Source organism: Sus scrofa, chromosome 4 (genome assembly GCF_054392235.1).
Source record: "Sus scrofa isolate SSC_HxYL_T2T_F1_AM1 chromosome 4, Sscrofa_HxYL_maternal_Yorkshire_Landrace_v2.0, whole genome shotgun sequence".
Taxonomy (NCBI): Eukaryota; Metazoa; Chordata; class Mammalia; order Artiodactyla; family Suidae; genus Sus; species Sus scrofa.
This window is the reverse complement of record NC_139386.1, coordinates 132,425,335-133,002,050: the sequence shown is the minus strand read 5'-3', so window position 1 is coordinate 133,002,050 and position 576,716 is coordinate 132,425,335. Positions and strand designations below refer to the sequence as shown.

Here is a 576,716-nt window from a genome sequence, read left to right as displayed (position 1 = left end):
CAGCCCCAGCTCCCCAGCTCCTACACTTAATGGTATCTTTTTTTTTTTTTTTTCTGTCATTTTGGGACCACATCCGCGGCATATGGAGGTTCCTAGGCTCGGGGTCAGGTTGGAGCTGTAGCCACCAGCCTACACCGCAGTCACAGCCACAGCCAGGCCAGATCCCAGCCGCGTCTGCAACCTACACCACAGCGCACGGCAACACTGGATCCTTACCCCCCTGAGCGAGGCCAGGGATCGAACCCGCGTCCTGATGGGTCCTAATCAGGTTCTTATAACTCGCTGAATCACAGCGAGAACTCCCTAAGCGGTATCTTTATAAATAATTTCCACACCGGAAGTTACTTCTTGGTGACTGTCGCGCTCTGAAACCCTCGTGGCCACTGGCCTACTTTCCCGCGTGTCCTCTGCAGCGAGGCCAGGCCGGCACAGTGTGGGACGGGAAGGTCGCGCTCGCGGCCCGTCATTGCCCACACTTCTGTCAGCTTGCCAGGGGAAGCGCACCCCGCCCCGCCACAGTTCTAACGCGTTTCAGCCGGTCCTTGGCGCTTGCATTGCTGTCGTTTGTAAATGGCTCTTGGGCATCTTGCACTGACTAACTGGTTTCACCTCCTCAGAGACCCCTGCTGTACGGGTTCTGGCTGCTTTCACTATTGCATTCCCGAGCCCCCTGCTCTGAGTACCCACAACGTGCTTTCTGCGTCCTCAACCTGATCAGTAAAGTAAAATTAACAGGAGTCCCAAGTTTGAGTTCCTCTCTCCGTTCCTGTCTGTGTACCTATCTGTTTATAATCTGTTTGGTTGCCTTTTATTTTATACTTTCAAACATCAAAAGCATCTCTGGGCTTTTCCTTTGCAATTTTTTCCTTTTAATGTCTCTTTATTCTCAAGCTTCCAAATTTTTAACATGCTCGAAATAGATATACTACTATGTTACTTATTTTTTTTTATGTTCAGATATTTTAAAATATTTAACATTTTAGCATATTGGAGTTTTTGTGTGATAGATAATCTCTAAGCATGGCACATAAAAATTAATTTCAGTCCCATCTTTGCTTTATTTTGATATCCTACGATCCTTTGTCCAGTTTTGGCCGTTTTTAGTAATAGCGGTAATAATGATGGCGCTCCTGGTAGTTGAATAAATCATTTTCACCAAGTGGAAATGTTAAGTGATAAACACCAGGTACTATGGCAAGGATTTTTATATTTTACTAATTTAACCATTTAATCGCCTTGATTGTTCTTGATTGTTCTGATGTGCTTATATGTGTCACTATTTTATTCGAGTCTTTTGGCTTTCTATTTCATGGTCTCTGACCCTGCCCAGGTCACTTTCCTACCTGGCTATCTCTGTCTTCTTTTCATCTTCACAAATAGAATTTCCAAATATTTCCAAAATGCTCCTAGGAGGTGATGAAGCTCCTAATAGAAGCTGTGGCTGGGGAAGATGACTTGTGGTTCACATTTAGAGGTGAAAGAGAAATATATAAGTAGCCCTTAAAATTTTTCTTTTACCCTTTGTTTTTAAGAGTTTCAGTTAAGGGGAGTTCCCATTGTGGCTCAGCAGTAATGAACCCTGACTAGTATTCATGAGATGCAGGTTCAATCCCCAGTCCTACTCAGTAGGTTAAGGATCCAGCGTTGCCTTGAGCTGCAGTGAAGGTTGCAGACGTGGCTTGGATCTGGTGTTGCTGTGGCTATGGTGTAGGCTGGCAGCTGCCGCTCTGATTTGGCCCCTAGCCTGCGAACTTTCGATATGCTGCAGGTGTGGCCCTGAAAAAAAAAAAAATTAAAGTGTCATGGTCCGTAATAGATGTTTCTAACTGTTATCATTATTCTTATGTTGTTAGGACTGTTGACATAAAACAAGGTTTGTATGTTCTGTCTCCGGGAAGTTCAGGAGTGGGGGAGGTTCGGAATGAAGATCGTCTGTTTTGCCTCTGGAGCTATGAGACCAAATAGAATCTAGGTACTAAGAAGAACTTGTTTCTCTGATCATCTGGAGCTCTGCTTAATATAATTTTAGAAGTTGGTTAATTTTTAGCATGGTTGACTTTGTATAAAGGAGCTATTATGGGAAGTTAATCAAGATCTTACATGGTATGCCGCCTTGTGAATATGGTGTATTTTCCTTGAAAGTCTTTTTTGCACATTAGGCTCCTAAGAAATAGCTAATAGCCTGGCAGATTAGGACCTATACGTGTTCTGACCTTGGGGTGGTTGGATGGGCTTAGGGATCTGTGAAGCCTCTGAAACCTCCTGCCACTGTGTGTGTGCTCGCGCCCTTGCAGCACACACGGGATTTTCCGAGAGTCCATTGCTTCTTCTGTGTCTCAGTATATCTGTCATCTGTGCCCCTCCCTCCCCCCCAGCTTCACATACACTAAATTTTTAAGAGCTGCTCTTGAAAAATTGGTAAAATTGATCAGCAGAAGGGTAATTATACTAGAGTTATTGGTAGCTCCAGTGTCTGTCACTTGATAATGAAACCTCTTGTTTAGAATATTGATAAGGTAAAATTATTTCTGTTTTAAGCCTATAAGGTTCTAAGAATTTGGATAGAGAAAAATAATAAAGAAAAGAAAACTAGTCCTTAAAAGGATAATTACTAACAAAATTCAGATTTTATTCACAGTCAAATTTTTTGTGGTCTCGAATATACATATATATGACTTATTTGAAAAGAACAAAGACTTGTGTTTGAAAACCCTTTTCCTGTTATAAATGTGAGTATTGTTCTGATTTCTGACTGTAGCTGTTTGTGTGTTTTACTATCTTCTTTTTCTTTTTGCCTAAATCTCTCTCTCTAACTAGAGCTTTTTTTTTTTTTCCTTGGTCTTTTTGCCTTTTCTAGGGCCGCTCTCGCGGCATATGGAGGTTCCCAGGCTAGGGGTCGAATCGGAGCTGTAGCCACCGGCCTACACCACAGCCACAGCAATGCTGGATCCAAGCCGCATCTGCAACCTACACCACAGCTCACGGCAGCACTGGATCCTTAACCCACTGATCAAGGCCAGGGATTGAACCCGCGTCCTGATGGGTCCTAGTCGGATTTGTTAACCACTGCGCCACAACGGGAACTCCAACTAGAGCTTTTTGAAGGGGAGGTTTGGGTTTAGATATTAGGGATTGCTATTCTACTTAGGAAACTTGAAACGTATTCTATTTTAATTCTCTTAAAAATATTTGCGAGTTAGCCACGATGTGCCAGACACTGCTGGGGACACAGTAATGAACACGACAGATAATACCTCAGACTTAGCAAGCCTGTCTTACCCTCAGCCCCAGGGTGAAGTGAGTTGCTCTGAGGAGTTGGATGGGCGCGTGGGCGGTCCTGTGGCTCATCTCCCGGGAGCATCCAGGCCGAGACTGTGCATGGTTGTGTGTCTCTAACTGGTGTTCAGTTCACATAGTCACTGCCATGCAGAGAAGTACGACTGGTTTTTGAGTGTTCGTGTGTCCTAGGATATTCCTGAACTATTTTATTCTGTAAGTTTCTGGTAAATTGATCGGGATTTTCTGTATAGATGACCACGTTCTCTTCTAACAGGGGCAGTTTTATTTCTTCCTTTTCAATCCACGTCTTTTATTGTCTTATTAAAGTGGTAGAATGCCTGTACTGTGTTAAATAAGAGTCCTTGTCCTTGTCCTGATCTTAGGGGAAGGTATTTAGTCTTCACCATCACATATGATGTTTAGGTGTGTATGATGGATTCTCTTTATCAAGTCCAGCAAGTTTTCTATTCCTAGTTACTGAGAGTTTTTAATCGTGAATGCATATGGATTTTGTCAGTTTTTTTTTCTGTATTATTTTGAACTCATGTTTAACTTAATGTGGATATGGGTTTTTTTTTTTTTTTAACCACTGTATATCCAGTGTCTGGTACAGCGTGTGGCACATGTAATAGGTATTCAGTAAATATTTGTTGGATGAATGGATCAATCATGTTTAGCCAGGATGTGGGACACCCTAGTTTAGTCAGCTGTCCGTCCTTAGGTCATTCAGCTGTGACCACAGATATATAGAGTAATGCAGAGCATAGAAGACCTCACTAAATCACATGCTTTGAGTGAGATAAGAAACATTTCCCGGAGGCTCAAAGGAGAAGAGTATGCAAAGTCAGTCCAAAATTGCTAGCGGCATTGCTAGGCACAGGGGTGGAAATCTGACCCTAAGTTCAGTTTTGTGGAATAAAAATGAGACTTTTTTAGAGTGATAGAGACGAGAAACAGAGTGAACATTGTCTTGATGTTGGAAAAAAATCATATGTATATAGATCTGGAATTGCAGTTTTCATTGCTAAACTAGAGAGAGAAAATTTCATGTTTCAAAGCAGGAGCCAGACCTATCAGTGTTATTTGGGACTCTTATTTGTGGCAAGAGAAAACTTAAACTAACTTAGAAAAAAAGGAATCGGCACTGTGTTGAAAAGTTGAGGGGTGTGGGGGTATATTTGCTTTAAGCATGCTTAAAGATTTAAGGATTTACTGGACATAACTGTAATTCAGAAAGGTGCACATACCCCGAAAGTTCATAGCAGCACCATTCACAGTAGCCAAGACATGGAAACAACCTAAATGTCTGTTGACAGATGAATGGATTAAGAAGATGTGGTACATATACAAAAGAATACTACTCAGCCATAGGAAAGAACAAAATCATGCCATTTGTAGTAACATGGATGAACCTAGAGAGTCTCGTACTAAGTGAAGTAAGTCAGAAAGAGAAAGACAAACACCATATGATATCACTTGTATCTGGAATCTAATATATGGCGCAGATGAACCTATCTGCAAAATAGAAACAGTCCCCAGACATAGAGAACAGACTTGTGGTTGCCATGGGGGAGGGAGGGAGTAGGATGGGCCGGGAGTTCAGGATTAGTAGATTCAAACTGTTAAGTTTAAGAATGGATAAGCAATGAGGTCCTATTGTACAGACAGGGAACTATATCCAATGTCCTAGGATAAACCATGATGGAAGATAATGTAAGAAAGGGAACATGTGTGTGTGTGTGTGTGTGTGTGTGTATGAATGACTGGGTCACTTTGCTGTGCAGCAGAAATTGGTACAACATTGTAAACCAACTATACTCTAATAAAAGTTTTTAAAAAGACACCTGCTGTGCAAAATGAGAAAAGATTTAAGGATTTAGATGCTCAAACTGTGTCCTTAGGGATCTTTTTCCTCTTTAGTTGTCATCATTGCTTTTTTCTGCATTAGCTTTGTTTTCTGGCTGTGTGTGGTAAGAAAAGCACTTCTTACCTCAGTAGCTTATTGTCTTTGCAGCAGATGTTTTCAGGGAGGGATGTTCCTACCTCTGAAACTGGCGTCAGCAGGAGCCTCCTTCTGTCACGTGACTATTCCTAAACCAGTCCCTACATCTAAGGGTTGGATACTCTCACCCAAATGCAGCTTATGCTTAGTTTTGTGACAGGAAGGGTAGAGAAGCAAGGCAATTTCTTAAAGCAAATCTCTTTTTAGAAGTAATGATTTGGTTTTGTGTTTTGAGAAGAGGATCTTCTCAAAATGTCGGGATGGGGAAGTAAAAGGAAAATTGTTTCTTTTAACATAATGATGATGTTAATAATATCCCTACCCTCAAATTAGATTGTTATACTTTTTAACGAGTGGAGAGTCAACAAATAGTAATTGAGAGTCATAATTGAAGAGACTGCTTAGAGCTGTCATTATCTCTTGCCTGGATTGCTGCAGTAGCCTGTGTATTGATTCTGCGTCTATTGTAGTGTCATAAAGGGACCTCGAGAGTCTGCGGGTATACGGAGTGTTTCTTTGGCTCGTCTTGCCTGTGTTCCCATGTGCAGCTGCGCTCAGCTGGTGGCTCAGCTGGCCTGATGTCCGCTGTGGCCTCCGTCACGCGCCTGGTGCCTCGGCTGGAGTGGCTGGGACAGCTGCAGTGCCTTGGTGCTCTGCCACGCGGCCTTTCTCCCCATGGTCTCTCATCTACCAGGAGCCTCTCTCTGTAGCAGAGTAGTCTGGACTTTTAAAAATAGTAGTTGGGTTTTTCAGGAAGGAAAGCAGAAGCTGAGTCTTCTTGAGGCCTCTGCTTGAAACCCCCTCCCCATCATCAGACTGTCAGGTTCTTTACCCTCCAACCTGGTAAATGAATGCTGGGAGGTGGGACTCATTTGAGGGGACCAGTGGCAGTCTACCTGGGCTTCATAACAAGCTGCCCTGCCCTCCTCAAATCTGCTTTTAACACGGGAGGTCATACCTTAGCACTTCTCTGCCTAAGCCCTACACCATGTCACTCAGAGGAAAAGCCAAAGTCTTTTTATATTGGCCTACAAGATCCTGTATGATCCTTAGTCAGAGATTTAGAGTCCATCTGAAACAAAAAGTCCAGAGTCGGTGGTCTAGGACTTGCACAGCAGTTCAGTAAAGCCTTCAGGGTCCCAGGCTCTTCCTCTCTGCCCAGTCGTCCTTGTTGTTTTGTCCTGTTTGCCTTTTGTTGTCACAGGATGGCTTTTGTACCTTCAAGCTTTGTCTGCATTCTAGGCAGAAAGAAAGGGAAAAGTGGAAGCTTTTCTCAAAATCCTGGACCTCATTTTGATAAGAATTATCAAGTAGCTGCTTCTACTGCAAGGGAGTCTGGTGCAGTGAAAATTTTATCTGTGCAGTTTGTTGTGTTGAACAAAATGGGAAGTTCCTTCGTAAGGAAGGAAAAAGGGAGGGCCGGTGTTAACAGCACCCAGCACTACCTCTTTCAGTGCTGTGGGTCAGGGACTGCACTGCTGTTAGGAAAGCACAATTCTGAGTCCTCGGCATAGCCATTATGAGACTGAGAAGTAATAACAGAGGAGTTGTAATAATTCCACTTTGCAGAAGAAGAAATTGAAGCTTTAGCGTGGCGCAGTGTCAGAATTTATACATGGCCAGCCTGACTCCAGATACTTGGTTCTTTCCATCCTGCTGTGCTCTAGCTGTGCCTTCTGTTGACATACACACACAGTATAGCCTTGGTTGGTGTAAAATTTTGCTTCTTCAGATTTTGTTTGGTTTTTGTGTGTATCTTCCTTAATAAATTGAATACCTGAAAGAAAGCAAGATTGTGTCATTTCCATTACCTAGCCCTCAGTAAATATTTTGAATAAACGAAGTTTTAAAAAGGAAAACTAAAAGATTGAAAAGCCAAATATAATTCTGCACATGGGCAAACAGCCGTAGAGACATGGAATCATGTGCCTGGTTGCGTAGCTGGTGACGGCACTGTTGTTACAACTGGTTGCTTCCTTTCTGGTGAGAGCGCTCTTCCCGAGACGAGGGTGGTAGGAGAGAGCAAGAGGAAGCGTGTGCTGCCAGTGTCCCTGGAGTAAGGCACGCAACATCCTGTGATTAGTGCACATCGGCTCAAACAGACGGACTGGATGGCCCTCTGAGAAGGCCGTAGGGAGCACCACACGAGGAGTCAGCAACGAGTGTGCCCAGCCAGCCATGTCACTGACTTTTCTCTGTGACCTTGGGCAAGTCGCATAGCTGCTTTGAACCTGCTTTCCTCAAAACCGAAATCAAGGGAATTAGACTCCATGATCTTTGAAATTCTTCTAGCTAAGCAATGTATGAATCCTTGTACCCAGAGAATTTTGTTGGGTGCTCTAATATTTCTTGGCATCCATCAGGTCAGACTGTTTTATATTTCTATAATAGAGAGAAAGTAACAGCTTTTTCCCTTCTTCTCTGGGAACTTAGCCAGTGAGAAGGAAACATCCTTTCCTGTCTCTCTCTAGATGAAGTACTAGGTCCAAAGTGACGAACTCTCCCCCCGCTTCATTTCATTCTTTGAATCAGATCCTGTTATTTTAGGGTTTTTTCTTAACTTCACTCTGAGTTTGTTGCAATGTAGTAAATGGGAAAGGTCAATTGATGTTTTAGTCTACAGGTCAGAATTTTGTTATTTCATAAGATAAAAATAATTGTATTTATCAAATACATATTAACACATTTGTGTATTGGGAATACTTGGCTGGCATGTGATGTGGTCTAATTCGAGTGGACTGTGTAGTATCGTCTCTTGCAGTAGAATTGTATTGACTCAAAAATAACCTAGTTAAATAATGGCAAATATACTGAAATGTATAAGGTATCATTATAAGCTTTTACATTTGCCAAAATTGAAACAAGTGAAAGATTTTTTTGATGTCTTTCCAAAATGCATTTCACTCCTTGTTGGACAGGCAGCATATATTGATTGCTTAAAAAAAAAAAAATTGAGAACATATAGGAAACTTTAAAGAACAAAATGAAAATCTCTTAGTTTTTTACCCAGAGATAATTATTAATATTTTAATCTCTCCCTTTCCACTCTTTTTTCCCCCATTCTTATTTGAAACATAATTTGAAGAAAACTGTACATAGCAGTGACGCATTGAGCTGGACTTAATTCTGTGAAGAAACTGTTCCTTATTCCCTAGACTCTTTGAAATTCTTTTGTTATGACACTTAGCATTCTGAACTTTCTCTTTTCTATAAGTTGGTTTTTAAAACCCTGATACTTGAAAGCTTTATAAGGCAGTCTGTGACCAGCACACATTACTGATTAATTTAAAAATTCTTTAAAAAAAATATATATATATTTTTTTTTGCTTTTTCTTAGGGCTGTACTCATGGCACATGGATGTTCCCAGGCGAGGGGTCCAATTGGAGCTGCAGCTGCCGGCCTACACCACAGCCACAGCAACAGCAGCGCCAGATCTGAGCTGCATCTGCCACCTGCGCCACAGCTCACTGGACCCCTGACCAGTGAGCAAGGCCAGGGATCAAACCCGCATCTTCACGGATACTAGTTGGATTCCTGTCTACTGTGCCACAACGGGAACTCCCTAAAAATCCTTGAATTTGCCATTCTATATAGTAATAACTTATAATTATTTTATTGATGTATTTCTAGAATAGAATTACCAGGTCAAAAGGAATTACTCTTTTAAAGTTTCTCATTTTGTATTTCTGACTTTCATAGAGTCTTAACAGCTTATGTCTGGATTATTGCCAACATTATGATTAGAAAAGTCTTCGTCAGTTTAAGAGGTAAAAATGGTACAGTCACTTCTGCCATAGCACTTTTTTTTTTCATAGAATAATTTTTAAAAAAATAAAAATAAACACATACATGATTAGCGAGCAGGGTGGGCACTGGGTTAGTACACCTGTAATTTTCCTAAGAATGTGAATATTTTGAAGCAGCTGGTTTTTAAATTTTTTAATTTTTATTTATTTATTTATTTTTTGCTTTTTAGGGCTGCTCCTGCAGCATGTGGAAGTTCCCAGCCTGGGGGTTGAATTGGAGCTACAGCTGCCAGCCTACACCACAGCTGTAGCACTGTAGGATCCAAGCCCTGTCTCTGACCTACACCACGGCTCAGTGCTCGATCCTCGACCTACTCGTTGAGCAAAGCCAGGGATCCAGCCTGCATCCTCATGGATATTAGTTGGTTGCACCTCAACAGGAACTCCTAAATTTTTTTAATTTTAAAGAAAGCCTTAGCAGTATGTGAAGGCCCTAAGATAAAGGCTGAAAATCCTGTATACATTTGATCATTTGGAGCCTCTGTTGTTTAAAGAATAGACCTCTGTTGATCTAATTGTCATTCATTTGTAGGTAAAAATGCTTTTCCTCTGTTTACTTTTGTCGTAACTGCTGTTCCTCTCATTTCCCTTGGTGTGACCTTCCAGTCTAAGGATGTATATCGCGCTCCGATTCTGGAATATTCTCATCTGCTTACCTCTTCTTGTAGTGCTCCTCCCGGCTGTCTTTATCCCCCATTCTGGGGCTCTTACTGGGCGGCTTGTGCTCCTCCTTCCTCTGCCTTCCTCTGCCTTCCATGCCTCCTGTGATGACCTCCGAATTCCCTCGTGTGCTGTGTCTTCCTGCCAGGATACTAGTTCATCATCTTCATCTAATCTGCTGTCTGACCCATCCACTGAGGTTACGTTCGTTTTGGTTCCTTTGAACTCCATCTAATTTTTACTCTTTGTTTCTTACTCGTTTTATTTCTCTAGCTGCTTGAAATCACTTGAGTTGTGCTGCTATAAATCCTGAGAGCATTAATTTCTCTCATGGTTGACTTGTGTTTGGATTTGACCCATTTGATTTGAATGACTGCATTAAGAATATGGATAATATAAAATTTGAAGTACATTAAAAATAGGTATGATTTATCATGAAAAACTTGAAATGTTTTAAATTTTATTTTTTGCTGAAGTGTAGTTGATTTACAATGTTGTGTTAGTTTCAAGTGTATAGCACAGTGATTCAGTTATAGATGTAGCCATTCTTTTGAACAAGTATTTTGTGATGGTGGATAGAGATTGATAGTGGACAGAATAGAACATAAGAAAGACAGGATAGGAGAATGTAACTGCACACTGGTTCTCGTTCACGGATATCTCAGCTCCCAGGCTAGGGCTCACTCGGAGCTGTAGCTGCTGGCCTACACCACAGCCACAGCAGTGCACATCCGAGCCGTGTCTTTGACTTACACCACAGCTCACAGCAACAGTGGATCCTTAACCCACTGAGCAAGGCCAGGGATCAAACCCTCGTCCTCATGGATACTGGTCGGATTCGTTTCCACTGTGCCAGAATGAGATCTCCCTGCAGAGTGTTAGATTAACTTGACTAGAACAGAGTGGCTAAGTTTGTTGATTTCAGTGATGAAAGCTATGAGAATTAATTGAGTTTCTTTTATGTATAGGTGATTGGTGGAAAATCATGAATACTATTAGGAGTTTAGGATTATGGGTTTTTTTCCCTTTCATTTTTTAATCTCTACTTTCTGAGCGTAGTAATGAATTTAAAAGGGAGTTTGTAATTAGAGGTTGGCTCTAACTTTGCTTGGTTTTGAAAAGATGTTCACTTTTGGGGGGGTGTGAACTTGATTATGGAGTGCAGAGAGAGTTCGGTGGTGGGTGAAAGTATAAAGCTTGTAAACTTAATGTTACCACTGCCTTCAGTAGAACCCCCGAGACAGAGATTACCACTGAAGGTTTCCGCTGGTTAAACAGTTACTTTCCTGAGGTTAATGTATAATTTACTTACCTTGTCAAGAATATTATATTGTCTAGTACTAATTCCTGGTATTTATGATACAATTATTTTATTATTTTTCTAGGGTGGAGACATAATTTAATAGATGGAATATCTCATTTCACCTGTTCCAAATGCAAGAATATTATATTTTCCAGTAACTTTCACAGTTTGTTGTAACTAAACTTTTGAGGAAAGGAGTGAAAGTACTGTATCTGCTTTCAGGTGCACTAGTTTATCTTAAATTATTGATTATGTTGTATCTCCTCCTCCTCTCCAAAAGGTGTTTGAGCCATATTACAACAAAAGTTGGTAGCAAAAATGCAGTTACTGACGATTTTGGCCTTTTAAGAAGAGGAGGCACACATACTAATCACACGTGGTTTATATCTAATACTGAATTCTAGCTGATACAGTTGCTCTTCTTGAATAACAGTTTTGCCTTTGAGCTTCCTGGAGTATGTGTTCTCTTTAATCAGAAAGAGGAAAACCTGACTTCCTCAGCAGTGATAGACTCCCCTCAGTTCTAAAAGAAGAATATTCAGGAGTTCCCGTCGAGGCTCAGTGGTTAACGGATCCGACTAGGAACCATGAGGTTGCGGGTTCGATCCCTGGCCTCCCTCAGTGGGTTCAGGATCTGGCATTGCCGTGAGCTGTGGGGTAGGTCGCAGATGCGACTTGGATCCCGCGTTGCTGTGGCTATGGTGTAAGCCGGTGGCTACAGCTCTGTGGACCCCTGGCCTGGGAACCTCCATATGCCGAGGGAGCGGCCCAAAAAAATGGCAAAAAGACAAAAAAAATAAATACATAAAATAAAAGAAGCATGTTCAGTAATGTATTTGATAAATCTAAATTCTAACAGCACAGGCAGGAAATTCTTTGGGGGGCGTGGGGATGGTGGTAAACTTTGAAACAAGGTAAAGTTACCTAAGCAAAGAAAGGGAGGCAGAGAGCTGGAGAAGGAAGGGGAGGTGGTTGCTGCATGCGCTGGGCTGAGCCCAAGAGACGGCTGGCGGTAGATTTCTCCAGCTGGCTGTGATTGGAAGTTAGGGAGCAAATTGAAAAGAAGTGGGGATTGAAGTAGCCAAGGGAAACAGCTTTTTGGTTTGTTTGTTTAACATCCTTCAACTATTAGTACCCCTGGTTTTCAAACTCTGCAACGAGGCTCTCTGGGAACTGCAGCAAACTCAGGATGCTGTAGTGTGTATCAGATTTCAGGGAAACTCTGTGACACCATTTGTTGGATACCATGTGAACTACAATCAGTAACGTTTTAGTATTAAGGCCATTCTATAACGCTTTGCACTGGCAGAGTAAGAACGAAAGGTGGGGTGTCCACGGTTTGAGAAATTGTGAAATATCCAGTAGGCAGATACAGCCCATCAATAAGAAACTCTGGTTTTTAAAGAATGAAATAAAAATGCACTTTTTTCTTTCAGTTTGCATTATTTTAAACAGCTGCTAAGTCGTTATAAATATTTTTTAAAGTTATTTGGACCTTAGTGCTTAATCACTGGAATTGTTAAGTATTTCTTTTGGCCTGTGGAGCATAAGGAAAAAATTACTAAGGCACTAAGTTCTGGCTTATTACCTAATATTAAGGAACAAATTTGTGAAGGCAGTCCATGTGGTGTTTTATGCATATAAAGATAGAAATAGAAATATCTAGAGGAGTGTCGTTAGCTTTAGCTTTTTCATTTAAGCATTGTTTGCCTGAGTCTACTTTTACCTCTTTAGACAACAGAAATTTGGGGTACCTTTTGATGGTAGTTATATGCGCTAGTGTTTTGGATAACCAGCCAAAGGTGAATTTATAAACTTTAGAAACTGAATAAATGGATAGTAGGACTTATATTCCATTATAAAGAGAGAAAAATTTAGACATTATTTTGGCCCAGATAGGAGATTATTCTATATCTGCATAAATAAGAATTAGAAATTTAAGGCTAGTAGGTCTAGATCATCTGTTTCAGGAATTCTTAATCTAAGAGCTGCGGTATCTGGAAATTGTACATACAAACATGAAATTCTCTTTGTTCTACTATGTTTTGTTTTGGTCAGAGTTTCAAAGGGGTTCCTGGCCCTAAAAGGTTAAGAGCAAATTTGTACATCAACTGCTTCATTTTTTGCGTAGTAATAGGCCTGCTGGCCCAGGATAAATTGGTACCAAAGCCAAAACTGGATCCCGTTACTTTCCATCGATTAACTCACTGTTTTGCAAAGTACGTGTTTTTCAGAGGTTAAGAATTAGATGTAAAGAGTATTTGCACCAAGAATTTAAATAGAACTTATTTACATAGGTGTGATAAATTCCCAAAGAAATTAAAGAAAATCTTTTAATTAGGTCTTTAGTTCAAAAGATACATTAAAGTGTACAAAGTAGAATATAAATCTCTCTTTTCCGTGTCCTTCCCAAACTTTATTCTTCTTCCTTCCCAAAGGTAAAAGTTAACTCTAGTTTCTCATGTTTCAGAAATGTAAAATTTAAAAACCAGTAGTATTATAGTATTGAAGTTTAAAGTACTGAATGATACGCAAATGGCTAGAGTATAACTTTGCTTGCTTTAAATGTAGATTAGATGTGCTCATCTGATTTTATTTTCATTTAAAGGTTTTTAAAATTTATTTATACATATATATATATTTTGTTTTTTTAGGGCTGCACCTGCAGCATATGCAAGTTCCCAGGTTAGGGGTCAAATTGGAGCTGCAGCTGCCAGCCTACACCAGTCACGGCAACTCTGGATCCCAGCCACACCTGCAGCCTATACCACAGCTCATGGCAACGCTGGGTCCTTAACCCACTGAGAGAGGCCAGGGATCATATCCTGGTCGGGGTTCAATGCTGCTGAGCCACGATGGGAAGTCCTTAAAGATGAATGATTGATATGCGTATTCTCTTAGCTTCTATCAGTAGGACTTAATTTAGACATTGAGTAGTCATGTTTATATAGTGAGGCAACCAAATTATCAGTTGGCCATGAAATATATAAATAGGATTTTGAAAATCCTTCAGTGCATTTAATTGCTTAACTAAGAAGTGGTCATAAGGATATAACTTTATTTTATTTATGCCAACACTATTTTTAGTAGGAGATAAAATAGAATTTTATCTCACCTGTGGAATTTAATAATAATTTTCACTTATTAAGTGATGACAGTTGGCCCAGAATTATGTTTGGAGCCTCATATACAATATTTTAAATTATTGTGTTATATTTAGGTTTTATAGATGATTAAATTGAGTATTGAAAGGTTAACTTCATGGAATATCAAAAATCTATTGTCTATTTATACAAAGTAAAAGTGCCTTTGTGCATAGATGTGTTTATTCATAAATTTGTCAGGTAATACTATTTAGTGAGTAGGCAGAGTTTTTGAAGAATTGCTTAAGTAGTTTTATTTTTGTACTGCATATTTTATTGAGTAGCTAACCTTCCTAAACTGCCACATTTATAATTTTTTTTTTTTTTTTTTTTTAAACTACAGGGAGATTCCCGAAGTCTTCCATTTTCCGAGAATGTGAGTGCTGTTCAGAAATTAGACTTTTCAGATACAATGGTGCAACAGAAACTGGATGATATCAAGGATCGAATTAAGAGAGAAATAAGGAAAGAACTGAAAATCAAAGAAGGAGCTGAAAATCTGAGGAAAGTCACAACAGATAAAAAAAGTTTGGCTTATGTGGACAACATTTTGAAAAAATCAAATAAAAAATTAGAAGAATTGCATCACAAGCTACAGGAACTAAATGCACATATTGTTGTATCAGATCCAGAGGACGTTTCAGGTATGCGTACATGTTTTATCTGATGCTTATGTAGTATACAGTAAGAAACATATTAACTTAAAATAGTTAAGATTTGTGGCACGTGGAGCCTTTAGCTTTTCTGAAAGTACAGGAACTGTATTTTTCTCCTGCAGTTAAGGTCTTGTTTATATTCTCTTCTGGAGTGCAGTGAGTTGATGGATATGAAGATTAAAACCTTTTACTTAGAGATGAGTAACTGAGGTCTACCGTCCGATCCTCTGTCACTAAGACATTACTTAAAGTAATTTTCCATTATTAACGTTTTGTGTTGAGTCAGCTACATGCTTTTACCTGATTCATCTTTGTGATCAGCAGCACGGGTTTGCCAGATGACTTTTTAAAGTTAAACAGGCATTCTGCGACCTAGGGATATTTTTATTTTCTTGCAAATATAGTTAATCAAACCTATGACCTTTTTTTTGTGTTGTAAGCAACTGAATTAACAACTAATTCACCAGGCATTTTGTTTAAAAAAGAAGAAACTTTTAGAAGCCAAACAATACTTTTTTTCTTCAATACAGAAAATTAAAGGAAAATTCAACCTTTATGTTCTTAAGTCCAATCTAAGAATGTGATGTTTAAACAGTAGAATTGAAAGATGTTCATGTTGGAAATTTTTCAGTGGTACAGAGAGTGAAAATAGACGACCTCTGTCCACTCCAGGCTTTCTCCTCAGGTAGCACCTCTGTCCACACCAGGCGCTCTCCTAAGGTAGAACCTTTCTCTACTCCAGGCCCTTTCCTAAGGTATAGCCTCTGTCCCCTCCAGGCCCCCTCCCTAAGGTAGCATTGCAAATATTTTTGTTGAATGTCCTTCCAGAGAGAACTATGTTTGGTTCAGTGTTCATCCGTTCATATATACAGTCTTGCTAAACTTTTTTACTTAACAAATCATGTAAGATGCATCTGGTCTAAGAGTTTTGTCTTGGTGAAGATGATATTTTGAGCTAGGTATTTAATGTCTGTAACCCTTCATTTCCTCATTTGCAAAGACAGGAATAGTATATGTAGAAATGTATCTAGCACCATAGAATTTTTAGAAGAACCGGTATGATGAGATAAGAAAAAACAGATATAAGTAAAATTAAATTTGATTTAAAAAGTACATACATTTGTCTGAAACCCACAAATGGCCAATCTTAAAAGTTGTATAAAATGCTTCTGATATTCAGGGTACTTGATAGAACTTGTTTTAATGTATCACTTTCAACATCAGGAACTTACCTTAGGGGTTTCATTTGGAGACTCTGTGTAGAGATTTCAATCTTGTAAGAATAATTGAATTTTAAATGTGAAAGAAATCCTAAAGAAACCAGCCTTCTTATTTTAGAGCTGAAATAATCCCAAAGATGTGAGTTAATTTGCCCAGAATTATAAAACTAGTTGAAGAACTCTAACTCCTCATCTAGTATTTTCTCACCCACACATTCAGTAATTACATTGTAAGTGGAAATGTGTATTGTGAATTGCTTTTTTTAGCAATATCACATAAACTTAGAAATAGCCTGTTCTATTGGAACTCTGCCGAGCTCTTCATTCTTTGCCCATTACTGCTTAGGAGAGGTCTAAAATAAGACACAGTGCTGGAGCTTTAAACTCTATTTAGAAAAAACATGTTCTTAATCACAGAAAACCAATAGCTGCTTTATAATTGGGATAAAGAAGCGTTTTTGCCACACAAAGAATAGCCCATTTGGTTTCCCCAGTCCCTTTTTAAAAAATTACCTCTACTGAAGTATAAAATTATGTATGATAAATTGTGCCTATTTTAAGTGTCTGGTTTCATGAATTTTAACAAATATATTTACCCGGATAACCATCACTACAACCAGTGACCTGCCTGTCACTTTGGGGGTGCTCTTATGTGTGTACTTCCCACACCGTCTCGGTCCCTGTGCTTGGCTGTCACTTTAGATTGATCTTCCCTAGAGTTTCAGTAAAGAAATGACCTTTTAGTCTACTTTCAGATTCCTTTCTCCCTCAAAAGCGGATTTGGATATCACTGAAACCTTTCCTGACTTTCACTGATTATCTTCTCTGTCCTACTTTGTTCATTCATTGTTGTATTATGTCATATGACAGTTTATTTTTTATGTCACTTACTAAACTATATGATCCTTGAGAACAGGGTCATATTTTCATTCATTTTGTTTTCAAGGCTTAGCAAAACCCTGAAACATGGTAGGTGTTTAGTCGTGAATATTAGATCTCAAAAAAAAAATCCAAGAAAATCAAAATCTTGTGTCAATTTTTATAATTAAACCAAAGTGTAATTTATCATGATATTTTAAAAATTTTATAATCTTTGGGAAGAAAGCCTTAAGTCAGAGATTTAGGATAAATAATTCCAGAAACTTTCTTTGCTGTTCATTTAATATTGACTTTTCAGTTAGTTGCTGGACAAGTGTTATATAAAACATAACTTTCTACTGTGTGACTTCTTAATACTTTAGTTTGTTTGGAATGAACTTGACAAGTTTGTTTAAATTTGAATATATTAAAAATAGTTTGGGAGTTCCCTTCGTGGCGCAGTGGTTAACGAATCCGACTAGGAACCATGAGGTTGAGGGTTCGGTCCCTGCCCTTGCTCAGTGGGTTAACGATCCGGCGTTACCGTGAGCTGTGGTGTAGGTTGCAGACATGGCTCGGATCCCGCATTGCTGTGGCTCTGGCGTAGGCCGGTGGCTACAGCTCTGATTCGACCCCTAGCCTGGGAACCTCCATATACCGCGGGAGCAGCCCAAAGAAATAGCAAAAAATAAAAAAAAAAGACAAAAAAAATAAAAAAAAATAGTTTGCAAATGGCATATTCATACATTTTAGTAGTAAGTGTGCTTATTGGGGTGTTTGCTTTTTTTTTTTTTTTTTTTTTTTTTCCCTCCATTTTCCCTTATTACTGATTTTAAAATTGGCAACACAGAAGATTAATGATCAACTTTTTTTTTTCTTTATACCACAGATGCGGCACATGGAAGTTCCCAGGCTAGGGGTTGAATCAGAGCTGCAGCTGCTGGCCTACACCACAGTCATAGCAATGCAGGATATAAGCTGTGTCTGTGACCTACACCATAGCTCACGGCAATGCTGGATAGTTACCCCACTGAGTGAGGCCAGGGATCAAACCCATATCCTCATGGATACTAGTCAGTTTTGTTACTGCTGAGCTGAAGTGGGAACTCCCATAAGTCAACATTAATTTTAGGTCAGCTTGCCATAAAATTTTATACATTTTATATTGCACACTAAGGTAGACAAGATCATTTATTTTATTTTTATTTATTTTTGTCTTTTTAGGGCTGCCCCTGCAGCATATGGAGGTTGCCAGGCTAGGGGTCCAATCAGAGCTGTAACCGCCAGCCTACGCCACAGTCACAACAATAGCAACACCATATCTGAGCCGCGTCTGCGACCTAACACTACAGCTCACAGCCAGATCATTTATTTTAGATCAGATCTGACATAAAGAGTCAAGAACTGAGTATTTTGCTTTCTTTCTCTGGCATGTGGATTAAATAAGTTTGTGCAGAAGCTTCTGGCTAATTCCTGCTGTCTTGAGGGGTATGTTAGCAGAACGAATATTCAAGGAAAGAGTTAGACTTTAAATCTGCCGTTTGTACATGATTATAGTACAAGCAGTTGGAAGGCCTGCTCTTAACTCATTTCTGCAGTGATTGCTAATCATTAGTTTTTAATTAATAAAATAAGGATTTTTATCAGATGAACTTTATGACCTTTAGCTATAGGAGTTCCCCTCGTGCCTCAGCGGAAATGAATCTGACTAGGATCCATGAGGACACAGTTTCAATCCCTGGCCTCCCTCAGTGGGTTAAGGATCTGGCATTGCTGTGAGCTTGTGGTGTAGGTCACTGACACGGCTTGGATCTGGCGTTGCTGTGGCTGTAGTTTAGGCCTGCAGCTACAACTCTGATTCGACTCCTAGTCTGGGAACTTCCATATGCCATAGGTGTGGCCTTCAAAAGACAAAACAAAACAAAACAAAAAACAGCTTTTGGCTATAAAGCTTTCTGAAATGTGACTTCTTATAATGTCAACAGCTGATCATTTGGGACTGTGATTTGTAAACTTGTATGTGTTCGTGTATTCTTAAGAGTTGTAAAGTGAATTTTTCGATGTTCCCTTCCTGCCCACGATGCTTCAGGCTTCCTGTTCACCTTTCATAAACTTCAGTGATAGTGTCATGGGGTAGCAGTAGTATTTACACATGGAAATTATTGGCATATTATAAAATGAGGCAGAACACACCTTGTGAAAAAAGTTATTGTGTCTCTGTTAAGTAATCTAAGCCTTAGTTAATACCTGAAATATTTAAGAAAGAAGTGATTTCTGAATCTGGACTCTTGTCCCTCATTTCTAAAGAGGACAGGAATATTTCTCATATTTTATTACGTATAGCTAATAATTTGCATGGTAGAAGCCCCTCTGTTTTTATTTTATTTCCTTCTTTTGTACCTCTTCCCACTTCTGTTTTCTCAGACCCCACCAGACTTAGATTGTTACCTTTTGAGATAGTGAATATTTTCCTTAATATCTAGAATATTCAAGAAAGGAAATATTGGTAGAACTGATAGTTTTAGAACTTTTTAAATTTAACCTTGGAAATTCTTCTGTATCCCAGAACTAAATCTGTATTGAGGGAGTCTTCTTAATGACTAAAATGTAGTTTATAAAGTCTTTCTTAAATGGATAGAAGTGAGGGGAAGTTTTTTGTTGTTGTTGTTTTGTCTTTTTGCGTTTTTTTAGGGCCGTTCCCGTGGCATATGGAGGTTCCCAGGCTAGGGGTCTAATCAGAGCTGTAGCCGCCGGCCTACACCAGAGCCTCAGCAACGTGGGATCTGAGCTACACCACAGCTCACCGCAACGCCGGATCCTTAACCACTGAGCAAGGCCAGGGATGGAACCCGCAACCTCATGGTTCCCAGTCGGAGTCGTTAACCACTGCGCCACGTCGGGAACTCCTAAGTTGTGAGCGCTTAAGGAAAGGATTGCCATTAGGTAGGTAAGTGTGATTGTTAGTTAACAAGTCACTTTTAATGCCCCTGGATTTGTTTTCTCATCTTTAAAGTCCTGAAATTAAATGATTCATAAATCCCTAATACTTGAATTCTTTGATGTTGATGATTTTTTTTTTTTAAAGTTAACACACAGTAAAATTGAGTCTTTGGAGGTGCATCATTCCACAAACTGTATTATACGTGCAGGTTCATCTCCACACCACGACACCCAGGAACAGGGACAGGGCTGCTGCTTTGTAGGGATACCCTCTCCTACACTGTACCCGGCAGCCGCTGCTCTGTCCTCTTAGAATTTGCTTTTCAAGAATATCATATACATCATAAGTACATAACCTTTCGAGACTGCCTTCTTTTACTCAGCATATTGCTTTTTGAGATTCACCCAGATTGTTGCATTTATGAGGAATTCATTCTTCGTCATCGCTGTGAGTGAAGTCCGCTGTATAGACGTACAGCACTTTGCTTACCTGTTCATTCACCGGGAACCTCAGGGCTGTTGTCTGGTTTGGGGCATTTATCAGCACAGCTGCTGTAACTCCCCACAAACGTGCTTTTGTGTGAACACGTTTTCAGTTCACTTTGGTAGACACTTGGGAGTATGATTGCGTCATGTGTTGGAGTGTGTTTAAGATTTTAAGAAACTGCCAAAAGGTATTCCAGAGTGGCTGTGTTGTTTTTCATTCTCACCAGCGGTATATGAGAGTTCCAGTTGCTCTACATCCTCTCCAGCACTTGGTATTGGTCATGTATGTTTTCACCAGTACAGTGACCGATGTGTGTCCTAGTAGAGAGGAGGGAAGCAGGAGGAGCACCTTCTTCAGAAGAATTTACGAAAGAACTGTGCACGCCCCGGGTGCAGGGTTCTGTACAGAAGGCAGAAACCAGCAGGTAGGCAGTGTGCCGTTTCCAAACATTAAGATGTAATATTGCAGATACAAGCAGTTCTGAAATTTTACTCTTTTTATGAATTTGTTTTGTGGGGGGGGGCGCCACACCTGCAGCATGTGGAAGTTCCCAGGCCAGGGGTGGTATCAGAACCACAGCTGCTGGCCTACACCACAGCCACAGCAACTTGGGATCCCAGCCACGTCTGCAACCTACACTACAGCTCACGCCGCCGCCGGATCCTTAACCACTGAGCAAGGCCAGGGATCGAACCCGCATCCTCATGGTTCCTAGTGGGGTTTGTTAACCACTGAGCCATGAAGGGAACTCCGCAGTTCTGAAGTTTTAATGCCTAGGTTGCTTATTTCACCTTAAACAAACAAGCAAAAAAAACCCATCACAATCCCCAATCTTATTCACGCTATTTTTGTAAAATAATAAGAAAACTCAACCAAAGGCTCTGCTGGTTATAAAATATTTCAGTACAGTTACTTCATTCGGTGACATCAGACACAGGTCATCCTGAGTACACAAAATAACTGATTAAGCATCCATTAATAATTAGTGAGCAGCTGTTATAATCTGTGCAGGTCCAGATGGCTGTATAAAAGCAAACATACCTTTTTAAACAAGAAAGGTGGGTTTAGGGGAAAATATAAACAGTTAATATAACTGTAGCACATGTCAAGAATCTGGAGCAGCTTATTTTTAAAGTATCAGTTTGTAAGTACTAAGCAAAAACCAAAATGTTGACCAATGAACAGTAACTGAGAGGCTTACCAATGGAAGTTGAAGAAGGAGAGAGCATACTACCTACCGCTTTTATTAATTTAGACTTGGCTAGATTTACTTCAATTATATTTCCTCTTATTATTATTTCTTTAATGGAGTAGCCTTATTCCAGAAGCATACATCCTGGCTGTACCCGTACCACTCTATGAAAATGGAGCGTCAGGAATCAGCTAGGTATGAAATAAGACCAGATTTATATAACCTGAGGTCTCGCGCCAATTGGACCATCATGGTCAGTGATTCTGTACCACGGCAACCCCTCCAGGCCTCGTTTTTCTCGTTTGTGAAACAAGAGAATAGAGACTATATGTGCCCTTTCTGTGGTATTTTGTGAACAGGGATTTTAATAGCTTGAGCAAGCTAAGCTTTTCTCATTCTGAACATGAAACCGTTGTTTGGGTGTAAGTAGAATCTGAGGCGGCTCTCTCGGAGCTGGGAAGTTAACGCTTCAAGGTCGGTTGATGTTACTCACTCCAAGAGTCAAGGAACCAGTTGAAGGCTGAACCTCTTAAGTCATCAGGAGCTTTTCTTCAAGTCGAGGTTGCTCCTGTGTTCTAGAACTCTTAACTTATTTCGAAAGGCAACTGCTCAGTTACGGATTTAGAGAAAATACTAAAAGCACCAGAAACAGCGTATCTGTTGTTCTGCACACTGCTGGAGAAACTGCTCATAAATTCAGTTTTTATTCATCGTTCTGGCCTTGGAGAAATCTCATCCCTAAGGAGATTTTAACTGCATTGTACTTTCTGCTGACTTCCAAAGAGCTCTTTCAAGCCAAGATGGGGTTTCTGGGCTTCCTCTGGTAATTTATAGCCATGTAACATTGCAGATGTTACCTGAATATAGGTATTCTCCTATAGGCTTTGCCTCTTACGTGATTAAAATTGAACTCTTCCTTCCTGGAACACTACCTCTAAATCTTTCCTTTTGTTTTCTGTCCTGTTAACTAAAATCTGACTTTTACTGCAGATGTCTTTCTTTTTACTTTTCACTTTCCGGTGTACGTCAGGTCACCAAGCCCTATGGATTCTCCCTCTGACATAGATTTCAAATCTGCATCTCCTCTCCGTTGTTACTGCCAAAATGCCCAAGCCTACAAGGTCAGTGTTTTTCTAGTCCAGCCTAAACACTGTTGCCAGCATTTTTTACCTAGTATTCAGATTTGATTGTTTTAGTTTCTTGCTTTAAACCTCAGTGGCTCTCCAAGCCCCTCAGAATACAGTACAAATATGTAGCTTTACAGAGATGACCTTCATATAATCTGGCCTCCACTAGTCCTTCCAAATCTGATTTTCACACGTTGTGTGTGTGTGTGTGTAGATGGGCAGAATCTAGTGACTGTATATGTGGTTCTCTCAGCTTGTCCGTATCCTTGACGTTGTTGATGCAGACATACATGCTGTTGTGTGTGCAGGTTGTACTGAACTCGGAGCTTGGAGGAAAGGATTTTTTTTCACTATTTTTTTCTCAAGTCCTTGGTGCAATACCTGAATATGTGTGGTGTAACCCGTTTCCTGAGTTGAATTCCCTTTGTTCAGATTACCTGGTGTGGTTTCTGTTTGTCAGCCAGACCCTGAGTGGTATACCCTCTTCCCTACTATAGAGCAAACCTGGAGTAATGTAACCGCAGTTTGCTTCACTCTACTTCTGTGCCATGGTTGTTCGTATTCTAGTGCTGTCAGTTTACCTTCAGTTCCACAAATTAGATCTCATTATTACTGTTTATGTAGTCGGTGTTGGTTACAATTACCCATGTGTTTATACTTTTCTTTGTTCTCCATTTCTCTCTCTCTCTCTCCTTTTGGCTTTTTAGGGCCACACCCACGGCATATGGAAGTTCCCAGGATGGGGTTGAATTGGAGCTGCAGCTGCCGGCCTACACCACAGCCACAACAACATAGGATCCAAGCTGCATCTGTGACCTACACCACAGCTCATGGCAACGCCAGATCCTCAACCCACTGAGTGAGGCCGGGGATCGAACCCTCAACCTCATGGATATTGGTCAGGCCTGTTACTGCTGAGCTACACGGGAACTCCTGTTTACCTTTTCTTCATGCTTCGCAGACCTTCCTTCTAGAATCATTTTTTTTTTTTTTTCCATGAAGGTGTATACTTCAGAATGATGTTTCCCCTGATGCATAATTCTAGGTTGACATTTGTTTTCTCTCGGCACCTGGAAACTATTAGTTTATGTCTCTGGCTCCCCTTGTTGAGAAGCCAGCTGCCAGTCTAAAACCGTGCGTGTGCTCGGCCTTTCCTCCTGGGTTGTCTTTCAGAAGCTCCTCGCCTGCAGAGTTCACTCTTTGAGGACGTGATGGTGTGGATTTCCTGGCACTCATGTGTTTGGGATGTGTTGGGGGTCCTTAGTCTGAGATTCCTGTGTCATTGATTATGGGAAATTCTTAGCCCTGTCTCTTTGAATATTGCACCTGATTTAATTTTTGGAGCTCTGGGTAGATGCATGCTGCTCTCATGCTTTCTGTCCTCTTTGCTCTTGACTACTTTTGACTTGTGTTTATAACTGTGTGTGGGCATGTGTGTTTTTAATGCTACAAGTTTTATTTGTTACTCTTGGTAATTTTTGATAGTCTCTTATTTTAGTCATTCTTTTGAAACTTTTTTCTATTTAATTTTACATATTAAATGCACTTTTTCACATTTTGTGTTGTATAATGACAGCAAATGAATTCTTTGCTGTGCTTGTAGTTTTCTCTCACTCGTGATGCATTTTTTTCTTTTTTTTCTGCCTGAGCTTTGGGATTTCTCATTACGTGTGCATTTTCACTAGAACTTTATCTGTGGGAGTTACTTTTAGTCTGGATTTAAAGTGCCTTCTTTCAAAGAGGGTTTGTTTTTGTTTGTATATGATGCCTGAAAACAGTATCGACCTGGGGCCAATTAAAATGAAATTTAAACATAGTTTTGGGGGACCACATAGATCATATGATTTCCTGCCTCAATCTTGTATGAAAGCAATAGGAATTTTAAAAGAATATCCATTTCCCTTCCCCCAGTCACCCCAAACCAAAAGCAAGTCAACAGATAATTCAGCCACTGTGAATGAAAACTTTTGAGCGTCTTGCCTTTAATCATGTTTTTCCTCATCTGATGGCCTGCTTTTTAGGAGTTTTTAGACCTTTTCTTGGGCTCTTATTAAAATTCAAGCTTTATTTCACCAGGTGGATGAGAGCCTAACAGTCTCTTGTTCAGAAAAGCAAAAGCCTTCCCAGAAGCACAGAGATACAGATGTCTGCATCTATCTGCCCTGGGGTTGGGTCTCACGCAGCGTATGCACTCATCACTTCCTCCCGCTCCGGGACTGTGCCTGGTCTGAGAAACGTTGTTTTTTTTTTTTCCTCTTAACCTGCCTCTTACTTTAGGTGAGAGAGAAGGAGATTGAGCTTCAGGAATTAAGTTAGTCAAGCTGCAGTAGCAGGTACTTAAAGATAACAAATATTCTCCAATGCTGTAATTCATTCAAGGTGTCTTCTAGACCTTTGAGTTTTATAGGTAATGGTTATTTCTTCTTGAGTTATTTTTGTGAAATTGTTAGGATGTTTTCCATTTTATATAATTTTCAAAGTTATTGACATAATTTATGATATTTTTGTATTATCTATTCAAAATCTGTATGTATCTGTGGTGACATTCCCTCTTTCATTCCTAATATTGGTACATTCTCCATTTCTCTTAACCACTTTTCCAAGATGTCATATTATTAGTCTTCCCTCATCACAAAAAAATAATTTAGCTTTACCGATCCTTTTTATTTTTGCGTATTTGTTTCTATTTTGGTAATCCCTGTCCCAATATTTATTACTTTTACCTATTTTTGAAGTTATTAAGCCCTTTTTTTTTTTTTTGTCTTTTTGCCTTTTTTAGGGCCGCTCCCCATGGCATATGGAGGAGGTTCCCCGGCTAGGGGTCTAATCGGAGTTGTAGCCGCCGGCCTGCGCCAGTGCCACAGCAATGTGGGATCCGAACCATGTCTGAACTCCACCACAGCTCATGGCAACTCCGGATCCTTAACCTCCTGAGCAAGGCCAGGGATTGAACCTGCAACCTCATGGTTCCTAGTTGGATTCATTAACCACTGAGCCACAGTGGGAACTCCTAGGCTTTTTTAAAACTAAGACAGATGCTTAACACTTTAAATGTATTCTTTTTTTCCAGTATATGCATTCAAGGGTTATCAGTGTCCTCTAGGTATTGCTTTAGCTGCATCACAAAAGGTTTGATAAGTAAAATTTTTGAGATTATTTTTATTAAAATAATTGACACATAACATCATATAAGTTTAAGGGTGCATCTTGTTGGTTTGAGACATTTTATATTGCAGCATGGTTATCACCGTAGCATTGGCTGATACCTCTGTCACATGGCTGTCATTTCTGTTTTGTGGTGGGAACACTTATGATCTGGTCTCTTAACTTAGCACCTTTGAAGTTTACAGTATTTTTTCAATAATTACTATGCTGTACATTAGATCTCCAGGACTCACTTAACTACTAGTTCCAAGTGTATTTTTTTTCTTTCTTTCTGTATATTTCTGGGTGAAGTTGATCAGGTGTCTTGAAATCTGTGGATTGATGTCTTTCATAAATTCTAAAAATTTTGTCTTCTGTCTCTTAACGTCTCCTTTTCTGATGTTTTCTCCTTCTGCTCTTTCTAAACTTAATTGTTTTTCAGTCCTCATCTGCTGGGTTTTTTATATCTAATCTGCTGTTAAACTCATCCATTAAAATAGTTAAGAAAAAGTTCCAGCCATCAAGGTACATATTATTATTAGAGGGAAAACAGATACATAAAGTTGGTCATTATAATAGTGTATATTACAGATTTCAACAGAGGGAGAATATGCTTTGAAGACATGTTGGAAAGGATGCCTTACCAGATTGTGGGATGGCTAGAGAAGGTTTCCTGGAGAAGGTAATGCCTGAGTTAACAGTAGTATGTAAGAAGGCAGGTACATTGTGTTTTTCAGAGATAGAAAGATTAAAAAACTTTTTTAACATAACTTAAAATTTGAGAGAAAAATAGTAATGCAAAGTTAGCTTAGAGCTAGTCGGCATAAGGTCTCTAATGCCTAGTTATGAAGGCAGGGTTTTTTTGGGACCTCTTTGATCTAATATGTAAATATTATATTAAAGCATTTTTATTGAATTTGTATGACATGAATTTTATGTTGTACGGTAATGGTTAGAAGTTTGGAAGCATGAGCAGTTCTTGCAATGCCGCCCTTACCCTACCCGCTGCCCAAAGCTGATTTGGTAATGATAGCAATAGATGCTGCAAATAGAGATTTGTCATTAGTCTTTTTTATTTATTTATTTATTTATTTATTTTGTCTTTTTGCCTTTTCTAGGGCCGCTCCCGCAGCATATGGAGGTTCCCAGGCTAGGGGTTGAATCGGAGCTGTAGCCACCGGCCTTCGCCAGAGCCACAGCAATGGGGGATCGAAGCCATGTCTGCGACCTACACCACACACAGCTCATGGCAACGCCGGATCCTTAACCCACTGAGCGAGGCCAGGGATCGAACCCGCAACCTCATGGTTCCTAGTCGGATTCGTTAACCACTGCGCCATGATGGGAACTCCCGATTTGTCATTAGTTGTAAGCATGGGATATAGTTTTTTGTTTTTAGTTTTTTAGTAGCAAATTATGTGTTTTAGAGTAGATGTATCATTTGCTTTTATAATTTAAAGGTGGTTCTCAATGTGGAAGAATAATTTCATCTTACACAGTTTTTTAATTGCCTTTTTTTTTTAACATGAAAAGAATATTAAAGGGGATTTCTGGTTACCCCTGTTTTGAAATATATTTTACTTTGAAGAAAAGTGTTTAATAGATACACTGGCAACCATGCTTTATAAAGTACTGTAACTTACCATAACCTATAAGAAATAAAACCGAGAACTGGGCAGATTCTTAGAAAGGTACAATCTCCCAAGTCTGAACCAGGAAGAAATAGAAAAATGAATAGACCAATTACCAGTACTGAAATTGAACCAGTAATTAAAATACCTCCAGCAAACAAAAGTTCACAACCATATGGGCTCACAAGTGAATTCTCCTGAACATTTAGAGAAGAGTTAACACCTATCCTTCTGAAGCTATTCCCAGAAATTGCAGAGAAAAGAATACTCCCAAACTCACAGAAAAAGAAAAACATCTCCCAAAGCAATAGAAATTAGAGCAAAAATAAACCCATGGGACCTCATCAAACTGACAAGCTTTTGCACAGCAAAGGAAACCAAAAAGAAACCAAAAAGACAACTTTCAGAATGGGAGAAAATAGTTTCAAATGATGTAATGGACAAGGGCTTAATCTCTAGAATATATAAACAACTTATACAACCCAACAGCAAAAAAGCCAATCAACCAATGGAAAAATGGGCAAAAGACCTGAATAGACATTTCTCCAAAGAAGATATACAGATGGCCAGCAAACACATGAAAAAATGCTCAACATCGCTGATTATAAGAGAAATGCAAATCAAAACTACCATGAGACACCACCTCACACCAGTCAGAATGGCCATCATTCATAAGTCCACAAATAACAAGTGCTGGAGGGGCTGTGGAGAAAAGGGAACCCTCCTGCACTGTTGGTGGGAATGTCAACTGGTACAGCCACTATGGAGAACAGTTTGGAGATACCTTAGAAATCTATACATAGAACTTCCATATGACCCCACAATCCCACTCTTGGGCATCTATCCGGACAAAACTCTACTTAAAAGAGACACATGGAGTTCCCGTAGTGGCGCAGTGGTTAACGAATCCGACTAGGAACCATGAGGTTGTGGGTTTGGTCCCTGCCCTTGCTCAGTGGGTTAACGATGCGGCGTTGCCGTGAGCTGTGGTGTAGGTTGCAGACGTGGCTCGGATCCCGTGGCTCGGATCCCGCGTTGCTGTGCCTCTGGCGTAGGCCGGTGGCTACAGCTCCAATTCCACCCCTAGCCTGGGAACCTCCATATGCTGCGGGAGCGGCCCAAGAAATAGCAACAACAACAACAACAACAACAAAAAAGACAAAAAGACAAAAAAAAAAAAAAAAAAAAAGAGACACATGCACCCGCATGTTCATTGCAGCACTATTCACAATAGCCAGGACATGGAAACAACCCAAATGTCCATCGACAGATGATTGGATTCGGAAGATGTGGTGTATATACACAATGGAATACTACTCAGCCATAAAAAAGAATGACATAATGCCATTTGCAGCAACATGGATGGAACTAGAGAATCTCATCCTGAGTGAAATGAGCCAGAAAGACAAAGACCACATGATATCACTTATAGCTGGAATCTGATATCCAGCACAAATGAACATCTCCTCCGAAAAGAAAATCATGGACTTGGAGAAAAGACTTGTGGCTGCCTGATGGGAGGGGGAGGGAGCAGGAGGGATCGGGAGCTTGGGCTTATCAGACACAACTTAGAATAGATTTACAAGGAGATCCTGCTGAATAGCATTGAGAACTATGTCTAGATACTCATGTTGCAACAGAAGAAAGGGTGGGGAAAAACTGTAATTGTAATGTATACATGTAAGGATAGCTTGATCCCCTTGCTGTACAGTGGGAAAAGAAAAAAAAAAGAAAGAAAAAAAAAAAAAAACACAGGCCAGTTTCACTAATGAACAGTAGATGAAAAATCCTCAACAACATACTAGCAAACCAAATCCAATAATACATTAAAAAAAATCATACACCTTGGAGTTCCAGTTGTGGCTTAGCAGTTAATGAACCCACCTAATATCCATGAGAATGTGGGTTTGATCGCTCAGTGGGTTAAGGATCTGGAGTTGCTGTGAGCTGTGGTGTAGGTCGCAGACATGGCTCAGATCCCATGTTGTAGCTGAAGCTCCTAGCTCCAATTCGATCCCCTAGCCTGGGAACTTCCATATGCCATGGATGCAGCCCTAAAAAAAAAAAAAAAAGAATCATACACCATGATCAAATGGAATTTTTCCCAGTTTTTTCAATATCTGTAAATCAATCAGTATGATACACCACATTAATAAAAAAATAATAAAACAAAATGATTATCTCAATAGATGTAGGAAAAAGCTTTTGATAAAGGTCATCATCCATTTATGATTAAAACTCTCCAGAAAATGGGTGTAGATCAAATATACCTCAATATAATAAAGGCCATACATGACAAACCCATAACCTGTCACCTTACTCAGTGATGAAAAGCTGAAAGTGTTTCCTCTAAGATCAGAAACAAGACAAGGATGCCACCTCTTGCCACTTTTATTCAACATAGTTTTGGAAATCCTAACCACAGCAATCAGGAAAAAAAGAAAAGGAATCTAATTGAAAAAGAAGTAAAACTGTCACTGTTTGCCAATGACATGCTGCTATACGTAGAAAATCTTAATGACGCCATCAGGGAGTTCCCGTCATGGCTCAGTGGTTAACGAATCCAACTAGGAACCATGAGGTTATGGGTTCCATCCCTGGCCTCGCTCACTGGGTTAAGGATCCAGCGTTGCCTTGAGCTATGGTGTAGGTCACAGATGTGGTTTGGATCCGGCATTGCTGTGGCTCTGGTGCAGGCTGGCGGCTACAGCCCCGATTCGACCCCTAGCCTGGGACCCCTAGGCAAAAAGACAGTAAAAAAGACATCATCAGAAAACTACTAGAACACATCAATGAATTTGATAAAGTTGCAAAATACAAAATTAATATATAGAAATTTGTTGCATTTCTTTCTTTTTGCCTTTTTTGGGGCCACACCGTGGCATATAGAGGTTCCCAGGCTAGGAGTCCAATCTGAGCTGTAGCCGTGACCTACACCACAGCTCATGGCAACACCATATCCTTAACCAACTGAGCAAGACCAGGGATCAAATCCATGTCCTCATAGATAATAGTTAGGTTCATTAACCAATGAGCCATGAAGGGAACTCCAGAAATCTGTTGCATTTCTATACACTAAATCAAATATTGGAAAGAGAAATTAAGGAAATAATCCCATTTACCACTGCATCAAAAAGATTAAAATACCTAAGAATAAACCTGCCTACAGAGGCAAAAAATCTATTCTGCAAGATGCTGATGAAAGAAATTGAAGACGACACAAACAGATGGAAAGATGTACCGTGTTCTTGGATTGGAAGAAGCAATATTGTTAAAATGACCATACTACCCAAGGCAATCTATAGATTCAGTGCAATTCCCATCAAAATACCAATGACATTTTCCACAGAGCTAGAACAGATAATTTAAAATTTTACGTGGAAGCACAAAAGACCCAAATAGCCAAAGCAATCTTGAGACAGAGCAATGCTGGAGGGATCAAGCTACCTGACTTCAGAATGCTACAAAGCATCCAAACAGTATGGTAGTGGTACCAAAACAGACACATAGATCAAAGGAACATGAGAGAAAGCCCAGAAATAAACCCACACACTATGGTCAGTTAATCTGTGACAAAGGGTGCAAGATTATAATTGGAGAAAAGACAGTTCGTTCAGTAAGTGGTGGACAGCTACTTGTAAATGAATGAAATTAGAATATTCTCTAACAGACCATGTATAAAAATATACTCAAAATGGATTAAAGACTTAAATGTAAGACCATAAACCTTAAAACTCCTAGAGGAAAACATAGGCAGAACACTCTTTGAAGAAATAAATCAAAGCAGTATATTTTTTCAGACCACTCTGCAGCCTCCAGAATCCTTAATTGCTAGCAATATATATATATAGATAGATAGATAGATAGATAGATAGATAGATAGATTCCTCTCCTAATGTAAAAGAAATCAAAAATGAACAAATAGGAAAAAATTAAAATCAAAAAATAAATAAATAGGACATAATTAAAAGGTTTTGCACTGCAAAAGAAACAATTGATGAAACAGAAAGACAACCTACTGAGGGGAGAAAATATTTGTAAATGCAAGGGATTAATATCCAACATACGTAAACAGCTCATACAACTCAACGTTAAAAAAATTTTTTTAAACGGTCAAAAGAACTCAATAGATATTTTATCAAAGAGGAAATGTAGATGACCAGTAGACACATGAAAAGATGCTCAGTATACATCAAAACCACAGCGAGGTATCACACCTCAGAATGATGTCATCAGAAAGTCTACAAATAACAAATGTTGATAAAAGGGAGCCCTCATATACTGTTAGTGGGAGTGTAAACTGATGCAGCCATTGTGGAAATAACAGTATATGGATGTTTCTTAAAAACTAAAAGAACTCTGACCCAGGAATTCCACTCTTGGGTATATATATCCAAAAATCCCCGCCAATTGAAAAAGATGCATGCACCCCAGTGTTCGTAGCAGCATTCTCTATAGTTGCCAAGACACAGAAGCACTTTTGCCCATCCACAGATGAATGGATGAGGGAGCTATGGTAATTCGTATCCAATGGAATACTACTCAGCCATAAAATGGATGAAAGTTTTGCCATAAGCAGCAACATAAATGGACTTGGAGAGCATTAAGCTAAGTGAAATACGTCAGAGAAAGATAAATACTAAAAGCAATAAATAATATTGCTTATATGTGGAATCTTAAAAATACGAAAAACTAGTAAATATGACATAAAAGAAGCAGACTCACAGAACAAACTAGTGGTTCTCTCTAGTGGGATGGGGGGAGGGCAACCTAGATGTTGGGATGTGGATGCTGTGCACTCTTGGGAGTGCTATAGCCTTACATCCTTACCATGCAGCACAGGGAATGAGCCAATATTTTGTAATAACTGTAAATGAAACGTAACCTTTTAAAAATTATATAAAAATACATATATTTTAAAAAAGACAAAACTAGAGAAAAGTAAAGTAGCAGGCTAAAAGGGATAATAGGTGAGCTCTAAGGAAGACAGCAAAGTGTTTCTCTGATTTCTAAATAAGTAAAAAGTGGGCTTTTAAAACAAGACATATCTAAAGTTAAATTTCTGGTTTGGCATATTTTTGTGATTTTTGCAAATTACTTAACTTCCCCGAGTTTGCTTTTTTAAATTTGTTAAGTGAGATTATGTTACAAACCTTTGTGAGTTGAAGATTAGATGGTAGAAATAACAGCTGCTTAACAGAGTTCTGATGTGTAATTTTATTGAGCCCTACACTTTGGCATAAACACTATACAGGCTTTATCGTCACAGTAATCCCCAAATTTGTGGTTAGATAACTTCAACACAGAGATATTAAGTACTTGATCAAAACCACATCAAAACCACACACCAGTAAGTAACAGTCACAGGATATTAACCCAGGTATTCTGACCTCAAGAGCCCAGACTCTTAATCATTATTTCTTATGTTCTTAAAATTCTAATTAAAACTGAGGACATACTTTTCCATGAAAAGTGTTAGATATTACAATATTACAGTATTATTGTAATACTATAATATCGTAGTGTAATATGATTCTGTCATAGACTGATAGAATCGATGGCTACTTCAGTGTCTTAGAAAACCTGCTTTGATGTGCAAGAATTTCTAATACGTGTCTTTAACAGATTGTAATCTAGTGTCTGTGTCAACGCCTCCAGAGAGGAGGCATTTTATTACATTTTAAGGCAAACCAGTTTACTGTTAGATAACTCAAAATGTAAGGAATTCCTCTTTATCCTATGATGAAAATTTTGATCTCACCTTTACCCCGTGGCTCTAATTCTTTTCCCCATGAGAAGATAATAAATGGACGACTTCTTTCGTAGGCAGTTGTTTAAATGTTTAGGCAAGAATCTTTTCTTTTTCGCATCCTAGGCTCAACACCATCAAGTGTTTTGCAGACAACACATTTCCATACTTTCTCAACTGAAGGCCTGCTTTTAAAATGTGCTTGCTATAAATTAACTTTATATATCAAATTTTGTGTGATCAGTTTCCCCCAAGAATGTTGTGTCATTTGTTTAAAAAAAAAAAAAATCAGGAAGGAGGGGGTTGGAAAACCAAGCTGCTCACAGGTCTGAGTACACGTTTTAGTCTCTGCTGTAATGTGCAGTCCACCTGTGGGCTCAACGGAGACCTTGGCACTTGTGCCGTGACCACTGCTAGTTAATGTTTATTGAATATTTACTGTGCAGCGTGCCCTTTCTAAGCTTTTTACTCATATTTAATCACAATAATCCAGTGGGGTAGATGCTACTTCCTCTATTTATCAACCGAGGGGAATGCAGCACTGAACTGCTGAGTAAATCATTCCGTGTCACATGGTTGGTACTGGTTAAGTGCAGAAACTGAGATTCAAACCCAGGCACGACCACTGTAGTGTCTGTGTGTGTGTGTGTGTAAATATCTGTATGTCCTAGCTTAGGCTGCTTTAACAAAACACCATAGGCTGGCTGGCCCAAACAACAGAGATTTATTTCTCCTAGTTCTGGAGGCCGCAGACTCTGAAATCCAGGTGCCGCGCGGTCACAGTCCTGGTGATTTGCCCTCCTGCTGGCTCGCAGACAGCGGCTTCTCACCACGGCCTCGCCCTGCAACCTAATTACCTTCCAAAGGCCTCACGTCCAAGTACCCACACATTAGAGCTTCATCATGAGAATTGTGGGGGGCAGATATTCTCTCCAGAGCAATGCATCAAGTAGTTCTTTTGTGTGCGTGATTGAAAATGTATCTCCCATTTATATCAGTTTTCTATAAGAATATGTCACTTTTACAACAATCAGCCTTTCTAGAAGCTCATTTGTAATTTGAGGAATTTGTTACAATAGAAACGTGTTTTGAACATGAATCCTAGTTAATAGCTGTGTAGCTTTACCTATTTCCTGATGTGTGAAAGTAGATAATATCTGTTCAAAGGTTATTTTAAGACTTAATATGTGTGCATACACATATTTGCGTGTGTGTAATTATACCGCCATATATGTGAGGGTACACGCACATGCACAGTCTAGTGTGGCTGTTTACAAGGCCTGTAAATGGCACAGGCAGCATGGCACAGCCATTATTAAGCTAGACTTTGGAACAGAACTGACTTACCAGCTGTATGACCTTGGGCAAGCTTCTTAACCTCCCTGTACCCTAATTTTCTCTTCTGTAATAAGGCGTGATACTCATGTCGTGAGATTAATGAGTCAATAAAGCACTTAGATCAGGACTTACACTTTATAAAGTGTATGTAAATGATAAAATGGTATTATTTTATGTAAGTATCTCGCATAGCAACTGTATGTCTAAGTAAATTAACAAATTATATTTAAATGTTTTTGAACTAGTAATTTTTTAAAAGAAATATAAAACCAAATATAAAACATATTAATTAAAATTGGTTAGTCATTTCATTTTTTTATTGCAGATGAGAGAAGGGGACCCTGAAGCACAAAAGTTAAGTGCCTTGCAATTTAGGCAATTTCTGGTAATTTCCAAGTTACTTATAACTAATTCAGCTCTAGTACCCTAATCTTCTTTTTTTTTTTTTTTTTAATAAGTAAGGGACCTGGTGTGGATAAAACATAAAATAATGAATTTGAATATGAAGAATTTTAGATAGATGGTAGAATTATTAGAAGTATTTCAACAATAATAATAGATTGTTGAAATGATTAAATGTTTTATTTGGAGCTTTTTGGTTTTGTTTTTGTTTTTTCCCAAAATAGAAGCACCACAGTATGTTTTATGAGAAGCAGTGGACTTGAATTTTTAGCCTTCCTACAGCCCCTGTCATCATAGTAGAAAATAAATTGTTAAGGCTTTTATGCATACATTTAGGTTACTATGAATTAATGCTGGCATTGTATTTGAAGTACCCTTTGTCCTATTTACAGAGAATTACTTTAGTAGAATTTGTGTAATGTTAGAGTATGCTTTCATCTCTAACACATCAGCTAATAGGTAGGGAATTTAGTTTAATTGTTGAATAGACTAGTCAAGTTGATTTGATTTAATTTTAAAGTAATTAGTGTTGGAAAAATTTTGGGCAGTGATCTAACTCAGTTTCGTCTTTTATTTTTTATTTATTTTTTTGCCTTTTGGGGCCGTACATGTGGCACATGGAGGTTCCCAGGCTAGGCGTCAAATCAGAGCCACAGCTGCTGGCCTACACCACAGCCACAGCAGCTCGGGATCCAATCCGTGTCTGCGACCTACACCAAAGCTCATGGCAACACTGGATCCTTAACCCACTGAGCGAGGCAGGGATTGAACCTGCAACCTCATGGATACTAGTCGGATTCGTTTCCACTGCGCCACAACGGGAACTCCCCAACTCAGTTTTAGACTCAGTGTCGTCACTTTTATGGCGTCTCTATCAGGTGGTCCTGCAGTTCTCCTTGCATGTTTTCGTGTCTTGAGCTCTCGTGTTATCTGTACGCATAAGGTGATTCCATTTAAGTGACTTCAAGTTTGTCTCAAACCTTATAATTCTTTATTTTTTTGAAAATATCAGCTGCCAATCTTAAGCAGCAGCTTAGTAAATAATTTTTAATCTGCCGTTTCATTTACAGATTGTCCAAGGACTCCAGATACTCCCAGTAGTGACCCCCGTTGTTCCACCAGCAATAATAGACTGATGGCCTTACAAAAACAACTGGATATAGAACTTAAAGTAAAGCAGGGTGCGGAGAACATGATACAGATGTATTCAAATGGATCTTCTAAGGTAAGTACAGTAAATCGGTGTCGGTGTGTAGAGTCAGTCGCCATTACCCACAGATTCCGCGTTTGTAAGTTAGCCTGCCTGCTGGTGTTGATTTGAAACTCAGCATAGTGCTCAATGGCACTGTCACAGCCAGTCGTGGGCAGTGCGCAGTTGGTAAAAATCTGAGTCATCCGATGCAGGTGTTCAAGCCGAGGAGGAAGAGGACCGTCTTCGGGTGTGCTCTCTTCCACTGTGAACAAGTACCTTTTCACGGTCTGTTTAGGACTGCATTCTTTGTGTTTTTGTGTTTTTTGGTGATTTTGCTGTTGAAGCACTGTATTGTGATTTCTGAGGCCATTCTAGCCTCCAAATTTCTAAGTATTGGCAATAACACAAGTTGAAAATAAAAGATTTCTAAAGTAAATTTTAAAAATTGCTTATTTCTACCAAGACCAATCAATGAAAAAATTGATGGGTAAAATTGTCTGAGCTCTCCATGTTTGTAACTTTTCTATACATCTAGAATTATTCCAAAACAACAAACTTGTTTTAAAACATGTGGGCTCTGGTGAGTTTTCCGTCACCACATGCAGGTCTTTAAGAAAGGACGAATGAGAAGAGATGCGGTTCTATCACTGGTGACTGTTGGGATGATATCTTTGGTTCCTGGGGGATCGCATGTGGGCGTGTAACTCCTAATTGAAAATCACTGTTATGGGAGCAGTTGTTACTCATGGGGCAGTATCCTTGTCCTGAGGTATAACATGGGAGAAAAAGTGGTAGGAATGACTAAACTCGAGTCAGATAAGGTTCTTTCCAAACTAAGGTTCAATAGTTTCATAATTTCTAAAAGTCTTGGAGAGGTGGATTTATTATAAAAATCTACCTTCTACTTTCAATCGCTTATCTTAAAGATTTTTGTCTCTGCAGATCAGTTTCTTCCGTGTAATAATAGACATTTCCTAAATGATTTCAGAATAAAAGATTTTTTTTTTTAGTTCAGGAAGAATTTGGAACGGGGTGGAGGGAAGGGAACAGTGGGAATCCTTGGAGCCAGGTATCCTGCCTACTCACCCAAATGAAATTGGTGAAGATGCTGCAAAGAGGCAAATATGTGTATGTTATAAATAATATGTTTAAGCTTAGTTATAAGAACTAGTTGGATTGTATGCCATATTTCAAAAGAATTTCCAAATTATTTCTAGAGACATGTATTTGTTCCTGCTTGATGTATTATATACATGGCATGATCCTTGATGGTATTCTGCCTCCCTAACTTTGAGCATTTATTCTGGCATGGTAGAGGTGGGTTTTGGTTTTTGTTGCTTGTTTTTTTAGGGCTGCACCTGCAGCAAATAGAAGTTCCCAGGCTAGGGGTTGAATCAGAGCTACAGCTGCCGGCCTACATCACAGCCACAGCAACATGGGATCCGAGCTGTGTCTGCAACCTGCACCACAGCTCATGGCAATGCTGGATCCTTGACCCACGGAGCGAGGCCAAGGATTGGACCCGCATCCACGTGGATCCTAGTCGGGTTTGTTTCTGCTGCGCCTCATTGGGGACTCCTAGGGGTTTTTTTACTTGTTTAATTTGTATCAAATGTTATTCTGGAGTTTTTTCTTTTTCTAAGGCGGATGCTGTGTTCTTGGAATTGTGAATGCATCACATTATGCCAAGTGTTTTAAAATTAAAACACCCTCTAGAGCAAGGTTTTTAACCTAGAATTGATGGATTAGATTGAGAGGTTCGTGAACCCTTTGAAGTTACAGGCAAAATGAATGTGCGTGTTAATAGACAGATAAATAAGAGGGCCTTAAGTTTCACCATATTCTTAAACTGGTCTCTAACCAGTCTCCCTCCCCAAATTTAACAGGTTTATGGATGTATTAAAAGTAAATCAGATGCCTTAGAATAACCACAGGTCCAAAATGAACAGGGCTGTAAGGAGCCTGCTAAAACAAATAGATGATTTACAGTAGCCTTTTATTTTAAATTTGGAGATTCATTAACTTGAGAAGGGTCAAGTGGAGGTCCAAGCATATTACCAGACACAGTCTCTCATCTTTAAACCTTTCAAAGGGACAAAGTGTATTTTTAGGAGACGAAGGAAAATTGTAAATTGAAGTTAGGGGGGATATTTATTTATTAAGGACTTAACAGTTTGATAACTATTATGCTGGGTTCTGAAGTATGAATATAATAAAGATGGTGCCTCATATGTAGTAGGTACTCACATAACATCTTGCTTTCAAGAAACCCACTGTCTAAAAAGCAGATCTCACATGTAAATAATAAAAATATATAATATTGATGTGTGCAAGTTACTTAAGAAGCACAGTGGAGAAGAATCACTTAACTGCCAGAAGAAATAATTGAAGTCTTAATGTAAGATCTGAAGGATGATTTGGAGTTTAAGAAGGAATTATTGGAGTTCCCGTCATAGCTCAGTAGTTAACGAATCCAGCTAGGAACCATGAGGTTGCAGGTTTGATCCCTGGCCTTGCTCAGTGGGTTAAGGATCTGGCGTTGCCATGAGCTGTGGTGTAGGTCACCAATGCGGCTTGGATCCCACGTTGCTGTGCCTCTGGTGTAGGCCGGCAGCTACAGCCCTGATTAGACCCCTAGCCTGGGAACCTCCATATGCTGCAGGTGCGGCCCTAGAAAAGACAAAAAAAAAAAAAAAAAAAAAAAGAGAGAGAGAAGGAATTCCTTTGTAGAGTTGGTGATATGGGTAAACACAGAGATGCCGGGTAAGGAACTGTGGAATGAAGAGGCTTGCTCTAAGGTATGGAAGTGCCTGCTTGTGGCTACAGCAGAAGCTTTTGCTGAGTTTTGTATCTGGCATACCTGAGGGTAGGCAGGTAGGATGCACTTCTGATAGTAACCATTGAGATATAAGCCCAGATATCGTATAAGCTATATGGCTTTACTGAAAGACTTTTAGCAGAGAAAATACATGATCAGATTGAAGTTTAGAAAGTTCACATCCATTTTCCTCAGACTCGAAGAATTAGTGAGAGAGGGTCAAGTCTACAGGAGCAGGCTTCAGTAGGCTTTTGTAGTGGTCCAGGGTAAACGTGCTTCCTGCCTCTTGTAACAGCAATGAAAGCAAAGAAGACAGAATCAGGCAGTTTTGGCAGAATAAATATGTGGTCTCTGGATATGAGGAAGAAGAAAGAATCGAAGATGATTCTTGGATTGGTTATGTGCACAGACTGATGAATGGTGGTGTCCTTCACGACGATGGGGAGTTCATGAGGAGCAGATTTAGGGATAGGCATGATTAATGCCGCTTGGCAGTCCAGTCCTCTTCAGAGCTCTGGTTATGGGATTCTGTGTGATAAGATTACTACCCGAGAACGTGTTATATACCCAGAGGTGTCCTTTCAAAATGCACATCAGATATTTTCACACTCTTGTTCAAAATCCTCCAGTGACTTCCTAACAACTTTAGAACAAAATCCAGAGTTTTTAACTGCGATTGTGCACATTCACACACGATTTACCGCCCACCCCCCATCTTATTTTCTAAAACTCTCTGATTATACTCTAGCTTTATTGGCTTCTTTATCCAACAGGCAGAGCAAGCCCACTTTTACCTCAGGAGCTTTGCATTCACTGTCTCTGCCTGGATAGATCTTCTCCCAAGCGCTTGGATGGCTTTCTCACTTCATTACAGAATCTGCTCAGAAAACTACCACTTCACCAAGCCCTTCGTTGTCATCCTGTGTAAAATAATCCTGTTCACTGCATTACCACTCCCTGAAGTAATAATTTACACAATTGCTTATTTTCAACATTAGAATGTAAATCTCGTGGCTCTTAAGTACCTTTGGTTTTCAGAGTAATCTCTGAGGGTTTGATAAGACATATTCAAGATATGATTCCTGTTCATGGATTCAGATGACAAACCAAGCTACTTATTAATATCCAGGGTTCTTTTTAACCTCGAGCACTTTTTTTTTTTTTCTTTTTAAAAATGTTTCTAAGACTTTTCTTTCCCTCATTTGAAAGTACCTGTCTATCCAGGCCTCCTTTTCCTTTATCTTCCAAACTTGACACATTCCAATCTTATTTATATTAACAGCTCACAAAACCTTTTCTGGATTCCTCAGCTAAAATTGATAATCATCTTCCTTTGAATTTTTCTTTGACTACTTTTAAATTTTGATACATACAATAATTATCTGTATTCTTCAAACTCTAAGTTTTATAGGGTAGCATTCTACCTGATTAACTTTTGTATTTTTTACTAGATGTGACAACATTTACCTCATGCAAAGTAATCCATAAATACGTAGTGGAAAAATAAAGGTAATGATTGGCTTGTTTGTTTATTTACTTAATTATATTTTTGGCCACACCCTGGCATGCAGAAGTTCCTGGACCAGGGATCGACCCCACATTAAAGCAGCAACCAGAGCCATAACAGTGACAGTGCCGGATCTTCAACCCGTTGAACCACATGGGAACTCCAGTTTATTCATTTCCGCAAGCTGTCTGTATAGTGTAGTTTACCTGTTCCATTATTGCACTATGACTTGTAAAATAAGTTATTTTTGTAACATAAAATTAATTTGAAAATATTAAATGTATTATTTATTTATTTTGTTTTTGTCTTTTTGCCTTTTCCAGGGCCGCACCCACGGCATATGGAGGTTCCCAGGCTAGGGGTCTAATCAGAGCTAGAGCTGCCAAGCCTATGCCACAGCCACAGCAACGCAGTATCCAAGCCGCATCTGCAACCTACACCACAGCTCACGTCAACACCAGATCCTTAACCCACTGAGCAAGGCCAGGGATTGAACCCACAACCTCATGGTTCTTAGTCGGATTCGTTAACCACTGAGCCACGATGGGAACTTTTATTTTTATTTATAATTGTAAAATACTGTACATGTGAAATATAACCATTTGTAGAATGTAGAATGCTAATTACTATTAATAGCTAATTACTTTGTTAAGGTGAATCATATAAAATTGCTGTTTTTTTAATTCAAAATCAGTCACATGTTGGCATATTCATCTGGTTCAACCTATATGTGTAAAAATCCTCTCAAAGTCAGAGCATAAGGAGTTCCCGTCGTGGCACAGTGGTTAATGAATCTGACTAGGAACCATGAGGTTGCAGGTTTGATCCCTGGCCTCGCTCAGTGGGTTAAAGATCCGGCATTGCCGTGAGCCGTGGTGTATGTTGCAGACGCGGCTCGGATCCCGTGTTGCCGTGGCTCTAGTGTAGGCCGGTGGCTACAGCTCCGATTAGACCCCTAGTCTGGGAACTCCACATGTCGTGAGAGCAGCCCAATAAATGGCAAAAAGACAAAAAAAAAAAAAAAGTCGGAGCATAAAAGCAAGTATTTCTCTAATATATAAACCATTTCATATATTTGGATCTACCTTTTCTCTTGCCTTGAACATATGAGGTTCTCAGTAAGAAATATGTTGAATGCCTGAATGCATAAAACTGACAATAAAAGTTCATCGAGTGGTGGAAGGCATAAGATTGACATGTGGTAACTGTAAATTACCGTTGATAGGTCACATCCAATGTCAGTTTTAAAAGCCTTTATCATGCTTAAACATCTGTGCAGATCTTCCAGAAATCTGTGTGGAAAAAAAAATCACTTTTTAAAATGAAATGCAAATGCTTTTCTTTGCATGTTGAATTGAAATAGTTAAGAAAGATATTTCTAAAGAAGTTAAATGACAGAATTATTGTCTTTTCACACAGTAACAAAATAGGAAGTAGCTTAATTGAAAAGCATAGTATTATATAAATACTTAATATTTATACTTTTATATTAAAACTTCATTAAAGTAAGAATCATTATTTTTATTCCTCTAAAAGAATATTTAATGCCAGTCATGTACTAGGTGTATAATTTTAGTTTAATGCTTACAAAAGGTCTGTATTTTAGAGTGGTATCCTGTTTATATAATTTCTTCAAGAAACCTATTTGTCCTATTAAATTAGGAGTTTTGAAACACTGTTTTTTTTTTCCTCTTACTCTGATCTGGTCTCAAAGAAACAGAAAATTTATTTCAGATCTTCACTTTGTCTGATGTTCCTAATATTGGATAGCAGGAAGAATTAAGAAGTGTTTTCATTTTAAATTTGTAAAGTAAATAGGTCTGTTCATAAAAGTGCATATAATGAGTCATAGACAAAGACCAAATTCAAGCTTGAATCCGTAAAGCATAATTTAAAAAAAGTATTGTGTGTATATTTACACACTTCATATTGTAAATGGATATTTAAAGGACGTAGTAAACTAAGCCCAACTCCTTAATGTGAGATCTAAATATTTTATTTAATAAAGAATGAAATCTGACCAAAGTTCTTCCGTAAATGACTGACCTTGGGAGGATGAGAGAAAAGAAAAATTCATAAATTTGCTAACTGCCTTTTTCTCCACTATATAGTAACCTAGTTTGGTGTTTATCATGATATATTTCTGCTCACTTTTTTTTCCTTGCTCTGTTGTCTCTCCCATCACACATATCTTCATCCTCCCCTTTCTTCAATGTCATGGTATGTTGTGTGTGCGTTTGACGTGTCGAAATGATGCTGCACCTCTGATGCTTGTCTCGGTTCTAGTTTTGAGTCTCCTGGAAAAGATAGATTTGACTGTATGCTATTTTATTTCCAAATTAATACTGACTGCCTCAGTGAAAACAGTAGAGGCGCTTAAATAATATGCAAAAAAAATGGTCTTTCTTGTAAATAAGTGCTTCCTAACTTGATGCTTAGTTTTCCTTATTATTTCCTTTTTTGTGGATTGACGCCTTTGACAACTAAAATAAGTAGAAGATTACATTAACTTCGGTTACTTGTTTCATGAAACTTTTGAAGAATTCCTGTAGTAGTTTTCTGTGGCTGCTGTAATAAATTTTCATAAATTTAGTGGCTTAAAACAACACAAATTTATTATGTTATAGTTTGTTTACTTTTTGGCTACAGCTGCGGCATGTGGAAGTTCCTGGGCCAGGGATCAAACCTGAGCCACCACAGTGACAATGCCAAGTCCTTAACTGCTAAGCCACCAGGGGACTCCTTATGTTACAGTTTTATAATTGAGAAGCCTGGAATGGATTTCACATTTTGGAGGATGTAGGAGAAAATTCGTTTCCTTGTTCTTTGCAGCTTCTAGAGCCTGCCCGTATTTCTTGCTTAGGGCCCTCTTCCTCTGTCTTTGAAGCCAAAAGCAGTGGCTCCAGTTCTTCTCATGTGACCTCTTCTGCCTTCCTTTTCTACATTTAAGGACCCTTGCGATTATAGCCTTTGGCCCACCTGGAAAGTCCAGGATAATCTCTGTAGTTTAAGGTGATTAACACCCTTAATTCCATCTGCTGTCTTAATTCTCCTTTGACATGTAAGGCAACGTATTCACAAGGTTTTAGAGATGAGGATATGGACATCTTTGGATGAGGTGTTATTTTGCCCACCACAGTTTCTGAAACATGAAGTGTCTTGTGATTCAGTGTTACAGAAGCTAAACTGGGAAGTAGGACAGTAACATTGTTTCATTTAATTTAGGACCTTTCCTGACATCTCAAGACTTGAGGGAAGTTTATTCACTGTAATTTACTCCCTAACTTTTCAACTGATGGAGTTATTTTTCTTAGTTATCACCATGTCATCAGTTTGATGGCTTTTTAAAATAAATGTATCTGTAAGTATATATATTATAGTGCTTACAGTATTCTTTTGGCCCTGTTTTTCACTTGCTGATATCATTTGGTCTTATTTAGAAGTTATAAAAATGTTTTATTTGTCTGTTTATCTGCTTACCTTTTCAAACTTATTTTTAATAGGATCGGAAACTCCATGGCACAGCTCAGCAACTGCTCCAAGACAGCAAGACAAAAATAGAAGTGATACGAATGCAGATTCTTCAGGCAGTCCAGACCAATGAATTGGCTTTTGATAATGGTGATGGAACAGAGATAAATTGTCATTCTTATTATTAGGGGTATATATGGTACTAAATACACTTTATATAGGAAAGAAGCAGTGGTTCAAAATTAAGGAGGGGGAAGCATTATGTTGTGTGTGTGTGTGTTTTTTAAATCTTGAGTTCTTATCTATGAGTTCGGTAGCTAAAATGAGAGGTTCTGTGTTTTAACATTGTGTCTACTGAGAATTACTTCAGTGTTTATGACTTTCAGGGACTGTCAATGTTACAAGTTTTCATTTCTTTTTCTTGAATTTTAATCATTACATATTAGAAAGTTGATGGTTCAATTAAGTTTTGTTTTTTTTATTTTTTTTTGTTTTTTTGTCTCCCTCTAGCCAAACCTGTCATAAGTCCTCTTGAACTTCGAATGGAAGAATTAAGGCATCATTTTAGGATAGAGTTTGCAGTAGCAGAAGGTGCAAAGAACGTAATGAAATTACTTGGCTCAGGAAAAGTGACAGACAGAAAAGCACTTTCAGAAGTAATTTTAAATAAAAATTTTAACTTACTACATTATTCAAAGTATATGACTGTTTCAGTGACAACATTGTCTCTTTCCTGTTTAAGGCTCAAGCAAGATTTAATGAATCCAGTCAGAAGTTGGACCTTTTAAAGTACTCATTAGAGCAAAGGTTAAATGAGCTTCCCAAGAATCACCCTAAAAGCAGTGTTATTATTGAGGAGCTCTCCCTCGTTGCGTCGCCAACTCTGAGTCCACGTCAGAGTGTGATATCTGCACAGAACCAGTACAGTACACTCTCCAAACCAGCAGCACTAACAGGTGCGTAGCACACGTCCTCCTGAGTTTGTTTTTTTTTTTTTTTTGGTGGATTTTTTTATCTGTATTTGCTTCTGGTTTAATCAATGAATAAAAGTATATGTGCACAGATTTTTTAAGTGTTGTGGTAAGCTGTACATAACAAAACTTATTATTTTAGCCATTTTAAAACATGCACTTGAGAGGCGTTTAGTATATCCGCACTGCTGTGTAACTGTCACCACTCGTAGTTCCGGGGTGTTTCACCACCCCCGAAGGAGCCCAGTACCCGTGAAGCTGTCACTCCCCACGCTGCTTTTCCCTCAGTCCCTGGTAATCGTGCTTGGCTTCCAATCTCTCTATAGATTTGTCTCTTATAGGTGTTTCCTATGAATGAAATTATGTATTTTGTGGCGTTCTGTGTCTGGCTTCTTTCATTTTGTGTGCTGTTTTCAAGGTTCATTCTTTTTTTTTTTTTTTTTTTTTTTTTTGTCTTTTTGTCTTTTTTTTGTTGTTGTTGTTGTTGCTATTTCTTGGGCCGCTCCCGCGGCATATGGAGGTTCCCAGGCTAGGGGTTGAATCGAAGCTGTAACCACCGGCCTACGCCAGAGCCACAGCAACGCGGGATCCGAGCCGCGTCTGCAACCTACACCACAGCTCACGGCAACTCCGGATCGTCAACCCACTGAGCAAGGGCAGGGACCGAACCCGCAACCTCATGGTTCCTAGTCGGATTCGTTAACCACTGCGCCACGACGGGAACTCCAAGGTTCATTCTTAATGTAACATGTATCAATACTTGATTCCTTTATTTGGCTAAATAATATTCTGTTGTGTGGGTATGTATCAGATTTTATTTACCTGTCCATCAGTTGATGGACATTCAGGTTGTTTCCACCTTTGGACTGTTGTGCATAGTGTTTCTGTGAATATTTGTGTGCCAGTTTTTGTTTGAACACCTGTTTTCAACTATTCTGTGAATATACCTAGATGTATAATTACTAGGTCCTGTGGTAATTTTATCTTTATATTTTTGAGGGACCAACCATCAGACTTTTTTCCACAGTGGCCGTATCATTTTACATTCTAACAGCAAAGCATGACAGTTCCAATTTCTACACATCTTCACTAATGCTTGTTACTTTGCTTTTTTAAAAAAATTGTTATTGCCATCCTAGTAGATTTTTTTTTTTTTTTTTTTTTTTTTTGTCTTTTTAGGGCCGCCCCTCTGTCATATGGAGGTTCCCAGGCTAGGGGTCGAATTGGAGCTACAGCTGCTGGCCTACACCACAGCCACAGCAATGCCACATCCGAGCTGTGTCTTCGACCTACACCACAGGTCACGGGGATGCTGGATCCTTAACACAAGGCCAGGGATCGAATCTGCATCCTCATGGATGCTGGTCAGATTTCGTTTCCACTGAGCCATGACGGAAGCTCCCATAGTAGGTCCATTATTTAAAGTGAGGGAGTGAAGTCTCCAGCTGTTCTTATAGACTTGCCTATTTCTCCTTTCAATTACATGGATTTTTGCTTCATAACTTTTTGGGCTCTGTTGTCAAGTGCATATGTGTTTATATTTTTATAGCTTCTAAATGGATTGACTCTTTTATAAAAATATAATATTTATTTGTTGTAACAATTTTGGGTTTAAAGTATTTTGTCTGAGGAGTTCCCATTGTAGCTCATGGAAATGAATCTGACTAGTATCCATGAGGATGCAGGTTCAATCCCTGGCCTTGCTCAATGGGTTAAGGATCCAGCGTTGCTGTGAGCTGTGGTGTAGATTGCAGACAGGACTTGGATCTGGCGTTGCTGTGGCTTTGGTGTAGGCCAGCAGCTGTAGCTCCAGTTCGACCCCTAGGCTGGGAAGCTCTATATGCCATGGGTGGCCCTAAAAAGGCAAAATAAATAAATCAAATAAGTATCTTGTCTGATATTAATCTGGCCATCCTGACTGTCTTTTGGTTATTTTTTGCAATGAATATCTTTTGCTGTTCTTTTGCTTTCAATTGATTTGTGTCTTTGGGTCTAAAATGAGTCTATTTTTAGGCAGCATATAATTGGATAATGGTTTTGGTTATTTATTTTTTTAATCCATTCTGCCGCTACCTCTTTTCAACTTTTAACAGTTTAGTCCATATATGTTTAAGGAAATTACTGACAAGATGCACTGCAGTTCTGTTGCTGACTCCCCAGTTAAGTCACATTTCATAGGGTAATGGCATAGTCCCCCACAAGATGGCCCTCACTTCAGACATAAGCTGCAAGCTTGGGGGTTCCCACTCCTGCCTCAGACTCAGTGTTCCATAGAACAACTCACAGAACTCAGGAAAGCTCTAAATTTACAATTTCAGTGTCACTATAAAAGTTACAAATTCGGACCAGTCAGAAGAGACACGTGAGGAAAGATCTGGCAGGATACCGCATATAAAGTTTCCTTGTTCTCAGCATGCATCATCCTCTCAGTACAGCAGTTTCTGTCCCCAGCCAGGAATCTCACTTTAGCTGTGAGTATTCATTTTTTCTCTTGTGGCTTTATTCCATAGGAGTGATTGAATGAATCACTGGCCATTCAATTGAAATCACTCTCCAGTCTGCCAACCCCTTTCTGAACGACAGGAGGTCAGGCTCATGTGTGGCTCAAAGCGCTAGTTTTCTACCCATGCAGTTGGTCTTTGTGGTGTAGCCAGCCCCAGACCTGGAACTGTAGGGGCCTAACACGGGTCACTTTGTTAACACAGGTCACAGCGGTCTGAGGAGTCGGCCATGATACTGCTCTTTCTGGGGAAATTACACAGGTTTAGAAGCTCTCTCCTGGGAACTAGGAGAGAAACACCAGCCAAATTCATTATTATTACAATTAAAAGGCTTACTTCTAAGTAAGTAAGCTATTTTGCTATTTGGTACGCCATTGCTAAAATAGCATTTTGCTATTTGTTTTCTGTAAATTTTAATCTTTTTTCTCCTGAATTCTTTTGCTTTCTTTTGTGTTTGGTTGAATTTTTCTAGTTTACCTTTTTGAGTCTCTCTTTGTTTCTTTTTCTGTATATTTTTTAATTGCTTTCTTAGTGGTAACCCTGGTGATTAGTTAACATCCTAAATTTAAAACAATCTTGCTTAAACTGATACCAGCTTATCTTCAATAGCCTGCAAAAAACTGCTCCTATACAGCTATACCTCCTAATATATACATATTTTATAGTTAACCTGCTTTTATTTATATTTTCTGATTTTTCACAGCCCCTATACTTTTTTTTTAAATTGGTCTTACCCGTAGCATATGGAAGTACCTGGGCCAGGGATTGTATCCAAGTTGCAAGCAATGCCAGATCCTTTAACCCACTGCACCAGGCTGGGGATTAAACCTGTTCCTCCACAGCGACCAGAGCCACCGCAGTTGGAGTCTTAACCCACACTGCGCCACATCAGGAAGTCCCCCATCTTTATATTTTTGTTGACATGGATTATGTCTTCAAACATTGTGCGCCCATTAGCAGATTGTATTATATATTAGATTATAATTACTGTTTTGTGTTTATCTTTTAAATCAGAAAGGAAAGAAAGAGTTACAAACCAAAAATACAGCAATACTGGCTTTTTTATTTACCTGTGTAGTTTTACTAGTGTTCTTTTTTCTATGATTTCAAGTTACTGTGGTGTCCTTTCATTTCAAAGTGGATGACTTATTTTTAGCATTTCTTCTGGGATAAACTCCCTTAACTTTTGTTGATCTAGGAATCTCATGTTCTTCATTTTTGTCCAATTATATGCTGCCTAAAAGAGACTTAATTTCTTCATTTTTGAAGGACATTTTTTTTGCATATATAGAATTCCTGGTTGACAAGCTTTTTTCTTTCATCATTTAAAAAATATCATCCCAGTCCCTTCTGGCCTTTATGGTTTCTGAGGAAAAATCAACTTTTAATCTTACCGAGGATATTTTGTAAGTATTGAGTTGCTTCTCTTTTGCACTTTCAAGATTACCCTTTTTGGTTTTTCACAATTTGATTATAATGCATCCCAGAATAGTAATCTCTTTTGAATTTATTCTACTTGGATTCTTTGAGCTCTACATATGTAGATTCATGTAGTTCATCAAATTTGGGAAGTTTTCTGCCATTATTCCTTCATAGATTGCTTCTGCCATGTTCCCTCTTCTCCCCTTCTGAGACTCCCATAATGTGTATATGTGTATTCTTTATGGCGTCCCTGAAGTTGCTTAGTGTCTCTCTCCCTGAAGACAAACATTAATTGATGTACAGAGGCATTTCAGAGGCACAGAGGCAAAGATGCAAACACTAAAACAAGCTTGAGCTTTCATGAGCATCACACATTACAAAGGGGAGTCTTCCCACCAGCAAGCTCCCATGAGCCTCTTCACAAAACATGAATCATATTTCTCTGGTTTCAGCTGCCAAGATCTCTTCAAAAACCTGGCTTTCTTAATTTAACATTATGAAACCAAGTGTCAAAATGGTTGGGCCAGTTGCAGACCATCTTTAATTCTGTCAAGTTTTACCTACCTTTTTTTCCTCTGTCTTGTCTCATTTTTAATTAGTAGCAGACAACATTTGGTTTTATGTCTTACCCAACAGCTGACCCTTTTATCATTATAAAATTCCCTTTTATCTCTGAGAATAAACTTACAATTTACTTTATCTGACTAGTAGAGCCATACTATCTTTCTTATGCCTAAGGTAACCTAATAAATTTGTCCTTTTGTTTTCAACCTGTTTGTCCTTACAGTTCTATTTTGCATGAAATAGTTTGTTACCATATAGGTGTCTCTTTCCTTTTGATCTAACCTGAAAATCTATTTGAAGCTGTTGGTCTTAAATGTTTTACTAGCTCAATTTATATACATAAACTGCACGTATTTGATGTGTACAGTTTGATAACTTTTGACATATCAACCCTCAAAAGTTTCTGTTTTACCCTTTAGAAAACTGTCCTTTTAATATTATTATTTGATCTGTATTTAATTCTGCATTCTTGGTGTTTGAACAGCATTTCCTCTTTTTCCTCGGTTCATTTTCTGTGCTGTGTAGTAATTGATGGAGCAGATGCTTCTCTTGGTCCCTTTCATGCCCTGTGACAGTGTTTCAGTTGAGCCTATGTGTGTGCTTGTTGCTTCCTTCAGAGAACCAAGGATGCACAGTGAAGTTACTACCGTCTGTGATCTCAATATGCTCTTCTGCTTCTAAATCAGTTAAGAATTTTATGAAGAAATATTTGCAGATTCTTCCACTTCACCCTTTTGTATCCTTGTTGTAATGTATTTTACTTCTATCTGTGTTTTAAAAACCTGCAGGTGGAGTTCCCATCATGGCTCAGCAGTAGCAAACCCAACTAGTATCCATGAGGACACAGGTTTGATCCCTGGCCTCGCTCAGTGGGTTAAGGATCCAGTGTTGCTGTGAACTGTGGTGTAGGTCGCAGATATGGATTGGATCCAGCGTTGCTGTGGCTGTGGTTTAAACCCACTGCTGCAGCGCCGATTTGCCCCTAGCCTGGGAACACATCTTCTTATCGTGTTTTTTGAAAAATTAAAACTGAATTTAAAGAGGACTTTGCCATCTGTCTGTGTGTAATCTTAACCCCTGGCACAGGATACTTCATACATTCAGCACATCCTTGGTAAATAGTATTTGATACTAAGGCAGTATCAAATACTGTACTTACTCTGTTAGGTTTCACCATCTTATGGCTGAACCTTGTTTTTTTTTTGTTGTTGTTGTTGTTTGATTTTTGCTTTCCGGGGCTATACCTGTGGCATATGAAAGTTCCCAGGCTAGGGGTCAAATCAGAGCTGCAGCTGCTGGCTTACACAGCCACAGGAAATAGGGATCCGAGCCAAGTCTGTGACCTGCTCCACAGCTCGTGGCGACACCAGATCCCGACCCACGAGCTAGGCCGGGGATTGAACGTGCATCCTCATGGATACTAGTTGGATTCATTTCCGCTGCAGCAGAACAGGAACTGTCTGAACATATTTTTAATAGTCCAGAATTTCTGAATGATTCATTGACTAAAATATGGTTGCGAAATATTTAGAAATTAACAGTATTTTTTAAAAAGTAATAAAGCCACATTTTAGAAAATCAGCTGATATGACTGGAAATTACTTTCCTTTTCTATCCTGTTTGGCGCCTCTTCCCAACTCTTTAGCCTCTTTCAGTTTGTTCCCTTATTGAACTCTACTTGGCGATGTAAATCCCACCAGTCTAAAAAGAAGTATTTTATAATTCTTAAGATTTTTTAAAATTCCTTTAAGTTTCTCCCGGACCTTAAACTAACTATGGCGTTAACTAGGAGGAGAAATGGTAGTGGCGCTGTGAAGGATTAGAGCATGATGAGGGATTTGGAGTATTGACCATTCGTAGTTGTTATTGCTTTTGCCGTTATTTGTGGTTTACCTCATTTATACTCTAGTTGCTTTTGTGGTTGTATGATTATAATCCTGAAATTTGCAAATTGCTTTGATATAAAGTATAATTAATTTTTTTACAGTTATCCATTTACCAGTCTGACACTTAATTTTTTATGTCATTTCCTTTTTTAAAGTAGAATTGATTTACAATGTTTCTTCAATTTCTCTTGTATAGCAAAGTGACCCAGTCGCACACAGTTCCCCTGTGCTGTACAGCAGGGCCCCGTTGCCCATCCATCGTAAACATAACAGTTTGCGTCCAAAAACCCCGAACTGCTCGTCCATCCCACTGCCTTCGCCCTCCCCCCGGGAATCACAAGTCTGCTCTCCTTGGCCATGATTTGTTTCTGTTTTGTAAACAGGATCATCTGTGTCATATTTTAGGTTCCACAAATTAGTGCTATCATGTGGTATTTATCTTTTTCTTTCTGGTTTACTGAGTATGAAAATTTCTAGTTCCATCCATGTTGCTGCAAATGGCATTAGTTTATCTTTTTATGGCTGAGTAGTATTCCATTGTGTATATATGTGCCACATCTTCGTAATCCATTCATTAGGAATGTCGATGGACATTTAGGTTGTTTCCATGTCTTGGCGATTGTGAGTAGCACTAGGATGAATATATGGGTGCATGTGTATCTTTTTCAAGGAAAGTTTTGTCTGGATACATGGCCAGGCGTGGGATTGCTGGATCATATGGTAGCTCTATATTCAGTTTTCTGAGTTACCTCCACACTGTTTTTCATTGTGGTTGTACCAATTGACATTCCCACCAACAGTCAAAGAGAGTATCCTTTCTCCACACCCTCTCCAGCATTTGTGATTTGTTGGCTTGTTAATGGTGGCCGTTCTGACTGGTGTGAGGTGATGCCTCACTGTACTTTCAATTTGCATTTCTCTAATAATCAGTGATGTTGAGCATTTTTTCATGTGTCTGTTGGCCATCCAAAAGTATAATTGAATTTTTTCGTCTAAGTTTTGAAACATTGGTGAGCTTTTATAAAAGATGTCCTCAGAATTTTTTCTTAAGAAGTTACTCAGTTGTACTAAGATGAAATACTGACTTAGTAAAATTGATATAAGACGGTTTTTCCAGAAACCAAAAATAAATAAAAAACATTTACTTATTCTGATAGAATTTATAGCTGCTGCTTGCGAGTACAAACATTTACTTCTTGGATATGCTTGTTTTTTTTAAATTTCATGTTATGGATTATAAAAGTAAAAAAATGTAATTTTAAGCTGTTTCTTATGTGGTTATGTACAGTTGCAGTGGTGTCACCTCATAAAAGAAAGAAACTTCTAGATGTAATGAAGATCGTAGGTCCCTCCAGGTTTTTCTGAAATGAAAGCAGGTGTTGAACGTTGTCATCTCCTGATACCCTGAAATTACTGCCGTATTTACTAAGCTACCGGGGTTTAAAGTAGTCGCCAGATGTTTTCAGTTTTCCAGGATGACGTTTACATCTGAGCATTTGTAGTGGAAATGACCGAAGTTTGCCAGCTTAACAGTAAAAAAACCAAAACGCAGACACAGGTTGTTTCTTTTGAACTAGAATTAAAAATGATAGCCATTACACTTGACTGCTTTAATATTTTACAGTGAGGTAAGACCGCAACCTAACCAAGCATAAGGTGAAGTTTCCTCTCATGCTTAACATGTCTGTTGAATAGTTGACGCTGTGGTTTTATGATTTTTAGTAAATATATATAGTTGAGCCACCATTATCAACATCCAGTCTTTTAAATAGTTTTATAGCGTATATTTAGAGTTTGTAATTTGAGAAGTTTTGTCGTCTATTTCAAGTCATGAGACCATCACCATAATCAAGACAGTTATACCCATCACCCCAGAAGGAGACTCACACGTCTCTAGCTAATTGCTCTTTCCTGCTTTTCTCATCCTTTCCTCCCCACACCTGTCCCCAGGCAATCACTAGCCTGTTTCTGTCACTAGGTATTAGCTTGCAGTTTGTAGAATTTTATATAAATGGAATCATACAGTGTATACTCATTGTTGGCGGTGGGGGTGGGATCTGGCCTTTTTCACTCTGAGTAAATCTTTTGGTACTAATCTGTGTTGTGTGTATGAGTAAGGTCCTTCCTGTTTATCAGTAGTAGTGTTCATTGGTGTGAATATACCGTATTTGTTTATCCGTGCACCTGTGATTGGTATTAGGGTTGTTTCCATTTGTACTTGTTTCAGATACAGCTGCTAAAGTTCCAGCTGTGGCGCAATGGGAACGGTGGCTTCTCTGCAGCACCAGGGTGAAGGTTCAGTCCCTAGCCCCACACAGTGGGTTAAAGGATCCCACATTGCCGTGGCTGCGGTTTAGGTCACAGCTGTGGCTCAGATCCCACCCCTGGCCCGGGTCCTCAGTATGCTGTGGGGCAGCAGAGGGAGGGACTGCTAATAACATCTTTATGTAGTTTTTGTGTAAACGTAGATTTCGCTTCACTGGGATAAATTCCTAGGAGTGGTGTAGCTGAATCATGTGGTAGTCTGCTGATGATGGTTTTTTTTTGTTTTTGTTTTTGGTTTTTTTTGGCTTTTTCTCTTTTTAGGGCCGCACCCGTGGCATATGGAGGTTCCCAGGCTAGGGGTCTAATTGGAGCTGCAACTGCCGGCCTACACCACAGCCACAGCAACACAGGATCTGAGCTGCGTCTGCAACCTACACCACTGCTCATGGCAACGCCGGATCCTTAACCCACTGAGCGAGGCCAGGGATCAAACCCGCAACCTCATGGTTCCTAGTCGGATTCGTTAACCACTGCGCCACGACGGGAACTCCTCAGTCATTATTTTTTTAACTGTGTTTTCTCCTCCGTATCCTGCTTTTCATCAGAGACTTCAGGTACACATGCATTAGGCCACTGGAAGTTAACCTCCCAGTTTACACATGCACTGTTCTTTTATTTTCCCTCCACGTCCTTCCTGTCTTCAATTTTCCGTCATGTCTTTTGCTGAAACTTCAAATTCGCCAGCCTGTCTTTGGAGACACGTGATGTGCAGGTTCATCTCTGCCGGTGTGGTTTTCATCCCTAAGAGTATGTTTTGGATCCTTCTCATTTCTTCGGTGTCTCTATCCAGCGTTTGGAACAGTTGGGAGATACTTACAACAATTCTGTGAATGTCTGCTAATCCTAATGACATTTACATCAGTTTTGTATTGGTTTTCATTTTATTTTTTTAATGGGTCCTACTTTTCTCTTTATTTGCTTGCCTGGTGTGCTAGGCAGAGCATGAAGACTGACTACCAGAATCCCTCCCTGTGAACACAATGGGCCATGACTTCTGTGGTGATACGATGCTGCATGGCAAAGGGGATTTTTACCTAGGTGCTCAAGGATGCTCATCCGTTGACTCTGAGTTAACATAGGGACAGTTATCTGGCCAGCTTGTATCATCCTGTGAGCCCCTGAAAAGCAGAGAATTGTCTCTGGCCAGAGGCAGCAGGGGAGTCACAGATGAGTCACAAAAAGGATTTCATGTGCCGTTGGCTTAGAGACAGAGGGGTCATATGACGAGGAATGCAGGTTGCCTCTAGAGCTTGAAAACAGCTCCTGATGTCAGGCAGCAAGGAAATAGGAGTCTCGTTTTTATGGCTGCAAGAAACTGGGTCCCCCCAATAACTTGAATGAACGTAGAAGCAGGTTTTTCTTCACAACTTCCGGGTAAGTGCCTTGCCTGGCAGACACAGTGATTTCAGCCTTATGAGACGTTAAGCGGGCCAGCCCACCCAGAGTCTGACCTACAGAAGGGTTTGTAATGAGCAGGTGTGGGTTCAGCCCCCGTTTACGATAATCAGTCATGCAGCCGATGGAAAACAAATACACCGGGTCATCTTGGATTAAATGCCAGACGTTTTGAATTTTAGCTTGTTAGGTGCTGGGTTTTTTGTTTTAGTCCTACAAATGTTAAAAATATTTTTGAGCTTTGTTCTAGGTCATAGTTACTTAGAAATAGTTTGGTCTTTGGGGTAATGCTTTTGAAGGTTGTTGCCCGGGACTGGAGCCCTGTGTGGTCTAAGGTACTTACTCTCCCCCGAGGCATGACTGACTCTTTGGTCTGGGGAACCGTGTATCCATCTCGGGAGTCCCGTGTCGGGCGGCTCTCTTTTCTTCCTCTCCTCTGCCTGTGGGGTCCAGCCACCTCCGTCAGTTCCGTCTCCGTGTTCCGGGTTCTGTCTCCCCAGCCCAGACCTTGCCTCCGCCTCCCTGCCCTGTCCCGGGTTCTCCGGGCAGCAGGCCGTCTTGGGCTTTTCACTCAGGGACCACTGCTCTTCTTGCCTGATGGCCAGGGTCTTTAACACTGATTTTTTTTGGTTTTTTGTCTAATTTTTTTTTTTTGAGTTGTTTTGAGTTGAGAATAGACTTTTCTACTTTGTTAAAAGTCCTTTTGTTACTTTTAAATAATTAAAAACTTTAAATAATACTAAGTTTTAATTATTTATGTTTAATGAGACAGCTTTTGCCAGGCAATACTTTTCCTAAAATGTTACGCTCTGTGCAGTGCCTACAGTTTTAATCCTGAAGCACTGTTTAAAAATTTTAGTGCATGAAGTCTAGCCCAAATGGTGACAAAGCCTTATCTCCAGACGGCCGAGCTCACCGTTACTTGTGTTCATTTGAACACCTTTAGCATGTCTTTGCCTATGGGAACTGCAGTTATTTCATGCTTAGATAATTACTGCCCATAATGGTCGGACTAACTAAACCATTAAAAGGGAAAAATGTTACTTTACATCTCAAATTCAAGAGAAATCCACCTATTTATGAAAAAAAAAAAAAACCTGTGAAGTCCTTTTCTATGTTAACTATATAACTACTAAACATAGCTGTTCTTTACAGATTTCCTTGTTTCTAATTTCTGTTTAGTAGACGTATTATTTAGCTTTATAGTTGGCCTCCCATGTGTTTTATCCACATAATTCTATAATTCTTCCATGTAATTATAGAAATGGGTATTCACATACACAAGGGGTTTTTGTACCTTGTTCTATACCCCACAGACAGCTTTTGGGAGGTGCTGTTCTTTCTACAAAATGTTTTGTGGTTGTCTCAGTTGAGAGTTTCTAATAGGCTTCTCTAAAGAAAACAGGAAAGATGATAGTTACCTCAAAGACCCTCTGGGGAAGAGATTTTGTTCTTGTAGCAGAAGTTTCTGCCCACCCCCATTTCTAAATCGTTAACAGAGACACAGTTGTTTGTGTTGAGAATTGATGTTTTCTTATTTGGTATTTGTTTATGTTTCAGGTACTTTGGAAGTTCGTCTCATGGGCTGTCAAGATATCCTAGAGAATGTTCCTGGACGGTCAAAAGCAGCATCGGTTGCACTACCTGGCTGGAGTCCAAGTGAAACCAGATCATCTTTCATGAGCAGAACAAGTAAAAGTAAAAGCGGAAGTAGCCGAAATCTCCTAAAAACTGATGACTTGTCCAGTTCAGTAATCAGATTTTTTTAAACAATCATATAAGAAATCACAGGGCAGAGCAGTGGGGACAGAGAAGAGTGAGAAGAGTCAGAGTGGGACAGCAAACTTATAATTTCCACAATTTAAAGTATGAAAAGCTATAGTGACAGGAAAATTAAAAAGGCAGCAAAAGCTTACCTTACTGAATATATGTTAGAAAATGAAAGACATGTAGTGCTGATTCTGGGCATAATGAAGCACTGACGTCACACTTTAGGTCCAACTCTGGGTCCTTTCTTGGTTCCTTTGATGGCATGATGCTACGTCTAAACCAACATTGGAGTTTTGATACCTAACTACTGAATGCAGCGTGTTTATGAGGGTTGTAGCCTCGTGTCCCAGAAGCAAGGCAGGATGGAGGGATGGGTAAAGGTGGTGAGAGTAAGATGCACTTTTCACGCGTGTGACGTGAATGTGTGACTGGAGGGAAGGCAGGTGACCCTTCAGAGCAGCGCAGCGTGTGGGGCGAGTGTGTCTGTGCTTTCCTGTGTGTAGAGAGACGACTAGGGAAAATGTGAAAATAAGAATGGCTTAAGGGAACAGCCTTTATAAATAGCAAACGTAGAGGGAGAAAAAGTGGGCGATTGCTGTTGTGTGTACACACAACACACACACGCGCACACACACGTCAGGCAACTACTGTCACCTTCTAGCCCTTTCAGTGACATTCGAATAGCAGTGAAACATAGCAGTGACTGTTTGTGTTCTTGTGAAATGCAGGGGATAACTTGGGAGGGTCTAGTGGGAGTGTGTGTATATGTAAAACTAGCCATTTTTGATTCAGAAGCTTCGGTAGGGAGTAAGAAGAGCCTTACTTTCAGAGGATCGTTAAGACTGTTGATATTAAACGGTGGCACTGCTATTTTGGAGGTCTTAAAGTGCTTAAGCAAGTTTATGAATTGTAATTCCAGACGATGTGTGTGCGGTTTTGAAGCTAGATAATACTGTGGTTGGTCAAACTAGCTGGAAACCCATTTCCAATCAGTCGTGGGACCAGAAGTTTACACTGGAGCTAGACAGGGTAAGATGAGAAACTTTTTACTTGAATTTTCCTTATAGTTATAATTCATTTTTAATGTAAGCGTTGTATTTTAGAAGCCTTTGATAGGTTTCATTCTTAACAGAATACAAGAAGAACCTAGGTATTTTAGAAATGTCTCATCTGATGAGGTATACAGAAGTCTACCTTATCAGCTTGCTGCCGAGGCTTTCGTTTGTACAGTGATTTGAAAAGTGTCCCTTGTATTAACACGAAGGATCGACATCCAGGTGAGATCTGCTCCTGAAATATGCGTCTCATTTTAGTGTGCTCTCTAACCACTGTGAAATCTTCTGACTCACCATTTGTAGGTGATATTGTTAAAGCTGCATTTGAAGTGAGCGATTGTGCTCTCAGCCATTCTCATGGGTCTCAGTGGCCTTCGTGAATAGCGTGCGTGGCTAGAATGCAATCTGTGGTGGGAATCAGCGTGTCCACAGGAGATTCAAGTCCACGATGATGCCTTTATTATTCGGATCCCCATCTGTTCACTGGGGTGTGGGAGGAAAATATTAGACTTATAACTTTGTCCAAGAAATAAAAAACATATTAAGGTTTTTGTCATTTAGTATTCAGATTGAGAGTACCTATGTCATTTTAAAAATTACGTATTAGTGAAAGAAGATCGATAGTGCTTAATGACATTGTGAGGTGGCAGTTACGACTCTAGCTTCTCCTTTGAAAATCTTTCTTTCAGAAGTTCCCCTGTGGCACAGCGGCTTGAGGATCTGGCGTTGCCACAGTTGCGCAGGTTGCAGCTGTGGTGCACGTCTGATCCCTGGCCCAGGAACTTCCACGTGCCACAGCCAAAAACATCTTTCTTCCAGTTGATTTTTCCTGCTTCATCTTCATCGCCAGTGTCTTAACTGAGCATCGTCATCGCTGCTTTTGCTTCAAGTACTGTTTTTGCCACTTAAATGTTAAACATGCTTGCACAAAATACTTAACTTTTTATGTATACTGTCTCCTTATCTTCAGTAACATCTGCCTTACTGAAATGTGTGAGGGTTAAATCCATGTAAAAATCTTAGGCTGGTAGTAAGAACTCAATTAACGTTGGCTTTTTTTACTAGGGTAATTTACTAACTAATCTACGTGTGTGTGAGTACCAGACTGAGAGGCAAAGAATAGTACTTTCTTTCATTCTTTGGTTTAGGATCATTCGTTTTATTCATTATAAATTATTGTGAAATTACTCATTCATTTCATGAACAAATATTCATTGATACGTACTGTGTCCCAGGCACTTCCAGAAGTTAGATTAGCAACTGCCAGTGTCAACAAGGTCTCTCAAAATGCCTCCAGGAACTTAGGCCTCAGCGGCTTCTTCATACATATCTGATTGCTTGCGGGCTTTTATCATTACATCTGAAGATGTGTATGATTTCATTTTAAAAGATATTGAGGACTCTGACCTACTTGGCTAAGGTATTTGTACTTGTTGGTAGAGAGACAATAATGGAAAAGCTGATCTTGAGATTTGTTCCTGCTGTGTAGCCCTGGGAACTATGTCTGGTCACTTCTGATGGAGCCTGATAATGTGCGAAAAAAGAATGTGTACGTGTATGTGTAACTGGGTCAGCTTGCTGTGCAGCAGAAAATCGACAGAACACTGTAAACCAGCTATAATGGAAAAAATAAAAATCATTATAAAAAAGAGATTTGTATGAAGAATGAGTTTGAGGGAATAGAGACTAAAGGCAAATAAATTGGCAGGAGGGTACCACTGCCGCAACTGTAAGATGAAGAGAGCTTGGAGTAAAATGTTGCCGTTGGAACGGGAAGAGATACGTGTAGGAATTGCTGTCGTGGAATCTTAAGCTTAATAATCACAGTTGTCCGTTCTGTGCCAAGCACCGTTGTGGATTCTGGCGATGGTTGATCATAGTAGCCAAAGTCCTTATCTCTACAGTCCACATATTCTCACGAAGGAAGAGAAATGGTAAACAGGTTTTTGTTTTGTTTTTTTAATCTGCGAGTGCAGTGAAGGAACTAAATAGGGCGGTGTAACGAGGGCGGGGGCTCCTTTAGGTAGAGGACATAATTAGGAAGAGTGTCCTTGAAGAGGCTACCTATGACTTGAGACCTGATGGATAGAAAATTGCCAGACCCAGGTAAGAGTGCTCTTGCAAAGGAGGAAAAAGCATACGGTGTCTTGAGGTAGAGAAAGCTTGATGTGGGGTAAGAATAAAAACTGTGAAACAGAGCAGTGTGCAGAAGCGAAATAGATTAGGTGGGTGTCATACTACCAGGGTTTTTATAGTCTACAAATTAGAAGATGATTGAAGGGCTTTTAACAGGGGGCTGGCATCATCCGATATAGATGATCTCATAGAAAATAAGCTAATAAAAGAGTTACTAGCCTGTAATGGGAAAGCGTTTGTAAAGAAAAAAAGCGAAGGTCTAACAATCAAGTCTTAAGCAGTTTCCCAAAGATAGGAGGAGAAAGAAGGTTGCCAAAGAGAAATAGAAAACTCTGGGTTGGATCAGCTCATGCCCTAGATCAAATCATAACCTTGTAAAAGCTTATCCAGTGAAGAATTGCTGGAATGGTGAGATGATGAAAATCCCCTCACATGTGGACAGATGAAGGAAAATGGAATTAGAGGTCTAGAAAAGAATAGGTTTTTTTTTTTTTTATTTTTATTTTTTTAAGGCCTGCGCCTGTGGCATATGGAAGTTCCTAGGCTAGGGGTCCAATCAGAGCTGCAGCTGCCAGCCGACACCACAGCCACAGCAATGCTGGAGTTGAGCCGTGTCTGCACCCTATACCACAGCTCACAGCAACACCAGATCCTTAACCCATTAAGCGAGGCCAGGGATCAAACCACATCCTCGTGGACACTAGTCGGGTTTGTAACCCACTGAGCCACAACAGGAACTCCAATTAAGGAATAGATTTAACAAAGATTTGGTAACTGTCTCTAGAGGTAAAAGGAACATGTGGAAAAGTGATTAAACTGGGGATAGCAATGAGATTTCCACTTGTATGTGTTGACTCTCATGGGTTGGTAGTAACTTTCTGGAGCTCAGTCCTAAGGTTTACTGGATGGGTCCTTGTTTTCAGAGAATGTCATGCTGATTAAGTAGCCATGTTTGCCAGAAGCATGGAAAGGGGGCAGCTTGTGCCTTCTGTCCTTGGATTTGACTGTATACTTCTGTACGTGTGCAGGACAAAACAAAAAGTCAGTGATGGCAGATTTCATTTCAGTACAAAGAACGCTGTTAAAAAATGAACATACCTGCTACAGAAAGTGGTACTCCCTCAATAAAGTGGAATGAGCAACTTAGAAGAGAGCTTGTAAGGAAATTTTTTTTTTTTTTTTTTTTTTTTTTTTTTTTGGTCTTTTTGCCTTTTCCAGGGCCGCTCCCACGGCATATGGAGGTTCCCAGGCCAGGGGTCGAATCGGAGCTGTAGCCACTGGCCTGCGCCAGAGCCACAGCAATGCGGGATCCAAGCCGAGTCTGCGTCCTACACCATAACTCACAGGAACACTGGATCCTTAACCTACTAAGCAAGGGCAGGAACCGAACCCGTAACCTCATGGTTCCTAGTTGGATTCGTTAACCACTGCGCCACGGGGGGAACTCCGGGAATTCTTGTGTCAATAAAAGATTACACTTCTATTTTTTCAACTCTAATATTTTCTGGTTTTCAACTCTTAATATTTACTAGGAGAACTAGCATTTTTACATGGTATAAACTAGTTGTTTAACTAAATAGATGAATATAATTCACTCAGGCCCACCACAGAGAGGAACACACACAGTTAAGGCTGTCAGTGTATATAGTTACTGTTTTCATGTCTTGTTATGCTTGCATCTTCCTTCTAAACTGTTTGAATACTTGTAAGTATTTATGACTACAAAATGTTTCCGTTTCCATTCATTCTTGATATAATAGGTTTGCTCTAACATTGGCCTTGAAGTCAGACAAACCAGGTTCATTGTCTGTTTACTTATTAGCTTGCTTTCTTTCTGTCTTTTTTTTTTTTTTTTTTTTTTTTTGGTCTTTTTGCCTTTTCTAGGGCTGCTCTTGTGGCATATGGAGGTTCCCAGGCTAGGGGTCGAATCAGAGCTGTTGCTTCCGGCCTTCGCCACAGCCACAGCAACTAGGGATCCAAGCCGCGTCTACAACCTACCCCACAGCTCACGGCAATGCCAGATCCTTAACCCACTGAACAAGGCCAGGAACTGAACCTGTAACCTCATGGTTCCTAGTCGGATTCGTTAACCACTGAGCCACGATGGGAACTCCTTATTAGCTGCTTGATGGTAGATAAGTTATATAACCTGACTCCTGGGCATTTGTTTCCCCATCTCTAATATGGGGATAAGATAGAATCCTTACAGGACTATTAGGAAGAAGTTCTGATGTAGTGTATAAAAAATGCCTTGTGTAACCTGCCACTTTTAGCTGCTCAGTGACATTAGTTCTTTCTTTAGCCCAGGCTTTGATGTGTGGCTGTGAATTTGAGTGTAATGGAAGAGCCTGGTAAGTAATGGGAAATTAAGTGGTTGAATGTCATTGCTTTTCATTTCAGAGCCTATTTAAAGTAGTTACAGGATTTTGATGAGTGATACAATCAAAATGAAACCTAAGGAAGAGGTTTGTTGTTAGAGGGACAATGGCTAGTTAGAAGATTTCTCTTGTAGCCAGGTTATCGGGTTAGAATTTTATGTTTAAAATAGAATCTAAAAGTAGTTAAGCCATCATTTTATAGGTTAGGAAACTGAGAACCAGAGTGATCACATATAAATAAATTTCACAGTTGGTACTAGACCCTGACGGCCCCTCAGAATGGATGCCCTTTCCTCTGTGGTAATTTATATGAGATAGTAACAGGGGCAGACACACACCGGAAGGTGGTGAAAATGTGGTAAAGAGAAACTAATGGAGCATTACCCAAAGGACAAGCTTAGAAAACCAGGAAGACTGGTAACTGCTGATTGGCTCTTCTTTGCTTGCAGGTGTAATCCTTCCCTAAAATTGTTTTTCTTCTTCAAGGCATCAGACTTGCTCCCCCAGTGGAGTGGTCCTCGGCTTTGAAGGCACTCTGTGGTTAATTAGAGCCGTGCATCCCTTAGGCCAGCTAGACCTCCTCGGTTTCTGATGTGCGTGCTGCTTGCCCCGAACTGGATTCTAAGCTCCTCTTGTGGAGGCCACACTCCTTATTACGATGTTATGATGAGTCTTCTGTTTACATAGTACATTTTACTTTTCATGTGATTTTTTTTACTCTTTTATTTTGTCCCTTATATTTATGGAATTTTTATTTATAGGGAATGTTTATAGAAATATTTATAGAAATATTATTTTAAACTGACATGTTCATGCCCAGCGCTTTGCCTCAAATGTCAAGTTTCCTTTCTGTAACATTCTGGAAGTAGGTTGTCTGTAGTATTTCTGTCCTTCCCAAGATACAAAAATTCATATGTCTTTTTAGAGTTTTAAGATACTCTAGAAATGATCTAAATCTAGAATGATGTAGAAGAGTTCAAATTATGTTCCTGGGAGCTCAGGGCTCTGCAGAATTGTTTCAGGAAGCAACACAGAGCCTTTTTGTTTGTTTGGTTTGAAATTCTGGATAAGATGTCACTTGGAATTTGCTATTTCCAGCCCCCTCATTTTACAGATTAATAAAGAAATTTTGGCCTAGGGTTAAATAACTAGCCTAAGCTATAATCTAGGATTCTAAAGTGTACTATCAGTTCTTTGGTTTTTTTTTTTTAATTCTTATAAGGCTGCCTTTTTCAATTTTCTTATAAAACTTGGTCTTCATTAATGTTTATTATAAACACGATAGCTGTATCATTTCACATTTTTTTCTGAATACCTTCCGCTCTTCCGTGGTAAAAACCTCAGTCTGGCCATGAGACATTGAAATAAAAAGGAAGAGCCCTCAGCTCTAACCTTTTCCCATTCGTGTTTTCTTTCCTTTTTTTTTTTTTGTTTTGTTTTGTTTTTGCCGCATGGAGCATGTGGAAGTTCTGGGCCAGGGATCAAACCTGTGCCACAGGAGTGACAATGCCACGTTTCCTTTTGATTAACTTTGTTAATGTCTAATAGAGAACAGTCTTTATCAGTATTGGAAACAGGATGAACTGAACCAGAAGAATTTTCGCAGGAATCAGCTGTTAAGAACGCTGATTAACGGGAAGGAAGAGGAAGACATCGAGGGGTTGAGAGCCGGTAAAAAGGCAGTCGGATTAATGGGCTGGAAATACCTGGGTTGACAGACGGTGGTGCTGACGACTAGAGAGCGCCTAGCCAGGAGGACGTTAGGAGGGGTCCTCAGAGAAGAGGCAAGCAGCCGAGCGAGCGGGGAGCGACTGTGCGTGGTGGGAGGAAGGGGCAGGAGGCTGAGGAGTGGGGTGAGAACAGTTGCTAGAGGAGAACTCGAGGGATTCTTAGTTACTGACTTCACGTTTTTAGAAATTGCCTGTACACACTACTCTTAAATTACCACACTCTTATCTTCGTTCTTCCGAATACTTAGGTCGAATCAGTAACTTAGGGTTTGTGGCATTGTGACTGCGTGAGCCTTGTTTTCAGATAAACCGCGTTCGGTACCGTGATGGCATTGTCATTTAGTACCAAGACCCCCCGGGGTGATTAATTGCCTCTTTTGAGCGTTTGTTTAGCTTTGCTTTGCCTGTTTTCCATGCACCGTCACCAAAACCTCCAGAAGGACTCTAAAACAACTGTGCATAGGCAGGTGTGTCTGGGCAGCTGTCGGTCAGCCTGGTACCTGCTTCGCTCCCCAGCAGCGTCCTTCCTGGAGCCTGACATCTTTCTGCTCCAATTTAAATGGCTGCTCTGTGGCTTTTATCTTGAGGCCCTCCTTCACTCTGCTCCTCTGGGATCCCTTGAGTCGAATTGCTCGTAGCTTTCTTCTTCCACCTCCTCACCTCAGTGGACCATGTCCCTGCGTACGTGCTAAGAAAAGAATGAATGTAAGTTTTAGAGACCTTGCATATCTGAAAGTGCTTCATTCTGCTGTCATGCTTGGAGTCTAGAATTCTAGGTTGGAGGGTTTTTATCATTGGATCTGTATCTGTATCTGTATAAAATAGGTGACAGATGTGTGGAGGAGACGGGAGGAAGTCTTTCCCAGGGAACATGCATGCACGGCAAGTCGTCCTGATGTTTACGGCGGACGCCTTACACCTGTATTGGCCAGGTGCACCTCAGTCTGGGGAAAGCAGTTACCGTTGCCTTCTACTCTCAGGCCTTACAGCGACTTCACACGGGCCATGCAGTTTCCTCACCTCCACTGCAGTGTTCCCTCTTTGATCCCAGCTTCAAATCCATAGTAAGACAAAATCAAACACAAGTTGGGACAGTCTGCCGATACTGCCAATCCCGTACTTAGCTCAGATCATCCAGCTCAGCTGTTTGTGTGATGACTTCACTCCACCTGGAGCTTTGTTGCTTTGGGGGGTTGACGTTACCTACAAGCACGCCCTTGCTTTATGGAACTGACCTGCTTCATCTGGAAGATTGCTAGTGAATGAGCAGTTACACTTGGCGGTTTAAATTCAGTAGGCACATCAAGTGGCATCTCCCTAAATAGAGGGTCCTTTGCTTTTCAGAGGCCATATCCCTGCTTTCCTTATTCAGATCACACTAGATGTTAGGGGGTTAAAGGAGGATCGGCGTTCTCTGCGTTGTGTTAGGAGTACTGGCATATAATATCCTAATCTCCTTTAGATCACAGCCACCCTGCCCCTTAAATTGTGGAGAGAGTGGTCCAGGAAACAATGCAAAGTAACAAAAGGTGAAGAGTTTATACTTAAAACCTCAGCGTAGAGCTCCTGGGAAGCTAATTTAGGCCTTGAACTAACCTTCCACCTCAGGTCTTTCTAACACACTTCAGTCCGAAGCATGGAATAAACAGAAGAGAATGCGTATGTGAGTTTGACCAGAGTGGCTAGACAAAATAAAAAGGAGGTGATTGGATTCTCTGTCATCCAGAGAAAGATAGAATCTTACCATTTAAGCAGGACGAAAGGTGTGAAAACTTTTCAGAATTACTCATCCACCCCCAGCATCTGTACCACTTGGTTTGCTGCTCTGTAACAAGGATGCCTCCCTGACACAGTGGAGAAGGTGAAAGAAAGTACGCCTCTCCTCCTCTGGCCTGAAACAGAGCAGGCAGAGCACCAGGCCCTCTGCGGGGCAGCGGGGCAGCGGGCAAGAGACCCACATTGTCTCCGCGGTGGCCTGCGTTCAATCCCAGCCCCGCACAGTGGGTTATAAGCATCAGCCTTGCAGCTGTGGCGTAGGTCGCAGCTGTGGCTCGGGTTCGATCCCCAGTTTAGGAACTTCCATGTGCTGCGAGTGTAGCCAAAGGAAAAAAGTAGAAAATTACCAATCCCTGGTTTACTTTATGCAGTATATTTCCCAAAATAACTTGTCAAAATACTTAAAAGTTTAACTGGAATAGACTATTACGGCGTTAATACCCACTACTTCTAAATGCCATTTGCTGATCTTAAAATAATTATACTCTCCTCATACTTGCCCTTTGGCGACAGTTGTTCTCTCCCACAGTAGTTTTGTGTCATTGAGAAGAAAGGTAGGAGGTCTTGAGCTTCTGCTCTCACTGCCAAGATGTCTCTTTTTGCTGCTTTTCCCTGATTATCAGTGAGACCTTCCGGCACGCTGTGTCTCGACTCGTTTTTCATGTTCTGTTTTTATAAGTATTTTCTGTGTTCACTTGCATCGACTAGTTTAATTAAAGTCATAGGATTTTTGTTATGCATAGTAGGAGTTTGGATAATAAGTTTCATAAGTTCACAAATTGAAAGTTTTATATGAAAGAAGTAATTTATTACTTTGAGCCTAAAGGGAAAAACATTTATCTCTTTTTATGGATGATCCACAAAATCCTGAAAAGCAAAACAATGGAGAAATCTTGTGCTTTAAATTTAAACGTATGTAGATTATGACTCGTATGTAGAGGTCAGTTTGTGGGCTGACCTCCAGTTTGTTAAGTGTGTTCTGCAAGTGCATTTTAACAGTTGGTTGGTAGATATGTTGAAACCATAAGTGTTTTTCCCACCTAAGCATAGTCTTTAATGACAGAATTATATAATACTCAGGTGGATATTATGCCATATGATATACCATATAGACATGGATAACATACCTAACTTGTCCTTGGTTTTAGTGGGGCTTTTTTGGTTTTGGTTCTCTGGGGTGGTTGGTTTTTTTTTATGTTGTAATAATAAATGAGCATCTTTCTGTATAAAACTTAGTCTGAACCTCGTGTTTGCTCCCTACCTGCACAGAGCCCTGTTATTGCTGGTCCCATCACCTGGTGGTATCTTTGGGAGACTAAATGACCGAACATTCTTAAGTGTTTACATAGTGTGTGACATACTTAATGCGCAGAATAAATGCTGTTTGCAGACCCTTTTCTCATTCAACACTGGGATCGGGAAATAAGATTTGAACAAATTTTTTGAGGTGAACAGTAAGGTCTTTTAACAGTAGCACAGCAAATGATGCCAAGTGGAGGAGGAAAATCCAAAAGACTGAAACTCTGGGATGGAAAAGAGTTTTTATGGCCATTCATCTGAATTGGTGATTCTCAGTGTGTGTTCTCTTTCTAAAAGGAACACAAACTGGAGAATGTTGGAATACGAATTTCTTGCTTTTAGTTAAAATGTGTAAGTTTGTTAAAGTAATATACATTATAAAAGCACTTTCTAAAATAGCGCAACCTATTGTGTGTGTTTTCTTCGTTTATTGTATTTGTATTTTATATTTTTCGTGATATTTTATTCATGTGTGTCCAACGATGTCTTCCTTGTTTTCTTTATTTTTTATTTAACTATTCTAGTCACGTGAACTGGAAATTTCAGTTTATTGGCGTGATTGGCGATCTCTGTGTGCTGTAAAATTTCTGAGGTTAGAAGATTTTTTAGACAACCAGCGGCATGGCATGTGTCTCTATTTGGAACCACAGGGTACTTTATTTGCAGAGGTAATAAATGTATTTTATTAAATACACATAATTACAATTGAAATTATGTAGCATGATGGAGAAGTGGGAAGAGTATTAGACTGAACGACAGACCACTTAAAGTCTTGGCTCAACTCTGCCACTGAATAGTTATATGGTCCTAAAACAAGTCCTTTTTTTTTTCTGCTTTTTAGGGCCACACCTGCAGCAAATGGAGATTCCCAGGCTGGGGGTCCTATCGGAGCTGTAGCTGCCGGCCTACGCCACAGCCACATCAGATCTGAGCCGCATCTGTGACCTACACCACAGCTCACGGCAACACTGGATCCTTAACCCTCTGAGTGAGGCCAGGGATCCAGCCCACATGTCACGGTTCCTAGTCGGATTCATTTCTGCTGTGCCACGACGAGAACTCCCTAAAACAAGTCCTTTATCCTCTTTAGGTTTGTTTTCTCATCTAGAAAATGAAGAGGCAACTACATTAAATCTCAGATTCTCTTAAGTGTTTACAATTTAGAAGTTTTTTTTGAATTTCATGAACCATAAATCTAATGCTATCTTCATGTCAACTTGAATTTCTTCCCTGCAGGTTACCTTTTTTAATCCAGTTATTGAAAGAAGACCAAAACTCCAAAGACAAAAGAAAATTTTTTCAAAACAACAAGGTAATTACTAAGCAATCAAATAACAAAGTGTTTTTGGTGTTATCAATATATTTTAAAATGTACATACCGTTTAAAAAGCGATACCTGTCTTTTTTTTTTTTCATTTTTGTTCAGTCATTTACTTGTCAGTTTTATTATGGAATACTTGAACCGTATCCACAAGCATAGAGACTAGTAGTGTCCCATCACTCAGCTTCAACAACTCAGCTCGTGTCCTCGTCTGTATTCTGTTTCTCACAGTTGCCTCAGATTATTTCAAGCAAACCCAGACATCATATTGATTCGTTTGTAAATGTCACAGTTAGTATCACTAAAAGAGAAGCATTTTTTTCCTAAACCTTTTTTTTTTTTTTTTTTTTTTTTTTTTTGGCCTTTTGGCCTTTTATAGGGCCGCTCCCTTGGCATATGGAGATTCCCAGGCTAGGGGTCAATCGGAGCTGTAGCTGCCGGCCTACACCACAGCCACAGCCACGCCAGATCCGAGCCGCGTCCGCGACCTACAGCACAGCTCACAGCAACGCCGGATCCTTAACCCACTGAGCAAGGCCAGGGATCAAACACGCAACCTCATGGTTCTCAGTCGGATTCCTTAACCACTGAGCCACAGTGGGAACTCCTTTTTTTCTAAACCTTAACCATATATCATTACTAGATAGATGTGTAAAAAAAGAAGTGGTTCCTATCTATTTATTTTCAAAACCGATAGTGCTATTTTGCACTAGCCTTTAATAACAAATAGTTAAGAACTATTTTTTAAGTGACAAATTTTGTTTATTCTTCATAAATTATAACTGATGAATATGAATTTTTAAATTATGGCTTTTGGTAACATATTAAAGAATTACTTGTTCTGTTTCCTTTATTTACAATATCCACAGGCAAAACATTTCTCAGAGCTCCTCAAATGAATATTAATATTGCCACTTGGGGAAGGCTAGTGAGAAGAGCTATTCCTACAGTAAATCATTCTGGCACCTTCAGCCCCCAAGCCCCCGTGCCTGCTGCAGTGCCAGTGGTTGATGTGCGCCTTCCTGAGCTAGCACCTCCAGCTACGTATGTGTCTTAAGATTTTTAAGCACTGCTTTTATAAAATAGTTATTGTGATATTTGTATATACTGATTACTTTAAGTCTATTAAAGATCTCATTTTTTCCAAATAGTGTTTTGAAGTCAGTGTTCTGCTTCCTTTTAAAGCAGTAAAATGGTTTGCTTTAAATTTAAAGCTGTTTAAAATACATACTTTTGATTACTGCCTTCGGTGAATTGCTTTATCTTTTCTAAGTGATTCCGCAGTAACCAAATTGGACTTTGATCTCGAACCCGTACCTCCTCCGGCCCCACCACGTGATTCTTCCCTCGGAGAAGTAGATGAAGCTGCTGAATTAAGAGATCTGGATACACCAGGACAGGCAAGGCTTTTTTTTTTTTTTTTTTTTCCTTCTTCTCACTTTTTAGGGCCACACCTGCAGTATGTGGAGGTTCCCAGGCTAGGGGTTGAATCAGAGCTACAGCTGCCATCGTACGCCCCAGCCACAGCAATGCAGGATCCGAGCTGCGTTTGTGACCTACACCACAGCCCATGGCAACACTGGATCCTTAACCCACTGAGCAAGGCCAGGGATCGAACCCACACCTCCTGGTTACTAGTTGGATTCATTTCTGCTGCACCACAACGGGAAATCCAGGCAAGACATCTTAAACCTATATAATTCCTTTTCACCTAATGAATTAGCCAGTAAAAGCATCATAGTCAATAAGAGGTGCATTTCAGTTAAAAATAGCTGTGTGGACTGTTTTTTATGATTCTTGTGAGGGAAACATAAAAACCTCTGGATGCTCGTGAGCCAGTTGGGGTGGAATAGGCCACCTAACCTGGGAGCATGGGAATAGGAATAGGCTGCCTGACCCGGGAGCGGACCGCGGCTGATAGTGAACGAATCACTGCATCTTCTAACTAGATTAACATGGTTTCTGAAAATGCGTTGACGATAACAGTAATATGGAAATATGGTTGATTTACAACATTGTGTTCTGGTGTGCAGCATAGCGATTCAGTATTTTTGCAGAGATCTGTTCCGTCGTAGGAGATTTCAAGATGACGTGCTCTAAAATACATCCGTGTCGCTTACCTGTTTTATGTAGTAGTTTGTATCTGTTAATCCCATTCCCCCTAATTTGCTCCTCCCTCTTGGTTCTCCCTCTAGTCACCATAAATCTGTTTCCTAAATCTGAGTCTGTTCTGTTTCTGTTTCATATTTAGATTCCATGTGTAAGTGCTATCATATAGTATTTCTTTCTCTGTCCAGTTTATTTCACTAAGCATAATATTTTCTAGGTCCATCCATGTTGCTGCAATTGGCAGTATTTCATTCTTTTTTATGGCAGAATAATATTCTGTGTGTCTTGGGGAGGGGGCACATCTTCTTAAACCCACGGCCTCTTGATGGGCACTAGGCTTGCTTCCACGTGCTGGCTGTTGTAAATAGTGCTGCTGCACATTGGGGTTCGTTAAGCTTTTTGAATTAGTGTTTTCGTTCTTTCCAATGTATTTTTTTTTTACATTTTTTAAGTAAAAGTAGTATAGAATTAGTAACGACAAAAATGAATATCTAATATCTGAACTTTATTTTGTGATATTTATATTTACTTTTAACTTTTTAAAAACTATCCTTACCTAGTAAGTTGTTTCCTGAATGTTTCTGTGATTTATTGCGTGTTTAATGTTTTGCAGGATTCAGAAACTCTTTTTGATACTGAGAATGACAGAAATAGTATCCTTCCAAAGTCTCAGTCTGAATATGAACCTGATATTCCTCAGTCGGGCTTAGAATATAGTGGTATTCATGAACTTGAGGACAGAAGGTAAAGGCCATATACCCAGTGCTGTGGCTGCATGTTTGGTCCCATATTTGCGCCTTGTTTTTAATTGACATTACTGTTTTCAGATCTCAACAGATGTTCCAGTTTAATCTACAAGACTTCAGATGTTGTGCTGTCTTGGGTAGAGGACATTTTGGAAAGGTAATCTTTTAAATTTTCTTGGAATGCCTACAAAAGTAATAACTCAAATGAGAAATAACTATTTTAATCTCATTTCAGGTGCTTTTGGCTGAATATAAACACACAAACGAAATGTTTGCTATAAAAGCCTTAAAGAAAGGAGACATTGTGGCTCGAGATGAAGTAGACAGGTTAGTTTTTAAAACATGAAATTGTTTATTTTTCCAAGGTTGCAACTTAATGTCATGAAAATCGTGTATATATTGCAACAAAAAGTTTATTTTCATGATACAGTGGACAGTTGAGCAACATGGGTTCTTTTTTTTTCCCCTTGTTTTGGCCACCCTATGGCATACAGAATTCCCGAGCCAGGGATTAGATCTGAGCCTCAGCTGTGACCTACACTTCAGCTACAGCAATAGTCAGATCCTTTAACCCACTGAGTCAGGCCGGGGATCGAACCTGCATCTTGACACCGATGACCCTGGTACACCACACTGGGAACCCCACAACGTGGGTTTCAGCTGCATGGATCCACTTAAATGTGAATATTTTCTTGCCTTTTTTTTTTTTTTTTTTTTTTTTGGCCTCTCCCATAGCATGTGGAAGTTCCTGGGCCAGGGATCAAACCCATGCCACAGCAGGGATCTGAGCTGCTGCAGTGGTATCTTGAGATCCTGAACCTGCTGAGCCACAAGAAAACTCTGAAACATGGATATTTTTCCGTAGTACATGGTCTGTGGTTGGTTGATCCACAGATAGGAAGAACTGCAGATACAGAGGGCCACCTATAAATTATGCATGGGTTAATTCCCATGCTCTTCAGGGATCAGCTGTGATAAGTAAAGAAACTAAATAAATTAATGCATAATTAAATACTGTTTTTCTTTCTAGCCAACTCCTTCTTCCCCTTCTTATGGCAGTTTGCTCATGAGTGACACCAGGGAAAGATGATGAAATGTTTAAACTAATTCTGATAAGGTTTTATACTTGGAAATGTTTATGTGGAATAGGAACTGTTGGACATCTGTGGTTAGGTGAAGCCATTTCCCATTTCATATTACAGAAGTAATGAGATGCCATGTTCAAATAATCTTCCGTTAGCTGCATGGCTAATTTATTCTGCTTTTTAAAATGTACCTGGCACATGTTTGATCCCTGGACCAAGAAATTCCACATGCTGTGGGAGCAGCCCTCCCCCGCTCCAAAATGTAAATACACCCATAGGAGCTCCCTGGTGGCTCCGCAGGTTAAGAACCTGGTGTTGTCAGTGCTGTGGTTCGTGTCACTGCTGTGGCATGGGTTCAGCCCCTGGCCCAGAAATGTCCTTGTGCCACAGGTGCAGCCAAAAATATAAAATAAAATAATAAAATGCACCTATATCTATTTTTCCTCTCTTTTCCTTAAAGTGATGTTTTTTGACTAAAGCATCTGACCATTCTGGGTATAAATTGATGGGGATACATTTCATGGACAGCTATTAAAATGTCAGTACTTTGCGGGTTATGTTTTACTTAGGTTAGAGAATATACCTTAAAAAGGCCGGCATGAAATGGAATGGTTATACGTGGAAATTATTACATAACCAGTGGCATATTTATTACAGAAAGAGGCTTTCATTTGCTATTTAGAAGTAGCAGTGTTTTTCTTAAACCACTGGGAAGTATCGGTAAATATTAATGGAAGACAGCCCTGTGTAATGAAAACAACTTGGGACAACAAGTGAAAAGATTTCTCTATCCTGATTGTTGCTTTTTAATTGATATTTGACCCAAGCATGATTCATTAAATGTCTTTGGACCTCAGTTAGCCCACATATTTTTAAAAGACATGTTTTTGTAATAGTTTCCTTACCAAATTGTCTTAAGTGCCATGTAGGTATATCAAATTACTACTTTTAATGTTTTTTCCCTGATACGGAGAGTCCTTAGAATTAGGCTAGATTGGGAGTTCCCCTTGTGGCTCAGTAGTTAACGAACCCGACTAAGATCCATGATGTTGCAGGTTCGATCCCTGGCCTTGCTCAGTGGGTTGAGGATCTGGCATTGCTATGAGCTGTGGTGTAAGTCATAGATGCAGCTTGGATCTGGCATTGCTGTGGCTCTGCTGTAGGCCGACGGCTACAGCTCCGATTAGACCCCTAGCCTAGGAACCTCCATATGCCTCGGAAGCAGCCCTAGAAAAGGCAAAAAGACACACACACACACACAAAAGAAGAATGTCCAGATCAGAGGATGAAGCTTTAGCCAGCACCTCAGACATTGCCTCTACTTAAAATTAATCAGCCTTGGTGAACAGTTGATAAGAGATCTTTATCTAATTTCAGTTGTAAGTCTACGTGTGTTCAGTCACATGGATATAAAATAATCTCTAGTAGAACCAGAAAAACAGAGAAATGTAAAATAAATACAATAAAACTCACTCTTGAAGGAATTTGAAGAAAACAGCAAAAAAAAAAAAAAGAACAATTAGAGGGAGGCAAGAAAAAAATTAATTTAGAAGATGAAAAAGTAGGAATTCCCGTTGTGGCGCAGTGGTTAACGAATCCGACTAGGAACCATGAAGTTGCGGGTTCTGTCCCTGCCCTTGCTCAGTGGGTTAACGATCCGGCGTTGCTGTGAGCTGTGGTGTAGTTTGCAGACGCGGCTCGGATCCTGTGTTGCTGTGGCTCTGGTGTAGGCCAGTGGCTACAGCTCTGATTCGACCCCTAGCCTGGGAACCTCCATATGCCGCAGAAGCGGCCCAAAGAAATAGCAAAAAGAAAAAAAAAAAAAAAAAAAGTAGACCAATCTGTTTTTAGTGTGTATTGCTTGCAGGTGTGACTAGTAAATGGCTAAGCAGAATCTTTTATATTTACTTTCTGCGTCATCCTTTTAATAGACCCATAGAAGTCATTGTTCTTGCATGTTGGTGGGGTTTTTTAATAGGTATTTCTAAAATTCTTGGTGGTTCTTAATGACAGTTTTCCTTTCTAAACTTTCTTTTTCTAGTGTGAATTTTATTTATATGATAGAAAATTCCAAATCAACCTCTTCTTTGTTGTTACTTAGGGTTTTTCCTCCAGTTTTATTGAGATACAGTTGACATGCAGCACTCTATAAGTATGATTTACAGCTTAATGATTTGACTTAGATACATCCTCAAATGATTATCAAAATCATTTTCTCAAAAACATCTCATATAGATACAGGATTGAAGAAATAGAAAAAAATGTATTTTTTCCCTGTGATGGGAACTCTTAGGATTTTCTCTCTGGTAACCACAAATCCACATCTTTTTAAAGGAACACAGATTATGCACTGAGTTCAAAAGGAATGTAATTCATGTGCAGAGATCACCTTCTCCACCTGCCACTGGTAGAATGTTCTTTCTGAGTCCTGTCTTTTCCCCCCTGAGGAAGAATGTTCAGCTTGTGTTAGTGCCCTGCCTCCTCACTGAGCTTCCTCTTCTTAGCAGTTCACAGTTCAAGACAGCACAGTAGACCTGGAAGTATATTTTTGCAGTTGTAGAGTAAAAACACAGCTCGCCAAACTTTTTTTATGTATCTCATATATACGTTGATATGATTCAGTCCTGAGATTGGCCTTATAAACGATGTGGCTTTCCATTGACCAAATTAACTACACAGCGTTTGGTTTCTGACGTATCTAGTGATACACCGAAGAAAGCACCAAAAAATGCTAGAATGCACCTAGTCACTTAGAGAAAACGTAAATACATTAGTTATATAAATGAAAGACGGTAGATATGTTTGAGTTTAAAATAACAAATGGAAAAAATAAAAGTAATTTTTAAATAAATTTAAAAATAAATATAAAACAGTACAGGCAGTCACAGCTCATGGGGGGGTGTGCTGGCGGATCAAAGTGAGGCTTTGTAAGAGAGATTGGCTTTGTGCTGTTCTTTGACGGATGGAAGGTATTTCGGAACATGGAGAGAATGACAATTGAGAGGAAAATGTTCTGGATAGAATGAATAAAGTTTGAAGTTTTGCATAAGGTTGAATTGTCTCATGGACTTGATTTGATTTGATTTGATTTTGCTTTTTAGGGCTGCACATGCAGCATATGAAAGTTCCCAGGCTTTCGAATCGGAGTCAAATCGGAGCTACAGTTGCCGGCCTGCACCACAGCCACAGCAATGGTGGATCCTTAACCCACTGAGCGAGGCCAGGGATTGAACATACATCATCGTGGATTCCAGTCAGGTTTATTACCACTGAGCCACAATGGGAACTCCAGTTTCATGGACTTTTAAGGAGAATATACAATTTCGATTAGGTTGGAAAAAGTTAAAGACTTAGGGAACAGCTTTTTGGTGTGCTGCAAAATGCTTAAAATTATTGTTACAGTTCGGGCCTATAAAGAGCCTTCCTCCTTTATCTGCTAGTCCTGAGACATGGACCCAGTCCCATCGGCTGTCAGTCCCCCCAAAGAGGTCCTCTGGACGGCAGTAAAGCCGGTGCGAGAGGCACTTTGGTCCATCCTTTAGACCGATTACATGCTCAACTCCAGTCTAAACGGGGACTCGGCCAGTTGAGAGGTAGTGATTCACCCTAACTTCGCCCATAGGAAATTATTCATTCACCCGTAAATATAAACTCTAGACAATGAAGAGACTCTGTTTGCCACCTGCTTAAGTCCAAAATCTCTTGTCAGCTTGTCTTACTTCATCTGAATATTTTTACATTAGCCAAAATTTAGATTGGCATAGTAAATCTGTTTTAGAATCTATCTTATAGATCTTGCCTGATTGGACATTATTTTCCAATAAATTTAATGGTGATAAAGTCAAAGCTATTAACGTTCTCTTTGATCCTGTGTGAATTTATGTTTAATAGTGACTTAATTTGTAGTAACATTTAGAAACCTTGCAAATGTATATAGAAATAAGCCTGATGCTTTAAAAACAGTTATAGTGGGGGTGTTCCCGTCATGGCTCAGTGGTTAACGAATCTGACTAGGAACCATGAGGTTGCGGGTTCAATCCCTGGCCTTGCTCAGTGGGTTGAGGATCTCGCATTGCTGTGAGCTGTGGTGTAGGTTGCAGACATGGCTCGGATCCTGCATTGCTGTGGCTGTGGTGTAGGCTGGCGGCTACAGCTCCGATTGGACCCCTGGCCTGGGAACCTCCATATGCCGCAGGAGCAGCCCTAGAAAAGGCAAAAAGACCAAAAAATAATAATAATAATAATAGTAATAATTATAGTGGGACTTTCTGTTTCTGAGTGTATATATAAGATTATAAACAGACTGTGTGAAATCGAAGGGTCAGAGTTCACCTGGAATATGACCATATTAAATGGAGTTTGAATTACCCATTTCGTAATAGCTGTGTTTACTGTCAGTATTTAAAACTGAACAGGTGTTTTCATTATGCACTCAGAATGCAGCTGTATTAACATAGCATGAAAAGTTTGACCACTGTTCTTTGAAGCAGCTTGTAAGAGTTCTTGCAGAGAAAACCTGCGGTACGTAGAGATTTTATAGATGACCGGTACCCTTCCCTAGCGCTTCCTTCAGGTGTGCTAAATGGAGTACAGCTTCCCTCATGTACTTCGTATTACATGTTAGAATATTTGGATACCACAGTGTATACTTATTATAAACATTCGCTTTCCTTGAAATCACCTGGATCACAAACCTTGTATTTTAAAATTATGCTTTACGTTGTTAAATCCTCTGACCAATTCCTGATAGAATTTCACAGTTGATCCCTAATTAAGGCTTTTTTGGTTGACTGTTCCCACTAGCCATCAGTGTGAACTTTGTCATGCTAACCCTTTTGAGTTTTCATGAATGTATTTCTATTAAAGAGATATATATCAAGTAGTCCAAATTTTTCAAAGCATTTTTGTATCAAAACTAAGACATATTTTGATTTTGAAGTTATAATGGTTGAGAACTTTGCTTATTTTAGAGTTTTTGTTTGTTTGTTGTCTTTTGCCTTTTTAGGGCCACACCCGCAGCATATGAGATTCCCAGGTTAGGAGTCGAATTGGAGCTGCAGCTGCCGGCCTACACCACAGCCACAACATCAGATCCAAGCCGCGTCTGCAACCTGAAGCACAGCGCACAGCAACGCCAGATCCCTAACCCACTGAGCGGGGCCAGGGTGGAACCCGAATCCCCATGGATACTAGTCGGATTCTTTAACGGCTGAGCCGCCGTAGGAACTCCTCAAGTTTATTCATTTTTAAAGAATGTTATTTCCAACTAGAACTTTTAAAAAAAGCGATTTGTAAATGTTTTCTCTTTCAGCCTGATGTGTGAAAAAAGAATTTTTGAGACTGTGAATAGTGTGAGGCACCCCTTTTTGGTGAACCTCTTTGCCTGTTTCCAGACGACGGAGCACGTTTGCTTTGTGATGGAGTACGCCGCCGGCGGGGACCTGATGATGCACATTCACACCGATGTCTTTTCTGAACCCAGAGCCGCGTGAGTGTTCAGACACTTCTCTGAGGGTTTTCATGACTGGTTTCTTTCTGGGAAGAAAAAAGCTCTCTGAAATATATATTTGTTTTTACCCTCAAATGGAAAATAGATCTCTGCGAGAAATACTGGAACTCCTTACTTAGCTTTTTGCCATGTATGAATGTGTCTGTTTTTCTTTGTTGGTCATGTTGGAGATTTCATGGATTACCCTAAATCATAGTTGATAATTTAGATATACCATTTAGGGAAATTTCTTTTTTTTCCAGTGTGTTTTCTCCCTAGAGAATGCCATCCAGGACCATGGCTTTAAATATTAGCTATACTCAGTACATTGCTACGTGAAAAAAGAAAGCATAGAGGAGTTTATATCATGCATGTGTATGAAATATTTATATTTGGATTTTAAAGCATAGTTTTTGAGAAATGTGTCTTAGGCGTTTGCTCGCGTGTGCTCTCAGCATGTGAGGAAAGCCCGCGTTCAGAGGGCCTCCAGTGAAAGCGCAGCATGCAGGCTTTTCCCCACGGCCCTTCTTAGGTGTTCAATTTGACATTATACGAAGGTTTTGCTTATTCGACTGCGTGAAAGTAAGTACTTGTGAGTGAGCACACCTGTGTATATATTCTCCCCCGATGTTATTCTGTTTTTCTAGCTCTTAGGTGTCGGGCTAGGATTTGAACCCAGGAAGGGCTCGTAGTGGTTATGCTGGGTATGCAGACGTTTACCAGATTCATCTCGCCAGCCCTCTTCTCTTTCCTAACCTTCCAGTAACGTGCAGTGACCAGCGTGGCTTTTCCCTTTACATGGCCAAGGCGCATCCCTCATCTGGCATCTCAGACCGAACTTCTGATCGCTCCTGTTTCTCCCCATCTCAGCCTGCACTCCCAGCTGTTACTTCTTCTTCAGTGGGTGTGTCATCTACCAGTTGCTCAAGCCAAAACATGGGAGTCATTCTTGAATCTTTTTTCCCGTACATGCAACCTCCGGATTCTACCTCCGGAACATTTCCCAGATCATAAAAATCGTAAACCTGTAGTAAGCCTTTGCTGGATTTTTTCCATTGCCTTTTATGTAGTGTGTGCTGCAGTGGACCTCTTTTATTGGGAGTCGAGATTCCCCCTAGATGTAGTTCTTCTCAAGATGATATTTTTGATTTAAGTGAGGCACTGGCTTGGAAAGTAGTCGTTCTGAACCAAGTATTATGCACATTTTTAGATGATGCTTGTACCTTCCCGCCTGGCAGTGATGTCGTGGAAACATATCCCGGTGCCACGCCCTGGGCTGAGTCCCAAACATTTCCATACTGTCACAAGTACCGTCACGAGGTCAGATCAGCAGAAAGAAGCAACTGCTTCTCAAACCCACACCTCCCCTTCAGCCCCCAAAGGCAGCCTAGATTTCCTGCAGTGGGCACGGTCTCAGCCTTCAGGAGGAAGTGTGTGTGTTGCCACTAAGGCTCTTGTGGAAAAGAACTTAGTAAACACCTCTCAAGGTGACCTTCATTTCGTTTGCATTCATCTGGCTTTAGACCATCGTCCCAGACTCACCGCCAGCATTTCCATGGTGTGAGGGTTTCTTGGGAGATGCTTCCTTAACAAACCCTTGAAGATGAATAAGCTCACAGGCCTGGAGCTGCCCTGGAGCCCAGCTCTGACCTTCACCCTCTCGCAGGAAGTGGGGAAGAAATTTGTTTTCATCTGTTCTCTCCCTTTGTTACAGGGCACCCATGGTGTACAAGGCACACGTGGGGGTGCTCCCACCCTATCAGCACCTACATGGATGCCTTCGTATGACTTGTCTGTATTCTGTTACACACTTGTGTAGTAACAGGTTTACACGCATTCCTCTGTTCGGTTCTCAGCATGCCCATTAACAATATATCAGACAGCAGCAGCAGTAGTAGTGGCGTTCGTTCACGTTTCATGTGAAGAAATGAGGCCTTAGTTCTGATGGCTAGTACAGCTCTCAGAAAAGGAGGCAGAAGCCACCAAGTAATAGAAGGCGACTAATAATTTATTCCCTGCATATTTACAAATTAATATTTAGGAGTTCCCTGTTTAAGGATCCAGTGTGGTCACTGCTGTGGTGTGGGTTCACTCCCTGGCCCAGGAACTTCTGCATGCTGCAGGCATGGCCAAAAAAATATTAATACTTAAGAATTAAGGAGTTCCCATCGTGGCGCAGTGGTTAACGAACCCAGCTAGGAACCATGAGGTTTCAGGTTCGATCCCTGGCCTCGCTCAGTGGGTTAAGGATCCAGCGTTGCTGTGGCTGTGGCATAGGCCAACGGCTATAGCTCCAATGAGACCGCTAGCTTGGGAACCTCCATATGCCACAGGAGCGGCCCTAGAAAAGGCAAAAAAGACCAAAAAAAAAAAAAAAAAAATTGCCAGGGTATCTAGACTATGTCCAGCCTTGTGCTAAATAACTTTCATGGGAATTTGTCTTATTTTGTTATGCCTTTTTTTTAAATAGAGATAAAATCCTGTTCTCCCTTAATACACTTTATTTTTGCTGAGAGTACAGATTATATAGCACAAATGAAACAACCCCAGCAAAGTGCGATGATAAAACGCTCCTCTGCGGCTTCATGTCTGAGTACCTGCCTCTGGTCATTCCCATCTCCCTTCGGATGGTCACTTTGGAGGTCCTGTTCTGAGTTGGTCTCAAAGCCGCTGTGTCACTAAGGTCTGAATCAGGCCACTGTTCTGCTGCGTGTGTTGTCTTCTTCAGAGCACTTTTGTTAATTCCTGAAATCATCTCATTTATTTTTTACCTTTGTAGTGTCCGTCTCCTTCACTAAAGGGAAAGAATGTGGCCACTGTCTAATCTGTAGGCTAGTGAGACACCTGGAGAGGTGACTGACCTGCTCTAGGCAAACGCTGTATTCTTACTGCTTGAGACTATGGAACCAGAACTAGTGTGATTCCTTGCTTTGCTGTTTTCTAGCTGTGCGACTTTAGATGAATCAGTTACTCTGAGAACTTCGTTTCCTGCTTCTGTAAAAATATTTATCTTAAAATTTGGATTTGAAGGTTAAATAAGCTGAAAAATTAAAATATTTAGCACAGTACCTGACACACTGTAAGCACTCAGTGAAATGTATATATATTTTTAAACAGTGTACCCTGTTATTTATTAAGTATCATGAGGGCAGTCTGTTTACAAATAGTGAAACTACAGCGAAATTAATTAACATATTTTTATAATTATTACAATAGTTTTTTACCACCAAAATAAGTTTGCTTAAAAAAAAACAGGAGTTCCCGTTGTGGCGCAGTGGTTAACGAATCCGACTAGGAACCATGAGGTTGCGGGTTCGGTCCCTGCCCTTGCTCAGTGGGTTAAGGGTCCGGCGTTGCCGTGAGCTGTGGTGTAGGTTGCAGACGCGGCTCGGATCCCGAGTTGCTGTGGCTCTGGTGTAGGCCGGTGGCTACAGCTCCGATTTGACCCCTAGCCTGGGAACCTCCATATGCCACGGGAGCAGCCCAAGAAATAGCAAAAAGACAAAAAAAAACAAAAAACAAAAAACAAAACAAAAAAAAACACTGCCACAAGCAACTTCAGAATCGTGTTTGTTTTAATGGACTTAGGCTAAATTGTTTAAACTTCTGATAAATAATTATATAAGATGTAATGTATACTCAAATATTTTTATATAATTGCATTTTAAAATTTGCTGAATTATGGTTCCATTTGTGTAAAAATAAGTAAACACAAAACAGCCTTTTTATCTACAAATACGTATAAATACAGTCTAAGAATTTCGGGAGCATTCACCAAACTGACAAGAGTACTTATCTCTGGTGGTGGTAGTGTTGGAGTAAGATGGAGATAGATGAATGAAATACTTTGCTTTGGGGGCTGGGGTATTACCCATATATTACTTGGAAGATTAAAAACTGATTCTCCTAAGTGTCTCCTTAGAAGCTATTCTACACTGAAGGCAGATCTGCATTTTGAAATTCATTCGTTTGTATATTACCTACCTCCTCATTCAGTGATGCTGTCCTGTATCAGGCATTTTGCTAAGTATTTAGGCTAAACTCTGAAAGAGACAACCATGGTCCTGCCCCTCAAGAGTTAATATTCCAGCTGGGCTGCGGGTTTCCTGAGGTCTAAACCTGCTTGTCCGATTTCTAGACCTCTTCACCTGCCCCAAGAGGCAGTTTGACGCCAGCATGTCTAAAGCCAAACTCATCTTCCCCACAGAAGTTTGTGTTTCTTGGTCTATCCATCACTCTAAAAAGGAAGGAACCTTGGGAGTGACCCTCAGCTGCTCCCGCTCCTCGTCCTTCACAGCCGATAAGACCCCGCGTTCTGTCGAGCTCATCCTGACCCACCTCCTGTTCTCGTTAGTGGTGCTGTCCTCTTAGCCTTTGCTGTTCCTCTTCCCTCTGGGCATCTGCCTGCTTCTACTCCAGCCTTCACTCTGCCCTCAGGAAAAAAATCTCTCTAACAGAAATCTGATCATTCTGCCCTGATGAAAGTGGTTTGATTTGCTATCGCTAAGAGAGGAATTTTCAGTACAGGTAAACCTCAGAGATATTACAGATTCAGTTCCAAACCACTGCAGTAAGACAAATGTCATAATAAAATGAGTCACGTGAATTTTCTGGTCTCCCAGTGGATATAAAAGTTAGGTTTACACTGTACCGCAGTCTGTTAAGGGTGGATAGCGTCATGTAAAAACGAGTGCATACCCTAATTAAAAATTACTTTATTGCTAACAAATGCTAGCTGTTACCTGAGCCTTCAGCAAGCCATAATCCTTCTCAGTAGTACTGCCAGAGGTCAGAGATCACCACAACAAATAGAATAATGACGGAAAATTTGAAATATTGAATTACCAAAATATGGTACGAAGACCTGAAGTGAGCAAATGCTGTTGGAGAAATAACACTAGTAGTCTTGTCCTTTCAGAGCTGTCACAGACCTTCCAACTGCAAAAAGATCCGCAATTATCCGTGAAGCACGGTAACATATACATGCAGTTGAACGAGGTGCCTGCACTCATGTGACTTTTCAGGGTTCTTCACGACTTGACCTCAGGCTGTCTCTGCAGCCTCACCCCCCCCCCCCCCCCCGCCACGCCTTTCCCATCCTTTACTTGGGCTTCAGCAGACCTGTTACTGCTTGTCAAGCACTTACGGCTTTGCCACCTCCATTCCTTTCCTTCTCAGGGAAATGCTCTATTTCCTCTACAAAAGTGCTGCCTTTCACGCCATTCTCTATGTTGTAATTTCTTCCAAGAACCAGCAGGTGTCTATTCGAAGGACTTCAGGGATTACCAGGCAAAGCTAATGGCTTCCATTTCAGAGACTGTATTTTTTCTTATTTAATTTCACCCCTAATATTTAGCATACATCTTACTTAGATGTCTGACACATAATAGGCGTGATTATGTTTGTGGAATTAGCTGCAGAATTCTGCGTTGAAGCTAAAACTATATACTGGGATTCAAGAGCAGTGGAGTTTATTAAACTTCTTTTGATTTAATTCTTAAAACAGATTTTATGCTGCATGCGTGGTTCTTGGGTTGCAGTATTTACACGAACACAAAATTGTTTATAGGTAAGTAAAGTTTTGATACTTTCTAATTGCTTATTTTGATATGAATTAGAATTAAAGGTAATTAAGAAGTATATTTTCGTTGAGCCAACTTCTTAATTTTCTTTCATTTAAGTGACTGCTAAAAAAGTTAAACTCCAATTTTGAAAGACATTTTGACCCAGTAATTACATGATTCCTGTCTTTGTTCCTGGTCCTCTGCCCATTGCCTGATTTGAATTAGGCCTGTGAGAACACAGTTTACCAACAGCTGTGTCTCAGCGAGTAGTTCACGCTCGCCTGTCTACCGCAGAACACCTCTGTGCACTGCACTGCGGCTCCTCACAGCTGCTGTGGCGAAAGGCAGCTGGAGCCAGATTATCCAACCTCACCTTCACTGAGTCTTACTGTCAGCTAAACAGCGTACTTGGTGACGTAGCTGGATTATGTATTGGTGCAAACTCTTAACCAAAAGACAGACTAGGAACAGTGCGTAGCCCAGCAGCTAGTCTGTAGGTGACACAGAATAGCATCGCCTGACTGTAAACATCAGTTTGTTCAAACTTGGACCAGGGTTTCCAGCCCCTAATGGTTTCCTGACGGCCCTGTTTTACTCAAAAGAATAAAGTATTTTCCACTCGATTGTTAATCATTTAGTACGACTCAATAGCTTTTTCTCTTCGTTTTGAATTATTCTCTTAGAACGTTTAACCTGTTCCTTGTTACCTTATTTACTCTGTTAGTTTGACAGTTCTTTCTTACGGATAGTGTGGAGGCAAACTTTGCAGTTAGTCCAGGTTAAATGATCACAAGTAACAAATTAATAAAACTTCAGTTAAAGATGCTTAAACTCCTTCTATGCTTTAAAATATGTATTTAAAGAGTTCCCTTTGTGGCACAGCAGAAGCAAATCTGACTAGTATCCATGAGATGTGGGTTCAATCCCTGGCCTCTCTCAGTGGGTCGGCGATCCAGCATTGCCATGAGCTGTGGTGTAACTTTCAGATGCAGTTCCGATCCCTTGTGGCTGTGGCTGTGGTGTAGGCTGACAGCTGTAGCTCCGATTGGACCCCCTAGCCTGGGAACTTCCATATCCCACAGGTGCTGCCCTAAAAAGCAAAAATTTTTAAAATGTATATATTTTTTAAAAATAAAAAAATAGAGTAAACCTTCCTTTTTTGAATACATTATTCTTTTTGCACAAAACAGGAGAAAAATATTCAGAAACTATATTATATAAAGTAATAAACTTGCCAAAAAGAAGACAGTGAACATTTGTAATATAGTAGGTAAATCTCAAACCCTAACTTGAAAACATTCTTTTGGTAAAGTGTACAGCTCCTATTGAAATGGTATTTTTACTACCTTATCTACTGATTTTATTGATTTTTGTTTTGTTTTGTTTTGCATTTTTGTATCCTGAACAGAGATTTGAAATTGGATAACTTATTGCTAGATACAGAGGGCTTTGTGAAAATTGCTGATTTTGGTCTTTGCAAAGAAGGTAATTGGATATTTTAAAGTGCTTTATCTAATAGATTATTATTCCTTTGTACTTTGGAAGTTTTCAGGTTTGTCTAAGGACAGCAAAATGTATTTTTAACTTTAATGTGTTCTTTATTGAGACATTTTGGATTGTTCATATAACCTAATTATCGCATTATTAAGAATTTATTCTGTGAATATGAAGTTAGGTTTTAGAAATGATAGTATAAAAATAAGGTTCTCTTTGTATGATTAATAATTGTCATCGCCCGAAGAAAGCATTAGTTAAGCACTAAATGTTTTGCTTTACTGGGATTGCGCAAAGCAAATTAAATTACATGGTCCAAAGGTGCTTACTTCCTTCTTCGAACTTTTAACGTCTTACATGGGAAAAACAAATGCATATACCTCAGGAGTCTTTTACGTATTGAAGTGTGTGTGTGTGTGTAAATAAATACGTACATTGAGGAGACTGGACTCCGAGGTGGCATCAGAAAGTGTAAAGGACCAGAGTGTAGGCGCCTCACAGCCCTAGGTTTGAATCTTGGCTCTGCCCTTTACCGGCTGTGTGTCTCACTCTCAACCTCAGGTTACTTTTGACCTCGTCGAGTCTGTTTCCTCTGCTCTGAAGTGAATGTGATCCTTGCGGAGGAGTTCTGAGGATGAGACATGAGTAGGTGGCACAGCGCCTGCCGTTCAGTAACCAAGTGCATTAACATGTGCTGCTGGTGCTGACACGCACACTGTCTGTCTCCCCCTCTCCTCGAGCAGCTTCTTGTTTCCTCTCCAGTTGTCTTTTAACCCACTGCACTGGGCCAGGGATTGAACTCGAGCCGCTGCAGTCAGAGTCTTAAGCCACTATGCCACAGCAGCAACTCCCAGTGGATGTTTAACTATTATGTTGCTGGACAAGGCGTTCTCTTGGTGCATCGGGTTACGGATCCGACGTTGTCACTGCAGTGACTCGGGTGGCTGCTGTGACACACGTTCCATCTCTGACCCGGGAACTTGGATGTGCTACAAGCGCAGCCAAAAAAACTAAATAAATAAGTAGTTGGGTAAATGAATGAATGAACTTTGTAAATCTGTGTTCATCAGTTATCCACTGGCCTCCGAATTACTGAATCCAATGAAAGGTTTTTTTCTTTTATTGGACTTCCCTGTATTGGACACTCTTGGTTTTAAGGCTTTTGTTCCTCAGAGTCTGGCCCATTGCTCCAAGTTCCTAGTTAAAAACTACCTGAGAAGAGCAGTGCTCCCCAATGCTAATGATTGCCAAATCTGTGATTTCCTCTCCCAACATGTGTCATCAGCTCTCTACCAGACAGTTTTACCCGAACAGTCAAGAGGTACCTCAAACGCTTCACAGACCGAAGTCTGGTCTGTAGTGGGTGGCACCACAACCCTCTCTGTCTCCCGATTTGAAAGTGTGGCTTGTCCTGGGCTCTCCTCCTCACTGCTTTCCACGTCCATTCAATCAGCACATTAGCTGGCATCTCCCTCCTTCATATTTCTTAAATTTTGCATTTCCACTCTCCTGCTGCCAACCATTATCTTCTGACGAGACTGCTTAATAGCCTCTCTCTGTTCTCTTTCTCCTTGAAAGCAGTTTGCCATGTAACTGACAACGTGCACGAGGGGCCACGTAAACACAGATCTGACCAGGGCATAGCCCTGCTGGAAGCCGTCCCTGGCTGCGAGGCGGTAGCCTGCCTCCCTTGTCTGCCTGCCGCCTTCTCCGCCAGGTCCCTGGCGGCCCTCTGCCCAGTACCTTCGAGGCCTGCTTTCCGTCTCTGTCTCTCCGCCGCAGTCCCTTCTCTTAGCTCCGTTTGCTGACTCACACCTGCTCATCCCTCGCTGAACTTGGCCGCCAGTCCAGAGCAAGTCTCCCGGCCTCCCTCCTCCTGTCCCAGCTGTCAGTCAGCTTTAGGAGCCTTTCTTCGGGTTTCCATAGTATCTTGATCTTACCATAGCATTATAAAATTTTCTGTATTCTTTTGTTTTTCTCCAGTTTCCTATAAGCTCCTTAAAGACGAGAACTATGTCTTACTCTCATTTTTGTATTCTCACCATTTTGCACAGATGCCTAGGACATAATAAGTATTTAGAAAATATGCACTGAGTAACTGGACTTTTTAATGTGTTTTTCTTCCTTATCGTAAAAATATACATGGTGCATTGTAATCCTGGCTGACAGTTTTTGAGCATTTGCTGTGTGCCAAGCACATTGCCAAATGCTCATGTGAATGGTCTCCTTTAATGGATAACAGTCTTAAGAAGGTAAGAATTAACCACCGCGTACAGAGGAGTCTAGGCTTTGACAGCTAACATGTGGCAGAAGCTGGAATTTAAACCCCGGTCTTTGTGAAGTTCCCAGGCTAGTGGTCACATTGGAGCTGCAGCTGCCAGCCTACACCACAGCCACAGCAACACAGGAACCAAGCCACATCTGTGACCTGTGGCGCAGCAGCGCTGGACCCTTAGCCCACTGAGCGAGGCCAGGCATCGAACCCACATCCTCCTGGATACTAGTTGGGTTCTTAACCTGCTGAGCCACAACAGGAACTCCCATTTGGTCAACTCTTGATTATCCAGGGGTTTGCTTTTGGTGTTTTTTCAAACTATACTTAATGCTATTTTAGTTAGTTAGTTAGTTAGTTAGTTATGGCTGCACCCATGGCCTATAGACATCTCGGGCCAGGTATTGAACTCACGCCACAGCAGTGACAATACTGGATCCTTAACCCACTGAGCCACGTGGAAACTCCCTTAATGTTATTTTATAGTGAAGCAAATAAACACATTTAAAAGTTTTCATTGAAAACAGAAATTGAAGGTCCGAATCATTTCTCTTTTTTTATTTTGTAACTTCTTAGCACTCGAAAAGTAATGGCAAGAAAGAAAACAATACGTAGTAAAATGAAGGGTGGCGATTGTAGTTCTCTGTTTTTCCCTGTGGTTCGATAGAACGGCTGTTGCGCGGTGCCCCCGCACAGTCCTTAACATTGCCTTTAAGGCTTTGGCGGGGCTTGAGTGTGGTCACCCTGCACAAATGGGCACCTTTAATTTGCTTCCTAAGTATATCTTCTAACTTTTATGCTGGATTTATTTTCTCTGTTAACACGTCTTTAAATTTTCCCCTTTCCAGGAATGGGATATGGAGATAGAACAAGTACATTTTGTGGCACTCCGGAGTTCCTCGCCCCGGAAGTGTTAACGGAAACGTCCTACACGAGGGCGGTGGACTGGTGGGGTCTCGGTGTGCTCGTATATGAAATGCTGGTGGGCGAGGTAAGCAGTGTAAACTAGGGAAAGGGGAAAGGGGATGGAAAGAACAAAGCATATCATTTATAAAATGACCTCGTGGGTTCCCTGTGCAAGTCAACATGCTGTTTTAGACATTTTTACATATACTAACAGTCGCCTGTAATCTGTATTACTTTCATTGTCTTTGATGCTACATTACCTTCACTAAATCTTTTTTAGATTTTTATATATCTGTGGAATTATTACCAATGCTTTGAAAATAGTTTCTTAGGTTTCAGTGTTGCTGTGGTTATGTTTTATGATTTTAAAACGCCATCATGTTTAACTGGTCGTTTCATAGGCGATAGAAAGCAGGAAGGCCAATAAAAGGACCGTGCTCTCTACCTGTAAAGAAAAATCAGCTGTACATTGGTCAAAAGTAAATGTTACCTTCAAAAGCGATATAGCAGATATATAAGGATCCTTAACCTACTGAGCAAGGCCAGGGATTGAACCTGCATCCTCATGGATGCCATGTCAGGTTCTTAACCCACTGAGCCACAGTGAGAACTCTGTTCCATGTTTTTTTTTTTTTTTCAGTAGAGCTCATTGATTAAGCTCTTAACTACTAGGAGATAAAGAACAATTAATCTGGCTATTTCTTCACAATTGCTTTTTGTAATTAGATGTCTTTTTAGCATCTCTGTAAAAGGGTAGCTGGGAAAAGAACTAAACTTAAAACTCATTGCTACTCTAATTTTACAACATTGGTGAAATTTTAGTGTTAACTTTTTAAATGTAATAAAAGTGGGTCTTGGTTAAATTTTTATGAGTTGAAGATCTGAATCAACTCCACGAATAAAATAACATCTCAGGTCCCCTTTCACTGTGCCAAAGGAAAGTGAAGGGGTCAGAGCAGTTTAAAATGACCTTAGATATTGGTTAGATCCTCGGCATCTGAACAGACTATTGGATTCTTTTTATATGTGCTTGAAACTCATTCACTAGCCATTCATCGTTAGCCCTGTCAGCTTGTAACCTATTTGCAGAAAAAAGGAACTTCAACAACTTAACAAATATGTAGATGTATTTTTCTCTATTCCTAGACTTGTAGAGAGACAGTTTTCAAATACAGTCTGGACTGATATATAATATAACGACAAAGTGCTTTATATTACCATTGAAATTCTGTTCTGCTTTTGTTTTTAAGTTTTCTTTTCTGGCCGCCCTGGAGCATATCGAGTTCCCTGGCCAGGGAGGGATCAGATCCGAGCCACAGTTTCAGCCGGTGCCACAGCTCCAGCAACACCGGATCCTTTAACCCACTGTGCTGGGCCAGGGATCAGGCCTGTGGTCCTGGTGCTGCAGAGATGCTGCCAACCCCGTCGCGCCACGGTGGAAACACCTACCGATGCAATAGTCCCAGAAAGATAATTATTATAGTATAAGGTAGCAGGTGTTCAGCTTATATATGTATATTGAAGAAATTAATGAACAGACTTGATTTTGATACCACAAACTTAATAAGACCAAGTTTTATCAAAAGCAAAACTAAGATTTTGCTAACTGAAAAGTTGAAGATTTTCTTAGGGATGAGGAATAAGATGAGCAGTTCAGCTTTAAAAGGAAGCTGAGTTCTGAAATCGTTTTCACCAGTTCCTCAGGTCAAAGATCCTTCTCTCTGTTGATGGTGCTTTCTGCTTTGCTTGGTTCTTGTTCTTTAATAACTAACAGGAAGCAAGCAGCCAAATCGAAGCCATTCTGAAATTCCTTTCATGGACACACTTCAACATAGTTTTTCTCTGTGCGCATCAAACCGTTAGGCTGAATGTGATTTAACTGCTTGTTTACGGCTCTGGCATTGTTATCAGGGAACAACAATTTTAACATTCTGTTTACCAACTGCCCCAAGACCTGTTGTGTGTAGAGCACGTCGAATATGCCTGGAAACGTGTGCTGTTTAGTTCCTGAAGTTGAAAGTGTTGGCCGTTGCTCCCCCGTGCGGTCTCTGTGCCTGGTCTCTAAGTGTGTCTTGCTACCGGTCATTCGCTGTTGACCGTGAAGGGCGCGGGGGTACATCCGGATCCGCTGTGTTCCTGCCAGCTCTGGCCTTCCTCAGTCGAGTCGCGGGCGTTACCCTACTCGCCCTCCCTGTTTCCTTCTGTCTTTCCACACGAGTTCATCAACAGCATGTGGTCTCCTCCACACCATGGGGGCATAGATACCTGTTGTGGCCTCTTGTGGTCCTTATTTGGTTGGGGTTGTGGTGAGGCTGGGGGTTTTGGTTGCTTTTGTTTCTCCTATTTTCCTCACTACCTGGTTCTTGGTTGTACTTCAGAACGTTGCCTAGACGGTAAGATTTTAGCGTATTGAGCTCATTTTGACTGACGCAGAGTCGTGTCTTCTAGTCTCCCTTTCCTGGTGACGATGAAGAGGAGGTTTTTGACAGTATTGTAAATGACGAAGTGAGGTATCCAAGGTTCTTATCGACAGAAGCCATTTCAATAATGAGAAGGGTAAGAAATAATTATTTATCAACTACTGAGATTTATGTATTTATTTATTTTATTTTATTTATGTATTTATTTTTGCCTTTTTCGAGGGCCGCTCCCGCGGCATATGGAGGTTCCCAGGCTAGGGGTCTAATCGGAGCTGTAGCCGCCGGCCTACACCAGAGCCACAGCAACGCGGGATCTGAGCCGAGTCGGCCACCTACACCACAGCTCACGGCCACGCCAGATCCTTAACCCATTGAGCAAGGCCAGGGATCGAACCTGAAACCTCATGGTTCCCAGTCGGATTCATTAACCACTGTGCTGTGACGGGAACTCCTTAGTATTTATTTTTTTATTTTTGTCCTTTTAGAGCCGTACCCACGGCATATGGAGGTTCCCAGGCTAGGGGTCAAATCGGAGCTGCAGCTGCCGGCCTGCGCCAGAGCCACAGCTGCACCAGATCTAAGCCGTGTTTGCCCCTACGCCACAGTGCAGGGCACCGCTGTATCCTTAACCCACTAAGTGAGGCCAGGGATCGAGCCTGCATCCTCATGGATCCTAGTCAGATTCATTTCCGCGGGAAGTCCTGAGTTTTTTCGTATTGAAGAACAATTCCCAGTAGAGTTGTAGCAGTTGTTTTTTAGAGCATAGATGCTGCCTGGTGTAGAGAAACACATACCCTGGGAATCGTCTAAAGCTTTGCAAGTTATGATGATGTCTCTGATTTTCTCTTTCTTCCTTTCCATTGTATTAGTTACTAAGACGAAATCCTGAGCGGCGCCTGGGAGCTGGTGAGAAGGATGCAGAGGATGTAAAGAAGCACCCGTTTTTCCGAGTAAGTGTGCGAGTTAAATGTTTTTATCAAACTGTCGCCATTAGGAAGAGGAGACTAAAATGGGCCCTTTGTGTTTTGCAACCCAGTTAATTGATTGGAGTGCTCTGATGGACAAAAAGGTCAAGCCGCCCTTCGTTCCCACCGTGAGAGGGCGAGAAGACGTGAGTAATTTCGATGACGAATTTACCTCGGAGGCGCCTATTCTTACTCCACCTCGAGAACCAAGGATACTTTCAGAAGAGGAGCAGGAGATGTTCAGAGATTTTGACTACATTGCGGATTGGTGTTAAGTTCTGCACACTGTGAAACAAGCAGACTGGCTCACAAGAAGACCTCTTAAAATAACAACCTTCATTTGCTCTCTGTGCCACCAGTAGCTTCTGAGTTTGCTTAAAACACGTGACGATGTGTTTAAAAGTACTCTGCTAATACTTTCTTGAAACGTGGCCTCTCAATGTATTTTCACCGTAAATCTGAGCACTGGAAACAGTTTCGTGGAGTTTCAGCTGAATGAACATCGGCCATGAACATCCATCAAAAATGAACACTTTGGGATCAGTGGTCTTATTTTTAGAAAAAGAAAACTCTTCTGCAGCCCCCAGCTTCGCCGTATGCCTGCCTTCAGTGGCAGGAAAATGAATCAGCCAACTCTCTCAGCCGCGTCTTACAAAAAGAGAGAAGGGGCTCGGGTGCCGTTACTGCGCATACATAGCACGATTCCGTTTGAATAAGGCAGATGCTCTTGTTTTTTTTTTTTAAGAAATTACTGTCATATCAAAAAAAATGTAGTGGCAGTGTGTGCACATTTGGGGGCTTTCTTTAACGAAATGAATTGATGTCTTGAATTATAAATTTTCTATATTTATTAGGAGAAAAGATTTTATAGCCTTATCTTTATCAACCATGTAACACAGCCTCATAGCTTTCCAGAAGAGCTACTTGCCAAACAGTTTTGTTCATTAAATCAACCGTAGCGGAAACAAACAGGGACAACTTAACATCTGCATTTACTTAAAATTTTTAAATGAGGACTTATGATCAGCCTGAACCGAGGTACTGTTGCCTCTGCGCATTCCCAAAGTCTAGATACTCAGTATGTCACACCTCTTCTTCCAAAAGCGGTGAACTGGTTACTACTTTTTTGATACTCATTGTGCGTTTATCCGCCTAGTTCACCTTGTTCTCGTGTCTGCTGTAGAAGGGAAGCGTGTCGCTGTTGCAGCAGCGGGGTCGTCACTGTGTACATGCTGTGAACATGCGTATGTGCGAGTTGTCATGGAGTCCCGTCGGAGGTTTACCGTTGAAGCCCACCTCTTCATCCCTTTCGTGCAGTGGCCAGGCAGGCACCTCCGACTCCAGCGTGTACGTTTAGTGCATGTGTACATTGGAGGCCACTGGATCCAGAGGTTCATATTGGCAGTTACTGAGGGCAAAAGCAATATATTATAACAGAATGTATAAATATTTTTGATAAAACAGTCTATATTTTATAAAATTATTATAACACTAAAGCTGTACCTCAAAAGTCAAAAATAATTTGATCAAATACCTTTTGCAACACTTCGGAGGATCCACTTGTGGCTTTTTTTAATGCTCTTATAGGAAAGTGTTTTTGCAAGCCATGACTTTTCTACTTACCTGGAGTTTTTTTTGGGTTTTTTGTTTTAATTATTTTCCCTCCTCCTCTTACGACTTTATTGGTTTTCGTTAGCTCCGCAATAGCTAATCTTTGATTCTGTGCTTCATGTGGTAGAGTCGTCATACCTCAGGAAGAGCACGTGTTGACTGACCGAGTACTGAGTTAAGCGTTTCGTCACGGTGAGCTCTTGTCGTGAGGGCTGTTCAAGATTAAATCCCGTGAGAAAAATGAAAGCGCATGGATTTATAGAGAGTTGAGCTGAAAACATTTATGAATATTTCAGCCATGCCAGAGTGTGTCGGCATGTTTCTCTTGTCCTCTGAGAACAATTAAGATTGTTCAGAGATAATTCCTATTTCTTTATGAATTGATTATTGCCCATGATCCTTTGGGTGGAAATCTTATAGGAGGGAGCAATATGTTATTTAAAATTATTTTAAAATGCCATTGAACTTCCTTGGCAAAGGACAGTAGAGGATCTTAGTTTAATTGTCTGGTTTTAATTTAAACAGTGTTAATACAATTAAAAAAAAAAACAACACTAAATGCTTTTGAGGTACAGTCTGCTCACCTTTTCTGGTTCTCAAATGTGCAGAGAAAGCAAAGGCCTCAAACCGGCTTTTAGCTTTAAAACCCGACCTAACGCTTTGTAACCACACAGTGTACAGATTATTTTTAATTGAAGTCAATCACTAAAAAAAATTAGAGGGCAGGGTATATTCACACAATTAAGCTGAAGAAAGCACTAATTTTTTCTGTAGTCTTAAATATATATATTTTAGATTTTAAATTTTTAAACTCTATGGAGTGTAAATATATTTTGTTATTACTGTATGTGTAAGTGACTGCTCAAGCACTTTGCAAGGAAATCAGGATATTTTAGAATGGTACACTATGCATTCAGAAGAAATGTGCCTTCATGTCATTTTAAGAAAAAGTGTTTTGCAGTCGTAAGTCACCACAAATGCACAAATTAAAGTTGAAATAGATTGTAATTTGTAACTTTGTTTTTAAGTATTATTTCTTTTGGAAACTTCCTCTTGGTCAAAATATGTATGAATTAGCTTTACTGTATTCAGGATCTCAAAGACTGCTGCTTAGTTAGCCTTCTTGCAGGTACTTTTTGTCCTGGGAAGGACCAAGTTGTCTACTTCCCTGGTAATGATAGGAGATGTTGCATCTGCTCCGGTGGGACTGGTGGCATCTTTCATCCCGTGGCTGTTTATGGGATGCCTGTGTGCTAGACCCTGGGGATAGAAAGGCAGAAAAAAATCCCCCAAGTCTTTATAAGTGGAGACTGGTATGCATGAATGCTAAAGTGCAAGCAAACACTCTTCTCTTGTTTGAGATTAACTTACTTAATTTTAGGACCTGATCTTTTAGAAAACTGAAATGAAAACCGAATACTGGCCATTTATTTTATGGTTGTCTTTTTCGAAAATTGCAAACAGAATATTTTAGAAATATTCAGAAGATCCATGCCCTCTCTGTAGCGCAAATTCAGGCCATAAATGGAAATCACCATTGCATGTTGACTAAGTGAAAGGTGCATTATGGATTCAAATCTAACAAAATTTCTATAGGTGCTGCTAATCTCAAAGCAACTGAGGGTGAGCATGAGAAACCCAAAGGAGCACGTGCCAGGCCATGGGTTGCGCCCTGATACAGAGTTCGTGTTTACCTTCACGCTGTCTTTTGAGATCTCTTACTTCTCTGAGACATCAGCTGTGTGTGCATATATGTACATAATTAGATGTGTTTATAAACATAAATATATACGTATGTAAGTAGAGGTAAGTGTTTAATTTTAAGAGTCAGAAATCTTGCATAATTTCTACCTCTAGTATCATGACTCAGTGGACGCTCTCAGACACGCCGCACAACCCCTCATGGGGGGCTTTGCTGGTCTTCAAGGTAAGAGTGCACGACCGCAGCCCTCACCCCAAGCTAGCGGCGCAACTTGAGCACGGAGGACTATTTCAGAAATATTCAGAAGATCCATGCTCTCTCTGTAGCACTGGGGCTCCGGCACCTGAGTTAGGAGGTACCCAAGCACCGGAGGGAGAAGACTCAGAGCCTGGGACAGAAGCCGACTCCACCAAGAAGGAGGAGGACGGAGAGGGTAAGAGGCGCAAGGGCAGAGAGCCCACGTTGGGGGTGCTGCCGAGGATGGGTTTCTACAGCAGTAACCCAAGAATGACGAACCTGAATGGTGGTAGAACTTGGGTTCTGTGCTGCAGCCCTCTAGGGGAGCTCAAGGGCTGTTTTGCACATCACCTTCTACCAGTAAAATCAGATACTTGGCGAATGAGAGCTGCTTCAGGGTGGAAATAGAGGACTTCCGCGGATGAGGACCAGGTTGCACACTGTCACAGAAGACCAAAGACACGAAAGACGGCACGCTACCCTGAAGGAAAGCCAGCGAAAATAGTAGATAGAGCCATCCCCTCCAAAAGACTGCAAGTATTAGAACCCTCAGATTCAAAGTACATATAAAATGTTTATACACCTAAAATTTACCAGGACAGATATGTAAAGTGAAATTTGAAAGAAATAAACATTTTTAAAAATCCAAAAATAAAAATATATAATTGATCAAATATGAGCCTCCGTGGAAGCGTTAACGGCAGATTAGGCAGGTGAAAAGAGGGCTAGAGAACTCAGAGATATTTGTGAGAGATAATCCTGAATGAATAAGGACATGGAAAATACGAAAGGGCCGGAAGGTGGAAGGAAGGGAGACTCAGAAGGAATGAAAGAGAGGCAGGATTTAGAGAGAGAGGCTGCAAACACTCCCCGAGGTAAAACACAAGTACAGTATTCCCCAGAGAGGACAGATGTCAGTACCAGCGTGGAGTCGTGTAGTGAAACTGCCAAGGACAGACCATCTGAAACTATCCAGGGAGAAAAGACCAATGTCTATAAAGAATAGCAGCTAACTTTGCAGTAGCAGCAGCAGGAACCGTGGAATGTGGTTTTCGGAGCGTTGGAAAATACTTAACCTGGAGTTACGTAGAGTAAAATTACTTTCTTTTTAAGAATGAAAGCAATTAGAAACGTTTTTTAAAGGAGGGTGTATGATTAAACGTCCTACTCAAAAGGAAATGCCTCAAGAAAAAAGGGGTTTTGGAGTTCCCGTCATAGTGCAGTGGTTAATGAATCCGACTGCGGGTTCAATCCCTGGCCTCGCTCAGTGGGTTGGAGATCCGGTGTTGCCGTGAGCTGTGGTGTAGGTCACAGATGGGGCTTGGATCCCGAGTTCCTGTGGCTGTGGTGTAGGCTGGCAGCTACAGCTCTGATTAGGCCCCTAGCCTGGGAAACCTCCACATGCCACGGGTGTGGCCCTAAAAAGCAAAAAAAAAAAAAAATTAAAAAAAAAAGCGTCTCATAAGAAGAAAAAAAGCACCGGATGTAGCGTCCGTGAGGATGCAGGTCTGATCCCCGGCCTTGCTCAGTGGATTAAGGTTACGGCATTGCCACAAGCTGTGGTGTAGGTCACAGATCTGGCTCAGATCTGGTGTTGCCGGGATGTTGGCGTTGGCCTGCAGCTACAGCTCTGTTTCACCCTCTAGCCCAGGAGCTTCCATATGCCACAGGTGCAGCCTAAAAAAAGAAAAAATAAATATACACACATACATACTTAGGAAAGTTGAAGGTTAAAAAGAGGAAATATGTATAATGCAAAAAAGGAGTTCCCGCCATGGCTCAGTGGTAAATGAACGCAACCAGTACCCATGAGGACACGGGTTCAGTCCCCCGCCTGGATCAGTGGGTTAAGGATCCAGCATTGCCGTGAGCTGTGGTGTAGGTCTCAGATGCAGCTCGGATCCTGTGTTGTGGTGTAGGCCAGCAGCCGTAGCTTCAATTCGACCCCTATCCTGGGAACCTCTATAAGCAGCGGGTGCGACCCTAAAAAGACAAAAAAAAACCCATAACCCAGTCAAACTAAAGCTATGGCAGCTGTACATCAGGAGCTGGCAGATTTCATTGGGGTGTAGAGGATTTCAAATCACGTTAGTGGACAACGGACTTTTTAATCAGCAAAGAGGATTTGAGCAAAGCAGTCGGCTTGTCGAGTGACCATACCTAGGTCTCTGCCTCCAGCGGCTTGAATCCGTGTTCTTTTCAAGTACCTATGGAGCATGTATGAAAATTGAGCCGCAAAACAAATTGCAGAAAATTACAGAGTTAACTAATTATGTTTTCTATCTGGTTAGGACAAAAAGATTATTAATATTTGAGAAAAATGTACCTTTAATGAAAATGAAGAAATAGGAGTTCCCAGCATAGTGCAGCGGAAATGAATCTGACTAGGAACCATTAGGTTGCAGGTTCGATCCCTGGCCTCACTCAGTGGGTTAAGGATCTGGCATCGCTGTGGCAGTGGTGTAGGCAGGCAGCTGTAGCTCTGATTGGACCCCTAGCCAGGGAAGCTCCATATGCCACGGGTGTGGCCCTAAAAAAAAAAAAGAAAAAAAAAAAGAATAGTGATAAATACTTAGATACACTGTAATAACTGTCAGACATAAAAATCAAAATAATGCTATTTGCAGCAACATGGATGGAACTAGAGATTCTCATACTAAGTGAAGTAAGTCAGAAGGAGAAAGAAATACCTTAGATGTGGAATCTAATATATGGCACAAATGAACCTATCGACAAAATCGAAACAGACTCCCAGACATAGAGAACAGACCTGCGGTTGCCAAGGGGATGGGGGAGGGAGTGGGAAGGATGGGGAGTTGGGGGTTAGTAGCTGCAAACTCTTATTTAGAAGCGATAAGCAATGAGGTTCTGCTGTACAGCACAGGCAACTGTATACAATCTCTTGGGATGGAACATGATGGGAGATAGTATGAGAAAAAGAACGTGAGTATGTGTGCGACTGGGTCACTGCGCTTTTCAGCAGAAAATGACAGCACTGTAAATCAACCATACTTTAACAAAAAAAAATGGCAGGTAAAAAAAAAAAAAAACCTTACAATTGAGTAATAGTAAAAACAGTATATCCCAAAACTTGAGGTGAAGCAAAAGTGATTCTTCCAGGAAACTTTATAAAGTAAATGCTTATTAGAAAAAGGAAGGTTAAAAATTGATCAAATTATTCAGTTTAAGAAGTTGGGGGAGGGAGCAGACAATAAATAGTAAAAATATTCAATATAATTGAAACAAAAGCCAAAATCTTGTTCCTTTAAAATGCTAGCAAAGTAGATACTGGTCTAAAAAGACTGAAAGAAGTTCCCACTGTGGCCGTGGCGCAGTGGTTAACAAATCCGACTAGGAACCATAAGGTTGCAAGTTCGATCCCCGGCCTTGCTCGGTGGGTTAGGGATCCGGCATTGCCGTGAGCTGTGCTGTAGGTCGCAGACATGGCTCAGATCCCACGTTGCTGTGGCTCTGGTGTAGGCCAGCGGCTACAGCTCCGATTAGACCCCTAGCCTGGGAACCTCTATTTGCCGTGGGAACGGCCCTAGAAGAGGCAAAAAAAGACAAAAAATAAAAAGATGGAAGATAAGGGAAAGCATAAATACTGCCTATTTAGGTGAAAATGCAAATATAGCAAAGATTTTTTTAATTGAAAGAAAATACTACCCATATTAAATAAATTTGGATACTTAAAATATTGATTATCTTTGAAAAGTGTAAAAATACTAAGCCAGAAAAAAATTAAAGACCGAATAATTTTATAACTATTTAATAAAAAGAGAAAAGTTAAAAGTCTTTCCACAGAGAAAACAATTGGTCTAGCTGGTTTTACAAGTAAATTCTTCCAACCTTTCAAGGAAGAAATTACTTCACACAGTTTTTGAGATAATGGGGAAAAGTTATATATTCTAAGTCATTCTGTGAAGTCATTGTATACTCTTTGCAACAAAATTTGCTAGAGTGTTTCTAGCAAATTTCAGCCATGAACATTGATGTTAAAACACTAGAAAAAAATGACCAAATCAGATGCAGTGATGTGTACATACGTGTATGAAAAAGACACCTCCATTAGCAAATTTGCCTTCTCCTGGTAATGCCAGGATGGCTTCACCGAAAATCTGTAATTTTCATTTGCCGTAGGAACAGAGTAAAGGGAGAGAAAGGAATACATTCAGAAGCAGCTGGTCCCAGTCTTGCTTTAGAAGGGGTGGAGGTGATGGGGATAAGCTGTATCTGAAGTAGCACAAAACACACCAGGGACTAACGTCAACAGCATCCCATGCAGGAGGCCGTCCCCTTAACACTGGGGAGTAGAATTAGAATGTCTCTCGTTCCTTCTTTTCAGCAATGACGTCTGCTTCTTGCAATAATATAATAGAAAATGCTCCGTAGGTAGAACCAGGAAAACTGTTTCTCCGTATGGAAAGTGAAAAGACATTGAATTTCTTTGTCACACCATACATTAAAAAAAGGTATTAAAAAGGTGTCAAAAGTAGGGCTTTTGAAAGTATTACATGTAGGAGAAGAAAGCATGTAAATGTAAGAGATTCACCTGTAATAAATAGTAACAAAATTCAAAATTTTGGTTTATCGAAAGACATCATAAAGTAAAAAGGCAAGTCATAAACTGGCAGATTTTTTCCATCGCAGGTAACAGGGAAAGACTATTAAAAATATTCAAAATCCCGGAACTCAATAAGGCAAAGAGGGGAAGAGGCCGAAAGATCTGAACAGATACTTCGCACGCACAGTGAAGACGTCCAGTCTGAACCCAACCAGAAGCTGCAAAATCAAGGCCATTCGGGAAGACGTGCCGGCTTCCTTAGGAAAATGGCTGCTTAGTTTCTCTGCCCACTTTTCAATGAGATGATCTGGTTTTTCTGGTATTGAGTTATGTGAGTTCTTTGCGTATTTTGGCTGTTAACCCTTTATCTGACACGTGGTTTGCAAGCCTTTTCTCCCACTTGTAGGTTACCTTTCCATTTTTGTTTATTGTCTCTTGCTGTGCAGAAGCTTTTTTGTTTGATGTAGTCCCACTTGTTTTTGCTTTTGTAGCTTGTGCCAGTTCTATATATAAAAAAAGCATTGCTCAGACCATTGTCAAGGAGCTTCGTCCCTATATTTTTTCCTTGGAGTTTTATGGTATTAGATCTTGTGTTTAAGTCTTTCATCCATTTTGGGTTAGTTTTTGAGTGGTATGCAATAGAGGTCCAGTTTCATTTTTCTGCCTTTGCCCCAGTTTTCCTAACACCGTTTACTGAGGGAGCTACCATTTCCCATTGAGTGTTCTTGGATCCCTTGTCAAATATTAATTGACTCTAAATGCAAGAGGGTTATTTCTGGGCTCTCTACTCTGTCCCATGTGTCAGTTTTTATGCTAGCCCCATGCTGTTTTAACGACTGTAGCTCTGTAGTATAGTTTGAGATGAGGAGGTGTGAATGCCTTTGGTTTTGTTCTTTCTCAGGATTGCTTTGGCTATTTGAGGTCATTTGTGGCTCCAAACAAATTCTTAGGATTGTTTTATTTTCTGTGAAAATGTCATTGGAATTTTAAGAGACTGCATTGAATACATAGCTGGCTTTGGGTAATACAGGTATTTTAACAATAATAATAATTCTGATCCATGAACACAGCCTATCTGCCTGTTTGTGTCTTCAGTTTCTTCAGAGGCTTTTAGTTTTCATTGTACAGATCTTTCACTTCCTTGGTTAAATTTAATCCTAAATACGTTATTGTTTTTGATGCTATTGTAAAAGCGATATTTTTTATTTCCTTTTTAGATGTTTCATTGTTTATGTTAGAAATGCAACTGATTTCTGTATGTTGACTTTATATCCTGCATCTTTACTGAAGTCGTTGATTAGTTATAATGGTTTTTTGGGTGAGTCCTCAGGGTTTTCTTTGTATAAGATAAAATCTGCAAATAACAACAATCTGCAAATTACTTCCTCCTTTCCAGCATGGGTGTCTTTTCATTTCTTGCTTGATATTTTCCTCATTCCAGTTTTGATTGCTTGCTGATTTGTTGTGGCTTTATTTTCTTATACACTGGAGACAGAAATACTGTCTCTCTGTTGAAAGATTCGGTTGTCCTCCAGCATGGAAACACATTGCCATTCTTAAGTTGGGCATAGGTGTGAAAGATGGGCTTGCATCTGGGAACTAGCTTGTGCACCCCCAGAAACGTGTGTGTGTGTGTGTGTGCACATATGTACTTATTTATATGGAGACATGTGGGGAGATCTATGGAGACATACCTGCATCTCAAATCTGTAAGCGTTGGGATCACTGGGCACAGTAAGAAGTACATCTGTGCAAGGCAGGCAAAGTTGAGTCCAGCTGCTCCCTTGCCGGGTTCCTGCTGAAAGGTGGGCTTATTAGGAGAGAGGAGAGTAATAGACAAGTCGTCTATAAAACTGCAGTCATTTCTCCTTCTCGCTTGTGTGGATGTGCATATGCCAAGTAGGTATCTATATAAATTAAACACCTGCTGGGTATTGTCGAGGTTATGTAATCATGCGCAGTCATTTGTAAACACCCCTCCTCCCTTCCGTAGTCAGCCCCATGTATCGCCCAGGCGTGAACACACCTGAACAGAAGGCCAGAAATCCAGGGTCTCGAGACCACCCTCCCGGCCCCGGGCTTCCGAGGGCAGTTTAAACGTTCGTATTTTCACTCACCCTTTCGACCTTGTTTTTTTTCCCCTTTCTACTCAGATCTACCTTATTCACTTGCTTGTCATCCTATATTAATCAGGTCTCTGATCTGAAACCTTTTTTTTTTTTTTTTTTTTTTTTGTCCTTTTGCCTTTTCTAGGGCTGCTCCTGTGGCGTATGGAGGTTCCCAGGCTAGGGGTCTCATCGGGGCTGCAGCCTCTGGCCTACGCCACAGCCACAGCAACGTGGGATCTGAGCCGCATCTACAACCTGCACCCCAGCTCTTGGCAACGCCGGATCCTCGACCCACTGAGCGAGGCCAGGGATCGAACCACAACCTCATGGTTCCCAGTCGATTCATTAACCACTGTGCCACAGTGGGAACTCCTGAAACCATTTCTTGCTGGTGATGTTATGTTGGGTATTTTTCCTCTTTTTAGAAGTGCAATAGCAATGTTTTAAGATTTTAAGTAGTCTCCATATATGATCTCACTTCATCCCCAAGGCCGCCCTTGGGAAGCTTGGAGAGGAACGTTCGTGCCCAGCGCTCCCAGCTGCCACGTGGCAGAGCCGGGACGCTGACCCCGCCTCGGCCCGTGCTTTTCCTGTTACACTGCACACCGTGTGTTTAAGTTGGTTTTAAATTCGACTAGTCGGTAGTCAGCTCCTCCTGGAAGCAAGAGGAGGGCAGGGGGACCTTACCCCTCCCCGAGGAGGGGCGCCAACGCCTCGGTGCTTTGGGCCCCCCCACGGCCTCACGGCGGGAGAGTGTGGCCTCAGAGGCTCCCACTCGGTCCCAGTCTGATCCCTTGGCGGACGCGCCCATCCTCAGATCTGTCTTTGTCAAGCATGTTTTCACCTCTGTAACTAAGGCACAACTGAGATACTATTTGAGATCATTTAAGCATTTTATTTCCCAACAACCTTCCTCCCAGCCCTCATTGGAATAAATTATTACATTGGAAATTGCAAAATAATTTTCCAGCTCTCGTATTTCATCTACATGCATTAGCTGCTGTTCCTGTTTCTTTTTCTTTTTTTTTTTTTTGAGCTTTCTCTTTTGTCCTTCCCTAACTTTTTTTAGTATCATTGTGAATGCACGGCTTCTTTAAATCATTGTATTACAACCCATTACTATCACTGCTTTGTGCCTGGGTGCTTACACTGTCCCCAGATTTGACCCCATTGGTCTTTGAGTGCCTCCTTGCTTTCTTGCCCTGTAAGATGTTCTGGGGCCACTGTATGTGTTCCCTACAAATCGAAATCTGGACTTAGCTTTGCTGTTGTTGTTCAAGAAAGAATATCTAGAAACTAAAATCTGATTGTTGTTGTTAAGTCATGAAAGCTAGACCCTTTCAGTTGAGAGAGCTAGGAAATGCACCTTTTCCAAATTATGTTTGGTTTTTATTTGTTTTTTAATGGCTATACCTGGGGCACAGGGAAGGTCCCGGGTCAGGGACTGAATCCAAGCCACAGCGGTGACCTACTCCGAAGCTGCTAGGGATCAAACCCATGCCTCCCAGCAACCTAAGCCACTGCATTAAGATTCTTAACCCACTGCACCACAGTGGGAACTCCCGGTTCATGCTGATTTAAGTGAAACTTCACAGGATCCTTTTTTTTTTTTTTTTTTTTTTTTTGGTCTCTGTAGGTCCACACCTGTGGCATATGGAGGTTCCCAGGCTAGGGGTTGAATCAGAGTGGTAGCTGCCAGCCTACGCCACAGCCACAGCAATGCAGGATCAGAGCCGAGTCTGCAACCTACACCACAGTTCACGGCAACGCCGGATCCCCAACCCACTGAGCAAGGCCATGGATTGAACCTGCATCCTCATGGCTGCGAGTCAGATTCGTTAACTGCCGAGCCAACGATGGGAACTCCTGGGATCCTTTTTTAAATTGTTATTATTAAGGTATAGGTGATTTACAATGTTGCATCACAATTTCTAGGATTCCTTTTCGACTCATCCTCATTTCGTATTTGGTCTGTCTCCTGCTATTGAAAAATCCTCATTTTAAAGAGTCTGCATTTGGTGACCCAGCTTCATACTAGAAAGCATTATTTTTCCCTTGTTTTAGAAAAGCTTATTTGGTTTACCAAAGTGATCACTATGCTTTATTTGAAAATTATATGAAAGCTTAAAAGTCTCATGTCACTACCTTTGGTGCCTCCATGGGAACCACAGATCAATGATCCTAAAAATACAATTCAGTTTTCAGGTGATTGTTGTCATAGCTCCTAATTTCTGTTTTCTTTTTAGCTATTTATGCAAAGTCACCGCACTCCCAAGTTTCCTTACCCTGGAGTACAGGTGCACGTTTTCCATTCTCAGTGGAATCCAGTTCAGTATTTCTGACACAGCATCAGGCTGAATTGTAGCATTTGCTTCTTCATGCTTTTTACATTTCAGTGAACCACTTCTGAGTCAGTTTTAATTCTCTTGAAATATCAATTTAATGCAATAAAATAAAAATAATGAAAAATGCAAACTAACCAAAATGAAACAATAGGCAAATGACAACATTGCTTTATCTGGCTAATGCAGTCTATGGAGTATGCATGAAATATTTGAGGATGTAATTGCAGTAACTACTTTTGACTTTTAGAAATTTGAAATTATGTGAAAAAAAACTTAATCCCAGTAATTTTATCTCTGACTCCCAAACTTCTAAACTTAGTAGACTTCCAGGCATTTCCAGCACCAAGGCACCGTAAAAAAGAGTGTGGCTTGGAGTGCCCGTCATGGCGCAGCAGAAACGAATCCAACGAGGAACCATGAGGTTGTGGGTTCAATCCCTGGCCTTGCTCAGTGGGTTAAGGATCTGATGTTGCCGTGAGCTGTGGTGTAGGTCACAGATGTGGCTCGGATCTGGCGTTGCTGTGGCTGTGGTGTAGGCTGGCAGCTGTAGCTCCCATTAGACCCCTAGCTCCAGAACCTCCATATGCCGAGGGTGTGGCCCTAAAAAGACAAAAGACAAAAAAGAAAAAAGAGTGTGGCTTATTTCTCATCCACCATCCTGGACTCAACAAATCCAGAGCTCTTTGACTAAAGTAAATAAATTGCAAGTCGACTGGTCAAGTGCCCCTGGCACCTCCTTGGCACCTGCCTTTCTTTACGTGCTGATGCCACAGCTGCAGGGCTTTCAAGTTGTTTGCATTATAGTCTAGTCAGAACAGGTAAAAGGCAAACACTAAAATGACCTTTTAAAAGTTGTCATTTGAGGCTGACACTCCAAACTGGAGATCTTTGAAATGAAGCCTATGGAGAAAAGAGTGGTCTGAATTAAAGTATGCGTAACTGTTTTGACTGGGAAATTACCTCCTTAATAAAGCTTTATATAAATTAAAACAGGAGTGCCCGCCTTGGCACAGCAGAAACGAATCCGACCAGGAACCATGAGGTTTCGGGTTCGATCCCCGGCCTTGCTCAGTGGGTTAACGATCCGGCGTTGCCGTGAGCTGTGGTGTAGGTGGCAGACGCGGCTCGGATCCCGCGTTGCTGTGGCTCTGGCGTAGGCTGGTGGCTGCGGCTCCGATTAGACCCCTGGCCTGGGAACCTCCATATGGTGTGGGAGCGGCCCTAGAAAAGGCAAAGAGACAGAAAAAAAAAAAAAAAAAAGGAAAAAAAACCACTAAAACAGAGGGCCTGTGTATTTCTTTACTCCGTGCTCGGTCTTGGGATAATCCGTGCTGAGCCGTGCAAGCCTAGAATCCGAGAAGCGGACCTGGCCGCAGAGGTGGGGGTGCCGGCTGGTAGCGGAGGTGGCGGGAGTAGGTGCGCCCCCCGGCGGCGGCTGCGGCGAGGAGCGAGGCGGCCTCCGGGACGCAGCGCCGAGGGCCGAGGAGCGGAAGACGCGGCAGGGACCGGCGCCCGCGGAGGGAAGCAAACGACGGCAGAGCAGCAGGGACGGGCTCCGGGGAAGGAGGGTTTCAGGGAGGATGCAAACGGACCACAAGGCCGCGGTCTGCGGCCGCACGTGCTCTCGCCCCGCGGAGCCCGTGGCAGACGAGGCGCCCGCGGGGGTCAGTGCCCAGGGCCGCACCTGGCCGGCAGTGCCCCCCGGGGGAGCGGGCGGGGCCCTGAAGGCGGTGGCCAGTCCCGCAGCCCCGGCTCCGCGCAGCCGGGCCGCCCGGTGCGCCTGCTGTGACCGGCTTTGGTCCCCCCGAGGCGGGGCTCCGCGCCCCGGGCTCCTCCAGCTGCTGCGAAAGGAGACCCCCGCCCGACCCGCAGCGCCGCCTCCGCGCGCTGCTGCGTGTACTTGGTCACGCGTCTCTCTCGTCCAGAAGTTGTGTGTGATTCCCCTTCGATGCCAAGCGCAGCGCAGGGGCGGACCCGGCCGTGATCGGGAAACGGTGAGAGCTTTTATTAGGTAATAGCGTTGGTTTTAAAAAACGAGGCATTTCGTGTGACCGCTCGGCTCGTCACAGCTCTGCTGCGAAAAAGCCCCCAAGGTTCCCATTTTACAAATAAGCAACCGGAGGCTCCCGGCGAGTCCGGGACCCTTAGCAAGGTCCCTGCGCTCCGGGACCGGGGTGACTGGATGCTGTAAGAGAAGGCGGCAGCACCGCATGCCCGCAAGCGATCCCTGGATCGCTCGTCAGGCATAACCCGCCCTCAGAGTGTCTGGTTGCTCAATGAATGCTTTTCGTTTGGGAAAAAAAATGCCACATTGCAAAAGTAAAATTAAGTGGACGTCCAGACTCAGTCACTGGAGCCTTCTTTTTGTCTTTTTGGCCGAGTCCAGGGCATGCGGAATTTCCTGGGCCAAGGACTGAACCTGAGCCGCTGCAGTGACAGTGACAGCGCCTGATCCTCAGCCTGCTGAGCCACGTGGGGACTCCTGGTGCCTTCTTTCTTCTTCTTCCTTCCTAGAAAACAAAACAGATTAGCTTCCATCCTCTCTTTGTTCCTCTGTGTGCACGTGGCTCCAAGAGCGAAGAGCAACTAACTCTTCATGGGAGAGGAGAGTGCCTTTGACTTGAAAACCGTTACCTGCAACGGACCACTCGCTCGGTAGCCCTACTCCAGGCACAGTGCTGGTTACACCGTAACTACCCCAGAGCCACCACCAGCAGTGTGCAGAGCCTAAGCTTGCGGTGTGTACTGGGCTAGGCCCCCTGCTCCTGCTGGCATCATATTCAAGCCATCACAGGCCTGAAATAACAGGAGAGTGTTAGGACCTCAAAGTTTTTCCAGGCATTGATTCTTCTTCTTTTTTTTCAGGGCTAAATCTACAGCATATGGAAGTTTCCAGATGAGGGGTCTAATCGGAGCTGCAGCTGCCCGTCTACACCATGGCACAGCAAGGCATGATCCAAGCCACGTCTGCAACCCACACCACAGCTCACGGCAACGCCAGATCCTCAACCCGCTGAGCGGGCCCAGGAATGGAACCCGTGTCCTCGTGGATCCTAGCCATGTTCATCGCGGCTGCGCCGCAGCAGGAGGTCCTGAGTCCTCATTTTGTCTCACGTTCCATCCCAGGACTTTGGACTTGGAATCCTCCGCGCGGTGGCCCTCCAGGGGCATGGGTCAGAGCGTGGGTCCTGGGAGGTTACTCTGCACCCGTTTTCCTCACCTGGAAGCGGAAGGAAGGAGTCTCTTCTTCGGAAGCGTCTCCGGCACCTGCACCACAGCAACGCGTCTGACTCGCCTCGGCCCTCCTCTCCCCTCCTTCCTGGGACCCGCAGGAGACAGAATTCCTTCCAGAAAGCACTTAGTTCTGCCGCTAACTGGCTTTCATCACTGGGGGGACTGAGGAAGCCGCCTCCAGACGACCTTCTAGGACCGATAACCAAAGCCCCGGTGCAGGCCTGGGCCCGAGACGAGTTGCCGTTCATGACGCAGCCTGCAGTGTAGACCAACGACATGGTTATGCCGTGTGCCTCACCCACTCAACTTTTTTTTGGCCTCGCCTGCAGCATGTGGAAGTAACCAGGCCAGAGGTCCAACCCACAACACAGCAGCGACAGACAACACCTGATCCTTAACCTGCTGAGCCACCAGGGAACTCCAGCACTTAACTTTAATATTCAAGTGTCATGTGGGTGCATCGGTAACAACTCTTTGGTAAGAATTTATGTCTAAAATTTAGCTTCAAAAATGTCTGAGGTTTTGGGTTGGATCTGGTGGGTATTTTTGCTTTCTAGCCTCTGCTGTTGAGGAAGATGTGCTGGGAGGAGATGGGACCAGCTGAGAGGCTGGACCGCAGCACGTCAGTGACGGCTGCTGTCTGGTTGGGCCTCATCTTAGCACGAGGGAATGTGGCTCCACGTGTGGCGGGAGTTTCTTCCCTCGGTTCAGTGCTTCTTCCTCTGACAGGCTGGCTTTCCAACCCTCCACTTGGGCTGTAAGTGTTTCACTTTATTGCTCTTTGGAATAGAAGGAAACACCTCTATTTGAAATCTCTTCTCAGGGTTTAAATTTGCATTCGTAATAATGACACTGTATTCTAGACTGAACGTACATAATTCTAAACGTTGCCTTTACTCCCCTGTCCCAACTCTTTTTTCTTTCAGAATTCTGAACTCTCTCCTCGGTCTTAACTGAAAGGCAACTAGAAGGAAACAATCCAAGGAATTCGTCTGTATTTCAGGTCGCTATCTCAGACCAGGTAGGCTTTTCCCAAACCTGCTCATTTTTCTTCTGAGTTATTTTATTTCCAGAGTCATCTTCATAGTAAGAGTTGAAACTCTCTTCTTAAGTAAATGCCTCTGTTCCAGAAACTGGCATCGAATGGGAAATCTACAAAGTTTACTGCTTCACTGATTGATGGTTTTAGTCGTAAGCATGTACTCCAGTGTAGCTTCCTATCCCAAAAAAGAAATCAAATCTCTTTATTAAACTCAGCCAATTTTCTTTTCTTTTTTTTTGTCTTTTTGCCTTTTCTAGGGCCGCTTCCCATGGCACATGGAGGTTCCCAGGTTAGGGCTCGAATCGGAGCTGTAGCTGCCGGCCTACACCACAGCCACAGCAACACGGGATCCGAGCCGCATCTGCGACCTACACCACAGCTCACGGCAACACCAGATCCTTAACCCACTGAGCAAGGCCAGGGATTGAACCCGCAACCTCATGGTTCCTAGTCGGATTCGTCAGCCACTGCGCCACGATGGGAATTCCAGACAATTTTATTTTCTTATCGAGATGTAATTGACATTAAATTTTCAAGTATGTGACATGGCTTGATACATGTATTGTGAAATGATCACAATAATTCTAGTTAACATCCGTTAGCATACAGTTACAAAATATTTTTTCTTGTGATGAGAACTTTTAAGATCTATTCTCTTAGCAGTTTTCAAATACGCAATAATAGTGTCATAACCACTGAGCCTTATATCCGCATGGTTTATTTTACGATAAAGTTCATACCTTTTGATCACCTTCGCCCATTTCACCCACCCACCGCCCCCCGTACCAATTTCTTTCTCTAGCTATGAGGTTTTGTTTTTTGCTTTTTAGGGCCGCACCTGTGGCATATGGAGGTTCCCAGTCTAGGGGGTCTCATCGGGGCTGCAGCCTCCGGCCTACACCACAGCCACAGCAACACAGGATCCGAGCCACGTCTATGACCTACACCCCGGCTCATGGCAATGCCGGACCCCTAACCCACTGAGCAAGGCCAGGGATCGAACCCGCAACCTCATGGTTCCTAGTCAGATTCGTTTCCAAGGCACCACGACGGGAACTCGAGTTCATTTTGTTTTCAAGGGGGATTGTACAGTTTGTCCTTCTTGTCTGACTTATTTCACTCAGCGTGTCCTCCACGCCCATCCGTGTTGTCGCAGTAGTGAGACTTCTTTTTGTGGGTGAATCAGTGCCCTCACACCCGTATTGCATGGCTGTAGGTGTCAGTGGACACAGGTTGCTTCCGCCTCTCGGCTGCTGTGAATAAGGCTGCAGTGAACGTCGGGGCACAGGTATCTTTTTGAGTTGGTGGTTTTCGTTCCTTCAGGTAAGTACCCAGAAACACGACTGCTCGACGACGTGGTGGTTCTATTTGTCCTTTTTTGAGGAACCTCCGTGCTGTTCTCCACTGCAGCTGCAGCAGTGTTCATTCCCACCAGTCACACACGGTTCCCTTTTCAGAGGCTCACTAACGTTCATTATTTGTTGTCGTTTTGATAAGAGCCGTCCTAACAGGTGTGAGGCGGTAACTTGTGGTTTTTCTGCATCGGATGATTGGTGATGCCGAGCACCTGTTCATGTGCCTGTGGACTGTCTGCCTTGTCTTCTTTGGAAAAACGTCCAGTCAGGTCCTCTGCCCATTTGTTGATAGGAGTGATTTTTTTGGTATTGGGTCGTATCATTTCTTTATCATTTCGTATCATTTTGGTATTAACCCCTTCAGATATATGATTTGTGAATGTTTTCTCCCATTCTGGAGGTGGCCTTTTCATTTCATTGATGGCGTCCTTTGCTTTGCAGAAGCTTTTTAGTTTGATGGAGCCCCATTTGTTTATATTTACTTTTGTTGCCTTTGTCTGTGGTGTCAACTCCAAAATATCATCGCCAGGATCAATGTCAAGGAAACAGCCATCTGTGTTCTTCTTTTAGGAGTTTTATGGTTTCAGGTCTAAAGTTTAAGTCTTTTGTCCACTTTGAGTTAATTTTTATGTATGGTGTAAGATCACAGCTTCGTCCTTTGGCAAGTGGCTGTCCTGCTCTCCCAGGATTATTTCTTGGAGACTGTCCTGGCTCCATTGTATATTCTTGGCTCCTTTGCCATCAATTGACTAGATGTGTGTGGGTTTATTTCCGGGCTGTTGTCTTTTTATGTCAAAAATACCGTACTATTTTGGTTACTCTAACTTTTAATATCAGTTGAAATGAAGGAGCAGGTTACCTCCAACTTTCCTCTCAGGAGGACGGCTGTGCTCTGCTCGCGCCACACTAGCCCTGGGGCACTGGACCCCCCTCCATCTCACCCCTCGCGCTGCATCACTGCGGGTCACGCCGCAGTCCCCTCTTGACCCTTGAGCTTCCGAGGTCTTGATAGTGGAGACCGGAGGGAGCGTCTGCCTTGCTCTGTGCAAAGACTTTTAGAAGAGCACGGAACAGCCAGGAGGCTCAATGAATGATGAGAGTCAAGCCAAGATTAGTTGTTTCTTCCTGATCCACAGAGAGCGTCCACATCTGAGCTGTCATCTGGAACTCACCACCCGGAAAGTCAGCAGTGGAGGTAGTGGCGGCCCCAGGACCAGCCCTTACCTGCTCTTCGTGTGACCTTGCTGGTGAGAGGCGAGCGTTTCACCCCAACACGCGCATCTGTAAAATGAAGGCGTCCGAGTAGGCGGTTCCTCTTCCACCTTCCTCGTCAATCAAAACCTTCACGGTTTCTCCAGCACAGGCAGAGCAGCAGCAGCAGCCGGGGCCCCAGCTGGTCGCTTACTGGAGCCAGTTCTGAGGTTTCCCGTGGACACCCCGCGCCGACAGCGTCACGTCCATGCTCCCTGAAGGCCTTTCAAATGCCTTTAAGGGCTGTCATCGAATACCCGCCGCTCCCACGCGATGACAGACGCAAGGCCGCAGCTCTGGTCTTGGGCGGGGCCCCACGCCGAGGCCCCTGTTGTCTCGCACTGAAGAGCAATCCTGTGTTCACACCGACAGACCGCGAGTGAGGAGCTGTTTGCGGAGCAGGGACGGGCTGGGCCCCAGCGAGCCGGGACGGGGGTGAAGGCCTGAGTCCGTCCGACGTCTCCTGGGGCCTCACGGGAGCCAGAAGGAGCCAGGGTGGTGAGGTCTCGCCAGAGAATCTGACGGACGAACGGAGTCTCTGCTGAACGACCTTCGCCCCGACGGATGTGCTGCGCTGGGGGCTCCCGTCCACCCTAGACCGGCCTCTGGCAGCGCGCCCAGCAGGGCAGCCTTTCTAAAGCCCCTCAGGGCACTCAGCCCCTTCTTAGGTGGTTTTTAACTGTCCTCTAGGTCAATTCGAAGTCTCTTTCGGCACATCTTAAATGCAACATAACGTCACTGCAGCTTGTTTTTCTTACTCTTCTTTCCCAGATGCCTCAAAACATCTATCATCGCAGACAATGGCTGTACCAGCCGCAGGCGCTGCTGCAGCTCGGAGCAAGGCCTGCGCTCGCTGCCATCCTCCCAGCAGAAAGGGAAGCCGCACGGTCAGCTCTCCCCCCCTCTGCTTCCGCCCGTGCGAGCCCAGGCTCCCGGAAGGGCAGGCGGAGGGGTGCCGGCAGGGATTATCCACGCCCGTTCACACCTGTGAGATGCCAGGCCCCACCGCCCAGAGATCAGTGGGGGGGGGGGGGGGCGGGGGGGTGTTGCAGGGCCGTCTTAAGAGCCTGAGGTCCTGATGAAAAAAGCACATGTGTGTAAACATCGGGGGGGTGGGGGGGTTTGGGGGCCAGGGAATCTCTCGGAAGCTCTGCAGTTGGCAGATGAGATTAAAACTCCAGCAAGAGGAAAAGTCGGCACACTGGCACGGGGCGCCCAGGCCTCTGGGCTGGGTTAGGACCAGATGGGTAGCAGGCTGCCCCCCCCAGCTGCTCAGCTGGGTAATTAAAGTAAATCTCGCACCTGTGACACAAAATGAGCTCGGAAACCACAGACAACCCTGGGCAAAGGCCACATGCTGCTCTGCACCCAAAGGCTTTCTGTCAGGCGGCACCTGGTTTTAGCAGCGTCTCATTTGGAGAAAGAGCAGAAGAACAATGTCTAGCTGTTAACCCCTTGTCACCTGGGCGGCTGGAAAATTCACTCTGAAACTCTCCCCCCAAAGAGCCAGACACAAGCATTGCACTGAGTGGTTCTGTTAGTTTATTAACTGAAAAGCCTACTGGAAAGTTACAACTACGGTCAGTTCTCCTGCGACACAAGCTTCAACAGCCACTGGTGAGCGGGAAAGGGCACAGGGCCAGTGATCAGGAGACCTGAGTTGGTCCCACCGCTGCCAAGCCGTCCTGGACAGAGCGTTTGCTCTCTCTTGGCTTCTCAGAACCACACAGTGGGGAGATTAGACGGGAGCAAACTGATTCCGTGAATCTTTCACTAAACCCTTGAACTAGAGTAACAGCCGACTGTCAGCGAAGGTGGCTTTTAGGGAGTCTTTTGTGAGGGCCACACCCACGGCACATGGAGGTTCCCAGGCTAGGGATCTAATCAGTGCTGTGGCTGCCGGCCTACACCGCAGCCACAGCAACGAAGGGCCCTTAACCCACTGAGCGAGGCCAGGGATCCAACCTGCAACCTCATGGTTCCTAGTGGGATTCGCTTCTGCTGCGCCATGACGGGAACTCCTGGTCTTTGTTTTAAATGCCTGAATGGAAGGTATTTCACATTAACCAAGACATTAGCCGTTGCAAGACTCTAGTGTGCACGGGATGAAGCCACTTCACCTCCAGACACGGCCCCGCACGGCCCACGGATATGCCTCTCTTGGCGTAGGCCTCCCCAGAAGCTGGCTTCAAACCCTACACGTGACCGAGTCTCAGCGAAGCGGATGCCCAGCTACGGGACGTTTCTGCACTGAGAGGTAAGGCTACCCGAGCACCAGCCTCCAGAGGCAGATACAGCCTCAGCCCACAGATGCCTCTTTAAAATCAGTTTCAAAAGTATGCTTTCAAAGCATCAACCAAAACGCTGACGTAGCTGAGTGGCAAGGGCGAGGTTCCTCTCTTAGCTGCATTTTGCTATTCATCTTGTATATTTTTGTAGCCAGGAAGTGAAAAGACTGAAAACCTTATTACTATACCTGAACTGCAACTGTTTTTGTTTTAAATAAAGCATAGCAAGTAGCTGGAGAGAAAAAAATACCAGAATGCTGGCGGCTATTTCTGGGTGGCTCATGAGTGTTTTCCTTATGCATTTTCTTTTTTTTTTTTTTTGTCTTTTTGTCTTTTGTCTTTTTGTTGTTGTTGTTGCTATTTCTTGGGCCGCTCCCTCGGCATGTGGAGGTTCCCAGGCTAGGGGTCTAATCGGAGCTGCAGTCACCGGCCTACGCCAGAGCCACAGCAACGCGGGATCCGAGCCGCGTCTGCAACCTACACCACAGCTCACGGCAACGCCGGATCGTTAACCCACTGAGCAAGGGCAGGGACCAAACCCACAACCTCATGGTTCCTAGTCGGATTCGTTAACCACTGCGCCACGACGGGAACTCCCCTTATGCATTTTCTGAATGTTATATAATGTACATGTGCTAACCCTTTGATAACTGCACAAACGAACTCTTTAAAGCTCTACCTACCTGGTCCCAGCTTGCAGCACGTCATTCCTGAATGGGGAGCCTGGCGGTCAAGTGCTAGGAACGGGGGAGCGTGTGGGAGGGGCCACTGCTCTCAGTCCCTCTGGAGGATGATGCCTGGTGCTGGACCAAGCGGCGCCCAGAGGACTTCTTCGCGGCCTCACTCTGGTAAGGGGGGTTCCTGCCGCCTGGACCGTCCACTTCATCACTGGCTTTGCGCTCCTGGATCTGGCTTACAGTGTCCTTGTGCTGGTTTCTCTGCTCCCCGCCCCAGCTCTGGGTCGCAGTTTAAGTATCCTACATCTTGCGCGAGGGAGAGACAGCAGGTGTCTTCATGGTCCAACACCCACCCCCTCCAGAGTCCACAGAAGGAGAAAGGAGGGCTGACCTTCCAGGGAAAGTTCCTCCCGGGACCAGAGGGTGGGCCTGCCCACCAAGGCCACCCTGGGAGACTGTCCTTTTAAGCAGTGCTAACCTCTGCACAGATTTCTAAGAGCCACAACGCCTGGGCTTTTTTGTTTGTTCATTTTTTGCATTTAGAGCCACACCTGTGGCACAGGGACGTTCCCAGGCTAGGGGTCTCATCAGAGCCTCAGCTGCAGGCCTACACCACAGCTCACGGCAACGCCAGATCCTTAACCCACTGAGCAAGGCCAGTGCCCTCGTGGATGCCAGTTGGGTTCATTACTGCTGAGCCATGACGGGAACTCCCACAACACCCGTCTGAAAGCAGTGCAGTTCACCGTGGGGGCCCACGGATGGACTCGAGTCCCCCGTAGAAACTCAGCGAAAGGGCACAACGCTGTTGGTCTCCACTTACAAGAGACCCTGGACAGGGTCCCGAGAGTGCTGTGCAAAACGCCTCCACCGCAGGCACCTAGAGGGAAGGTACGTATCAAAACTCCTGGAGCGACAGCCCAATCAGCTCTTTAACTGTTCTTTAGACTCTGACTATGCAAGTGAGTAAAAATAACATGGAACGGTAGTTATGCAGAGCCTATGAAGGGCAATGTAAATATCTGAAAATTGAAATGTTTCTGATCAGCCGAGGAAAAACAGCCAGATCATTCTTCTACCTCGAAAGCCAGTGCGTTTTAAGGCCCAGTTCATCACTGTGCTTTTTTAACACGTACAAATAAATCACAGGCACAGCCCCTTTCAAATCGCAAACTAAATACACTCAACAGTGGTTCCCACAAGCCTTCATTATTTCCGTAACTTTATTAAAATAAAAAATTAAATACATGAAAAAATAACGGGAAACAAGGACCTCTATCAGCTTTACTAGCTGCAATATGCATTATTTTTAATTATATTATAAATTATAAATTACATAGAACACATAATTATAACAAAAACTTTAATTTTGAAAAATGTTTTATTCAAGAATTACATAATTTCAGATATCTTCCAAAATAGTTTCCTAGACTGCTACAAAAGAAAGCAAATTCAATAAGAAATTGAAGTCATTAAATATGTTCCACTAGTATATACACAGAGAATGCAAAGCAATGGCTGCGAGGCCCCGGAATGCGTACCGTGTCTGTTCTTCCTTCTCAAAGGCTCGAGCAGCACCGCGCAAGCTGCACAGCAGGTGAAGCTCCGTGCTCAGGAGTCTGACATGAGCCGCCTCAATTTACAACTGTGGGAGTTTGTCCACAGGGGTGTCGAACTTGAAGTCTGTAGGAAACAGGTCTGGGGCTCGAGGATAGATTAGTCTGTAGGACTGTCTGATTGTGACGTCAGCAACACCAGCAATATCTCCAATTTCTGAAAAAGACAAAAAGCAAAACTACCATGAGGTCCCACCTCACACCAGCCATCATTCGTAAGTCCACAAACAACAAATGCTGGAGGCGGTGTGGAGAAAAGGGAACCCTCCTGTACTGCTGGTGGGAATGTCAATTGGTACAACCACTATGGAAACCAGTATGGAGGTTCCTCAGAAAACTAAATACAGAACTACCATACGACCCAGCAATCCCACGCCTGGGCATGTATCCAGACAAAACCTTCCTTGAAAAAGACACTCATACCTTATGTTCACGGCAGCACTACTCATGATAGCCAAGACATGGAAACAACCTAAATGTCCATCAACAGAGGATTGGACTAAGAAGATGTGGTATATATACACAATGGAATACTACTCAGGCATAAAAAAGAATATAATGCCATCTGCAGCAACGTGGATGGAACAAGAGACTCTCATACTAAGTGACATTAAGTCAGAAAGAGAAAGACAAATACCATATGATATCACTTATATCTGGAATCTAATGCACAGTACAAATGAACCTTTCCACAGAAAAGACACAAACTCATGGACTTGGAGAACAGACGAGGAGGAGGGAGGGGATGGACTGGGAGTTTGGGTTAACAGGTAGAACCTACTGCATTGGAAGCGGATAAGCAAGGAGATCCTGCTGAACATGAACAGCACAGGAAACTACATATCCAGTCACTTGTGATGGAACATGATGGAGGAAAATGAGAGAAAAAGAATGTATGTATGTGTATAACTGGGTCACTCTGCTGTACAGCAGAAAGTGACAGAACACTGTAAATCAACTGTAATTTAAAAAATAATAAAAAAATTAAAAAAGACAAAATCAAAACCTTAAATTTAACTTCCATCCTACCTCCCTTCTACTGCCTGCATTCTAAGTTTGGGACATGGTAGAAGAAGATGTCTAAGTGAAAAAGAAAACAAAAATATCTTCAAAAACTCAAAGTAGAAAGCAGGGCTACAGTAGCAACAGTAATAATGGAATCAGCACTTACTATCTCAAAGGGTTGTCATATTAGTATTAAAAGGTTACACCTGACCAAGGAGGTGAAAGACTTATATGCTGAGAACTATAAAATATTAACCAAGGAAATTAAAGAGGCTTCAAAGAAATGGAAAGATATTGCATGCTCCTGGTCTGGAAAAATTAATATCTTAAAAGACGGCCATACTATCAAGGCAATCTACAGATCTAATGCAATCCCTATCAAATTACCAATGACACTTTTCACAGAACTAGAACAATCCAAAAATTTACATGGAACCACAAAAGGCCCACAATTGCCAAAGCAATCCTGAGAAACAAAAACCAAGCCGGAGGCATCACTCTCCCAGACTTCAGGCAATATTACAGAGCCATAGTCATCAAGACAGTGTGGTACTGGTACCAAAACAGACACACAGACCAATGCAACAGAATAGAGAACCCAGAAATAAACCCAGACACCTATGGTCAATTCATCTTTGACAAAGGAGGCACGACTATAAAATGGGAAAAAAACAAGTCTTTTCAGCAAGTGGTGCTGGGAAAACTGGACAGCTGCATGTAAATCAATGAAACTGGAACACACCCTCACACCATGCAAAAGAATAAACTCAAAATGGCTGAAAGACTTAAATATACGACAGGACACCATCGAACTCCTGGAAGAGAACATAGGCAAAACACTCTCTGACATCAACCTTACAAATGTGTTCTCAGGTCAGTCTCCCAAAGCATCAGAAATAAAAGCAAAAATAAACCCATGGGACCTAATCAAACTGACAAGCTTTTGCACAGCAAAGGAAACCAAAAAGAAAACAGACAACTTTCAGAATGGGAGAAAACAGTTTCAAGTGACGCAACTGACAAGGGCTTAATCTCTAGGATATACAAGCAACTTATACAACGCAACAGCAAAACAGCCAACAACCCAATGGAAAAATGGGCAAAAGACCTGAAGAGACATTTCTCCAAAGAATATATACAGGTGGCCAACAAGCACATGAAAAAATGCTCAACATCCCTGATTATAAGAGAAATGCAAATCAAAACTACTATGAGGCACCACCTCACACCTGGCAGAATGGCCATCATTAATAAAGTCTACAAATAACAAATACTAGAGAGGGTGTGGAGAAAAGGGAACCCCCTACACTGTTGGTGGGAATGTAAGCTGGTACAACCACAATGGAGAACAGTATGGAGGTACCTTAGAAAACTAAATATAGAACTACCATATGACCCAGCAATCCCACGCCTGGGCATGTATCCAGACAAAACCTTCCTTAAAAAAGACACATGTTCATTGCAGCACTATTCACAATCGCCAAGACATGGAAACAACCTAAATGTCCATCAACAGATGAATGGATTAAGAAGATGTGGTATACATACACAATGGAATACTACTCAACCATAAAAAAGAACTAATGCCATCTGCAGCAACCTGGATGGAACTAGAGACTCTCATCCTGAGTTTAGTCAGAAAGAGAAAGACAAATACCATTTGATATCACTTATATCTGGAATCTAATATATGGCACAAACCAACCTTTCCACAGAAAAGAAACTCATGGACTTGGAGAACAGACTTGTGGTTGCCAAGGGGGACAAGAAGGGAGTGGGATGGACTAGGAAACTGAGGTTAAAAGATGCAAACTATTGCCTTTGGAGTGGATAAGCAATGAGGTCCTGCTGTACAGCACTGGGAACCATATCTAGTCAATTGTGATGGAACATGATGTGAGAAAAAATATCTATATATATGTATGTGTGACTGGGTCACTTTGCTGTACAGTAGGAACTGACAGAACACTGTAAACCAACCATAGCGGAAAATATAAAAACTCATTTAAAAAAGCTTACTATGTGTAAAACGTCTGACAGTGCTCAAGGCACAGCACTATGCGTGGTAGCTATTACACCGGTCATCATACTTAGAACTGACTCTTCTTCATAGTCTTTTGAGGAACACAGAAGTAATCCATGAATGCCTTCTTGTAAGGAAATTCACTTTACTCTCTGTGTTGAAAAGCTCCCTGGCAAACGCCTCGTGAGAAGTTCTCCTGGGAAATAAACTCCCAGCGGCACAGCGGGTTCACAGGGTCTGGTGATGCGGCGGCAGCGGAGCCGGGCGCAGTGCAGTGCGGGCGCGATCCCGGATCACGCCAGAGATGGGGTTCCACAGCCTCTTCCACTGGACACGGCAGAGGGCTGAAGGGCACAGCGTGTGCCGACGCTTTCACCACTCAACACGGACCTGCGATCACACGAGGCACTCCTGCCGCCACCACAGAAGCGCAGGCTCCACGCTCTCCCTGCAAAGCCTAACGCTGGGGACTTCCCGTCGTGGCGCGGTGGTTAACGAACCCGACTAGGATCCATGAGGTTGCGGGTTCGATCCCTGGCCTTGCTCTGTGGGGTGGGGATCTGGTGTTGCTGTGAGCTGTGGTGTGGGTCGCAGACACGGCTCAGATCCCATGCAGCTGCGGCTCTGACGCAGGCCGGCAGCTGTAGCTCCGATTCGACCCCCAACCTGGGAACTTCCATATGCTGTGGGTGTGGCCCTAAAAAAGCAAAAAACAAAGAAACAAAAACAACACAAAGTTTAACTTTTTTCCTTCCTTTTTAAAAAAATAAGTCCCAGAGGTCTACCACTGACAATTAATTGGTTAGTTATACTTAATCAAAACAGATTTTTAAAACACATCCTTGGAGTTCCCATCCTGGCTCAGCAGAAACAAATCTGACTAGTATCCATGAGGCCGCAGGTTGGATCCCTGGCCTTGCTCAGTGGGTTAAGGATCCGCTGCTGCTGTGAGCTGTGGTGCAGGTCGCAGACATGGCTCGGATCTGGCGTTGTGGTGGCTGTGGTGTAGGCCAGCGGCTCCTATTTGACCCCTACCCTGGGAACCTCCATATGCCGCAAGTGTGGCCCTAAAAAGACAAAATAAAATAAAATAAAAAATAAATAAAATAAAACACATCCTTTCATACAAACTCAGTCTAGCACCTTGTCAGAGCCAGTTCAGTGAGACGTCCCCGCTTTTCAGTGTGGACGCCTGCACTAGCACACGCCTAGCTCGTGTTAAACTTCCTCGTCTCAGGCTGCGCTCTCTTTTTCTAGCCCTGACCGCCACGAATGCCAACTACGTGACTGTCAACTGGCTGCCAGGCAGGGAAGAGACAGGCCTCAACTTTCAAGAAAAGCTTTACGTCAAACGCAAAGAGCAGAAAGTGCTGTGGTTAACATTTCTGTGGTGCTGATTAGACTAAACTTTATAACGAGGAAGGCCCATCTGCCCAGCTGGGATTTCTCAATCTTCCCTGAAGACTCAAAATCTCTTTAAAGAAATACAAGTAGAGGCCAGAGGGAATGAATAACGGCAGCTTTAAGTAGCGAACGGCCGGCCTCTTCTTTCCAGTCATTCTTCTGTATAACTTGTTGCTTTCACTAATACAGGAACACACAGCCTGAGCTAAGAGACTGTTCTGATCAGGGTATTAAAAAGCTACTGCCACACGTCACTTCACCAGCCCACTTTTAACCCTGGAACTGACTGCTCCTTTTTCTTTATGCTTCCTTTTGAGGATCACAGCAGTAGTTAATGAATATATACGCTTGTACGGAAATTCACATAATACTCTGTCTGAAGTTCTCCTACAACAGTAAATTCAAAGAGAGCTGCAGAAGGATAAGCTAATCAGCATTTTCATGAAGAAACTGTGACGACTTCAAAACAAGAGACCAGGTTTCACAGGAAGTTAAAACTTGAGGGTCAGCAGCTATTTCCACCACGCCTGGCTGCAGGGTACCACGCCAGCCGACGAGAGACAAAGAAACAGATCTGCAACAAAGCCAGTCCAAGGGTCCTCTGGTTCCCGTGCACATACGTAAACTCTATTTCTACGGTACCGCAGTCTATTAAATGTGCAAAAGCATTATGTCTGGAAAAGACAACGCACCCTGTCTTCATTAAAAACAGTGTAACTAAAACCCGCTAACTATCATTCGACCATGCAGGGCCGCCCGCCACACACCCAGAACTTGTAGCAAGAGGCAGGATCTGCGCCACACCGAGCCGAGTACCCACACCACAGCTGCGGCCGCGATGTCACCACCACCCCTCCCGCCGGGGAGCCCTACCTTTCTGCGTCCTCTTCTCCGCTGAGGCCTGGGAAGCCATGTAAATGGCTGCGGCCGCCACGGATATGGGGCTCCTTCCAGGCACCAGGTCCAGCTCCACAGCCTTGCGGGCTATGTGTGTGGCTGCCATCTGTACTTGTTTAGGGAGACAGAGGTTGGAACAAAACCTGGACATGAAGTCCCCAGTTGTGATCAAATCCACACTGGTTTCTAAAGCTTTCAAAATAAGTTTGAAACATCGACCAATTTCTTTCTTTGAAATTCGTGATACGGCACATATTTCTAGAAGGAAAAAAAATTCAAATAAATAAATCCACATAAGCCATACAGTTCATTTTAAAATCTATCATTTCTGATTTTAAAATATTTTTTCTAATGGCAAAATATTCAATCATGCCTTAAAGATGATCTCGAATCCTCTCAGTGATACTTCTCATAGAGCTAATTTAAAATTCCTCGGTTACATGTTTATCACATGTTAAAGAATGTTTTAAAAGTTAAATATAGGCCTCAATACTTCAAAATACTGACTTCTTTACAGTTTCAATTCAAACAGGTTTCTTCAACCAATCAAGACCTTTGATGTTTACCCACTAACCCACTGTAAGGCGTGTATCAAGAAGAAGAAAGCAAATACTCCGTGTAAGGAATGCTTCTCGGGAGTTCCTGTTGTGGCGCAGCGGAAATGAATCCGACTGGGAACCATGAGGTTGCGGGTTCGATCCCTGGCCTCACTCAGTGGGTTAAGGATCTGGCGTTGCGGTGAGCTATGGTGTAGGTCGCAGATGTGGCTCAGATCTGGCGTTGCTGTGGCTTGTGGGCTGTGGTGTAGGCCGAAAGCTGTAGCTCCGATTAGACCCCTAGCCTGGGAGCCTCCATATGTCGCGGGTGTGGTCCTAAAAAGATTAAAAAAAAAAAAAAAGAATGCTTCTCACGTTACACAATGTCCTATGTAGACGCATCCCCTGCAATTACAGGCTACAGCAAAATGACATAAAATGTTTGACACTGTTGATTCTAAAAACTCCACTACCTCTTTCAGAATAAATATAACAAAGCCTTAGTTTTAGTTGTAACAACCCTAAAGATGATGATAATGGCCACTGCCTCTTCACTTTCACACAAGAAAATGTAAAAAATAAATATTCAAGGATGAATGAAGGGTAATTATAGTCCCAAGCTAAAACGCCTAAGTATCATAGCAATGCTGTGGATGAGCTGTCATATATTCATGGGTGAACTATAAACTAGATGAAAAATACTTGGTTCTCCGAAAGCCTCCGACCTAAGTGTGAAAGTGCAAACTAACTCAGGAGAAAAAACTCCATGATGCTTCCAAAGGCTAGACTGGCTCGCCTGCTGAGACCTGTGCTGAGAGCGGAAACTCCTGCGCCTCCTACAAAGGCCGACTGGCTTCTGATGCCACCAGGCCCAGCAGATACAGTCAGGAGATCTTACCGGCAGAGAACAGAGGGCTTACATGGACGAAAAGGACTCTACATGGGAAGAGACTGCAAGAATGTGATCAGTAAGATCAGAGTGAGTTTTTGTTAAGGAACAAAACAAAGTGGTGTCTGGAGACCCCCTTAAGTGGGTGGCAGCACCAAACCAGCAAGATGCGAGCTGCCCAGTGTCCAAGCCCCTTGACTTCGGTTTGGCATGCTACTGTGAAACAGACACGTCTATTCCTACCAAGGGAAACTCACCTTTAAACGTCCTAGGAACTCCTTCTTGTCTGCAGGCAATATAGAGACAAGCAGACGCTATGGCATCATTAGCTCTTCCCTTCAGGCTTTTCTGTTCATACACTTGCTTGAATAAATTATTTGTTCGATCCTTCAAAGCAGAGAAACTAAATTTAATTAATTCTAGGTCATTTCATCAGCCAAAACGCCCACTTCATGCATTCACTAAATTATGCGAAGTCAGTGCCAGCGTGGCTTACAAAAGATAAGACAAGAACTTACAACTATATTTCGAGGGAGGTTGATTCTATCTGCCATGGTAGTGATTTCCTTGAATGCGTTCATCATGGCCCGATCAGAACTACTCATGGTTCTCCGATTCTGGTACTTAGAATTACCAAATTCATCAAAACTTGCAGCTCCGGTACCCTACGAAACAAAGTCTTATTACTTGATCCAAAGAACCCCAAAAACCTGAATGAACGATTTCTAAGAAAACTTAACCTATACGATCTGACTCCAGGTTGACCAGAAGCCCACCCTGAGCAAGCTCTCTATTCCGCAAGAGAAGAAATACCAGCTTGAGATGGTCCTGAAGAGGTCTTCTAGCAAATACTTAAAAGCAAAAACGTTCTTAGAGAATCCAGTAATACAAGCCATCGTATTAACAGGACTACGAGAAAAATCACATGATTATCTCCCAAAGTGCTAAAAAAGGTTAAGTAAACAAAACTTAAAATTCTTTTTTTTGGCGTTCCCGTCGTGGCTCAGTGGTTAATGAATCTGACTAGGAACCATGAGGTTGCGGGTTCGATCCCTGGCCTTGCTCAGTAGGTTAAGGATCTGGTGTTGCCAAGAGTTGTGGTGCAGGTTGCAGATGTGGCTCGGATCCCACGTTGCTGTGGTTGTGGTGTAGGCCAGGAGCTGCAGCTCTGCTTCCACCCCTAGCCTGGGAACCTCCATATGCTGCGGGAGCAGCCCAAGAAATGGCAAAAAGACCAAAAAAAAAAAAAAAAAATTCATGTTTTTGGGGGGTTAAAATCTCATGAATCACTCTAAGTAGGTACTTCCCCGTATTAGACAGCCACTCTCCCAGGCCAAAGCCGCACAATGATTGGGGAGAAACATCGACAGCATTACCCTGAAGTCCTGAGAGAAAAGCACCTCTACCATTTCCTAAAACTCTACTAGAAAAACTAGCCAGTATGATGCGATGGTAATTATATAATTCTACTGGTATAACTGCACAAAAATTCAGCAAGAGAAAGATGAGAAGTATAAATTTGGGAGTGATAAACTATTTGCAAATCATTATCTTTGTATGTACTTAAAATGCTCAAGAGATCGCTCAAATGGCTATAAATAAAAATTCATTAGGGTGGGAAGGCCAAAATCAATTAACAGAAATCAATAGCTTGGAGTTCCCGAAGTGGCTCAGCAGTTAACGAATCTGACTAGCATCCATGAGGACACAGGTTCGATCCCTGGCCTTGCTCAGTGGGTTAAGGATCCAGTGTTGCCATGTGCTATGGTGTAGACTGCAGACACGGCTCAGATCCTGTGTTGCTGTGGCTGTGGTGTAGGCCAGTGGCTGCAGCTCCACTTCAAGCCCTAGCTGGGAACTTCCATATGCCATGGGTGCGGCCCTAAAAAAATAAAATAAAATAAAATAAAAAATCAATAGCTTATATATTGTAAGCAACCAGTTAGAAGACAGTGAAAGAAAAAACTCTAACAGCAACAAAAGAGATATCTAGGGATCAACTTCAGAAACACGCAAAATCTTCATGAGGAAAACTTTAAAACTTCCTCTGAGGGACCCATCTGACCTAAAGAAATGGAAAGGCATACTCTGGTTTTGGCTAGGATTTTTCATTAAGAAATCAATTTGCAAATAAATCTAACCAAATCTCAGTGGAAACAACAACCCCATTTTGGTTTGGTTTTTAATTAAGGTGACGATCCTAAACTGTACCCAGACAAGACGGAGGAAGAAAAGGGCAATGAAGGACCGAGGCTCCGAGGCGTCGGACCAGCGGGGTGCGTGCCCACTCAACCAGGCTAAATAGAGGATAGAGTCCAGAAACAGCCCGAACACCTACAGAAACTTCCCATGTGACGAATGTACCATTTTAAAAAATTTCTTTGCCATATAGGCAGAAACAACTTTCAAAGGATACAGGAGGACCTAGAAACAACGGTTACCTGTTGTTGACAGGACAAGGGGCTGCAGTAGGAACTGAGAGTTTGGGGGTCAAGGGGAGCAAAAACAACTCTGTTCTTCTTAGGGCTGCACCTGTGGCATATGGAGGTGCCCAGGCTAGGGGTCAAACTGAAGCTGCAGCTGCTGGTCTACACCACAGCAACACAAAATCCTTTAACCCACTGAGTGAGGCCAGGGATTGCGCCCACATCCTCACAGATACTAGTGGGGTTCGTTTCACTGAGCCACAATGGGAACGCCTACATTTTGGTTTTTGAATCATGCATCTCCTATTGAAAAAATTAAACATTATAAAAAAGTTCGTTATTAATTAGTTACAATTTTTTTTTTCTTTTTTTGGGACGCATCCACGGCATATGGAAGTTCCCAGTCTAGGGGTCCAATCAGAACTACAAGCTGCAGGCCTACGCCACAGCAACGTGCAATCTGAGCTGCGTCTGTGACCTACACCACATGGCAACACAGGATCCTTAACCCACTGAGCGAGGCCAGGGATCAAACCCACATTCTCATGGATGCTAGTTGGATGTACTTCCTCTGTGCCGCAATGGGAACTCCTAGTTGCAATCTTAAATAAATGTCTTTAGTACACTTTTTCCCTAGCCCGTGAAGCTAAAGCAAATGCAGAAACCACCTCCTTTAAACTCCTTCTGAATACTGTACACTTTATAACCTAGTCCGCACCATGTTTTCCAACTTAGGCCGTAACTGATGGAGCATGAAAAAAATGACCTACTTTTTAGTACTTCCTCGACTATGCAGTAGTACAGGCCATACCCTAAAATAGCAGGCACTTCCTCGATGAGTCTCTGGAACCTGCCACTACTCCTTCCAATTCAGACCACAGAGCAAAGACAGCCAGGCTGCCAGGAAGACTATGCTATTACTTACAAAACAGCAGCAGGCATCATTTACCAAACACATACCACACACCACATGTGCTATAGAAACTTTATACACCTTCCCGTGTAACCCTCAATATTCTCACTTTCCTGAAGAGGCACGTGAAGCTTAGAAAAGTCATAAATTCACCGATATTAGAATGTAGTCTAGGAGTTCCCACTGTTGCTCAGCAGGTGAAGAACCCAACTAGTAGCCATGAGGATGCAAGCTCGATCCCTGGACTCACTCAGCAGGTTAAGGATCCAGCCTCACTATGAGCTGCAGTGTAGGTCTCGGCTGGGGCTCAGTTCCTGCATTGCTGTGGCTGTGGTGTAGCTGCAGCTCCAAATGGACCCTGGGACCTTCCAAATGCTGCAAGTGTGGCCCGAAAAAGACAAAAAAGAATGTAGTCTATGCTGAAATCCAACTTACCTTGGGTGGCAGAGAGGGAGAAAGACATTCCTAATATTAAATGAATACGTCAATATGAACTCAAAGACCAAATTACACTCAAATTTTCTTGTGCAAAATTGCCTCACGAAAACAAGAGCCTGAGGTAGAGAGTCTGTAACTTCAATCTGTGGGTCTTCCATTTAAGATGAAGAAATGCGTAAAGCGGAGTTCCCGTCGTGGCTCAGTGGTTAATGAATCCGACTAGGAACCATGAGGCGGTGGATTCGATCCCTGGCCTCGCTCTGTGGGTTAAGGATCCGGCGTTGCCGTGAGCTGTGGTGTAGGCTGCAGATGCGGCTCGGATCCCACGTTGTTGTGGCTGTGGCGTGGGCCGGTGGCTACAGCTCTGATTCAACCCCTAGCCTGGGAACCTCCATATTCCACGGGAGCCGCCCTAGAAAAGGCAAAAAGACTGAAAAGAAAAAAAAAAAAGGAAAAAAGAAACACGTAAAGCAACCATCATTCTCAATGGCATTACGGGCAAATCCTATTCTCAGTCAGGACTCTTCACTGAGGCAGTACCTGACACTTCTGCAGAGTTCCCAAACCCCCAAGCCTTTGGTCAGTCTGCATTCAGCATTTCCTGCCAAGTGGATTTTTACCTTGCCAATCATAGTGGACAAATCTCCATCACTCAGAAGAGGATTCTGAGAATCTCCAACTCGAGATGGATCTTTTGTTGCTTTATCATTGCTGAAAGTTCTCCACTCAGATCCCACATCGATAACCCGGTCACCTGAGGATATGAACGCAAATCTAAATTGTTGGGTCAAGATTTATTCCACGCTAATGCCCAGCTCACCCCTTTTATTCCCAGGAAATCTCAACGGGAACAGCTAGGCCTCAGCTGAAGTACCATGTCTCGGGACATGTGTCCTAAAGCATTCCTTTAACTACTGCGCCAACCCAGTAATAACGCTCGTTAGGCATTGTGCCATGATGTCATATTCTAACTCCTGAAATAAAAAATTAGTCAAACACAAATAGCAAAATAAAGCTATTCTTATGTGATGCAAAGATAAAGTAATGTAAGGACGAAGAAACAAAATTTGCACAAAATGTTCAACAGGCATGAAAAAAACAGAAAACACCGTTCACAATGGTATTAATGCACATAATTTAACATGTAGAACAATTACGAAGCTTTCACAGGCAATGCTCTGCAAAGGACTAAGCCTAAACGTGTGTGTAACTATTTGCGGAAAAAATACATTGGGCCAAATAATTTGTACAGAGTAAACCTGAAGCCTAGAATCAGTAAGCAGAAAGGCTGGGACACTTTTCCTTTTAGGCAAAGAAGCAGTGGCTAAATACGTCATTCCAAGAAACCAGGCCTGGATAGGTGTGTGGATCAGAGCTCTGGGGGATGTAGAGAGGCTGGTAACACCTCCACTGGGGACAAGAGTTAACACTCAACACACGCAAACGCCAGTCACTGTGCCCTTCGTAAACGTTCTCTCTTAATCCCCAAGGCTTGTAGAGGCAGGTGCCACTTTTACTGACATGTTACTAACACAGCTAGAACCAAAGCGCGAATGGGATTCAAGAGTCTGTTCTATGCTGTGTTTGGAAGACGTGAGCTTTTCCACCAGTGTGCTGAAGATGAAAGCAGGAGCCAGGCCAAGTTCACCCTTGCCTACAGTCAGCAGAGAGAAAGGAGAAAGGACTGGCAGAGCTCAGTAGCCAGTAGCTGAAAGAAGGCTGGTACTGACAGTCAATTAATGTCATGGTTAACAGTGTGGACCTACCAGTCGCTCCTTAGCCCTGGACAGGTTTCAGTTCTATGCCTTCACCTCCTCTGCTTTAAATTTCCTCAACAACCTCATCTTAAAGATTGTACAGATTAAATAAGCTGACACAGGTATAGAACACAGGAAGCGCTTAAAAAGCAGTTCAAGGAGGTCCTGCTGTAGCACAGGGGCTTAAGAATCTGGCTGAAGCAGCTCAGGTCACTGTGGAGGTGCGGGTTCAATCCCTGGCCCGACCCAATGAATTAAAGGATCTGGTGTTGCCGCAGCTGCGGTGTAGGTCACACCTGCGGCTCAGATTTAATCCCTGGCGGGGGAACTTCCATATGCCGTAAGTGTGGCCATAAAATAAAAAAAAAAAAAATTAAAAAAAAAAAAGTTCAAACTGAGTTGCTTGGTGTAGCTATTTATTGCTGCGAAAATAAAAACGAGACAATAATATCCTGACATTTTGACATTCATTCTGGGTAAGAGCACCAATTATAACGCTAATCTCCACAAGACTTTGAAAGTATCACAGTGCCTTCCTGAAGGTTGCCTGACCAGTGGAACAGCAGAGGAGGGAGAACAGAAGCAAGGACCTCCGTGGGAACTGCGCTGAGTCTTCTAGACTATTGACGTACGGTATTTATTAACTACAAAGCTCATCAAGAGAATACAGTGATCACAGTAAGGTCTTAGGGTTCTAGCTGAGAAAGCAAGTGAACAAGGGCACCACTCATTCAGACAGTTTGGGGAAATGTCATTTTTCTCCGAACACTCAAATCTCACTTGGACCATCCCGAGCCCATGCCACTGGGACAGAGACAGGGTCCCCATTTGCCACACCTTCTGCAACTCGAACGGCCAAGGAAAGCAGGAAAAATTACACGGATGGGATGGTCAGGACGGATCGCTCTGCTTCCTCCTCATACGAACACCACTAAACCTGGGAAGTAACTTAAGTACGTAAACCAATGATGATTTTTCAAACTTACTTGAAAGTAACATAAAATCTGTACTTGCAGGAGGAAAAAAAAGTCCAGGAATTCCCTGGTGGCCTGGGGGTTAAGGATCCGACACTGTCACTGCTCTGGCCTGAGTCCCTGCTGTGAGTTTGATCACTGGCCCAGGAACTTCCACATGCAGCAGGTACAGTCAAAAAAGAAAAAGAAAAGTGAATCTAACTTTCCTAGTAAAAAAAAAAACAAAACACAAACATGCACAGAACAAAAAACTACTGTGGCCTTCAAATCTAAAGTTACTTGACAAATTTTAAGTTAAAAAAAATCAAAGGTCATCATTAATTTTTTTTTTTTTTTTTTTTTGTCTTTTGTCTTTTGTCTTTTTGTCTGTTGTTGTTGTTGTTGCTGTTGTTGCCATTTCTTGGGCCGCTCCCGCGGCACATGGAGGTTCCCAGGCTAGGGGTTGAATCGGAGCTATAGCCACCGGCCTACGCCAGAGCCACAGCAACTCGGGATCCGAGCCGCGTCTGCGACCTACACCACAGCTCACGGCAACGCTGGATCGTTAAGCCACTGAGCAAGGGCAGGGACCGAACCCGCGACCTCATGGTTCCTAGTCGGATTCGTTAACCACTGTGCCACGACGGGAACTCCAACTTTAATATTTTAATTAACATAATAAATGTACTAAGATAATACTTTATCTTATTAACTCGCTTTTTTTTTTTTTTAAGCCTTCTCCATGGCATTCAGAAGTTCCCAGGCCAGGGATCGAACTTGAGTCACAGCAGTATAAAGCTGAATTCTTAGTAGCCAGGCCACCAGGGAACTCCCTAAGTCACATCTTTAAAGTCTCCCCAGAACTATAAAGACACAGTTTCGGTTAGTCAAGGTGCTTCATTTCATAGCATTTTCCTTTTGGCTCAAAAGTAACTTACTCCAAATTTCTTTTAGTGCTTGCTTTGTACTGCCTCAAAAAGATCAGTTGGACTAGGGGGAGAAAAAAAAAAAGCTGGCCTAGTATAGAATAAACAGAAAACCCAGAACTGGGTAATGATGTAATTTTTCCACATACGTGGGAATGATTTACATGACTCATTCAACAATATGTGGCTTGTGCTGAGAACCATTCCTTTTTTTTTTTACACTTTACTGCTCAAAACATGGCATTTTTTATAAGATATAAAATTTCCAAAATAACTCAAGTAGCACATCACGATGTTACAACTAGACTATCATATTAAGGGCATGAGTAAGATGGAAGAGGGCAGATCGCTCAGAAAAAAAGCCAGAATGTATAATGGATTTTCTGGAAGAAAATCTAAATGATGTAGCCTTTTTAAAAGCTGCTCCGGTCAAGGAGGAAGTGTACAGGGCGGCTGTAACGTGGGGTATAACCAGCCTTGACGAGGAAGCAGTCTGCCAATCGCTGTGTGGGCACACACGCACGACCTCACATGGTCCCAGAAACAAGCTGTCTTTTACCAGCTCCCGGGCCAGGGATCAAACCCATGAAGCAGCAGCGACCTGAGCCACTGCAGTGACAATGCTGGATCCTGAACCGGCTGTGCCACAAGGGAACTTGCCAATTCTTAACCACATGCTGACTTTCGTAAAATTAACACCAGGGAGCAAGTCTCTATGTATCTTTAATAGCACTATTATAATGTACATGCCAGCACTACTCCTTCCATCTAGACGGTACAATCTCTGACACTCCGATCAAGTTCCCCATCCAAAAAGGTAAACAGGAGTTCCCGTCATGGCTCAGTGGTTAACAAATCCAATTAGGAACCATGAGGTTGCGGGTTCAATCCCTGGCCTCACTCAGTGGGTTAAGGATCCTACGCTGCCGTGAGCTGTGGTGTAGGTCGCAGACTCGGCTCGGATCCCGAGTTGCTGTGGCTCTGGTGTAGGCCGGTGGCTACAGCTCTCATTAGACCCCTAGCCAGGGAACCTCCATATACCGCGGGAGCGGCCCCACACAAAATAAAAAAACCAAAAAGGTAAACAGTCAACACATGTTATTTAGCTACTACACACACACACACACACACACACACACACACACACACACACTTCTTAATCCATGAATCGAGGTGGTATCTCTAGTATTTACTAAGACATTTTACCATATTCTAAAACGAAGAGTTCCATCTCTTTAATTTTTGAGAATGAATCGAGGGAGTTCCCGTCGTGGCGCAGTGGTTAACGAATCCGACTAGGAACCATGAGGTTGTGGGTTCGGTCCCTGCCCTTGCTCAGTGGGTTAACGATCCGGCGTTGCCGTGAGCTGCGGTGTAGGTTGCAGACGCGGCTCGGATCCCGCGTTGCTGTGGCTCTGGCGTAGGCTGGTGGCTACAGCTCCGATTGGACCCCTAGCCTGGGAACCTCCATATGCCGTGGGAGCGGCCCAAGAAATAGTAAAAAGACAAAAAAAAAAAAAAAAAAAAAAAGAATGAATTGAGAATAACTGCCCAAATTATTTACACTGGTTTACAATGGTCCAACTCCTCTGGCACCTACCTACCTTGGGATGTGGAAATTCCACCTAAGTATCTGCCTACAAAAGTCTCATACGAGAATGTGCACAGCAGCATTATTCATCTCATGTGAGCTAAACACTGGAGACAACCCAAACATCCCCTGGGACTGTGTTACATGTCCCATGTAACACCGGGAAAACGTACTACGGAATACCCCTCAGCAAATAAATGAATACATGCAGGGACCTAAATGCATTTCAGCCAAAAAAGATCAGTCACACATACACAAAAATACTATATACAAGAAAATACTATTTATAGGAAGTTCAAAAACAAGCAAAATAATTTATGATGTACAGTGGTTGCTCCTGGGTTGGGGGGAGAGGTGACCTAGGACTAAAAAGAGGCATTAAGGGGACTTCTGAAGTGAGAGAAATGGGCTAAACATCTTGATTAGTGTGCTAGTTACGCCAGTATATGCAATGTCAGAATTCATTACCTGCAAGCTATATCTTAATTAAAAATTAAAATTCGCTCCCATCAAAATACTACTGACTTCTGGAGTTCCCGTCGTGGCACAGAGCAAATGAATTCGACTAGTATCCATGAGGATGCAGGTTCAATCCCTGGCCTCAATCAGTGGGTTAAAGATCCAGTGTTGTCGTGACCTGGGGTATAAGTGGCAGATGTGGCTTGGATCTGGTATTGCTGTGGCTGTAGTGTAGGCTGGCAGTTACAGCTCTGATTTGACCCCGAGCCTGGGAACTTCCACATGCCATGGCCCTAAAAACCAAAAAAAAAAACAAAGAAAAAAAAATTTCTCTTGTTTTTGAATGAAACCGCATCAAACCCATGCATTTTGGAGGGAGTGACAGAGCATTACTCTAATTCCGAGCATCCCCCAGAAGAAGTTAAGTGTTGAGGTGATTAAACTGTCTTGACATCACCGTGTTTCCTACGTATCAGCTTCTTAGATCATAAGCGCTAACCACAGGTGTGGGTTATTCTCCTTCCAGTAGTTACGTGTTAAGATAAACGGAGTTATTTGGGGGAAAGAGTTCCAGAAGTTAGGCGGCCTATAACCAAGCTTTCTTATTCATACTACATGTCTACAGGGGACGGGACTGCCCTCTACGCCATCTTTACTCAAGACAGTGAAACTCCCAGCACCCGAGACATGCCAGTCACCCTGCTGGAGAAACGGGGACCCAAACCACGCGCTGACCTGAAGGTTTCTAACATTTCCACTCGCAAGCTGCCGGCCAAAGCCCGTCATGGACTGATGCTGAAGTTCAGAAGGAGAGGAGACATACAACCACGTGGCCCAAGGGAGAAGAACCACAAACACCAGTCAATAGTCATCAACACTGTTCCACACGACAATGAGCAAACGGGGAGCTCCTCAGCGGTGGCTCAGCAGTTAAAGAACCCAACTGATATCCATGAGGAAGTGGGTTTGATCCCTGGCCTTGCTTCGCGGGTTAAGGATCCGGCGTTGCCGTGAGCTGTGGTGTAGGTTGCAGATGCTGCTCGGACCCTGAGTTGCTGAGGCTGTTCCCTAGCCTGGGAACCTCCATATGACTTGGGCACAGCCCTAAAAAGACAAAACAAATACAAAGACAATTAGCAAATGGAATTCTGCTCTGTATTTTTGTGGATTTATGTATAAATTTGCTTTTAAAAAAGACTGTACTATGATTTCCTTTCTGTGTCACACAACAAATAAGAGTCAGGATTAACTTCACTGTATTAGCATTTGTCAGAGAAGTAACCTGTCAGGGTTAACTTCACTGTGTTAGCATTTGTCAGAGAAGTAACCTGTCAATAACACTTTAGGTCCCTTCAAAGTAACATTTCTACTGGAGGTTGCTTGCAAACTTCTATTAATAAAACTTCTTAAATGTTAAAGGATACAGTCCCCAGTGATGCATGCAATTCTTGATTTGCAACCCTCAGGTCTTTTGCAAGGAAGGCAGGCTTTCTTCCCCCTTCCGCTTAGTGCTTTACCATACTCACCCGGGATCTTCACAAGTGGGGCCATAGTAGCTATCTTGTCTTTACCACTTTCCAGGAGTTCCCGATGTGGTGCAGAAGGTTAAGACCCTGACTGCAACTGCTCAGGTTGCAGCAGAGGTGCAGGTTCAACCCATGGCCCAGCACAGTAGGTTAAAGATCCAGCACTGCTGCACCTGTGGCTTGGATTCCATCCTTGGCCCATGAACTTCCATATTCTGCAGGTGCGGCCATAAAAGGGGAAAAAAACAAAAAACAAAACAAAAACTCCAAAATTCACTATATTCTCTGTTTTTTTTTTTTTTTTTTTTTGCTTTTTAGGGCTGCACCCATGGCATATGGAGGTTCCCAGACTAGGGGTCTAATCGGAGCTACAGCTGCCAGCCACAGCCACAGCCACACCAGATCCGAGACACGCCTACAACCTACACACCACAGCTCACGGCAACGCTGGATCCTTAACCCACTGAGAGAGGCCAGTGATCGAACCCACAACCTCCTGGTTCCTAGCCAAGTTCGTTAACTGCTGCGCCACAACGGGAACTCCTGTTTTGTTTTACTGATTCAATTTCCTAGAATGTTAAGTCAGCCAGCTGCTACCTAAAACAGTTCTACTGGGTTTTCTTCTTGTGCTATCTTATTCTTTCTGATCACATTTAATAGAAACATTAAAGAAGCTTTATTTCATTAATCACAAAAATCAGTTATTTTCGACAACTTTTTTCTAAGTAAACTCTGTCAGGAGCAGAATTTTCTGTGAGGTGCAAAGGACCAATGTCCTCTCCACTGCAGTGTGTGCTCACAAGCCTGACGCTGACTGTTAGGCTCATTCACCCTGTAATAAAGGATTATCAGTCCAAGACCAGTGGGGGCAATGATGCTGGAAAACCTTTCGATCCAGCCCCACGAGTACGCTCAGCCTCTGGGGGGTTCACAAAGCCCTGGCAGACAGTGGATAACCCAAACAAAAACAAACTCCCAGTATGATTCCAAAAATGGATTAGGAACGGAGTTCCCCTCATGGCTCAGTGGTTAACAAACACAACTAGCAATCATGAGGTTGTGGGTTCGATCCCTGGCCTCGCTCAGTGGGTTAAAGATGCGGTGTTGCCGTGAGCTGTGGTATAGGTTGTGGATGCGGCTTGGATCCCAAGTTGCTGTGGCTGTGGCGTAGGCCGACGGCTACAGCTCCAATTAGACCCCTACCCTGGGAACCTCCATAAGCTGTGGGAGCAGCCCAAGCGATGGCAAAAAGACAAAAAAACAAAAAAAACCAAAATGTATTAGGAACAATACAAGTAGGTTTGCAATCAAAGCAAAAATAGGGACTTGAACAAAACAGACCTTTCTCAGATTGACAGTCCACAGTTACGGACTCAACCAGCAGGCGCTGCTACAAGGAACGGTCAGGCAGAGGGAGAGAGATTAGAAGCAAGGCCCTTTTCCGTACAGTTTAAAGGATACAGCAAAGAAAGAAAGACAAATTAGACATTAAACCTCCTCACCACGCAAGCTATAAATGGAAAATACAGCTAAAGGTACCCTGCCGTACAATGCCAGAACCGTGCGGCCTATGGTGGCGATGCTAACCGTGCAAGGGAACACTGCGACCGACCAAAGCAGCCAGGAAGCCAGCGCCGCAGAGTTTGACTTTCTAGCCTGACCCAGACTCTCAGGATGTTTTTTTCCGTTTCTTAGGGTAAATTAAAATAAAGGAATTTTTAAAAAGGGACTATTGAAAGGAACTGCCCAGAATATCAATTCTTTTTGCCATCTTTCTAGAAATTGATCTTATTTAAGCATTTGGCATACAACCTGTAGTAGTGAATTCAGAAGTAAGAATCTTAGAACAATATTTCCCAAGCTATTTGTTTTCATAGGCTAGATTTATCTAAAACCATTTAGTTTAAAAATTACAGAGGTTTTCAAAATGCGCTAGGTCTAAAACTTCAATAATCAGAATGTATTATTATTCAAGATGGGCAAATCCAAAGCACTGGATTTTTTAAGGAAAAAAAATCAAGGTGCTCTGGAAGACTGTTTAAGCCAGCTCCCTGTGTGCGGTACACGGAAGGCCCCCGGTGAAGTGCATCACTCGCTTCCACGCCTCCCTCAGTCACCCACCCTTCCGACCAGCCCCTCTCAGATTTCAAGGAAACCTGATTTTCAGTCTAGGGTCACCATACATTCTTATCAGAAATCTTGCAGTAAGTGTAACTTTGAAGGGATACTTAACAAAGAAATACTATTAATAATACAGCCAGTCTCTAAATCAGTTTACGCTCCCATAACGTAAACTGGGCAGGAACTCAAAATGAATTATCTATCCCCTAGAAGCAAACCATTGCTATGGTTAATTTCCCAGACAAGCCCATAAAGCCCATCATTTTATCCATGATGTTTTTTTAAGTATAAAAAACAAAAAAAACCTGTACAACAGTGTAATGACCATTTGGAAAATAGCTTCTAAAAGAAAATAAAGGTTCCACCCCTGAGCATATGGATAGACCCTGCTCTGCTGAAGTGCAGGCAGGTCCGCACATCTCAGCTAAACAGCCCTGGCTGTGACAGAAGCTGCATCACAACTCAGTCACAACACGTCTAGTCACTGAGGTACTGACACTCTCAGGCCTCGATCCTAAGGCACATGCGGCTTCTTCCCTCTGCGTGGAATGACTCTGACTTTCCCTCCATAACCCTCACTCATTCTTTTTGTTTGTTTGCTGTTGTCCTTGGTGTTTGGTCTTTTTAGGGCCGCACGTTTGGCATATGGAAGTTCCCAGGCTATCGGAGCTACAGCCACCCGCCTACACCACAGCCAGAGCAACTCGAGATCCAAGCCGCGTCTGTGACCTACACCACAGCCCACGGCAACGCCGGATCCTTCACCCACTGAGCGAGGCCAGGGATCGAACCTGAAACCTTATGGTTCCCAGTTGGATTCACTCCCGCTGCGCCACAGTGGGAACTCCCGACCAAAGGCTTTTAAGTACAACAGATCTGGATTTCAGTGTCTGTGTCATGTAACTTGGATGTGGAATCCTGAGCCTCAGTTTCCCTTCCCATAAAATGCAAACTACCTTTTCAAAACATGGTTGTATTAACCAAGTACAATTAGTGGCTCTCTCATGCTTAAGAGGAAGTAGCATCCAAATTAAAAATTCTCAACTAGGCAAAAAGGTTGTCTCTGAGGGCTAACCAGCGATGACAAACCAAGAACTTGCAAGTGAATAAAAATATCCCTTAATTTAAAATTACAACTTGGTCATATTAAATTAAAGCTGAAGATTTTCCTTTAGGAAAGGCTGCTAATGCAGATTTACAGACGTCAACCCATAATGTTTAAAACACAACTTCAGCATTAAATATTCTAGACCCACAGCAATCACTCCAACATACTCCGCAACTGACCTGTAGGAAGATGGGCGTCTCTGACTTAGAATCACTTTTTTTCTACAAGGTTAAGAAAAAAGCAGTATTTATATGCCCAAACTATGTATCACTGAGATCTCATAACGAAACTACACTATACGTTATCATCTCACTTACCTCTTTAACAATTCCTAACAAATCTGAGATGTTCGGTACATGCCCTTTTGGGAGGGGGTGTGGTACTTATTTTTACACATAAAGGAAGTTAAGCTTGGAAAGATGATGTAGCTTGACCTTAGTGACATATTTACGGTCTGTAACTAGTAGAGCCAAGCCCAGACTCCAGGGCCACTGACTCCTAGTTACCCTCGGACACACGTGGACATCTGCCCCACAGGAATCGGTCATAGAGGTCTGGGGACATGGGAAAAATGAAAAACCTAAAAGCACAGAGACCATATGGCAAAGGGTAAAGTTAACAGTATAGATGTGTGTTTCTTAACAAGTTACCAATGTGTGACCTTAGCTAGACTATCTGGAACTGGGGCCTGGAATCTTTTGAAACATCTTCTTTGATTGATTTTTTTTTAGGACCACATCCATGGCATACGGAGGCTCCCAGGCTAGGGGTCAAATCAGAGCTACAGTCTCCGACCTACACACCACAGCTCACAGCAACACCGGATCCTTAACCCACCAAGCGAGGCCAGGGATCGAACCCGCAACCTCACGGCTCCTAGTCGGGTTCATTTCTCCTGCGCCATGATGGGAACTCCTGGTTGATTCTTCAGGCACATTCACTTTCATGCCTCAGATTCCCTGCTATAAACAATGCCCAGAATGAAGTTAGCACAAGAAGGTCAAATTGACTCATTGTTCTCTTTCAAATTCATCCAAACAATTATCTGGTATTTTCCTTGTATTACTTTAAGAACAATGAAATAACTCAGTTTTAAATGGTACACAGAAAGTGGCTTAAGCAGAAATGATACTACTAGTTCTATACAACATGTTATAGCTAATCCTAATTTATAAAAGTCCTTATAAACAATTTCCTGTTTTAATAGCTATGAGAGCAGCTTACTAACCTCATGCTGTGCAGCCTGTAAATCATGTATAAACAATGTACAAGGTCAGATTTATGAGCAAGCTGATCATCTAAACATGATTATACTGCCACCTAGCGCTCACCTTTTAAAGTGACACAACACACAGATTTAGGGGAGGGGAAAAAACCCCAAACCCACAGTGCTATTAGAGCCAACAGTTTCAAGGCAGAAATGACGAAGCTTTGCTCTAAAAATTGGCCCTATTTTAGAGCTCATTTCCAATATCTTAAGGATCACTGATGAGACATCCAGTGACAAATCATACTTCACATGTCCAAGATAATAACCTTATAATTCAAACACAAGAAGAAAATAAACTTACATATTATAAGCAGTACTAAAAATAGTGACCAAAAATTGGAAACAACCTAAATCATAGAAGAGATTACTAAATACTCCACAACCATTTAAATACTGGGGAAAAAATTAAGTATCAAACACGTAACAATCATATCTTCCAGAGATGGCAGCAATAATTATCTCGCGTTCCACACCGTTTGCATAAGAACTCATCACCTCACGTCGAGGTGGAGCTTGCTTCTCCTCCCCTTCCAGCCTGGGTGGGTCCTAGGACTGCTCTGACTGACAGAATGGAGACGTCGAGGTGGAGCTTGCTTCTCCTCCCCTTCCAGCCTGGGTGGGTCCCAGGACTGCTCTGACCGACAGAATGGAGACGTGACCCTCCTCGAGGCAGGGCCCTCACCACCCGAGTCCAGCTTCCACTCTCCCTCAAAATGCTTGCTCCTGGGCTACTTCTCTTAGAAACCGACCACCACGTATGAAACAGCACCACTCCAACACAACTACTGGGAAGCTTTATAGGACGACACACCCACGGGGGAAGGTCTGAGAGCCGAAAGGTACCGGAAACGTTATGCAAGTGGACCATCCAGGCTCAGCCAGTGCCGTGTGGAAAGAAACAAGGGCCCAGATGAGTCCTTCCCAAATTAATGGCCAATGACATAAACAAGCAAAATTAAATGGTTGTTGTAACCCATTAAGTTTTGAAGTGGTCTGCCATGCAACTGAACCAGAAACTGGTTCCTGAAAGTATGCTGCTGCTTTAGAAAATCCTAAAACCTGGGGCACTGGTTTTGAGGACTGGCTGTGGGCCTCAAGGAGTCTACGAATGAGGGTTTGGAGGACAGTGAGAAACGTGTTATTAGACAAGAGAAAAGGCACTTCCTATCACCTTTATTTTCATAGTATGAATTATTTCATTAAGCTGATAGTTATGTGCTCTCCTCTTGATGACTCAGTTGAGAGGGGTAACATACATATGGCTCTAAAAATGACAGCTGAGCAGCATCTAGTCTTCAGTTTAAACTTAAGGGGAGTTATTAACAATGGGCTACCCTAAGTGTTAAGAACACATTCAATACTAATTATGCACAGAATTGTTCAAAAATAATTCTAAAAAAGGTTTCAGTTTCTAAAGCTGTCTGGTGATTATTTAAACAGAAGGCTATTCAAAAAAGTGCTTATTCAATAAATGTGTTATAATCTAAAAACTTTCGGATAATGTAAAATTTCATGGCAAGCACCACCAAACGATACTGTCTAGATACACATCTCTAGGAACATCAGTATCTCACACATGAAAAAGCCACAAATGTTATGCCCTTACTGGACTGCGGGTATTCTCCCAGCTAAATTTCTTCCCCATCTTCAGAGTATTAGATCACGGCTGAATTGAGCTGACGACAAAGAGCACACGCCTTCCAACTAGCAAGACAAAGATCTCCCACCGTGGCTCGGTGGTTAACGAACCTGGCTAGTAACCATGAGGCTGTGGGTTCAATCCCTGGCCCCACTCAGTGGCTTAAGGATCTGGTGTGACCGTGAGCTGTGGTGTAGGTCACAGATGCAGCTCGGATCCCATGTTGCTGTGGCCCTGGTGTAGGCCGGCAGCTACAGCTTGGATTCGACCCCTAGCCTGAGAACCTCTGCATGCTGCGGGTGTAGCCCTAAAAAGACAAAAGCCAAACAAAACAAACCTAGCAAGATGATACAAATCTAAATTTATTATTGATGTATGACAATGATATAGGTTTGTATGTAAATGTACATGTATTTTTAAAATTTAGACTCGTGGAGTGTAATGTTATTTTCAACATGATTTGACTGATGACGTCTTTAGCAAAAGAGCTTTGTTAGCAGACTCTTGCTTGCCTGCCCTGTGTCGCCATGGAACAGATTCTTCACTTGAAGGTCATCATATTAACACATTTCCCCACAAACGTCTGTGAATGAGATGACTGAATATTTTTTTTTGTCTTTTGTCTTTTTTTGTTGTTGTTGTTGTTGTTGCTGTTGTTGTTGCTATTTCTTGGGCCGCTCCCGCGGCATATGGAGGTTCCCAGGCTAGGGGTTGAATCGGAGCTGTAGCCACCGGCCTACGCCAGAGCCACAGCAACGCGGGATCCGAGCCGCGTCTGCAACCTACACCACAGCTCACGGCAACGCCGGATCGTTAACCCACTGAGCAAGGGCAGGGACCGAACCCGCAACCTCATGGTTCCTAGTCGGATTCGTTAACCACTGCGCCACGACGGGAACTCCGAGATGACTGAATATTTTAAAACAAGTGTTTGTTATATTTTATGTCAGAAAAGCCAGTATCACAAACAGATATTCCTAATAAAGAAAAGTTGAATGAGATATTTTTAAATTTCCAGACCTTAACATTTAGCCTAGCACGTTTAGCTGAATGAAATGTAGTCGTTTTGGTGCTAGTGTTCAAGACTGACAAAATAACAAAAAATTAACTTCCCCTTGTTTGACAGAGCAGAAAATGCAAGTAAAAATTAGGGATTCCAGTGAGTCCCCTTGGTGGCTCAGCAGTTAACTAGCCTGACTGGCATCGATGAGGATGCAGGTTTGATCCCTGGCCTTGCTCAGTGGCTTAAGGATGTGGCATTGCCATGAGCTTGGATCCTATGTTGCTGTGGCTGTGTTGCAGGACGGGAGCTGTAGCTCTGATTTGCCTCTAGCCTGGGAACTTCTACATGCCTTGGGTGCAACCCTAAAAAGCAAAAAAAAAAAAAAAAAAAAAAAAATTAGGGATTCCAAGCACAAAAAAGCATGTAAGCCTTGTGGATTATATCTTCCTTCTCCAGTGGCTTCAATTTACTGTCTTGTTAGTCAAGGGAGAAGCGAAACTGATGGGAATTTTTGCACTACTTCTTTTAAGTGGCTAAGAGATCAGAAGAACCAAGAATGTGACATTATCTTTAATCTTCTCAATCTTCTGTCTCTGTCTCACTCTTACCTATTATCAATCGGAACACTCTGGAAGAATCAGAACACTCTTATTTAACTCAGGAGTCAGCAAACACTTCTGCAAAGGGCCACACAGTACATATTTTAGGCTTTGTGGATCAAGAGGCTATACTGAGAATATTAATGTAGGTACTTATATAAAGAAAAAAATCCACAAGCTTTTTTTTACTTTTGCTTTTAGGGCTACACCGACAGCACACAGAGGTTCCCAGGCTAGGAGCTGAATCAGAACTACAGCTACTGGCCTACACCACAGCTCACGGCAATGCCAGATCTTTAACCCACTGAGCCAGGCCAGGGATAGAACCTGCCTCCTCACAAACAGTAGTTGGGTTATTTCCGCTGAGCCACAATGGGAACTCCAAAATCCATAAGGTTTTTAAGATAAAATTTAAAATAATAATTGCGTATAATTTGTTGTAATACATTTCTACCACTGAGAAGAATAGAATTCTCTTTTGAGATAACATTTCACTTAACTGGAGTTCAGCAGTTCCCTATTATCAAAATCAATTACAAATGTTCGCCTGTCAATGCTGTGTTAAAAAGATTTTATGTATTTCTTTTCTATAAATGTCTTTTTCACACAGACAAGTACTGTCAAATACTGATAGTAATCCACAAGCCTATGATTTTAATTGAGCATATTCATTGCTTGGAAGGCATTTATAGAATTTCATTACATTCTTCTGATATTTGCCTTTTAACATGTCATTACATTGTAGATTAAAAATTTCCAATTGAAGGTTCGACAGAATCCCTTTAATTGCAGTTAAACAATTTTAAAATATGAAAATTCCCTTTGCACTTTGCAACCAGGTCTGAAAAGCACTGATTAAAACATAGTTTGAGTTTGGAAAACATATCCAGGGCAGATCTGTGTGGAAATGAAAAGCTTAGTTCTTGTTTTACTTTCCAAGAGCAGTGGAAGAATATAAAATACATTAAAGCAAATTGACATTACTTATGATCCAAAAATGTTAGCTGTTGTTAAACTGGCTTTACTACAGTGTAATCAACATGCAGGCACTATTCTGCCTGCAGTTCTAGACTGAATTAATAAACAGCAGCAAGTATGCAGGAAAGCCAAACTTTAGAAGCCATCTGTGCTCAATAGTGGTGACTGAAGGCAGTGCTGGTTCAGAAAACCTTTGGCCTGGCCCTGAGCTAAAAACAAAAAAGCCACAAAGAAAATTGTGGCACTGCTAAGATACTAACTTACCATGTGGTAGGGCAGGTCAGAATACCAGGCTTCTATTTCTGACAAAAATTTCTAAGAACTGGAGTTCCCAACATGGCGCAGCAGAAATGAATCCAACGAGGAACCATGAGGTTGTGGGTTTGATCCCTGGCCTCGCTCAGTGGGTTAAGGATCTGGCGTTGCTAGGAGTTGAGGTGTAGCCCAGTAGCTGCAGCTCTGATTAGATCCCTAGCCTGGGAACCTCCATATGCCGAGGGTGCAGCCCTAAAAAGACAAAAGACACCAAAAAATTTTCTAAGAACTGACGACAGTTAAGTCCATGAGAACGAAGGAACCACTGACACTACTGGATCAGTGACACACGATGGAGTCAAACCTTTTCCACAACATACCTGGTGAATAATAAAATGAATAATACGGACTTGAAATTCTTCCATTTTCACAATCTTTGTAAGTTTGTCTAGGTTTTCTGCTCCACACGCTCCTTTTAACACATCCTAGCAGATTCCACTTTAGGTTGTACTGAATCAGTATTTCTGCACCTTATCTGGAAGTGGTTTCTCCTGTAGTTGTTCCATGCAGCTGATTCACAGTCACTTGAAACTCTGCACTGACTCCTGAATAAACAACTCAGCAGTATCAGTAACACCTGTCTAGTCATCAAGAGTCTAGAAAAATATTTGAAATAAATCCCTCTGATTTTTAATTGACTACTGATGCCACTGCCAATGTCCTTAACTCTTCAAGTGACTGTTTCTACTGAAAGCTAATAATCTTTCTTTTTTTGGTCTTTTTGTCTTTTTAGGGCCGCACCCACGGCATATGGAGGTTCCCAGGCTAGGAGTCTAACCTGAGCTGTAGCCACCAGCCTACGCCAGAGCCACAGCACCACCAGATCTGAGCCTCGTCTGCAACCTACACCACAGCTCACGGCAACGCCGGATCGTTAACCCACTGAGCAAGGGCAGGGACCGAACCCGCAACCTCATGGTTCCTAGTCGGATTTGTTAACCACTGCGCCACGACGGGAACTCCTGAAAGCTAATAATCTTAAATAAGTTTATTTTCTCTGGACACATCTCTCTAGCTGCTACCATCGAACACAGATTAATCAATTCATCACTGGTAAATGGCTGTCCTTACAAATGAACCACTCTGTAGCCTTATTTATGTACTTGCTTTTTAGGCCATACCTGCAACTTATGGAAGTTCTTGGACTAAGGGTTGAATTGGAGCTGCTTACACCACAGCCACACAGGATCTGAGCCATGTCTGTGATCTACACCACAGCTCACAGCCAACATTGGATCCTTAACCCACCGAGCGAGGCCAGGGATCGAACCAACATCCTCATGGATACTAGTTGGGTTCATAACCCTCTGAGCCATGGCAGAAACTCCCAGCTTTGTTTTTATTTTATTTTTATGAAGAAATTCTGCTGTACTGGAGTTCCCGTCGTGGCCCAGGCTTGGATCCTGCGTTGTTGTGGCTCTGGTGCAGGCTGGTGGCTACAGCTCCGATTCGACCCCTAGCCTGGGAACCTCCATATGCCGCGAGAGTGGCCCAAGAAAATGGCAAAAAGACAAAAAAAAAAAAAAAAAAAAAAGAAAAGAAATTCTGCTGTACTAAGATATCCCACTGGACATATTCTAAATTTTCTGACCATTGCTGTCCTGAGTTGGTGTTGTGATGAGCGATTAGTCTGGTAACATCAGAGTTTGCTGTCTTCTTCGACACAGCCACAGCGACGCTGCGTAATAAACACCATGCTTTGCCATACACCTCATTAGGCCTTAAAAGCATGACATTCAAAGTTCGCTTTTTCTTATTTTGACATGATGGGTATGTAACGGCAGAAAAATAAACACATGCTGCAGTGCGGAGGTACGCCTGGCACTCAGAAAGCTCTCGATCCATGCCTGCGTCACTGGGATCTGCAGTGCGCTGAACACCAGGATGGTGTGACCAGAGGACCACACGTGGTTTCTGTTGCAACCACTAAATTCAGCTGCTGCAACATGAGAGCGGTCACAGACAACAGATTAACAAATAAAATGTGGCTATGTTCCAATAAAACTTTATTTATGGGCACTAAAGTTTGAATTAGATATTTTCATGTCCCAAATTATTATTTTGATTTTTTTCAACCATTAAAAAATGTAAAAGTCATTCTGAGCACAAAAGCCACATAAAAAACAGGCGATGGGTCAGAGTCAGCCAATCTCAGACTGAACTCACTTGTTACGAAAGGCAGCACAGAAATCTGGGGGAGATCCTGTCGCGGCTCAGTGGAAGCAAGCCTGACTAGTATCCATGAGGACTAGTATCCATGAGGACTAGTATCCACGAGGACTAGTATCCACCCTGACTAGTATCCATGAGGACTAGTATCCACCCTGACTAGTATCCATGAGGACTAGTATCCACGAGGACTAGTATCCACCCTGACTAGTATCCACGAGGACTAGTATCCACCCTGACTAGTATCCATGAGGGCTAGGGTTTGATCCCTGGCCTTGCTCGGTGGATCAAAGATCCGGTTTTGCCACGAGCTGTGGGGTAGGTCGTAGATGCAGCTTGGATCCAGGGTTGCTGTGGCTGTGGGGTAGGCCAGCAGCTGCAGCTCTGATTAGACCCCTAGCCTGGGAACCTCCACATGCTGCAGGTGTGACCCTAAAAAGCAAAAAAAGAAATCTGGCTCCTTTGCAGACAGTGGAATTAGACTGCCACAGCCTACTTAAACTTCAGCTTCCTCATCTCCACCATGTTAGGTCTCATCTCACAGGTGTCTCTAAGGACAAACTGAGTGAAGATCTAAGTCATTTACAACAGTTTTCAGCATCAGCAGTATATTAGCTGTTAACAGTGCTTACTGAGTAGAATACAATTGCAAATGGATTCCAATTCCTATTAACAACTCTGCATGATTTAAAACTTCCACTGGAGGCCTGAGGCAAGCAGTCTACTTGGATGAAATCTGATAGCTGTCCCCAAGTAAGACACTTCCACGGTCCCTCACGGTCCCTCACCATTAACGTTTGTTACAGCAGCTTTGTAAGTACTTCAAACTGCTAAGTGAAACTAAATCCTTTACTCAGGTGCTGAGTGCAACCACACCCTAAGCAAATTTTACTAGATGATCTCTAAGTTATGCTGTATCATCTAGATTAGCGAGCAAGAGGGAATAAAAGTGAAATTTTAAGTAGTATTTTTGACAATGACAATTTTATATTAGAAATTCACAAATACATCGTTCGATATCAGCAAATAAAAATTAAAACACATCAAAAACATTAAAACAAATCTTCTCTGTTGACTAAAAGGCCTTGAATGAGACTCAGTACCTTTATAAAGATATACCTTTATTACTCTGAAATAAATCATGCTTATCTACCTTTATTACTCCAAAATTAATCATGTTTAACTATATAAAAGTCACTAAAGTTAAATTATATTTATTCATTATTTCATATGCATGAGTCTGCAACCAGTATTTAATTAAGACTAAGGCCTGTGGGTGTTTTTCTTTTAGATCAGCTATCTGTTTTTTCTTTTTAGTGCCGCACCTGTGGCCTATTTAAATTCCCAGGCTAGGAGTCAAATCAGAGGTGCAGCTGCCGGCCTACACCACAGCCACAGCCACAGGGGATCCTTAAGCCATTTAGTGAGGTCAGGGATCAAACCTGCATCCTCATGGATACTAGATGGGTTCTTAACCCTCTGAGCCCCAACGGGAACTCCAGCTGTCTCAATTTTCAATGACTACTTCTACCCCACAGTATGAAATATATGCATTTGCATAGATAATACAGCGTCTCTGATTCTACTTGTTTCCTTTTTTCTAATCCTTGTTTCACAATAAATCTGAACTATCTGTAGGGGAAAAAACTCAAAATGTATTAATTGAAAGAGTTTGGAAAATATACAAAAGCCAAGTACCCAAAACAGTGATTTCGGTTAAAACCATAATAACAGCTCACCTACAACCAGGCCACATTCAGGACAGATCATATCACCAGCTCTGTAGTCTTCCACTAAGATTGCATCTGGATGGTTTGGACATGTGACTCTTGGAAGAGCATCCAAACTAGATAAAAAAAAAAAAAAATTTTTTTTAATATTCTCCTAACCTACACGCAACATAGTTCTAGTCTTTTTTGGGGGGGGGGATTTTGAACACTTTTCCAATACTACATTTATAATTTTTGTTAAATTTTCAAAGGAAACATCCTAGTCAGGATACTTTAAATCCTAGCTGGTAAAGAACAGATTCCACTGGAATTTTTTTTTTTTTTTCTTTTTTGGCCCACACCCGAGGCATATGGAAGAACCAGGCTAGGTGGGGGTCGAATCAGAGCAACACACGACAGCCACAGCAATGCGGGATCTGAACCGAATCTGCAACCTACACCACAGCTCACACCAGATCCTTAACCCAATGAGCGAGGCCAGGGATTGAACCTGTGTCTTTATGGATACTAGTTGGGTTTGTTACCACTGAGCCATGAGAGGAACTCCCTGGAATAGTTACTGGTTTGAAGACATGGAAAGCTTTAAAAACTTAAATGGGGGCTTATCAGACACAACTTAGATTTACAAGGAGATCCTGCTGAATAGCATTGAAAACTATGTTGAGATACTCATGTTGCAACAGAAGAAAGGGTGGGGGAAAAATATAATTGTAATGTATACATGTAAGGATAACCTGACCCCCTTGCTGTACAGTGGGAAAATAAAAAAAATATATATTAAAAAAAAAAACTTAAATGGAAAACAAGTGTTTTTTCTCTTGACATGTAGGCTACTGAAATGCTTACAAATCCATGAGCATGGAAATAACTAGCTACCATAACAACAGCAACATTTACATGTAACTATCTGAATTTGCTACTCTTGCCACTAATTCCTCTGGTCAGAGAATACATGTTAAATCTGTATTATTCTACTTGCTGGATACCTAGTAATAAACTAGAATAGTACACTGAACCTATAAAAGGAGGTAGTGATTTCATTTGGTCCAGAACTGAGTTTGTCAGCATTCAGTAAATGGTTTCAAAAGCTACTTTTAGGAGTTCCCGTCGTGGCGCAGTGGTTAACGAATCCGACTAGGAACCATGAGGTTGCGGGTTCGGTCCCTGCCCTTGCTCAGTGGGTTAACGATCCGGCGTTGCTGTGAGCTGTGGTGTAGTTTGCAGACGCGGCTCGGATCCCACGTTGCTGTGGCTCTGGCGTAGGCCGGTGGCTACAGCTCCGATTCGACCCCTAGCCTGGGAACCTCCATATGCTGCGGGAGCGGCCCAAGAAATAGCAACAACAACACAAAAGACAAAAAAAAAAAAAAAAAAAAGCTACTTTTAAATCTATCTGTGAATTTGCTCGATTATTATATTTTGAAAATAAGTCAATTTGGGGAAGACAGATCAGCCTTAAATGACCCAAGAGAGTCAGTTTTAAAAAAGAACAAAGACATTTAACACACATTTCTCATTTTTTTTTGGGGGGGGTCTTTTCCTCTTTTTAGCGCCACACCCGTGGCATATGGAGGTTCCCAGGCTAGGGGTCAAATCAGAGCTGTGGCCACCGGCCTATGGCACAATGTGGCATCTGAGGCGAGTCAGCGACCTGCACCATAGCTCACAGCAAGCCGGATCTTTTTTTTTTTTTTTTTTGTCATTTCTTGGGCCGCTCCCGCAGCATATGGAGGTTCCCAGGCTAGGGGTCGAATTGGAGCTGTAGCCACCGGTCTACACCAGAGCCACAGCAACATGGGATCCGAGCCTCGTCTGCAACCTATACCACAGCTCACGGCAATGCCGGATCCTTAACCCACTGAGCAAGGCCAGGGATTGAACGCGCAACCTCATGGTTCCTGGTCGGATTCATTAACCACTGTGCCACGACGGGAACTCCAAGCAAGCTGGATCTTTAACCCACTGAGCGAGGCCAGGGATCAAACCCACGTCCTGGTGGATGCTAGTTGGGTTCGTTAACCACTGAGCCACGACAGGAACTCCATTAACTTACGTTTCTTAATTATTTCTGGGGATGTGACCTTACAATCATAAAATGTCTGCTATCATTGAAAATAACCCCTTTTTAAAAGTTCCCACCTGAAATACTATAGAACAGTTATGTTTTAGCCATCACAAATACACATGTAAAAAGACAACATCAACCATTCTGAAACCATGTTAAACAGGTATCTGTGAATTTGGATAGTTTCTCAAACTACCAAGTACAATTCAGAATGTTAACTCTCAACAGAGGTACTTCTGGAGTTTCCATCGTGGCGCAGTGAAACAAATCCAACTAGGAACCATGAGGTTTCGAGTTTGATCTCTGGCCTCACTCAATGGGTTAAGGATCCGGCGTGAACTGTGGTGTAGGTCGCAGACGTGGCTTGGATCCCATGTTGCTGTGGCTGTGGTGCAGGCCGGCAGCTACAGCTCTGATTAGATCCCTAGGCCTGGGAACCTCCATATGCCTTGGGTGCGGCCCTAAAAGGACAAAAGATCAAACAAATCAAAGATAACAGGTAATTCCCGCTAAAAAATTGATAAAATAATCCACATTCCAAAAATTTATATAATCAGGTTAACCAAAACAGGTCTTTTCACTGGGAAAATAAAGGATGGAAGTTTGCTTTATATTCATGCTTATTCCATAAATTCCTATTAGGAAAATATTTTAATAAATTGTAACAAATAAAATATTAAGAAATTGGCATAATTATAAAAGGTTGTCAAAGGAAACGTCGGCAGAGAACAGAAATTACAAATGTATAAAATGGGCAGCTGTGACACACAGCATACATGGGACCGACACATTCTGCACTATTAAATGGCAGAGAGAATATCACATGCACATATATGAATATAAAAATGATATAAAACATGTCGAAGATGGGCTAAGCGGAAAGAGCACTGCAGAGATTTTATAGAAAGTGAAAAAAGCGTAACTACAATTACACGAAATAACATGAATGAATCTCAAAATGCTGATCAAAAGACCCCCACAGGGGACGACACGTGCATTTATACATAAAGCTTCCATCGGGTAAAACAAATCTATGGTGTTCGAAGTCAGGCTGTGGTTCTTCTCAGGTGAAAAGCAAAGGGGCAGAGAGCGTTCCTCTTCGACTGCTCTTTGGAAGGAACACAGGTTAGGACTACACGTTTGCTAAAGCACAGAATCATTCGGAAAACTCGGAGCAACTGGCTACAAGGGCTGCTCTGGAGAAGACTTAGGAGCCAGGAGCTCAGGAAGGAAGGAAGCTGCTGCTCACTCTTCTTGGGTGTGTACAATTCGCACGTGTGTTACTCAACGCAAAATAAAATGAAACTACTGGAAACAGTCCACTTCTAAACAAACTACCCACCAGGGTAACAAATGAGGAACCTCAAGAGTGGGGTGGTGGGAGGACAAAGGGGGCACAAGAGGGAAGAATCCAGCAAACTGCCCCCACTGACACTGGAACAATTAGGCGACCTAAGGAGCCAGGCAGCTCCCAACTGCACTCTCCAGTATTTTCGGGAGGCCTACTGTGTGCCCAGTACTGTACACAGATTACTCATCTTCACAGCAACCCTGCAAATTAAGCAATGTCTCCACTTGATTTTTGTCTTTTTAGGGCTGCACCCACGGCGTATGGAGCTTCCCAGGCTAGGGGTCCAACGAGAGCTACAGCTGCCGGCCTGCACCACGGCCACAGCACACGGGATCCTTAACCCAATGAGCAAGGTCAGGGATTGAACCTGCGTCCTCCCGGATACAGATCAGATTCCTTTCCGCTGAGCCACAACGGGAACTCCCACAATATCCCCACTTTAAAAACAATGCTCACAGAACGATTTTCCTGAAGTCACAGAATCAGTAAGTGGTAAAGTGTAGCTTTGAACTCAGAGTATTTCTGTTCTCCGCTTTGAAGACAGCAGGCCGTTCCAGAGCCCAGTACCTGTACATCTTCCTCAGGGAAAAGCTCACAGCACAAATCCTAACATTTACCTTTGTTCTCACTGGTATATGGAGAGACAGACAACCGCAATGACATATTTAAGATCCGGACATGCCCCGAGAAACGTATTTCAAGGACGTTTTTAACAAATGGAGACAATGAGGGCACAGAGAGGACACGTGCCATGTGTTCTTTCAGTAAAAAATCCATCCAGTGAATGTGCTGCATCCAGCTGCTACAACATTTCCTTCAAACACAAGTTTCTGCTCTGTTATCTACAAAAGCCCCACTGTGACCCCCTTTCCCACCGACTGCCCCAGCAGACTGTCAGCTGTTTTCAGGTGTCTTTGGGAAGCTCGTTCTCCATTTACCTACAAGGAAGCCTTACCTGACAGAGCCACACCCAGACAGAACGTTCAATCCCAGAAGTACAATCAGTAAACAAGTGTCACTGGCTTTGAGAGCTGCCTCCAGTTGTTTTAGCTAAAGCCCTCTCCTCCTCCCTCCTTGCTGAAATACAGCAACAAAAAGTAATGGGCCTTGGCCGTCACCAGAAAGGGCCTGGATTTCTCCAGCTTCCTATTTTGTGATAATGGCTTTCACAGGGAATTCAACGCCACAGACGATACCAAGCTCAGAAAAATCATGCCAGAGGTGCCTGTCTTCTAGAAGCTACAGAACTGGATTTGATACTTTCAATACATTCTGAGTAACGAGAGGCCAAGTACGGTAACAGAAAAGAGACGCTACACTGTTCTCACATTAACCTCGGAAGAGACACCACTGGTACGACTCGGTGTATTTACGCTTGGGCACAAACCCTAGTATCTACCTCACAGTGGTCACGAGGGAGGCAATTAGGGTCTGCAAGCATTTCTCAGGTCACAGGACTAAGGGCCGTCTCCATGGCACTGCATCCATTTCCTGCAGATTGGACTACACCACGCTCAAAACCTACAGAAGAGAGGCTTCCCCGCACACGTCGGTCGTCTTCCGCAGGCAAGCCTTTCCGGAGCAGAACGCAGAAGACGTGCGGACAGGAGCCTCCCACGAGAGAACGCAGCCTCGCTCAGAAAGGCCCCGGCTCCCACCGCGCACCTGCGGGACGCCAGGGACGGCCGTCCGCCCCAACCCTCCGGCTGTCAGGTCGCCGGCGGCCTGGACCTGACCCTTCCCGCTCTTCGGGGAGGAGGAGTCACGGCCCCTCGGGCTGGTGGAGCCGCAGACGGAAAACAGGCCAAGAAGTTAGCCGAACAAGACAGGACGGCTGGACCAGCTGCAGAGGACGCGAGGCCGGGGCCGGGACCCGGGAGCCCCAGACAGGGAAGCGCCGGCGGCCGGTACCCCGCGCCGCCCCCGCATCGGGAAGCGCCTTTGTCCCGGCGGCCGGCCGCCCGCCGCCTGTCCCCGCACCCCGGCCCTGGGGGCCCGCCCGCCGCCCGGCCTCGGCTGCCCGGCCCCCCGCAGGCTCACCGGCTGGTCGACGCCATCTTCACGGCCCCTCCGGCTCCCGACCGGCGACGACGACGGACGCCCGCAAACAGGAAGCGCTTGCGGCGACGAGACGCGGCGAGCCGAGCTTTTATAGGCGAGCCGTCCACGCAGGCGTCATCGGGCGCGGCTACGGGTCGGGAGAAGGGCCAAGAAAGTGAGCTCCTGGACGCCACGTGCTTTGCGTTTTCTCATTTTCCTTTTCGGTCTCGGTGGTTTCCCGGTCGCCGGCACATCGAGGCAACTACTCAGGAAAACGCTCAAGGGCTCCAGCAAACGGGCTACACCTGACACCCTCAACTTGGCTGGGTCAAAACACCAGGACAACCCGGGCTTTGGAGGGGGCAAAGCCCTCACCCCCCAGGGCTAACCACCCCTCCCCCGCCGGGAGTCGGCGCTCAGCTCTTACTTGCCCAGAGGGCGATTCCACCTAGGTATTTGGAATAAAGAGGAATGCACTTAGGTCAGCCCAGATGTCAGTTCAGGCTCAGTCATCCCCTAGCAAGCTGTGTCTTCCTTCGCCCTTCGCACCTGGGGGCAAGAGGCAATAGCATCTGCCTTGTGTACCCTTTTAGAATTGGCAGGAGATGAAACAAACTGTGGGAGAGCATTGTGCACCCGTGAGGCAGGGAGATGCGGGCCTTACCTTCCTGTTGTTGTCATGGTCTTTGCAACTTGGGCATAGCTGAAATACAGAGAATTTACCAGAACGTTCAGATACCCCAAAAGTCCCTAAATTTATTAAATACCCAAACTAATGGCACAAAATTAATAAAAACAACAGCAACACTATCACTACGTCGTTGAAAACAAACTACCCTTGGCCCAGTGGGAATAGAGGGAAAAGGGTTTCTGTGGGGATGAGCACTTAGAATACTGCGGCTGCTTTGTTCTTTGGGGCATGGAACTGACACCACTGGGCAAACGTTGTTTCCTTGAAAGGTGGGGAAGTCTTGCTTCCTTAGAAAGAAAAAGGTGTGTAAGAGGGAGAAGTTTAGGAACTCATATAGGAGTGGGGATGGGGGAGCTTTTTTTTTGGTCTTCCCAACTAACTCTGCAATTAAAAACCCTGACTATTTTTGTGGGGGCTTTTCTCCCACAATATCTGGTAAAGCTTCAAAACACCAGAGTTCCCGTCATTGCTCAGCTGTTGACGAACCTGACTAGCATCCATGAGGAAGCCGGTTTGATCCCTGGCCCTGTTCAGTGGGTTAAGGAGCTGGCACTGCTGTGGCTGTGATGTAGGTGGGCGGCTACAGCTCCGATCTGACCCCTAGCCTGGGAACCTCCATATGCTGCCGGTGCGGCCCTAAAAAGCGCACACACAAAAAGCCAATTCATCTCAGCTGTGCCAAATGTTACCAGGAGAGGGCTTGCAGGTGCTGCGCCCCAATCTGGCAGAAGTTTCCATAGCAGAGCTTCTTGCCTTGGGAGAAGGGTGAGAGGAGGAGGAAGGGAACCAGGGGGGCACTCTTGAGCGTGAAGATAAGGACCCACCACCCGGTGGTTTAGGGTGGGCATTACATGAAGGAAGAAGCTATCAGAGAAAGTGAAACCCCAGAGGAGGGAAGCTGGGCAACTGGTTAAATTACACCTGCCCCACCTGAAGAATCTCTTATCTGTCATAACCTACTTAGGATGACTTTTATATTAAAATAGAAGCAGCTTAGGTAGGCCATTCCTTCTTCTCTTGTTAGTATAGCGTTGGCAATTTACAAAGCATTTCATCAACATTATCCCACTTAATCTTTGTATCTGATCCTGAGATTGAAACACACAGACTTGGGGTTTTGTCACCTAGGAGTCAATGACCTAGACTAGCATTTACCAAAACTTAGGAGTTGTTCATATAATCATTTTTATTTAACTTAATGATGTGAATTAATTAACCTGATTTATTTCAATCAATTATTTAAACTAACTCACTTTTTAAAAAAATCTTCTTTTTAGGGCCGCACTCAGGGCATATGGAGGTTCCCAGGCGAGGGGTTGAATTGGAGCTACAGCTGTTGGCCTACACCACAGCCACAGCAACGCTGGATCCGAGCTTCGTCTGTGACCTACACCACAGCTCACGGCAATGCTGGATTCTTAACCTGCTGAGCTAGGCCAGGGATCAAACCCGCATCCTCATGGATACTAGTCCGGTTCTTAACCCACTGAGCTATGATGGGAACTCCAATATGTTGTCTTTTGTGTCTGGCTTCTTCTAGACTTGGTGTGGGTTATGGAGGTTCATTAGTTTATCTTTTGGCCTCACTTTTGGAAACGCTGATAAATAAGTGTCTGTTATAAAAGTGTCTACATGGTGATATTGCAGAAAATGACAATTTCCTAACTTAAGGTTTGACAAATATTCGACTAGAAATCATGGAATGTTTGAAATATGTCATATGACATATTCTGCTGGACTAGGAAGAACAGCAGACTCACTGAAATGTAACACCAGCTCTGACTTGGACGCTTTTGGAAATGAGATGAAATGCCTAGAATATGAGGCAAACCTCATGTGCCTGGTGGCTAAGGGGCCATATGTATTCCTTCCAGAAATGCAAGGGGCTTTTAATTTTTCAAGGGTTTTATCATGTATGAAGATTTTCAAGCGCACTAAAAATTAGAGAAAATAGTATAATGACTCCTCATATGCCTGTCATCCTAATTAATTATCATGATTTCGCCACACTTGTTTTGCGTGTCCTTTTCGTCCCTTCTTCTTCTTTTGGCTGAAGTATTTTACAAAGAAATCCTCTAGGTCACTTGACTGATACATACTCTAGTCCACATTTCTAAAAAACATGGACTTAAACTTTTTTTATATAATGCTTCCTGAATTCCAACGGTCTCTTTACACACTGTTTTCAGTTGGTGATTGTCCAGGACCTGCTTCTTGCTGGTTTGGCTTCAATCTGGGCAGATAGGTGAGGCCCTGCTGAAGGTGGCAGGGAGCCCCAGAGGGAGTGGGAGGGCTACACAGAGCTCCGAGAACTAGGTGTGTTCTTGAAAGTAGGCCTGAGGTCCTTTGCAAGAGGACGTGTGTCAGTCACCTCTTATCTAGTGCTTGGTTATCTTGTCAGGCAAAGGTTATTATTCCTCTTTTCAAGTCTTAGAGAAGTTAAATAGGTAAATTGCCCAGGTTTACACAATAAATTGGTGGTGGTGGTAGAATTCAAAGCCAGAAATGACTGACTCTAAAACTGTCCCATGTCTATACCCACCTCCTATGTAACCCTTACTGCAAGACTGTATTCTTAAGCCCAAATTACTGTGCTCTGGGAAATACAGATTATAGTTGTAGAAACATTCACTATTCTTTTGATTCTTGAATAAAAGCATAAAGTTTTATTTAAATTCAGGTGGAGGGAGTAATAAAAATTAATAATCACAATATAATAGTGATAAACATATAGTGCTTACTATGGGCTAGGTACTATTTTAAGACTACATTTATTTGAGTTCCCTGGAGGCTCAGCAGGTTAAGGATCCGGTGTTGTTACTGCTGTAGCTCAGGTGGCTGCTGTGGCATGTGTTTGATCCCTGGCCTAGGAAATTTTGCATGCTATGGCCGCAGCCAAAAGCAAACAAAAGAAGACTTTGCACCTTAACTCATTTAATCTTCCTAACACCTCCATGAGCTGGATACTATTACTGCCCCCACTTCATAGATGGAGGAATTGAGGCACAGAATGTTTACATAAATAGACTGAAGTCACACAGCTAGTAAGTGGCAGAGCTGGGATTTAAATACTGGCAGTTTGGCTCCAGGGTCCATGCTGTATGCCTCCTATTAGAAAATTAGCATACAGAGATGGAGGTTACAGATTTTAAGATGAAGAAATGGATTCAACAATCTGTGTACTTGTAGCCTTGATGTGGGCTAGATTTTATAAAGCAACTGTACTCTAAGATATTCTAGCCAGCTGACAGCGTAGGACATGTGTGTTTGTCAGTTCACTTGCTACCTAAGCTGAAATGTGCCTGTCTCGTGCCTTATTGCTACATGTACTTGCATATGTGATCCTGAAATTAACTTTTCCATTTGTTTGTTTGTTGATTTATTTAAAATCTTTGATTGTCTAAGTAATAGTGGCTTGTCCACTTGAGAATAAATCTGCTTTTACACTGAGAAAAACCAAGCAGCTTTTCCAAGTGTTAGAAAGTAGAATATAGGCTCAAAACATTAATAATCTAAAATAGACAATATTAATTGTAATTATCTGGAGTTCCCACTGTGGCTCAGCAGTTAACAAACCCGACTAGCATCACTGAGGATGTGGGTTCGATCCCTGGCCCTGCTCAGTGGGTTAAGGATCTAGTGCTGTGGTAAGCTGTGGTGTAGGGTTGCAGATGTAGCTCGGATCTCACGTTGCTATAGCTGGGGTGTAGGCTGGTGGCTACAGCTCTGATTTGACCCCTAGCCTGGAAACCTCCATATGCCAGCTGATTTGGCCATAAAAAGACAAAAAAAAAAAAAGTAATTGTTATTATCTTCTTACAGCATCAAGGACAAAGAGTTCTAAATTAACTCACTTTTAGAGTTCCCTTGTGGCGTAGCGGGTTAAGGGTCCAGTGTTGTCACTGCTTTGGTGAGGGTTCAGTCCCTGGACTGGGAACTTCCACATGCCATGGGTGCAACCAAAAAAATAAAAGATTGAAAGAAATTAATTCACTTTTAATATATGTTCAGTGGGCAATAGTTTTAAACTTCTAAATTACTCTTCTAAGAACAAAAGCTCTAAAGGGTTCACATTAGTGACTTGTAACTTTTTTTTCCAAATGATTTTTATTTTTTCCATTATAGTTGGTTTACAGTGTTCTGTCAATTTTCTACTGTACAGCAAGGTGACCGGGGCACATATACATACATACATTCTTTTTCTCACGTTATCAGGTTCCACCATAAGTGACTACATTTAGCTCCCTGTGCTACGCAGGAGAATCTCATTGTCCGTCCACTCCAAAGGCAAGAGTCTGCCTCTATGAACCCCAGACTCCCAGTCCATCCCACTCCCTCCTCCTCCCCCTTGGCAACCACAAGTCTGTTCTCCAAGTCCACGAGTTTCTTTTCTGTGGAAAGGTTCATTTGTGCCGTATATTAGATTCCAGATATCATATGGTATTTGTCTTTCTCTTTCTGATTTACCTCACTCAGTATGAGAGTCTCTAGTTCCATCCGTGTTACTGTAAATGGCAATATTTTGTTCTTTTTATGGCTGAGTAGTATTCCATTGTCTACATGTACCATATCTTCTTAATCCATTCATCTGTCGATGGACATTTAGGTTGTTTCCATGTGGCTTGTAGATATATATATTTTTTTTCATTTTTAGGGCCACATCACATATGGAAGTTCCCAGGCTAGGGGTTGAATTGGAGCTGCAGTTGCTGGTCTACACCTCAGCCACAGGATCTGAGCTGCATCTGTAACCTACACCAGAGCTCACAGCAACACCAGGTCTTCTACTCACAGAGTGAGGCCAGGGATCGAACCCACATCATCATAGATACTCGTCAAGTTCTTAAGTTGCTGAATAGTGGCTTTTAACTTTAAAAATATTTTTTTCCAAAAAGATATCATTTAGCATTAAGTATATGACTTTGAAAGTTATGTTGCATTACCTAGTGTTGTTTTATTATATGAAGCTAATATTTTCCCCAAATAACAATGTTCTCATTTTATAATAAAAACATGGAGAAATTGAATGGTATATGAGACTATAATTTCCTAAAAAATGTTTTTAAATACATGTATTTTAGTATAAATAAGTTGTCTTTAAAGTCCTATTAATGGTTTTAAAGTCCATTAATGGTTTTCTGACCTTTCCTACCTAGTATTTTCCTCTTTATTTTTTTTTAAGAAAGAAAATGGGATTTTTTATTAGAGCTAAATTTGAGGAGTTATAACCTAAGAAGAGCATCTCAGAAAGCTCTGAAAACTGTTCTGCCCGTTGCTCTTTTCAAGTAATGAATTATTGGGGGAAAATGAAAACATGAAACTATTCATATTCAAATGACCAGTTATTACCTGACACTTTCTTTTTTTGGTCTTTTCTAGGGCTGCTTTCCTTGACATACGGAGGTTCCCAGGGTAGGGGTCTAATGAGATCTGTAGCCACCGGCCTACACCAGAGCCACAGTAACATGGGATCCGAGCTGCGTCTGCAACCTACACCACAGCTCACAGCAACGCTGGATGCTTAACCCACTGAACAAAGCCAGGGATCAAACCCGCAACCTCATGGTTCCTCGTTGGATTCGTTAACCACTGAGCCACGAGGGGAACGCCAACCTGACACTTTCTTAAAGACAGCCTCTAGCATTAGATATTGACTGTTTCTCTGAAGATCACGTGCTGAAAACCTTATTGTGTAAAATAACTCCCTATTTTCAAATAATCTCATATTATATGTATGTTAAATTAAAACTCTATATTAATTATCAAGTAAGAGCAGGTGATAAGAATATAAAATTGCTCTCATTACTGTCTATTATAGCCGTGCATTGCTCACAGTGCTGTAAAGGGATACAACCTTTTTCGAAAGCAATTTGGCAAATACTCCATGAAGGATTTAGATGTGAAAGCCTCTTGAGGCAGTAATCCCACTTCTAAGAATTGGGGTAAGGAAATAATCAAAAATATGGGATACTATATTCATGAAGATGTCCACTGCAATGTTGTTTATAATAATATAACATTAGAAGCAAGATAAATGCTAAAAATAGGAAAATTGTAATTTTGGTTACAATGTTATGAAACAGAAGCAACATTTACCCTTGAAATGGGAGAATGATACACAGACAGCCCCTAAAATCTTAGTGCAATGTAGGTGGTAAAAACCAACTCACATACCAAGGACCTCTTCTAAGCAACATTTTGCCAGGGTTGATTCTGCTACTAAGGTGCTTGAAAATAAACAGTGGTGCGCCCACTGAGGGCCGAAGCATCCTAATTTTTCCTTAGGACCTTTGTGACTAACCTTTTGCAGGGAAGACATCCAGTGACTGTGGTTTGTCTGGTTTGTAAAGATGGTTTCCCGTCATGGCTGGCCTTTCCTTTCCTTTCCCCTAGTGCTTTCTCTCGTCTACAAAATTGTCCATTTTACTTGCTCCATCTCTCTACTTTCTGACCTTTCCTGCCTAGTATTTTGCTCTTTCACATGAAAATAAAAGGATCCCGACCTCCACTTGTGAAGTTAAGCACTTGCCACCCACAGTCCTGCCACTGATCTTAGCCCAAGTGGGTAATCGCTGCTCAGTCTCATGTCCAGACATTACAAAAGTCCACGTTATCAGGACCAGTCATTGCCATCTGAGTAGTAATGACGTGCCCCACTCTTCATGAGTGTTTTAAATGACAGTAACATGAGTAATTCCCATGTATAGCTTAATAGAGGTGGTGCTTGGTACCCCCATTTATTACTTAGAATACTCTGACTTTTTCAAGGAAAAAAAAATCAAAGTTAACTTGAATGTAGCTTTTCTCTTAAACCCACAAATCTCACAGTTGGTTAGGAATCTCCTACGGTTTTAATGACATTATTCTACGGCATTTGCATCCAGATGCGGTACAAGAGCTGCATAAAGCAGCACGGATGGACCTAAAGATTATCATACTAAGTGAGGCAAGTCAGACAAAGACACAAAATCATATGATATCACTTATATGTGGAATCCAAAAAAAAAAAAGATACAAATCAACTTATAAACAAAACAGGAATAGACCCACAGACACAGAAAACAAACTATGGTTTCCAACGGAGAGAGAGGGGAAGCAGATCAGGAGTTTGGGACTAACGTAAACACACCACTATACATCAAACAGATAACACGACATGGAACTATACTCAATATCTTTTCTTTCTTTTTTTTTTTGTCTTTTTAGGGCCGTACCGATGCATATGGAAGTTCCCAGGCTAGGGATTGAATCAGAGCTGCAGCCACCGGCCTGCCCCACAGCCACAGCAATGCAGGATCCGAGCTGCTGCGTCTGTGACCTACACCACAGCTCACGGCAATGTAGGATCCTTAACTCAATGAATGAAGCCGGGGGTCAAACCCGTGTCCTCATGGATACTAGTCAAGTTTGTGACCACTGAGCCACAGTGGGAACTCCCATTATCAGTATTACTTTAGACTGAGAACCAGACCCTGATTAGAAATATTTATTTACCAGGCGAAAGGGAGAGAGGTGTAATTTCAAGCTTGTGTGTTTGTGTGCGTGCATGGGTCCGTATGCACTATCTGGCTGAAAAAGGCCATCAGATCACAACTCTATTGAGTCTGATTGTCTTGAGCCAGGAGCCGAGTGCAGCTTTGAGTCCTGTATCCTGGGCCTGGGTTTCCAGAGGTCAAACACAGTTGCATATTATTGATTAGCTGAAGGCTTGGGCACAAGTGACTTAGAAGCCTGGCCAAAATGACTCAACCTACCTAACCATATCTGCAGTTTTAGAAAGAATTTTTGGCACTTCAGGAAATTCTTAATAAGTGAAGGGCATGGGTCAAGAGACTCAAGGTTAAAAAGCAAAACAAAACAAAACAAAACAACCAGTGGAGTCCTGGCAGCCACATTCCATTTGCAGAAATTCATTTATTCAATGCTACTTTATTCCAGACTCTGCTTTAGGTGCGGAGGTTACGGAAGTAAACTAAACAATAAAAACCCCTGGCCTTATGGAGCGTAGGTTTAGGAGGGGGTATAAATGACAAATAAAATGAGGGGATATAAATGACAAAATGACAAAAGTCCTAAGTGCGATGGTGGTAAGAGCCAAGGAGAAAAATAAGACGGGCAAAGGGAGGGAGCAGAGCCCGGTGGCAGGTGTGCAGGCGAGGTCAGATTAAAGACTGGGGGTGGGCAGGTGGGCCTACTGTCCAGCATCAGCAAGGGTGCCCAGAGGGCAGGGCAGAGCGCCAGGAGATGGGTCAGGGGAGAGTGGGCTCAGGTCAGGCAGGGCTCCAAGGTCAGAGTGTGCACGTTGGCTTCTACTCGGAGCGAGAACAAGAGACACTGACAGGCTCTCACCGGCCAAGTGTCGTGAACAGACCTGTCCTCTCGCCAGGGCAGGGCAGGTACGCTAGTGCTTTACCAGGGCATTCTAGAGGGAAAAAAAAACTTTAGAAAACTGAGCGGTTTCCATGAGTTTTATACTCTTTCCGTGTATGTATTGGTCAGCAAAATGCCTCAAGAATAATTATAAAAATAATGTTATAATACGTCATCAGTAATATACACAGAAAATGGAGTTATGGTATTAGAAGCTATAGCTCGAAGGTTTCAGCTAAAACATGTTTATATTTTCAATGGATAATTAAAAAAAAAGTACTGGAATTCCCATGGTGGCTCAGTGGTTAACAAATCCAACGAGGAACCATGAGGTTGCAGGTTTGATCCCTGGCTGAGCTCAGTGGGTTAAGGATCCGGTGTTGCCGTGAGCTGTGGTGTAGGTTGTAGACGCGGCTCGGATCCCGCGTTGCTGTGGCTCTGGTGTAGGTCAGGAGCTATAGCTCTGATTAGACTCCCCAGCCTGGGAACCTCCAAATGCCACAGGTGCGGCCCTAGAAAAGACAAAAAAAAAAAAAAAAAAAAAAAAAAAAAAAATACTACTTTAGGATAACCACTCTCATTGACAAAAGGACAGAATTATTATTCATGTTTTTTGCCATGAGATTTTTCTACAAATGAAAAGTTTTACTTATTATTAAGATGCTGTGTTAAAATGTAAAATAGCAGCTGTATAATATGATGAAGTTAATATTGATTAGAAAATCCAATTATTTCTACAATTTATTCTAATATTTCCCAAGATAGCTGTTTGTCAGCAGGTGAAGTTCCTATTTAATTGGCATGATTGAGTAATTAGATGTAATCTCAGAGCAGCAATAAAATGAAATTCTCAAGTCTCAGGAACATGGTTGAGGTTTTTGTTTTGTTTTGTTTTAGCCACTGAGACCAAGGAAGCTTCCTACTTTATCAGGGAACAATTTTTGATTTAAAGTATTTGGTAACTGTGTGGTTATGCAGTTGTTTTTATCATAAGAATGATGGGGAAAATTTATATATTTGACAAATATTTATGTGGATTTTCCTTTCTCTCATATTAAATCCTTTAGGGCTTGGGCTTCACTATCTTCTTCCTGGGCTTCTGACTGCTCTCTCTCTGCCTCCAGACTTTTCATCAGTCAACTTATCTTCTAGAAAAAAAATTTGATTTGTGTTCTGGATCTTCTCTATCAGGCAGTATTGCACTCATCTATAAATAAAAAACTATTATAGTGGCTTAAAAAATAGCCGTTTATTTATTCATGCATTAAAAATTCTGGGGATACAGTAGCTCTCAGTTGCTTCTAGGGTCTATCTCTTCTGTCTTTATGCTCTGCCATCCTTATTACATAAGCCTGTACTCTGATGCTGGTTGCTGCCTGAACGCAAGATGGCTGCTGTGCCTCCAAACCTCAATTCTATTTTCCAGGTAGGAAAAGGAAGAAGGATAAAGAGGACAAAAAGGACAAAAAAGTCTTAGGATAATTTTACCTTTTATCCTTTTTCATGAAAGGAAGCTCTTCACAGGCACTTTTGACTAGTTGTAAGGGCGACTGAGATATTGGCCATTTTAGCTTTCAGCTTCCATAGTAGAAACAGTCAAAGGAGAAGGTGGATTGTTACTGGCTTTTGGATGGGCAAAATGCCCTTTTTCCTCTACTCCTGTCTTTCAAACAAAATCTTTAAAAATTCATGATTGCTTACAGTGTGACGTTTGTATCTCGTGTTATTGTTCAGTGTAACGTCGCAGAATGACTTCATACACAACTTGAGGAATTCGTAGATAACTTACCTTCATTTTTGCTAATCTACTTGTATTAGAATTCTTCAGGGAAACAGAACCAATAGGATATATATCTATATATTCGTTTTAAGACATTGGCTTACATGATTATGGAGGCTGGCAAGTCCAAAATCTGCAGGATGGGCCTGCAGCCTGCAGACCCAGGAAGAGGTGGTGCTGCAGTTCAAACCCGAAGGCTGTCTGCTGGAAGAATTTCCTCCTGCTCTGGGGAGGTCCGTCTTGTTCTGTTTAGGCCTCCGGCTGGGAGGAGGCCCACTCACATTACAGAGGGCAACTTGCTTTCCTCAAAATCTACCGATTTAAATGTTACTCTCTTCCCAAAACACCCCTACAGAAACATCCAGAATGATGTTTGACCCCATATCTGGGCACCATGGCACAGTTAAGTTGACACATAAAATCAGGTACCACCAATACACTGCCTACATGAAGCATGATTGAACATCAGGAAACAACATCTGCTCAAGGGCAAAAAGAAATGGACTCATTTAGAAACGGAGGGAGTTCCCGCTGTGGTGCAGCGGAAGCGAATCTGACTAGTATCCATGAGGATGAGGGTTTGACCCCTGGCCTCTGGGTCAGGGATCCACCGTTGCTGTGAGCAGTGGTGTAGGATGCAGACACGGCTTGGATCCCGAGTTGCTGTGGACTAGCAGCCACACCTCCGATTTGATCCCTAGACTGGGAAATGCCATATGCCGTGGGTGCAGCTCTAAAAAACAAGAAAGAAAGAAAGAAAAAGAAAGAAAGAAGGCAAGAAAGAAAATTGAGGACGTTCACTCGTGGCTCGCTGGGTTAAGGATCCAGCAGTGCTGCAGCTGTGGTGTGGGCTTGGTCCCTGGCCAGGGAACTTCCGCATGTGCAGACATTCGAGTAGGAAAAGATGAGCAGGCTGAGGCTGGAGGAGTGAGGAGAGGGTATCAGACAGGGCGCTGGAGCCACCGATGAGGATGATCGGAGTGACGGAGGCGCCATGGCTCCAGGTGTGAGTCCCTTACCTGAACGCATCCTTTCCTCAGTCAAGGGTTTGCATTAGAGAATTATCCACCACAAATCCCAATCATCAAAAAACAAACAAACAAACAAACAAAAAACCCTGCCCCCCCCAAACAACAACAAAACTCATTTATGTAGAGAGCAAAGGAGAGTAAAATGTTTTAAGCCACTGAAGGTGTTTTCTCACCTATTTCCTCCCTTTATTCTGTCCCTTCTTTCAACCAGTGTAGTCGGTGTGGAGTTGACCTTGGATTGGCCTAAATTCCTTAGCGTGTCCAATCCCTTGGTCTCCGCTGGGAGCTCAGGAATGAGTCGATAAGACCCAGTGTACTATTTGCTGGAGCTTTGCAGAAAATGTCCTCTTTGCTGGATTTCCTAGTGTCATCACATGATGCTCAGAAGCTGCTGCAGTCATGGTTCTGTCCCAGGAGGGGCAACCTGGAGATCAAGCTGACACGGAGGAGGCAGAACTACGAGATGGAGCGTGGTGACAGATTAAAGTCTAAATCTTGGACCAAACTGTAACTAAGATTAGACTACTCCCAAAATGTTCAGCTGTGGCAGATAATTCCTTTCCTTTTTTTTTTATGGCCGCACCCCCAGCATATGGAGGTTCCCAGGCTAGGGGTCGAATTGGAACTGCAGCCGCCAGCCTACACCACAGCCTCAGCAATGCCAGATCTGAGCCACGTTTATGACCTACACCACAGCTCTCGGCAATGCCGGATCCTTAACCCACTGAGCGAGGCCAGGGATCAAACCTGCGTCTTCATGGTTCCTAGTTGGGTTCACTAACCACTGAGCCACGATGGGAACTCCACTATTTTACACATTAAATGGACTAGGACGGGATGACACCCCGACCTCTGGATCCAACCAACACTCTCCTCTCTCCAGTCCTTGGAGCCCTACTGCCCACCCCATCCCTGGCTGTCCCATCCGTAGACTCTTGGTTCTCACCCAACAGGCCCGACCCTGCTGTCATAAAGCCTCCGCACTGGCTGTTCCTTCTGCCGGGAACTTTCCTCCCTGAGGCCCCATCCCTCTCCTAAGGAGGCGTCTATGTCCCTGAGACACTCCGGACCACGGCTGAGCACCCGTTTGCTTCCTCACTCCCTCTAGCTGCCTTACTTCTTCATGTAAGTTTAGCATAAATGTTTCATTATATTTATGAGTAGGCTCTCTCGCCTCTCCAGAAGGACAGCCCTAAGGGGCAGGGATCTTTGTGGGTTTTGTGGTTCACTGATATATCCTGTCTGTGTATCCTAGGACAGTGCCTGGCACATAGTAGGAATGCAATGGTTGCTACAGGGAAAAAAATGAAAGGAGGAGGGAGGGAGGAAAGGTAGAGAAGAAAGACAGAAGGGAAATATTTTGCCCTGAAGACAAAGAGATAACAGGACAGTAGGTAGGATCACAGAAAGGAATTCCCAAGATGAGAGAGTTGAGCGTCTCTCACGGTGGAAGGAGCCAGTCGAGGCTGAGGTTACCAGAGAAGCGACCCACCCAAGTCCCTGGGAAGGCGAGAAGACGTGGGGCCCAGCGCATAGGCGCTGGGTTAGCAATGGCCAAGTCTGAGGCTGCAGAGAGTAGATTTGAACCCTAAAGAAAACGTTAGTGAGTCCCCCACCAGAGTGGAAAGGCAGAGATTTTACACAGTATATATACGTGTGTGTGTGTGTGTGTGTACATATTTTTTTTTTTAGTGTTTTGTCTTTTTACGGCTGCACCCACAGCATATGGAGGTTCCCAGGCTAGGGGTGGAATCTGAGACGCAGCTGCCGGCCTACACCACAGCCACAGCAACACCAGATCTGAGCTGTGTCTTGGACCCACACCACGGCTCACGGCAATGCCAGATCCTTAACCCATGGATCGAGGCCAAGGATCAAACCTGCAACCTCATGGCTCCTAGTCGGATTCGATTCCGCTGCGCCAAGACAGGAACTCCAGATCTTACACAGAATTTGTATTGCTACGCAATAGCTGGCTCTGGAGGTCCCGGCCTTCCTTCTGGATGGGGTGGCCTGGCACCGTCTAACCGCTGTCCTCCCCAGAGCCCCAATCCCTGGAGGAAATGAAGAAAGGACAGATGCTGGTCAGATGTCACAGACTTGTTGGCAGAATCCCAGTGGGGACTGCTGGTCTGCTGGCTTCTGTTTTTCTCATTTTTTGGAAAAATCGTGTTTTTCACAGAAGCAGGGGATGAGGTCATTTAATTGTGCTGGCAGTGGTGGGCTCTGAGGTGTAGGAGCATGGAGAAAGCTGAGTATTTTTATTATGGAGAATGAGAGAATATTAGGAGTTGCTGCTGCGGTAAAAGGTAGAGAAAGCTCATTCGGGGACACACAATGAAGGCTCACCAAGGTCAAGGACGCGCATTCATGGCTGTTAGGACCTGTCCAGTCACGCACTGTCCACAGCAGCGCTCAGCAGCCCAGGTGCAAATGTGGAGCTTCAGCCCCAGGGTTGATTTATTTATTTGACCAAGTAGATGAGACAGAACAATGAGCAAGTTAGTCAATGCAGCAGAAGTAACTTGGCTGAAGTTACAGATGATGCCATCTAAGCTGGATGAGGAGGAGGGTGAGCATATAAAGAGACAGGAATTATCAGAGAAGGTTCTATGGACTAGAGCAGTGATTTTCAAACTTTAGTGGGTACAAGAATCAGTTGGAAAGGGCCAAGTCCTGAAATTATTACTCAGTAGATCTGGAGTGAAGACCAAAATCTATTTTCAACAAAAGAGCCTCGTTGATTCTGATGGAAGAAGAACACAGAGTAATTTTTGAGAAATAGTAGATTTGACATTATAGTGAGTTTAAAGAAGTGGTATTTTGAGAGGCATGGGGAGGGACAGAAGTGGGAAGGATACTTCTTGTAAGGACGGGTGGTTACAGTGTGAAATGACTAATGTATTATCTCAAAGATGGAAGAGCCTGGAATGATGAAAGGGTCAGGGTAGGCCTGAGGGAGTGGGTGGCTGAAGCACGGTGGAATGAAGGTGAATATATCACCAGAGGTGAGGAGGTCAACGAACCAAAGGCCTAGGTGACCTGAGTGGACCTCGAACCCATCCCAGATCATGGCAGTACTTGCAACAGAGAAGCAGAACCGCGAGCAAAGTTCAAAGCCATTCGTAAATGAAGGGGAGGGAACTATGAGTGGGCAGGGACCAAGCAAAGATCCTGGGTTGAGGGGGGTGTAACTGGCTAAGTGTTTCCATACAATGGCAGAGAAGCAAAACTGGCTAACAGCAGTCGAGTGCTTACTGTTTGCCAGGCTTTTTATCCATTAGTCCATTTCACCCTCACAAACAACAACTCACAAACTTCACATCCAGTCGTGCTATTTTTATTCCCCTTTTATGAGTAAACTGAAACCAGAGAGGTTAAGCATCTCACAGTTCTCTGCAATGCTATACTGACTCTATTAAGATGATTGTAAGAGGTGTTTTTTTTTTTTAATTTTTAATTTTTAAATTTTTTAATCTTTTTGCCTTTTCTAGGGCCATTCCTGCAGCATAGGCATATGGAGGTTCCCAGGCTAGGGGTCGAATCAGAGCTGTAGCCACCTGCCTACGCCAGAGCCACAGCAATGCGGGATCCGAGCTGCATCTGTGACCTACACCCCAGCATGGCAACTCTGGATCCTTAACCCACTGAGCAAGGCCAGGGATTGAACCCGAAACCTCATGATTCCTAGTCAGATTCGTTAACCACTGCGCCACAGTGGGAACTCCTGTAGGAGGTGTTTTAATACATTTCACCTGGAAAAAAATTATCAGATCACCTGAATATTGTTAGGAGTAGGGTTAACAATGGAAATATTCCTTTAAATTTCATTTGTACTGATATTTTTGCTTTGCAATACCCAGCAAGTAGCAGCACTAAGTAATCCCATACTAGGCCATCTAACAGAAACGTGTATTATCTGCATGTATTAAGACTTCTGACTACTCCATGCCTTGATGATTTCTTCAGCAGCATCCAGTGTAGTGTCTTTCTGTAAATTAATGAAATAATCATCATTACATATGATATTAAATTCAAGAGGAGGTAAAGATTTGAACATAAAAATACACCCAAGTCAGTCCATTGGTAAGAGCTGTGTAGTGATTTGGGAACAGAGTTCTCTTCAACTCCTGATAACCTGAGTCGGGTCCAGTTGGGCTCCAGCCAGGCCTTGGCCTCTGCAGTTGTGACAGAGCCTGAGAGCATTCATGGGGTGGGGGTGGAGGCTGGGGAGGCCTTTCCAGCAAGTTGAGTCACGGGAAGCTTTGTCCCATGTTAAGTCACTTAACCTCAGCAGGACACAGATACCAGGGAAATGGTATTCACAGCATCGCCGCTTGCCTTGCTGCCCAAATACACAGGTCCCAAGTTTTTCACAGAGCCCAGAAGCAATCAAACAAACCAATTACTTGTAATGCTGTATCCCAGGGGTGCCTGGCTGGAAAAGTGGATGAACCTCATAAGAAATGAATGTTAGGGGAGCTAGAGACATGTCCCAGCAATCACTACATCATACTGTTTTGTGATGCTGGCTGCCGGTTCAGGGCACTCAATTACTACTATCCAGACACCAAAGAAATCTATACATTAACCAGCATGGGGCCAAAAAACATCACCAAGAAAATGACTGACAAACTGTAAATACAGCTCAGACTGAAAATAGTTTAACCCAATCCCAGCCAAAACCATGTTGGTCAGTGTGGACACTCTTACTACTATAACCACTTGTAGCAGCCCAAGTGGACCACAGTGCCAAAGACCCAGACGCATAAATGACACTGATGCAGGTGAAGGGTCTGAAAGTTGTACTGATGGGATTCATATTTACTGTTCCATCCATTTGGGTAGGAAGTGTGCAGAATCACAGAGCTCTTTCAAAGAAGCTTGTAGACAATAAAAGAAAAATCCCTCCTTGAGCTCCCAACACACAAAGGATGCCAGGTGGAGCAAGAATGGAGGGATAAATTAATGTACAATTACAGAAAAAATTTAAGAGTACAGAAGAGTTTATGCTGAAAAATAATCATCTGCTTCTTTCCTCCCTGCTCCTTCCGACACTACTCCCACCATCCTCCAAATCAACCTCTTAAGGAAACTTGTGGTATTAGTTCTCGTGGTTACCACCAAATTTTAAATACTGTATATGTTTCTAATTTATCAACCTTGGACAATATTCACCATTCTCTGCTCCGAATGAGGAAAAAATAGTGCATTCACACTACTCTGTCCCCTCCTATCAAAGTCTCTTAGTTATAAGACTAACCTTCAACACTGTTTGAGGGTCAGTTGTATTGATAAAATTCATTTGTTTTTGAATAAGTAATAGTGCAAGTAGTATAAAATTAAATTGATGGGTTAATTTCCTCTTCTGCTTTCTCTACTTCTCCTTTCCTTTCTCTTTCCTCCCTCCAGAATGTTTGAGTCCAAAGCCATTAGGTGGGGCTGAGGGAAGTGGCAGGAGGGGAAGCCTTGGCAGTCTGGTGCAGGATGCTGCAGCCAGAGTGGAGTGAGGAGACCTGCCAACATGGGTGACATGAGGTGGTGGTGGTGTCAGTGGTGGCACTGACTAGGAACAGGGTGTTAGGGTCCAGGGGGTGAGTAAGAAAGGCATTTGTATGGGGGGGGTTCCAGGTGGAACCTAGGTGCTGAAGCCCAGGTGAGGTGAGGAGGAGGACCATGCAGGGGACAGTGACAGCAGCCTGTACAGAGTCAAAGCCTGAATGGGGTAAAGGATGCCTGTCAGGGGTGGTGGGTAGGGAGGCAGTGACACTGCTGGGAGACTGGTCCCATACAGAGAGACTGTATCACATGCCGAGACTGTATTACATGCTGAGACTGGTCCCATACAAAGACTGTATCACATGCAGAGACTGTATCATGTACAGAGACTGTATCACATACAGAGGTATTGATTAAAGAAGTAGTCATATGCCCAGAGCCAGGAGTTTCACCATCCAAGAAGGGAGTGACAAATACAGAAGGGGAGAAAGCTAGAATAAACCCTGCGGTGGTTTCAATGTATGTAGATAGACACAGAAATAAACCGAATCGACACAGGTGAAGAATGCACACATATGCACTTATGGATGCCTCCCTCTGTCCACTGTGGGGGCTGGGAGCACCAGTACCTCACCCGAATGAGCACTCCTAGTGCCCAGATCTTGGCTTCTTAATACTATTCTCCACTGAAAGGTGATTCCAGATTGGGCTAGACAATGACAAATGAACCTGGTGCATCTCGCTATGCCGGAAAGTAGGGGAATGCTCAGAAGTGAGGGACCTGTCAAAGGCAACAGGGGCTGGCTTAAAGGGGCTTCTAGTGGCCAAGTCTGGGGAAATGTGGGCATCGAAACAAGTAATAATAAATTATAACCTACTGAATAAAACAGGAATTCATGAGTCCTTACTTCTATGAAGGAATAGATAAATGAATACGTTGCTTGATGGAATATTTCCATAGTTCTAAGGCACCTCACCATAAAACGTTCATTATTTATCAAGGGAAAAAGCATAACTTTAAATAGAGAAGTCTGGCAGAACTGCCTTAGTAAAGTGATTAAACTTAACATCACCAGTGACAGGAAAAATTAGAGCCGTGTGCTATCCGATAGGATGCAACACAATGAAGAAAGCATCACTTTTGTGGTTTCCTGCCAGAGGTACATAATCTGAATCTACACAGAAGAAAATGGCAAACAAATAGTGAGGGACTTTCTTCACAATAACTGGTCAATACTTTTCAAAAGTATCAGGGTCATAAAAGTGAAGAAAAACGGAGGAACCATTCCCGCTTGGAGATGTGACAACAAAATACAAGGCATGATCCCAGCCCGGGTTGGTGATGGATGACTGTGGCCTGGATTTGTTTACTTTTTGTTTGATATAGAAAGGACATTATTGGGACAGTGAAACTTGAGTGTGATCTGAGGATTAGACAGAATGATACGGCAACGCTCTTCCTGGCTTTGATGGTCACGCTGTGGTTTTGTAGAAGAATGCTCTTTATGGGGCATATACAATAAAGTACTTGGTGTTGATCCAGGCAGCAATAATTAAGTTCGGAACTTACTCTGAAACTGTTAAAAAAAGTTCTGAAACGCATTGACTGAGAATATTTCAAAATATTTTTTTAAAGTAAGCCAGCTGCTCACCCATCTCCTGCAGCCACCCAGTTCTCCCCAGAGGCAACACTGCGATCCTGTCATGCATTTTCCAGAGATAGTCCAGGTGTTTAAAAGCATCTATCTCCCTCTCTCCCTTCCTTTTCCTTTTTTTTAAATTTTGGTTGATCTTTTTAGGACCGCACCCATGGCACATGGAAGTTCCCAGGCCAGGGGTCCAATCAGAGCTGCAGCTGCCGGCCTACACCACAGCCACAGCTACATGGGGGCTGAACCGCATCTGAGATCTGCACCACAGCTCATGGCAAGGCTGGATCCTTAACCCACTGAGCAGGGCCAGGGGTTGAACCTAGGTCCTCCTGGATGCTAGCGGGGTTCGTTGCTGCTGAGCCACAGCGGGAACTCCCCTTTCCTTGTTATGTAAATGTTAGTATTTCTCTCAAACTGGGCTGCTCTCTGCTTTTAGCTTATGCTCTATCACCCCATGAGGCTGCTGATTCTTTTATGGATGAGAATGTACCATAATTTATTCAAGGGTCTTCACTGGTGAGTACTTTGTTTTTTCCTTTTTATAGCCGCACCTGCAGCATACGAACGTTCTCAGGCCAGGGGTCCAATCAGAGCTGCAGCTGCCGGCCTACACCACAGCCACAGCAGCGCCAGATCCTTAACCCGCTGAGCCACTGAGTGAGGCCAGGGATCGAACCTGCATCCTCAGAGAGACAATGCTGGGTCCTTAACCTGCTGAGCGGACACAGGAACTCCTATTTTGGTTGTTTGTAATCCATTGCTATTATAAACAATGCTCCACTGAAAATCCTTGAACACAAGACAGCCAATGGCCAAGTAACTCTAGCGGAAAAAATCCTAGACGTAGGATTGCTGGGTCAGAGGACACGTTCAATTACATTTAGATGGTCATTTTCAAATCAACCACTAGAGATTTTATAAATTATACTCTCGATCAGTGCATGTCAGTGTCTTAACCTTTTCAGTTGTCTTGGTTGTTTCCCATATAACAGATAAAATACAATTTCATTGTAGTTTCTCTTTTTGTCTCTCTGCTTATGAGGGATGTGCGGCATCCTGGATTTGACAGCTACGGAAGATGTTACAATAGCCATTGTAAAGTGCTGCTTTTTGGTTAATTTTGCCCTAAATTCAACCCTCTTTCTTTTAATTTCTATTTTCCTGGTGTGCTTGGCCATTCTTTGATTTTTGCCTTTCCAAGAGGTTGGGTCGCTGTGTCAGCTTCCCCTAGGGAATTCTCGCTCTTGTTCCGCTATCCTCCAATACGGATGCTGAGGCCAGGGGCTGAGGCCACAGGGACCCCCCTCCCCTGTCTCCCTGGAGGCTTGATCGCTTCGTCTAGATGCCAAAGCATCGTTTCCTTATCTTTAGAGTCCGATATATGAATAAACAAAGGATGTCTCAGCGTTATTCCGGCACGACTTTTCCCAAGAGAAGGCAACCCTTTCCCACATTTAGACGTAGCTCTTTGCTTTCAATGCAAAGTGTTTGTGAAGTGAAGCCATGACCTTCTCTCCCAGTTCCTCTGTTCCCCTTTCCATCTGCAACCTTTGGGATCTGGGTTCCATTTGGCTTCCACAGCTATCATTTTTCTAATATTTTTAAGTTCTTTGTTCATTTTCGCTTCTTCTGCCCACTTCTCAATCCTCTGTGTGCCTGCAGAAGCATTCGGTGTTCTCTGTGTCATTTCCAAGGTCACTACAATTACCCATAGCTTTAGGTGTCTTTGGTTTCTAACCAGAGCTCTGACAGCTGCCGTTTTGTCTTCTTCCACCATCTCACTCTATCCTTCCTGAACGTTTAAAAATCTCTGCTGTAACTTTTATCTTAAAGGTTTTGAATTTGAAATACCACACGTTTTATGTGCTCTATGGCAATGTCCTTCTTCCTTTTGGTGGAATATTCTCTGACACCTGTTTCTCATTGTACCTTTCTCCTTTTCCCCCGATAGCATCTTTTTTCCAGATTCAGAGCGGGTCCCTTTTTATTACTCATTTTTGATTGAAATCTCTTTGTAAGCTCCCACTGCCAGCACACCCACGGTTCCTATTGTTCTTGGCAATGAGTACGCTGCCTGCTGGCTCTGTCTATGATCTGAAGATTGATATGGTCTGAAGTATTTGCAGGTTTGTGTGAGGCAGGAACCAGGGAAGCACCGGAAGGAACAGAAATTCTCTCCCTGGCTTGCAGTAAAGTTAAATAGGATTCATGTAGACTTCTGGGAGGGGGAGGAGGAGGGTTTTTTTTTTCTTTTTAGGGCCACACCTGCAGCATACGGAGGTTCCCAGGCCAAGGGCTGAATTGGAGCTGCAGCTGCTGGCCTACACCACAGGCATAGCAATGCGGGATACGAGCTGCACCTGTCACCTACACCACAGTTGTGGCAACGCTGGATTCTCCACCCACTTAATGGGGCCAGGGATTAAAGCTGTGTGCTCAGGGTTACTAGGCGGGTTCATTACTATTACCGCTGAGCCACAACAGGAACTCTGGGAGTTCTTTCATTTTTGTTTTTGTTTTGTTCTGTTTTTGGCCATGGCTGCAGCATGTGGAAATTCCTGGGCCAGGGATCAAACCTGTGCCACAACATGAACCTGAGCTGCTATAGTAACAATGCTGGATCCTTAACCCACTGCACCACAAGGGAACTCTGAGGGGGAGTTACTGTAGATTTTATTTCTCCCCAACTAATTTAACTTGGCTACCTCCAACTTGATACATTGCTTCCACACTGCCTTAACAGAGCTCCAGCAAAAATGACAGAAATGAAGAACAAGTCTACAGCCCAACCATCTCCTTTCCACCCCAGCTGGCCTAGGTTCTCCAGGACACGACTGTGTGTTTCCACTCCGCCTCTTCCGCGCTGCCCGATGGGTCTGGACAAGTGCCGGCTGCTTCTGTGCCTGCTGTTCTGGATGACATGGAGGATACTTGCTGGCTCTGTCTATAATTTAAAGATGTAGCACAGGAGCCTTTCTTAGTGTTTCCCTCTATCATTACCTTCACTGACCTTGACAACTCTTCTTCAGGACTGGGGGATTTGTGAATTTGTTTTCCATTCTCCCAGATGGCTTTTTTAAAAAAAAATATTTTGCTTTTTAGGGCCACATCTGTGGCATACGGAGGTTCCACGACTAGGGGCTGAATTGGAGTTATAGCTGCTGGCCTCCACACATCACCAGCAAGGCGGGGTCTGAGCTGCAAATGTGTTAGACACCACAACTCATGGCAAGGCCAGATCCTTAACCCACTGAGCGAGGTCAGGGACCAAACCCGAGTCTCCATGAATACTAGTCAGGTTCATTACCACTGAGCCACAGCAGGAACTCCTCTCCTTGATGTTTTTAAATAACTTCCAAGAAGAGAATGGGGAAGGGGTGTGTTTACTACTCTAAAGCCAGACGTCTTATGTTATTTTCTCCTCTTAGTTGTTTACAACTTCAAATACTGTATCTATACCTCTAGTCCTAGATCCACTGTGAGATGAGAGTGTTAATGGCCTCACCCTTTTTTTACATTTCAGTCAATTAAATGTTGACACTGTTGGTTGTTCATATCTATACTTTATTCTGGATAAGACACCACTAGTTTGTCGATAGGCCATCTCTAAAAGTTGAAAACAGTGTGGAGTTCTCTTGTGGCACAGCAGCTTGAGGATCTGGCATTGTCACTGCCGTGGCATGGGTTTGATTCCTGGCCCAGGAACTTCCACATGCTGTGGGTGCGGCCAAAATAAATACATAAGTAAATAAAAGTTGAACACAGTGTTGACAGCATTCTGACAGGCTTATAGAGAAGACTGCTGGCACAGAGAGTGCCTTCATCTTTGTAAGACGGATTTCAGTAGCGCTAACATCTAAGCAATAGCAGTAATGCATTCAGATTATTTTTAGCACACATCTGATGGTTCCGAATTCTCTTAGCTTTCATTTATCAGGGAGGTATATTTTGTTTTCAGTTATGACAGATATTTTCCTGGGTATAGAATTCTGGGCTGATGTGTTTTTCAGTTTAGCACTTTGAAGATGTCATTTCATGGCACTCTGGTCTTACTGTTTCTGATGAGAAGTTAGTTAGCAGTCATAGTTTTGCTACTCTGCATGTGAGGTGTAGTTTTTCTCTGGCTTTTTTCAAGATCTTATTATCACCTTTGGTTTTCAGCAGTTTGATTAGGACCTGTCAAGGTGTGATTTTATTTGTATCCTGTATGAGTCACTAAATTTTTAGATCTCTAAGCTGTTCTTCACCAACAGGGGAAATTGTAGCCATTATTTCTTAACATTTTTTTTCCTGCCACATTCTGTCTTCTTCCTTTTCTCTTTTCTCTTTTCTTTCTCTCTCTCCCATCCTTCCTTCCCACACACACATACATATACTGTTACTTGACACTGACATAGAGATCCGAGGCCCTATTTATTTTTTCAAAAATAGTTTTTCCTTCTTTTTTTTCAGCTTGGATAATTCCTATAGATTTATATCCAGGTGGACTCTTTTTTTTTTTTTTTCTCTCACATCCTAAATCCACTATATGTTAAACTCAATACATATTTCACATCAGACATTACACTTTTAAATTCTTTAATTTCCACTGGGTTCTTTTTAAATAGTTTTGACCATTATGACCATGTTTTAATTTCTTGAGTGCATTTATAATACCTGCTTTAAAGTCAAGTCCTTGCCTGCTAACTCCTACATTTGAGTCACCAAAGCTGTTTCTATTAACTGCTTTTCTTTTTTATTTTTCATGAAGAGTCACATTTTCTTGTGTCTTCACATGTGTAGTAATATTTGATTTCATGCTGGACATTATAATGTTATAGGTAAGGAGTTTGATTATGTTGTAATCCCATAAACTCAGCTTCAAAAACTGGTGAGTTTTGTTAATTTTACGGGAGCAAGACAAAATTTAAAACTGCATATGAGTACGTCATATCTAGCAACAGCCAAAAATGGTGCTTTATAAATTGGAAGGAAGGATATTATAGATGTGTTTCTGAGTGGAATAGGGTACTTACTTTAATGAAGCAAAATCGCACAAATTTCTCAAACTGTGATTTGACCTCTGCATTACAGAAGGCTGAAACTGGGATGGCTGACAGTTTCTGAAAAACGAATAGGAAGATACAATAGGAAAAAGAGAAAAACTGCTTACATTTAAATATTAATTTAGGAGTTCAAATATTAAACACAGATACTTACAAATGTTTATAATAAATTTCTAAAAAATGTTTTTAAAATCCTCCAAATTGGACTTTCCCTGTGGCACAGAGGGTTAAGGATTCAGTGTTGTCACTGCAGTGGCTCAGGTCACTGCTGTGGCATGGGTTCAGTCCCTGGCCCAGGAACTTCCACACACCTTGCCATAGGCAAGGCCAAAAAAAAAAAAATCCTCCAAATAGAATATCCTGTGACAAAACTACAGTTAACATTGCTCAAAGCATGTCAGCAGGCTTCCTTCGTAAATTCATTATAACATACAGCCCAATACTGCAAAGGCCCATAAACATTACCTTATTTTTATTTTTTATTTTTTTATTTTTTTTGTCTTTTGTTGTTGTTGTTGTTGTTGTTGTTGTTGCTATTTCTTGGGCCGCTCCCGCGGCATATTGAGGTTCCCAGGCTAGGGGTCGAATCGGAGCTGTAGCCACCGGCCTACGCCAGAGCCACAGCAACGCGGGATCCGAGCCGCGTCTGCAACCTACACCACAGCTCACGGCAACGCCGGATCGTTAACCCACTGAGCAAGGGCAGGGACCGAACCCGCAACCTCATGGTTCCTAGTCGGATTCGTTAACCACTGCGCCACGAGGGGAACTCCCATTACCTTATTTTTAGTCATCCACTTCACAAATTTATAGTCATAAGGTTCGCTGCTGTCCTTCATATCAGACAGGTCTGCATCTAAAACGACAATAAAACACGGTCGGCCTGTGTATTACATCTGAAGCAACACGTACTTCCTGTGTCTCTCAAGACTCAGAATCTGTTTCTCGGGAGGCACTCGCAGCGTCTGCTGGAGTCTCAGCCTGCAGTGCGGTGGTGTAAGAGTCCACAGAGCCGCTTCACGGATATGCTAGAGCCGTGCTCACGCGTGCCTCTGGCTGATCACGCTGCCTGCACAGCCTTTAGCATCAGAAGAGAGTAGGAAAGAGGAAGGAAAGAGGGGTGTTGCCTTTCCACTTAGAAATAACACACGCCTCTGTGATCATTATTAAGGAAATAATAGCTAAATTTATAAAGCGTTCATCCATAATAATTATACCTCCAAATGGGACTTCATCATTAGATCGCAAGCTCCCCAAGTGTATTGTAACTTAGGTCAGCATCTGGCACGGAAGTAAGGAAAAGCATGAGTGGAGCGAATAAATTAATATTTTTATGAAGGAAAGATGTCTGTGTAGTTCTTTCAAGTGATATCCTTATTGTTTCCTCTTCCAACGCTACACTTTTTTTTTTTTTTAAATTTGGTGAAAAAAATCTCAAATATATATTATCTCTTGTTCCAATCTTGCTTTAAGGTCGGGGCACAATACTTCTCTGGCATTCAGATTCAGCAATCCACATTTCACATGGTTTTAATTTTACTTACTTGTACTCAGACTTTTTTGAATGCCCCAAAGCAACAAATATTGATGGGTACAGTATTAACGAAATTTTACAATTTATCTCTCAAAATAAATTAAGGCTGTTATCCATCTTTTCACTACACACTACTGGGTCTTTTCAAATAGCAGTGTAAAAACCTTGACATTGAAGCAAGTTTCACCTGCATTTTTTTTTTAATATCTTACTATGGTTTTCCTTAATGATTTTATTTCAATTTTCTCTTGTGCCTCAAGACAGTAAAATTTTCATGTAATAATGCTAATAATACTCTACCTTTTATTAAGCACTCTTTGTTACATGATTCTTTCATTTATTTGTGCTACAATTCTGAGAGAAACAGCAAACCTGATTTTACAAGAACTTAATATTTCAAGTTGTATGTACACATGCACATTTAATTCAGGTTTGGCTCTAACAAAAATGACAACTTATAATCGAGTCTAATTATCAGTTATGTGAAAACTCCAGGTGACAAGTACAATAGCGGTGTATTCAAAGGGAACCTGGAGAAAGGGGTAATCACAGCACTGGTGGGAGAAACAGGCGGGCATTAACTAACTATAGTGACCCTGGCTCTACTACTCAATTACTCTTGTAAAGCTTACAGAAATATACTGCCATGGTGCTCAAAGAAAAACAAGGGAACAAATACAGTGCTAAAGATTTTATAGGTAGGAGAATGTTGGAATCTATTTCTTTTGTATGCTTGAGACAGAGACCCTCAAAGAAATGAAACAAAATATTTCTTTCTTTTTTGGGGGGGGGGCTTTTTAGGGTCCCACCCACGGCATATGGAAGTTCCTAGGCTAGGGGTCAAGTTGGAGCTGCAGCTGCCGGCCTAACACCACAGCTACAGCAACTTGGGATCTAAGCCACATCCGTGACCTACACCACAGCTCAGGGCAACACTGGATCCTTAACCTACTGAGTGAAGCCAGGGATCAAACCTGCATCCTCAGGGATACTGCTGAGCCACGACGGGAACTCCAAACAAGATAGTGCTTTATTAAAGGTAGGAGTGTGAACCGTATTCTAACAGCACTAGCGTATTTATTGTGGTGGTCTAGAACCGACCCTGCGCATGTACATGAATCAGAATTGGTTGCTGCATTCCCACTCTTTCCCCCAGAATTCAGGACCTTATTATCGCACTCGAACGACTGGAATAATCTTATTTATAAGAAAGATGTTATCCATAAAACATCATCCTGCTTCTAACTTGAGATTTGGGTGGCATGTCAGAATTACATAGAACAGCTTCAGGTTATTTAAAGACCACTGCTTTTTGGAGTCGAGCTATGTGACTTCAGGCACGTTATTTCACATTTTCTAAGGCTTCATGCCTTTAAAATTGGAACGAACACTGCTTTTGTCAAAAGGGTGCTTGAAAGTGCTTGGCATGTAGACCTTCCGTAAACATGACTTTCCTTCTTGACATGGTGCCCGTACCCTCCAAAGTGGCAAGCATTCCCCAAGAGCACTGATGCTCCCAAAATCTTATTTAAGTAAAAAGGAAACTAAAGTTTTACTAAAAGGGACACAGGAAGATACAGTATTTCATGTGCCTGTGTTTTAAATTACACACCAGAACGAGATGACCGCAGAGTCTGTGTTAAGCAGAAAACCATCACTGCGTAACAACCACCACATTCAAGGTCAAGGACTGAACTGTCAAGGAGATTACAGGACACTGCGGGAACCCACTTCCACGTCTAACATGAGATATGGCTTTGATGCCCATCTTTTCTTCATCATTCTGATATAATTCCAGCTGGGTTTCCACAGAGACGCAGTAATGAAGACCTTTACAAACCTAGCAGAGACACGTCGGCGATGATGAAGTAGCCCCCGTCAGGAACTATGGGTCTCAGGCCGGCACTGTCAAGCAACCGTACCATCCGGTCCCTTTTGCCCTCCAACTCCTTCGGCAAAGAATTAAAGTAACACTCCGGCTCGTCCATGCGCTTGATGTCGACCCACAGTGCTTGAGCCAAGGCCTCCTGTGTGGTATTGAAAAATGATTGGGAAATACGGCGATGTTATTTATGGCCAAGCTTGCCAGTAGAATATGCATAAAGACTTTCTTTTTTTTTTTTTTTTTTTTTGAATTTTTTTTTATTTTTATTTTTTTATTTTTTTATTTTTTTGTCTTTTGTTGTTGTTGTTGTTGCTATCTCTTGGGCCGCTTCCACGGCATGTGGAGGTTCCCAGGCTAGGGGTTGAATCGGAGCTGTAGCCACCGGCCTACGCCAGAGCCACAGCAACGCGGGATCCGAGCCGCGTCTGCAACCTACACCACAGCTCACGGCAACGCCGGATCGTTAACCCACTGAGCAAGGGCAGGGACCGAACCCGCAACCTCATGGTTCCTAGTCGGATTCGTTAACCACTGCGCCACGACGGGAACTCCAAGACTTTCTGAGTCATGAGACTGGCAAAGCGCCATTCAGGGAACTACGACTGAATCCCTGTGAACCTATGTGAAATTCTGTAGATTAATGGTGGTATCAGTTACAGAGAAATGATTAAATCAAATGTAAAGAGCTGAAAATAAACCATGACAATTCCAATGGACACAGAGGTACAGTCCTTGCTTGATATTCATGGGGGATTGGTTCCACGCCCCCTGTGGACACAAAAATCCACAGATGCTCAAGTCACTTATATAAAATGGTCTGGTCCACGGAGCCCTTTGCATCCATGGCTTCTCCATCTAGAGATGCAACCAACTGCAGCTCCACCGTCTTTGGAGGAAGAAGCTGCAGCTAATGAGGTCAGCTGCACTACAGAGACGGCTCACTTGGAAACACAAAGACATTGCTATTTTCTGTTGAGGTTAGCTGTAGAATGACTTGTGTGTCTCAGTCTGAAAGCAGACCAGAGAAAAGATGAACCAGCCAGCGTTCCCCCCACTGCCCTGAAGGACGAGTCGTGTAGATGAGAGCTGACTATGTTTCTCCCAGGAAATGTGCAAAGCCCTGCTCCAATCATTCAAGTCCCAGTAAGGGGGCCTGAGTCCCCAGGGATTAGAAGCCAGTTTCTGGGGACAACTGCAGTTACTCGTCTGCCATTCTTCAGGAAAGTCGGAAGAGACAGGAGAGAAACGGGGCCAAATGAAAAGGCCGGTGTGGTTTAGACCAGGTAGAAGTCTTGCACGGTGACAGGCCAGGAACAGGGAAAGGCCAAGTGAGGGCATCTGAAGAGAACAGGGAGCTGTACTAGAGGAGGGCAGGAGTCTGGTAGGTGAACTGGGCCAGCTTTTGGCAAAACTGGTTCTCAGAGCAAAGGAGGAGGTCTGAGCAAACCATCAAGAACCTCGAGGCGTTCAGACACAGGGCAGAGCGAAGCAGCCACATTTTAAGGAACCTGATCAGAACCAAGAGACAGCAAGAGCTAAAGGATAAGCTCATCCTCGCACTAAATACCTACGTTAAACCTGGTGTGTGATAAGCGCTGGGGACATCGTGACAGACAGAGGAAACACGGTACTTGCCGTTATGGAACCTCCGAACAGTGTGTCCTGCCAGGGACAGGCGGGAGGGATCAGAAAGAAGACAAATACCTGAAACCGCCAGGATGTAATGCCTTCTGTTGGAGGAACTAAGTCTGGTGCGGTTGAAGGGAGGGACGAGAGAGCCTGGCGAGGAGACGGCGAAGGGCAAGGGCAAGGTCACAGAGCAGGGCCTGCCCAAGAACTCTCACCTCCCCAGAACTAAACCAGTCTGGGTCGACAGGGAGCAGGCGCTTTAGCCTCCGAACCTCTGCTTCCCCTTCCAAACTTGGTTGTCTGAGGCGTGGAAATAAACAAGCACTCAGCTCAAATGGAGAAAAAGACATTCAGAAAAAGCTACGCCAGACTCTTCATGGAATCCTTCTTTTCTCGGGAACTGATCACTCCCTGCAGTAGGAGATACGTGCTGCCCTAGAGTGTGCGAAGCCCGGGAGACATAAGTGCCCACCCTCGCGGAGCGCCCTGCCGGACCCCTCTCTCTTCTCGTACCCGCGGGGGACTCACTGGCCAACACCGTCAGCTCTGCCCTCACACACGACCACTTCTACGTCCCCACATGGGTTCAGGCCCCTGCAGTCGCTCTCCTGGATGGTCTTTGTCTCAGCAAGGCAGCCGAGTCCCTGGGGTAACACAGGTCAGATGGCGTCGCCCCTGTGCTGTCCCTCCAGGCACTGCCCACCCAGAAGCCAGGAAAGACAAGGGATGGCTTCTCCCTTAGATCCTCCAGAAGGAACGAGGAATCTGACCTCCAGAACATTAGGATAAAAGATCTGTGTTGTTTTGAAGCACTAAGTGTGGGGAGGTGCCTGGCTGGTCTCGGGGTTAGGCTTCAGTGCTTTCCCCGTCGAGGCCTGGGCTGGATCCCTGCTCTGGGACCTGAGATCCCGCGTCACGCTACCGCACGCCAAGGCCGAAAACCCAACCCAACCCAACCCATCCCCACAATAAGGCTGTGGAAATCTGGTACAGAAACGTAGGAAACTAATCCATATCATGTTTAAATATGCGGACAGAGGATGGCTCATTTAACGCACTGTCTACAGATGGACCGTCCCATCCTCCGCGTGAACGGCCCTGTGCAGACAGACCTCTCACCAGGGCCGCTCACAGCGAGAGGCCAACTCCCCAGAGGGCAGCCGCTGCGTCACAGAGCAGGCACGCCTGAGTTCTGCCTGGGCGTCACCGTCCTCCACAGAGTCTGCAGGGCTCTGTAACCCCACCAGCTACGGATGAGTGTTCCGAGGGAAAACTTCACGTATTAAAAACGAACGAACAAAAAAGCTGTTCTAGACAGCAATGAACATGCATTTGCTCCTAGTTCCCAAATTATACCAGCGGCTCTGCTCCCCAGGGAAACGAAGGGGAAGAACTAAGCCAATTCAAGGGTACAACGTAACAGTAACACCTCCACCCAAAGACGGGCCTTCAGCCCCCAGCCACGCTAACACCTACCTGCAAGGGAGTGGCGCAGGCAAAGATGCTGTTTTGATTAACTGTCTGTAAATGTTTTATCAAGTGTTTAGGACCAATGGACCAGCCCAGCTGGAAAAGAAAAAGATACACGCAGATTTCAGAAATGAATCTAATGGGAAGTATCACCTCTGAGAGAGGAGCCAGGCTTAAGGCCATCATTAAATATACACGATTCTAAAAGGCTCACACCGCGAGAGGAGTGTGGTCTTGGTAGTGAGAATCATTTTACCCCTGTTCATTTTGTGGAACAGTTTCAACAAGAGTCACTAAACTCTGCTTCCCAAAGGTAAACAGAGTCCTCGTCAGCATTATCTTCTCCCCTCTTTGAACCTGAAATTCTGGAAGTCTATGAGCAGTAACAAAGCTTGTTCGAATTACATACAGGTTAAGGACAGTTTGAATGGAAGCCTTAAGGGACCCCGCCACAATCTGGTTCTCCGGCCTCATTTTTGATGCTCCCTGCTTCTTAGCTAAGTTCAGGAGTGGTGAGGGTGGAAGAGAACCAAGTTTCAGTCGGATAAACTGTGACTGTATTACGTACTGCAGGGGTTAGAACATAGACTCTTTCTTTCTTTCTTTCTTTCTTTGGTCTTTCTGCCTTTTCTAGGGCTGTTCCCACGGCATATGGCGGTTCCCAGCCTAGGGGTCTAATGGGAGCTGTAGCCACCAGCCTACACCACAGCCACAGCCATGCGGGATCCGAGCCACATCTGTGGCCTATACCACAGCTCGCGGCAACGCCGGATCCTTAACCCACTGAGTGAGGCCAGGGATCGAACCTGCAACCTCATGGTTCCTAGTTGGATTCGTTAACCACTGAGCCACGACAGGAACTCCTAGAACATGGCTTCTGAACCTAGACTACCTGCCCTGGCTGGACCTTGAATTTATTAGCAGTGTAACCTTAGGCAAGTAGTTATTTGGCTTCTCTGTACTTTCGTTTTGTCTGTAAAATAGGAAGAATAAATTATACCCACCTCACAATGTGGTTATGAGAGTGAAAGGAATCAGTATGTGTAAAAGCTCTTAGAACCTGGCACATAATACATGCCAAAATGTTAGCTATTATTTTTTTCTCCTTTTATATTAGTAGGCAGTAATCTGAACATTCTTAGCAAAGAAAAAAGTTTTCTTAGTTGGTTACCTATAAAATTACCTAATGTTTCTTACGTTTAAAGGAATGATTAGGTCTCAAAAAGGAGAAAGGCCAAAACGAAGACTAAACGAGTAAATAAGCAAAAGACCGGTAAGTATAAGAAGCTGTAAACTCCACACATTTGCATGGAAAACACAAACAATCTGCACTTAATGGTGCAGTGGGTTAAGACTCTGACTGCAGCGGCTCAGGGAGCTGCGGAGGTGCAGGTTCAATCCCTGTCCCGGTGCAGTGGGTTCAAGGATCTGGAGTCGCTGCAGCTGTAGCCCAGCTTTGATCCCTGGCCCAGAAACTTCCATGTGCTGCAGGTGTGGCCATAAGAAGAAAAACAAAAAACGGAAACATAAAAACTCCACAAGGAAGAAAATCCACACCTGTTTTCAAACAACGACATTCCTCTTCATCTTACCTTCCAGCCAGTTACACTGAAAGTCTTCCCAGCACTTCCTATGGTTATCGTTCTTTCCCACATACCCGGAAAAGTGGCTGAACAGAAAAAAGAAAAAAAAAAAAGTTAGACAATCGCTTCCCAACCAATCTACAGTCACTCAGTATAACCTAAACACATAAATGCCTTAGAGTGTAGTGAATCTAGTTATTTCAATAGTTTTGTTTTTGTTTGTTAAACGATAATTTAACTGTAATCCCAGCAGTTGAAAATGTTACTTGAAAGCATTTTGTGGCAAAATTGTCTCTGGGGAGCGCAGAGGCGCCAGCAGGGGGCGTTCCGGGCCGGTCAGTGTCGCAGGCACCTGGGCTCATGTTTGCAGAAGGTAGATGCCCAAGAGAGTCATTCTGCCACACGGTTTTGGCTGCGGCCCTGACTGCTGTTTAGCTTACCTCTGCTCTGCCCATCTCCCCAGTCTATTTCTACAGAATTCCTAGGGCAATGGTTCTAAGTGTGGTCCCCACACCAGCAATATCAGTATCACTGGGGAACTTGAGAAAAAGACAAATTCTTGGATCCTGAGAAACTCTGGGGTGAGGTGGGGTGGGGAGAGTCAGTGCCAGCGACCTGCATGCATGTGTGTGAATGGGTACGTATTCCAGTAATAACTCACTGAGATATAAATCTCAGGGCATATAATTCATTCATTTAAAACATGCAGTATTCCCAGAGATTGTTACCACGATCAATTTTAGAACATTTTTTTCATCCCCCAATAAGCCTCACATCTGTTAGGTATCAACCACTGATACTCCCATGGCCAAGCACCCTAGAACTTGTGTCTGCGTGGAGCTTACCTAACACATGTATTTCCTCTGTGATGCTCCACCCGGCCTTCGTGTTCTTAGAGACATTAGACAGCAGTTCAGCTCAATGCTTGGGGCCAATGAAAATACCAAAATCACTGTGAAAAAGACACCTGCTTATAGGATGAGTGCTGCCTTTGCTGACTGAACATGCCTATCAGGCCACGCAAATTTTTGCTCCTCTGCATCTGCTCCTGAAGGAGGCGTGCCACTGATTTGGGGTCAGAAATACGTTTCAGCGAGTAAGCGGACTCACAAATGCAGATCCCATCAGTAATGGGAAGAAGTGACTATAGAAAAGTTTTCAAGCTGATTGGGATCTTGAATAAAATCATTCACTTACTCATTTACTCAACAAACATTTATTAGCAAGGATCAGGTGCCAGGGACTAACCCAGGTCTAGAGGAAATAAAGACAAGAAAGACACAGCTCCTATCTTCAAGAAGCTTAATGTCTAGTGGTGGTGGGAGACAGGCAGAACGGCAGCTGCACTGCAGTGTGTTAAGAGCTAGAACAGTAGTAGGCATGGTGTACTCGGCAAGAACAGGACAAGGGGTTAGGGTAGCTCTCTGCAGCCAGCCAAGCTTGACCACACAGGCCTTTGCCAGGCAGAGAAGAGAATGTGTTTTGGGCAAAGGGGATACAGGTGTCAAAGTCATGAAGGTATAAAATGCAAGAACTTGGAGTTCCCTTGTGGCCCAGTGGGTTAAGGACCTGGGGTTGTCACTGTAGTGGCTCAGGTCCCTGTTCTGGCACCGGACTGGTCTTTGGCCCGGAAGCTTACAGATGAGGGCACTGCCAAAAAACCCAAAACAACAAAAAAAGCAAGAGCTTGTAAATTCTGCTGGGCATCAGAAAATTAATCCTCTGTTAATCTGAGAATGCCACCCACACAGTGCTTTCTGCATATTCCTCAAGCGATTTAGTTGTGAAAGTCATCACTCGCAATCCTACAGTTCCTCGCTTGTTGTTTTAAGTGGTACAGTACATGTTCTTGATTGTTCTGCATGTTGGGATGCATGAAGGGAAAAGAAATACCCATTTCTGTGGGGTGTGTGTGTGGGGTCTAAGCTACCATCTTCTTGAAGTAAACTTCCCAAGAGAGAGCGAAGTGCCTACTAAAATGTAAGGCAGCTAAAGAAAGTTCCACAATGAATGTGTATGCATTTTCAGTCTGCCATGAAATACCTGCCAACATCTGTAAAGGAAGGAAGATTGAATGAATCAGAAAAGTTATCATTCTATTCTCCATGGAGTGCAAGAAAACCCAAAGAGACAAATGAAGAAAATATTTCAAGGGTTCAAGCAAAGAAGGACGATTCTAGCAACTGACGTAAATAATTATAACCTTTCGAATTTTAAGACCTTTCTAGTCCTCCAAAATATTCCAAAGGATGCAACACACACGCCACTTTCGCATCTGACCAAAGAAAATGTAAACTGTGCATAAGGCACTTCTTTCAAGTGACAATATGTGTCCCAATCGGGAAACCCTATTAATAAGAACAGTATTTAGAAACAATTCTTTAAGGAGTTCCTGTTGTGGTGCAGCGGAAACAAATCCGACTAGGAACCATGAAGTTGCAGGTTCGATCCCTGGCCTCCCTCAGTGGGTTAAGGATCTGGCGTTGTCATGAGCTGTGGTGTAGGTTGCAAACGTGGCTCGGATCTGGTGTTGGCTATGGCTGTGGTGTAGGCTGGCAGCTGTAGCTCCGATTGGACCCCTAGCCTGGGAACCTCCATATGCTGTGGGTGTGGCCCTAAAAAGACAAAAGACAAAAAAAAAAAAAAAAAAAAAAAAAATTATTTTAAAATAAGAATTACCCAAACTAACACAATCCCAGCATGTTTTCACAGTAAGTTACATGTGAAGGAAATAAAAACTATACACACATCAAATGTAGATTTCACTCACAAAATATCAAATCTAATTATGGTATTTAAAAGGAGAGCTAAATATGTTTTTGATGGTTACTTTGCATATTAACGTAGATGTCTTTTTTCCAAGGAGTAAGCTGATCAGCTAAATAATTTACAAGGAATTTTGTACTAAATATCAATGGACTAGTATATAAATATCAATGTACTAGTATATAATCTTTTCTAGAAGAGAGGCTTCCTTCGTTGATTGAAATGTCAATTTACTGAAACCTGGAAAGGTCATCTGAATAAAATCTGATCCAATAAGAACAAGTTCTACTATTTCAACAAAAAGGGTCCTAAGTCATTTAGAAGCATCTGGATGTTCATGCCCCCTCCTTTTCAGAGATTTGGGGAGCTCGGAAGTTAATGTGAACAAACAGGCAGAGGAGACGACCATAGCACTGCAGGTGGGCAAACCACAGGGAAAAATCTTGGCAGGTCTGACGGTTTGAAACAACAACAACATCATCCAGTAACCAGTATTAGTAAGTGTAGCTTGCTGTTGTACCTGAAAGGCAACTGATCTTCACACTACTTTATGACCCATGATCCTTAAATCCGACACGGCAGCTCAAACGGTTACTCACAGGTGACTTCGGCTTTGGTAGAAGCCAGATAAAGATCAGAAACATGAAGAGTGAAAACTGAACCAGGGAAAACTCCCCCTGTGACAACACGAAGATGATGCTAACTTCATGATGCCTGGCTAGCAAGCCTTATTGTATCATATTAAAGAGCCACTATTGCACTTTGCAAATGGATAGGATAGCCATTTAGCATCTTTCATGTAACAAAGGCCACTGGATTCGGTAGGATAAGTTTTGCACTCTCTAATGAAAGAGCAAGCTCATTTTTTGCTTTATCAGTTGTCATAATAAGTAAAAATCTGAGTTAAAAATATGTCTTGATATCTTTAGTAAATAACATCATCATTTACACTTTTACCATGAAGGGCGTATAATGTAAGGTTTTAAACAATACATTTCACGATCATTTAAAAAAATCTTTTGGAAAGAAGATTGCTAAACTAAGTTAACTAAAATTTTAAAGCTTTGAGTCAGTATTGCATAGACATGAACATTTGTAAAAGTATATTAATTCATTCGACAGATGCCTCTTCCTCTTTTGCTTAATCTAAGAACATTACCAAAAAATGCAATTGTCCATGTTGGTCTGATTTTCGACCAGATGAAACAGAGGTCATTGACCAGACAGACGTGGATGCAATTTTGACGAATAACAAAAGCCTGCTGGGCCAAGGCCCCACAGCGTGCACACCTCTGGCCCTGCTCTCTGTTCGCACATTCTCCCGTAGAAGACTCGTTCTCGTCCAGGGGGTCTGCTAGCAACACAATTTTGATGACTGCCAAAAATATCTCTGCACCCAATCTGACCCTGATCATCAGGCCTATAATTCCACTTGTCTCTAGACATCTCTGTGTGTCCGAGACACTGACACTTAGCATGACCACAGCATGAGGAGCGGGAAGTTCCTTTGCTCGACTCCTCCCTGCAGACCTGTTCCTCCTCCTACATCTCCGGCCTGCTTAGGAGCCTCGCCACTGCTGAGTGGTCCAGGCTTGAGATCTCAGAATCATAGCTGCTTGCCTTCCCACCTCCAAATGCTAGATTCTGTGCCCATAGGCCTCTATTTCAAAATAGGCCCCACGTAGCACGTCCACCGCCAGGGCATGTGACATAAGATCCTCTCCTGTAGCTGGTTCTTAGCTTTATAACACAAATCCAGCTGGGAGCCAATTCCCTTGCCTTGTCACGTCTTGTCACGACCCGTTGCAGTCATTCTCACAGTATGCTTGCTGGCACTTGATGATCAAAGTAGCAAATAAAGGTTTTTGGAGGTCCCTGTGGCTGAGAGAGTTGAGGATCTGGCATTGTCACGGCTGCAGCTTGGGTGGCTCCTGTAGCATGGGTTTGATTCCTGGCCCAGGAACTTCTGCATGCTAAGGCATGACCAAAAGAGGAGGGGGAAAAAAAAAAAAAAAAAAAAAGAACCTATAGAGCTTTTTAATAGAACTCAAAAAAAATTTTAAGTTTTCCACAAAATTTTCTTAAGCCACAAAGTTTTCTTAGGCACTTAAGGTAAGTGCTATCACTTACCTGATAGTGAATGCTACCAATACTGAAACAAATTAGCATTCAGAAATAAACACTAATAGGAGTTCCGTCGTGGCTCAGCGGTTAATGAATCCGACTAAGATCATGAGGACACAGGTTCGATCCCTGGCCTCGCTCAGGATCTGGCGTTGCCGTGAGCTGTGGTGTAGGTCACAGACGCAGCTCCGATCTGGCGTTGCTGTGGCTCTGGTGTGGGCGGGCAGCTGTAGCTCCGATTGGACCCCTAGCCTGGGAACCTGCATATGCTGTGGGTGTGGTTCTAAAAGGCAAAAAACAAAAACAAAAACAAACAACCCCCCAAAAAAACATTAACAGCAAAAATCAGAAAAATTCAGATGGGCTTATCTCAGTAGCAAGCCCTTTGTTACCGGCAAACACAGGCAGAATTGTGATTTTTATACTGACTTCTAATCACTGAGCTTCTGTGGAGGAAGCGGCCTCTGGTTTCCCGAGGAAACGCAGTATGTCACTATTTCATGATGGCAACACTGTGACTTCAAGATGTTCCACCTCTAAAGTAAGTCTCGGCACCACCGACCCCTCGGTGAAGTTTAGACTTTATATTCTTGGAGACAGAGTCCTTCAGAAACACCCTACTTTTCCCCTCTCCTCTGTGCCAGTCACGACACCCCCTTATAAACTTCCGGATCTTCCCCGCCGCCGCGCCTCCGTATGCAGCAGTTTCCTGATGGGAATTTTCTCTCTGCTTCTCTTCCTGACTAGCTCCGTCTTTGGCCACTTCTACCGCCGATCACCTCAAGCAGGTGCTTTGTCCGCTATGTCTCTACATCAGCGTGTCACGTACTGCAGGGGTAATTACGGTACGGGCGACAACGACGTCCGTGTAAGTGCACTAATTTAAAACGGCTTAGTTTCTGCTGGTGATTTTAGTTACGCTTCCCTCATCCTTTCCAGACGTCCTGTCTTTCATTCAACAGTTAGTTTTGGATTGTATAACAAACACCAGACCTAGTTCTGGGAATTGAAGATTCAGATGAGACCAAAACATAAAAAAATCCCTACCTTCTTGAAGGTTAGAAGTAAAACGTCTAGATGCTGACATTTGTTCTAGAGGAATGAACAAACTAGAACAGAAAGGGACAGAGCAGATGCAGGAAGGAGAGGTGTAACCACCTTCAGTGTCATGAAACCTGACGTCTGAATAACGACCTGGGGACGTGAGAGATGGAGCCGTGGGGATATCGGGGGAGGGGGTCTCCAGGCACAGGAGAGCCAAGGGCAAAGACCCCGAGCTGCAGCCCAATTTATAACCTTATTGATGATGTCAGTTTGGATTAACCCACCGGACAGGTGGCATTGGTGAGACGGCCTCATAGTAATGGCGAAGTCCCAGGAGAGGGCCACCCAGCAGCACCCTACGGCTACTGCAATTTTTTCCTGCTGACTTAGAGCTGTGGCAACTTGCTCAGCAGTGACAGACCAGTTCGGGAACAAGTGAGCTCCCTGTGTCCTACGTGCCAAGTACCAGCTGGATTCTTGATAAAAAGCTAAGGATCCAGGCAAAAGTGCTATGTCTCTAGTCGCCCAACTTCAGAGTGAGACTCGCAATCGCTCCCCCTAAGTTTGTGCTGTTTGCTCTTCAATCTGTTCATTACTTCCCTCAAGTGCCACGCCTTCAAATCCCACTTGTACGTGCTCACAAAGACATCCGCCTGTTACGGAGACCATTTTAAAGCTGCTCCGGGTCCCTCCCAACCAGACACATTGACCTTTGCGACTCTGCAGTAACTGGTACCTATTTTAAAGTGCTTCTTCCCGGTGTACACGATCCATTCATAGACCTCATCACTGATGCAGAGCGTGTCATGTTTGATGCAGAGGTCAGCGATTACCTGGAGTTCCTCCCTGGTGAACACCTGCACGTGGCAAAGGAAACAGAGCAGAGCCGATTATTCCACCGGCGAGAAAATAAGGGATCAGAAGACTGTATACAGAGATCAAAGACTCACCTTGCCAAGAGGGTTATGAGGCGTATTCAGTATTATAGCTTTGGTTTTGGAATTAAATTTGCTCGCCAGTTCTTGAGGATCTAACGTCCAGTCAGAACTGCACCATCTTTTCCCATCGACAGGTTTCTAAGCATGAAGAATGAAAACGCAATTTAATTCAGTTAGTTCATGTTTTCTGTCTTACAGATAATAACCTGCTAAGGAAAAAAAGTAGAGAGAAGCATCTGAAGAGATGACTAACAAAGAAAAGAAACAGAAATAACCAAGCTTTATTTCTGTCTCCAGACACAACGGGGAGTTCCTGTTGCGGCTCAGTGGTAATGAGTCCAACTAGCATCCATGAGGACATAGGTTCGACCTCCGACCTCACGCAGCAGGTAAAGGATCCAGCGTTGCTATAAATTGCAGCATAGCTCGCGGATGCAGCTCGGATCCGGCATTGCTGTGGCAGTGGTATAGGCTGGCAGCTGCAGCTCCCATTCAACCCCTAGCCCAGGAACTTCCATATGCCACAGGCGCGGCCCTAAGAAAAAAAAGAACCCAACAGGCCCGGATGGAGTCCTGCGTTCACACCTGTTAAGTGGAACACACTCTCTGGAAGCATTAACTGCTGTGAAGGTGCCTATGTGCCTTCAAAGGAGCCAGCTGAGAATGGTCACCGCGCCTGATACCATAAGGCTAGCAGAAGATTCTATGACTACATGAAGGTATTACTTAGTTTGATACGATTTTTTAAAAGACAAAGCTACTATGCTTTATAGTACCCCTAAAGACAAAAGCAGAATAAAAATATTACTTCATTCAGAATCCCACACTCATTTGTGGAGCACCCAGCACACACCTTGTGGTGTCAAGTCACTGGGGATCAGTGCTACACAAGTGAGTCAGAAACGGCCTCTGCCTTGGTGGTGCTCAGTCAGGGGGGAGAAACCACATCATCACAAAGATAACACTACATATGATGCAGATGCCGATATAACAGATGCACGGCAAAAGCACGATACAGCAGTAACTGCTCCCCCTCAAAGCTGTTACCTTCAGCCGCGGAGAGAGAAACGGTAAATCCCCAAATGTAATCAAAGTAGAAACTTTATTGGCAATAAAGTAATTGGTATTTTCAGCACTTGTTGAGTCACAGTGAATCACAGAGGCAGACTCACCGATCGCAGGGGAACAAAAACGGGCGTTCCTCCGGCCATGCTCACCATGGGCCCGTAGCAGTCATAGAAAGGCACCATCACTATGACCTGGGGTGAAAGCACATGGGGACACAGCACATCGGTCATTAATCCGCTGAGCAAACGACATGAGAGACGCTGCACTGCACGCTGACGTGCGGCAGGGAGCAAGCAGCCTCTGGCTTCCCACATCTGCGTGGAAAAGACCTGGGCGAGAAGCCTGTCGGGAGCCGTAACCGGAGCCGTTGACCTCTTCGGGAGACCTGTGGACAGGCCTGCACGGGGGGCCCTTGACATTACATGCCAAGGTTTCTATATGCACAGGCAGATTTTTCTGGGGCAAGGGGTCACAGCTCTCATCAGAGTCCCAAAGGGATGTTCCAGCCAAAAACACTGAGTTTCTTTAAATTGCAAATGAGAAAATAAACGATCAGTGGCAGAGACAGCCCTCCTGCTGTTAAGGAGGATGACCTAAGCCTCAGGCGGGAGGAAAGCCGGTTCTCTTTTTTCAGGCACACCAAACGGGGTGCAGCAGGGAGACAGGGTGCTACTGCCACTGTCTGAGAGCACAACTTCCCTCCAGGTGGCCGTTTCTGGATTCTGAGAATCCCTGGCCCTGTGAGGTACACTCCTGGGCCGCTGCCCCACAGGCTCTCTCTCCATCACCCATGGCCTGGCTTTCAGGTCAGGGCCCAGGCTACCCAGTCAGCCAGTACCCCTTCTGCAATATGCCAGCCTGGACCCAGCATTTCGACTTCCTGCTTTTCTATAAGGAGAGTTTGAAAACATGATTTTAAAAATTTTTTTTGTCTTTTATCTTTTCAGGGTTGCACCTGCAGCACATGGTCTACACCACAGCCACAGCAACTTGGGATCTGAGCCACGTCTGCGACCTACACTGCAGCTCAAGGCAATGCTGGATCCTTAACCTACTGAGCAAGGCCAGGGATCAAACCCACGTCCTCATGGATACTAGTTGGATTTGTTTCCACTGTGCCACAAAGGGAACTCCTGAAAACATAATTTATATTCATTGCACACACTCAGTTTTTCTACCTTTTTTAAACTTAGCTATATTTCACCAAAATTTAATATTATTATAGTTTTAATATTTGTTATTTTAATGGCTACTTGAGAGTCAACTGAACTCCAGGATAATTTTGTGACAGTTTGCTTCCATCAATAACGATGCTGTGTTCATTTGCGACTCTGTGTAGTTTCTCCATTTTTAAATCATTTGCTGAATGCATTCACTTGGTGACGATGGCTAGACTAAAGGGTACAAACATCATAGTCGAATTGCTTTTGAAAAATCGGACAACAGTTTATAATCATAGAAACCTAAACTGCCTCATTGAACTTTGTGTTGGTTCAATTCACAGTACCTAATCAGCATCCCAAATTGGCACTTTTTGCTGTTTGTATTTCCTGTTCAAGGCCTTTCTCACTGGAGTCATAGGAGGCCCTTCCATTCCAGAGCCCCTCTGCTTGTCCCAGGCGCTCCGGCCACACTGAGTAGTGACTCCACGATGGGCCTCCTTGGGTGCTGGTTAGTGTGGAGGACAAGAAACGAGCAGGAACGGCTGGCCCTCTGCCTCTGGTGCTGAATGAAACTGTGCAGTTCGCAGGGACTCGTGCGACAGCTCTGTTGCTCCGGTGAGAAGGGCCCCTGGCAAGAAGTGAGACCTCAGGGAAGGGAGATCAACCGGGAAGCAGCGAGGTGGAGCTGAAGGATGCACTTGGCACTCTCCCTCGTCCGTTCTTTATTTTCACAATGGAAGTCATTCCCTCGCTTTGTGAAGAGTATTTACTGAGCACTCCCTATTGTAGTGCTGGCTCTGGAGCAATAAGCTAGTTCGCCTGGAACTGACATGCCACAGAGAGCCTTAAATAAGGAAACGAGGAAGGAAATCAGATAACTTCAGACATGAATAAATGCTTTAAGGAAAACAGTAGGTCACTGTGATGGAAAGTGACACGTGTGGTTTCAAAATATTAGACACGATGATGAGGGAAGAGGGAACAGAGGGAGCAGGGGGCGGGGCCTCAGGACACACCTGCCGAGGGCAGAGGAGGAGGAGGCCAGGCGGGAGTGAGACACCACCGTCTGAGACCAAAGTTCCAACTGTTACAGGATCAGAGGAGAGGACGTAAAGGCAGGGGTGACTGCCCTGCTTCCTCAGCAGCGCACTGTCTGGCGCAGGAGAAGGGACGCAGACGCAAAGGGATAATGCAACACAAAGTAACAGAGGGCTCTGTTATAAAGGAGGCAACAACAACAAAAAAATCGGTTTCTGTCATGGCTCAGTGGTTAATGAATCCGACTAGGAACCATGAGGTTTCGGGTTCGATCCCTGGCCTTGCTTGGTGGGTTAAGGATCCGGCGTTGCTGGGAGCTGTGGTGTAGGTCGCAGATGCAGCTAGGATCTGGTGTTGCTGTGGCTGTGGTGTAGGCCGGCGGCTACAGCTCTGATTAGACCTCTGGGCTGGGAACCTCCATATGCCGTGGGTGCAATCCTAAAAAAGACAAAAAGATGAAAAATAAAAAATAAACAATAAAAAATAAAGGAGGTACAGCTAACCTGCAGACAGAGTTCAAAGACAGGAATTAACCATACAGATGCACTCTGCAGACCTGCCTTGAGCGAAGCCTCCCTGGAACCTTCCAGACCTGTATTAGCAGAGCTGATCACGTGCTCCTCTTGTCACCATGGTAACTTACCACTGCCCATGGCACTGCCACCTCTGCATTTGCGCCCAGGTCTATCTCGTCTGCTAGACAGAGAACCCTTTATGCATAGAAAGCGCCTTTCAAGCTCTCTCTCCCACAGTGCCCAGCACAGTCTCAGTAACTTCGGACTAAAGGAGAGGGGCGAGGAAATATGCAGCGGGGACCTGGAAGGATAACGGGGAGGCAGGGGCAGAGCTGACCGGGGTCAGTGCCAAAGTGGGCCTCACATCGCACCGCTAAATACAAGAAGTCACAGGCCTCTTTTCATACATGCCTCACGTGGTGCTGCTAACAATACAAGGCACAAAACGACAGTGACCCAATACGTGTTGATTGAGGTCCGATTAAAGGTCATCTAAGCAGTGAAAGCTAAGACTCACTTTGCTGCTTCATTGCTAGTCCCTTTTACATGTCCTTATCTGAACAGGCTGTAAAGCTCAGTAACACAAAAACAAATAACCCAATCAAAAATGGGCCTAAAAGGAGTTATCTTGTGGCTTAGCAGGTTAAGGATTTGATGTTGTCATTGCAGCACCTTGGGTAACTGCTGTGGCATGGATTTGAGTCCAAGCCTAGGAGTCTACCTATGATGTAGGTGTGGCCAAAAAGAAAAAAGAAAAGCACAGCAAAAAATTGGCAGAAGAGCTGAATAGACATTTCTCTGAAGAAGACAATCAGACGGCTGATAGGAGCAAGAAAAGATTCTTGATATCACCAGTGATTAGAGATGAGCTGTCCCCTCACACCAGTCAGGATGCCTAACATCAAAAAGTCCATCAAAACTGCGGGAGAAGGTGTGGAGAAAAGGGAACCCTCCTTCACTGTTGGTGGGAATGTAAACCGGTGCAGCCACTGTGGGGAACAGCGTGCAGGGGCCTTATAAAACTAAAGACAGAGCTGCCACATGATCCGGCAGTCCCACTCCTGGGCATCTACCCAGACAAAACCATACTTTGAAAAGGTATATGCATGCCTATGTTTACAGCAGATCCCCCTCCAAAGCCAAGACATGGGAACAACCAAATGTCCATCAACAGGTGAATAAAGACAATGTGATGTACACACACACACACACACACACGAAAACTACTCAGTCATAAACAATGAAATAACACCATTTGCAACTACATAGATAGACCTAGAGATTATCATACTAAGTGAAGTTAAAAAGAGAAACACAAATACCATATGATATCACCTACACATGGACTCTAAAATATCACTTGATAAAATATCACTTGATACAGCAGATATTGGCACAATATTGTAAATCAAATATACTTTAGAGGAGTTCCTGTTGTGGTGCAGTGGTTAACGAATCCGTCTAGGAACCATGAGGTTGCGGGTTCGATCCCTGGCCTTGCTCATTGGGTTAAGGATCTGGCATTGCTGTGAGCTGTGCTGTAGGTTGCAGAAGCGGCTCAGGTCCTGTGTTGCTGTGGCTGTGGTGTAGGCCAGCAGCTACAGCTCCGATTAGACCCCTAGCCTGGGAACCTCCATATGCCGCAGGAAGCGGCCCTAGAAAAAGGCCAAAAAAAAAAAAATATATATATATATATATATATATATATGTGTGTGTGTGTGTGTATATATATATACTTTAAAAATTAAAAAAATAAAATATGTGATTAATAATACTCTTCAATACAAATTAGAAATAAAAAATAAAATAAAATAGGACTCAAACCAACGTACCTATGAAACAGACACAGGCTCAGAGACATAGAGAACAGACGTGGGGTGGCCAAAGGGAAGTGGGGGAGGGAGTGGCGAGGGGAGGCTGAATGGGGAGTTTGGGACCAGTGGATGCAAACTATTACACACGGAATGGATAAACAAGAAGGTCCTATTGCAGAGCATGAGCAATTATGCTCAATATGCCGTATGAAACCATCAGGGAAAACAGAGGGGCTGGACGTGTGCACCCGACAGCTCCTGTTTTGGAACAACAGACACAGGATAATTGGGATGGAAACCAACAGCATTCGGACGAGATTTCAGGTATTTGTGCAAGTGACCTCCTAAAAATAAATAAATAGGCAGTAAAAATAAGAATAAATGACAGGCAACACAATGAAGGGCTCTCATAGACAAAACAATAAGTAAAAGGAGCCAGACTCAAGAGAACATATGGTATGACTCTATCACACCAAGTTAAGGCGCTGGCAAAATGAACTATGCTGATAAAACGCAGAAGAATGATTGCCTCTGGGAGAATATGGGCTAGGGAGGGGAAGGGAGGCCTCTGGGGTGCTGTGGTGTACCACGTCTTCATCAGGTTTGTGTGACGTGGAGAGATACATACACATATCCATGTAAACACTCACTGAATTGTGCTTAACATCTGTGAACTTGATGGCATACGCGTTATAATCCAAAAATAATAAAAAAAAATAAAAGTGTAAAATCAGTAAAAGCATGGAGTTCCCCGGTAGCTCAGTGGGTTAAGGACCTGGCATTGTCAGTGCTGTGGCACAGGTTGTTTCCGTGGTGTGGGTTCAATCCCTGGCCTGGGAACTTCCATATGCTGCAGGCACAGCCAATAGTATTTTTAAAATATATTTTATTTTAAAAATAACAGAAAAGATAAAATAATAAAATAAAATAAAAACGTAAAAGCAGGAGTTCCCTTGTGGTGCAGCAGGTTAAGAATCGGGCACTATTGCTGCAGCAGCTTGGGTTGCTGCTGTGGTGAGGGTTTGCTCCCTGGCCTGGAAACTTCTACCTGCTGGGGACGTGGCCAAAAAGGGGAAAAAAAAGTGAGTAAAAGCAGGACAAATGACAGTGATTAACAGAGGCCGCATGATAATGTTAACATACTTACTTCGTCTCCCTCCTCGATGAATCCTTGAATGGCATTAAAAAGGGATCCATACGCTCCCACTGTCACAACGATTTCTTCAGTGGGATTGATCTGCTTTTGATAAAACTTTCCATACAGGCAGGACAGAGCTTTCACAAGTGATAGATGACCCTGTTGAGCAAAAAGGAGGAAAAAACCTTGAATTTGATTACGAGACCTCTTTCTCTAAGGCAGTTTGACTCTAAGATATACGAATGTTTAACACCTGGGGTTTATCCAATTTGTATTTTTAAATGGCAATGAATTAAAAAATTTTCTTCCCCTTCTTTCAGAGCGTTCCTGCATGAGTGGTCATAAAGACTTGCTCATGATGAAAAACTTCCTATTAAATGTTGATTTGCGAATACAAAATTTCAAGTGATTAGTTTTGAATAAAAGTTAACTTCAAGGAGTTCCTTTTGTGGTTCAGCAGTTAATGAACCTGACTAGGCTCCATGAGGATGTGGGTTCAGCCCCTGGCCTCGCTCGGTGGGTTGGGGATCCGGGGTTGCCGTGAGCTGTGGTGTTGGTCACAGATGCAGTTTGGATCCCTTGTTGCTGTGGCTGTGGTGTAGACTGGCAGCCATAGCTCCAATTTGACCCCTAGGCTGGGAAACTTCATATGCCTTGGGTGTGGCTCTAAAAAGCAAAAACAAAAAAAACAAAAAAAAACTTCAATATCAAATATATTTTTGATAGTATGTGTTTTTGGTTGTAATTAATACAGATTTACCTACTTTATTTTTGGCAACAATTGAATTATATTGTAGAGTTGGATTTTTTTTCCCAGTTAAAACAACCAAACGTCCTGCATTAACTGTATATCCTCTCAATCTGTTTTCCGCGTTGCTGGAGAGAAAGTCATGCCAACGCGTGGACTGCGGAGAGAGGGCAAATTCCCCAAAGAAACGCACCCGAGTGCTGACGCCGAGTGCAGGCCGAGGTGCGGCGGGTGCGGCACGTCGCTGACAGGTCGGCGAGGGCGGCAGTTCTGCAGGAGAGCGCCGCGCCCGGAGATCCCAGGGGGCGAAGGCCCGAGCACAGGGGCGCGTGGGGAGTGGGGGAACCCCTGCTTGGCTTTTCCTCCATTTTCTCTTTCTTTCCCTTCCGTTTTTTCTTCTTGTCTATTTGGCATTAAAGTCAATCTTTCTTTTTCCTTTGTTGCCCAGCATCTACTTCCTCCTTCTGTTTTTGGGGACCTCCCTGATCTTTGGTCACCTGCAAACACGTGTCTGAGGGCAGGTCGTGGGCTTTTGTCAGGAAGGCCCCTGGGTGCTGGCGAGGTGCCCTGGCTCAGGACGCAGCAGCAGAGGAGGCTGCTTGCTTATACCCCAGGCTTGTGGGCTAAGGAAGTCTCTGATTCCAAGATATCTACCTAGGTTTGTATATAGAAAGGGAGGAGCTCCCCGTGTGGCTCAGCAGGTTAGGGACCTGATATTGTTTCCGCGAAGACGCAGGTTCGATCCCTGGCCTTGCTCAGTGGGTTAAGGATCTGGTGTTCCTGTGAGCTGTGGTGTAGGTCACAGATGTGGCTCAGATCCCACGTTGCTGTGGCTGTGGTGTAGGCCAGTAGCTGCAGCTACAATTTGACCCCCAGCCTGGGAACCTCCATATGCCACAGGTGCTGCCGTAAAAAGAAAAAAAAGAAAAGGTAAGAAAGGGAGGGATTTTTTTTTTTTTGGGTCAAAGATGCATTTATTTGTCAAATTTTTATGTCTTTCGGAACACTGGCTCTTATGTCTCAGACCCTCATCCAGTTAAACATCAATAAAATGAAGCCCAAGCACATTTTTCCTATTTTTAAAATGGGAGATATTATAATATTAGAGAAACTGGTTATAATAATAAAAAAGTGATCAAACACAGCCAGTAAAGTAAAAAGTAACAGCAAGAGTTTAAAAAGATACTTAAATTTAAGATAAAAAAAAATACATGAATTGTGGAAAGAGCAAGAAAAAGTTGTTACACTTTCCAGAAATCCAGAATTCCCTTTGAATTTCATTTTAATACCACGTCGAATGAATTCTAGCAAAAGTCGATGAGAAAGCACTGAATCCATCCTTAATCACTCATGGTTCATAGAGGGAGTAAAACTAGGCAAAGATACGTACAGAACAATGATCTCTCCTCAAAATCTGTTACTTCCGGTCCCCCACAGGTGACCAACGTCCACAGCCTGGCGACAGGGTGGCACGTTCCCAGAGGGCTATCAATACAGAGACACCCCCGCGTGCACGCACTCACGGTCGGTCACAGACTGGGAAGGCCACAGACGGTGCGTGTGGAGGTCTTCTGCTGAAGCTCCTGTACAAAAGCAGGGGCGGCTGGATGTGGCCCTGGGACCACACTTCCCAACCTCTGCCGTGGATCAGTTTAGGGAAAGCGGACACCTTAACCTTACTTGGCCTTCCCGTCCGCCACCATCACACATCACTCCGCTTACCTAGGTATTGCTCAATTTCTCTGAGCAACGTTTCACAGTTCTCACTGTGCTGCTCTTATGTATATTTAAGAAAAAATCCGATTTAAATTTCATGTGATTGGATCCTATTGTAAACGGCATTTTAAAAAATTTAACTTTTCGACTGTTCATTTCTAGTACTCAGAAATACAATTGAATTTTGTGTAGTGGTTTTGTGTCCTGAAACTTATTCAATTCACTTAGTGTGTTGTGGGAAGGTTTTTTGGTTGGTTGTTGGTTTTTTTTGGTAGAATCTCGGAAATCTCCTGATGTCGGAGGCCTTTTGCCACCGGAGGATGGAGGTTGGGCTGAGTCAGAGAGTGAGAGTGGGGAGCAGGGGACACGAGTTGAGAGGCCAGGGCCGCCTGAGTGCGCCAGGGAGAGAAGGCGTGTCTCTAGGGAACCTTCTTCTCTGCTGCCCGAGGACCCCACCCTGGGACAGCAGCGAAGGCCAGGCCGGGCCAGGGCCAGCTCGTCCTAGGGGATAAGGGCAGGGTGGGGTGTTTCTGGCTATCAGGTAGGCACAGGGGGTTCCAGAGAGCCAAGGGCACAGAGGTGGTGGAAGAACATTCACACACAATCCGATAAAAACCCCAGCCCCCGGGCCGCGGTCCCCGCGTACTTACAAAGCCCCGTGTGTACTGATTCATACTGTCAACGGCTGCGATCTTCGACAGCTTCTCCTTGACGTACTCAGGGGGGGAAATGTCTGGGAGGCCTTGGCCAAGATTGACAACGGTGGGGTCTGCAGCCAACTGGGTGAATTCGACCCTGAGACAAAAAATGCTAATGTTAGTAAGAACGACAATTACAAAGTTAGTTTTTTAATACCTAGCTCCTAAAACTGAAAAATAAAATTTACTTCTATAGATCCAAAAAAAAAAAAAATCAGTGTGATCCCAATAAAGAATTCTACTGTTGACAAAGTGACGTTTCCTAGAAAAATGATGGGTGAGTTGATGAACTTAATGTTTCTGACAAATCTCAGCTCCACGATACCCCTATTGTAATCACATATATTTTTTTCCCAACCATCTGCTAAGTTCTCTAATCAACCATTAGAGAGTGGAGCTAATGGGAAAAGTTCATGGAGTAGAAGGTAAGTTTCACGAGCATCCATCCAAACAATGGTTTTCTCTGCCCATTTCCAGCGCCCAGCACAGGGCCTGGCACACCTGCTGAATAAACAAATCAGTGCATTCCCATTGAACGGATGAATTAAAACAACTGGCTTTGGGAGTTTCCGTCGTGGCACAGTGGAAACGAATCCGACTAGGAACCATGAAGTTGCGGGTTCGATCCCTGGCCTCAATCAGTGGGTGTTGCCATGAGCTGTGGTGTGGGTCACAGGTGCGGCTTGGATCCCTTGTTGCTGTGGCTGTGGTGTAGGCCGGCAGCTACAGCTCTGATTCGACTCATAGCCTGGGAACCTCCATATGCCGCAGGTGTGGCCCTAAAAAGGACAGAAGACAAAAAAAAAAAAAAAAAAAAAAGAACTTCCCTCAGACCCTCGGAGATGGCTGTAATTCTGGGGCTCTGAAACAAATGGCTTTGTTTACAGACTACAGATAAGGCTAAAAATGTCCAACTACGGGTACAAGCATGTGGAGGAAAATGCTCACCCAATTACTACTGCTTAAGGTACTCACCATACATTGCTGTCAAGGCCTTCAATTCGTTTTGCATTTTTGAATTTCGAAGACATTTCCTGAAAGATACAAATATTGAAAACACTTTAAAATTCCTTGAATCAAAACGTGAAAAATCACGAGTAAAAAGAAGAGTACTAGAGATAAATTCTAGACGCCGGTACAAAATTCCGAAGAGGAATTCATCTTTCACCTACTGTTTCAAGGAGTGTTTTTTCTTATGAACCTTAGAGCTTCATCTTCTCACATAAGAACAAAAATACCAGCATAGTCTAAAAAATACATCAACTTAAAGGCCTGAAATGTACTCAAGAGACCAATGGTGATACTAAAAAAAGTCAGTTTAAGAAAACATCTCTGGCAGTTCCCACTGTGGCACAATGAGATCAGCTGAGACTCTGGGGCACTGGGACACTTCGATCCCTGGCCCAGGGGAGTGGGTTGAAGGATCTGTGTTACCGCAGCTGCAGCCTAGGTCACAGCCATGGGTGGGATCTGATCCCTGGCCAGGGAACTGCATATGCCGCAGGGAGGCCAAAAAAGAAAAAAAAAAGAATTGTGTTTAGAGTTCCCTGGTGGCTCAGTGGGATAAAAGTCCGGCGCTGTCACTGCTGTGGCTCTGATCACTGCGGGGGTGTGGGTTCAGGGACTCTGATCCAGGAACTTTCCCATGCTGTGGGTGCAGCCCAAAACAAACACCAAAAAACCTCAGGCACCTACGGACAATTAACCTCTGACAGAGGGGGTGAGAGTATACAGTGGAGAAAAGAAAGTCTCTTCAGTAAGTGAGGCCGGGAAACCCGACAGCTCCAGGCAAAAGAATGGAAATAGAACATTCTTGAACACCATACACAAACGTAAACTCGAAATGGATTAAAGACCTAGATAAGACTCTAAACCTCTTAGAGGAAAACACAGGCAGAACACAACTTCGACTAAATCACAACAGTATCTCTTTGGATCCACTTCCCAGAGTAATGAAAATAAAACCAAAACTAATGAAATGGGACCTAACTTGACTCAAAAGCTTTTGCACAGCAAAGGAAACCAGAACCAAAGAGAAAAAACAACCCACAGGATAGAAGAAGATATCCGCACACAATACGACTAGCAATGGATTCACCTCCAAAATATACAAACAGCTCAGGAAGCTCTAAGAACAAACAACCCAATCAGAAACGTGGTCTGAAGATCTACACAGACCTTTCTCCAAAAATGACACACAGATGATGTCATATGAAAAGATGCTCAACATACTAATTATTAGAGAACTGCAAACCGAAACTACAGGGAGGTATCACCTCGCACTGCTCAGAACGGCCATCATCAAAAAACCCAGAAACAATAAATGCTAGAGGCAGCGTTCAGAAAAGGGAAGCCTCCTACCCTGCTGGCGGGAATGTAAAGTGGCACAGTCACTGCGGAGATTGGTATGGAGGTTCCTTAAAAAAGTGAAAAGAGAACTACCACATGATCCAGTAATCCCAGTCCAGAGCATCTGTCCAGAGAAAACCGTACTTCAAAAAGATAATGCACCCTGCTGTTCTCTGCAGCACTCTTCACAACAGCCAAGACACGGAAGCGGCCCAAGTGCTCATCGCCAGAGGAGTGGGTGAGTACAACGGAATGTCACTCGGCCACCACGCCAAGTGAGGCCAGCCAGAAAGAGAAAGACAAAACCATCTGATACCGCTTATGTGTGGGATTTTAAAAAAGGAGACAAATGAACTTATTTACAAAAGAGAAATGGACTCACAGACACAGAAAACAAACTGATGGTTACCAATGGGGGTGGGGAGAGGGATAAATTAGGAATTTTGGATTAAAATATAACACTTCTACATATAAAACAGATAACTGGAGTTCCCTTGTGGCACGGTGGGTTGAGGACCCGGTGTTGCCACTGCTGTGGCTTGGGTCACTGCTGTGGTGAGGGTTCCGTCCCTGGCTGGGAAACTCCCACATGCTGTGGGTGTGGCTGAGAAAAAAAAAGAATCAGCAAGGACCTACTGTCTAGCACAGGGAACTCCACTCATCATTCTGTAATAACCTACGTGAGAAAAGAGTCTGAAAAAGAATGGATCTGTGTATAGACATAACTGAGTCATTTTGCTGAAACTAATAGAACATTGCAAGTCAGCTATACTCCAGCACAAAATAAACTAATGTAACACCTTAAACGAATATAATCCTGCAAATCAGCTACACTCCAACATAAAACAAAAACTCAAATAAAACCATAATATGAATCATGCTCTGAAGATCACTTTAGGTAAGACGTACCAGCACTTTCACAAGTACGTTCCATATGTGGCATACAGAAGGCGCCAAACCAAATGGTTTAAGAACTACTCCGCAAGGAGTTCCAAATAAGAGGCACAGTTAGCATCACCGAGTCAGTACATACCAGGCACTACTCTAAGCGTCTTAAACAATTAACATTTAATATTTACAGCGACCCCACGTAGTGGCTCCATGATGAGCCACGGTTTGCACCCGAGGAAAGTGAGGTACAGAGAAGAGAAGCCCATGTAACCACGCGCCTGCCCAGGCCCAGGGTCACTGAAGCGGGTGGCGTTTCACCCAGACTCAACCCAGAGCTTGAATCCAGGTAGTCTGACCTAAGAAAACATACTCGGCACTGTTTTCACACACTGTCTGTTACATAACGGGACCTTGTAAAAAAGACACTAGAACCCTGACTCCTAGACATTTGGGTGGGTACACTCAGATCAAGCAAGCTAGGGCTGGGATAAAACAATGCGGAAAGTTAGAATTATGGGAGTTCCCATCGTGGCGCAGTGGCAACGAATCCGATGAGGAACCATAAGGTTGCAGGTTCCATCCTTGGCCTCGCTCAGCAGGTTAAGAATCCGGTGTTGCCCTGAGCTGGGGTGTAGGTTGCAGACGTGGCTCGGATCTGGCGTGGCTGTGGCTATGGTGTAGGCCGGCAGCTGTAGCTCTGATTTGACCCCTAGTCTGGGAACCTCCATATGCCGTGGGCGCGGCCCTAAAAAAAGACAAAAAAAAACAAAAAAAGGAAGTTAGAATTATGGCATGGCGTACAATTTTTCGGTTCTTTAGATTATAAAATTAAGTTTTATTATCTCTCAAAAGCATTGAACTAGCTTCAAGTTCATTGTTAACAAGCTGCTGGAAGAAAAAAAGATTGGCGGCATTTTTTCAAAGATTTTCCTAATAGAATATTAAAGCAATTTTAATTCAATCTGGGAGGAAGATAATGATAACGGTTATTAAATAGACCATTGTTCTCATTCTACTCCCAATAATGGAACCAGGAAAAATACCCTTTTCACTCTCAGATTTTTAATCTTTGAAAGGGCGGTGGACTCTATCAGGCGCACATTCTCCAGAGGCTGAGGCACCTTCCAGAAGAGCGTTACAATCACGTGCCCACGCTCCTCCAGAGATTGCTGTGGGAGAACTAAACACCCCCGGAAAGATCGAGAGAAAAAGACATTTCAACAACTGTCCTGTCCTCTCAAAAAATGTTCAATGTGATTCATTCGGTCTGTGGCTGCACACACAGAGCAGAGATTCACACAGAAAAGTGTGCACAGCTGCCCGCAGATCATCAAGACACAAAGTTCAAAGTTACTCAAAATATTTAGAAAGTTGGGGCCAAAATGTGTTCTCAGCTATAATTTTCTTTAAAATGTGCATCTAGAGCAGCCTCTTCTCTCATTACTCCCCCGCCTCTGCTCCCCGCCCCCCCATTGCAGGCACTGCATAGGCATCACTGGATAGGCATCACTGGATAGGCATCCATTCCACAGTATTGTCTTGCCAGCTTCATAAGAGAGCCTTCCTCTACCAAACGGTCTTGCTGAACCTCTGTCTCTCAGCCCACCTTTCGGTCACCACACTCCCTCATCCCCATGGAGGATTTTTAGACATTTTTTACAATCATGTCTCCCCTGCTCCCCGCCCCCATTAAACATTAATGAAGATGATTTTGTCAGAGTTGAGCTTTGGGTGATCACAAAACGTGATCCAGCGCCAGTTCCTTCCCCTTGGGAGAAGGCCTTTGTGTAGAATGCACGTTCTGGAGTTCCCTGGTGGCACGTGGGTTAAGGATCTAGCATCGTCACGACTGTGACTCCGGTCACTGCTTTGGCTCAGGCTCAGTCCCCGGCCACAAACAGCCTGTATGCCGCAGGTGCAGCCAGCAACAACAGAAAGAATGCGTGGTCTATACTCAGTCCAATCCGGGTCTCCACCACCTCGCTCCCTCACTTCGCGAACTCCTATTTCACCTGCCACCTTTCGTTCTCGAGTTCGACGTTATTTCTGGGGGGCCTTCTCTGATTCCCAAGTCAAAGTGTCATGTCTCTCTGACGTCTGATGAGCTCCCGACAGGAGGCGTTTACGACAGAGCCCTGCATTTCTCTCTCTGTTTATTTGACTGTATTCTTCCTTAGACTCTAAGCTCTATGAGGAACTATTTCTAGCTTGTTCACTGTTCCTTGATGTCTGCCTGCATTAATCAGATTTCTCTAAAGAAACTGAATCGATAGGATGTGCGCATATACAGTGATTTATTTTAAGGAATTGGCTCACGAGACCTGTGAGCACTGGCAAGGCTGAAACCTGCAGAGCTCCGGCAGGCGGGAGACCCAAGGAAGAGCTGAAGTGGCAGCTGCAGTCTGCAGCAGAACTCCCTCTTCTGGGGGGAACCTCTGTCTTTTCTCTTGATCGAATCAAGGCCACGCACATTATGGAGGGTAGTTTGCTTTAGTTCAAGTTACTGATTGAGGCGGGATGAGGATGATGCTTCTGTGAGTCAAGGAGCACCAGAAGCTGGGGGAAGCAGGAGGAGAGTCCCCCTCACAGCTCTCAGAAGAACCGACCCTGCCAACACCTGCACCTTGGACTCCTGGCCTCCTGTGCTACGAGGGAATACATTTTTGTTGTCTAAGCCACAGTGGTTGTGCTACTTCTTTAAGGAAGCCCAAGGAAATGAATATAGGAGTGAAAATGTCTAAGACGCCCCACAGTGCCCAAAGGCATCAAGATTCAGCAGTAGGTGCAAATGCTCCCTGTCTAAGAATTATTGTCCAGAGCGGACCCAGTATGCGGACAATAAAAATAAACCTGAAATCCTACGAGGAACTAAATATGAGCCCCAGGTGTACTATGGAACATCTGTAGGGCCTGTACAATCTCTAGACAACTAACTCCCGAGATGGCCTTCCTTCCCAGGTAGATTAATGCCTGGCATACGTCCACTGTACTGCGGTATTATAAACACAGAACTGCTAGGGAGAAAGCAAGCAGCATCTTTGGTTGTTCATGGGAAGCTGAAACATGCAGTTCTGCAGAATCACCACTAGATGCCACTCTTGGCAGACATAAGAAAAAGCTAAGTACCTCTTTAAACCACTAACTGCACCTGTCACCATAGCTATCCTTAAGAAAACAAAAATAGCAAGCGTCTGGGAAGATGTGGAGAAGGAGGAACCCTTGTGCACTACTGGTGGGGTTGTAAATTGGTGCGGCCACTTTGGAAAACAGTAGGAGGGTCTTTAAAAAATTAAAAATAGAATTACCATGTGATTCAGCAATTTCACCGCTGGGTATTTACCCAAAGAACACAGAAACACTAAATTGAGAAGATGTATGCTTCACTGATGTTCAGTGCATCACTGGTTACAGATAGCCAAGGTATGTGTCCACTGAAAGACAAGTGGATAAGGAAGATACAGGATGTAAATATACAGTGGAGTATACTCAAGTCACAAAAAATAAATAAAATCTTGCCATTTGTAACCACAGTGATGGATCGAGGAGGTGTTAACGCTAAATGAAGTAAGTTGGACAAAGAAAGACAAATTCTGCATGATCTCCCCTATGTGTGGAATCTAAAAAACAAAACAGATGAACAAAACGAAGTGAAAGCAGACTTAGAGATGCAGAGAACAAATGAGTGGTTGCCAGAAGGTGGGTGGGATGGTGGTGGAGGGAACAGGTGAAGGGGATTAAGACGAACAAACCTCCAGGCGTGTAATAAATAAGCCCCAAGGAACATCGTAAATAATACTGTGATACCTCTGCACGGGGCAGATGGTTACTTGACTTACTGTGGGGATCAGTTCTCAATGCATATAAACGTCCCAGCATTGGGTCGTACATCTGAAACTAATATCATATTGGAGGTCCACATTCTGATTTTTAAAAATGTTTATTGCAATAGTACCTGAAAAGTTTGGAAAGAAGAAACAAATATTACCCATTATCCTAACACCCAAAGGTACACAACTCTCAGTTGCGTGTAATTCGAGAGCCCTGTCTGCACAACGTGCTGCACTGAGATGGTGCAGGACTTGGGTAGGAAAGTCCTCCCAAGTGCAGGGCCGAAGCTGGGGAAAGCAAGGCTGTTAATATCTAGGAATCACGGGGTAGGAATCCAGGACAAAAACGAAGAGTGCAAGAAAAGGCCAGAAACAGAAATACCAAAGCTGCTTTCTGGAGAGACAAGGACAACCACCAGGCGGGAGAAGCAGATGGACTCACGTACATCAAGACCAGGCTGGAGCAGAAAGGGATTATCTGTTAAGCGCTCATGTGAACCCAGGCTGCGGGTACACCCATTACCCTTTAGAGCTGCGAAGTAGGTATCCATAGGTGCAATCACAGGCATTTTTAAAAATGTTGTCTCTTAACAGAGAATGTTAAACATTCTGTGAATTTTCTTAGCCATCATAAGAATTTCACCTTTAATTAGTAGGTAATAGTTCAGGTTATATATCACACCTTATGCCTTCGTCCCCCTGTTGTTTGAGTGTCTGTTATCCGCAGTGTTTGCAATGTTAGGTAGTACGTTTCTATTGCGTATTTAGTTATATGGTCCCCACTCTTTTTCCCGTATTTTAAACTTTGATGTAGAAGATGAATGCCCTCTTGTAACACAAGTATTAACCATCACGAGAGAGATGACAAATATCCTAAATATTCTGTCTAAACTACTTTTGCGGAGATGTATTTCTGTCTGCCTATCAGATCTGATGTTCTAATAACCACAGTGATGAAACTTAGTATCATTTCCCTTCCTTCCTTAGCACTTGTACCACTTCCTAAGGGTCTTCAAACTATAGGAATCAGATCTCTAGGCAGCACAGACAGAAATGCAGCGTGAACAGTTTAGGGCAAAAGAGGAATGTATTCAAAGGCCAATGTCACCATGAGACGGTAGCCAGCCTCAAGGGTAACTGAAACCAGAAACTGGAACCTCAGCAAGGCTCTCCTTCATCTATTCCTCTAACCAATCTCAGTCTGCTTTTATCCATGAAACACAAGGTGTGCCTCCCATCTTCACCACTGAAGAGTACACTCTCTGGCGCCAGTTTCTAAAGTTCCAGGGAAGAGCTTAGGGACATGCAAGACAGACCCTGAGCGGGTGATTAAAGAAAACTACTAAACAACTTCCAAACCTGCATTTCCTCACCAGTCAGCTGGAGAAAAACTTAGTACTTACAGTAGGGGGCAGTTACAAGGATTAAAAGAAATGCCATGTAAAGCACGTGGGGAACACTCCAAATGTTTTCTAAATTACTGCTTGACTTAAAAAATCTATGCTACTCCAGGAAATCAGATATGCCACCTCAAAATATGTTACCTTGACCTAAGGGTCATTTTTAGCTGAAGGCAACTGAGAAGAAGCGAAGAAACGCTGCCTCCCCCCTTTTACCCGGACGGGAAACAACGTCCAGTCACCAGGGACAATCCAGCCTCTCGCCAGCTGAGCGGGCGCCAGAGGATGTCGCACGGCGGACCCTGTTAGCACAGCGCTTACCTTCCACTCCTAAACTCCTTTCCCTTTGGTCACCTCTCTGCACACCTACTGCTCGTTGCTAAGACGCCGAGTTCAAACCACCTCTTTGAGTGGCTCCTCACCGAGGTCTCCTGCGTGTGTGCACAACGCACATGTTACACTGTCTCTTTGCTCTTGGTCTCCTCCGTATTTTCTCAGTCTGATTCTCAGGGTCTCGGCCAGAAAACCTAGGAGGGGAGAGGAGAAAGGATTTTTCCCCCTCCCTACAATACCATTCAGTGGCTCAAATATCTCTTAAATAGTTGCCAAGTGTGCCACGAAATGAGAGAAAGTATTTACACACATATATCTTACACAAGACCTTTATTTAGGATATGCAAATATCTTCTGCAATTCAATAAGAAGACAAACAAGCCAGTTAAAAATGGGCAAAAAGGGAGTTCCCACTGTGGCACAGTGGGTTAAGAACCTGACTACGGTGGGTTGGGTCACCGTGGAGGCGAGGGTTTGACCCCTGGCCCAGCGCAGTGGGTTAAACAGGTTAAGCAATCTGGTGTTGCCACAGTTGTGGGTCATAACTGGGGCTTGGATTTGATCCCTGGCCCAGGAACTTCCGTATCCATGAGTGCAGTCATTACAGAAAAAAAAAAAAAAAGGCAGAAAAATTTGACAGCCAGAGAAGATATACAAATGACCAAAAAGCACATAAAGGGTGCTCAAGATCATTGAGAAAGTGCAAATTAAAACCATAGCCAGGTACCACTAGATACTACCCACCAGAAAGGCTAAGATTAGAGAGGCTGAGTGTTGGCAAGGATGTGATGAAGCTGGAACTGTTGTCCAGCCCTCGTGGGAGCGCGAGATGGCACGACCACTCTGGAAACGTGCTTAGCAGTTACTTCAATCTCCCACACAATGACCCACTGCTAAGAACTTACCCAAGAGAGACGAAAACCTATGGCTTGTACGCAAATGTTCATAACAACTCTATTCAAAACAGTTAAAACCCGGAAAAAAACACAAGTCCAGGGAGTTCCTGCTGTGGCGCAGGGGAAACGAATCTGACTAGTAATCGTGAGGATGTGGGTTCAATCCCTGGCCTCGCTCAGTGGGTTACGGATCCCATATTGCTGTGGCTGTGGCGTAGGCTAGCAGCTGTAGCTCCAATTCGATCCCTAGCCTGGGAACTTCCACATGCTGCAGGTGGGGCCCTCAAAAGCAAAATAAAATAAAGTAAAAAAAAAAAAAAGAAAAAAAAAGCTGAACTGTAAAAAAAGTCCATAGACAACAGAATAGATGGGTAAAGAAATAATATATCTACACAATGGGATACTGCTCAGCAATAAAAGGAATGAGCTAAAATACACCACTGGCTAATTTAAAATCATTATGTGTATGAAAGAAACCATACACAAAGGAGTACATACTGCATGATCCCACTTATATAAAATAAAAATTTAAAAAGCAAAATAATCTATGGTGACAAAGAGCAAATCAGCAGCAGGACAGACCACAAAGGAACATGAAACATCTTTCTGGGTTGATGGGAATGTTGTGATACTGACTGTGGCAGCGTTTCACCGCATATACATTTAAAAATAGTTGTTGAGGAGTTTCCACTGCAGCACAGTGAGTTAAAGATCCACTGTTGCTGCAGCTGTGGTGTAGGTCGCAGCTTCAGCTCAGATTCAGTCCCTGGCCTGGGAACTTTCACATGCTGTTAGAGCAGCCAAAAGAAAAAAAAAATACTGAATTGAATACTCTAAATGGATATACAGTATCTTTATAAAGCTGACTTTAAAAAGCTGCCAGGTTCGTTTCTTAAAAACCTAAAGATAACTCTTAGTATACAATCCAGCAATCGCTCTCCTTGGTATCTGCCCAAAGGAATTGAAAAATCATGTCCAGATAAAATCCTGCACACTGATGTTTTTAGCAGCTTCTTTTTTTTTTTTGTCTTTTGTCTTTTTAGGGCCACACCTGCAGCATATGGAGGCTCCAGGGCTGGGGTCTAATTGGAGCTATAGCCATCGGCCTACACCACAGCCACAGTAACGCCAGATCCAACCCGCATCTGCGACCTACACCACAGCTCACGGCAATGCCAGATCCTTAACCCACTGAGCAAGGCCAGGGATCGAACCAGCAATCTCATGGTTCCTAGTCGGATTTGTTTCTGCTGTGCCACGATGGGAACTCCGATATAGCAGCTTTATTCTTAACGGCCAAAACCTGGAAGCAACCAAGATAGGTGAATGAATGGATAAACTGTGGTATATCCAACAATGGAATATGATCCAGCACCAAAAAGAGATAAGCTATCCAGCAATGACATAGAGAAAAGGACATGCATATAACTAAGTGACAGAAGCCAGTCTGCGGCCCTAAGGCCAGGACATGGCCTCTCTGATCTCTCTGAGAGCCTGCTCTCAAGTGGCGAGGGAAGAGCCATGATACAGAGAATTTCGGCAGCAAAGATCAGGTAGTTAGAACATCAAAAAATTCCTGTTAATTAAAGAAAACCAGATAGCTCAGGTAAAGGCATCTGGCACTTTTCTGTGCACAGGCAGATGCAAAGTTACAGCTCACGGAGGCCACGCCTCTGACGTGCACCTCAGCTCTCTGGGCCAGCACCCCTCATCTCTGATCTCCTCGGGGTTCATGGCAGGGGGTGGTTGCAGTGGCTGACTGCTGGATAGAGGGCATCCTGTTTCTGTCCTGAGTCCCCTCAGGGCTTACCATTGTGATGGCTTGATGGCAGCAACATCCTTTGCTTACTGATATGGCAGACGTGGTTTTCCTTGTTTTTTGTTTTTGTTTTTGTTTTTCATTGATACAGGTTATTTGACATCTCCAAAATGCAGTATCCTCATTTATTGAAAGAAAAAATGCCTACCTGACACAATTGCTCTGATGATGAAATGAATTCAAGCTACAGTGCAAAAGCTGGTGCAGACTCAGAAAGCAGAAACGATGTCTTTAGATACAAGCAGGATGAGTGCTTTTATCCCACAGTGGGCGAGGAGACGCTGAGTGTGAACTATGAGTACAGCAGATGATGTTTTCACACCAAAACAGCAGGAATGGGCTGTGTTTTCTTTAAAGAAGGACCGAATGAAGAAGAGAAAACGTCTGTCTTACTTGCTATAAAGTAAATGCTTTTGTGCTTCTGTGCTGGGCATGTAGATTTTAGAAATCCCTAAAAACCCACTATTTTTTAGGGCAGTTTTAGTTTCAGAGCAAAACTGGGCGTAAAGTTATAGCGAATTCCCTTATACTCCCTTGACACCCCAATAACCTTGCCAGCCAACATCAGAGTGGTACATTCGTGACAGACGATGAACCAGCACTGACCCGTCATGATCACCCAGCGTCCACAGGTTTCATAAGCGTTCGCTCTCAATGTTCCACTTTCCGGGGGTTTGGACAACAGTCTTGCGTGTACACGGGACTATCCTCTCGTAGAGAGTGCTTTCCCTACTATGTGGAAGATGAGCGGATAGCAGATTACTGGTGGAAGAAGGGTGGAAACCAGTGGGCTCCGAAGTGCAATCCGAGTGACCTGAGCTTCAGTGAGGACTGGTCTAACACGGGGCACACGGTTCGACGGGGGGCGCTGGCTTCCAGGGGCCTCCATGGACACTGACTCCTCCCTTCTCTCCTCGCTTTCTGCCTCCCACCTTCCATCTCTTTCTCTCTTTCCGCCTCTCTCATACCCATCTATTGATCCAGTCTCTGGCTCTGTGGCACCAGAGACCAACGGAAGTTTCACCTTCCAGTTTCTAAGCCTTTAAGATCTCGGTGCTGCTATAAGGGAAAGAACTTCCTCCTGGCTCCTCTTGTTTCCCTTCTTCCTGCGTAGAAATGATATTTTACTTCGCACTTAAAGTATTGTTTCTTTAAAATTACAGGAGAAAAACCGAAGGGTTCCTGCTGTGGCTCAGCCAGTTAAGAACCTGACATAGAGTCTGTGAGGATGCGGGTTCAATTCCTGGCCTCACTCAGTGGGTTGAGAATCGGGCCTTGTCAGAGGCTGCAGCGTAGGTCACAGATGCGGCTCAGATCCAGCATTGCTGGGACTGTGGTGTAGGCTTCAGCTGTAGCTGTGATGTGACCTCTAACTCAAGAACTTCATATGCTGCAGGTGCAGCCATAAAAAGAAAAAAAGAAGAAAAACTAAAATGTTTTTGTACAGAAACCAAATGATCCACATGCAGCCATTCTTCTGTTATATTACTTTTTTCTCAGAGGAAAGTTTATTTTTCTTTTCTTTTTTTTGGCTTTTTACAGCCACACCTGTGGCATATGGAGGTTCCTGGGCTGGAGGTTGAACTAGAGCTGCAGCTGCTGGCCTACACCACCGCCACAGCCATGTCACACCTGAGCTGCATCTATGATCTACACCTCAGATCACAGCAATACTGGATCCTCGACCCACTGAGTGAGACCAGGGATCAAACCTGCGTCTTCATAGAGACTGTGTTGGCTTCTTAACCCCTGAGCCACCAGAAGAACTCCTCTCAAAGGCAACTTTTATAGTAAATGTTCAACAATATTAACGATGCTGTGGATGGGACAGACAGAGGGCCAAGAAGCCTAGAGTCTACTCGTGAGCGCACGGGGTCTGGCCTGCCGATGAACAGGGCAGAGGGCTCTGCACGGGTGGCTGCTGCATCGCTGCACTTGCCAATCCAAGTGGGGAGAACACCCAGCTCCCCACATTCCACGTCGCAGCTTGGCACAGGATCTGCGGCAGGCAGGTCCTGGGAGAAGACCGACACAGACGCAGCCCAGATCTCTGCGGCAGGGTAGACACTTCACTTCCTACAGTCAGAACGCCCTGACCCGCAGCCCCAGCCAGCAAGCACACAACCTGCCCACTCCACGCTATGGCCTTGCCCTAGATCAGGGATGACTGCCACAGGAGAGGCATGCGACCGTGACACTGTCTGAGAGGAGATGCGGGCACCTACACCAGTCGCCCATCGCGAGGGCACAGGCCTCTCTGCAAGGCGAATGGAGCCTGATTGAGCCCGACCCTCAGGTCTTCTACTCCAACAACAAGGGAGCAGACCCGGCCCCCACGGGTGGTCGTAGCCACAGAGCAGACAGGAAGTCCCATCTCAGACCATGCAAAGGCTCTAGGTCCTCCAATACCAACCACAACCCCTAACAAGGTGGTGATGGCCAGCACGCCTTGAGGAAAGACCTGCCTGGCATCCGGATCAAAACCAACCCTCATACCAAAGACACTGGACACACACAATCTACACAGCAATGCTCCCACATACCAAAAAACCCCTCAAAGACCACAACAGATAACTGTTTCTCCTACATTCATAGAGACAGAGAAAGGTAAGTAAAGTGAAAAGGCAGAGGAAACACTCCCAATTAAGACAGCCGGAGAATTTCCCTGAAAAAATAACAATGAAAGAGAAAATCAGTCTACCAGACACTGAGGTCAAAGAGTTAGTAATAAAAATGCTCACTGAATTAAGAAATAGAACCGATCTCAATACAGATTATTTCAACAAGGAACCAGAAACTATAAAGAAGACAAAATTAAAAACAGATAGCTGAGTTTCTGAGATAAAAAAAAGCAAGCTAGAAGCACTGAATTGCCAACTTAATGACACAGAGGAAGAGATCTGGCAGATAGAATAAATCACCTAATCAGGACAACAGAAAAACAAATGAAGAAAAAAAAAGAGAGAGCAACATATGAGATCTAGGAAATAACATAAAGTGCCAGCTTACATACAATAGGGGTTCCAGAAGGAGAAGAGAGAGAGGAGAATCAATAGGGTATTTGACGAGTTTATGGCTGAAAAATTCCCAAACCCGAAGAAAGAACAGTAATGCAGGTACAGGAAGCACAGAGTCCCCAACAAAGTCAATGTAAACAGATCCACAGTAAGACATGTCATAATTAAATGGCAAAAGTTAGAGAAATCTAAAGTCAGCAAGGGAAAAACAAAGAATCATCTACAAGGGAGCCCCCATGAGACTATCAGCTGATGGAGGACCCAAATAAACAAAAATACAAAATGAAAGAGGGGAAATCTTGATACCACAGAGATCAAAAAAAAGATCAAAAGAGGAGATCCCCTTGTGGCTCAGCAGAAATGGACCTGACCAGCAACCGTAAGGACACAGGTTGATGCCTGGCCTCCCTCAGTGAGTTAAGGATCTGGCATTGCTGTGAGCTGTGGTGTAGGTTGCCTCCTTTGTTGTAGATGAATTGACTATAGCTGGGTGGGTTTATTTCTGGGCTCTCTAGTCAGATCTGTATGTTTGTTTCTGTGCCATTACCATGCTGTTTTGGTTACTGTAGCCTTATAGAATAGTCTGCATCTTTTGAGAATATATGCTCTAGGATCAGAAGAATTAATATTGTTAAAATGGGCATACTATCCAAAGCAGTCTACAGATTTAATGTAATCCCCATCAAAATACCCAGGACATTCTTCATGGAACTAGAGAAAATAATCCTAAAATTTACAGGAAAGCATAAAAGACCCTGAAATTGCCAACACACTCTCAATGAAAAAAGAACAAAGCTGCAGATATAACCCTTTAAGACTTCAGACTATTCTATAAGGCTACAGTAACCAAAACAGCATGGTAATGGCACAGAAACAAACACACAGATCTGACTAGAGAGCCCAGAAATAAACCCACCCAGCTATGGTCAATTCATCTACAACAAAGGAGGCAAGAATATACACGGAGAAAAGACAATCTCTGCCGTAAGTGCTGCTGGGAAAACTTGAAAGCCACATGAAAAACAATGAGATTAGAACGTTCCCTCATACCATATATAAAAAATAAACTCAAGATGGCTTAAGGACCTAACTGGAAGATAAATAACGTGAAAATCCTAGAAGAGAACATATATAAACTCTGACATAAATTGTAGCAATATTTTCTTAGTGTCCCAAGGCAGGAAAAAAAAAAAGGAAAAAATAAACAAATGGGAACTAATCAAACATCGAGGTTTGGATAGCAGAAGAAACCGTCAATGAAAAGCAGTGACAATGTACGGAATGAGAGTAAATATTTAGAAAGACGCAAGCAGTAAGAAGGTAACATCCAAAATAGAGAGGCACTCATACGACTCAATATCGAAACAACAAAAACCCAATCAAAGATGGGCAGAAGACCTGAATAGATGTTTTTCAAACAGACACTAGCAAGCACATGAATAATTAGCAATGCTCAACATTGCTAATTATTACAGAAATGCAAATTACAAGCACAAGGAGCTAGCATCGCACACTGGTCAGAATGGTCGTCATCAAAAGTCTACAAATAATAAATGCTGGAGAGGATGTGGAGAAAAGGGAACCCTTGAACAGTGTTGGTAGACATGTACATCAGAGCAGCCCCTCTGGAAAACAGTACAGAGGTTCCCTAAACAGCTAGAACTAGAACTACCATGTGGATCTGCAATTCCAGTCCTGGGTATATATCCGGAAATAATGAAAACTCTAAATCCAAAAGATACATGCTCCCCTGGTGTTCATCAGATTGTGATTTACAACAGCCAAGACATGGAGGCAACCCCAGGGCCCATCGACAGACGACTGGCTTAAGGAGAGGCGGTGTATATATGATGAAATACAACTCGGTCACAAAAAAATGAAATCTTAATATTCACAGAAATATGGACGGGCCTAGAGGGTATTCTGCTTATAAAATAAGTGAGACAGAGGAAGGAACTATATTACAGCACTTAGATGCAGAATCTAAAAATTAATCCAAAAGAATGTATATACAAAACAGACACAGATTCACAGACATAGAAAACAAACGTATGGTTACCAAAGGAGGGGGAATTAGGGATAAGAGATTAACAGATATAAACTACTACACATGAAACAGACAGGTAACAAGGAACCACTGTATAGCTGAGGCACGTATACCCAGTATCTCGTAATAACCTATAATGGAATATAATCTCAAAAAAAAAAAAAAAAGTATCACTATGCTATACACCTGAAACTAACAATATATTGTGAATCAACTATAAATTAATTTTAAAAATAAAACATAAGGTGAGACAATGAATACCATGCCCCCCGCTAGTCCTGATACATAAACAGGCAAGCAGCTTCCCAGCAAAGGTGAGTTCTAACTGATGACAAGAGATGTGTTCAGCTTACATCACAGAAATACTCTTCTAATAAAATACAAGTAGCTGAAAAATGGAACTTTTTTCGACACTGCAGAATACGTGCACTATCTTATCCGTAAGCGGTGAGGCGGTACCTACGGTAGAAGTAGAAAGTCCAAGGATTTTTGAAGCAGAAACTGTTCTCAGGACTTTACTGCCAAGGTTGCAGAGACTCCTCTGGGCCAAAAACATGCTACAGGATAAAAGAAAAATATTTTAAAAGGAGTAAATACATACTTACATCTCCATTAGACACAGCTAGCTAATAGGCCATAAGCTTGTACAAAACGGGAAAACATTTTTTTTGACAGCTAAGTTTTCTTTCTATGATATAACCTCTCATTATTAGACTTGCACTAACCATTCTAAGAGAACCCTCCACATACAAATTTATGCATGTGTCATTTTAAACTAGAGATTTGTAAGGATAAAGTGAATTCAAAAAAATAAAGCTCTAATTGAGTCAAGAGCTTTCAGCTACAGCAAATGAAATCCAGAATATTTCCATCTGAGACCTCCTTAAATTCAGAATCATCTGAAGTCACTTGTAAAAGCACGATTTGTAACAATCAAGTTGTTAGAAACAGATTATTTAGGAAGTTGTTTGAAAAGGATTATAGTAGGTCCTTGATAAATATAAAGAATTTATGAATGAATCTTCCTTTGTTTTCTCAGATGGTACATTCTGAAACAACTCCATAAGACAGCCAGTAAGCCATTCGAATAGATGCCAGCTGCCTAAGAGGCGTGATTCTGATTTCTCTATCTATAAGGAATTCACTAGCAATCACAAGTAAACAAAGGGAGAGTAAAGCAGAAAGAAATTTTGCTGCTCTGCTGCCACTCAGAGGTCGAAGCATTCAGGCCAGCAGAACTCCCCAGAAAGTTTTACTCCAAAACTATTCTAACAGTGGATGGTATTTCCTTTATCTCTAGAAATCAAACTTTTAGAAAAAACAAAACATTTTACGGATTCAAAGGGACTGCTGAAAGTAATTATGTTTCAGTATAACTAAGTCATACTGAATGGTAACATTAAGTTACCAAAATGTTAAGGTTACTGTGAAAAATAACATGTTGGATGTTGCGTAAAAAGTGAAATAGAAAATCCTGACCTTGTAAAAAAAAACCTTGGCAGAAGTGGCAGCTTCCTGGCTATTTTCTGCATTACATCAGCCTGGGTAAATTCTCTGCAAAGCACTTTCTGCTCCCTGGTTTAGCTGATCACTCAGTCGTTCATTTGATAATTTAATGTGAGTGTTATAAGCAGGGGCCTGGTGCATTTAGTTCACCTCTGTCTCGTCTGCACCGAGGCGGCGCGTGACAAATGAAAGTGTCAAATGACTGAGCACACCATCAAATTATGTAATCAAATGAAGTGGACTATTTCTGACGAGTCCTTTAGAAAATTTCTTGGTAAGTAATTACCTCTTATGTTTTAGGCCTTTCAAGTCAAAGACCAGCTTTTCTTAAATCAAGAAATGCCTATTCTTGGGTCACTAATAATTCTGTTCAGGAATAAATTAACTAGGGACAGATTTGATGTGACCAAATAACAGAAACTACATTGAACAATCTTCATTCAGGAGTTATTTGATTAAAGACAAATTTTTTTCAACAAATAAATGCCCATAAAGGTCAACTTAATTTCTTTGGTATTAGGACAGTATAAGGAAAACGCTTTCTTGCAGGTAGAAAGTCAGAGGGGGTGGGGTGGGGAGGGAGGAAAGAGGACTAGGTCTGAACACCTAGATTCTAATACTTATTCCTGATATTAATAAAAGTTCCCTGGTGGTGCAGTGGATTAAAGATCTGGTGTTTTCACAGCTGTGGCACAGGTTCAATCCCTGGCGCTGGAATTTCTGACATGTCGGGGGTGTGGCCAAAGGAAAAAAAAAAGGAAAAATTACTGTCTTCTGACAAGTGCCAGACTCTTGTTGGGCCTTGTCTCCCCATATTTCAAACCATAAAAAAAAAAAAAAAGAGTCCTTGGTTTGAAGGTCATCTCAGAAGGTACAGAAAGGCATTGGCTGGTCAAGTGTGTGCTTAGATTGCAGGTTTTGGGAGCTTTCACCCCAGTTTCACCATTGCCGCACCACTACTGCCCTCCCCTGCCTCACTCATATTATCTTCTGACCTGCTGAAAACTCCTTGTTATTCACGAGATTTTGTCGTTCTTCTCCAAGTACCGTGATCACCCCTGGTTATGCCAAAGTCGGAGAGATGACCCGTCCAACAAGGGACAAGCCCGTGCCTCCTGCTCTTCTCTCCCATCCACCCCGGTCCCTCTCCTACAGTCATACCCTGCACCTTGCCATGACCTTGGTCTGGTCCAACTCCAAAACAATTAATTCAAGACTTCTGTTCTTTGACCATAAACTACCTATCCTTTCAATTTGCTTAATTATTTCAACTAATACTATTCTTTCATCTCATCAAGAATTCCAGGAGGCTGCCAATCCTTTTCCTGATCAGTGCTCACCTTCCTTTATTTTCCAACTTAGATGCACCTTCCACCACCTCAATACTGTTCTTGACCATGGCCTAGCTCCCCTTGTCCGTCTTCTCACCCACCTATAAGACCAAGCCCTGGATGGCCTCAATTACACTGTCTGTTCGTCCCGTGAAGCTGTGCCTGGCGAGACAAAGTCACAAAGGATAGGACTGGTTTCACCACGAATTCACGTGATTGACCCCTAACTGATCTCCAACTTTCGCTGGCACTTCTACTCTTTTTTTGGTGAAAGATGGCAGAGGAGTTCCCGCTGTGGCTCAGTGGTAGTGAACCCGACTAGCGTCCATGAGGACTTCGGTGTGATCCCTGGCCCTGCTTAGTGAGTTAAGGATCCGGTGTTGCTGTGGCTGTGGTGTATATAGGCCAGCAGCTGCGGCTTAGATTCGACCCCTGGCCTGGGAACTTCCATATGCCAAGGGTAGGGCCCTAAAAAAAACAAACAACCCCCCCCTACCAAACAAAACAAGACAAAAAGATGGCATAATATGCCATTCCCAAATATGCCACTTTGGCCTAAGGATTATTTTGAGGTAAAGGCATTTGAAAAACAGAAGAGACAGGAAGAGTGATCTGATCTCGAGAAAGTAGGAGATAAAATTCCCTTGTGAATGATGCATTCCCTGCAGGGGAGGAAAAGAAACTTTTTTTTTTTTTTTTTTTTAGGGCCACACCTGTGGCCCATGGAAGTTCCTGGGCTAGCAGTTAAATTGAAGCTGTAACTGCTTACCTACACCACAGCTCACTGCAACGCAGGATCCTTAACCCACTGAGCGAGGCCAGGGATTGAACCCCATCCTCATGGATGCTACTTGGGTTCATTACCCCTGAGTCACAACAGAAACTCCCAAAAAAAGAACCATTCTTTTTTTTTTTTTTTTTTGGCTTTTTGCTATTTCTTTGGGCCGCTCCCGCTGCATATGGAGGTTCCCAGGCTAGGGGTCGAATCAGAGCTGTAGCCGCCAGCCTACGCCAGAGCCACAGCAACGCGAGATCCGAGCCACGTCTGCAACCTACACCACAGCTCACGGCAACGCCGGATCGTTAACCCACTGAGCAAGGGCAGGGATCGAACCCGCAACCTCATGGTTCCTAGTCGGATTCGTTAACCACTGCGCCACGACGGGAACTCCTATTTTTGTTTCATAGATATGTTGATTTGTGCTGCATTTTTTTAGATTCCACATATAAGAGATGTTATTCTTCTTTCTCTGATACTTTGCTTAGTATGATAATCTCTAGATCCATGTATGAAATAGACTTTTTGAGAAGCACTTAAAAAAATTTTTTTTTTCTTTGCTTTTTAGGGCCGCACCTGCAGCACATGGAGATTCCCAGGCTAGGGGTCCAATCGGAGGTACAGGTGCCAGCCCTACACCACAGCCACAGCCACGCCAAATCCGAGCTGCATCTTTGACCTACACCACAGCTCACGGCAATGCCAGATCCTCAACCCACTGAGCAAGGCCAGGTTTCGAACCTGCGTCCTCATGGATCCTAGCTGGGTTTGTTAACCGCTGCACCACGATGGGAACTCTGAGGAGTGCTTTTCTAAAGCAATGAACATTCCATGTGCATACTGACCAGTAAGCTCAATGAATAAATAAACTGGGATGGCACAGAACAGAAAAGGTGGAGGAAATCGAAAAGTATGTGGCTTTTAATTCTAAACAATATTTTCATTGTGTTTCTCATTTACCCTTAAAAACAATATTCTGTGAAGGAAATCATGAATCATGGTGATCTAATAAAACTGATTATGGCATATAGTATATCTAGGATTAACTCCGCAGTCATATACCCATGATCAAGAGAAAACTGTGCTATTATCTCTGGAGGAGATGGTTTAAAATGAAGATACAGAAGATATGTATGGCATAGCTGGGGGTGACCTGAGGCTGAGAAGGCTGATGAATTGTTGGAGGATCCAGGGCGAAAGGTGAGTAAAGCCGTCAAAAGAACTGTGAGACGTTTGAAGCTGTAGACTTCAATCCAAATGATCAGTGGATAATGACTTTGCATGTGGGAAGGAGAGGCAGAAGGAATCAGTTGATAATGTCACAAAGTCCAGGATGTTCAGGTTAACTGCAAGCTCAAGGAAGATTAAGGTGCGGTGACAGTGAAAAGAGGTAGTGCTAATTAATGCACAAACCTGGTTAAGAGTTACCACAAACAGCTTTATTTCTGCTTCATGCTCTGGACTTTAGTCCACTTCTACAGCCATGTCATCGGAGCAAGAGTGGGGAAAATCAGGTAGGTTTAGCTGGCACAAGACAAGTTAGGACACGTGCTTTTGCAAGTTTCTGAAAAGCTGTTTTGTGAAAAGGGAGTCCGGGTAACTTATTACAAATTTCGTAGAAGGCAGCAACAGGTCTGACTGGTGTTTAAGTTGCAGCAGCTGGGTCTCAGGCCCAGGGGAGCTAGGACTTTGTACAGGGGGCTGTGGAAGGAGCAGCTGCCAAGTTCCTCCCTCAGGTAGCAAAGAAGGAGCCTGCAAGACGGAAAAATTGGGTGGCAGGCGCCAAAAGCAACAAATTGGACAGCTTTCCGCTCTGATTGAGAAACTATGGGCTCCCCTAAGAGTCGTTTCTGCGGCAAGTTGACAGCTGTTTTCCTTCGCATGAAGAATCCCCACTGCTGCCAACTGGAGTGGGCGTCAGCTTCCCTCACCGTCCACGAAGTGCCCCAACTGCCAAATCCAGCGCGAAAGGGGCGGACGAGGAGGGGCCCAGGGTCCCACCCGCAGGCCAAGCACCTCGGCGCCTCCTCCGCAGCAAACTCCTCCAGGCCCGCGTGGGCCGTATGCACCGGCCGCGCGCCCCGGAGCCGGACACGAGTCCAATCCTGAGCCGAGTCCAGCCCGGCTCTTCCTCCCACCCCGCAGGCGCGGCCCCCGCGCGCACCCAGCGGCCCCCTCCCTCCCGCCTCCTCTCGCGGCCCCGCTCGCGGAGCCCAGGCGGCCACGGCCTCCCCGCACCCGTACCTTACCGACGCGCCACTCACATCCCTTCCGCGAACACCTCGCTTTCCGTGGCCCAAGTCCCGCGAGAACTGGAGAGTGCGTCGGGGCGCTCCGACGTGGGGCGGGGCCTGGCCGGGAGTCAGAGCGCGGATTGGCTGAGGGTCAGCCGGGTAGTGGGCGGGGCACCGTCGGACGGGGAAGCGACCCGGAGGAGAGGAAGAGGGAAGGGAGATGTGGCCGGGGATGGGCTGCGGGCTCGGCCCCTCCGGACCGACAGGATGGGGATGGAGGCCAGACGAGTGTGGGGCAGGATCCGGGCTGCGGGACGTGGCTCCTCCGGGTAAGGGGGGCGGGGCGGGGTCTTGAATGTGGTCCGAGATGGGGTGCGACGCTGAGGTCCGGAGCCCTAATTGGAGGTGTGTGATGGGTTGGGTTGGCCCAGTGATAGGACGCGGGCAGATTTGGAAGGAAAAGCCGGTTGTCGGGTCCCAGGGCTTAGGCGAGGGGAGGGTTGTATTTATCGAGATGTTAGCCGGTGCAGAGAGGGCAAGGCTAAGGAGAGTGTGCAGAAGGGCGCGTGGGTGTATTTATCTCCTGGGGTGGGGGTGAGAAAAAAAGCAGAGAGGAATTTACGTTCCTGAACAGTAAAAGCGGGTGTGATCAGAGGACAGAATGAAGGGGCCGTGGAACTGAGGAGGAAAATCAATGACAGTTTAAAAGGGAAGGAAAATCGGCCAAGAGAAACAGGAACACCACGAATTACTCGTTTTTGAAGGCGGTGTTAGCAAAAGGAGAGCCTTGTATTAAGCATCGAGCTTCATGCTTCAATTTTCTTCCTTTCCAATTTTAAGAAGATGGGAGGATAGAAGGAGTGGGAGGGGAGGTAGCATTGTTATTCACGTCCGGAGGAAAGGAGAGAGATAACTTTTGGTTGAACTAGGTTCGCCGAGTTTCAGAGGCGGATGGAAAATTGGCTGTGTGCAGTTGGGAATCTCACCCCTAGATCGTGAGCTACTGTCAGGGCATTCGTTTGTCAATACTCTTCAACCAAAAGGCCACCAGGAGCACAACTGCAGTCCAAAAGCTGGTTTTATAACTTTACAAAGAGGGAGAAAACACACCTTGGGAACCTTGGGTCGTTTGAATAATAGAGTGTTAGAAGAGATCCCTATTCAGGGATCCCTATTAATGGATCTTGTCTGTTATGCCCCTTCCTCGTAGTCAGAGACTGACTGATGCTGATGTCCTTTTAGATTGCGGTACTTTCCTGGAGGAGCTCCGCCATCCGTGCCTCCCAACAGTGAAGTCTTAATGGTAAGTGTTTGCTCAATTTCTGATGCCAGGTACGGTGTTTCTTTTTCTCACGTGTAACATGCATGAATTGAGAACAGAGGTGCACAGGCTTCTGGGGGAAATGGGCAGAGAGAGCGTGTGTCTCCAACCTTTAAGAGGAAGAAAAGGCCAGAGACAAGCAAATGTGTATGATGGTTTGAAATGGTGTTGAGTGCTGTGGACGAAGCCGTGAGGATGGGAGACTGCGGGTCGTTTAATTAGGAGAGTCAGAAAAGGCTTCTTTTGAGGAGGGAACAGTGGAACCCAGAACTGAATGATGAAGAGACGACTTTGCCAAAAATGATTCTGGACAGAAAAATGGCAGTTGAAAAAGCCTTGGTATGGGAGCAAACTGGGCATGCAAGGACGAAGAGGGAGACCCCTGTGTCTAAAGCACAGTCATCCAGGGCTACGCGCTTCCAGATTGGGGTGGGGGGGAAGACAGGACCAGATCATGCAGAGCCCTGAAGGCCCCAGAACTTTGATTTTATTCTGAAGCAGCCACCAGAAAATCTTCATCACATTTTAGGAAGGACACTATCGTTTCTTCGGAGAAGAGACTTGGAGGGAGGTGCGGGTAGAAGCGGGAGCATCTGTTGGGGCGTAAGAAGGAGCAGTGAGGCTCTCCGGCCTGGGGTGGGCCTGGGGTGGGCAGGGGAGGGAACAGGGCTGGGGTGGTGCGCTTCCTCACCCTCCACCATCACCTCTGGTTTCTCTGAGTCAGACCCTTTCTGTTTAAGCTCCTCGGAGCATCAGCTGCCAATCAGTCTCTTGCTGAGGCAGAGGAGGAACAAGAGCTGCTGTGTGGAAACTTAGGGTGGGGAGCTGGTGATCTAGTTGTTTAAAAGGCCTTCAGGAGTTCCCTGGTGGCTCAGCAGATTAAGGATCCAGCGTTGTCACTGCTGTGACTAGGGTTGTAGCTGTGACATGGGTTTGATCCCTGGCTTGGGAACTTCAGAGGGCGGAGCCTTAAAAAAAGCCTTTAAAAGACCCTGTTTTTTTTTTTTTTTTGGTTTTTTGTTTTTTGTTTTCATTTTTATTTCCGAACCTTTGGAGAGTTTTGTGGGGATGGAACTAGTTACTTTTTGGCTTTTTTTGTGACTGGTCTGGGACTCAGCTTATTTGAATCTGGTGTCTGTTTCTCCCTGCCTGTTTGCTTTCTAACATCTATAATCTTATTTTCATTGTCTTTCCCTTTATTTTTTTTCTCATGGTGTTATGACTTAAAAGACTCTCCCCACTGTTATTTCAGTAGTAGTGTTTAAGGAGAGAAAGAAAGAAATAGCTTTGATTTGCCATGTCTTGTGGTTGTTGCTGGTTTACAGGCATGCTCATGAAATGACTGAGGAGCAAATGCTGGGCATTTGAATGCTTTCTTCATCGCTCTAGTCTTGTGTTATTTTTTACTCATGTTGGTGTTTAAGTGACTCCTTGGAATTAATAGCTAGTGGGTGTACCTTTCTTATCCTTGTGCCCATTCGTTCTCTGAGTAAAAAGACAGTATCTCCCTTATGTAGATAAAGACTTCTCCATTGCTTCATTGGAGGACTAAAAATAGTCTGAAACACAGCAGACAGACGGCAGTATAGCATAGCTGGCAAGCCAGAGCGCCTGGGTGCAGTCTCAGCTCTGCTGTTTTCCAGCCGTGTAACCTTGGCAAGTTACTTTATTTCCCTGCGCTTCAGTTTCCTTACCTGTAAAACGTGGGTAATAGATCCTTCCTTACAGTGGTGTTTTGTAGGTTATGTGATTTGTTAGATCTAAAAAGTCTTTAGATCTACGCTCAGTTCTTCCTGAGTCCTACACAACTGTTCCTTCAGGGAAAGGGGAGGAGACTTCTGAGAGCGGGGCTGGCAGTTCTGCACCCGTGTTTAGTATTCTCTTCTTCTGCAGCAGTAGAACCCCCGGATGCCCCCGAGTGTGTGGATGCTTGGTGTCAGTACTGCCTCTCCAGCCTCGGTGATGGCTGGGTGAGCCATGTGACTAAATTCTGCCAGTGGGATATCAGTGGAAACTGTTGGGCTCCTTCTGGGAAATGTCTTGCCGGATCATTTGCCCTTCGAGCCCCCTGGGTGTGTCATTTCCCCACCCCTTCGAGTGCAGACATGTTGTCTGCAGCCCTTGGACCACCAGGTGGGATCTTCAAGAAGAAGATGGTAGAGCAGTAGGATGGGAGAGAAGGAGCCTGAGCCCTGACGTCACGAAGCCACCCCTCCAGCCCTGGATCTACCAGATCGACATGAGGGGGCATCAACCTCCGTTTGGCTTAACCCTTTCACATAGGTCGCCTCATGGGCTGCCGTAGGACTGCTGAGATGGTTTGCTGCCTCCTCTCGCTTGCTTAGCAAAGGCATCTCACTTCGCTTTCACGTGGGCCTTCTAGGTGACAGTAGAGTGACAGGGAGGAGAACAACGTGGAAGTTGTTAGCGGTGCCTCAGTGCTTCCGGAACTGCTTCTTAAGAGGCGTAAGTCACTTGTAGGTGTGAGGGGTCAGGCAGGCAGGACTGTATTCTTGTTTCACTCCTGATCTGAGAGCAATACTAGAAGGAATAAAAGACGATAAAGTCTAGGTTCGTAAGTCGCTAAAGCCTCGGCCATCTTGCATTCCTGCAATAAAGGTTTATGTTCTTCAAAGTTGCTGTGATTAGATCTTAGGCATTTTCAACACACTTACACGCACACAGACACACACCTACCCGCAAAAGAGTTAACTGTGTTAACCACGGGAGGGAATTTTTTTGGTCTTTGTAGTCATTCTACACTATATTTAAGGAATCACCATATTGTATACTTCAAATGTATGCAATGATAGTTGTCAATAAAAGAGCTATGCTTTCTTCTTGGCTTCATGTAGCTACTTTAATTGTAATATTTTAGGCATGCATTTTTTGTTTTTTTTTTGTCTTTTTGCCTTTTCTAGGGCTGCTTCCCGCGACATATGGAGGTTCCCAGGCTAGGGGTCTAATCCGAGCTGTAGCTGCTGGGCATATGGAGGTTCCCAGGCTAGGGGTCTAATCCGAGCTGCAGCTGCTGCCACAGCCACAGCAACGCGGGATCCAAGCCGCGTCTGCGACCTACACCACAGTTCACGGCAATGCCGGATCCTTAACCCACTGAGCAAGGCCAGGGATCGAACCCGCAACCTCATGGTTGGTTCCTAGTCGATCGTTAACCACTGCGCCATGATGGGAACTCCATGCATATGTTTTATTACAGTAAAGTAATACTTTCCAGCCAGCTAATAATAGTTTACGAACTTGAGTTTAAATATTTCAAAAAATGTGATAGGGGAGTTCTCACTGTGGTACAGTGGCTTTATGATCTGGCTTGTCTCTGTGGTGACACTGGTTTGATCCCAGGCCCATGCCACCTGGGATCCAGCGTTGCGGCATCTCTGGCAGAGGTCCCAGCTGCGACTCAGATTCAGCCCCTGGCCTGGGAACCTCCACATGCCATGGGTGCAGCCAAAAAAGAAAAAAGAAGTAGGAATTGCACATTTGCCCATAGAAAACTTGCCCAGGATCACTGTGTATTTCTTGAGCTGTCTGCCTATCTTTTCACACACACATTTAGCTGGATGTATAGCAATTCAGTTATTAGCATTGGTTACTCAAGATGAGAAGGTCTCCAGTCTTGGAACAGTTTTTAAAAAAACAAAGTGAATTTTGACTTTAAAAATAAGTTTGGTAGAAAACATTTCAAAACATGCGTTCCATATGTAAGGTATAATAAGAAAAATTGTCCTTTTGGAAACTCTGACCGGTGCTGTGCCCTTGGAGACGTGGATTAGGTCTGTGGCTGCAGGCCGATGGGGTTGGAAGACGCTGGGGCGCAAGCATCGAAGCCTTAGGACCCGGTAGAGGTGGCTCTTCTCAGGAGGGGAGGGGTCCTCTTTCCTTTTGCAGGCCGACTTGGCCTCTGGAATTTCGGGCTCTCATTCAAGAACAAGCTTGTCTGGTTCTCAGCTCCGGGAGGATTTCTCTGGCCCCTGCTCTGTGCTCCCGCAGCCTGTCCTGGTGGGCAGTGTCCTTTTGGTCCTGCTGCTGGTCCTAAGTCACTTGTGCGTGCTTTATGCCATTTTAATCTCCAGAGCAATGACAGGAACGTAAGTCAGCACCAGGCTCCCTAGGTCTATGAAGACAGGAACATGACAAAATCCTTCTTGGGGAGAAAAAGGAGAAGACTGCTTTCTAAATAGTATAAAGAGTATAAATAACCATTAAATTCCAGCAACTTTGCATATGACATTGAATAATCAAGTGGTAAACTTTGGGTAAAAGCATCCGGAATGCAGTTGGGATTCTTTGGTTCCAACTTGCAGAAGCCCTTTTAACATTTCTTGTAAGGCAGGTCTTGTGATGGAGGGCTCCTTCAGCTTTTGTTTGTCTGAAGATGTCTTTATCTCTCCATTTCTGAAAGACAGCTTTTCTGGGGATAGTATTTTTTTTTTTTTTTTTTTTTTTTTTTTTTTTTTAGGGCCACACCAGTGGCATATGGAGCTTCCCAGGCTAGGGGTCCAAATGGAGCTGTAGCCGCTGGCCTACACCACAGCTCACGGCCACACCGGATCCTTAACTCAGGGCCATACCTGTGGCATATGGAAGTTTCCAGGCTAGGGGTCTAATCAGAGCTGGAGCTGCTGAGTTGCTGGTCTGTGCCACAGCAATGCCAGATCCATGCTCTGTCTGCAACCTATACCACAGCTCACGGCAATGCTGGATCCTTTAACCCACTGAGCTAGGCCGGGGATCAAACCTATATCCTCGTGGATCCTAGTTGGGTTCTGAACCCACCGAGCCACTATGGGAACTACCCTTCCTTCTTTTTTTCCACTTTACTTTTACTTTTTTCTTTTTTTCACTTTTCCAATGACCGGCTTCAAAGTCATTGCTTCTTTCTTCTGAATGAGCCTGCTGTTGAAGCTCTCTGTTGGATTTTTCAGTTCATTTATTGTGTTCTTCAGCTCCAGAATTTGTTTGGCCCCTTTTATGGTTTCTATTTTTTTTATTGCTCAATGAACTTATTGCATTTATAGTTGTACAATGATCATCACTGTGCAGTCCTATTTATTTTTGATAGTCTCATTTTGTTTATGCGTGGTTTTCCTGATTTTTTAGTTGCCCGTTTGTGTTCTCTTGTAGCTCGCTGAGGTGCTTTAAGCGTTTGTTTTGAACTTGGTGTCAGGTAATTCATAGTTCTCCGTTCCTCTAGTGTCAGTCACTGGGTAGTGATGTTACTCATTTGGTTTCTTCGTATTTCCCTGATGCCTGATGTTCCCTGTAGCTTTGTATTGGTGTTTGTGTATCTGAAGAAACGCTTGCCTCTCCCGTTCTTTATGGACTGGTTTTGGCAGGTAGGGACCGTCAACGCGAGCTCTTGGGAGCATCTCAAATGGTTTCTGAGGATGTGTTCTCTGCACTCCTCTCCCTCCCTTCTGGGGGGAAACGTTGGGTACACACATTCCAACGTCACCGAGCCGTGTTGGCTGCCGTTAGCTGGTTTCCTTTTTCCCTAGAGCAGAGCTCTGATGGGCTCGGGTGTCTGGGGGAGGAGTTGGATGCTTATGTACCCCCGTGTCTCACAGAGCTGTGCCGCTCACCGTGTACCTCCTGCCTCTTTCCCCAGGTCGGTGTCCTGACACGCCGAGCCCTTGGGTACAGCTCCACTTCTCTCGCTCCCGCCTGATGGAGTAGCTTCTGGGCGGTGAGGCTTGTCCTGTCCCACAGAGCCCTTGCAGCTACTGAGCGCCGCTGGCTCCTCTTCCCCGTGGTGGTGTGCTCAAAGGACAGTGTGGACCGGGATGGCAGGAGGCTTCTCTCCTTTCCTCTCGAAGGGTAAGTCTCAGAACTGCGCCCCTTCTCTCCATCCTGCAGAGCCATGCAGTCTGCGGAGAGCACCTGCTCCCTTTTTCTTGTCCTTAGCTGCTCTCAGGAATCTAACTGTCTTGGTTCCCTCAGAGCTCTGAGTGAGGGGAGACGGACACAGCCCCCTCTGGCGACACTCTGATGAAAGTCTAGGAATGTTACATGCATGCTTCACCGGTTCTTTGCTCCCTGGCTGGAAATGTTGGGCTGCGTGGGTTTCTCTGGGTGCTGAGATGCTCCGGCTTGGGGGGGAGACTGAGGTTGGCAACATAAAACTGCTTGTCTTATCCATTTCAAAGAGCTTTTTCTCAGTTTGTGTTCACCGGAGGAGGTGCAAATTCTTGTCTGGATTCGGGAGCATAGTCTTCCTGATTGGCGGGGTCTCCCAGAGGTATTTTGGCCCCAATAGCATTTTTTGATATTTGTGCTCAGGGGCAAGGGCTGGGACTTCCTATTCTGTCTTGCTGATGTCACTTCAGACTTTTTCTTTTTACATTACAAAATGAATTTCTTTAGAAGCTCTGGGACTGTTCATCTGTTTTATCTTGGGTGGGTTCTGGTATTTTGGGCTTTTTGAGAAATTAGACTGTTTCATCTAAATGCTGAAATTATGCCTGTAGAGTAGTAACATATTGATTTTAATTGATCTCGTTGTATGTCATGTATTAAAATACTTCTTAAATTTTTATTTTGTGTTTATTTTTAGCGAATACGTATTCATTGGCCTAATTGATTATTGACCCTGAGCATGTGTAGGGCAGGCTCCACTGATGGCGTTTGCTGTTTTGTCAGGATCTCAGTTTGCGGTGTGTTCCTTTTGCTCAGGGGAGCTATATTTGCCCTATAAACTCATAAAGGAAAAGTAACAACTTGTCACTTAAACAAGAGGATACATACTTCTCTAGACTAGAAAGAATTTTGACACAGAAACACTGTAAGTGGCAACAGATGTACCCTAATATATGGTAACTTTGACAGATTGAAAGTGTATAGATAATCTTGAAGTGTCCTTTTCTTGTCATTATAGCTCTCAGTGACCCATCTGAGACCTACTGTATCAGAAAGTCAGGGGAAGAGTAGGGGCCGAGGAATCTTTATATTTAATGCATTTATTTTAATGCACCGCTGGAGTGAGGACCATGGTGAAAGCATCACACCTCCCTGAGGCGGAACCTGTATTTGTTCCTGGAGAGGTTATGGAAGAGCCACTGAACCGGCAGTCAGTGGACTTGGAATCTGCTAGGGACTCATGCTACCAACCTAGGAAGAAATAGCTTCAATTTTCCCTTTCTCTCCTTTCTTTCCTTCCTTCTTTCTCTTCCTTCCTTCCAGCTGCACCTGTGGCAAATGGAAGTTCCTGGGCTGGGGGCTGAATCAGAGCTGCAGCTGAGGCCTACGCCACAGCTGTGGCAACACTGGATCCTTAACCCACTGAGCCAGGCCAGGGCTCAAAGCCACAGCTTCACAGAGACAACACTGGGTCCTTAACCTGCTGAGATACAACAGGGACTCCAATTTTCTTATTTTTAAATGGTTAATAAAGAAACTACTCTCTGGTTTTCAAGTCAGAGTTACTCTTTTCTGCCATGATTTCTTCAACTAATAAAACTGTGTTTGACTACGCCTTTGTTGCGGCACAGCCTGGAAGATATAAAGATTTCTACATAAATACTCCATCTAATATGCCGTAGGTTTCCACTGGGCCCATGTGAAGTTGCAATTTCAGTGAAGAAATACTTCTTAGCATCACTTGTCCAACTGTGGAAGGAGGCATTTTCCATCTCAATGGGAAGGAAGGGGGACTCAATGGGATAAAAGGTCCCAAGGCGATCAGAAAAAGCAGGTTTATTAACGTAGCCCTAATGGCACCAGCTGCTTCTCAGCTTTTCTTTCATCCTGTAATATTTTGCAACACTGCATAAGATTTTCAAGATGCTAATATATTCAGTCGAATTAGTATGTTCCTTACAAACGCAAGCAGCATAAGGCCGATACATAGACCTTTGACTCTGGTGTCTATAAAGCAAGGGTCTGCAGGCTCTGGTTTGTGAGGGCCGCTTGCTTTTGAAAATGATGTTTATTGGGACACCCATGCGCATTCGTGTATGTGTCGTGTCTGGCAACCGTACGTGATACACATGTAGAGTAACTGAGACAAGCCATGACTAGTTACTCTCCAGTCTTCACAGAAAAGTTAGCCAACCATGGCTGGATCATCTAAAACCTTATTTTTTGGTGAAAAACTTGAACAGAAAGCTATCAGAAATGTAAAGCTCAGTGAAGCACAGTTTATTTCCAGCTCGAAAATACTCTTAATCGTCTTCCCATTTACCTAGGGCTTTTGACAACTGCAATAAAGTCTATATACTAAGTAATAGCAAGAGCATTATTTAACTGGGCAAAAATGTCAAAAGCAATTCATATTCTCTAGGGCAAAAATAAGTTTTTATGTATGATGGCGAAGAATTTGGAAAAGATAGCTTAAACTCTAGGGTTAAACCGTCTAGCCGCTTAAGTTAGCTCAGTTTTCGAACACAGTTTCTGTTGTCATTTCACATTCTTCTTTGCAGACTGTAAATTGCCGCAAACGCCATGGGAAACTGTTTTCAGGTCACTGTGTAGTCCACTGTAACCTAAAATTCCAGAGAGTCCCACCTAGTAAAGTTAGAATCTGCGCGAATCGAGCAGGAAAGGACAGTTCGCTTCTCTAGCCCATTTATCACCCAGCTGCCAGTCATGCTAATGGTTTTTCCATCTTCCTGTGGAAATTCTGTGGAGATTCTAGGTCTCTCCAGAAGAGCCTTGGCTCTGGCTTCGAATTCACCAGTAAGCATCGCGCATTCCCAGTGCCCCGGGATCCCATCACTGCTGACAGACTGGGCAGTTTTGAAACAGTGGAAGACGATGCTGCCTCCACTGAGAAGCTAGAAGGGTTGTCCCCGATGTTCGCATGTGTTGTGGGCCTGACCAAACTCGTGCCGGACTCAGTCCCGAGACGGTGCTCAGGGTCTTCTGGTCTAGCTGGCGGTCATCTGGAAGAGGAAGCTCCTGATTGGAACCAGACCGTGGTGCCATCTGGGCGGGTGCAGAGGTGAAATGCGTATCCTGTCCCCCCTTTGGTGTGGTGAGGAAGGTCGAGATGATTTCAGGTACCCTGCTGCGTGATGTGCGAGTTCTTTGTGTAATACCAATGTGAAATGTAATTATCATCAGGTTTGGCAACATTTTCCTTAATTCTAAACTACTTGAGCAAGACCATGGCTAAGCGGGACCGGGAAAGCGCTCTTCTCCAGTTCTTTAGCTCAGGAAACATTCTTTCTTTGATTTTTTCATCTTCTTCTGGAGATTTTGTATTTCATTATGAAGTCGTCTGTTCTCTTCCTGGAATCCTTCCTGAATTAGTCGGGCTTGTTCCTAAAAAGGTACAAATGGAGAATGAACCACGTGTAGCATTAAGTAAATCTCTAACTTGTATTTAGTTTCCCCGTTCATTGATTTAAAAAAATAATTTCTTCTTGAAATTTTCTCCACCATTAGTTTTCATCATACTTTGTCTCGGCCCTTCTAATCTGTGACGCCTCTTGCTCAGTCTCCTTGAGTGAAGAAAGCTTTTCGGCTTCTGTCTCCCGATATGTTGAGGAACCGAAAAGAGCAGTCTCAACTCTTTCTCTCATTAGTTGTACATAAACTTCGTGGGCAGTCTTACTGCTCTGTTTGGCTTCAAGTCTTATCTATGCATTTAGACCCTTTTTATACACATACGCATGTACACAGGTAACACAGAAGCATAAATGAAGAATTTTTGAAATCTGATGCACTGCATCTTCCGTCAGGGGATTTGATCTAAGCTTCCACAACTTGGTGACCGAGGTAGCAAAATATAGGCGAGGGAATCAGGGTCCCAGAGTGACCATACAGTGGTTTCTGTTGTTTGGGGATATAATGCCTAACTAAGCTCATACAAGGAGCAGGGTGCCGAAAACAGGTAGAAGTGCCAGACTGACACATGGGGGTGAGAAGGCAGGGGTCCTGCTTAAAAGGCTGTCCTACAAAACTCTACTTAAAAGAGACACATGCACCCGCATGTTCATTGCAGCAATATTCGCAATAGCCAGGACATGGAAACAACCCAAATGTCCATCGACAGATGATTGGATTCGGAAGATGTGGTATATATACACAATGGAATACTACTCAGCCATAAAAAAGAATGACATAATGCCATTTGCAGCAACATGGATGGAACTAGAGACTCTCATCCTGAGTGAAATGAGCCAGAAAGACAAAGACAAATACCATATGATATCACTTATAACTGGAATCTAATATCCAGCACAAATGAACATCTCCTCAGAAGAGAAAATCATGGACTTGGAGAAGAGACTTGTGGCTGCCTGATGGGAGGGGGAGGGAGTGGGAGGGATCGGGAGCTTGGGCTTATCAGACACAACTTGGAATAGATTTGCAAGGAGATCCTGCTGAGTAGCGTTGAGAACTTTGTCTAGATACTCATGTTGCAACAGAAGAAAGGGTGGGGGAAAAATGTAAATGTAATGTATACATGTAAGGATAACTTGACCCCCTTGCTGTACAGTGGGAAAATAAAAAAAATATATTAAAAAAAAAAAAAAAAAGGCTGTCCTAGAGCTAAGTCATGCCGGGAATGCCAGAAATAAAAAAGTGCGGATTCCCCCATGTTGCAAAGACAGCTCAGATCCCTTACCGAGCAGTGCGACCCTATAAAAGTTACCAAATCTTTTCTGAACCTCTGTTTCGCTTGGCTTCATCTCTTAAGTCGTAGGGGCATAGCAGTTCTTGCTTTGTATAGTTTTACCCAAAAGATATGGATAAGACCTTTTTTCTTTTCTTTTTGGTGTGGGATCTCACTTCCCAGACTAGGGATTGAACCCAGGCTGCAGTGGCGAAAGCAGCACAAACTCACCACTGGACCACCAGGGAACTCCCCATAAAGACCTTTTTTATAATGTCTAGCAGATGATAGCTGCTGTTGACTGATAAAGGACTGGGTGTGACCTAACTTCAGATACAGTCTTCGACTAACTAGATGTTGGCGGGGCCCCTTCGGGCAGGCAGAGAGGGATTGAAATGTACAGGCGGGCAAGCAAGGACCTTTGGGGCTTCGTGTTCTCACTGCGGTGCCACGCCTGCGCTCAGGGAGAGTGGAGAGCAAACAGAGTAACAGCACCCCCAGGCCATGCAGAGAAGTACCTGAAGCTTAAGAGCCATCGTCCTCTCTTGCTCTTCCAGCATCTGGGCCCGGTCCTTCTCCATCTTCTCAGCCAGCTGTCTCACGTGTTCCTGATAACTCTTTTCTTTCTGTTCCATAATCTGCTGGTTCCTTATTTGCATCTCCTCCAGCATTTTGGCTGCAGCCTGTGCAGCTTCAGCTCTCACACGTTCCACTGTCAGGAGGGAAAGGCACAAGAAAAAGTCACGTGAGGGTGACCGTGCTGCATCTGTCTTCCACACACACTCACGTGTCACCGCCGCTGCTGACCGCACACACCCTGCTCAGAAATGCCTTCTGCAAGTACGAGGCATCTTCTCTCCTGTCCGTTAGCGGTCCTAGGCCCACCCCGCTGAGTTACTTAAACTTGTAAGAGTTCTGGAAGCTCTCTGGTCTCTTGTCTCACCTTCGATCTGCTTTTCTTTCTCCGAGAGAGTCTGGTCTGTCTGTAGAATTGCTTCGCCCACAGACTCCTTGGACTTCAAGTATTCCTGGAGGATCTCTTCCGCCTGCCACCCAGAGAAAGTGGATTATTCGCAGCAAATGGCTGTAAGCACTTGTTTCTATTTGCTCCCCATCTTTCCCTCTCAGAACTGCCCCTCTTGGCCCCCCGTGCCTGGCAGTCCAGCTTCCTTGTCGCTGGGGTGAGCACATGCTCCAGGCTGGCGAGCATGGTGCCCTCCTGAGCAGAATCCCTTGGAAGAGGTTGATAGGGGTATAGAGAGTGCCTGTCCTTTTAGCCCGGAGGCTCTGATTCTGGGGCTGTGGGTGCTGTGGTCCTGCTCAGGGCGCGCTTACAGATCAGAACGCGGATCGGGAGAAAGGGGGTGGAGGGAGACTGGGAGGGAGGGAACTGTGGGGTTCGGGGAGCAACAGGCAGCTGTGTGATGACACTGTTTGAGATCTCCGCTCCCTCTCTCCTTAAGCCGCTGGAAGCCTAAACCGGCAAACTCCCACCTTAAGTAACCATCATTAGGTTTCAGCCCCTTGCAACCGCAAGACCAGCTCCCGTCGTGGGTTACAATGAAAACCTGCGGGTTAATCTGATAATCCAGTGTCCAACTCAGTTGTCAATTGAATTCACCCTCTCGAATGAGCGTGTGGGTATCCTGGCAGGACGGGCTCCCTGTGCATTTGTCGAATGAGGGCGTGCGTGCTGTCAGTCCTGCGATTGTGCATCGCTGTGCAAAACACTTGCTCACGTGGATGTTCCAAGGGGGCACGTCTGCCGCTTTCCAGAATCCATCCCGCTTACCTGTAATCCCTTCCTGGGCGTCTCAAGATACTTGATCTTTAGCTCTTCTTTCTTCTCGACGTAGAGACGATACCCTCCACTTTTAGAATAAAGCCCCTGTTTCACACCTTCTTCTAGAGGACTGAAAATTTCCTTAATTAAAGCCGAGCAACGCTCTGATGATGCTTTAACATTCTGGTCACAAAATTCGTCTCGCTTTTTGTCTAGTTTGGTCTTGAATGTAAAAATAGAAAGTAAAATGAATAGGGAAAGTGTGTTAGCTTGATCTCAAAATGTCTGCAACGGTTTCACAAAGAAAAAAAAAAAAAAGGTCTGTGAGCCCTAGAAAAACTTAGAGGCACTCAGCAGGACCTTCTCCTTCCCATCAATCCTGCCTTTTTCTGCTGATGTCCCTTTCTCCATGGAGGCGGAGTTCGGAGCAGCGAGCACTAGCTGTGTGCTGCACTTTGGAGATACAGTTCTGCTTTTCATACTGCACCAGTTATTTGCCTATGAAATAAGTATGGCTCAGCCATAAGCTGCTCATGATAATTAAGTCTACAATTTGCTTTGCTTTTGGCTAGAATATTAAATCAATCTAGTAACAATGAGCATGTAATTTGATTAGAAGCTCTGTTCCTTCCTATGCACGCAATTAAATTATAGGGATGATTATTTATTTATGAGAGAAAAAGGTTTCAGTCTGTCGTAATAAAATCGGTCTTCTTCTTCTTTGCCTTTTCTAGGGCCGCACCCACGGCATATGGAGGTTCCCAGGCTAGGGGTGGAATCGGGCAGTAGCCGCTGGCCTACACCACAGCCACAGCAACGTTGGATCTGAGCAGCATCTGCGACCTACCCCACAGCTCATGGCAATGCCCTGTCTTTAATGCACTGAGCAAGGCCAGGGATCGAACCCGCAACCTCATGGTTACTAGTCGGATTCGTTTCCACTGTGCCCCAACGGGAACTCCCTAAAAGTGGTTCTTCATGTGGTAATAACAATGGTTGCCACCATGTAAAAGTCTAGCAAAAGTTGCTTTTCTCAGAATAAGCACCTGTTTCCCTTTCTCATAGTACTCTGCTTTCTAAGACCCTCATCCGTGTAAAAATTACCGCTAATTCCTTTTGGAATACGTTCTCTTCATCTTTGAAGGAATTCTTCATGAAGATGTCAATGGCCTCCTTCTCGACGTCCCTGTGCAGGTCCAGCAGCTCCTGCAGGGTCTCCGTGGGCAGCTGCAGCTTCTCGGCCATCTGCTGCTCATAGTGGGCAATGGCCTTCTGCACTGCGGCCGAGTTCTCGATCTCAGCCAGGGCCAGGACTGCATTCTCCATGCAGGGCAGGTCCCCACTGCTGATGGTGTTGACAAAGGTCAGCACCAGGGTCTCCAGACCTGCGCAAAGAGAACAAATGAAGGGGACGGGAGCGAGGTGAGGAAGCATTCTGCTCCGTGTAATTCCCGTCATGTCTGTTGCCAGCCATGTGCCTCACAGCATCAGTGTCCTTGATATCACTGGGAACCTTGCGAAAAATGCAGACTCGGCCTCTGCCTTGGTTCAGCTGACTTAGACCCTCGTCTTTGGCAAGATCCTCAGGTGGTTTGTGTGCACATCAAAGGGCGAGACCCTTGTTCTAGGCAGCAGAGGCCTGTGTTTACTGAGCGCTTCCTGTTTACTCCCAAGTACCATGACGACAAGAAACCACACCCTCTCATTTACGTCTGTCTCATCCACCCTGGAAGCCCATGGGGACCACTGGTTAATGTTTGTGGAAGAATTCAGAGGGAGTCCTTCATTCCGTTTTTCCCCTGGGGCCATGGTCCAGGAGGACTCTCTGTGATGACGGAAGTGTCACTCGTGCCGTCCGCCAGGGTGGCCACTAGCCCCGTGTGGGTGTGAGCCCTTCAGATGTGGCCGTGTGATCAGAATGTTAAATTTCTTTCATTTGAACGGGTTCACGTTCAAATTTAGAGAGCCTTATTTATTTAATGGCCACTATATTGGACAGAGCAGGTCCAGTTTACTAGGATAATTTTAAGTTCTTGGAGGTTTTTTCTTTGTCCTTTCCTATCTTTTCTCATCTAAGAAATTTGACTAACACAACCTCTTAGAAATGTTGGTGTCATCTAGCATTTAACGTGATAATAGCAGTAGATTTGTATTTTTCTTTTTCTTTTTGTCTTTTTAGGGCCACACCTGTGGCATACAGAGGTTCCCAGGCTAGGGGTCTAAAGAGCTGTAGCCGCCAGCCTACACCACAGCCGCAGCAAGGTGGGATCTGCGCCGTGTCTGCGACCTACACCACAGCTCACGGCAACGGTGGATCCTTAACCCCCTGAGCGATGCCAGGGTTCGAACCTGAAACCTCATGATTCCCAGTCGGAGTCATTTCTGCTGCACCACGATAGGAACTCTGCATTTTTCAAAACTGAAACCAAGTGGACGTGGCTGCACTGTCCTTTACTCTTAACCGAGGGTAGGACAGGAAAGAGCACTCACGGGGCCCAGTGACCTTGATGCCTCCTGAAAGAGTTTTCGTTTTGGAATTTAAGAAGATGTAGGAACAGAACTCTGCAGCTTGTTGCACAAATTCTGAGTCCAGCTCATCGTCACCCAGATCCTCAAGCTGGCCCAGCTTCTTCCTCTGAGTGGGCCGATCAAAGATAAAGCATTTCTTCTTGGGGAAGAACTTCCGGATACAGAGTCGAGGCAGGTTAAAATTTTTATCTTTTTGACTGGTACCTGGCGGAAGATAAAAAGGCATTTGCCTAATGTAAGGGTTTGCAAACTTTCTTCTGTAAGGGCCAAACCGTAAATATTTTAGGCTTTGCAGGCCAGGTGGTCTTTTTGCCCAGGTTCTCCACGCTGCTGTCGTAGCATGAAAGCGGCCATAGACAGTCTGTGAATGAGTGGGCTTAGCGTGATTCCAGTACAACCTTGTTTGTAAATACAGCAGGCCAGCTGGATTAGCCATCATCTGCCCGAGTCATGGTTTGCCAAGCCCCAGTCTAATGCACCGTTCATGCTTTTGTTTATTTTCTTCAAATAAATGACCATTCTACTCCCTATTCTTAGGGTAATTACCGCATTGCAAGCCCTGAGAAGGTAGATAGTATCAGTCTAATCACAGCACCAGGAAAGGTGAATGAAAACGAAATTTGTTCTTAGAACAGGAAAAAGTAATTTAAAATCCATGTATTAATTCAGATCGTAAATAGGCATTAATTCTTAGTAATAGCCACCTGAGAAAAATACAGATAAAAGAAATATGAAAAACTGTGGATAGAAAACTAAAGAATAATACTTTGCAGCGTTTCGCCATCACCATTTAGCAATTCTGAGTCCCCTTTACCCTTCTTAAGCTTGAGTGAGTTCTCCAGGTACTCGTCTGCTGTGATGGATTCTCCATCTGTTTCCAAGTCCAGGGAGAAGTCCCGCAGCGTCCACACAAAGTCTGGAAAGAAGCTCACAAAGTCAGCCGAGTCCTCAATCCCTTCATCAGGTTCCGACTTTGCCCTGATTCTCTCTGTCAGCTCGGTCACGTAGCTGAGCAGCAAATTAAGGAAAACCGGCATAAAAGAACGGTACCCCAGGCGTTCCTGCTGTGGCACAGTGGGTTAAGAGTCCGACCGGAGACACAGGTTTGATCCCTGGCAGGTTCAATCCCATGGATTAAAGGATCCAGTGTTACTGCAGCTGCAGCTTGGATTCAGTCTCTGGCCTGGGAACTTCCAGATGCTTTGTGTGCAGACATAAAGTAAAGCATAGAGGGAGAGCAGTGCCCCATTCTGTGTTCGTTCCACATATTGGGAACCTTTGTTTTGCCTTTGTTTTATTTTATTTTTTATTTTTTTGTCTTTTCTGGGGCCGCTCCCACGGCATATGGAGGTTCCCAGGCTAGGGGTCCAATTGGAGCTGTAGGCTCTGGCCTACACCACAGCCACAGCAACGTAGGATCCAAGCCGCATCTGCAACCTACACCACAGCTCACAGCAACACCAGATCCTCAACCCACTGAGCAAGGCCAGGGATCAAACCCAAAACCTCATGGTTCCTAGTTGTATTCGTTAACCACTGAGCCATGATGGGCACTCCCTCGCCTTTGTTTTAAACCCCAAGTATCAGTTCTTCTATTGGTACTTAGAATTTTTCCTCTGCCCTTGAATATTATTTTTTTTTGGCCGTGTCTGTGGCATGCAGAAGTTCCCAGGCCAGGGATCAAACCTGAGCCACAGTGGTGACAACAGTGAATCCTTAACCACTAGGCTACCAGGGAACTCCTGTCTTGGTTGTTTGTTTTTCTTTTTTGTTTTGACTCATTAGGATTCACAGTTAGACAGCTGTGTCTTTAATACAGGGTCCCCCTGACTTTGGGGTTGTTTTGGACCCCGGAAGGGATGCTGTAGCTGGTCCATGGCCTGCTGGTTAATGGTCCCCATGCTGTTGTAGACGAAGGTGCTGCTCAGGAGAATTGCCAGGGCGAAGATCCAGGAGTCGTTCTGGTTGTCACCCTGCAGATCAGAACACATTTGGGCCAGGATGATGTTTCATTCTCAGCGCAGTTTCCAGATCAGCCGTCGTTAAAAGCGTGCCCGTTTCATTAGAGTTTTTGTTTTAGACTATGACAGAAGGTCATTTTCGCTTGCAAGAGGAAACCAAATCCAAGCAAAAATGATTGTTAGTAGACTGGACTCTGTGTAGTTTTCTGATTCGTATTTTTGGTTTGCCCTGGTTCTCACAAGTCCTTCTTATGATTGTGGGTAGATAGTGCAAAACAAAGAGTCATATTTGGTGGGCAATCTAAGGCCATAAGTATAATTGAAATTAAAATTTTCTCTTCATTTTGCAGAAACTTGCCTTAATACAAAGCTAGTAACACCTGTATCTATTTCATTGAGCAGTTGTTAGACTCCTAACACTTTCCATTACTTATTAAATATTTAAAATAATACAAAGAGGCAAATGTAGGCCTCTGCTCTAAATATGAGACCGGATACTATGTAAAACTCTTAGAGGAACACACAGGGTGAACACTCTCTGACATAAATCACAGCAATATCTTTTCAGATCCACCTCCTAGAGTAATGACAACAAAAGCAAAAACAAACAAATGGGACCTAGTTAAACTTAAAAGTTTTTGCACTGCAAAAGAGACCCTAAACAAAAGACAACCCACAGATGGGGAGAAAATATTTACAAATGAAGTGACTGACAAGGGATTAATCTCAAAAATATATAAACACCACCTGCAGCTCAATACCAAAAAAACCACACAACCCTATCAAAAATAGCTGAAGATCTAAACAGACAATTTTCCGAAGAAGATGTACAGATGGCCCAAAAACACATGAAAAGATGTTCAGTATCACTAATTATTAGAGAAATGCAAATCAAAACTTCTATGAGGTACCACCTTATACCAGCTAGAATAGCCATCGTCAAAAAGTCTGCAAACAATACGTGCTGGAGAGGATGTGGAACAAAGGGAATCCTCTTACACTGTTGGTGGGAATGTAAGTTGGTGCAACCACAGTAGAAAACAGTATGGAGATTCCTCAAAAAACTAAAATAGAACTACCATATGACCCAGTAATCCCACTCCTGGGCATCTGTCCAGAGAAAACCATGAGTCAAAAAGACACGTGTACTCCAATGTTCATTGCAGCACTATTTTCAATAGCCAAGACATGGAAGCAACCTAAATGCCCATCGACAGAGGAGTGGATAAAGAAGATGTGGTACATATTCATAATGGAATATTACTCAGCCATTAAAAGGAAAGAAATAATGGCATTTGCAGTGACATGAATGGACCTAGAAATTACCATGCTAAGTGAAGTCAATCAGACAGTGAGTCACAGAGGTGACAAAACATGGTGAGTACAAGCTCTTAGCTAAAGAAAAATTAGGAGTTCCCATTGTGGCTCAGCGGAAACGAATCCAACCAGGAACCACCAGACTGCGGGTTCGATCCCTGGCCTCACTCAGCGGGTTAAGGATCTGGCGTTGCCGTGAGCTGTGGTGTAGGTCAGCAGCTGTAGCTGTGATTCAGCCTCTAGCCTGGGAACCTCCATATGCTGTGAGCGCGGGCCTCAAAAGACAAAAGACAAAGAAAGAAAAAAGAAAAACTACATAGTGCGTAGAAGATGCAGAGGAGAGGGGCTCATTCCAAAAGTGAACCCTTGGTCCTTACCTTCTCAACATCCCCCAGGCCCTCGGTGTCGAGCAGAACCAGGGTGTGTTCTCGCTTCTTGGGGTGAGGCACACACCACATCCAGATGCCCTTTGTGTGAGACTGCACCGTGGAGCCCAGAGAGAAGCCTGCGGGAGGTGGGGGGGTGGCGTGGGGACAAGAGGGATTGAAGTTTTTATATCAGGTGGTTCTGGTAACTGAGATAAAATGTAGCATATCAAGTTTTGTAGAGAGAACTGAAACCACAAGCAGTATTAGAGCCAGAGAAAGAGAATATTAAAATACATGAAAAGATTCGATACTTTTCATGATGAAAACAATCAGCAAACTAGAAATGGAAAGAACCCGAGTCAGTATAATAAAAGTCATATAAAAACTCCGCAGCCACCATTATGCTCTATGGTGAAAGACCACGGAGTCTTTCCTTCTACAAAAATTAACCAAAATGCATCAAAGACCTACGTGTAAGAGCTAAAATATAAAACTCCTAGAAGAAAAGGTGGGAGAAACACTTCATGATACTGGATTTGTCAATGTCTTGGATATGACGCTAAAACGCCACTAAACAACAGCACTAAAAATAGTTAAGTTGGACTTCATCAAAATTAAAATTTTCTTTATCGAAGGACACCAGCAACAGAATTAAATACGATACCAGATTTGGCAATGAGTTCTTGGATATGATGCTAAAAGCCTAAACAACAGCACTAAAAGTAGTTAAGTTGGGCTTGATCAAAATTAAAATTTTCTTTATCAGAGGACACCGGCAACAGAATTAAATACACAACACAGAACGGAAGAAAATTCTTGCTAGTCATGAATCTGATAAAGAACTGTGGAGTTTTCTGTTGCGGCTCAGTGGGTTAAGAACTTGAGGAGTGTACATGAGGATGCGGGTTCAATCCCTGGTCTCACTCAGTGGGTTAAGGATCCGGAGTGAGCTGGGGCATAGGTCACGGATGCAGCTCGGATCCTGCGCTGCTGTGGGTGTGGTGTAGGCTGGCAGCTGTAGCTCCGATTAGACCCCCGGTGGGGGAGCTACCATATGCCACAGTGTGGCCGTAAAAAGAAAAAAGAAAGAATTGATATACACGTATATAAACAAGTCCTACAATGCAACACAAAAAAGCAAATTAAATAACAAACCAGTTGAAACATGAGCAAAGGACTTGGATAGACATTTCTCTAAAGAAATGATATTAGAGATCAATAAGCACATGAAAAGACACTCAACATCACTAGTATAGAGTCCAGGGCCTTGTAGTAATCTATAATGGAAAATAATCTGAAAAAAAAAAAATAACCAAATCGCTTTTCTGTATATCTGACACAATATCACAAATCAGTTATACTTCAAAAAAAAAAAAAAGAGCAGCGAAATGTGTAGATAGATCTTATGTGAATCCTGAAAACTAACTGGTATTTATAAGAAAATTGGAAAATTTGGCACTGAATGAATATTTGATAATATTAAGGAATCATTATTTTTAAAAACCAACAATGGGATACTACCTCACCTCCATTAAGCTGGCCCCTACCAAAAAACAAAAACAAACAAGAACCAGAAAATAACAAGCGTTGGCTAGGATGTGGAGAAATTAGGACTTTGTGTGTGTGTGTGTGTGTGTGTGTGTGTGTGTGTGTGTATTTCTGGCGGGAATGTTAAACAGTACCATTTCTGTGGAAAGTGATACAGTGATTTCTTAAACAATTAAACATAGAGGAGTTCCCATTATGCTCAGTGGAAATGAATCTGACTGGCATCCATGAGGATGCAGGTTCGATCCCTGGCCTTGCTCAGTGGGTTAAAGATCTGGCATTGCCGTGAACTGTGGTGTGGGTTGCAGATGTGGGTCAGATTCCACATTGCTGTGGCTGTGGTGTAGACCGGCAGCTATAGCTCCAATTTGACCCTTAGCCTGGTAACCTCCATATGCTGCGGGTGTGGCCCTAAAAAGACAAAAAATAAAAATAAAAGAAAAAATAAAATAGAATTGTCATATGATCCACCAAGGCCACTTCTTGGTACATACCCAGAAGAAGTGACCATGGGCACTTGAACAGATATTTGTACGCACGTGTTTTTAGCGACATTATTCATGAGAGCCCAAAGTTGGAACCAACCCAAATGTCCATCAGCAGGTGACTGGATAAATACAATGGTATACACAGACAGTCACTCAGCCTGAAAAAGGAAGAGATTTTGACCCATGCTGTAACAGTGAACCCTGAAGACCTTATGCTACGTGAAACAAGCCCTCGCAAAAGGCCAATTAATGTATGAGGCCTCTTGTGTGAGACTCCTGGAGCAGTCAGATTTAGAGGCGGAATGTAGAGTGGTGGTTGTCAGGGGCGGGGGTTCTTGCTTAACGGGGTACAGAGTTTCCGCTGGGAGAACTTCTCGAAATGGGCGGTGGTGCTGAAGGTATATGTTATGTGTATTTACAACAGTTAGAAAGCAAGAAAAGATAAATAAAAACATGAGAATAGCTAATACAACTTTAGACATTTTTTAAATCAGTGGAAACGCACTTAGGACATGAATGTTTTAGGAAGTGTCTTTCTTATTATATACATTGGTTATTTTTATCTCTGCGTGAATCTTCCTAAGAAAGGACAGTTTATGCTTGAGGAAGGGGAAACTGAGACACAATATGAAGAGTGCTGAGCTGAGTCTTTGAGGTCAGAGTGACGATGAGAGTGGGGCTGTGGATTGAAAGTTAACTTTAACGTGTCTCCTCGCCTCTGACATCCTCTCCCGGCCTCACGGTCCTGCCTGCTGGGAGTGCGGGTGCACAGCAGGGGCTCAGCCCGGTTTGCTGGGGCCACTCACCCTTGTTCTTCCCAGCCAGCTTGTTCATCAGGTAGGATTTGCCTGTGCGGTACAGGCCCACGATAGCCACCACCACCAGGGGCTGCTTGATGGCAGACAGGAGCTTCAGCGCTTTCGGGTTCACCGCCAGTCGCCCATTGATGTTCTCAATGAGGCACTGTGGTTCGGGCATGTGCACCTTTGAGGCCATGTCCCCGGGTCTGCAAGGGAGGAGACGGGCTGCATTAGAACCTCCTGTCTAAAGTGGAACACTGTCACCAGTTATATGGCATCCGGAAGGTGGACTCATAAATCTCCCCCTCCCCCAATGGCCAGAAGTTGTGTGTCAACAGGGAGAGGTACGAAGGAAATCTGACTCATTTTAGCAAGTTACCGAAGTGTTATCCAAGGAGCCCAGGAAGAAGAACTGATAGGGCAGTGACTTGGGAGCCTTCCGTCACCCTCGTGAACAAGATCTTTCATTTAGTTTGCCATGAAAACCTTCCCTTTTGGATTCTCATTAAAAATTTTACACTGGACGTTAAATGTAAAATAGAATAGGACGCAGAGAGACTTATGGTGCATCCTGGCTCCGTGTGAGAAATTCGCTGTCTCTTTATTTATTTAGTGATCCGTCCTGTTGGCCAGGATGTTCACGGACAGGTCATCATTTGATGCTTGTCTGTGAACAGTTTCCAGAGATTTAGTCATTTTTTCCCCCACTAGTTATCCTTATTTTGGTTCGAATGAGGATCCACAGAACTTCTTACGCAACTATATTGTTGTGAGCCACACGGGTCGTCCACACGCGACTATTCTGGAAGTGAAACCAGTATAACTTACTTTTGCAGATTTTATAAAAATGTGTGACGGGACCCTTCCCAAGCCTTGGTGTGGGCTTGTATACGCAAGGGGCCCTGAACTTAAACTTCCCAATCAGTTTGCCTCCAACTAAGTGGCGGAAAACTCCGCAATATCAACGATTGCATGTCGCTGAAAACCATGCAGGTGCCTGTATATGCGTGTGTCAGGGAACGAAGACAATGACAGTTTAAAAACTCAGGAGGCAGATAAGGAGAGTTGAAGAAGAAAGTTGTTGAAAGGAAACATCCGTATTTCTGGCCAGATACTTTCGAGTTTTCCATTTGGTTCTTTTCCCCATTTTGTAGAGAAGCAGCAGGAAGAGGAGGAAAAGGGATCGGGAGGGGGCGAGGAGGGAAGAGGAGGGGAGGTGAGAAGAAGAGAGAGCCGCCAGACGAGCCGGTGATGAATGAAGCCGCTGCCAAACCAAGGAGTCGAGGGGAAGCGTTGAGGAAACAAGCTCAAGCCCCCTGAGAGCACAGAGAGGGCAGCGTGAAGAGGTGGTGCCTGCAGTGCAGCAGCGCAGAAGGTTCTTCACAGGGGCGCCTGGTAGGAAGGTGGTGGGGCTGAACTCGGCTCCTAAGGGTGAGCAGTGAGCTGGTCCAGGAGGCTGATCGCGTGAATCTGCACTATTTCTAAAGAAGATGCCCGTTTTGAAACAAAAGGCAAATGTATGACCAAAGAGCAGTGTGGTTGTGAATCTACGTCTTTCACTCTGGGTTTCAGGTTTTGTCTCGTCTTTTTTTTTTTTTTTTTGCTTTTTAGGGTCACACTGCAGCATGTGAAAGTTCCCAGGCTAGGGGTCGAATCAGAGCTACAGCCACAGCCACAGCCATGTAGGATCCAAGCCATACCTGCAACCCACACCACAGCTCACAGCCACACTGGATCCTTGACCCACTGAGTGAGGCCAGGGATCAAACCCTCATCCTCATGGATCCCAGTTGGGTTGGTTAACTGCTGAGCCAGGACAGGAGCTCCTGGGTTTCAGTGTTTTCCTTTGTCTTTAACAGTGTCAGGTAGCTGTTTGCACTGTATCTGCTTTCTGTTCTTTCCTTCTAGTGAACATAACATATTTGTAGCAGTTTCAGTTTTTTAGCTACAGTCAGATCACTCTTGTGCAGGTTCCATCAAAGACAATGGTAATTTAATTACCCGTGCAGTCAACACAGACAGAGCATCAGCAAAGAGGAAGACAGTCCTAGGGCACTTGCAGCTCTGATTTACTCCCCTCGCACACAAGCACAGTAAACGCCCGCGGATGGGCTGCCGGCTGGGAACAGCAGGCTTTCATCTGACCCCTGGGCTCACAGCAGGCTCAGCTGCCGCCCGTCTTGATGCTGCTCAGTTTTTAGAAAACGAATTGACCCTTATAAATCCCTTCCCACTCCTGCACCAGCCTGAACTGGGGCTCCATTTCCCAGAGCAGGGCTCCTGCAGCCCTGGAGAGAAAGCTGCTTTGAGGAAAAGGAGAGTTCTTACCTCATTGAGAGTTCTTTCCTCTTCTCAGTGAGACGAGTGGACTTCTCTGTAACTTCTCTGTTTCACGGGAGGGTTTGACTGTTAGTCCACACAGCCAGTGTCGAGGAGCTTTACTGATTCCCTCTAGAGCCGAGTCAGAAGCAAAGCAACCTCTGTAATAGACTTAGAATAAATATGAAACTGAAAGCAATGAATACAAAGCAATGACTCAACAACCATAAAAGGAATTTCTAAAAGCCATCCTGGGAGGAAGGTAAATGGATTTGGCATGATCTTCACGTTCTTTTTTGGGGGGGGGGGAAGAGATCTTAGAGATCATTTGCTGTTTTAAAACATGTCTACTAGATGTTTAAATATAATGGACTATATCTCAGGATTGGGGTCTGTTTGAAAAACTATTTAGAATGAGGAAGCCTCCTCATCTTTAAGTTTAATTTCCTTAAAAACGGCCTCACAGTGAACCAGGCTCCTCCTTTATGTGTGGGGTCAGTGAAGAAGAGGACAGATCTGGCGCTTTCATGAACACACAGTCCCTGGAACTTAATTCCCACACGCAGGAAGGGGCTGCATGTCCTGTGCTCAGGTTCCAGGCTCTGTGCTGACCGCTCTACATGCGTTCAATAACTTAGAACAAACATTTCCCCATCGTTTTGTAGAAACTAAGGCACAGAAAATGTACCCTCTTGTCCCACATCGCAGCCCTGTAAATAATCTGAACCAAATCATCCTTGATCTCACACCCTTCTGTCAAACCACTTCACTGTACTGCCTTTCTGTGTCTGCCAAAGAGCAGGGGAAGTCACAGCTTTATGTCTTGATTGTTTTCTAAGAGTTACCTGTGTTAATGTTCAATTCAGTCCTGACCGGAACCAGGCAAAAGAAGAGGGACTGTCTCCATCTTACAGTGGAGGGTGGGTGATGATGAGGAGGGTGGGTGATGATGCCCGTTCCTGTCAACCAAGCTCGTCAGAGGTGGATACAGATTTGATTCTCTGTTTACCCTTAAGCTCACTGCTTTTTCTCGCCCTGGACGAGGAAGAGGGGAGTGAGGAGAAAGGGAGATGGTTACAAGGTTCTCTCCAGATCCCGGCGTGCGCAGGTGTTTCTCTAACCTGGAGGTCAGTGTCTGAGATTTAACAAATAGGACTAAATACTCTGTGTTTGCTCCCTCTTCACCATTATCTTTTTATCTTAAAAAAATTTCTTTTTTTTTTTTTCCTTTTTAAGGCTGCACCTGCAGCATATGGAAGTTCCCAGGCTAAGAGTTGAATTGGAGCTGTAGCTGCCGGCCTACACCACAGCCACAGCAACAAGGGATCAGAGCCCTGCGACCTACACCACAGCTCATGGTAAGGCCAGATCCTTCAGCCCGCTGAGTGAGGCCAGGGAGCAAACCCTCATAATCATGGATATTAGTCGGGTTTATAACCTGCTGAGCCACCAAGGGAACTCCCGATGTTGTTATCTTTTAAAATGTTTCTCAGAGAGTGACTTTAATGACCTTTGAAAACTATGATTTATCTGGGTCTTTCAGCTGCTGGAACACACCCAGATTCTTTCTAACTTAGTGGTTTTATGCAGCTTTTTTTTTTGCTTTTTAGGGCCATACCTGCAGCAAATGGAAATCCCCAGGCTAGGGGTCAAATGAGAGCTGTAGCCGCCCACGTACATCACAGCCACAGCAATGCCAGATCCTTAACCCACTGCGCGAGGCCAGGGATCAAACCCATGTCTTCGTGGATGCTAGTCAGATTTGTCTCCGCTGCTCCATGATGGGAACTCAACATTATAGTCATTTTCTAAATTCAGGGTCTCTGGCTCTCCTTCCCCTTTTCTCAGAGAAACAGTTTTCTTGTGTCAGTTAAGGACAGCTGGCAACTCTTACTGAACACAGTTGGGTTGAAAATGAAAGCAAAGGCCAGTTTCTCAGAAGTCTCTAGATGTTAGGAAACTGGCTCCTCCTGATGAGGATGGAGGGTCATGTGCACTTTGTTGGCCCTTTTTTTTTTTTTTTAATGTTAGACTGACTAGTGCTGGAGACCTTTTTCCTCTAAATGCAGGGTACAAGGAAGTTGTAATTCCTCACTTTCCAGTATACTTGGAGTTGCAGTCTTTAGAATACTTCAGTTATTCTAAAAGACAGTCACAGATCAAGTTAATTTGCATGTCACTGTTAGGACGTTAAAACTCCACATATGTATATGTACTTCGTGGTTCCACACGTTGTCCAGAATTTTAGGTCCCCCAAAACGAACTCTGAATTTCAGGTGTGGAATGTTTTTGTATGAAGCTGCTTTCCGCATGAAGAATTCCATGCAGCCTGGTCCAGGGTACTCAGCGCTGGGGCCTCCTTTCTTCAAAGGGGAGCCTAAGTCTAGTCAGTGGGGCCAAGAGCAGCGATTAGAAAAACCACCTGCAACACACGCGCGTGTACAGAAAGCCTGTGTGCTGTGCACACCTGTGCTATAGGTGCTGAGGGCCGTTCAGAGATCAATTAGATGTGGTCATTGCCTTAGATATAACAAATCCCTGGTGACTGAATTGACTTCTACTCCAATAACAAAAGCAAAGGAGTGGAGAGAGAGAGGGAGGGGGAGAGAGGGAGGGGGAGCACCGACTGTCCTAGTAGCTCGTCTCAGCATCTCAAATCGGAACATTCGAAACTTGGACCCGTGAGGAATTTATTTTGATCTCGGAGGAAACGAAGTGAATTTTAGTATTTTTACAAAATAGCCGGACAGTTCTTACTCATATTTAAACTTATTTCTCAACCATCTCTTCTGTCCTGTCCAGAGATCTACCCTAGTAAACTCCGTACCTCCCTTTACGTGACTGTCATTTAGGTTTCATTTTAATAATGTGATGAATTCTTTCTCCAGTGCCTGTTTTGACTCCTTGCCCCAGCCAGTTCTTAGTGAAAATTCAGATTGCTTTGTGAAATTCCTTCAGAAATGGGATTCTATTGGATTTAACAAGCAAATACAAACTGCCATGAAGATACTATTTTGAGTTAATCGCTTTCATTTTGGAGTATGGATTGTTGCTTTATTTATTTAAAAGCCTGTTTTTAGTCTTTCAGTATTATGGTGTCGTTTTCTGTATTTCTCTTGAAATCGTTGTGTATGTTGTTGCATTACTATTTTTCCTTTTTAACTGTCGTTAACAAATAGTGTAAATGTTACCATCCTAAGTGTACCGATTAAGTGGACTTAAATGTGAATTGCACTCCCATCGCCGTGGAAGAGACCTCTAGCGCCTTTTCATCCCGCAAACTGCAACTCTGTACCCTTCAAACAAGGCTCCCTGACACCACCACCTGAGGGCTGCACGACCACCCTTCTGTTTTCTCTAAGAGTTTGACCTTATGTACCTCATATAAATGGAATCAGAAAGAATCACCCTTTTCGTAACTGAGTTATTTTATTTAAACTAATATCTTCGTGATGAGCCCTCGTTGTAGCACGTGACAGGATTTTCCTTTTTTAAGGCAACCGTTTCATTGTATGTACAGATACTTTCTTTGTCCATTCATCTGTTGATACAGACTTGTGGGTTACCCCACCTCTTGGCTGTTCTGAAAAATGCTCGATGTAAATACTGCTCTCTGAGATCCTGTTTTCAGGCCTTCTAGATCTGTATCTGGAAGTAGATTCCAGATCATATGGTAACTCTATTTAAAATTTTTTTTTCTTTTGTCTTTTTAGGGCCACACCCGTGGCACATGGAGGTTCCTGGGTTAGGGGTCTAATCGGAGCTGCAGCTGCCGCCGGCCTACACCACAGCCACAGCAACAGGGGATCCGAGCCGTGTCTGGGACCTACACCACAGCTCACAGCAACGCCAGATCCTTAACCCACTGAGCAAGGGCAGGGATCGAACCCTGAGGATGGTTCCTAGTCGGATTTGTTTCTGCTGTGCCGTGATGGGAACTCCAGATATATATATATATTTTTTTTTTTTTTTTGAGGAGTGAAGTCTTTAATGTAAAAATAGAAAGTAAAATGAATAGGGAAAGTGTGTTAGCTTGATCTCAGAATGTTTCCTACATATAAGATTGTGTCATTTGTAAGCAAAACTAATTTTACTTATTCCTTTATGAAACAAGTGGTATTTATTTGTTTATTTATTCATTATCTAATTGCTTTGGCTGGTACTTCCAGTACTACGTTGAGGAGAAGTGGCAAATGTGGGCCTTTTTGACCTCCTCCTCCTGGATATTACAGGAAAGCTTTCAGTCTTGTATCTTTGAGTCTGATGTTTTATGTGAGTTTCACATATAGAGGCTTTTAAAAATTTTTTAATTTTTATTAAATACAGTTTATTTACAGTGTTGTGCAACAACATAGGCCTCATTATGTGGAGGTAATTTCCTGTTACTCCTATTTTATTTTATTTTTTAATCATGAAAGTGTATTGAATTTAGTCAAATGCTTTTCTGCATCAGTTGAGATAATCGTGTGGCTCCTGTCCTTTATTCCGTTATATGCACATCACATTGATTTTCCTCTGTTGAACAACCCTTAATTCCAGGTATGGTTCACACATGGTCATGGTATATAACCCTTTTTTTTTTTTTTTGCCATTTCTTCGGCTGCTCTCGCGGCATATGGAGGTTCCCAGGCTAGGGGTCTAATCGGAGCTGTAGCCACTGGCCTACGCCAGAGCCACAGCAACGCGGGATCCGAGCCGCGTCTGCAACCTACACCACAGCTCACGGCAACGCCGGATCGTTAACCCACTGAGCAAGGGCAGGGATCGAACCCGCAACCTCATGGTTCCTAGTCGGATTCGTCAACCACTGCACCACCACGGGAACTCCGGTATATAACCCTTTTAATGTACTATTGAATTTTATTTCATAGTATTTTGTAGAAGATTTTTGCATCAAGATTCATCAAGGATGCTGGTCTGTAGTTTTCTTTTTTGTAGTGTCACTGACCAAATGATACTGTAGTATCACCGAGTTTGGTATCAGGCAATGCTGGCCTCAGGGAATGAAATTGGGAGTGATCCCTCCTCTTTTATTTTTTGGGAGAGTTTGAGGGAGATTGATGTTAATTGTTCTTTATTTCTTTATTTTCCTACCAACAGTGCGTGGGAGTTCCCTTTGCTCCACATCATTGCCGTCATTTGTTATGTGTTGGCCTTTTAATTATGATCGTTCTGGCAGATATGAGGTGATAGCTCATTGTTTTTTTGATTTGCATTTCCCTTATGATGAGTGGTGTTGAGTGCTTCTTCATGTGTCTGTTGGGCATCTGTTAATGTCTTCTTTGGAAAAATATCCAGATCGTCTGCCCATTTGTAAATCAGTTTTTTTTTTTTTTTCAGATGTTGAGTTGTATGAGTTCTTTGTATATTTTGAATATTAACCCCTTAACAGATATGCCATTTGCAAATATCTTCTTTTATTCAGTAGGTGGCTTTTTATTTTGTGGATAGTTTCTGTTGCTGTGTAAGAGCTTTTTAAATTTTATTTTATTTTTTATTTTATTTTTGTCTTTTGTCCTTTTAGGGCCGCACCCATGGCCTATGGAGATTCCCAGGCTAGGGATCTAACCGGAGCTGTTGCTGCTGACCTACGCCAGAGCCACAGCAATGCAGATCCAAGCTGCATCTGCGACCCACACCACAGCCCACAGCAACGCCGGATCCTTAACCCACTGAGCGAGGCCAGGGATTGAACCTGTAACCTCATGGTTCCTAGTCAGATTCGTTTCCACCGCGCCACAGATGGGAACTCCTGTGTAAGAGCTTTTTATTTGATGTAGTCAAATTTGTTTGCTTTTGCTTTTATTTCCCTTGTTTGAGGAGATATGCTATATATATATATATATATATATATATATATATATATATGTATATGTACATATGTGTGTATAGACTGATGTCCAATAGTTTACTACCCATATTTTCTTCTAGAAGTGCTGTGGTTTCAGGCTTTATATTTAAGGCTTTAACTCATTTTGACTTTATTTTTGTGCATGGTGTGAGAGAAGTCCAACTTGATTCTTTTGCATGTAACTGTCCAGTTTTCCCCACACCATTTATTGAAGAGGCTGTCTTTACTCCACTGTATTGTCATGCCTCCTTTGTTGTAGATTAATTGCCCATGTAAGTCTGGGTTCATTTCTGGGTCTTCCATTATGTTCCATTGGTCTATGTGTCTGTTTTGGGGTCATTAACACATTTTTTTGATGACTGTAGCTTTATAGTATGGTTTGAAACCAGGTGGCATGATACATTTAGCTTTCTTCTTTCTCAAGATTGTTTTGCCTAATCAGGGTCTTTTGTGTTTCCACTCAAATTTTAGAATTATTAGTTTTAGTTCTATTTCATTTATTTCTACTTTAAACTTTATGACTTCTGCTAACTTTGGGTTTTATTTTTCTTTTGCTAGTTCTTTTATGAGTGAGGTAATGTTGTAATTTGAAATTTTTCTTGTATTCTAAGATAGGCTTATATAGCAATAAACTTCCCTCTTAGAACTGCTTTTGCTGTGTCCCATAGATTTTGGACCATTGTGTTTTCATTTTCACTTGCCTCAGGTGCATTTTGATTTCTTCAGTGAGCCACTGGTTGTTCAGTAACATATTGTTTAGCCTCCATGTGTTTGTGTTTTGCAGTTTTCTCCCCTCTAGTTGTTTTCTGGTCTCATAGTGTTGTAGTCAGAAAACATGCTTGATATGATTTCAGTTTTCTTAAGTTTACCAAGACTTGTTTTGTGGTCTAGCATGTGATCCATCCTAGATAATGTTGCATGTACATTTGAAAAGAATATGTACTCTGCTGCTTTTTTTTTTTTTTTAATTTTTTGGTTTTTTTAGGACCACATCCCAGGCTAGGGGTCAAATAGGAGCTGCAGCTGTTAGCCTATGCCACAGCCACAGCAATGCCAGACCCGAGCCACATCTGTGATATACAGCTCATGGCCATGTCAGATCCTTAACCACAGAGTGGGGCCAGAGATCTAACTCACTTCTTCATGGATACTAGTCAGGTTCGTTACCACTGAGCCAGAACAGGAACTCTTACTCTGCTGCTATTAGAAGGAATTTTTACATATAAATTCATCTAGTGTAGTATGTCATTTAAGGCTACTTTTTTCTTACTGGTTTTCTGTCTGAATGATCTATCCATTTGTTAAAGCCTCCTACTGTTATTGTGATACTGTTGCTTTCTCCCTTTATATCTGTCAATATTTGCTTTAGGTATTTATGGATATGTATTTATAATTGTTATATCTCCTTGGATTGACCCCTTGATCATTATATGATGTCCTTCTTTGTTTCTTGTTACAGTCTTTGCTTTAAAGTATTTGTGTGTGTGTGTGATATAAATATTGCTACTCTGGCTTTATTCTCATTTACTTTTTGTCTTTTTTGGCCATGCCCATGCATGTGGAAGTTCCCACGCCAAGGATCAAACCTGTGTCACAGCATTGACTCAGGCCACTGCAGTGACAACACTGGATCCTTATCCTGCTATGCCATGAGAGAATTCTTTTCATTTTCATGGAATGCCTTATTCATTCCTTCACTCTCAATCTGTGTCTGTCATTGGATCTGAAGTGAGTCTGTTTTACACAGGTTATATATAGGTCTTGTTTTTTTATCTACTTAGCCACACTTTGTCTTTTGATTTGAGTATTTAGCCTCTTTATATTTTAAGTGGTTATTGATAGATACTTATTGTACTTATTGACATTTTGTTAATTGTTTTTACATTGTTTTTGCGGTTATTTTTTGTTCCTCTCTTTTTCTTTTATTCTTTTCCTTTGTGACTTGATGCCTATCTTTAGTGTTACATATGAATGCCTTTCTTTTTCTCTGTGTGTATCTATTAAAAATTTTTGGTTTGTGGTAATTCTGAGGGTTATATGTAGCTATATATATGTGATTATTTTAGGTTGCTGGTCTCTTAAGTTCATACCCATTTTAAAAACTTTGCATTTCTATCCCCCCCATTGTGTTTCTTGTTTTTCACATCCTATTTTATATAATTTTGTTCTGTGTATGCCTTAACTACTTATTTGGGTATAGATGACTTTACTTTTGCTTTTAAACTTCCTACTAGATTTATACATGGCTGACTTACTACCTTTACTATATATTTTCTTTTACCAATGAACTTTTTCTTTTTGTAATTTTTATGTTTCTACTTGTAACCTTTCCTTTTTTGCTTCGACAAATTCCTTTAACATTTCTTGTAAAGCTGGTTTGGTGGGGCCAAAGTCTTTTAGCTTTTGCTTCTCTGTACAGTTTTTCATCTTTCCAGCAAACCTGCATGAAAGCCTTGCCAGGTAGAATAGTCCTGGTTGTGGGTGTTTCCCTTTCATCACTTTAAATACCTTATGCTACTCCTTACTGGTTTATAGAGTTTCTGCTGAAAAGTCAGCTGATAGTCTTATTGAAGAAAAAGAAAAGACACAGAAAGAAACTTTAGTTAAGTTGGCTGTGGAAGGATTCTCTTTATTCAGATTTGTATCATATGCCCAACCCTCCTCCTAAATTAATTTCTGTAGCTTAAGTAGTCCTAGGCCACTATGCTTAGCTTAACTGAGTCCAATACTTGAAGCCATGAATTTAATTTGGGGATGTAAAAATAATTCTGTGTTACTGTTGCATAACTTTCAGTTCTAAATATTGTATGAGTTTATTGTACAAATGAGCTAATGGAAAACCAGCCAGAGATTATATTTTTTTCCAGCTGCTTTATAAGTAAGTGAGGACACATGATTAAGCTTGAACATGGAATATATACAGAAGCAAACGTGTGTCCCTGTGAAATTGAGCCATAGAATGCTGAGCTTATAATTTACTAGTTTCTTTTTCTGTATTTATTTGGATCACAGGTTTGTCAGTAGTCAGTTCTGAGCTTGCAGATCAGCAGAGTGTCTTAATGGGTGCAGAACACTGAAATGGAAGGAAACTGAACCCCTGAGTGACCCTGTGGAAAATGCTTTCACATAGGCCTTGAGTGTTGGAACTTTGTCCTGTCTTCTAAACAACAGCAGCAGCCTCCTACTTGATCTCTATTTTCAGAATCCACTTTATTCTTTCTCTCCTCCTGCCACGGGAAAGATGGTCCTCAAGCAAAGCTCTGAACTTGCCTAATGACAACTCTTAAGACTCTGCCTGTGGAATTATGCCCATGACTCAGCTCCCAACAGATCCTTCAAGCTCTTCTTCCGTGATCGGTTACACTGGCGTCCTTGGGCTCTGGCTGATTCCTGGAAGTCACTCCTGCTGCTGTGTGTTTGCTCATTCCCTTTCTATGCTCTTGGATTGCATGTCTCAGTAAAAATTAACTCATGTTTTGCAGGAAAACCATCGGTAGAAATAAATTGTACTTTAGGGCAAGATTAGTATCTAATCTTTAACACAGGGGAGAATAATACAGTTTAGTAAATGCTTTATTGGACATTTGAGTCCAGGGCTCTGTGTTCTGTCTTATGGACACAGCGGTGAAGAAGGTAAAGGAACAGAGGCGAGGTGGAGAGACACTAGGACACAGCATGGTGATGGGGACTTTCTTCCCTCAGGCTGTTGAATCAAATGTTAATCTCTTCCAGAAATGCCTGCTCACAGACCTGCTCAGAAATAATGTTACACCAGCTGTCTGTCAAAAAATTAACAATCCCCAAATTTGAGAACCAGTGTTGGTACAAATGATGTTATACTAGCTAATACCATGAAAATAATTTTCTAGCTTACAATAAGTGCTATAACTTCCTTTTTTTTTTGTCTTTTTGGTTTTTTAGGACCAAACTTGTGGCATATGGAGGCTCCCAGGCTAGGGGTCCAATCAAAACTGTAGCCGGTGGCCGACACCAGAGCCACAGTAATGCGGGATCTGAGCTGTGCCTGTGACCTACACCACAGCTCATGGCCGGCTCCTAAACCCGCTGAGCAAGGCCAGGGATTGCACCCGCATCCTCATGGATGCTAGTAGGGTTCGCTAACTGCTGAGCCACGACGGGAACTCCGAATGCTGTAACTTCTTAAGGCTCACACGCGTATATGTTCCTTATTATGTCCACCTCCTGTTCTGTACTGCCAAAAACAGCCCATCAGAGCAGTGCCAAAAAGAAATGCAGAATCTCAAGAAAGAAAAATGACTTCATGAAAAAAAATGTACCGCACAAAGCATGTTTTGCTAGTGCCTGGGCAGCTGCATCTTTTAAGAAAGGATATTTACATCTAAATGTTTCCTCCAAAATGACACATCCTTTTAGAAGACTATCAAATTCTTCATTCTACTTTTCTCAGGACTTAACTGTTCCTCCTTGGAGGCTTACACATTTCAGTACCATTTTCTTGTTATGATTTTACTACATTCGCTGTATTTAGCACATTGGATGACTGATGGCCCCTAGAAAGAATGTCTGTTTTTGTTTACTCATTGATTTATTCATTCCATCAATAAACACTTATTGAAAACATGCTAAGTACCACAGACTGACTCCGTAAGACCTTGTCAAGTGTGATATACTCTGAGAGAGATAAGTGGTGAGTTCTAAATTATATTTAGGTTAACCTTACACTTGTGAGTTTTCTGTGTGTGTAGATATGGAGAGAGATAGAGATACAGGTAGATACTGGGTAAACATACATAGCTCTGATTTCTAAGTTTTGCTTTACTGGCCTGGGTTTCACTCGCTTCCACATGATATTTTTTACAGGAAACATGTCTTTCTGGCATTACCTTATTACATTATTCCAGGCCCACTTTTCATTTTTGCCATGGAAACAATAAAATCACAGGGAATTATGACCATATTTTTCATTAATCAATTGTTCCATGAACATTTAGAAGGAAACTTAATCCACCAAACTCCATACCTGTGCTGAGAAAACCAACCCTAAGCTTATTCACTGGGGCTGCATGCCTCGCCTTCCTCCTCTGAAGCACTTCCTTCACTCTGGGCCTGTGCAGAAAACGATGCTTCTTGTCTTTGCAGGATTCGTGCAAATTTGATTTGCAACAAGGTAGCGCTAGGTTGGATTAAAGAAGATTTAAAGGCATGGGAGCTGCAGTGATGCAAAGAGTCCTGGAAACAGAAGGCCTCCTCCCCGTGGACGTGGACGAAAGGCTGCCCCTCCAGGGATCACCAGTTCTCCCCATCTGCAGGGAAGAATTCTCCAAATCCCCAGTTCCAACGGGCCCCGAGTGTATCAGGTGGTTCTTTCTAAACTGGAAGTGCTTGGTCCTTGACCAGCCGACAGGGGAAAAAAATCTCTTACTCCATATTGATAGCATGCCAGAGGACCAGCTGGGTAGTAATTTCCAGGTGCATGAAAAACATCTCTGTTCCTACTTCACCGCCTGCAGAGACGAAGATCCCCAAAGAGGGCATCACTGTCACTGGGGACCAGGAGTCCCTTTGTCCTAAGGCTACCTCTGTGCTCAGTATGTGTGGGGCTTTGCTTCTACTGTGGCTCATCAGCATGTGGTTTTTCAACAAGGCTTTAAAATGCAGCTCCCCAGTCTCTTCAGATATAAACTCATGGGAGAGACTGGCTGGGATGGTGCCCACATTCCAGCCCCACATGTGTCAGGTTGGTGAAATGGAAGGAGTCTCTTCTTCTGAATCAGCTCCATCCTGGGGGCATGCTTTATGCTGTCTGCTGCTTTGGACTCTGCTCTGCTCGAATGAACTGCTTGTGGTTCTACAAGCTGGATTTAACTCTCAGCCTCTGCACACAGTGCACAGAAGACGCTTTTGCTTCCTCATCTGATTCTCCTTATTCTCGAAGCCCTGTTCCTCCTTACAGGGTCCTGTTTCCTAATTTTCTGAGACTGGATGAGGTGACCTTCAGTGTGCTGCCTTTGTACCTTGCATGCTCTCCCTGCTACCATAGCGCCTCTCATAGAGTTGTGGCATCGAAATTACCCATGTACTTTAGTCTCTCCTACGGTCCCTTGATCTTGAGTATTTGGTCACCGTCATATACCTTTGGTTCTTTGTGCAGAACTCACCGTATCAAAATCTCATGTTGGCTGAATAAATAAATCCAGGAATTGCCGTTCAATTCGCCATGTCTTCACATCATTCCCTGCTCTCCCAGGGTTCTCAGAACACTGGACAAGGTTGAAGAATTAGTGCAGAAGGGACTCCCTGAAGCTGAAAGGACAAGCCTGCTCCTCCGAACCTGAGCGGCTGAAACACATGTGCTCTGTGGCCTCTAACTTCCTCCCGTGGCAATTGCAAGGAATTAAGCTATTGCCACGGGCTCACAGACTAATAATGGGGCTTAAAACGGTAAAGTAATTACCAGAATCATGAAAGCTCCTCCTGGTTCCACCACAGGTTTTTAAAAAATGTGTTCAGTGTGCTTCTGCTGAAATGAAATCGGGCTTTTTCTGAGAACCCGTATCTCACTTAACATGATGCCCACAGGGTGACGGCCTGGTGGAACCTGCACGCTGTCCACTGAACCATGAGACAGCAGCTCTGCAGCCAGTCTTGATGTCTCAGCTCTGCTTCCTGAATGGGGGGGGGTGAGGTAATTCTTAGACACCTTGCAGTTTCTCCAACCAGCACTGCAATGAGAAGTCCTACAGCTGAGCCAGTCCCGAAGCCCGTTGGGATCCCCTAGAGAAACGTGCTGCAGACAGCATGTCTGGATGGTCTGGAAAGGGACGAGGGGCAGGGAAAAGCTCTGTCCATCTGCCTAGCACGAGGACCGGCAAATGGAATGTGAAGCACTCAGCACGCGAGAGCCGACGTGGAACTAGTGCTCTTTGTACATCAGGAAGGGAACAAGGGTGAGTCGGAGGACAAGTTATCCGATGAGGTGGAACTAGTGCTCTTTGTACATCAGGAAGGGAACAAGGGTGAGTCGGAGGACAAGAAAGCCGAGTCAGAGGACAAGTTATCCAGTTTGAAGTTCAAGCATAATTTGTTACAGCTGCCATACACTCCAAGAAAAGGCTCCAGGTAAAAGGTCTCCCACACAGGGGAAATTTAAAAAATAATACAGACTTACCACATGGATAATACAATGATCTCTCTTCCTGTTTGCTCACCGGGGTGAAATGTTGGATGCTGCACCTCTGTGTCCCCCCACACCAGGGGGACAAAGACACTTTGTCGTCCCAACTTGCCTTTCCCACATGAGTATTTTGATATAATAACCGCCTGTCTGTACCCAGTTGAACACTAATGTAGGATGGGCTTTGTATAACGTTTTTGCTCATTAAATGCTTGTCTAGCAAATGAATGACCAATGGATTGTGATACTCAATATATAGCAGAAACTATGTCTTGAATAAATTATTTTCTTTTTCAAAAGGGAAACTACTTTCTTATTGTGTGTGTTTTTTTACTATTGTAAAACAATTTGCAGTCATTGAAAAAAATTCACAATACTCAGAGAAGCACAAAAATTAAAAAATAATCTCTAATTCGAGCAAGTAGTAAAAAATGAGATTAATTTAGCAGTATTCAATATATGCTTCCAGGCATTTCTACACTAATATTTGATTTATGTATTTTTCATAAGAATAATTTTATGTCTACCATAAAGTGAATTTTATCAACCAACCTGTCCAAATTTATTATGAATAATAACTTTAGTTTGTCTGGAAAAGAGTTTGTGGAGTAGAGAGCAAATTCAGTGGTTTCATGTTGTTGGTAAATTAAAATTTTAATCAACAAAGGTTGTTCTCACTGTAGCAAGTTAGAAAGGAGAACTTTTTGGGTTTTTTTTTGTTTTTTAATGGAGTAAGTGAAGCTGGTACATGCATATAAGGAGCCCGAAAGTGACTAGAAGGCAGGAGGAAATTTCACCCTTTTTCTATTGCCAAGCAGGTAAGAGCCTTTGCACCGTTTTTAGCCAGTAAGTGACACGTTTCCTTGGATCATTGGTCTCCTGTTTTCCCCTGAGGCCTGGAGGGCACATCTGCTGTGACGTCCTGAATGTTCCTTACCTTCCTTCCCAGAGTTCACTGTATGCTCATTGAAAATGGCAGTAGCTATCGTAGAGGTCACTGCCCTCATCTGAAAGAATAATAAAACTGTTCTCATCTGCCTGAGAAAACATGGGTACAGCCAGGACTGAACCTAGATTAAGTTCTCATTTGTCAGGGAGCTGGAAGCCCTGGCGTTCTGGGTGCTCCCCCTTCAGCAGAGGAGGAACCCAGGCATTTGGAGATAACTCTGGGTTGGAAAGCTGCGAGTGGTTTTATTTAGAGCCTGGAGTTTTGTTTACATTCAGTTTATAGAAAAAAAATACTGGCTCTTCATTTCTAAAGAAACCCTCTGGAAAGGGTGTAGGGAAATGAGCTTTTTCCAGTGAACAAGCAACTGAAATTCACCTTTTTTTTTTTTTTTTTTTTTACCCTGCATCGCACACAGTTCACAAGAAGAGTCAACTGCCCCTGGAACTGTTTCTTGGTTTCAGATAAACAACAGACTATTGGTCTGGAGAAGCAGCAGGTGATTTCTCAGCATTGACTCTGTTTCAAAGCAGCCCTGCCCTCCTTTCACTTTCAGTCTCACTTTGACTAACAGGAACTAAAGTTACAAAGGTGCCTTGTCCTTAAATTGACACAAGTTTACAGTCATAAAAAAGATAGGGATGAACTATGGACCTTATAGTTTGCAAAATATTAATCAGAGTAAGGTAGAGAAGGGAAGAAGTGAGACAGGCAGATTAGTGGTGATACAGCCCCAAACTCTGTGGACACAGTGACTGGTTATTTCAGGACCTGAGCCTATTTTCCTGAAAGTTCAGTTGCCCACTTTATCTTAATTTGGGATCTGGCTGGCCATTTTCTCGTTATTTCACAAAGCCATCTAGCTATTACCAGATGACTGTGACATTGGAGAAGCAGCAGTGCAGGGTGGACTCACTGCGTTTTTCTTTGTTGTGGGGAAAACACAGTCATAAATGAAGCCCCAGCTGGCTTATTTCTTCAGGTAAAGACGTCTCCCAGATTTTTGAAAAATTCAGTGTGTGTATAGGATGGGAACGGACAATGGCTCAGCTCGACAGTCAGCAGCGGGTGCGGCATCATAAAGGGAACACAAGCACCCTGATCCGTTTGCGCCAGAACCCCGGAGGCCTTCCTCCACCCCCTTCTGGTCATTACCCTCCCCCCCTTCCAGAATAACCACTTTCTGGCATTGGACATCGGCGATTGGATTTGCTCGCTTCTGAACGTCACAGAAATGGAATGAAGCAGGCAGCCTGTATGACTGGGGCCAGCTCCTTTCTCTCTAACAACCAGGAGGCTCATCTCCAGCACTGGGTCTAAGGGTAGCGTGGTCAGTTCCAAGGCTCCAAGGCACATGCCACTGGACAGACATACCACTTATCCATCTGATTTACATTCGAATAGTTTTCAGTTTGGAGGTATTAGAAGTACAGCTGAAACGGTCATTCTGCGGATGTCTCTGATAAACATGTGCATTCACTCTGATGATCCCGTACTGAGGAATGAAACGGCCCGGTCGGTGGGGTACGTAGCTTTAGCTTCACTGCATATGACGCCAAACAGTTTTCCCGAGGGGGCGACTCCGTTTTCAGTTGCCGTGTAACAAACACTCCAATCCCGCTGACTCAAAACAACAGTTCTGTTCTTCCTCACACGTTTGTGAGTTGGGTGCCTTGTTCCGCTGGACTCGCCAGGCTTCTCTCCTGGGGCCGCACTGTCCGGGTGACCAGCTGGACGTGGAGGACGTAAGATGGACACGTCCACACGTGTCGGGTCTTGGTGGGGACGCCTGGAAGCCTGGGGCCAATCTCCTTACATGCGGTTTTCATCCCTCGGTGGTCCAGCCTAATCCCTGTAGGGGCTGGGCTCCGGAAGCCAAGCCCCGTGCAGGAGGACGTCTCATCCCTGTGCCCTGTCTGCTGACGTATCCTCGTCGAGTCACATGGCCAACCCTGCACTTAATGTGGACGGGACTAGACAAGGGCATGAGCGCCCGGAGGCACCTCCTGATGCCGTCAATACCAGTAACAAACCCAGGCCAGTGCGTGTGCTCAGTGTCCTCGGGGTGTGGTCTGAGAAGCCCAGCGGCTCCACAGCCTGCCTCACAGTCGCAGTTATCAGTGCGTTGCTCACTTAAGCCGCTGTGGTGGGTGTGCACTGCAGTGTCTTCATGATGTGACGTCGTCTTTCTCTCGTCACTCATGATATTAGGCCCTGTTCTAACGTTTGTCATCACTTGGGCATCTTCTTAATGTATGAAGTGCGTGGGCATCACGTCCATTTTTCCATTGAGTATCTGTTTTTGTAGAAATTACCTATATAGTCTGTGAAAGGGTCATTTATAATTACATACGTCTTCTCATAGTCTTCATTGCCTCTTTTCTTGATGATGGTGTATTTTGACAATATATCAATTTAATATTGTCATATTTGTTCATCTTTTCTATATAGGTAGCGTATTTTGTCTCCTAGAATACTTTCCCCACTCTCTAATATGTCACAGTATTTTTCCATATTATTTTCAAGAGACTTTACGGTTTCGCCTTTTACATATAGTTCTGCAATCCTCCTTGTGTTGCTTTTTGTGAATGGCATGTGGTTGTAGTCCTTTCCTTGCTTTTCCTTATGCATAAAATTGGACCCAGGACCATTTATTTCCGAAGTCATCGTTTCTGCCTGTAACGGTGTTCAGTGATCCCTGGCCAGCCTTCCTACTCCTGCTTGGCACATACTGCCAGTATTTAACTCTAAGTCAGGATAATATTTTAAATGGGCCTCCACCATCGCTTTAGCATTAGAATTTCTTCAGCCCACACTCACCCTTCTCATTCCGCTGATTCTAATCTCCCTTTTAGTGTAACTCTCTTTTCAACTAAAGAGCAGGTTCCATTTTAGGAAAAGATTTGTTTTATTCAGACCTATGTTATATTGATATTTATTTGTGTATATATCCATATGGAAACTTAGAGGCTAGGGGTAGAATTAAAAAAAAAAGAAGAAATTTCATGGCCTTTTATTGTGTTCTAATCGGTATCCACAGAATACCTCACTCAACATTTGCGGCCTATATGATCTTCTAGAATACACAAAGAACACTTAGGAAGACATGTTTCTTACCTTCTGACTCTTTTTTCCTCACTAAACAATGGGGATAATAATTACCCATACCCGAAACCATAATTATGAGTCTTAAACTACATATGTATACTCTGGCCTAGAAAGCCACTGATAAATGAGAAACATTGTTATTATTGTTCAGTCAGCAAACATAGAGGTATTAAGTGAGGTGGTGGATAGCATGGGTTCTGGAAGAAGAGTTTTGGGGTTCAAACCTTACTCAGTACCTTGTGATTTTAACAAGTTGTGAAATCACTCTGCAATGTTGTGACAGACACACCTGTAATAAGACCAGGAGGGGACAATCTAGGTGAAGAACTTGTCACTCAGTCTGAAACAAGTGGGCCAAGAAGTGGCAGCTCTCCTCACTGTGATTTATTATTTCTTAAGCACTAAGTGCCCGTCCCGGGCTTAGGTGCTGAGAATTCCCACGTGTGTGAGCCATGGTCACTCCCCCGAGAACTCACATTCCTCACTTACTAAAACGAGTAAGTAACCAGCTGCCCTGCGAATGACTCCAACACGCTAGGCAATCGGACCCAGAAAAAAGTAAGTGTTCCTCGTCCCCATGCTTTTCAGACTGGCCCCACTCATGACATAAATAGGCTTATTTTAATTGATCCAGTGGACTTTCATTTTTACTGCAAGCAGTCTCAAAGATATCTTCCAATAGTACAGTTTAAAGATCCCAGTTGAGAAATGACTCCAGACATGCCCATTAACGTAGCTCCTGGTGGCTCCTTTGTGAGTAATTGCCGTGGACTCTGCTTTCAGTTTCATTTTGTGTCTATTTCTTTGCAGCTGTTGCCTGCTGGGTTTGATTTCCCATCATCAGGTTTCTGAAAAAAATCTGCATGCTTCCAGGACTCCAATGGAATAAAGTAAAGCCTAAACTGCCAGGGAGAGAGAAACGAGAAACCAGGGCAGCTCAGCTCAGAAGAAAAGGAAGAGGTTAAACACTATAACTTTCACATTGAAGTAGCTGTCTTTTTTTTTTTCTCACCCTGAAGGATCTCTGCTCCAGGTAAGATTAAGGCTGGGTGGGAAGAGGTTTACAAAATGCAGTAAATATTCTCTAAAATGAGCATCCCAAGACAGGCTGCAGCTGAGCCTGATCTGGCACAGGACTCTAGATGACATGCTAACGTAATCAGGCAGCAGAAGGTCTTGGAAGTGCCCGCTGCTGCAGCTCTGTGCCAGATAACGTTCCAGGAGAGGCAGAGTCTAAACCAAGAGCTTGGATTGTTGTAAGATTCTCTCTTTCTTGACACTTTTAAATATACATTTACCTTTGGTAAAAGGCACTTAATGAAGGTCAGACTCCGTTTCTTTATTGCAAACTGTTCTGATGCTAGGAAGTAGAACTCGGGGACTGTGAGAAGAGCTAACAACTTGTATTTTAGGAGCTTATAACATCCTTGTGTAGCCATTTTTTTCTGAGTCAGTCACTGATGGATTCCCACTTTATAAAAGCGTTATTTCTCATGTTATAAAATCAGACAGACCATCTGCTTTACCAACCGTCCCTGTGAGCCATTGTTTTAAAAGGCGATGGGTCCGGATCATAGAAATGAAAACCATTTGGCGGGGGTGGGGGTGGGAGTGATCATCCACTGAAGAAAGGGAAGCCAGTTAGGAGGCAAGATGCGCATCATAGTAGGTCTAAGCCCTCAGCCAGGGCAAATCGGAAGTCGTCAATGATAGTAGAAGAAAGCCTTGGTTTCTTTAGGATAAGAACAAAAACTGGCAGGCTGCAGTCTGCATTTGTTGGTATCTCAAAAAGCTAACAAATGTTTATCATGAACAGTTCAGGTTACAGAGATTGAGACATCGAAGTTCAAAAGATAACATTAAGGCATCACCAAGATTCTTTTTGCTTTTTTTTTTTTTTTTTTTTTTTTTTTTTTTTTAAGGGCCACACCTGTGGCATATGGAGGTTCCCAGGCTAGGAGTCTAACCCAAGCTGTAGCTACCGGTCTACACCACAGCCACAGCAAGGCCAGATCCTTAATCCACTGAGCAAGGCCAGGGATCGAACCAGCAACCTCATGGTTCCTAGTCAAATTTGTTTCTGCTGTGCCACGACGGGAACTCCACCTCTTTTTAACTTTACAAAATTATCAAAATCTTCAAATCATCAAGTTCTGGTTAAAGAGATCATGCCTAAAATCGTGTGAATAAATACTCTATACGGAGCAGAGTTCAGAGAGAAAAGAAGCTTTGATTATTTAAAATAATGTTTCATAATAGTGGCTTCATTACTTGAGATAATTAAAAGCAACATGTGAGGTGATATATGTAGAGATAATGAAGAATCAGTCTTAGAACAAGGAGGTCCCAATCTGGTGATATAATTGAGTCGAAAATATACAGAGTGTTAACCGAAATTTCAGAAACTGCGACCTGATTGAAATAAAGAGATCTTTGAGATCTGTTAGGACTGTGGCCTGGGAGACACAGATTCAAGGAGCACCTAGGTTGTGTTCATGACAAAATTGAAGAAGTCTGTATAGGTCAAAACCGTGAGACCACAGCTAGTTGCAGAGCTTGTTTGTTAAGAATTATAAATGAAGTAGGCAAAAAGCCGGGGCCCTTGTTAAGCAACAGAATTGGTTGGAAGACGAAGGAACGGTGGGTGATGGAGGAGGATCTCAGAAGGATGATGACCAAAGGCAAGGAAGGATCCCGAAGTGCACTGTGGATCAGAAAAGAGCCTCCTGGGAAGACCGGTGACGGGGGAAAGCCATGTATAGACTGGTTGGCTACACTCCCGTTTCCGTCAGTGTTCTGTGTTGACCTAAGATGTTAACATCAGAGGAAGCCGGGAGGTGGTAGGAGGAAGCCCTCCAACACCCGTGCGACTTGTGTAAGGCCCAGCTCCTTCACAATAGAGTCATTTTGAAAGAGAACCAGTGGACTGCCCTAAAGGGCAGATTTAAAGAGGCCATGGGACACTTTCGCATTTTATTTTATTTTTTATTACAGTTGATCTACATTGTTCTGTCCCTTCCTGCAGAGGGACCCGGCCAGACTCCCACACCCATTCCCTTTCTCACATTATCCTCCCTCGTGCTCCGTCACAAGTGATAGGATAGAGTTCTCTGTGCTGTGCAGCAGGATCACTGTCTATCCATTCTACGTGTAACAGGTTGCATCTGTAACCCCAGCCTCCCTTTCCATCCCACTCCCTCCCCCTCGGCAACCACGAGTCGGCTGTCCATGTCTGTGAGTCTGTTTCTGTTATGGGGGTAGGTTCGTCTGTGCCAGATTTTAGATTCCACATGGGATCGATCTTTCCCTTTCTGACTATTTCACTTAGTGTGAGAATCTCTAGTTCTATCCATGTTGCTGCAAATGGCATTATTTCGTTCTTCTTTTTTTTTGGGGGGGGTATTTTTAGGGCCACACCTGCAGCATATGGAGGTTCCCAGGCTAGGGGTCAAGTCAGAGCCGTAGTTTCTGGCCTACACCACAGCCATAGCAAAGCAGACTCTGAGCCATGTCTGCGACCTACACCACAGCTCACAGTAATGCCAGATACTTAACCCACTAAGCACAGCCAGGGATTGAACCCCTGTCCTCATGGGTACTAGTCAGGTTTGTTTCCACTGAGCCATGACAGGAACTCCTATTTTTTCTTTTTTATGGCTGAGTAGTATTCCATTGTGTATATATACACCACATCTTTTTTTTTTTGCTTTTTTAGGGCTGCATTTTCGGCGTATGGAGGTTCCCAGGCTAGGGGTCGAATTGGAGCTACAGCTGCTGGCCTATGCCACAGCCACAGCAACGCCAGATCCGAGCAGCATCTGTGACCTATACCGCAGCTCACAGCAACACCAGATCATTAACCCACTGAGTGAGGCCAGGGGTTGAACCCCCATCCTCATTCATTTCCATTGCATCACAACGGGAACTCCTATACCAAATCTTCTTAATCCATTCATCTGTCAGTGGACATTTAGGTTATTTCCATGTCTTGGTAATTGTGAATAGTGCTGCAGTGAACATGTGGGTGCATGTGTCTTTTTCCAGGAAAGTTTTGTCCAGATGTATGCCCAAGAGTGGGATTGCTGGGTCATAGGGTAGTTCTATGTATAGTTTTCTAAGGTACCTCCATACTGGTTTCCATAGTGGTTGTACCAGTTGACATTCCCACCAACAGTGCAGGAGGGTTCCCTTTTCTCCACACCCCCTCCAACTTTTGTTATTTGTGGGCTTAATGATGGCCATTCTGACTGGTGTGAGATGGTACGTCATTGTTGTTTTGATTTGCATTTCTCTAATAATCAGTGATGTTGGGCATTTTTTCATGTGCTTGTTGTCCATCTGTATGTCTTCTTCAGAGAAATGTCTGTTTAGGACTTCTGCCCATTTTTCAATTGTGTTGTTTGTTTTTTTGCCTTTGACTTGTATGTGTTGTTTGCATATTTTGGAGATTAAGCCCTTGTTGGTTGTATCATTTGCAACTATTTTTTCCCATACTGTGTGGTTTTTTGTTTTTTTTTTTCATTTTTAAAAATTATTTCCTTTGCTGTGCAAAAGCTTGTCAGTTTGATTAGGTCCCATGGGTTTATTTTGCTTTTATTTCTATTGCCTTGGGCCACTGACCTAAGAAAACATTTGTACAGTTGATGTCAGAGAATGTTTTACCTATATTTTTATCTAGGAGTTTTATGATACCTTGTCTTATGTTTAAGTCTTTAAGCCATTTTGAGTTTATTTTTGTGCATGGTGTGAGGGTGTGTTCTAGTTTTGTTGATTTACATGCAGCTGCCCAGTTTTCCCAGCACCACTTACTGAAGAGACTGTCTTGTTCCCATTTTATATCCTTGCCTCCTTTGTCGAAGGTGAATCGACCATAGGTGTCTGGGTTTATTTCTGGGTTCTCTATTCTGTTGCATTGGTCTGTGTGTCTGTTTTGGTATCAGCACCACACTGTCTTGATTACTGTAGCTTTTAATATTGTCTGAAGTCTGGGAGAGTTATGCCTCCTGCTTAGTCCCCCCCCCCCCCAGGATTGCTTTGGCAATTCTGGGTCTTTTGTGGTTCCATATAAATTTTTGGATTGTTTGTTTTAGTTTTGCAAAAAATGTCATAGGTAATTTGATAGGATAACATTAAATCTGCAGGTTGCTCTGGGGCGTATGGCCAGTTTAACAATATTAATTCTTCCAATCAGGAAAAATGGGATATCTTTCCACTCCTTTGAATCTTCTTTAATTTCCGTAATTAATGTTTTATAGTTCTCAGAAGATAAGTCTTTAACCTTTTGGTCAGCTTTACTCCTATGCATTTAATTTTGGGGGATGTGATTTTTTTTTTTTAATTTTCCCACTGTACAGCAAGGGGGGGATGTGATTTTAAAAGTTATTTTTAATGTTACTTTTCTAATATATTATTGTTAGTATATAGAAATGCAACTGATTTCTGAAAATTAATCTTGTATCCTGCTACTTTGCTGAATTTGTTGATCAGTTCAAGTAGTTTTTGTGTGCAGTTCTTAGGGTTTTCTATGTATAGTATCATGTCATATGCATAGAGTGACAATTTTACCTATTCCTTTCGATTTGGATATCTTTCTTTTTTTCTTCCTTTCTTCCTCCCTTCCTTCTTCTCTTTCTCTCTTTCTTCTTTCTTTCCTTCCTTCTTTCATCTGATTGCTGTGGCCAGGACTTCCAATACTATGTTGAACAAAAATCGGCATACAAGAGTGGGCATCCTTGTATTGTTCCAGATTTTACTGGAAAGGCTTTCAGCTTTTCTCCATTGAGTATTGTATTTGGTATGAGTTTGTCATAACTTGCTTTTATTATGTTGAGATATGTTCCCTCTATACCCACTTTGGTAAGAGTTTTTATTATGAATGGATGTTGAATTTGTCAAATGCTTTTTCTGCATCTATTGAGATGATCATGTGGTTTTTCACATTTCTCTTGTTAATTTGGTGTATTATATTGATTAATTTGTATATGTTAAATCATTCTTGTGGACTTGGGATGAATGAATCCCACTTGGTCATGGTGTATACTGTTTTTCATGTGTTGTTGGATTTCTGTTGGCTAAAATTTTGCTGAGAATTTTTGCATCTATAGTCATCAAAGGTATTGGCCTATAGTTTTCTTCTTTGGTAGTATCTTTGTCTGGTTTTGGTATTAGGGTGATTGTGGCTTATAGAATTTCTTTGGGAGTACTCATTCTTCTTTAATCTTTTGGAAAGGTTTAATAAGGATGGGTATAATTTCTTCTTTGTATGTTTGGTAGAATTCGACTGTGAACCATCCGGTCCTAGATTTTTGTTTGTAGGGAGTTTTTTTTTTTTTTTTTTTTTTAAACTACATATTCAATTTCGGTTGTAGTGATCAATCTATTGAAATTATATATTTCTTCTTGATCCACCTTTGGTGGGCTGAATGTTTCTAGAAAGTTGTCCAATTCTTCAAGGTTGTCAAATTTGTTGGCATATAATTATTCATCATATTCTCTTATTTATTTTTTTGTATTTCTGCAGTATCAGTCGCAGTATTAGAAAAAGATTTTTCCCTTTTCACTGCTTACTTTGTTTATTTCTGTCCTTTCTCTTTTCTTCTTGGTTAGCCTGGCCACAGGTTTGTCAATTTTGTTTATCCTTTCAAAGAACTAGCTCTTGGTTTTACTGATTTTTTTCTATTGCTTTTTAAAAATCTCGATTTTTAAAATTTCCTCTCCAATCATTATGATTTCCTTCCTTCTACTGACTTTAGATTTTGCTTGTTCTTTTTCTGATTCTAATTTTAGGTGGTAGATTAGGTTGTTGCTTTGAAATTTTTCTTCTTTTTTGAGAAAGGCCTCTATTTCTATGAACTTCCCTTGCCTGATTGCCAAGCTGTTGGCAGTGGCAGCAACCCATGGGGAGGTGGTTGGGGGGAGCATCTGACCGCACCTGGTTGTAGGGCCTTTGGCAGTGGCAGTGACCCCCAGGGAGGTGGAGGTGGCCTCCAGTCACGAGGTCCTTGGCAGAGGCAAAAGTAGGTCTTATTTGTTCTCAGGGAGGTGGCGGCAAAGGGCGGTGCCTGTTTGCAGGACTCTGGGAGCTGCGGCAGTGGCAGACCACAGGGCCCTCAGCAGCAGCAATGGCTGGGTGCAGGTGTTCCCAGGGGGGTGGCTCCCAGTCACAGGGCCCTCCACAGCAGCGTCAGTCCTTCGTGGGTGGGGGCAGCTGTGAGTGCTGGGCTGTACCCACCTCTGGAGTCTGAAATGGCTGCGGTGGCTTTGCATCCACCCCTTACCCAGGCGAGAGATACCGTGTCCCCTGAGACGCCACGCACACAAAGGAAGAAGTTCTTATGGCAGTCCCCCCGCCCCCAGGCCCCACACTCCCCAGTAATGGCACCTTGCTCTTCTGGCAGGCTCAGTCCTCCGACCAGGTCCCCTTGGCTGTGGCACACCACTCTTCAGTCCCCTCAGGTTGTTTCCACACAGCCAACCCTTGTCCCTTCCCTGGGATTGACCTCCAAAGCTTGAGCCTCGGCGCCCAGCCCCTAACCCGGGGTCTCAGGCTGGGGTGCACCAGACAGTGGTACAGATTGTCTGTCGGCCTCTCTCTCTGCTTCGCCCTCCTCGGTTTGGCTGCTGTGCATTTCTCCAAGGATCCGAGGCTCCCCGCTTCATCCTGGAGCACTCCCTGCCACTCAGCGTGCCTCCCAGTGCACAGATTCTGTCACAGCTTCCTCCCAGGAGTGCTGGTCACAATTTTATTGCTTTTTCTTTCTTTCTATTTTGTTCCTTTTGTCCTACACATGTATATGGAGGTTTGATTGCCTCTTTTTGAAGTCTGAGGTATCGTGCCAGTGTTCAGTAGATTTTCTGTGAGAATAGTTTTATATGTGGTTTTTCTTTTCCTTTTTTAACGTATTTGTGGCAGAAGGGGAATGCCATGTCCTGTTCCTCTGCTGTCTTGACTTCAGTCTCTCTGCCATGGGACATTTTCAGATATAGAAGGAACAAAGTTCAAGGATGCACAAACAAATTTTAGTCCTATTTTGAAGTTCTGGCTAGCTAACTGACTAGACATGGCTTTCCATCCACTCTCTTCCCTTGCAGATCGGGTGACACCCTGGAGATGGCTACAGAGATCCTCATGGCAGGCCCGGAGTGCCTCATTGAGAACATCAATGGGCGTCTCATGGTTAATGTGGAAACTGCAAAGATCCTGTCTGCCATCACGCAGCCTGTGGTGGTGGTGGTTATCGTGGGCCCCTACCGCACAGGCAAATCCTACCTGATGAACAAGCTGGCTGGGAAGAACAAGGGTGAGGAACACGCAAAAAGCCCAGCCTAACCCCTGCTGTCCACCCACACTCCCAGCATGCAGGACAGTGAGGACAGAGAAAGTTAAAGACAGGGACATAGTGAAAGCTGAATTTCAGTCCAGTGATGGGCTGCTTACACGTACTCTATTCTGGAGGATAAGAGTCAGGGCTTTCTGTCCACTTTTCCTGAATTCCTCTATAAAGTGCAATTTTTTGGGAAGAATTAAGGCAGTAATAAAATTATAAACGATAAAACATTTACTGAAATGTTTTTGGTTAACATCAAGCTCACACTGATCTTTAAGGTGAAATAAATTTTTCTGTTTGTATTGAGTGTTCTAATTCCCCTCTCTTTCTGGGTGTCATTAAGATCAACACTGACTATCTTTTCGTTTATCTCTTTTAACCTTGATAATACACAGTTAAGTATTATCTCAATTTCCTGATACATCTCCTGTTAAAACCCCCCTCTCATAATGTCTTGTTCCCCCGCAGGCTTCTCTCTGGGCTCCACGGTGCAGTCTCACACGAAGGGCATCTGGATGTGGTGTGTGCCTCACCCCAGGAATCCAGACCACACCCTGGTTCTGCTTGACACCGAGGGCCTGGGGGATGTAGAGAAGGTAAAAATACGTCTTTTAAATCCTACCTACATCAGAGCAGGAGCCTTTCTAGCACGGTCCCTCCTTCCCAAAATTTGGCGTATGCTTCAAATGTATCCTACTAATGTATTATTCTTTTCCTTTATTTTACGTACTTGGTGGTGGTCCAGTTTGACCCTGGATCCAATGTGAAGCAAACCAGAGCAAGCCCCAAGTGGGAAAAGTCAACCCAAAGTATGAGAATAACAGGCTAATTTAAGAATTGTTGACTAGCCCGGCCACATGGAAGCATGGAGAGTGGTCAGGAAAGCCCATTGATAGGCTTACAAGCCGTGAAGGCTAATAAGTTTTTTTTTGTCATTTTCCTTTAAAATCATAGGAAAATGCTTTGATGAGACAGCCGAAGGTGCCTCTAAACCTGACTAGACAGTCGACACACACGTCTGACGTTTCACACTGGGAACCGAAAGAGGGTGGGAATGGGGTGGTCCACAGCTGGGCTACGGAGGAGAAGCCAAGGATAAGATCTGACGACAAGAGCTTCGCTCATCACGGAGCTGCACCGTTGCTCTTCCAGAAAACGCTTGTCAAAGGGGACTAGTTTAACTACTGTCTGAAGGGTTCCTCCCCATGACATCTGATGGGAACAGAACAGGATCACATTCCCAGGTCAGGAGATGTGAATGAATTCTACCCGCCACTACCATCAAGGGTGCATTTGCTCTACACTCTCATATGCAGTTAGAGCCAATGCCTTATTTAAATCTCAACACCATGAGTTTAAGGTTTACAAATTCACGTGTGGATGGGGAAAATTTTGCACAGGGGTTGAGTTTCCAGAGTTAACTAGAGGCAGCTGGGTTCAGGCTCTGTCACCTGCATCGGAATCCTGTGCTCGCAGTCACTCTTCTTGTGGCTTCTACAATGACTTCCAGGGAGACAACCAGAATGACTCCTGGCTCTTTGCCCTGGCAGTTCTCCTGAGCAGCACCCTTATATACAACAGTGTGGGGACCATCAACCAGCAGGCCATGGACCAACTGCAGTATCCTTTTTGCGGTCTAGACAACAGGAAGTCTAGCAAAGAGCAGCTGCGCTTTGTCACCAGTTGCAGGTGTGGGCAACTGAGGAGAATGCATTCACTAAGGAGTCCCCTCCCCCATGAAGCCAGTGATGCTCCACATCCCAGTTTACCTCTGTCACCACCAGAGGCCCAAGAATTTCTGCTCCCGCCTGACCCTAGACACTCAGCTGCACAAGGCTCGCTAAGCCCCCTGTCTGACTTAATGATCTCAGGAGCTTCCCGTGTGGAGTCTGAACCGGATCTTAGTTCCCAGAGGGCAGGGAGAGACCTAAGCAGAAGGCAGATCGCTTCAGAAGGCAGGAGGCAGGCTGAATAAATGAGAGCGTTGACTTAGGAGTCTTGTCTTGGGTGGCTGGAGAACACATAGATTTCTGGACCCACGCACTCGATTTTAGAATTTCTACAGAGACTTCCACTGGGCTCAGCCAGTGCACAGTCCAGATGGTCTCAGGACCACATCCCTGTCCCCGGCTGTCCTGGGGCAGCTTCGGGCATGGGAAGCACTCCTTCACCATCCCAGTACATTTCCACAGCACTCCCACTCATGTTCACTGCCAAACCTCAGGATTCATCTTGGATGATTCCGTTACCTCCTACAAACCACTGGTCAGGCGTTCTGTCGCCTCCGCTGTCATAGGTATTTTCCCAGGCTGAAGTGGGCTCACCACTTCCTCAGTGTTAACTTCGGTCTAAGCTCCATCTCCTCTCTTCCTGGTCACCTCCTTACCTGCCTAACTCTGCTCTTCGCTCACAGGCTGCCTCTCGCAGATACAACACCAGCCAGAATGACCTTTTATTTTTTATTTTTTAATAATGATTTTTATTTTTTTCCATTATAGCTAGTTTACAGAATTCTGTCAATTTTCTACTGTACAGCAAGGTGACCCAGTTACACATACATGTATACATTCTTTTTTCTCACATGATCCTGCTCCATCATAAGGGACTAGATATAGTTCCCAGTGCTACCCAGCAAGATCTCATTGCTTATCCATTCCAAAGGCAATAGTTTGCATGTATTAACCCCAAATTTCCAATCCATCCCACTCCTTCCCTCTCCCACTTAGGAACCACAAGTCTGTTCTCCATGTCCATGATTTTCTTTTCTGTGGAAAGGTTCATGTGTGCCGTATATTAGATTCCAGATGTAAGTGAAATCATATGATATTTGTCTTTCTCTTTCTGACTTACTTCACTCAGTATGAGAGTCTCCGGTTCTATCCATGTTGCTGCAGATGGCATTATTTTTGTTCTTTTTTATGACTGAGTAGTATTTCATTGTGTATATATACCACATCTTCTTAATCCATTCATCTGTCAGTGGACATTTAGGTTGATTCCATGTCTTGGCTATTGTGAATAGTGCTGCAATGAACATGTGGGTGCATGTGTCTTTTTCTAGGAAAGTTTTGTCTGGATATATGCCCAGGAGTGGGACTGCTGCATCATATGGTAGTTCTATGTATAGATTTCTAAGGTACCTCCATACTGTTCTCCATAGTGGCTGTACCAGCTTACATTCCCACCAACAGTGCAGGAGGGTTCCCTTTTCTCCATACCCCCTTCAGCATTTGTTATTTGTGGACTTATGAATGATGGCCATTCTGACTGGTGTGAGATGGTACCTCATTGTCGTTTTGATTTGCATTTCTCTAATAATCAGTGATGTTGAGCATTTTTTCATGTACTTGTTAGCCATCTGTGTATCTTCCTTGGAGAAATGTCTATTCAGGTCTTTTGCCCATTTTTCAATTGGGTTGTTTGCTTTTTTGCTGTTGAGTTGTGTAAATTGTGTATATATTTTAGAGATTAAGCCCTAGTTGGTTGCATCATTTGAAACTATTTTCTCCCATTCTGTAAGTTTTTTTTGTTTTTTTTTTTTTAATGATTTCCCTTGCTGTGCAAAAGCTTGTCATTTTGATTAGGTCCCATTGGTTTATTTTTGCTTTGATTTCTGATGCTTTGGGAGACCGACCTGAGAAATATTTGTAAGGTTGATGTCAGAGAATGTTTTGACTATGTCTCTTCCAGGAGTTTGGTGGTGTTTTGTCTTACATTAAAGTCTCTAAGACATCTCGAGTTCATTTGTGTGCATGGTGTGAGAGTGTGTTGGAGGTTCATTGATTTACATGCTGCTGTCCAGGTTTCCCAGCAACAGTTGCTGAAAAGACTGTCTTGTTCCCATTTTATACTCTTGCCTCCTTTGTCAAAGATTAATTGACCTTTGGTGTCTGGGTTCAGAATGCTCTTTTAAAAATGCCAAGTCATAGCTCCTTTCAGCTCAGAGTTCCTCAATGGCCTCCATTAAATTTAAAGTAAAATTCCAACACTTTTTTGGCCAACAGAGTTTGCATGGGCCGGACTCTGTCCAGTAGGACAGTAAGACGCCTGCCCGGTCATGCCGGCCTCCCTGCTCCGCGGTAGACACACTCAGTGGTTTCCTACCTCAGGGTTCCCAGCAGCTATTTCCTCTGCCAGGGGTGTTCGTCCGAAGGATCAGTGCATGGCTGACTCCCACAGTTTACTCCAGGCTCTGCTCAGTCATCAGTGCTGAATGCATTTCCCCGAACCACCATGTAAAGCAGCACCAACCACCTGCACACACCATCGTTCTCTAATCTCTAGCTCGGGTTCAGTTTTCTTGAAGACAATTATTATCAAAATCTCAGATTTTGTTATATTTTTGTTCCCTTGTTTAGCATCTGTCTCCCTCACAAGAGAGTGGATAGTAATATTTTCTCAGTTATTACAATGGTGTTGGTCCCTGGGACAGCTCCTGGTTCACAGTAAGGGCTCAATACATGTTTGTGGAAAGGATGAATGAACTAATGAAGATAAATTATTTGAGGGCTACTCCTTTTCTACAGTTTTCCTATGTTAGCATCTCAGCTATGTGACAGAGCTGACAGATTGCATCAGGGCAAAATCCTCGCCTGGCACACATGAGGTCAAAGACTCAGCTGACTTTGTAAGCTTCTTTCCAGACTTTGTGTGGACCCTGAGAGATTTCTCCCTGGACCTACAAGCAAATGGGGAACCCATCACTCCTGACGAGTACCTGGAGAATTCACTGAAGCTGAAGCAAGGTTATTGGGACTAGTGCTTGGCTAACAAAAAGAGAAAATAATATCAGAATGAACATTCTATGTAGGTGCTGAAAATTGTAATTTTGTAACTTTTTTTATCCTACTTATTCTGTTAGAGGAAATGAAAATGTTTCTTTGATGAGTCAGTTGGATCTAATTTTTTAAAAAAATTTGTTTTTTTCAGGGCTGCACCCACAGCATATGGAAGTTCCCAGGCTAGGGGTCGAATTGGAGCTGAAGCCACCGGCCTACACCACAGCCACAGCGATGCGGGATCTGGGCCGTGTTGGTGACCTACACCACAGCTCACGGCAATGCTGGATCCTTAACCCACTGAGCAAGGCCAGGGATTGAACCCGTATCCTCATGGATCCTAGCCAGGTTCGTTAACTGCTGAGCCATGAAGGGAACTCCAGTTAGATCTAATTTTAGTTACCTCCACTTCTAGGAGAAATAAAGAAATTTTACTTCCCTACTCTTTAATTTCTTATCCATGATCAATTAATTTTTACCTCCTTGTAAAGTATTTGTGCATATTATGAAATTGAAGGGTCATCTATTCGAAGCACTCAGTCTGAACTTGTACAACTTCTAATGTTCATTCTTCCAGGTAATGATAAAAAAACTAAAAGCTTTAATGCACCTCGGTTATGTATTCGAAAGTTCTTCCCAGAAAAGAAGTGCTTCATCTTTGACCGCCCTGCTCAGAGGAAGTACCTTGTCCACCTGGAGCAGCTACCGGAAGAAGATGTGGATCCTGAATTCAGAGAACAAGTTGAAGAATTCTGCTCTTACATCCTCAGCCATTCCAAGGTCAAGACTCTCTCAGGAGGCATCACAGTCAATGGGCCTCGTGAGTGCCTCTCCCTCCCTGCTCCTCACCTGGCCTTTCTACTGCCCACCATAGACCATAGACGAGGGACGAACAAGGGTTCCTTCTGACTGTAAATAGAGTCTAATGATGACGGGGAAACACACCAAGGGTCGCATTGTGAATTGCACAGGGAACTAGAACTGGGTCTGGTGTTATCTAATCGTCACACGAGCAAGGTGAATAAAGAGAAATGCCTAGGATCCAGCTTGTGTGTAGTAAACCCCTCCCCCAACTGGCCAGCTCCCTATTTATGACACTTCCTCCCAGGAGAGCTGGGAAGATGGACCACCTCAGGGAAAGGCAAATCCTCCCTGTATGTGAGGCTTTTGTGCATCGATTCAGAACGATGTCAGGTGCCTAGCCACTGGCACATCACAGCATTTTAATTCTACCCTGGTTCCAGCACGATGGGAGCAAAAGGTGCTTGACTATTTAATCATGATAACAGCGGGAAGCACAATACATGAAATAAGAGGCTCCCATGAAAGAGGTCGCGGGAGGCAGGTGGGAGATAATTTGTGTTCGGAGACAGAGAATATTTGTCTCTGAAAGGGACACGTAAACTGAGACCCTAACAATGGTTAGCAGTTGACCAGAAGAAGAGTTGGAATAGCTCTGCAGACAGAGCCTTATCACCCGAGATGGCCTGAGACAGGAAAGATCTCTGGACCTCCAAGGTCGTAAAGGAACGTCAATGTGACCTGAGGCAGCGCAGAGGGAGGACGCGGGCTGGTGGGGCTGGGGGACGTATGCAGGGAGCCGTACCTGCAGGGACTGGTGCGTGATGTCAGGGGATTAGAGTTTGAGTCCAGCGCGAGGATCCTGAAGAATTAGGGGCAGAGAGGCGACATTACACAGTTCGTCCTGAGTGTTTTGTAGCCAACGTGTGGAGGGATTTACAGGAGGCGGTGACAGCATGGATGTTATTTGCCGTATCTCAATAATAAATGGGGATTAGGCTGGGCTGCATCTACGGCAATCAAGGTCGTCAGAATGGACAGAATCCGCACATGCTTCGAGAGTCAAATCCATGAGTTTTGATGATGGAGGGAAGACGGCTGTGTGGAAGGAATTCAAAGGAAGTGTCAAGGCCATCTCCAGGGTTCGGAGCCTAAACAAATGATTGAATAGCTGCCTGAATACCTGGAGGCGGAACAGCTTTTTGGAGTAGATGAGCTTGTTTAGAGTTGGGTTATTTAGTGCTGATACTCCCCTGATGTTTCCAAGAAGGAACATCATCCAGATATTTAAACACACAACTCTAAAGCTTAATAATCCAGTCAGTGCACGAAATTAAAATATCAATGGTCCTTAAATCTGTGGAAAGAGAGAGTCCAGCATTGAATCCCTAAAACTGCTAGTGCTGGGGTGACTGGCCACTCCAGTTTGCCCCCAGCTGGGATTTCCTGCTATGTGAGACTGTCATTGCTAATGTCAGCAAATCCCTGGAAAACCTGGATGAACTGGTCACACTACATGGAGCTTTGGTGAGAGAAGAGCTAGGCCGATCCCTTTATCTAGGCCAGACAGAGGACTCAACCTGCACCACACATACACTCAGGAACATGTGCAAATACTAAATTATCTCCTTTCCCTTTTTCAAGGGTTAGAAGTGAGGCAGGGAATGGAAAGAAGACAGATGAAAAGGAGATACAGGAAGGCCAACAAAAGATGAACATCTAATATCTCATCTCCCAAATATCCTTATTCTAATCCTTTCATTCCAACATCGTCTTCCTTCTGGGAGAGGAAGGAGGAGCAAAGAGAATCTTTAAACTTCTCTGAACCGAGAGATTAACAAAGTGTTTCATCACAATTATTTCTCAAAAAATCCTTAAAACCATTGTTTGTGCCACCTGAAAAGCATATAAAATACTCTAGCAGTTGGTTCAAAATAATAAAAATAGATTTGCAAGTCTAAATAGAACGTGCTTTGTTTGTCTCTTTCAACAACTGACAGTCATTGTTTTTAAAACTCCTTCTGCAGGTCTGGAGACGCTGGTGCTGACCTTTGTCAACACCATCAGCAGTGGGGACCTGCCCTGCATGGAGAATGCAGTCCTGGCCCTGGCTGAGATCGAGAACTCGGCCGCAGTGCAAAAGGCCATTGCCCACTATGAGCAGCAGATGGCCGAGAAGCTGCAGCTGCCCACGGAGACCCTGAAGGAGCTGCTGGACCTGCACAGGGCCAGTGAGAAGGAGGCCATTGACGTCTTCATGACCAAGTCTTTCAAGGATGTGGACCAAGTGTTCCAAAACAGATTAATGGTACGTTTGTATTCAGATCCATGACAGACAGAACCATCTGGGCCTTTCTTGATAAGAGTTATCTTCCCAGACCCAAAGTCAGCAGCAGTCAGTAATATGGACTCACTTGCAATCTTTGCAAAAAGAAGAGAATGCTCCTAGCCTTAGTCCTAGAAACTGAAGGACTGTGACTGAATAGATTTTTGCAAATATTCGCTTCTGTTAATTTCCCCACCTCTGGGTGCACTATTTTAAGCAAACTAGTAAATCGTGAAACTGTACTGGTATAAGATTATTTTAGTTTATTTTTTCTTTTCTTTTTGTCTTTTTGCCATGTCTTGGGCTGCTCCTGCGGCATATGGAGGTTCCCAGGCTAGGGGTCGAATCGCAGCTATAGCCACTGGCTTACACCACAGCCACAGCAACACCAGATCCGAGCTGCATCTGCGACCTACACCACAGCTCACGGCAACGCCAGATTGTTAACCCACTGAGCAAGGGCAGGGATCGAACCTGCAACCTCATGGTTCCCAGTCAGATTCGTTAACCACTGCGCCACCACGGGAACTCCTATTTTTTCTTTTAAATTTAGTCAAGACACAGGGCGTTCATGTCCCCGCTAGTGATCCAGGACGATTCACTCCTTTTCGGAAACCCTAAAAATGTCTTGTGCTTAATGTAAGACCCCAGTAAAACGTTCAGAAAGACAGGAAGGAGAAATCAGTCATAAGAAGGCTGTTTGAGGACACACGTCTGGGTCCTTCCAAGTGGAGGAAGGATTGTTGCTGACGAATAACCACTTGACAGTGACAGCCCTTCCGTGGCTGGCAGGGCCGGCGTTTACAGATCACACCTTCCCGCCCTCACAGGCTGTGGTGAAACCAAACAGCAAAGGAAGGCAGCAGACAGTGGGCATCCTTCTAGCCTGAAACAACTTGACATACAATTTCTCGTCAAGACTTTAATGTTGGCAAATGTGCCATGAGTCTTTTGCAACACAGAAACCCCTGGGGTACAGTCTCCATCCCCTTCATTAGTCTTACAGAGAAATGTTCAAAGGACTGCCACCTGAAAGAATGCATCTCTCCTCACTGGCGCTTTTTAAGAACGTACAGAGGAGTCCCTGGGCTTAATGCCTTGCAGCACTGCACATAATCCTGACGTGAAATCTCTGAGATAGACACACTTTCCCCTGGTTCAGCAGGAAGGACCCTCGTTTCAGGGAGGTGAGTGTCACAAAGTCACAAAGTGGTGGAACCAGGAACACCCTGCAGGCCTGCCTTGCTGGACATGAGTGCTCTAAGCTATTTCTGACATGGGAGACTTGAGAAGTTCCACGGAGGACCGTGTCTGTGCTTTGAGTGTCCTTCTCTGAAGCCGGAATAATACGGGAAAAAAGCTTCAGATAATGACACCCAGCAGCAGCACTGTTTGGGGGGCACTGTGGACTCTCCCAGCAGGTGAGGGCTTGGCCGTGGTTCTGTGCAACAGTGTCTGCAGCAGAAGCATTTCCCAGTCTTCGTTGCGTGGTTAGCATCCTCGTCACGGCTCAAATAGGATGTAATTTTTTTTTTTTTTTTACTTCACAGGAACAGTTAGAAGCAAAACTCGATGACTTTTGTGACCAGAACATGAAAGCCTCCTCAGATTACTGCATGACTTTACTTCAAGATATTTTTGGGCCTCTGTATGAAGATGTGAAGCAGGGAACATTCTCTAAACCAGGAGGTTTTCGTCTCTTTATTCGGAAGAGGCAGGAGCTAAAGAATAAGTACTATCAGGCCCCCAGAAAGGGGATACAGGTAAACCACCTCCTGTACCATTTCTGGGGACTTGCTGAGTGGGAGCAACCAAAGTGTGGCTGGTTCACGGTGCCTCTGCCTTTCACTCATCTCTTCTGTGAAGACATAGGAAAAATGGGAAGCAGGAGAGACTCCCATAGGACACCGTGCAGATTCCTCCTTGGAAGCGCAGATGAAGCTCCCAAAGGGATTGTAGGATTTATTCAATAATTTGGACATTGAGTCATCCATCAGTTATCTACTTGAGCCTATGTCTATGCCAGGTCTTATCACATGTCTTCAGTTAGGGCAATTTTTAAAAAAAGCCAATTCTTTCAAAGTATTCATCAGCAATAAACAAATTATAGATTCTAGACAAAAGTAATAACAATAGCAGTTCACACAGACAGCGCTTGTCCTGCTTCAGGAAATGAAAGGGCTTAACTCATTTAGTCCTCGCACGTCCAACCCTATGAAGGACATGTTATAGAAATTCCCATTTTATTAATAAGAAAATGAGATAATGTACAGGTAACATGTGGTGCAGATGGAATGGAAGCACCTGTAGCAGACTCTGTGCTGTTAGCTCTTCTTCTTTGCCAGTATCCTCTGGTTGTAGCAGTTAGAATAAGGTTTGGGTACATGTTATTTAAAAACCAAACAAAGTGAAACAAGAGTGCATTAAAAAGACAAAATTGCTTTCTCTCTTATATGAAAGAAGTCAGGCAGAGAGTCCAGGTTGCTAAGACAATTCCGCAATCATCCTGTTCCCAGCTCCTTCCTTGTTCTGCTCCATACTGCATACTGGGCACGTAGCTTCCATCTTCAAGGTCAGTGATGGTCTAAGATGCGTGCCGGGGTTTCACTCATTTCTTCCATGTTACTGCTGGAATAAACCCGATAAAGCAGAAGAGTAGAAGCTCTCTGGGTCGACTCTCTCTAACGTGATCTCCAAAAAGTACCACCCAGTGCCCTCTGTATAAGGGGTATTGGCTAGAAGGTCATCATCGGGTCACCGCAGCTGCCACGGAGGCGGCTGAGAATGTGCAGCGTCTTGTGATGAGCCCACAGTGGGCTCAGGTGGAGCAGGAGAGGTCTCTTGCGAAGGAAGAGGAGGAGAAAATGCTGGGGCGGCTCCAGAATCACGGTCACAGTGACCTAAGCCACGCGTCGGGGACAGACCCAGGAGAGGAGGGACGTGTGGCCCGTCTGATGCGCACGCGGAGAAGACCTCTCTGATGAGGCAGCTTCAGCAGACGCTTCAGAGAAGCCGGGAGGGGGTCCAGCCGACATCAGAAGCAGAAGATTTCAAGCAGCAGACAGGCCCAGGGGGCTGAAGTGGTTTATGTTTGAGCCGTGGCGGGAACTGTGGCCGGGCCAGTGAGAAAGGTGTTCAGAGGCCAGGGGTTAAACAAGGCAGTGCCCTGGAGACCCCGAAAGGAGCTTCAGTTTTACTGGAAAGAGTCGGAAAGTCAGCAGAGGGTTGCATGCATCCGAGCGAAGTGATCTTTCTCGAAGGAACATAAGAGCATGAGCTGCTCTGAGGAAAACAGCCTCTAGGGGCAGGCGAGTGGGAGGAAGCAGGGAGACCAGGTGTGAAGCCCATGCCGTGGTCCAGGGAGGAGGTGATGAGCTGTTGGACCAGGTGTTTGGGAGGCACAGGTGACGGGGACGGGCTCTGCTTGGTGTCAGGCTGCAGCCAGAGCAAAGGCCTTTAGCTGATGACGGTGTGTGGGATTTGTGGGAAGAAGAAAGACATGAAGGCAGCTCTGAGGCTTTGAACCCATCCAGTTAGAAGACCGGATTTACGAACTTAAATGACTGAAATTGGGGTGACTGGGAATGAAGCAATTTTATTATTTTTTATTTTTAATTTATTTTTGTGTGTGTGTGTGTGTGTGTCTTTTCTAGGGCTGCACCTGAGGCATATGGAGGTTCCCAGGCTAGGGGTCCAGTCGGAGCTGCAGCCGCCAGCCTATGCCACTGCCACAGCAATGTGGGATCCGAGCTGTATCTGCACAACCTACACCACAGCTCATGGCAACGCCAGATCCTTAACCCACTGGGCGAGGCCAGGGATCGAACCCGCAACCTCATGGTTCCTTGTCAGATTCATTAACCACTGAGCCATAACGGGAACTCCGAAGCAACTTTAAGGATGTATGCAGAGCTGGGTTTTAAACCAGTTTGGTTTGAAATGCACTTGAATTCTAAAATGAGTGATAAAATTAAGTCAAACTAACAGATGTATTGTTGGCTTTTACTTTACGCCTTAGCTCTAGTTCCTAATTTTGACTTTCTCTGCATCACTAGGCAGAGGAGACCCTGAAGACATATTTGGATTCCAGGGAGGGAATGGATGCTGCACTTCTCCAGACTGATCAGTCACTAACAGAAAAGGAAAAAGAGATTGAAGGTGAGAACAGCTGAAAACACTGGACAGTGGGAAAGCCCTTGAAATGTTAATGGTGGTCCCATCAGTCCGCTGGAATGTTGCTGTAGAGCAAAGAATAGCAAGTATAGTTCATGGTTTCAGGGGATGTTTGTTTCTTAACCGTAAGTATTGATCATAAGTATTTATGATCAGCTGTCTTCTGATTACTCAGTACAAAAAATCAGCATGAGAAGTTTTCTCTATGAAATAAGAATAAAACCAACAAACAAAAAAATGGAGTGAAATGCAAACAAAGCTGTAACAATTTAATCCTCCTCTTTCTCTGCCTATTTTTGCTTCTTCAGTGCAATGGATGAAATCTGAATCTTTAGAAGCTGCAAACAAAATTTCAGAGGAAATGCAAAAGAAGCATGAGCAGTTGATGCAGGAGAAAGAGAAGAGTTTTCATGAACATATGAAACAGCTGGCTGAGAAAATGGAAAAGGAGAGGGCTCAGTTACTGGCTGAGCAAGAGAGGGTTCTTACGCTTAAATTTCAGGTATTTAACTGTGTCACCTCCATTCTGTCACCTTCCATTGTGCTGAATCAAAAACACTGCTTAGAAGTTGGAGCCTTATGTCAGTGGAAGGACTCCTCTAGCCCCAACGCTACCAGGCATTTCCTTCTCTCACTGCTCCTTCCCCTGGTCCACTCTGTCGCTGAAGGAGGTCTACTGGCAGGGTAAAATCTCACGGACCCTTCATTATCACGTCACTAATGAGCCAGGGCTCTTCATTGCCAGGCTCTGCAGGGTGGCGTTGCCGATACTCGGTAATCCTGTCCTCCTGTTACGTCGGGTACATGATCGCGTGTCGCGTTTCCAGTAGGAAAGTGTAATTTCATGAGAGATGAGTAACTTCTCCGGGTCCTCCCTTGTGGAAAAATATCAGACCTGTTTTCCCCACATGCTGGAGTCGACCGTGACTTTGTTTCTGACGTTCGTGGTATGACGCTATCTCTGGAGGCACCTGCATGAGCAGGAAGGCTTCGTGGCCATCGATGCATCAACCACGTAATTAAACACCCAGGCTGCCAGGACCTTCCTGTTCTCGAGGCCCTCCTCCCAGTCTGTGCTGGGTCAGGATGTCCACCCAGAAAGACAGTGTGGACCAGGGCAGGCTTGATCCCTGCAGCTTATTCTTATCATCTCTGCCACCAGATTGAGGAGATTTAGGAGCAGATGAAACATCTGTGATTCTGAATCATGCAGTAACCTTCCTACAGGAGTTCACCCATCATTCTTCTTTCCTTAGATATGTATTTGAGAGTCCACACTACATAGATCAGAGTTGAGGTGCAAAAAAGACAGATTTTCCAGAAAGACTGTGTTGTGTGTGGATGTAGGAGGGCCATGAAAATATTTCTGGGTCATTAATATTTTAGAAAGTATAACGGAAGAACATTACTGCCACTAAAGCAAACCCGGAAGAATTACTGACGGACAGAGGAAACTCAGGAAAGAAGGATCTAGTGGAAGTTAAGGGAGAAAAAGTTTTCAAAATGAGTCTCAGAAACTTAAGAGGGATTAGTGCAGCTACGGAAAGGGGAACTAATTTAACAAATGTGAGAAATACTTCAAATCGCCTGTGTTTTTCTCCATTTTCCTTTTTAGGAAAAAGAACGTCTTCTCGAACAGGGATTCAAGAAGGAGAGCCTGAAACTTCTTAAAGAGATGAAAGCTATCCAGTTAAGAAACAGTGAATCATTCCCGATGTGTAGCATTCTCTAAAAATCCAAGGAACAAAATCCCCTAACCAGCTTCCATCTGCTAAGAACAAGGTGAACAAGCAACTTCAAGATGCCAAACCATTGCCACTCAACTAAGCTTAAGACCTGTAAAGTCTGCAAGGATGAAATAAATAGTGAAGGCAACATGTTTCACATGCAGAGTGATTCGATTCATGGTCAATTACAGCATTAGTGATTAGGACGATCCCTAACTGGATCCTGTATTTGAAATGATGCATGATGACTCTAGAGAAACTTTTAATTGTATAATCGGGATGCATTTTACACCCAATTTGTGGATGTCAGTCGGGTTCTGTTTAGAGTAGGCTCCCCGCCAAGACACACACACACCCCACCCTTCTGATACCTTCAGACATACGCTCTTACTCAAGGGTTTACTTTGGTCCAGGGATGGAGTTGGAGTGTGGCGAACACAGGAAAAATCTTCTGGGCGTGACCAAAGCCATGCAGCACAGTTAAGCATCACTCCTGCCAAGTGGTCACTGGGTCACAGGATGTCTTCCAGGAAAGGAGACCTGGGACCATTCCCTCCAGGGTGCAGACGACGTGCAGTTAGTCCTCCAGGGGGTGCAGAATGCCTTGTCTGTGGGCACTGAGAGGCCGCCTGGACCCTGGCAGGGAAAGCGCTTGTCCCTGTGCCAAAGGATTTATGAGTGGATGGCCAACCATCTCGATCCCTAGTATTGCTTAGATGATTCCTCTTCCCCATCTTCAGCACCTCAGCTACCTCAGTCTCTCCAGGAGACTCTCCAAGATCAGCAGATAGGTTTGACCCAGGCTTCTTTCAAATTGCTGCTTCTGTTCTGATTTGGGAAGTGTGTGAGAACTTTAGAAGTTGAGTCTCTGTTTCCCACAATCTGCTGGGTCTCCGCAAAGTAAGTCCCACTGGCCTTCAAAGTCAGTCATTCTTGGAGCTCATTCTGGTGCAGGACCCCTAGGCTGGGAACCTGATAATAGGGCTCAGACCTCTTGCTCCCTGTGGAGAATCCCTGAAATTGTAATTATCCTCCCATTTGGGGGTTGCCCACCTGGGCATAATGGGTTTGTCTGTGGGAGAAGGTGAGCTCAGGGTCTTCCTATTCCACTGTCTTGAGAGATTGCCTGAAGAATAATCCATTTTAAGAATTTCAGTGAACTGCAAGAAAACACAGGCAACTAAATGAAGTTAGTAGAACAATGCTTAAACAAATGAGAAGTACAACAGAGAGATTAAAAAACATTTTTAAAAAAACCCCTAGAAATGCTGAAGTTGAAGTATACAATGGCTGAACTAAAGAAATCAAGAAAGAGCTTCAAGAACAAATTCAACTAAGCAGAAGAAAGAATTAGTGGTCTAGAATACTGGGTATTTAAAATCATTTGGTCAGAGGAGCAAAAGAAAAAAAATGGCAAAAGTGCCTAAATGAATTATGGGATATCATTAAGAGAAAAAAATTCCATGCGTTATTCAAGCCTCAGAAGGAGAAGTGAGGGAGAAAGGGGCAGGAAGCTTATTTAAAGAAGTAATGGCAGAGAACTTCCCAAGTTTGAGGAAAGATTTAGACATCTAAGTTTATGAAGCTAATACAGTATTCCGAATTTTCAAGCCAAAATGGTCTTCACAAGACACATTTTGATAAAATGGTACAAAATCAAAGCCAAGAGAGAATTTTAAAATCATCAACTGAAAAAAAAAAAACTTCACATATCAGGGAACACATCCAGCCCCACCTAGGAGGCTAATGAGGCTACCAAGAGATTTATCAGCAAAATTTTGCAGGCCAGGAGAGAGGGGAGTGATATATCTGAAGTGCTGAGAAAAAAAATTCCCTGCAAATCAAAAATAAGTTGCCCAGCAGAGCTGTCTTTCAGGGATAAAGAGGAGATAGACATTCTCAAACAGAAGCTGATGGAGTTTATCACTGTTAGAATTGCCTTAGAGAAGTGCTGAAAGGAGTTCTCCAAGTTGAAGTGAAAGGTTGTTGTGCTGTACCATGAAAATACATGAAAATATAGCCCATCTTGATAAAGGTGGTATAGAGTCAAATTCAGAATATTCTAATACTGAGATGGGGGGGGGGCGCGGTAACCACACAACTCTAGTATAAAGGATTAAAGAACAGAAGTTTGTCTCTACTTTGTTAGTGGACACACAACATTAAAAAAAGTAAACTGTCACGTCAAAAATATTAAGTATGAGGAGGGGAGTAAAAGCATGGAGGTTTTGTATGTGGTCAACGTTACACTGCGGTCAGTTTAAAATAGCCTGCTACTCTGTAGGTTGTTTTATGAAAGCCTCATGGTAACCTCAAAACAAACAAACAAACAAAGAAACAAAAAAACGACAAAACCCTATAGCATATACACAAAATATGCGGAGGAGGGAATCAAAGCACACCATTATGGAAGTTCATCAATCCATAGGGAAAGACAGCAAAGGAGGATAGAGGGAAAAAGTGAAGCACAAAACAGCCAAAGGACAATGACTACTAGGACATGTCCTTACTTATCAATAATTACTCCAAATGTAAATGAATGAAATTCTCCAGTCAAAAGGCCAAACAGATCACAAAGCATGACCCAGTGATGTGCTGCTGACAAGAGACTCTCTTCAGGTTTAAGGATGCTCATATACTCAAAGTGAGAAGATGGAAAAAATATTCTACACAAATGAAAACCAAAAGTGAATAGGAACAAACACACCATTTCAGAGAAAATAGACCTTATTTAAAAGGCTGTGATAAAGGACAAAGGTGAACATTATTTATTAAAAAAGAGATTAATTCATTGAAAGGATATAAGAATTGTAGATAAATATGCACAAAGTATTGGCACATCTAAATATATTAAACATAAACTAATGGATCTTAAGGGAGAGAATATAATAACAGAAAGGCACTCCAGTACCCTAAGGTCAACCATGGGTCAGAGAGCTGGACAGTGAATCAGTACGGAGTGTGCTTGAGCTAGACTTTAGACCAAATGGAACAGAACTTCAGAGCACCTCACCCAGCAGCCGCCAAATGTATATTCTCAAAAACACAGGGAACGTGATCCAGAAGAGATGTGAGGTCACAAGAAATAGCCAGCGTAAGAAAGCTGAAATCAAAGCTAATATCTTTTCTGAGCACAGTGGTGTGAAACTAAAAATCCATAACACGAGGAAAACTGGAAAATTCCCAAATGTGTGGAAATGAAAAAAAACACTCCTGAACTACCAAAGGGTCAAAAAAGTCAAAGAGAAATTTTATTTTATTTTTTATACACCATACTTTTATTTTTATTTATTTATTTTTTACTACTCGAATGTATCACATCTGTAGTTTTATAACGATCATCACAATCCAATGTCACAGGATTTCCATCCCACAGCCCAGGCACATCCCCCCACCCCCAAACTGTCTCCTCCGGAGACCATAAGTTTTTCAAAGTCTGTGAGTCAGCATCTGTTCTGCAAAGAAGTTCAGTCTGTCCTTTTTTCAGATTCCACATGTCAGTGAAAGCATTTGATGCTGTTGTCTTATTGTACGGCTGACTTCCCCCACCACAAGCCACATTCACCCCTGTTTTCCCAGGATGTCCTCCAAGAACTGCAGTCAGGTTTGACCCAGATTCCTATGGAGACTGCTTTGCCCTGGGACCCAGTGCACGTGAAAGTCCATGTGCGCCTTTTAAGAATGGGGTCTCCGTCCCCCCCCCCCACCCCGCCCCATCCCCTGGAGCTCCTGTGCACAAGCCCCACTGGCCTTCAATGCCAGGTGCTCCAGGGACTCTCTCTCCCAGGGCCAGATCCCCGCACGTGAAGGTTTGATGTGGGGCTCGGAACTCTCACTCCTGTAGGTGAGTCTCTGTGAACCAGTTAGTTTCCAGTCTGTGGAGCCTCTCACCCCAGAGGTATGGGGTTGTTTATATCGCAAAATCACCCCTCCTACCTCTTGGTGTGTCCTCCTCTTTTTCTTCTGGAGTAGGATATCTTTTTTAAGGTTTCCGGTCCATTTGGGTAAAGAATGCTCAGCCTTTAGTTGTGAATTTTGTTGTTTTTAGGAGAGAAGTTGAGCTCCAGTCCTTCCATTCCGCCATCTTCATCCCATCGCCAATGTGGTTAAATTTTCGTTTATAATGCAGTCAGGATCATTTGCTCCTGCTTGTGTTCCAGTTTGTCTTCCATTGCATTGGTTGATTTGAAGGATAATTTGTATTCTGATATGTGAAACAGGGTTCTTAAGAGTCAGTGCTTCCGGGAGTTCCCACTGTGGTTCAGTATGTTGAGGGCCTGATGTTGTCTCTCTGAGGATGTGGGTTGGATCCCTGGCCTCCCTCAGTGGGTTAAGGATCCAGCATTGTCACAAGCTGTGCCATAGTATGCAGATGCAATGTAGATCCGGTGTTGCCATGGCTGTGATGTAGGCCTCAGCTGCAGCTCCGATTTGACCCCTCGCCTGGGAACTCCCATATGCTGCAGGTGCAGTCATGAAAAGAAAAAATAAAGACTCATGCTTTCCGCAAAGGTGTTCTCAGAGAAATTCCCCTCCTCCATTTGACTGTTCTGTTCCAATCCCAACTTTCATTCTGTTCTGTCCACATCATTTCCAGTCATGCTGTACAGGTACCCAATCTTGTTAGTTTCCAGTTTATCCTTCTTGTATTTCCTTCCTACAAATGACCAGATACATGTATATTTTCTTATACACATCTTTCTAACACGAAATTCCTCATGGTATAGACATACAGAAATCTGTGAATACTGGAGTTTCTGTCGTGGCTCAGTGGAAATGAATCTGACTAGTATCCATGAAGACATAGGTTCGATCTCTGCTACTCAGTGGGTCAAGGATCAGGCGTTGCTGTGAGCCATGGTATAGGTCGCAGATGCAGCTCATATCTGGTGTTGCCATGGCTGTGGTGGAGGCCTTGGCTGCAGCTCTGATTCAGTCCCTAGCATGGGAACCTCCATATGCTGTGGGTAGAGCTCTAAAAAGACAATAATAATAGTAATAATAAATGAAAATGAAAATTTAAAAAATCTGAGAATGTAAATTCAAAGAAAGCTTTTGTAGTTTTTGCAGCTGCTTCCACTGTTGTGTGTCTATGCCAGAGTTCATTTAACCACTTTTCTATGAGACCATTTTCAATACTTTGCAATTACAAACATGCTGCGATGAACAAATACACAAACCTTGTTATGTTTATTTTCCTTTTGTTGCAGCCATTTCTTCAGGATGGATTATCGGAAGTGGGATTGCTGAGTCAAAAGGTAAGAGCCTATGGTTTTGTTAGATTTTTGACAAATTCCTCTCCGGAAGCGGGTACTGCACTGTATTCCTCTATGGATTTTTTGCGTCTCATTCTCCAGAAATTGAATATTTTCCCTCAGTATCTCACATCTTCTGACTTTATTGCAAAACCCACTTTAGAAGCTCTACTTCTTCTCATGCAGGTCTTTAGATTGAACAAAGCTGAGCTTTCCCAGGGATAGTAATAGGCCCTTTATCTGAAGAAATGCTGTGTCAGACCTATTTCTGTGCTTCGAAGCACAGACCCTCCTAACACAGCCTGGGTCCAGGTTTCTCTTGAGTCTACCTGGGCAGGGTCTGGGTCAGGTGGAGGGGTTCAGACTCCCAGGGACTTCTTCCTCTCCCTGGACAGCCTGCCCCTGGAGCCGCCAAGGCCCTCCTGTCTACTCACTCACTGGTTCTTAGTCTCTGTTCTGCACCTGCAGCCACATGCTTTTCACCCAGGCCTGATACCTCAATGTGACTCTTACTCTGTTAATTTTTTACTGAATGTTGTTTTTGTATTTTGACCTCCATGTGTTTTTTAATTTATTCTTTATCTTCTCCATATGTATTAGCTTGCATGTGGCTTTAAATTCATTCAGGTAGGAGTTCCCGTCGTGGCGCAGTGGTTAACGAATCCAACTAGGAACCATGAGGTTGCGGGTTCAGTCCCTGCCCTTGCTCAGTGGGTTAACGATCCAGCGTTGCCGTGAGCTGTGGTGTAGGTTGCAGACGCGGCTCAGATCCCGAGCTGCTGTGGCTCTGGCGTAGGCAGGTGGCTACAGCTCTGATTCGACCCCTAGCCTGGGAACTTCCATATGCCGCAGGAGCAGCCCAAGAAATGGCAAAAAGACAATAAATAAATAAATAAATAAATAAATAAATTCAGGTAATGAAGCTACCTACCATCATGAAATATTCTCTGATGAGTCATGGCTTATTTTTTTCCCTCTGAAGTCTACTCTCCATTGTGTGTTTATTTACACAATTGTAGGTGTGGCCTCTTTTACCAGGGCTGGATATTAGTGACGTCTTGATCTTGACACCTTGACATGATCATGATGTAACATTTCTTAGTTCTTTGAGCCGGAAGTAAACACAGAGTACAGGCACCCTAGGTTTTAGTGTTTCCTTATGAGGAAGAATGATTTGCTTTCATTGTAGAGGTGATAATTTCTGACTTGCGAGGTCTTGTTTCTAGTAGGGTGCCAACGCCATCTCCTATTTGGCTTCCCAACTCCTCAGAGGAAAATGATAAAAAAAAAAGCCATTTTCCCCCCCATGATCAAGACCTGTTTCCTCTTACAACAGACCTCTGGGGTTTGCCGGACCAGTTAACAGTCTATTCAATTTTGCAGTGAATCGCCATAACACGGAAATCAGTCTGCGACTGACTCAGAAAACGTGGGCCAGACTCTGCGGCGTCGTGAAAGCCCAAGTGCTGAGAGTGGCCCCAGGCTTCCCTCCGCCCCGCTAAGGCCACAGACGTGTGGACGAGGCAGTGCAAGTTCCCGCAGCCCCTACCACTTCACCGCTAGAATGCAGCCACCCAGGTGAGCCCAGGCAGGTCCAGGGAAGGAAAGACCCACTCAGCTCGCAACACGGTGAGAAATAAAACAATTGCTGCTCTAATCTAGTAGGTTTTGTATGTTTGTGGAATCGACCAGTTGGGGAAACTGTTTGGCATTAGATACCAAAGTGTCACATAAGGACCCAAGGACTTGGCCATTTCAGTCTTAAAGATATTGCTATCAGAAATGTATGCACATGTGCACTAAAGAGATAAATATGATTTTCACAGCTGCAAAACGTATACTTCAGCAGTGAAAAGAACCCAATTGGCCACCAACAGTAAATACATAAGTAAACTGTAGTACTGTAGTATATTTGTGCAATATTACTTACAACTTGTGATTCCCAGAGGAAGACTTTGAGCATGAAAATGTCAAAATTACAGCCGTATCCAACAGTGTGGATGAATCCCCACTGGTAATATTGAGTGAAAGGAGCTGGACACAGTAGAATACATATTGTTTGATTCTGTTCATGTAAAGTTCACGAACAAGCAAATCTGATCTCCGGTGTTAAAGGTCAGGCAGTAATTACTTATGGGCTGGAGGAGGGGTTTGGAGCTCCCGTTGTGACCCAGTGGGTTAAGAACCTGACATAGTGTGTGTAAGGATGTGGATTTGATCCCTGGCCTTGCTCAGTGGGTTAAGGATCCAGCGTTGCTGCAAGCTGCAGCATAGGTTACAGATGTGGCTCAGATCCAGTGTTGCCGTGGCTGTGGTGCAGGCTGGCAGCTTCTGCTCCGATTAGACCCCTAGCCTGGGAACGTCCATATGCTGCAGGTGCAGCCATAAAAAGAAAAAAAAAAAAAAAGGAGGGGGGCATTGTTCAGAAGGGTTACAAGAAAAGTTCTGGGTTTGAGATTATTTTGATTTTTGATTGGATAGTAATTACTGGCCTGTGTTCATTTTGTGATATTTCAACCATTGTGCAATTCTGAGCTCAGTATTTTTCTGTTCCTTTACTGTGTGTTAATTTAAAAAAGTTAAAATCTTTTGGGAGCAGTCCTTAGGCTAATGGAAAAGTCAGTTGAGGCTGCCAATTATCAATGCTTTTTCTCAAAAACAGAGAAAAATTAAAACATGCCTTGATCTGCTCTGTTATAGTCAGGTCGGGAATTTAGATTCTTTTGCAGAATCAGTGGACTGTAGAGGCTTGATCTAAAATTAATTTCTTACTGAAGCTTTCAAGCAAATAGTGTCAGATCCTCAAATGACAAGCGAATATATCAACAGAGTTTAAGACTGAGAAAAACTGGGCAGGAATGCAAAAATTCTGCCTGTTTCTTCCTTTGCATTTCTTTTCTTATCTTGTCTGATTATTTTTTTTTAAATGTTAAGGTCAAAAATTTATCCCCACCTTTCTTCGTGAGCATAAAGTGTAAGCTTTGCTGGTTTCAGGACAAAGTGTGAAATTTCCTTTGTGGTTAATATGAGTGAGATTGAAAATGAAAGTAGGACAGGACTACTTTGAAACAGGATTAATGCTAAGAAATCAGTTGCTTATTCTCCTGACCAATAAAAGTTATTGTCTATATCAGGGAACAAAAAATTGATTCCAAAGACAATTGAAACTTTTTGTGAATTGTGTACAATATAAAGATAAATAACGGTAAATTCTTTATACTTATAACCTGTGAAAAGGCCAATTTACCCATCTCCTTTTTGGAGGTTTTTTTTTCTTTTTTTTGAGACAATGGACAAGAGTCCTTTCCCTCCTTTTCCTTTTATTATATATTTCCTGTGTGCAGTAGTATAATTTGACACTGTATATTCTACAGAGCCGTCACCATCACAGGTCTAGTTGCCGTCCACCACGGCCCTTCACTCATTTTAATTACCTCCCACCCCCTTCCCCTGCGGTAACCACCGATTCTTCATTGTATCTATGAGATTGTTTGACTTTGTTTTGTTTGCTCATTTCCTTTCATTTATTTTTGTTAGATTCCACATGTGAGTGACAGCGTAGAGTATTTGTCCCTTGCCACCTGACCTCTTTCTGTTAGCGCGGTGAGTTCGAGGTCTAGCCACATTCTTGGAAGAGGGCAGAATTTCAATCTACTTTACGGCCGAGTACCTTTTATTTCATATGTACATACACACTTTCTTTTTCCATTCATCCGTCAGTAGACACTTAGGTTGTTTCCCTACCTCGGCTGTTGCACGTCAGCCTGCAAAGAACATAGGGACGCACATATCCTTTTGAATTAGTGTTTTCATGTTCAGAAATAGAATAGCCGGGTGGGGTGGGAGTTCTGTTTTCACTTGTAGAGGAAAGTCCACACTGTTTTGCACAGTGGCTGCACCCATTTACTTTCTCGAAAACATTTCCAGGGAGAGAAACTTGAGGCACTCAGGGCACAGGGCGTGTCCAGTCCGTGTGAGAGCAGAGCGGCAGGTTCAGATGGGCCTGCGTGTGCTTGGGGCCGGGTCCCTCCAGGACGACTTCCTAAAACTGTCCTTTAAGCTGAGACCCACAGGCAGCAGTTAATACAGCAAGGGAGTGGCAATCTGGGGCCCCTTTGGGTGGAAACGCATGTACTTATTCACTTACATTTTTTGAACACCTGGGGCTTATGTGATGGGCTTTGTGGTGGGAGCTAAATATACCATGAAGATGAAGCAGCGGGATCAGGGGCAGGAGGAGAGACAAAAAGTGCGGAGGTCGTTTCCCTCTGACAACGATGTGAGACGCCCCGACAGGAGGGCAGCGCAGAACCGAGGGCGACACCCCTCCGGGTCTATTCAGAAATGGGAGAGGGTCAGGAGGACCAGATGGGAGCAGATACCGGGGACAGAGGGAGGGAGCCGGGCTGTCCCGTGAAGCCTGTGTCCTGTGTGCACCCCCCCCCCCCCGCGCCCCCAATTCAGGCGCATGTGCTCAGCTGCAGTATAAGCAAGTGGTCCCCTCTCGCCGCAGGGGTCTGGCATCGACAGCTCAGAAGAATTCCTAAAATGTTGAGTTGAAATGGAAGAAAAACTTTCCTTCAAATACCTCATCGTTATAAATGTGCGGCAGGAATCTGAAGACCATTCCAGCCCACATTCCAGTAGACTCTAGACCTAAGCCTAACTGAAGGTCTAGAAGTTCGAAGCTTTAGTGAGAGTCCCAGGTGACGACAGAATGAGGATGGGCACTGGCTACTTTCCGATTCCCGCTGTGATACGTAGCTCCTTCCTGTCTGGCTGGCATGGTATTTCTCAGGGTATCCAATAGCTCCGTCACGTCATGGGATTTTCCATTCCATGTATCATTGCTTCTGTTTTAGTTTCAGTGCTAATTGCGTTTATTTGTGTTTGAGTAGGTAATAACTCATACCAAATATAAAAGCCACAGAAGAGTGTGCATCATGCAAAAAAGCTCGTTTTCTTCTTAGGTTTTACTTCGAATGTGCAGATCCATTCCTGCGCATGCATGACCAGTTTATTTTGTATTTTCCAGGGATAGATGATAATACATGCCTATATGTATTACGTTTGAAATCAGTAATGCATATCCTGCTGAATAGCATTGAGAACTTTGTCTAGATACTCATGTTGCAACAGAAGAAAGGGTGGGGGAAAAATGTAATTGTAATGTATACATGTAAGGATAATCTGACCCCCTTGCTGTACAGTGGGGAAATAAAAAAAATTATATATAAAAAAAAGAAATCAGTAATACAGCTATCCATATTTTCTGCATATTTATTTTTCTTCGCTTTTGGTACACCCAAGGGATTTTCGCATAGTTAGCACGGAGGGTTTCCCCTTTCATTTGAGTGACTGTAGAACATGCTTTTAAAGTGTGTTTCAGGGCTCTCCTGGGGTGGGAGTGGGGGTGAGGCTCAGCAGGTTAGGAATCCCACGTTGTCACTGCTGTGGCACAGGTTTGATCCCTGGCCTGGGAATTTCCGTATGCCGTGGGCGTGGCCAACAACCACCAAAAAGTGTGTCTCAGGGTTTATTGTACCAGAATGTGACAGAGGGACTTGAAAGCTCTTTCCAGTCCTTTAGAATCACAACAATCCCGTAACAAATATACTCTTACATAGGCCACTTTCCACTTGGGTAAATAAATCTGTAAGATAAGTTCCTAGGCGAGGACTTGCTAGATCAACAGGATTTGCATGTACATTTTGGCACAGAGTTGCACCAATTTGTACTTTCCTAGCCAGTGTCAACAGACTGCTAGTTTCCAGGAATTGTTGCCTGCTCGGTGTCCTGTCACAACAGTTCTTTCTGGCCCATCTGAGAAGTGACACAGGTCCCTTCTAATTTGACTTGGTGCATCATCGCCAATCCATAAAGTTAGACTTTGTTGTTCTTTTATATTTTTGCCCATTTAAAAAATGGGTTGCTCTTTCCTCACTGATTTATAAAGGCTCATTACAGCTTAAGGAAATGACTTCTCTGAATATGCATATTATAAATTTTGCAAATGTTCCTTCTCTTGAGGTTTGTTTTTTGTTTTTTTTGCTTTTCTTGAAATTGTCTACAATTAATCACTCTTGTGCAGCCTGTTTTCCGGTTCTTTTAATTCAAATGAAATGGTTTGTTTTTGGAGCATCAGGCCCTCGTAATAACTTTGGTAATCACTGTGGTAATTCTTTGCCAATCATGTTTTAAAATTTTCTGGAACAAAACTACCAAGACATACATATTTCAAAAATGAGCTACAGTGTTACACACTTACAACCTAAGAAGTCTTTCAGCATATGCTTAAACAGAATTATCAGTCTTTTTAAAAGCATCATTGAGAAGTTTAACTCCCATACCAACAACTTTATAAGGTCCAGGCAGTACTGCAACTAATGCAATGCTAGCCACGTCAAGGATGCGCGAAACATTTAAAGAGCCTCCACTTTTAGTTACTTCGATGCTTTCTTTGAGTTCATCTATCTCTTTATTTAACTCTTCAGCTTCCTTTTTAAATCCTTCTGTAAGTAGTTCTTCTTGCATCTGTAAAAAGGAGAGAATCCCTTTTAGAAAATACCCAATTAGCAGCATTTTGCATCTAACAACTACAGCAGATAAGCAAGTAGGTAAGCGTCTCTGCTACCTTAGATGTTTCTGGATGTTTGTCCAACATTTGCAAACATTTAGACCTGGATAGGGAATGCATCCAGGGTTTATAGCTTCCCATGATCCCTTACCACCAACACCCTGGGCGGGGAGGGGTTGGGCCAAGGTCAGGCCTGAAGTCTACCCCAGTAAGGTGTTCCAGCCCAAAGAGTGCACTTTTGGAGGGAACGTAGGGCAAATCTAAATATTTGTCAGTTTCACTGAGGTAGGGGGACTATACACATGTCACAAATAATGGCACTGCTGATCTCTTTAGAGGTCTGACTGTCAAACTCCAGGATGGGACAAAGAATGCATTGACGGTAGGTGTATAAAATGCAGCCAGCAGTTCCCTGGTGGCCTTGTGGGTTAAGGATCTGGTGATGTCGCTGCTGTGGCTTGCGTTGCTGCTGTGGCATGGGTTCGATCCCTAGCCAAGGAACTTAGGCATGGCTCACACGTGTGGCCAAGAAAAAATAAAAAGAATCAGGCAGATCTGGAAACAAACGCAGCAAATTTTAGCACTTTCAGCATCCTGGATTTCACACCGTGCACAATGGGATACTTTCAAGAGCAGATGGAACTGTTCCGGGTCTGTGATGGTTGTGCCAAAGGTTCTAAGGACAGCAGGGCTGCAGCCACTTGGGGGCAAATGTGGTCCTATAATCAGCACCTGGCCCGCCTTTCCTGTGCCCTCCAAACCCCAGCACTAGGGAAGGTGTGGAGTCTTACAGATGCAAGAGGTGTACGGATCCCCCTCTCTGACGTCACAGGGACTCATGTATCTTTGGATTTGGCTCTGGGATCTGACGCAGGGTCAACTTTCGGTTCCTTTCTTCTTGAGGTGCTAGGGTTGTGTCCCTCACGTCCTGCCCAGGCCCATCGGACTCACCTTCAGCTTGTGCTCCAGCATCGTTTCCTGCTGCCTCAGATGGCTTTCTCTTTCCTTATCCATCTTCTCTTTCAGTTGGTCTATGTTTTCCTGGAGGCTTCTCTGTTGCGCCTCCATTTTTTGATCCTCTTCTTTCTGTTTCTCTCTTAGCAGCACCTGTTCCCTCTCTGCTGCCTGCGTCTTGGCACACTCAACTGTTTCGGGGGGTTTAAAGAGGGAAGAAAATAAGAGCTCTGCGGAGCTGTACCCACCTGAGCCCAGAGACCCAAACGACTCTAAAATGTCAGGGAGGAATTGACTATTCCTGCTAGACACAGAAAACGTGCTTCAGCCTGTGGTGGAAAAGCACTGAGCGGGTGTGCATGCCACCCAGACTCCCTGGTTACTTTCAGGTATAGCAGAGAGATTCCACAGAAGACGAGGAAGCTCTGGTGTCAGGAAGGGTGGCTCTAAACCTGCCGAAGAGCAGCCCGGGAGCCCCTTTCTCTTTGTGAGCTCGGCTCTCCCCTGTACCTGCTATGGCCTTGTCTCCATCAGTGAGGGCTTTGTCTGCCTGCAGGATGGCCACCTCTGTTTCTTCCTGCGACCGTAGGAAGCTCTGGAGGACCTCGGTTGCCTGAGGAAAATAACAAGAAGCAAAGACGTGTCCGGCAGCTAGGATAATCTAGTCTCCTGCTGGGGAAATTACTGGTTAGTAGAATTACAGGTTGGACCCTGAAAAGTCTCCATGCTTTGAAGGATCCCCAGATGGTTACTGACCCGGGAATTAGGTGCGGTCGTACACGCATCCATCCGCTGTTGTTTGCAGCAGCAACATCAGCGCGTTGTTTTCCTTCTGACTAGTGCTTATCTGTTCTTCCTTTATTAGGATATCATTTATGGATACGTCAACTTGTAGCTTCTACCGTCTCTTCCAGGAAGCTTTCCTCAGCTTTATTCTGAGTTCTGAGTAGCTGTCAAGAACTTACGGTTGTCCTCTCAGCTCTACCACTTGATGACTGTGTGATCTTATTAGGCAGCTTAGTAACATCTCCATACATTGTATTTCTCACTTTTCTAACGGGGGTGACAGCACTACCTATTTCGTAATTCTGAGGACTAAACTGATTGTCTAGGCAAAATGGTGGAGCAGAGGACTTCTTGCTGTGGCTCAGAGGGTTAGGACACAACGCTGTCTCTGCGAAAATGTGGGTTTTATCTCTGGCCTCGCTCAATGGGTTAAGGACCTGGCATTGCTGCAAGCTGCAGATGCAGCTTGGATTTGGCGTTGCCGTGGCTGTGGTGTCATCTCAGCTGCAGCTCAGATTCGACCCCTAGCCTGGGAATCTCCATATGCTGCAGGTGCAGCCATAAAAAGAAAAACAAATGGAGAGGTAGAAAAACCTGAAGTTCAGCTCCTCTCACAGGCACACCAAAGCCACAACTATTTGCAAAACAACCATCAAAGAAAACAACTGGAACCCCTCAGAAAAGATCTCCTACAAGTGAAGATAAAAGGAAGAACCACGACAAGATGGGCAGGAAGGGTGGAGTCTTGACATTGTCAAATTCTGTCGCCCCGGGTGGATTATTCACAATCCAGAGAATAATTACAACAGTAGGAGTTCTTCCAGGTTGTGAGAGGCCTGAGCTCCACAGAGGGCTCCCCAGCCTGGGGTCCTGGACCAGGAAGACCATTCTCCAGAGCACTTTGCTTCAAAGGCCAAACTCGAGGGTTTTCCAGAGGGCTGGAGAAGGAGAGTCTTCACTCTGGCGGGACACACACTAAACCTCATGGGCTCTGGGACCCAGGGCAGAAGCTGTTGTTTGATAGGAGCCTGGGTCAGACCTGCTGCTGCCTCTGAGCGTCTCTCAGAGAGGCAGGACGCCACTGCAGCTCTCCCTGGGAACACGGACACTGGAGGCATCTGTTTTGGGGAGCTCGTTCTACCACGTGGACACGGGTGCTGGCAATGGCCATTTTAGAATCTTCTCTCTGGCTCATTAGCCCCAAGATGCAGCCCCACCCTGGTCCAGGGTCTGCAGGGGCCCGTTCTGGGGTGCCTCAGGCCAAGCAACCGACTAAGCGTGGACACAGACCCAGCCACCAGTAGACAGGCTGCCTTAAGACTGTCTAAGCCCACAGCCCCCTCTCCATGCCATGGAGAGGAGGCTTGCTCTCCAGAGCGCCAGGGTCCAGCCCCATGCACCAGTGCACAGGCACTAGACCTGAAATCCTCAGAGCACTCTGGCCAGAGAGCCCAGGACCCAGATCCACCCACCGATGGGAGACACCAGTTGCAGTAAGAACCCAGTCCCTTAGCTGGTGGACCCCACCCACCCACCAGCAGGTCAGATCCTGCCCTGGAACCAGCTTGGCTCAAGCCTTCCCCAGTGGCAGGTCAACAGAAGCATCAAGACACCCCCGGCCAAGCAGCCAACTGTGTCAGGAACTGGCTCTACTCCACAGTGATCCAGCGTGTGCTCCGGGACTCCTGGGCCCTGCACCCAGACTCCTAGACTCAGCTCTCTGGACCTCACTCCACTCACCAGTAAGTGACCCAGAGCCTCTGGAATTGCATAGCCCTAGACCCAAAGCTCCCCAGAATCCCACAGTCAGCCTCCCGGTAACCTGGTCCCACCAACCAGTGGCCACCAAACTCTACACCAGGTGGGACCCGGCAATCAAGTGAACCAACAAAGACCTTCTGACTCCAATCTGCTGTTCTCTCCCAACCTCTTACTCCTCACCTTAACTCCTTTCTTGGGCACTAGCTTATAGTCCTCTTCAACTTTGTTCTTTGCATTTAAGTAGAGACCGTGTCCTCCAGGGACGAAGAAAGTTCCTCTCGAAATACTTGTCATTAAGGGCTCCGATAGCTTCTTAAGCTCAGCCTGACAGTATTTCAGAGATGTATCTTCATTCTTCAGCAAAAAATCTTCCTTTATTTTCTCAATCAGGACCTGTCAGAGGAATGTGGGGAAATCCAATAAAGAAACTGTCAGAGGAGAAGGCCACCTGTGATCCTCCTGAAGCAGCCTGAGGACATCAGGGTGACCTGAGACACAGAACAATGGACGTTCAGAATCAGGGGTCCAGTTTTAGTCCCAGTTCTGACTGATTCTTTGTGTGACTAGAGGGGATTCTCTTAACGCGCTTGGGCTCAGTCTCAACATCTGCGATGGGGTTGGCAGAGGCGACCTGCCCCTTTAACGGTAGTAGCATCACGATCCATCCATCAACAGTGAGCAATGGAAGCTCAATTATGATTGCCAGTAGGGTTCCTGCGGCACACTCGGGTGGTAGTGATAAAAATACACACATAGCAAATCAGCTGGCTACTAACGAATTAAGTATATACTGCAGAGAGTCTTGAACTCTTTGTGAATTCCTGCTTCACGGGGGATTTGAGCTTGTGAAAATATAGGAACAGAAATTTTTTGCTTGTCCTTATAAATTACAATTGATCTGGTTTTACTCTATATGAACGAAGAGATTTTTCTAACTTGTAGGATGGTCTAAGGTAGACTAAAAGGCAAATTTTGGCGAAGAGCCCAGTGGTACGTTGACTTGTGGTGTCCACACGTTCTCTCCCCTGGTGTCCCCATGCCGTGGAGTCCCTGGACTTGTGGATGTGACGAATGACGGTGCTGTGTTTAGATTAGATGATGTGGAACAGGTTGACTGTATGAAATGGAGATGACCCAGGTGGGCCTCACCTACTCAAGAGCCTTTGAAAGGAGTTTTCTCCAGTTGGTGACAGAAGAGGTGGAGAGATTAGGAAAACAGAATGGGATACAAGGACCCATTGCTGGTTTGAAGGTGGAGAGGGTTCCTCAGAGCCTCCATGGGAGCACCAAGCCCATCCGAATGAACCTTGTATCAGTTTGGTGCCCAGAGCGGAGCAGCCATATACTCTGTCCTGGGATCTGACCTGAAGAACTATATGCTAATACACATGCATTGTTTCAAGCCACTAAGCATGGGGTGATTTGTTTTGCCACAGGGATAGACGGTAGCCTGTAGAGCCCTGTCACTCACAGGAATCCAAACCCTCTTATGATAAGAAGCGCATGAACCATGGAGTCAAAAGGAGCCATCTAGGCCCCATCCTAGAAGAAAGGAAACAGGAAGGACATATTCTAGGGCACATTACCACCAGCTTCTTCTGGAACTCCTGCTTGTCATCCTTGAAGGAGCGCTCCATGAAGACCGCAATGGCCTCCTTCTCGCAGGCCGCGTGCACCTCCAGCAGCTCCAGGAACGTGTCTGTGGGGAGGCTCAGTAGCCGGGCCATCCGATCGCTGTAGAGGTCGGCTGCCTTCTGCACGGCCGCTGCGTTCTCGCGTTGGGCCAGAGTTACCACTGCGTTCTCCAAACAAGGAACTTCTCCACTGTTGATGGCTTCTAGGTATGTCTCCACCAGAGCTGCCAGCCCTGAGGGACACACCGTATTTAGGAAAGAGAGTTTTCACCTGTTTAGCTAGCTTTAGAGATACGCAACCAGCATTCTAAAAATCACGGAAATGTTATTGAACTTGAAGTGTCTTTTAGTCTTTCTTCTCCTCACCTTCATCCTTTTTCCATCCTTGCATTCTCTCCCTTTTTCTTTTATGACTCTATTTTTAAAATAACGTCGCTGTGTCTCCTAGTCACCCTGTCTTCCATGGTTCTCAAATTCATCACATCGCAACATCAACCGAATGATCTCAGACAATACGCTTAGGGTCTCCCAGAGCACTTCTCGCATTGTAATAACGTAAAGAAGACGTACTATACATGGAAGCGCATTACATAACTTGTGGGTACTATTTGTAAATGCAAATGCAGAGCTCCTTGTAAAATGTCATCAAGAATTTCAGGACAGTGACACAAACATGAAACAAAGCAGGGCTCATCTCAGCCCAGGACACAGTGGGACTGCCCAGTTCCAGGTGCATAAAGCCAGCCCTGTGTGTAACTTTGTACTTACATTTGTTGCTTAGACTCTCAATGAGCTTACATGGATTCGTGGCCTACTGTTTATTTTTTCATTTGTGTCAATTCACACACTGCCTTGCATAGCCTAACTTGAAGCACTCACCCCATCAGATAGCTCATTTCCACCCTGGACTCATATCTTTAGATTTATACTCTCGTGAGATTTGGTCGGCTTCAAAAGCACTCATACAGGGAAATTTTAATGACGAGACATGCATTTCCATGTGAGGCATGAAGATGTGTCTTCCCGCATTGCACAGAGAAGGAGACAGTTACTGACAAACCCAGAGAGCAAACACAGCTTCCTCACGTGCACTGAGCCCAGAGAGACAGGCTGTGACCGAAGAGACTCACCTCCCCCAGTGACAGTGATTCCGTCACTTAGGGTCTTGGTCTTTGCGTGGTCGAAGATGTAAGAACAGAAATTCTTTGACTGCTCTAGGAAATTCCTATCCAGTTGGTCGTCTGGCAGCTCTTCAATATGGAGCAACTGCTGTCTGTTGTTTGTAGGCCGGTCAAAGACAAAGCACTTCCGTTTCGGAAAAAACTTCCTGATACACTCTCTGGGCATGTTGGAATTTTGGATATTGGGATTCCAGCCTGAAGAAGTGGGAAAAGAGCAGTCACTGAAGGGACAGCCTTCAGGTAAAGGGGCTGAGGACTTTTGCTTCCAGGCATCGTTGCATCTCCGTTATCGCCCGAATCATGCAAATCTCTTTAAGCTCGTCTATCTAGGAATGGAAAAGCCCCCTTTTTTAGTGCAGAGCTGAGAGTGAAGGAAATACTTTCGAGGGGGAAAGGGAGGCATCCATTAGCCAGGGAAGACATTCTGATTGTTTTTCTTAATCTCCCGTGGGGTTCAGTGGATCACCTATTTACTAGATGTTTCTTGAATGAATGATAGATTTAGCCAAGAAATTGTCAGAAATGTTTTTCTGCTGTTTAGTCGCCATGTCAGAAATGGCATGTGGGCTAAAGTAAATAAGGATCCTTAGGACATTGCTGGTGAAATAACATGTGGAGGACAAATGACCCAGGACGAGGAAGAAAAATTTTATAAAACCAGATAAAAAGAAATACACATTTTATGAACGTGTTTGGAGATACTTTAGCAGACACCATCCCAGGGTAAGTTTGGCCCAAATGAGACTTGGAGACCTCGTCACTCCTCTGCATCATTCTACCTTGGACGTGAAAATGCCACACAGAGTGATTCTGGAAATATGTCAGCAGTTCAGTAAATAGTGACTGAAAGGATAAATGAATGATTAAATTGAAAATGAACATTGCAGAGTTCCCATTGGGGCTCAGTGGTAACAAACCCAACTAATATCCATGAGGGCACAGGTTCAATCCCTGGCCCTGCTCAGTGGGTTAAGGATCTGGTGTTGCAGTGAGCTGTGGTGTAGGTCGCAGATGTGGCTTGGATCTGGTGTTGCTGTGGCTGTGGCATAGGCCTGCATCTGTAGCTTCAATTCGACCCGTAGCCTGGAAACTTACAAATGCTGGGGGTTGGCCCTGAAAAAAATAAAATGAATATTGTTTCTAGGGACCACCCATCATCTGCTCTGCTAAATATAATCGAGTAATTAACTTATATTAACATGACTATAAGGCTCTAGAATCAGGGGTGTGAAAACATGGGGAAAAGCATGGAAGGATCTGACAGTCTTACTGGAAGGACATGGCAGTGCTTTTTTTCTGAACTCTTCCGTGTATAAGTAGCCTGTGTACGAAGGATGTAGCTACACAGGCTAGTAAAATAACACTGCATGAAAGGTATTTCAAAAATTAGTGCTTTTGTGTACCGACCGTGTGATTCTGTTTACCAATTTCCGATTTGATTGGACATATCTTCCTCAAACAGGAAAAGAGAAGCACTTAAACTGAATATGTAGTGTAAGTACGTGGGCTTTTCTTTTCCATGTATGAATTTTTCTAAAACCACTGGATCTAATATTGGGTTCTAAATTTCCTCTGTGAAAGGTAGGACTTCCCGTGTGGCTCACAACATAACTACTCGGCGTTGCTTCTACAGTGGCTGTGGCTCGACCCCTGGCCTGGGAACTTCCATATGCCGCAGGTGTGGCCACTTGTTAAAAAAATAAAAATAAATAAATAAATAAATAAATAAATAAATAAATAAATAAATTTCCTCTGTGAGCTTCTGCTCCAGGCACTGGAGTTTTTCCAGTAACAAGGATGACCGAAGCCACACCCACCTGTGGTTGACCAAGCGCCCTTAGCATGGCCTCAGTCCCATCTCAAATCGAGACTGACGTCAAGTTCTGAATGCTGAAGCTCTGTTGACCCCACGTCCTACTGAACCTTCCACCACCCCGGCCGTGCTCTGATACCTGGAATCAACTTCAAGGCATTCTCCAGGTACTCGTCTTCGGTGATGGGGTATCCATCTAACTCTAGCTCCAGCATGAAGTCCCGAACAGTCCAAACAAAGTCTGGGAAGAAACTCACGAACTTGGCTGAGTCCTCTGCTTCACCAGAGATGGCAGAGGACGTTGTCCTGATGAGTTTTGTCAGTTCAGTCACGTAGCTGGGATCTGAGCTAAGGAATGAGAAGCACTGTACGTCGCAATTTCCAGATCCCACCCCCGAAGTTCTCTCAACATTCTCTTTGCCCCCTTTTCCCTTCTCATCAGCCCTGAGAAAGGAGTCATGGGAAAGAAGAAGCCGTGTCAGTTGCTCTCCCCCCAACGTCAATGAGACGTGGTGGCTGCGTTCCTGGCAGGATACTGCAGCTGCTCCAGGGCCTGGTGGTTGATGGTGTTCATGCTGTTGTAGACGAAGACGCTGCTCAGAAGCACGGCCAGGGCAAAGATCCACGAGTCGTTCTTGGAGTCGCCCTAGAAAGCACATCACCGCAGGGGGTTGAGGAGCCTTCACCTCCTCTCATTCACGTGTTCATTTACCCTAACAGCTGTCCTGTACCTCAGCCGTAAGGCAGACAGCATACATTTTCCAGACAATGCTGAATTCAAACCTTTCTGGTGTTGGCACTGACCCCTCTTGGGGCCTCGGTTTTATGCGCTGTTAACAGAGGTGAGTGACATCATAAATGTGTGTCATCTCTGTTTGACACAGTGCTTGGAGCACAGGATTTATGCAATAATAAGAGGGACATGACTCCTTGCAACTTTTTCCCTGATCATGAGCCATATTAGGGACAAAAATACTATTCGGTTAAATTAATCAGCTACTCATTGTGCATTTAGCCAACAGCAGAGTCTGCATTTGCTTGTGCATTTGCAGCTGACAGTCCCTGCCCTAGAGAGATGGCTTTCTGGAGGGGCAGATGTACATGGGAACGTGTAAATACAGCCAAGATGATAAACGACCAGGTGTGGAACCAAATGTTTTAGTGTAAAAGACACAGGGGCCGCGCCAAAACACCAGAAAAAGTCCCCTGTGAATTCGGAGCAAGATGTGATCCTGTCTGACAGGGACATGATGGCATTAGCTTTACAAGGGCTGGGCTGTAAAGAATTGAGAGGGTGTGGATGTGTGGAGCTGTGGGGACCACACGGGTGGGAGGGCTCACCGAAGCTGACCACAACTGTCAGAGTGGGGTCGTAAAAAGGTAAAAATTACATAGTCACTTTCTTTGACTGAAGCAGTGGTCACCCATGTGGTGGTAGATGATTCTGCTGAAAATGAGACTTAGGGCAAGTCACAAGTGACTTTGGACTAGAATGAGAGACGACGCCAAAGCACCACATGTAGCAACAGCAGCAAGATGTTCTGCTGCTCTCAGCTTACAGTCTGGCACATTCGGGCTCCTCGACAAATGTGATTGCATCTAAGGGAGGTGATGCAAACGACAGTCTCATAGGCAGCAAGAGACCATCTTGGGTTAACACTGAGGTGGTCGCTGAATACTTTAAATCTGGATTTTTAAATTCAGAATTTCTGAATTCAGGCTCCAAAGCCTTTCTGCAGTATCAAACGCCAAAGACTCACTGCGACTACTTGCAATTTAGACACAGACGAACACAGATAAGGAGAAAGGCTTGGGGACTGCAAGTAATACTGTGAAGACAGAATTTCTGAGGTTATCCTATTTATATTTTTTTGGCGGGTACATAGCTCATGTTTTTATAGAAGTCATTGACGAATTCCTCTTCTGAGCCCCAGAACTTGGAATAAGACGTCTCTGATATAGCTGAGCTTTTCTGGAGATTTTAAACATTGATTATTCACTGAACACCTGTTGGAATGGTTTCTACCTCCAGTCCCATCAACTCCACACACCTTAGCCTGTGGAGCCTCTGGGGTCCATGGATTATAGCTTCTGCCAGGCTCTCCCCGAACTAGAACAGCTGGAGTGGGGTTTCAGTTTTTTCATCCATGGTTCCCCGTACTGATTACACCCCTCATTTCTTATCTTCCTAACTAAGATCTGGGCTCATATCTCACTCACTGTGATATGTATTGCACTTACCACAAAGCCCTGGAATTCAGGTGCCCAATAAATATTTGTTAACTTATATCTTTCACCCCAATGTTAAAAATAAGAAGATCAATCCTTAATAACCAAAGTATTTATTGAGGAATAAATTCAAGGGAAGAGAATTTAGCCTCATTATCCATAACTGGCTTTGTCATTGACAGGAATCCATTGTAAAATTTGCATTGGGGTGGGAAACTGAAATGTAAGCGGAGCATCGAGATGAAAGACGATTCCGTGCCTTACCTTCTCCACATCACCCAGGCCCTCGGTGTCCAGAAGGACCAGGATGTGGTCTGGCTTGGAGGGGTGGGGGACACACCACATCCAGATGCCCTTGGTTTCAGATCGCACTGTAGAGCCCAGACGGAAACCTGCAAAGGAAGAGGAGAAAACGACACACAGTAGGAGGAGACAGTTCAGGCTGCCCATGGGTTGCTTTGGGTAAACATGCCTGAAGATGAGTGCTTGCCCAGGGAAGAAGATGCTTCCATCACCAGTTAACCTTGACTGAGTGTGAATTTTGTTTGCTGTTCTTCCTGTGTTGGGACTGGGGTGGTGAGTCACAATTCAGGTGTTTTAACATTCAGAGAAGAGTTAACACCTATTCTTCTGAAACCCTTCCAAAAAATTGCAGAGGAATGGAGTTCCCATTGTGGCTCAGTGGTAATGAACCAGACTAGTAACGATGAGGATGCAGGTTTGATCCCGGGCCTCACTCAGTGGGTTAAGGATCTAGCACTGGTGTAGGTCACAGACGTGGCTCAGATATGGTGCTGATGTGGCTGTGGCATAGGCCAGCAGTTACAGCTCTGATTTGACCCCTAACCTGGAAACTTCCATATGCTACAGGTGCAGCCCAAAAAAGACACACACACACACACACACACACACACACACACACACACACAAACATGCAAAATTGCAGAGAAAGGAACACTCCCAAGCTCATTCTATGAAGCCACCATCACAGTGATACCAAAACCAGACAAAGATACCACAAAAAAGGAAAATTACAAGCCAATATTACTGATGACATAGATGTAAAAACCTCAACAAATTATCAGCAAGTCAAATCCAACTATATATTAAAAGGATCATGCACCATGATCAAGTGGGATTTACCCCAGGGATGCAAGGATTCTTCAGTATCTGCAAAACTATCAATGTGATACCACATCAATAAACTGAAAAAGAAAAACCATATGATCATCTCAATAGATGCAGAAAAAGCTTTTAACAAAATTCACCACCCATTTCTAATTAAAACTCTCCACAGTGTGGGCACAGAGGGAACCTATAGCAACATAATGACAAAACCACAGCTAACATCTTTGTCAATGGTGAAAAACTGAAAGCATTTCTGCTAAGATCAGGAACAAGATGAGTATGTCCACTTTCACAACTATTATTTAATGTAGTTTTGGAAGTCTACTTTCACAACTGTTATTTAATGTAGTTTTGGAAGTCCTAGCCACAGCAATCAGCGAAGAAAAAGAAATAAAAGGAATCCAAATTGAAAAAGAATAAGTAAAACTATCACTATTTGGAGATGATATCTTACTATACCTAGAAAAATCCTAAAGACACTGCCAGAAAACTGTTAGAGCTCATCAGTGAATTTGGTAAAGTTGCAGGATACAAAATTAATACACAGAAACAAATTGCATTTCTATATACTAACAATGAATGATCAGAAAGAGAAATTAGGGAAACTATCTCATTTACCATTGCATCAAAAAGAATAAAATGCCTAGGAATAAACATACCTAAAGAGACCAAAGAGTTGTAGTCTGAAAACTATAAGATGCTGATGAAAGAAATCAAAGATGACACAAAAAGATGGAAAGATACACCACGTTTTTGGATTGGAAGAATCAATATTGTCAAAATGAGTAGACTATCCAAAGTGATTTACATATTCAACACAATCCCTATCAAATTACCAATGGCATTTTTTGCAGAACTAGATAAAAAAATTTAAATTTGTATGGAAAAACAAAAGACCCCAAATAACCAAAGCAATATTGAAAAAGAAAAACAGAACTGGAGGAATCAGACTCCCTGACTTCAGACTCTACTACAAAGCTACAGTCATCAAAACAGTATGGCAATGGCCCAAAAATGGAAATATAGATCATGGAACAGGATAGAAAGCCCAGAATGAACCCAAGTACCTATGGTCAACTGATCGGTGACAAAAATCAATAAGGACTAAGTCAGGCAACCTTGTAGAAAAAAACTTCTTGAAATAGAAAATGCAAATTGCAAATAAATATGTGAAAATGTGCTTAAACTTATTTGCTGTGAGACAAATAACATGCAATTATACAGACACCAGATCAGCAAAAGCTAAATAGCATTTTTACCAAATTTTTATGAGGATGTGGAGAATTCTAAATTACTGCTAATAAACATATACATTGAATATAAAGCTTGAAAGGCTGTTTGATATTATCGAGAAAGGCTGAAGACTTAAAACCCCTTGATTCAGCGATTCTACTTCTTGGTATATCACAAGGAAGTTAGTGTACATGTGCACCAGGATATAGATACAAGAATATTCAAGACAGCACCAGTCATTAAAGAGAAAAGTGACAAAGAATGCCAGTGTTCATCAACAACAAATGGATGAATAAATTGTGACAGCCTCTGTCAGCTGCAAAGTATAAAATAGTGAAAATAATTACAGACACCTATGACAAACGGAATGAACCTCATAAACTTCTTATTGAGACGATGAAGTAAGTTCTCGGTGAGGATCAGAATGTAACTCCCCGTATCAAGTTTCAGCTATTTTAAGAAATATATACATAGACTGTAAAAACGAGTTTAAGAGTGAAAGAATGCACTATGAAAATCAAACATTGGTGAGCTCTAGTGGGATGTGATTTGGGCTTTTGGGTATTGGTGTTTTTATTTATTTATTTATTTATTTTTGTCTTCTGTCCTTTTAGGGTCATACCTGCGGCATATGGAGATTCCCAAGCTAGGGGTCTAATCGGAGCTGTTGCTGCCAGCCTGCACCACAGCCACAGCAACAAAGGATCCAAGCCATGTCTGCGACCTACACCACAGCTCACGACAACGCTAGGTCCTCAACCTACTGAGCGAGACCAGGGATTGAACCCACAACCTCGTGGTTCCTCGTCGGATTCCTTTCCGCTGAGCCACGATGGGAATTCCCAGTGTTTTATTTCTTGATCTGGGCAGTGACTGAATAGATCACTGTATCACCCTTATTATATATGTATTTTTGTGCACTCTTCTGTATGTGGTATAGTTCACGTATTAGAAAAGACTAGTCAGAGAAAGAGAAGGGGATAGTTTATCAAAGTTTTGTTGTGAAATTAAGCCCCTCCGAATGGGCGGTAGCCCCACTGAAATGTGGGGTATAGGGATTTTGCTGTCTCTTCTTCCTTCCATCCCTTTCAAAGATCAACGCATGTTGAACAACATTTGCGTGCTACTTGAGATGACCCTGTAGTTTAGGGCCAAAAGGCGGGAGGAGAAAGGAAGGGAGTAATTGCTGAAGATGAGCCCTGAGCAGATGGGAGTGGATGGGATCACGGCCAAGGAGGTGGGTGTTCTGAAGGGGCGGGGAACTCTCTCCTACTGGACAGAAGCAAGAGAGAGGGATGAAGCTATAGATTTGGTGGTGCCAATCAGGACCTTTCCCCGATGGGAGGGGTTAGGCTCCTCTTTCACACGATTGGAGGGAGGAGGATCAGCAGCCTGTGTTATGGCTACTTCCAAGCAAATGGTCCTGAACCACACTGGTCAACACTCACCATGGTTCTGTCCTGCCAGGCGGTTCATCAGGTAGGATTTTCCTGTCCGATACAGCCCTGCAATGGTCACCACCACCACAGGCTGACATATCTCGCCAAGAATCTTCAGAGCTTTGGGATTTACTGTCAGATGATTGTTCTGGTTCTTTACCAGACAGATGGGGTCCATCGTGGTGGCTCCAGATGCCATGGGAAGCTGTAACACAGAAGAACAACTCAGTAGAACACAAGATGCCAAAGACGCCTCTCATGGTCACACAGTCATGTGCACATCAGCTTTCTGCTGGTGGAACATAAATATCAATTTTCTCTGTTTTGTATGTTTCTAAAAGATGAGTATTTAGCCTAGTATGTCAAGGCCTGGACCGATACTTCATTACATTCTCTTATTGATCCTTAATTGAACCCTAAAACCACCTTGCCCGTGGGATGCATACATTGAGTAGAATGAGAAAACAAAGCACTGATGATGGAGCCTTAAGAACGTTAACATGGGGGGGGTAAGTAGAGGCAGAATGGGACACGCAGGAGAGGAGGAGGGACCAGAGAGGCTTTCTAGAGTCCAGAATGAGTTGGTCTCTCATCAGCTGCACAAATATTTAGTGAGAACTACCGCCTGCCGGCCGCGGTTCTAGGTGCTTCGCATCAAACAGTGAACAAAATCTCCTGCCTTTTCTATTCTCGGAAGAGACAGAAACTCTAGAAGGTGAAGAATCAAAACACGTAACAGCATCCGGGAGGATGGTGAATGCTCAGCTGGAAACAGGCAGGGAATGGTGGAGAGAGTGTTGGGGGGCAAACTGACAAACTGACAGAGAAGGTAAGGGGCGACCCCAGCACCACAGGAGAAATGGCACCGCACAAAGCGGTGTGTGTCGGAATTAACTTATTAACTGAAATCGAAGGCTAGTTCTTATTTAAGCCCACAGAGAAGAAAGGCAAAAGCAACCAGGGTATTTTAAGGTCTTTTGGGGTCTGTCAGAGTCTCATGTCTGGGTGAGGCTCTACGGTTTTGTTTTGTTTTTTTATAATGATTTTTATTTTCTCCATTGAAGTTGGTTTACAGTGTTCTGAAATGATTTCATCACAAGGATTGGATGTTTCATGACATCAAAAGACAGCCGTCCGAGAGCTTCGCCCGTCCCTTTCTTTTCTCAAAGACAAGACTGCGCAAGCTTCACCAGCCTGTGCCCACTGTGGGAAGATTAACTTCTCCGTGCCTCGCTTTTCCTTCTGTAACATGACAGCACTAAAAGTACAAAAATCTGTTGGCCATTAGGAGGGTTACATATCTCGTGATGATTATAATGCTCTTAAAATGATGCTGGTACCCAGTAAACCCTACGTAGGTACCGTTTTAAAGTTGGATGTCTCTGAAGAGGGTCATTTCTGAATGAAAGTGGAGGATTTGGTTTTGGCCGGAAACAGCAGCCCTCGCCTCCCTGCGGTAAGCAAGTGGGAGAACGAACCCCCTGAGGAAAACGGGGGGCGGGCAGTGTTGCCCAGCAGAACGAGCCGAGAGAGAGGCAGCGATGGAGAAGCAAGCAGGCTGGAGGAACGCTGGGCTCCCCCGGGGTGTCCAAGTTCAGGTTCTGGAGGCTGGCTGTCAGGGTTCATAGGAGGGTTCAAGTCACTCCTTGTCTGCCAAGACCTCAAAAAAGGGCCTTCCTTCTAAAGCCCCCATTTTCTTACCAGTTTATAGGTAAAACAACAATTCTTGCTTGGTTCATTATGGTGCAGCTGGTAACAGGCCCTTAGTTATGAAAATAAATTTTCCTGGATTCATGGACTATTTCCATCATCAGCAATGAGACAAGACAAGGTGTTACATTGTATCAAGGTGTTCTGTGAGCTGTGGATCACCAAGAAATATTAGGTATCTGAAATCTTTTTATTAGAAAAATACATGAATTTATTTAACAGACTTCCTCTGTACAATTTTTTCCTTCCTTCCTTCCTTCCTTCCTTCCTTCCTTCCTTCCTTTTTTTGGTATAGTGCATTGGGAACAGAGATGGGGGATAAACCATGACCTATTACTGCTGTATTATGTGCAAATGAAAAAAGGGCCACTTCACTCAAAGGCGCTGGGGGGCAGGAAGAGGGAACTCTCATACAGAAGGACTGAGGTCAGAGAAGGAATTGGCAATTACAGACCCCAAGGGTCGAATCACCAACAGGAAGGAATCACCAGTGACAGCCCCCAACAAGAAAAGGTGTGCACTGCAGTGCTTACAAGAATATGCTACCTGGATAACTCAGCCAATGAGAACCACTCGGTACCCTGAACACAAACTTTTTTTTTTTTTTTTTCCAAACCACCCTCCCCAGCGCTCTCCCTTTTTTTTTCCCTATAAAATAATCTTCTTCTTTGTTGGACTTGTCTCTGGCTTTTTCTATAGTTTGCTTGTCCCAAATTGCAGTTCCTCTGCTCTCCATGGATAAACCCATCATTGCTGGTAAAATAATGGTTTGATTTTTAAGGTGAATAGCTATAAGCAAGAAAAACTGAAAATTTTATTTCTGAGACCGAATATTAACAAATCGTTCTTTGTGTAAGAGTCAATGAGTCTACAAAGATTTTCTTTAATTCAAAGTATCCTGAAGTATCAAAACCAAGAAATGTTTAAGCTCAGAACTAAACCAGTAGACTAGAAGAGCACTACTAGATGGTAGAATATGACCAGCGGTTTCCAAAGGTTACTGTTCAGGAGAATTATCTAAAGTGATAGTTAAAAATACCCCACACCTTGTATTTTCAGCAAGTATCAGAAGTTACCTGATGCAGTTCGTGCATGGACCAGTCATTAAAAACAGTGCAGGAGTTCCCGTCGTGGCACAGTGGTTAACGAATCCGACTAGGAACCATGAGGTTGTGGGTTCGGTCCCTGCCCTTGCTCAGTGGGTTAAGGATCCGGCGTTGCCGTGAGCTGTGGTGTAGGTTGCAGACGCGGCTCGGATCCCGTGTTGCTGTGGCTCTGGTGTAGGCTGGTGGCTGCAGCTCCGATTCGACCCCTAGCCTGGGAACCTCCATGTGCCGCGGGAGCGGCCCAAAGAAATAGCAAAAAGACAAATAATAATAATAATAATAATAATAATAATAATAAAATAAATAAAAACAGTGCATAATAGACAAACACGATCAGACCTTCCAGTTATTATTTACAGTTTTGTTTTTTAGGGAGAGTGGGGTTGAATTAGTCCGTATAAAAACAGCTCTGTAGTATTTGGAACATCGTGTTAATACAAAAATAATCCATGGCGAATCTCCTAGGATTTAAATTCCCTGTCCAGGAGCATCTTTTCTGCTCCCTCAGTGCCCAGCAGGGGGCAGTCCGAACTTGTCCGAGGAGGGGAGGAGGGGACCGGGGAGGCACCCTACCCGGCGCCTCGGGGTGCGGGCGAGGATGGGTCCCCCAGTCCTAGAAAGGCCCTCAGCCCCTTTGCGTAGGTGAGGAAGGATGCACTCGTCCTCGCCCTTGCAGAGCCCTGTGCCGCAGCCCTGGACTGGCGTCCGGGGGACCGGGGCGAGTCTCGCAGCCCCGGGGTCCCCACGGAAACGCTGAGCTGTCCAAGCCGCGCGCCTCGGGGGCGGCGCACCCTCCCACCGCGCGCTGCGCCCGCGGCCTCCCCTCCAGCCGGGTGGGTTTGGCGCTGCGGGATTTACTCGTGCTATTTAACGAAAATGAGTCTGGGAGGGGGTGAGCGAACTTACTTGGCGCGGATGCTGCAGCCTCGGACAGGTGCTCTGCGAGCCCGGTTCCGCTCGGGCTCCTGCGTTGGCTGCTCAGGAAACTGACTCTTCTCTTTATAAGCTGAGGGCGACCTATTGAAGGAGCTCCACTAAGGGGTCTGGTTTACAGGAAAAGAAAGTGAAAATGAAAGGGAGCGGCTTTTTTTTTTTTTTTTTTTTTTTTTTTTTCTTCTCAGAGGCAGAAACCTAGATGAATTCAGGCAAAGACAGGGGTTCCTCCACTCATCCCCACCTAGCAATGTAAACCCAAGTGCGTCTCGACCCCATGGTGAACCGTGAACCAAGCAAGGGTGGGATGAGAGCGAGCGTTCCACAGCCTGTCTCTCAGGGGTACTTTTGTAAAGGAAGAGGTTTTGTTTATGTTTCATAGATTCATTTTCTTTCTTTTTCCTTTTTTAAAAAAGTATTTTTTTAACTCAATAGGTTTTTTTTTTTTCTCTTAGCAATAGAAGTATGAGTGTGCATAAAATTCTAGATTTTATAGCCCCGATACATTCACTATTACTTAGTTGCATATACTTAGAATTTTTTTCCTTTTCCTTTACTAATGTGGATCCAGATTAGGGTTAGGGCTTGGGAGCTGAGGAGGGAGAACCGTATATAGATTGAGGGTGAATCCAGATTTGGTGGTTGGGAGTTGATTCAGATTTGGTATCCTTTAAATCATTGTACTTACCTGTAGGTTAACGGCTTGGCTGCTGCTGTTAGGGAATCGGGTCCTTTTACTGGAGGAGCTGCAAACCAAAACGCTGAGACGCTGAAGTTTGCAGCCAAGAAAGTTTATTGACAAAGCCACCAAATAAAGAGGCAGAAAAACGAGTCTTAGGTCTGCCTCCCAGAAGGGGAGGAGCTTGGGGTAAAGGGGAGGGGATTGGTGTTCTGTGCAGGTGTTCCTAAGTTACATGCTTCTTCGCTGGGAGCATGCGTAAATTGAGGGGGAGTTGATAATGAAACACGCTGGAGAATTCTGAACTGTGATGTCAACAGGTCACCCGCGGGATAAACAAGTCTCTTCCGTGCAGACGCTGTACAATCATATTGGTTCTACCCATTTTCACCCAGTTTTTTAAGAAGAGAGTTTTTTGGGTTTTTTTGTTGGTTTGTTTGTTTTAAATAAGCTGTTTCCTTATCTGCTGTTCTGTAAAATGAACTCAAGAATTCTGTTAGTCACCAGTTTCTGTTACCGGGTTTTACTCCTACAGGGCACAGAGTCACTACCACAGCTGTATTTCAGTTGGCAGTGAGGGACAAGAAGGACGGTAGAATATGATCTCAAAGTTCTAAGGCCAAGAATCACCAAGAGCAGGTGCTTTTGCACCTGTTCCCTCTGCAGCCTTGCCTAGCTGCTAGAAAAAAAGTCCTTTGCCCGATTGCTAATAAGTTTATTTCGTTAGACAGAATGATACACTATTTGGAGCTGCAAAGCATGTGGTAACTCTAAAAAAGTATATGCAACAATATCAGGGACAGATATTTCTAGAATCCTGAGGCTAACCTTGGCAGATTCAAGGCATGAACCCAAGCTGGGACAATTACCATGGCCCGGGAATTCCTGATCCATGGAGATTGATTTAGGGGGAGACGGCACATGACCTAAAGCCAAATAAACTTAATCTGTGCTAAGTTACCTGGATTCAAGACATTTCTCTTTTTTCTCTCTCACTCTTAGTCTTGTACTGGCTGTCTTGTTCTCCTCTCTGTGTTTTCGTTAACTTTTCGTTATTGTGAATAAAGATGTGTGTTTTGAAATGAAGACAGTAGCACCACTTAGCTATGCCTGGCTCTAAACCATGACATATGTTATTACGTGCAAAGGGGGAACGTAAATTCGGAGTCTTACTTCCAGCTTGCATTGTTTGTAATTGCTTCAGGAGAAGTACTTTTAAAAAATTCTATTCCGTAATTCTTACTCTGCAAGTGTAATATTAGAAAAGGATGAGTGACTAAAATGGGTTCCTAACCTGAAGGTGGTCAACGAAGCTCGATTGAACCGAAATGAACTTTTCTTCATTTCCTAATGATTTAACTCCAGAAAAAATGGTCTACCATCTAACTTCAGAAATTGTGCTTATGTGTCACCTAGTGTCCTCAGCTTCGGGTGTAATGAAAATTCTGAGAGGAAGAGTCTTAATTTTTACATCCTGCTACTCAGAGTTTGGTGAAAGCCTACAGCTGTGGATGGGTCAGCACTCTAAGCAGCTCACCCTTGAAGCACTTTCAGTTCAGAAATCTGAGTGCAGTTCTTCAGGAGAGGAATGTGTGGGTACAAAGGAATAATGGCCCAATAGGGATGAGATTCTTAGGTCTGGGAGCTTTGGAATTGGAGACAGTAGCCACTGCTCCAAAATGTGTGTAAAAACAAGGCAAAAGTCTTGGATAGGCATTCCTGTCATGGCTCAGCAGTAATGAACCCAACTAGTATCCATGAGGATTTGGGTTCAATCCCTGGCCTCACTCAGTGGGTTCAGGATCTAGTGTTGCCATGAGCTGTGCTATAGGCCAGCAGCTACAGCTCTGATTCGACCCCTAGTCTGGGAACCTCCATGTGCCGCGGGTGTGGCCCTAAAAAGACAAAAAAATAAATTAATTAATTAATTAAAAAAAGTAAAAGTGCCTTGGATATTTCTGAGCACAGAAATAAACAGGGTAAGGAGTTCCTGTCGTGGTGCAGTGGAAATGAATCTGACTAGGAACCGTGAGGTTGGGGGTTTGATCCCTGGCCTCACTCAGTGGGTTCAGGATCCGGCATTGCCGTGAGCTGTGGTGTAGGTCGCAGATGCAGCTTGGATCCTGCATTGCTGTGGCTGTCAAGTAGGGTGGCAGCTGTAGCTCTGATTGGACCCCTAGCCTGGGAAACTCCATGTGCTGCGGGTGCGGCCCTAAAAAGCAAAAATAAATAAATAAATAAATAAATAAACAACCAACCAGCACCCCCCCCAAACTTGTCAGCAGCAGTTTCTACTCCCTTCACCTCCAAGTAAGAAACAAGACAAAAGAAGGCAGCAGTTTACTGGATAGACATCTAAACCTCTTCTCATGCAGGCATTAGGTGAGCTAGTATTGTGTAGTTTAAGATTTGCACTATAATCCTGTGATTATGATAAGACTATGAGGCTTCAATAGTCTTTCAAAGTAGTGAAAGTGAGTGAGAAAGTAAACACTCTTGGTGAAGTGTGTGTCAATCCAAAAAAATTAGGGGAGACAAGTACACTGAATGAGACTCCATCACAATGGATGAATCCACAGACACCTGGAGCTTCCAATTTTTTTTTTCTCACATTATCATGCAAGTTGAACAGTGCAGACTGTTGCCTTTGGAATGGATTGGCAATGAGATCCTGCTGTGTAGCACTGGGGACTATGTCTGGTCACTCATTATGGAGCATAATAATGTGAGAAAAAATAATGTATACATGTATGTGTAACTGGGTCACCTTGCTGTACAGTAGAAAATTGACAGGACACTGTAAACCAGCTATAATGGAAAAAATAAAAATCATTATATACATTAAAAAACTGCATTGAATTGATGCCCCTCTTAATCATCATAACTGAAAAAAAGGTGTGCCATTTTTCAAACGTAAATATTATATCTAGGAGTTCCCATCGTGGCTCAGTGGTTAACAAATCCAACTAGGAACCATGAGGTTGCGGGTTCAATCCCTGGCCTTGGTCAGTGGGTTAAGGATTTGGCATTGCCGTGAGCTGTGGTGTAGGTTGCAGATGCAGCTCAGATCTGGTGTTGCTGTGGCTCTGGTATAGGCCGGTGGCTACAGCTCCGATTTAACCCCTAATCTGGGAACCTCCATATGCCACGGGAGCAGCCCAAGAAATGGCAAAAAGACAAAAAAAAATTATGTCCAAATCTACTTTTTTTTTACAAGGCCAAACATACGATATAAATGGAGTCAAGCAGGAAAAATAAATAAAATGTGTCTTACCAGTAATAGCAAACGTACAGTAAAGGTAGGGAATCATCTGCAAACAAATATGATATCTAAACCAGTAATCATGAGAGGAGGAGAATACAAATGCAGAATGTTTGAAATGCATTTGAAATTAATGATCAGCAACTTAAATTACACATACACACACATACACCCGACACACACACACGGAGACTACTATATCAAGATCTCATGGTAATCACAAACCAAAAATCTACAAGAGACACACACACACACACACACACACACACATACACACACAGGAATCCAAGGAGATTGGACAAGATGGCTGAGCAGAAGAACTTAAGCTCACCTTCTCTCAGAAAAACACAAAAATTACAACTAACTTGTGAACAATCATCAATAAATAGAATGGAAACTACCAAAGAAGATATCCTACACCCAAAGACAAAGAAGAAGCCACAATGAAAAATAAAAAATTAACCAGAAGGAGCAAATAGCAGATTACAGGAGGCAGAAGAATAGGCAAGGTGGAAATCACTGATGTGGAAAAGAATAAAGATAAAAGAATGAAAAGAAATGAGGAGAGTCTAAGAGAACTCTGGGACAACCTCAAAGGCAACCTTAAACACACCAACGTTTGCATTATAGTGGTGTCAAAAGGAGAAGATAGAAAGTGGCAGAGAAAAATATTTGAAGAGATAACAGCTGAAAACTTACCTAATGTGGGAAAGCAACCACTCACTCAAATCCAGGAAGCACAATGAGTAGCATATAAAATAAACCCAAGAAGGAACACACTGAGCACAAGTTAATCAAATTGACCATAATTAAAGACAGAGAAAATATTGAAAGCAGCTAGAGAAAAGGAACAAATGACATGCAATAAGATTGTCAACTGTCAGACCTACAGACCAATGGAACAGAACAGAAAATCCAGGAATAAACCCAGTCACCTGGGGTCAATTAATCTTCAACAAAAGAGGCAAGACTATAAAGTGGGGAAAAGACAGTCTCTTCAGCAAGTGGTGCTGGTAAAACTGGACAGCTGTATCTAAACCAATGAAACTAGAACACACCCTCACACCATACAAAAAAATAAACTCAAAATCATTTAAAGACTAAAGCATAGGATAAGACACCATAAAACTCGCAGTAGAGCACATAGGCAAAACATTCTCTGACAGCAGCTGTGCACATGTTTTCTTAGGTCAGTCTCCCAAAGCAGTAGAAATAAAAACCAAAATGAACCAGTGGGACCTAATCCAACTTAAAAGCTTTTGCACAGCAAAGAATACCATAAAAGCAAAACAAAACAAAAAGACAAGCTATGGAATGGGAGAAAATAGTTTTAAATGATGCAACCAACAAGGGCTTAATCTCCAAAATATAAAAACAACTGATACAACTCAAAAGCAAAAAAACAAACAAGCCAATTGAAATATAGGCAGACGTCCTAAACAGACATTTCTCCAAAGAAGACATATGGATGGTCCACAGGCACATTGAAAAAATGCTTAACATCACTAATTATTAGAGAAATGCAAATCAAAACTGCATTGAGGTACCACCTCACACTGGTCAGAATGGCCCTCATTAATAAGTCTGCAAATAACAAATGCTGGAGAGGGTGTGGAGAAAAGGGAACCCTCCCACACTGTTGGTCAGAATGTAAATTGGTACAACCACTATGGAAAATGGTATGGGGATACCTCAGAAAACTACAGAACTACCACATGATCCAGCAATCCCACTCCTGGGCATATATCCAGGCAAAAGTTTCCTTGAGGAAGCTAAATGCACCCCTATGTTCACTGCAGCACTATTCATAATAGCCAAGACATAGAAACAACCTAAATGTCCACTGACAGATGAATGGATTAAGAAGATGTGGTATATATACACAATGAAATACTACTCAGCCATAAAAAAGAAGAAAATAATGCCATTTGCAGCAACATGGACGGAACTAGAGACTCTCATACTAAGTGAGGTAAGTCAGAAAGAGAAAGACAAATACCATATGATATCACTTATATCTGGAATCTAATATAAGGCACAAATGAACCTTTCCATAGAAAAGAAAATCATGGACATAGAGAACAGACTTGTGGTTGCCAAGGGGGAGGGGGAGGGATGGGCCGTGGGGTTAATAGATGCAAACTATTGCCTTTAGAATGGATAAGCAATGGGATCCTGCCTATATAGCACTGAAAACTATGTCTGGTCACTTGTGATGGAGCATGATAACGTGAGAAAAAAGAAAGCATACATGTATGTGTGACTGGGTAACCTTGCTGTACACAGAAAATTGACAGAACACTGTAAACCAGCTATAATGGAAAAAAAATAAAGATCATTACAATAAAATAAGCAAAAAACAAAAACAAAACAATATTGTATATGTATAGACTCCTATATCAAAACCTCATGGTAACTGCAAACCAAAAAACTCTAATAGATACACAAATAAAAAGCAATCCATACACAACTCTAAAGATATTCATCAAACCATAAGAGAAGAGAATAAGAGAAGGGAAGAAAAAAGACCAATAACAACAAAACCAAACAATTAACAAAATGGCAATAAGAACTTAACATATCAATAATAACCTTAAATGTAAATGGACAAAATACTCCAACCAGAAGACATAGACTGGCCAAATGGATATAGAAACAAGACCTATATACATGCTGTCTACAAGTTCTATCAAAAATTTAGAGAAGAGTTAATACCTACCGTTTTGAAACTATTCCAAAAAATTGCAGAGGAAGGAATATTCCCAACCTCATTCTATGAGCCCAACAGTACTCTGATACTAAAACCACACAAAGATATCACAAAATAGAAAATTACAGGCCAATATCACTGATGAACATAGATGCAAAAGTCCTCAACAAAATACTGGCAAACTGAATCCAGCAATACAAAAAAAGGATAATATACCATGATCAAAAGATTTATCCCAAGGACACAAGGATTTTTCATTATCCACCAATCAGTCAGTGTGATACATCACATTAACAAACTGAAGAATAAAAACCTTATGACCCTCTCAATAGATGCAGAAAAACTTTTGAAAAAATTCAACACCAATTACTGATAAAAACCATCCAGAAAGTGGGTATGGAGGGAACCTATCTCAACATAATAAATGTCACATAGGACAAAAGCTCAGCTAACAGCATTCTCAATGGCGAAACACTGAACGAATTCCTGCTAAGATCAGGAACAAGATAAGGATGTCCACTTTCACCACTATGATTCAACATAGTTTTGGAAGTTCTAGCCATGACAATCAGAGAAGAAAAATAAAGAAATACAAATTGGAAGTTTGTATTGGAAGTACAAATACAAAATTGTATTGGAAATACAAAATGTATTGGAAATTCCAATACAAGTTGAGTTGCAAATACAAATTTGGAAATTCTAGCCATGACAAGCAGAGAAGAAAAAGAAATGAAAGAAATACAAATAGGAAAGAAAGAAGTAAAACTATCACTTTTTGCAGATGACATGGTACTATAACTAGAAAATCTTCAAGATGCTACCAGAAAATTGTTAGAGCTCATCGATGAATTTGGTAAAGTTTCAGGATACAAAATTAATACACAGAAACCAATTGCATTTCTATACACTAACAACAAATGATCAGAAAGATAAATCAAGGAACCTATGCCATTTACCATTGCATCAAAATAGAATAAAATATCCAGGAATAAATCTCTCTAAAGAGACAAAAGACCTGTATTCTGAAAACTATAAGATGGTGAAGAAAGAAATCAAAGATGATACAAAGAGATGGAAAGATATACCATGTTCTTGGATTAGAAGAATCAATATTTTCAAAATGGTATATTACCCAAAGCAATTTACAGATTCAACACAATCCCTATCAAATCACCAATGGCAATTTTCACAGAAAAAGATAAAAAAATTTTAAATTTGTATGGAAAGACCCTGGATGAACAATGAAACCCTGAAAAAGAAAAGTGGAGGTGGAGGAGTCAGGCTGCCTGACTTCATGCAATACTACAAAGCTGCAGACATCAATGCAGTATGGTACTGGCACAAAAACGGAAATACATACTCAGTGGAACAGGATAGAAAGCCCATAAATAACCTATGTACCTACAGTCAATTAATCTATTACAAAGGAGGCAAGAATGTACAGTAGAGAAAAGATCACCTCTCCAATAAGTAGTGCTGGGAAAACTGGTCAGCTACATGGAAAAAAAATGAAATTGTAACATACACAAACATACATAAAAGTAAAATCAAAATGGATCGAAGAGCTAAATGTTAAACTGGGTACTGTAAACCTCCTAGAAGAAAACACAGGCAGAACACTCTTTGACACCAATCGGAGTTATATCTTTTTGGGTCTGTCTTTTGAGAATAGAAATAAAACCCCAAATAAACAAATAGGGCCTAATTTGTTAACTAAATAAACTTAAAGAATTTTGCACAGGAACAGAAACAAACAAACAAACAAAAAAAACAAAATGAAAAGACAACCTACAGAATGGGAGAAAATATTTGCAAATGATGTGGTTGACAAGGGATTAATCTTCAAAATATACAAAAAACCCAATATAAAAAAACAGCTCAATATCAAAAAACCAAACAACCCAATAAAACAATAGGCAAAAGATATAAATAGATATTTCTCCAAAGAAGACACACATGTGAACAAAAAACATGTTAAAAAATGCTCAACATTGGAGTTCCCTTGGTGGCTCAGTGGTTAACGCATCCGACTAGGAACCATGAGGTTGCAGGTTCGGTCCCTGCCCTTGCTCAGTGGGTTAAGGATCCGGCATTGCCGTGAGCTATGTAGGTTGCAGACGTGGCTCGGATCCCGAGTTGCTGTGGCTCTGGCGTAGGCCGGTGGCTGCAGCTCCGATTTGACCCCTAGCCTGGGAACCTCCATATGCTGCAGGAGCGGCCCTAGAAAAGACAAAAAAAAAAAAAAAAAAAAAAAAAATGCTCAACATTGCTGTTTATCAGAGAAATGGAAATCAAAGCATCAATGAGATACCACCTTGAACTGGCCAGAATGGCCATCCTCAAAAGTCTACAAACAATAAATGCTGGAGAAGGTGCAGAGAAAAAGGAATGCTCCTACACTGTTGATGGGAATGGAAATTGTCCAGTCACTATGGAGAACAATATGAAAGTTGCTTATTAAACTGCAAGTAGAATTACCATATGATCCAGCAATTCCACTCCTGGGCATATATCTGGAGAAAACCTTAATTTGTGATGATACATGAACCTCAGATTACATGGCAACACTATTTACAGTTGCCAAGTTGTGGAAGCAGCCTAAATGTTCATCGATAGAAGAACAGATAAAGAAAAAGGTAGTGTGTATATAATTGAATATTACTTAGCCATGAAAAGGAAGAAATCATGCCATTTGCAGCAACATGGATGGACCTAAAGGTTATCATATTTTGTGAAGTAAGCCCGGGAAAGATGAATATCATGTGATATTGCTTCTATGTGAAGTCTAAAAAAATATGATACAAATAAACCTATATACAAAATAGATATAGACCCAGAGACACAGAAAATAAACTTAGTTGCCAAAGGTGAAAGGGGGAGGGATAAATTAGGAGTTTGAGATTAGCACATATACACACTGTTATGTATAAAATAAATAACCAACAAGTACCTCCTTGGAAGTAGACTCAATATTTTGTAATAACCTATAAGGGGAAATAATCTTAAAAAGGTAATACACATGTATCTGAATTATTTGCTGTACACCTGAAACTAACACAACATTTTAAATCAGTTAAACTTCAATTAAAAATTTAAAATAAAATAGAAAAAAGTTCAGCTGACTGAATACGTGTAGATTTATTTCTGGGTTTTCCAATTTGTTCCATTCCATTGGTCTACAAGTTCTCTTTATGCCAGTACCATACTCTTTTGAACATTGTCGTTTTGTTAAGTACATTCTGAAATGAGGAGGTGTGTTTCATCCAGTTTTGTTTTTCTTTCTTAAGATTTTCTTTGACTGTTGGAGGTCTTTTGTGGTTCTATGTGAATTATAGAATTGATTTTTCTTTTTCTTCCTTCCTTTCTTCCTTCCTTCCTTCCTTCCTTCCTTCCTTCCTTCCTTCCTTCCTTCCTTCCTTCCTTCCTTCCTTTCTTTCTTTCTTTCTTTCTTTCTTTCTTTCTTTCTTTCTTTCTTTCTTTCTTTCTTTCTTTCCTTTCTTTTTGCTTGTTAGGGCCACATTAGTGGCATATGGCAGTTCCCAGGCTGGGGATCAAATCGGGGCTACAGCTGCTAGCCTGTGCCACAGCCACAATGACGCTAGATCCAAGCTGTGTCTGTGATCTACACCACAGCTCACAGCAATGGCAGATCCTTTAGCCCACCGAGTGGGGCCAGGGATCAAACCCCCATCCTCATGGATACCAGTTGTGTTCGTTTCCACTGAGTCACAACATGAGCTCCTCCACTGGAATTTTGATAGCGGTTATATAGACTCTGTAGACCACTTTGAGTTGTATGGCTCTTTTAACAATATTAATCTTTCACCTCCTTGGTAACTGTTACTCCTAAGTATTTTATTCTTTTGAAGTTATTTAAGTGGGATTGTTTTTCTAATTTCCATTCATGTAAAACATAGTGCATGGAAATGCAACTAATTTTTTGATTTTTATTTTATTTTACTATTTTATTTTATTTTATTTATTTTTCTTTTCTTTTCATGGCTGCACCTGCAGCATAAGGAAATTTCTGGGATAGGGTCAAATTGGAGCTGCAGCTCCTGTCCCCCGCCACAGGCACAGTAAGGCAGGATCAGAACCACATCTGAGACCTATGCCGCAACTCGCGGCAATGCTGGAGACTTCAACCGCTGAGGGAGACCAGGGATGGAACCCCCATCCTCACAGACACTATGTCAGGTTCTTAACACCCCAAGTAACAATGGGAACTTCAGGTTGATTTTATGTCCTGCAGCTTATCTAATTCTTCTATCGGTTCTTTAAATTGAGTCTTTATGGAATTCTATGTATTAGATCATTTCTTCTGCCAACATGCATCATTTTTCTTCTTCCTTCCAATTTCGGATGCCTTCTATTTCTCGTTCTTGCCTAACTGCTCTGTCTAGGACGTCTAGTACAATGTCGAGTGGACACAGTGAGCACTGGGACCCTTACTTTATTCCTCGTCAGGCCTGGCTTGATATGAGAATAAATGGGATCTGAGGGGGAAGGTGGAAGAAAGAGGAGAAACTTTGAATCACATTTAAGAGGGATATTTTAAAATTTAGATGAAGTTGAACTTTTATCTTATTTTGATAAAAGGACTATTCATTAATCTGAAAGTGAGTAATAAACTAATGGTGCGAATTGCCTTTGAAGAAGTTATACTTGGAACCGAGGGAGAAGGAAAACAACTAAAAAGCAGGGTGGAAGAGGAGAGGCTGGGGGCCTGAAGATGGGGAAGAGGAATCATCTAAGCAATACTAGGGATCGAGATGGTTGGCCATCCACTCATAAATCCTTTGGCACAGGGACAAGCGCTTTCCCTGCCAGGGTCCAGGCGGCCTCTCAGTGCCCACAGGCAAGGCATTCTGCACCCCCTGGAGGACTAACTGCACGTCGTCTGCACCCTGGAGGGAATGGTCCCAGGTCTCCTTTCCTGGAAGACATCCTGTGACCCAGTGACCACTTGGCAGGAGTGATGCTTAACTGTGCTGCATGGCTTTGGTCACGCCCAGAAGATTTTTCCTGTGTTCGCCACACTCCAACTCCATCCCTGGACCAAAGTAAACCCTTGAGTAAGAGCGTATGTCTGAAGGTATCAGAAGGGTGGTGTGTGTGTGTGTTGGCGGGGAGCCTACTCCAAACAGAACCCGACTGACATCTGTAAAATGCGTCCCGATTATACAATTAAAAGTTTCTCTAGAGTCATCATGCATCATTTCAAATACAGGATCCAGTTAGGGACCGTCCTAATCACTAATGCTGTAATTGACCATGAATCGAATCACTCTCTGCATGTGAAACATGTTATCTTCACTATTTATTTCATCCTTGCAGACTTTACAGGTCAACAAAAATGCAAGTCTCAAGATTTCAAGTTTAGTTGAGTGGCGATGGTTTGGCATCTTGAAGTTGCTTGTTCACCTTGTTCTTAGCAGATGGAAGCTGGTTAGGGGATTTTTTTCCTTGGATTTTTACAGAATGCTACACTTTAGGGATAATTCAGTCCTTCTCATCTTAATAATATGTATTTCTTTAAGAAGATTCATGCTTTCCTGAAGGAATCCCTCCTCAAGGAGTTGTTTCTGCTCCTAGAAGGGAAAGTGGAGACTGAAGTCACACAATGCAAAACACTTCCCACATCTGCTAAATTATTTCATACCCATATGAGTCCCTCATGTGTTCTGAAACAATGAAAAAAAAATCTTTTTCTCCCTTAACTTCCATTAGATTTTTCTTTCTCGAGTCTCCTATGCCTGTAAAAATTTTTCTGAGCTTTCTTTAGCTGTGGAAATGTTGTACCCTTACAGTTTCTGAAATGTTAATGGCTCAGAATTATTTTTTTTTTCACCTCATTCACTTAGGTGCAACACAGTCTTTCTGGAAAAACTGTTTTTTCCCACTTCAACTCTGACTGACGAGGTGGGAACCTCCAAATACATATCTAAGGAAAGAAGAATGATGGGTGAACTCCTGTAGGAAGGTTACTGCATGATTCAGAATCACAGCAGATGTTTTATCGGGAAATTAAGTAGCAGTCTCCTCAATCTGGTGGCAGAGATGATAGGAATAAGCTGCGGGGATCAAGCCTGCCCTGGTCCACACTGTCTTTCTGGGTGGACATCCTGACCCAGCACAGACTGGGAGGAGGGCCTCGAGAACAGGAAGGTCCTGGCAGCCTGGGTGTTTAATTACGTGGTTGATGCATCGACGGCCACGAAGCCTTCCTGCTCATGCAGGTGCCTCCAGAGATAGAGTCATACCACGTATGTCAGAAACAAAGTCACGGTCGACTCCAGCATGTGGGGAAAACAGGTCTGATATTTTTCCACAAGGGAGGACCCGGAGAACTTACTCATCTCTCATGAAATTACACTTTCCTACTGGAAACGCGACACGCGATCATGTACCCGACACGTAACAGGAGGACAGGATTACCGAGTATCGGCAACGCCACCCTGCAGAGCCTGGCAATGAAGAGCCCTGGCTCATTAGTGATGTGATAATGAAGGGTCCATGAGATTTTATCCTGCCAGTAGACCTCCTTCAGCGACAGAGTGGACCAGGGGAAGGAGCAGTGAGAGAACGAAATGCCTGGTAGCGTTGGGGCTAGAGGAGTCCTTCCACTGACATAAGGCTCCAACTTCTAAGCAGTGTTTTTGATTCAGCACAATGGAAGGTGACAGAATGGAGGTGACACAGTTAAATACCCGATTTTTAAGTTTTAGAACGCTCTTTATCTCAGCCATTAACTGAGACCTCTCCTCTTCTATTTTCTGAGCCATTAGTTCCATTTGCTCCTTGTAACTCTTCTTTTTCTCTTCCATCATCTCCTCATTCTTCTTGTGCATTTCCTCTAACACTTTGTTTGCAACTTCTGCATATTCAGACATTACACGTTCCACTTAGGAAGAAAATCAATCAGAGAAATATGAGGATTAGATTGTTATCCTCTTACTTTGCCTCTCACCATTTTTGGCTTGTCTTTATTATTTCATGGAGAAACTTCTTGTGGTGGTTTTTGCACTGAGTAATCAGAAGACAGGTGATCGTCAATACTAGTTAAGGAAAAACATCTCCTAGAACTATGACCCATCCCTGCTATTCTTTGCTCTACAGCAATATTCCAGTGGACTGCTGGGACCAACATTAGCATGTCTTTTGTCTTTTTAGGGCCGCACCCAAGGCATATGGAGGTTCCCAGCTCCAATCGGAACTACCGCTGCCGGCCTATACCACAGCCACAGCAACGTGGGATCAGAGCTACGTCTGTGACCTACACCACAGCTCACGGCAACACCGGATCCTTAACCCCCTGAGCAAGGCCAGGGATCGAACCCACAACCTCATGGTTCCTCGTCAGATGCGTTTCTGCTGCGCCACATGGGAACTCCACCATTGGCATTTCAAGGGTTTTCCCACTGTCCAGTATTTTCATCTGTTCTCACCTTCAGTCTCTTTTTCTTCTTCTGTAAGTGACAGATCAGCCTGTAGAAGTGCATCATCCAGGTCCACCCTGGAATCCAAATACTTCTTCAGGGTCTCCTCTGCCTAGTGATGCAGAGAAAGTTAAAATTAGGAACTAGAGCTAAGGGGTAAAGTAAAACCCAACAATACATCTGTTAGTTTGATTTAATTTTATCACTCATTTTAGAATTCAAGTGCATTTCAAACCAAACTGGTTTAAAACCCAGCTCTGGATGCATCCTTAAAGTTGCTTCATTCCCAGTCACCCCAATTTCAGTCATTTGAGTTCGTAAATCCGGTCTTCTAACTGGATGGGTTCAAAGCCTCAGAGCTGCCTTCATGTCTTTCTTCTTCCCACAAATCCCACACACCGTCATCAGCTAAAGGCCTTTGCTCTGGCTGCAGCCTGACACCAAGCAGAGCCCGTCCCCGTCACCTGTGCCTCCCAAACACCTGGTCCAACAGCTCATCACCTCCTCCCTGGACCACGGCATGGGCTTCACACCTGGTCTCCCTGCTTCCTCCCACTCGCCTGCCCCTAGAGGCTGTTTTCCTCAGAGCAGCTCATGCTCTTATGTTCCTTCGAGAAAGATCACTTCGCTCGGATGCATGCAACCCTCTGCTGACTTTCCGACTCTTTCCAGTAAAACTGAAGCTCCTTTCGGGGTCTCCAGGGCACTGCCTTGTTTAACCCCTGGCCTCTGAACACCTTTCTCACTGGCCCGGCCACAGTTCCCGCCACGGCTCAAACATAAACCACTTCAGCCCCCTGGGCCTGTCTGCTGCTTGAAATCTTCTGCTTCTGATGTCGGCTGGACCCCCTCCCGGCTTCTCTGAAGCGTCTGCTGAAGCTGCCTCATCAGAGAGGTCTTCTCCGCGTGCGCATCAGACGGGCCACACGTCCCTCCTCTCCTGGGTCTGTCCCCGACGCGTGGCTTAGGTCACTGTGACCGTGATTCTGGAGCCGCCCCAGCATTTTCTCCTCCTCTTCCTTCGCAAGAGACCTCTCCTGCTCCACCTGAGCCCACTGTGGGCTCATCACAAGACGCTGCACATTCTCAGCCGCCTCCGTGGCAGCTGCGGTGACCCGATGATGACCTTCTAGCCAATACCCCTTATACAGAGGGCACTGGGTGGTACTTTTTGGAGATCACGTTAGAGAGAGTCGACCCAGAGAGCTTCTACTCTTCTGCTTTATCGGGTTTATTCCAGCAGTAACATGGAAGAAATGAGTGAAACCCCGGCACGCATCTTAGACCATCACTGACCTTGAGGGGTGTTCCCCGGTAGCTCATTAGGTTAAGGATCTGGTGTTGCCACTATTGTGGCTTCACTGCTGTAGCTCAGGTTTGATCCCTGCCTTGGGACTTCTGCATGCAGTGAGTATGGACAAACAGTGAAAACCATAAACTGACCTTGAAGATGGAGGCTGTGTGCTAAGTGCTGGCGAGGAATAAGGAAGGAGCTGGGAACAGGGTGATTGTGGAGTTGTCATAGCAACATGGACTCCGTTTGCCCTAAATCTTGTCTATAAGAGAGCAAGAATCTTTTGTCTTCTTAATCCGCACTTTTAAAAAACTTTGTTTAGTTTTTAAATAATATGTACCCAAACCTAATTCTAACTGGTATAGTCTGAGTATAACAGCATAAACAGAGCACAGAATCTGCTACAGGGGCTCAATTCCAGCTGTACTACTAATTACCTGTACGTTTGGAGCTGAGTTATTTCACTTTCCACTATCTCAATTTTCTTATTTAAAAAAATGGGGATATTAAAATATGTCCTTCAGACTGTTGTTATGAGGATTGAATGAGTTAAAAACATTCATTTCCTGAAACAAAATAAGCTTATTGCTGATGAGTACTATGAGAGAACTTAGTTTTTTGGTAGCCCTAACCCCAGAAATTTGACAATATCTGGCATATAGTTAGGCCTGAGGAGATAACTGATGGATGACTCAATGTCCAAATTATTGAATAAATCCTACAATCCCTTTGGGGGCTCCATCTGCGCTTCCAAGGAGGAATCGGCGCGGTGTCTTATGGGAGTCTCTCCTGCTTCCCATTTTTCCTATGTCTTCACGGAAGAGATGAGTGAAAGGCAGAGGCACCGTGAACCAGCCACACTTTGGTTGCTCCCACTCAGCAAGTCCCCAGAAATGGTACAGGAGGTGGTTTACCTGTATCCCCTTTCTGGGGGCCTGATAGTACTTATTCTTTAGCTCCTGCCTCTTCCGAATAAAGAGACGAAAACCTCCTGGTTTAGAGAATGTTCCCTGCTTCACATCTTCATACAGAGGCCCAAAAATATCTTGAAGTAAAGTCATGCAGTAATCTGAGGAGGCTTTCATGTTCTGGTCACAAAAGTCATCGAGTTTTGCTTCTAACTGTTCCTGTGAAGTAAAAAAAAAAAAAAAAATTACATCCTATTTGAGCCGTGACGAGGATGCTAACCACGCAGCGAAGACTGGGAAATGCTTCTGCTGCAGACACTGTTGCACAGAACCACGGCCAAGCCCTCACCTGCTGGGAGAGTCCACAATGCCCCCCAAACAGTGCTGCTGCTGGGTGTCATTATCTGAAGCTTTTTTCCCGTATTATTCCGGCTTCAGAGAAGGACACTCAAAGCACAGACACGGTCCTCCGTGGAACTTCTCAAGTCTCCCATGTCAGAAATAGCTTAGAGCACTCACGTCCAGCAAGGCAGGCCTGCAGGGTGTTCCTGGTTCCACCACTTTGTGACTTTGTGACACTCACCTTCCTGAAACGAGGGTCCTTCCTGCTGAACCAGGGGAAAGTGTGTCTATCTCAGAGATTTCACGTCAGGATTATGGGCAGTGCTGCAAGGCATTAAGCCCAGGGACTCCTCTGTACGTTCTTAAAACGCGCCAGTGAGGAGAGATGCATTCTTTCAGGTGGCAGTCCTTTGAACATTTCTCTGTAAGACTAATGAAGGGGATGGAGACTGTACCCCAGGGTTTCTGTGTTGCAAAAGACTCATAGCACATTTGCCAACATTAAAGTCTTGACGAGAAATTGTATGTCAAGTTGTTTCAGGCTAGAAGGATGCCCACTGTCTGCTGCCTTCCTTTGCTGTTTGGTTTCACCACAGCCTGTGAGGGCGGGAAGGTGTGATCTGTAAACGCCGGCCCTGCCAGCCACGGAAGGGCTGTCACTGTCAAGTGGTTATTCGTCAGCAACAATCCTTCCTCCACTTGGAAGGACCCAGACGTGTGTCCTCAAACAGCCTTCTTATGACTGATTTCTCCTTCCTGTCTTTCTGAACGTTTTACTGGGGTCTTACATTAAGCACAAGACATTTTTAGGGTTTTCAAAAAGGAGTGAATCGTCCTGGATCACTAGCAGGGACATGAAAGCCCTGTGTCTTGACTAAATTTAAAAGAAAAAATAGGAGTTCCCGTGGTGGCGCAGTGGTTAACAAATCTGACTGGGAACCATGAGGTTGCAGGTTCGATCCCTGCCCTTGCTCAGTGGGTTAACAATCTGGCATTGCCGTGAGCTGTGGTGTAGGTCGCAGATGCAGCTCGGATCTGGCGTTGCTGTGGCTGTGGTGTAAGCCAGCGGCTATAGCTGCGATTCGACCCCTAGCTTGGGAACCTCCATATGCCGCAGGAGCAGCCCAAGACATGGCAAAAAGACAAAAAAAAAAAAAAAAAAAAAAAAAAAAAAGAAAGAAAAGAAAAAATAAACTAAAATAATCTTATACCAGTACAGTTTCACGATTTACTAGTTTGCTTAAAATCGTGCACCCAGAGGTGGGGAAATTAACAGAAGCGAATATTTGCAAAAATCTATTCAGTCACAGTCCTTCAGTTTCTAGGACTAAGGCTAGGAGCATTCTCTTCTTTTTGCAAAGATTGCAAGTGAGTCCATATTACTGACTGCTGCTGACTTTGGGTCTGGGAAGATAACTCTTATCAAGAAAGGCCCAGATGGTTCTGTCTGTCATGGATCTGAATACAAACGTACCATTAATTTCTTTTGGAACACTTGGTCCACATCCTTGAAAGACTTGGTCATGAAGCCTTCAATGGCCTCCTTCTCGACGTCCCTGTGCAGGTCCAGCAGCTCCTTCAGGGTCTCCGTGGGCAGCTGCAGCTTCTCGGCCATCTGCTGCTCATAGTGGGCAATGGCCTTCTGCACTGCGGCCGAGTTCTCGATCTCAGCCAGGGCCAGGACTGCATTCTCCATGCAGGGCAGGTCCCCACTGCTGATGGCATTGACAAAGGTCAGTACCAGGGTCTCTAGACCTGCAGAGGGGAATTTTAAAAGAATAGTGAGTACTTCTCAGCCATAAAAGAGAATGAAATAATGTCATTTGCAAAAACATGGATGCAACTGGAGATTCTCAAACTAAGTTAAGTAAGTCAGAAAGAGAAAGACAGACGTTGTGATAGCACTTGCATGTGGAATCTAAAATATGGCACAAATGAACCTATCTACAGGCCATAAACATACTCACAGACATGAAGAAGAGACTGTGGTTGCCACGAGAGTTGGGGAGCAAGAGGGATGGATGGGGAATTTCAGGTTGGTAGATGCAAACTATTTCATTCAGAATAGATGCGCAGTATAGTCCTGCTGTCCATCTCAGGGACCTGCATCCCATCCCTTGGTATAGAACATGTGGAAGATAATCTGAGGAAAAAGTGTTTGTATGTGTATGGCTGGGTCACTTCACTGTGCCGCAGAGATTGGCAGAAAATTGTAAATCAACTACACTTTAGTAGACAATAAAATTAAATTTAAAATATAGTGACTATCAGTTGGTGACAGAGAGGAGCAAACTGTATTCTGTTTAGTCCTGAGAACATAAATTTAATTTTTTGATTCAACAACTAGAGGGTTTTGCATGCTGAGTGTCACAAAGAGTACTTTTAAAGTTTTTTTGAGAAGAATAGTGATGGAATATTTTGATAACCTCTAGGTTGAGAGGAGGTTGAAGATTCCCTTTCCTCTGAGGTTGGCATGAATGGATTCGAATAAGGATACTAGGGACAACCTCTTTGGTTGATCTTTTCTTGGCCTTCCTGTGTCTCCTGTTTTTTCTGAGCTCCCTTTTCCTCCTCACGTTTCATCTATGAAAAGCTCAAGGAGACAATTTAGTGCAGGAGTGTACGTGCACTCCCATGTGTGTGTTTGAGTGTCTGGGTGCACATGGCACAGGCCACTAGTCCTCTGTCTGCCTCAATAGGAGGGTCTTCCTAGATACTCTGTCGTCGGAGCTCCATGCAGGGTGATCAAGTCATCCGGGTTTGCCAGGGATTTGCTGGTTTTAGTTCTGAAGGTACTACATACCAGGAAATTCCAGCCTCAGGTAAACTGGATGGTTGGTTGCGTTACCATTGGCAGCAATGAGGTATCTTCTCACACTGGAAAGAACGGCCATCATCAGAAAGTCTACAGATAACACACGCTGGAGAGGGTGTGGAGAAAGTGGGACCCTCCTACACTATTGGTGGGAATATACCTTGGTGCGGCCACTATAGAAAACAGTGTGGAAGTTCCTTACAAAACTCAAGTAGAACTGTCATATGATCCACCAATTCCACTCCTGGACATATATCCGGCAAAAACCTAATGCAACCCACTGTTCATAGTAGCAGTACTTACAATAGTCAAGATGTGGAAGCAACCTAAATATGCATGAACAGATGAAAGTATAAAAAAGGTGTGGTACCTAAATGCAATGGAATATTACTCTGCCATAAAAAGAATGAAGCAATGCTATTTTCAGCGACATGGATTGGCCTAGAGATTGTTATACTAATTGAAGTAAGACGAAGAAATATGGATGTGATATGACGTCATTTAAATGAGGAGTCTTAAAAAATGATACAAGTGAACTTGTTTACAAAACCAAAATAGTCTCACAGAAATAGAAAATAAACTTATGTTTCCCAAAGGGAAAAGAAAAGGGTGGGATACATGAGGAATTTGGGATTGACAGCTACATACTTCTATATAATAAAGATCAACAGCAAAGACCTACTGTATAGAACAGGGATCTATATTCAAGACCTGTAAAAACATGTAATGGAAAATAATCTGTAGAGTGTGTGTGTGTGTGTGTATACATATATATATGAATCAACATCTGAAACATTATAAGTCAACTATTCTTCAATTAAAAAAAGACAGCTGGCAGTTTTGGGAACTCAAGCTTGGATCTTCTCTTTCCATAGATTTAAGGACCATCGATATTTTAATTTCGTGCACTGACTGGATTATTAAGCTTTAGAGTTGTGTGTTTAAATATCTGGATGATGTTCCTTCTTGGAAACATCAGGGGAGTATCAGCACTAAATAACCCAACTCTAAACAAGCTCATCTACTCCAAAAAGCTGTTCCGCCTCCAGGTATTCAGGCAGCTATTCAATCATTTGTTTAGGCTCCGAACCCTGGAGATGGCCTTGACACTTCCTTTTAATTCCTTCCACACAGCCGTATTCCCTTCATCATCAAAACTCATGGATTTGACTCTCGAAGCATGTGCGGATTCTGTCCATTCCGACGACCTTAATTGCTGTAGATGCAGCCCAGCCTAATCCCCATTTGTTATTGAGATACGGCAAATAACATCCATGCTGTCACCGCCTCCTGTAAATCCCTCCCACGTTGGCTACAAAACACTCAGGACGAACTGTGTAACGTCGCCTCTCTGCCCCTAATTCTTCAGGATCCTCGCGCTGGACTCAAACTCTAATCCCCCGACATCACGCACCAGTCCCTGCAGGTACGGCTCCCTGCATACGTCCCCCAGCCCCACCAGCCCACGTCCTCCCTCTGTGCTGCCTCAGGTCACATTGACGTTCCTTTACGACCTTGGAGGTCCAGAGATCTTTCCTGTCTCAGGCCATCTCGGGTGATAAGGCTCTGTCTGCAGAGCTATTCCAACTCTTCTTCTGGTCAACTGCTAACCATTGTTAGGGTCTCAGCTTACGTGTCCCTTTCAGAGACAAATATTCTCTGTCTCCGAACACAAATTATCTCCCACCTGCCTCCCTCGACCTCTTTCATGGGAGCCTCTTATTTCATGTATTATGCTTCTCGCTGTTATCATGATTAAATAGTCAAGCACCTTTTGCTCCCATCGTGCTGGAACCAGGGTAGAATTAAAATGCTGTGATGTGCCAGTGGCTGGGCGCCTGACATCGTTCTGAATCGATGCACAAAAGCCTCACATACAGGGAGGATTTGCCTTTCCCTGAGGTGGTCCATCTTCCCAGCTCTCCTGGGAGGAAGTGTCATAAATAGGGAGCTGGCCAGTTGGGGGAGGGGTTTACTACACACAAGCTGGATCCTAGGCATTTCTCTTTATTCACCTTGCTCATGTGACGATTAGATAACACCAGACCCAGTTCTAGTTCCCTGTGCAATTCACAATGCGACCCTTGGTGTGTTTCCTCGTCATCATTAGACTCTATTTACAGTCAGAAGGAACCCTTGTTCGTCCCTCGTCTATCGTCTATGGTGGGCAGTAGGAAAGTCCAGGTGAGGAGCAGGGAGGGAGAGGCACTCACGAGGCCCATTGACTGTGATGCCTCCTGAGAGAGTCTTGACCTTGGAATGGCTGAGGATGTAAGAGCAGAATTCTTCAACCTGTTCTCTGAATTCAGGATCCACATCTTCTTCCGGTAGCTGCTCCAGGTGGACAAGGTACTTCCTCTGAGCAGGGCGGTCAAAGATGAAGCACTTCTTTTCTGGGAAGAACTTTCGAATACATAACCGAGTTTCATTAAAGCTTTTAGTTTTTTTATCGTTACCTGGAAGAATAAAAATTAGAGGTTTTTAAAATATAATGCCAACTGCTTCAAATAGATGACCCTTCAATTCATAATTGCACTAATCCTTTAAAAACAGGTAAAAATCAACTAATCATTGATCGCATAAAAAATTAAAGGTATAGAGAAATGAACGTTCTTTCCTTCTCGGAGAAGGCAGTCGTTTAACATTACGTCAAGTGGATTGATCCAGAATATTTTTATTTCCTCTTACAGAATAGGCTGGATCCCAAAGGTGTAAAATTATGATTTACAGCACCTACATACAGTGTTCACTCTGATATTAATTTCATTTTTAGTTACAGTAATCAGTCCCAATAACCTTGCCTCAGCTTCAGTGAATTCTCCAGGTACTCATCAGCAATGATGGGTTCTGAGTTTGCTTCCAGCTCTAGGGAGAAATCTCTCAGAGTCCACACAAAATCTGGAAAGAAGCTTACAAAGTCAGCTGAGTCTTTGACCTCATGTCTGCCAGATGAGGATTTTGCCCTGATGCAATGTGTCAGCTCTGTCACATAGCTGAGATGCTAACATAGGAAAACTGCAGAAAAGGAGTAGCACCAAAGTTTATCTCAAATAATTTCCCCTGATTAGTTCATTCATTCATTCCACCAGCATTCATTGAGTGTGGGGAAACAGTGTGAACATGATAAAGACAGAACTAAGTCCAAAGGAACTCTTTAGAGAAGATGACAAGGATGAAGAGATTTGAGGAATGAGAGTATGATGCTAGAGGATGCTGAGGGTTTGACCATGGAGATTTGTTAGGAAGGTCATGAACCATGACTGCAGATATAATCCCTGAGTTGGACCCTGGCAAGTGAAGGCTGCTCCCCATCCCCCAGCCTTGGAATGTGCACTCCCCTAGCCTCCCCCCTGCTGGAAGCTGCCTAAGGACAACCAGAGACAGGAATGTGGTCCTGAGACCATCTGGACCGTGTACTGGCTGAGCCCAGTGGAAGCCTCTGTAGAAATTCTAAAATCAAGTGCGTGGGTCCAGAAATCTATGTGTTCTCCAGCCACCCAAGACAAGACTCCTAAGTCAATACTCTCATTTATTTAGCCTGCCTCCTGCCTTCTGAAGCAATCTGCCTTCTGCTTAGGTCTCTCCCTGCCCTCTGGGAACTAAGATCTGGTTCCGACTCCACACAGGAAGCTCCTGAGATCATTAAGTCAGACAGGGGGCTTAGCGAGCCTTGTGCAGCTGAGTGTCTAGGATCAGGCGGGAGCAGAAATTCTTGGGCCTCTGGTGGTGACCGAGGTAAACTGGGATGTGGAGCATCACTGGCTTCATGGAGGAGGGGACTCCTTAGTGAATGCATTCTCCTCAGTTGCCCACACCTGCAACTGGTGACAAAGCGCAGCTGCTCTTTGCTAGACTTCCTGTTGTCTAGACCGCAAAAAGGATACTGCAGTTGGTCCATGGCCTGCTGGTTGATGGTCCCCATGCTGTTGTATATAAGGGTGCTGCTCAGGAGAACTGCCAGGGCAAAGAGCCAGGAGTCATTCTGGTTGTCTCCCTGGAAGTCATTGTAGAAGCCACAAGAAGAGTGACTGCGAGCACAGGATTCTGATGCAGGTGACAGAGCCTGAACCCATCTGCCTCTAGTTAACTCTGGAAACTCAACCCCTGTGCAAAATTTTCCCCATCCACACGTGAATTTATAAACCTTAAACTTATGGTGTTGAGAAATTTAAATAAGGCATTGGCTCTAACTGCATATGAGAGTGTAGAGCAAATGCGCCCTTGATGGTAGTGGCGGGTAGAATTCATTCACATCTCCTGACCTGAGAATGTGATCCTGTTCTGTTCCCATCAGATGTCATGGGGAGGAACCCTTCAGACAGTAGTTAAACTAGTCCCCTTTGACAAGCGTTTTCTGGAAGAGCAACGGTGCAGCTCCGTGATGAGCGAAGCTCTTGTCATCAGATCTTATCCTTGGCTTCTCTTCCGTAGCCCAGCTGTGGACCACCCCATTCCCACCCTCTTTCGGTTCCCAGTGTGAGACGTCAGACGTGTGTGTTGACTGTCTAGTCAGGTTTAGAGGCACCTTCGGCTGTCTCATCAAGACATTTTCCTATGATTTTAAAGGAAAATGACAAAAAACTTATTAGCCTTCACGGCTTGTAAGCCTATCAATGGGCTTTCCTGACCACTCTCCATGCTTCCATGTGGCTGGGCTAGTCAACAATTCTTAAATTAGCCTGTTATTCTCATACTTTGGGTTGACTTTTCCCACTTGGGGCTTGCTCTGGTTTGCTTCACATTGGATCCAGGGTCAAACTGGACCACCACCAAGTACGTAAAATAAAGGAAAAGAATAATACATTAGTAGGATACATTTGAAGCATACGCCAAATTTTGGGAAGGAGGGACCGTGCTAGAAAGGCTCCTGCTCTGATGTAGGTAGGATTTAAAAGACGTATTTTTACCTTCTCTACATCCCCCAGGCCCTCGGTGTCAAGCAGAACCAGGGTGTGGTCTGGATTCCTGGGGTGAGGCACACACCACATCCAGATGCCCTTCGTGTGAGACTGCACCGTGGAGCCCAGAGAGAAGCCTGTGGGGGAACAAGACATTATGAGAGGGGGGTTTTAACAGGAGATGTATCAGGAAATTGAGATAATACTTACCCGTGTATTATCAAGGTTAAAAGAGATAAATGAAAAGATAGTCAGTGTTGATCTTAATGACAACCAGAAAGAGAGGGAAGGAAGAATATCCAGTATGAAGTGACATAATTATTTTACCTTAAATATCATCATAAGCTTAATGTTACTCTAAACACTTTTTAGTAAATATTTTGTTGTTTATATTAATTTTCTTTATTACTACATCACTCCTTCCCAAGAAGCACATTTACAGTTTAAAGAGAGAATTAAGGCAAAATGGGGAGAAAGCATTGACTCTTATCATCCACCAGAAAGTGAATGTAAGAAGGCCACTCTTGGATTGAAAATCAGCTTTCGATATTCCTCCTTGCCTCTAACATCCTCTCCGGGCCTCACGGTCCTGCCTGCTGGGAGTGCCGTTGCCCAGCAGGGGCTCAGCCCGGTTTGCTGGGGCCACTCACCCTTGTTCTTCCCAGCCAGCTTGTTCATCAGGTAGGATTTGCCTGTGCGGTAAGGGCCCACGATAGCCACCACCACCAGGGGCTGCTTGATGGCAGACAGGAGCTTCAGCGCTTTCGGGCTCACCACCAGTCGCCCATTGATGTTCTCAATGAGGCACTGTGGTTCGGGCATGTGCACCCCTGAGGCCATGTCTAGGGTGTCCCCTGATCTGCAAGGGAAGAGACTGGATGGAAAACAATGTTTAGTCACCTGAGGGAGAAAGTTACAGTTAGGGCTAAAATTTGGTTTTGTGTCCTTGAACTTTGTCCCTTGTATGTTTTCAAGAGTCCTGTGGCCTCTTTAAGCCTGTGCTATAGACTATTCCACCGGTTCTCTTTAAAGATTATTTTATTTTGAAGGAGCTTAACTGTACACAAGAGTTGTACAACAGGTATAGAAAATTTCTATATACCATTTCCCCTGGTTCTCCTAATGTTAATGATACCTTGTATTACAGAACAATGATTGAAATGGCTTTTCACATTGATACAATAGTATTATCTAAGCTATAAACCTTTTCCCCATGTCATCACTTTCCCCCTTAGTGACTATTTCTGATCCACAGTCCAATTCAGGGAACCTCATTACATTTAGTCACTAACTTTCCTTAGCCGTCTCTCATCATTATGGTCCCTACTTTTTATGTTGTCTTTCATGACCTTGAAATTGTAGAAATGTGCTGGTCTGTTGTTTTGTGGAGTGGGTTTTTGTGACGGTTGCTCATGATTAGATTGAAATTCTGCATTTTGTCTGCGAATGCAGTGGATGCCATGTTCTGCCAGGCTCAGAGCATCTCTGTCTTTTCATTTTGTATAGATTCTGTGGGGCCTCTTTTTTTCAGGTTCTAGCGTTATAGTCTCTCTTGCTTCTGACGTCTGCCCCCCTTGTGGATGAAGCTGGTATGAGGCTTGCTGTAGGCTGTCTGATGGGAGGGACAGGTGCCTGCCCACTGGTAGGTGGGGCTGAGTCTTGTCCCTCTGGTTGTTGTGACTTTGTCCCTGGGTGTGATTAGAGGCTGTGTTCTGAGGAGGACTTTGGCAGCCTGTTAGCTGACGGGTGGGGATGTGTTCTCAACCTGTTTGCTGTTTGGCCTGGGCTTCTCATCCCTGAGGAGTGGGGCCAGATTTTTCTAAAATGTCAGCCTCCAGGGGGCTCATGCTAATGACTATTCTGTGGACCTCAGCCTCCAAATGTGCTGCCCCCTTCTTTTTCAGAAGAACCTCCAAGATCCATCGGTATGTTGAGCCCAGATTCTTGTGGGGTTCCTTCTTTGCCCTGGGACCCAGAGCACATGAAAACCTGTGTGCACCCTCCTGGAGTTGAGTCTCTGTTTCCTCCAGTCCTGTGGAGCATCTGGGCACAAGCCCCACTGGCCTTCAACACCAAAGTCTCCAGGGGCTCCTCCTCCCAATGCCAGACCCCCAGGCTGGGGAACATGACCTGGGGGTTGGAATTCTCGCTCATGTGGGAGACCCCCTCTGATAGTTACTTTCCAGTCTGTGGTCTCCCACCCAGTGGGTATGGGATTGCTTATATCTTGAAAGCACCCTCTTACCATCTTCATGTGGCTACTTCTTTGTCTTTGGCTGTAGGATATCTTTCTTGGTAGTTTCCAGTCAATTTTGGTGAAGGTTGTTCAGCAGTTAGTTGTAATGTGTGTGTTTTCATGAGAGAAGTTACGCCTAAGTCCTTCTTTTCCACCCTCTTGTCCTAAATCCCTGATTTCTCATTCTTTGTGATGGGTGGCTATTCCTGTAAGTGCTGTACCATGTTTATTTAACCATTCTCCTGCGTGTGGGCATTTAGATTACAATTTTTTTTTTCAATTACAAACAATGCTGCACTGAATAACCCTGTATATTCTGAATAGATTTCTGGAAATCATTGCTCAGTCCAAAGATAAGAGTGTATACTTTTGTTGTATATTGCCAAAGTCTTTTCCAGAAGGGTGTGCCAGATGGCATTTCCACCAGCTCATCTTGTATCCCATTTTCCAAGTAATGGAGAGTTTTCCTTGTGTCTCACATGTTCTGACTTGATTACAAATTTCCTTTCAATGCTTTTCACCTTCACATTTGGATCTTTGACTGAACACCCTGAGCTTTCTGAGTCAGGCAGAGAGCAGGCAGCCTGCATCTGGAGAATGTTGTGTCAGGCTTACTAATGTAATGTGACACACAAACGCCAGGCTAACCCAGTCTTGTCTGGTTTCTCCCAAGTCTGTTCCTGGCAGGTCTGGGTCAGATGGAGGCCCTCGTGTCTTCCAGCTGCGCTGCCACAGCCCATCCTGTCTGCCCACCCCCTGCTCCCTCATCCTTCATCTGCACCTGCATGCTCATGTTTTTCACTCAAGACTGATGTCTCGAATCTGAATCTTACTCTTGATGATGAACTATAATGAAGTTATCACAGTTCAGACAGACAAAACTGGAGTCAAGTGACCATTAAAGATCTAGTCTCAGACACATTCCTGCACCACAGAGAACTTGACTTTTCTCTGAACTGGATCCAACCTAAGGGCACCAGCTGCTGTATTTGGAACAACACCTGCCAGCGGTGTTTCGAGATTCCCCTTGGAAATATACGACCATGTCAAATCCCAAGCAATTCTGTTGTTTAAAAATGGCCCCTACTTTGCCAACTTCAATTATCTTTTTTTTTTTTTTTGGTTTGTTTGTTTGTTTTTTAGGGCTGCACTCATGGCATACAGAGATTCCCTGGCTAGGGGTCGAATTGGAGCTACAGCTGACAGCCTACATCACAGCTCACGGCAGCGCCAGATCTTTAACCCACGGAGTGAGGCCAGGGATCGAACCCGCAACCTCATGGTTCCTAGTCAGATTTGTTTCCGCTGCGCCATGACGGGAACTCCTCAGTTATCATTCTTGACAAACAACCTGTGCTCCTCACTGTGGTCTGATGATTTCGAACTTCACAAACTTCTTCAATTATGTCGTGAGAAGGAACACAGTTTAAGTGCTCCCTGAATCTGGGTCTCTCATATGTGCAGTCCTGACAAACCTTGAATAAATGCATCCTTATTTCAATCTGGTCATAGTTTCTGAGATTTTGGGTAACACTCAGTTTATTTTTCACTGAATTTGTTACCAGATCTTGACCTTCTTGTGTTTTAAGATTGATTCTTATTATTGCCACATATATTAACTTGTATGTTGCTTTTAATTATCTCAGGTCATGAAACTCCCATTATGAAACATCATTTTATAAATCAAAGCTTGTTTTCTCTCTGAGCTCCGCTCTGTATATTTGTTAATACGATTTTAGGCATGACCTCTTTAACTAGGACTTGTTGATTTGAAGATTTTATAATTTCGTAACGTTAAAAGGAGTGAAGAGTCTTCTTTTAGTAATGTCTGAAAATTATCTTTTTAAGTGTCTCAATGTTTGTAACTTGAAGTGGTCATGATAAAACATATATTAACTTTTTGAAATACTAACAAATATAGACTATAGACCTGCCAGTTTTATTTTTTTAATTTTTTTTTTTTTTTTGGCCTTTTGGGGCCATATCCGCGGCATATAGAGGTTCCCAGGCTCGGGGTCTAATCGGAGCTACACTGCCGGCCTACACCACAGCCCACAGCAGCTCGGGATCTGAGCCGCATCTGCGACCTACACCACAGCTCACGGCAACACCAGATCCTAACCCACTGAGTGAGATCAGGGATCGAACCTGCTACCTCACGGTTACTAGTCAGATTTGTTTCTGCTGTGCTACAATGGGAACTTCCAGTTTTATTTTTTTCCTATAAAAAACTGTGAGTTTATTCCTATGTAGTTGTTAACTTCTGACTTGTTCTGACTGAGGGCTCAGTTCTAATATGATGCTATTCTTACCTCTTATCTGGCTTCCCATCTCTTCCAAAAGGATGCCAGCCCCCCCACCCCCACCCCAGCCTTTCTTTTTTCTTTGATCAGGACCCATTTCCTCTTAAAACAATGGTCCATAGGGACTGCTGGCAAAACAGATGGTCTGTCTGATTTTACAACAAGAGAAAACACTTTTATAAAATAGGAATCCATCAGTGACTGACTCAGAAAAAGTAGCTACACAAAGATTTTGTAAGCTCCCCAATTACAATAACCTGTTGCCTCTTTTGTAGCCCCCACATTGTGTAACTTCCGTTTATCTAGCTTTATGAACCTTTGCAATAAAGAAAGAAATGGAGCCTGAGATTTATTAAGTGGGTTTTAACTAAGGTAAAGGTGTGTTAAGAAAGTGTCAAGATGGAGTTCCCGTCGTGGCGCAGTGGTTAGCGAATCCGACTAGGAACTGAGGTTGCGGGTTTGGTCCCTGTCCTTGCTCAGGGGGTTAACTATCCAGCGTTGCCATGAGCTGTGGTGTAGGTTGCAGACGCGGCTCGGATCCCTCGTTGCTGTGGCTCTGGCCTGGGCTGGCGGCTACAGCTCCGATTCGACCCCTAGCCTGGGAACCTCCATATGCCGCGGGAGCGGCCCAAGAAATGGCAAAAAGACAAAAAAGACAAAAAAGAAAAGAAAAAGAAAGAAAGTTTCAAGAAAGAGAGAATCTTACAATATTCCAGGCTCTGGGTTTAGACTCTGCCTCTCCTGGAACGTTATCTGGCACAGAGCTGCAGCAGCGGGCACTTCCAGGACCTTCTGCTGCCTGATTACGTTAGCATGTCATCTAGAGTCCTTGCCAGATCAGGCTCAGCTGCAGCCTGTCTTGGGATGCTCATTTTAGAGAATATTTACTGCATTTTGTAAACCTCTTCCCACCCAGCCTTAATCTTACCTGGAGCAGAGATCCTTCAGGGTGAGAAAAAAAAAAAAAAGACAGCTACTTCAATGTGAAAGTTATAGTGTTTAACCTCTTCCTTTTCTTCTGAGCTGAGCTGCCCTGGTTTCTCGTTTCTCTCTCCCTGGCAGTTTAGGCTTTACTTTATTCCTTCCTGGGAATGTCCTGGAATGGTCTAGGTTTTCTTCATAATGATAAGAAATACCAGCCAGCATGCAATGCCTGCAAAGAAATAGACTCAAAGAAAACTGAAAGCTGAGTCCAAGGCAATCACTCAGCAAAGGAACCAATGAGAGGTGTGTTAGAGAGATTAGTCTTGCGTGATTTCTCAACTGGGATCTTTAAACTGTATTATTGGAAGATATCTTTGAGACTGCTTGCAGTAAAAAGTCCACTGGATCAATTAAAATAAGCCTATTTATTTCATGAGTGGGGCCAGTTTGAAAAGCATTGAACAATTATTACCCTCATTGTTCAATGAGGAGAAAGAGTCAGAGAATTTAAAAATATGTTGACATAAATATGCTTTGTGTAACTTAAAAATCATGTGCCCACAAATGCTGATTGGAGTGTTCTATGGATATTCACAGAACTGAATAGAAGTGAGAGGAATTCCTTTCTTCGTTTGTCATTCCATTCTCTATCTCTGTTTTTCCATCTGAGAATATAGACAAAATAAATATCTATATAATATAAACATGAACAAACCAGTCTTATCTGAAGTAGAACTTACCACTTCATTGAAGAGAGACTTGCGTAATAAACTACTAAAAGGCAAGATTAGAATCAGTGGAAGAAGAAGGGTGAGTGTGGGCTCAAAAAAATTGTAATGCTAATGTTGTGGTGGACGTCCATTTAAATATTATCCCAGACTTATAGCTAAATGCCAGCCTGATACGTCAACAAGGAGCAGGAAGGCTGGCCAGGGATCACTGAACACCGTTACAGGCAGAAACGATGACTTCAGAAATAAATGGTCCTGGGTCCAATTTTATGCATAAGGAAAAGCAAGGAAAGGACTGCAACCACATGCCATTCACAAAAAGCAACACAAGGAGGATTGCAGAACTATATGTAAAAGGCGAAACCGTAAAGTCTCTTGAAAATAATATGGAAAAATACTGTGACATATTAGAGAGTGGGGAAAGTATTCTAGGAGACAAAATACGCTACCTATATAGAAAAGATGAACAAATATGACAATATTAAATTGATATATTGTCAAAATACACCATCATCAAGAAAAGAGGCAATGAAGACTATGAGAAGACGTATGTAATTATAAATGACCCTTTACAGACTATATAGGTAATTTCTACAAAAACAGGTACTCAATGGAAAAATGGACGTGATGCCCACGCACTTCATAAAGAAGATGCCCAAGTGATGACAAACGTTAGGACAGGGCCTAATATCATGTGTGAGAGAAAGACAAGGTCACATCATGAAGACACTGCAGTGCACACCCACCACAGCGGCTTAAGTGAGCAACGCACTGATAACTGCGAGTGTGAGGCAGGCTGTGGAGCCGCTGGGCTTCTCAGACCACGCCCCCGAGGACACTGAGCACACGCACTGGCCTGGGTTTGTTACTGGTATTGACGGCATCAGGAGGTGCCTCCTGGCGCTCATGCCCTTGTCTAGTCCCGTCCACATTAAGTGCAGGGTTGGCCATGTGACTCGACGAGGATACGTCAGCAGACAGGGCACAGGGATGAGACGTCCTCCTGCACGGGGCTTGGCTTCCGGAGCCCAGCCCCTACAGGGATTAGGCTGGACCACCGAGGGATGAAAACCGCATGTAAGGAGATTGGCCCCAGGCTTCCAGGCGTCCCCACCAAGACCCGACACGTGTGGACGTGTCCATCTTACGTCCTCCACGTCCAGCTGGTCACCCGGACAGTGCGGCCCCAGGAGAGAAGCCTGGCGAGTCCAGCAGAACAAGGCACCCAACTCACAAACGTGTGCAAAAGAACACAACTGTTGTTTTGAGTCAGCGGGATTGGAGTGTTTGTTACACGGCAACTGAAAACGGAGTCGCCCCCTCGGGAAAACTGTTTGGCGTCATATGCAGTGAAGCTAAAGCTACGTACCCCACCGACCGGGCCGTTTCATTCCCCAGTACGGGATCATCAGAGTAAATGCACATGTTTATCAGAGACATCCGCAGAATGACCGTTTCAGCTGTATTTATAATACCTCCAAACTGAAAACCATTCGAATGTAAATCAGCAGTAAGATGGATAAGTGGTATGTCTGTCCAGTGGCATGTGCCTTGGAGCCTTGGAACTGACCACGCTACCCTTAGACCCAGTGCTGGAGATGAGCCTCCTGGTTGTTAGAGAGAAAGGAGCTGGCCCCAGTCATACAGGCTGCCTGCTTCGTTCCATTTATGTGAAGTTCAGAAGCGAGCAAATCGAATCGCCGATGTCCAATGCCAGAAAGTGGTTATTCTGGAAGGGGGGGAGGGTAATGACCAGAAGGGGGTGGAGGAAGGCCTCCGGGGTTCTGGCGCAAACGGATCAGGGTGCTTGTGTTCCCTTTGTGATGCCGCACCCGCTGCTGACTGTCGAGCTGAGCCATTGTCCGTTCCCATCCTATACACACACTGAATTTTTCAAAAATCTGGGAGACGTCTTTACCCGAAGAAATAAGCCAGCTGGGGCTTCATTTATGACTGTGTTTTCCCACAACAAAGAAAAACGCAGTGAGTCCACCCTGCACTGCTGCTTCTCCAATATCACAGTCATCTGGTAATAGCTAGATGGCTTTGTGAAATAACGAGAAAATGGCCAGCCAGATCCCAAATTAAGATAAAGTGGGCAACTGAACTTTCAGGAAAATAGGCTCAGGTCCTGAAATAACCAGTCACTGTGTCCACAGAGTTTGGGGCTGTATCACCTCTAATCTGCCTGTCTCACTTCTTCCCTTCTCTACCTTACTCTGATTAATATTTTGCAAACTATAAGGTCCATAGTACATCCCTATCTTTTTTATGACTGTAAACTTGTGTCAATTTAAGGACAAGGCACCTTTGTAACTTTAGTTCCAAAGTGAGACTGAAAGTGAAAGGAGGGCAGGGCTGCTTTGAAACAGAGTCAATGCTGAGAAATCACCTGCTGCTTCTCCAGACCAATAGTCTGTTGTTTATCTGAAACCAAGAAACAGTTCCAGGAGCAGTTGACTCTTCTTGTGAATTGTGTGCGATGCAGGGTAAAAAAAAAAAGAAAAAGGTGAATTTCAGTTGCTTGTTCGCTGGAAAAAGCTCATTTCCCTACACCCTTTCCAGAGGGTTTCTTTAGAAATGAAGAGCCAGTGTTTTTTCTCTAAACTTCTGAATGTAAACAAACCTCCAGGGTCCAGGAATTAATCTAGGATTGACTAGATTCCATCCTGGCTGTACCCATGTTTTCTCAGGGAGATGAGACAGTTTTATTATTCTTTCAGATGAGGGCAGTATCTAAACCATATCTACAGCCGTTTTCATGTGAGCACAGGGTGAGCTCTGTAAAGGATGGGAGAGGTAGCTCAGGACGTCACAGCAGATGTGCCTTCCAGGCCTCAGGGGAAAACAGGAGACCATTGATCCAAGGAAACCTGTCACCTCCTGGCTAAAAACTGTGCAAAAGGCTCTTACCTGCTTGGCTATAGAAAAACCGTGAGGGAGTTCCTGTTGTGACTCAGTAGTAACCAACCCGACTAGTGTCTATGAGCATGTGTGTTTGATCCCTGGTCTCCCTCAGTGGGTTAAGGATCTGGCGTTGCTGTGAGCTGTGGTGTACGTTGCAGACATGGCTCAGATCTCATATTGCTGTGGCTGTGGTGTAGGCTGGCAGCTATAGCTTTGATTTGGCCCCTAGTCTGGGAATCTCCATATGCAGCTGGTGCGTCCCTAAAAAGACAAAAAAAAAAAAAAAAAAAAAAAAAAGAAAAGGGTGAAATTTCACTTTGAGTCTACCTGCATGCATGTACTTGCTTCTCTTTACTCAACAATAATCAAAAAGTCCTTCTTTTCTAAGTTGTTATGGAGAGGGTATTCTTTGTTGATAAAAACTTTAATTTACCAACAACATGAAACCACCGAATTTGCTGTCTACCCCACAAACTCCTTTCTAGACAAACTAAAGTTGTTATTCACAATAAATTTTGACATGTTGATTGAGAAAATTCATTTTATGGTAGGTATAAAATTATTCGGCTTATCAAAAATATATAAATGATATATATTAATATAGAAAAGCCTGGAAGCATATATTACTCTCTGATACATTAATCTTATTCGTCACTAATTGATGGAATAAGAGATTATTTTTTATTTTTGTGCTTTTCTGCATATTGGAACTTTCTTCAATGACTATAAGTTATAATAGTAAAAAATATACACAATAAGAAAGTGATTTTCCTTTTTTTCTTCATGTTTAATCCATTTAATAGAAACCAAGTATCCATTAAAAAGATTGTTAAAGTGAAATGGTGACAGAAAACGATCAGTCATATATTAAGTCAAAACAAAAATAATAAAAGGGCCTGTATCAGAGGATCTAATTTTTGTAAAATGTGTTTTATTAATTTCCTAGGGCCACCATAGCAGATTACCAATAATGAGTAACTTAAGCAATAGAATCTAGAGGATCGAAGCCCACAGTGCAGGTGTCCCCGGGGCCATGCCCCCTCCGAAGTCTCGAGGAGAGACTCCACCCCAGCCTCTTCTAGATTCTGGTGGTTATTGGCAATCCTTGGCTTGTGACAGCATAACTTCATTCTGTGCCTCTGACTCTTCATTTTTATGTGTTTCTATACCCAAGGTTTGCTATTTTATTTCATTTCATTTTATTTTAATAAGGACATCATTGGTTTTAGGGCCCGTCTCATTATGTCATGATCTCATCTTAAATGATTACATCTGCAAAGACCTTATTTCTTTTTAAAAATGCTTTTAGGGTTGATTTACAATGGTCTCAATTTCTGTTTTACAGAAAAGTGATCCAATTATACATATATACACACACACACATTCTTTTTCTCATGTTATCCTCCTTCATATTCCATCACAAGTGACTAGATAGAGTTCCCTGTGCTCTACAGCAGGACCTCATTGCTTATCCACTCCAAATGCGATAGTTTGCATCTATTAACCCCAAACTCCCCGTCCATCACACTCTCTCCCCTTCCCCCTTGACAACCACATGTCTATTCTTCAAGTCCATTAATTTGTTTCTCTTCTGTAAATAGGTTCATTTGTGCCGTATTTTAGATTTAGTGATATCATATGGTATTTGTCTTTCTATTTCTGACTGACTTAGTATGAGAATCCATAGTTTCATCATCCATGTTGCAAAAGGCATTATTTTTTGTTTTTATGGCTGAGTAGTATTCCATTGTGTGTATGTACCACATCTTCCTAATCCAATCGTCTGTTGATGGACATTTAGGTTGTTTCCATGTCTTGGCTGTTGTGAATGTATCTTTTTCAAGCAAAGTTTTGTCTGGACATGTGAGCAGGAGTGGAATTGCTGGGTCATATGGTAGTTATTTATTTAGTTTTCCGAGGTACCTCCACACTGTTTTCCACAGTGGTTGTACCAATTTACATTCTGACCAACAGTGTAGGAGGGTTCCCTTTTCTCCACACTCTCTCTGGCATTTGTTATTTGTAGTCTTATTAATGATGGTCATTCTGACCAGTGTGAGGTGGTACCACTATGTTGCTTTGATTTGCATTTCTCTAATAATAAGTGATACTGAGCATTTTTCCATGTGCCTGTTGGCCATCCATTTGTCTTCTTTGGAGAAATGTCTATTTAGGTCTTCTGCCCAATTTTCAATTGGGTTGTTTGTTTTTTTTGCGTTTGAGTTGTATCAGTTGTTTTTATATTTTGGAGATTAAGCGCTTCTTGTTTGGATCATTTGCAGCTATTTTCTCCCATTCTGTAGGTCCTCTTTTTTTTTTTTATAGTTTCCTTTGCTGTGCAAAAGCTAGTCACTTTGATTAGGTCCCATTGGTTTATTTTTGTTTTTATTTCTATTTCCTTGGGACATTTATCTAAGAAAATATTTGTACAGTTGATGTCAGAGAATGTTTTGCCTATGTTCTCTTCTAGGAGTTTGATGGTGTCTTGTCTTATGTTTAAATCCTTAAGCCACTTTGAGTTAATTTTTGTGCATGGTGTGAGGGTGTATTCTAGTTTCACTGATTTACATGCAGCTGTCCAGGTTTCCCAGAAATACTTGCTGAAGAGACTGTCTTTCCCATTTTATCTTCTTGCCTCCTTTGTCGAAGATTAATTGACCATAGATGTCTGGGTTTATTTCTGGGTTCTCTGTTCTGTTCCATTGATCCGTGTGTCTGTTTTGGTACCAGTACCACACTGTCCTGATTAATGTGACTTCATAATATCGCCTGAAGTCTGGGAGAGTTATGTCTCCTGCTTGGTTTTTGTTCCTCAGGATTGCTTTGGCAATTCTGGGTCTTTTGTGGTTCCATATAAATTTTTGGATTGTTTGTTTTAGTTCTGTGAAAAACGTCATAGGTAATTTGATGGGGATGGCATTGAATCTGTAGACTGCTTTGGGGTAGTATGGCCATTTTATGATACTAATTTTTCCAACCCAGGAGCGTGGAATAGCTTTCCATTTCTTTGAATTGTCTTTAATTTCCTTTATTAATGTTTTATAGTTTTCAGCACATAAGTCTTTCACCTCCTTGGTCAGGTTTATTCCTAGGTATTTAATATTTTGGGTGTGATTTTAAAAGGTATTGTACTTCTGTATTCCTTTTCTAACATTTAATTGTTAGTATGCAGAAACGCAACTGATTTCTGAATGTTAATCTTGTATCCTGATGCTTCGCTGAGTTTGTTGATGAGTTTGAGTTGTTTTTGTGTGGAGTCCTTTGGGTTTTCTATATAAAGTATCATGTCATCTGCATGTGTGAGCATTTTACCTCTTCTCTTCCAATTTGGATACATTTATTTCTTTGGTGTGTTTGATTGCTGTGGCCAGGACTTCCAATACTATGTTGAATAAAAGTGATGAGAGTGGACATCCTTGTCTTGTTCCAGATTTTAGTGAGAAGGCTTTTAGCTTTTCTGCATTGAGTATTATATTTGCTGTAGGTTTGTCATAAATGGCTTTTATTATGTTATTTCCTTTTATAACCACTTTTGTAAGAGTTTTTTTTATCATGAATGGATGTTGGACTTTGTCAAGTGCTTTTTTTTGCATCTATTGAGATGATCATGTGGTTTTTGACTTTTTTTAATGTGGTGTATGATGTTGATTGATTTATATATGATGAACTATCCTTGTGAACCCGGGATGAATCCCACTTGGTCGTGGTGTGTGAGCATTTTTATATGTTGTTGGATTCAGTTGGCTAAAATTTTGTTGAGAATTTCTGCATCTGTATTCATTGAAGATATTGGCCTATAATTTTCTTTTTTAGTAGTATCTTTGATTTTGGTATTAGGGCGGTGGCGGCTTCCTAGAATGTCTTTGGGAGTACTGTTTCTTCTTCAACCTTTTGGAAAAGTTTAAGGAGGAGGGGTACGAGTTCCTCTTTGTATGTTTGGTAGAATTCGCTTGTGAAACCATCTTCTCTTGGATTTTTTTTTGTAGGGAGTATTTTTTTAAATTACATATTCAATTTAATTTCTTGTGATCTGTTCAATTGATCTATTTCTTCTTGATTCCATTTTGGCAGGTTGTATGTCTCTAGAAATTTGTCCATTTCTTCTAGGTTGTTAAATTTGTTGGCATATAATCGTTCATAGTATTCTTTTATGGTTTTTGTATTTCTGCATTGTTTGTTGAGATTTCTCCTTTTTCGTTTCTTGAGTTATTTCTCTCTTCTTTTTAGTGAGTCTGGCCAGAGGTTTGTCAATTTTGTTTACCCTTTCAAAGAACCAACTCTTGATTTTATTGATTTTTTTTCTATTCTTGTTTGAATCTCCATTTTATTGATTTCCTCTCTCATCTTGATGATTTCCTGCCTTCTGCTGACTTAGGTCTTGTTTGTTCTTCTTTTTCTAATTCTTTTGGGTGGTAAGTTAAGTTGCTAATTTGAGATTTTTCTTCTTTTTTGAGGAAGGCGTCTTTCATTCCCAGGGAAGTGAGAGCAACAAAAGGTGGGGCTTGTTTGCAGTGCTCTCCTCTGTGCCAACCCCTGAGATGTTTTGGGCTGCAGGTGGTGCCTGTTCATGGACCCTTGGTGGCAGGCCAAGCTAGCTGTGGTGTGCTGCTCCCTAGCCCTTCAGACTGTCTCCACACAGCCTAATTTTCTCCCCAGAACTAACCTCTGGAGTCTGAGTCTCAGTGCCCAGCCCTCTGCTGATTATTTCAGGCTGCGGTGTCTGGGGGCAGTGGTACCAATGGTCTGTGCAGCTCTTTTCTCTCTGCTTTGCCCTCCGCAGTCCAGCTGCCGCACTTCTCTCTGAGGCTTTGAGGTTCTTCTACATCTTGGCTGATTTCCCCACCAGTTAGGTGGCCTCCCAAAGTGAGGATTCCTTTCCATTTTCCACAACTCCCTCTCAGGAGTGCTGGTCCCATCCTAATTCCTCCCCCTGCCCCTCTTTTTTTCCCCTTTTGTTCTACCCAGTTATGTGAAGGGTTTCTTGCCCTTTTTGGAGATTTAACGTCTTCTGCCTGCATTCAGTAGTGTTCTGTGTGATTTATTCTACATGCAGATGGCTTTTTTTTTTGATGTGTTTGTGAGTGCCACGTCTTACTCCTCCACCATCTTGATCCCACTGTCTAGTTTACCTTTTGGAAAAAAAATCATTTATTCAAGAAATATTTTCTGCTAGGTATTGGGTATCACAATCCACTGGTCATTCCTGAAAGGGATTAATTTCCAAATATACAAACATCTCATATAGCTTTATATCAAAAAACAATTGACCCAATTAAAAAATGGTCAGAAGCTCTGAACAGACATTTTTCCAAAGAAGACAGACAAATGGCCAAAGGACACATGAAAAGATATTCAACATTACTAATTATTAGAGAAATGCAAACCAAAATTATAATGAGGTATTATCTCACACCAGTCAGAATTTCCATCATCAAAAAGTAACGCTGGAGAGGGTGTGGAGAAAAGAAAATGCTCCTACAACTGTTGGTGGGAATGTAGGCTGTGGCAACCATTATGGAGATAGTAAGAGTTTCCTTAAAACACAAAAATAGAACTATCACATGATCTAGCTATTGCACTCTTGGGCATATACCCAGATAAAACCGTAGTTCGAAGAGATACATGCACCCCAATGTTCACTGCACTGCTATTTACATTAGCCAAGGCATGGAAGCAACCAGAATGTGCAGCAACAGAGGACTGATAAAGAAAATGTGATAAGTATATGCAATGGAATATTACTTAGCCATAAATAGCATGAAATAATATCATTTGAAGCAATATGGATGGAGCTTGAAATTATCATACTAAGTGAGGTTAGTCAGATAAAGACAAATATCATATGATATCACTAATAGGTGGAATCCGATAATAATGATACAATAGAACTTATGAAACAGAAACAGATTCAAGGGTTTTGAAAGAAACCTTATGTTTACCAAACAGGAAAAGTGGGAGGAGGAGGGATAAGTTAGGGCCTGGGCTACTACATATAGAGTAGATGGGTAACAGGGACCTGCTGTACAGCAGGGAGAAATTTACTCAGTGCTTTGCGGTAAACTATATGGGAAAAAATCTGAAAAAGAATAGATGTCTGCCTATCTATCTATCTATCTATCTATCTATCTATCTATTTATCTATATCTGATTTACTTTGCTGTACACCTGAAATTAAAACAACTTTGTAAATCGCATATATTCCAATAAAATTAAAAACAAACAAAAGACAATCCATGGCCATTTGAGAGACAGGCATTTAATAAGCAATGATGGCATACTTTAGTGTTCAACTGTGTACAGACAGGCAGTTATATTAAGGTGGTCAGGTGGAAAGACGACTTGGAATGAGGCAGTGTTCTCATCCCTCTGGTCTGGACAGAGACCAGACACGTTTGTACAGTTACAGCATCCAGCGTTTTCGCCTGGTGGGCAAACAGGAAGACAGGTCATTATATTATCCATGGGGTAATTTACTTTAAAGCATTTGGGAAAAAGCAGCGTGCTTGGCGTACACCCAGGGTGCCTCCAGTTTAAACCCCTGGGGTCACTAACCAGCATGTGATGTGCCCTCATCTGGAACCATCCCTTTAAGAGTTGGCGATTTAGAGCAAGTATTCTTTTCTGAACTAACAACAAGGAGTTGGTTAATTGACATGAAAGTTGGCAGAAATGATGAAGTCATTCGTGTGGAAGTATGTGACAGCTGGGGTGAAGAGAGCAGGACCAGACACCCTGCCAGCTGTGCACGGCCCAGGGCTAGAACCTGCGGTCCTGCTTCTCGCCCCAGAGAGAGGGTCCTGTCCCTGCCGCAGAATTCCATGGCACCGACCTTGCGATGATCTTTGCTGTGCACAGAGGGACCCTCCCCCGGGGGCAGAGACTTGGTTAAAGGCTCTTATCTTCTTGTTCAAGGTACATGCATGTGGAAGAATTTAATCGGAGAAGGAGGAGGATGCAGGAGTCTACCTGACACTCTTGCCAGCTCTTCGAGTTTCCTTGAGCCCTTTGCTCTATTCTTGGAGAGAGGTCTCCTCTATTGTTCTTTGCATTTCTAACAATTACCTGCCCCCAATCTCTATTTCAACACTCAAGTGTTCCCTTAAGAGATACACCGATTGAGGGCTATTTGAGACGGGGCTGACAGGTGAGAAAGACAACCTCAGGGAGGCAAGCTGTAGACTAAATCTGAGGAAGCAGGGAGAGAATTCTAGAACTGGCCAAGCTGCTAGTGTATCAAAACCACACAAGCAAGAATGGTTGTGATCTTGACTTCCAAAAAATTGTTGAAAAGGTACTTGAAATCGATCGTTCTTCCTTCAATGAGTCCATATTGTTTATTAGTTTTCAAGTATGTGGGAGGCCTTTTACCTGGAGCCTTTTCTTGGAGTGTATGGCAGCTGTAACAAATTATGCTTGAACTTCAAACTGGATAACTTGTCCTCTGACTCGGCTTTCTTGTCCTCCGACTCACCCTTGTTCCCTTCCTGATGTACAAAGAGCACTAGTTCCACCTCATCGGATAACTTGTCCTCCGACTCACCCTTGTTCCCTTCCTGATGTACAAAGAGCACTAGTTCCACGTCGGCTCTCGCGTGCTGAGTGCTTCACATTCCATTTGCCGGTCCTCGTGCTAGGCAGATGGACAGAGCTTTTCCCTGCCCCTCGTCCCTTTCCAGACCATCCAGACATGCTGTCTGCAGCACGTTTCTCTAGGGGATCCCAACGGGCTTCGGGACTGGCTCAGCTGTAGGACTTCTCATTGCAGTGCTGGTTGGAGAAACTGCAAGGTGTCTAAGAATTACCTCACCCCCCCCCCCCACTCAGGAAGCAGAGCTGAGACATCAGGACTGGCTGCAGAGCTGCTGTCTCATGGTTCAGTGGACAGCGTGCAGGTTCCACCAGGCCGTCACCCTGTGGGCATCATGTTAAGTGAGATACGGGTTCTCAGAAAAAGCCCGATTTCACTTCAGCAGAAGCACACTGAACACATTTTTTAAAAACCTGTGGTGGAACCAGGAGGAGCTTTCATGATTCTGGTAATTACTTTACCGTTTTAAGCCCCATTATTAGTCTGTGAGCCCGTGGCAATAGCTTAATTCCTTGCAATTGCCACGGGAGGAAGTTAGAGGCCACAGAGCACATGTGTTTCAGCCGCTCAGGTTCGGAGGAGCAGGCTTGTCCTTTCAGCTTCAGGGAGTCCCTTCTGCACTAATTCTTCAACCTTGTCCAGTGTCCTGAGAACCCTGGGAGAGCAGGAAATGATGTGAGGACATGGCGAATTGAACGGCAATTCCTGGATTTATTTATTCAGCCAACATGAGATTTTGATACCGTGAGTTCTGCACAAAGAACCAAAGGTATATGACGGTGACCAAATACTCAAGATCAAGGGACCGTAGGAGAGACTAAAGTACATGGGTAATTTCGATGCCACAACTCTATGAGAGGCGCTATGGTAGCAGGGAGAGCATGCAAGGTACAAAGGCAGCACACTGAAGGTCACCTCATCCAGTCTCAGAAAATTAGGAAACAGGACCCTGTAAGGAGGAACAGGGCTTCGAGAATAAGGAGAATCAGATGAGGAAGCAAAAGCGTCTTCTGTGCACTGTGTGCAGAGGCTGAGAGTTAAATCCAGCTTGTAGAACCACAAGCAGTTCATTCGAGCAGAGCAGAGTCCAAAGCAGCAGACAGCATAAAGCATGCCCCCAGGATGGAGCTGATTCAGAAGAAGAGACTCCTTCCATTTCACCAACCTGACACATGTGGGGCTGGAATGTGGGCACCATCCCAGCCAGTCTCTCCCATGAGTTTATATCTGAAGAGACTGGGGAGCTGCATTTTAAAGCCTTGTTGAAAAACCACATGCTGATGAGCCACAGTAGAAGCAAAGCCCCACACATACTGAGCACAGAGGTAGCCTTAGGACAAAGGGACTCCTGCTTCCCAGTGACAGTGATGCCCTCTTTGGGGATCTTCGTCTCTGCAGGCGGTGAAGTAGGAACAGAGACGTTTTTCATGCACCTGGAAATTACTACCCAGCTGGTCCTCTGGCATGCTATCAATATGGAGTAAGAGATTTTTTTCCCCTGTCGGCTGGTCAAGGACCAAGCACTTCCAGTTTAGAAAGAACCGCCTGATACACTCGGGGCCCGTTGGAACTGGGGATTTGGAGAATTCTTCCCTGCAGATGGGGAGAACTGGTGATCCCTGGAGGGGCAGCCTTTCGTCCACGTCCACGGGGAGGAGGCCTTCTGTTTCCAGGACTCTCTGCATCACTGCAGCTCCCATGCCTTTAAATCTTCTTTAATCCAACCTAGCGCTACCTTGTTGCAAATCAAATTTGCACGAATCCTGCAAAGACAAGGAGCATTGTTTTCTGCACAGGCCCAGAGTGAAGGAAGTGGAAGGCGAAGCATGCAGCCCTAGTGAAGGTTGGTCTCTGACAGTAAGGACAGGACCCATTCGGTGAGGAGGAAGAGCAGGTGGCAGGGGACCACCAGCAAGGCGACTGGGAGGGCAGCAATGGAGGATGAGCCAGCTAAGAGGAGCCCAGAGCCACCTAGGACGCCACAGGACAGATTCTAGAGTCAGACTGTTGGGGTTCAAACCTTAGGTTTAAATCACGTACAGCCTATGAAAAGCTTAGAAAAGGGTCTTACGTGTTTGAGCCGCAACGTTCTTAACAGTATACAGCTGAAACAGTGATGCCTTCTGGATCTACTACCTTGCAGGGTAATAACAAACAGCTGCCCAATAAACTGCTTTTAATTTGCTGGGATTCATATACTGTTTCTCCAGTGAGCAAGTGAGGCCATGATTTCTTAGGTCAGGAAATCCTATAAGTTGTAAAATGTCAAGAAATCTAGGTTAACTGAAAATCTTTTGTTAGAAAAAAATATAGATTAGCTGAACAGACCTCCTCTGTACAATATATCCTCATTTATTTTATCTGTTGGAAAGAAGTATGGAGGGAAACTTTTCTCAGTGTGTTATAACAGGAGAAGTTAATATTTGATTAGCGTTAATATTTCAAAAAGTTTTGGGGAGGAGTAGATGAGTTTACAGTTGTGGGTTTGGGGAGTTTTGTTTGCTTGCTTTAATTTTTTTGTTTTTACTGCAAAGAGAACAGTTATCCAGGCAAAAAAAGCTTTAAATTTCAAATTAAACAGGTAAAGTGAGATAATTCTGTTAGATTTTTGCAGATGATCAACTGTTTCCAAAAGTTACTTTCCATAAGAGTCATCTAGAGTGATGGTTAAGAATGACCCAAATCCCTATTTGCCACAAGTACCACAGTTAATTTTGATGTAATTTATACACGGACCACGCTTTTTATAGAATATATGTTTATATATATTATAAATATATATATTTATTTTGTCTTGTTAGGGCCACACCCCTGGCATACGGAGATTCCCAGGCTAGGGAGCAAATAGCAGCTGGAGCTGCAGGCCTACACCGCAGCCATAGCCACCACCACGCCAGATGGGAGCTGCCTCTGCAGCCAACACCACAGCTCACCACAATGCGGGATCGTTAACCCCCTGGGCCAGGCCAGGGATCAAAGCTGCCCTCCCATGGGCTCTACTCAGAATCCTTTCCGCTGAGCCAGGATGGGAACTCCCTGGACCATGCTTTTAAAAACATGCGTGATACACAAAGGGGAGTCAACGTTACCGTTATTCTTAACAGTTGGTGCGTGGAAACGAGACTGAATTATTCCATGTAATATGGCTTTGTCGAATTTTTGAAATTCAGTACAGTTAAAACGAAAATAAGCAGGAAACAATTTTCTGGGATGCAAACCGCCTGAAGGCAAGGACCATCTTTTCCCTCTGCTTCTCCAGGGCCCGGCAGGGGGCAGTCAGGCCATCTCCGAAGGAGGGAGGAGCGGGCAGGAGGAAGCCCCCCGCCGCAACACCTCGGCCAAGGGGCTGGATGGGGGGGACCTCAGACGACGGACTTCAGCCCCCTTGCCACGAGCAGGTAGGATGCCCTCGGCCCACGCCTTTGGAGGGCTTTCTGTGCGGCGCAGGACGGACGCCCGAGGAGGAGGGTGCGCTCCGGGGGCCTCCCAAGGTCAGCCCGAGGCGGGGCGGGTGCGCTGGGCGCTGGGGAGTTCCTCCCGGTTGCGGTTGGTTTCGGGGAAGCGCGGGGATGACCGCATTGGGGAGCGAGTGTGTGCAGCGAGGGCTGCATCCGGCGGACCCGTTCTCCGTTCCCAGCCGCGTTTGCACTTCCTGCCCCGGCTCCCCCGGAAACCGTGGCTTTGCTGGAGAAGTTAAAATGCGAGCTGGGTGTGAACGCCTCTGGGGAGATGGAGGAGATGAGTTGGGTGTGAAGGCCTCTGGGGAGGTGGAGGAGATGCGCTTATTTTGTGGCTGTAACTGTTGTGGGTTTGAACCGTTGATGCTTAGTCAAGGTGGGAGCATCCCCTGGGGTGGGCTGGTTGCGGGGCCTCAGCACCTGTCTGGGAAGCCCCCGCCTGGGCCTCTGCGACTTGTGGCTCAGGTTTTCTGCGGAGCAGCAGGTATGAGTGTGAGCCGGTGACTGCAGGATGACACGGCTCAACAGCCCATTTCTCTGGGCTGCTCTGGCAGGAAAGAGGTTTGGGGCGTTGTGTGACTGGGTTTGTGGTTTTCTGTTATTTTTTACGTAGGCATTTCTTGGTTTTCTCTTTGCTCTCTCTAGAGCTTTTAAAAAGAGGACTTTTTGCGGTTGACATGGACGCTATTCATGACAAGGAAAATACACACACGTATGCGCATGTAGAAATCCCCTAATACTGAAGTCCGGAGATAAGCACTAGATTTTGCTGCACAACCTTCCTCATTTTTTCTTTGCTTATACTAATGTATATCTTGGTTTTGATATCCTGAAGCTTATGAAATTTGGGGGTACTGCTTTAACTAGTTGGTTTTAAGATTTTATTTATTTATTTATTTTTTCCACTTGTACAGTGGGGACCAAGTTACACATACATGTATACATACTCTTTCCTCCCATTGTTGTGTTGTAAGTATCTAGACATAGTTCTCAACGCTACGCAGCAGGATCTCATTGTAAATCCATTCCAAGAGCAATAGATTGCATCTGTTAACCCCAAGCTCCCGATCCCTCCCACTCCCTCCCTCTCCCCACCTCTCCCCGCAGGCAGCCACAAGCCTCCGAGTCTATGATTTTCTTTTCTGTGGAAACATTCATTTGTGCTGTATATTAGATTCCAGTTAGAAGTGATATCATATGGTATTTGTCTTTCTCTTTCGCACTTACTTCACTCAGTCTGAGTCTCTAGTTCCATCCACGTTGCCCCAAATGGCATTATTTTGTTCTTTTTTATGGCTGAATAGTATTCCATTGTGTACATATACCACATCTTCCTAATCCAGTTGTCTGTTGATGGACATTTGGGTTGTTTCCATGTCTTGGCTATTGCGAATAGAGCTGCAATGAACATGTGGGTGCATGTGTCTTTTTCCAGGAAAGTTTTGTCTGGATATATGCCCAGGAGTGGGACTGCTGGGTCACATGGTAGTTCTATGTATAGATTTCTAAGGTATCTCCAAACTGTTCTCCATAGTGGCTGTACCAGTTGACATTCCCACCAACCGTGCAGGAGGGCTCCCTTTTCTCCACACCCCCTCCAGCACTTGTTATTTGTGGACTTATTAATGATGGCCATTCTGACTGGTGTGAGGTGGTATCTCATGGTAGTTTTGATTTGCATTTCTCTAATAATCAGTGATGTTGAGCATTTTTTCATGTGCTTGTTGGCCCTCTGTACATCTTCCTTGGAGAACGGTCTGTTCAGGTCTTTTGCCCATTTTTCCATTGATTGATTGGCTTTTTTGCTGTTGGGTTGTGTAAGTTGCTTGTATATCCTAGAGATAAAGCCCTTGTCCATTGCATCATTTGAAACTTTTCTCCCATTCTGAAAGTTGTCTTTTTGTTTTCTTTTGGGTTTCCTTTGCTGTGCAAAAGCTTGTTAGTGTGATTAGGTCCCATGTGTTTATTTTTGCTCATATTTCTGTTGCCTTGGGAGAATGACCTGAGAAAATATTCATGATGTTGATGTCAGAGAGTGTTTTGCCTATGTTCTCTTCTAGGTGTTTGATGGTATCTTGTCTTATATTTAAGTCTTTCAGCCATTTTGAGTTTATTTTTGTGCATGGTGTGAGGGTGTGTTCCAGTTTCATTGCTTTGCATGCAGCTGTCCAGGTTTCCCAGCAATGCTTGCTACATGGGCTTTCTTTTTCCCATTTTATAGTCGTGCCTCCTTTGTCAAAGATTAATTGACCAAAGGTGTCAGGGTTTATTTCTGGGTTCTCTATTCTGTTCCATTGGTCTGTCTGTCTGTCTGTTTTGATACCAGTACCACACTGTATTGATGACTGTGGCTTTGTAATACTGCCTGAAGTCTGGAAGAGTTATACCTCCTGCTTGGTTTTTGTTTCTCAGGATTGCTTTGGCAATTCTGGGTCTTTTGTGGTTCCATATAAATGTTTGGATTGTTTGTTCTAGTTCTGTGAAAAATGGGTCATTTGATAGGGATTGCACTGAATCTGTAGATTGCTTTGGGTAGTATGGCCGTTTTTACAATAGTAATTTTTCCAATCCATGAACATGGAATATCTTTCCATTTCTTTGAATCCTCTTTAATTTCCTTGATTAATATTTTATAGTTCTCAGCATATAAGTCCTTTACCTCCTTGGTCAGGTGTATTCCCAGGTATTTGATTTTTTGAGGTGCAATTTTAAAAGGTATTGTATTTTTGTATTCCTTTTCTAACATTTCATTGTTAGTATATAGAAATGCAACTGATTTCGGAATGTTAATCTTATATCCTGCTACTTTGCTGAATTTGTTAATTGGTTCAAGTAGTTTTGGGGTTGAGTCCTTAGGGTTTTCTATGTATAGTATCATGTCATCTGCATACAGTGACAGTTTTATCTCTTCTCTTCCTGTTTGGATGCCTTTTATTTCTTTTGTTTGTTTGATTGCTGTGGCTAGGACTTCCAAAACGATGTTGAAGAGCAGTGGTGAGAGTGGGCATCCCTGTCTTGTTCCAGATTTGAGTGAGAAGGCTTTCAGTTTTTCCCCATTGAGGATTATATTTGCTGTGGGTTTATCATAAATGGCTTTGATTATGTTCACAGGAATGTTCCCTCTATACCCACTTTGGTGAGAGTTTTTATCATAAATGGATGTTGGACTTTGTCAAATGCTTTTTCTGCATCTATTGAGATGATCATATGGTTTTTGACTTTTCTTTTGTTAACGTGGTGTATGACGTTGATTGATTTGCATATGTTGAACCATCCTTGTGAACCTGGGATGAACCCCACATGGTCATGGTGTATGATCTTTTTGATATGTTGTTGGATTCAGTTGGCTAAAATTTTGTTGAGAATTTTTGCGTCTATATATTCATCAATGATATTGGCCGATAGTTTTCTTTTTTGGTGGTATCTTTGTCTGGTTTTGGAATGAGGGTGTTGGTGGCATCATAGAATGTCTTTGGGAGTGTTCCTTCTTCCTCAACCTTTTGAAAAAGTTTAAGGAGGAGGGGCACCAGATCCTCTTTGTATGTTTGGTAGACTTCGCCTGTGAAGCCATCTGGTCCTGGGCTTTTATTTGTAGAGAGCGTTTTTATGATGTATTCAATTTCATTTCTAGTGATCAGTCTATTCAGTTGGTCTATTTCTTCTTGATTCAGTTTTGGCAGGCTGTAAGATTCTAGAAAATTGTCCATTTCTTCCAGATTGTCAGATTTGTTGGCATATAGTTGTTCATAGTGTTCTCTTATGGTTTTTTGTATTTCTGCAGTATCCATTGTGATTTCTCCTTCTTCATTTCTAATTTTGTTTATTTGGGTTCTTTCTCTCCTCTTCTTAGTGAGTCTAGCCAGGGGTTTGTCAATTTTGTTTACCTTTTCAAAGAACCAGCTCTTGGTTTTATTAATTTTCTCTATTGTTTTTTGAATCTCTATATTATTGATTTCCTCTTTGATCTTTATGATTTCCTTCCTTCTGCTGACTTTAGGTTTTGTTTGTTCTTTTTCTAATTCATTTGGGTGGTGGGTTAAGTTGTCAATTTGTGATTTTTCTTCTTTTTTGAGGAAGGCCTGTATTGCTATGAATTGCCCTCTGAGCAGTGCTTTTGCGGCATCCCATAGATTTTGAGTGGTTGTGCCTTCATTATTGTTTGTCTCGAGGTATTGTTTAATTTCCTTCTTGATTTCCTCATTGACCCATTGGTTTTTTTAGTAGCATGTTGTTTAGTCTCCATGTAGGTTTTTTCTCATTTCTTTTCCTATGGTTGATTTCTAGTTTCATACCATTGTGCTCAGAGAAGATACTTGAAATAATTTCTATCCTCCTAAATTTGCTGAGGTTAGCTTTGTGCCCCAATATGTGATCAATTCTTGAGAATGTTCCATGTACACTTGAGAAGAATGTGTATTCTGATTTTTTTTGCGCTTAGTGTCCTGAAGATCTCAATTGAGTCTAACTCTTCTATTGTTTTCTTTAGGATCTCTGTTGCTTTATTGGTTTTCTGTCTAGAGGATCTGTCCATTGATGTGAGGGGGGTATTAAGGTCTCCTACTATGATTGTATTCCCATCAATTTCTCCCTTTATGTCTGTTAATATTTGTTATAGTATCTGGGTACTCCTAGGTTTGGGGCATAGATGTTGATGATAGTAATATCCTCTTCTTGAATGGATCCTTTAATCATTATTGTCCTTCGTTGTCTTTCTTTATGGCCTTTGTTTTAAAGTCTATTTCATCTGATATGAGTATTGCAACTCCTGCTTTCCTGTCATGTCCATTGGCATGAAATATTTATTCCCACCCCCTCACTTTCAATCTATATGTGTCTTTTGTCCTAAGGTGAGTTTCTTGTAGACAGCAGATTGAAGGTTTTTGCTTTTTTATCCAATCAGCCACTCTGTGTCTTTTGATTGGAGCATTCATTCCATTGACATTTAAGGTGATGTTTGATAGATGATTATTTATTGCCATTTTAAACCTCGTGTTCCAGTTGATTCTTTGATTCTCCATTCTTCATTTCTTTTTTTGTTTGGATGATTTTCTGTTTGACTGTTTTCATTTTTTTTTTGTGAATGTAGTGTTTGGTTTCGATTTGTGCTTGCCCTATTTTTTAAGTATGTTAACCCCTTCCTATAATTGTGTGTTTTAGCCTGATAGTCCTGTAGGTTCACACACTTCATTACCATAATAAAATTTAAAAAATTATAAAAAGAATCTATTTACTTCCTTACTTCCCTTGCCCACATTTTTTGATTTTGATGTCTCTTTTTTTCTTTTTAATTTAATTTTATTTTAAATATCTTCATGATTAGATCTGTATTGTGGCTTATTTGAGTGACTGCTCTCTGATTGTGGTTTCCTCCATCCTAGTTCTTCCTTTTTTTTTTTTTTTTTTTGATTTAGAGAAGCCCTTTCAATATTTCTTTTAGAATGCATTTTGTATTGCTGTATTCTTTTAGCTTTTGTTTGTTGGAAAAAAATTTTATTTCCCCTTCTATTTTAAATGATATTCTTGCTGGATAGAGTATTCTAGGTTGCATATTTTTTCCTTTTAGCACTTTAAATATCTCTTGCCATTCCCTCCTGACCTGTAGAGTTTCTGTAGAGAAATCAGCTGATAACCTTATGGGGGTTCCCTTATAAGTAACATTTTGCTTTTCTCTTACTGCCTTTAGGATCCTCTCTTTATCAACTTTTGCCATTTTTATTATAATGTGTCTTGGTGTGGATCTGTTTGGGTTCAACTTGTTTGGGGCCCTCTGTGCTTCCTGTATCTTAAAATCAGTATCCTTTTGATTTGGGAAGTTTCCAGTGATAATTTCTTCAAATATATTTTCCATCCCCTTATCTTTTTCTTCTCCTTCTGGAATTCCTACTATGTGTAGATTGGCCCGCTTTATATTATCCCATAGGTCTCTTATATTGCTCTCATGTTTTGTTTGGTTTTCTGTCTGCTGTCCTATTTGGGCGATTTCCATTAGTCTGTCTTCTGCATTACTAATTCATTCTTCTGCATTATTAATTCTGGTTTTTACTGCCTTTAGCTCAGTTTGTATCTCTGCAAATGAATGTTCTAGTTTTTCTTGGCTTCTCCTTATATTTTCTAGTTCCTTTCTGAGGGAGTCTGCATTACTGTTCATATCTTCTCTTAATTCCTTCAGTATTTTCACTGTCTCCCTTTTGAACTCCACGTCTGTCTGACTGCAGAGTTCTGTTTCATTGTTGACTGCTTTAGGTGAGTTCTCCTGTTGGTTTAACTGGGAATGATTTCTGAGCTTTTTCATCTTGCTTGTTATTTTCTTTTTCTTGATGGAGGTACACTCCCTGTGGCTGGGCAGGGTTTGCCTTGGCACTGCTGTGGAGTGTTTCCTGAGGGCTGGCGGTGTTGGCCAGTCTTCTTGGAGGCAGCAGGGCAGGTGGGGCTAGCTGGGCCACTGGGAGACAAAGGAGCACTTCCCCAGGACAGACAGGACTGGCAGGACTGCCCCATGATGGAGGCAGACTTCCCATGGCCGGGCAAGTCTTACCCCAGTGCTTCTGGGCCGCAGAGCTCTTCCAGAGGGCGAGCAGTGCTGGGCAGCTGCTCCATAGGAGTGCAGCACCTCCTGAGGGTAGGGGGGGCTAGCCAGGCTGCTGGGAGACAAAGGAGCACTTCCCCAGGGCAGCCAGAACTGGCAGGATTGCCCTGCGATGGAGGCAGACTTCCCGTGGCCAGGCAGAGCTTGCCCTGGCATTTCTGGGCCCAGGAGCTCTTCCAGGGAGTGCTGCTCTGCAAGAGTGTAGCCCCTCCAGAGGGCGGGCAGGCCAGGCCAGGGAAAGTCCCAGAGGTAGTGGGCTTCCTGCGAGTGGTGAGGCCAGCCCTCTGGGATGGCAGGTGGCCTCAGGTCAGCCTCCTGTCCGGGGTAGGGGAAGCGGGGAGGCACTGGGAAGCACTGCTCTCTGCCAGCTGGCGGGCAAGCATGCTCTCTGGGGCGCAAGGAGTGTTCTATGGCGCCCGCCCCTCCTCCTCTCCCCTCCCCAACACTGGCGCCTTGTCTCTCCTGCAGATCCAGATCTTCTCCCAGGATCCCCCTGTCATGGCTTTCCACTCCCCAGCCCTTAGCATATTGCTCCCTCCACCCTCAGTGCACCGCTTCCTAATCCCCAGGCTGTCTCCACACCGCCAACCCCAGCCCACTCCCCGGGACTAACCTCCAGAGCCGTGGTCTCCGTGCCCAGTCCCACCCGAGCTTCTCAGCTTTTGGTGACTGTGACAGTACTTCAGCTGATCTGTCCGGCTCTCTGCTTTTCAGATCTCAGACCTACTGCTGCGCTCTTCTCGGTGTCCGGAGATCCCTCTGACTCGGTTGATCTTTCCATCGATTAGGACTTTCCAGGGTGTGGGTTTCTTTTCAGGAGTGCCAGTCCTGTCCTGATTTCCCTTCTCTCATGCTCCTCTTTTCTCTTGTTTTACCCAGTTATGTCACGAGATTCTTGCCATTATTGGAGGTTTAGGTTCTTCTGCCAGTGTTTAGTTGCTGTTCTGTGTGAGTCGTTTAACATGCAGATGTGTGTTTTTTGTTGTGTTTGTGGGAGAGGATGAGCGCGTCCCCTACTCTTCCACCATCTGGCCTCAAATCCCTGGTTTTAAGATTTTAAATAAACTGATAAAAAGAAAAATTCAAAAGTGAACATTTAAAATTAACAAATCGTAAGTAGCATTTTCTTCAAGTTGACAGTGCTACAAATTTTATCTCAACTTTGATTTTTTTCTTCTGTTCGAGGACTTCCTGTCATATTGAATTTCGGTGTGAGCATGTATGAAGTTGAAGCATATAGAAGAACCATTTCAATGCATTTTAAAATTTTGTTCCATTCACCTGAGCAACAGAATGAGAATTATAATTATCTTTTTACTATATCTGTTGTCTTCTGGATATAATTAGGAGCTGTTTTGCTAGGATAGTGTGTTTTTCTGGTTGATGAGCTATCTTTCTATGTCCAGTGTGTTCTGAGTGAATTGAGAAGACATTAAGAGCCTTTTCTTTTTCTTTTTTTTTTTTTTTTTTTTTTGTCTTTTGTCTTTTTGTTGTTGTTGTTGTTGCTATTTCTTGGGCCGCTCCCGCGGCATATGGAGGTTCCCAGGCTAGGGGTTGAATCGGAGCTGTAGCCACCAGCCTACGCCAGAGTCACAGCAACGCGGGATCCGAGCCGCGTCTGCAACCTACACCACAGCTCACGGCAACGCCGGATCGTTAACCCACCGAGCAAGGCCAGGGATCGAACCCGCAACCTCATGGTTCCTAGTCGGATTCGTTAACCACTGCGCCACGACGGGAACTCCCAAGAGCCTTTTCTAATTTCACCAGTACATTTTTGTGAAATTGGCTCTTTGTAGCAGAGTAAACACTAAGTGCTAAACTAACATTTAGGTGTTGAGATTTACTTTTTGGGTTCTCAGTATGGCAAACTTGTCTCACAGGTAATAGAATAAAGCAGTGTATAAATAGAACTTCATATTAAATTTTTTATTATTGAGTTATAATTGATGTGCAGTATTTTTTACCTGTGTATGACAGTGATTCACAATTATTAAAAGATAGGTTCTATTTGTAGTTATTATAAAATATTGGCTGTGGTCCGTGTGTTGTTCTCTGTGTCCTGCAGCTTATTTATCTAGCACATAGCAGTGTGGACCTCTCAGTCCCTTACCTCTGTTCTGCCCCTCTGCCCTTCCCTTTTCCCAACGGTAACCATTCGTTTGTTCTTTATATATGCAAGGATCTTTTGTTGTTGTTGTTATCTTAACTAGTTGGTTTTATTTTTAAGATTTCACATATAAGTGATATACAGTAGTATATTTCTCTGACTTATTACACATAGCATAATACCCTCTCAGTCCATCCATGCTATTGCAAATGGCAAAATTTCATTCTTTTTTTATTGCTGAGTATTATTCCTATCTTGGCAATTGGCAATTGTAAATACCACTGCTATGAACGTTGTGGTGCATGTATCTTTTTCAATGGGTATTTTCATTTGTTTCAGATATACACCAAGGAGTGGAATTGCTGGGTCGTATGATGGTTCTGTTTTTAGTTTTTTGAGAAATGTCCATACAGTTTTCCATAGTGACTGCATCAATTTACCTTCTGACCAACAGCATATAAGGGTTTCCTTTTTTCCACATCCTCATCAATATTTGTTATTTGTGGTGTTTTTGATACTAGCCATTCTGAAAAGTGTGAGGTGATATCTTGTGGTTTTCAATTGCTTTTCTCTGATGATTAACCAAGTTGAACATCTACTCACAAGCCCATTGACCATTTATATGTCTTCTTGGGAAAAATGTCTTTTCAGATCTTTCGCCCATTTTTTAATTGGCTTGTTTTTTGATGTTGAATTTTTTCCCCCTTGTTTTAGGACTGCATTCATGGCACGTGGAAGTTCCCAGACTAGGGGTCCAATTGGAGCTCCACCTGCCGGCCTGTGCCACAGCCCCTGCAACACAAGATGCGAGCTATGTCTGCGACCTACACCACAGTTCACGGCAATGCTGGATCCTTACCATACTGAGCAGGGCCAGGGATGATCCAAGCCACACCTGTGACCTACACCACAGCTTGTGGCAATGCTGGATCCTTAACTCATTGAGCGAGGCCAGGGATTGAACCTGCATCCTCATGGATACTATGTTGGATTCTTAACCCACTGAGCTGCAGTGGGAACTCATTAAAGTCTTTTTTGAGTGATGTAAGTATGCTACCCTAGCTTTCTTCTGCTTTTCATTTGCACAGAATACCTTTCTCATTCTCTCACTTTCAACCTATGTGTGTCATTTATCTGAAGTGAGTGTCTTATGGGCAGCATATACATGGCTCTTGTTTTTGTATCCATTCAGCTACTTTGTATCTTTTTTCATTACTCAATGAATTTTATTACATTTATAGTTGTACAGTGATCATCACAACCAAATCATAGCATTTCCATCTCAAACCCCCAGCACATCCCCCCATCCCCAAACCTGTCTCATTTGGCAACCGTAAGTTTTTCAAAGTTTGTGAGTCAGTATCTGTTCTGCAAAGAGGTTCATTGCATCCTTTTTTTAGATTCCACATGTAAGTTCAATATAATTATTGTGAAGTTTATTCAAATAGTGATTGTCTCAGGTTTTACAGTTTCGTGTTCCCTTGTGTCTTCAGGGAAAGTGAACAAGAAAGGGAAGTTTTTGTGTTTAGCTCTTTAAAGTATGATACATTTATCATCATTCGAGTCATTTATCTGCAGATGCTCGAGCTCATCTTGAAGTCTCTTGTTCTCAGCTTGGGCTCTCTCCTGGATCCTTTTAGCTTCTTCCTAAAGAGTGGTAGAGAAAACCAAACGGCTTTAGAGTAAAGTAATATCCAAGTCATTGTTGGGAAGAGCCCAAATCATTGACTTTGTCTTACTTATTCTAACCTGTCAGTAACAAAAGGCTGTCCCCGAACCCATCCTTTCCATTTGTGTCTGTTTTTCCTCTCATTCTGGGTTGCCTACTTGTGTAATTCCCTTTCTCGGGCTGCAGAAACAACATCATCTCTCAATCCCTGGGTTACAGAGGTCCTAAGAATTTCATCCCCAGGCTCCTTCACCCTTTTCCCTTAGGCATCCTGAGTCCCACCTTGGCTTCGGGTCTCAGTTTTTCACAGAGGAATGCCAGATCTAATTTTATAGGGAAAGGCTGATACCACAACTGGGTGTCTAGGTGATATCTACAATCTGGCAAGGAGTGTGAACCTCAGATAAGGGACTTTGTTCCAAGCTTCCACAGTCATGGGGCAAAAGCAGAAGGAAAGAGTGAGGAGATTAAGAACCCCAGGTTGAAATTACTCTGCTCCAGTGCAGGTCTGAAATCTCAAAATTGTCGGAGCAGTACCTTCCTGGAAAACATGGTAGATGGGCTGCCCTGGGGGGAGGGGTGCTCTTGGTGTCCTAAGGGTGTGCACACGAGAATTTCACACTAGGTGTGCGGAAGCACATGCACTGTAGAACCCACTCACTGGGAAGGTGGTTTTGGTAACTTCCTGGTTTTGATGACTTGCTAGGCTGCGTAATATTGGCATTTAATTATCTCTTTGGAACCTAATGTTTCTAATCAGAAAAATAGGGACATGATAGTTCTGCTTCACAGTGAACAGATTTGATGAGAGGTTGCATGGAAAGTGCTTTGTACAGGGCTTGGTAAATAGGAACTACTAACTGATTGGACTGGACGGAACAAACTCTGCAAGTTAAAGGCCTTCAGAACCAGGGGCAATTAAGGCAAGTACAGGGGTATAGACACAGTGAGATGTCCGGCTTTAATTTAACAAATTGACAAAGCGGCCAAAGGAAAAGCCTATCTAGAGCAAGTAACAAGAGGACGAAAAAGACTATAATTACTGTGGGTTAGAAATGTCCTTGGATTTTGCTTAACAAATTACAGTACTTATGCTGTGCCCAGCACCATTCTAAATACAAATATTGAGTCACTGAAGTATCGAAATAGCCCTATAAAGTAGTTATTATGGCCATCTCCAAACAGTAGCTTTAGTGAGAGATGGAGCTGGGATTCTTACCCGGGTTGTCTGATTCCAGATTCAGACTAGGTTTGCAGAAACAAAGCATTCCTTATCCTGAGCCACAGTATTATGCTTCCTGTTCTGTGTTGTCATCAATACAGAGAGGAGAGATAGGAGAAAAACCCAGAGATGAAATAATTGATGAATACCTGGAGATAACGTTCCTGGGCTCTCTGTTGCAATACCTGCTGGTGCAGTCTGTTTATTTCCATTCGTCTCACTTGTTCCTGATAGAATCTTTGCCGCTGCTCCATCATTTGGTGTTGCTGTGTTAGGATGGCTGCTAACACTTGTACCTTAAAGTTTACAGCCTCTGCTTGCAAACGTGCCTCTGAGCTAGAAGAAAAGGACAAACCTCTCTAGAATGAAAGTACCCATCCTTCTCCCTCCCACTCGCATTTGTTATTGGTGCTACTGTATAGTACCATCCTTCTGTCCAGGTAGTCATCATTGTAGCTGACGGTATATGCCATATTCATAGATGGACTGAGGAGCTAAGAATGGCACATCTTTGCTGTTCTTGCTCTAGTTTAATGATCCCAGGCAAACCAGGCCAATTTAATCTACGATGGGTAGCGTTTCTGTCTTGCATCTTTTCCATTTTCGCCTTACCTTCCATCTCCTTCTCCCTTTGTGTGAGAGCCAGATCTGTCTGGAAAATCGTAACATTCATAGACTCCTTGGACTGTAAATATTTCCGCAGAGCTTCTTCAGCCTGAAACCCCCAAAGTGTGGTAAGAGGTGGGAAGTGGTTAGAAATACTGAAAATCTCTTCATTTCTTTTCTTCCCAGCATCTTTTCCTCCCTGGAAGTGCTCAGCCTATATTGAGGGGAGCTGTCAATCAAACCTCTCCTGTCAAGAGGTGGGCACAGGCTTAGGGCTGGCCTATGAGAATACCCAAGGCCACGTGATGCAAAAGATGTGGGTACAGGTGAGAAAATACTGCAAGTCAGGTGTTTTAAAGACTGATGTGGAACCTGGAAAGATGCTTTTCTCTTTTGTGAGACCGAGGGCACAAAAGACAAAATCTAGGAACTCTTGGTGTCATCTTTGCTGCCACCTGAGCTGAGCCTGCCTGAGAAGGAAGCCAGTGGGTAGGAAAACAGTACAGAAAGCTGGAGTGAGGGTTGGAAAGACAAAGAAAGAAACGGGAAAACTGATTATATTGATACTTGCAATCGACTATTATAATAAACTCTTGACCATATCCGTTCTTACAACTAAATATAAACATTTTACTTTTATGTGAGCCAATGAATGATTTTCTTCAGTTAGGGCAATTATGGGGATTCTATCCTGTGTAGCCAAAAAAAAACCCAACCCCTTTGCTGCCAGGCATGTTGATGACTGCTACGGAAGTCTGGCGATTACGGCGGTCGTTCAGTTTACTCCCCCAGCACTCCTTCCTATCTATGATCATTGATTTCTGGAAGAAGACCCCCAACAGTGCCCCCTAATTAAAGCATAAACTAGGTGTACCTGTAGCCCTTTCCAGGGCACCTGATAGTACACTGCCTTCAGCTCTTCTCTCCTCTGCATGAAGAGACGATGCCCCCCTGGTATTGAATAAAACCCCTGTTTCACTTCTTCTTCTAGAGGTTCAAAAATAACCTGAAGTAAAGATGAGCAACGGTCTAGTGATGTCTTCAAGTTCCTTTCATGAAGTTCATTCTGTTTGGCTTCTAGCAGGGTCTTCACAGGGACAAAGACCAGTGGAAAAGGTGTTAGCAGCACAGCAGTATTTCTAGAACTGATTCACAAAACAAATTTTTCCGCATGTGTTTCTGGAAAAGTGAGGGCCGCATTCAAGACTCTAGCCTCCCCACCAAACCTACAAAAGTTCCAAGGGTGAAACACTGTAGAAAAATGACTTGACTTTTGGGTTTGAAATTTCCTGAAACCACTTTCTTTCGCCTTTTCTGCTTTAGATGTGATCTTCTGACTGCAGATCTGTCATCTCTTGCCCTAATTTTATTATTATTATTTTGTTTTAGGGCCGCTCCTATGGCATGTGGAAGTTCTCAGAGTAAGGGTTGAATCAGAGCTGCAATTGCCCGCCTATACCACAACCACAGCAATGCCAGATCCAAGCTGAGTCTGCAGCCTGCACCACAGCTCACAGCTATGATGGATACTTAACCCACTGAGCAAGGCCAGGGATCAAACCTGCATCCTCAGGGGTACTAGTCAGGTTCATTACAGCTGAGCCACAGCAGGAATGCCAATATCAGTTTTGTTTGGTTGTTTTTTCTTTTTGGGGACACACCTGTGCCATATGGAAATTCCCAGGCTAGGGGTCAAATCTGAGCTGCAGCTGCCGGCCCACACCACAGCTGGGGCAACTCTGGATCCTTAACCCACTGAGCGAGGACAGGAATTGAATCCACATCCTCATGGATACCAGTCGGGTTCTTAGTATCTGCTGAGCCGTAAGGGGCACTCCTCTTGCCCTAATCTTAAATGCAACCTGCTGTTTTACAGCCATCTGAATGTCCGTATTATACTAGGCCTGGGATTCCCAGTAAGGAGGTAGAATGGATCATTGGCCAGTGTAATGAGTGTATGCTCTTAAACCTGGGGGCATAATCTTTTAATAGGTCCATTTGGCAATTCTGTATGGTTGATTGAAATAAAGGAAAGTTCATTAGTACTTTATGGATACAATTTTTAAAGGAATAAGATTGCTTAAAAAAAATTTGTCCATGGATGTGACATAGTGAGGTGAGTTGTCTGTGTGTGAAAGCTTCAGAATCTATAGGGTCCAGAGTAGTTTTATGTTTATCTGCTTGTTTTTTTGTTCGTTTATGTTCAGAATAATAGTGATATCTTGATCCCATAAGTGACAGTCACTATCTTTCAGTCTAGTAAGAATTGCCTTTCTTTTTTCTTTTTCAGCCACACCCAAGACATATGGAAGTTCTGGTCCAGGGATCAAATCTGAGCTGCAGGTACAACCTACATCACAGCTGCGGCAACGCTGGATCTTTAACCCACTGTGCTGGGCCAGGGATAGAGCCCATGTCACCTCAGAGACAACACCAGATCCTTAACCCACTGTGCCACAACGGGAACCCCAAGAATTGCTTTCCTTAAGTCCTCCTTTTGCCTTTCGTAGTAATGCTTTGCCTTGCATTGACCCTAAGCCCCATGAACTATAGGGGAAAAAACATCAATTACCTCTAATTTTTTCTGGAACCCGTGGTCCACATCCTTGAAAGAATTCATTACGAATACTTCGATGGCCACTTTCTTACAGATCCTGTGCAGGTCCAGCAGCTCCTGCAGGGTCTCTGTGGGCAGGTGCAGATTCTGGCCCATCAGCTGGTCATAGTGGGCAATGGCCGTTTTCATTGCAGCCGAGTTCTTAACCTGCGCCAAGGCCAGGACTGTGTTCTCCACACAGGGCAGGTCCCCACTGCTGATGGCTTTCACGTAGGTCAGCACCACTCTCTCTAGATCTTCGCAGGAGGAAGGAAGGCTTGAATTAATTGCAGGGGAAAAAGGACATACTCTGAACTGAGTAATTCAGAGAGGGTTAAGCCTTCTACCCAGCGTTCAAGGGCCCCGAGGAGGCTCCTCTGGGAAATTACGTGACCATGAAGGCAGATCTTTCATCCTTTGAGAAAAGAACGTGTTCCAGTGGAACATGCGAGATGCACGTGATCAACCACGTGTCACCGTTTTCTTACGGAGAAAGGAGGGGACGGTTGTATGACGCTGTGGGCAGTCATCTGGTTGGAACCCTGGAGGCCTTTTGCCTCTTGACTCTTTGCTTTCTTTTTCTCTTCCTCAGGTTTCTGTTCCCTTCCCAGTCCCTTCTCTCCTCCCCTTCCACGTGTGAAGCCGGTACGCGTGTTACCTTCATCAGCAACAGCACAAAGGTGGCAAAGGAGACCACGTCAGCTGACTCCTTGTTGAAACTTTCTGTTGGACTTCCTTGTCCTTTACACATTTTTTATGCCCCCAACTTCCCTCTAGAGTGCGGTGATCGTTCACCAGGTTCCACGACATGTTTGGGAATAGCTGGACCGAGACGTCTGCTTTGATTTCTTTAAGAGTTCTAGACAACTTGGGTGTCTGGTTGTTTCGTCTTTGTACCAGGATGTCCCATTTCTATGGAGAATGTATGTGTCTTCCTTATCTTCTGCCTAACTAAACCCGGGACACATGGCACACACCCGCTGTATGGGCGGAACAAGTATTTCTGACCCATGTGGGTTAGTTACTTCAACAGTGGACCATGTATAGAAAGGACATTTTCAACTTGACCTTTTCCTCAGGTTATCTCCCTCCTTTATTGTGCTTTGCAGGCATGACGAAAAAAGCCTAGAAATATTTTTGGTACTCACTGGAATTGGATACATATGATACATATGCTTTCTTGGCAGGGGCTGCCTATGCATTTGCATCGTTGGCAGTGCAAGGAGAAAATTACAGCAGAGTCCCCAGCCTCTAGTTTGGACTGCAGGAGAATCCCTAAGAAGGTACTCACGGGACCCATTGGCCTTGCTGCCTTCTGGAAGAGTTTTAGATTTGGAGTGGCTGAAGATGTAGGAACAGAATTCCGCCACTTGTTGTACAAAGTCCGGTTCCAAGTCATCATCATGTAGCGTCTCAAGCTGGGCAAGCTTCTTCCGATGAGTGGGGGAGTCAAAAATAAAGCATTTCTTTGTGGGAAAGAATTTCTGTATACACTGACGGGGCAAATTAAAATTCTGAAGACTTTTATCAGCCCCTGAGGAAGGAAAAACAGGATTGATTTAGTATAGGATTAACATTTATTTCAATGTATTTCCCACAAACGAATGTGCCTTCTTAGCTGATGTCATTTATTTTACGACATCTTCGCAAACCCCAAGCGAAAAGGTGAAAGGTAATCAGACAGGGAACGGAAGAGGGAAAAGTAACTTGCTCCAAGACCAGGGGAATACTACAAGTTAATATGAAATCTATTAGTTCACTGTAAATTAATAGTATCAAGTATTTTTGTGGTAGTTTAGTCAGGTGAGTACAGGTAGGGAGCTACCAGTTTAGCCAGAAACACAGAAGAGATACTGTTTGTGTTAATGTTTCTCCCTCTTTCCAAAGCTGAAGGCCCTGTTACCTGGCTTTGGCCTCAGCGAATTCTCCAGATATTCATCTGTTGTGATGGGGTGTCCATTTACTTCCAGGTCAAGGAAGAAATCTCTCAGAGTCCACACTAAGTCTGGACAGTTGCTCACAGAGTCCTCTGGACCCGACACCTCGTCAGCATCAGTTGAGGATACTGTTTGGAGCCATGTGGCTAGTTCTGCCACGTAGCTGGGATGCACTTAAGGAAACAGAACTGAACCGAAGCCCTGCTTAATTCCCTGTCTTTCCACCCTTCACATCCATTGTGTTGGAACCAGGTCCGCGTTTCCTTATAACTACAAAGACTCTTTCCTGTCCTTTTAGTGCTTACGATGCTTTCATTTCTGTGTTGGATTCACAAAGATTCATGAACATGGCAGGTGAACAGGGGTGCCCCCTCTGGCTTTGGTACCACCCTGCATCTCCAAAGGATACTGCAAGAGGTCGATTGCCCTCTGGTCAATTTTGTTCATGGTGTTGTATACAAAGGTACTGCTCAGTAACAGTGCCAGCACAAAGATCTGGGTGTCATTTTTCTTGTCGCCCTAGTAGTCAGAACACATTTCAGTCATGTCTCATGGCATTCCCAGACGAGCAGTTATTAAAAATTGACCCCTGACCTATAAGTCCTAGACAAGAGAACCAAAAATGGGTGTGAGGAACACGTGAACTTGGACTAGTTCTGTCTTTTGCGTTGATAACTTTACACAAAACCATATATTGTTAACTCATCAATCCCTCTTATAACGGGTTGGGGATTTGCAAATTGATAGTCAAAATTAGTGGGAGTAGCCAGAGTATTTAAAATCAGAATTTTCAATTGTGCAAAATACACTTGGCCTGCATACATAATGCACACATCTGTTTTATCGAGTAGCTTTTATACCCAGTGCCGTTCACACTACTGATCTTATCGAATATCCTGAACAATGCTGACTTGTGAACTACTGTTTCCATGTTAGAGATGAGGAAACGAAGGCAAAATGGGTTAGACCATTTTGAATTGCAGTAAATTAAAAGCACAGTGAAGACACAAAACACAGGGGGAAGATCCAGTTTTGTGCTCGAGCCCGCGCCCCTTGGCTCACAAGAGCTGCTCATGCACATCTTCTCCGCACGCTGAGTGTGGTGCTTCCCTGGATGGCTTGGAGTCAGCTGTGATGCGAGTACCTAGAAGACTTACAAGTGCTGCAAATCTAGGCTTTATTTTTCCCCAGTGGGCTAGTGGTTGGACACTCACCAGCCTGCAAGTGATAAAGTCTCATGTATCTCCTGCTCAGATGGTGAAATGGATGAAACCAAAGGGGAATCAGAAGATCTAGGGAGACTTATTCTTGCTTTTATTAAAGTCACAGCGAGTGCCCAGTGCCAGGGCCTGGTTTGGACTCAAGTCCCGCTGCCCCAGATCACATTGCTGATCTCTGTCCCCTGCCAGGTCACATTGCTGACAGCGATGTTGTTTGTCCCATCTTTCTGCGGTTTGGTGAGCTGCCTGTTTCCACATTAGCACAGTCTCCTAGCTACGCTTCTAGTTTGCACATATTTTTTTTTTCAGGTTTCCAAACTTGGACCATTAAAAATAGAAAGGGGAAAGAAAGTTATACCCTGATCAAGTGGAAGTATTAAAAAAAAAATACCCTCTGTAAAAACTGTTCAGAGACGAGGAAGTTGATTAAAAAGCATCCTTGGGGGGAAAAAAGCATCCTGTTACCTTCTCCACATCCCCGAGTCCCTCGGTGTCCAGAAGGACCAGGGTGTGGTCTGGCTTCCTGGGGTGAGGCACGCACCACATCCAGATGCCCTTTGTGTGAGACTGCACCGTGGAGCCCACAGAGAAGCCTGCGGGGGGAGAGGAGAGGCTGAAACAGAGGGATCGGGAATGGGAGCTGCCCTTGGCGGTGGACTGTGGTTTAGGGAAAGCACGATGAGGAGACGGCAGAAAGGACAACCCTGTGCCGATCTGAGTTCCAGCAGAGGCATGAGATGGCAGGAATGCCACGCACCAAAGGGCGGACATTTGATGTAGTTTTTATTCATAATTTTTCAAGGTTAAAGTAGATTTAAAGTGTTGCACCAACTTCTGCTGGAGAGCGTGGTGACCCAGTCATTCATGTAAATGTGCATATTCGATCCCACGAGACTGGAGATAGTTTCCTGTGCTGTTCAGTAGGACCTCATTGCTTATCCATCCCTAAATGTGAGCGTTTGCATCTCCCAACCCCAAATTCCCCACCCATCCCACTCAAATTGGATTAAAGACCTAAATGTAACGCCAGGAGTTATAAACTCCTAGAGGAAAACATAGAATTCTCTTTGAGATAAATCATAGCAACATCTTGTTTTTTTGAACAAGAACATTAATGCCACGACAATTTTAATCATTTAGAGTTTCATATGTAGAAGTTATTTCATTAATGTCTTACTCCTTGTAATGGAAAAACAGTATGATTTTTTTTCTCAAGGAGATCCTAAGGGGAAAAAAAGAGGTGCTGTGTCAGAAACAGACCTCTCCTTTTTACCTCCCAGCTGTGACCCATACATCAGCTTTCGATATTCCTCCTCGTCTCTGACATCCTCTCCCGGCCTCACGGTCCTGCCTGCTGGGAGTGCGGGTGCCCAGCAGGGGCTCAGCCCGGTTTGCTGGGGCCACTCACCCTTGTTCTTCCCAGCCAGCTTGTTCATCAGGTAGGATTTGCCTGTGCGGTACAGGCCCACGATAGCCACCACCACCAGGGGCTGCTTGATGGCAGACAGGAGCTTCAGCGCTTTCGGGTTCACCGCCAGTCGCCCATTGATGTTCTCAATGAGGCACTGTGGTTCGGGCATGTGCACCCCTGAGGCCATGTCTAGGGTGTCCTCTGATCTGCAGGGGAAGAGGTGGGATAGACTGGAATTTCTAGACTTTAAGCAGAGAAAAAATCATGTTGCTTCCTCAACTTGCAGATATGCTCTTTCCTGGCATGGCCTGTGTTTCTGAAGAAATTAAACAACCACCAAAAGAAGACAGTAAAGGGAGTCATAGTGAAATAGTGCCCGGCGTCCCAGCATCCTACACAGGCCACCCCACTGGCTCCTGAATGTCTCGCGGGAATGTGGAAAACCGTTTTCTGAGTCTAACCTACTGCTGGTTTGTGTCTGACTCTTCTCCACTGGTGTTTGGCTCTTGCTCATGTTTCTTGCTTTTTACCTTCCTGAATCCCCAGACTGAGTCTTTGTGGTCACTGGTGGTTATATTAAACGTCTTGCTTTCACCTGGTATCAACCTGCATTTCTCTAATTTAGGGATCTGTCCAGTCAAAACATGTTATGCTAAATCCTGCCAGGTCATTGTGTAGCAGTACCGAACACATAGTGGTTGTTCACTTCTTAAAGTTTTACTTTTTTTTTTTAATGGCCACCCCAGCGGCATGTGGAAGTTCTCAGGCTAGGGGTCTAATTGGAGCTGTAGCTACTGGTCTACACCACAGCTCACAGCAACATGGGATCCTTAACCCACTGGGCAAGGCCAGGGATCGAACCTGCATCCTCGTGGATACTGGTTGAGTTCGTTACTGCTGAGCCACATTGGGAACTCCCTTAAAGCTTTACTTTTAAAGAATTCTTTGTATAGCTTTTAATGTGTGTTTTTCAGTCAAAACCTTAGTAAGTGGTCATTTTATGATTGAGAAAGTGAGTGACAATACTTTCTTAAATAATACTTAACCATTTATTTTCTGATTTCTGGACATCAATTCCTTTACCCTAAAGAACCCCTGATAAAACATTTTTAAGCTATCTGAGCTTTAAACAAATGCTTGCTTTTCTGCCTTGCCTTATCATAAAGAACAATTTTCTTCCATTTTAGAGGCATTTACAACAGAAGCTAAAAATCCACATCCGCTTGCCTTTAAAAAAAAAAACCCTGAAATCTTGCAGTGCAAATATCCGGATTCCTTTGTTAGCTACCTATAAAAGTTGCTTTTTTCCAAATTATAAGGGCCACTCTCCATGTTCCTTCATAGCCCATGCCCCAGAGATTAACCAGGGGACAGAGAAAAGAGAAAGTGCCTGGCCGCAGTTAGGAGATCCACTGCAAATGGGTGGCACCATGCTAATGCACTTCCAATGCAATACTCGCATCCTCTGGTGATTGAGTTCTTGCCTCTGATTTGTGTGTAGCAGGAGTCATAATCCTTTTTCGATTAGAGAGATATGGGGACTCGGCAGTAACGGTCCACAGCAATTAGCTAGAAGAACGGAAGGCACACAATCTGTATCTCTTTGCAGAGGCTGGGACCTCACCAGCTCTTTTGCTTTGGAATGATGTCACGAATGGGAAAGGAAAAGGATTTGTCTGAATTTTCAGACCCCTTAATGAGTAATACTAGTGCTCTGCATCTATATTAATGCAAGTGTTATACAGATTGTCCCCAGATGTCATCTTGGTAACATCTTTCATACTTTTAGGGCAGCTCAGTCTCTAAAACCTCTTTGCGGAGTCCATGAGTTTGAGCCTTATACCTAACTATTGCTCTGCCATCATAAATCAGTAATGTATGCTCTGAGATGCATTCTCCAAAACTCTGCTAGAGCCCCATAACCTGTTGTAAATAGAAACGAAGCAAGATTGCATCAGCATATACACACAATACACGTTTCGGCTTTGATTTCTTTTTTTTCTTTTTGTCTTTTTAGGGCTGCACCCACGGCATATGGACGTTCCCAGGCTAGGGGTTGAATCGGAACGACAGCTGCCGGCTACACCGCAGCCACAGCCATGCCAGATCCAAGCCGTGTCTGCAACTTACACCACAGCTCACGGCAACACCAGATCCTTAACCCACTGAGTGAGGCCAGGGCTTGAACCCACATCCTCATGGATACTAGGTGGGTTCATTCCCACTGAGGCACAAGGGGAACTCCCTTGGCTGTGATTTCTAATCTCAGACCTGCACCTGGCTATCTGAGTGACTCTGGCATTCCACTTAACGCCCTCAGCTCATCTTCAAAAAAAGGAAGTGACTAAATATTTCTTTATATCTGTATAACTGCTAGCCGAAAGGAGAGCGAGAGCTGTAAAAATATGTAAATAAGGAAAATGCCAAGAAATATAGGCAAAGAGGCTCAAAAGGGCTACTGATAGAGTTTCTAGGAAAACCAAAACAGAAACAAAACAACCCTCTGTTTTCAGCCATAAAATCCTAGATGGGTTTTGTGTTATTTTTGTTATCGTTGGTTGCTTTCACTTTGTGTCTTTTATGGTTTGAGATTGCAAGGGAAGGAAAAAGCTCGTATGAAGGAGGAAAATGCAATTCAAACCAGGGATTTTGTGAAGTGTGCGCTGTAATAAGACCTTCAAAGGAGAAGAGAGCTCCACGGAGTAAACGAAATTATCAGAGAGTATTGAGCGGTCAAGAGGACAAGCGTTGTGTTAAGTGATTTGTAAGAGTAAAGTCAGTAGAGTCATGAGAACAAAGACCACATAAGAGGCTGTAAGGAATGAGTGGGCGCCAAGAAATCAAATCTGGTTACTATTCAGGATTCTTTCTAAAGGGGGAAATCCATCTTCAAACAAAGTACAGGCCTATGACTAAGATATATGGCTTTTTTTTGGTCTTTTTTAGGGCGCACCTGCAGCATATGGACGTTCCCAGGCTGGAGGTTGAATCGGAGCTGTAGCTGCTGGCCTGCACCGCAGCCACAGCAATGCTGGATCCTTAACCCACCGAACAAGGCCAGGGACCGAACTTGCATCCCAAGGAGAGTCAGGTTTGCTACCGATGTGCCACCACGGGCACTTTGATATGTAGTCATTTCTATGACATTTCTTCATTGTCCACTGTGGATGTCAATTTTCCTTCTTTCTTTCTGCCCTTAACACTGTAAGCAAGCCCTTTACCTTTCATCTCACTCAGTGCTCTTTCTCATGAACATGGTACAATCATCGTTCTTGAAAAGGTAAGGCTGCAGTTTGAAGGATCTTAATCAGATTTGTCAAAGACAAAGGTAGCTGAAGTGGCAGCCCAGGTCCCCATGGATCATAAGGCGGTAAAGGAAGAAAAACGGTGTGAAGACCCTTAATGCTCTTTGTCCCCACGCGTGCCTGTGTCTAGTTCACCATGAGCAAAGGAACTGGCATTTCATGGATCCTGCTTCCTGTCTGACGGCACCAAAAGTTAGCCTTTAACGAGGTCTGACTGTTCCCATCCAGCTCAGCTTCCTGAGGTCACGATTACACACTCTGTAAGGCGTCCTGAGCCCAGCAAACGTTTTCCCACCCATGCCCCACTCTTACCTTAACTGTAAGGTCAGTAGCAGAGATCTTTTAGACCAAGGGAGGAAGCTGCCTCATGACAACTTGGTGAGACCTGTAACGCTGTCCCTTAGTTTAGCTGTGTTTTTCTGATATACTTTAAAGAAAAAAAAAGCCTGTCCTGGGAATTTCCTTTCTCTCCACTGAGCTGCCTTCCACAAGGCAGAGGATTAGAATACAAAACAAAACCAAAAGTGGAAGTGTTTTTGAAACAACGTCACTACAGGAAACTAAAAGCACAAGCCATACTTGATGACGGGTTGATTTTCCGGTAGGAGGGCTGGAAGGAATTGGCCTGATTCCTAGAAACTGCACGTTGTTCATGGAAGAGAACTTTGAAATCATTTGCATTATCTTCTGCTCCAGACTGCCCTTAGCATTGTGAGAAACCATAATTCTACAGTAACAGTGGGTGTAACCCCAAGGTATGTCTAAGTTATGCGACTGTGGCTTTTGTTTTTTGGGGTTTTTGTTGTTGTTTTTCAGGAACCAGCCATCCCGAGCAATTGAGGTCATCTCTTGATAAGCATTTAGGGATTTTGATAATTTTTTTCTGAGAAAACTTGAATTTGACAGACGCAATAAACTGATGTATAACTTCCATGAAAAAAATTAACATCTGGGAGTTCCCTTTGCGGCTCAGCCATAATGAACCTGGGCTCGCTCACTGGGTTAAGGATCCAGCATCGCTGTGTGCTATGGCATAGGTCACAAATGAGGCTCAGTTCCTGCGTGGCTGTGGCTGTGGCTGTGGCAGCTGCAGGTCCAATCTGACCTCTAGCCTGGGCACTTCTTTTTTTTTTTTTTTTTTAATTTTCCCACTGTACAGCAAGGGGATCAAGTTATCCTTACATGTATACATTACAATTACAGTTTTTTCCCCACCCTTTGTTCTGCTGCAACATGAGTATCTAGACAAAGTTCTCAATGCTATTCAGCAGGATCTCCTTGTAAATCTATTCTAGGTTGTGTCTGATAAGCCCAAGCTCCCGATCCCTCCCGCTCCCTCCCCCTCCCATCAGGCAGCCACAAGTCTTTTCTCCAAGTCCATGATTTTCTTTTCTGAGGAGATGTTCATTTGTGCTGGATATTAGATTCCAGTTATAAGTGATATCATATGGTATTTGTCTTTGTCTTTCTGGCTCATTTCACTCAGGATGAGATTCTCTAGTTCCATCCATGTTGCTGCAAATGGCATTATGTCATTCTTTTTTATGGCTGAGTAGTATTCCATTGTGTATATATACCACTTCTTCTGAATCCAGTCATCTGTCGATGGACATTTGGGTTGTTTCCATGTCCTGGCTATTGTGAATAGTGCTGCAATGAACATGAAGGTGCATGTGTCTCTTTTAAGGAGAGTTTTGTCCAGATAGATGCCCAAGAGTGGGATTGCGGGGTCATATGGAAGTTCTATGTATAGATTTCTAAGGTATCTCCAAACTGTTCTCCATAGTGGCTGTACCAGTTGACATTCCCACCAACAGTGCAGGAGGGTTCCCTTTTCTCCACAGCCCCTCCAGCACTTGTTATTTGTGGATTTATTAATGATGGCCATTCTGACTGGTGTGAGGTGATATCTCATGGTAGTTTTGATTTGCATTTCTCTTATAATCAGCGATGTTGAGCATTTCTTCATGTGTTTGTTGGCCATCTGTATATCTTCTTTGGAGAAATGTCTATTCAGGTCTTTTGCCCATTTTTCCATTGATTGATTGGCTTTTTTGCTGTTGAGTTGTATAAGTTGTTTATATATTCTAGAGATTAAGCCCTTGTCCGTTGCATCATTTGAAACTATTTTCTCCCATTCTGTAAGTTGTCTTTTTGTTTTCTTTTTGGTTTCCTTTGCTGTGCAAAAGCTTTTCAGTTTGATGAGGTCCCATGGGTTTATTTTTGCTCTAGTTTCTATTGCTTTGGGAGACTGACCTGAGAAAATATTCATGATGTTGATGTCAGAGAGTGTTTGCCTATGTTTTCTTCTAGGAGTTTGATGGTGTCCTGTCGTATATTTAAGTCTTTCAGCCATTTGGAGTTTATTTTTGTGCATGGTGTGAGGGTGTGTTCCAGTTTCATTGCTTTGCATGCAGCTGTCCAGGTTTCCCAGCAATGCTTGCTGAATAGACTTCTTTTTCCCATTTTATGTTCTTGCCTCCCTTGTCAAAGATTAATTGACCATAGGTGTCAGGGTTTATTTCCGGATTCTCGATTCTGTTCCATTGGTCTGTCTGTCTGTTTTGATACCAGTACCACACTGTTTTGATGACTGTGGCTTTGTAGTATTTCTTGAAGTCTGGGAGAGTGATGCCTCCTGCTTGGTTTTTGTTTCTCAGGATTGCTTTGGCGATTCTGGGTCTTTTGTTGTTCCATATAAATGTTTGGATTGTTTGTTCTAGTTCTGTGAAAAATGTCATGGGTCATTTGATAGGGATTGCATTGAATCTGTAGATTGCTTTGGGTAGTATGGCCATTTTTACAATATTGATTTTTCCAATCCAGGAACATGGAATATCTTTCCATTTCTTTACATCTTTGATTTCTTTGATTAAAGTTTTATAGTTCTCGGCATATAGGTCCTTTACCTCCTTGGTCAGTTGTGTTCCGAGGTATTTGATTTTGTGAGGTGCAATTTTAAAAGGTATTGTATTTTTGTATTCCTTTTCTAATATTTCATTGCTGGTATACAGAAATGCAACTGACTTCTGAATGTTAATCTTATATCCTGCTACTTTGCTGAATTTATTAATCAGTTCAAGGAGTTTTGGGGTTGAGTCCTTAGGGTTTTCTAGGTATAGTATCATATCATCTGCATACAGTGACAGTTTGATCTCTTCTCTTCCTATATGGATGCCTTTTATTTCTTTTGTTTGTCTAATTGCTGTGGCTAAGACTTCCAAAACTATGTTGAAGAGCAGTGGTGAGAGTGGGCATCCCTGTCTTGTTCCAGATTTGAGTGAGAAGGCTTTCAGTTTTTCCCCATTGAGCATTATATTTGCTGTGGGTTTTTCATAAATGGCTTTGATTATATTCAGGAATGTTCCCTCTATACCCACTTTGGCGAGGGTCTTGATCATGAATGTATGTTGGCCTTTGTCAAATGCTTTTTCTGTGTCTATTGAGATGATCATATGATTTTTGACTTTTTTTTGGTTAATGTGGTGTATGACGCTGATTGATTTGCGTATGTTGAACCATCCTTGTGAACCTGGGATGAACCCAACCTGGTCATGGTGTATAATTTTTTTGCTATGTTGTTGGATTCGGTTGGCTAAGATTTTGTTGAGAATTTTTGCATCTATATTCATCAATGATATTGGCCGATAGTTTTCTTTTTTGGTGGTATCTCTGCCTGGTTTTGGAATGAGGGTGATGGTGGCATCATAGAATGTCTTTGGGAGTATTCCTTTTTCTTCAACCTTTTGAAAGAGTTTAAGGAGGATGGGCACCAATTCGTCTTTATAAGTTTCATAGAATTTGCCTGTGAAGCCATCTGGTCCTGGACTTTTATTTGTAGGGAGTGTTTTTATGACTGCTTCAATTTCATTTCTAGTGATTGGTCTGTTCAGTTGGTCTGTTTCTTCTTGATTCAGTTTTGGCAGGCTGTAAGATTCTAGAAAATTGTCCATTTCTTCCAGATTGTCAAACTTGTTGCCGTATAGTTGTTCATAGTATTCTCTTATGGTTTTTTGTATTTCTGCCGTATCCATTGTGATTTGTCCTTTTTCTTTCTAATTTTGTTTATTTGGGTTCTTTCTCTCCTCTTTTTAGTGAGTCTAGCCAGGGGTTTGTCAATTTTGTTTACCTTTTCAAAGAACCAGCTCTTGGTTTTATTAATTTTCCCTATTGTTTTTTGAGTCTCTATATTATTGATTTCCTCTTTGATCTTTATAATTTCCTTCCTTCTGCTGACTTTAGGTCTTTTTTGTTCTTCTTTTTCTAATTCATTTAGGTGGATAGTTAAATTGTCAATTTGGGATCTTTCTTCTTTTTTGAGAAAGGCCTGGATTGCTATAAATTTCCCTCTGAGCACTGCTTTCGCAGCATCCCATAGATTTTGAGAGGTTGTGTCTTCATTATCATTTGTTTCAAGGTATGTTTTAATTTCCTTCTTGATTTCCTCATTGACCCATTGTTTTTTTTTTAGTAGCATGTTGTTTATTCTCCATGTAGTAGGTTTTTTCTCTTTCCTTTTCCCATGGTTGATTTCTAATTTCATGGCATTGTGGTCAGAGAAGATACTTGAGATAATTTCTATGCTCCTAAATTTATTGAGGTTAGCTTTGTGTCCCAATATGTGGTCGATTCTTGAGAATGTTCCATGAGCATTTGAGAAGAATGTGTATTCTGATTTTTTTGGATGTAGTGTCCTGAAGATATCAATTAAGTCTAACTTTTCTATTGTTTCCTTTAGGATCTCTGTTGCTTTATTGGTTTTCTGTCTAGAGGATCTGTCCATTGATGTGAGGGGGGTATTAAGGTCTCCTACTATGATTGTATTCTCATCAATATCTCCCTTTATGTCTGTTAATATTTGTTATATGTATCTGGGTGCTCCTATATTTGGGGCATATATATTGACGATAGTAACATCCTCTCCTTGGATGGATCCCTTAATCATTAAATAGTGTCCTTCTTTGTCTTTCTTTATGTCTTTTGTTTTAAAGTCTATTTTGTCTGATATGAGCGTTGCGACTCCTGCTTTTCTGTCATGTCTATTGGCGTGAAGTATTTTTCCCCACCCTTTCACTTTCAATCTATATGTATCCTTTGTCCTAAGGTGAGTTTCTTGTAGGCAGCATATTGAAGGTTTTTGTCTTTTTATCCACTCAGCCACTCTGTGTCTTTTGATTGGGGCATTCGGTCCATTGACATTTAAGGTGATAATTGATAGATGATTATTTATTGCCATTTTGAACCTCGTGTTCCAGTTGATTCTATGGTTCTCCATTCTTCCTTTTTTTTTTTTTTTTGTGGTTGGATGGTCTCCTGTTGTTATCTGCTTGAGTGTTTTTTTTTTTCCATTTTTTGCAAATGCAATATTTGCTTTTGGCTTGTGGTTGCCCTGTTTTTTAAGTATGCTAACCCCTTCCTATAATTGTGTGTTTTAGTCTGATGGTCCTGTAATTCAAACACTTCATTACTATATTAAAATTAAGAAGAGAAACATACAAACAAACAAACAAAAAGGGTTATTTATTTCCTAACATCCCTTGCCTATATTTTATGGTTTTGATGACTCTTTTTTATTTTTTTCTTTTTAATTTTATTTTGTTTGAAGCATGTTCATGATTAAATCTGTATGCTGGCTTATTTGAGTGACTGCTCTCTGATTGCGGTTTCCTCAGTCCTAGTTCTTCCTCTTCTTCTTTTTTTTCTTTTCTTTTTTCTTCCCTTTCCTTCCTTTCTTTTTGGTTTAGAGAAGCCCTTTCAGTATTTCTTTTAACCTGGGTTTTGTTTTGCTGTATTCTTTAAGTTTTTGTTTGTTGGAAAAAAATTTTTATTTCCCCTTCTATTTTAAATGATATTCTTGCTGGATAGAGTATTCTAGGTTGCATATTTTTTCCTTTGAGCACTTTCAATATCTCTTGCCATTCCCTCCTGGCCTGTAGTGTTTCTGTAGAGAAATCAGCTGATAATCTTATGGGGGTTCCCTTGTGGGTAACATTCTGTTTTTCTCTTGCTGCCTTTAGGATCCTCTCTTTATCATTAACTTTTGCCATTTTTATTATGATGTGTCTTGGTGTGGGTCTATTTGGGTTCAATTTGTTTGGGGCCCTCTGTGCTTCTTGTATCTTGAACCCAGTATCCTTTAGATTTGAGAAGTTTCCAGCGATAATTTCTTCAAATATATTTTCCATCCCCTTATCTTTTTCTACTCCTTCTGGAATTCCTATTATGCGTAGACTGGCCCGCTTTATATTATCCCATAGGTCTCTTATATTGCTTTCCTGTTTTTTGATTTGGTTTTCTGTCTGCTGACCTGATTGGGTGATTTCCGTTATTCTATCTTCCATATCACTGATTCGTTCTTCTGCATTATTCATTCTGGTTTTTACTGCCCTTAGTTCAGTTTGCATCTCTGCAAATGAATGTTCTAGTTTTTCTTGGCTCCTCCTTATATTTTCTAGTTCCTTTCTGAGGGTATCTGCATTACTGTTCATATCTTTTCTTAATTCCTTCAGTATTTTCACTGTCTCCCTTTTGAACTCCACGTCTGTCTGACTGCAGAGTTCTGTTTCATTGTTGACTGCTTTAGGTGAGTTCTCCTGTTGGTTTAACTGGGAATGATTTCTGAGCTTTTTCATCTTGCTTGTTATTTTCTTTTTCTTGATGGAGGTACACTCCCTGTGGCTGGGCAGGGTTTGCCTTGGCACTGCTGTGGAGTGTTTCCTGAGGGCTGGCGTTGTTGGTCAATCTTTTTTGAGGCAGTGTGGCTTTTCTGGAGTGTTGATGGGGCTAACAGGGTTTCTTTGAAGCAAAGGAGGACTTCCTGAGGGCAGACAGGACTGGGAGGTCCACACCACGATGGTAGCAGATTTCACTTGGTCTGGCAGAGCTTGCTCTGGTGTTTTTAGGCTCTGGGTTCTTGCAGGAGGTTGGCGGTGTTGGGCAGCTGTTCCTCAGGAGTGCAGCACCCCCTGGGGGCTGGAGCAGCTATCTGGGTCACTAAGAACCTAAGAGGCTCTTCCCTAGGGCAGCCCAACTCAGAAGGACGGCCTGAGAATGTAGGCAGATCTTTTCACAGTCTGGCCAAGCTTGTTGCAGCTTTTCTGGGCTGCAGGGGCTCCTCCAGGGGGCTGGTGGTGCTGAGCAGCTATTCTGCGGGAGTGGGGCACCCCCTGAAGGCTTGGGTGGCTAGAAGGCCCACTTAAAACCCTAGAGGCTCCTCCCCAGGGCAGCCCGACTCAGAAAGACCATCTGAGATCTTTCCATGGCTGGGCCAGGCTTGTTGCAGCTTTTCTGGGCTGCAGGTGGTCCTGCCTGGAGCTGGCAGTCCTATGCAGCTGGTCTGCTAGGGCTCAGCACCCCCTGGGGGTTGGGAGGGTAGCAGGGCCGCTGAAAACCCAAGAGGCTCCTCCCCAGGGCAGCCCGACTCAGAAAAACCATCCGAGAATTAGGCAGATCTTTTCATGGCCTCGCTAGGCTTGTTCTAGCTTTTCTGGGCTGCAGGCCTTTTCTCGGGGGCTGGTGGTGTTTGGTGCTGCTCTGCGGAAGTGTAGCCCCTCCAAAGGGTAAGCAGGCCTGTGCAGGGACAGCCCCTGCGGTGGTAGGCTTCAGGCAATGGTTGAGGCCAGCCCTTATCTTAGCCTGGGCACTTCTATATGCTGCAGGCTTGACCCTAAAAACCAAAAAAAGAACAAAATTTAACTTCCTAACAAAGATAAACCAGTGGCTCAACAATTTGAAAGAACTTAAAAAACATCTATCATTAAATGGTCAACAGATTTTTGTAACTGCATCTTTCATCAGTCAGGCAAGTCTTCAAAGCAAACATTTTTCAGACCTGCTACAAACTGCAGCATTCAGAATGAAGCCTCTTCATCCCTGTGAGGAGATTTCAGTCTAGCTGAATGCAGGCTGCTGCATCCCTCACTTCCCCGAAATCCAGTTCTTCCAAACATACAAATATTTACTTGCTACGTCTTCCTTGTTTTCATTGTCTGGTAGTGTCGGCACATTGTTTTTCCAGAGCTTTCATGACAGCTTTGCTTAAATCTATCAACAACCCAAGATATCAATAACACAAAGCTCTCTAATTTTTTATTATTATTACTGAAATGTGATGCGTAACATTGTATTTTTTAGGTATACAACACAATGCTTTGATATATTTACTATAAAAAGTGTCATTAACATCTACAGCCACTCAGTTATATATATTTTTTCTTATGATGAGAACTTTTAAGATCTACTCTTTTAGTGACTTTCAAATATGCAGTACAGTTTTGTTATATGTGGTCATCTTGCTGATATGTATATGGTCATCATCCCAGGGCTTATTTATACCTGGAAGCTTGTGCCTTTTGACCACCTGGATATAGTCCACTGGCCTTCTGCTCACCTCTGGCAACCGCTGACCTGTTCTGAGGTTCGGTTTATTGTGTTTTTAAGATTCAAAATATAAGGAAGATCACACAGTATTTGCCTTTCTGTTTGACTTATTTCATTTAGCATACCACCTCAAGGTCCATCCATGAGGTCCTTTTTAATGACTGAGTAATATTCCATCACATCTACATACCACATTTTCTCTGTTGTTCATCCATTGATGGACATGTGGGTTGTTTCCACATCTTGGCTAGTGTGAATAATCCTGCAGTGAATAGGGAGATGAATATATCTCTTCAAGGGAGTGTGTTCATATCCTACAGAGATATATCCAGCACTGAAATTGCTAGGTCATGTGGTAGTAGTTCTGTTATTATTTTCTGAGAAACTACCATACTATTTTCTGTGGTAAATGTGTGAAACTTACATTCCCACCAACAGTGCCTAAGTGTTCCCTTTTTTCACATGTGTATTAGCACTTGTTACTTATTTTCTTTTTCATAATAGCAATTCTAACAGGTGTGAGGTGATATCTCACTGTGGTTTTGATTTGCATTTCCGTAATAATTAGTGACATTGATCATTTTTTTTCATGTACCTGTTGGCGCTTTGTATGTCTTCTTTGGGAAGAAAAATGTTAATGGTCCTGTGCCCAAAATTAATCATATTTTTTTCCTTTAGAGTTGTTTGAGTTCTTTACGTATATATATTTTTTGTATTAACCCCATCTGATAGATGATTTACATGTATTCTTTCATTCTTAAGTTTCTTTTTAATTTTGTGAATGGTTTCCTTTGCTGCGCCCAGAAACTTTTTCAGTGTAGTCACATTTGTTTATTTTTGCTTTTGATGTTAAATTAAAAAAAATCTTTGCCAAGAACTTTGTCAAGGAGCTTATCCCCATGTTTTATCTTAGGAGTTTTATGATTTCAGGTCTTACCTTTAAGTCCTTAATCTCTTTTTATGGATGATTAAAGACAGTGGTTGAAATTCATTCTTTTGTGTATGGCTGCTTAGTGTTCCCGACACTGTTTAATTTATTGAAGAGACTATTCTTTCTCTGTTGCATCTTCTTGGCTCCTTTGTTATAAAATAACTGACCATATATGTATGTGTTTATTTTGGAGCCCTCAGTTCTGTTCTGTTGATGCATGTCTATTTTTAGGCCAATACCGTACTGTTTTGATTACTGTAGCTTCATAATACAGTTTAAAAGCTAGGGGTGTGAGGCCTCCAGTGTTGTTTCTCTTTATCAAGATTGCTTTGGAGTTTTTTGAAATTCTATACAAATTTTGTTCTATTATTATGAAAAATGTCATCAGACGTTTGATAAGGATTACATTGAATCTGTAGATGATTTGGTTAGTATGGACGTTTTAACAATATTCATTTCCAATCCATATGTATGGAATATCTTTCCATTTATTTGTGTCTTGTTTAATTTCTTTTATCAGAATCTTAGAGTGTTCAGTGTACAGGTCTTTCACTTGCATGAGATGACACTGTTGCCTCCCAACCACCACACCCCATCCCTGGGCAGGTTGGCCACTGCCTTCCAGCCTGCAGTAGGGGGTCTTTACTGGGGAAGTTGTTAGTTAATGGGAAAGTGCAGGGATGACCACATTTGGGAGTGAATTTATGTGGCGAGGGTTGCACCCGGGGGACCAGTTCTCAGTTCTCAGCCACCTTTGCTCACCCCTCATGCACTTCCTGCCCCTGGCTCCTCCACGAACCAACTCTTTTCTTGAGAAGTTAAAATTTGAGCTGGGTGTTAAAGCCTCTGGGCATGATGAGAACCAAAAGGAGATGTGCTTATTTTGTGGCTTTAACTATTGTGGGTTTGAACTGTTGTTGCATTTAATCAAGGTGGGAGAATGCCCCTGGGGTGAGGCTGGTTGCAGGTCCTCTCCACCTGACTTAGAAGCCCCTGCCTGGCCTTCTGTGACTTCTGGCTCAGGTTTCCTTGGCTCTGCAATAAATGCGGAGCAGCAGGTGTGAATGTGAGCCAGGTAACTGGAGGACAGAGGATGAAGCAGTTCAGCAGCCTGTTTCTCAAAGCAGCTGCTTTGTCAGGAAAGAGGTTGGGGGTTTTGTTTGTGTGACTGGGTTTGTAGCTTTCTGTTAGCTTCTGCTTACGCATTTCTTGTTTTTCTCTTTGCTCTCTCTAGAGCTTTTAAAAAAGTACTTTTGTGGTTGACATGGACACTCTATTCATGACAATAAAAATACATATGTGTATGTTCATGTATAAATCCCCTTAATATTAAAGTCCGGAGATAATCACTATGATTTTGCTGCATATTCTTCCTCATTTTTTCTTTGCTTATATTAATGAAGACATTGATTGTGATATCCTGAAGTTTATGTAATTGGGGTACTGCTTTAAATAAAATAATAAAAATAAAAATTCAAAAGTGAACATTAAAATTAACAAATGAATCCTAAGAAACATTTTCTTAAATTTGCATTGCTACAGAATTTTATCTCTTTTTGATTTTTTTACTTCTGTTCGAGTACTTCCTTCCTATCATATTTGAATTTTGGTGTGAACAATACTTCTGGCCTATAAAGTTGAAGCATATAGCAAAGAACCATTTTAACACATTTTACAGTTTCATTCCATTACACTGAGCAACAGAATGAGAATTATAAGTAAATTATCTTTTTATTATAGCTGTTGTCTTCTGGAGAGATATAAGTAGGAGCTGTTTTGCTAGGACAGTGTGTTTTTCTGGTTGATGAGCTATCTTTCTATGTCCAGTGTGTTCTGAGTGAATCGAGAAAACATTAAGAGCCTTTTCTAATTTCACCAGTACATTTTTATGAAATAGGCTCTTTGACAATAGCAGAGGTAAAAGTTAAGTACTAACATTTAGTTGTTAGAGATTCACCTTTCATAACTTTTATCAAGTTCCTACTATGGCAAACTTCTATCATGGGTAATAGAATAAAGCAGCATATAAATAGAATTCCATATTGGACTTACTGTTACGTATGGTGACAGATAATGATCCAGTTTCATTCTTTTGTATTTGGCTGTCTAGTGTTCCTGACACTATTTATTGAAGACTTTTCTTTCCTTGTTGCATCTTCTTGGCTCCTTTGTTGTAAAATAATTCACCAAATACGTGAATTTATTTTGGGCTCTCACCTGTGTCTATGAGAGCCCAAAACATTTGATCTGTGCATCTGTTTTTATGCCAATACTGTAATGTTTTGATACTATAGCCTCATAATATAGTTTAAAATCTAGAAGCATGATGCATCCAGCTTCGATCTTTCTGAAGATTGAATTAACTATATGGAGTTTTTTGAAATTCTATACAAATGATTTTCTATTATGAAAAATGTCATTGGAATTTTGATAAGGATTGAATCTGTAGATTTCTTTTGTTAGTATGGACCTTTTAACACTATTAATTTCCAATTCATGAGTATGGAATATCTTTTCTGTGTTTATATCTTCTTTACTTTCTTTTATCAGTATCTCATATTTTTCAGTGTATAGGTTTTTCACTTTCCTGGTTAAATTTATTTCTAGGTATATTATTATTTTTGATGAAATCACCAATGGGGTTGTTTACTTAATTCTCTTTGTGCTGGTTTGATATTAGTGTATAGAAACACAGCTGCTATTACATGACTGTAATTCTGAAATTTTGTGTATTCATTAATTAGTTCTAATAGTTTTTTGGTGGAGCCTTTAGGGTTTTCTTTATATAATAGTGTGCCATCTATAACTAGAGACAGTTTTACTTCTTCCTTTCCTATCTGATTTCTTTTATTTCTCTTTCTTGCCTACTTGCTCTTGCTATGACTTCCAGTACTTACTGTTGGATAAAAGTTATGAGACTGAGCATCCTTGTCTTTTTCTGATCTTAGGGGAAAAAGCAGTGTTTCATCATCAAGTATGTTAGCTGTGGCCTATCATATATGACATTTATCATTTTGGGGTGCATGCCCTCTATACACATTTTATTGAGAGTTAATTAATGGGTGCTGAATTTTGTCCAGTGCTTTTTTGCATCTGTTGAGAAGATCATATGATTTTATCCTTCATTTTGTTAATGTGGTATATCAGAATGATTGATTTGTGGACGTTGAACCATTCTTGTATGCTAGGAATAAATAAAAAATTATCCCTTTAACATATATGGTTCTTTTAATGTGTTGTTGTGCTGATTAAGCTTAGAACACTTTGAAGGAGCCTCTGTAACTGAGTGGTCCAAATGGAGAGAGCAACTGGACCAGACTGTGCTATGAGCTAAGCTGTGTTAGCATCTCTCTTGCAGCCCTTTAAACTCTTTAGGGCCCCACCTCATACTCTAGGATCTGTTATTGCAACCAGTTCCACATGGGTAGGAGAGGCTTCGTGCTGATGAGCACTTTGCCCCTGGCCAGTACCCTGTGTCTTTGATTCCTGCCCTGAGGCTTTTCTAATGCTCTCCTGGATCTCCCATGAGAATATACTTAACACTCATACTTGCTTAAATTAGAAGAGAATGCCTTGTGCCACCTCCTTTGTCAATAAAGGATAGGTGCTGATGGATAAGTGCTTTCCTTTTTCAGCTTCTTAAGGGAAAAAGTTCTGAAATGCCCTTTGTAATATTCCCCAAAGATCCAGTGGAATGAAACACCTCTGTTATACAAGTGCCCAACTTGATAACCCACTCTTTTATTGAATTTACTTCCTTCCCTATTTCACTGCCTCTCATTACTGCTCCCTGGGATCATATTCTTAATTAAAGCGCCTGTGAGTAGCCTAGGTTTCATTCTTCTTTTAGAGAAGCTAAAGCTAAGACAACGTGAATTTATTGTTTTAGATATCTGAGAATACTACCATTAGATAAAGCTTACCAAACTGAGCTCAGAGAATTTTCTTACTTCTCTTTATTCCTCTCAACTTCTTTCACTTCTAGTAACAAGTTTGATATTCATATCAGACATCTATGTGCTTAACTTTATCTAATGGTATATGTATAGGGAGTGATAATTCTATTTTTACAAAAGACAGAAACTGACCAATTTTCAGCACCCTTCCTATTTTCTCCCCGGTATGTCCCACTGTAGGTTTCGGTTGAGATTATTGCAGGAAACTCCAGCAGGTTCACTCTTTGCTTACACTCTTTCTCTCTTACCCTCTGTCAGCATTCAGTGTGATTCATTTTACAATGAAAGTCAGATACTGTACTTTCATTACCCCAGTTTTCCCAGTAACTTTTCTTAAAACTCAATGCTTATGTTTTCTCAGTACATATGGCTCCATCTCTCTCTCACCTCAACCCACTGCTCACTGCTGCCTCCTTGCTGCTCCTTGAATGTGTCAGAGATGCTCCTGGTTCAGTATGTTGCACATGCTGTTCCTTTGCAGGCAGCACTCTTCCTTCAGAAACTGACATAGCTGTATTCCAACTTCAGTCAAACATCAACTGTCTGTCATACTTCCTTGGGCTCTCTAATTGAATTTGCAAACATCTCTCCTCTCCTGACCTAAATTCTTACCTCTCTCCTCTTATTTTTTCCATAGCATTTATCATTGTCTAATATATTTTCCTAATTTGTTTACTTTTTCCTATCTCCCTTTATTAGAATATTCCATATGATAGGTCTCTGAACCTGCTTTGTTCACTGCTGTATCTCCAGCACTACAAATGACACACATCATAAAATGGGTACTTATAAATACTGATGAAATGAATGAACACATGGATAAATGAACAAATGACCTGTGGTATCTACAATATTTATAAAATGTGATACCAATTCAATGTGCAGTTGACGCAATTACAGCTACTCATAGATCACTTCACCATGGGCCACAGGTCACTGATACAATGGTAGGTACCAGACTAAGCTAATTTAGAGGTGCTTCTTTGGTTAAGGATCAATGATCTGGACTTTGAATGACATTATGAAAAGCTAAAGCAACCAAACTTACAAATATAACTAGATACATATGGTAAATTAATAATTCAAAATGGCTTGATTAAGGATAAATATTTAAAATTGAAAAAGAGAATGTGGCGAGCAGGACAGCAAGTTTAAAAAATGCTAATTCATATTCTCAGTGCTAATGGGTATACCTTTGTCCTAATTAAATGACAAGGCTCTCATGAAGAAAGGACCATCCTGTGACAAGAAGAGAGTCTCAAAATAAAAAGATGGAAATGTTGAGATATAAAGTCAAAAGAAGGTCTGAATAAGAAGAGTGGATATTGCTCAAAACTGATTAATGATAAGAAAATCAAATCAAAAGAATTCTTGAAAGCAGAGCAAAAGAATAAAGACACACCATGAAAGAAAACACAGAGTGAGTCCACGAGGTACATTATAAGAGTTCCAGGGAATTCTCTGGTGGCCTAGTTGTTAAGGATTTGGCAGTGTCACTGCTATGGCTTTTGGGTTCAATCACCAGCCCAGGAACTTTTGCATGCCATGGGTGCAGCCAAAAAAAAAAAAAAAAAAAAAAAAAGGTTCCATTTGGCAGCAAAAGCAATCTACACAAAAAATACTGTAAGAAAATTTTCTTCATCTCAAAAGGCAAATAATCAGGTTTATCCTGAATTCCAAATATAAAGAAACTAAAAGTTTTCTAATTGAATACTTCTCATCCATGACACTATAGAAAGCATTGTAAGGTGACTGATAATTTTTTTTTTCTGTGCCTGGTATCAGGAAATTCCCAGGCCAGGGATTAAACCTGTGCTGGACAACACAGCACTGGATCCTTAACCACTAGGCCACCAGGGAACTCCAAAGGTGATCTAGAATTTTAAATCAAGAAAAAATACCGCTCATACATATGTGCAAAAATAAAGACTTTTTGTAATAATGAAGAACTCAGAAAGTTTATGACACATAACTTTTTGTAGAGGAATTCAAAAGCGTGGTCATCATTGATAGCAGCAAAAATACCTTAAGATCTAAATGGCTCTTGATAATGTATCCGTGAACCCTGCTGTAAATGCTAACTGACGGCTGTGATGGAAAGGCTCTATTTCGTGTCACTGAGGAGATGGCACAAGGTGGTCTCTCTCGAAAGCCTTGTTCTGCCAGAACACAGGGCTGTCTTCTACCACCCAGCTTCCTGTAGCTCTGCTGGTTGGCCCCACTCTCATTCTTAGGCTCACCTTTACTTCTCTGACCCTGACTTGAAGCAGAAAATACTTCCATCGCTGAAGACCAGCACCTTTTAGTGCTGCCAGAACCCAAAGTTGATCCCTGCCTCCTTCTTGAGCTCCTATAACCCCCTCATTAGTGCAGGACTGTGATTAGACATCCTTGTCCTCTGTTCGGAGTCCACGCACCTCACTATCTCTTGACACGCTGCCCTGGCCTTCGCACAGGTCTCCCGCCAAGGAGCTGGACTCCTGACCGTGACTTTTGTTCTGAGCTCATTGCTCCAACTGCTGTGAAGACTTTCCACATGCTGAAGACCTGCCTTGACCCTGAGGCACTCTGCGCAGACTGTCCGCCAGTCCCTTGCCTAGAATACAGACTTCTACTGTCATAATCCATTGACTCGTTACTCGTTAAGCCGAACCAGCCTTTATTCTCTACTCATTCTGTGATTGTCTTTTTGGCCCAGTCCACGTTTAAATAACCAGGCGTCAACATGATAACCACAATTCTATACGAGTCATTCTTAGTAAATGGCTCTCCAACAATTACTAAATGAATAGCTGAGTTGCAGTACCTGAAAATATTCAGTGTCTCAGCAGTGTGTTTTAAAATGGGGTGGATTTTTTTTTTCAAAATTGAAGTATCTTCTCTGATTTTCAATTGTAAAGTAATTGACTGTAACATAAACATATGCTCATTTTAAAAAATAGAGAGACTCATAGAAGAATAATGGTTCACATCTAATGCTACCTAGAGTAGTATAATAGGTTCATAATATTTTTGTGCCTATCCTTCTGGCTCTTTTTTTGTGTGTATTTAAACATTTTTTTTTGGGGGGGGGGCTGTATCCATGGCATGTGGAAGTTGCTAGGCCAGGGATCAAACCCACGCCACAGCAACGACCCAAGCCAATGCAGTGACAGCTCCCAGATCCTTAACCTGCTGTGCCACAAGGGAACTCCCTAATATTTTTGAAAGCGTTCACTGCCCTGTGCCCCTACACTGTTCACATAGTATGAGAACTGGACAAAAATAGGTCAGTAATAGGATGTGGTGTCTGTAAAGTCACAGTTATTTTTGTTGTTGTAGTTTTCTGTCTTTTTAGGGCCGCACCTGCGGCATATGGAAGTTTCCAGGCTAAAGGTTAAGTCAAAGCTGTAGCTGCCAGCCTACCCCACAGCCACAGCAACTCTAGATCCCAGCTGCATCTTCAGCCTGTACCACAGTGCTCACAGCAACACTGGATCCTTAACCCACTGGGTGAGGCCAGGGATCAAACCCACATCCTTATGGATACTAGTTGGGTTCGTTCCTGCTGAGCCACAATGGGAACTCCCTAAAGCCATGGTTCTAATGATACATTTAAAGTGCTTTTATTTTACACAGAAGCAAAACTCTACTGTGAGGACTTTGTATATATACTCCAGTTTTTAAGAGATATTTTACATGTGTGCATTAAGGTGTTAAAATAAGCAAAATATTAATAACAACATACACATTATAATGCATTATTATAAGTTTTGTGTCCTAAAAGCTTTCCCAGAAGAAGCATATATTTAACAAGTTCAGGGAAATATGTTCTGATTTTCTAGAGCTCATTAAAAGTTACCAATTTCAAATGATCACAATGAGGTTGATATGTGATGAGCCTTTTCTGGACATCTTCTCAGTTAAGCTTCACCAGTCATCATGAACTGGCTGTTCATGTGCCTGTCGCGAACGTGGTGGAAGAGTCCTGGAAAACTCAAAGCTGAGGCGGGGCAGTTGGTTGGTTTGCATGAGTGGTACCCGCAGCTTCCTCCCGTCCGGGTTCTGTTTTCCTCCACTCCATCTGGCAGAGCCAGGCGGGAGGTAGATTAGATGCCCTTGTTCCTCATTAAGGTTTCCGGACCGTTTATCCTTCTTCCACGGACCCCCAGGTCCTGCCCCCCCCCCCATATAAAAATACAAAACAACAACATCCACGGAGCACGCAGGTGTCTTTAAAGCACAGGTCACCAGACTGTACCACGCACCACTCCCTCTTGTTCCAGGGGGCCTGGATGTCCCGACCCTTCCATTCCCTGTGGATTTCAGCCCGTGATTCTGGCCCTCTCGACCACTGATGCTGCCGATCTTTGTGCCTGTATCAGCCAGCAGACAACCTTCGGATACCCTGACCTCTGCGTTCCTAACGTCTTCTCTGTCTTCTCCCCGCACCCTGGAGACTTTGCTGCTGGGAACTAAACCTCCTCCGTAACTCGATGTCCAGGGTCCAGCTCAGTCCTTCTCGAGGCCTCCTCCCTGTTACCGCCTCAAACGGCCCGCGCGCCTTCCTCTTCCGACTTTGTTTCAGAGCATTTAACCAAGATCACCATCCCTTTCTTCCTGAAACAGTGCTTCTGTCTGGCTGCTTCCCTGTTTTCTTTTTCCGCCTAGCAATTGCTTTCAGTTTCCAATTCTGTATCCTCTGTATGTTTTATGCTATAAACATCGTATCTTCTCAGTGTCTAGTTTTTTCTCCCTTAATTCAGCCTCATGGAAAAGCAAATATATATAAATGATGTCCAGATTTATATTTTCCAGCTGTCTTCACTCTTGAACTTGAAGCTTTTAAATTAAGCTGCCTGTTTAGCATGTCTCCTCTATATCCAATACATTTCTCCAATTCAACATATCTACACTAACACTCTTGATTTCCTGCTGTGATCCAGAACCTGTTCCTCCTGTAGTCTTTTTATATCAGTAAGTAATAACTCCTTTAGTCCTTCTTAAGTCCCATTTTTCTCTCTAGGCTTCAATTCATTCCAGCGACAAGTCTTGTCAGCCCTAAATGTGAAATACAGCCAGTGTCCAAGTCTGCGTCTGTATAACCACACCTGGACTGCAGCGGTCATCGTGTCATGTCTTGCTCTCCAAGATTCTATTCCAGGACTAGTGATATTCACTGTTTTGAAAAAACTGAGATAAAATTCGTTTGTCACACAAGTTCCATGTGTGCATCATATTTCTACTTCTGTGTACAGCATAGCATGCTCCACCAAAAATTTAGATTCCACCTGTCACCATCTAGTTGATCCCCTTACCCGTGTCACTCTCCTCTGCTGGCTGACCCTTCCCCTCTGGTGACCACTACTTTGTTCTCAGACCCTACAATTTGTGTGTATGTGTGTTCATTTACTTTTTTTTTTTTTGCTTGTTTTTGTATTCCATGTATGAGTGAAGTCACATGGTATCTGTCTTTCTCCATCTGATGTATTTCACTTTGCACAATACCCTCAAGTGACATCCACATTGTCACACATAATAAATCAATAAGGCAAAGTTGCAGGTACAAAATTAACATACAAAAATATACTCCATTTCTCTATACTAATAAGAAGCCAGCAGAAAGAAAAAGAAAATGATCCCATTTATAATAGTGACAAAAAGAATAAAATACCTTGAATAAATTTAACCAAGGAATTGAAAGACCTGTACACTACAAACTGTAAAACACTGATGAAAGAAATTGAAAAATATGCAAGTGAATGGGAAGATGTCTCTGTATCTCATAGGTTTTGGTGTGTTATATTTTAATTTTCATTTGTCTTCAGGCATTCACCTTTGATTTCTTCATTGGCACAACAGTTGTTCAGTAGCATGTTGTTTAGTCTCCACATATTTCTGAGTTTTTTCCAGTTTTTTTTCTTGTAGTTGATTTCTAGTTCCAAACCATTATGATTGGAAAAGATGCCCAATATGATTATAGTTTTTAAAAATTTATCGAGGCTTGTTTTGTTTACCAGCACATGGTCTATGCTTGAGAATGTTCCATGTGCACGTGAGAAGAATGTATATTCTGCTGCATTTGGGTGGAATGTTCTATACAAATCTATAAATCTCTCTGTTCTAATGTATCATTCAAGACATTGTTTTCTTGTTGACTTTTGTGCAGATGATCTATCCATTGATGTAAGTGGGACATTAACTTTCCCTACTGGTATTGCATTGCTTTAATTTCTCCTTTTAAGTCCATTAATAATTGTTTACCTACTTTGCTGCTTCTATGTTAGGGGTATATACATTGATCAATTTTATGTCTTCTTAATGAATTATCTTCTTTATCATTATTTAATGTTCATCTTTTTCTCTTGTTACCTTTGTTGGCTTGAAGTTTATTTTGTCCCAGATGAGAGTAGGCTACACCCATTTTCTTTTGGCTGATGAAAGAAATTGAAAAATATACAAGTGAATGGGAAATTGTTTCTGTATCTCACTGAATTTCTTTCAATTTCTTTCTCTTTGCTCAAACCCTTCACTCTGAGCCTGTGTTCGCCTTAGAGCTGGGGCAAGTCTCTTGGAAGCAGCAGACAGTTAGGTGTTATTGTTTTAGTCCATCTAGTCATTCTGTGTCTTTCAATGTGACTTCAGTCCATTTCCACTTAGGATGATTATTGATAAATGAAGACCTGGTACTGCCATTTTATCTCGTGTTTGCTGGTTGTTCTATGTAGCCACTGTTTCTTCGGCCTTGTATTTCTGTCTGCCATATTGGTTTGCTGGTTTTCTATGGTGTTTTTCTCAGTCTCCTCTTTTTTAAAGTTTCGTGTCTCTGCTCTAGATTTATGTTTTGTGGTTACCACTGGGTTTCTATAAAGTTGTCTCATAGATAAAATAGTCCTTTTTCTGCTAATAGCGTCTTATCTTCATTTGCTTATATGGGTTCTTTCCTTTACCTCTTCCCCTTTAGGGGTTTTTTGGTCTTAAATTATCTCTTTTTTTCTGTAATTCTATACTTTTTTCCTTTCTTCGAAATTTTTTTAGCCCAAGAATCTCTATGCGTAACAAAAGCTGCTGGTGATTCTGATGTTCCTAAGCGAAATGTTTCTGCAAAACCACTCGGTTTTGACTAGAGTATTTTTATCTCATAAATATCTATGAGGAGTTCCCGCTGTGTCACAGTGGGTTAAGAACCTGACTGCAGCAGCTCGGTTGGTGCAGGTTCAAGAGGTGTGGGTTCAATCCCTAGCCCGGCACAGTGGGTTAAAGATCTGGCATTGCCACAGCTGTGTTGTAGGTGCAGCTGAGGCTTGGATTCAATCCCTGGCCTGGGAAACTTCCGTATGCCATGCATACAGCCATAAAAAAACAACAACAACAACAACAACAAAAAAAAAACAGCAAAGATCTGTGATGTGGGACTGAATTCATTCTTCGCTGGTGATTTTCAAAGCCCTCACTGCAGAGCTCTATAAATATGAACAACCTCTTTCGATGATAATTGTCTGTAGGCTCCTGGATGCAGAGCACCCCTGTTCTCTGGAGGTACAGACCCCCACTTCTGGAAGGGGATGGTGTTTGATCAAGGAGGTCCACAGAGAGAACCGAGCTTTCCCTTTTGAAAATCGGTTGGAAAATTAGTATGAAAGTACCTTTCCTCGGTTTGTTTAATTGTGGTAAAATACATTAACATAGTATTTACCATCGAACCACGTATAAGTAAATAGTTCAGTAGTATTAAGAACATTCAGGAGTTTCCGTCGTGGCGCAGTGGTTAACGAATCCGACTAGGAACCATGAGGTTGCGGGTTCGGTCCCTGCCCTTGCTCAGTGGGTTAACGATCCGGCCTTGCCGTGAGCTGTGGTGTAGGTTGCAGACACGGCTCGGATCTCACGTTGCTGTGGCTCTGGCGTAGGCCGGTGGCTACAGCTCCGATTGGACCCCTAGCCTGGGAACCTCTATATGCCGCGGGAGCGGCCCAAGAAATAGCAACAACAACAACAACAATAACAACAACAACAAAAGACAAAAGACAAAAAAAAAAAAAAAAAACATTCATTATCGTGTGCAGTCCTCACCGCCATCCATCTCCAGAAGGGTTTTCAGTTATAAAACTGAAACTCTCTCTTCAGTAAACATTCACTCCCAAGCCCCCTCTTCCCAACCCCTGGCAACACCATTCTGTTTTCTGTCTCTCTGACTTTGACACAAAGTTCCTCATATAAGGCCAACAATACAGTGTCTTTCTGTGACTGGCTTATTTACTGAGCATAGTGTCTTGCAGATTCCCTCGAGTTGGGCTCTGTGTCAGAATCTCCTTCGTTTCTAAGGCTCAATGATGTTCTCTCGAGTGTCCAGACCACATCTTGCCTTGCCGTGCATCCACCCATGAACATATCTTAGGTCTCCGTTTACCTGTTGTGTGTGATGCTGCTGTGGAAATGCATTCACACATATTTTGTTGAGACACGGCTTTCAGTTTGGGGGTCTGTATTCAGAATGAGACCTGCTAGATCCCATGGAGGTTCTGTTTTGGATTTTTGTGGTGTGTTTTTAGATTCCTATCAGTAGTACACAAGAGTTCCAGTTTCTCCTCACCCTCGACCTGGCTCGTACTGATTAGTTTCATGGATCTCTGCATTGTTTCTCCATTCTTTGCAATATCCCTCCTTATCTGTGGTTTTACTTTCCATGTTTTCAATTACCTACAGTCAGCTTCAGCACAGAGATACTAAATAGAGCATTTCAGACGTAAACCATTCCTAAGTTTTAAATCGTGCACCATGCTGAGTAAGGGGATGTAGTCGCGCCCCATCCTGCTCTGTCCTACCTGTGAATGAATCACGCCCTTGTCCAGTGTACCCGCTCGGTGCGTGTTACCTGCCTGTTAGTATAGGATCAAACAAAGTACACCTAAGGCTTGGTAATATCCAGGTTTCTGACACCCACTGGGGTCTTGGAACGTATTCCTGTGGAGAAGGGGAGAATCCTGTATGTCATTTATCTTTCCTCTGACTTTTGTTATTTACTTGCTGGCTTTGGATTTAGTTTGCTCTTCTTTTACAAGTTTTTTTTTTTTTAGGTTGTAGAGTTAATAATTTTGATATGAGGTCTTTTTTTGTTTGTTTGTTAATGTAAGCATTTACACTATAAATTTCCTATCTGACACTGCTTTCGCTGGCTCTCATAAGTTTTGGCATATCGTATTATTGTTATCACTCCTCTTATAAGTATTTTTTAAAATTTCTCCTGTGATTTCCTCCTTGATCTATTGATAGTTTAAAAATGTGTTGTTTACTTCCTGCAAATTAATTAACTTTCCAGTTTTACTTCTTTTTGGTGGGTAAGGGACACACCTGCAGCATATGGAAGGTCCCATGGAAGCGGTTTTGGAACTAGATAACAGAGTCTAGAACTTTGAAGTACATGCAGGAAAAAGCCAATATTGCAGTGAAGAGACCTAGAACGGTTATTCAGGTAAGAACTGTCAGGAATGAGGACCATACTCTTGGAAACTGGAAGGAAGATAATCTGTTTTAAAAAGTGGCAAAGAAGCTGCCTGAATTTGTTCATGTTCTCCTATCTGGTAGAAGGTAGATAAAGCAATACACAGTTGAGGAGGTCTCTGGAAAGAATGTGCGAGACAGGCTTCATTCCTCCTAGCAAAATATGAGAAGAGAAAGTAATGACAATGTAATCGTCCAGGAAAAAGGAATAGGAGCTGAAAGATTTGGAAACTTCTCAGGCTGACCGTGTGACAAAAACTAAGAAGGTGTGTTCAGAAGAGGCCAGTAAGAATGTCGTGGCAGGACGCCGTCAAGGAGATCAGTGTGGGTGTGAACCACAGATTTAATCAGCTGTCTCAGCCAAAGACAAGAATACAGCCGGGACCATACCTGCAGAAACGCTACCAGCGGAAACTACAGGATCCTGAGAAAATAGTATGAAATAAAGAACTGTTGGACTTCTTAGACAAACAGAATTGAACCAGAAAGCTATTCTGCTAATACATCCTATCCTTTAAGGCAAGGGAAGAAGAACCCAAATGCAATTCAGATCATCAGGGCTGCCACTTCCCCCATAAAGCCAGAGGTCATGGAATTGGGTGATGGGGGTCCAGGGTTGCCTCTGTGTTGATTTCAAAGACTGGAGGACATGCCCAGCAGAGGGTTGGTAGCAGCAGGGCCTCTGCCCCACAGGCCACAGGCACATAACCCCCGCCGCCGCGCAGAGCCTCAACCACAGAATCCCCACAGGCAGAACTGGGGAGGCAGGACTGATGCTCCCGGGGGTTCTGAGGCAGGACTCTTCCCCCAGAAACGCAGAGGGCAGAGCATTGAGAACAAGGGGATTATTCTTGAGCCTTAAGATACAGCATCTGTCTTGCTGGGTTTTAGAGTCGCTTGGGACATTCAGTCCCTCCTTCTTTCCTGTTTCTCCCTCTAGGACCAGGATGTTTATCCTTACGCTGCCTGTTCAAGTTCCACCATTGTCGTTTGGAAGCATATAAATTGTCTGTGAGAGCACAGGTCCACAGCTGGAGAATTTGTCTTGGGAGGATTCTTACCTTAATCACCCACATTTGATTTAGACGATACTTAGGGTGACATTTAGAGTTTAGATTTTAGAGTTAATGCTGGAGTGAGTTAAGCCTTTTGAGGTTTTCGAGATAGAAAGAATGAATGCTGCATGTGAAAATGGCATGAATTTGTGGGAAGTGGAAGGTGGAATGCGATGAACTTAATGTTTCTTTCCCTCCAAATTCACACGTTAAAGTTTAAATTCCCAATATGATGATATTTGGGGTTGGGATATTTGGGGAAGTAATTAGATCATAGGAGTGGAACCTTTGTAAATGGAACTTATGCCCTTATCAAAAGAGGATAAACATAAGATAGCTCCCTGCTCTCTGCCACATGAGGATGCAATGAGAATACAGTTATCTACAGACCACACATTGGACTCTCACCAGACATAGGTTCTGCCAGCAACTTGATCTAGGACTTTTCAGCCTCTAGAACTGAGAGAAAAAATTCTGTCAAGCCACCCAGTCTGTAATATTTTTATAGCATCTCTGTGTAAGACTCCTAGTATCTAAATCCTTGGTCTGTTTTAACAAGAATCCTAATAAGCCATTGGTATTGGAGACATAGAGCAATGTTTCTATAAGAAAAAGGGCTGAAAACCTCTTGAGTCATTTGAGACTAGTTTACTTTATTTGTCATCTTCACCCAGACTTGAGCTGAAAAGATCACGTTGAGTCTTAGTCGGGAACCCTCGTCCTGCCTCGCTCTGGAACTCTGGGTTCGAGCTAGAAAGCACAAATCCTGTTCTGTGGGCGTCTGCACATTGCACTGCTTCCCCCGATCCAGCAATCGGGGCTTTCCGTCAGTCCAGTGACGTAGTCCTTCCACCTGAGCACCTGTCTGTGGTTTGGGTCCATCAGGTCCAAGGACACGACAAGCTCAGCCAAAGACTTTCCTATTTAGTGAGGGTAATAGGAGAGATACTTATTACCCCTTGAAATGATAAGCAAATATTACACATTTCCAGTCATCCAACTTTCAACTCTGTATTCATTTCTTGAATCAGTGTGAACCCTGGGTTTGACCAGGCTTTAATATTATAATATTTGGTCCTTAGGATGCAATAATGTACAATTATATTCCCAGACGAGAGGGATTAGACTGAAGCAAAACTTGACTGTTTTATTTCTATTCTGAGTTTTAATGACTATCTAGATAAGATACATATAATTGCAGTTTTTATTGCTGCCTAAATAATATGTCAGCTCCCTATGGGGTGTAAGTTGCAGGAGGACAAAATCTTTACTTTTCTCTCTTTACATTATCCAGAACAATGGCAGAGAGGGCACGAGAATTTAGCAAAAACTGTCAATAATTGTGAATAGTTATTCTTTACTGTATATTAGACCACATGTGTGAACTAATTGTTAACTACTTTTGAAAGCTTTTTTCTTTTTTTAAGTAATCAGCACAAGTTGGTTTTATTATTTTTATTGAAAGGAAATTAAAAAATATTAATTCAAAGGTACATCTGTACTCATATTTACTGCAGCACTAGTCACAATAGCAAAGATATGAAAACGATAAATGCCCATCAACAGATGAATGGATAAAAAAGAAGTGGTCCATATACACAATGGAATATATTCAGCTATTCAACTATAAGGAAGGTGTATATCCTTCCATTTGCAGCAACGTGATTGGACCTTGAGCACATTATACCAACTTAGTAAGTCAGACAGAGAAAGACAGGGACTATATGATGTCGCTTGTATGTCAGATCCAAAAAAGTCAAGTCTTTTTCCTTCCTATCAGGAGGTCTCTAGTCTTAAGGTTGGGATATCTACTCTTTGGAGTTCTCAATGAAAACAGATACTCAGATATTTCTATAGAATAACTTGCTTTTTTGTTAAACTTTACCATTTATTGGCCACGTAGTCACTATTACACAGATTCTTTCTTAAAAGGCAAAGCCATTCTTCCCTCTGAATACTTGAAGCCACAGCTAGATAAGTCCTTTAAAATCTCCAGGGAGATATGTTAACATCCTTGCAGAGGCACAGACTGTGATACAGGAGGTCACAGAAGAGCAGACTATACACAAAAAAAAGTTTATTTTGTTCTACGAGCCTTTAAACCACCTTAGAGACCTTAGTCTAGTGTCTGAAATCCAAACCACTTAACCCCTCAGACCTTTGGTGTGTTCATGGACATCTGGCAATAGAAAACCGTCACGCATGGGTCAGCCTTTTCATTTTTGCCGGCAGGCTCTTATTTAGTACACTCTGTGCCTAAACATGCTTCATGAAGATGCACAGGAAAATATGCAGTGGTTTCTGTCCTTAGATGAACTTTACTTTTACTGGAGAACAAACACTAGACCAAGTCATCTGCACCTGGGCTGGGACTGCATCTATTACCAGCATCCCATGCGCCTCTACTTTAGCAGGGACACTGTGGCATCTTTTTAGAATCTGGGTAGCGCTGCTAACCTGGATCCTGATTGAAAGAGTCCTGAAAACACTTGGGCATATTCCCAATCCCCAGCACACAGGTACCAACTTAATGTCTGAGGTCCCCTAGAAGGGGGACGGGGAAGGTCGTTGTCATTTGACCTTGTCCTGGCATTTCAGGATGCTTTGTCTTGGGATCCTGCCCTCCCCTCAGGAGATGTATTCATGGTCTGAAACTCGCTTAGACCAAGTCTAGGGCTTGTGACTTTGTTATTGAGGCCACCTCTCAGCCTCCTGATAAACGTCCTAGATGCCACTTGATTGTTTCCTCCCCATCCCTTTGGAATCGACAGACACCTTGTTCAATTTGCCGTCTTCAGAATTTTCTCCGGTCAGGTCTGGCGGGCTGCCACGCCAACCATGTTATGGACTGAAAGGCTGTGTTCTCCAAAATTTGTCTGAGGAAACTCTCACTCCCAGTGTCCCGATGTACTTGGGAGTGGGGCTTTGGGGAGGAAATTAGGTAATGAGTGTGGGGCCTTCATGACTCTGATTAGTGCCCTTATAACAAAGAATCAAGAGACTCTTCCTCTCCGCCCGCCCCCCCCCATGTATGAAGACACGTCAGGAAAGGTGCCCTCTGTAAAACTGCAAAAGCACCCTTACCAAGAACCCAGCAATGTTGGCACACAGCTTTTGGACTCATAGCCTCCAGAACTGGGAGAAACAAATGTTTGTGAAGCCACCCGGTCTATGGTAATTGGATGCAGCAGCCTGAGCTTAGACAGGCCGTGATTCGCATCACTGTCATGTGCAGACTTGGCTTCTGAGGTTTAAAGGCCAACATCTGGCCTCAATGTGTCAGGGTTTCTCATCTCCAATACTGTCAGGGCCTCTGACTCTGCAGTGGTACATTGCCACTCTGTGCTTGCCTGCAGCATAGAGGCCACCACTGAATTTCTAAGGACTATTGGATTCCTCTCATGAGTGTATTTTCTTGACGTTCAGAAATTTGCTTCTAACACCTGAAAAGTATAATTCAAAGATAGTATACAATGGCTACTCCAGCTGAGATTCAAAGTGTAACAGGAAAGTTTGTACCTTATTTTAGAAGCAAATATAATGGCTTAAAAACCAAAGCCAAAATAAAAATAAGATTGTGATGCAGATTTTATGTTTTCTAGTATTCTGATCCAACTTATTGAACAGGCTAATGTCATTTCTAGAGGCAAGGAGCAGTTTCATCATTGAATAGTCACTTTCACATTCCATTTATTTTTCATAATTTATTATACTTTATGTTTTCTTTATTGGGAAATGGTAATACAAGTGGTTCTTTACAAAATTGAAAAGATAGTGGATGTAATGAAAAGCATGTCTTCTTTCCATCTCTGAGGACAAGCTGTCCTTTCCAGAAGGAACCAATGATATCAGTTCCTAATCAATCTTCCAGAGTTATTCTAGCTGTATATACATAAGAGTGCATATAATAATTGCAGTTTTATGGTAAACACATTACACAAATTGTTTCGTACTTCATTTTTCTTTACACTCCACAATGTATCTTCAAGATTATCCTACATGTACACAAATAGATCTCCACCACCAATTTACTGGCTGGCTACATAGTATTCAAGTATATGAACATAAAAATATAGATTACTAATTTATATAAATAGATTTTTAAGTAAGTTTTCAATCTTTTGCTATTAAAAGTGATATCCTCAACGAGCCTTTTTTATATTCAAAAGTTTGTTGATTCAAAGTGAATCAACACCTGAAATAGGACAGATCATATGTCTATTATATATTCATTTTCTCAATAAATAATGGCAAATTCTTGTAATATATATTGAGAGACAGGATAAAGATGGTGGAAGAGTAAGATGTGGCGCTCACCTTCTCTCACAACAGATTAAAAAAATGTCTACATGTACAGTGAGTCATGCAGAATATCTACTGAACACTGGCAGAAGACCTTAAACCTCAAAAAAGGCCCAGAAACCCTCCACATAACTGGATAGAACAATAGGGGGAAAAAAAAGAGAGGGCGAGAGAGAGAGAAGAGAAAATACAAGAAATCAGGACAGGAGCAGCACTCCTGAGAGGGAGCTGTGAAAGAGGAAAGGAATACTCAGCCTGGGGTGTCACCAAACTGATGGGGAGGTCGGCTGAGATGGAGGGGAACCTCAAAACCTTGGGGAAAAAGTGCAACAGCCAGACTGAGGAGGGAAAAGACGAGAGAGAGCCGCACAGACCATTGGTACCTCTGGCCCAGAAACCACAGCCTGAGACATGTGGGAGGGGGCTGGGCTCTGAGACTCAGACTTCAGAGGTCAGTTCCAGAGAGAGGACTAAGGCTGGCTGTGTGGGGACAGCCTGAGGGGCGAGGAAGGCAGTGCATGACAGGAGGGGGAACAGAGCATCACAGCCTAGGAAGCGAGTATGGGAAGAGGCCGAGGTCCACAGGAGAAGAAAGGTGCCTTTTTGGGGAAGGACAAGAGGAGGAGGAGTAGGACCTCCAAAGGAATATATTTCTCTGTGCACGTGTAGGCTCTCAGATGCAGGGCATCTCTTGTGTGGGCTATGGGTGGCAGGGGTAAACTGCCACAGCCTTCTCAGACTCCAGAGGTGGGCATAGTCTGTCACTACTAGGGGTCTGTGAACAGGCACCACCTATGGCCCCAGTCACCTCAGGGGTTGCCACAGAGGAGGGCACTACAACAAAGCATAAACTGTTGTTGCTCTCACACCTCTGGGAATGCACAAGCCCTCCTGTTGCCACAGCCAAAGGCTCCGGGCCCTGCAACAAGGAGTAGCCTGTGCCACCTCCTCAGGGGTCCTCACCACTGTCAAAGGCCCAGCAACCAAGCATGGGCTACAGGTCCTGCCAATTGCCTCCATCTCCCTGGAAGCACATGCATGCCATGCACTAGCACACCCCCTATCAGGGGTATAACAGCCTGCACATGCTAAAGAAAGAGATATCAAAGCATCTAAACCAAAAGCAGCCCTCACACCAAAACAAAAAGAAAAAGAAAAATTAAGCCGTCACAAATTAGCCAAGGACACTCTCACATATAAATAGCCCAGTAAGACTACAGTAGTTGTATTCCCTAAACTAACAGAATAAGAAAAACATAAGCCAAATGAAGAAGCCCAGGAACCATTCTCAGTTAAAAAGAACAGGAGAATTTCCCTCAAGAGGCAAACAATGAAACAGACCTCTGCAGTCTAACAGACACTGAGTTCAAAAAGGAGATAGTGAGAACTCTGAAGGATTTAAGAGCAATTATAGAACAGTAATGCAGATTACTTTAGCAAGTAAATTGAAAATATATGGAGGAGCCAAGAAAATTTTAAAAATTCATTTGCTGAAACACAAGCTGAGTTAGAGGCATTGAAGAGCAGAATGAATAATGCAGAGGAACAGATAAGTGACTTGTAAGATAGAATAATGGAAATCCCCAATCAGGGCAGCAGACAGAAAACCAAATGAAAAATCATGAAAGCCATATGAGATCTATGGGATAATATAAAGTGGACCAATCTTTGCATAATAGAGGTTCCAGAAGGTGAAGAAAAAGAAAAGAGGCTTGAAAATATATTTGAAGAAATTATGCCTGAAAATTTTCCAAATATAAAGGAAGCAGATATCAAGATACAGGAAGCACAGAGGGCTCCAAATGAGTTAAATCCAAACAGACCCACCCCAAGACATATTATTTAAAAAATAGCAAAAGTTACAAATAAGGAGAAGATTCTAAAGGCAGCAAGATAAAAACAAAGAAGTAATTATAAGAGAAACCTCCGTAAGTCTATCAGCTGATTTCTCTATAGAAACACTATAGGCCAGAAGAGAGTGGCAAGATGTATTCAGAGTTCTAAAAGAGAAAAATTTGTAGCCTAGAATATTCTACTCAGCAAGATTATCATTTCGAATAGGAAAAAATAAAGAATTTCTCCAAAGAGCAAAAACTGAAAGAATATAGCAATACTAAACACTTTCTAAAAGAAATACTGAAAGGTCTCCTCTAAATAGGAAAGAGGTAAGAAGATACAGGGTGGAGGAAATCACAATTGGAAAGTGATCACTTAAATAAGCCAGTATACAAACCTAAAAGGAAAAAAAGAAAACCTACTTGTAAAAGTGAAAATAAACACAAGGAAGAGCAAAGAGTTAAAGGATATCAAGATCATAAAATGCATGGAAGGAAGCTAAGAGAATCCATACTCTCTTCTTTTTTTTTAGAATATGTTTGAGCCTATATGATTATTGGGCTAAAGCAAGCAGATATAGGAAGAGGTTAACATACTTGAAAAACAGGGCAACCACAAATCAAAACCAAACAATACATTCACAGAAACAAAAAAGGAGAGGACACAAGGATAAAATCAAAGGAAATGATCCAACCAAGAAAGGAAAGGAACAAAAGAGAAACATAGAATCAACTAGAAAACAAGGTTTAAAATGGCAATAAAAACATACTTATCAATAATTACCTTAAATGTGAATGGACTGAAAGCTCCAATCAAAAGACATAGAGTGGAATACTGGATTAAAAAAAACAAGAGCCTATGATATGCTGCCTACAAGAGATTCACCTTAGAGCAAAGCACATATATAAATTGAATGTGAGGGGACGGAGAAAGATATTTCATGTGAATGGAAATGACAGGAAAGTGGGAGTCACAATGCTCATGTTAGACAAAACAAACTCGAAAACAAAAGAGGACACTATTTAATGATACAAGGATCAATTCAAGAAGGACGAAGAAGGACTCTATTTAATCATAAAAGAATCACTTCAAGAAGACGATATTACACTTGTCAGTATAATGCCCCTAATACTGAGCATGCAAATACCTATGACAAAAACTAACAGACATAAAAGGAAAAATTGATGGGAATGAAGCAATAGTAGGATATTTTAACACATCACTCACATCAATGGACAGATCCTCTAGAATGAAAATCAATAAGGCAACAGAGATCCTAAGTGACGCAAAAGAACAATTAGACTTAATTGATACTTTTAGGACATTACATCAAAAAAAAAAATCAGAATATACATTCTTTTCAAGTGCACATGGAACATTCTCAAGGATTGACCACATACTGAGGCACAAAACTAACTTCAACAAATTTAAGTAGAGAAATTATTTCAGACATCTGTGACAACAATGGCATGAACCTGGAAATCAACCATAGGAAAAGAAAAGAGAAAAAACTGACTACATGGAGACTAAACAACACACTACTAAAAAACCAATGGGTCAATGAGGAAATCAAAAGGGAAATTAAAAAATACCTTGAGACAGGGAGTTCCATGGTGGCTCAGCAGAAAATGAACCCGACTGGTATCCATGACACGGGTTCAATCCCTGGCTCACTTAATGGGGTAAGGATTAAGCATTGCTGTGGGCTATGGTATAGATCACAGATGTGGCTTGGATCCCATGTTCCCATGGCTGTGGCATAGGCTGGTAAGTGCACCTCTGATTCAACCCCTAGCCTGGGAACTTCCATAGGCTGCAGGTGAAGGTATGGCCCTTAAAAACATACCTTGAGATAAATAGTAATGAAAACACAACCATTCAAAATCTATAGGATTCTGCAAAAGCAGTTCTAGAGAGAAGTTTATAGCAATACAGGCTTCCTCAACAAAGAAGAAAAATCCCAAGTTCACGAGGGTGGTTCAACATATGAAAATAATCAATGTCATACACCACATTAACGAAAGAAAAGTCAAAAACCCCATGACCATCTCAATTGATGCAGAAAAAGCATTTGACAAAATCCAACAGCCATTCGTGATGAAAAGTCTTACCAAAGTGGGTATAGAGGGAATAAATATATCTTAACATAATAAAAGCCATTTATAACAAACCCACAGCCAATATAATACTCAGTGAAGAAAACCTGAAAACCTTCCCACTAAAAGCTGGAACAAGACAAGGATGCCCACTCTCACCATGTTTATTCAACAAAGTGTTAGAAATCCCAATGACAGCAATCAGACAAACAAAAGAAATAAAATATGCAAACTGGAAGAGAAGAGGTAAAACTGTACTATATGCAGGTGACATGATACCATACCATACCAACCCTAAGGATGCCACAAAAAAAAGAAACTACTCAGACTGATCAATGAATTCAACAAAGTAGTAGGACACAAGATTGACATTCAGAAGTAGGTTGCATTTCTGTATACTAATGATGACATATTAGAAAAGCAATATAAAAATACAATGCCTTATAAGATCACACCCCCCAAAATTAAATACCTAGGAATAAACCTGAAAGACTTAGATGCTGAGAACTATAAAACATTAATCAAGAGAATTAAAGAGGACTCAATGAAATGGAAAGATGCTCCTGGATTGGAGGAATTAATATTGTTAAAATGGCCATATGAGCCAAAGTAATCTACAGATTTAATGCGATAACAAATGCTGGAAAGGGTGTGGGGAAAAGGGAACCCTCCTAAACCACTGGTGGGAATGTAAATGGGTAAAACCACTATGGAAAACAGTATAGAGGTCCTTCAGAAAACTAAATATAGATCTATCATATGATCCAGCAATCCTACTCCTGGGAAAAAAACCTGCATAAAACTTTCATTCAAAAAGATACATGCACCCCTATGTTCATTGCAGCACTATTCACAATAGCCAAGACATGAAAACACCCTTAATATACATGAACAGATCAATGGATTAATAAGATGTGGTACATGTACACAACAGAATACTACTTGGCCATAAAAGGAACAAAATAATGTCATTTGCAACAACATGGATGCAACTAGAAATTCTCCCATTAAGTGCAGTATGTTAGAGAAAGACAAACTCCATATGATACCACTTATATGTGGAATATAAAACATGGGATAAATGAACCTATCTACAAAATAGATTGACGGACAAAGAGAACAGACTTGTGGTTGCCAAGGGGATGCGGGAGGGAGTGGGATGGACAGGGAGTTGGGGTTAGTAGCTGCAAACTATTACATTTAGAATGGATTAGCAATGAGGTCCTGCTGTACAGCACAGGGAACTGTATACAATCTCTTGTGATAGAACATGATGGGAGATAATATGAAGAAAAGAATGTGTATCTATAGGTATAACTGGGTCACTTTGCTGTAAAGCAGAAATTGACAGAACATTGTAAATCAACTATAATAATAAAAACATATATAAAAAATAAGATTACAAACCCAAAAAAATAAAAAATGAAAAAATGCACCCCAAAAAAACCCTCGTAACCAAAAAACATACATAGTATTTCTCACAAACAGAGTAGAAGTGTTACGTGGAAAAATAGCTGAAATGATCCTAATGACAAAATTTACAAAGGCTTTTACAACCCAGTGAGTATCATCACTGTCAGTACCAGCAATTATATTTCTCAAGTGATCTATCTCCGCATTCATCTTCTCAGATCTCCTTTCAAATACTTTACCGAGGAGAACTTCTTGCGTCTAAAAAAATACGAGGAAGAAAAACAAAACAAAACGAAAATAAAAACAAAAACAAAATAAAAATTAAAAAATATGAGGAAGTAAATCATTTGATACCCCCAGGATTTCAAGGATTGCATCTTATATTTATGAGCATTTTCAAGGTCTCTTTGTTTTACACCTAAAATTGCTCACTTTTACACAATCATGAAAGAAGAAATTTGTGACACAGAAAATTCCAGGTTTGAACCTACAATTATGAGAAAGCCTTACAATAAAAGCCACTGTCAGGTTTTACCGGGAGGCTAAGCTGACATGAGGACAAGGGGATTTTGTCCCAGGCAAAAACTGCCAGGTGGTAGGTGGCCGCGGTCTGGTTGCACTACTTCTCCGTCCCACTCAGGGTGGCGGGTCACCCAAGGCAGAGACTGCTATAAACGCTACGTGCACAGTGAGAGAATTCTTTCTATGCCTCACGGGAGCTTGGGTACCCATCACACCTGCAGACGATGCAGCAAGGGGAGAAGCTGTCACCTCCCTGCTACTAAGGCCTGGATGTTTCTGATCCTTTTATGTCAGCGCAGATCAGCCTCAGGGCTTGGGTGGCAGCAGGGTTCCTGGTCATTGGCTGTGGTCTTGGTAAAGCAGATCAGTGCCGCTCATGTTAGATAGGTGTGGTTAGGATATCCGGATAATCAACCTCATGGTATCATTTTAAAATTCCCAAAACAGCCATCCAAACCCTGTTTCTATTCAACATCTTCATGCTGAATTCTTTGGAGTCTACTAGAGAGTCGAGTTCAAAGGCTTTGGGAGGAATCAGAGGCTTCGGGGCTCTAAGTAGTCACAAGCAGTACCCGGCAGTGCTGCCCCCCACCCCGAGGGCTTGCTGTCACCTTCACCACCCCTTCCTGAGGTGCCAGGAGAACACCCAGCAGGCGCTATGAGGCACAGCCTGACTTACCTTCAGCTTACGCTCCAACATCATATTCTGCTCTCTCAGTCGATATTCTAGCTCTCTCTCCAGCTTCTTTCTCAGCTGGTCTATGTTTTCCTGGAAACTTCCCTTCTGAGCTGCCAGCTGCTGCTCCTGCTCTTGCAGCTTCTGGTTCAGCAGCTCCTGTTTCAGCCGCTCCTGCGCCTTCTCCGCTGCCTCCTTCCTGGCCCGCTCCTCTGCCCCAGGAAGGTTTAGAGAGGGACGAAAATAACGTGAGGACTGATCTCAACCCTCCTGAGCTCAGAAACCAAACTGGAAGGGGAGGCTGGGAAACCCCAAATTGTCCCCGTGTCCACCCCACCCAGAGACATTTCAGAGTTGATGGGAAGGCTCTGCCTGGCTGCTGTCCAACCACGTCCACGCCCGACTCCCCTGGCAGGTGTCAGACATGGCAGAGTTGTTCCACAGAAGGAGAGGAAGCTGCTTGTATCAGGAAGGTTTTGCTCTCCCAGCAGCCAGAGGGCCCTGCAGGAACGACCCATCCCACTGTGAGCAGAGCCCGTACCTGCTATGGCCTTCTGCCCGTCAGTGAGGGCTTTATCTGTCTGCAGGATGGATTTCTCTGTTGCCACCTGTGCCTGCAGGAAGCGCTGGAGGACCTTGTCGGCCTGAGGAACGAAGACACAAGTAGGGAACTCAATGTCCACTGGGGAGAGGAGTGCTGCCAAGACAAGGATGTCCAGAGACGTGCTGCTCCTTGTTTAAAATCCTGTAGCTGTTCCCTACAAACAGTCTAGGCTCCTAGAGGCACCTGTCTGTCTCTGGTCTCTGACCCAAGGCTGCCGCCCTCTACCCACCTTAGGGACCAGCTAGTCAGAGATACATCCAGTTCTATAAACTCCCAATCTCTGGGGCTTTTCTATACCTGACTTCCAAGGGGGAAATTGTGCCTCGAAACTGTGCTGCTGTTCACCTCTGCCCTTTGCTGGCTGTAACTTTATTATTTTATCTTGCTGAAGCTTCTCAGTTCAGATCTTTAAAATGGGGACAATAATATAGATGTTTTATTTTCTTCTTCTTTTTGGGGCCACACCCACAGCATATGGAATTTCCCAGATGTGGGGTCGAATCAGAGCTGCAGCAGCTGGCCTGTTCCACAGCCATAGTAGCACAGACTCCAATCCACATATGCAACCTAAAGCTGCAGCTGGCCGCCATCAGGGATCCTTAACCCACTGATCGAGGCCTGGAAATAAACCTGCATCCTCATGGACACTAGTTGGGTTCTTAACCCAATGGGTCACAACAGGAACTCCTTATAGATGGTTCTTAATGTTATTTGAATGATTAAATAAAAGAGACTAGAGAAAAAGTTTAGCTTTATGGTTATAGGCATTAATAGTTCAATATATGTTAGTTGTGTTGTTTTTATCATAATTACTTTTTTATTATCACACTTGTTAATATCACCTATGTAGCCCATTTTTCACAGGCTCACAAGTGCCATATCTTTGTATAAAATTGTCTGCCTTTGACTTCCTCTCTTATTTTGATCAACCTTGAGGACAAAGACTCTGATATGTGAGTCATCAGTTCTTGGCACAGCAGTTATCATGTTGTTGGATAAAGAAATGAATAATTTAAATCTAAAATCTCTGGTGGATTTTAGAAATCCACGGTCATTTTAGGGGAATGGACATCCCTACTCTTCTCGGGAATAAGCTGCATCATGTGGACCTTATGAGCTAAAGCCGTCACGATGTCCCACATTACCCACACTTGCTGCTGTGCTCTTTCATTTTCGGGAGACACCTTTGACCCTGTTCTGAGGCTCCCCTGGCTCCCCTTGTTCCTCACCTGCACTCCTTTCCTGAGCACATGGCAATAGTCCCATTCCAATCTTTGCTTTGCTCTCCGGTAGAGTTCATGGCCTCCAGGAACAGAGAACATTCCTGCTGAAATACATTCCACCAGGGTCTCTGAAAGCTGATCAAGTTTTTCCTGGCAGTATTTGGCAGATGCCTCTTCATTCTGCAGCACGAAACCCTCCTTCTTATTCTTTATGATTTCCTGCAAGGGAAATGCAGAGCGATGTCACCAGAAACAAGGAACAGAGGACACAACATTCAAGGAATCTGGTGGTGAGATTGGTCTGCGGTCCTCATGAGAAACGTGTGCTACTGGAGGCCGTGGAATAAAGCAGCAGTCACAAGACTTGATGTGCTCCCAACGCTGAAAACCCGGGAAGACGAAGGGCAAGTTTCTTAGCCTCGCTTCAGGCTTTTCATCTGAAAGCTTGGCGTTACATCACATAGTCCCTGTGGTTCCTGCAGCTGCAACATTCAGTGATTCCATCTTCAAGGATACTTGGGGAAACCTAGGTTGAACATGGCCCGGAATGAGGGTTTGCTGAGAGCAGGTTGGTCCGGGCCTCTCGGGAGTGTGTGCACAGAAAAAGAAACCAGCTCACGAATGACTTTGGGTGCTGTGAACAGGCTTGGAATCCATCGCAGTATTTACTTCAGGAAGATACCTGTACCGCTTTTGCATCAGAGATCAGAGAGACTCCCGGGGAAATTGCCTGTGGTTTGGCAGGAAAGAAAAGGAAATGCCTTTGGGAAGCTAACCCCTATGAGGACACAGACTGCTTCGTTCCCAAGTGTGCGATGAGCACAGGTTCCATAAAGACACTTCTAGGCTCCATTCTTTAAGAGGAGGGAACAAATGTCAACTAGTAAGACAGCTTACCACCAGCATCTTCTGGAACTCCTGTGTGTCATCCTTGAAGGAGTGTTCCATGAAGACCGCAATGGCCTCGCACTCGCAGTCTGCGTGCACCTCCAGCAGCTCCAGGTACGTGTCTGCGGGGAGGTCCAGTCGCTGGGCCATCTGCTCGCTATAGTGGTCGGCTGCCTTCTGCATGGCTGCTGAGTTCTCCAGCTGGGCCAGGGTTGCCACTGCGTTCTCCAGACAAGGAACGTCTCCGGTATTGATGGCATCCACGTATGCCACCACCAGAATCCCCAGCCCTGAAGAAGCCATGAAATTTAAGGGATAAATAGTCAGTGAGATCCAGGATTCTGAAACTACATTTCTAAAGCCACACGCACACGTACACACAAACACCCCTTCCTCCTTCAACAGTTCTCACCTTCATTTTCCTACCGACTTTTCACTTGTATGGTTTTCCAGGCCACAGGGCTAAGAACATTGAAAATCTACACATTTATCTAGCATACTGTGCGTATCTAGAAAATACAGTTTCCCATTTTAAAAACTGAAGGCCAAATGGATTACATAGGGATTCACATGAAGCAGGTTATATAGATTAGATTTATTCCTAAGGCTGAGTCATTAACTGGATTTTTAAAGAAACACTTTACAGTTTTATTGCCCTTATAACATGTGAGGCATTATTGTCAATGATGTCACGTGTTAAGTGAATTAATTCTCAAAGCAGCTTTCTGAGGTAGGTTTGTACTTCACCCCATTCTAGAGATGAGGAAACTGAGTCGAAACTTTCCTCAAGTCCCCAGACAGGTCGGCTCCAAAGTCTGTGCTCTCTGCCACCTGTTGTGCTTCTGTCTGCAACTACCCACAATGCCCCCTCACTCATGGACCACTTACAATTAAGCTTAATAGAGAACATTCCAGAACTTTTTCTATTAATGTAAAAAAAGAGTATGTGACTCAGTACTAGATCATATATAAATATATTCTCCATGTATAACATATTTATTTCCCACTAGGGCTCCAAATAATAAGCATTTCCTCCCCCCAAATCTTATGAACAAAGAAACAAGCTTGGAGGGGCTGAGTAATTTGGCCCAAATCTCACAACGTTGGTGGAAGGCAAACTTTTGGCCAGGTATGCCACCTCCATCAAAGGGATTCTTTTCTCTGCGCTACGCTGCGTCACTAGCTTTCTGTTTTGATTTGGTAAAATGCATACTATGTGCTGCTGTCCAATGTGTCTTTGGGTGGAAGGCAGTTAAGTGGGATCATGGGTGTTCTCAATGCCCACCCAGGTCCACTCTCCCAGCGGGCACACTTGTCCCCCCAGGTGACCACACTGTCCAATTCTCTAGAAGGTCTGGGTCACATCACTCACCTTAGGACCTGCACTCAGGAAGACTGAGTCCAGACAGGGAAGAAGCACCAGTGTTGACAATTCAAACATCCTTCGTAGAAAAAAAAATCACCACCCACACTGAGACAGGAGTTGCCTTTTGGAGCTCTGTGGCAGTATTCATAATTTTTAGCCATACAATTTGCCTTGAATTAGTAGGGACATGTTCTTTCAGAAAGTCCAGTGACTAATTTCCCAAAGAGTTTTAGTAAAATGTTTTGTTGAGGTGACTTCTACTGACTTAAGAAAGCCCTAAAAACTGTTTTAACACTTTTAATTCAGGGTCATTTCTTTTTTTTAATTACTCAATGAATTTATTACATTTATAATTGTACAATGATTATCACAATTCAATTTTATATCATTTCCAACCCACACCCCCAGCACATCCCTCCAACCCCCCAAACTGTCTCCCTTGGGAACCATAAGTTTTTCAAAGTCTGTGAGTCAGTATCTGTTCTGCAAAGAAGTTCATTTTGTCCTTTTTTTAGATTCCACATGTCAGTGAATGCATTTGATGTTGGTATCTCATTGCCTGACTCACTTCACTTAGCATGATAATTTCTAGGTCCATCCATGTTGCTAAAAATGCCGTTATTTCTTTCTTTTTATGGCTGGGTAGTATTCCATTGTGTATATGTACCACATCTTCTTGATCCACTCCTCTGTCGATGGACGTTTAGGTTGTGTCCATGTCTTGGCTATTGAAAATAGTGCTGCAATGAACATTGGAGTACATGTGTCTTTTCGAGTCATGGTTTTCTCTGGATAGATGCCCAGGAATGGGGTTGCTGCATCAAATGGTAGTTCTATGTTTAGTTTTCTGAGGCATCTCCATACTGTTTGCCACAGTGGTTGCACCAATTTACAACCCTACCAATTTACAGTGTAAGAGGGTTCCTTTTTCTCCACACCCTCTCCAGCACTTATTGTTTGTAGACTTTTTGATGATGGCCATTCTGGCTGGTGTAAGGTGCTACCTCAGAGTGGTTTTGATTTGCATTTCTCTAATAATGAGTGATGTTGAAGATCTTTCCATGTGTTTTTTGGCCATCTGTATATCTTCTTTGTTTAGATCTTCTGTCCATTTTTTGATGGGGTTTGTTTTTTTGGTATTGAGTGGTAGGAGGTGTTTATAAATTTTGGAGATTAATCCCTTGTCAGTTGATTCATTTGCAAAGATTTTCTCCCATTCTGTGGGTTGTCTTTTCACTTTGTTTAGGGTTTCCTTTGCTGTGAAGAACTTTTAAGTTTAAGTCCCATTTGTTTATTTTGTTTTTACTGTCATTACTCTGAGAGGTGGATCTGAGAAGATGTTGCTGTCATTTATTTCGGAGAGTGTTTGGCCTATGTTTTCCTCTAAGAGTTTTAGAGTGTCTGGTCTTATATCTAGGTCTTTAATCCATTTTGAGTTTATTTTTGTGTATGATGTTAGGGAGTGTTCTAAGTTCATTCTTTTACATGTGGCTGTCCAGTTTTTCCAGCACCATTTATTGAACAGGCTGTCTTCTCTCCATTGTATATTCTTGCCTCCTTTGTCATAGATTAGTTGACTGAAGGTGTGTGGCTTTAATTCTGGGCTATCTATCGTATTCCACTGATCTGTATCTCTGTCTTTGCACCAGTACCATACGATTTTGATGACTGTTGCTTTGTAGTATAGTCTGAAGTCAGGGAGCCTGATTCCTCCAGCTCCATTTTTCCTTTTCAGGATGTCTTTGGCTATTCTTGGTCTTTTGTGCTTCCAAACAAACTTTAAAATATTTTATTTCAAGTTCTGTGAAAACTGTCCTCGGTAATTTGAGAGGGATTACATTGAATCTGTAGATTGCCTTGGGTAGTACAGTCATTTTGTTAATATTGACTTTTCCAATCCAAGATCATGGTATGTCTTTCCATCTATTTGTGTCATCTTTGATTTCTTTCATCAACGTCTTTCTTATAGTTTTCAGATTACAGGTCTTTTGTCTCTGTAGGTAGGTTTACTCCTAGGTATTTTATTCTTTTGGATGCGATGGTAAATGGGATTGCTTCCCTAATTTCTCTTTAAGATCTTTCATTGTTAGTATATAGACTTGACTTGACTTCTGTGTGTTCATTTTGTATCCTGCGACTTTGCCAAATTCATGGATGAGCTCTGATTTCTGGTAGAGTCTTGAGGATTCTCTAGGTATAGTATCATGTCATCTGCAAATAGTGATAGTTTTACTTCTTCCTTTCCAATCTGGATTCCTTTTATCTCTTTTACTTTTCTGATTGCTCTAGCTAGGACTTCCAAAACTATGTTGAATAGTAGTGGCAAGAGTGGATATCTTTGTCTTGTTCCTGATTTCAGCGGGAATTCTTTCAGCTTTTCACCATTGAGAATGATGTTTGCTGTGGGTTTGTCATATATGGCCTTTATTATGTTGAGGTAGGTTCCCTCTATGCCCACTTTCTGAAGGGTTTTTATCAGAAATGGGTGTTGGATTTTGTCAAAGGCTTCTTCTGCGTCCATTGAGAGGATCATATGGTTTTTATTCTTCAGTTTGTTAATGTGGTATATCACACGGATGGATTTGTGGATACTGAAGAACCCTTGCATCCCTGGGATAAATCCCACTTCATCATGATGTACAATCCTTTTAATGTATTGTTGGATGCGGTTTGCTAGTATTTTGTTGAGGATTTTTGCATCGATGTTCATCAGTGAAATTGGCCTGTAGTTTTCTTTTTTTGTGGTATTTTTTTGGTATCGGGGTGATGGTGGCCTCATAGAATGAGTTTGGGAGTATCCCTTCCTCTGCAATTTTTTGGAATAGTTTCAGAAGGATAGGTGTTAGCTCTTCTCTAGATGTTTGATAGAATTCACCTGTGAAGCCATCTGGTCCTGGACTTTTGTTTGTTGGAGGCTTTTTAATCACAGTTTCAATTTTAGCACTTGTGATTGGTCTGTTCATCTTTTCTATTTCATCTTGGTTTATTCTTGGAAGATTGTACCTTTCTAAGAATTTGTCCATTTCTTCCGTTTTATTGGCATATAGTTTCATATAGTAGCCTTTTATGATCCTTTGTACTTCTGTGATGTCCGTTGTTATTTCTGCTTTTTCATTTCTAATTTTATTGATTTGAGTCCTCTCTCTTTTTTCCTTGATAAGTTTGGCTAAGGGTTTATCAATATTGTTGATCTTTTCAAAGGACCAGATTTTCATTTCATTGATCTTTTCTATGGTTTTCTTTGTTTCTATTTCATTGATTTCTGCTCTGATCTTTATGATTTCTTTCCTTCTACTAACTTTAGGTCTTGTCTGTTCTCTCTTGAGCTGCTTTAGATGTAAAGTTAGGTTGTTTGTTTGAACTGTTTCTTGTTTCCTGAGGTGGGCTTGTATTGCTATAAACTTTCCTCTTAGAACGGCCTTTGCTGCATCCCATAAGTTTTGGACTGTGGTATCTTTGCTGTCATTTGCTTCTACGTATTTTAATTTCCTCTTTGATTTCTTCAGTGATCCATTGGTGGTTTAGTAGCATGTTTAGTCTCCATGTGTTTGTGGGTTTTTTTTACGGTTTTTCTCTTGTTGTTAGTTTCCAGTCATATGGTGTTGTGGTTGGAAAAGATGCTTGATATGACTTCAATTTTCTTAAAGTTGCAGAGGTTTGATTTGTAGCCCAGGATGTGGTCAATCTTAGATAATGTTCCATGTGCACTTGAGAAGAATGTGTATTCCATTGCTTTTGGATGGAATGTCCTATAAATATCTATTAAGTCCATCTGGTCTAATGCTTCGTTCAGGGGCTGTGTTTCTTTATTGATTTTCTGTCTAGATGATCTGTCCATTGCTGTAAGTGCCCACTATTATTGTGTTATTGTTGATTTGTCATTTTAAGGTTGTTAGCAGTTGCCCTATATATTGTGGTGAACCTAGTGGGTGTGTAGATATTTAAAATTGTTATATCTTCTTAGATTGATCCTTTTATCCTTAGGTAGTTTCCTTGTCCCTTAAGATATTCTTCATTTTAAAGTCTGTTTTGTCTGATATGAGTATTGCTACTTCAGCTTACTTTTGATTCCCATTTGCATGGAATATTTTCTTCCAACCTCTCACTTTCCATTTGTATGTGTCCCTAGGAGTGAAATGGGTCTCTTGAAGAAAGCATATATGTGGGTCGTTTTTGTATCCATTCAGCCAGTCTATGTCTTTTGGTTGGGGCATTTAGTCCATAAACATTTAAGGTAACTATTGATATGTATGTTCTTATTGTCATTTTATCAATTGCTTTGGATTTGTTTTTGTTGCTCTTTTTTCTTCCCTTCTTCTCTTATTCTCTCCTCTTGTGGTTTGATGACTGTCTTTAGTGTTGTATTTGAGTTGATTTTTCTTATTTGTTTGTGTATCAATTGTAGATTTTTGGTTTGCAGTTACTCTGAAGTTTTGATATAAGTCTATATATATATGAGGTTGTTTTAAGTTGTTGTTCTCTTAATTGCAAGTGCATCTGCAGTGTCTGCATTTGTACCCCCCTATTGTCACGACTTCTGATTTGGGTGGCATAATTGTGTGTTGATGATTTCGTATCTTTACTGTATATTTTTTTGTCTCCTGTTGTGGCCTTTTCTTTTCTGCCTAGAGAAGTTCCTTTAGTATTTGTTGTAAAGCTGGTTTAGTGTTGCTGAATTCTCTCAGCTTTTGCTTATCTGTGAAGGTTTTGATTACTTCTTCAAATCTGAATGAGAACCTTGCTGGTTAAAGTCATCTTGGTTGGAGGTTTTTTCTTTTCATCATGTTAAGTAGATCATGCCACTCCCTTCTGGCCTGCAGAGTTTCTGCTGAAAAATCTGCTGATAATCCTATCGGGGTTCCCTTGTATGTTACTTGTTTCTTTTCCCTGGCTGCTTTCAAGATTTTTCTCTTTGTCTTTAATTTTGGTCAGCTTGATTAATATGTGTCTCAGTGTATTCCTCCTTGGGTTTATTTTATATGGTACTCGTTGTGCTTCCTGGATTTGAGTGAGTGGTTCCTTTCCTATGTGAGGGAAGTTTTCAGCTATTATCTCTTGGAATATTTTTTCTGTCCCCTTCTCTCTCACTTCTCCTTCTAGCACCCCTATAATACGATGTTGGTGCGTTTAATGTTGTCCCAGAGTTCTCTGAGACTTTCTTCATTTGTTTTCAATCTTCTTTCTCTTTTCTGTTCTGCATCCGTAATTTCCACTAATCTGTCCTCTGCCTCGCTTATGTGTTCTTCTGCCTCCTGTAATCTGCTGTTAGCTTCTTCTAGTGAGTTTTTTAATTTCAGTTATTGTATTTTGCATCTCTTCTTGTTTAAGTTTTATATCTTGTATCTGTTTGCTCAGTGTTTCCTGTAAGTTATCCATCTTTGCCTCCAGTTTATTTCCAATGTCTGAAAACAACAGTCTGAAGTTGTTTTCCTGGAGGCTGAGAATCTCCTCATCACTTAGCTGATTTTCTGGGGTTTTTCCTTTCTCCCTCATCTGAGTTATAGTTCTCCATCTTTTCATTTTTATAGGTTTTTGGTGTGGTGACCTTCTTAACAGATAATAGATAATAGATAAGATATAATAGATAAGAGATAATAGATAATAGAGTTGCAGCCACAAGCTGAAGTTGGTATGGGGGCTTGCTGTAGGCTTCCTGATGGGAGGGGCTGATGCCTGCCCACTGGTAGGTGGAGCTGATTCCTATCCCTCTGGTGGGTGGAGCTTTGTGTCTGGGTGGGATTATAGGCGGCTGTGTGCCTTTTCCCAAAATGGCTACCGCCAGAGAAAGGCACGCTGCTGAATATTCCAAAGAACTTTGCTTCCAATGTCCTTCTCCCACAACAAGCCACATTCACCCCTGTTTTCCGAGGAGGTCCTCCAAGAAAATGCAGTCAGGTCTGACCCAGATTCCTATGGAGACTTTACTCTGCCCCGAGACCCAGTGCACATGGAAGTCTGTGCGTGCCTTTTAAGAATGGGATCTCTACTTCCCCCAGTCCCATGGAGCTCCTGCACACAAGCCCCACTGGCCCTCAATGCCAGATGCTTCAGGAGCTCTTTCTCCCAGTGCCAGATCCCCACACTTGGGGGTTTGATGTGGGGCCAGAATTCTCACTCCTGTAGGTGAGTCTCTGTGACACTGTTACTTTCCAGTCTGTTGGGGCTTCCCACCTGGGAGGTATGGGGTTGCTTATATCACGTAATCACCCCTCCTACCTCTTGATGTGGCCTCCTCTTTGTCTTCTGGAGTAGGATATCTTTTTGAAAGTTTTCAGTCCATTTGGTTGAAGACTGCTCAGCATTTCATTGTAAATTTTGTTGTTTTTAGGAGAGGAGTTCAGCTCTATCTTTCTATTCTTCCATCTTAATCCCATCTCTCCCCAACTGGATTTTTCTGTGATTTGTGAGTTACTATTTATTTTTGGACCACTCTAACCTCTCCTCCAAATATCTTTTGTATTGCTTGGGAATAACACTTATTGTATAAGACTTCCCCTGAGGAAATGTAATATTCTGATTTTATACTGAGATAGTGATTTTTTCCTCAGTGGAGGGATGTTTCAGATAAGCGGAAGCCATAGATATCAGTGACAAAGCTTGTAATTTGGGGGAGGATTTTTAACCCCCAAAGTATGATGATTATAACATACGTGTATTTCTTCCTGGAGAGTTAATACCTACCAGTGTTCCACATAGAATCAAACAATAATGCCTAAAAACACATTATATAAACTATTCGACATGTATCAGGCTCCAGGAAAACAGGGGAAAAAAAAGACTTACGTTTCCCAGTGACTGGAATTCCATCACTGAGGGTCTTGGTCTTTGCATTGGTGAAGATGTAGGAACAGAAGTTGTTTGCTTGTTCCAGGAAATCAGGATCCAGTTGGTCCTCAGACACATTCTCAATACTGGCCAGGAGGTTTTTCTTGTCTGTTGGTCGGTCAAAGACAAAACACTTCCGTTTTGGGAAGAAATTCCTAATGCACTCTCTGGGTAGATTGGATATTTGGGCTTTGGGATTATTGCCTGAGGGAGAGAAAAACAAATTAGCGTGGAAAGAGTCTTGGGGCAGGTAACCAAAGGGTGTTTATGACAACAGGTGTGTGTGTCTGTGTCTTTGCTGTGGTTTATGCTTACGGCCCCTTTAACACAGACATTCTTTGCATCAAACACCAGTGGTCTAGCTCTGTAGAGGAATCTGGGGAGACAGCTGGCACATAACCCCATGGCTGCTGTTTCCGCCCTGTACGCGGTAGCGTAGTCATCTCTCAGATGCTTGCTGTACTCACGGCTCCAAGAGTGAAAGGCCAAATGTAACTTTTGCTCTGCTGAATCTCACATAGAAATTGAGCCATGGGATGAAAAAGAAGAGTTCTACACCAGGGATGATGGACAATATCCCCTGGAATTTTAGGAATGTCATCCTGACTATTTAAGGAAAACTCTTTTTTTCCTTTTTGTCTTTTTGCCTCTTCTAGGGCCACTCCCATGGCATATGGAAGTTCCCAGTCTAGGCGTCTTAATTGGAGCTGTATTCGCCGGCCTACACCAGAGCTACAGCAATGCCAGATCCGAGCCACATCTGCGACGTACACCACAGCTCACGACCACGCAGGATCCTTAACCCACTGAGCAAGGCCAGGGATTGAACCTGCAACCTCATGGTTCCGAATCAGATTCATTAACCACCGCGCCACAATAGGAACTCCCAGTAACATTATTTTGATGCTAAAAATAATGGGTACAGAGTTAGCTAATTTTTAGCAAAAACCTCTGAAGGTTAACTGTAACTAAAATGTAATCTTAAGATGTCACCAATAATCTATAAACTCCTCGAGGTAGAGGGTTATGTTTGATTTGACAGTGGTCCTCTTCTGTCTAGTCATTGTCTCAATACATTGCATACACAGAAACATGAAAGCAAGAATGAATAAATGAACTGATACCTCTCTCCAGACTTCACTAGATACACACCCCTATATATGTAACCCATTAAAATAATGTATTATCTTGTAAGTAAAACATGGGTAAATATGTGTAAATTAAGAGAAAGCTGTGATGTGGATGGTAAAATGAATGCTCTAATAATTATCAGAATATGGAAAAGACACACACTTCTTCAAACTTACAGAGGACATAAAGTCATTTTTAAGATGATACAACTGTATAGGATTAGACCAGTATATACCTCTTTGAGAAGAATAATCTCTAACTAGGTAAAATGTACTTTTTGTTTCCTTAGATAGATTTTTTTTTTTTTTTGTCTTTCTGCTATTTCTTTGGGCCACTCCCGTGGCATATGGAGGTTCCCAGGCTAGGGGTCGAATCGGAGCTGTAGCCACTGGCCTACGCCAGAGCCACAGCAACGCGGGATCCGAGCCGCGTCTGCAACCTACACCACAGCTCACGGCAACGCTGTATCCTTAACCCACTGAGCAAGGGCAGGGACCGAACCCGCAACCTCATGGTTCCTAGTCGGATTCGTTAACCACTGAGCCACGAAGGCAACTCCCCTTAGATAGATTTTTCATTGTTATTTCATATCTAACAAGTATCTGTTCAGATGTTTTCCTCAACAGAGAAAAGCAGAAGCCAAAATAAGGAACATGTGTCTGGCTTTTTGAACATCTTAGCCCCATTGTAATTTGGATGCTAAATTACAGATGGTATGAAAAAAACAAGTTGGTTTTGAATGATTGCATTTCACTTTGCTTTTCCTAAGTGAACGTCATTTCTAGTCCCTAGAGCTTTGCAACCACTTTCCAGCCACTATTTCTACAGACTTTGAAGAGTCTCAGATACAAAAGCCACCCCAGAGGTGATGGAGCGGGTTTAGCAGATCCCACCCTATCCTGGACCATCCGATGCCCAGGCGGTGCTCTGATACCTGGAATCAGCTTCAAGGCATTCTCCAGGTACTCATCCTCTGTGACAGGGTGACCATGCAACTTCAGGTCCAGGGTGAAATCCCGAACAATCCAGATAAAGTCTGGAAAGAAACTCACAAACTCCGTGCAGTCCTCCACTCCATCGTTTTCTGACGAGGACTTGGTCCTGATGAGCTCCGTGAGCTCTGTCACATAACTAGGACGTAGTTAAGGGAAAGAAACTCCTTGCCCACAATATTCCGATATTTTCTCACATCAGAGTATTATAAGCACTGCCTTTTTCTGCTGGTTCCCTCTGCTGCATCAGAGGAAACCAAATGACAGAGGAAACCAAATGCCCCGATTTCCATTCCCATAACTCAGTGAGACGTGGTGGCTGCGTTCCTGGCAGGATACTGCAGCTGCTCCAGGGCCTGGTGGTTGATGGTGTTTGTGCTGTTGTAGACGAAGACGCTGCTCAGAAGCACGGCCAGGGCAAAGATCCATGAGTCGTTCTTAGAGTCGCCCTAGAAGGCACGTTAGAACACGAGATTTAGGGCTTACTCTCAAATTAGAAGTTCATTCGCACACTTATTTTATTCTTATTTCAGCTGACATACTCACCATGCAAAGACCTTTTTTAAAGACAGACGTAGACTTCAGCTTTCACAATTGCGAAGACATTTCTTGTGAAGGCACATTTGTTCATATGTAAATGTCTTCTAAGCTTCACCGAGCTTTCTTTTACCTCACTGGATGAAGTAAAATCACGTGCAGAAAAACCAGTATAGTGCCTCGTGTGGAATTACGTATCAGTAATGAGTGTTAGCACTTACTAATTATGCACCTACTTATTAATTGTAGTCCATATAAAATATACCATAGTTGGCGTAACTGAGTATTTAAATTATATCCAATCAATAAATGCTCATGAGAAGTGACTGTATGTTCCCTACTTTTCTTAGATTTTAGAAGCCAGTGTCGTAAATGACAGTCCTTTCAAGATAACAATTTCAAAGCAGTGACAGACATCCATAAAAACCTATGCAAAAAGGATGACAATATCTAGAAAATGCCTGCATCTTGGTAATGGGTATAAGCAGCGGAAGCTATAGCTTTCACATTAAATTAAAACTGGGAAGGCTGGCAAGGTAGAACAGAGCTACGAACGTTGGAGAATGAGTGTTTGATATGAATGCTTCCTGAAGTCTTGAGCTGAGTATTAACGAAGAGGCAGAATGTGGTCATGAAGGAAAGAATGTGACCGCATAGATAACAACACCCGCAAAATTAAAATTAGAAGTGGGAAAATACAGACGTGTTGTAATTAAAATAGAGTTATTTGGTTTGACTGAAGCAGAGGGTACGTGGAGAAGGAAAGGTGGGCGCTAGTGCAGGCTGATGCAGGCCCTTAAAGGCCAGGCTAATTTGTTTGTATAAATTATAGCATTTTCTAAATAACGGCGTAAACACAGAACTTATTCCTTCTATAAGCAGTGTGTAAATCTGTTCAAAGAGCAAATGCAAAATAGATGATGGGAGGGAGGGGGGAATAGTGTATTTATTACTTTATTTTCCAAAACTCAATTTTGAAAAATAATCAATTAGGATAAGAAGGTGCAGCACCTATCATCAATAATAAATTATTTCCATAATAAGACTATGTCATTCTTTGAAATAGGGCTTTAAAAATAAACACAGAATTTCTAGTTCCCTTTGAGAAGAAATAAAGAGCTATAGAAATGTAGGTACTATTACCAAATAATCTGAAAGTAATGGGAAAAAAAGCAAATAAATTATTTCACCTATTAGTAGAAAGCTAAAATACACAACTTCCATCTTAGTATGTTTCTTGTAGGAAAACAAGTACTTTAATAGAAGCAGTTCCTTCAGAGGCAGCTCACAGCTTTCCAGAATGCTCTGTAACCAGTGGATGAACTTTGTAGAAAATGTAAACCCATCTCCTAACTCCAACCCTCAAATACTCTCTTCATCTGGCAGCTACGAAGGGGACGCAGAGATCCTTCCTCACGCCTGGGTTGGTGTTTCTCCTCCAACCTCCAGGGCAGCCTCCCCTTCACTGTAAGTGGCGGGAAGCAGGAGGTGCTGCCTGGATCACCTGCCAAGACTGGAGGACTTGCCCCCAGCTGTTGGAGTGCTGGTGGAAGGGCTTCTTCAGATGCCCGCCCTCTCCATTAAAGGCTCCCAAAGCAGCTTCTCCATCGGGGGTCAACACCCTTGTCCCAAGGCAGAATTCCTCCAAAGGGCCATTCCAGCCCAGAGCGCCCATGGGAGCGAGGGGAAGCTGAGGACGGCAAGGCAGTGCCACCTCTCCCTCCATCCAGCCGGCTTCTCTCCCAGACACCCTCTATGAAATCCGATTGTGTGGTCTTGTCAGTGGGAATAAAGACTCTCTGAGGGCAGGACCTGTATGTCCATCCCTGATCTCTGCAGTTCTAAGCCCCAAGGCCTGGAACTCTGCTGTTCAGTAGCTGTTTATGGAATGAAACAAGTCACGCACACAGTGCCAAGCAAGAAAAGGTTTTACCTCCTATGGCGTGATTTCTCCCTAGGAATTATTCAACCAAACCACAGTTCACTTCATTTACCACGGTTGGTTTACATTTTACAAATAGATCATGGCAGTTAAATTTCTAGGTTCATGAAGGGATAGGGAGAGAACCCAGAATAAAAAGTATTTCTCCGTGACTTTCTGCCTTACCTTCTCCACATCGCCCAGGCCCTCGGTGTCCAGAAGGACCAGGGTGCGGTCTGGCTTGGAGGGGTGGGGCACACACCACATCCAGATGCCCTTGGTTTCAGACTGCACTGTGGACCCCACACGGAAACCTGCCAGGGGGGTGGAGAAAGCGACATTCAGTGATGGCAGAAAATCTAAGCAGCCGAGGGGCTACTAAGTCAGACGTACTGGAGCGTAAGCACTCAGCAGACAGGATGGTGCTTTCTCTGTTTCTTCAAGAGTGTCCTGCTTTGTGTGACTTCTGTTTCAAGAAGGATGAGGCCAAGCAAGCACTCCACGTGGGGACAGAGTGGCATCCATGAATCAGACATAACAGAGGTCACTGATAACCGTAACAAGAGTATTTTTTTTTTTTTTTTTGTCTTTTTGCCTTATCGAGGGCCACTCCCATGGCACCTGGAGGTTCCCAGGCTAGGAGTCCAATTGGAGCTGTATCCGCTGGCCTACACCAGAGCCACAGCAACGTGGGATCTGAGCCATATCTGTGACCTGCACCAGAGCTCATGGCCACACCAGATCCTTAACCCACTGAGCAAGGCCAGGGATCAAACCCTCAGCCTCATGGTTCCTAGTCAGATTTGTTAACCCCTGAGCCACGATGGAAACCCACAAGAGTATTTTGAAATAATGGTGAATTTTAAAGCCACAAAGACATGGGAAGGGAAAAATTAGAAAACAATTGAGATTATATAGTTTGCCGGGCAAAACTAATGTTTAAAAAGGGGAAAGACACTGTCAAGCAGTGGCCTACAAATCTGACTGCAGCAGCTTGGTTCACTGAGAAGGTGTGAGTTTGACCCCTGGCCCAGAGCAAGTTAAGGAACTGGTGTTGCCTCAGCTGTGGCACAGGTTGCAGCTGTGGCTTGGATTTAATCCCTGGCCCAGTAACTTCCATATGCTATGGGTGTGGCCATAAAAATTTTTTTTAAAGGTGGGGGAGGAGAGGTATTAGCCACAATTAGATATGAAATTCAGGAAGTATTTTTAAGGTGATATATACTGAAACATCTCTATATATTCATGAGAATATTCCATAAAAAACCAAAATATATTTTGAGAGAAAGAAGATACATTTCTAAGAGCCTGCAATTGCTTAAGCTGGTAGAAGGTAGGAGTTTTTGCATTAGTAGGGGTGATTTTGCTTCATGGGAATAAAACAAAGACCATGGTAACACATTACATTAAAATAGTGATTTCGTGGTGAGAATTAGAAGTGGAAGTTTGGCTTATTGAGAGGAATTTGGTTCTCCCTCCACATGACCAGGGAAGAAAACTAAGAAGCTGAGGTATCACCTGGGCGAAAGCACCTGGCCCCTGACCCAGTATAACCCTCACCATGGTTCTGTCCCGCCAGACGGTTCATCAGGTAGGATTTGCCTGTGCGATACAGTCCTACAATGGCCACCACCACCACGGGCTGAGAAATCTTCTCAAGTATCTCTAGAGCTTCCTGGTTCACTGACAGCAGCTCATTGTTGTTTTCTATCAGACAGATGGGGTCCGTCATGTTGAGGGCAGATGCCATGGCAACCTGGTAACCTAGAAGGATTTCCTGGTAGAAATAAGATCACAGAGTCATTCGCTAACTGAGAGTTGTGCAAAGCATGCTTCACCTTAGGACCGGGCAAGCCTTCTGTGCTTTCCAGGGGACAAAACGTAACCCAGAACGAATGTGCTGCAGGGTGTTTCCTCCTTCGTTTCCTCAACCCTCCGAGGATGCTGATGATGGCACACCAGGTGTTATCACTCTCCATAGATGTACTTCGACCGCAGCAAGATCCGAGTTGTTGTTACCCAGCACGGAGGGCCTACAATGTGCTAAGCCCTACGACACATCTTAGCAAACCCAGCTAAATTGATACGTACAAAAACCTGAAACTGAGACATCAATATACCCCCTTTCAGAGAAGATAAAAGGGTCTCACAAAGGCTGGGTTAATAAGTCACAGAGAAAGGATTAAAAATCCAGTTGGCCAACAAATGGCAGACTAGTAAGCTCTAAGCTCTTATTTCCCAAAGGAGACATTAAAAGCAATCAAAGTATTGGCTAGAATGCCTCCATTATATTCCTGTAAAACAGACAAAAGTATAAAGCAATCAAGCAAATTCTCTAAGAAGAAATGGCCTCATTCGAATGGTAGGAAACTCTGTGGTGGTTTTGTTTGCTCTCGGCCCACACACACTCCCCAGTGTTGTACGTACGGCCTTGTCCGGGGAAGTGGGAATTCCCAATTCCTTCCCTTGGTCCAGAGGGAACAGAGCAGATCTTGCTTAGAAAGTTCTCACCTATGTGGGGGCTACGTCTTCAGGTCTCTGTTTCACCTCACATGGACCCACATGGTAGTGGCAAAACTCGAGGTCAGGTAGAAGGAACTAGTGGGTATTGCTTAAGAAAAAATGCACAGACGTATCTCCACAGACGCCTGGACCAAGACATGACCACTGAAGATCTAAAACAGACCATCTAAGGCACCGCTGCAGTTCCCCGTTCCCTTCTTGAGACTAAAGAGGGCAGAGCAGAGGGCATTTACAATGTTCCGACATGCCATGGGCTGCCTGAAGGACTGGTCTCTGTCTTACCTCACTTGGATCGCAAGCAAGGAGAAGCAGGGGGCATTGGCTGGGAAGGCTGCAGGGAGACTGACCAGTAGACACCGCTGACAAGACATCATGGGTGTGTGACATGGAGATTTATAACACGAAATACATATTTGGTCTTGGTCCCTGTTCCCGGCATATGGCTTCTAAAATCCTAGCTGATGAGAGTGATGGATATATCTTTCGTATGACTTTTGGCCTTTTGATCTGTGGTCTGAAAGAGCTCCAGCGTGATCGAGGTGAAAGTACAGCATGGTGTTATTTGAAACATGCTCCTTTCAACCACACCTATTTTTAAGATAATGAGGTGACTGTGGAAAGCCCCGAGATAGTCACAGACTAGAGACTGGTCACTAGGGTCCAAGTCTCCCTCTGGCAGGATCTGTCTCAGGGTCCCGTGAGAGCACTCCGGAATCCCTCAAACAGCAGCCCAAGAGCTGGGGAAGGTATTTACATGCACACATGCCCCGAGGTGCCAAGGCCCTCCTGGACTCCAGAAACTCAGGGAAAACAGCCAAGTGATTGGCTCTAAGCCGTGAAACTCTCAGCGGTTCTAATGCATCAAGAGCAGTAAAGACCATGGTGCTTCCTTCTGTGACTTGGCTTTAACTTTCGACCCTTCTCTTCTTCAGGTCCCAGGGCTCGGTTCCAAAGTCACGGCCCAGGCCCAGCCCAGACTTACTTCCAGAATCTTAATCCTCTCATCCATTTGTCTCTGTGCGGTCTCTATTTCCCTTATCTCCTCTATCATCTGGGCTCTAAATCTCCGGAAGGCTTCTTCTTGGTCTTCCAAATCCTGCTGCAACGCTTTAGCGTGTTGCTCAAGAAGCTCTTTTTCTCTCCCGGGAAAAGCCGACGCCTCTCCTTTGTCACCTGCTCCAGGAAGATTTGAGAGAGGGAAGAAAGTATCAGTCATCGCTGAGAGCTACAACCCCTCATCTCCCACACCCCCGCGTTCTCGGTCTGGAAGAAGCAGATGGACGTCGCACTTGGCCTGTGACCCCACACAAGGGCAGTTTTGAGAACGTGCCAGGAAAGGCCCTGACTGGCAGGCTGGACCTGCAGAGGACTCCCAGAAGGACAGGCAGCCCCTTCTTTCTGCTGTTGCCCCTGTTCAGACACGTTCCTCCTGTGTCAGAGTCCCCGAGAGCACGGCAGGAACCCACCCACCCCACCGGCAGCGGAGGCTTCCACTGTGCCCCCGCGTGACGTCTTCCCCTGTCACTCAGCCCCTCTCGCACCATGGCCCTTAATCCCTTGGAAAGCCGCAGTCTTCCAGCCTGTGCTACAGCTCTTCACATTTCTGCTCAAGAAGCGTGTTGTCCCTATCAGCTGCCTCCCACTCCGATGACTGTGCTGCTCCAGGAAGATGGGACAGCGAGAAGGAGACTTCAGCACTGTGAGCTGCACCCCCCCAAGCCCCAGAATTCCACAATTCAAGGGCCACACTGCCTGGAGAAAGACGACAGACGCGTCTCAATTCACCTGTGATTAGACACACGGGTGGGGTTGTGACTGTGCGAGGAGAATAATGGGTTGTCCAGCTGGACCTACAAGCCCAACGTGTCTGGTTCTTTTCCGATAGAGCAAAGAGTGTTCCAAGAAGGAGAGGAATGACGAGCCCCTGGAAGTCCCTGCTGTCAAGAGACCCTTGCACGAACTCTCCCAAGACACAGTGGGTGGAGCCCTCCCCTGTATGTGCTGAGAAATGTTCTCTTTCTCTTTTGTCCCCTGTCATTTGGAGTCTTAACCCCTCATAGACTCTTTCCTGCAACTTCTGCTGCAGCTCTTTAAACTGGGCTGGGAGATGCTCCAAATCCTTCTCAGCTGCCTCATTTTTGGCCTGTTCTTCTGCTCCAGGAAGAGAGTAGAGAGCAAGGAAATAAAGTCATCCTTAGACGTATAACCTGCCTATCCCAGCGACCCATTTGCCCAGTTACTAGACTGTATTGAAAGCAGACAGACATGTCTAAGTTCATCACACCCATGAATCCATGCAGGCGTGAGAATGTGCTAAGAAAGGCCTGACTTACTGGCCGGATGGACCTTGAGCCAGATGTCTTGTTGTGGTCGATGTCTCAGAGGGTGTCACGGAGGAGAGGACGTGCCTTGCTTTTAGAAGGTTCTCTGTCTGGGGTCTCAGATAGCACTGCGGAGAACTAACCCCCCGTTTTGCACGGTTGCCTCCCATGTACCTGCTGAGGTCGTTTTCATTTCTCTTCCTCCATCTGTCATGCGGCCTCTTAACTCCTCCAGGATTCTCTCGTGGTCGTCCAACCTGCGTTCTAGCTCCATCATCTTTTGCAGAAGAAGCTCCTTCTCCCTCTGAGCTGCCTCCAGGTTGGCTGGCTCTCCTGGGCCAGGAAGAATGCAGAAAAGGCAGCAAACGGCCATCAGCTGAGAGGCTCCACCCCCCCGCACCCTGTGCCAAACCCTCCACTTTCTCAGGGACCAACCCTGTCGGGACAAAGCAGGTGGACCGTCTGCATGGACCTGTGAGCCCACATCAAGGGCAGGCTTGGGAGTTGCTAGGAAAGGCCCTGACTGGCGCTACAGCCACACGGGGCCTGTTTCTGTTCAGATGCAGCAGAGTGTGTTCATGGAAGCAGACGAAGCTCTTGCTGGTGACGTCCTGAAAGTCCCTCCTGGTGGGGTCTCGGACCCAGCATGACCCTCCTCACCCAGTGTGAGCCAAGCCCTAACCTCCACCTGCTGCTCTCTTTGCATTTTCTTTTATCCCCTCTGTCATTTTGGCACTTGGTCCCACAGAGCATGCTTTTTGTTCCCCCAACTTTTGCTGCAGTTCCCTATATCTTTCTGCTCAGGAAGTTCACTTTCCTTCGCAGCTGCCTTGCTCTTGCCTGGCTTTTCTGCTCCAGGAAGATTATAAAGAGGGACAGAGATGGCAGTCCGTCCTGAGGGCGCAAACCCCCCCCCCCTCCGCTTTCTCTGTGTGCAAACTGTCTTGACAAAGCCAACGGCCATGTCTAAATTCACCTGGTGACCACACAGCAGGGCAGAAAGTACAGTCCGCTGGGAAAGGCCCTGAATGGCTGGCTGGTCCTACAACCACGGCTCGGATTGTTACTTTCAGAAGTTGCCGTGTGTGTTCACAGAACGATCGATACTCGTGGTTTCTGTAAGTTCTCTTGGTGGGAGTTTTCTGAGAGCACTGCAGCACCAAACTCCACTGTGAGCTGAGCCCTCACCTGCACCTGCGGGTGACTTTTCTGCATCTCGAAGGGGGTCCCCGTTCTTTACGCAGCATTTCTTTCGTTTTTTTGTTATCCCCAGGAAGCTCTGGAGATCACAGAGGGGAAATAGATGTCAGGCAGGTCACCCCTGAACTTCCGTTTAAAAAGTCTGAGAAAAGAACTGTTCTGGATCACATGCTCGGTTGCTTGCCCCTGCCCAGAGCACGTGGCCCGCCATCCCGCCGCTCCCCGCCCTGCAGCCCCTTGCCAGGGTTCCTCCACCCCCCGTGCCAGCTTCCACCAGTCAGAAGACGGTGCAGTTTTACAAATACGTGTCCTTGGTGCTTTTGCATGCTTCGCATGCTGTTCTTCTGTTTGCTGCTTTTCTGATAACATGTCACCCTGGATGATATGTACCAATTTTTCAAAACTTATTTCACACTGTGAAGTAAACTTTACCTTTTGTGGCAAGACTAGAAAAAATTAAACATAAAACCTTTTTGCTACCCTTTGCCTTGGTCTTTCTCCCCACGCTGCTCTGTGAACATGCGCTATGCAGCTACTGAGCCTCCCTGTCATCAGAAATACCTGCTCAACTGTGACGAGTAACACTCAGCCAGCGTCCGGCAGACAGCTCCTTAAAAGACAACATTCCAGAATTCCTGGTGTGGTGCAGCGGAAACGAATCTGACTAGTATCCATGAGAATGTGGGTTCGATCCCTGGCCTCACTCCGTGCATTTAGGATTGGGTGCTGTGGTCGGTGTGGTGTCGGCGGGCAGCTGGAGCTCAGATTGGACCCCTAGCCTGGGAATTTCCACATGCCGCAGGTGTGACCCTAAAAAGCAAAAAAAGAAAAAAAAAAATTTAAAAAGAGACAACAGTCCTTCCTGATCTTGTAAGGGGCCACTCACTGCTTACGGATTGTGGAAAGGGACAATCACATGTCATGTGTTGTACAGCCCTCCATCTCCAAAACCTTATATAACTGTGCCTCGACTTCTAGAGGGCAGAACAGTTCTCAGAGCTTTCGAGATGCTCTTCTTGGGTTATAATCTTCAAATTTTGCTTGAATAAACTTTTTCCATGTCTTTCTTACATTGACTGATTAATTTTCCTGCACATATACTTGGCATGGTTGGCAGGATATCGGACACCCACCCACAGATACCTGGAGGTCACCCACAACAGGTGCTCTGCACCCCCATGGCCCATTGAACCCCCCGCCCCCACCCCGGCTTCTCAGTACCTATCAGCTGTTCAGGTGAGTTCTCCTGGTAGTCAGCTCTCATTGCTTGAGTGGTGGTCTTAAACCTTTTAATCTAGCTGGTTTTCATTTTAAGATTTGGAGTCTTAAGGCACAATGGCGCACTTCCTAGGCATGACTTAAAGAGTCTGGGCAGGGAGCTCAGGGAGACACAGGTGCCTGAGTTTTTAATAAAGTTTTAAGCTTTTTGGCTTAAATTGAAAGAAAAAAAAAGAGTGGGTATATGATCTGAACACCACTTTGGCTGTGAAATGAGAGACTGAATTATTCAGGTCTGAAGAACACAGGGGCGGTTTGCTCCATTCAGCCACAAGGCGTCCTCAGGGACTGAGGACCTAGCAGAAGGGTCTGGGGCTCAGTCCTCCTGACAGTGTCTTAAGGAGAACCCCACTACGACCAGTGAGCCAACACTGCTCTTCCAGGGGGGGCATGACCGAGGCCGATGACTGGAGCTCTGAGAGCCCGCGATGGTTTTAGGCTGTCGTAGGAGAAACCGCAGCACATAAAAGACGTAGTCCTACGTCAGGAAGATCTTCTCAATCGTCTCCCGATGTGCAATCACCGTACACTTACACTGGAACTTCTGTATCCATTATACAATTTAAATGCATGAAATTTATGGTGTAAAAATTATATCTCCAAAAAAACTGTTTTTTGAGTTTATTATTACTCCCATCTCAGAAAACTGCGGTATTCTTTTTAAGACCACTATTAAGTTTCTTTTTTCTTTTTTTTGTCTTTTTGCCATTTCTTGGGCCGCTCCCGCAGCATGTGGAGGTTCCCAGGCTAGAGGTCTAATCAGAGCTGTAGCCACCGGCCTACGCCAGAGCCACAGCAATGCGGGATCTGAGCCACGTCTGCAACCTACACCACAGCTCATGGCAACACCGGATCCTTAACCCACTGAGCAAGGCCAGGGATCGAACCTGCAACCTCATGGTTCCTAGTCGGATTCCCTAACCACTGCACCACGACGGGAACTCCAAGACCACTATTAAGTTTCTTAACACCCGAGACATCCTTGTGACAAGCCAGCTTTGCGCTGTATCAGCTTTAGCTCTCCTCGTGGCTGTAGCCTCCTTTGAGTCTTTCTACAGCGGGTGATTAACAGTGAAACAAGTACCAACAAAACAAAGATCAAGAAAGACACGGTCAGAAATTCCTCCTAGGGAACCTTCTGTTATTACGACTGGAGGAGAATACCCTGAAAACGCAGCAAACTCAAAATCACTTACATGCGTTCAAGCACATCAGGAAATCTTACGTGTTCAGTCAAGAAGGACCTCTGCAACCCTATGCTACTTGGCTTCAGAGGTCAGTCAGATTTCAAGGAAAAGTGCCTGAGTTTGGAAGAGAAGGTGATGGGAGAGAGTCGTATAGTACTTCATCACTCTCTAACGCAGATTCTGATTCGGAGGAGCCGGAATCCTTCTACTAGAAACACGAGTTGCCCTATGCCCCAGCAGGTGGCCTCTAGGAGGTAAGGTGACGAATCAGCTACTAAGACAGGTTACCACATTCTGCTGTAGTGACTTCTCCTGCCTTTATTAGATACACTCGGTTAGAACATCTACTTGGTGAGCGGAGAACCGCATTTGAATAGGCTCCACGAGAACAACCAGGAATCCTCAACACAGCAGCAGAAGCCCTGGGAAATTTACTCACATGCCATAAGCACTTGGGGGTAGGAAGTTCCCCCTGGACTCTTAGAAACTCAGTGTGAACAGAACTCAAGTGCCTGGATATTAGCCACGAAAACCTCAGAACTTCTAGTGAATCAAAGGCAGACAGGACACGGGTGCTTCTCCCTGTGACTTTGCTTTAATTTCCAGCCATCCCTTCCTGGGGTTCGAGGGCTCTGTGCACAGTCTGTGCCCTGACCCTGACCGACTTACCTCGATTGCTTCAATCCTCTCATCCATATTTCTCAGAAGTTTCTTTCTTTCTCTTATTTCCAGGGTCATTTTGGCTCGAAATCCCTGGAAGACATTTTCTTGGTTCACCAGCTTGTGCTGCAGCTTTTTAATGTGTTGCTTAAGAAGCACCTTTTCTCCCCCAGAGGTCTCTCTCTTGTCCTGCTCGGCTGCTCCGGCAAGATTTTAGAGAGGGACAGAAAGAAGAGTCAGCCCTGGGAGCTACAACCCCTCCCTGAAACCTCCACTTTCCCCGTGACCCAACTGTCTGGGAAGTGTGGTTGGAGATGTCTGCATTCACCTGTGATCGCACATGAAGGGCAGGTGTGAGGATGTGTCGGGGAGGCCCCCACTGGCTGGCTGGACCCCAACCACAGTGCACCTTGTTCCTTTCAGATGAGGTAGGGTGTGTGCGCAGAAGGCGAAGAAGCCTCTGCTCCAGACACTTTCTCCTGCGGGAGTCTCAGAGGACACTGCCGGGACTACCCGCCCACCAGGTGCTGAGCCCTCCCCTGTACCTGTGGAGGTCCTTTCTCGTTCTCTTCTCTCTTCTGTCATTTTGGCAGCAAGTCCTGGGTGAACGGTTTCTTGGTTCTGCTCTCTTTGCAGCTGCTCTTTCAATTGTGCTGAACAGGCTTGTTCCTTCTCAGGTGTCCATCTGTCGGCACGCTCTGCTGCTTCAGGAGAATTTCAGGCAGGGAGGAAAACAGCACTCACCCCTGAGAGCTCCAACCATCCCATCCCCAACCTCCCACTTTGCTTGTGACCCAACTGTCCAGAAAACGCAGATGGGTATGTCTAAATTCGCCTGTGACCACAGATCAGGGCAGCTTTGAGACTGTGCCAGGAAAGGTCCCCAGTGGGACTCAGTTATAATTGTACCCCAGTGGGTGCAGTTATTTTCAGATGGAGCAGAAAATACTAGTGTGTCTGCAGAAGGAGAGGAAGCTCCCTGCTTGAGTAAGTGTCAGCGGTCAGGGTTCTCAGAGGGCATTGCGGGAACCCACCCATCCCACCCGAGCAGAGACCTCCCCTGCACCTGCTAAGACCTTTTCTGCATCAGGCAGGAGCTCATCTGCAACAAGGACCTTGACAAGTTAGTCTACAAATGGATCCCCAGGCATTTTATCAATTGCAAATTACAGAGTCGTGAGGCGTGGACATAAAGTCTTCATCAGAATAAAACGATAATCTGCCAAAAGCACACCATTTCTGTTTGGTCTTCTTTTATTAGAGTCTTCAGGCTCTGAGAAATAAGGGATGTGGAGGTAAAACATAACCCTGAACAGCCACTTTATACTCACTGGATGTGCATTTTCCCCTTTCATGGATAAGACTAAGGGAAACCGCAAAAAGATATGAATTCTTTCGAAAAATCTATTTTGAAAAACTAGACTCAGCTGTGAAAGAACCACACGTTTTAGCTTCACAGAAACAAAGTAGTATCGCTCCCTCCTGTTCAGAAGTGGTTTTCAAACTTTGACATAGATGGGGATTTTCCAAAGTGATTGTAAAACCCAGATTCTCAGGCCTGAGTCTATACGTGTGACAAAAGCCACTAGTGAGTCTGATGTTTTCAAGGGACACCTTTCTATGAAAAAAAAAAAACAAATTTTTGCTGGAGATAATTTCATCCGATAAAGTCTGTGATGTGGGACTGAATTCATTCTTCGCTGGTGATTTTCAAAGCCCTCACTGCAGAGCTCTATCAATATGAACAACCTCTTTCGGTGATAATTGTCTGTGGGCTCCTGGATGCAGAGCACCCCTGTTCTCTGGAGGTACAGACCCCCACTTCTGGAGGGGGTGGTGTTTGATCAAGGAGGTCCACAGAGAGAACCGAGCTTTCCCTTTTGAAAATCGGTTTTAACCCGGGTATGGAAGTGTTCCTTTTCTTTTCAGTTTCTTTAATTGTGCTAAAATACACATAATGTAATATTTACCATCTTAACCATTTTAAGTAAATAGTCCATTTATAAATAACTATTGCGTGCAGTCCTCACCGCCACCCATCTCTGGAAGGGTTTTCAGTTATAAAACTGAAACTCTCTCTTCAGTAAACATTCACTCCCAAGCCCCCTCTTCCCAGCCCCTGGCAACCACCATTCTGTTTTCTGTCTCTCTGACTTTGACACAAAGTTCCTCATATAAGGCCAACAATACAGTGTCTTTCTGTGACTGGCTTATTTCACTGAGCATAGTGTCTTGCAGATTCCCTCGAGTTGGGCTCTGTGTCAGAATCTCCTTCGTTTCTAAGGCTCAATGATGTTCTATCGAGTGTCCAGACCACATCTTGCCTTGCCGTGCATCCACCCATGAACATTTTCTTCGGTCTCCGTTTACCTGTTGTGTGTGATGCTGCTGTGGAAATGCATTCACAGATATTTTGTTGAGACACGGCTTCCAGTTTGGGGGTCTGTATTCAGAATGAGACCTGCTAGATCCCATGGAGGTTCTGTTTTGGATTTTTGTGGTGTATTTTTAGATTCCTATCAGTAGTACACAAGAGTTCCAGTTTCTCCTCACCCGCGACCTGGCTCGTACTGATTAGTTTCATGGATCTCTGCATTGTTTCTCCATTCTTTGCAATATCCCTCCTTATCTGTGGTTTTACTTTCCATGTTTTCAATTACCTACAGTCAGCTTCAGCACAGAGATACTAAATAGAGCATTTCAGACGTAAACCATTCCTAAGTTTTAAATCGTGCACCATGCTGAGTAAGGGGATGTAGTCGCGCCCCATCCTGCTCTGTCCTACCTGTGAGTGAATCACGCCCTTGTCCAGTGTACCCGCTCGGTGTGTGTTACCTGCCTGTTAGTATAGGATCAAACAAAGTACACCTAAGGCTTGGTAATATCCAGGTTTCTAACACCCACTGGGGTCTTGGAACGTATTCCTGTGGATAAGGGGAGAATCCTGTATGCCATTTATCTTTCCTCTGACTTTTGTTACTTACTTGCTGGCTTTGGATTTAGTTTGTTCTGTAATTTTTTTTTTTAGGTCGTAGAGGTAGAGGTCTTTCTTTTTGATGGAAGCATTTACACTATAAATTTCCTATTTCACACAGTCTCCCCTAAGTTTTGGTATATTGCGTTATTGCTATCACTCCTCTTTAAGCATTTTTAAATTTCTCCTGTGATTTCTTCCTTGATCTATTGATAGTTTAAGAATGTGTTATTTAATTTCTTCAAATTAGTTAACGTTCCAATTTTACTTCTGTTGTTGATAACTTCATCCTTTGTGATCAGAGAAGATACTTTGTAGGGTATCTGGCTTTTAAAGCCTATTGAGATTAAATTGGTGGTCAAATATATACGCACGGTCTACCCTGGAAACCCTCCTGTGTGCTCTTGAGGAGACTATGTATCCGGTGCTTTCGGCAGAGTGTTCTGCAGCGTCTGTTAGAGTTAGATGATTTCCTTTACTTTTCAAGTCCTCTCTTTCCTGAATTCTCTGCTGTGTGGTTACCCTCTCCACTAGTGAGAGCTGGATGTTGAAGACTTCAACTATCATCATAGTTTATTGTAGTTTTTTATTTTCCTTTCAATGCTGTAAATTTTTGCTGCACATATTTTATTTTCTGTTATTAGGTACATAAGTGATTATAATTACATTTTTTATATTGAACATTTAGTTACTAGTTAATATACTTTGTCTCTTGTCACGTGTTTCATCTTAAAAGACCAATTTGTCTCGTACAAGTATAGCCACCCATGCTGTCTTAGGGTTATTATTTTCATGAATAATTTCTTCCATCCTTTGACTTTCAAGCAGTTGGTGTCTTTGCTCTAAAGTAAGTGTCTTGCAGACGGCACATAGGTAGATCATTTTTGAAATCAAATCTGCCCATCTCTGTCTTTTGACTGCAGTTTAATCTATGTACATTTAGAGTAATTCCTATTAGAGAGGGATTATTGCTGCCATTTGGCTATTTGTAGTCTATGCGCCTTATAACATTTGTTGGCCCTCATTTCCTACATTACAGTCTTTTATGTTTATTTGACATTTTGCACCAAGACATTTCATTCTCCAATTATTTCCTCTTGTGTGTATTCTGTAGTTATCTTCTCTGAGGTTACCGTGGGGATTATGTTTAATATCCCAAAGCCACAATACTCTAATTTAAGTTTATTCCAGCTTAACTGGAATAATGTGCAAAGTCTCTGCTCCTTTACAGTTCTGTTCCACCTCTTTTAGTTGTGTCATCCAGTGTTATTGCACAGGCAGCGCCATCCTGTGACGCAGAGCGGTGGCTCTACCCAAAGCTGAGGAAACAGGGTCGAGGGCACTGTGACTCCTGAGAAGCAAAGTTAGCACCTCACCTGAGCGAACTGCCCCCAGAACTAAGGCTTAAGCACAGGATGAGAGAAAACTGTCCGTGAGGCCCATGCTGAGGGAGACCTGCGACTCCGAGGACCTGGGGCATCTGGACACGAAGTGTTGCGACACGGGTTCCACGCTTGTCTTCCACCGTTTGAACTCAGCTGTTGAAAACAGCTATAAAACGCGTGATGAGGACAGCAAATACCCAACAAAATCTGGAGTTCCTGTCGTGGCGCAGTGGTTCACGAATCCGACTAGGAACCATGAGGTTGTGGGTTCGATCCCTGCCCTTGCTCAGTGGGTTAACGATCCGGCGTTGCCGTGAGATGTGGTGTAGGCTGCAGATGCGGCTTGGATCCTGTGTTGCTGTGGCTCTGGTGTAGGCCGGTGGCTACAGCTCCGATTCGACCCCTAGCCTGGGAACCTCCATATGCCGCGGGAGCGGCCCAAGAAATAGCAAAAAAAAGACAAAAAAAAAAAAATCTGAGATTTTAAATTGACAGTTCCAGGGGGAGTTCCCTGGTGGTCTAGGGCTTAGGACTTGGTGCTTTCATTGCTGCAGCCTGGGTGCAATCCCCAGTCTGGGAACTAAGATCACACACCACGCCATGGCCAAAAACCAAACCAAAAAAAAAAAAAAAAAAAAAAAACCCATAAATCGTTTGATTCCAGTTTAATATAAGACAGGTCTGTAAAATATACTATATGGAGAAACAGTTATAATGTTCCATGGACTGAAGGAGTTTGGGGCTCCAAAAGGGAAAAAGCTTTTGGCTTCTCCTTGCTAAGACGTCATCAAGAGTCTTTGGCCACACAGTTTAAGAATCATCTTCTGTGCAGGGAAATTGAGTCATTGGGAAACTATTTTGTTTTGTTTTGTTTTTTAAATAGAAATACTCCCCCAAAATAGGATGTACCTTATAAGCCCATGAAAAAGTATATCTTAAATAAAGAGTCAGTGAAGAATAACAAGAAGAGCAGTTTCTGCACTTTCCGTGGAGCTGGTCAAAAACATTCACGTGAAAAAACTGAGAACCAAACTCGGCTCTCAGGTGGGTCAGCACGACGCCTGGACATGTTGACCGTGGAGATTCATTAAGGAAGAAGAAAGAACTGCTCATTTCCCAGCAGCGCTGAGTTGCTCCTTCCCAATTTTCAGAAAGTCCCAGAGAGAAGCTGCCTGGGAGGGGTCAGAGGCAAGCCTGGCCCTGAGTGGTGGCTTAAGGCTACAAGGCCAGGGGACAGCAGGCTTGTTTCCCAACGTTCATGGTTGGAACTGGGGGTGAGATGAGGCTGCAAATTCTATGCGGCTCATTTGTTTTTGGATCTCATCCCCCCCCATCCATAAATAAAGGCAATCAGAGCTCTGAGTCCAATATGTTTTCTCTCCACACCCTAAAAAAGGGTAGAATGTGAATCTAGCATGGTGCCCAGGTTGAGAACCAATGACAAAAGGACATACAGTGAGGACACTCGAGGTTGTGGATGGAGAAAATGCCTGCCCCCCCCCCGCCCCGTTCTCCCCCCCTCCCACAAAGCCAGGAGAAGACTCTCATCCCTCATCTCTGCAGGCAGGGTTCTTTCTGCTCCACCTGCTGCTGTCCTGGTTAGGTGACATGGTGTGAGGCTGTCACCTGCCACCCACCACTGGTCAAATGCAAATGCTGAGCTTTCTCAGAACTACAGCCACCGCCTGAACCCTGCAGTCGAGACCATCAGGCTCCATTGCCCATCCTCCCTGGCCTCTCCGTCCCTCACAGCTCGGCAGGTCCATGAATTTAAAAACAAAAACAAACACCTCCCAGTTGTTCCCCACTGATCCTGCTCGCTTACCCGCCCCCACCCCGGCCTTTTCTGTTGGTATAAACCATAGGAGCTGAAAGAAACTGCATTATTTACATTCTCGTAAAGGAAAGAGTGAAAACCTGAAACTAAAAATCACAGTCATTTGGGGTTTCAGGAAGGGGGCCCTGAGGATTAGGGACTCCTCATTTGGAAACAATGAAGGATGAAAAATAGGCTTAGACCATACAGTTGTTTTTAAGAGTTGGTTAGAGAGTGAGAACGAATCATTTCCTATAAGTATAGCGTTGTAGAGTCTTTGGAATATTACATATGGTCCATATAGGAGGGTTTTGGGTTTTTTAAAATATATATATAAATTCTAAGCTTCGCCAGTGCCCAGCAGGGGGCAGCCGGGACGTCTGAGGAAAGAAGGAGGGAGCGGCCCCATTCAGCTCCCCTGCGAGGGGCTGGGCATTGGGGGTTGGTCCCTCAGTTCTGGAAAGCACTTCGCCCCCTTGGCGCAGGTGAGGTAGGATGCTCTCCTCCCCGTGACCGGTCCGTGCTGCAGCCTCGCGTGGACGCTGCAGAAGGAGCAGCGCCGCATCCCAGACCCAAGCTTGGCAGGCGCCCCAAACGCAGCGGATGAGCCGCCCCAGCAAAGCGCCCCGCGGGCCGCACACCCTTGGGATGGTTCTGGCCGCCAGCAGCCTTCGGGCGTGTTGTGTGGGGTCGGGGCTGGCGGCGGCGGGGGGGGGGGGGGCGTTTATTGTTGTTATTTAACAGAAAGTTGCTTGGAAGGTAAAGTTTAGGAGCAGACTTACCTGTGGGCGCGGATGCTGCACCAGGAGCCACGTGCTCGGCGGCTCTGGGTCCCCCCGGGGCTCCGCCAGCGTCTGGCTCCTCCAGAAAAGGATTCTTCTCTTTAGAAGCTGAAAAGCAGGCCGGTTACTAGAACCTGTAGCCGTCCTGTTAGGAACGCTTGAGGAGAAACGAAACTGAAAGGAAGGTTTTTTTTTGTTTTTTGTTTTTTTTGGTTTTGGTTTTTAGGGCCTCACCTGCAGCACAAGGAGGTTCCCAGGCTAGGAGTCAACTCAGAGCTACACCTGCCGGCCTCCCCACAGCCACTGCAGCGCACAGCAGGACCCCAGCCTGTCCGGGACCTTCCCGACAGCAGCCCCGATCCCCACCCCCTGAGCGAGGCCAGGAACCCGGCAAGACCCGCATCCTACCCATTGTTTCTGCTGGGCCACAGGGGGAACGCCCTCGCTTGGGTTTTGTTGTTACAGTTTTTAATCTGGTTTCTAAGGAGGCTCAAGACCCAAGACTGTGGCTGAAACCCAGGCTGGCCCCTGGTCCACGGCTGGCTTCGGTGTCCTTGACTCTCAGCAGCAGGTGTAATGTGAGCAAGGCAGCCGCGGGCGGAGCTGGTTCCACAGCCCCGCTCTTTTCTAGGAGAGGCAGTGGAGCCTATTTTTGGTTTTAGCTGTTTGCTTTGAATCTCCTTTTGTTTCTCTCTTATTTTAAAGTACTCTTGTTAGTAACCTAAGTACTTTTTCACTAACAATATGTGAGTTATGAAACTCCTAATTTTACGGTCCAGAAATAATCACTATTATTTTGTAGCATACTCTGCCATTTATTTTGGGGGGACGGGGGGGGGGGTTGTTCTTTGAAGGATTATGGAGGTCTGGAGGTTATATGTTTTGACTGCTTGTTTCAAATGAAATAATATAAAGGTACAAATTCAAATATTAATATTAATTCAAAATGGGTAAAGAAAACATATTCATCAATACTTTTTTTTTTTTTTAAAAAAGCTGGAAAATGGAAGTTCCCGTCGTGGCGCAGTGGTTAACGGCAGTGGTTAACGAACCCGGGGAGTATCCATGAGTCCCTGGCCTCACTTAGGATCCGGTGTTGCCCTGAGCTATGGTGTATGATGCAGATGCACCCGGATGCTGGGCTATATCGGAGGTCAGCAGCTCCAGCTCCAATTTGATCCCTAGCCTGGGAACTTTTATATGCTTCAGGTGTGGCCCTAAAAAGAAAAAAAATTTAAAAGAAAGTGGGTGACTGGAGGAAATAGATTTTTTAAATTTTTTATTATAGTTGATATACGGTGTTCTGTCAATTTCTGCTCTACAGCAAAGTGACCCAGTTATACATATATATATATATATATATGTTCTTTTTCTAATAATATATTCATCATGTCTGTTGCAAGTGACTGGATATAGTTGCTTGTCCTATGCAGCAGAATCTCACTGCTCATCCACTCCAAATGCAAACAGTTTGCATCTACTAAGCAAAAACTGGTCCACCCCACTCCCTCCCACTCCCCACTGGCCACCACAAGTTTGTTCTCTAAGCCCATGAGTTTATTTCTGTTCCGTATATAGGTTCATTTGTACCCATTTTATTTTTATTTGTTTATTTGTTTATTTATTTATTTACTTGCCTTTTTTAGGGCCCCACCCATGGCATATGGCAGTTCTCAGATGAGGGGTTGAATTGGAGTACAGCTGCTGGCCTACACCACAGCCAGAGCAGTGCAGGATCTGCGGATCTGAGCCTCATCTTGGACCCACACCACAGCTCATGACAACTCCAGATCCCCAACCCACAGAGCGAGGCCAGAGATCAAACCCCCATCCTCATGGATACTAGTCCGATTCATTTCTGCTGCACCACAATGGGAACCCCCAATTTGTGCCATAGTTTAGATTCCACATATAAGTGATATCATATGGTATTTATCTTTCTCTTTCTGACTGACTTCATAGTATGAGAATCTCTAGTTCCATCCATGCTGCTGCAAATGGCAATATTTTGTTCCTTTTTATGGCTGAGTAGTATTCCAGGGTGTATATGTATCACATCTTCTTAATCCATTCATCTGTCGATGGACATTTTCGCTGTTTCCACGTCTTGGTGCCTGTGAAGAGTGTGCACTGAACATAGGGCTGCATGTGTCTTCTTCAAGGAAAGGTTTGTCTGGGTATATGCCCAGGAGTGGGATTGCTGGGTCATATGGTAGTTCTATATTTAGTTTTCTATATTAAATTATAATTGTAGGTCTATATTTAGTTTTCACAAAGCTTGGTGGAGGCCGAAGCTGCGGTTATACAAGCAAGCCCTTCTAGAGAAGCAAAAGCATGATGCAGTTTCAGGTCCATGTTCTGCTGAAGGCCGGTGTTACTGTGTGTGCACATACATTGTCGTTCATCTTTGCTGCTGGAAATGCCCCTTCGTACATGTGTCCAAAACATTTTCAAGGATGGTCTATTCTAGGCTAGAGAATTTTGAAATGTGTGACCATGGCATCAAGTCAGTGAAACCGTGCTGGCAAAAAAATACTGATTTACATTTGTGCTGCTTATCACTGTTGTACCTTCAAAACCTTCAAGCCAGCATCTGCGTTGATGAAGGGAAATTAATGGAGGCAACAAGGTGTAAGCAAAAGACTCACACCAGGCTGTGCACGGGGCTCTGAATCCCTGGTCCAGGCTCCTCCCCAGAGCTCTGTGAAGGGGCCAGGGCCCCAGGTCATAGTGGGTTCTGGTTGTCAGATGGGCTTTTTCCGTGTAACCTGAGATGCTCCAGCCCAAACCTGAACAGTGGAGTCAGGTCACAGACCGGCAGAGCTCCCCAGGAAGTAAATACCCTTCCCAAACTGTAGGCAAAGTGATCAGACTTGAAGGGACATCAGGTCCTTGTAACTGCGGAGAGCTGCAGCCAATTTGGGCTACGATTTTATGTCCAGCATTTTTCACCAAAGTTTGACAGAATCAGGTTTCTTCATGCCTTTGGCCTCTTTTCTTCTTCTTTCTTGGCCTCTTCCGCTTCTCTCCTTTCCATCCATCTGCTCCTCCTGCTCCTTGCAATGTTATACCAGCCTGTTGAACCAGAGATTGCCATTTAGAATCAAGGTCATGCCACGCCTTCTGTTCCCAGTTGCCATGGGTACAGGTTATATGCATGTCTACACAGATATAAACCATGCGTGTCATCTGCCATTATAAAGACGTAGAGTCATTCAATATACAGGACTAATTTCACATGAGTATGGCTTCTGAAAGGCGATTCTGTTTTAGGAACCATCGTGTGTTTGTTTTCAGATGACTTAAAGTACACTCAGGAAACCTGTTTGGACTCATCTGTTTAAGTTGAGTTTAAGTTCCCTATGATCTGGCTATTTCATGTCAAATACACATGCAGCAGGGATGTGGGTACGTGTGCATCAAAAAACAGAGAGGGCCCGACCATCACTGCAGTGTGTGTAAAAGCTCTGGAGTGAATGCACGTTACCAGATGTCCATCACAGTCCTCTGTGATGTATTAGTTGAAGGGGCTGTGTTGCAGTAAGGAAAATAATGACACTAGAGTTAATAGGATCAACCTCATGATTCTAACAGTGAGTATAATAAACATACATCACCCTCTGTATAATAGAATACCTATCTGATTCTGTTTACAGGCAGGTCACAGGCAGGCACGCTTTGCGTCTGATGAGAAAACAGGGCACTGGGTATCTTGGAGCTGGCTGGAGGGTTCCTGAGATGAAAGTGGCATGAGGAAGTGCTACCTTTTTTTTTAAACCTAGGTAGCAATTCCAGGAACAGGTTTATTCTGTGAATTTCACGTACTGTAAACTTTTGAGCTAGCCCCTTTTCTGTTTCTATGGATCCTTTCATGTAGAACTTTAAAAATTCTGGCAAAGCTCTTGAACTAATAAAAAGGCCGCTTGGGACGTCACGTCTAAATGCTGTGCTTCCATAACAAAGCTAAACAACAACAACGAAACAGAAAAGAAAAACTGTTGCTACGTTTATGTCACAGTAGCAGCTGGAACTTGGACAATGCTGTGGAAAATATGGACGGCTTAAAACCTGACCTCAAATTCAACGTCTCATCCCAACTCTCAGGAATGTCGGCTTGGATGAGCAAATGACCAGAGTGTCAGGACACGGTGGGGGTTTTATGCAGCGCTCCTCTGCAAGAAATTGGGGAAGGACTCAACAGTTTGTCTGCCTCTCCTCTTCTGCCTAATTCTTCTCTAACCTTCTTCTGCCTAATTAATAGATTGCAAGTAAAAAGGTGTAAAAAATTATCCTCATCTTCTTGCCAGCATCAAATTGCTGAATCAGCGTCAGGACAAACTTGGAAACTCCATTTTCTATGACTAACTCAGGGTGAAAGTGAAAGTGGAACAGGGCTGCTTGGAAATCTGCCTAATGCTCAGAAGCCAGAAGCTCTTCCTTCTGACCAAATAAAATCTTGGCTTATGACAGGGAACCAAGAATAGTTTCAGAGGTGCTTGAATGTTTCTGAGAACTTGGAGAGCTGAATTTCCTGCCTACACACCCAACCCCTTCCCAGCAACCCACAGTGACTTGGTGCATGCTGATAAATTTGAAAATGTGCTTCCAAATCATTTAATTTCTGGTATGTACCATACGAGTCTAATACAAATAAATTAATCAGTGGGGTAAGGATAAAATGCTAGAAGAATAAGTACACTAAATTTAACAGCACTTTTAAGTCCTTGAGGAAGTTAAAATTTCATTTTTATAGTTTTGTGTGTTTCGTGAATTATCTTTGATTATAAAAGTACACATATATGCTGATGAATATTTTCCAATTTGAAAAAGAAAACGATTTCAGGTAAAATTTTCTCTGCATTTTCTATGTAGCAGGTGTTGCAATGCAGTGGGTCATTTACGTGGTCAAGTATTTAAAAAGCACTCCTTACATCCAAAACTCTGCCAAAAGTTAGGACCGAACTGGGCATGTTTATGTTATTTATATTAAGATGGGTCAGCTAGGAAAGGCTGCTTGGACGGAAGGATTGTCCTGGCCCCCAAGGTTTGCACAGAGCCTGGGCATATAATACAGCTGCACAGACCAAAAATGGTGTTTTATCCCCGTGAGCAAACAAGGAGGCAAAGCTTTAAGACAGTAGCTGATTGAGAGTGGGACGAATTATTATTTTATCCACGTGATGATTTCATTACATAGTTTCTGCCCTTTCTATTAAATCCTGGAGGTGTTCTCAATTTACTTAAAACAGTCTTTCCCTCCTTATTTTAGTGACTGTGTTCTTTATACGTACGTGCCGCGACTTACCTTATTAGTACCTGACAGATGGACTTGGGAGTTGCTTCCAATTTTGGCGGTCCTCACACCGCTGCAGTGAACATCCTGGACAGAGTCACTTGTCACCAGGGGACGTATCTCTATACGATAGATCCTTAATGTGGACTTGCCGGGTCAAAGGTTTCATGCATTTTAAATTGTGATAAACAACCATACCAACTGCACTGTAATTAACAGAGAGATCCTGTTCGCCAGCCCAGGGTCCCAACCCACGTGTTATTTCTTGGTGGTTTTAGAAGTGAAGCATGTAACTCATAGTTTGGATTTGCACATCTCCTCGTTTGATAACAGTAAGTGCAACATCTATATTTTCCTCGGCTATTTTTGTGCATTCTTTTCAGGAAGCCCTTGTTGTTTTTCTCGCCAATACATGAGACTGATATTTAGCATGAAGACATCATCTCCTTGTCTGCTATAAGTTGCAAGTATTTTCTTCATCTGGCTGTTTGTCTAAGCTTCTAGTTCCGTTTTTCATGTTTCAGCTGGATCCATCTGAAATTTATTTTGGTAAAATATGTAAAGGAGTCTCCGATTTTTTTTGTTTTTTCGTATGGCTACCTCTCACCAAAGTGGGTATGAACAGAACATAACAGACTCATAGCCATTTATGACAAACACACAGCTACCGTAATACTCAGTGGGGAAAAGCTGAAAGCCTTTGTGCTGTATTCTGCAACAAGACACCGATGCCCACTCTCACCAAAGTGGAAGTCCTAGTCACAGCAATCAGACAAAGACAAGAAAAACTAACTGGAAGAGAACAGGTAAAATCGGTATTGTATGCAGATGACGTGATAATCGACACAGAAAACCCTGAAGGTGCCCCCCCAAACTACTAGAAGAAATAAATGAATTCAACAGAGATGGATACAAGAGCAAGGCACAGAAATTTGTTGCATTTCATTACACTAAAACTAAAACATTAGAGAAAGTAACTGAAAAATCCTGTTTAAAATTGGGTCAAAAATACAAAATAACAGGGTGTAAGCCTAACCAATGGGGTTAAAGGCCTACCAGCTGAGGACCATGAAATACTGATAAAGGACACTGAGGGTGATTCAAAGAAAAATTTTAAATAATACAAATGAACTTACAAAACAGAAAACAAACTTACGGCTACCAGAGAGGAACAAGGAGTGGGAGGGCTAACTTAGGTGGATGGAATTAACAGACACTCACCGCAGCATGTAGAAGAGATGAGCAACAAGGATTTGCTCTGTGGCAGAGGAAAGTATCAACATTTTAGAATAGCCCATAACAGAAAAGAGTGTGAAATGTACACGCATATATATATATAACTGAATCACTTTGCTATACACCCGCAACTAAAAAAATAATGTAAATCAAATACACTTCAGTAGAAAAGGGAAAAACTTCGTATTTCATTTATTGAATATCCATATGCTTTCATTAACGCAACACACCAAATTCACCTAGAACTACACGCCGGTGTGAATTTGAGTTTCATTCTAAACTTTCTTTTCTGTTTGATTGCTATTTGAATATTCAGATATTAGTACCCGTGTGCTAATTGTTGTCATGTTCCATCATACAATTACAGAAATTTCCCACTCATGAATAATCATTTTCTCAGAATTGCACTGTATATTCTTGTTGTTAGACATTACATGTCTAGTTAAATAAGTCTTTCTTCTTTCAAAACATTTTTACCATATTGGAATAATATTAATTTATTAGGATAGACATTTTTAGTTCTATCCATTTTTACAGTTTTTTTCTTTCAATAACATTTTAACATTACTTCAAATGAATACTACATGCTTCATGATAATGTTATTCTAAAGTAATTTGTTTTGATGATATAATAAATTTAGTTTTTTTTCCATTATGTCTTAAGATGTTTCCCATTTCTTTAAATTAATTATTTCAATCAAAATGCAAATTTGTTTCCTGTATTATAGGTACTAATATTCTTTGAAAATTAGTTTTTATTTTTAACACTTTTATAAATTAAAAAGCCATGACATATGTATTTTTAAAATGAGCCACATATTATAATATTAAAACAAAGGAAGATTCACTTTATGATTTCCTTAACAAGAATTCTGAGGTCTATTTCAGTTATGGGCTCAGAATTTTTTTCCCTCACTAGCTAGCTTAGCAACACCATAGAGTTCCATAATGAACCCATTGCCAGCTTCCTCAAGAAACAGTGAAAACCCTGCGCTTTCATTGTTTTCACTTGCTTCAATCTTTTTTTCAGTTGATTCATCTCTTTATCGACTCCTCAGATTTCTTTCTAGGCAGATCCTCTTGGACTTATAAAAGAGAGTCCAGTTATGAAAATCTCCAATTATCAAGAGTTGAGATTTGTATTTACTTCAGCACTAAGCATGCATGCCTATCTCTGCCACCTTAGAGTACTCTCTGATAGAGTCATCCAATATTTACATACTTGTGGACCTAGATACTGAGACGACCCGTGATTTGTGTCTTCCTAAGACGCCCTCAGCACCATCTCCCTGAGGTGAGGAGGGGCTGATGATAGGACAGGACTGAGAACCATCCCCGTAATGTGCTCTGGTCCACAAGATGCCCTTTGAGAGGTAGAGCTAATTAGCTGTCAAATCCGATTGCGGTAGCAGGGCCACTCACATCTAAAAACTCAAGGAATGCTGACCCTGCATGAAAAATTATCAAGCTCCATGATGAGCCAAAGGAAAAATTTTCTCATGTGCTTAACACAAACATTTCAGATGTTTTAGCATCTCAAATTTAGGGTAAGGTTAAACCTGATACTTACTTCCCAGCTGGAAGGGTCTATTTCAGATTTCCTTCACCGTTGTAGCAAAAGTTCTGTTCAGTGCGGATCAAGAGGCTACAGTGTATTCAACTGGGGCAACATAAGACCATTCTCCTCACCACTACTCCTTCCTTTTCCAAAACCACAATTTCACTGTGTTGCGGTGAGTCAGTCATCCTAGAAAATCCCATCTTGAGGGCTAACTGGACTCAAGAGTCCCCAAGGCCACGCTTCTCTTCAGTAACTCAGTAGAAATACAACACACTCACACACACAAACTCAGAAAAGTTTTATGCTCAATGTTATAATTCATTACGCTGAAAGGCTACACGTTCAAACCAACAAAAACAAAAGGCGCACAGACTGGCCTCCAAGAGAGACCAGGCACAGACACTCAATTGTCCTCTTCTGGTGCAACTGTGCAGACATCTAACTCTTCCAGAAACAGATGAGACAAGATGAATGGGATATTGCCAGCCAGGGACGTTGACCCGAGCCTTGGCATCCAGTGATACCTGGAGGCAGTCGTGTGGGCGTGGAGTCCTTCTCATTACTCAGACTGACCTTAGTCACTCAGAGCCCTGTCCCTTCAGACATCAGACGGATACAGTGCATCTCGCCTTCTCTCACACTGTCAGCCTAAACTACCTGGTCTGGACCCAAGTACCACTTACGTGTTCAGGACATTCTCATTAGATAGGATATTCCAAGTGCTTAGACGTTTTCTTCCAGGAGCCCGTCAAGGACCAGAACTTTCTTTGGAATGTGAAGACACTCCAAACCTACAGAGTGGTCCTTCACTGAAGAGATGTAAGAATGAAAAGAAAATGTCGTGAGAAAGGTGAAATGAAAGATTGGGTCATCTGGAGCGTAGGTCAATGACGTATTTTTTAAGTATCAGTGTTCTTCCTCTGAACTATGTAACTACCCAGGCGTTAGGAATACATGTGCTGTAACTTATGTTTTTAATTTTATGACCTTTTATTTCAAGGTGATTTTTTTACTTAGCAACTTCCAGACTGATTAGATTCTTTAGAACTGAAGGACCGTTTGATAAGGAAGGCAAGCATGTGAGCCTTCAGAACTTATATCACTGATTGTCACCTTGGTGTCTACCTTAAGCCCTCTCTGTGGTTTTGTTTTTGTTTTTGTTTTTGGTTTTTGGTGTTTTGTTTTGTTTTGTTTTGTTTTTCTTTTTAGGGCCACACTCGTGGCATGTGGAAGTTCCCAAGCTAGGGGTCCAGTCGGAGCTACAGCTTCAGGCCTACACCACAGCCACAGCAATTCGGGATCTGAGCACATCTGCAACCCACACCACAGCTCACGGCAATGCCAGATCCTGAACCCACTGAACGAGGCCAGGAATCGAATTCACATCCTCATGGATATTAGTCAGGTTTGTTTCCCTCAGGACACTCTTTGGTTATTAAAAGATGTGAATAATGTTTAGGGTTTTTGCGTCTACAGTCCTCTGATAGATTGATCCGTAATTTTCTTTTTTCGGTATCTTTGGTTTTGTTGTCAGGGTGATGGTGCTCTCCTAGAATGAATTTGGGAGTGTTTCCTCCTCTTACACTTTTCGGAATGATTTGAAAAGGGGAGGTATTCACTCTTCTGCGTTTGGTATAATTCCCCTGTGAAGCCATTTGGTCCTGGAATTTTGTTTGCCAGGGGCTTTTTTATTCCAAATTCAATTTCACTTCCAGTGTTTGGTCTGTTCAGATTGTCTATTTCTACCTGACTTCAGGCTTGGGCATTTGTATGTTTCTAGCAATTCGTGCACTTCTTCCAAAACACCCAGTTTTTTGGTGTAAAACTTTTTGTAGTATTTTCTCTCTCTCTCTCTTTTTTTTTTTTTTTTTTTGTATCTTTGCAACATCAGAGAGTCTTCTCTCTTGTTTTTTAAAAGCTTATCAATCTTGTTTATTTAAAAGAAAACAGCTCATGTTTTCATTGTCTTTTTCACACTGTTTTCTGGTGTGGGGGGTAGTCTGTTTTATGTGTTTTGTGTCTGATTTATTTGATTCCTTTCCTCTGCTGTCTTGGGTCGTCATGTGTTCTTCTTTTTCTAGTTCCTTTGCAGGTGAAGTTGTTTATTTGAGGTTTTTCTTATTTCTTAAGGTAGGCCTGTAGAGCCATAAACTTCCCTTTTGGAATATAAATGTAAAAGTAAATCTCATCTATAAGTGGTGCTAGATTCTAGAAATGTGACTGAATTCTGTGTATTAATTTTGTATTTTGCAACATTACCAAATTGATTAATTAGTTTCTGGTAATGTGTAGAGGATTTTCTATGTTTAGTAACATGTCATCTGCAGACAGTGATAGTTTTAGTTTTTCCTTTCTAAACTGGATTCCTTTTCTCATTGCCATGGCGAGGACTTCTAAAATTATATTGAATAAAAGTGGCATGAGCGGACATCCTTGTCTTGCTCCTGACCTTAGCAGAATTCTCAGTTTTTTGCCATTAAGAATGATGTTAGATGTGGTTTGGACATATATGGCCTTTGTTATGTTGAGGTAGGTTCCCTCTATGCCAACTTTCTAGAGGATCTTTATCAGACATGGGTGTTGGATTTTGCCAAAAGCTTTCTCTGAATCTATTGATATGATCGTAAAGCTTTAATCTTCAATTTGTTAAGGTGGTATATCACACGGATTGATCTGCAGATATTGAAAAATCCTTGCATCCCTAGGATAAACCCATTTTTCATCGCCTATGATCCTTTTAATGTACTGCTGGGTTCAGTTTGCTAGTACTTTTTTGAACATTTTTGTGTCTCCATTCATTGGTGTTACTGACCTGTAATTTTCTTCTTTGCGATACGTCTGCCTGGTTTTGATATTGTGGTGATGGTGCCCTCATAGAATAACTTTGCGAACATTCTTTCCTCTGCAACTTTTTGGAAGTGCTTCAGAAGGATTGGTGTTAACTCTTCTTTAAATGTTTGATAGAATTGGCCTGTCCTGGACTTTTGTCCTGGTCTTGGACTTTGTTTGCTGTTGGGGAATATAAATTAATAAACCACTCTGGAAAGTAGTATGGATGCTTCTCAAAAAACTAAATATAGAACCACCACATGATCCAGTAATGCTGCTCCTTGGCACGTATCTGGACAAAACTACAATTCAAACAGACACATGCCCCCTGTGTTCATAGCGCTGTGCACAAGAGCTGAGACCTGGAAACAAACTAAATGTTCATCGACAGATGAAGAGCAGTGGTTCATGTACACAGCAGAATACTACTCAGCCACTAAAAAGAACAAAATAATGGCATTTACAGCAACATGGATGGAATTAGAGATTCTCATTCTAAATGGAGTAAATCAGAAAAAGAAAGAAAAATATCATATGGTATCACATATATGTGGAATCTGAAACGTGGCATAAATGAACCTACCTACAGAACAGAAATGGTGTAACATTTACTTCACTAAAGTTGGTTTAATTATTTCATATTTATTTCCATATTATGACTATACCACCATTGTTCTCTCCATTCTATTCTTGCTAAGAACCTGGAGTGTCATTCATGGCAATGAGCACAGAGGTAAGCATGTGAGTTGGGGATATATCTCAGACTAAAATTAGTTGGTCCTATGGTATGCATTTGCTCCCTTTATGGTGGATAATAACCAACAATTCTCTAATAGGAATATTCAAACTTATATTCTTATTCAGTGTAGGAAATTTCCAATGCCTTATTTTCTCACCATTATGTAGAAGTGACAGACTTTAAAATTTCAGTTGTTTTTGTGAGTGGGTGGCTTTATTTTCTTTGAAAATTGCTAGTGGCAAGTAGGAGAGTGGCGCGTTGTTTCACATCCGTTGCTTATGTGGATGTTCTCCTGTGTCTTGCCTATTCGAGATTCTTGCAAAGTCTTCTAAGGTGTGGTCTTTTTTCCTTCACTTTATGATCACTTTATACCTTCTGAAGTGGTTTTGTGTGTATACACACATATATACACACATAATACACATATGCATAAATGTTATATGTATATATCTACATACACTGGAAATCCTTGATTTGCTTTCTCCTTCTTTCCTAGTATTTTTGGATATACTGGCAATCCTAATTTTAAGCAGTTAAAATTTTCAATTCTTTGTGTCAGTGCTTTTTTGTCCTGTTTCAAAGACTGGAGACATGAAAATCATCACTAACATTTTCTAAAAAGTTTTTTATTTTGCCTTTCACATTTGGATCTATAGTCCATATCCATATACGATTGAGTTTGTGGGTGGTGGGGTGTAGGAACCAAGCATTGGGTGTTATTTTTCCATGAATATAACATTGGCCCAGCACCACTTCTTAAAAAATTTACTGTTTCTCTATAGTTGCCATGAATCTGCTGTCCATACATGCGTCAGTTTCTGAGCACTCTAATTTGTTGCATCTTTCCTTGTCTTTCTTGTGCACCTATACCATTCTACCTTAATTGCTTTAGCTTTATAATAAGTTTTGACATATGATAGAGTAAGCTTTTTTTTCATTTTGTTCACAATTGCCTTGGTTATTCTTTTTTTTTTTTTGCATTTTTGCCTTTTCATATATGCTTTAGAATGAATTTGCCTTTTTTCACAAATATATATTCCTTGGGATTTTGTTTGGAAGTGCCTTGACTCCACAGATAAATTTGGAAAGAAATAACTTTTAAAATGGGTCTTCCATTCTGTGATCAGTATACGTTCCATCATTTATTAAGCCCTTTAAAATCTTTCACTATTACTCTATATTTTCCAGGGCATGGTCTTTTCCTACGTTTGTTGGGTTTATTACTTTACTACTTTGTTTACTGCTTTTAAACACATATGTTTTAAAGAAATTTCTCTGAGCACAAATATATATATACATAATAGTGCATATTTCATAAATGCAGGACTTCATGAATTTTCAAACAAAACACATCCACATTACCAGCACCCAAATACAAAGATTATATCATGACTGCCCCCCAAAACTTTTCATGCTCTAATTCCAATTCTGCCCACTCCTCTCTCCCAGTTAAGCATAACCACTATCCTGTTTTAGCACTTTACATCAATGGAATCATAAAAAATGTACCATTTAGCGTTTCTTCAACATTTTGCGTATAGGCTTCGTCCATATTTCTGTATGCAGCTGTAGCTTATTTATTCTCATTTCAATATATTATCCCATTCTAAATATACATGATTTCTTCACACAATGTTGATGAACATTAAACATTGTCCAGTTTTTTTGATTAGTATGAAAAAATCGTTACAAAAATTCTTGTACGTACCTTTTAGTCCCTAGATGTGCATCTTCTTCTTATACATATACATGGAAAATTATTGCTATAAAGGCGTATGTTCAACATTAGCAGATGCTGTTGTACAATTTCATAATGCTACTGATTTATATTTGCGCTAACGGTGGAGAGCATTCCATGGCTCCACAACCTCATCACACCTTACTATTGTATGCTGATTTTGCATTTGGCAGATGTGTAGAGTTGAAACTGAGCAGGACCCGAAGGGGCCTTCCTGGGTACAAATCTTTTCCGCGTCCCCTGTGTCTTGTTTGTAGGAAATAGACTTCATTCAGCATCCTTAGCCTTCCCTGAGCGCCAAAGGGCAGATTCAAACAGTTGCTAATGAGGGAGGGGAGGGAGGGAATATGCAGAAATCAGGGAAAAGCAGTCGAGAAGCAGTAGTGCAGCAATGGGGCAGGATTCCTTTCCTCCACAAGGCATCTACAAGGGTATATCCTTGAGTTCTTCTGCAGGAAGGTCCCCACCTGGGTGGAGGGTGGTGATATCAAGCTGAGCACAAGAGTTCTGGAACCTCTCTGTCAGCTCACCACCAACCAGTCAGAAGAAAGCCTGCACACAGTGGAAGACAACAAAGACCCTGACTTGTCCCCAAATGATTCCCCCATTAAAAACTCTCATTGTCCAGCAGCATCTTCAGAACTGGTTTTGGACAGCACTCTGCCTTCTCTCCAGGTTGCCCCCCTCCTAAAGAAAGCAGTATTTCCCACCAACACTTGCCTCTTGAGCACCGGATTTCCAGTGGCACGCAGCCAAACCCGAGTTCCATTACAGGAAATACCTTGTGATTCCAAGGACTCCTACATGTGATATCGTTTCACATGTGCATTGGCCATTTCATGTCCCCTTTTGCAATTTTATTATGAAAATGATGTCGTTTGGAAGGACAGCGTTCTTACTATTTCTTATTTCACACAACCTTTTGTTTTGCTTTGAGACCTATGTATGGATGTGTGTATTCTGGAAGAGTTTTTTACATTGATAGAGATATAGCACTTGGACTTGCCCAATGAAACACATTTAGGCAGCTTTCACTTTTCAGTATTTCTAAGACTATCCCTAGTTTTGGCAGCACATGAGTCTGTAACTCATTGATCCGTACTATTCAGAGAGCCAATCTCAGGAAGACATCTTGATACTCTGTCTTGACCATGAGACACAGTAAAGAGTTTAGAACAGTCCACGATCGTGTGGCCTGGACCTCCATTCTCTTCCCCAGGAGTCTAATTTCAGAGCTCTTCTTTGTTGGCTAGTACATGACAGTCTTCTTTGCTTCACTAAGTGGATTTTTTGTAATAAGACTCATTTGTCTAACCCAAGCAGCCTGTCTCAAATTATACAGCCTCCCAAAGGGCAAAGCACATCAAGGATGCTCTCCATCATTTGCTGTGGCATTTGGGTGCTTTCCAGGGCTTGCTGACATCATGCTGTGTCAATGTCTGATCCCTTGCAGCCTCCCATTTGCAGTCCCGGGGCAGGTTACCTCTCTTCTTTTCGATGGTAATTCAACCAGAGCTGGAGCTGCAGATGGCACCTCCCATAACCCACTGCAAATGCAACACCATCCAAAAAGCTCATGTGAGTGTAAGACATTTTACCAAAGATGGGGGAGAATATGTTTATTCCTAATGTTTATTTGCCATCAGAGCTTTGAAGAAAACCAAAGCCCAGCCCTTTCTGTCTTTCTGGCTCTTCTCTCTTTTTCCTATTTTAGTCTTTCCTTTACTCACTCCTATGTTTTGAGGAGCAATGAAAATTTCCCTAACAAAGCAGTTCTGCATCATCTTGTATTGCTTAGGTTTCTGCTGATGAAACCTAGCAGGACCCCGTGTGGCCCTCGCAGACACAAAAGCCCCTTCATGTCCCCTGTTCACTGTTTGAAGGAGACAAGGCTTTCATCTCCTAAGCTTCCCTGGGATCCAAGGAGTAGGCTCAAGCGGGTAATGGGGCATCGAGTCGCAGGCCTCCCCCCTCCTCCGGAGGGACATAGATGACAATCAGATGCGTATGTCTGCGTTCTTCTACAGAAACCAACCCCCACCCGGGGGGAGGAGGGTCACACACGCTGACCACAGGCACGTGGCCCCAGCCTGGTTGTAAGCAGGAGGTGGGATCCCAGAGATGTCAACCTGCCACTTCCCCACCCACCAGCCAGATCATAGCCACACAGCCCGCGCCTTTTACACTTAAAACCTCTTCCGGGAGAACCATCAAAATCAGGCTCACTGAGCAGGAGCCACCTGTCCTCCTTGTTTGGCCTTTGCAATGAACGTTCCCTGCTCCGAACTCCCAGGTTTCGGTTCGTCTGGCCTCGCTGTTCAGCAGGCACACAGCCTTGGATGACACGGACGCATCCTTGCTTTCTGCCCCTCCGCTCCAGAAGGCTCGTCAGTGAAGTTTACAAACACGTGCATGGTCCTCCCTGCCAAGAATCGGGGGTCGGGTGTTAAAATGAGAAATCTTTGTTTACCTTTGATGCTGTTACCCCAACATCTCTTCTGCTACAAGAAAGAAAGAGGCCATGAGGGCAAATCTAGGAATTCAAGTAGTGGCCAGATTTTAACCAGATGTCCTTTTCTTCGGAGAACGATGGTGAAATGTCCCACAAGAGCGCAGAGACCTGCAGCTTGAATTACCCATTTTAAATTCTACCCCACGGGGTTAATGCGGTTCCTGGCCAAGCAGCGGGTGCACATTCCATGGGATTTTTCTGGCCGGAGAAATACAGTGTGCCCCCCAGAGGAAGAGGGTGGTGTCGAAAGAGAATCTGCAGAAGCCCTTTATGGGCAGGGCAGTGATTTAATTGTCTGAACGCTTTACATTCTGCCCTGGATTTAGAGCTTCAACGTCAGGCTCTCCTTTTGCTCTTACAGAAAGGCCACTGATTTCCCAGAAATGACCCTGTTATAAAAGGAGCTCTTCCTTGCTTTCAGTTTCAGTCTGAGCTATGTTTACAGGGCCTTGATGTTTGTCTGGCTGGCAAATCATTTTGCCAGGCCATTTTTAAGCTAATAACTATTCACCTTTAACTTACGCTATGTTTTATGTCAACCATATCTCACAAAACCAGAAGAAAAAAAAGTCCCGACTGGGAGGGTGTGCGATTTGGAGGAAGCAAGGGGAGGAACATGACGTGGAATAAAACCCAGTCTTCATGGCGAGAGAAGAACTATTTCACCATTAAAATTTCCTCTGCCCTTTGGCCTCATGTCTTTCTCTCCCGTGCATTGTTTATCTGCTTTATAGATCAACCAAGCTTCCGAAATAGGCAGCAACACCTGCTCAACCTTAAAGAGCAACACTCTCTTCTCCTAGCATCAACAAGACAAACTTTTTTTGGGGGGGAGCTGTGCCTGCAGCATGTGGAAGTTCCTGAGCCAGGGTTTGAACCCATGCCGCAACAGCAACCCAAGCTGCAGCAGTGACCATGCTGAGTCCTTAACCCACGGTGCCCAAGAGAGTGCCCCAGAACAACTTCTCGAAAGATTACATTCCTTCTTGACCTTGTAAGGGGCTATGATGATGCTTAGCTCTGGACTGTGTGAAGCGCCAAATTTAATGTACAGCCCTCTGTCTCAAAAACATGTTTATAATTGTGCCTCAGTTTTCTAAGGGTGGAACATCTCCCTGCACTTTCCGAGGTGCTCTTCCTGGGTTATAATCCTAAAGTATAACTAGAATAAAATTGCCCGTTTCTTTCTCAGATTGACTGATTAATTTTTCGTTGAGCATGACATCTAAGAATTAAAGCAACTCTCTTATTTTTCAGGAGCAAGTATGTGAATGATTTTAAATCATTCACAGACAGGAGTTCCTGTTGTGGCTCAGTGGGTTAAGAACCCAACTAGTATCCATGAGGATACAGATTGGATCCCTGGCCTTGCTCAGTGGGTGAAGTATCCAGCGTTGCTGTGAGCTGTGGCACAGGTGACAGATGTGGCTCAGATCCTAAGTTGCTGTGGCTGTGGCGTAGGCCAGCAACTGTAGCTCCAATTTGACCCCTAGCCTGAAAACCTCCATATGCTGTAGTTACAGCCCTGGAAGAAAAAAGGAGTAAACCATTCACAAACGGGCTGGTAGCTGTACAAGCCCTGGACTGGCTGCTTTGCAGGCCTGATGGCATGACCAGGTACCATTATTTTTAGCAGTCTCCAATTCATTTTCACCCAGTAGTCCTGGGGAGGTTTTATTTTATTTTATTTTGGTCTTTTTCTAGGGCCGCACCCATGGCATATGGAGGTTCCCAGGCTAGGGTTCTAATCAGAGCTGTAGCCGCCAGCCTATGCCAGAGCCACAGCAACGTGGGATCCGAGCCCGGTCGGCGACCTATACTACAGCTCACGGCAACACCGGATCCTTAACCCACTGAGCAAGGCCAGGGATTGAACCCACAACCTCATGGTTCCTAGTCGGATTCGTTAACCACAAAGCCACAACGGGAACTCCCTGGGGAGGTTTTTAAAACACAAAGTAAGACATGTCTCTTTCTGCACAAAAGTCTTAAAAGCTCGCATTGCCCCCGCAGTGGCTACAGGTCCTACATCATGTGGCCCCTGCCTGCCCCTCCTCCTCACGCGTTGTCTCAGCTTCACTTCCTTTAAGTACCAGACACACACACATCTTCTCCAGTCAGGAATCTTGTACACAGACGCTCCTCCTCTCTAGAGTTCACGGCTCTCATTTCTTCCCTAATTGTCTGCTTACTGAAAAGGCATCTGAACGGTTGTTCTGTCGGGGACGCTTTGCAGACTGGCTCGTCTACACTGGGTGCCCTTTGGTACCTACACGGCCCCTGTGCTACAGTCCTTGACATTGCTCACCAGAAAGTCAAGGACTTCTATTTCCTTGTATAGCTTGTTCTAATGTCTCATTTATGAACTAAAAATAAAAGGCAGGACCACAGGGACCAAGGCTGTTATCCTGACCACAGAATCCTCCCTGCCTTCGCAATGCCTCCCACACTGCCCAGCACATGGTCAGTGGTCAATGCATATTTATTGGGTGACAAAATAGAGTCACATTTCAAAGTAGCCACTTTGATGTCAGTATGGACGATATATGACTTTTGCTCTCTGCATTGTAACCTTGTTAAAAATATGGAAAATCCATAAACAATATGCAAAACATGAATGGATGAAGGCGAGTCTTGCTCGTAATGTATTTGTTGTTCTTGTCGTTGTCATCACCACCATCATCGCCATTGTCACCATCATCACCACCATCACCACCATCGCCATCATCATCACCATCATCACCACCATCACCACCATCGCCATCATCATCACCATCATCATCACCATCACCATCATCACCATCATCACCACCATCGCCATCATCACCACCATCACCACCATCGCCACCATCACCACCATCACCACCATCGCCACCATCACCACCATTGTCCCCATCATCATCACCATCGCCATCATCACCATCATCACCACCATCGCCATCATCACCACCATCACCACCATCACCACCATCACCACCATCACCACCACTGTCACCACCATCACCACCATTGTCCCCATCATCATCACCATCGCCATCATCACCATCACCATCATCACCACCGTCACCACCATTGTCACAATCATCATCACCATCATCACCACCATCACCACCATTGTCACCATCATCATCACCATCAACATCATCACCATCATCATCACCATCACCACCATTATCGCCATCATCATCACCATCATCATCATCACCACCATCACCACCATCACCACCATCACCATCATCACCACCATCACCACCATTGTCACCATCATCATCACCATCATCACCATCATCAACATCATCACCATCATCACCACCATCACCACCATTGTCACCATCATCATCACCATCAACATCATCACCATCATCACCACCATCACCACCATTATCGCCATCATCATCACCATCAACATCATCACCATCATCATCACCATCATCACCACCATCACCACCATTGTCACCATCATCATCACCATCAACATCATCACCATCATCATCACCATCACCACCATTATCGCCATCATCATCACCATCATCATCATCACCACCATCACCACCATCACCACCATCACCACCATCACCATCATCACCACCATCACCACCATTGTCACCATCATCATCACCATCATCACCATCATCAACATCATCACCATCATCACCACCATCACCACCATTGTCACCATCATCATCACCATCAACATCATCACCATCATCACCACCATCACCACCATTGTCACCATCATCATCACCATCAACATCATCACCATCATCATCACCATCACCACTATTATCGCCATCATCATCACCATCATCATCATCACCACCATCACCACCATCACCACCATCACCACCATCACCATCATCACCACCATCACCACCATTGTCACCATCATCATCACCATCATCACCATCATCAACATCATCACCATCATCACCACCATCACCACCATTGTCACCATCATCATCACCATCATCATCACCATCAACATCATCACCATCATCATCACCATCACCACCATTATCACCATCATCATCACCATCACCACCATCGCCATCATCATCATCACCATCACCATCGCCATCATCACCACCATCACCACTATCGCCATTATCATCACCATCACCACCATCACCACCATCGTCACCATCGTCACCATCATCACCATCGTCACCATCATCACCACCATCGCCACCATCGCCACCATCACCACCATCACCACCATCACCACCCGCAGCGTATAGAAGTTCCCAGGCTAGGGGTTGAATCGGAGCTGCAGCTGCCGGCCTATGACACAGCCACAGCAATGCAGGAAGCAAAGGGCTGGACATCTGTCCCCTATGTCAGGCATTGCCTGTGAGCCATCCACTTTGGGCAGAGCAGCTCCTTTCATTCAACGGGAATTCTCCAGAGGAGAGGGCTAACCAAGCAGTTGGGACAACCAAGTATGTCTCCAGACATTGCCAAATGTCACCTAAGGGCAAAATCAGCACTCAGGGGGAGCTATGAGCTGGAAAGATTAAAACTATTTCTATGCAAACAAATCCCAACCTCATAATTGGTACTGCAGGGTTAGAAACCCCCAAGGCAGAAGGAAAAGCCTGGAGGAAGGGGCTGCTTAAGGATGCCTACAGATGACTGCTCTTCCTCAAAACACTTGGGCATATTCCCAATTCCCAGCACACAGGTACCAACTTAATGTCCAAGGTCCCCTAGAAGGGGGACGGGGAAGGTCGTTGTCATTTGACCTTGTCCTGGCATTTCAGGATGCTTTGTCTTGGGATCCTGCCCTCCCCTCAGGAGATGTATTCATGGTCTGAAACTGGCTTAGACCAAGTCTAGGGCTTGTGACTTTGTTATTGAGGCCACCTCTCAGCCTCCTGATAAACGTCCTAGATGCCACTTGATTGTTTCCTCCCCATCCCTTTGGAATCGACAGACACCTTGTTCAATTTGCCGTCTTCAGAATTTTCTCCGGTCAGGTCCGGCGGGCTGCCACGCCAACCATGTTATGGACTGAAAGGCTGTGTTCTCCAAAATTTGTCTGAGGAAACTCTCACTCCCAGTGTCCCGATGTACTTGGGAGTGGGGCTTTGGGGAAGAAATTAGGTAAGGAGTGTGGGGCCTTCATGACTCTGATTAGTGCCCTTATAACAAAGAATCAAGAGACTCTTCCTCTCCGCACCCCCCCCCCCATGTATGAAGACACGTTAGGAAAGGTGCCCTCTGTAAAACTGCAAAAGCACCCTTACCAAGAACCCAGCAATGTTGGCACACAGCTTTTGGACTCATAGCCTCCAGAACTGGGAGAAACAAATGTTTGTGAAGCCACCCGGTCTGTGCTAATTGGATGCAGCAGCCTGAGCTTAGACAGGCCGTGATTCGCATCACTGTCATGTGCGGACTTGGCTTCTGATGTTTAAAGGCCAACATCTGGCCTCAATGTGTCAGGGTTTCTCATCTCCAATACTGTCAGGGCCTCTGACTCTGCAGTGGTACATTGCCCCTTGGTGCTTGCCTGCGGCACAGAGGCCACCACTGAATTTCTAAGAGCTATTGGATTCCTCTCACCAGTGCGTATTCCTAATGTTCAGTATTTGCTTCTAACACCTGAAAAGAGTGAATCAGAGATATGAAGTAAGGCTACTCTAGCTGAGATATCAGAGCGTAACAGGAAAGTTTATGCCTTTATTTATTTATTTATTTATTTTGGTCTTTTTAGGGCCGCACCCACGACATGTGGAGGTTCCCAGGCTAGGGGTCCAATCGGAACTGTAGCCGCCGCCCTACACCACAGCCACAGTAATTCAGGATTCGAGCCATGTCTGCGACCTACACCACAGCTCATGGCAACGCCGGATCCTTAACCCACTGAGCGAGGCCAGGGATCAAACCCGCATTCTCACGGATGCTAGTCAGACTTGCTAACCACTGAGACATGACAGGAACTCCAGTTTATGCCTTTTTGAAGCAAATATAGAGGCTTAAAAGCCAAAACCAACAAGAAAACGAGATTGGGAGGCAAACTTTATGCTTTCCAGTGTTCTGCTCTGACTCTCTGAACAGGCCGATGTCATTTCTAGAGGGAATGAGCAGTTGCCTCCTCTAATAGTCAGTACCACACTCCATTTATCACTATGATCAGAATTAGTATTATACTTATGTTTCCTTTGTTATTTGAGAAGTGGTAATACAAGCTTTCTTTACAAAACTGAAACGATAGGAGTGTGTGATAAAAAGCCTGTGCTCCTTCCATCGCTGATACCAAATGGTTCCCCGACAGGAACCAACACCACCAGTTTCTAATCAATCTTCCAGAGATGGTCTCTGGCCACAATATATGACCACACGCCGTGAGTGTCTATTTTACAGAGAACAGATTATGCAACCCACATTGTACCTCATTTTCACTCTACGGTGTATCTTCAAGATGGTTCTATGTGACCCAAGTAGAGACCCACTGTCCATTTAATTACTGGCCACATAGGATTCCAGTACGTGTACATGCAAAATGTATAATACCAATTTATACAGATGGACATTTAAGGAATTTCCAATCTTTTGCCACTGAAAGCGTTGCCTCAGTGGACCTCTTGTATAAGTATGTATGAATATGTATATACACACACATACATAAACATACACATATATGATTTGCACACATTCATTTCCTAAAAGTGAACACGCTATATCAAAGAGTCCATATCTAATGTGGGCCAGGAATGAATCTCCTCTAATAGCTACTGTTTATACTTAAAGTGTTGCTGAATAAAAGTGAGATGCATACACACCAACATGGGTCAGAGCATGTATACATATTATGTATGTATAATTTCTTTAAAAGGAGAGCTACTTTTTATATAGTGAGCTCACACCTTTCACAATGTAATCAAGAAGTTTAGATGGAGAAAACAGTACTGATGCCATCTCCCTGCCGAATGCATGCAAGGCTGTTGTAATCCAGGACGTCTCAGTATCTTGATTCCTGGCGATCATATTTCTCAAGTGCTGTATCTCTGCATTCATCTCCTGGGACTTCTTTTTAAATCCTTCCTTGAGTAGAGCTTCCTGGACCTAAAAAAAAAAAGGGAAAAGGGAAACAAACATTTTAAATCCACTTTTTAACTTAAAAGCAAAACTTTATACATTAAAAATGTTTAGATTTTTTTCGAGGATTGTGTCAAATCTTCAAACTTCATCAAACTATCTTTGTTTTACTCTTCTGATTGTTCTCCCTTACTCAGTCATGAAAGGAGAGTTGTGTAATAAAAAATATCTCCTTGTTTGACTTGGACAGTAAGAGAAAGCAGAGTTTAGAGCCTTACAATAAAAGCCACTGTCAGGTTTTACCGGGAGTCTAAGCTGACATGAGGACAAGGGGATTTTGTCCCAGGCAAAAACTGCCGGGTGGGAGGTGGCCGCGGTCTGGTTGCACTACTTCTCCGTCCCACTCAGGGTGGCGGGTCACCCAAGGCAGAGACTGCTATAAACGCTACGTGCACAGTGAGAGAATTCCTTCTATGCCTCACGGGAGCTTGGGTACCCATCACACCTGCAGACGATGCAGCAAGGGGAGAAGCTGTCACCTCCCTGCTACTAAGGCCTGGATGTTTCTGATCCTTTTATGTCAGCGCAGATCAGCCTCAGGGCTTGGGTGGCAGCAGGGTTCCTGGTCATTGGCTGTGGTCTTGGTAAAGCAGATCAGTGCCGCTCATGTTAGATAGGTGTGGTTCGAATATCCGTATAATCAACCTCACCGTATCATTTTAAAATTCCCCAAACAGCCATCCAAACCCTGTTTCTATTCAACATCCTCATGCTGAATTCTCCGGAGTCTACTAGAGAGTCGAGTTCAAAGGCTTTGGGAGGAATCAGAGGCTTCGGGGCTCTAAGTAATCACCAGCAGTACCCGGCAGTGCTGCCCCCCACCCCGAGGGCTTGCTGTCACCTTCACCACCCCTTCCTGAGGTGCCAGGGGAATGCCCAGCAGGCGCTACGAGGCACAGCCTGACTTACCTTCAGCTTATGCTCCAACATCTTATCCTGCTCTCTCAGGATGTTTGCTCTTTCCTTTTCCAGCTTCTCTGTCAGCTGGTCTATGTTTTCCTGGAAACTCCTCTGCTGAGCTGCCACCTGCTGCTCCTGCTCCTGCAGCTCCTGTTTCAGCAGCTCCTGCGCCTTCTCCGCTGCCTCCTTCCTGGCCCGCTCCTCTGCCCCAGGAAGGTTTAGAGAGGAACGAAAATAACGTGAGGACTGATCTCAACCCTCCTGAGCTCAGAAACCAAACTGGAAGGGGAGGCTGGGAAACCCCAAATTGTCCCCGTGTCCACCCCACCCAGAGACATTTCAGAGTTGATGGGAAGGCTCTGCCTGGCTGCTGTCCAACCACGTCCACGCCCGACTCCCCTTGCAGGTGTCAGACATGGCAGAGTTGTTCCACAGAAGGAGAGGAAGCTGCTTGTATCAGGAAGGTTTTGCTCTCCCAGCAGCCAGAGGGCCCTGTAGGAACGACCCATCCCACGGTGAGCAGAGCCCATACCTGCTATGGCCTTCTGCCCATCAGTGAGGGCTTTATCTGCCTGCAGGATGGATTTCTCTATTGCCACCTGTGACTGCAGGAAGCGCTGGAGGACCTTGTCGGCCTGAGGAACGAAGACACAAGTAGGGAACTCAATGTCCACTGGGGAGAGGAGTGCTGCCAAGACAAGGATGTCCAGAGACGTGCTGCTCCTTGTTTAAAATCCTGTAGCTGTTCCCTACAAACAGTCTAGGCTCCTAGAGGCACCTGTCTGTCTCTGGTCTCTGACCCAAGGCTGCCGCCCTCTACCCACCTTAGGGACCAGCTAGTCAGAGATACATCCAGTTCTATAAACTCCCAATCTCTGGGGCTTCTATAGATTTGCCTCCCGGTGTGAAACAGCTCCACACACTGTGCCGCCGATGACCTCAGCCACTTACTGGCTGTAACTTAGACAAGTTGGTTTAACCTGCCTACGCCTCTCAGTTCAGATCTGTAAAATGTTAACGATAAACACAGATGCTTCTTAATATGATTTGAAGGATTAAAGAGACTAGGGGGCAAGCTTAGCCCTATGGCTCTAGGCAAGAAGAGGTCAACATATCTTCGTTGAATTATTTTAAAAAATTTTTACGACAGCTGATTCACATTATTCTGTCAATTTCTGCTGTACGTCAAAGTGACCCAGTCATACAGCTATACACCCTCTTTCTCATATTCTCTTTCATAATGTTCCATCACAAGTGACTGGACATCGTTTGTCCCTTTGCTATACAGCAGAACCTCATTAGCTACCCGTTTTTAAGGTTTGCATCCATCAACCCCGAACTCGCAGTCCATTCCACTCCATCCCCTCCTCCTTGGCAACCACAAGTCTGCTGCCCATGTCGGTTGAGTCTCCCTGTTCTGTAGATAGGTTCATGCATGCCATGTTTTAGAGTCCACATGTAAGCGATATCACATGATACCTCTCTTTCTGACCTATTTTACCTAGTATGAGAATCTCTGGTTCCATCCATTTTGCTGAAAATGGCATTATCCTGTTCTTTTCTATGGCTGAGTATTATTCCTTTGTGTGTATATACCACATCTTCTTAATCTGTTCATCTGCTGATGGACATTTAGGTTGTTTCCATGTCTTGGCTATCATGAATAGTGCTGCAATAAACATTGGGTTGCATATATCTTTTTGAATGAAAGTTCTGTCTGGATATATGCCCATGAGTGGGATTGCTGGATCACGAGGTAGTTCTATGTTTAGTTTTCTGAGATACCTCCATACTGTTTTCCATAGTGGTTTACATATTCCTACTGACAGTGCAGAAGGGTTCCCTTTTCTCCACACCCTCTCCAGCATTTGTTATTAGCAGTCTTATTAATGATGGCCATTCTGACTGGTGTGAGATGGTACCTCATTGTAGTTTTGATTTGCATTTCTCTAATAATTACTGGTGTTGAGCATTTTTTCATGTGCCTGTTGGCCATCTGTATGTCTTCCTTGGAGAAATATCTATTTCGATCTTCTGCCCAACTGGGTTGATTTTGGGGGTTTTTTTTTTTTTTTTTGCTGTTTAGTGGTATGAGTGGTTTGTATATTTTGGAGATTACACGCTTGTAGTTTGCATTGTTTGTAAATATTTTCTCCCATTCTGTAGGTAGTCTTTTCATTTTTTTTTTGAATGGTTTCCTTCGCTGTGCAAAAGCTTGTCAGTTTGATTAGGTCGCTTTGGTTTATTTTTGTTTTTATTTCTATTGCCTTGGGGGACTACCTAAGAAAACATTTGTAGAGTCGATGTCAGAGAATGTTTTGTCTATGTTCTCTTGCAGGAGTTTTATAGCGTCTTATCTTATGCTTAAGTCTTCAAGCTGTTTTGAGTTTATTTTTGTACATGGTGTGAGGATGTGTTCTAGTTTCATCGGTTTAGATACAGCTGTCCAGTTTTACCAGCACCACTTGCTGAAGAGACTGTCTTTTTCCCAGTTTATAGTCTTGCCTCTTTTGTCGAAGATTAATTGACCACAGGTGACTGGGTTTATTTCTGGGCTCTCTATTCTGTTCCATTGGTTCTTATGTGTGTATTTGTACCAGTACCACACTCTCTTGGTTACTGCAGCTTTGTAATATTGCCTGAAGTCTGGGAGAGTTATGTCTCCTGCTTGTTCCCCTCCTCTGCCCCCCTCAGGATTGCTTTGGCAATTCTGGGTCCTTTGTGATTCCATATAAATTTTGGATTGTTTGTTCTAGTTCTCTGAAAAATGTCACGGGTAATTTGATAGGGATCACATTGAATCTGTAGATTGCTTTGGGTAACATGGCCATTTTAACTATTAATTCTTGCAGTCCAGGGTCATGGAATATTTTTCCATTTATTTGAATCCTCTTTAATTTCCTTGATTAATGTTTTATAGTTCCCAGCATATAAGACTTTCACATCCTTGGTCAGGTTTATTCCTATTTAATTTGGGGGGGTGTAATTTGAAAAGGTATTGTTATCTTATGTTCCTTTTCTAGTATTTCATTGTTAGTATGCAGAAACGCAACTGATTTCTGAATGTTAATCTTGTGTCCTGCTACTCTGCTGAATTCATTGATCAGTTCAAGTAGTTTTTGTGTGGAGTCCTTAGGGTGTTCTATACATAGTGTCATGTCATCTCTATACAGTGACAATTTTACCTCTTCTATTCCAATTTGGATACATTTTATTTCTTTTCTTTGCCTGATGGCTGTGGCTAGGACTTCCAATACTATGTTGAATAAATGTGGTAAGAGTGAGCATACTTTTCTTGGTCCAGACTTTAGTGGGAAGGCTTTCAGCTTTTGCTCCAGTGAGTAATAGATTGTCTGTGGGTTTGTCATAAATGGCTTTTATTGGAGTTCCCATCATGGCTCAGTGGTTAACAGATCTAAGTAGGAACCACAAGGTTGCAGGTTTGATCCCTGGCCTCGCTCAGTAGGTTAAGGATCCGGTGTTGCTGTGAGCTGTGGTGTAGGTCACAAACATGGCTCAGATCCCGCGTTGCTGTGACTCTGGCATAGCCTGGTAGCTACAGCTCCGATTAGACCCCCTAGCCTGGGAACCTCCATATGCTGTGGGTGTGGCCCTAGAAAAGCCAAAAAAAGACCAAAAAAAAAAAAACCCCACAAATAAATAGATAAATGGCTTTTATTAGTTAAGATATGTTCCCTCTACACCCACTTTGGTAATAGTTTTTATCATGAATGGATGTTGGATTTTGTCAAGTGCTTTTTCTGCATCTATTTAGATGATCATGTGGTTTTTGACTTTTCTATTTTAATGTGGTCTGTGACTTTGATGGATTTGCCTATGTTGAACCATCCTTGTGAACCTGAGATGAAAACCACTTGGTCATGCTGTATGATCTTTTTTATGTATTTGTTTGTCTAGAATTTTATTGAGAATTTTTCCTTTATATTCATCAAAGATATTGGCTCATAATTTTTTTTTTAGTAGTATATTTGTCAGTTTTGGTATTAGGATTATTGTGGTATCATAGAATATCCTTGGCAGTGTTCCTTCTTCAACCTTTTGGAAAAGTTTAAGAAGGACGGGTGTAAGTTCTTCTTTGTGTATGTTTGGTAGAATTCACCTGTGAAGCCATCTGGTCCTGGACTTTCATTTGTATGGAGTGTTTTTATTACATATTCAATTTCATTTCTAGTGATGGGTCTATTTAAATAATCTATTCCTTCTTAATAAAGTTTTTTTGGTGGGCTGTAAGTCTCTAGAGAGTTGTCCATTTCTTCTAGGTTGTCAAATTTGTTGGCACAAAATTGTTCATAGTATTATATTGGTTTTTTTTTTTTTTTTTGGTATTTCTGCAGAATCTGTTGAGATTTCCCTTGTTCATTGCTTATTTTGCTTATCTGGGTTCTCTCTCGCTTCTTCTTGGTGAGTCTGACCAGATGTTTGTCCATTTGGTTTACTGTTTCAGAGAACCAGCTCTTGGTTTTATTGATTTTTTTCTATTGCTTTTTGAACTCTGTCTTATTGATTTCCACTTGATCTTTATGATTTCCTTCCTTCTGCTGACTTTAGGTTTTGTTTGTTCTTATTTTTCTAATTCTTTTAGGTTGTCTGTTAATTGTTGATTTGAGATTTTTCTTGAAGAAGCCCTGTATCACTACGAACTTCCCTCTAAGGACTGCTTTTGCAGCATCCTATAGATTTTAAATGGTTGTTTTTTTCATTGTCATTTGTCTCGAGGTATTTTTTAATTTCCCTTTTGATTTCCTCTTTGACATATCAGTTTTTTAGTAGCATGTTATTTAGTCTCAATGTAGTCAGGTTTTTCTCATTTCTTTTCCTATGGTTGATTTATAGTTTCAAGCCTCTGTAGTCAGAGATGATGCTTTAAGTAATTTTTATACTCTTAAATTTGTTGAAGTTAGCTTTGTGCCCCAGTATGTGGTCAATCCTTGAGAATGTTCCATGTACACTTGAAAAGACTATATAGTTTGATTTTTTTTTTTGGGATGTAATGTCTTGAACATATCAATTAAGTCTAATTTTTCTATTGTGTCTTTTAGGATCTCTGTTGCCTTATAGATTTTCTGTCTAGAGAGGTGTTAAAATCTCCTAATATCATTTTTCCCCATCAATTTCTCTTTTTATATATGTTAGTATTTGTTGTACGTATTTGGGTGTTCCTATATTAGGGGCATTTATATTGACAAGTGTACTATCCTATTCTTGAATTGATCCTTTATTATTAAATCATGCCCTTCTTTTTCTTTCTTTATGGCCATTGTTTTAAAGTCTATTTCATCTGATCTGAGTATAGCAACTTCTGATTTCCTGTCTTTTCCAGTCACATGAAATATCTTTTCCCATTCCCTCATGACCAATTTACCTGTGTCCTTTGCCCTAAGGTGAGATTCTTGCAGTCAGCATATTGTAGGCTCTCATTTTTTTAATCCAGTCTGCCACTGTATGTATTTTGATTGGAACATTCAGTCCATTGACATTTAAGGTACTTACTGGTAAATATGTTTTTATTGCCATTTCAAACCTTGTTTTCCAGTTGGAGTCTTTGTTTCTCCTTTGTTGCTTTTTTGTTTGTTTATTTGTTAAATTATCTCCTTTTTTTAAATGTTTGTGTCCTTTTCCTTTTGGTTCTTGTGAATGTAGTTTTTGGTTTTGATTTGTGATTGCCCTGTTTCTCAAGTATGTTAACCCTTTCCTATATCTGCTTTTTTTAGCCTAAAAATCATAAAGGCTCAGACATGTTCTTTAAAAAAAGTATCTAGATTTTCTTAGTTTCCTTCTCCACATTTTATGATTTTGATGTCCTTTTATGACATTGTCATGTTTATTCTTTTGCTGTTCCTTGTATTTATTGTCACTTTGACAAATAGGTTTTTTTCCTTTTAGATCTGTGTACTGGCTTATTGAAGTGATTACATTCCAGTTGTGATTTTGTCCATCCTATATCTTCTTACTTCTTTTCTATTAAGAAGAGACCTTAAGTATTTCTTTTTGAATTGATTTAGCATTGCTGTACTCTTTTAGTTTTTGTTTGTTGGAGAAATTCTTTATTTCTCCTTCTATTTTAAATGATATTCTGCTGGGTAGAGGATTCTAGGCTGCAGATTTTTCCTTTTGAGAACTTTGAATATATCTTGCCACTCTCTTCTGGCCTGTAATATTTCTGAAGAGAAATCAGCTTAGAGCCTTGTGTGGATTCCATTATAATTAACTCTTTGTTTTTCTCTTGCTGCCTGTAGAATCCTCTCCTTAATTGTTGCCATTTTTCTTATAATATGACTGGGTGTGTGTCGGTTTGTGTTCAACTTGTTTGGGGCCCTCTGTGTTTCCCGTATCTTGATATCCATTTCTTTTAGATTTGGAAAGTTTTCAGGCATAATTTCTTCAAATATATTTTCAATCCCTTTTTTTTTAACCTTCTGGAATACCTATTGTATGTAGATTGGACCTCTTTATATTGTCCCAAAGATCTCTTATATTGCTTTCATGTTTTTTCACTTGGTTTTCTGTCTGCTGTCCTGATTGGATGATTTCCATTTTCTATCTTCCAAGCCACTTATTTGTTTCTCTCATTATTTATCCTGCACTTCTGTGCCTTTAACTCAGTTTGCATCTCTGCAAATGAATTTTCTAATTTTTCTTGGCTCTTCCTTATATTTTATAGCTCCTTTCTAAAGTAATCTGCCTCACTGTTCATATCCACTCTTAATTCCTTCAGTATTTTCACTATCTCCTTTTTTGAACTTGGTGTCAGGATGCAGAAGTCTGTTTCATTGTTTACTCCTTCACAGGAATTCTCCTGTTCTTTTAACTTGGAATGGTTCATGAGTTTCTTTATTTTGCTTATATTTTTCTTATTCTGTGAGTTTAGATAAGATAGCCAGTGTAGTCCTGAAGGGCTGTTTTTATGCAAGGGTGTTCCTGAGTAGTTTGCAAGGTCTTCGTGTGTGTGTGTGTGTGTGTGTGTGTGAGAGAGAGAGAGAGAGAGAGAGAGAAGGCTGTTTTGGTTTGGATGCTTGCTGTCTCTTTCCTCAGTGTGTGCAGGCTGTTATCCCCTGGATAGGCATGTGCCATTGTAAGGCCTGTGCCTTCTTACAAGAAGATTGAGGCAATGGGCAGGGCTAGTAGCCAGTGCCTGGTTATTAGGCCCTTGACAGTGGTGAGAACCAGCAGAGAGGTGGCACAGGCTGCTCCTGGTTGCAGGGCTCTGAGAAGTGGCAGTGACCCTCAGGCAGGTGTAGGCAGTGCTCAGAGCCTTTGGCAGTGGCAGCAGCAGGGCATGTATGTTCCCAGGGGAGTGAGGGCAACAGGTGATGCTCGGATGCAGTGCCCACTTCCGAGGTGAACTCAGAGGTGACTGGGGCTGCAGATGGTGCCTGTTCACAGACCCTAGTGGTGGTGGGCCATGCCTATCTCTGGAGTCTGAGATGCCTGCAGCAGTTTGCCTCCACTGCCAATAGCCCATGCAAGAGGCATCCTGCTGCCTGAGAGCCTGCACAAGTGCAAAGAAAGAGATTCCTATGGTGTCCCACCCCTCCTCCTCTTGCCCTCCCCAATGATGGCACCTTGCTTCTCCTACAGGCCTAGACCCCCTCCCAGGTTCCCTCAGCTGTGGCACTTCACACCCCAGCCTGTGGCAAACTGCTCCCTAGCCCCTCAGGCTGTCTCCACATGGCCAACCCTAGTCCTCTCCCCAGGACTGACCTCCAAAGCCTAAGTCTCAATGCCTAGCCCCACCTGAGTGTCTCAGGCTGTGGTGTTGGGGGCAGGGGAGTACCGATGGTCCTTGCAGTTCTCTTTCTGCTTTTCCCTCCTCAGTCCAGCAGCTGCATTTTTCCTGAGGCTTTGAAATTCCACCCTCCCCGCCCCCAGGCCCATGGCCTCCCCAGGGTGCAGGTTATTTTCCTTTTCACAGCTTACTCTAAGGAGTACTGGTCCCGTCCTGATTCCTGGTTTCTTTTCTCTCTCTCTTTTGTTCCTTTTTTTTTTTTTTTCCTTCTACCTAGTTATGTGGAGGGTTTCTTGCCTGTTTTGGAGGTTTAAGGCCTTCTGCCAGCATTCAGCAGATGTTCTGAGTCAATCATTCTACATGCAGATTTTTTTTTTTTTTTTTTTTTTGCCTTTTCTAGGGCTGCTTCCCATGGCATATGGAGGTTCCCAGGCTAGGGATCTAATCGGAGCTATAGCCGCCGGCCTACACCACAGCCACAGCAATGCAGGATCCAAGCCATATCTGCAACCTACACCACAGCTTATGGCCACGCTGGATCCCCAACCCACTGAGTGAGGCCAGGGATCGAACCCACAACCCCATGGTTCCTAGTCGGGTTTGTTAACCACTGAGCCATAGTGGGAACTCCTGGATGGATTTTTTTATGTGTTTGGAGAAGTGAGAACCACATCTTACTCCTCTGCAATCTTGATGCCCCTTAGTTGCATTATTTTTATCATTATTACCTTTTTATTATCACATTTGTTAATATCACCTATGTAGCCAATTTTCATGGGTTCACGAGTGTCATAACTTTGTATGTAATTATCTTGGACTTGCTCTCTCGCTTTGATCAGCCTTGAATACAAAGACTCTGATTTATGAATCATCAGTTCTTGGCATATCAATTATCATGTTGTTGGATAAATAAATGAATAAGTTAAATCTAAAATCTCTGGTGGATTTTAGAAATCCATGATCATTTGGGGGGAATGGACATTTATACTCTCCTCAAGAATAAATAGCCTTGTGTGGACCTTATGAGTTAAAGCTATCATAATGTCCCCCTACTCTCTCATTACCCACACCTGCTGCTGTGCTCTTTCATTTTCGGGAGACACCTTTGACCCTGTTCTGAGGCTCCCCTGGCTCCCCTTATTCCTCACCTTTACTCCTTTCCTGGGCACTTGGCAATACTCCATTTCAAGCTTTGTCTTTGCTCTCCTGTAGAGTTCATGGCCTCCAGGAACAGAGAACATTCCTGCAGAAATACCTTTCATTAGGGTCTTTGAAAGCTGATCAAGTTTTTCCTGGCAGTATTTGGCAGATGCCTCTTCATTCTGCAGCACGAAACCCTCCTTCTTATTCTTTATGATTTCCTGCAAGGGAAATGCAGAGCGATGTCACCAGAAACAAGGAACAGAGGACACAACATTCAAGGAATCTGGTGGTGAGATTGGTCTGCGGTCCTCATGAGAAACATGTGCTACTGGAGGCCGTGGAATAAAGCAGCAGTCACAAGACTTGATGTGCTCCCAACGCTGAAAACCCGGGGAGACGAAGGGCAAGTTTCTTAGCCTCCCTTCAGGCTTTTCATCTGAAAGCTTGGCGTTACATCACATAGTCCCTGTGGTTCCTGCAGCTGCAACATTCAGTGATTCCATCTTCAAGGATACTTGGGGAAACCTAAGTTGAACATGGCCTGGAATGAGGGTTTGCTGAGAGCAGGTTGGTCCGGGCCTCTCGGGAGTGTGTGCACAGAAAAAGAAACCAGCTTACGAATGACTTTGGGTGCTGTGAACAGGCTTGGAATCCATCGCAGTATTTACTTCAGGAAGATACCTGTACCGCTTTTGCATCAGAGATCAGAGAGACTCCCGGGGAAATTGCCTGTGGTTTGGCAGGAAAGAAAAGGAAATGCCTTTGGGAAGCTAACCCCTATGAGGACACAGACTGCTTCGTTCTCAAGTGTGCGATGGGCAGAGGTTCCATAAAGACACCTCTAGGCTCCATTCTTTAAGAGGAGGAGGGAACAAATGTCAACTAGTAAGACAGCTTACCACCAGCATCTTCTGGAACTCCTGCGTGTCATCCTTGAAGGAGTGCTCCATGAAGACCGCAATGGCCTTGCTCTCACAGGCCGCATGCACCTCCAGCAGCTCCAGGAGCGTGTCTGTGGGGAGGCTCAGTCGCTGGGCCATCTGCTCGCTGTAGAGGTCGGCCGCCTTCTGCACGGCCGCTGAGTTCTCCAGCTGGGCCAGGGTTGTCACTGCGTTCTCCAGACAAGGAACGTCTCCGGTATTGATGGCATCCATGTATGCCACCACCAGAGTCCCCAGCCCTGAAGAAGCCATGAAATTTAAGGGATAAATAGCAACTTTTCCGTCAGTGAGATCCAGGATTCTGAAACTACATTTCTAAAGCCACACGCACACGCACACACAAACACCCCTTCCTCCTTCAACAGTCCTCACCTTCATTTTCCTCCCGACTCTTCACTTGTATGGTTTTCCAGGCCACAGGGCTAAGAACATTGAAAATCTATCTATACCTAACAAACTAAGGGTGTCTGGAAAATATAGCTTTCCATTTTAAAAGTTTAAAGGGGGTTCCTATTGTGGCTCAGTGGGTTAAAAACCCAACTTAGTGTCTGTGACGAGGTGGGTTGGATCCCTGCCCTCACGCAGTGGGTTAAGGATCTGGCATTGCTGTGGCTCTGGTGTAGGCCAGCAGTGCAGCTCCTATTAACCCTTAGCCTGGGAACTTCTATATGTCACAGGTGCAGCCCTAAAAACAAACAAACAAAAACCTAAAAAAAAATTAAAATTGAAAGCGAAATAGAGTACATGGGTATTCAATGAGACAGCATGTCAGATTATATTTATTCCCAAGTTTAAGCCTTTGAATGGATTTAGGGACTAAGAGGGATTTAGGGACAAACATTAATTTTTGGACTGATCTAACCTTCCAAAATATCTTTTGCATTCTCCTTGTGAAAAACACTGACTACACAGGACTTACGCTGAGAAAATGGAATAGCCTGCTGTTAGATAGTGATTTTTTTTTTCTTTCCTCAGAGGAGGAATTTTTCAGATAAGTGGAAGCCACAGATTTGAAATTTGGGGGAAGGATTTGTGAATCCCCTAAAGTAAGATCATTATAAGTATATCCATTTCTTCATGGAGTATGCATGTCTGTAAAATCATAATTCCATGTAGAATCAAACAAAGGTACTGGAAAACACAGTTATACAAAATATTCAACATGCATCAGGCTCCAGGAAAACAGGGGAAAAAAAGACTCACGCTTCCCAACGACTGTGATTCCATCTCTGAGCGTCTTGGTCTTTGCATTGGTGAAGATGTAGGAACAGAAGTTGTTTGCTTGTTCCTGGAATTTAGGATCCAGTTGGTCGTCCGACACATTCTCAATATTGGCCAGGAGATCTTTGTCATGTGTTGGTCGGTCAAAGACAAAACACTTCCGTTTTGGGAAGAAATGCCTGATGCACTCTCTGGGTAGATTGGATATTCGGGCTTTGGGATTATTGCCTGAGGGAGAGAAAAACAGATTAGCGTGGAAAGAGTCTTGGGGCAGGTAACCAAAGGGTGTTTATGACAACAGGTGTGTGTGTGTGTGTCTTTGCTGTGGTTTATGCTTACGGCCCCTTTAACACAGACATTCTTTGCATCAAACACCAGTGGTCTAGCTCTGGAGAGGAATCTGGGGAGACAGCCGGCACATAACCCCATGGCTGCTGTTTCCGCCCTGTACGCGGTAGCGTAGTCATGTCTCAGATGCTTGCTGTACTCACGGCTCCAAGAGTGAAAGGCCAAATGTAACTTTTGCTCTGCTGAATCTCACGTAGAAATTGAGCCGTGGGATGAAAAAGAAGAGTCCTACACCAGGGATGATGGACAATATCCCCTGGAATTTTAGGAATGTCATCCTGTTTAAGGAAATCTATTTTGATGCTAAAAATAATGCATACAGAGTTAGCTAATTTTAGCAAAAACCACTGAAGGTTAAATGCAACTAAAATATAATTTTAAGATGTCACCAATGATTTATAAACTCCTTGAGGTAGAGGGTTCTATTTGCTTTGACAGTGGTCCTCTTCTGTCTAGTCGTTGTCGCAATACATGTTTTGAGAAGGCATACACAGAAACATGAAAGCAAGAATGAATAAATCAGAAATGACATCTCTCTCAAGATTTCACCAGATGCAGGGCCTGGTGGTTGATGGTGTTCATGCTGTTAAAATAATTTATCATCTTGTAATTGAAACATGGGTAGATATGTGGAAAGTGAGAGAAAGCTATGACATGGAAGGTAAAACAAATGTTCTAATAATTATCAGAAATATCAAAAAGGCATAGGTGGAAAAGACACACACTTCATGCTTACAACATAAAGTCTTTTTGTACATGATACAACTACATAGGATTAGAAAGTTTTGTTCCTCCTTGAAAAGAATAATATCTACCTAAAAAAGTGAAATGTACTTTTGTTACTCAATAGACTTTTCATTGGAATTTCATGTAACAAGTATGAGGTCCGTTCTTTTCCACAACAGAGAAGAGCAGAAGCTAAAATAGGAACGTGTGTCTGGTCGTTAGAAGGTTTTAGCATCCACTATAATCTGGATGTTGAGTTACAAATGGTATAAAAAACAAATTGGTTTTGGAGTTCCCTTGTGAGTTAGCAGGTTAAGGACTCCACATTGTCTCTGTGAAGATGCAAATTCAATCCCTGGTCTCAGTCAGTGGGTTAAGGATCTGGCGCTGCTGCACGCTGTGGCGTGGGTCTCAGCTGCAGCTCCAATTCAAGCCCCAGCCTGGGAACTTCCATAAGCTGCATGTGCGACCAAAACAAATTGGTTTTGAATAATTTCACTTTGCTTTTCCTAAGTGAACGTCATTTCTAGTCCCTAGAGCTTTTCAACCACTTTCCAGCCACTATTTCTACAGACTTTGAAGAGTCTCAGATACAAAAGCCACCCCAGAGGTGATGGAGCGGGTTTAGCAGATCCCACCCTATCCTGGACCATCCGATGCCCAGGCCGTGCTCTGATACCTGGAATCAGCTTCAAGGCATTCTCCAGGTACTCATCCTCTGTGACAGGGTGACCATGCAACTTCAGGTCCAGGGTGAAATCCCGAACAATCCAGATAAAGTCTGGAAAGAAACTCACAAACTCCGTGCAGTCCTCCACTCCATCGTTTTCTGACGAGGACTTGGTCCTGATGAGCTCCGTGAGCTCTGCCACATAACTAGGACGTAGTTAAGGGAAAGAAACTCCTTGCCCACAAAATTCCGATATTTTCTCACATCAGAGTATTATAAGCACTGCCTTTTTCTGCGGGTTCCCTCTGCTGCATCAGAGGAAACCAAATGACAGAGGAAACCAAATGCCCCGATTTCCATTCCCATAGCTCAGTGAGACGTGGTGGCTGCGTTCCTGGCAGGATACTGCAGCTGCTCCAGGGCCTGGTGGTTGATGGTGTTCGTGCTGTTGTAGACGAAGACGCTGCTCAGAAGCACGGCCAGGGCGAAGATCCACGAGTCGTTCTTAGGGTCGCCCTAGAAGGCACGTTAGAACACGAGATTTAGGGCTTACTCTCAAATTAGAAGTTCATTCGCACACTTATTTTATTCTTATTTCAGCTGACATACTCACCATGCAAAGACCTTTTTTAAAGACAGACGTAGACTTCAGCTTTCACAATTGCGAAGACATTTCTTGTGAAGGCACATTTGTTCATATGTAAATGTCTTCTAAGCTTCACCGAGCTTTCTTTTACCTCACTGGATGAAGTAAAATCACGTGCAGAAAAACCAGTATAGTGCCTCGTGTGGAATTACGTATCAGTAATGAGTGTTAGCACTTACTAATTATGCACATACTTATTAATTGTAGTCCATATAAAATATACCATAGTTGGCGTAACTGAGTATTTAAATTATATCCAATCAATAAATGCTCATGGGAAGTGACTGTATGTTCCCTACTTTTCTTAGATTTTAGAAGCCAATGTCGTAAATGACAGTTAGTCCTTTCAAGATAACAGTTTCAAAGCAGTGACAGACAGGATTAAGATGGCAGAATAGAAGGACTGGAGCTCAACTTCTCTCCTAAAAACAACAAAATTCACAACTAAAGACTGAGCAATCTCCACCCAAATGAACTGGAAACCTTAAAAAAGATACCCTACTCCAGAAGAAAAAGAGCAGGCCACATCAAGAGGTAGAAGGGGCGATTTCACGATATAAACAACCCCATACCTCTGGGGTTGGAAGCTCCACAGACTGAAAACTAACTGGTTCACAGAGACTCACCTACAGGAGTGAGAGTTCTGAGCCCCACATCAAACCCTTACGTGCGGGGATCTGGCACTGGGAGAAAGGGCCCTGGAGCATCTGGCATTGAAGGCCAGTGGGGCTTGTGCACAGGAGCTCCACAGGACGGGGGGAAACGGAGACCCCATTCTTAAAAGGCGCACACAGACTTTCACGTGCACTGAATCCCAGGGCAAAGCAAAGTCTCCATAGGAATCTGGGTCAAACCTGACTGCAGTTCTTGGAGGACATCCTGGGAAAACAGGGGTGAATGTGGCTTGTCATAAGGGAAGGACATTGAAGGCAAAGCTCTCGGGAATATCCAGCAGCTGCCTTTCTCTGGAGGGGGCCATTTTGGGAAAATCTGGCCCCACCCATCAGTCAGGCTGAGAAGCCCCACACCCAACAACAATCCAGGTGGGATCACAGCCCCGCCCCTCAGTAAACAGGCTGCCTAAAGACCCCTCAGGCACACAGCTGCCTCTAATCTCATCCAGAGACAAAGCTCCACCCACCAGAGGGATAGGAATCAGCTCCACCTACTAGTGGGCAGGCATCAGCCCCTCCCATCAGGAAGCCTACAGCAAGCCCCCATACCAACTTCAGCCACAAGGGGGGCAGATGCCAGACGTAAGAGAGGCTACAACTCTATTATCTGTAAAAAGGTCACCACACCAAAAACCTATAAAAATGAAAAGACAGAGAACTATAACTCAGATGAGGGAGAAAGAAAAAACCCAGAAAATCAGCTAAGCGATGAGGAGATTCTCAGCCTCCAGGAAAAAGACTTTAGACTGTCGATGCTGAAGATGATGCAAGACATTGGAAAGAAACTGGAGGCAAAGATGGATACCTTACAGGAAACACTGAGCAAAGAGATACAAGATATAAATCTTAAACAAGAGGAGATGCAAAATACAATAACTGAAATAAAAAACTCACTAGAAGCAGCTAACAGCAGAATACAGGAGGCAGAAGAACACATAAGCGAGGTGGAGGACAGATTAGCGGAAATTACGGATGCAGAACAGAAAAGAGAAAAAAGATTGAAAACAAATGAAGAGAGTCTCAGAGAACTCTGGGACAATGTTAAACGCACCAACATCTGTATTATAGGGGTTCCAGAAGGAGAAGAGAGAGAGAAGGGGACAGAAAAAATATTCCAAGAGGTAATAGCTGAAAACTTCCCTCACATGGGAAAGGAACCCCTCCCTCAAATCCAGGAAGCACAATGAGTACCATATAAAATAAACCCAAGGAGGAATACACTGAGATACATATTAATCAAACTGACCAAAATTAAAGACAAAGAGAAAAATCTTGAAAGCAGCCAGGGAAAAGAAACAAGTAACATACAAGGGAACTCCAATAAGGTTATTGGCAGATTTTTCAGCAGAAACTCTGCAGGCCAGAAGGGAGGGGCATGATGTACTTAACATGATGAAAGGAAAAAACCTCCAACCAAGATGACTTTACCCAGCAAGGTTCTCATTCAGAGTTGAAGGAGAAATCAAAACCTTCACAGATAAGCAAATGTTGGGAGAATTCAGCAACACTAAACCAGCCTTATAACAAATACTAAAGAAACTTCTCTAGCAGAAAGAAAAGACAGCAACAGGAAACAAAAATTCCACACATGACAAGGCTCACCAGTAAAGGTACATATACAGTAAAGATACGAAATCATCCATGCACAATTATACCACCACAATCAGAAATCATGAGAAGAGGTGGGTACAAATGCAGGACACTGGAGATGACCTTGCAATTGAGAGAACAACAACTTAAAACAATCTCATACATATAGACTCTTATATCAAATCTTTAGAATGACTGCAAAACAAAAATCTACAATTGATACACAAACAAGGAATCTCTGAAGAAGAAATATATCTCATAGTACATAAGTGCATAATCCACCATGAAGGGGTTCATTTGACATCATTCTTGGAATGCTGAAGTCTCCTTAAAACTGATTCTGATTTCCTCTCCATCAAAGAATTTATGATAATTATAATTAAATAATGCAACTGTGCAATTAAATAATACAGTTCTACAATTGTATTGTTAATAACCATTTCTCTCCATGGTACAATGTAAGGTCTATAATGTCTTGTTTATCACATCACCTAGAATGGTGTAATGCCTTTATTGAGGAATCCATAGGATGTAACAAACTGTGAGGACATATTTATATAGTTACACTGTTTTTTAACCAACGTATGCATTTTATATTTTACTTATTTTCAGAGGGTGTATTATTTTTGTTATTCTTCCCAGTTAAGTTATTCTTTTTATTAGGCTATATAAAATATTTAATGGTATATAAGGCTTTCTTCTTTATAAATTTTAGTTACATAATATAACAATTTTAATATAATGCTAATTATTAAAGAATAATTGAAATGTAATAGATAATATTAAATAGTAAGGATGAAAGCTATACAAAATGGGATAAAGTATAGAATAAATTTCCTATTTGTCTCAGCATATTTTCCATTCCACTTCTCCAGAGGGAGTCACTTAATCTGTTTCTTAAGATCCATGATATAATAATCTGTATGAACGTAATTGTGTTTAAACGTATGTATTTTATTCTGTAAAAAAATAAAAATTTCAAAATAAATAAATACATAAAAATAAAAATTTGCACATAAAAAAAAAGAAATTTAGGTACTGATTCCAAATGCTTACAAAGTAAGTGAAAAAAAAAAAGGATAAAGAATTTATTTCATCCATTAATAGAAAGGTAAAATACCAAAAAAAATCTATCCTAAAATATTTCTGTGGGAAAACACATGCTTTTAATAGAAGCAGTTCCTTCAGAGGCAGCTCACAGCTTTCCAGAATGCTCTGTAACCAGTGGATGAACTTCGTAGAAAATGTAAACCCATCTCCTAACTCCAACCCTCAAATACTCTCTTCATCTGGCAGCTACGAAGGGGACGCAGAGATCCTTCCTCACGCCTGGGTTGGTGTTTCTCCTCCAACCTCCAGGGCAGCCTCCCCTTCACTGTAAGTGGCGGGAACCAGGAGGTGCTGCCTGGATCACCTGCCAAGACTGGAGGACTTGCCCCCAGCTGTTGGAGTGCTGGTGGAAGGGCTTCTTCAGATGCCCGCCCTCTCCATTAAAGGCTCCCAAAGCAGCTTCTCCATCGGGGGTCAACACCCTTGTCCCAAGGCAGAATTCCTCCAAAGGGCCATTCCAGCCCAGAGCGCCCATGGGAGCGAGGGGAAGCTGAGGACGGCAAGGCAGTGCCACCTCTCCCTCCATCCAGCCGGCTTCTCTCCCAGACACCCTCTATGAAATCCGATTGTGTGGTCTTGTCAGTGGGAATAAAGACTCTCTGAGGGCAGGACCTGTATGTCCATCCCTGATCTCTGCAGTTCTAAGCCCCAAGGCCTGGAACTCTGCTGTTCAGTAGCTGTTTATGGAATGAAACAAGTCACGCACACAGTGCCAAGCAAGAAAAGGTTTTACCTCCTATGGCGTGATTTCTTCCTAGGAATTATTCACCCAAACCACAGTTCACTTCATTTACCATGGTTGGTTTACATTTTACAAATAGATCATGGCAGTTAATTTCTAGATTCATGAAGGGATAGGGAGAGAACCCAGAATAAAAAGTATTTCTCCGTGACTTTCTGCCTTACCTTCTCCACATCGCCCAGGCCCTCGGTGTCCAGAAGGACCAGGGTGCGGTCTGGCTTGGAGGGGTGGGGCACACACCACATCCAGATGCCCTTGGTTTCAGACTGCACTGTGGACCCCAGACGGAAACCTGCCAGGGGGGTGGACATTCAGTGATGGCAGAAAATCTAAGCAGCTGAGGGGCTACTAAGTCAGACGTACTGGAGTGTAAGTATCCAGCAGACAGGAAGAAAACTAAGAAGCTGAGGTATCACCTGGGCGAAAGCACCTGGCCCCTGACCCAGTATAACCCTCACCATGGTTCTGTCCCGCCAGACGGTTCATCAGGTAGGATTTGCCTGTGCGATACAGTCCTACAATGGCCACCACCACCACGGGCTGAGAAATCTTCTCAAGTATCTCTAGAGCTTCCTGGTTCACTGACAGCAGCTCATTGTTGTTTTTTATCAGACAGATGGGGTCCGTCATGTTGGGTCCAGATGCCATGGCAACCTGCCAACCTGGAAGAGCTGCCTAGTAGAAATAACATCAATTTTATTATTGTTATTATTGAGCAAAACTATGGAGAGTGTTAATATCTTGTGTTTCATAACCAACACCATCATTTGAGGGAATGATGGGAACCTCTTAGTATGCCAATTCTAGGTTACATTCTTTGTCTCATGGAAATTACAAAAGTCTTACCCAGTCCTAAGTTGATGGACCTTTTGTATAGCTCTGTAGAGTATTTTGTTACTTGCAACAAACTCCTTTTCGACCACGCCCAGATTTACATTAATGAGGTGGGTTTGGAAAGCTTCTAGATAATCACAAAAATGGAGGCTGGTTGCGAGGGAAAATAACCATGTTATTAGAGTGTGGGAACATTCCCAACCTCCGGGGAGCAGAGAAGAGCTGAAAGTTGAATGAATCACCAATGACCAATGATTTAATCAACTATGCCTATTTAATAAAGCCTACATTTAAAAACCCCAGTGAAGGGGCTCAGAGGGCTTCTGGTTTGATGGACGTGTGGAGGTGGCCAGAGGGTGGCGTGTCCAGAGGGGACATGGGGGCCCCACACTCCCTTCTTGGTGCCGTTCCCTGTCCATCTCTTCGATCTTACTGCTCTTGGGTTGCATCTTGTCTTAATAAACCAGTAACCTAGTAGTAAACGATGTTCCCGAGTTCCGAAACCAGACTAGCAACGTACTGAACCTGAGGAGGAGACGGTGGAGAGCTGCAGTGGAGGGCCAGTTAGGGAGAAGCGCAATGGACGACACTGACTTGCAGCTGGGGCATCGGGACTGGGGGGTGGGGCAGTCTTGTGGGATTGAGCCCTTCATTTGTAGGGTATGGAGTAATTCTTGTCACCCAGTGTCATAATTTCTTAGTGAGAAAAAATGCCCACATACGTGGTAAGCAGAAGAGAAGTATGGAAAACAGTGAGTTGAGAGGAGAAATTGAATTTTTCCTTTCAGGGTGGAGACAAGCAATAAGTGATCAAAAGCCCCAAGCAGAGACACTTTGGGGAATTAAGATATTTAAAAGTAGCACATATATGGGAAAATTGAAAAAGTGCCACCTAGCTCCAAGGAAGACACATGCTCAGAAAAGCCTAAAAGGACTTTAAGTTTTCTCCTTAGCTTAACTGCAAGCCTTAAAACCAAGGGCAAGCTTTTAGTGAAAGACTCCCTTGGCACAAAGCCAGTATGCAAAGAATGGGAAAGGTGACTGCTTTTATAAATGCCTGATTTTCAACAACAATAAAAATCAAAAGCCATACAAAGAAACATGAAAATACAGACCATTCACAGGAAGAAAATTAAGTGGTAAAAAACCAACCAACCAACCAACCAACAGCCCTGAAGAAACACATGCACTGGATGTTCTAGGCTGAGACTTTAAAAAATCTTTTTAGAATATGCTCAAAAAGGTAAAGGAAAACGCAGACAAAGAACAAAAGAAAGTCAGAAGAACAATATGTCCCCAAAATTAGAAAATCACCCAAGAGATAAAAGTAAAAAAGGACCCAAACAGAAATTCTGGAGTGGAAAATACGATAGCTGAATTTGCAGTTTTTCTAGAGGGCATCAGACTTGAGCAGGCAAAAGAAAGAATCTGAAAACTTGAAGACAGGACATATGAAGTTATCTGTTTTCAGGAGCAGAAGGAAAAATCATTTTTAAAAAGGGAATATAGCCTAAGAGACTCATAGGAGGTGGTCAAGTAGAATGATAGGTGCATGACTGAGGCCCTAAAGCAGAAGAGGGAGGTGGGACAGAGAGGTTATTTGAGGAAATGATGGCTAAAAAATTCCCTATGCAAGATTCACGTCTTAGGGAAAAATTCCCTAAGACATGAATCTACAAACGCAAAAAGTTTAACAAACTCAAATATGATAATTATAGATTCATGCTGAGACATAATCAAACTGTCAGAAGACAAAGAGGTGAGCTACTACAGGATAGCTCAGGGAACTCTCTCCAATCTCCTGTGATGGAACATGATGGAGGATAATATGAGAAGAATGTATGTGTGTGTGTGTGTGTGTGTGTGTGTGTGTGTGTGTGTGTGTGTGTGTGTGTGTGTGTGTAGACTGGGTCACTTTCCTGTACAGTAGAAATTGGCACAACCTTGTAAATCAACAATACTTTTTTATTTTTTATTTTATTTTTTTTTTGTCTTTTTGCCATTTCTTGGGCCGCTCTCGCGGCATATGGAGGTTCCCAGGCTAGGGGTCTAATCAGAGCCGTAGCCACCAGCCTACGCCAGAGCCACAGCAACACAGGATCCGAGCCGCGTCTGCAACCTACACCACAGCTCACGGCAACGCCGGATCGTTAACCCACCGAGCAAGGGCAGGGACCGAACCCGCAACCTCATGGTTCCTAGTCGGATTTGTTAACCACTGCGCCACACGAGAACTCCAACAATACTTTTTTAAAAAGTAAAAAATTTCTAATTAAAAAATAGAAAGTTAAGTCCTTTTTTTTTGGTCCTTTGAGGGCCACACCCAAGGCATATGGAAGTTCCCGAGCTAGGGGTTGAATCAGAGCTGTAGCCACTGGCTACACCACAGCCACAGCGACACAGGATCCGAGCTGTGTCTGTGACCTACATGATCGTTCACTGCACCACTGGATCCTTAACCCACTGAGCGAGGCCAGGGATTGATCCTGCATCCTCATGGAGACTAGTCCGGGTTCACTACTGCTGAGCCACAATGGGAACTCCAATACGTTAAGCCTTAAAAGCACCATTATACCATGGGTGTCCTGGTCTCATATTTTTATTGCTATTATATTGTTTCCTATAATTGCTATGCACGTTTCAGAATCAGAATATATAAGCATGAGATTATGTTCACATATCTCAAATATTCAGTTTCATATTTATAGGTCAGATATTCAAGATGTATCTGATACCATCAAAAAAAAAAAAATACCACAACCAAAAATACCAACTCTATCAGTTACGCCTCACGTGGCCTTAAACAAGGCGCTTCATCTATGGAAACCTAAGTTATAAAAGATAATGACAGAGGTAATGTGGGAAAATGAAAGAGGTTTCGATAATAAGATCAGATACCATAAGCTTATGTCTGAGTGCAGCATGCAACACAAAAGAGGATTTCAGCACATGTCTGTTGAATTAGATGGAGGCTGATCTGCAGGAATTGCACTGAACAGGTCAGTCCGTCGCAGGACGCTTTTCAACACAGACTGTAGACCTCTAGGGACTAAGAAACAAGGTCCACAAAGAAAGCAGCCAAGTCAAACACTGCCCCTGCCCCAGCTCCTTTCGGCTCGTTCTTCCGCGTGGGGCGTCAGAATACACAGAGGTAAAGCACGAGCCCCGGAGCCCTTCTAAGGAGACAACGAGGAAGCTGCAGGAAGATGCAAGAGGAGCAACTGCAGCCAGGTCTGTCCTCCCTCCACCATTCAACCCCGAATCAAAACCGCCCACCACTCGCAGGACTAGAAATAGACGGAAGGGGGGGTCACCATGCCCTGGGGGGTGCCCCTCGCTCCGAGCATGCGCACTCTTCTCCGAGCGAGTCCTTTCCCTTTTGCTCGCTTGGCTCCTAAAGACACAGACACACTCCACCCCAAAGAAGCAAAACAGCTCCGTGATTTCTTAGCTGTGAATGAGCCACAGAATTTTAAGCTTCAAATTCACAAAATGCAGCTTTTCAGTCCTGCTCAGGATTGGTTTTCAAAATTTGATCTGCAGAAGAATCATCTAAAGGGATTGTTAAATCCAGACTTATACATGTTCTAAATGCGAAAAATGACTAAATAACCAGAATATAACCATGGAAAACCAACCCGCAAATACAAGAGGGAGGGGGAGAGAGAGAACTGGGGCGGGGGGCGGGGAGCTGGGGAGAGAGAAAGAGGAAGAGAAAGAGTGTTTTGATGAGACTGTCATCTTTTCTGGCTGCCCCCCACCCCCCCGGGACAGGTGGAAGTTCCCCAGCCAGGGTTCGAACCCACTCTGCAGGAGCAACCCGAGCCACTTCAGTGACAACGCCAGAGCCTTAACCCATGCTCCACAAGGGAACTCCAGAGATGGTGATTTTTAACTAATAAAGCTCAGCACTGTGGGGACCAAATTTGTCTCTACAGAGATATTCACAAAGCTCTCACTGTGAAGCTTTCGGAAGTATGACTAATAGAAAGATGAAAATGAAACTACCTCTTTACATGATAAGTCCTATAACCTCCTTGGCAGGAACTGTCTTATTCTCTGAATTCTATTGCCAGTCGCCGAGCTTGAAAGCAGGGCAGACAACTCCCATGAGGACCCTGCCAAGGAGCAGGACAGCCAGGAGGACACACGGTGCCTGACCCTCATTTTGCCGCCCCTGCTGGTCCAGAGAAGCTGAACCTCCCCCACCGCCACCCCCACCCCACCCTTGGATTAAAGCCAGCCTCAGACCCCTGCCCTCCAGACACCAGGACTCCTGTCCTTCCTCGGTTGTCACTTTGAGTCCGAAATCAACCTTGGTTTGCACACGAAAGAGAGGGACATACCTGCTCCACCCCCAAGGGTCCAAGAATGGTTCCGGTGGCCTGTCTCACTTGTTCCTTCCACCTCTCTCTCCCTCCAGTGTCAAGGCTAAAAAAGACTGAACAAGCTCGTCCTCTCTCCCAGTAAAGAGCTGTCTTCAAAGTGAAAATGAAAGTGATCCGTGCTGCTGTTGCCTTCGCAGAGTCACGCCAGGAGCACCGAGCACAGCACCAACGGGGGTGATGGCGCAGGGTGAGAGGAGGCTGCGAAAGGCCAGTGCTCAGCACACGCCTCTGAGCACACGCCCCAGCTTTCCTTGGGCCTCCCCACGTGTAAGTTTGCTTAGGGTGGCACAAGTTCCCTTGGCAAACAGGAAAGGAGAAAATCATGGCACAAATGTTAGCAAAATTGTATAAGCCAAGCATATCTCAAGCATTTTTCTCTTAGTGTGGATCCCTGGATGCCCTTGTTCATGAAGAGCTCTTAAAATTTTAAATCTGGAGGTCCCGTCGTGGCTCAGCGGAAACGAGTCTAACTAGCATCCATGAGGATGCAGGTTTGATTCCTGGCCTCACCCAGTGGGCTAAGGATTCATTGTTGCTGTGGGCTGTGGTGTAGGTCACAGATGTGGCTCTGATTGGACCCCAGGCCTTGGAACCTCCATATGCAGCAGGTGCGGCCCTGAAAAAAAAAAAAAAAAAAAAAAAAAAAAAAAAAAGACTGCAGTTGCAACAGTTCTTTCCTGTCTCTCATACAACAATTTCTCCTCTCGTTGGACCTAAAAAGCAATTAAAAAAGAAAAGGTGGAGAAGAACTGGTAGAAACAGACACTACAATTTACATAATTCTACTATAGCATACAGAATCTATAAACTCTACCAAACTGTAACATGCAAGACAAATTCTCTAGGCTCCAACATCAGCTTCCCAGGGAAGAAGCACAGGCCAAATCTAAGACACAAAGGCTAACAGACACTGCCACCACGTGGTAACTCAAAAATCATAATTTATCTGGTAAGAGAGGAATTTTCCTGTGAAAAGTACTTGACTGAACTCACCCATATCTCACATCATGCAATACTAATTTTGCCTCTTATGTGTTTCCTAATATTGACTATAATATAGGTTTTTAAAGGTTAATTGTAATGGGAGTTCCCGTCGTGGCTCAGTGGTTAACAAATCCGACTAGGAACCATGAGGTTGCGGGTTCCATCCCTGGCCTCCCTCAGTGGGTTAAGGATCCGGCGTTGCCGTGAGCTGTGGTGTAGGTTGCAGACGCGGCTCGGATCTTATGTTGCTGTGGCTCTAGTGTGGGCCGGCAGCTACAGCTCCGATTACACCCCTAGCCTGGGAACCTCCATATATGCTGTGGGTGCAGCCCTAGAAAAAGGCAAAAAGATGAAAAAAAAAAAAAGGTTAATTGAGATGAAGAGAGAAGTAGTGAGGTCATAAGCTCTGATGAAGAGAATGTTTCCTCTTGGGTTTTCCTTCCCAGAAAAAGAGACTTGGATGCACATAGTTATCTGAGAAGTGACGGCAGGAAGCCAGAGGAAGGGAGAAGGGGGAAAGGGAGAGTAGGAGAGAGAAAGTGGAAAAGTCAAAATTCGAATTATTGAGCTGGTTACCGTTACACGTCCCAGCATGCATGTTCTGAAGAACTCCTCGAGTGCACTTCACAAGTGTCCCTTGGAGGGGTGCTGGGAGGATGTGACCAAGTGTCCCTTGGAGGGTCAAGGTTCCGGCGTTGCCGTGAGCTGTGGTGTAGGTCGCAGATGCGGCTCAGATCCAGCGTTGCTGTGGGTGTAGTGTAGGCTGGCAGCTGCAGCTCTAATTCGACCCCTAGCCTGGGAACCTCCATATGCTGCAGGTGCAGCCCTAAAGTAGCGGGGGCAGGGGAGCTACCAAACCATAGTGTGTAATTCAGTCCATAGTTTTTAGAAGAGACCACATTCCTAACGATAACTCATCAGGGGCCCCTGATGCCCAGAATGAAGGCCAACCTGGACACCTGAGAGGGCCCATTCTGATCCCACCTGCTGAATCCAGGAGTGAGAGGCTTGCCCTCCTCCAAAGGAGGTGTCCACTCCCCACAGGGCGCAGCTTCATGCGTTCGTGTAATGCCTTGCTTTCTTCCTTGAGTCCAAGCCTTTGGATTGAATATACGCCCGGGAGTGGGACTGCTGGATCGCATGGTAGCTCTTTATTTAGTTTTCTGAGGACCTTCCACGCTGTTTTCCACAGTGGTTGTCCGAATTTACATTCCCACCAACAGTGAAGGGAGACGTATTTTGAATGCCTGAAAAGTTGACTCAGAAAATCCCTACAGAAATTCTGGATGTAGAGGCCATTCTTCTGCCCTCTGTGTCACTGCACATATCACTGAGGCCTACAAATAACAAGTGCTAGAGAGGGTGTGGAGAGAAGGGAACCCTCCTGCACTGTCGGTGGGAATGTTGCTGTGATTTACGTCGAAGAGTCTTCTGCCTACGTCTTCCTCCAGGAGTGTTACAGGATCTTGCCTTACATTTAGGTCCTTAATCCATTTTGAGTTTACTCTTGTGTATATGGTGTTAGAGGATATTCTAATTTCGTTCTTCTCCGTGGAGCTGTCCAGTTTTCCCGGCACCACTTACTGAAGAGACGCTCTCTCCTCCGCTGTATGTTCTTGCCTCCTTCGTCAGAGATTAGTTGACCACAGGTGCTGGGGTTTATGTCTGGGCTTTCTCTTCTGTCCCACTGAGACATAAAATAGGGAAAACTGGAGTTCTGGTTCTGGCTCAGCAGGTTAAGAACCCAACCAGCATCCATGAGGTGGTGGGTTTGACCCCTGGCCTCGCTCAGTGGTTTAAGGATCTGGCATTGCCATGAGCTGTGGTGCAGGCAAGCAGCTGCAGCTCTGAATCGACCCCTGGCCAGGGAATTTCCATATAACATAGGTGCAGCCCTAAAAAGACACACACACAAAAAAAAGGGAAAATTACCCGTAAGCTAACAACAACAGAAAACCAGAAAACTAGCCGTCTGTCCAATTAAATTTTTTAAATGAGTGTAGCTGCGACTGTGCACCAGTGTCCTATCTGCTGCCAGGGAGGAAAACAATCTACAAGGAGCTCCCTGATGGGAGCCAGATTGGCACCCCACCAATTCCCTTGGCTGTTTAGCCAAGTCAGGTTCATCAGTTTGGGGGAGCATGCCTGCTTATCCGCAGATGTCCACAAGAGGGCAGCAGAGTTTGGGGGTTTTTTTGGTTGGTTGGTTGGTTTTACTTTTCTAAGAGCTGGCTGGTCCTTTCTGGGACTTGAGACAGAGGATTCAGGGAGAGGAAGAAAGAGGGGGAGATTTTTAAATAAATTTTATAAAGAGGCAAGTTGGTAAGAAGTTGACAAACTCTTAGTAAAGTTTGTCAAAGTTTGCTAGGAGAGATGCTGGGCAAATAAACCCGGCTTTGTGGAAAGAAGACAGATGTAAGGAATTCTGATCCACCAGAACGCGCTACTAGTAAAATGAAAAAGGGAGGAAGTCCAGAATAAAGAGATATCCGCCTGGTGCGAGATGGCAAGAAATAGGGGTCAGCAAACCAAATATTCCAGGGTCTTGTCCTCGGGGGAGTTTGTATTCACTCGGGGAAAACTACATACACGGTGGCTTCTGAGGCCCCGTAGGTCCTGTCTCTTAATAGCTCCCTTCAAGGACCAGAAAGTTCCTTTCTTTATGTTATGATGAGTATTTGGGATTAGAGCACTTCCAAATATCTATATACTTTTAAAAGGTATTTTAGCCTTTAATTCAGGAGTGCCTCCCCCCACCCCCTTCCTCTCCACACGCGTCGCTGGCTCTGTGTTCCGTTGCTTTCTGCAGGGTCTGTAGCAGAGCCAAAAGCAACAGTCTCCAGGTCTTGCTGCACAAGGCCAGGCCCATGGGAGAATTCCGAAGGTTTGTGGAGGAGATAAAAATGAGAAGGGAATTCCAGAGAGTCTTGGAAGAAGCAAGCAAGCAGGAGGGGGGGGCTTATCTCAGCCCAGAAAAAGCATTCCTCTGGGAGACGGGAAATAAACAAGGAAAGACGTGGCCCCTGAAAACCGGGGGCCAGGGGGAGGCGGGACCTCAGGAAGCAATGACTGTGGCATTTGAGATAAAGGGGCACAAAGGCCTGAGTTGCTGCTCGGGGCTGGGGAGGCCCCCCACCACCCCTGGCAGAAGCAGCCCAAGGCCGTGGGTGCCCCTTTATGGGGTGAGTGGGGCCGATCCACCAGTTCCGCCAGCGGTGACCACCTCTTTCTTTAAATTTTTTATTACAGTATAGTTCATTTACAAGGTTGTGCCCCTTCCTGCTGGACATTGAAGGGCCTCGGTCACACACAGATACACATTCTTCTCCTTATATTCTCTTCCTCTTACGGCCTGATGACAGCGTGGCCTTGCACAAAGGCCCTCACCCATGGGGGGCAGGGGAGCAAAGGGGTGACGGAGACAGAGAGCCCACGCCCCATGGTCCTGGCTGATTCTGAGGTTTGCGATCCAGGCTTGAGACACCGGGCCCCTGGCTTTTCCCGCTGCAAATTCCTTCAACCCATTTCTCTGACCTCAGAGCAGCAGAAGAGAAGAAAAGAAGGGGCAGGAATCCTTACAACTGTAAACCAGCGGCACTTCAGTAAAACTTTAAAAGGTGGGAGGAAAAGGGGGGGTAGGAACACTCAGGTGAAGAGCTTCCGGGTCGGAGTCCAGTGGGAACCGGGGGGCGGGGGACACGATGGGGAAAGTACCCGTGCATGTGGTCCATGGTTTCATGTGTTCTCATCCTCTTCCTGTGGCTTGATGCCTGATGCTGCCTGCTTCTTACTGAATGTTTGATTCAAAACGAGACCATGTGGTGTTCCCCCCCATGGTGCAACGGGGTCAGCGGTGTCTCTGCAGAGACAGGTTCAATCCCTGGCCAGGCACAGTGGGTTAGGAATCCAGAGTTGCCGAAGCTGGGGTGTAAGTGACAACTGCGGCTTGGATCTGACCCCCCCTCCCCCCGTCTGGGAACTTCCACAACCTGCAGGGTGACAAAAACAAACAAACAAAAACACTTGTTTACTGCTTTCTGGCCATAAATCCAGGAAGTCTGCCTATTCTCATGGTCTCGCAGGCCCAGAAGTGGGGTAGAACTGTCTCTTCTGCCCTCTTAAGCATTCTTACTCCTTTCTCCCTTAAAGAACTTCCTTCTCAGAGTTCCTGCGTGGCTCAGCGGTAACAAACCCAACAAGTGTCCATGAGGACTCGGGTTTGATCCCTAGCCTCGCTCAGTGGGTTAAGGATCCGGTGTTGCCGTGAGCTGTGGTGTAGGTCGCAGATGTGGCTCGGATCTGGCATTGCTGTGGCTGTGGTGGAGGCCGGCAGCTGCAGCTCTGATTCGACCCCTCGCCTGGGAACTTCCATATGTCGCTGGTTCAGCACTAAAAAAAAAAAAAAGGAACTTCCTCTTTCTCTGCCGCCCCCGCCCCAGGCCTCCCATATCCCTTCTCCTCCCAGTTTCACCCCCTCCTAAATAATGATGTTCCTCTGACTCCAGGGCTGGGTGGGAGCCGCCTTGTCTGAGAAGCTAATCGACGGCTTTTTATGTTTCACCCTCTCTGGTTCAAGCGCAGAGGCGATGAGCTGGAAGCTAGAAGGCTCTTCCCCTCGGTGGACTTACAGCCACACATCCTTCTACCCCGAGGGGCCTCTTGGTGCAGCCAGACGCGGGCTGCTCCCCTGCCTTGGTGGCTGATCTCACCCCCAGCCCTTAGCAAATGTGGACTCAGCATTTCCTACGTGCGGGGCAGGTGCGGCACGTCAGGGAGTCCAGACAGCTAAGCCGTTGTCTCCACCCTGAGGGACTTCCAGGCAAACCCGCCCCCCGGTTTCCTCTGGGACCTCCATCGAAGCGAGCAGTGCCCGTCCGGAACGTCCAGCATCCCTGCGACGTGCGGTCGTGTTCCTCTGGAGCCCCGTCGAGCCAGGCTTTCTTGTCGGGGCGTTTCGGAAATGGTGGGCGGTGTCCCCAACCCACGGAGAGTTTCGCTCATCAGTTCGCCCCGCTTAAGCCGTGGGCAGCCGGGATCGGCAGAGTCTGCGAAAACCCGCCCGGAGTCCTGAGCTGACCTCGGCAGGACCCTCGCGTCCTGGGTCGCCCTGGCTCCTGGGTCGCCAACACGGCTTTGGGTTCTTTAGTTCACATTTGGCAGAAACGAGCTGCTGACTAATCGTTGACCTAAGCTTTTTCTCCAAAGGTTAAGTTGGATCATCTTGAGTAAAATTCAACCAAAACAACCACCAGTTTGGGTGGTTTTTCAGTTTTTCAGTTGCAGCTGAAAGTGATAGTCCAGTGATATTTCCTCCAAATGGACCGACGTAGCTGGAAGGGGTCACTTCGGTGACTGGTTACTTTTCAGAAAGGCTGACAAGGAGTTCCCACTGCGGCTCAGCGGGTTATGAACCAAACTAGTATCCATGAGGTTGCAGGTTCGATCCCTGGCCTTGCTCAGTGGGTTAAGGATCCGGCGTCGCCGTGAGCTGTGGTGTAGGTCGCAGATGTGGCTTGGATCTGGCGTTGCTGTGGCTGTGGTGTAGGCCAGCAGCTACAGCTCTGATCTGACCCCTAGCCTGGGAACTTCCATGTGCAGTGGTTGTGGCCATAAAAGAAAGAAAGAAAGAGAAAAGACAGGCTAACTTAAAATGGTGTTTTCCTTGGAGAATGCTAGATGCCTTCCAGCTGACGTTTTCTTGTAGGCAGCTGTGATTTTCTAGGACAAATCCAAGAGCATGAGCCTTGGAGTCCCCCGCCTTGGGTGGGCTTCGAGCCAGCGAAGCCTGGCTGGACTCTCCTGTGCTTGGCGTCTCCTCACTGCCCTGCAGAAAAGCCCCCAGGAGAGCAGAGTGGAGACAGGCAGCAAGCTTCACACTGTACACTGAGGGCCTCACAGCAAATCAAGCCCTTTGGGGCTGGAGGAACTGGACAGAACCACACCGGTTCCTCCAGAGCTTTCCATATGCATATATACGTATATAGTCACTCTATGTAACCTGGTAACAGGACGTTTTAAAAATTCATGACAAGTCTAGGTTTTTTGTTTTTGCTGGCATCCTTTCCTTAGTTCTAAAGCTGGCACTGTGCACAAATGCAAAGTGAATTATAGTTTCAGGGGCTCGGCAGGGGTCACTGCCTACCTGGCAGACCCATATCTTTAGTATGAGACTGAGATTTCTCTTCTAGGGCAAGTCTTGCTGGGAGGCCGGGCCATTATGCCTTAGGGACCATTTATGCCCTGATCTGGAGGAATTTCAGATGACTGCCTGAAAGCCACCTGACAAGAGCTGGAAAGACCAAGACTACGAGGAGTGGGTGGGTGGGTGGGTGGGGGCCTAAATGAGGAATGAGCACAGATGTGCCCCCAGCTGGGCAGTGAGAGTGGGTGGGGCCGCAGCTCGTCCTCATGCCAGCCAGGCCAGCTGGATCAGAAAAGAGCAAAATACCTCCCCGCCGCCACCTCTCCAGGGCACACACTTTTCAGAACGTTTGTATCTGGGGAAGAGATCTGCTTTTGGGAGACAGTCAGAGAGCTTAGGTACCATGGTAAGATCTATCTATTTACTTACTTATTTATTTTATTTTTGTCTTTTTGTGTTTTTCTTGAGCCGCTCCCTCGGCATATGGAGGTTCCCAGGCTAGGGGTCGAATCGGAGCTGTAGCCCCTGGCCTACACACCAGAGCCACAGCAACGTGAGATCCGAGCTGCGTCTGTGACCTACACCACAGCTCACGGCAATGCCGGATCCTTTAACCCACTGAGCAAGGGCAGGGATCGAACCCACAACCTCATGGTTCCTAGTCGGATTCGTCAACCACTGCGCCATGATGGGAACTCCTCCATGGTAATATTTAAATAACTATGCTTCCAGCGTGAAATAAGTGTTTAGACAACTGTGGACACACCAAACAAAAAGTGTGTATTTAATCTCTCGCTCCTGATTAAGGCTTTGGACTAAAAGCTCTTCAGAAAGAACTTGGTATCGCCCACAAGGCTCACATTATATAGAAACAATCTGTGGCCACAGACGCTTTTAAGTTGGGAGCTTCTGTTTGCACTTGTGTCTGTACATGAAAGGACTTCATGGGATTTCGCTGCTGTAATTTTATGATGATAGAAACACTCTCACAACCCGGCATCTTTTGCGGTAAATTGCAAGTTAAACAAAAAGCCAGTTTATATTTCAAAGATACTCTCCAGTCCCTATGCGTAAATGCACTTTTTATCCCTCAATAATTTGTAGTAAATGCTAGAAATAGCTCTCTAGTATAAATAGATGTTACTCTTTATGTCTCGTTCAGTGCCCCAAATCAAAGACTATACTTACCACTTTCATTAAATTCATATCAAAATTACAGTAGAAATTTAGTATGAGGAAAAATAAAAATTCATGAATATAAAGAATTGTTCCTTGGAGTTCCCATTGTGTCTCAGTGTGTTAAGGACCTGACACAGTCTCCTTGAAGATGCGAGTTCGATCCCTGGCCTCACTCGGTGGGTTAAGGATCTGGTGTTGCCGCAAGCTCCAGCATAGGCAGCAGATGCAGCTCAGATCTGGTGCTGCTGTGGCTGTGGTGTAGGCCGGCAGCTGCAGCTCCAATTCAACTGCTGACCCAGGAACCTCTACATACCACAGGTGTGGCCCTAAAAAGAAAAAAAAAATGTACTTTAACTATAGGAAAAAAAATGTGCTTTAAGTATAGAAAAGACTCTGCCTGTCAGAAATTAAGACGTACTCTAGATCCACAGTAATTTTTTTAAAAACACATGGTATTCACATAGAGACAGACAAATATACCATGCAGTTAAATACTGAGTTTAGAAATAGGTCCGTGTGCATCTGGAAACTTGCCGTATGCTGGATACAGACCACAGACAAGGCGAGAAAAGATGTGCTGCATGTGAGATGGTGTTAAGGAAACGGGAACTTCCCCTTGTGGCTCAGCGGGAGCGAATCCGACTACTATCCATGAGGAACGGGTTCGATCCCAGGACTCACTCAGTGGGTTAAGGATCCAGCATTGCCGTGCGCTGTGGTGTAGGTCGGCAGCTGTAGCTCCAATTAGACTCCTAGACTGGGAACCTCCCTATGCCAGCAGTGCCGTCCTAAAAAGCTGAAAGATGAAAGAAGGAAGGAAGAGAGAGGGAGGGAGAGAGGGAAGGAAGGGAGGAGGAAGAAAGAAAACTGGATGCAACATGGGAAACAAGTTGGATCCCTACCTCACACCACACACAAAAGTGAGCTTTGGAGGTTTAAGGAACTAAAAGTATGAAGGAATGTATAAAGCTAGAAGAAGAAAATATAGGAGAGCACTTTTTTTATCTTGGGATGGGGAGCAAATTTTTAGTAAGATTCCCCAAACCATACAATATAAGTGGGAAAATCATTGGGTTTTTTTCATCAAAGAAACTCTATCTTAAAATATAAGTGATCTGGCAAAGTTAGTCACGGCATGTATAATTGACAAGATATCTATATTTGAATATATCTAGAATGTACATTGCAGACAGAGTTAACAAAAGGATGAAGATAAGGATGAGAAATTTGAAATGTCTAACCCCAGCAATGGAGTAACATCTAGAATATTCAAGAGACAACAATAAATTAACAAATAACAACAGCAAAAACTGGTTAAGCCAAGAAAGAAATGAGCAAAGAATTAGTATCCGTATAAATTTATGGATATTATTTTTATACTAGAACAGAGAAACCTGAAAATCAGCAGGTATTTAAAGCTATGCTTAACTCCAAGAGGGCTCAAAGAAATTCAAAAATGAAGCGCTAGCACTTTGTACCCTTCAGACGGCAAAAATCAAGCGAGAAAATACTAAGTGTAGCAAAAAGCAGTGAACAGGAACACCTGTTCAACTGGAGGAGGAAGAAACAGTGCCGCCTTTCCAGCACACAATCTGTCAATACCTGTTGCATAACCCTTCTAACTACCGTGGGTATATCCCAGAGAAACCTTTTTTCCCCAGGTAGGTTTTTTTTTTTTTTTTTTTTTGACTTATTTAATTTTTTTTGGTCTGTTTGTCCTTTTAGGGCCATACCCACGGAGACATATGGAGTTTCCCAGACTAGGGGTCCAATCGGAGCTGTAGCCGCTGGCCTACACCACAGCCACATCACTGCTGGATCCTTGCATGTCTGCGACCTACACCACAGTGCAGAGCAACGCCAGATCCCTAACCCACTGGCGAGGCTGGAGGTCAAACCCAAGTTCTCCTGGATGCTAGTCAGGTTCGCTAACCGCTGAGCCATGACGGGAACTCTTATTTATTTTTAACCTCAATAAACCTTATTATATTTATAGTTGTACAACCATCATCACAACCTAGTTTTACAAGGGTTCCATCCCAAACCCCCAGCCCATCCCTCCCCCCCGACAACCTGTCCCCTTTAGTAACCATAAGTTTTTCAAGGCCTGAGAGTCAGTTTCTGTTCTGTAAATAAGTTCACTGTATCCTTTTTTTTTAGCTTCCACATATAAGTGATAGCATGTGATGTTTGTGTCTCACTGGCTGATGCTTGTGTTCCATTTAGCATGATCAGTTCAGGTCCATCCATATTGCTGCAAATGCCATTATTTCATCCCTTTTTATGACTGGGTAATATTCCATTGTGTGTATGTGCCACATCTTCTTTATCCACTCCTCTGTTGATGGGCATTTAGGTTGCTTCCATGTTTTGGCTATTTCATATAGTGCTGCAATGAACATTGGGCTACATGTGTCTTTTTGAGTCATGGTTTTCTCTGGGTAGATGCCCAGGAGTATCCTAGAGAAACCTTCTCACAAATCTATAGAGATGCATAGAAACAGATATTCATCTGTCATAGAGGGTAACGCCCATCACCACTGCAGCTAAATAACGTGACTGGGGACAGACAAATCTTGAACAATGCAACCATGAGTGAAAAAAAAAAGTAAGACATAGACACACTCTATAGTACAGCACATAACGTTTACTTTAAAACATATACATGTATTACACAATTGTGTATGTTTTAAAAGAAAATATATGCATTTAAAGATGCATAGCAAGCACATTAGAGAGGTTTAGTTGAGAAGGTGGTGGAGGAAATGGGAATGAGAACCAGAGGAAGAGATAAAAGTACTGAAATCCAACTAAATGGAAATGAAACAAATTCAGTGTGGGGCCTCAGGCAAGCTCGCTCTCTCTCTCTCTCTCTCTCTCTCTCTCTCTCTCTCTCTCTCTCTCTCTCTTTCTTTTTAAAATTTGGACTTTGGGTGCAGAGCTGAGATCATAACATGTTTTGGTGTTCATCTGGGAAAAAACATCGTGACCTTAGCTCAAGACCCATCTCCACCTTCTGACCTCCAGAGCTGGAGAAAAATTAATCTGTGTTGTTTAAAGCCACTAAGTTTGTGGTAACCTGTTACAGCAGTGGTAGGAAACTAATACAGTTAGAAATATTCCAGAGTCACTTTAGGATCTTTAGAGCCGTCAGAGAGATAGCAGATGTGTTACCAACAAGGTTTAACAACTAGTTAATACCAACTGTGGAACCAGCAGTTTAGAGATGCCTCAATGCTGGGCTTTTTCTACTACATCTTTCAATGGACCCCCTTAAATGTCTGGAGTAATAGCAACAGGGAATTTGAAATCAAATAAGTAGACATTGAAAGTGTGCAATTTGTTTCCAAGGGAGCACAGGTTTATTCCACCAGGCACAGACACCAAACAGTCCCGAGGGTCCTGCTACAGGGAATCACTCAAGGTACAACAGGAAAACGTGCTATGCTTAAAGTCCGATACTTATTTGTGAAGCAGAACAATTCAGGTTGATTCATCTGCTCATGCAATGCTGCCCACACATCCTAATTAGTTCTCAATAAAAATCATTTTCACAAGGCAAGAGAGGTACAAACAATGCCATAATGAGGTCACTGTAATAATGTAAAGAGAAAAAAAAGGACGACTGGAGTTGAAATCTGAACCGGGTTCTACATCCCCCGCTGCCATTAGCCCAGGATCTGAGGAAGCCAGTTGGATGCTCTGAGTCTCGGAGTGGCCTGGGCAGCCCATCGCAGCTCCTCTCTGCTGGACAGAATCATCCAGCGCCCTCTGCAGGGCGGTGCTGTCCTGACACGGGTGAATGTGTTTTGTTTAAAAGGTAGCACTGAGAGCATCTGGGAAAGGCTGTTGCTGGATTAATTAAATATTAAATAACTATTTCCATTAATATTATTAGTGAACAAAATAAAACATTACCTCTGCCTCACACGATAAACGAAACTCAACTCCAGGTGGATTATAGACTTAAATGTGAATGATAAAGCTTCTAAAAGTTATCATGGAAGAATATCTGGATTTGTGGGTAGAGAAAAATCTAAAACAGGACTGAAAAAAATCGTAAAGATGAATAAATCAAACTAAATAGAAATTATGAATCAAAGTTTATAAAAGGACTCAAGGTAATAAAAAGTGGGAGAAGAAACTTGCAAACCTAATTTCAAAATCTATCGCTTCTCGGCCTTTTGGCTAAGCTCAAGTGTAGTATCTGTTCTTATCAGTTTAATTTCAAAATCTAAGAGTGAATGTCCAGAATATATGAAGCATCCTACGAAGTGATACAAAAAGAACGAGTAAATCAATTTTTAAAAAGTTTCTCTTAAAAAGGGTATTCACAAGAGAAAATGACCAGATGGCCAGTAGACATATGACAGGGCTGTCGATCTCATTGACCATCAGGGAAATACAGCACACCCACCAGAATATCGAAATTTAAAAGACCGACAATATCAAGTGCTGACAAACTTATCACAGAGCGGGAGTCAGTTAGTACAACCTCTTTGAAAAACTGTTTCCTAAAATGGTCACGCTTAGCCTACAGCTCTACGTAGCAGGTCTGGCTGCAAAATTTGTGGGTCTAATGCAAAATAAAAATACAGGACCTGCGGTTCAAAGAGCAGAGGGAAAGTGCTGCCAAAGCTACGGATGCAGAAAAATGCTTTCCTTTCTTCCACGGTCTCTCTGGCAACTTGTCATGATATTGTTTATTTGCTCTTTAATGCCCTTCTAAGTAAAGCAAAATTAAAATCGTAAATCATTAGCCTGACTTTTACAACTAACCTCAGCATTATTGTGACATGTCAGTTTTAAGGGCGCACGTAAGAGCATTTGATTTAAATGCAGCATCACTGACATGCCACAATTTGTGTTTTACCGCCATAACATGCAAATGTACTCTCCTCTTCAAAACAGTGGGAACACTTCACAAAATGGGCTCTGCTGTTTTTATTTCACCTGTTGATATGCTCGCACTCCAGCAACATTCCCTGCTGGGGGTTACGTGAGCCCTCACCGTGGAAGGATTGAAAGGGAAAGAAACTAGGGCTTATCCCATCTTTCCCTTTCCTTCTCCGCCACCGTTTTCAGAGTTAAGGGGTCGGCTGAAGTTATAGTTCTTCAAATGCATTGCCTTCTCCCTGCATTTGATGCAGTTCTGACTTGAGTGAAAGCAGACCTCTCAAGGTTTGACCTGCTTACTCCGTCCAGTTCCTATATGTTACTCACTTATATTACATTTGTTTTGAATCTTGTTGAACTTCCCTGAATCGTGGCTCCACTGGGATCCTGTGGGCACTGGGTCACAGCAAATGAAGCCATCATCTGAACACGCCCAGCGTGCCTTTCGCCTTTGCTTTCGTACATGCTCCTTATCCCATCAGACTTCAATCACAAAAGACAAGTTTCAAGATAAAATTAGGAATTTCGAAACAGGAAAAGATGAAAGCTCTAATTTGAAATGGTTCATGCACCTCAGTGTTCACTGGGGCACTGTTTACAGTGGCCAAGACATGGAAGCAACCTAAAAATTCATCAACAGAGGAATAGAAAGAAAGATGGGGCACATATATATAAACAATGGATTATTACTAAGCCGTAAAAAAGAACGAAATAGCCCAGTCACTGAGCTTCCGCCAAGGACTCGGCATCCTCCCCCTTGAGCCCTCTCGCTTCCTGAGGCTCCGGCCCCCGGCCAGCCTTCTCCCACCCTCCTCAGGCCATTCCCACCGCAGAAAAGCTATCCTACCGTATGTCCACGCTCCAGAACCTCCACTCTTCCGACACCTTTGCTCATGCAGGGAAGGATGCTGATCCACTTCCTGCTGGCGCTGAGGGTTATGTCGAGGTAAGAAATCAACGGAGGAACCGCAGGAGCACCCCTTGCCACCACCCAAGGGATCGCGGATGCTTACGGTAAAAAGAAACTAGTGACAGCATTTAAGAAGAATTTGCGGAGTTCCCGTCGTGGCGCAGTGGTTAACGAATCCGACTAGGAACCGCGAGGTTGCAGGTTCGATCCATGGCCTTGCTCAGTGGGTTAAGGATCTGGCGTTGCTGTGAGCTGTGGTGTAGGTCACAGATGCGGCTGAGATCCCGCGTTGCTGTGGCTCTGGCGTAGGCCAGTGGTTACAGCTCCGATTCGACCCCTAGCCTGGGAAGCTCCATATGCCACAGGAGCAGCTCAAGAAAAGACAAAAAGACAAAAAGAAAAAAGAAAAAAAGAAAAAAAATTTGCCTGCAATGGTACTGTCATTGCGCATCCAGAGTATGGAAAGAAATTCAGCTACAGGCTGACCGGTGGGCACAAGAGCATATGCCAGTTCCTTGTAGAGCCTGGACTGGCTAAGGTTGACCAGCTGAAGCTTCATGGGTTCTAAGTGCTTTTGGCTGACTGAAGCTTAACTGAGGATTCCTTGCAATGAGTAGAATTTCCCTTCTGTCCCTTGTCACAAGTTTCAAAACCTCACAGCTTGTATAATGTAACCATTTGAGGTCCGCTTTGAACCCAAACTAGTGTAACTCCTTCACGCAATAAACTGAAAAGAGCCATGCTGTCTAGTCTTGAAGCCCCTCGTTTAAACAAAGGTCAAGGAGTAGACACCTGGCAGTGTCCAGCCTGAGGCAAAGCAACAACGTGATGTTTCAGCCAAGTCCACAGCCCCAAGGTCACAGATGGCTATGTCTGGCCAGAAGCTCCGCAGCCATCCCTCTGCTGAGTTTCCTGCCCTAAGAGGATGTCACTCGAACAGCCTCCAGCTGAGGGGAGGATGGGGTGAGGCAGCTGTACCGATAAAGGAAGAAGATGCCTTGGGGTCTCCAACGTGACCAGGTGGCCAGAGCTTAGAGCAGAGGTGATAGGACAACTGGCTTGCCACCAAGGTCTTTTTGACCAGGCATATCCTGGTTAATGGATGTCCAAATAGAATGTGAGGCCAACCTACTATCAGAGTTAAACATTTGACAAGAGGGAACAAGTTACAACCGACCTATCAGTTCATGTAGCTGTAGAGCTTGCAACTTACCAGCAACAGCTGCCAGATGCCATGTGAAGTAACGACCTGGTTTTTTGTTTTGTTTTGTTTTTTTCCCCTTCAGTTGTAATGTTTTGTAATGTATTTAAACAAACAGCTATGTCTTCAGGAACAAAAAAGAATGAAATAATGCCTCTTGCAGCAACTTGGATGGACTTAGAGATTATCTTACTAAATGAAGTCAGTCAGAAAGAGAAAGACAAATATTAAATGCTACTATGTATATATGGAATCTAAAAGATAGTACGAATTAACTTATTTATGGAACAATAACAGACTCATGGACATAGAAAACAAACTTACGGTTACCATAAGCGTTAGAAAAGATGTTTGGTAGTGATTTGCAATGGCAGTGAAAGAGGAGAGAGATTCCCAAGCATCCACCTTAAAAGTCTCTCGTGTGCTCATTTGCAAATAGGTTTCTATGAATATCCTGGCAGGTGCTATGTATCATCATTACTATTTTGTCCGATTAAAAATTGTTCATGCACTCAAACTTTCTACTGTAGAGCTATGATAAACAAAAGTAAAGGAAGCTCTCCCCACATTTTTCCATATTTCTATTTTTAAATTAAAAAATAGTTAAGGATGACATTCAGAAAAATGAACAAATTATAAGCGTTCAGCTCAGTAAACTATGACAAGGCAAACTCACTGAGCAATCACCACCCAGGCCAGGAGACAGAGTATTATCTTTGTTCCTCTCAACCAACGCCTCCTTCCTTCTTTCCCAGCAGTATACGCTTTCCCGACTTCCAGCATCATTTTGGGTGTTTTAAAACGTTGCATGAAAGTGATCAAACAGCATATTTTCTTTGGTGTTTGGCTTCCTTTGCCCAACATTGTGGTTGTTCTACGGTGGAGAGTATGAGCGCATAAACATTTTTTAATTGGACAAAATATCAATGATGATATGTAGCACCTGCTAGGATATTCATAGAAACCTATTTGCAAATGAGCACACGGGAGACTTTTAAGGTGGATGCTTGGGAATCTCCTCTTTCACTGCCATTGCAAATCACTATGAAACATCTTTTCTAATACTTTTCCAATTTGCTTTTCGAATAACATTATCTCCTTCTGGTAGCTGTAGTTTGTTCCACGGACCCTGATATCCTAATTCACAGAAATTATTGAGATTTTGTTCATTCTATTATTGCATACAAGATTACGAGTTTGTCAACATCCATATACAGGGATTTCTGAAATTTCCGCTTGTAATTACCATGCATTGAGGAAACAAAAAGAGAGGAAGCCTCGAATTCTTGTACGGCCTCCAGGTGCAGATAAGCAACCGCAGCAATCCAGCCAGTCAGTGTTGCCAAGGATGTGTTGATTTCTACAACTGTTGACCACGTAAAGCCTGTGGATTCATGGTAGTTAGGCTCCTACTTCTAATGAGTTGGCTGTAGGCGTAAGCAGCGAGAATAGTCCTTTATTTTCTTAAGACTTTTATTTTTTCCATTATAGTTAATTTCCCATGGTCGGTCACAGTCTACTGTACAGCACAGTAGATATGTCTTTTTTATTTTTCTCACATCACCCTCCATCATTTTTATTTTTAACGTAGCTTCAAAAGAGGCATCTATGGGAAGCCGTGGAGACATTCTGTAAGAAGATTGACTTTTGGCCACAAGAGGGAGCTGCGAGGTGCAGAGTGTGCCTGAGTCCACGGCCTCTCAGGGCTGCGAAGAAATCGCTGTCATCTTCATGAGCGGCCTCAGCCCTTCCAAGGACGGCACAACTCACGCCCGGGGCCAAGGAGGGCAAATGAAGAAGCAGAGGTAGCGAACATCAGTATTTTCGTGCTGCCAAATCTACTTAATACACAGGCCTCCTCCACATTTTCAGGGCTGTCCTTGACAGGGAATACTCAATCCAGACGGCTCACAGCCATATATCAAGGAGGCCAACCCTTAGCTGGAGGCCAGTCCTTTCTCCAATCCTCAATTCTCCTAGGGAACTGCCGTTCCCACTAGAACAATGTAGAACCATTCCAGCCTTTCATGACCACCGAATGTTACCCATAGTTAAGGAACTGACCTACCCGTTGAGCATCTATGCAGGAAAATGCAAAAGGGGAATGAAAATCACAGCTGGCCAAGTTCTATAACAATTTCGAAACCCGTCTATGCCATGCCTATGATACTATTTAATTGTGGCTTTTCTCTCATTTATTGTTTATTTTTATTTATTGATTTATTTTTCAGGCCACAGCAACAGCGTATGGAGGTTCCCAGGCTAGGGGTACTGCAGATGCCAGCCTACCCCACAGCCACAGCAACACCAGATCCGAGCCCCATCTGCGACCTACACCACAGCTCACGACAACGCCAGATTCTTAACCCACGGAGCGAGGCCAGGGATCGAACCCGCAACCTCATGGTTCCTCGTCCGATTCGTTTCTGCTGCGCCACACCGGGAACTCCTATTATTCATTTTTAAAATTCACGAATTTTCTCTAAAAGAGACTGCTTTAGATTAGAATGGTGAGGGTGCAAAGTTAACTACAAGTCCACACAGAGGACGTATTCATGATGATAAGGTAGGTGATGAAAACCCTCGACCACGTAGCATTCAGCCGCCAGTCGGAGAGAACGGAACCACGAGATAGAGCCGTCGGTACGAGCTGTGCATTTCACTGCTGATACACGACCGTGTTTAACTCACTGATGTCAACGCTTTACAAATCAGTCACAAATGCAAATTGCTTTTTTGTCCTTTTCTTTTTGCCTCCACTAGATTGAGAAATTTAATGACCAATTCCTTAAAACCTTCCTATAGCAAATATTACCAAAGGCTGCCTTTTTAGGAGATGGGGTTACATCAAGATATTTTATATTTTAAAATCAGATAACTGGGAATCAAAGAGGTCAAAACGGTCGACAACTGTCCTCCCCAGTCGGCACGTGGCCCGGGCTGGTTTTGAAAGTATGCCCACGTGTTCTTTGAACCTTCTTCCCTCAGGAAGGGCAGCTTGATTCCCTCTTCCCCAGTGTAGGTTAGTTTTGGTGACGGATTTCTAAGGATTCGGATGTACTAGATGCGGCGGTATATTCACTTCTGGGACTGGAACCTAAAAATCTGCTGTGCTTTCGCTGCCCTGGAGCACCTGCCCTGGGAGAATACCTGTCAAGAGGAGAGCCCCGTGGAAGGAGGAACTGAAGCCGGTGGACGGACTGGGAAACAAGCCCCAGGCCACCCCCCCCGCCCTGCACAGGCTGCAGCCCAGCTGGCAGCTCAGCCACAACCTTGTGAGAGACGCTGGCTCAGAACCATTCCGCTGAGCTGCTCCAAGCTCCCTTTGGAAAGTGTGAGATAACAAACATTTGTTACTTAAAGTTGTGGTGTTTAGGAGGAACCCGTTACACAATAGATAACTAGTACAGATGTCCTGGAAACGGAATGCTGCAATAACAAAAATCTAAACAGTGAACATTAAAAAAAAAAGTTCCCATCATGGCGCAGCGGAAACGAATCTGACTAGCATCCATGAGGACGCCAGTTTGATCCTTGGCCTCGCTCAGGGGGTTAAGGATCTGGCATTGCCATGCACTGTGGTGTAGGTCACAGACGCGGCTCAGATCTGGCATTGCTGTAGCTCTGGCGTAGGCTGGCAGCTACAGCTCCAATTCAACTCCTAGCCTGGGAACCTCCGTATGCTTCGGGTGCAGCCCTAAAAAAAAAGAGAGAGAGATAGATAAACAAATAAATAAACAAGTAAATAAATAAATAAATAAAATGTGGGAGTGGCTCAGGAACGGGGCAGAGGGCATGGAAGAGAGTGTCAATGAAAGCCTAAAGTGCCTTCAAGTAGCTGGTGATAGTCAGCTTACACTGACCAGGCAGTGAGGGAGAGCTTACAAGAAAGTGAAGCAACTGCTACCAGAACCCAGAGTCAAGACAAGCTTGCGTTTGAGTAGCAGAAGGTTCGGCAGCAGTGCGGCATGCAGTCATGAGAAACGTATAAGATGGACGTAATCAACTGGGCAACACAGATTTCCAACTAGAGCGCTACAAGGGCCACCTGTCTTTGTCTCCTTTTGTTTTGTTTCTGCTGCTTAGAGTAGAGTGCAGGAAGAGAGAAGTAAACTAAAGGAATAAAAAGAAAGAAAGAAAAAAAGGAGCCATGATTCACTTAAATTGAAAGTTTTTAGCTTCCCGGGATGGCACATGATCCTAAAATTAAGAAATGACTCCTAAACAGGCACAAATCCAGGCTGTTGCCAGGGGAGAGATGGGTCAAGTGTGAGTCCAAGGATGTGACTGAAGAGTCTCCTGTTTGGACCTCAGGATCCTTAGAGGCGGCTCCTCAGAGTGAGAACAGGTCGGGAAAAGACTCTGGGAGGAGATGGACCGTCTGCATCACAGATGCTCTCGTCAAACAATGAGGCCTCGGGTAGGTTAGCCTTGTTCTCAGTCTTCTCCGAAAAAACCAAGGAAGAGAGAGGGCTCCTTGCAAAGGCTTTGTAGCTGTGCCTTTGGGGTTCAACTTAATAAAATTCACGATGTTTTTAAAAGAATGACACAGTCAGAAATGTTTGCTCGCTTGGCCTGAAAGAGACAGACACCGTCCAATTTGAAGAGCGGCCTTTGGACGCAAAATTCCACTGGACAGAAGCAGGCTGAGAAAACTGCTCAGTGGCGTGGCAGACACACTATCTTTGGTGGAAAACGACGGATGACTCAGAGGGCAATGCCAGGAACCAGAGAAAGGCATCGAGGGCTGGGAGCAGGTATTCCCAGGCCTGGAGACAGAATCAAGGCGATTCCCACATGTCTGGGTTTTGCGGCGGCTCCGATCCCCGCCTCCCAGCCCCCCCATCTTGCACAGGAATGTCTAGAGCAGTTATCCTGTGCCGTCCACCCCAGTGTTCACTGGGTGGGTCGAGAGGAACGGATCTTGTCTCTTTAGTTCACAAATGCGCAGATCTAGGGAACTGTCCTTGAGTCACTCTACCCAAGAAGAGACACACAAGGAGCCCCATCCACCCAGACCTGAGGTAGAAGAGGAGATTCCGGGCTCTAGGCGGACGCTGCGGTGGGGGCCACGGCAGGACGTAAGAGCAGGTAAGGAACTAGATGAGTGGGTGGGGGGCACACAGCAGTAAGCAGCTTCCTCGACTCCCCAGAGAGCCCCCCTTCCCGTATCCGACCTCTGTGAAGTCCCCACCCATTCTGTACCCGGGTTGGTCCCTGGGACCAAGAGCATATGGCAGAGGTGATAGTGTGTTTCTTCCAAAATGAGATGATAAAGCAGTAAAGCTTCTGTCCTGGGAACGGTTCTCCTCCTGTCTCCCCCACTCCCTGCTCCCACTCTCCCTCTGCCCCCCCCACCCCATTCCTCTTTGTCCCTTCAGCCACTCACCCCAGGGTGAGTCACGAGCAGTCCCGAGGAAGACCCATACTGAGAGTAACTGAAGCCTCTTGCCAGCAGCCGGAGCCGTGAGCCAAGCCGGTTCTCCAGACCCCGCCCGCTGAGACTCAGGTGACTCCAGCCTGGCAGACCGGGACTGAAGCCACATGAGAAACTTTCAACACCACCACCCACCTGCGCTTTCCACAGATGTATGACCCCCCGAAACTGTGAAACAATAAATAAGGGTGTTGTTTTCAGCTGGTGAGCTTCGAGATTGCTTTGAACTTAGCACTAGATGAGAAATACACTGACATATGCTGAGTCAGATGGACACATTTCATAGAAGCATACATGAACCACAGACTGGGACTCTCCTGGTTTTCCAGGTTTTGGGGAATTTTTTTCTAAAAAAGATCTTCCAAAAATAGATGATGTGCCTTTCCTACCATTTCTGATGTAACTCTCTGACTTTCCACGGCTAACAAAACCAAAAGGATAATTCAGTCCAAAAGTTCCCTTGGCTCCTTTCTTTTTCTCCATATAACAGAGACTCACCAAGGACTGTGAAATCAAGAAATCCTATCGCGGAATCCAGAGGTCACTCCTCCCACCAGCAGACTGGACAGAACCTGCGATTCTAGGTCATTTCAAGGACACATCTGTGGAGATGCTGTGGCAAGAGATGGGGCGTGGTAGAAAGTAACCACTGGCATTTATAAATCCTTTGTTTTAAGAATGGTTTGTAAGTTGTTTTAAACAGATTCCATCCTTACTAATTAGCATAAGAGTGGTTTCCGCATCTTACTGATAAGGAGCCTGGGAAACTGCTGCTCACCCACTTACTGCCAGAGCCAAATAGAAATACCTATATCTGCTTGACTTAAATTTAATAAACATTTATCGAGGTTCCTCAATATCCCAAGTACTATTCCAAATTTTGTCCTTGTGCTTTGGCAGGTACCAAAAACACAAGGAAAACATAGGTATGTGTCCACATTCTCCAGGATCTTAAAGTCTAGTACGTGTCAACGCAACATGTCTTGAGCAATGATGTCGCGGGAAGGGGACCCCTTCCAGGACCGAGCGTGGGCTCTCATCTAACGCTCGGAAGTGAACGTCCCAGGAGACGCACGTGCTGATGAGGTAAGAGACTCTATTGGGACTGGACACCCGGTGAGCGCAGCAGGGGAGGGAACCCAGGAGAGCCGCTCTGCCACGTGGCTCGCTCGGCTCGTGCTCTCGGGTTTTATGGGAATGGGGTCAATTTCAGAGTTGCCTCTGCCCAGGGGCCTTGCTCAGCCTGGTCTGGCTCAGGGTCCTTCTGACGCTGTGCACACACCTCTCAGCCAAATGGATGCCAGCGCCAAGGACCCTAGGAGGCGGTGGTCTCCTCTTCCCACGGCCCCTCCCAAACCCCCAGTTAGTCTTCAGGACCGCACCGTGTTCCTTAGCAGGGCCTCCTGTTGTGAGACCACTCATGCCAGTGGCTGCTACCGAGCCTGGCCAAGGTGGGCACTTCCATCAGCAGCCCCCGAACAACGATAGAGGTGATTTAGCAAGACCTGTGGAAGCAACGGGGAGGGGCACTTCCCCAGTTCTCTTATGATCACGTTGACTGGGGGGAAAAAATGCACAGCCTAAAAGTCAAAAGTTATGTTTTATTTGGTGGACAACTCTGAGGACTTAAGCCTGGGACACAGCACCTCAGATAAGTCTGAATGCAGCTCGGGGAGGGGGCGGGTGTGCGGGATGTATGCGAGTTTTGCAACAAAGACCAGGTAATCCAAACATCATAAATTGCTGAAAGTTAAAAACAACTGGATGCCTCGGGTTAGGAAATGGACTGTTTTTCTGTGCATGGAGAGATGCAGCAGTCCGGGCTCACCGAAATCTTTCCTTTGCTGGGCACCCAGCTCTCTGGGCCAGCATCCTGTGCCTCCTCATCCTGAGTCTCTTGGGGTGCCCTGGCGGGGGTGGCTGCCACCACTGACTGCTGGATGGCGGGCATTCTGTTCCAGCCGCGCTCCCTCAGGGCTCACCACTGGGGAGGCTGTAAGGAGATGGCCTGACGGCTGCAACATCCTTTGTTTACTGATAGGGGAGGCTGCATTTTTCATTCACAATCAAGAGCTGCCTGGGTGTGGAACTCTAAGAATAAATAAGGATCCTTATTTTTCCCACTGATTTTACAGTCCCATGAGCTCTCAATTCCCTGTATTCTCAACATAAATGATTGAGACACTCATTTGACTGATACATTTTGTGTGCCGATGATATAGGACATCGAATTGGAAATTTTGTCTCGTGCATCACAACACAACAGAGGTTTAATTCCAACGTGAGCTGCCAGACCGCATATACATTTTCAAACAAAATGATGAGACCCAGTCTTGGTACCTTTAAAACCTCTGCCCAGGTTATAATGCTATTAAAGGTTGTGAGCAGACCGAGAGGGTGGAATTATCAAGAAATGGTACCTATTGAAAAGAGCTTTGACCTTTGCTCCAATGAGGCGAGGACCTCCTGAAGGAGACTTTGGGAGGCTCCGTCTGTGCTCCCTGCTGTTGTGGAAATAAGCTGGGCTGGGCTGTAACAAGGCCGAGGACTGTGGCCTGGTGCGATGGCCACTGGCCTGAGGTATCAGGCAGCGACATCCCTAGAACTTGCCGCTGCTGGCTCATCAACAGATGGATGGACGGTAGGCGCTCATCCTGGAATTATTTCAGAAGTGCTCCCATCTGTTCAAATAGGGCTTTGCCGAGAGGGCAAGAGGTCCCAGCAGAGCCTGGGCTTGGGGTGCACTCCTGCCAACCCAGATGCTAAGAGGAGCCGGTGGTCAGTGGACGAGGGGCATGGCCCACTCTTCAATGGTTGAGGTCAGAGGGGCCCCCCAGGTGACCTGTCAGAGAATCTAGGATGGTCCCAGAGAGGAAGTCGGCTTTAAACATCAGCCAGGTCCAGGGAGGAAAGAGACAGAATGAAAGTACTGGTTAAGTGGGAGTTCCCTGGTGGGCTAGTGGTTAGGATTCGGTGCTTTCACCACCTGCGACCTGGGTTCAACCCCTGGTCCAGGAACTGAGATCCCACATCAAGCTGCAGTACACCGTGGCCAAAAAAAGGAAGACTCGTTAGGTAAGAACTTTCTGGTACCTTTCTCCTTGTCCCTCTGCGACTGCTTATAAGGGACGAGCAACCCATAGTCCCTCCCTGAGAAGGCTGCAAGGAGGCAGCTAGGGACACAAGGGCAGAGGAGAAGGGGAGGATTCTCTCCTCCAAATGAAAACTGAACTTGAGCCTAGACAGCCTAATTTCCGCGTCGAGCTCTGTTGTGCAAGTTAAAGCAACCATGGGACTTTCTGTTGTTAAATCCCCTTGAGCTTTTATCCAGCAGCAGGAAAAACATTTATCTTGTTGAAGACACTTTAAAATGACAGTGGGAGGCAAAAACAAAATTGCTGTTATTCTTACATCCTTCAAACGATGCTTATTCAATAGACCGGTTCTATTTATTATGGTGGCAATATCCTCCAGGCTAGATTACAGAGAAAACACAGGAATTTAAATGGAAAACTGCATTGCAATCACGAAGAGGTATGATTATAAATAATAGCCACAATGCCTTACATTTAAAAAGACTTTTAAACAAACTTAAACATCAGCTGTGCATCTATTTTTCATCATCTCTGTGAAACCTCACAGTAGGAACCGAATAAGATATTAAACACCATATCAGGATATCTATACATACGTAGCCATCTCACCTCTCGAGGTTTATAGGTCGAATCTATACTCATAAAATAATAGATTTATAAAGGATGCAGTTCAGCCTGGTTCCGTATCTCTACAGCTCTCCCCACCCAGAATCACTGGGTCTGGATCCAGGTCCCTGGGCCCCAGCCCCACGTCTCCAAACTCCACGTGGCTCCCCTTATTCTGAATCTGATGCTGAGGCAGGGCCCCTCTTCTGGTATCTGGAGCTTCGCTGCATTCCCAAGTTTGGGCGTCTCCCTCCGAGTCTTACGGTTGGCTTCTGCTCATCTCCAAAATTTGGATCACTTGCTATATTGCAGTTTATTCCCAGGACTTCCTCTAAAGGTCCCTTCCAAAGACTTGGAGGCCCGTCCTAGGATTCGGCCTGGGGAACCGAGCCTTCCTACCCCTTGACAAATCTCCCAGTCTTCACAGCCACGTCTTGCTCAAGCGCCTGAACTCCCGGCTACACCACCTTCAATTCTGTTACCTACTATTTGCGTGATTGAATCTGACCGAGCCCTCAGAAAGTCAGAAATCACGCTTACCTGACAGCCTAAACCTCCAGCCCAGGACAGGAATCCAGTGGCAGCTCCTCTGTGGGTGGGTTTACAGCCAGTCCTGGCCCTCCCATGAGTCTCTTCTCATGGAAAGAATTGACATGCTCTACCAAATTCCAAGAAGAGTAACAGTTAACATTTATGAATATGGTACTAAGTTCCGGTCACTGCATGAAGATTGTATTACTCTGTTTATTCCTTACAAGAGCTCCACGAGGTAAGTACTGTTGCTTTTTACAAATGAGTAACTCAAGGCAAACCCTGGCGAGACAACCTGCCCAACGCTACTTCCCCACAAGCAGCAGACACCAGGCTTGAGCAGCTAAGTGAGGGTGCAGGGAAGCAGCTCGGGATAAGCAGGGGAAGACCTGAGAGTCGAATGCACACCCCTTCACCGGGAAATAAAGCAGGAAGCTGATCTAGGAGGTGACACAGGGAAACTCTCCCCCCCGTAGAAGAAGATGGCTGCGAGCATGTTAGAAAAAGGAACGACAAGTGAGAACAAATGACTGACTGTGTTGGTACACAGGTGAGAAGAACGAGGAAGGGGAAAGAAAACATTGGATCGGCTCTCTGGGCAGCTGGACAGCACTTGGCAGGAGACACAGCGAAAAAGAGTGGTTTGGGGAGGAGAGCCTCTGGTTGCCAAAACCCTGGAGAGGGAAGGAAGCCTGCACTTAGTCCTGGTTGGACAAGAGCTGGAACTGCTCCAAAGGGCTGCGGGGAGCATTGGTCCCACGCGGAGCATTTAACTCTCCGTCCAGGAGGGTTTTCCTACCGCCTCTTGGGAAAGAAGGCGTGGCATTGCTATTGGAGTCCAACCAAACTCCGGTCCATGGATTCTAGGCTCCACCACGGACGGACTTTGAGAAGATAACTAGTGTTTCTGAGTCTCAGTTTCCTCCCTTATAAAATGGGAATCTTTCTGCCTCCCCTGCAGGATTATGATGCTGATGCGAGAGACGTATGCCAATAACCACTGCAGGGCAGCACAGATGCTTGGCACACACCGAACAGAGGTACCATTGTGATTTGTGAGGAGCTGCAGGGAAAGACCTTCACGAGGCCAAGAAAAGGCCTGCGAGCTGTATTCCTAGTTCCTAGCAGAGTTCCTGGCACAGATAGGCAATCAACAAACATGTGTTGTGTCAATAAAGGAGTAAAACGATAAATAAATGAATCTCAGTGTTTTCATCTTAGGGCCCAGAATACAGCTACTTGCCTAAGAGAGGGCAGCAGATGTGCTCACTCCTGAGTGTCATCCCAAGTCCTGTCATTCTCTGTGTCCCACAGGGCCACAGGGCTTCAGGGTCTTGGCAGGCGCTGAGACAGGGGCCAGAACTGCTACTACTCTGGCAGGCTGGAGGACACACTGATGCCTTTTTTTTTTTTTTTTTTTTTTGGTATTTTTTATTTTTAGGGCCGCATCTGCAGCATATAGAAGTTCCCCAGCTAGGGTTTGAGCTAGAGCTACAGCTGCCATCCACAGCCACAGCAGCGTGGGATCCAAGCTGTGTCTGCAAGGTACACCACAGCTCACCCTTAATCCACTGAGCGAGGCCAGGGATCGAACCCACATCCTTGTGGATACTAGTCAGGTTCATTACCACTGAGCACGATGGGCACTCCCAATGCACGGATGGTTTTAATACACAGGATTCATGCAATGTACTAGATGTCCCATCCAGGCCACTTCAGAATTTTCATGTGTCTAGAGAGTATTTGTCCAGGCTTTGCTCTTACTCTGGAGGTAGGGTGGATGAAGAGAAGGATAAACCAGTCATTTCACTGCCTGGATCCCTCAGCTACCTGAGTAACCTCTTGGTCCATGGCCTCACGGTGGCCTAAAGCTACTAAAGGACATAACTTGAATACAGATACTGGAAGTTCTGCAGAAGCATAGATGTGACATGACTACTTTGCAAATAAATTGAAATTGGAGAGAAGCAAGAGAAGGAGTTCCAGGAGTAGGCAGGGTGGATTAAAGGAAAGTCAGTACGGAATGAAATCACACAAGAAAAATGTTAGAGTCATGTGGCAAAAATCCTTCACCGCATTCTGGGAGATTGGCTATGCTCACTCCATATCAAGAATGTAATAAAATACAGCATTGTGATGGGCCAGAGATTTTGAACCCTGTGATTTTTTTTTCATAGAGAAGGAACAAAGAATTAGCTATACTGAGGGCATTTGAAGAGTATTTGAAACTAGCAAACGATGCCAACTCGCAGGGCAATTAATAAAATGTCTGAAGCCAGCAACACGGAGGGGAAACCAGATGCCTTCAGGGCCCCGCCCTTTGTGTGAGAGCTGAAGCCCCAGAGCCAAAACGAATACTAATGAAGAGAGCTGACTATCAAAATAGATGACTGGCGCTATCCTGGGGTAGTTGGTTCCGTTCCAACTCAAGCAGCAGACCAATCTGTGAGGCTCTAAGCTCTTTCTACAGCCTGGCACCAGGCAAAAATAGCCCATCTGTACTGCTGGGGATGGCACCAATGAGAGCAGATCGCAAATCTCTATTTACATAAGGACAAACTGCAACGGCTAAAATTACCCTGTATTTGGCATGGCCTCCTCAGAAAAACCGAGCATTTAATATGCCAGGAGGCTATAACTGGTCCAAGGAATCGTTTTCTTCATGCATGGTAAGTTTTCAGGGTTTTTCAAGAGACTCAACCCATAGTTTGCAAGAACCTAAATGGTTTTACCTTAAAGCGAGCTAAGGAGAAAAGTTATTTTACATATTGGTGGAGTACAACGATCTGCCCCTTTGCATTAAAAAAAATAAAAAGTTTATTTATTATTTCCTTCCCAAATCAAGGGTTTTTCTTAAAGTGTCCTTTCTTATGGTTGATGAATTTTTTTCAGGCCTTCACTGTGGAGTTCTATGGGTCTGGATTATAAACCGCTTTCCTTATTAGCTGGGGTTATTTGTGGGCCTCTGACCCTGATCTGCAGAGTAAGAATAAGAACACTCACCTCAAAAACTGGAGTTCCCGTCGTGGCTCAGCGCAAACGAATCTGACTAGCATCCACGAGGATGCAGGTTCGATCCCTGGCCTCCATCAGTGGGTTAAGGATCTGGCATTGCTGTGAGCTGTGGTGTAGGTCGCAGATGCAGCTCGGATCCCACATTGCTGTGGCTGTGGCTGGCAGCTGTAGCTCCAATTCGACCCCTAGCCTGGGAACTGCCATGGCCCCAAAAAGCAAACAACAACAACCCCTGCTGTGACGCTCAATGGGACACAGAGCACTTCGCAAAAAGTCAGAAAAATTAAATATGAAATGAATATTAGTTAACTCTGCCTCTTTCTTCTCTACTCTCAACGTTCCTAGAGAATCAAATACAATATTTTAAAATTTTAAAAGTAATTTGACCTAAACTTAGCACCTTGTCCAGATGGATGTAGTTTTCATGAAACAGCTCAGACAGGTAAATCTACGCAGCTGTCATGATTACGAGGTAAAGCTAGCGCATAAATTGAATTTTAAAAATCGAATTATTAGCAATGTTTTTAAATCAGAGTTCACAGTTTAAAAGAATCCTGTGAGGTAGTACCCTTGCTTGGAAAAAAAAAAAAAAAACACGTCATCATCCCTAATTAAGATGTTTCATAATGCTGGGTTTCTGGATCCTATACGAATACCTTGCCTAAAATGGAATATGTCTCTTCTTAGTTTTTGGTTAGCCTGTAATTACATGTCTACTCATCAATGTCCACAGACTTTGAAAAAGAGTATTGATTATATTTACTATATTTCATATCTAAAAACATATCTCATCAGGAATAGTTGATTTTTTTTAAATAATGGGGCCACTGTTACATTTCACTCATCCATGGAAAGGGCCTGCCTAATGTGTGTGTGTGTGTGTGTGTGTGTGTGTGCGCGCGCGCGCACGCACGTGTGTTATAACGTGGAATATAAACATACACTTCGCCTAGTACATAGTAGAGGCTTTCCGACTTTTTGTGACTGTTGATTTTAGCAAATATAAAAGCTATTGTCAGCACTGGCACTTCTCAAATGGATTTAACGAGGCAGAGTTCCAAGGGTTGGGAGGAGGAGAAATAAGACTGAAAGAAGGGAGACGGTCTTACCCCTCCCCTGAGAGTCTGGCGTTACGTAGGGCCCCTGAAGGTAAAAATTCTCCGCCAATGGAATACATCTGAGAGGAAACACAATGAAATATTAAAAAACGGAAGTAAGCAGGGTACAGACTATTTTCCTACCGGATTGTGTCCTAAAGTATAGTCCGTTGTTTTAGGTGCATCACAGAACCGTCACCACAATAAAATAATGGTGAATCACAGTCGAGTTTGTAAGGAATCACACATCAGAAGCAGCCCTCTGGCGACAAATATCACTAGTGTCACCGCTCCAGGTGTTCTGCCCAGTCCAGCTGTGATTTCTGAATCTAGGAAGGAATCATTTCTTAAGGAGAATTTAGTTTTAGGCTCTCCTAGAAACTGCTGTAAGAAACCTTAAAAAAAAAAAAAAAAGATGTTCAAATGCCACATAAAGAGATATTCTTGCATGACAAATTTAAACAATGTGAAACCCAAGAGATTAGAAATATGGCTTAATCATGTTACACATTTTGGCTGGCATTGAACAAGCAGATGTTCGAGGAACCTTTAGAAAGTCTTTTGCCTGAATATAATAGATCTAAATGTTTCTCAAATGTCTTTGTTACAGCTCCCACACTATTCATCTGCCAGTGAGGTCTTTGTAATTTTGTCGTTGGAGTTATTAACTTGTCAGATTGCCTTGGTGTTTCTAGGTCTGAACGCAGAACTTCTGTTTTAGGAGATTAGGAGAGTTACTGTTTTGTGATAAAAAAATCACCACTTTCAAATGATTCTGTGATATTCAAATGGCAGAGCATTTGGAGTCACTGGCGCTATTGAGAGAATTGCTTATATGCTAATATGTTTTAAATCAGCAAGGCTAACTCCAATTTGGTGTTCACAGGCATAGATCAGTTTAGTTAGGCACCTAATTTGCCGTTTCAGTAGAATCTGATTCTTACTGAATGGCAATTTCTTTTTCACCTAATCTAAAAAAGCAAAGAGTCTTGGAATGGTCTTTGTGATCTAGTTCACACAACATCCCCAGCGTAAAAAGAAAGACGTTACCTCACCTAACAATGAGTTGGCTCAACCTGTAAGTCCTCTTTCTGTTGTCCTTATTAAGAAATGTCACATTGTCACTTATGGAGAGAGACTGGGTGCACGCACCCTCCATTCGCAAAAACCTGGCTCTTCAGAAGCAGTCGCTGCGGGATGTTATTTCATTGGATGCTCCTGGATCACCTAAAGGTTTAGCCCTTGAGCCACAGCGGGGCTTAGGGGTACTTAACACCCACCCCGCTGCCAATTAATTGGGAGGAAAATATTTGCCATGTTCATGCTTTAGAGAAATAGCTCCGCTCCTTGCTCAACCAAATAATTTACATGCGTTGAGTGGGAACTGGTCCCATGTGCATTTTCCCCAATATTCACAGTCCTTGGAAGATATTAACCAGGAGCGTTCAGGATGGCTGAGCCCTCACAAGGCTGACCTCAGAAGGCTTGCGTCAAAACCGAGAGTCTCCGTGCTAACGAATAGGTACGGGGCAGTTGTGGGTCCTGCCCTGGCACTCCCTCCCATGCCTCTGTTCTGGTTTTGGGGTGTTTTTTGGGGGGTGTTGTTTTGTTTTGTTTGGGGAGGTGCTTACTATTTTCTTTTTTCTTTTTTTTTTCTCCCTTTATCTGTCTTTCATTTCTCATTTCTTTACCTCTTCTCAGACAGTTCTGTGTCAGCCATGGACAGAGGACAGAGGCCTTGGAGTCAGATAAGTTGCATGGCAGGCCGAGCTCTAGAACCAAGCAGAGTGACCTAGAACAGGTCAGGTCCAATCTCTTGACCTGTAGAGATGAAAGCGTCGCATCTAATTTACTGTGCTTTCCAAAGCAGGTACACAAGTGCACAGTTCCACCCACCACGTTATCGGGGTTTCAGTATATCCACCCTCGTAAGGAGACTTGTCATCGACTTTTTAGTTTAATCATCCTTGGGAGTTAGAAGTAGTCGTATCTCCTTGTGATTTTGATTTGCATTTCCCCAATGACTGATGATATATCAAGCATCTTTTCCTCTGGTTATTGTCCGTCAGTATTGCTTTCTTTTGAGAAATGTTGATTCAAACACTTTGCCCATTTTAGAATGGGGCTGTCTCTTTATTGTGGAGTTTGGTTTTTATACGTTCTGAAAATAAATCCCCTCTCAGATATTTGTTTTGTGAATGGTTTATACCATTCTGTGGGTTGTCTTTTCATTTTCTTAACATTAAGATTTTAACTAAGGATTTCCTGTTGTGGCGCAGTGGAAACGAATCGGACTAGGAACCATGAGCTCAGTGGGTTAAGGATCTGGCATTGCCATGAACTGTGCTGTAGTTCACAGTTGGAGTTTGGATCTGGCATTGCTGTGGCTGTGGTGTAGGCTGGCGGCTACAGCTCCAATGCAACCCCTAGCCTGGGAACCTCCATGTGCTGCGGATGCGGCCCCAAAAAGACAAAAGGCAAAAATAAAAATAAAGAAAGATTTTAATTAATACTACCCCTCTTTTTTTTACTCAAAGTGAATGAGAAAGAACACATCTGTACAAATGTATAGACACAAGAGCTCTAGAGGAAGGGAGAAATATGAGGCAAAGAAATGAGACTTGGATTTCAGTGCAAATCATGCCTTCCTTGGCGCCATAATGGCAAATCTGTACTTGCAACACAGCAAAATCTGTCTGCCATGTCTTATTTCTTTAACATCCAGGCCTTCTGAACTAAATCAGAATCTGCCACCAAAAAAAAAAAAAAAAAAAAAAAAAAAAAAAACCAATCAACCATGAATTCCTGCACTATAAATATCTCCAGCAGAGAGCACTAATGTTTTTTGAATATTTCGTCTCCGTAGCTTTAAGCTACTGAAGGATTAGGAAGAGGAAGGACCCTTTCTCACCCTGTGCACCCCTGGGGATGTAAGACACAAGCAGGGACTCCACCTTCACTCACAGTTTGTAGCGCATCCACCATCCCCAGGTACCATGTTAGGGCTTGGAATCCTGAAGAAGAAAAGATGCACTTTTACCCTCAAGGACTTTAGCGTCTAGTGAAGAAGCTTATCTCAAGCTCCCAATAAGCTCTTCTTCCATCAATCAAGGAAAGCATTTGCTAACTAACCACTCACGGTCCCATCTCTAACCACGACGTACATGTATGTAGAGAAATGAGCAGACGGTCATCTTCTGAACGGTAAGTTCAGGGCCTTAGAGATAATCTGGGCAAAGCCCCTCCTTTTACACATGGACATTCTGCACCGTAAGTCACACCTAAGATCATAGGGCTCGGATGAACACAAGTACTTCCTATGTGCCTGGAACTGCTCGAACAATATCATCATTTTTCTGCATCACTCCTCATTTTTCACATAGGAAACTAAGGCACAGAGAAAGTAACAATAAAAAATCAAACAGCTCACAAGGGCAAAACCACGATTTGAATCCAAACAGTCTTGCTTCCGAATCCGTGCTTTTACGCCATGCTATACTTAAGCAGCTATTTCGAAAGGATTTTTCTGACCCATGTCTTTCCCCTGTCTTGTTATTTTAGACTAACCAGACAGTTCCCAATCCTCGGGTCAAAATTTATCAAAGAAATTTCAAGATATTATGACACTTCAGCGGCACAAGGCACTCACGTTGGGAAAAGCGGCCTGACCCAATGTGGATGAACCTGTTACCCGAAGGAGGAGATGCAGGCATACACAACCACGAGAACCGTCACGAGCCATCTTGTACTAAGCAGGTTCTTTAGATAAGTGCGACACATGTGGCCACCTGGGTATCCCTCCCTTGTCTCGAATCTCTCCCACGTACTCCTTCCCACTTCCCCATCCTGGTCTTTGAAATGTGTTGATCCTTCAATCAAGTAGGAACGTGTCAAACTGTAAGAGCTAAAGGGACGGACGCAGAGGTGAAACCCCCAAATGATCCTGGGATATACAGACGAGGGACGCCTCAGGCTTCATCGCCTTTCACGCATTCACTTCTCACCCAGCAAATGCTGGTTCTGTGCCTCCTGTGTTCCAAACACTGCCCCGGTTTCCGGGGGATGCACCTGTCTGTGTGAGGAGGGTGACCTTGTCCTCCTGAAGTCCACGGTCGCACAGAATTCCTCCAGAGGATGTTAGGATCTGGAATTAAGCAGCTGTCAACTTTCAACCTACTGGGCCTCTGAAGGATGGATGAGCTGCCGGAGGATTAGCAGAGTGACTCGGCCAGGCTGGGGACTGCTAATAGGTGACACCTGTCTTAGGCATACAGGTGATAGAGGTAGAGCATGTTGTTTAGAAATGCCGACAATACATTATGTGAGTAATTTTTGTGAACTGCAAAACAATGCATAAATAGAAATTATTTGCCTTGTGATTATAATTTGTCAGAATGCACAGATCCTTTGTCTCCTTGAAGACCCTAAGAATAAAATATTACATCTGCTATTGAAATGGTAACTAAAAATAAGTAAATCCAGCAACTTTATTTGACAATCGAGCTCACTCAAAGAAGACAAAAATGTAAAATTTCCACCCACCATATGTCCGTTTTACCCTTTCGTATGCTCTCCTCTCATCTTTACTCATAATCGAGCTATCTCTAACTCCCCCACCTACACAGAGGCCTTTGTCAGCCACCAAAAGCTGTGCTGCTCACTAGCAAACACCGGCTTCCTTGAGGCCCTAAATTCATTCATTTACCCATCAGGGCTGAATTTCTCTGGGACGTCTTCCCCACTTCAAGCCACTCTTCCCCCTCACCGTGTAAGACCTGACCACCTTTGCCCTTCAATTTTGTAATGAGAGAAAGTGCACCTGGTTTATTGTCGTACTGTCCTCTTCATAAGGTAATCGGTTCTATTCAGCTCTGACACAGCGTATTTGAGTCGTAGGCTCTGAACCATGTCAATGTCCTCTACCAGGAGCTGCTACTTGGCTCCGCATTTGCTCACAGTTTCAGCTACATATCTGTCTCTATATTTTTCAAGTTTTAAAGACTTTAAGCTTCCTGAGGGCACATGTGTTCCCATTCCTATATGCTCCCAAACCAATGATCTGGTGGAGAACCTGACTTGGAGGTAACCAAGTCTGCAGAGATGAGTTAGCAGGAGAATAAGCAGATAACTTAAAGGCATGTCTGCATTTGGGCACACAGGTTGCAGGAGACAAAGCCAGAGAGGATGGTGTGGCAGGTGCACACTGGGGTCTGGTCAGTTAGTGGGCACACAGGTTGCAGGAGACAAAGCCAGAGAGGATGGTGTGGCAGGTGCACACTGGGGTCTGGTCAGTTAGTGCTCACTGATGTATCATGTCCAGCTTAACATTCCCTGGAGGATTCTGGGAGACTATAGACACCAGGACGGCAAAGGTCATGTCCATGACATGGACCAGGGCATCCCCAGAAACCGGTAGAGGGTTTGGCTCATAGTAAGCACAGAATGACTATGTGTTGGATGATAAATGATTGAGTAAAATGAAATGAAGTCTGAGATATCTGAAACATGAGTCACACCTAGCTTCTTTTCTTATGTAGTCCAGGATTGATACATTAAACACATTGGAAATGAGAAACGCCTGCCTACACTGTTAGTGGCTCGCCCTAGGTCTCACAGCCAGAAGAGCCACCCGCGGGACTCAAGACATCAAGTCCCATGGTCTTTCTGGCATCTATCTTTTTCCTCTCCAGCTCTAAAATGTTCTAAATATTGTTCTTTTACGGTGTATTTTTGATTTTTAAAAATTATTAATAAACCACAAATATAGAGAGATATAGATTAGCTATAGATACATATATATAGAATCAGTTTAGAGAAGAATTGAAGTCCACTAGCCAATGGACATTCTGATTAACAGAGGGCCTTCTGTTAGGCCAAGAAACACACACACACACACACACACACACACACACACAAATACATATACACAGAGTTGCTGAGAAAAAAAGGCAGGTGGAGCAGTGGAATAAAGTTAGGGCTGGTGTTAGACCTGGGTTACTGCAAACCGACGAAATGGCAGGGTTTACGCTGTGAGGAACCTGAGACACCAGCTGCTGAAACCTTTTGCCCAATTATCAACACGGTTCAGGGAACAGAGATCGAACCCTCACAGGGACCTAGGAAACACCGTCTCAGACAGTAGCAGAGCTCAGCAGGGCTCTTTTAAAGGCCGCTTTGCAGGAGCGGAGGGCCACCAGCTCTGCTTTAATTCTAAGCTTCCAGTCTGGCTTCACTTGCAAGTATTTTCTTAGAAGTCTCCTTTTTCTGGATGGGAAAGGGACAAGAGTCAATAATTGGCTGGCTACTGTGTGGTGGATTCCAATATGTGACCCAGATGACAGTATGTATTTTTTAAATGGGATGCAAGGGAAACTTTCAAAGAAATATTTGGATATCTTCCCAGAAGACAGACCAACTGGGGATGCCGTGCCTCCTGCTGCAGGAATTTGTGTTTGTCTGTGGACTAGAGGCTGGAAGGTCACCTTCCTAGCACCTGTCTCATAAAGAAGGGGCAACATACGGTTAAGGCAGAGAGGGCAACTAGCACAGGAGGTGGTGGGAACACAGAGTAACTAAGCAGGAGTATTTCGTGCCAGGACCACGATAAAGGATCAACGCATGCAGAAAAGCCAAGCCAACCCTGCCAAATTCCGTGTTCTAGTCGCGCTACCTTTTTCCAAAAACATGTGCAATGTCCTGCTCATCCTGGAACACTTACCACTGAGCTTATTCTCAGGGGTCAATCTCAGAATTTTCCCGGGGCCCAAGGAAAGCTAAACCTCTGCAACCATATGATTGAAAAGGTCTGGAATACATGGCGAAGTGTTTGGCCAAATTAAATAAAGATTCCTTATCAGTAGCAATATGCTCAGTCATACAGGGGGACTCTGGCCAACTTGCTGAGAATGTGAAACCACGAATATGCCACCATCTAGCTCTTGTTCTTTTCTTCTAAGCTGACATCTTGGAAGAATGAACAAACTTGAACCCTGATGCTGAGACAATATTTAAAAGTAATTTTAAAATTTAGAACCTTTAAAGCTAGCTGAATTTGGGGTTCCCACTGTGGCACAATGGGCTAAGAATCTGACTGCAGTGGCTTGGGTCATTGCAGAGGAGCAGATTTGATCCCTGGCAGGGCACAGTTGCCTAGGTAATGCGGCATTGCTGCAGCTGTGGTGTAAGTCAAAGCTGTGGCTTGGATTTAATCCCTGGCCCAGGAATTCCCCTATGCTGAGGGTGTGGCCAAAAAAGCAAAAAACAAAAAAACACAAGAGCCACCCAAACTTCCTCAAACCTATGTTCCCACGATTCTCCTTCAACCCTGCATGGCCCACCAAGCTCACCTCCCCTTGAAGATGCTATTTGCTATCTGGATAAACCTTCTCCACTAAAGTACTTTTTTTTTTTTTCTTTAAAGTGCATATCTTTGGGATGAGGAATTATTATTATTCTATTTATGTTGGTATTCTCCCTCCCTTCTGTCAGATCTCCAGTGCTTTCTTTTATACATTGTGACATTCAGTGTTTTAATTAACTTAAGAAAACAGAGGCTTTTTCATTATCAGAAATAATTTTAGAATACTGAATTGGAAAAGAGCTGTTAATACTAGATAATATAGCCTTCCATTCATCATAAAAATTCTCAGGACAGAGAAAACTGAACTCGAATCAAGGCAGCCACATGGAGCATAGTTTAAAGATGATGTCACTCAAAGTTTTTTGTTTTTGTTTTCTTTTTTTTGAGAGAATCAGCCCAGAAGCAACCTGCCAACCTCAGGAATTAATTAGTTATTAGTTGATTATTTCAGGTGGGTCATGCAATTCAACCACCAGATGATAAAATTGTAGTGATGCTTTCATTTCTGTTAGTTGTGGCTTTGCTTGTGTCACTGGCCACATCTGCTGTTCATAGTCATCTTCCATGTCATATGAATGTGAAGACCCGGCCACTGTCAGTTCTCCCACTCAATAGGAGGTTACAGTAACAAAGCATTTCTACTTCTGCTTCTTAGAGAGGTTCTCAGCTTCCCGAAAAGAGACTGACGGAACCATGAGGGTGGATTGATTATTCTAAGACAATATTTGGGACAGATAAGGTAAAGGTATAGGATTTAGTCTTTCTAGATTTTGCTTCCCTTTCAATACTTAAAGTTCCCTTTTCTGGAGTTCCCGTCGTGGCACAGTGGTTAACAAATCTGACTAGGAACCATGAGGTGGCGGGTTCGATCCCTGGCCTTGCTCAGTGGGTTAAGGATCCAGCATTGCCATGAGCTGTGGTGTAGGTTGCAGACGCGGCTCGGATCCCACGTTGCTGTGGCTCTGGTGTAGGCTGGTGGCTACAGCTCCAATTAGACCCCTAGCCTGGGAACCTCCATGTGCCCTGGGAAGCGGCCCTAGAAAAGGCAAAAAGAGAAAATAATAATAATAATAAAAAGTTTCCTGTTCTTCGTAAGACTTTATCCACTGTGACCACCTCATGTATTTCAGTCTTGCCCATGAGTCTACCATATACTGTTGGGCACATAATACATATTTAATATCTGCGATGGGACTTTTTTCCTTTTTTAAATTTTATTGAAGTGTAGTTGATTGACAATGTTGTGCTTGTGTCTGCTGTGCAGCAATGTGACTCAGTGATCCATGAACACGCATCCATTCTTTTTCAGGTTCTTTTCCCATATGGGTTTATCACAGAATATCAAGTAGAGTTCCCTGTGCTATTCAGCGGGTCCCTGTTGACCACCCACTCCATATACAACGGTGGGCATGTGCCAATCCCAAACACCCAGTCCTCCCCCCAACCCCTTCTCCCTTTTGGTAACCACAAGCTTGTGTTCAAAGTCTGTGAGTCTGTGTCTTTTAAGTACTAGCTCAGACTTCAACAAATTTGGCTGTGGAAATAGTGACAGAGTCTTTTAGAATTTTCTTTGATCGGAATAATTGAGCTATTTTCTTTGATGAAAACAAATGAGAGTCCCTTGCAGAATTTCAGACACTCCTCGAAGGACTGAGCATTTTTTCTCAATTACAATGTAGTAGAAAAACTGGGCGCAGGCATACAAAGCCAAACAGTATTTGTATTTCTCATTATAAGGCCTACCCTGCGGTGTCAATCATTTCCAGTTACTAAATACCCTCTTTTCTTTATGGGTCCGAATCATGGGCATAGTATTCAAGTTCTTTAAGAGCAGCATTTGAGGCCCTTCATGTCTGTCCTGTGATGTAGGCAGGTGCTTCTATGAAGGGGAACAAAAGGAAGAAGAAACAACAGAAACATCCATTTGCTGCCACGGAGGAGAATTCCCAGAAGCAATACCGCCAATTCAGAAGCCTACTTTTGGGAGTTCCCACTGTGGCTCAGCAGAAACAAATCCGACTAGTATCCATGAAGATGAGGGTTCGAGCTTTCGCCCTGCTCAGTGGGTTGAGGATCTCATGTTGCTGTGACTACAGCACAGGCTGGCAGCTGCAGCTCCGATTCAATCCCTAGCCTAGGAAGGAACTTCCATATGCCGAGGGTGCGGCCCTAAAAAAAACAAAAACAAAAACAAAACAAACCCAGAAACCTATTTCTCCAGGGTCACCACGGAGCGTAATTTGGTTAATGAGAATTGAATAAACCCATTTATGAGCCGTGCGTCTGAGTGAAGTGGGAGCTAACACGGTGTTAATGAACTTGAGCATCTAATTTCCTGCTAATGGTGACTTGCGTCACCAAGCCTGGAGTCACTTCTCTATTCCTCCCCTCGGTGGAACTGGAGTCTTAACAGATCATGGAGTTTAACAGCTCTTATTTCGTAGTTGAAGAGGTGACCCCCATGGAGGTGACCCCCAAGTCACACAGGTGATGCTCTCGCTGTGATAGAAAAATGGGTTCTCTTCCTGGGTTTGGAAGAGAACATTCCTTTCCAGACAAAGACACTTATGGAAAATTAGACATTTAAAATGTTTAATGTCATGACTTTACAATCAAGCAGTATTTCTTATGGCACCCACCTCCCCCCCCCCCCCCCGTTTCATATTCAATTCTATATACTTTTTGTCTTCCTCTCCAGGTTATAAGCAGTTTGAGGACCAAACCTAAATCTAAATAGCTCAATGGATCTGTTCATACACAGGGTCTCACACTCATATGCTCAATTAAAAACTCTATCAATGGAGTTCCCAACGTGGCTCAGCAGTTAACAAACCTGACTATCATCCACGTGGACATGGGTTTGATCCCTGGCCTTGCTCAGTGGGTTAAGGATCCAGCGTTGCCATGAGCTGTGGTGGAGGTCGCAGACGGGGCTTGGATCCTGTGTGGCTGTGGCTGTGGTGTAGGCTGGCAGGTGCAGCTCCAATTGGACCCCAAGCCTGGGAACCTCCATATGCAGAGGGTGCGGCTCTAAAAAGGCAAACAACAATGACAACAACAAAAACAGCTCTATCAGTGGAAGGAATGGAATGTTCGGTCAGCCTTTCTTCCGAGACTCAGGAAGAAGACAGCTGCCAACCCAGAATGGTGTGGAGGAGAGAACAGACTGCTGTCTCAGAGAAGTGTCACAAAGGCAGCCCTCCGAGTCCCTTTCAAGGGAGTTCAAACTGTAGTCTGGAACAGTCTTTGTCAGACACAACTTGGTCTCAAACAACTCAGTCGTGCCATTTTCTTTACTCCCATTTATACAAACTGACCCGAAAGGCTCCAAATGCTGAGTCTTTTATAGTCTTTATTTTATTCCTTTGGGAGGTTCCTGTACAAACTTTTTTTTTTAATGCGAATATGATTGCCATAGCAATCCAGAGATATAAATGTTGCCTAATTGAATCACTGTGTTGAATTAGCCGGCAGAAAGACTGAGTGAAATCTGGGGCGGTACCAGCTACAATGGAAAAAAAAAAAATCATTATACACACACACACAAAATACATACCAAAAAAAAAAAAAAATCTGGGGCGTGGAGGGGCGGGTGAATGTGGATGATAAAAATTTTAAGTCCCTCGAATTTCTGGGTTTGGATTAAATGTTTGTTTGTTCTGCAAGGCACATGGTAACTTTTCAGACCAAGGCCACTTAAAAGGGAAACCAGCGGGGCAGTCAGTGGATGGGGAGACAGGCATCCTCGCTTATGCGTAAAGCCAGAGCCCCTCTACCTCGCTGTTCCCCGCATCCCAAGGATAATGACCCAGGAGAGACGGATGCCCCGGGAGGCCCAGAAGCCTCACGTAAGCCGCTTAGGTCGGTACAACCGCCCGCTGCTACACATGGGCTCGGCCCTGCAGCCTTTCCAAGCAGGCTGTGGAGGGGAAGGTACAGGGATTTCTGAGCCTCAGCGGGAGGTGCTGCGGGCTCCACCCGCGCCTTCCCTTCGGGTTCAAAACACGTTTTGTAAATAACAAGTTACTCGGTGAGCACGTGACGAGGCAGTGGTCCGCCCGCAAACCCTGCACTTCCCAAGTCCCTGGCGCGGGCATCTGGACAGCCCCAAGCTGCTCTGCCGCCCCCGGGGACAGGCCCCGGTGCTCCGGGCCCCGGGAGGAGCGGTGCGGGGCAGCCTGCACGCCGGGGGCCGTGCGGCGCGGGCAGGGCGGCCCCAGGGCGCGCTCCCGGGCGGCGGCGGCGCCTCGTCTCCATCGGCGCCGAGGGGCGAGGCCCCGGGCCCCGCGTCCCGAGGCCGGGCGAACGACCGGGCCGAGGCTGCTGCCAGTCCACCCGCGGGAGCAGCGGCCGAGGCAGCCGCTCCGCCCCCGCCGCCGCCGCCGCCGCCGCCGCCGCCGCCGCCGGCGGCCCCGCCCCGGCCCCTCCCCCTTCCCCCGCGAACTTAGTCAGCGGTTCGCGCCGCGGCGCCCCGATTGGCCGGCGGAACGCGCCGCGTCACAATGGAGCCGGTCGGAGGCGGCGAGCCGGGCAGCGCCGGGGCTTCCCGCTGAGCCCGCAGCCCAGGCGGCGAGGAAGTGCGGCGCGGGGCCGCCGCCGGCCCGCCCGGAGCGGCGCGGGGCGAGCGCGGGGAGCGCCCGGGCCGGAGCGCGCAGGTAGGTCGGGCCGGGACGTCCCCGGTCGCGAAGGAGGCGCCGAGGGGAGCCGGGAGGTGGAGGCGGAGGACCGGGTGAGCGGACGCAGCAGGTGGAGTTGGCCGAGCAGGTGCGGTTACCTGTGCCCGCCTCCCCTGCGAGCCGGGCCTAGCGGACAGGTGGCCGAGCCAGAGAGACGAGGCGGTGCTTCGCCGCCCCCTGGTCCCCGGCGGAGAGGGAGTGAGCCCCCTGAGGGCACCTCTCCTGGATGCGGGGTCATCCGGGCGGGCGGAGGGGGCGGCCGCGACCGGGCGGTCCTCGCTTTCCCCAGGAGCCTCGGAGCCGCACCTGCGTGTGCGTCCCCCCGGCGATGCGGGACCCGGGCTGGAGGCTCGTCCGCCCCCCCGCCCCGGGGGGGGAGCAGACCCCTGCGCTCAGCTCCCTGGTTGGCTCCTTTCCTCCTGCCGCTGTTTGTGAGCACTTACTCCTCTTGGGACCCCTGCAGTGGTTCGCCTGCAGTTTGATGGTGGGGTTGGCGTGTTTGAGGGAGAGGAGAGCATCTTGCGGTTCGCAGAGAGAAGCTAAGAGTTGCCCCGTCCTGGGCTGCAGCTGAGCAGGTGCTGAGCTGAGAGGGTAGAAGGGAGGAGGCTCCGTGTTGGCTCATCACCCCGGTGACTTCCCAAAGTCCATAGGTTGCTTTTGGTCAGATGACCTTTGTGGAAGCCTTCTTTGCGGTCAGAAGGACTCCCTCTCAGCAGCTCCCTCCCCACCTTCCAAGAAGAGGACAAATCTAAATTTAAAAACAAAAACCTACCCGTGTGAACTTCCTTGAACAAGTTCGCCTTGCCAAAAACTTTTATTAAAAGTCTGTAAAAAGATAGGTATGACATTTTTTAAATTGAAGCTATGTAGCCAACTTAAAATAGGCCGTGTCCACTGCTTTCTAAGAGGAAATGAAATGGCGTGTGTCTATCAGACGAAGTCTCCTAAGCCCAAGTATTAGGCTGCAGTACCCAGAAGCAGCCAAGCTGCGGAATAATTATTTAACAATTCCAGTACCTTCCCTCTGTTCAGGCTCTGCCTCCTGAGAACCCCAAATGCTCTTGGAATTGTGAGGGCCAAAGTGACTTCCTTTGGCCCCTGGCTTCCCTAGGGGACAGCTTCACCCCTGAAGGAATATAAAATGACAGCCAGTCGCACAACAAACTGAGCCTGTGTGATTTAAAAATATAGGCCCTGGAGTTCCCTTGTGGCTCAGTGGGTTAAGGAGACGGCATTGTCAGTGCGGCAGCTCCTGTTGCTGCTGTGGCGTGGGTTCGATCCCTGGCCCGGGAACATCCACATGCTGCAGGTGCTACTAAAAAAGAAAAAAAAAAAGAAAAAGAATATAAGCCCTAACATGACTGATATTACTCAGTTCAACTAGTGAAGGGGTCAGAGTTGTCACTGAGTGTACAACTGAGTCATGGCACTTGGATCTGCTATCCACCTACTACATGTTAGAATTAAATTTACTACTCTTGGAAATTTGTTCTGTTTTTCTCTAATGGGAAAGGTGTTCCAACATGTCCCACCTAACATGAATCTTCTCACAATGGGAGAGACTTCATTTGATTAATTGTTAGGACTTGCTTTTTTAAAGCGAGTTCCCTTGGTGGCCTAGCCAGTTACAAACCTGAGAGTATCCCTGAGGATGCAGGTTCCATCCCTGGCCTCCCTCAGTGGGTTAAGGATCCAGCGTTGCCGTGGGCTGTGGTGTAGGTCGCAGGCCTGGCTTGGATGCTGCATGGCTGTGGCGGAGGCCTGCAGCTGTAGCTCCAATTCGACCCGTAGCCTGGGAACTTCAGATGCCACAGGTGCGGCCCTAAAAAGCGAAAATAAGATAAACGTGTGCTTGTTTAAGACTATTCCCCTCCCCCATTGCTGTCTCATTCTCCGGATCCTCCTAATGAAGGCATCAACATTCACGAACATGAAAGGGACCCGAATCAGTGTCACTGGAAAAGGATACCAGGTCCTCCAAGGTTTCTTTAAATAGAGGGGTTTTTTTTTTCCTTAAGTTTTATTGCAGTAGAGTTGCTTTAGCACGGTGTGCTGATTTCTGCTGGACCACAGAGTGATCCAGTTATCCATGTACACACAGTGCAGATTCTTTTCCCGCATAGAGCATCCCAGAATCCTGGGTGGAGTTCCCTGTGCTAGACGGCAGGTCCCCGTTGGCCGGTCATTCCTTATACCTCGGTGTGCATACACCAGTCCCGAACCTCCAGGCCATCCCTCCCGCCCCCACCTGTTCCCTTTGGTAGAGCAGTTTCAGGTTCACAGAAAAATGGAGAGTAAGTGCACTGAGTTCCCCTCTAGCTGCCGCCCTCATGCACAGCCTTCCCCATTCTCAGCATCCCCGGCCAAAGTGGTACATTTGATACAATCCGTGAACCTACAGTGAGACATCATTATCACCTAAAGACTGTAGATAGATTGCCCTTCACGCTTGGTGTGGTACATGCCATGGGTTTGGCCACTGTATCACAACATGTATCCACCATTGTAATATCAGGGTGCAATACTGTATCACATTGTCACTGCCTTAAAAATCCTCTGTGCTCCACCTGTTGGCCTTCCTACTTCCCTAGCCCCGGGCAACCACTGCTGCTTTGACTGTCTCCATAGTTTTGCCTTTTCTAAAATATCATATAGTTGGAGTCAAACAGTCTGTAGCCTTTTCGGATTGGCTTCCTGCACTTAGTATTATGCATTTGCGTTTCCTCTGTGTCTTTTCATGACTTGATAGCTTATTTTCTTTTTTTTTTTGGTTTTTTGTCTTTTCTTGGGCCGCTCCCATGGCATATGGAGGTTCCCAGGCTAGGGGTCTAATCAGAGCTGTAGCCGCCAGCCTACGCCAGAGCCACAGCAACGCAGGATCCGAGCTGCCTCTGCAACCTACACCACAGCTCACGGCAATGCCGGATCCTTAAGCCACTGAGCAAGGGCAGGGACCGAACCCGCAACCTCATGGTTCCTAGTCGGATTTGTTAACCACTGCGCCACGACGGGAACTCCGATAGCTTATTTTCTGAATGACATTCCCTGATCCCTCCAAGTTTTTTTAGACTGTGGGTATTTTCCTGCAGTGCCTTGAAATTGGTGATTTTTGTTTTGTTTCCTAGAGTTGACGGGTGGAAATATCTTAGTATGTAGAAGATTATTGTTTGAGGCAGAATTTTTATTTATAAACAAGTTTTTATAATTTTAAAATCCTTTTTGATGGTATCTGAGTAATTAATGTTTCCTTTTTTGTTTTTTTTACTGCCCATAAAAAAAAAAATAGCCTATCTGATCTAATCTCTGATGTTCATTGAGTATCTCTCATGTTGACTTCCCCAATTTTATTTTTGTTTCTTTTCTCCAGCACCCTTCTAGGACACACCGGTATTAGCAGAAACAAACGTGCGCCGAGTCTGTCATGTTTCTCCAGCCTCGGTGGCATGGTTTTCATTGCTTCTTTACAGCGTGGCCCTCGCTGCTTTCATGACTCAGGGTGTGCAGGTGCTCTGCAAACAGTTCAGAGCCATGACCACTCGAAAGGAATCTGGGAGGCCCAGTTAGCAGGTAGAATTTCTTTAACTAATTGTAGAATGCATTCTAATTTGTCATGTCAGTTTTCATATTGCTGCCTTTCATTTTATCACTATTGCTCCCTGGCATTTTATGCCCCATCTCTATTTCCTGAATGTCCTGCATACTTTTATTATACTTTTTTTTTTTTTTTTCTGGTACTTAAAATGTCTTTGGCAGCCATACCTTATTTTTCCTTTTTCTGGCTCATTAAGACTGAGCTTAAGTAAAATTAGGGCCCAACTCCAGTCACCGAATCTGCTGAGTTCTTATCAGTGCAGTTCATTTAGAAATCAAACAAAGGGTAATAACAAACGCCCTGTTCTATGACTTCCTCTCATTTAGGACTCTGCTCAATTGCAACCCAATTTAAATTCACTTCTTCGATGCTGCTAGGAACTCGAGTGAAGGAAATGCATACAAATTAGTTGTCAGAACTTCGACCTTGACCTTTCCTTTGGCCTTTGTGGTCCTTATGCTGCCTTTGATATGGGTCACGTGACTCTGCACGTCCCATTCCAGACTGTGTATCTTTGAACTTCATCTCCGGCCTCTTCGGTTTCAGGGTTCCTTGTAACTCTGCCTTGTCGGTCCTGTCCTGCAGTGTGTTTCTGCAGCGCTCAGTCCCCGGTCTGCAGCTTCTTCCAGAGACATTACCAGCTGTTCAGTTTCTCTTCTCCTCTTTCCAGCTCCATGCAGGTAACTGAGCTCTTCCTCTGTCCCCCGCCGATGGAGACTAAGTTCTTGACCCTTGAGCAGAGTAGCATGTGTCCTTTGATTGTCTCTCGGGCATGCAAATTTGAGAGCGTATTCGAACCTGGGTTCCGTTCTTCTGTCAAATTCTTTTCAGTACTTTTACACTCCAACCCCTGCCCCTTATCTCCCGTAAACCATCTGCAGGAGTTCTTCAGGCTTCGCTTTAAGAGCACGGACTTGGAAGACTGATGGACCTGGGTTTGAACCCTACACTGTCACCTTGGATGCGTTGCTAGATAAGCTGTCATTAGCTGCCAGTTACAGAGACCACAAGGGACAGTAGCTTAAGGAAAGTCATGGTGGTTTCACTTTCACATTAAAAAAAAGTTTAGAGAGAGAGACTCCAGAGCTGGTATTGCTGTTTCACAAATCTCCTGAGACCTGGGCTGCTTCCCCCGTTTAGATCTAGCAGGCATCACATGGGGCCTTCAACGTCATGGTCCTCGTGGAGCTTCCGCTGTCACATCCAGGCACCAAGTGTAGGAGGGAGGAAAGAAGGAAAGAAAACGGGAAACGCTCGAGCCCATGGTCTCTAAGGAAGTTTCCTGGGGGTTGTCACACCCTTGCTGTACCATCTCATTGACCGGAACTCAGGACATGAGCTCCCCTGGCCGGGAGAGACACGGGAATGCTGTCCTCATTCTGGATGACCTTGGGCCCAGCTCACACGTGGAGGGATCTTGGAGTTCCCGTCGTGGCTCAGAAGAAACAAATCTGGCTAGTATCCATGAGGACGTGGCTTCGATCTCTGGCCTCGCTCTGGGTTAAGGATCCGGCGTTGCCGTGAGCTGTGGTGTCGGTCGCAGACGTGACTCGGATCCCGTGTTGCTCTGGCTCTGGTGTACGCTGGCAGCTATGGCTCCAATTCGACCCCTAGCCTGGGAACCTCCATATGTCGCAGGGGTGCCCCCCCCAAAAAAAAGGCCATGGAGGGCTCACATCCTTTGGAAGGAAGAGGGGAGGGAGCGTTGGTGCGGCTATGCCTCTTTTTTGTTCTAGTTACCCATCTTACAGGGTCCATAGGATGCAAAGAAATACTGACACGAAAGCATCTAATACAGTGTCCAGCGTAGAACAAGCTCTCAGTAAATGTTAGTTCATAGGCGTCTAAATCCTGTTTTAAACACCTGCCCAAATGGTGGCCCTAGACTGCAGTCCTGTACCGCCTCATGGGCGGGAGTGACATTATGACTCGATGTCAGCAGTGATTTCTTAGCCAAAAGTGCAGCTTAGGTTTAAACAGCTCTTGGAATCACGAAAATCCAGATGTGCGTTCTGGCTCCGGCACTTCCTCGAGGTGTGACCTCAGCCTCTCGCGTCCTCAGTGTCCCCATCTGTAAGCGGGGCCTCAGATTCAGATGTGAGGCTTAAAGGAAAAGAAGGTTGCATAGAGAGTGCCTGACAGACCAGGCTGGGCCTATGCTGAGGGATGCTTGTTGAAAATGAGCTCTCATTCCATTTTTTTAAAAAACGTGTTAGAATTAGTCATCTCCAGACACATCCAAATGAGTGTTATTAAATTTTTAGTCACACTTTTTGAGCTAAAAATCAGCTCCAAATCAGCTTAAACCCAAATAAATAGCAGCAAAGTCTTTTCATACGCATATATATTCTTTAAAATAAAAAGTAGAATAGCTCCTGTAACCTGCTTCAGCCTCGACGTAAGTGAATGATTTCTGTCAGATCCACTCTTTGGAAGAGGAACGTTCCACCAAGGAGTATATTCCACAGTGTTTTTTTCAGCAGCTGTTTGTTAAGCACCTACCGTGTGCCAGACCCTACGCTAGGATCTAGGGACACAGTGAGATAGCAAAACTGCACACGTCCTCTGTGATAGCAGGTGACTGGGGGAGGCAGGGCATCCATCACTGGAAGTGAGTGAAACGTTGCCACTCCCCAGCTTGTTACCAAAGAGCCGTACAGGTGCCATCAAAGTATGTGCCAGCATCTTGTGGTCGGAGGTGGAATGGTGACTTTAGAAAGAAAAAGTTGGCCGGTGAGCTGAAGTAAAGGGATGCAGTGGTTTGAAATGAGCTCACACAGGAGATGAGCCTGCCCCAGGCACAGGTCAGAATGAGCCACAGGGTTCCAGCACCTTCCAAAGGAGGCATTCTTTACAATAAGTGTACGTAATATATAACTTCTCAGTGCGATGCTCTGAAAGGAGCCACATCATTTGGGAATAATTTAATTCTCTTAAAATTCATTCACGCTGGATAGGCAAACTCTACATTCAGGTACTTTTTTAGGACACAACCAGGAGAATCATTGGAGAAAGTTGACTGGAAAGTAGAATCTTTTCAGAAAGGGTCAGAGGGTTGATAGGCATCACCCTTGGCAAGTGGAATTGGAAGCCCTTTGGCTAAATGGTGGCATGTGAAAGACGGCTGGCAGAAAAACAGTAGCCTGCAGAACAGCAGTGGAAGGTGACCGCAGGATGGGAGGCGTGGGCAGTGTGTTGCGGAGAGCTGGCTGGACTGCTGGGCTTGGGATGCCCACTTCGAAGCTAGCAGGCAGCCCAGCCCCCGTTCTTTCCAAAGCTTTCCATTTCGCTTAGACAGGAACCCAGCTTGGCACGTTGGCAATGGGGTACCATTTTTCCTTGTCCGGTCCAGCTGAGCTGATGGAGCATCCTCTGGGGAAAATGTTGCCCCTCTAGACCCTTTGAGGGGCCTGGGGAGCGGCCAGAAGCCTCTGCTCCCAGGTACCCTGGGAGAGCCAAGCCGCCTGCCATCGGACTGCAGGTTGTTTCTTGCTCGGAGTTGAGACATTTAAAATGAATTCTGTTCATCTGAAGATTTTAAAGTTGTTCTCTCTAGGCAGAACTAAAGGAGTTTGTTCCTGGCCCTATTTCAGTGCTGAAATAGGCAACTGAGCAAAGATGCATCTTTGAAAAGTGTGTGAGTCATGATGCAGTTTCTAGCCACACAGCGTTAGGCTTGGTGGGCAGGTGCCAGTGTGGTTAGGCTCGGCTCACACTGCCCTGAGGGGCCGCAAGCCTTTCCCCTCGACCCTCCCAGGAATGCCCTCGCGGCTGGGGCTTCTGGGGGCTCCCCGCTTGCCCCATGTTTGGGATTCCTCCCGCGGGGCGCTCCGGCCTTGTTCCTACCTCGGGGACGTCTCAGTGCTGCTCTCCGCCTGGCCCGCTCTTCCTCTCTGAATCTGTATCACCGCTTCCTTCTCTGCGGAAGGTCAGCTCCAGTGGGACTCAGGGGCGCTTTCCCTGACCTCGGATAAAGTACCCCCGCCTGACCCATCACAGTCTCTCAGGCCTCGGTTTAGTGTTTGCTAGATTATTGATCTATTCCCACCCTGCCCCCACAGACCAGAATTTAGGTTTGGGGAAAGCATGGGTCTTGTCTCTCTTGTGTCTACTCTTAAGCTTCATGGGTGGCAAACTCACAAATTACCCCTTGTGATTCTGGGCACAAAAAAGGTGCCCCTTTGAACATAAAGTGCGGATAATGTCACCTGTGCTCCCTGCCTCCTAGAACCAGCGAGAGTCTAGGGTAGAGTGCCAAAGATGCTTTCTCCCAGAAAACTTGCTTTTCATCTTTCCATTCCGTATTTTTTTTTTTTTTTTTTTTGCAAATAGCAATACCATTTACCCAGTGACTTCACCCCAAATACTTAGAACTCATCCTGGGCTTCTCTTTGCTCCATTCTCCCTTAGACAGTGGTGAGCCTTCTGTCCGAGGCCGTGCCCACCGGCACCCCGCTTTCACAGCCGCTTGATCGCCTTGCGCCTTTTCCAGGACGGCTGCTGACTGCCTGTGACAGGCAGTGCCGCTCGTCGTCTCTCCCGTCTCCCACCCCTCAGCCTTTTTGTCTGCCCCGCAGACAGTCATCACCGTCGAAGGCACGTCGCATTCCACCCCTGCGTGGTCTCCTGAGCCTTTAATGACTTGCTTTGTCGCAGGATCCAGTCCCAGCGCCTTGGAGAGCCACGTGATCATCTTCCTCCGTCTACTCTCTAACTCGCCAGGCCCCCTCTCGCCTCTCACCCCGTCGTTTCTCAGTCACCAACGCACACACCCCCAGGCACCACCCGAAACCGGCGCGGTGCAGGGAGAAGGGTGCGAGGTAGCCGGATGGTTTCCTTCCGCGGCTCTTTTTCCTTCTCTCTCTGCGGTGTTCGTATCCCCTTGTCAAACACCCACGCATCTTTCAAGAGTCACTTCAAGTGTACTTGGTCGGAAAGACCATTCCAGACCCTTGCCCTCTGCCTGCCACTTCCAGGAGCTCCCCATCCCTTCTCCGTGCTGCCTCTGAGCCTTGGAAGCTTTCTGTACCTGTGCCAGAGGACACCCCTGCCTCTTCCTAGGTGCCCCCTCAGGAAGAAGGCTGATTTGTTCATCTCCTGAGCTTCCTGGGCCAGGCTCTATCCCTGGCGTGTGAACGGATGTGTGCGAAAGAATCAGGCAGTAAAATTCAATATGCTTGTTATTTTGTCCCAGGCTTTGTCTCACTTAGGTGCTTTTGACTGATATTTGAAAATCTCAAAGACCTCCTTGATGGTTAGAAGTAGGAAGAAGGGATATTGTATATTATGCTGTTAACACATAGCAGTTGAATGGCCAAAGTAGTTTTGCCAATGAGCTGGTGTTTGTTGAACAAGTTTGCTGGTGTCCAGGGTTCTGGAGTTGGCCGTTTGCTGGGGATGCTTGAGACCGCCTTTGGATTTCAACTGAAATAATCCTGGCTTTATCTTTCTGTTAGAAGTCAAAATTTTAGATGGTCAACACAAGTTCTTGGCTTACAGGAGGTTTAAAACACAGCATCTGAATGTTACTCATCTCATATCCTCTGAATGGATTTTGAAACACTCTGTCCTGGCTTCGTATGTTTTAAAAATTAATGCCTAAACATCTTCATCATTATTTTAAATAGTTGGAAAAGATGGCACTTCTGATATTATATAAATATGGATTTTTGAAAACACTATTTTTAATGTGCCCAGTGGAAACTAAATTAAATAAGTGATTTCATATCTACCATGTCATCCACTTTAAAAAAAAACACAAAACAACCCCTAAATAAGCTGGTCTGGAAAAGGTGGGAATTTTACAAAGTTGTTTCCCTTGTGGAACTCATTTCATTCCTCTTCGCCTATAAAGCTTAATCGCCATGTAAGATTCTCATGTTTGAAAAGCGCTCATTGGTCACCAGATCAAACTCGTGTGACACACACATACACACCCTGCATCTACATTTCTTTTTTTTTTTCTTTTTGTCTTTTTGCCATTTCTTGGGCCGCTCCCGCGGCATATGGAAGTTCCCAGGCGAGGGGTCTCATCGGAGCTGAAGCCGCTGGCCTACACCAGGGCCAGAGCAACGCTGGATCCGAGCCGCGTCTGCAACCTACACCACAGCTCACGGCAACGCCGGATCCTTAAGCCACTGAGCAAGGGCAGGGATCGAACCCGCAACCCCATGGTTTCTAGTCGGATTCGTTAACCACTGCGCCACAACGGGAACTCCCTACATTTCTTTTAAGTCCTTGTGATAGTAAGGCTCCAGATGTTAAATCGAATTTCATTTGGGTTGAGTTATTATGGTTTTGGCTAATAGACAATTAAGCAGAACAAGTGTATTGGAATTTTGATGAATAATTATTAAGCACAGGTAAAATTTTATTAGAAAATAACCTCAATGAGATGCCTGGGGCTGAGGCTTAAAAATAGTTTCTTTATGCATAGGTAGGTGTTACCCATTACTAAAGTGAGAGAGGCTTCACAACCACATCAAGTGTTTCTTTTCAGATGTAAATGCTAAGACACCTTAATACATAAGTAAGTACAGGGGAGTGGAGGCAGTGTAATTATATCTATTTTTTAAGCTGTCTGGCAAAAGTTACCCAGAGATTGATTGCAAAAATGATTGTCCACGTTCTATTGCCTGACAACTCAATGAGGTCTTCCCCCAGTATTTTTTGAAGCAAAGAAATGGATATTTTCCTCTGACCCCCGGAAGGATTTCTCAGTCTTGAAAGTCATTCACCGTGTTGACGTCTGTCACCCCGTGGGTATTTCAGAGGACCTTCACCTTGGGGCCTTGGAGTTTTACTTCTGAAGACAATGCGCCACCTGCAAACTCCTGAGAACTGAGATAATTACCTTTCTTTTGGGCCATGGGGAGAGAATGACTGTGAAAAGAGAAACAGGGTGATGGCCAGAAAGAACCAGCTGGGCATCAGGTGTTCCAAAGCAGATATTTTTATTTTTAAAACAAATTGTTGGCCATACCTACAGTTTGCAGACATTTGGGGCCCAGGGGGGATCAGACCTGTGCCATAGCAGTAACCTGAGCCACTGCAGTGACAATGCTGGATCCTTAACCCACTGAGCCACCAGGGAACTCCACAGATACTTTTAAATGAGGCTTAATTGGCCATCTGGAAATTGATCACCAAAACCAAAACATCCCCCCCGCCCCAACCTTGGGCCCCATTTTGAAGAGCATCTGGTTTGGGCACCAAAGAAAACTTCAATCAAACTAGCTATCAACTCTAAGGGAAAAGGCCTGTAATAGCCCAGTTTAAAGATGTGTCTTCGCGGTGGACAAGAACATGCAAGAGAGGAAGAACCTGGCTAGAGTATATCACTCTTTAAGAAGGACTTGATGGAAGCTAATTCGATACCGAAGTGATTGAATCACTATTATCCATGTTAAGAACATCCACTCATACGCTCTAGAACATTTAGAAATAGTACACAAGTTTTTATTTAAACCCGTTGTTAGATTAGACACAAAAAGAGTGTTGCTAAGAACCACCCGATGTTTGACTGACAGTCACCTTGTTCTGTGGGTGACCCAGATCTTCCCCCCCCCACCCCGGCCATGTCCTCGTCATGCAGAAATTCCCAGGCTAGGGAGCAAACCGTGCCGCAACAGTGACCTGAGCTGGAGCCGTGACAACACCAGGTCCTTAACCCTCTGAGCCACCAGGGAGCTCCTGTTGGGTGACTCATTTCTAAGAACAACTCTTAATCCTGTGGAAAAGTTTTTTTTTCTGCAGTGTTTTGTCAGAAATGCTAATTTCTTTCCCAGAGGAGGTTGCGAATTACATGCAAAAAGTTTCAGTGGCAGGCTAGGTTTGGGACATTTGGTTCTTTACTGAGTGATGTCATCTGAAGGGAGTGGACTTGAGCCTGCCAGTCATCCTCTGGATGAGGAGGTGTTTTCTGGGGTCCTGCTGGATCCTGGATGCTCCTGACAGCCTGTGTGTAAGGACATGGTGCAGGTGTCCTGTGCCCCTTCTGCCAACAGCTTGTAGCAAATCTCTCCTGAAACACAGGAACCCCCACCACATCACCTCCGATAGCACACCCTCTCACACCACTTCTCAGGTACACAAGCCTTTGTGCTCTCATTAATCTCCTGCCGACTGCAGGAGATGGGGCAGATGTTATCCCCCTGATATAAATGTGGAAACCGAGGGTTTTTTTATTTTTGTTTTTTTTGTGTGTGGGTATTTTTTTGTTTGTTTGTTTGTCCTTTTAGGGCCACCTGCAGCCTATGGAGGTTCCCAGGCTAGGGGTCTAATCAGAGCTGCAGCTGTTGGCCTATAGCACAGCCACAGCAACATGGGATCCGAGCCACATCTGCGACCTATACCACAGCTCACTGGATCCTTAACCCACTGAGCAAGGCCAGGGATCGAACCTGCATCCTCATGGATGCTAGTCAGATTTGTTTCCGCCAAGCCATGATGGGAACTCCTGGAAACTGAGCTTATAAAGGGATATGTGACTTGTCTCAGCAAACTCCACAATTTAGCTGCAGATCTGGCACCTGATGAGGCAGCTCTTTCTGCAGTATATTGCCTGCCAACTATTTTCTGTCTTATAAAAGGCTCTAAAGATTGGAAAACCTGCCTTCCTGTGATCATATGCAAATTAAGTAAGATAGATATGCTCACAAAATGCTTAATAGAGTGCATTGCTCTTTGCAGGCCCCTGGATGATTTAAAAAAGAAAAAAAAATGTATTTGAATTTTGGGGTCTGCCATGCCTCATTTTATAGATGTAAAGGCATCACGCCAGGCATTGAATCTAACAATGAAGAAAACAGAAAAAAACATTTTATTTTATTTATTTTTTTTTTGCACGGAGCATACATCCTAGAGGAGGAAAGAGAGCCAGTAAGCATATCCAACATACGGCGTCATGAAGAAAAATGCAGCCAGAGCAGAGCTAGAGAGTGGTGGGGGGTCGGCGGTCACGGAGAGGGGCTGGGGCGGCCTCCTCTGGGTGAGGGCTTTTGAGGAGACTTGAATAGGATGCTCGCCTGAGTCTGAGCACAGTGCCTTGAGTTTACTTGGGTAAGTTGGTTCAAGTCGTGGTCCTCTAGAGTTGTGTGGAGGGGACCTCAGAGGCTCTCTGCCGGTTTTTAACGTTTATGTGTTGGGTGCCCTCGAGGGGCTTTCCTGGAATAATCGACACGCGTGCATAACATTTTAAGCTGCCTTGAAATCATCCTTAGAACCCCTCCAGTTCATGTCCTTGTTCTATGTCCATTTTTCTTTTTACCGATGAGACATTCAGGTTGAGAAAGGCAAAGCGAAAAATCACCCGGCATCACAACTAGTTAGCATCTGGACCTAAAATTCCCACAGAGTTACCCATGGCCTTTGCTGCTGGATTCTGTCAGGTGCCAGAGTGTTAAACACTCTCCAGCAACTTAGTCCAGAAAGCATCCCCTGCCTTTTTGCTTCGTACACCATTTTTATGTACGTAGAGAAAAACCTCCCAGGACACTTATGTGGCTGGTGTGGCTCCTTTTCCTACTTCCTGACCAGTGACAACATAAATAATACCCCGAGTATTCCAAATGTCCCAGAAAATGATGAACACGGAGGACTCAGTCAAAATCAAATAGAAACCACCCAGACAGCGCTCTGGGAGTGGGGAGAGTTTTCTTACAGAGCTGCTGGCGGGGACTGGTAGGTCTCTGTACACACAGCAGGGGCTGGACGCCGGAAAGGCCTTGTCCCCCTTGAGCAGGGACAGCGACGACTCCCTGGGGTGAAACAACAGTCGCCCCCACCACCCCACCCAGCAATTTCCTTTTGGATCATTTCATACAAAACCTTGGAAGACAGACTTGTCACTTTCAGGAAGATATTCATTGTATCAACTTATCTTCCCAGCCACACTTCCTTAGCAGATGTCTCAACTTTTAGTGCTACAGCGTCACCCCAGATTGGAAGTAGCAGTTGTCCACCCTGGAATGCGGACGTGATTTCCGAAATTGGAGGCCGTGTAAAGGTCTGAATTTGCATACACATTTTTCTAATAAAATACATCCGGCTTTAAAACCTCCAAAGCTTAGCAACGCTACCTCCTACAAACACGGATACGTATTGAATCTTGGCTGCTTTCTCCTGCTGGCCTCTTAAAGACAGAGCAGACCTACTTTTTCCGTTAGAAGGCTCCCTTCAGGTTGTGTTGATGGAAACATTCCAGCCTCTTCTCTCTTCACCAGTGAAAGGCCCTGTCTTCCATACTCCCCGTCCGCACCCTCATTTCTGGGTATTTCTAGCCTACTTTTCCATCTGTGCTCCTTGTTTCCATGGCGATGGGCACCATAGAAATAGAGAACAAAGCAGATATAATAAGCATCTCCTACATGGCTTAGGATGCTAAAGCAGGATCTAGGTTTTTTCAGGCATGGCTTGTTCTTTGTTGGTGGAGAACTGATCAAATCAACCCAACTGAGAGGGGGCGCTTGGGCCACAGGCGGATTCAGGCCCTACTTTGCCCATTGTTCTGCTCTTCACCAGATCTTTCTTTACTCCTAGTCATGAAGGTGAATGGAGAACGTGGCAGCCTTTGGAGGGGCTGCAGTACAGACAGTAATGCCACAGAGCCAGCTACGGCAAAAGACACATCTGTGAAGCCTCCTGCGTGGGAGGGAATCCTGGGCTGCTGTGAAGGGTCGCCCGTCATTAATCCTATTGCCCGGTTTAGCACCGTTCCACTTAACCTTTCAAGAGAGCTGGGCCAGCTTAGGTTTTCCTCTCTCTAAGTCGCTTGGCCTGTATTAGACGTTTGGGAAAATTAAACCAAAATCTGTCTTGATCACTGATAGCTTTCAGTATTTGCGCCCCTCCCATCAACTCTTTAAAAATAAGGGATTAAACTAATGTGCCCTTCGTTTGGTGCTTGTTTTAGAATAACAATGAAATATTTTCTCTATATTGTGGAAAAATAGTGCTTTTCCATAAGATCTGGGAGAAGGTGCTCATAGAGTTTTAACTTTCCCACAAGCATGTCCGTTCTTTCATACGTTACATCTTTGGGTATCAGATGCTTAGACACCCGTCATGAAATACCCAAAGATGAAGTAAAATCATCTAGTTTCAGTTCCATCTTCCAGACAATTCTTTTTTACTTTACCATTATTTTTAAGTTTGGCATCACTTACATTTTATGTGTATGTTTTATGCACAGGGAAAATAATTTAGCAAATGCTTTAGTGTATAAAGTCATGGGACATGAATCAAATTGTTGGAGCTAAAGAAGGTGAACATTCTCTGTATCTGCTGCATCGTAGCAGGAGGCCTAAAGTTCTTTTTGGCTGTAAATGCTTGTTTCTTCGGCCATGTGGGGCCTGCCTTTTTGCCTGAAAAAAACTGCATTTTGCTAATTTTATCTGTTGTAGTGGCTCTCACTGTGATGTGAAAATGTGCTTGGAATCAGCCTCACACTTGGAGTTTTTCAAGTCTATAAGCAGTGTAGCACAGCCCCATCAAAGTCAGCCTTTCCCTTTTGTGTCATGGACACACAGGAGCCCTGCAGCGGGAGCTGGAACTCCCAGTGATGATTCTGGCTCCGTCTCTGCCTGGGCCGGGCTGGGAGATGCGTTTTTACCCCGTAGACAGCTTGCAGCTTCATCAGGAGGGGCCCAGGGAGCCCATGGAAGGTTTCCAAGCCGAAGGCAACATTGGATTTGTTTGGGGAAGTGATGCTGCCGCTGGATGAGGTGTGTTGGGGGTGTGGGCGGGCGAGCAGGACCATGGGGATGCCGCGGAGGAGGCTAAGATGAAAAAAAGCTTGAGCAGGAGGACGACATGCTCCCATTTCTTTTCATCACACGGATCCCGTGGAGATTGTGTGAGTCCCCCTCTGCTTCCTGAAGTTTTTCTGTTGTTTCACCTAGAAGGACGGGGTTAATTCCCCCTGATTATTTTGGGGGGTTCCCCAATTCCTTGTTTCAGATTATCAATGACTGCACATTGTATTAGCACACGTTTAAAAATCATAGCTTCTGCGGTGGATCCAATGTGTCTTCCGCCAAGTTCTTGGGGGAGTGAGGGGTTGGGCTTTGGGAGGTAATCTAGTCATGGGAGTGGAGCCTTCCAGGATGGGATTCGCAGATGCAAACTCCAGCATTTGGAGTGGATGAGCAGTGAGGTCCTGCTGTACAGCCCAGGGAACTGTGTGTACTCACTCGTGATGGAGCATGAAGGGGGATCCTGTGAGGAAAAGAGTGTCTGCCCATGTATAGCTGGGTCTCCTTGCTGTGCAGCGGAAATGGACGGAACATTGCAAATCAACTACTAACAAAAAGAGAATGGGATTAAAGAGACCCCAGACGGCTCCCTCGCCCCTCCGACCCTGTGTGGACAGGGCCCGCGGAGGTCCTTCTACGAGCCTGGACGTCAGCGCACAGCAGACACTGGGCCTCCCGGCACCTTGATCTTGGCCTTCTCAGCCTCCAGCACGGTGACACATGAGGGTGTGTGACGCCACCTGCTCCGTGGGCGTTGGTGACAGCAGCCCCCGTGGACTAAGGCGGAGCGAGGGGACCCTTGGGAGCCCTCGTGCGTGGTCTGTGGGAAGAATAACGAGTCCGCAGGGGGAGGCCTGCGGCGAGCGGGCCCTGGCTCCCCCAGGGCAGCTCCGTGGCTCCCCGAAGGCCCACTGTGGGCCGGGTTTGCGGGGAGAACGGAGCTGGTATTTGCGGGTGTCTCCTCCTGGGCGGGCCCTCGTTGCCATACCTGCTGGGCGGAGGGCGTGCCCACTGCCTCCGATGTTCTCATCAAGGTGGAGGCAGGCAGTGGGCCAGGCCGAATGATTTCTGCGTTACCATAGCGCGGGCCTTGGGAGACCCTGAGCCCGGCTCGAGTTGGGGTGGACGCGGGGCCCGCTAAGGGTTCACTGTCTCAGGGGTGTCCCGACGTCGGCTGCTGCCCGGGCGCCTGGAGGGCTGGGTGAGGGCGCGCGTGTGGGGTCCGCCCTTCGTCTTATCCACCCGAGCCTCTCTTATTCCCCACAAAGGTCTGTTTGAAGATGATGCCTGTTCTTGCTAGCCTTCGGAGTCGATGGTTGGGTGGGCATAGGTCCACCCCATGCCTCCGTCTCCTGCCTCATCTGTACCGTGGACATAGCCTCGTGGAGCAGTTGGGAGCCTAAATGCCTTGACTGAGCTCCTGGGGCTCTAGAATATTTAACACGTGGCTGGCTTGTGATGAGGCCGCTTCCTCCACTGAGGTCACAGTCCACTGAGCCTGTTTGAGGACCTCCGCCTCCCATCAGCTCCGTTGAGGGCCTGCTGGCTCTGTCTCCCAGCAGGGACTGTGGGCCCATTCTTCCTGATTTGTCTTTTGATGATTTACAGCGTGTTGTCTCAGTTAACTAGGCTTCAATGGACTTTTTCCTGGTTCTTTTTAGAGTCACATGACTTCATGCTGGAAACCTAGGCTTTTGTATAATTATGGGTGATACGGGAAAGTACAGACACTTGAGAAGAAATTACAGCCGCTGTCCCAGGACCAGATGGGAAAAACCTGTACATTTTTATTAGAGCCTGAAATTTGTTCAGTCCTCAGTCTCTGAAAGTCAACTTTGACTTATTCAGCAGATGAACACGTTAAAAACGGTCCCCGTGTTTTTAATGCATCCTTTCTTAAGTGGCCACACCCGTGGTGTAGGGAAGGTCCCAGACCAGGGGTGGAACTCAAGCCAAAGCTGCGACCCCAGCTGCTGCTGTCAGGTGTTTAACCCATGGAACCACAGCAGAAACGCCTTGATGCATCTTTGGAGATGTGCAGACTTTAACTTGGAAACGTCTTTCGTGGTAATCAATGAGCAGGTTACGAATATTCAGAGTCAGCTAAGTCTGGATGGTGTAAAACCCTGTGTGGGGAGTTCCCGTCGTGGCGCAGTGGTTAACGAATCCGACTAGGAACCATGAGGTTGCGGGTTCGGTCCCTGCCCTTGCTCAGTGGGTTAACGATCCGGCGTTGCCGTGAGCTGTGGTGTAGGTTGCAGACGCGGCTCGGATCCCGCGTTGCTGTGGCTCTGGTGTAGGCCGGTGGCTACAGCTCCAATTGGACCCCTAGCCTGGGAACCTCCATATGCCGCAGGAGCGGCCCAAGAAATAGCAAAAGACAAAAAAAAAAAAAAAAAAAAAAAAAAAAAAAAAAAAACCCTGTGTGGTAGGAGTCTGGCAATTCCTTTGTTTCTTGTGCCTGGAGATGCGGAGATGACTGGATCAGGAACAGGCAGTTTCCTTATCTTCGAGGGATCAAGAGCGAGAGAAAGGTTATTCCTTATGATTTTTTAAAAAACCTCTATCAGTGTTTTTAGAAGGGAGAGTGTGCTTTAAGGATTCAGAGAGTGGCCTGGGGCGTGCAGTGGAGGAGGGTGGGGGAGGGAATAGAGGAAGGAAACGATTCTAGAATCCACCCTCTGATTCTGTGTTTTTCTTCTCTAGTGAAGACCTCAGAGATGTTACACATGGTGCAGTCTTATTTAAAAAAAAAAAAGAAAAAAAAAGTTTTTTTCTAAACAAAACATTTCCTTTCCTAATGCGATTTCACTTCAGTGCTTTGTTGTCAGTGTGCTGGGAATTTTGAAATATTCTCTGTGTATTTCTGCGATTTGGACCTAATAATCTCATTTGGATTTACCAGGCTTAGCAGCTGTTGTTTTTACCAACTATTGCTAAATTGTATTAGTGTCCAAAGTTGAAAAACCCTTTTTTTTCTATGTTGGCCTAGATTATCTAGCATTTTATAAAATTTAGGCCTTTTCCTCACCCCTTGTTGTTTTCATTTACTCGCAAGAAAACGTATAATGTTAACATTCCAACAGACGGTTTGAATATAGCCCGAACCTGTCTCTCACAGGACGCTGATAACAGCTTGCAAGGCTGTTTGTCGAACAGTATATATATCTATACATACGTATATATTTTTTATAAAGCCGTCTTCTCTCCTCTGTTCTGCTGGAGGAAAAATAGACCTCGATTCTGTTGTCATTTAACTAGTACTTCGTGTAATATGATAAGTATTTGCAGTTTGATAGTAACGATTGCTCTTTGGCAAACGCAGAAGGAAAAGGTGAGAAGTCAGAGGCTTTGAAGAGGTCCTGGGAGAAACTAAACTCAGAATTATAGCCATTTTATTGGATAGTGCTGCTAGTTTTATTTGAAGGGGGGAATCCGACGAATGTTGCTTTTTCATTTGGTTAATACAACAAGAATTTTTCTTAAACGACCAGCAACGTATCTGTCTTCCTTTGGAGTCTCCTTTCAGAGGCGCCTTCCTTTTGTCCGCGTTAATTGTAAGGCAGGCGGGTTTTGAAGCTAGAATCCAGGAATGCTGTTACATTCTGCCAGGGTGAATTCTGTTCCTTCCAAGTGCCCTGTGACCCCTCTCCTGCCTTGTACATTCCCGTTTTCCCTGTCTGTTCGGAACCTCGGTTTATTCTCACACGTGCAGGATCCAAAGCAGTCGTTTTCCTTGTTATCAGATCAGACTGCCAGTCGTTTCTGCATTTACAGGTGATGATGTGTATCAACCACGTGCTTTGTAATTACACAGCCGTCTTTCGCCCTTGATTCTGCCAGTCCCGGGAGGGAGCGAGAGGAGGGCTACACATAATTCCTTTGGATGGCTGAACTCCGAGAAGTCACCCCATACACCCCAAATAGCACACAAACAGAAGGGCCAGGACAAGACCCAGGCCTCCGGACTCCATCCCGAGAGTTCTTTTCCGGCCCCCTCCACGCTGCGCGGCCCGTGTGCCATCTAAGGAATTGCGTCAGTGTGTCGTGAACCTGGTGGGCCGAGATTGAATCGCCCTTATAAAACCGGATTGTTATTCCTTAGTTCTTTCCCTGCCAGGCGTTACCACGGCCCTGTCGGTGCCGCGAGAGCAGTTCCCTGCTTCCCAGGCCAGTGACGGTGGTGAGGGCACAGGTCGGGAGCTAAGGAGCAACCGGACAGCAGTGGGAGGCGCCCGGGGAGATAGAGACGGAGTGACAAGTCCAGAGGACCCAGTGTAGGCTGTGAGACCCAAGTCGAGCCCGGCGGGATGAGGCAGGATTTGGAAGGCCGAGGGACGGAAGGGACAAGTCTGAGCCGAGGCGTGCAGGCAGAGCGATGCTGTCCTGCGTAATTGTGGGTGAAACGACAAGTCCAGAATTTGCTTCACAATGATCCTGGACGTGGGCGGGATATGAACTGACACTTGTCAGAGCTGGGTGCGGGGTACGTGGGACTTCCTTATACTCTCTCTATACTTTTGTGTGCATTAGGGATTTTTCTTAATAAGCCACGTGAAATATAAAAGTGGGGTGTATTTCTGGGACACCGGGTAGGCTGGCCTGTGTGGAAGAAAGGGTTTGTTCCCAGGCCGAGTGGGAAGCGACGTTGGGAAGGCCGTCTGGGGAGAGACTTGGTGGTGGGAGGGGGTTCGTGAATGGACCCTCTGGGGCCTGGGCGAGGGCTGGCAGACACTGGGTCATTGACCACGCGTGCACTTCACGTGGCCATGAGCCCACGGCGGAGTCGCGGTGCAGCTTGTGGCATCCTCATCAAGAATGACGACAGCCCCACTGGGGCTCGCGGAGGTCCCGCCACATCTGAGACGCCACACGCAGTCCTGGAAGGCACGTTCCTAGAGGGGCTTTTGCAAACTGAGTTTCACTGGCGGGTCGCATCCGTCACAGAAGCCGTCTCACGCCTTAGGAATCCTGGTAGAACGCACCCCTTCGGTTTATGGTTCTCTCCTTGGAAAGGACTTGTTTCCTCTGTTGCCAAGTCCCTCTCCTACCTCTTTCAACTCTCCTCGTGGGCCTGAGAACGGGGCAGTAACCGTGAAATAAAAACACAACTGATTGCCCCGTAAGATGGAGGCCCCTGTGCCTGACGGCATCTAATTTAACCTCCTGGAAACAGCCTTTGCCGCAGACTGGGTTACACACAGCAGCCCTGAACCGTTCAGGAAGCTTTGAACAGTGTACACTTTGGTGTCACTTTCTGAAGCCAAGTTCCCTCGTCCATTCTGCTTAAAATATTTCCCCGTGGCTGAGGAAACGGAGGAGGGAGAGATGTGGGTAGTTGGCAGCGTTAAAGAATCGTGAATTATTCAGGTGTGATTCACTGGTGCCCTAGGGCTGACCAGAGCTGATTATGGTATTTTCACTCACAATTTCAGCCGCGGACAGTTGCAAGACAGTTCTTAACTACAGCAATTAAAAAATTATACAGGAGTTCCTGTCCTGGCTCAGTGGTTAACGAATCCGACTAGGAACCATGAGGTTGCAGGTTCGATCCCTGGCCTCACTCAGTGGGTTAAGGATCTGGCGTTGCCGTGAGCTGTGGTGTAGGTCACAGATGCGACTTGGATCCCTTGTTGCTGTGGCTGTGGCGTAGGCGGGCAGCTACAGCTCCAATTGGACCCCTAGCCTGGGAACCTCCATATGCCTCCAGAGCAGCCCTAGAAAAGGCAAAAGACAAAAAGACCAAAAAAAAAAATTATACAAACTTAAAAGTATTAAAATAAACATAGCACTCATAACTTCCTAATTATTTGACCGTCATTTGCTGTTGCTTCTTCTCTTGGAGTTAGCCTGTCTCCTGTACCTGCAGAGTGCAGGTAGGCACCTGCTGCACATTTCTTGTCGCCCCCACGTCCAGTTGGTGGCTTGAAACTGGCCTTGGTTAGAATATTTACACCGTGAAAATTGGCTAAGACTACAAATCTGGTATGTGTCTGTCCCTCAGATTTTGATGCCGACATTGATAAAATAATATGCTTTAATTTTAGGGCCTTATGTGTAGCTGGTTCACATAGGTCATTGAGTTTAATGGTTTCTCATTAAACAAAATGAAGAAATCGCTATGTGCAGTTTCCCACACCTGTGAGTGTAAAGGAATCCAGCAGAGCCCTCCCTCGACAACGAAAAGCTACCCTTCACCGTGGGGCAGGGAGGCCCTTGCTGGATTGCAGTCCTTTTTGCAGAACCAGTTGTACAGACAGGGAGAAATGAATCCAGTTGCTGCTCAGAGGACTACTTTGGGCTATGTGACAGCTGTGTACCCTCTACATTTATTTCCAGGCTACCCGATTTGAGTCATTGCTCAAGCAAGGAGTGCTGTCAAGTGCATTGTCTCTCTGCAGATGACGAGAGCCTTTCTCAACGTTGCCTTGCAGATGAAATTGATGTGTTTGGAGTTGCTGGCCTGTGAATTCAAGTCGACCCCATCCAGTGACTTAAAACACACAGCCTAGGTTGTATGCCGACTACCTCTCCCAAAGAGCACACAAGCACAGCGTCTTTTCTAACGTGTGGCTAGACATCAAGTGGAACATCTGTAGCATAAATTTGTAGCTTAGAATATCTCTCTTTGTCCCAAGTTTGGAGTCCTTTCTAATTTCATTCTTAACATGCATCTGGAGAATGGTAATAGTATCTTCCTGTCCTTGATTGTATAATAATTCCTACTTACCAAATCCAGTTGACCAGAAAAAAAAATCATGCAGAATAAGGAATGCAAGTGGTCCCTTTGATTCTCCCATCAAACAGGGTGGTGAGGAAATTATTAGGTTTTATAAGGGGGACGGGGAGGGGCAATAAGAACCTTGAGGGAAGGCAGGCTGTAATATCTCTCTTGTAATTTTCAGTTATATGAGTGTCTAGGCTGTGTGAGAAATACAGGTTTAGACCATTCTCTAGGTTTAACCGCACCAAAAAAAAAAAAAAAAAAAAGTCAAGCAATGAAAATACCAGATGTTCAGCTCAGGTAACCTGGGGTTAGAATACCAAAAGGAAGTCTCTCTTGAAGCAGATGCTGAAAATGGGAATTGAGATCAGGAAAGCAGAAGTCCAAGTAAGATGGGTAGAAGAATCAGTACTCTTCCTTATAAGACAGCTCGACAGAGGACTCACCTAGAGAACCTGGGAGAGTCTGACACCTGCTGCAGGTACCCCCGTCAGTTTCTTTGTGCCAGCAACCTTCCGTGCCCTGCAGGGCTCCACTGTGATGCAGGTCCTGAGAGAACCTCTCTGGAGTATCCAGATCATAGAAATCATGGTTCATGATTAAACTGGGACATGGAGATGGAGTCATGATTGCTAGGGACAAACACATGTTAAGCTCTTGAAGTCCAGTAATCACAGGACTGGCTTATTCACTCTGCAGTTATTTATTGAGCTCCTACTATCTGAGGTAAAAGCTGAGGGTACATCATTGAACCCTACAGATAAAAGCTCTACGCTGGAGGAGCTGACTGCCGCGTGGGTAGACACACAAAAGAGTCGAAATAATTATATAGTCCATTAAACAGAGGTAAAATTACATTGAGAAGAGCCAAACAGGAAGTAGTCTTCAGAATTGGATTCCCCGAGGATTTTCCAACTCTCTCTCAAAGCTAGCAAAGGGAAGATTGGTATTTATAAAAATACAAAACATACCACATCTGACGTTCCTTCCTGTTTCTGTTAACTCTGTTGATAAGCTAAAGAGAAATAGTCGCTATTTCTACAACCAACCAGGAGGGTTAGAGCACAAAAGGGATTTAAGTAGGGTGGGAGAGAGAACAGCTATTTTACATTCAAGTACAATGAAAAATATACTCGAACACGAACACGTTTTTGTTAGCGAGCTGGCTGTTTATGGTCCACAAGGCACAAGCATCTCCAACAGGGAGGCTGGAAATTATTTAAAATCTTCTAATCCTGTTTACTTCCTACTGAGCTGACAAGTAGAAGCCACTCAAATAAGGGTGTGTGTGTGTGTGGGGGGGTGTTTTATTACATACAGACTTTATATATCTTTAACAACTCAGTCACCTTCCTAAAAAATTACATTCTCATCTTTAAATAGGAATATTCATCAAGGAAAGTATTACGTGAACTCCTGTATAGTGGAGATTCACTCAGTCTACCTTTAGTTCCTTATTTTAAATAGCTTATTTTTTCAAATTACCATGTGCCTTTAAATTCAACACCGGCTGGGGTCCAAGGCAAAAACGAGTAGTAACGAACTCATTCTTATGTTCATCTCTCCCCGAGGCCCCAGTGTCGCTTCCTACTAGACCTCACCACCGGAACATCCCACAGCAAACTCAGCGTTTTAAAAACCTTAGTCATCCTGCTTCTCCACCAACCAGTTTTCACGCTTGACCATGGGGCCAAAACCAGGGTGGTCGCTCGTTCTCGAGCCCTGGGGCATCTTAGCATCTGGTCCACTGCCGCCGGTCCCGGCTGGTACCTGAGTAACCCTGGAATCCGTGCCCTAAGCTACTTCGCAGTGCGCCTTCCCGCAGGTGCTCAAGAGTGATGCTACGTGAAAGTGCCTGAAAGTATTTACTGTTATCCCCTTCTCTTCACACTCAGTCACAGGTTCAAGGCTTCTTTCTTGCTCTTAGCCCTTGGATTACTGATCTAGTCTCTGACCTGCATTGCTCATTTGCCCCTGCTTATGAATCCTTTCTTGCTGTGACCCAAGCAGCAAATACTAAATTTCTAAATTTGGAATTGGACGCGGACCAGGTTGTTTCACTTCCTTACATCACACCCTTCACGGTACCCGGGTCTCATGAGGACCTGAACCTAAACGGCCTTCTCACCTCACTGCCTTCAACTTTCCCACGGAATCCACTCCTGAGAGCAATACTTGGTCAACCCTGAGCTATGCCAACCCCCTAATAAAAGCAGGAAACCTTAATTATGCTAGTGAGTTATCCTGGATTCAAAGTGAGAGAGCAGAATTGCTCACCAGCCTGCTCCTGGGTCTTCCAGTGAGAACTGGAATAACACCTCGCGCTTTATGATAAAGCCATTTGCCCAACGGCATTCATTCCTGCTTCCTCGTGTCATCTCTCCCATCAGCCAGCGCTTGTCCACTTCTTCCGTTAGCACCTCTTAAATTTGCTCCCATCATTTTCACAACACTCCTTGTTCAGGCCCTCGCTGCTCTGCCTTTGAGGGTGCAGTAGGGTCCTGCCCTTTGCCTTCGTTCTGTCTCCCTTCCCTTCTGAATTCGAGTAGCTCTCATGCCCCGGGTGGTTCGTCTTCCTAACACGCTGCTTGCCTTCTGCTGTAGAACCCACAGTGGTTCTCTTTGGGGAGTCAGCTCAAGCCACACTCTTGGTTCTGGAATCTTAGGTCCTAAGTGTCCTCGCCAGCTCGCCTCTTTGTGAAACCGCCTCCCTCTGGCTCTGAAGATGCTCTCTCAGTGGGACCCCCTGTCTCACGGCTCTTCCTCACTCAAGGCCTCACTGCTCGTGCCCTTGCCCAGGTGGAGTCCTTGCTGCTGCTGCTGCTGCTGCTGCTTGTGTCCTGGAACATTCAGGTGCTTCTTGCCCACTCCGATTGTTGACCTTTGCGAGAGGCGCCTTCGGGTGGTGAGAACACCACGACGTTTGGTGTCAGGGGACCAAGCTCTTTGTTCACCAGACATCTGACTCAGGTAGCTTATTTTTCCTCTCCGAGCTGGTATCCTTATCGCAACGTCAAGGGCATGATTTAAGTCACTCATGGGGATAAAAAAGGATCCATAAACTTCCAGGCATTGCACAGATGGATCTCGTCGTTTCAACTGGGCTGTTTAATCCCTGATTCTATGTAGTCCTGTCCGCATTCGCAGTGTGTATGTTCCCTTCTCCCTATCTCAGAGCTGCTTAAGAGTAAATGTGAAATGAAATGCGAAAGTAAAACGAATTCCTACTTACTGATTGTCATTCCTTCTTGACAAGTATTGCTTGTCCATAGCAAATACTCAGCAAAGTCTCCCCTGTCCAGAGGGTCAGGCCCTACAGTGCAAGGGTAATAGTTGGAACAGGGAGTGAAAAAGTAGCAGGAAGAAAGTGAGGTGGCGGGAAAGGAGGAGGCTGAGGGGGGCGTGGCCTGCCTCCAGACTGACCCACCTGATGGGTCCACAGACGAGCTCATGGGACCTGGTCACACACGAAGGCAGCGAAACCGCCTCATTTGCTTAGGGGTAGTTCAGTTCTTGCCCAGAGTAGGCTCTCAAACGTTTATTAAATTCACTACCCACATCCTTCTGCACACTGTCACACACACACCGTTTTTAAACGGTCACATACGCATGCCGACGGGTGTCACTACGACAAATTCATAAGTTTTTTCCTCCTTTAAATTTCCCTCTCCCAGTGCAGCAGGGCGTCTGCTTTGTCTGCAGAGTAGCACTGATGTTCGCATTTGCGTTCTGCGTGTACAGGTTCTGATAGGAAGTTGCAGGATCCCTTGCAGGAATGACTTTGCTCAGATTGCTGAGAAGTGTCTGTGAACATATTGCTTTCTTTTTCATGGTAGGGCACTCAAATCTGCTTAAAATTAAAAATAGGGTGAATAATAATATCAGTACATGAGAATGCATTCTAGTTTTGCACAGGTGTCTTCTAGCGCCTTCTTCCACAGGCCACCTGCTAGGAAAGAGGGGTGTGGTGGGGGAGCGTGGGACTGATGATTCCCTAAGGGAAAGATGAGGAGTTCCCGTCGTGGCGCAGCAGTTAACACACCTGACTAGCATCCATGAGGATGCGGGTTCCATCCCCGGCCTTATTCAGTGGGTTAAGGATCTGGCATTGCCATGAGCTGTGGGTAGGTCACAGGGGAGGTTTGGATCCCTTGTTGCTGTGACTGCGGTGTAGGCCAGCGGCTACAGCTCCGATTAGACCCCTAGCCTGGGAACCTCCATATGCTGCAGGTGTGGCCCTAGAAAAGGCAAAAAGACAAAAAAAAAAAAAATGACCTCTAACGGGGCTTATTTGGTAACACCCTCCTTGATGGTAAGACTCATCATTCGATGCTTACGACTCTCGCCATGTCTGCATCACTAAGTCTTCATAATCAGTTAAAAACACAACCACTCAGACAACAAAATGCAGTTTTTGCTTCTGAGGAGTTTCTAACTTTAAAGTACAGGGAATGACAGTCACCCTAGCAAAATAATTAGGAGCCACAGGATGTGCTTGTTACCTTGGAGGCAAAGGGACGTTTCTCCAAAGCCAGTCAATAAAAACTGCAGCTGCTTTGCTGGAGAGCAAACTTAGTGGCATGAAAATGATGGCTTAACCCTGTTCACCATTCACCAGGCCCGGGGGCGAGTGCCCACGTTTCAGAGGAGCCAGCCTGGCGGCTTAGGGGGAAAGACATTTGCATAGAGGATTGCGGGGGAAACTGCCCAGCAACAAAGTGAAGACTTCTGCTTTTGAAATTCCTCTTATTACGGTTTTGATTAACTTGATACTGCCAAGAGAAGGCATTTTTAAATGCATTTTAAATAGCGCTTCAGCGAATTCCAAATGTATTCTTTCATTTCACGCTGCTTTCACGGCGTGGTCATATTTGGTTTCACTTCCTGCTTCGTCCACACAAGTTTGTTGCTGGGAAATATTGAAATAAAGTGTTTATGAGAGAAGATTGCTTTTTAATGGATGCATTTTGGTTTGACTTAGACTTGGTTCGTGTAGTAATTTTTGTAGAAATAAGATTTCTCATGCCTAAACTGGCAAATCAGTTCCTTAAACTTTAAAAAAAAATTTTTTTTGGGGGGGCATTGAATTTAATTAAATTATCTGTGGCGAAGTCTACAGAACCATTTGATTAGGAACCAGTTGTGAAACAAATGAAGTATTAGTCTGTAGGGAGAGTAATCGCGGCTTGATTTTAAACAGAGGTTTGGTTACAGGGTGAGTGACGTAAAGCCTAAGGATTTTTCTAGAAGAAAGGCGAAGTATCCTCTCAGGCTGGGGGCCTGCTTAGAGCATATCTCACGCAGCCACTACTATGTCTGGCACCGTTGTGTGTGTGTTTTAAATGACTGTTGTTGTGTGTTCACATGAAATATTTGGCTGCTGATTCTGAAGGGATAGTTTTACCTCAAAGCATCTAATTTCATCAAAGCATCTAAGTATCATCTAGTGGAGGAAAACTAATCAAATCCATTTCTCTTTTGAAAACATCAATGAAGCCTTTTAGGAAAAGCCTGTTCCCTCAAACTCTAGTTTTTTGGTCCAGTTGCATCATTTTACTGGCTAATCTGAAAGCTTAATTTTTTAAAAGCAAGGCTATTGTTCTACTTGGTATTTTAATTTTTGAATTTCCTTTCTATTGTATTTTATAAGGTGATCTGATATCTACCTTAGTATGTGATGAAGCTTCCTGATTCTCATTCACAAACCCCCTTTGGTGAATTCTTCTTGATGCTTTCAAATTAATTTCCATAACATACACAAATATGCCCTTAAGTGTATTTTTCCATCACCCCTCTGCTCAGATACCATCAGCAATTCCCTGTTGCTTGTAGGGTCAAAGCTAAATTCCTTTCTGTTCTCATAAAAATCTTTGGCTATTAATTCTCTAAGTGATATTTTTATCCCAAAGCAGTTATTGCTCAGGTGCGTGTTATATGTTTAAGGCTGAGCTATGTCTTGAAAAATTCTTAGCCTCTAGACTCTAATATTTGACCCTAATCTGCTTTCTGCGCTATCTCTATTATTTCTGAGTCAAAAATTCCACTCAATCCCTGCATGTCTCTTCACTAACCGCAGCTCCTTCCTCCCTTCTTATGTGTCCCTGGTTCCTTCACCTGAATTGTCGCGTGCCCGTCGGTAACCCTCCTCCCTTCCAGCCCTCACCCCTTCACGTCCCATTTGTATGAACCCTGTACGTTTTTCTTAGTCCAGCTCATAGCTCCTCTGCAGTGGCTGTTATTTCTTTGGCATATCTTGCTTTAAAACACAACCTTGTGATCCATTGGTTGGATCCTTCTTGTGTTCTTGCTTTATTTCGCCAAAGCACAAGCTCCTTTTGAAGGCTCTGTCTGAGTGTGACACCTTTCTGTCCCCTTCGGCATCTGAGGTGGTGCTTGGCACCCAGCAGAAGCGAGGTCGTGATTGTTGAAGACACCTAGTGGCGGTGCGGGTGCCAGATGTGACAGTCCCATACACTCTTTCGGTACCGTCTCTGACCATGACACCAGCTGGTGGCAGACGGCCCTCTTCCCTACCTGTTCAACCAGCAGGGACTAAGGTGTTACCTCCCTTGAATGCATAAGGCTTTTCGCAATAGAAACCCTCAGTGTTGGGAGGTCCCCTCACGGCTCCGCGGAAACGAATCTGACCAGCATCCCTGAGGACGCAGGTTCCATCCCTGGCCGCGCTCAGTGGGTTAAGATCTGGTGTTGCTGTGAGCTGTCCTGTAGCTTGAAGACGCAGCTTGGATCTGGCATGGCTGTGGCTATGGCGTAGGCTGGCAGCTACAGCTCTGATTCAGCCCCTGCCCTGGAAACCTCCATGTGCCTCGGACAGCCCTAAAAGGACACACACATACACACACACACACACACACACACACACACACACAGAAGAAGAAGAAAAGAAAAAACAAAACAAACCACACAGTGTTTTCAAATGTAAATAGAAAAATGTTATTTCTTGTGTGTGGAGTGAGAGGGGAGAAAAAAGACAGGAAAAAGAGACGTGGTTATTAGCTTTCCTGTGTAACCCTTCTTCTGGTTTGTTGCTAAGAAATAACTGTGATTCATCTGCTGGGCACTAAGGAAAACCTAGATCACTGACCAGAGCTGGTGCGCGTTGTGTGTGGCTGCATTTGCCACAGAGCCACAGCCCCACCCTGATGTAGAAGTCGTGTTTGGTGGGATGGGCTGGGAGCTGGGGGTTAGTAGATGCCATCGATTCCGTTTAGAATGGAGAGACAGCAGGGTCCTGCTATACAGCACAGGGAACCGTATCCCGCCCCTGGGATAAGATGTATAACGGAGTCACTTTGGTGTCCAGCAGAAATCGACACAACCAAGTCACCTATTCTTTTTTTTTTTTTGCCATTTCTTGGGCCACTCCCGCGGCATATGGAGGTTCCCAGGCTAGGGGTCGAATCGGAGCTGTAGCCACCGGCCCACACCAGAGCCACAGCAACGCGGGATCCGAGCCACATCTGTAACCTACACCACAGCTCATGGCAACACTGGATCCTTAACCCACGGAGCAAGGCCAGGGATTGAACCCGCAACCTCATGGCTCCTAGTCAGATTCCTTAACCACTGAGCCACAACGGGAACTCCAAAGTCAGCTATTCTTGGGGAAAAAAAAAAAAAAGATGTCCTGTGTTAAACTTCCAGGTGGGAAATGTGGCTTTTGTTTCCTGGGAAGCCATCACAACTCTAAAATTCCAAAGAGAACATAGTTTCTTGCCTCTGTAACCACCCAGGGGAGTTGCAGAGACCTCTGGGTTCTGAAGCCCAGAGCCAGACCCACCGCTTTGGAAGGTGGATGCTCTTCCTGACTCCTGTTAGTTCTTGGCGGGTTCTTTTAGAAGCCGGACCTTACTCTCATCACTTCAGTATCTTCAGAGCATCCTCAGACTATTCTTAAGGCCACAGCTAAGCCAAATCTACAAGTCTTATGATGAGAAACACAGATCTGTTTGATCCTTGCCCCTGGCTGGTCGCTGGCACAGAGCTCCTAAAACCCTTTGCATTTAAGAGCTTCTTTTGCTACCCATCATGAGCCCCTTTCCACCTTACCTGAGTTTATGCTAATAGGGGGACTTTGAGTGGGTCCCTAGATAGTCTCAGGATGAAGACTGGTGACCAGAGGAACCAACCAGGTTATTAGAAGGTTGGAACTTTCAATCAACCCCTGACCTATGGGGGGGCAGGAGGGGCTGGGGACTTTCGATCTCTAATGGCCAGTGATGTCATCAGTCATGCCTAAATAATGAAACTGCCCTAAACTCCCCTAAAGGATGGCGTCCCGCAGCTTCCAGATGAGTGAGGTTCCGGGAGGTGGCCAACTCAGAGCGGGCACGAAAGCTCCACCCCCGCCCCCACTCCCACCGCTGCCCCCACCGCATACCTCACCCTACGCCTCCCTCCCATTTGGCTGTGGCTAAGTCGTACCCTCTACAACCAACCTGTGAACATGCATGTTCTCCTGAGTTGTGCGAGTAATTCCAGTGAAGTAGCAAACTGGAGGAGGGGGTGGTGGGAGCGTCTGACCTGTGATCACACGGCCCAGAAGTGTGGCCAGTCCGGGGACCTGGGGTCGAGACTGGCCTCGAGAGTGGGGGCTGCTGTGGGACTGAGCACCCGAGCCTGCAGAGCGTGGCTCTAACCTAAGTGAAGAATGCGACCGCCCGCCAGACACCCAGTTGGTGTCAGAAAGCAGACCACTCGCCGTGTGTGCCCCCAGGGAGGCAGGCGTTTCTGCTCCCGCAGAGGAGGACAGGCAAGCCGGTGTCTGTGACCCCTCACAGCCGTCAACCAGGAGGCAGATATGAAGCAGTGGTTTACCCCCAGGTGGGCGTGACTTTTTACCTGAAACGTCGATGACATAAGAGCTTGTTTTGTCGAAACTGACCTCTTTCTCTGTTAGGCTCTTGCTCAAGCCTCGGCTTCCCACCCTTTGCTTCCAGGGAAAACAGGAGCCCAGGAGATAAGCAGGGTTGGCTGCCCGAAGGTTTGGAAGGGCTCCTCTGGGTCGGGCGGGCAGCCAGAGGTTGTGGGTGGCGGTGTTGTTTGCTTTCCTTTTTTTTAAAATCCCCGGGTGACCCTGTGAATGGTACGTGAGGTGGGTTTGGAGGAGAACGTTCTGCTCAGGTTTCATCTTCTCACAGCGATGAGATCCCTGCAGTTTAGTGTGTCAGTCACTCGTGTCCACCTGGACCCCCGGCCGGACCTAATCTTTAAACCATTATTTCTGACTTTGTAGCAGGACTTGAATGTGAGTCGGTGTCTGTGACCTCATTACACTTGCTGGTTTATTTCCTTGCCACCAACGTGGTGTAAATAAGGCTCCTTTATGAGCCGTTTTGTTTCCATTTAGGATAATGTTCCAAACACATCCACTTTGAAAATTACTTTACTGGCAAAGAATGACTCGACTTTGCTGGCTTGCTTTGTGAGTCCCCTTTGCGTGTATGTGCACCTTTAATGCTTGCAAAGTGCTTCCACAGTATTTCTTTTACCGTGACAATCGACGCGGGGCCCCCGTGACTGTCCACACTTTGACGCCAAGGTTGTGGCGGCCTGGATGGGGTGCGTCATTTGGCTCGTGCAGGTGGCGGCGGCGGCAGGCATCTGTTCGTGCACAGTTCCCACTGTGAGCAGAGAAAACCAGCCCCTACCTCTCACTCTTGCTTATGGGGGGAGTGGAGCGTTGGGGGAACAAAAGACATAAAAAGGAGGCAGTTTGCAGTTCCCCAAAGCCGCTCCAGCACATTTCCAGAGCAGCACCTCAGCAGAAGGGAGGTCACTCTGGATTCCCAGAATTGACTGTGTTTGCAGTTGCTGCTGACCGGGAAGTCGAATAAAACCTAAAGAAACGCCTGCTATCTGGGAGCCCAGGCACCAACCAGTAACTGGAGATGCCAACAGAGCCAGAGGCTTTAAAACTCCCCTCCCTGCTCGGCAGTCATCCAGACCGGATCAGGATCCCTGACCCGGGCAGTGCCAGCTGAGGTTAGAGGTGCTCTACTGAGCTCCTGGGGTTGTGTCTGTACCCACAGTGCACGGCGTGGTGAAGCGTCCTTTCCTCCTCTTCCAGCAGTTCCCAGGGGAGGGGTGATCACAGCCATCAGTGTATGGTCCAGCCCGCCTCGCCTTTTGGGGTCAGACGCTGGCATTCCTGGGAAGGAAATAGCAAAAGAGCTAATAAAACAGCAAGAGAAGCTGGTTCGTCCTCGTTTGCCTCGTGCTCCGTTGCCAGCGGCTGCCCTGCCCCCACCCCAAGACATCGTCCTTATAACAAGTAGCCACATCCGGAAGTCACGTGTTTTAGAAAGCGCTGTCTGGCTGCAGCATGGAAATGGGACCAAGGAAGCGAGAGAGGAGAATATTTCAGCCTCCTCCCCAAAGATGGGGCAGGATCCACGCAGAGCAGGGGCAGCAGGGATGCAGAAGAAAGGGGTAGTTTAAGATTTCGGAGACTGGAGGAAAAGAAGGTTTGGCGTTAGGTGCCTGAGCTCCCGACATGACCACCCACCTCCAGCATCATTCAGCTGTCAGCGTTGATGTCACTTCCAGTATCCAGGGACCCAGGAAGAGCAGGTTTGAGAGGAAGCGGCAGATTCGGTCCGGGACCTGCTGAATTTGAGTTGCTTCCAGCCATCTCAGCGCGTGGCAGGAAGACTCTGGAGAGAAGGTGCTGAGGCACAGGTTAGGGAGCTGGGCCAGTCATGTACACAGAGGAATCATCTACACAGAGGTGGCAGGTAATTCCTAAGAAGCGAGGATGTCGCCCCAGGAGAGCCTCTGCTGAGCAGAGAAGCTACAGGTCAACGGCTGGATCCTGGTGAATGCTGCTGCCTAAGGGATGGGTAGGTTTATGACCCTTCCATAGTTCCCAGTTACCCTTTTCCCTTCAATTAAAAACCAGTGCTTTCCAGGTCCATGAGTGTGTTTCTTTTCTGCGGAAAGGTTCATTTGTGCCATATATTAGATTCCAGATACAAGTGATATCATATGGTATTTGTCTTTCTCTTTCTGATTCACCTCAGTGTGAGAGTCTCTAGTTCCATCCGTGTTGCTGCAAAAGGCATTACTTTGTTCTTTTTTTCTGGCAGAGTAGTATTCCATTGTGTATATGTACTACATCTTCTTGATCCATTCATCTGTTGGTGGACATTTAGGTTGTTTCCATGTCTTGGCTATTGTGAATAGGGCTGCCACGAACATAGGGGTGCAATGCAGAACAGACTTGTGGTTGCCAAGGGGGAGGGAGAGGGAGTGGGATGGATGGGGAGTTTGGGGTTTGTAGATGCAAACTATTGCATTTGGGGTGGATAAGCAATGAGATCCTGCTGTACAGCACAGGGAACTATATCTAGTCACTTGGAATGGAACGTGGTGGAGGATAATGTGAGAAGAATATGTATTTTTATAACTGGGTCACTTTGCTATACAGCAGAAACTGACAGAACATTATAAATCAACTGTAATAAAGTCAGGAGTTCCTGACGTGGTGCAGTGGAAATGAATCTGACTAGGAACCATGAGGTTGAAGGTTCGATCCCTGGCCTCGCTCAGTGGGTTAAGGATCCCACATTGCTGTGCTGTGGTGTAGGCCAGCGGCAACATCTCCGATTAGACTCCTAGCCTGGGAACCTCCATACACCGCAGATGTGGCCCTAAAAAGACGAAAGACAACAACAGCAACAACAGAAGCAGTGCTTTCCTGATGCGTTTGGCCCACTTTTCCTCTCTTTGCCCCAAGACCGGTTTCTTAGCTGCCGATGGTAGAGCATTCAGGGTGCACTCTTGGTGAGAAAAGACACCGCCTTCGTCTTGGAATTAATGCTTTCCTGGTGCTCTCACGGGCCCTGCTCAGTTCTCACCGCTCCAGAAGAGTCTCTTCCGATAGGTCCCCTGAGCTCCAGTGGCAGTGAAGTCACGCCTGGGGGGGGCAGGGCTGGAAGGGGACATCTCTGTCCCTCGGCTGTGTCAGGCCAGGTGAGGGGGGTCAGGTCAGGTGAGGTGCGGTGACTTTTCCAACATCATGTTGTCAGTTAGATGCCAAGCAGGCAGGAGAAACTGGGTCTCCCGACTCGCTGTCGGGGATCTTTCTGTTAGGGCCAGATGCCTCCTGGTCTCGATTCTTCCCTGTGCTGTAGTGACAGTTACTTTCCTTCATGTAAACACCCAGTCTCATTGCCCCGGTCCCTCGTCCTTCTCCAGTGGAGCCCCACGGCGAGGCAGGACAGCTACTGCTCTGATTAAGTTCGCTCTGGCTGGATCGGGATCCCTGCCTTTATTCACGCATGCCCTGAATGGACATCCCCACCGCCCAGATTCCAGACACCAAGGGAGCCATGAGGCAAAACCCTACAAAGGCACCTGTTATCGTGGAAGCCTCGGGGATTGGTTGACTAGTGTGAGTGCCCAGTAAGTCTGTCTGCTCCACTAAGGCAAGGGATTGGGACGGCTCTTCTCTAATCACTTCCACACACACCACACACACACACACACACACACACACACACACACACGCACAATCTCTCCGCCGTACTGCCAGCCTCCCCCTCGACGCCAACTTGCACCCGTACCCTCTAAGAACAGTAACTAATTAAAATAAGTAAATAAATGAATAACCAATGAATTCTGGACAAAGCGGGCCTGACCCAGTCAGATGGCACTTTTATGTGTGGGTTGTGTTTTCTAGTACATAGGAGCCCACTGTATGTTTCATTTATATCATCCGTTTACATTCATTTTAAAGCACTCAGAACAGGTTTCCTCTTTTACAGGATGACAGATTGTTTCTTGTGGTAAAATATATGTAACATATCTTTACAGTTTTAGCCATTTTTAAGTGCCCTATCCTGTAGCGTGAACTGCATTCACATTGTTGTGTATCTGTGATTTTATAGTTTTTAAAACACAGCCTTTGCTTGGGGTGACATTGGCAGTATCTGACTTGTCTACAACATGAGTCTTGATTGGAAAGACAGACAGGCCTCTTTTTTTGTCGTTTTTTTTAGGGCTGCACCCGCGGCATAGGGAGGTTCCCAGCCTAGGGGTCCAATCGGAGCTGCAGCTGAGGCCTATGCCACAGCCACAGCAACGCCAGATCTGAGCTGCGTCTGTGAGCTACACCACAGCTCACGGCAACACTGGCTCCTTAGCCCACGGAGCAAGGCCAGGGATCGAACCCGCATCCTCATGGATACTAGTCAGGTTTGTAATCCATTGAGTGACAGTGGGAACGCCTGTTTTTATTTTTATTTCTTTATTTATTAAGGAAGGCAGGCATTGCATCAAAAGGTGGAGGTTACTTTTAACTTTTCACAAATGTTGCATCGCCGTGTATTGTTTTGGCTTCATAATACTCAGTCTTCCCTAACGGTCATGTATTAAATATTTGAAATAAATTCCATTTATACTTATATTTCACAACACTTTCTAGTAACTGGGGTCATGTGATATGTTGCAAAATCTGGCATGGAAATCACTCACTTGGGGGGAGAACTCACCCCCCTAATCCAGTCTGGTTTCTCTTTGCAGGATAATACTTTAAAGCCAACCTTTCAAGAATTCATTTAGATAAACCTACTGCTTGGTTAATAAATCACCCGTTTTTGAGCACTTGCTTTGTACCTGCTGCTGGGCTAAGCCTTTGATTTAGTTTCCTCATTTCATTCTTAAAACATCTCCGTTATTCTCTCTATATTACAGATGCGAAGAGTGGTCCTTAGCTTATGCAAGATCCAGCAGGTGGTAGATGACACAGCCAGGACTTGATCTTAACCATGCGGCTACCCTCCCTTCCTCCTAAGAGTTTCAGGTAAGAACCAGGCCTGACAGGTAACTTAGTGAACACATGCGGTCCTTCTTTAAGTCCTTCAGAAGGAAGGTCAGAGTTAGGCAATCAGGCAGAGATTTACTTTAAGCACATCGTCATAGGAAAAAGCCACGAAGAAAACCCATGTAAAACATCATTTAAATACAGATTAAACTTGGGTTATTGGTCTTGTCATGACGGGGATCCACAGATGTGGATCTGTCAGCGGTGGGGAGGCCGGAGGCAGGAGCCAATGCCCTTGACCTTGAATTACCCGATAGAGGTGAGCAGGGGAGGAGCCGTTGTTGATTCTTTTTCACTAGATGGAATGCTAAGTAATGAGCAGAGAAACTATATATAAAAAAATCTTTTTTTAGATTGGGTCTTTTAGTTTGTCTAAAAAAGATTGTAGTTTTTTTTTTTTTTAGCAACGTCACATTCTATATAAAACACCTTTTAGCATAGCTCATGGGAGAGGCGAGGCGTTGTCGCAGATGGCGCTGAGTCAGAGCTGGTGTGAATTCTGGGTGTGCCTTATGAGTGTGAGCTAGAGCGAGCATCGTCGTCGTCCCTCCAGTCCTCACCTGTCCCACCGTCAGGGTGGTGACCCTAATACCTGCCTCGCTGAGTGCGCAGTGGGTGGTGGCCTCCCCTCCCCACCTCCCACCATCCTGCTCCGTGCCAGACAGGTATATGGAGAATCCCCGCGCGGGCGCCTGTCCTGCAGCTGGACTCTTCTGAGAGCAGCTGTTTGTGATGCAGTTTGTTGGAAATGGTGGAACCCTCACCCCTCCCTCAATGCTAAAGAAGCAACAGCTGTGAGCCAGCTGCTAGTTTGGGGGGGCAGGGTGTGAGTGAGCAGCAGTGTTTATTTTAAACATCTTTTGTGTTTAATGGTCAGTTGGTACGTGGTGAACATTAAACGTTGGTATTTTTGTGGCCAGCCGTGAGCTTGATCTAAACACTAGTCTGATTTGCAATGTAGGGCGATTTTATTTTTGTCCTTGGGTTAACCATCCAGCAGAGAGGGCATTCTTTCCAGGGATACGGCCCTCCGTGGTAGGAGACTGAATCCATCCCAGGACTTAAGTATCATCAGCTGGATCACAGCTCCCGGGGCTGCGGACCCATAAACCTACGGAGCACCTAATAGGAGGCAGGCCCTGGGTGACAAGGAACATCCATACCCTCCCAGAGTCTGGGCTCCTGGAGGAAGGTGGACCTGGCCACACATGGCACAGAGCGGCCTGGGACTCTGATCCTTGTTGGGCGGTACCCCGATGCTTCTTCCCCTGGACCCAGCATTATTCCTGTGGCATTATACAGTTAATTCGTGCAGAGGAAGAACTGTGAAGTAATTTGATGAGATAGTAAGGTCATTTGGGAATGCGGTGGCATTTGTCAAGTGATCCATCACTGATTCAAAATGACTCACCGTCATTATAACGCAGCCAGTCGGGCTGAAGTTGACAGCAGTTCTCCATTCGGATTTGGGAGCTGTCATGTTTGGTGACTAAGCTGGCAAATAGGAATTTTTCTCCTTTCTCTCGATGGGCGAAGGCTCGGCCTCTGCTTCTGAGTCTCTGTACCTGTCACAAGCTGATGGAAAGGCCTGAGGCTCCGTCCCCACGGCTTTGCGTCTCTCCCTTCCAGCCCCCCTCTGTGTGGACAGGCGCCGTGTTCACAGCCCTTGCAGGGAGCCGGGCCTGTGCCTCCATTCACTTGATTCCTGGCGGGGTGGGGAAACCTGAGCTGGTGTTATTGGCTCACTCAACAATTATTGACTCAGTATTTACCGTGTGGGGAGGGGGTGGGGGGGCAGGCCTGAGACGTGGGGTCACTGTAGGTGGGCCGGTAACGCGTTACTCTGGGCAGGCTAATGATTTGATGCCACCTCAGACTGCCAGTCTTTTTTATTAAAGCATAGCTGATTTAGAATGCTGTGCCAATCTCTGCTGTACAGCAGAGTGACTCAGTCATACGTACACACACATTTTTTTTTAGGGCTGCACCCATGGCATATGGAAGTTCCCAGGCTTGAGGTGGAATCAGGGCTGCAGCTGCCAGCCTACACCACAGCCAGAGCAACACCAGATCCGAGCAGTGTCTGTGACCTACACCACAGCTCACAGCAACGCTGGATCCTTAACCCACTGAGCGAGGCCTGGGATCAAACACGCAACCTCATGGTTCCTAGTCAGATTCGTTAACCACCGAGCCATGATGAGAACTCCCTGTTTCTGTTTGATAGATAGATTCACTTGCGCCATATTTTAGATTCCACATAGAAGTGACATCATATGGTATTTGTCTTTTTCTGACTGACTTCACTGAGTATGCGAATCTTTAGTTCCATCCATGTTGCTGCATATGGCATTAGTTTGTTCTTTTTTATGGCCGAGAAGTACTCCATTGTGTATTTACACCACCTCGTCTTCATTCACTCATCTGTCAGTGGACATTTAGGTTATTTCCATGTCTTGACTATTGTGAAGAGTACTGCTCTGAACATGTGGGTGCGTGTACCTTTTTGAATCATAGTTTTGTCCAGATGTGTGCCCAGGAGGGGGATTGCTGGATCTTATGGTAGTTCCATATTTAGTTTTCTGAGGAATCGC

The 576,716-nt window shown here is 43.8% G+C and overlaps 11 protein-coding genes, 2 long non-coding RNA genes and 2 pseudogenes across 103 annotated transcripts in view; 6 read left to right on the top strand and 9 right to left on the bottom strand.

Moving 5' to 3' along the window:
- The window catches only part of PKN2 (protein kinase N2), a 128,794-nt gene extending 34,664 nt beyond the window's left edge, over positions 1–94,130 (top strand). For 2 of the 18 annotated variants that reach the window (XM_085024103.1, XM_085024104.1), the window contains 22 exons: positions 14,538–14,838; positions 34,862–34,895; positions 36,009–36,163; positions 43,959–44,076; positions 44,437–44,582; positions 44,669–44,882; positions 56,551–56,736; positions 57,680–57,789; positions 67,659–67,802; positions 68,371–68,446; positions 69,325–69,499; positions 69,729–69,855; positions 71,178–71,308; positions 71,392–71,467; positions 71,546–71,637; positions 77,707–77,883; positions 83,390–83,452; positions 84,856–84,932; positions 88,062–88,204; positions 90,568–90,675; positions 91,409–91,489; positions 91,576–94,130. In XM_085024103.1, the coding sequence (XP_084880229.1) occupies positions 14,800–14,838; positions 34,862–34,895; positions 36,009–36,163; positions 43,959–44,076; positions 44,437–44,582; positions 44,669–44,882; positions 56,551–56,736; positions 57,680–57,789; positions 67,659–67,802; positions 68,371–68,446; positions 69,325–69,499; positions 69,729–69,855; positions 71,178–71,308; positions 71,392–71,467; positions 71,546–71,637; positions 77,707–77,883; positions 83,390–83,452; positions 84,856–84,932; positions 88,062–88,204; positions 90,568–90,675; positions 91,409–91,489; positions 91,576–91,779 (2,676 nt within the window). In that variant the 5' untranslated portion in view covers positions 14,538–14,799 and the 3' untranslated portion in view covers positions 91,780–94,130. Of the gene's footprint in view, positions 1–14,537; positions 14,839–20,586; positions 20,780–34,861; positions 34,896–36,008; positions 36,164–43,958; positions 44,077–44,436; positions 44,583–44,668; positions 44,883–56,550; positions 56,737–57,679; positions 57,790–67,658; positions 67,803–68,370; positions 68,447–69,324; positions 69,500–69,728; positions 69,856–71,177; positions 71,309–71,391; positions 71,468–71,545; positions 71,638–77,706; positions 77,884–83,389; positions 83,453–84,855; positions 84,933–88,061; positions 88,205–90,567; positions 90,676–91,408; positions 91,490–91,575 lie in introns of those variants that run through there. The other 16 variants (XM_021090333.2, XM_085024101.1, XM_021090332.2 and 13 more) reach the window with 13 other exon arrangements.
- On the bottom strand, positions 64,560–151,750 carry GTF2B (general transcription factor IIB). 14 transcript variants are annotated; one of them, XR_014844871.1, is made up of 11 exons: positions 151,666–151,750; positions 146,219–146,325; positions 126,686–126,819; positions 122,807–122,953; positions 122,546–122,675; positions 120,840–121,121; positions 115,460–115,691; positions 114,576–114,798; positions 105,032–105,138; positions 104,012–104,151; positions 101,313–101,413 (listed from the first exon to the last, which is right to left on the bottom strand). XR_014844871.1 is itself a non-coding variant. In XM_085024149.1 (7 exons), exons 4-7 carry the CDS (start codon positions 122,891–122,893, stop codon positions 115,558–115,560), a joined length of 633 nt encoding a protein of 210 aa, XP_084880275.1. In that variant the 5' UTR covers positions 122,894–124,013; positions 126,320–126,819; positions 146,219–146,325; positions 151,666–151,750; the 3' UTR covers positions 115,124–115,557. The 14 variants fall into 14 exon arrangements, 4 of the variants coding, with proteins under 4 accessions (XP_084880275.1, XP_084880274.1, XP_001929441.3 ...); XR_014844867.1 differs by lacking the exon at positions 105,032–105,138 and having other exon boundaries at positions 113,925–114,798; XR_014844869.1 differs by lacking the exons at positions 101,313–101,413; positions 104,012–104,151; positions 105,032–105,138 and adding exons at positions 106,056–106,581; positions 106,706–107,561 and having other exon boundaries at positions 113,925–114,798.
- Positions 108,195–133,179, top strand: LOC146404281 (uncharacterized). Of its 2 annotated transcripts, XR_014844881.1 has the most exons (6): positions 108,195–108,326; positions 110,839–110,949; positions 111,061–111,621; positions 111,725–111,940; positions 128,839–128,962; positions 132,377–133,179. It is a non-coding gene; the product is annotated as an uncharacterized LOC146404281 (long non-coding RNA). The 2 variants fall into 2 exon arrangements; XR_014844882.1 differs by lacking the exons at positions 108,195–108,326; positions 110,839–110,949; positions 111,061–111,621; positions 111,725–111,940 and adding an exon at positions 121,470–121,601 and having other exon boundaries at positions 132,377–132,514.
- Positions 151,751–166,861: 15,111 nt separating the features above from the next.
- KYAT3 (kynurenine aminotransferase 3) lies at positions 166,862–223,112 on the bottom strand. Of its 40 annotated transcripts, none has more exons than XM_085024130.1 (17): positions 223,043–223,112; positions 217,647–217,740; positions 209,494–209,598; positions 207,681–207,796; positions 207,150–207,275; positions 201,580–201,638; positions 200,557–200,701; positions 197,452–197,601; positions 191,879–191,965; positions 190,719–190,844; positions 190,505–190,625; positions 183,844–183,920; positions 182,258–182,347; positions 179,108–179,294; positions 176,513–176,589; positions 175,704–175,790; positions 166,862–167,528 (listed from the first exon to the last, which is right to left on the bottom strand). In XM_085024130.1, exons 5-17 carry the CDS (start codon positions 207,150–207,152, stop codon positions 167,466–167,468), a joined length of 1,272 nt encoding a protein of 423 aa, XP_084880256.1. In that variant the 5' UTR covers positions 207,153–207,275; positions 207,681–207,796; positions 209,494–209,598; positions 217,647–217,740; positions 223,043–223,112; the 3' UTR covers positions 166,862–167,465. The 40 variants fall into 40 exon arrangements, 34 of the variants coding, with proteins under 34 accessions (XP_084880256.1, XP_084880263.1, XP_084880257.1 ...); XM_085024137.1 differs by having other exon boundaries at positions 209,393–209,598; positions 223,063–223,112; XM_085024131.1 differs by lacking the exons at positions 207,150–207,275; positions 207,681–207,796 and adding an exon at positions 222,407–222,550 and having other exon boundaries at positions 209,393–209,598.
- Positions 222,282–261,354, top strand: LOC146404280 (uncharacterized). Its single transcript, XM_085020985.1, has 5 exons — positions 222,282–222,312; positions 222,641–223,361; positions 224,275–224,335; positions 229,980–230,188; positions 259,015–261,354. The coding sequence occupies exons 1-4, from the start codon at positions 222,282–222,284 to the stop codon at positions 230,037–230,039; spliced, it is 873 nt and encodes a 290-aa protein (XP_084877111.1). The 3' UTR covers positions 230,040–230,188; positions 259,015–261,354.
- On the bottom strand, positions 232,487–248,210 carry GBP1 (guanylate binding protein 1). Its single transcript, NM_001128473.2, is given in 11 exon segments — positions 232,487–233,632; positions 235,448–235,641; positions 235,873–235,975; positions 236,722–236,934; positions 237,817–238,097; positions 239,203–239,445; positions 240,056–240,249; positions 241,105–241,214; positions 242,897–243,024; positions 245,730–245,929; positions 248,052–248,210. Coding segments are annotated over 10 exon segments (1,773 nt in total). The 5' UTR covers positions 245,920–245,929; positions 248,052–248,210; the 3' UTR covers positions 232,487–233,515.
- Positions 261,355–265,883: 4,529 nt separating the features above from the next.
- Positions 265,884–530,640, top strand: GBP2 (guanylate binding protein 2, interferon-inducible). 9 transcript variants are annotated; one of them, XR_014842732.1, is made up of 17 exons: positions 265,914–266,136; positions 273,195–273,403; positions 273,899–274,026; positions 274,941–275,050; positions 277,979–278,175; positions 278,786–279,028; positions 281,037–281,317; positions 282,886–283,098; positions 285,391–285,493; positions 285,817–286,010; positions 287,124–287,290; positions 292,446–292,493; positions 293,874–294,068; positions 361,270–361,408; positions 513,982–514,195; positions 518,728–518,913; positions 529,733–530,640. XR_014842732.1 is itself a non-coding variant. In NM_001128474.1 (11 exon segments), coding segments are annotated over 10 exon segments (1,776 nt in total). In that variant the 5' UTR covers positions 265,884–266,136; positions 273,195–273,213; the 3' UTR covers positions 287,241–287,392.
- LOC100155195 (guanylate-binding protein 7) lies at positions 297,755–317,835 on the bottom strand. The gene is made up of 12 exons (XM_021090310.2): positions 317,663–317,835; positions 316,948–317,084; positions 313,235–313,430; positions 309,690–309,817; positions 307,733–307,842; positions 307,336–307,532; positions 305,333–305,578; positions 304,155–304,435; positions 302,749–302,961; positions 300,532–300,634; positions 300,019–300,212; positions 297,755–299,024 (listed from the first exon to the last, which is right to left on the bottom strand). The coding sequence occupies exons 3-12, from the start codon at positions 313,422–313,424 to the stop codon at positions 298,785–298,787; spliced, it is 1,902 nt and encodes a 633-aa protein (XP_020945969.1). The 5' UTR covers positions 313,425–313,430; positions 316,948–317,084; positions 317,663–317,835; the 3' UTR covers positions 297,755–298,784.
- Positions 328,936–384,639, bottom strand: LOC100523668 (guanylate-binding protein 2-like). Of its 6 annotated transcripts, none has more exons than XM_085024121.1 (11): positions 384,443–384,639; positions 341,972–342,180; positions 341,331–341,458; positions 340,308–340,417; positions 339,220–339,416; positions 338,637–338,879; positions 335,083–335,363; positions 333,273–333,485; positions 331,074–331,176; positions 330,336–330,529; positions 328,936–329,216 (listed from the first exon to the last, which is right to left on the bottom strand). In XM_085024121.1, exons 2-11 carry the CDS (start codon positions 342,159–342,161, stop codon positions 329,100–329,102), a joined length of 1,776 nt encoding a protein of 591 aa, XP_084880247.1. In that variant the 5' UTR covers positions 342,162–342,180; positions 384,443–384,639; the 3' UTR covers positions 328,936–329,099. The 6 variants fall into 6 exon arrangements, with proteins under 6 accessions (XP_084880247.1, XP_003125970.6, XP_020945975.1 ...); XM_003125922.7 differs by lacking the exon at positions 384,443–384,639 and adding an exon at positions 346,789–346,925 and having other exon boundaries at positions 341,972–342,195; XM_021090316.2 differs by lacking the exon at positions 384,443–384,639 and adding an exon at positions 346,789–346,918.
- LOC100523492 (guanylate-binding protein 5) lies at positions 371,369–384,639 on the bottom strand. 2 transcript variants are annotated; one of them, XR_002343638.2, is made up of 11 exons: positions 384,443–384,639; positions 380,823–381,031; positions 379,880–380,007; positions 378,604–378,713; positions 378,161–378,357; positions 377,549–377,791; positions 376,234–376,514; positions 374,536–374,748; positions 373,668–373,770; positions 373,205–373,391; positions 371,369–371,811 (listed from the first exon to the last, which is right to left on the bottom strand). XR_002343638.2 is itself a non-coding variant. In XM_013997408.3 (11 exons), exons 2-11 carry the CDS (start codon positions 381,010–381,012, stop codon positions 371,698–371,700), a joined length of 1,761 nt encoding a protein of 586 aa, XP_013852862.2. In that variant the 5' UTR covers positions 381,013–381,031; positions 384,443–384,639; the 3' UTR covers positions 371,369–371,697. The 2 variants fall into 2 exon arrangements, 1 of the variants encoding a protein (XP_013852862.2); XM_013997408.3 differs by having other exon boundaries at positions 373,205–373,386.
- On the bottom strand, positions 411,621–450,978 carry LOC102161784 (guanylate-binding protein 6). Of its 4 annotated transcripts, none has more exons than XM_013997411.3 (17): positions 450,798–450,978; positions 450,390–450,497; positions 443,978–444,133; positions 443,442–443,629; positions 440,296–440,386; positions 439,282–439,440; positions 437,769–437,959; positions 435,824–436,040; positions 434,450–434,577; positions 432,145–432,254; positions 431,748–431,944; positions 429,641–429,886; positions 421,501–421,781; positions 420,610–420,822; positions 419,318–419,420; positions 418,780–418,988; positions 411,621–417,836 (listed from the first exon to the last, which is right to left on the bottom strand). In XM_013997411.3, exons 1-17 carry the CDS (start codon positions 450,799–450,801, stop codon positions 417,528–417,530), a joined length of 2,910 nt encoding a protein of 969 aa, XP_013852865.3. In that variant the 5' UTR covers positions 450,802–450,978; the 3' UTR covers positions 411,621–417,527. The 4 variants fall into 4 exon arrangements, with proteins under 4 accessions (XP_013852865.3, XP_005663765.4, XP_020945964.2 ...); XM_005663708.4 differs by having other exon boundaries at positions 443,978–444,136; positions 450,798–450,969; XM_021090305.2 differs by having other exon boundaries at positions 450,624–450,816.
- On the bottom strand, positions 471,971–497,171 carry LOC100523310 (guanylate-binding protein 6). 4 transcript variants are annotated; one of them, XR_014844855.1, is made up of 11 exons: positions 497,037–497,171; positions 492,315–492,531; positions 492,021–492,148; positions 487,501–487,610; positions 487,104–487,300; positions 485,333–485,578; positions 484,088–484,368; positions 483,194–483,917; positions 474,831–474,933; positions 474,308–474,501; positions 471,971–473,365 (listed from the first exon to the last, which is right to left on the bottom strand). XR_014844855.1 is itself a non-coding variant. In XM_005663706.4 (11 exons), the coding sequence occupies exons 2-11, from the start codon at positions 492,502–492,504 to the stop codon at positions 473,141–473,143; spliced, it is 1,887 nt and encodes a 628-aa protein (XP_005663763.4). In that variant the 5' UTR covers positions 492,505–492,531; positions 497,037–497,171; the 3' UTR covers positions 471,971–473,140. The 4 variants fall into 4 exon arrangements, 2 of the variants coding, with proteins under 2 accessions (XP_005663763.4, XP_020945970.2); XR_014844854.1 differs by having other exon boundaries at positions 483,194–483,288; XM_005663706.4 differs by having other exon boundaries at positions 483,194–483,406.
- LOC146404279 (U2 spliceosomal RNA) lies at positions 509,552–509,771 on the top strand (annotated as a pseudogene).
- LOC146404278 (eukaryotic translation initiation factor 1 pseudogene) lies at positions 511,016–511,895 on the top strand (annotated as a pseudogene).
- A 19,974-nt stretch (positions 530,641–550,614) lies between the features above and the next one.
- LOC146404277 (uncharacterized) lies at positions 550,615–558,060 on the bottom strand. Its single transcript, XR_014844884.1, has 2 exons — positions 555,973–558,060; positions 550,615–555,678 (listed from the first exon to the last, which is right to left on the bottom strand). It is a non-coding gene; the product is annotated as an uncharacterized LOC146404277 (long non-coding RNA).
- Between the last annotated feature and the right edge of the window lie 18,656 nt (positions 558,061–576,716).

Coding starts and splice junctions, on each gene's coding strand:
- GTF2B (XM_001929406.7), bottom strand. Junction 122,954..126,685: donor TGTCCACTATGATTGGCAAG/GTAAAAATCCAC, acceptor TTTGTTTCGTAG/GGTACCGGAGCTGCAAGTTT. Junction 121,122..122,545: donor AGTTCCTAGGACGTTTAAAG/GTGAGTTTCCCT, acceptor TTTTCCTTCTAG/AAATATGTGCCGTATCACGA.
- KYAT3 (XM_085024127.1), bottom strand. CDS start 217,739: ATGTTTTTGGCCCAGAGGAGTCTCTGCAACCTTGGCAGTAAAGTCCTG. Junction 190,845..191,878: donor TTTTTGTTCCCCTGCGATCG/GTGAGTCTGCCT, acceptor CTTCATGCTTAG/AAACCTGTCGATGGGAAAAG. Junction 175,791..176,512: donor AGTGGATGACTAAAAATAAG/GTAATGGGAGTT, acceptor TTCGTTTTTCAG/AAACTGTCAGCCATCCCAGT.
- LOC146404280 (XM_085020985.1), top strand. CDS start 222,282: ATGTCATCGGAGCAAGAGTGGGGAAAATCAG. Junction 222,313..222,640: donor GCAAGAGTGGGGAAAATCAG/GTAGGTTTAGCT, acceptor GGCTCCCCTAAG/AGTCGTTTCTGCGGCAAGTT. Junction 223,362..224,274: donor GCGGGACGTGGCTCCTCCGG/GTAAGGGGGGCG, acceptor ATGTCCTTTTAG/ATTGCGGTACTTTCCTGGAG.
- GBP2 (XM_085020363.1), top strand. CDS start 273,946: ATGTGGTGTGTGCCTCACCCCAGGAATCCAGACCACACCCTGGTTCTG. Junction 275,051..277,978: donor CAGGCCATGGACCAACTGCA/GTATCCTTTTTG, acceptor TTAGCATCTCAG/CTATGTGACAGAGCTGACAG. Junction 279,029..281,036: donor CATCACAGTCAATGGGCCTC/GTGAGTGCCTCT, acceptor CTCCTTCTGCAG/GTCTGGAGACGCTGGTGCTG.
- LOC100155195 (XM_021090310.2), bottom strand. CDS start 313,424: ATGGCATCTGGAGCCACCACGATGGACCCCATCTGTCTGGTAAAGAAC. Junction 309,818..313,234: donor CCTGGCAGGACAGAACCATG/GTGAGTGTTGAC, acceptor CTTCCTTTGCAG/GTTTCCGTCTGGGCTCTACA. Junction 302,962..304,154: donor AGTTCCAGAAGAAGCTGGTG/GTAATGTGCCCT, acceptor TTCCTCTGACAG/GTCCTGATTGAGAAAATAAA.
- LOC100523668 (XM_085024121.1), bottom strand. CDS start 342,161: ATGGCCTCAGGGGTGCACATGCCCGAACCACAGTGCCTCATTGAGAAC. Junction 338,880..339,219: donor TTCACTGAAGCTGAGGCAAG/GTTATTGGGACT, acceptor TTATTCTTCCAG/GTAACGATAAAAAAACTAAA. Junction 329,217..330,335: donor TTCTAAAACTTAAAAATCGG/GTATTTAACTGT, acceptor TTTCCCTTCTAG/GAGCAGAAACAACTCCTTGA.
- LOC100523492 (XM_013997408.3), bottom strand. CDS start 381,012: ATGGCCTCAGGGGTGCACATGCCCGAACCACAGTGCCTCATTGAGAAC. Junction 378,714..379,879: donor GACTCGGGGATGTGGAGAAG/GTAACAGGATGC, acceptor TCTGACTACTAG/GGCGACAAGAAAAATGACAC. Junction 373,771..374,535: donor TGCCCTGGAAAGGGCTACAG/GTACACCTAGTT, acceptor TGGGGGTTTCAG/GCTGAAGAAGCTCTGCGGAA.
- LOC102161784 (XM_005663708.4), bottom strand. Junction 437,960..439,281: donor AATGAAAACGACCTCAGCAG/GTACATGGGAGG, acceptor TTCCTGGAGCAG/GTGACAAAGGAGAGGCGTCG. Junction 429,887..431,747: donor TGCCTTGAAGCTGATTCCAG/GTATCAGAGCAC, acceptor TCTCTCCCTCAG/GCAATAATCCCAAAGCCCAA.
- LOC100523310 (XM_005663706.4), bottom strand. CDS start 492,504: ATGGCATCTGGACCCAACATGACGGACCCCATCTGTCTGATAAAAAAC. Junction 485,579..487,103: donor TGCCTTGAAGCTGATTCCAG/GTATCAGAGCAC, acceptor TCTCTCCCTCAG/GCAATAATCCCAAAGCCCGA. Junction 474,934..483,193: donor TGCCCAGGAAAGGAGTAAAG/GTGAGGAATAAG, acceptor TTCGTTCCTCAG/GCCGACAAGGTCCTCCAGCG.